Genomic DNA, 552,264 nt, shown 5'->3' with positions numbered 1-552,264 from the left:
CACATTGATTGCTTCCAGTGAAACAAGGAGTGTCTTATAAAGTAGATAGATAGGTATATACAACATCCTGCCAGAAACATGTACTGTATATGTTTATGGTGATGACAGTGAAAAGACAGATTAATCGTGAGTCACACACACACACACACACACACCCACCTGCTTTCAGTGATGTTTACCCAGTCTGAATGCTGAAGGCTACCAGACACAGGAACACTTCCCCTCACTGTGGATATATGCAGTGACTGATTTTACAGTATTTTCTTAAAAGCCACAAACTCTTGCTGGTATGTTGCTGTCCAGCACTTTACAGTATTCTGTGCTATACTCTTTAAAACCATGTTACAGAGCATGGAGGCCTTTATTTCTTTACGTCTTTAAGTATAAGTTAGTGCTTCTTAACACATTCAAATCTGCTGGGTTCAAATCTGCATAATATATATGTAACAGTTCCACCAAATAGTGATTACCTGGAATCCTTCATCAACAATTTGAAACAAATTTTTAGAAGATATGACAAAGACTTCCTGCACAGTTTCACATTAGTGGTGATCATTCATTAATCTATAGCATTATAACTCAATGAGGAGATACTGCAATATTCATTTCAATTCATTTCTGGAAAGACAAATGTGTCACTCACCTGTTTGCAACAGGCTACATGAGATCACTACGCTTGATTTCAGCAGCTTCATTGGCTGAACTAAGGTCAGTGACTTTGACTCTGGAGGGTGTTTATTTCTGGTTGACCAGCATGATGTTCCGCAATGTGACATTTGTATGAATCACGGCAACAGTCTTCATAGCTCCAAGTGCAGAGACCAGCTGCAGGTACAGAGGAATAAATAAAGACAGGTTCAGGATTTTTCCGTCCAAATACTGGTGCGCTACTTCCACTGATGCATCTCTATCACAGCTTTTTCTTAGACTGGTCAGAGCCATATACATGTTCTGTGATGGGTCTGATTTGCTGAAGAGAGAGCAGGTTGCCACATCTCTCCCTCAGCAGCTGGAGGAGATTCTTGTCCAGCATTTCAAATGCAATCCTCTCTTCCTAAGGTGGTTCTCTCTTTCTATGCCTTCTGTCTCTGTAGAAAAGCTCCATATTATGACAGAATACCAACCTTTCCAGAAAGTCAGGATGCAAGTTTACCTGAAAATATGAAGCAAACATACAGACTGAGACATAAGAGGAGTTTGGCTAAGGTTCTATGCGGCTTCCTATTAGGGAAGAACATCAATTATTTTGACTGAAAGAAAAGTCACTCCTGCTTATTGTACCATAAATATAAATAAATAAATACATAGATTTTCAGCCATCCTTCAAGCTCAGGTAATGATTATTGTCAATTAAATTTGCAGTCATTAATTTCATTTTCTCTTCACTGATTCATTCTTGAGTCTATACAGTGTCAGAAAATAGTGAAAAATACCCATCATTTCCCAGAAGTATTTTTTCTCTATTTTTTGTGTCACACCAACTAAACCAACACCCCAAAACATCCAGAAAAACATATGAACATATGAAACAGAGAATTATTGTTTTTTTGTAGTTTTGTTTTTCTGCATAAGGGTATTTACTGTTTTCTCATTGATTATTTATGAGTCTTTGAAGATTGACTTTTACAATATAAGTTTTAGTTGAATTACTTTTTTCTAAACAATGGATGGCAAGGGCAACTGTAACACAATAAATCACATACAATCATCCACTCACTGAAGAGTAACAATAAAACATAACTGATGTTGATTAAGGTTAATTTTTAGTGAAAGCAAACCCATCATAATTGTAGTTACTGTGCTGTATGTTGACAAGACTGAAGCTCTGCAACAATTAACATCCAGGCTAGGATCTACTTTGTATACATTTCTTGACTTTTTACACGATCATTGCCAATAAAACTACAATACTGTAATGGGTGGTGCTGTGCATAGAACCTACATGGAAAACACTGCCTATTGGTAGACAAGTGTCTCTATTAGCAGACCAGTCCATCCCCTTTGAAGACAGGTGAGACTAAACAGCACTCTCTTTGTTTAAGCCTGGCAAAGTTGTAGGGTGTTTGGTACAGGTACATGACAGCTAAATCCTAACCTAAATAGACTACAGTGTGATTTACAGTGTTGTCCGTTTAGATTGTAGAAACTGTTCCCTGGTGGTACCTGGATAAATGTTCCCTTCATCTAATGGTCATGAGGTAGGCTTTAGAAGTCATTGTGGTCTCCAATCTCAAACACCTTTTATGTTATTATAATTCATTTAAGTCATCTCTCGTTGGTTGCTTTGTGGAGCTAGTATATGCTGAGGGATCCGATGCACTGTATACAGTTATATTTTTGCTTTTAGGCTGAGGCGTGGTCTAGTCCTGCTGAATCACCAAACACTTAAAAACTCATGAATGAGGTGCAAATTTGCTTAAATGCACACTGGCACTTCATGGTCCCTGGAGTCAAAGGCTGGAACATGTCTTGGTAGTGCCACCCTGTCTCATAAAAATCATGCTCATATACTGTTTAAATAGGTGGCACTGTGGTGCAGTGGTTAGCATTGTCGAGGGTTCCGGGTTCGTACACAGAAAGGCTGAGGGCTCCGTGTTCTCCATATGCCTGCGTGGGTTTTCTCCAGGTACTCCAGCTTTCTCCCACAGACCAAAAACATGCAGCTTAGGTTAACTGGTGAATCTTAATAACCCGTAGCTGTGAATTTGAGTGTGAATGGTTATCTAGCTCTATGTTAGACCTGTGATTGACTGGCAGCCTGACCAGGGTGAAGAACACCTCTCACCAAATTTCAACTGAAATAGGCTCCAGCTCCCACACGACCCTGTAGAGCAGGCATGTCCAAACTATTTCATATGGGGCTGTGGGCATGCAGGTTTTTGTTCCAACCAATCAAGAGTGCACATCAACTGTCTCAATTGATTAAATGAGAGAGAGTTGGAATGAAAACTTGCAGCCACTTTACAGAATAGTTTGGATATGTGGTGGAAAAAAATAATGAACGAATACTAAAAAAATGTTACATGAATGCAATCACTGACTTGATTAAGGCTGTTTTCAAATTAAAGAGCTACACTGAGGTCAGACTGAGGTGGTCAGGATTGTCATTGTCCTCTGTGTTACTCCAAGATGCTGCACCTTTGGTTTTGAGATAGCTGGTAGCATGAGTCCCATCACACATCTTGTTTTAAGTTTATTTTTAAAGTTCAAAACTGCTGACTAAGCTGTTTTCTATACCAACTTTATAAGGAGATTCCACTGCCCCCTAGTACTGACCATAAAATTGTGCAGTGATGTAGCACACTAGCTAAGGTTAAGTCATCAAATGGTGACACCGACTTGGAGCTACTTTAAGTGCATGGAAAAATCTAGGAAATGAAGAACTCAACAAAATCAAGACAAAAATAAGAAAGTAAGAAAAGCACGCCAACTGTGACAAAAAAAAAGAAATCAGTAAGTAAACAAAAGCAGGAAATTCAGGCAGAGGAGGCTCGAGAGAGAGGCCAGCACAGTGTTTAAAGAAGCTGAGCACTGATGTGTGATTCAAATGCTAAGCAGGCAGAGAAAGATCTGTATCTGTCATCCTTCCTCTCTATGAAATGGAAATGAGCCCAGAAAGATGGAAAACGGGGGGAAAAAAATCTAATTATGTGTAAGATAAAAATGTGGAAGAATGGAGCGTTTTATGCCTCCCTTTTTCTCCGCTCTAATGAATTTCATATTCACACATCAAAACAGTAGACCAAAGTGGAAGCTTATAATGCAGGTATATGGAGCTGAAAGACTTTCGGGGCAAGGGGGATGTTTATAGAAATGAAAATAGACTCACAGAAGTGTGGACTCAAAGTGCACACACACACACACACACACACACACACACACACACACACACACACACACACACACACACACACACACCAATTATGTGAGCCCAGTGCCTCTAATCAAACCAATGGATACTTTATAACATCATAAAATAAAACCATAGTCAGTTATAAATCATCATTACAGATATTAATAATGAGCAAACAGTCAAATAAGATACTTCAAACAGACAATCAAACATGAAATTACCGTTATATAATCAAGTCTAAGTTTAGCAGGTGATGTTTAGTATGTTCACTTTATTACTGTGTTGGCATGATAATGAGGGTGTTGGGAATTCATTTTGGAGATACTATATTTGGTCATAGATCAAAATAGTATGTTTATGAGATGTTTCACTCAAAACTAAAACGTCATTAAGTGGAAAGCAAAGTATGTGGACTTTATTCCAATGGAACTAAACAAAACTGATGAGCATTGACCAAAATCGGACCAGAACTGATGAAGACTGACGAGGCTTAACAAGCACTAGATAAGACTCAACAGAGACTGGACAGAAAACGTCATTACACAAAAGGCTTAAATACACAAAGGGTGATTGCAAACAGGACACAGGTAAAGGCGGAACGACAGAAATACAAGGAGAACATGTTTAAAAATAAAACAGGAACTAAAACACAATCAGAAAGCTCAGGCAAGGTGTGACATAAAACTGTAATCTCACGGTCATGCCAGAGTAAAAGTGGAGATCCCCATGATTTATCAATCTGGGGAACACAAATGTCTGACTCTGCAAAATCTTCCCATTGCAATCCATCTAGTAGTTTTTGAGTATTTACTAGCTTGATTTGTTAATCTAACACAAATGTATTGAATGGCTTTCACTTTGCATTCCTGTTACACTCCCTAATATGACTTAGGATGACTAAATCTACAGTAACTCATTGTTTCACATCATTAAATACAAGCATCTTTTGGTTGGCATGAAACGTCTGCAAGTGAACTCCATTAGTGAGGTCCACTCACTTTATCCTACCATGAATAGAGAATGGAGAATGAATGACGTCATTCAATGTTGGGGAAAGAGAGAAGCAACTATCCAAAAATGGCAATTGGCATCATCCATGTGCACTAAAAATAATTGAACTTGCAGGTCAAATCAAGAGGTTGTGACTGACGAACAATAAGACAAATATTAAAAAGGTTGCACTGGACCAACTGATCAACACTTCCTTTAGTTTTAGAAAAGTATTGTTAGCTTTTTGCACAATGGTTTGAGAGATGTTGTAGACTGATGAGAGTATAGGTTTGAATCAAAATGTTTTAAGTACAGCCCAGTTAAATAATTCCATGTGATACTATCACTAATTTTTCAGATTACTAATTTAACAATGCAGCTCAGTTGTCAGTTATCATAAGAAAAGGGTCTCTGACTTTTAAGGATGCTGTTCAGCCCTTGATAACAAAGACCTCTTATACAGTCCAGATGGTGTTAGTGCTCATCTGTTTCTATTCAGTATCTGACTGCTGTTTTTGCAGCTATTTAAGTGATTCTTTTTATGCTAGTATGTCCCATTTCCTGTCAAAATCCAAATTCTGTATATTCATGCTAATCTCATCTCTTAGCATAGCATGCTGCATCACAGTCAGCTGATAGCACAGTGTCCAACTGTGCTTTGTATCTCTGAGTAAACTCTGATGTTTGGACTGGCCGAGCTTCCCCGAGCTCACCTAATCCCTTAACGGGAAATGATGTTCTGGCCGGCTTGGCCATCGGTATGCTGGGTAAACAGACAGGGGATGCTCTGGTTGCCACTGGTATGACATTTTTCATACAGTAACAGGAACAAGGTGTACATTGCTTGCTTTTGTAGAATTATTTTTTTTTGTAGGGAATGAATACAATGAATAAATGTACACAATATAGAAAACAAGTACAATACTTGTTAAAATACGACCAAATTATAGATATTACCACAAATGTATTTTTTAAAAACTGTATTTAAAAATGTATGTATGTATTTTTTTTTAAACTAAAGAAATAAAAAATATTTAAAGGACCAATATATTTACTAAATCATAAAATGATTATCACATGTTATCAGAGATTAAGGCGACATGCTAGGTTGATATTGGCTATATTGGTTTCTCTGACTATAGTACAATAATAATAAAATCATTATGTTCTCCTTTGAAATCTCTATTCAAAGGAGGAATGTCTGTTTTGGTCTGTGTGATTCGGCCGACTGTCTATTGAACCTGATCGTGGTGTTGGCTTGTAATTTTAACACATTACATAATGTAGTGTTACTGTGAGATCAGGTTGATGCCCATTTCAACACCCCAGGTTGCCACATATGAAACACTTGAACACAAACACAGCGGGCTGGAGCCATGGAAGCAAACAAACTAGATCAACTGAGATAGATTTACCTGACATAAAAACCCACCTGAGCTTTGAGTCTGGGGGAGGGGGTATTTTCCATTTGGACTGCAGACAGCATTTTAAACACTTGCTGTCAATGTTACATATTTCTACTTTAAAACTAAACAAGAACTTGATTCAATTAAAAATGTAATATTAAAAGGTATAAGCACTACATTAGACTGACATAAATTTTAATTCATCAAAACTGATATTGCACAACAGACAATCAGACATAAATACATGTTTTCAGCACATTTGGGGACAATGTTTCAGGTATCAACAAAAAGTCTTTTTTGCCTTTTTTGTAGGGTTGCACAGATCCAATACAGTTATATATAATCTACTGTATTTATTGACATGTATTTATGGTTTCACAATCTAACAACAACAAACATTCTTTATGATTATTAGAATCTGATCTGATAGTAGATCTGATGATCATATTCTAAAAAGAAGCATCACTTCAAATAGCAGATCACACCTTTAGTGTTTGAAGCAATTGAAAACAGATTAATAGAAAGGATTGGTCAAAGAGACTGGCCGTTTTATCCTCACTGAACTAATGCAACGTTTTGAAAAAAAGCTGAAAGAGGCGGTTGTCGGTTCTATTCCCATTCTGTCTGAAAGCGTTTCCTGCCTGAGCCTTCACTGACCTTTGAAGCAAAGCCCTTTTTTTCAGCCGCTTTAATCCCACTGCTGCAGGTGGCCACACACAAACACACACACACACACATGCACCTGGAGACAGACACACATCTATACAAACTTGAAAGCAGAGGTGGATGCATTCAAGAGAAATCACGTGTACACACACATGCTTATGTCCCTTTACACAAAGAGAAATGTGCATGTTCCCTATGAACCCACAATGTTACCACAAATACACACACGTACACACACATGCATGTGTGGTCAATATAACATATGACACTGAAAACTGAGCACCTATATAGGACTATTTCAGTAAGAAAGACACTGTTTGGATTAGTCTCACCAGTACTGCACACACACACAAGCTAGTGTTGATTTTTTCAAACTACAGCAACCCTTATACTCTTTTAACTTAATTTCAGCCTCAAGTTGAAAGTAGAAAAAGTAGAAAGTTGAAATATAATCACTGGCCACAAAAACATAAAGGAAGATAGGAATACAGGCTATAAGTATCAGGGAGAAACCACCATGGCCAAAGGGAGAGGACCAAGACAGGGTCTATGGTATATGGGTCACTGGGGCGAGGACACAAACAGAATAATTGCGTTGTTGCCAAAATTTCTGTTTCTAACAGATGATGGCTTCCCTTGAGATAGAAATGGAATTATCTTCAAGCAAGAGCAGCTTTCATCTTAAATCACAGAAAATAGCCCTGACAGCTGCTATGACCCATTTCTACAATGAACCAATCGGAATATGACACAAAATTACATGGGCTACTCTGGTGATCTAAAATATAATCTGGCATTCAATGCGGTCCTCTTTTCCTTGTAGACCGGGTGTACATTCGCTTCCTTGTGCTCTTTTGAGGTTTTTCTATCCATAAAATTGCCAGCGCTGCGGCTAAAGTTTGTTTATTGCTTTGGTGAATTTTTATAACATGAGAGCAGTGCAGATGGATGGTTCAACTACGCATTCGTCGGACCATCTGACAGATCATGCAACCAAGACTTGTCAAGACCAAGACTTCTTGATGTGTCAAGAACTTGCAAGACTGTGTTCAAGTGCCTTAGCTTAACCCTAACCCATGTGTGAAGATCATGGTTATAATTTTAAATGAGCAAACATTAACTGTTGTAATTGGATGCAAACTAAGGTCCTTTAAATGAACGCCAATCCATCACCCTGACCTCCACACCCTTACATTCCCTTTGCTACGTCAAGGACACACTTCTGGAACTGGACATAAATAATTCACCAATATGAACATAACTCCAAATATACCAGTCTGTGTGTCTAATCTGTGTGACATGAAGTCTAATTTACAGAGAAAAGTTTAGAGAACCCAGCTAACGATTGCCACGCATTCGTTGGACTATCCGACGGATAAAAACTTGGCATCATGCAGTTGGACAAAGACTGCAACCAAGACTTGATAAGACTTTTGACATACAAAGACTTTAAAGACTGCCATTATTGCACAGTGTTCAGGTGCCTTTCCTTAACCCTAATCCATGGGTGAAGATCATAGTTTTAACTATTAGTTCACGATTTTAAATAAGCAAAGATTTACTGTTGTAAGTGGATGCAAACTAAGGTCCTCCTAATGAACGCCAATCCACCACCATCAACATCATCACTTTCCCTTTGCTACATCAAGGACACACTTCTGGAAGTGGACCTAAATCAGTCACATTACCTCCTCCAATATGAACTAAACTCTACTAGGCTGTTTGACATGAAGTCTAATTTACAGAGAAAAGTTTAGAGAACTCAGCTAACAAACACTGAACTAGGGAGCTTTTCCCAACAGAACAATTTTGTTTTCCATGTCCCCAGCATTGACCCCCAGAGTCCTAGTTGTTTGTCTAGATACCTAATTTGAGATTGTTCCACACCTGGGATGCTAGGTGAGTACAGTTAAGTAGTTGGCAGGAGTTCAAATACAAACCCCCAGACTATATTATACTGTCTAATCATCCTTCTCCTACAGCCAATATAGGAAATGTATTTATTATACAAGACATGCAAGAAAAAATCTTGTCCAAATGAGTGAAAGACAGCAGGGAAGGATGGGGTCAGTGTCCCCTGTATGGACAGCCTCTACAGGCCTGCACAGTCTCCAAGCAGGAGAGGAGGAGGAGAAGGAGGGGTATGGAGGGAGGGGGAAAAAAAGAGGGATGATTGGAGGGAGAGCGGTGTATGTATCACTGGAGAGCCTGGTGAGGTCCCTGGCGTGGGACACAGGGAGCAATTATTATGATCCTGTCTCAGCTACTGTCACTCACTTTTTAACACTCTTTTCCCAGTTCCAAAAAAGGACACAGGCTTAAGCCAAGGAAAAGGGTGGGTGGAGGGGGGGAAGGGGGGGGTTGAAAAACGAGGAACCCCCTTGGTAGACTCCATCAGTGCATGAGTGTGTATGTCGAAGCAGCTGTAGAGGTCGCTCAGCAGAGCCAGAAGGACTTCTTCACCAACATGGGGTGAGTACGATACTTCAGCAAAGACGGGGGCTACCGGTTTAGACTAACCGCAACCACATTTATCCACGAGCTCCCCATCGCTGGGACTTGCAGCGTGTGTGCGTGTGTGTGTGTGTGTCTGTCTATGTTGTGTGTGGGGGAGAGTGATGGAAGGAAAGAGAGTTTTGCGTTGTTTCAAAGAGGAAGCACTGATACTCATGGATTGTAATGAATCTGACTGCTTAGACTATGCATGTGCGTGTTTGTTTGAACAGACCTGTTACTATAACTGGTTGCATAATGGAACAATCTGACTGTAATCCCTTCTGAGGGAGACTTTAACACTGCGCAGAAAAGAAAAGTGTTGCTGGCATTGAAATAAAAAACACAACTCAAGAGGACTGCCGTCTCAAGTCTCAAGGGGGAATTTAAAGTCCGAGTCAGTCTCACTTGTGTCCTAACTACAGTGGCATAGCTTCATTAAAACACTGCCAGACTGAGAGTGTCAACTCCTAACTCTTTGACAAGCCCTCATCTCCTTACACTTGGCTTAGGATAGGACGATTTTTCATATGTCGCAGTTGCCCGCCCACGCTGACTAATATAAATAAATACATGCCGTCACATCAAAAAAAAAAAAAAAAAAGTCGGCGCAGATCCCAGAGTCCTGCACAGCGCAGCATCAGTCCCAATGAGGCCGTGAGACTTGTGGGCTGAATCTGAACCACATCCAGGAATTTGGGGGACAGAGTTCTTGAGCGCCCAAGCCAGGAAATCCTCGCCTTTGACCTCCCCTTTTTTTGAGTGCGGACTATTGTGATTGGCCGGGCTAGCCGAGGCGAGCAGAGACTTTGGCTTGTGGACTGGTCAGTTTTTATTTTGAACTATACTTTGTGTGTTTGTGTACTCTATATCTTCGCTGCTCTTTTTGCACCTTTTCAAGCTTTTTCTATCAAATCCAGTCAAGATTCTTTCCCTCTTGCACCCCTAAGCACACATAAACATCTGGAATTTCCAAAACCTTCTCATATTTTTCAGCTTTGAGCCTTCTGATTCTTGACATTTCTCCTCTTATCTTCTAAAGCAGCTCATCACTTCTGTGGGCTTATCAGTGACATACGCTTTGGAGAGGTCAGAATCCCAAATTGTTTTCTACCTGAGCCCATGGATGAGTTTGTTCTGACTATATAAAGGCATCTGTCTTCTCTCTCCTGTCTCGCTCCTTCTTCTGCAATCCAGCCTGCTTAACAATGGAAATATCTCAAGGGGCCTTTTTACTTTTTTTTGTCAGCACATAGGATCAGAGATGTTTATCTGCAGAGTTCTTTGGAAATGATCTGGGAAGTAGATGGGTGGATGTAGCACATAAGGCTGGTCTAGCTTTGAGCCTTGATATGTGCATGCTTGAGGAATTATAGGTTTGGAGGGAAATAAGGCAAAATGGAAAGTGTCTTTGCTGCTAAACCTCTGGAGTGTATTATTAGTATTATTTTTATACCCTAATTAGAACATCAAAAGATCGACAGCTTAGCTGGAATTTTGCTCCATTTATGTTGACTGAAAGCTCTGCAATTATCAGCTTACAATGACAAAAACCCCACTTTAGCTCCCTGCGCGTGGTTTAGAGCTGTACTATGCACTAGGCTGCTCAGTATTGTTTATAATAACAATGGATGAATCACAAACTCCATCCAACCTCATTTCTAGCAGCGGCAGGCAGCTTTTCAGCACATGAAAAGCTGATAAACCTCTCGTACATTATCCAGAGTTGGCACCAGACCCCTCTAGATAGACAGATTTGCTCCTTCTCTTCATGGACTGTAAAAAACATAATTAACATAATACATGAAGTAAAATAGTTTGATAGAAATACCGTGGCCATAATATGACAACTGTTTTGATGATATTATGGCACTCAATTATATCTGTTCATTATTTATTGTGCTATAGTTTAAGGGAACAATTGCTGAATTCGTTTTTTATCAGTTTTATTCGGGGGGGTTTTCGTTAGCATGTCAATTGTAAGCTTGAAATGTCCTGGCTAATGCCAACTTCAGCAGAACTGGGGAAAAAGAAAGACTAGCTGTTAGTTTGACATAAGAGTGTTCACTTTCACAGCTAGTCTTGTCATTACACCAGGTAACTAGCCTAAATTAGTTAACAATTGCTGAAATAGAATAATGTATCAGTCTTTTTCTATTAGCATGTCAATTGTTGGCTTGTGATGTCCTGGCTAACGTTATATTTGCTCTTGTCTGTGGTATAAAGTAGCTGTAACAATGTTGCATTCACAAACAAAACCAGAAAGACTAACTGTTAGTCTGACATACGAGTGTTCACCAGGTAACTAGCCTAAATTAGCTACTCTTTTGCTTGCTGTTTGTAGCAGCTGATTAGAAAGTGAAAGCAATGCCTTTTTATTTAGCTGAATTGATTGTATTTTTGTTAATATTCTGCTAGCAATTTGTTCTTTGTAGTTCTTTTTACCAAATGGGAGATATAGTAGCTCTCAGAAATGTCTCCAATTCAAACCGATGCTATGTTAAAGACTAGCTGGAAAAGAAAATGAAGCATCTGAAGAACCAGCTATTTTTCTTGGGAGTTAAAAGACAAGTGAATATCAGCCTTACAACCATCAGGTGGACAGAAACAAAGCATGAAATGAATGCTAATGTTGCTCTGAGCAGGGCCATAGCCACGAATTTAAAAATATTGTGGTCATGAATCCAAGTGGTAGCAAGTTTTTTGCTAAGAGATAAACAGTTACTTTTGGCATTTCAAACATTCATTCTTTTTACTCTGATCTGTTTCTGCTGTGTCTGAAGCCATGCTATATTTCTAACCTCTGATTGGATATAAACACTCCGACCAGTCATGTGTGTTTATAGAGGGATATATTTGCTCTCTCTTCAGTGGGAGAAAACCCTTTTGGGTGTAACGGTTTGATTAATGGCCCTGCTCTTTGGCTAGATTTGGATTAGGCCTGCGAGCCCCGCTTGGAAGTTATTACTTTATAATGGGAACATGTAAGCAAAGGCCATATGCTTTTCATCACTCCAGGAATGACAATTGCATAATGAAAAACAAAAGGAAAAAAGAAAAGATCCAAAATGTACATACAGCCTGTGATGTTTGGAGATGAACAAGTGTCTGCGTAAATCTGTGTTTTTGTTGTTTGATTCACATTTCTTCTGTTCCTTCTCTCAGCCTCTCTTTCTTGTCTTCTTTTGGTGTGTCTGCAGTCATTTACGTTGAGGTTACATGAGTCATTTATTCCCTCTGGGGGTGACAGTGATGGAGCCAAGTTCCCATTGTGTTCATCCCAAATTTCCATTTCAGGATGCGTGCTATTCCAAGCCATACTTGGTTAAAAATAAACCTCAAAAAATGAGATGTGATGTCGAAGAGAAACGGTGATCCAGGCAGGGTGAGGAGGGAGGGGAATGAAGTGAACAGATGTGGAAAAGCTGTTCCATGCTTCGTTTAGCTCATCTAGATATCCACTGGATGTGGCAGTCTGTGGTACGGACAATTCAGAAAGGTCTTGAAACTGATTCTCAGGGGAGCAAAGACTGAGTTTTCATGCCTCAGTTTAACAACCAGCACTGGCGAGTTTTGACATTGGCTCCAGGAACGGGGCAAGCGGAGATGTCAGAAAACGTGACTTACACTGAACAGACCATGTTCTCCATGGTACCTATCACAAGCTATAATAGCAGGACAGAGCCTGACCAGCTGGCTAATGTGTAGAATCTAGGACACGTTTCCGCTGCAGAGGTGAAGTGTCAGCCAGCCGGCGCCTCAGCGTTTATATGAGCTGGGAAATTGATTCAATAAATCTGGGAAAGGGGGAGAATAAACAGAATCAGGTCCGCAGGAAGAAGGTGAATAATTTGATAGTTTATTATAGCCATGACCAATGCGCTCTGTCTCTGTCGGAGACAAAGATTTACACTCTTTATTTTTTTTGTTGCAAACTCAAGACAGCTTCTGTGTTGTATATCACTGATATTAAGAGTGCTCCAGACATGTGATAAGAAGTTCAAAAAGATAATACTGGCTTTATATAAGCAACTTCGTCCCATGGTATGTTCTTACACTGTCATGTTTACGCCCAGCAGCTATTTAGCATGCTTCAAATATTTTGCATATTTGTAAAAATAAAAATAGTGGGGTAAATCATGATGAATGCCTGGTATGCCACAGTGATGTGAAAGCTTCAAACTTCTTCAATTGCATGAGAATATTTTACATAAAAGAAAATAAAAACTTTTTCATGACATTTTAACTTTTTAATATTATACATCATAGATCAGTTCCAGTTTTTGGCCACTTGAGAGCAGGATCATATAGTAATTTGAAAATCGTACACATTTGGTATATTATGGCCTTGTAAATTTAACCAGATACAAAGCAACATTCGTATTCATTTGGATTTGTGCTTTTGTTCACTTGATGAATCTAAGTCCAATAGTCGTTCACCTTTAAGCTCTATTTTGGTCTCCACCAACTTCTAATCAAACTATGTGGCTATTTAGCTTAAAAGCTCCATTATGTACATTAGCAAGTTGCTAACTTTGTCTGTCTGCTGGTGACTAAGGTACGGTGGGTTTATGAGACCTTTTTTGCCTAAAACAGCTGAGGTTGGTGAAAGTGAAACAAAATAGTAAAGTGTTAACAATGAGCTAAAAGAGGCTAAAAAGGCTAAAAAGGTCTGCAGAGCTGAAAGGATTGGCAGAGTTAATAACTGTCACTAAGAGGGACTCACATTACACATCTTTGATCTATTGTTTATACATAAATATTGATTAGAGTAGCATAGTGTCCTTGGAAGCCATACTTGTATGGCATCATAGCAAGGTGCTGGAACCAGAAAAACTAAATGGGTTGCAGCCTTTATTTATGGTATTAATTATACCTGTGGTTTTCCACAAAATGTCTGTAATGAAAACATCTTTTGCTTTGTCAAGAAAAAAAACTTGATTTATTTAGTTAATTGGAACAGATTTTTGTTCATATTTATGTCATCAAAAGCCTCTTTGATTTGATTTACTCACTCTTTGTTGATTTGTGGCTATGCAGCACTCAAATTAGAGCAAAATGGGTCTTTTTAAAGAAAAACTCTATCTGAAAAGTGATTTACACTTTCAGTTCAGTGGTGGCCTAAAGGTTAGAGAAGCGATTGTATGACGTCAGTTCAATTCCTGGCAAAATAAAATTGGGTGGGAACAGTGTTTAAGCAGCACTCTCATTATCAACACTGAAGTCCCCTTGAGCAAGGCCCTTAACCCCAGATGCTCCAGTGGAACTGCTACGTGCCTGGCAGGTCAGACTGTGGTTGAACTGAGCAGCTTCCAGGTGTGAATGTGTGTAATTGTGTGAATGTGATCATTATGTTCCTGCAAATGAGTAAAACTTCCCTGAATAATACAGGTAGAAAAAAAATCTATCTCTGGCAACAACTACCTGTATACCTACCTCATTTATTTTAGGTTTTGGTTTTCAGTTTGAAGTTGGTATTAGATTAACTGTGAGGTACTGTACCTTGAGGTACTTCAAAATTACATGGGATTGTCTAGCTTGTGGTACATCATCAGCAAGCAAACAATATGGTTAGAAATTATCCATATTTTAATTAGCTTACATCATCAAAGTTTACAGCATCTGCAATACCTCAAACTGAAGGAAAAACTTTACTGTGAAGTCATTCCTGTTCTTGCCCCAATGCTTTAGTTTGCGTAGACACATGTGCCAAGTAGGTGGCTTGCCGCACTAATGAGACATTACAAACATTGTTGACCAGCCCATCACTCAGGTCCAACCACACATTAGTCCATTTATTAAGTCTGTAGCAAACCTAGAGCCAGCTGAGCCTCCCAACACCCAATGCTGGTGTCTTTGAGAACAAAATCACAGCAGTGGTTACTCCTAGCTTAACATTCCTACAACTTGGTAAATGGTTATGTTATAGTAGTGTTGGTGCAGTATGTAATGCAAGTATGTATCTGGTACTGTTGTCATCTGTGGCTGTGTGGCCACTGTTCACAAAAGTTGAGTCGACATACTCGTGAGTCAACAAGAGAACCACTCTTGAATTCAACACAACCAGGAAAATCCATGTGTGATTTATAACTTGGACATAACTCACAGTGTGTTTTCTTCTTTGTGGCAATTTTGTCTTTACAAATGTGTACTCTGTTTGCTCGCTGTGGTTTTTTTATGGAGGCAGAAGAAGAAATGATTGGTTCAGGGGTAACGCAGATCAACAAGCCAATGGATGACAATGAGCCGCGCACAGTTGGCATGGCCACAGACCATAATGTTACTAATTCTGACGGGGATGAACAGCCTATGGGTGTGGAGGGTGGGGTTGTCAATGGGCGTGTATCTCTCATCACAAAGTTGCTATTCAAGTTCATAAACAAAATATCTCCCAAACCATACCCAAAATAATAAATAATAAATTTAGTGTTCCTCATCTGTGAAATCCTGAATATTAAATGTGTGGGTATCTGTTTGTTTGATTGGTTTGTAGATTTGTCAGTCAGTATCAATGACTCCGTCCTGTTTCAGTGTTTAGCAGAACATGTGATCAGAACATGTGGTCCTCTTGCCACTCTCTTAAGGGTTGTTTCTGCCAGCTCACCCCTTCACAGCTGAGTGCCACCCAACTCGGCGTCAGCATCCAGAACAGACCTCCCTGGGCGGTGATGATTATGATGGATGCCCAGGACCGGCTCTTCCCCAACACGTTACTTAACACCTACTGCTGGCTATTCATCAGCAGCCTGCCGTACCAGAGCTAATCCAGTTACCAGGGCAGGCGTGGAGCACAGGAGTCCACTGAGGGAATAGAGTGTACTGGTGTATATTTTCATCTAATAAAATGCCACTGAAGGGTGGCTGCAGTGATTTATTCTGTTTGTGACCAGTGAGGAACATTTTTATTTTGTAAGCAACATCTTTCATCTTTTTTGACACCATAATTATGATAATGAAATGAAAATTACACAAGTTTTGCAAAGTTAAGACATTCATCAGCATTAAAATACTCTTATGAATCATTTAAATTAATATAATAATTCTTTAAAATCGTTTTTTTACAATTGCATTATTTGTGTTTGTTTTTCTGTGGCCACCTGGAGCACCTGAACATCATAAACACTAACTCATTTTTAATAATTATAACATTAAATCCACTTTAAAAAAAAAGTACATTTAACGTAAGCCTAGTGTTACTTTATTATTCCATCAAACCATTGTGGTCCTCTTCTATGATGTTCATTGCAAATGCAGTTTTTTCCTTTTTCCCATGAATACTGTGTAACTCTTGAATTGGTATTAAATTATATATAGTAATATTTTAATTACTATATATAAAGGCCATGGACAAGTGTAGGGTTTTGCAGTGAGTTCAGAGTCAGGCATGTTTTGGAGCACAGCACTTCATATACTTTTTATATACTTTGCTTTAACGTCCTGTTAACATTTATGTGCCTGAGGACAGATGGAGAAGCTAATATTGCCTTTAAAGGCAGCCCAGTGATTCCCTATATATAGATGTAGTTATTTGGCAAGTTTACATCCCCCCTGTATAGCAGTCCTCATTCAATCACCATCCGTTTGATACTCTATTTCTCACACTGATGAAGATGGGTCTCTACAGCATCTCACTTCTTCAACTGTTTCTAAGCAACTAATGACCCTCGGATGGTTTTTAATCCTTGCTTGGGGGGGTTGGGAGTCAGTAAAGTCTTTTCTGAGCATTGATCATTAAAAGTTGACGTGAGGACTGACACACTTTTCTGTGGAGTGGGCACATGTCTAAGAACAGTTGAAGGAAATTTGGGTCATCCTGGTTCTTACAATTTTGTTAATGAACAGATGTGTAATGGTATGATTTGTAGTATTTTTCCTGTTTCAACTTCGTACCATCACACTTGCTAATATGGTACACAGCAAAAATCATTGACAATTCTATTTGAAGCTAGACAGAAAGTGGCAACATGTTTTAACTCTACTTACTGACCCACTACTCTGCTAGCGGGTGATGTTTAGAGGCTATCCATAGGAATTAGCAGGAATAATGTAGGCTGCCAACTAGTTTGAGTGTTTGAGTTTTTTCGGCACATTCAATTCTTGGACAAGACACTGAACCTCAAATTTCACCCAATTATTGCGTCAGCGTCCAGCATGGTATATTGGACAGTGTGTATGAATGGTTGGCTTTTAGCGTAAAGGGCTTTGAGTGATCGGAAGACTAGCAAGGTTCTATATAAGTGCAGTGTATTTACCGTTTACCATTTACATGATTTCAGACAATGGTATTTGAAAATATAATCAGGCTTTACCTCATGTCAAAGAAACAGCTTGAGCTTGAACTTTTTCCTTGTGTTGCTGTTGCTGTTTTAGTGACCTGGTGAATTGATCATTTGCTTTGCGACTCAGGTATCTGAAGAATTTACACATTCCCCCTAGAACATATGTTGTTTAGCATTCATACAGTCCGCCAAGAAGTGTGTTTAAATGTTGTCTGTGTAGGTGTAAGCATGTGTACCTGCTAGAGGCATAAATATTAGATTTGTGTGTGGTAATATGTTTGCAGAGACATACAGCAGATGACAACTACAGGCATATGAAAGCTGTAAAGTAATACAATGCAGTTTTAACTATAGGGGTTTTAACTATTGGGATATGAAGCTATTGAATACTTTCTACAATTCAGGGAATCAAAGATACTTTTCTCTCATGTTTTAAGATTTCAGAAAGGTAGTAATAACCAAGGTTGCTACATCTATGAACACATCCAATAAAAGAATAATCAAATCCCTTGATGTCTGTCTGCCCTTCCTTATGTAAAGCAAACCGCATCATTGATTAGAGAGCATGTACTTTAACCTGAACTTCAGATGTCAATCCCCAAACAAGAGGTTTAACCAAAATACCTTGAATGTAGTAGCTGACCAGAAAAACATACTGACTAACCCGAGCCCCAGAACCATATTGTAAGGGGGGCATGTGATGATCACAGGGGGGCAGCGTTACATTTCCCAGAGATCCACACATACATACATACACACACACATCACAATATCATACCCCCTTTAGCTAAATAGCTTAGACTACTCACCACTTAGTAGAGCTGCAGTCAGCGCCTCCAGAGTTGAACCTCTTCATTACTGCCCCCTTCCATTCAGTAGCAAATCTTTTAGTTAAGTCTCTTTTAAAGGCCAGCTGCACTAAATGTGCGTTTCGTTGGTGCAGCATGCTGAGTCTATCATCTGTGAGAACACGTTTGTGACCCTTGAAAAGGCGAGAGCGAAACTTATTCAAAATGACCTGCGCAGGCTTGTCCTCACCTAGATCATCCGGAGGGCCACCATGACCTTGTGTTCTGGAAAGTCCGCTGCAGCTTGGGCCTAGTGACGGCAAAGGACGCCTGTCATTATCACTGGGTTTGGCGCTATAATCCGCTTGCTCCGGCTCCGCTTGTACCTGTGTGTCGCTAGTAGCTAGTAGCGGCTCACTAGCTGCTAGCTCCTTCTCCGCTGTCGCTTGTTCCTCAGCTTGCTCTGTCCTACTGGAGGCAGTTTTAGGTCGCAGTGGTCAGAAGAATTTCCTTATACAGTATCCATAGTGAATTCTATTTTTAATTACACGTCTCCTCTCGCTCATAGACGGTAGAAAAATGTGAATGATGTAAACACACTAACGTCAGCGTGTCATTTGCAGCAGCAAACATTTTTTGTATTTTAAATTTCATTGATAAACTAAATGAATTAATATAATTTGACACACAAAGTTATGACTAGTCTAAATTATTTTCAGGAGGAAAGCCAATGGGGGGGCAAGGAGGCAGGGGCGGGGGGCATTTTGCTATTATAAACTTTGGGTTTGCAATTTCCTGTAATCTTACAGTCAAAAAAACAAAAAAATCTCTTGAATCTTGAGGAATACTGCTGGGTTTTTGGCACAGGATATTTTGATCAATTTACATCTTTACTGTATGAGGCTTCCATGTTATTCATAAGGTATTTCAGTAGGATGCTAACTATATTAGAGGTAAGAAAATGAGCTGAATCTCTGAAGCTATACAATAACTTACCTTAAATTTGTGGCTAAATCTGGACTTTTCCAATTCTACACATTTCAATTTTAAGTTTTCATCATAAATTATTTTCACCAGTAGGTTATCTATCAAAATCAATTACTCGATAACTATGGTATCTCTATTTTGACTTGAAGCGAGGTAACTACTCCTGCACTTTGCCTCTCTAACATGACTCGTGCTGTAATTATTGACTAGGTAGAGTATGTGGGTAAGCAGTTTTTACTGATCTGGCCTGTCTAAGTGCATCACCGGACACACTGTGTGTTTGTGTGTGTGTAGTCAAACACCATCTGAGCGAAACCCTGAGGCGTCACACAACCACTCATATAAACACACACCTACACTCACACATGCACACAGGCAGCTTAATGAGTGTGTTTCCATTCAACAACATTTTTTTCCCCCTAGTGTTTCCACAGGACGATTTTTCCATGTACACACACACACACACACACACATGGAAACAAACACACCTGAATTAGACAGGTAGAAGGAAAAAAGGAACTGTTTTTCATATAATAATACAACATAATTATGTTGCCATGCAGCATTGTTCTCATTTTTTAAACAGTAGAAAGGTATTTTTCGGTTTCCATCGATCTTTTTCCCGCAGAAGATTGATTCTGATGTGGGACCGCCAGCTTCTCTTAACCACTAGCCAAGTAGCTTTCACCACTCTGTGTGATTTAAATACTTTTTGATGAGTCAGGCTTGGTCTCAGACTGTTCTGCGGACTCAGATGAATCAGCATTTCTTTTTAGGTCAGTTTGAAGAATCATTAGTTGAATTTTATACCTTTCTTACACAGCTGAGAGGAGAGAAAGTTGAGGAAAAAAGCTTAGGGTCTAAACTCTTAGACCACAATGACTTCCCAATATGTTAATTTCAAGTTCATTTTCTTCTCTTTGACATCTAATATAAATTATAATTAAGGTCACTTGTGGAGGAATTCAGTGTAATAATGCCATCTTTCTTTCAAATACAATGATGAAGATGTGGAAAAATGTAAACATCCTGGTGAAAACTGGTGCAGTTTATGTGTCTGTCAGCCCATTTGTGTCAGTGTCATTTTTTATGCTACCACTAGGGGGAAGCAGTCAGAAATGTTAAAATGTTACACATAGTGACTTTAATGTTATCTTATTTATCAGTATTCAGACCAGTTCTTATGGTACTTTGGGTGGAGCTGCAATGGAGTATCTATGCTTCTTACTTTGTTGGGGAATGTTTTCTCTTTTCTCACAAGAAATGACAGATTATATAAAGCTATGTATAGTATTTGAAAATACTACTATAGTAATACTATTGGTTGGTGTTATCATTATATTATCAGACTAATTAAAAGGATGCTGTAAAGACACAAATGAGCTACAGCATTTATTCATGGCCAACTGTGCAAACAAACAGTGTTGAGGTTTGATAACATTTTTAATGAATACCGATCCACTATTAAATTCAGTACTTTTGAATCAAATTACACTATAATATTCTAGATTTCATTATATTTACATCTAAAATAATAGAAAAAAAACTGATTCCCATTTTAGCTTACCATCTATCCAATCTTCATCTATATAAGCAGCTACTTACCACCAGATGATCTGATGTTCCTCTTGGATTGTGTGAAGAGTTTTTAAAAAGTGAACTCAGTGTAGAGAAATGTGTAAAAAAAACACTAAGCTGATAAGATAAAAATGTGGATATGAGAGATAAATCATTTCTCTAGACATGACTCACCACTCTCACGCCTGGTTCCAGATCTTTGAATGACTGCCCACATCTTAGATTTTATCACTCTCTTTTTTGCATCTTTGGTGCTGAGAACAGACAGCAGCTTGATTTTAGCCATTATGGAATTAACGTTAATTAACTAGAGATGATATAATTTAAAAGGTTCCATTAGAGATAGCATTCATGAGCATCAGAGTTTAGTGAATACAGAGATTGTATTTACTGGAGACCCAATTTAGAAACCAACCCTACAAATAAGTGCTGTCCACCAAACCAATTGCCACTCACTTACCACTAGTTTTTTAAGATGATCATACATGCCAGTTAACTCATTTAAAAGTCAGCTTTTAGGCTATGTTTTGGGCCAACATCTCTCAGATACTGTATGTTTTTAAAGGCCTCAGCCACAGCATACCACCTCTTAGCAGCATACCTTCAGTATATGGTCACTCCAATACACAGCTGTCAAGATAAATCACGGGTCTCCACTCCTTCCCTCATCTTCTCCCACAACAACACACCACTGTGCTACATTATCCTCGGAAAACAAACCGTCATACAAGTATGTTCCTGCTACAATAGGGTGGGAATCGTTTGACATCTCCTTTTGGCGATCACCTAACAAAATGCAAAGTTCAAAATGTGGTCAGATAAACACTGCAGTTCAATATAAGGTGAAATCTATACCATGCAGACTGATAGATGTCTTCCAGATGGGAACATCTACTGTAAAGCTACTTTTGCTAAGTTATGGGGGCCATTATGACTATGGAAACTACCATAAATCTAGACGGTAATTGAGATCAGGACAACTATCTTTCATGCAAGATAGATGAACGGGGAACTGAAAGCATTCCCAGGCATGAAGCAAAAAGCCAAATTCCTCTGGGAGACAGACGATAGGAAAGATAGCATTGTTGTTTCACATATTTGTGGTTCAAACACAGATACATATGTATCATCTGTGGTTCAGACTTTATACTGTAAACTTATTAGATCCAGGACTCCACGAGGAACATGTCAGGTTTATGGCAAAAAAAAAACTTTCATCAGTTCAGTTTCAATAGTTCAAGCCAACTAAGACTGAGGTCATAATAAGCAAAAGTGTCCAAACTCATTTATTTAACCAAAAGCATTAACCCTCCCATTGTCCTTGGGTCCATTATTTACCAAATATACCATTTGGTATATTGTAATTTAAATTAGGCCTATTGACCATAAATTGTCGATATATAAAAATAGATGTATAAAACCTGTGGTAATAAGCGGGAATGAAGTTGCCTTAAAAGTTCCAACACAGAATTGGGTGATAATTAATTCCTTGTTATATAAACAATCAAACCAGACCAGGTCAATTCTGACCGGGAAGGAGAAAGATTCCATTGTTGATGGGAAGAGAACAGGAAGCTTAAGGTTTAAGGCTAAAAGGCAGGTACACGAGTAAATGCTGCATCAATGATGCTGACCTCTCCAAGGTTCCACTCAAGATGACCATAATGTTTGTTCTCTCTTACACTCCTGGAACACACTCTTTTACCTGATTTCAAAGTAATGAGAAGTGCTGTATGTTTCCTGAGCTGGGATCTCACATCATTACTATTTAAAGTCTTCAAGGTGACGCAAATTTTCTTTCCAGCTGGAACACTGAATTTATTCTTTTTTCATTGCCTTGTCTAATTTTCCAGAAAGGACGTTGGCAATGTACTGTTTCACACACAATGCTTGAAACCAAGCTGTGGGTTTTCCTTACACGGCCTTGATTTTCTCTTCAGTTTTTGAAACACAGACTTGCGATATGGGGATATGCAGCTAGGATGGCAAATCCTTTCTCATCAAAAACCCTGTGACTCTGCACTCATCTGCATAACGCTCATCAAGAAGCTAAGAGGCCATGCAAATGGATGATAATGGTTCAGCCGGGTGGCTGTCATCATGCACCATTTATGCTCTGTGGGGGCGGAGAGGCAATCAATTATGGCATCACTCAAAAACTCTGATGACTGAGAAAAGGATGCAAAAGTCACAGCTAAGATACTTTGTGGCTGTTCTCAAAGTTAGTCTCTATCTGCCTCTATACACATCTTTAACATTCAAACCTTCACTGAAGCTTTATATGAGGTTTGAGATGATGAAATACTGAAAACCCAAACACTACATATTGTATGCCTGCTGCACCAGTCTATGAAATAGACATATTCTAGATGTCTTGCGCAGAACTTAATATACAATACCCCAGAATATTAGTCGACACTTCACCATGAAAATAACTGGATCTGAGGCGGAAATTTGATGCCCCAACAAATGTTGCCAGATTGGGTGACTTTCCACCCAATTGCTGCTTCCTTATTGAATAAGCACTGTGGTGATACAACAGCTTTTCATAAATCATAAATCACAAGAAGGAAATTAATAAAACAATATTCACAAATTCATCTCCAATCATACCTCTGTATCTTCTAGTTTCAATATATAAAGGTCCAAAAAAGCTCCCAAGGGACTGAACAAAAGATGCGGTTTCCAGTCCTTTAGGTCCGGTGATACAACAGTTTTCCAGTGTCTTAATATAATCCTCGAGAATGTGACCAAACCCACCACAATAACAGAAAATATTCCATAGTAACTGTTTTTAAAAAACTGCCTTGGCTTGTGGTTGGAACAGGAAATGAACAGCAGTCTCCTGTTTGTCCACCCAACCCACCACCTCCAAATGAGGAAATCTGTCAATTGTTATATACATCATGTACATCAAAAAAGATGATTACAAGAGATAAAATCATGGGCTAAATAAAGACTGAACTGCGCCACTGCTCTGGGTGATAATTACTATGGCTGCTAGATTTCATGTGTCACTCAAAGGTAACTATTTTTGGACAATGACATTACAACCTGAGGACAGTCTCCTTTAATCTAACTCCTGCTAACAAGATGATCTGCCAAAGGTTTCTATTTTCTATAATACAGAAGACATGAGCTGAGTAATAGAACTGTATTACATTTTTCAAGTAACTGGCCCAACCTCTCATGTTACTGGGGGTTTTGAGCCTATCCCAGCATGCAATGGATTAAAGGCAGGGCAGCAAATGCTAATCCAAAATGTATTTAAACCAGTAAATTATTCTAATTATAGTACCACTGAACATGCACACTTCCATAATGGTATTTTTGAATGTATATTTCAGCATGAAAAGATTGATTTTCTCATGCTTTCTTTTAGCTGCTCAGGAAATTACATATTAGTGTAAAACTCTTCATCTTCTGCATTCGGACTCTTCCATACTGTGCTTTGTGTATAAAATAAACCAAGAAGGCTTTTGTTTTTTTCTGGGAAAGCAACTTGCTGCAGTTTAAGTTAAACAACTAAACGGTACTTCACCTCAGAATGGAGGTTTAAGGCTTAAGGACAGATTATGTCAGTTTGTTCAACTGCTGTCACTTTGCTTATATGCACCTGAAGACATTCCAGCGATTTCCCAGAAACACACATTTTCCTTTGAGCCGGCAGAACGGCTCTGTCGCTCCCGCTCTCCTCCTGTGAGATTTATTCCTGTTGTCCCTGCGTTGTTCTGACACTGTGCAGACACAGGTCTGTGTTTTCTCAAACATTTACTGGATGGAGGGAAGCCATTAAACATAGCTCTGCTCACAAACAGCCCTGTTTTCAGGATCCACAGTGATGCTGAAAAGAGGGCTTTTATCTCCTCAACTGAATATTTTTGAGGCACAATGCTCCTAACAGGGCTGACCATGCTGCAATGTGCTACAGTTAAAGCTCTGTGGCTGCAACTTGAATCCAAAAAGTACCAGACAGGCATGCATAGACTGAAAGTGTTGGTTTCATCAGTACATTTTAGATAGATTTTTATCAACATGTGAAGGAGCGTGACCATAAGTTCAAACATCCTCTGACAACATCTAACTACTGACGCAGACTGAGCTGAGTCTTGCTCAGGTATGGCTGATGGCCCAGCCAGCTTTTTATTTCCTTCATGTTTCAGCCTTGTTTACTGAGCGGCTCCAGACAGAGAGAGAAACCTGAGGGCAAAGTCCACTGACACATAGCAAAGAATGAGCAGAAATATGCCCATCCTTTATTTCTGCCCGTTTTCACTGTGTGTGTGTGTGTGTGTGTGTGTGTGTGTGTGTGTAAGCAATTATAACTATCCCTGATTCATGTGTGTCTTTGCATGCCTGTCTGCATTTGATATAGTACCTTAGGCACATTATTATGTTACATAATGCATGAATGTGTGTGATATATGTCTCTCTCTATATATACGCATTCAATACAGTATCTTGTGGTTAGATTATAATATTGAGCAAATTATGTATGTGTATATATGTGAATTGTATGTGTACACTGTGTACAGTATACTATATGATTAGGATGCCTGTATGTGTGTGTGTGTGTGTGTGTGTGTGTGTGTGTGTGTGTGTGTGTGTGTGTGTGGACCCTGTGTATGGACTTTTTCAGGGCTAGTTGGTTTATCTGAGAACATTTCAGAGAGACTTGTTTACAACAGTGACCTGCTTGTGTCATCCAGCCGAAGGTTTCACTGTGTGTTATGTGATGAGGGAGTGACAGCTTCAACCATCAACCTTTTATACTTGCAGTCGGGAGAGTAACCTTGAAAGTGAGGCTGATATTGTCCTTTAAAGTATAATTCTGGTTTATTACATCAGGGGTTTCATTTAGAGTTTTGTACATCATTCTTGTCATTTTTGTTGAGAAAAATATTTTATCTAGCCTGATAATTGTGATTTTAGGTATTTAACCCTGGCACAACATCACTCCATTTTTAATTCCTAGTGTTAAGCAGTAACACATTACTTTGTAACATATTACAATAATGTATGTAATGCATTATTATGTTTATCAGTAAAGAATAGTACACAATTTTAAATTCAGTGATTACGTTACTGCAGATGGAAATGAGCTAGTCGCTAAATCTGGTACTCAGAATATTTTTTCTCTTTTTTTAGGTTAATGCATTTTGTACATGGTCCCTGAAATAAATGTATAATAATACAATAAAAAATTACAGTTTCTAATTCCACCAAGGCGCCGTTATTTTGACAGTTTGGAGGTCAACTTGTTTGCTGTCTTTCTCTAGCGCCACAGTGAGGTTGACATTTTTGGTTATAATTGAAATGTCTGGACCGCTGTCGAATGCCACTAGCAAGTCAAAATTTCCAGTTCTCCGTTGAAATATGTCAACATCGACTAGATGGGTTGGCACAACATTTTGTATGGACGTCCATATGATGAATTCCCTGTCATCTTTTGTTTAGCACCATCGTCAGGTCAATATTTCAATTTTCCAGATACTTAAATACAAAACTAATGACATTCCCATCAGTCGCTGCTGCACTTTGTTTTAATTAGCAAATGCTAATATGCCAACGTGTAAAGTAAAATGGTGACCATGGGAAACATTAAACCAGCTTAAAGTCAACATGTAACATTAAATTGTGATCACATTAGCATTTACTTCAAATCACTGCTCTTCCCAAATACATCCTCACAGAGGTACTACTGTAATTGTAGACTTTTAAATATTTTGAGGTTGTTTTTAGCAAATAAAGGAAGTCCACTAAACCTGAACTAATTTACTTTTTGGCAGTGTCGGCTATGTTTTTTGCCTCCCTTTGTACATACTTTGTATCTATTTTCCCTGATGAATACTTAGGAGTGGATAACATACGGTCCTGGAAAAGCACTGTAGAAGAGAAAATGTCATTAAAAATAATGTTTCCAGTCATTTACAGTATGCAGCAACCAGCTGAGCAGTGCAGGGAAAAGCTACATAGACATGTTGGGGTGATCGCAGCATCAGACAAGGCAAAAGCTTTAGATTTTCATCAAAAAGGCTGCTTCAGATGGGTTAAAAAGAGCATACACAGGACAGAAAATACAATATGAAGAAACCACTCGGAGACAGTACTCAAACTGAATGAAAACGAGTAAAAGTGTATCTGTTTATGTGTCCCACTCCTTTTCATCTCACCATTAGACTGTATAGAGGCTCTGCTGTCTCTGATTGGCTGTCTGTGCAGTGATGGAGGTGGGAGGTATAGAGGGGGTTGGGATGCTACTGGTGTGTGTCCCCCTCTTCCCCTTGGGACGACCAGCCACCATCTGCTGGTAAGATAACACCACTGTCGGGGGCCAAGTGTCCAGCTGGGTGGACACTGGAGACTAGCGCAGCCAAAGCAGACACCGCGGCTGAAAGCCATTAGACTTCATCAATAAAACCCTGAGCTCCTCCAGTTATATGATTCACTGGGTAATTGAAAAGTTAATTACTGCTTGGGTTTATTGTGAATTGTTTATTTGAATTAGCAGCTACAAGGGGAAGATAAGGTCAAGAGATGACTGAATGAGTGAAGAATCAGGGTTTAAATTTCACTTATGAAGTATTTTCCCACACCGAAGAATTCCTTCAATTTCCTTTATTTAGTTCCACCTCTCAAGTTTGACGACGGCTGATGGAGATAAAAATTGTACCAATATTGACATAATCTTTAAAAGATTTTGTTGTCATGCTTGATGTCAAGTGGAAAAGTCTTTGAAACAGCAGCTAATATTTGCCTTGTTTGTGTCTACTTTATTGGAGTGTGAGAAAATGAATCCGTCTGCATCTTTCCGGGAATTGATTACTTGCAGATGGGGCTGAAAGGCTAACACTGCAGCCATTATAAATCAGCATAGTATAAACTTAATATCTGAACAGAAATAAATGAAAAACCTCTGTTATGGCTTATTCCATTCGGGGATGATAAATGTGTCGGGATGTCAAGGTGTAAAAGCCAAAATAAATCAATACAAATAAACTGTCTATGCAGTGAGTTTATCATATTTTAGGACTGGTGTGTTTATGCTCCATATATTACTATGGTATTAAAATGTGTTTTGCATCATATGATATGACTCTGTGGGGATTTAATTTCTCATAGTACAACACCAGATTTCCTCAACAGAAAGTTACTTAGTCATTAATTGAGGTGATTTGAATCTATTTTTATCTACATAACTTTCTTTGGATCATTGTTAAAGGCTTTTATCCAAAGTGCTTAACAATATTTCTCATGCCCATTTACCCATTAACACTCATATTCACATACCCACTCACACACTGTGGCTGAAGGCTACCATTTAAGGGGCTGGCAGTATCAGTATCTTGCCCAACAACACTTTGACTGACAGGAAGAGTTTGGGATTGAACCACTAACCCTCTGATTAGTAGACAACCTGCTGTACCTCTCGAACTTCAACCGTATAATAGAGGCCACTTCTAAAATACATCAAGGCTACCAAAGAGAGCAGTACAATATAAAGATACCTAATACCAAATCATAATGTGTCTGAAACGTTCCTATACCTATTGTGGTTTCTTAATACCAGGGACATATTACTGTAATGAGTCCCCAGACTACTGGTAGCCAACACAAACCCTTCCTGAAACTTATATATATAATATCAGGAGACTAGGAGACTTGATGGGAGATGGGAGGGAGGTAGGGGTTCTTGATGTGTTTGAAGGTCCAAAGTTTCTGAAGTATTTTACTTGACAACATATTGTCTTCATAGAAGTACAGCATAGACCCATAACAAGTTCTAAAAGTAATATCTAAAGTAGTCTTCAGAATTTTAGGTTATGTTCTTGGTAAGCTACCAAATTAAGGTAGGTTGAAGTATCCCAAATTACCGGACATCACCCTACGTTGATCCCAAAAAACCTTAATCTCTGAACAAGCACAAGTTAAATGTCTGCTATCCAACCCTGATTTCAAGCCATTATGTTGTGTAAAGATTCAGATTTTGGATTCTTGTCTCAAATTTTGTAGCCTACCAGCCGGGTTCATTCAGGTTCAGTTGGGTCGGATTGTAAAAAGTTATTCCGGGGTTCGGTTCAGTTTTAGGTCCCACCATGAGGCAGAACTCCATTTAGTCACAATGCTTACAACCGTCAGAGGTTCCAGAAATTAACAATTTAGTTTCATTAGCTCCAAGACCATTAACAGAAAATCTCTTCATCATTCTTTGGGAATATACACTAATGTTTCTCTGAAACCTAAACAACTTCATTGAGGGTTCCGGTAATGCAATGTTCTATTAAAAGAACAGAAGAAGTACTTTGGCAGCATGGGAAACTTCCAAAATCTTTCCTTAGGGAATGTTACTTTTATGTGGGAATGCCCTCCTAACCTTCCTGGAACATTTCCCCACTCAGAGAAGATGGGTATTTCATGGTGACCACATTGTTCTTCAGGGTAGTTTAAAATGCTGATTAATTGATTTCATAAGGAGAAAGAGATAAAGGGACACTCCACCAGTTTTACACATAAAAATCTGCTTACACAAAACCTGTATCAGTTAGCCTGTGAAAACAGTTAACCCTAACCCTAATGTGTCCTGTGGCTGTGGACAAGCTTTGTCATATCTGAGAAAATAACCCCCTGATGATGTCATGGTGGTGTCATCAGGTTGTCTTGGTGTAGCTTTCAGTCAGAGATTACACATTTTGACAAAAAACAGAAAGCCTGTAATAAAAATTAGGGTAGTGAAATTTGAAAGACGTGGACACTTATCAGGCAGTCTAACAAAGAAATGTTATTGATTGCATCATGGGAAATGTAGGATCTGGTGTTTTTTAAAGTTAGAGATTTTTATTTCTTGATTTCTCTTGTGAGTCCCTCAACATTATGGGCAGACGATGCTTAAATTACATGAGTACCCCTTTAATAATAATTCCTATTTAAAATTGTACTGTTTTTCGGTGATGTACCAGGACACCTTAGAAAGCAATACTGAATAGATTCTGGTGAACTGAAGTAAATTATACATCTAATTTGTATTTAATCACAATTGCTTTCAACGCCTTCATCTACTATTGTCCCTAAATATGTATTAACAACACTAATGTAGTTACAATTTGAATTGGGAAAAATAGATCTTTAAACAACAAAAAACTATTATTTTTCCCCTTACATTATCTACTACTACTTCCATATACACCAAGCCATGTGTTTAGTGTTGAATAGTGTGCCTATAGTGTTTTTATAACATACAATATTCTCATAATATTTAGGAATATGGGTGTGTATATGGTTTTGTAGGTTTTGTTTGGACTGTCCTTTATCATAAGGGTGCAAGGGTGAGAGAGGGGGGGGGAAGCCTTTTGCGCTCTCTCTCTCTCTCCCTCTCTCTCTCCCTCCCTCTCTTTTGAATCCTCCTCTAGTCGCTTCACCAACTAGGAAGCGCACAGTCACCGCTTTATGGACCGAGCAACCGGCTCCCGTGCAGCTCTCTCTTTGAGCGGCTCCCTCCTTCTTTCTGTATCTCTCTCTCTCTCTCTTTCTCTTTCTCTTTCCGTACCCATTATTCTGCACACCGGCTCTTCCGTGAATAGATGTAGACAATAACCGGAGCTCACAGTAGGAGACTGTTGTCGCCTTTTGCGCCATGGAGGACTGCTGCTCCCCGGGAAGCGAGAGGATGGAAGCGTGGCTGGACGACCACTTGGAGTTCACCCGCTCCTACTTTATCAGGAAGGCTTCAAGGTAAAATAGGGGGAGGAGTGGAGGAGAGGGAGGGGGGGGGGAGATAGAGATAGAGAGAGAGAGAGAGAGAGAGAGAGTGAGAGTGCCACTCAGTGTGCCACACTGATTGTCTTTGCCTCCAAATAAACTGACTTTGCTTTTGTGTGCAGACGCGCAGTCAATCAGGAGCGCTTTAATTTCCTCTGCTAGTTTAGACTGTTTTCATTATAGGTATCACTTTACTTCTCTATGTAACCCTGCACTGATGTTATCTGACTGCAAACATCCTGTCCAGTGGAAGTGAATGTGGCTCTCTCAGCTCCACCTCAGATTTGGAAACATTGTGCCAACCCCCCACCTCCCTTCCCCCTCCCCTTTTTGCTCAGGTAGTCTACCTGCAGGGGTGTGGATGTCAGACAGCTGCTGTAATACACTCTGCTGATGGACTTCATTTCACCATCCACATTCGCAATCAGTAATGGCTCAGGGAGTTGCACACAGCCCTGCAATCATTAACTTTTACTGCTGTCATTTATTCTGTTTAATTCTCAGTGTGTGTACTGTCGTATAGGTCCTAGGTGATAATTATACAAGCCGTCCACATAGTTGCTTGTGCCATAAATGTGGCTGCAGCCTCCTCACACACACATACACACAGTGTTTTAGACGTTTAGAGAGTGTGACGAAGAGTAAATTAGCCGTTTAATTTCTAATGCAAACACAGATTCCAAATCAGTTTTCTCAGGCTGGAACAGCAACATAAGGCCTTTCTTTTCTTTCTTTTTTACAGCAGGGATATCTGGGCTTTTCATCAGCCTGGCAGCACTTCAACCGAACACTCTAGGTCTGTTTGCTTTAGTGTCAAACCCCTTCAGAGCCATTTATCCACTTCAACCACCATGGCAACTCCGCAAAGTTTTCTTTTCATCCAGCGATAGCAAAACAATCCATCTCCAACTCATCTCCATCTTCTGATATTTTTTCCCATACTGAGTATTGTCAGAAGACATATTTCCTCCTGCACTGTTTTCCTCTCCTGCTGTTTTTTTTGACCGCATTACAAAAACAAAAAAAAAGTGAGTGATTGGCTTGACGCAAGAGGTTTGCACACATCAGCCATTCTGTCGTTCTGGTTGAGAGGCATTTCTTAGAGAGGTATTGATTCAGCCACACCTCCCCTGGATACATTAGGGTTGGCTCTGTGGGGAGGTAGGGCACTCAATGGGAGATGGAGTAACCTAACTGGGTCCGACACACTGCAGTCTCTCATGCTTTGGCGAGATAACAGCTCATTCTCTTTGGCGAGTTTTATTTGCCTGGCTCGGAGCCCAGGATACCATGGTTAATGTCATGGCCAGCAGCTTTTACCGTCTCCTCCACGTTTTGGTCTTCAGCTCAGGTGAACAGAGCCTTTGACTGGCATGAAAACAACCAGAACGAGTCACCTTGTGGTTGGATAAGCGTGTTAGAAAGCTTCTCTGTGTGTGTGTGTGTCTGTGTGCGTGTGTGTGTTCACGTTGCATGGGTTGATTAGACAATGTGTTGGCTGATTAGAGAGCTTCTCCATAATCGCATCCAATTTAGGGCTCACACGCAAACATACACTCAGTCTGACACGCAAACACACACACATTAGATTTGTCCCAGTAAATACCCAATTTGGACAGTTTAAAGAGCTACAGCACACACACACACACACACACACACACACACACACACACACACACACACACACACACACAACAGATATCCACTGTGCCTGTAATCAACTTCATTACCTTTGCTCACTTATATTTTATCTTCATGCATTCCACACTCTCCTGTCATGTAAGTTATGCTTAGTTCAACTGTTTGCTGGATTCTTGCTGTTGTCATAGGTATGAGGTGTTTCTATTTGCAGCTGGAAGAGATGAATTTCATGAGGTTTCATTTTTTACTTGCAGAATGTTCTCTTGAGATTTAGAAAAACATGTTCTCTGACGCAAAAAATATGCAGAAAAAAGGGAATACATTTCCCCAAAAGGAAATGATTATTTGGCAGACAGGATGAGTAGATACAGTTACAATTTACCTTCAACTCAAGCAACCAGGACTAATGTTCCAAATCACCCCAGGTTTTTTTAGCAGATCATTTAGGTTTTTTTTTTATTAACAGAAGGACTTTTAAATAACAAAGACTAGTCTCAAACTAGCTTAATTTGACTTCCCTAATCTTGGGTATTGCTTTGCTGTCAAGCTAAACTTAAAGACTATGTAACTTTTGAAAGAGTAAATAGTACAATTTCCCTCTCACAAATGATAAATTGAATTTAGTTTAGTTCTGTCCAATAAAATCAAAACTTGTACTGCTACAGCTTTACTTGATCTTGTATGACCAGTAGCTAATGGTTAGCAAACTTGATATAGATGTTGTAGTCAGTTTACTGATTTAATGATAGGGCTAGGTATCAGTACTCAATATATTTGAGTACTGAAATAAATCGGAATGTCTCCCGTCAGTCGATCCTTTTTGAACCCAAAGCTATAATATATGGGCTTGCTCACCGCCAATCAACACAACGATTTAATGTGACATGTGATTGATCCACTGCCACAGCAGCTACAATGTGGAGGAGTTGGTGGCATTTTATGTAATTTAATGCTTCTTTTCATATGATGGGTATTGAATTAAGTACTCAGTTGGTATCAGTATCACTTTAAGGGTCTTGGATTGGTACTGGTATTTTAAATGATAGCCCTATTTCTTGATAGCTTTTTGTGTTACTGTTAGAATACATTTTAACATGTCAAAGATGATGAAGAATATTTCAGTGTATTTGTATTTCAACAGGAGACACTTTTGTTGCTTCCTACTTTTGGTCCCAGTCAGATTGAGGTCTTTGAAGCACCTGACTCAAGAGAATCTTGAAAAATGTAGTAATTGCCACTGTCACCACAATTATGTTAATTCTGACCTCAACAAAAATGGTTTTAAAACCAAATCTAATATAAAACTTGTGACAGTAAGACGTTTAGTAGCTATCCTTCTCCAAATACACCACACCTCGTTGGTCTTTGGTTGGGTTGGTTGGTTAATGTTATCTTGTTATTTGGTCAAAGTGTAACAACATTAGCTTCGTATCCAGGTGATCACATGACATGGCTCTAGCTCTGTATGTATGTTGCTCAGTTGGTCCATCACTTTAGTCCAGACTGAAATATCTCAATGTACCTGGTGGATTGGCACCAGGTTTTGTACAGACATTGATCTTCCCCAGAAGATAATGTATATTCTAATTACTTCTAGCACCTTCATGAAGTTGTTTTTTTATTGACAGTATATTGACAAATATTAAATGGTTGCTGTGAAGTTTGGTATTCAGATATTCATTGTGCCCATATAATGTAATATGAAAGATTTGATTCCAAGACTTTTCAGACTAAGTTGAAAAGAATCCACAATTCACTGGTTAGGTTAATGTAGAGAGAGACTGGTTTTATAAGCCAGATGGTAAGGTGTCAGGTCAAGTCCACCTCTCAGCTAGTAAAGCCCTCGTTCCTCTTGTGTTTGTTCTCCTTTTCTTTGCACAAATAGTAAAGAACAGACAAAATGTTGTGCTGTCAAAAGATTTTGTACTCTGCCTGTTGTCCAGTGAATTCAATTTATCACTTCAGTCACTCAATATGTCCTCATTTTTGACTGTCAGTGTATGTTGTTGGAAATAGTCACTATGTAAGAGGTTTAGGTTTTTAGGTTTCAAAAAGGAAGGACCATATCGGACACCTCTATCTCTGGTCATCTGTAACTCTTCCTCTAACAGCGTCACAGATACAGCATGTTGTACTTTGTTAAAGAGAGACTGATTTGATTTCTTCTCCATTTCAACAGGGAGATGGTGAATGCCTGGTTCGCTGAGCGCGTCCACACCATCCAGCCATCTGTCTCCAAAGAAAATCCTCCACAGCAGCGGTCACACCAGTCCTCCACAGACACCGGGCCCACATCTGCCTCCTCCTCTACCATCCTCCCACCTAACCTCAACCTCTTGGACAACCGCAGCCCTTCCCCTGCCACGGTTTCCAGCCCAGCCCCCGGCACCCCAACTCGCAAAATCTCAGCATCGGAGTTCGACCGCCCGCTCAGACCAATCGTGGTTAAAGACTCTGAGGGCTCTCTAACTTTCCTGAGCGACTCCGACCGTGAAACTGTCCCTCTCCGGGGCTCTGTGATGGGTGAGGGTGGCATCGGTGGGGTAGGTGGGAATGGAGGTGGGTGCGGCGGGGCAGGTAGTGGCAACGACCGCTGCGCCAGGCTGCTGGAGCTGGTGAAGGACGTGTCGAGTCATCTGGATGTGACAGCACTCTGCCACAAGATCTTCCTTCATATCAACGAGCTGATCGCTGCAGACCGCTACTCACTGTTCCTGGTAGGAATAGGTGGAAAAGAGCGGGGGGTTAAAACTATAACTCTAACTGGTTTAACTGGAGCACTGAGATTAGCCATGTGAAAAGTACCATGTGAAAAACACCAGTTAATTACAGTTCCAACAATTACAAAAAGGGGCAATGGTACAAAACCCTAACCCTAACCCTAGTTGAATTTATAAAACTAAGTCTTTCTTTTCCTGTCTGTTTTTATAGTGTAAGCCGAGGAAAATAGGGAGGCAGACTCATACAATATAACATGCCATTTCTCTCTCTCTCTTATTCATCCCTTTCCCTGTTTTAAATAAGTGGTGTGACCATATCCTGTGTGTGTGTGTGTGGTCTCAGGTGGGCGAGGACAGCTCGAACAGGAAGTTCTTGGTCAGCCGCCTGTTCGATGTGGCTGAGGGATCCACACTAGAGGAATCATCTAGTAACTGCATCCGCCTGGAGTGGAACAAGGGCATCGTGGGACACGTTGCTGCCACGGGACAGCCGCTCAATATCAAGAACGCTTATGAGGTGAAGACTCGACCCGTTTTGTTTTTTCTAACATTAGCAGGGTTGACGTTGGTGCTGCCGAGGCCAGTAATGAGGTGGTTTGCTGTGTGTGGTGAAACAGGCTTATGTTGGCTTTGGGGTTTATTTGATGGTTCTTGCTGACAGGGCACAGACCTGAGGGGGATCAAAGAAGGGCGAGTAGGTCAAAGTGCTCCTCTGGAGGGTTCATCTTCGCCCCCGCAACCCCCACACACACAAACACACACTCCTGATTGGTCTCAGTTTCGAGTGTATTGACCTTCTGAGTGATCTGGTTTCAACACAATATCATTCTCCTGCTTCAATCAATGATCAGACCAATCTAACTTTCAAATCTGTCACCAACAATATGTTTTACCTTTTCTAACATAAAACACATTCAAATAAGATTATGCTTTAAAATAATAGTTTGGCATTTGTGGAAAGACAAACACATAATATTTAATATCAATGACAACAAACTGGACAAATGTAATGGGTGGCTTTAGCCTGAAGCAAATTTTCCCCCAATTCTTGGCTTCAGATTGGTTTTCAGCACCGTGACTTGTTGACCTTTAACCCCTCCAACTGACCCCTGAACTATAATTTGTATGAATTTTCACATTATTTCCCTTTGATTACATATTTTAGTTTAAATACAGTGAAATTTGTGTGCATACAAGGACAGGGTGGAATTTTCCTGAACATTGCTTCACTATTATGTATGTCTAAGCATGTGAGTGTATGTGCCTGTGCTTTTCTTTGACTACACAATAACCCGCCTGAAGAATTTTGAGTGTCCTCAGAATGAAGCAGATCTGTGCCTAATGAGAGAGATAGAGCGAGAGAGAGAAAGAGAAAGGCAGAGGGTTGAAAGGAGGCACTAAATAGAGAGAGGGAGTAGTTATGTGGTCATAATTAAATGCATGTGTGGTCATATCAGTTTGACTGTGTGTGTGTGTGTGTGTGTGTGTGTGCACACACTTTCAAAAAATGTCATCCTCTGCTATTAATTTTTACCTAAATGTCAGCAGAGGTATCTGCCAAAAGCATAGTCTGATATTCTTTATGATTATAATACCTGACAGTTTCAAGATTTCAGACAACGGAATTATCCAGTTTCACTTTTTCCAGTGGAAATCAACTCTTTGTCTTTCCGAACATGTCCTTTTCTTGATTTCCTGTCGTGTTTCAAGTCGTGGCAGATGTCCTTGAAAGCAGTGAAGTTCTGGTGAAAACAAGTGGAATGACCTCACTGCTTCTGCAGGGTTTTTGTCGTAAACAAATAAAATGAGATGTTCAGATTGTGGAGGACGCAGGAACATTTTCTCACTCAGCCATGCAGATAGTTTGTAGTTTTATTAGTCCAGGCTTTGAGATATGTGTCTCTCAGATATCTGCCTCTGCTCCATCATAAAAGAGGTGAGTGGAATTTTTTTTGTGGTGCTCATGTTACTGAAAAATTCCACTGTAAAATTTTTCATCAGTTTTTTCATCTTTAGAGAGTCTTTTCAGAACCTGTGTCCCTGTTACTCTAAATAATCCACTGTGCACAATGTCATAGATTTTAATAGGGTGCATCCCCAAACCCCCAAACCAACCAACCACTACAAGTGAAGGTGACAACCCAACCAAGTCATTGTTAATTAGTGGTTAGCATCATTCCACTCAAGTTTACTAGGAAATTCTCTCACAAGCCCCTACTTTCTGCTTGTACAGTAATGATCATACAGATGTACATATAATTAACATTGGGTATCTATGGTCAGTTACAAATGTAATGTAAGCACGGCAAAAAATGTCAAAAGTACTGTCAAACCTACTATATTTAAGTTTATATTTTATCCTGCCATAAAACAATAACATACTTGCCCAAAACTGGGCACTAATTTGAAGTAAACCACTAATATATCGTCTCAATAAATGTGAGCTAAATCTGTCAATGTGTGTATAGAAAAATGGCCAAATTTAAAAATTGATTTCTGTCTGACTGGTTTGAAACAATAATGTGATTCTTGGAGGCTATCACCACCAAATCAAGTCTTTGTGACATCATTGCTATATATGTATCTTGTCAACCAGAAACAGAAGCCTGCAGTCGAATTTATTGAAAATGATTGTAGTTTGAAACATTTCAGCCCTGATCTGGATGTGATCCAGGTTTTGCTTCACCGCCATGATAAAAGCCCCATAATGAAACTTCATTGTCTTTCTAGGACGACAATCACAAAACAGCATGATCAGCGTCTGACATCATTTATTGTGTGTGTTTGTGTGTCTAAGATTTGCTGCTGTTTACCTTCCTCCTCTGATAGCTCTGTAATCTGGTTGCCAGCCAACCAGAAGATGATGATGATGTGCGAGAGAGAGAACGAGAGAGAACGAGAGAGAACGAGAGAGAGAGAGAACGAGATGTATGAGAGGGGACGGGGCGAGAAAATGACAAATAGAGAACGAGAGTGGATGAGGGGATGGTCCACCTGCGTCCAATTAGTTGTCTGTGTGTGTGTGTGTGTGTGGTGTATGTGTGTGTCACCTTCAAAGTGAGTGCTCTTGAAGGTTCAATGTGTTATTGAGTGTGTGTGCACTGGTGTGTTTCATGTGTGTAATTAATGCCTGTAAGCATGTATGAATATGTGTAATGAAAAAAGTGTGTGTACATGTGTTTTTGATTGTAGGTGAGTGAATACTTGTGTAGGAGTGTGTGTGTGTGTGTATTTGGCAATGCGTCACCTTGTTGTGTACATGTGTGTAAGTACATAAAAATGTGTGTCAATCAATATTAGTGTGTGTGTTTAGTTGTGTGCACTACATGACATGAGTTAATACACACTGTTACTCTAGATCAGTGATTGTCAAACATATTCATGTCATTGACGTCTAAACTGATAAGATTAGACCCCAATTTGATAAGATTTTTGCTTTTAGGTATCTCATAATAGAAAGTGACCCATGACCTAAACAGTCATATATTCTGTCACAGTATTACTTTTTGCTGGGGACCCCCTGGAACCTCCTCAAAGACCCTAGGGGGCTCCTGGACCCCACTTTGAGGACCACTGTCGTAGATTATCTGAGTGTACAGTACAGTACAAGGCTGTATTAGTGTAAATTGTGTGTGTGTGTGTGTGTGTGTGTGTGTGTGTGTGTGTGTGTGTGTGTGTGTGTGTGTGTGTGTGTGTGTGTGTGCCACTGTAGAACCTGATACTGCTGCCAGGAAGTCCATCTGCGTCATCTGAGGGACTCCCCATCTCTCCGATTGGATCTTTAACTTCCCATTAGTCGTCTCAGGATTACATTTGATTCAGCAGAGGGATGGGAAACAAACCCCCCTCTGCCTGTTTACATTAGTTCAGCCCTCCGCTGGCTGAACCGACTAAGTGTCTGGCAGCAGCTTGGGCCAAACTAATCCACAGAAAAGCTTGGGGTGGGGGGATGATGTTCTTATCAATGCCTTCACTGTGTGGTATCCAAAATGCAATCTTGAGGAAAAAAATATTCCCCGAGGGACTTGTCTATCATTCCCTAAATTGTATTTTGATTTTAGCTGATCCCACCGCATATTTTCTTGGATTTTGAGATAGACGCAAGAACGTCAACTTTGCGGGTAGACCGTTTCCTCTCTCTGGAGCGAAGGATGTTTTGGCTTGTGTCAGAGTGAGTCATAGTGAAATGTCATGGTGATGGTTTGGTAGCCAGGTGTTCGCTGATGTTTCAATGGGTTGTTTTAGCTAAAAAAGTATGTCGAAGAGAAAGTTGCCCAGAATATGTTGATTTAAAATGACTCTCATTCGTACTGTAAATCTTCTAATTAAAGGTGGTATTTTAATAATGACCTGGTCTCAATTAGCAACAACTCATTGTTTTGTGAGGTTGAAAAACTGATGGAATATTTCAAATTTGGCTTTTTTCCAGTGTTGTTCCTGATTTATTTGCTATTTTATGAGAATCTGGGCACGTCTGATTACGAGTGGTCCCCATGACTCTAAATTGTGTTTGGAAGTCAGAATTTTGAAGTTGAACAGCAGCACATAACACACCTGTTGTCCTCCTGGGTCAAAATGTATTTACTATGAATGATCACCCAATTCGATGATTATACTTGAAGCCATTCAATAAAATAAATCCATACTTCTAGTATAAAAACTTTTTTTGTTAAACGGGGCAAATTTGCATTCATTTTTACTCATTACATTTTTGTGCATAAAAACAGCAGTTTTAGGGCCGTTGATTATGCCAATGATACAATCTCACAAACATTGAACAGGTGACATTCATCAAGCTAAAATGAGCAAGTAATATTAATAAAGTTTGTGCAGAGAGTTTGCTGAGTTTGATTTGGAACACTCATGAACAAAGCTCACAAAAAAAAGAGGGAGAAAGTTTTTAGGATAAGAACACCACAATGTTCTTGCATGAGGTCCAATGTTTGTTGTTCTTGATTTATGAATATGACATTTCCCTAAGAGAGAAAAAAAGGTTTTACACAGTCATCAACCATTCTGCTGTCAGTTAAAACAAATAAAAGCTGTATTAAGTGTAATATTTCACGAGCAAAACAGGGTCAACTTTCAACTTCTAAAATCCTGCTGTGATAGAAACATAAGGAACATTTCTCCTGTTTTGTTTTGAGTTTTGTGTGAAACTGGTGCAGTGTTCCTCTTCTAGTGATGGCTATACACACACACATACACACACAAAAACCTGGCCCCCTTGAGTCTAGAGAATAATGGTAATGGACATAGAGAAGCCTGGTGTTTAAAGGTCAGCTGGCGGGGGGAAAGAGTCTTCTAAACAAAACATCCCTTCATCCCGAGGTCCTTAACATGCCTTTAGAAGCCTCTTCTGTCTCTTAAAGGAAGGTGTGACGGCTACAGTACCATACAAAAAACTAGACTTCTATTTTGTAGAGGAGTGTAATTTTTGTGTTGCATAATGCATCTACTACAGAATATCACTTTTTTATGCAAATTGGAGATGCAGTTTTCGTGAGTGTAGGTGGTTGAACTAGTGGAATACTGATGAGGTCTGAACTGAAGCTGCACAAGGTTCATAATTTATCCAAATGTGTAGTGTCTCTTAGATAGAGTAAAATAGGGTTCCTGCAGGATTCAAGGGTGAATATGATTATTAAAAGCTGATATCAGTCACAATATGTAAACAGTTTAATTGATTTAGAGATGGGATTGAATTGTGTACGTATGCTCTGTCTCCCTCCAGGACCCCAGGTTCAACGCTGAGGTGGACCTGATCACCGGTTACAAGACCCAGAGTATCCTTTGTCTGCCCATAAAGAACCACAGAGAGGAGGTAAGACCACACACACACACGCACACACACGCACACACACACACACACACACACACACACATGCGCGCGCACACACACACACACACACACACACATATCTAGTGTTTAACTTACAGCTGTTAACCATGAACCACAAGCTGTAAAAGAGTTATAAAAGGACTATTAGTGTTCAATAATACTTCAAGCTTATATAATTTGACACCCTTTTCTAAACTCAATGTCCACTTACGTGCTTTTACCTGTAACTTTCAACTGCTTTTCTTCTCCAGTGGATGGAGTTCACTTGGTGGTGATGGAGATGGGTTAGTTGTGATCATGTATGTACTATAAGTATTGAACATGAACATGAATTGAAACATGTATATGTTAACTGACCCATTTCCATGACAACTGAGTGAATTCCATACACTGAGGAAGATGCAACATAATGTTGAAAGCTCTGGAAAAAAATCCATTTTATTTTTTGGCAAACTACAATTTCCAAGGTATGGAATGAGAAGATATAGAAATCTTCTTAAAAATGTGGGCATTTTTGGAAATATTCCTGTTCTGTTTCTGCTGGTCAATATCACTTGTTCCAATATTGATCTTTATAATGTACTGTCTGGCTGACTGCAGATAAGCCACCACATTCATATCCAGTGTGGTGGAGACTTTATTGAAAAAGTCTTTACACCACTTCTATGAATAGATCAGTTCCAGTGACTTTCAGTAATCCTATTTAGTCAAAGAGGCCTTGCTGACAAACATTTACACAGGATTTATGATATTTTCCTCTAAATGTCTCACTGAGAAACATCAGAGCACTGCCATTAGGTTATCTACTCCAATTTTAGCTTTGTGATATTTTGTTGATAGTCTGACTAAATGTAATAATCTTACTTCATTTCTACCTCAGGTGTCAGCCGTTAGTGCCATCTTCACTGCCAATCACATTTGTCTCCTTTTTCCACTGTGAAGCAGAATGAAAGGCATAGAACTTTAAGCTTCGGCACATGACTAGATTATTGCTACAGGGGTAAACATTAGCTGCTGGGCCCTTAGTTAACCCCTCTCCTATTAAATCCCTTGCCTTATGGCCTGTGAGGTATACATCATTTTCTATGTTTAAGAGTTGAGTATGGTAACTCATTTGTAAGTTTCAGGCACTGTGAGATGATCTTCCACACACTTTGTTAAAAGCATACTGGGGCATACATAAACCAGAATCAATGACGCTTTTGATCAACTCTCTCATTATTTTATCCATCTTACCCATCGCAGGTAGTCGGAGTGGCTCAGGCTATCAATAAGAAATGTGGTGAGAACGATGCCTTCACTGAACAGGATGAAAAGGTCGGTAAAATTCACTATTTCACCTTTATTTTAATCAAACTTACAGTAGCTCAGTTATGTATTGTATACTTATTAGAAACGATCATGGAGTGAAAATTGCTTTTCAGTCACTCGCCAACTAGACAGATCTTTCTGGCCTTATAGTGAATCACAGATTAAGATTGAAACTTATCAGGATTCACTCACTTTTGTAGAAGCAGCTCGATTCATTGGCGCAATTTTAATTTTGACTTTAAATGCAGATAAAGAACTACTTATAATTGTTACCTCGTCAAAGATGAGTTGGTTTTACATGGTCAAGTTTTACAGTGTATAAACCCCATTTTTGGTACTGTGTCTAAACTCAGCATCACTCAGCAGTTACTCTGAACTCAAAGTGTTGGACAGACTGGACTCTGTTACCAAACTTGGGTCTGAAGCCCCAGATACACTAAACTGTCCGCCTTAACCCCAATCCATCTTCCTCCATCTCTATGTTTCCTTTCTCATATCATCTGTCATCTTTCCATCTTAAATTCATTTTCCTTTCTGCTCTGTTCCTCACTGATTTATCTTTTTTCCATGCATCATTAAAGTCTTTCCTTCCTCTCACTGTGGTGCTCAGATGTTCTGTTCCTTTCTCAACAGGATTTCTCAGCCTACTTGGCCTTTTCGGGCATTGTCCTGCACAATGCTCAGCTCTACGAGACGTCACAGCTGGAGAACAGACGCAATCAGGTGGGTGTGAGAATATATCATCGAAAATGTGTGTATGTATAGATATGATGTGGTTTTACGAGTCCTGTGTATGTGTGTGTGTGTGTGTGCAGGTGCTCTTGGATCTGGCCAGTCTGATCTTTGAGGAGCAGCAGTGTCTGGAGGTTTTACTGAGAAAGATCGCAGGAACCATCCTCTCCTTCATGCAGGCCCAGGCGTGTACTGTCTTCATCGCTGATGAAGACTCCATGGTCAGTGTACACACACACACTCAAATAAAACTTGCTTATACTAGTGTTTGTAATACACGTCACGCATTTGGTCTCCAAACCATCCAAATGATATTTGTTTGGCACCGGTGATATATGTGTAGATTATTTTGAACACATGGTGCGTTCAGGTGGCAGTCTTTATCTTGTAAATGATGCTATTTTCAGGTACACCACCAATATTTGCCTTTAAATACCCCACAAGGGGTTTCCATACCTGAGCACACATGACAGATAACTTGCAGTAAACCGTAAACCAACATCATACTAAATCCATCAACATAACATCTAGTCTTCAGTAGAACATGTTGTGGCTGCAAACAAGAGCAAACAGTGGAGTTTATGTCTGGTGCAGCTCATGTGACAGATTTACAAGTGAACGTGCAAACACTTGGTCACATGATCTGTTTTATTAAAGGCTGCAGAAGCATTTACAGGTCAAACAGTCACAATGAAGGACACTGACTGGGTAAAATATTATCTCCACTGCAGGTTCAAAATTGAAGCATGTCTCCTTCAGTCATTATGAAAACACAGTTTTCACCCAGGTTAATATTATGGAGCTCATAGTTTACAATTGTATGAATATGTAATGTCTTTTAATTCATTTGGAACCAATTATAGGATGTAGATAGTCTTCATTTGATATTTTAAAGGCAAAGCTTGTTAGCAAAACATGCTAAAATGTAGGCATCCAAAAGTCAACATTTTTCAATAATAAAAGAAAAATGAATGAATACTCACACTAAATGGAGCTAAATAGAACTTTGTCCACACACTCATGTCGTTCTTTCTAAGAAACGTCCTGGTGTGTTTTCAGAAAATGGCTGTGCAGTAGTATAAAGTAATACCTACAGCTGAAGCATTAATTCATTTTATATCAAAATCCTGATTTTAGTACAACTGTGGTTTTAATTATAACATACATGATTAACAGTGTCTTTACAAGCTGTCATGTTTTGTCAACAATACTTCATTTGTATATCTTTTGTCGTTAAGAAACTTTCACCCAACTCTCAAAAACCATCAGATTGTCATCATTAGAATTACAGGCGAACTTTGTACAATCAAATTATATTAAATATTGGCAAATTGGATATATTCCTTACATTTTTTTTCATGATGTGATATTTAGTTACCTTTTTTGTTTTAGAGTTAGCCAGCCTCTTACACCATTTTTTCACCTCTGGTAATAGCAACACATTTAGAAGAAAAGTAGAAGTGATGTCTTATCTCTTCCAATATATATGTTAGATTTGAACAAAGTCAAAGTTACAGGCACAGTTCCTTTATTTACTCTCCTACAGAAAATATGGGCTGATAATGCTGCCTGTGTGTATGAGTAAATACTGAATAATTAATGACTTAGTAGCACAAACAAAGACAAATAGCATGGGGTGAACATTTCTTGAAGCCACTGTATGCATACATTGTGCAGCAAGACAATGAGCTGTCAGCCAAAATGAAAAAGTGACAAATGCATGAACAGAGTGAGTGAGTCTGAGTGAGCCAAGAAAAAAAGGAAAGGCAAAGTGAAATGAGACAATGCGAAGGAAGTGAGTGATAATGATGTGGAGGATTTATGGAGGTAAACAAAAGAGCAGCAGGGTAGAGAAGACGCCTCTCAAGCTTTACTGTGGCACTGAAACAGTATGGTCATTTATTTGCTACCACAGAGTTGTTAGAACATAAAACTTGCTTGCTCTTTCATCTAATCCTAGCTAGTCATTTGCAGGGGAGTATTTACAAAAACAATGCATAGGAGTCTGTAGATATAAAATACAAAATATAAATGTACCTGCAATTAGTTTACCTTAATTTATTAGCTTATTAGCTTAGCTTAATTTCTTTATTTCCAGGACATGTTGTTTTTGGCATATTAACAATTTCCCCCTTTGCTGCCTCGTCTCAATGACTTAAAATGTCCTCAAGGACCTTTCTTGAAGAGGGGCCTGTGTCAAATTCAGTTTGAGCCATTATTGCAGCTAATTTGGGGTTTTGCGGTGTATATTCCTACATTAATGGCTGTTTTTAATCCTGGTACTAGGTAGTATTCCAGTATAGACGTATGGGAGGTTAATAAGTCCATGTTCTGTTTACAGCTCACATACTTGTATATTTTTAAATCATTCTGCGCACACAAGAATGTTTGTTCCACCTCTTGTGACCTTTTAGACCCTAAGCATAATCTGCTACTTACTGTAATCTTCAGAGAAACGTTTCAGCTGTGTTTTATGAAATGTTTCAAAGTTGAACAAAAGTTCTTCTGGTGACAACAAAAGCAACAAAATCTTTAAATTCACAGTTTCTTAAACACAACAGGAAACAACAGAATTCACTGGCTGTTGTTGTGTAATAATATCTTCACTGTGGATTAGCACCCACTTTGTTTGTGCTTCTTGACATTAGCCTGGCAGGCAGCTTGCTAGCTTGCGTTAGCTAACTCGCCACATGACAGAAACTGATTGCTCAAGACACTAATTAGTCCACTTCAATGTCTTTAACTCTTGTAATTAAAGATAACTTGAAGCCAGTAAACACCAACCCAGTGCACAAATGAGTGTGAAGAGTTAGCTAGCCACCTGCAGTCACAGAAGTCCTGTAAACGTTAGCAAGTGTGTGTAAACTGTAATGATTCATGTCACACTTTATGAGAGTTTATGTTGTGACTCAAGACAGTTAATATAGCTATCTACCTTACTTTTTACACATATTGTAGTAACTCATTTTTCATGTTGTAGACATTTGACACATATCAAACTAATCTAATTCATTGATTTTTATGTATTGGTCAGCCCTACATACATTACACGTAAATAAATGAATATTTTAGTTTTTGCTGTGAATACATTTAAAGAAGGAAAACCTAACAACTTTGGCAAAATATAGTATAACCTATAACATTACTAGTGCTTTGTAAATCTTTGTAAAGCCACAGAATTCCACTGAAAAATGACAAAATCAAGTACAGAACATATATATGTTATAATACTTAGAGTTATCTTCTTCCATTTTGATGTGCTTTATAGTGAAGCTTTGGACATGAAAGGAAGAATTAGTTCTAAAGGTAACTACAATGTAATAACAGCAAATTCGTCAAATACCTTTTAACATATCGGTACTACAATGCAAGACAATTTTGTTTCATTTATAGCTGAAAAATGAAATGAGTAGCTTTCAGGAGCATTTTTTAGGCATGTCAGACTGACTTTTGACACTTCAGCAAGTGGAAATGCAGCATTTCTGCTCTGCAAATCAACAAGTTTTATAAACAGAGCAGGCAGGACAGTGGCTGGCCGTGTTTTAAGGTAAATACAGTCTGTGCTTACTGACAGTCTCTTTCACTTTACTGACTCGCACACAAGCGCACTGTTAGAGACCTCTGTGGGCATTAACATTTGTTTTGGCTTGCCCTCCTAAGGGGCGTACAGTGCCTGAAAAACACACACACACACACACTTCACATTCACACACGGAAAACAAGCGCACAGGAAAAGGAAGCTAATTAACTGTCATATACCAAGGGAGATTGATAGAGGAGCTCGGTTACAGTACCCCCACATCTCGATAGATGCGAGGCAACTAAAAGCCAACTCACGCCTCGTATCACCTCCAGTCTAAAATTTAGATTAAACCACAATGGAAGCATTTAAATCCAGTGTATAAAAAACAGTACCTAGCTTTCTTAAAACATTGTTTCCTGTCCTGTAACCTGAGAATATTGAAGTTAGTAGCACCTTGAAACAAATCTGATTGCTCTGTTTTGGAGTCTGTTAAGGAGTTAATTAGAGTCTGCTTTATTGGTACATACTGTAAGTTCTAAACTAATTGGTTTAGATTTGGAGAAATTGGAAAATAAGGTATTAGAGTTGATGAAGATGTTAGTCATACAGGAAAGGAGATTTGCATTTGTACAGGATTCCCAGGTTTAGACTATGACTCAACACCTTATGCTAGCACTTACTTTTACTGTGATTAGAGACAAGAAATCTCTAATCACTGGAGCACTTATACTGTAGTTCTCAACTGGAACATGCTTCAGTGTAAAAGTTCATTCTTTACTCTGGGAACCCTAATTTGACAAAATAATTTTAACTCAATGTCTACTGTTTTGTTCAGTATTTTGTTTTTAAGGAATACATTTCCAACTTTTGAAGACATTTAGCTCTTGTACATGGATGAATGTATGAAGGTAATTAAATACACTAATTATTTGACCATAGTTATCCCTGATTATTATTTTATCATTGCAGTGTAATTTAGGTATAATCACATTACATCATGTTCTATCCTCTCAGTTTGTATCAAACGATTCATTGGCGCCATCAGAACTGCTAATGTAAGATAACTCATGGGTAGCTATTGCATGCACAGGTTCAATTTCCTGTCTTGGTACCATCAACAGCACTGATTAAATCAAAGTTACACTCTCCCCACAAACAACTTGGACTTCTTACTTTAGTAAACAAGGTACTTTACAATGCTAAGCTGCTAGAACTGGCAGCATTAGTGCCATTTAGTGATGTGACCACCGCTACTGATGAACTGAGTTACGTTATGACCAAGAGGGATGAAGATAGAGGAATACCAACCTTTGATGAACAGCCAATACAGTCATTGTACTACTCCTTGGAGACGGGTACTTAATAAATGTATTCAACAGGTCTGAAACAACGATAAAAACTGTCCTTGGTGACAGCTCTGTTCTTTTGGATGTTAATGCCGTTAACTGGTGGAAAGCCAACTGAAGCTGACCATATTTGTGCATCCCAGTTACCAGGTATCAGTGCCATCAGAGAGTGTGTTTTGTGAAGCCTACGACACTCCCCTGACAATGTAGATATGCTCATTTTCCTAAATACAAACCAGTAGACCAGTAGTGTTTTTCCGCACTGAGAACTCACTACTGATAGATATGTTCATTTTCTCAAATACAAACCAGTCGGATTTAAGTTTATTATTGAGAGGTTGAAAGTATTTTTTATTTTTCTTTAATACAGCACTTTATGTTTATTTAAAAATGGGTTTGGTTTGTTTTGGTCTGTCTTGTTAGTCTAGAAATGGCAGTAATTGCGCCCCATTTGACATTGTTGTGTTTGGCGGCCCCATTTGTTGAATAAAGACAGGCAGACATGAGCAGCTGTTTCGAATAAAGTCCCATTGTTTTATTATTTACACGCATCAGTTATCACTGCTAAAATTGTTTAAATACAACTTGTCTTATTAATTATTATTGATTAATATATTATTGATTATTACGTGTTCAACTATCGATTAAGGCAAATGCACAAATTGGCAACACTACCACCTACTAGCTTTTTTCCCTGAGTTTTCCACTGCAAGTTACAGACTCCATCAGCATATCATGGCAACTCCAAGTTGGTTTTCCAATTCGTCCAAGTTGTTCATTGAAATGGTTCAGTTTCCTTACTCGCTGATGATGCAGCTTAACACAAAAAGCTAGTTAGTGGACTTTGAGTTACATAAACACTTTAAGTTGTAGAGATGTACATCTAACTTACTGCAAGTCATTTTGGTAAACACTTACACAACTGATTTCACTAATTAGGCCACCTTAAACCAAAAGAGAAGATTTGCAGTGGTTTGCAGTGTTACATGATTAGAGCCTAGCCTACAGATATGAGAGTAGCCCTTTGAGAACAGCTCAAATTTAATCTAACTCCCAACATTTTTACACAGATATAAAAATAATAATAAGGCTCCACACTTGTTCAAATGAAAAACTGTATAATGAGCATCATAGGAAAGTTAGAGGAAATTAGCTGTGTCTTTATGAAAGGCAAGTGCTACTTTATCACAGCGGTCACAAAACAGAAAAGCGCTCCCTCAGGCTTTCTCTGTTCTTGCTGTATTTATGGAGCGAGTGTAGTGGGACTGCAGGGCGGTCGAGATGACGACAGCAGAGCTCTACCATAATTTTGGACCGCAAACAGCAGTGGTTTGAAAGGAAGGTGGTTATTCAGGGTGATTTTGAGAGGGGAAAACGACAGAGCTAATACACATGTAATGAGACTGCCCACCCAGAAAATAGAGGGTTCATAGAAGACCTCCTTGGTAAGGAGACATTTAATATAAGAACACTCTAGTTTTCCTGCAGGAAAAAACCCTCCAAAACAACAACAAAACAAAAGATCAGTTTGGAGATGTGAAAGTTAGGAATTGCACATGTTGATCTCCTGAACACACAAAACATCTGCACATCTGCTTGATTACACCAACAACTGGACAATTGAGTAAAAAAAAACTTGCAGATGATTAATCATGTTGCTGAGACCTTTAGGAGTGTGGTTGTGTAAACATTTTACAGATGAATTCAAGATTTCTTGCGAAACACATTATACGTGATAGAAAATAACTGCTGAAAACATGAACTGTGAACTTAGCATGAACTTAGCATCAGCTGGGTGTGTTTGTCTGTTGTTCTTGCACACGCAGTTCTTTCATTGTAAGCTTAGCATTAGCATATGCTCCAGTCACAACAGTAGATGTAAACTCAATTCAGGTTTGTTAAAATGTATTTTTTATTTTTGGGTATCAGTTCTATTGGTTCAGTCACTTGCGTCAAAGAATCGACTATTGGGCGCGCAGGTGGTCGAGTGGTTAGAGCGCATGCCATATACGCAGCCGACCCCGGTTCGAATCCAGATCAGAGGTCCTTTGCTGCATGTCACCCCCCCTCTCTCTCCCATGTTTCCTGTCGGTCTACTGATGAATAAAGGCGTCTATGCCAACAAAATCTTTAAAAAAAAAAAAAAGAATCGACTATTTGTAGCAAATGACTGTGGCGCAGGAAGTAGAGTGGTCCGCCAATGGCAAGATACTTAACCCAAAATTGCTCCCAAAGGATGCGCCGACGGTGTATGAATGTGTGTGAATGGGTGAATGTGACATGTAGTGTAAAAGTGCTTTGAGTGGACTAGAAAAGCCCAATATAAGTACAGTCCATTTACCATTTACCATTATTGGACACTACTAGTCAGTTGGTAGCCAAGGAGCTAACAAAGGAGCAAGTGATTGTGAAGAATGAGGCAGTCAAGTCAGCTAATGCAACTGTGAACAGGGAAGGAAAAGGAGAGAAAAAACAGTGCATACAGCTACAGTAAGTATAATAAGTCAAACTAGGACATCGGTCTGTAAACTATTAGGGATGTTTATAACAGAGAGTTTGGGTAATATGCTGGGTGTTTGATTAAAACCTGTCTGATCATCTCACTCCTCATGTTTCTTGGCCCATTTCTTGACCAGTGAAGTCACCACATACCCAGATCTCTGCAATTAACTTGAAGATAGAGATGAAAGCTATGAAAATAAGACTCACGTTAAAAAATAAGGTCCAGAACAGCTGCCAGATGGACTTGAAGGTTAGACAGTTTTGTCAAATATACTTAGATATAGAGGACTGTCATCTACTTCTTGATGTGACTGCAGTTACTTGTTTATTTTGAGATGAGATATTGATAGAGGGGTCTTTTAAGGTCCAGGAACGTTCGAGCAGATGACCTGAGTCTCTATAGTACAGATTCTAAGAAATATGGATCTGAAATAGTTACAATGGAAATCGAATTGTAATTACAGCAGACAGTTCAATTCCAGGCACTTCTTTAAAGACCACAATGGTTTCAATATTTATATACAATAATATGTTTTAAACTACTAGGATGAATAATGACATTAAGATATTATATATATGAATATATTTTGGACACACTGCACACCCACATACTTGAACATAAAAACAAGCCATTCTTAACTATAGTTTGACTAACAATTTGACACATTTATTACTGACAGCTATGAGGCTTTTAAAAGAACAAGATTCATAAAACAAATCTGCTGTTTGGACTGTCATCTTACACTAAATACATGAATAGTGTGTTATTATAAGTAAGCCACAGCTGTCAACTCCAGTGAAAATTATCGCCCATTGAGCAGCTGATATGCAGGTTTGGGGATCAACATGCTTTGAAAGTATTTTGTTTAGTTGTGTCATTATCAATCAATATCCAAACATGCGTAACCGTCTTTGGATTTTCCAACTTAAACAATAACTTTTTTTTTTCCTAGCATGACTAAGATTTTCCAATACGTAGGATTCAGTGTCACTGTATCAGCACTTACCTACATCACTGCTTTTGGCTCCTCCAGATTGCACCCAGTCGTTTCCGTCCTCACCACCAATCCTAGCAACAAGAGTTACATTTTATGATTCATTCGACTGGGCTGAAGGCTGAATGCACTGAATGTCAAGTTATTGTAAATATTGGTTTCACAAAGTATCAACTGTATAGCCAATTCGCCATTCAATATTTGTGTTTTGGTCTGGGTTAACTGCATGGGAAAGGCTATGCTGTTGAAGTGGTTTGGATTAGGTTACAAAACATTGGTCTTTAAGTTTCCTGGGTATTTATTGTAACCAGGTTAGCTCCGTTGAGATGACGGCTTTTTTCAACACTGTGCAGGCCGTGAAAGCAGCTTTCATAAAGCTGCAGAACAACTTTAAACAAGTGATAATTCAAAAAAACAGTTCCTACATCTTAAGTAGTAGCTGCAGCTGTAGCCCTGCACATAGTTTTGGTTTTATTTGTCAGTGTTTTGAGATATGTGTCTGAGATTTTGCACCTGTGCTTTCCCTGCTATGACAAAATGAATCCATTTCATTTGGACATATTAAAGAAACATGACTTAGCAAGATTTATTCGGAGAGCGTAATGGCATGTGAAGTACGAAATGGGAAGAAAAGCCTTCCAAAGGGGTGATAGGAAAAGGTTTTGGGAATACCTCACTGTAAAGACTTACCACTGGAACTACTTTCATATGAGAAAATAGTGCCAATAAAAACTGCTGACAGAGCTTATTCAGTGTAATGGAGGACACTGTTTCCGCAAAGGCACGTTGCTGCTAAATGTATCTGCTTATTATCCACGTACAACATATCCAATGAAATGCCTGAGACAGATGCACTGGCACAACATTTGGTGCAGACTATCATGATTCCCAGATGTTAAATCCTACTGGGTTTGGTGATTTCCTGTCTTTTTCCTCTGGTGGCACCATGAGATTGTTGCTGAGATGTATCACATAACTATTGAATGGATTCTGATCAAATTTGGTACAAGCATTCATATTCCCCACAGAAGTTGTAATAACCATAAATGCTCCATTCGCTTTTATACTTTCACATTCACCCATTCACACACATTCATACACTGATGGTGCAGCCATAGGGAGCAATTTGGGGTTAAGTAACTGATTTTCTGATCAGCTGATCGCCGCTCTACCTATCCTGCCCCAACATTATGATATAATGATTACTTAATTTCTCACGTAGCACCTTCATCGTGTCAAAATTTTTATACTTCTGCTGGATTTGTTTGTGTTTAGTGCTAACTAGCAATTTTAGCATGCTAAAACTAAACTTAGCTAGTGAGCATGGGATGCTCAACGTACGTACGAAAATGTACTTTTCAAACGATGTTACCGTCACTGCTCACATACTTCCATGCATCCTTTACGTTGGCATGGATGTTAACCAATACATCCACCAGGGGGCAGCACAGAGTCAAAAGTTTATAACAACAACAAACTCAAAAACAAACATGGCGACTGTGGAGGAGATATTGATAATGTTCCTCTTCCATAAAAGACAAAAATGATATGTTTAAAGTTTTCTAACCAACTTGCACAAACTTTCCTCAAAAAGTTCCACCATTGTTATTTCTTCTTCGTGTCTCACTAGAGCTACGTATTGGGTGGTGACAGTAACACTGCCCCCACAGTTTCCGGTGGTACTGCTCCGTTTGGCCTGTATCCGTAAGCTTTATGGAAATGTGCAGAAATACGGAAGAAATGAACGCGGAGCAAGGAGAGAAGGCTCCGTCCGTATCCGTATTTAACGTTGAGCACAAATGGGCCTTAAACCTGTTAAATATCAGCATGTTAACATTGTTATTGTAAGAATGCTGACATTAGCATTTGCTCAGTGTTTTAGTACTGCTTCACATAGCTGTTAGCATGGCTGTGGAATGTGGTGCAAATCTTAGATTTAGCATAAATTCTAGGAAAGATGGAAGTAGACACAAAGGTCGACAGACAAATACAGATAGAACTGGACTGTAAGTAAGATGCTGAGCTTTCATTGTTTGGAGGTGGAGGCAGAAATCTCAGTGAGAGGTATCAGAAAACCAGGAAAAATAAAGCAAAGCAAAATGTAATTTGTAACTCGGGTGTTATCAAGATGTTCTATTTCTTGTATGCACAAAGCTGCATAAGCCCTGTTACAACACAGTTCATAAGACTGCGTCTGTGTGTGTATGTGTGATTGCCCCTTCCATGACCTCAGGGTTGCCAGACCAGCTGTCTCTCTTTCTTTTATACCCCTCCCCCCTTCTCTCTCTCTCTCTCTCTCTCTCATCTCTCTTTCCTTACTAAACATTTACTCTGAGATTAGAGACTTTTACTGGTCTTATCTGCCAAACAGCCCTTTGTATACAGGTGTCAGCATTTAATGTCTGTCGTTTCTCAAGTGGGACCCATGGGCCTGTGGATTTTAACATAACCTCTCCTGTAGGAAGGGCGCCTTCCTGTAGTAATTCTAGTAAATGACAGTGCTGCTCTTAAACACAGAGCAAATCAACAATAACACAAGAGGGTTTTAAGATGTTGGCCTGCTTTGGCTCACTTCATTTTACTGGAGTGTGTGGCATCTATTTGGAAACGCTGCCTTTGGTTATACTTGTGTTCAATAGATCCAGTATAGCACCAGTCAAAAGTCCAGTCTTTCTGAACTATATCATGATGTATTTTCATATGTAAATGTAGCACAGAGCATGCCTACAGGTGTGAGTCCATGACATAATCCATGCTTTGTTTGTGAATGCATGGGTATGATGTGTGTATTTACATGCATATTTGTGTGTGCGCAGTGTGTGTAAAAATACATTTTGTCTGGTTGTCCTAGTGCGTGCATGAATGTGTGTGTGTTTTGTGTTTGTGTGTGTGTGTGAGTGATATGTGATAGGGTTTGACATCTGGCTCGCCATTGGGAGTTCTGTTTTGTTCTTCTGTGTTGTTTAACTCTCCCCCTGTTGAAATAAAGCTGGAATTGGCTACAAGTCTGCAATATATTAGACAGTGTGCGTGTGTGTGCATGTGTGTATGCGGGTAAATATTGTACCAGTCTCTGCAGTTGTTAAACCACCTGCTGTTTTCTATTCACTCTCTCTCTCTATGTTTTCTCCCTTTCTATCTCCAAAAGAAACTTCTCATTATCCTTTCCCTTAATTTTTTTTCTGGTCACTATCTCTTCCAAAATAAACCACATGACTGATTTGATGACTCATATTTGCATTTTCAGCAACCTCTTTTGGTTAAGATTTGGCAAAGTTTCGGCAACTGGTGCACTTGATTTTAACAAAGATGCAAAGAACATGGTCACGATTAAAACAGACTAACAGTCTACAGCCACGCTAGCAGCTCTGAAACATGCGTGCAATGAAAATGTTAACATGCAGATGTTTGAAAGGTTCAAAACTCCAGCAACACATGTATCAGAAAGAACGACTTCTTTTGAGACCAGCTCATTATGGCTGATGGTTTTCATAACAGCCATGCACCATGGGAGGAGGTGAAGATGTTGTCCTACTCTCCTACTCTACAGTTCTAAGAGGCACTCACCATGGTCCTCAAGCACAAACACAGCTGTTAGTAACATCTAAATCTAATAAGAGTTACACACAAGTAAAACTACAGCTAATGAAATTAGTTACCGAATGCTTGGCCATGAATCAAAGTAGGCTATTTATGGATAGAGGGTAGATTTGGTACAAGTCATCCTTTGGGGAACATGAGTTCTCATGGTAATAACTTTTATATCTCCCTTATGGCAGAGAGAGTACAGGGGGGTGCTCAGCTGTAATTGCCTGTGTACAAAGATGTCACCAGGACAAGGGGGAGGACATTTTTATCTTAGTTTGATAACCTTAAAAGTAAAGTTAGACCTTGCTGTTGGCTTCCCTACTCACTTTAAAAAAAGAATGAAGAAGGAGAGCGCTGGTAGTGAGAAAGTCAGTGAATCAGATCAATAAAACGTCATTTTATGATTGTTTCACAGTGGTTACGTTCTAGGGCACAAACACGCCCACGCCACCAACATACCTCCACTCAACCCTTGGGGTGGGGGTTGCGCCACAAAACTTTGGTTTTGGTCTGAATATGGCCAGCCTGACATAGGCATGCAGCACTCTCTCATGTGCACCCCAAATGTCAGGCTGGTAAAAACGGATATGTTTTGATGGGCATTCGGCCCAAAACCATATTTTTTTGCGAGAGGTTAGTCGCTAGGAAAGCATGTGGACGCGTAACCAGTGCTGTCATTTTACTGGGGAGGAATCAAATTTCAACTTCTTTCTCCAATGACCACTACTAAACACAAATCACAGTTTATTGTGTTGTAGATTGAGAAAACTGTATGATTTAACACAAGCTTACAGCAGACCTCATGGACATGACCTGTGAACCATTCCTTTGTCCTTCCTGGACATGTAGATCCTTCACTGACACTTCCAAAGATTACGAGAAGACAAGCTTGATTTATTTCATTATTCCTACACGCAGGAAAAAAAAATCCATTATCTCATGTCATCCTGCTATAAACCTTCCACCTTGCCAGCAACCTCTATTAATGTCATAACATTGCGGAGTCCTTTTTCTGTTTAAAACAGCTTTATTATCCTCACCTAGAAAGATCAGGTTGAACTAGTGCAACACAGTGAAGGTGTGTGTATGTGCATGCAAGTGTAGGGAGCAGATTTTTCCAATACGAAGAGGGCTCGTCCATCTTTAACATCCTGTCCCCACCTCTTAAAAATGGAAAAAGGATCCTTTGCGAGCGGTTGGGAGTTCAGGTTGAGAGAAAACAAGTCCCTATAAGGGGGGGAAAGGCAAAAGGAGCAGTGGAATGTCGAAATAAACTCTCCTTCTGGCAAGGCTTGATGGATAATAGATCAACATCCCTTTTTTTTCTCATGCTGGGAGACGTGTGCACGGTATCACTGCTTAACTTATGCTATATGGATTTTGCATTTAGCTGTAATGGCTTAATTAAGAGGGAATGAAGAAGTTGATATGTCCAGATAACACAATGGGTAGACCTGCAGCAAAGCACAAGTACATTTTTATGAGGTTCAAAACTAGACCAAACCAAGACCCATGTGTTGTCAACTGATCTTGATGGCATTATGCCAAACACAAGTCACCCCCCAACATGTCCTACATCACTCTGTCATTAATATCTCAGATAAATAAACTCACTTTTATTCTTTTGACAGAACTCCTTCTCCAGTGTGTTTCACATGGAATACGAGGAGTTGGATGAAGTCCTAGACGCCCCCAAAAGGTAAGCCGATCACCCTCAACTGAAACCCGTTATTAAATTAAAAGTCTTGCAGATTGGCCTTGAGGCGTACTCCAGCTGTTCCACCGGTTATTAGCGCTAATGTTTCCTTTAATTTGCAAACGGCCCTTTTCGTCTGCCGCAGAAGCCCTTAGATGACGTTTGTGTAACCAACACTTGCAAAAGGATTCATTACCATCTCATACCTTCAAAAGGAATGACAGAAAAGCAGAAAAAGAGAGGTGTAAGGCAATGTTTTGGCAGTAAAGGAACTCCTCTTGTTGTGCCCATTCATTCATTTCCAATTGAAAGAGAAAGACAAGAGTTTCAAGAGGTTTCAGTCCAATACTCATAAGTTTGCTGTGCTGATTTGCGGACCCTCAGGATCTTTTTTGAGATAATCTGCCTCCTTCACCTGCCAATTTCCCAGACATTCAATCGTTGGCTTTGGGCTCAAAGCTCTTGTTCTCATTAGCTGAGCTCGTTTGGCTTGATGCACTGTCTTTAGGGTCGATTTGACAGCTCTTCAATCACAACCTGTTTATCATGACAAAATGGGCCCTTTTACTGTTTCGGAGGCAGTTCCAGACCTTTCCAAGACAGTCTAAAAATTGTCCGTCACGCACAGAGTTTTTACATACGTTCTTATTGCATGTGACAGCTCTATTAGTTGCATATGTGGAGTAGCAGTTCTTCCACAGTGGATGGAGCTGTATTGTAAAATCCTTTTTAGCCAGAAAATATGTGTTCATGTTACCTGTGTGTGTTTTACTGTATAATACAGTTAGCAATGCCACTTAAAAGGGTCATGTGAGGAATTTTGGCACATTACATTTTTACATTCCAATGAAAACATGACTTTCTGCTATTAAGAGAAACTCACTAAAACCTTTCTTCCTCTGGAAAAGCAGTATCTTATTTCCTGTTTTGCGCCATTAAATAATTATCCTCCCTGAGGTTTATTATCCACTAATCTAGGAATTGTGAATATTCTTAAGTGACTGGCATATTTCAGATGAGGTGCTCATTAGATCATCAACAGCGTCTTAAACCCCATCTTCAGAGACCGTTTCCACATTAGAGGTAATGAATCTTACTTTGGTTGCAGGAGTGGATACTATTTGTAAAGAGAAATGAAATACATTGACCACAATCAGTTTGCAGTTATGTTCAATATAAACATTTACCCGTTAGTCCAAAATGCAATCCTGGATTTGCTATTTAACTTCAGTTATTTGACAAAAAAATCATGTATTCTTCTGGAACGTTCACTATACAGTATCAAGCAACCAAACATTATTTGTATGGCACACAAAAAAAAGACTCAACAAAAACAGGAACTGAGGAAAGGCTGTCATAACTCTCACAAATCTGCAGTGAGGAAACACAATAATAATAATAAACTATAATAAAGAAGTAATAAAATGAAACATCTAAGAGGAGATGTGATGAAGTAAAAGCAGACATAAAAGGTGGAAAACTATCAGTAAATAAAATAGAATAAAAGGAGGACCATAGTAATAGAAAGATGCCTCTCTGTGGATTTTTGTTCAAACTTTTGGTATAATTAAAAGGCTAAAGCTTCCAGAAGACCTGAGGGTTCTAAAGGGTTCATAGGATAAAAGCAAATCATCAAGAGCTTTATAAACCAATAAAATGATCTTAAAATCAATTCTGAAGCAAACAGGTAGCAGACTTTAAAATTGGTGTAATGTATGCTCTGTTTCTGGTCTTAATCAGCACACTTTCAGCTGAGTTTTGAATAAATTGTGGTGTAACTATATTGTATAGCTATATTCAGTAGGGTCCAAAAGTCTGAGACCAGTCTTGAACCCTACTTGATCTCACAGTCTTCATTAGCAGTTTACTCAGTAAAGAACAAACTCCTGCCATTCATAAAGACTGTGTATGCGGTTGAAAACTTCAGGAAAAGTGGACCTTGTGTTAAACTACTATGACCTTTTACTGCAAATTAGCAGTATATAAATGTTTTTTTTAGGAAACAGGATCTGCTGTGTACTTCTTTAACTATATTTGCAGTAAGGAGAAAATATCCCACTCATTACATTACAAAAAATAGCACAATTACCTCTCCTTTTATGCTGTTTCTCCCCTTGAAATAATAATTGTGCTGATTATGAGCAATTATCAGAAACAGGAAAAGGAAAGCACAAAACAGAAAGACAGAAATGAGTCAACAGAAAGAGGGCAGAAGTGCAGCCAGAGCAGCCCATCAGAGAACCAAATGATTTAAGCATTAACAGGATGAGTAGAGGGTCAGGATAAGGAGAAAAGGGATTGGAGGAGGCTCCAGCTGCAGAGCTTCCTGACATCAACTCATGCTCCAAGCCAGGAGGAGTGAATAAGCTGTAATCTGATTTAAGATCCTGTGAGATAGAAATCCCTCCCTCCACATCTCCTGCCCCACTCGTCTCCAGGGTGGCCTGGCCTCCCCAGTTGCTACGCAGCATCTAAAATTCAATCTTAATCTCGGCCCAAGCAACAGAATTGGATTGTGTGTATGTGTGTGTGTGTGTACAGTTGTGTATACTGTATGTATGTTTGTATTGTCTTTCCCAATATATGAGACCTATATAGTGGTCTTTTATTAGATTTTGACCAGTCAGTATGGTCCACCTGAAATAGCAGATACTATATTCTTCAGTTTGATGGATTACTTATTTGTAGTAGACTTGATAAATAATACTCTACCTGTGCTAGAATGTCTCAACCTGATAGTAATGGATCTGATCCGATTTCACTTAAGAATCTAAATCTGGAGGACACATTGAAAACTGGACCACTGCTTAATTACATTTGTTTATAGGTGGTATGTAGTTATATTCTATGGGTAAGCAGGGATAATTACAAGACAAACTTTTTTCAGCAGTAATCTTTTGGAAATGTTTCGTAATTTTGAAAATGACTTTGCTACCCTGAAGTTGCAGGGAGATGGGGACACACTAGTACCATGCAATGGTATGGTAATTATTTTGTGTATTTATCCATGTCTGAAAATAGTCCCCAACAAATGCACAATTTATTTTGTTTGAGTAACATTTAATAAAAACCACAGTGCCCAGATGTTTGTGACTAGTTTTTAAAGATTAACATCTACAGTAGAAACCAATGGGCTTGGGACCCAAGAGCCACAGATGGGATGGGGAAGTCAGAAAGTACTGAAAGCCACACTGCACATTGTTTGTTTTAGGCTTTTATAGGATTTGTTGACACTGAGTAAAATAAAGAAACACCTACCGTATCTTAATTAAAATAGGATTGTCCTTTAGGCCTTCAAAAACAGGAAAATACATAGTGTATATTTTTTAGAAAACAGCAGGCTCACTTCATTATCTTCACCAGGCATGCGTTCTTTCGGGTGTGTGTCCATGTGTACTGGACCCACCAGCCTAATATTTTTGTGGTTTGTGGTGGTTGCATTGATACACAATTTTTGAAAAACCTATTTTAAAATGCCATTGACTGCTCTGTTTTAGTCTACCATTGACTGCTGAGTCCTCACTACTCCTAACCGGTCGGTAGGGTCTGCAAGTGGGAAATCAGCTAGGCTGAAATGAAGGCTTACATAGTCTGTTGCAGGACATTTTAGCCTTTGTTGTGGCTCGAAAACTGACACATATAGAAAAGTTTGGTCCCATCTTGAGCCAGAGCATCTGCAGATTAATTCCATACCCGATATGTTACGATCCTCCAAAGCTAAGCACGATGAGTAAATCCCCATTTTATTAACTTCACCTTTATCTTGATTGTACACACCTGGTGGAGATCTGCACTCTTCTAGTTGCAGTATGTCTTTGTATTGTACATTCTACTGAGAGAAGAGTCACAAACCACATTTTATTGACTCTATCTTCACACTAATTCTGGCTCCTGACAGAGATATAGCTAGGAGACATAAAGTCAATAAAATCTGATAAAAAGCGCAGGTTGAAACCATCGTTTTACTGGTGAAACAGAAATTGTAAGCTTCCTGTTTTAGGAGAGGAGATTTAATACAAGGAGTGAACAGTTTGACTTCATTTAAACCGAGTATGTGGATTCTCTAAATGATGGTATTGTTTCAGTGTGCTAGAACAGATCTCACTATGTAAGTGGACAAACAAGAGGGAAAAAAGTGAGTACTGAAAATACCAACACTGTCAGGGATGACACAAACCAGATGTCTTATCTTGTCTTGTTCTCCATAGTGTCTCATTGTTTTAATAGACTGATCTCATGGCTGTTCTTCCCCTGGTTAGATCTAATAACTGTCTTTAAATACCACTGTGTGTATGTGCTGAGAGGGTTGTGATACGGCAGAACTGGGCAGCTGCAACTGGGCCAACGAGGGAGGGGAGGGCCCTACAGGATGTTGGCTTTGACCGGCTGGAACCGCAGGAGGTTTTTTATAGTGACATTAACCCCAGGCTACAGCTTCCCAACGACATGGTGTCTGTTTCATCGAAACAGGAAGTTCAGTCAAGCTGAACGGCAGAGTGTTTCCAGTTGACAAAGTGGGACAATTAACTTTTTCGGGATCTAGAGTTTGATTTTGGTCCTGAATTGAAAGCCAACGTACTGCCGTCATGGTTCTTGGTGATGCCGGTAGCTATACTGTGGCCTCATTTGCGTCAATCACAGAGAGAGGGGGAGGAAACATGGATTTTAGAGTGTTTGGGTGATTAAAGTTGAGCACAAATGCACATACTGTGCCGTATGTCCATCTGAAGTGTGTGTGTGTGCTGAATTGAGGCCAGTCTGGACAGCACATATTGTTATAATTAGCCTGAAATCATCCAGCATGAAACTTTACTCATGGATAGGAAAACACAAACACACACATTTATCTTTCTCTCCCTTTTCTTCTCCCAAACACACACACACTGAAGCACACACTTTGTATTTGTCGTTCTCTCTGTCATCCACTAACACACCCTCTTATATTCACTCCATCTCTCCCTGAGACACACACATACCGTCGCACCGCAGCATGACAGCCAAAATCCATTGGCTTTTGCCTCAACTTCATGTTATGTTTACATATCCATTTTCCATCATTTATCATGCAGTATTATAGCTGACTCTGTGGTTGGACTTGGAGCAACTAAAGATAACAAACAGGCTTATTAAGCGCTGACAGACGTGACTGACGGCTTAGCTCTCAGGCCTGAGCCAGAGTGCAGGATGGACTCAGGTGCAGCTTCCAGAATGCAGTTCTCTCATTAACCAGCAGATGTTTTATTATTTGGTGCTGTTAGCCTAGAGCTTTAGGAAGCAGGTTTATAGTTATAATGATTGCTGGTGTAAAGGAACAGCTGGGCATAATAAAGGGACAGTCAAAAACGATCACCGTAAAGTCTTCACTGAAAGTTAATTAAAGTTACAAGCCACAATGAATCATATACAAACCTTTTTTTATCCACTCTGTACTCACTTATTCAATAAAACTTAACAGACTACAGCTACACCAGCTGCTCTGTGAAGTAGTGTTGTGTGTGTAGACTGGTAACATCTGCTAATCAGAACTAAATACAAAGTACAGCTGAGGATAGTACTTGAATTGAAATAATGATTGCATAAGATGAAAAGTTAGGGGATCACCATCAGATGAGAAAGGATAAGAGAGAGAAGCACATTGAAAAAACAATCAACATTGAATTTAGTAGCGGGTCCAGGGCATGAATCTGTCATCCAGACATCTACAACCCCAGGTTACCTGAAACCAAATCACCAAAATAATTACAATCTATCTTATGAAGACATTAATGTCTGTGCCAGTTTTATGGTAATACGTTCAATAGTCAAGAGATTTCAAATTGACTGAATGGCCGTTATCATCATCCCTACAGCTATATCACTAGCATGGCTATAAAGTTATTCTAAGAAATACTCAACTCATGACCACTTTAATATTGACTCTTTTGAACACCTGATGTGGTCTCCTCTCAATATATTGTATATTTGTTTCTGTTCCAAATAAGTACAACTAAGAAGTCAGTATAAGCAGTGATAGAGTGTAGCGAAGAGTGAAGTATTTTGTAGTCTAGATAGATGTATAATCAGTTGACAAAAAGGGTTTAATTTACAGAAACTCACCACTAAGTGAAACTTAAAACTCCACTAATCATTATTTTTGATACCAATTTTATGAAATCCAGATTAACAAAAAGAAAATTACCTTATCGTACAAATCTTTATTTTTATGTTCCTTGGCATTTAACAGTCTCATAACATAAAGATCTATAAACCTACAAACATTTAATCAATAATGTCAGTTAATGAGTTAAAGTCTGGACGTTGCACCTAGCATGTGCTGTCACTGTAATGACATTCACACACACACACCATCCATCAAAACTTGCAAGCTTGCACATTGGTTAGTTTTAAAGTGAAAGTGTGTTGAGTGTCATAAGCATTTATTGTTTTATGACTTTGCTTTATGACAGCTGTTTTGTGTATATATTGTCTGGTAATGTTAGCTGAGTTAGCAGCTCAAAATGAAGCAAGTGGAGGGAGCAGCAGCGTCTACAGCAGCTTCATCAGTAACGGGAAGTTGAACCAAAACATGTAACCTGATATAAGACAAGACAAAGCTGTATTAAAATGTCAAAGATGAGATTGCTTATCATTTGACATAAAAGGGCTGGTGAACAGAGGTTAAAGTAGCAAAGCAGTCTCTGTGTGACCATAACACTGAACATAACAGGAGTCCACAGCTAACGTTAGCTAACATTAGCCGGAACTCACAAAATACTAGTATTGAAGCAGTGGCAGTCGGTGCCATAAAAGTAATGAAGTTTGGTAACTTACCATGCCCTAAATGCAGCTTTAAATTTAAGTTTCTTTTTAAAATCTCCTTATTACATTACACTCTGATAGCAACATATGTATTCTTTATGTATAATCTTTATATAAGTAAAAGATATATATCCAAGATATGTTTTTTAATTGCTGCCTCATCAAATTCACATATTATAAATGTCTTATTCATCAGTATACATACTTACTCCCCCAAATTCAGACATATTTGCGATCTTTGGAAATATTAGATATACATTCAGATTTAAATGTGTTGGGTTAGAATAATCCATAGAAACACTCCATAGAAACATGGGTCAATGTCATCAAAAATTTGAAGTGCATCTCTCCTCAACAATCAACCATAAGTGTTTTCAGTGCTATGGCTCAAACAATATGAATTTGTGTAGAAGTGGGTGTAGCAGGGTTTCAGAGGTTAATGTATGGTGTTTAAGCTTTATGTTGAATCGCATTGTTCATGGTGGATGATGAGGCTATTTGTGATGTTGTGTTTCTCCTCAGGGACTGTGATGTCAGTCAGATTAACTACATGTACGCTCAGTACGTTAAAAACACCATGCAGCCTCTCAACATCGCCGACGTCACCAAGGACCAACGCTTCCCCTGGACGGTTAGAATTCTTCTCTTCTCTTTTCCTTTCTTTTCTTTTTTTCTTTCCATTTCACAAAGTGAGTAATTATACCTCTTGTCCTCTGACAGAGTGAAAACCCAGATCATACCAGCAACCAGATAAAGAGTTTGCTCTGTACTCCCATCAGGAATGGCAAGAAGGACAGAGTCATAGGTAGGATCTGCTTTCTCTACTAAATGTGGGCTTAAACATCCTCTTTTTTTATCTGTTCATGACAGTAGTTAAAAAAAGTTTCCTTCAAGGTATTTGAAGACCAATTTCAGCCCCATATATTGGCAAATGTATGGTTAAACATTTGGGAAAGGTGACACATAAGATAAGTAATTAAATTGCCTTTGTGGTTCTCCATTCATTTTCCAATGCAGTGATGAACATCGGCATCAGGGGCTACTGGCTTTCAAAATGTTACATCTTACATTAAGCCAGCATAGCATTACCACTTGTATTATCTGTCCATGAATAGTCCTGCCACTCCATCCATCACAGTGATTATCATCAGCATAATTAGCTGATAGCGGCTCAGTTAGTTGGATATGAAGATGACTAATGACCGTGGATGTCCCTTAGTGATCAAATAAAACAGGTCCTCCAGACTCTCCTCCAACCTTGAAGAGACCCAGTGACAAGAAGGATCAAAAAAGCTCAATTTATTACAATGAAATGTTCTTTGTTTTTCACTTCCAAAAGATTAATTCTCACGACTCACTAATATCTGCTTCATGAATACATTAGCATTGGAGATATTATGCAAAATTTGTTCCATCTCCTTATAAGGCATTGGTTTAACAAAAACTTATAAACAATAATTGTATCTCATTTTATTATACTGTTGCTAAGCACTCAGGGTATAAATAAGCTTCTGGGCCCCCATTAGCCCTCCATTCTTCCATCACTACGTTTTGTTTTTCTACATGTTGCCACCATTAACTGTCGATCAGAGGAATAGCATGAAACTGGCGTCATTACTGCATTCAGTAGAATCCAAAAGACTCAGACCTTTCCAATTTTCTGGGACCCAGGTATCAAATTTGGATAATACAAATAGTCATTTTTGGGTATTTGTCATGCTCCTTCACTTTTTACAGCCTTTTCTAATGACTGTCATGTGATCCTGCAATTCTAGTTGTGGCCACTAAACGAAAATAACTTCATAGCTCGCACTATTGCTGGGGACGTGGTGTGCTGCCTTCAAATAAGGTTGTGTTTACCATATTGTTGATGTTATAATGTGAACAGTAAAATTATTAGTTAACTCTGAGATTCCAGACAGAAATGCTACATGTCCTGTCATCAGATAGACATCTTAGATTTTGGCCTTGCTTGAATTGAGGGTTTACGTGTGTGGATATCGAGACTCATGAAACAAACAAAAAATTAGACCATTAGTATCGCTGTATGTTTTTGTGTGTGCATGTAGGTGTTTGTCAGTTGGTGAACAAGATGGATGAGCCGTCAGGCAGCGTGAAAGCCTTCAACAGAAACGATGAGCAGTTCCTGGAGGCATTTGCCATCTTCTGCGGACTCGGTATCCAGAACACACAGATGTACGAAACAGTGGAGAGAGCCATGGCTAAGCAGGAGGTCACTCTGGAGGTCAGCCTCCAGACAATACACACACACACACACACACACACACACACATCAAAAAATAGACTGTTTTCATTTTTGCCTGTGTGTGTGTGGATGTTGAAGCTCCTGAAAGTGTCTAATTTGGATATTTACTCAGTGAGCACTAAATTGGATGTGATTACTGAGAAGCTCTCTAATCAGCCAACACATTGTCTAATCCAGTGGTTCTCAAAAGTCTTCACTTCAAGCACCCCTAAACTGACACACATTAGACCTCAAACCCTATTTTATAAGACTGTGTCCCAAAATCCCATTTGATAAGATGTTTAGATGTTTTGTTACAGAAAGTGTATGAAACTCATGACCAAAATAGTCACATATGCTGTCATTTTGCTACTTACAGTTGGATAATAAATGATTCCCCTTTTTGCTGGGGACCTCCTGGAACCTCCTTCAAGGACCCATGGGGGGAAAAAAATATATATTCAATTTGTGGCCAGCCCTTTAGTTACTACTCAATTACATTCTTCTCTTCTATTTTTTCTTTGTTTCTGTTTCACTAGTTATCCAAACAGTACATATAATCCCCTTCTGCTACTGCTTTGAAAGAGTACTCCAAAGAAACAAAGAAAGACTGAAACCAAAAGTGTTTGTCAGAACTCAGGGTGTGTACTATTGTACTTCTTTCTTCAGAATCAGTTTGAATTTCAGACCTTGACAGTGTTTTTTGCCAATTCTTATATCCTCAAAGGTCTGGTGTTATGGTAAAGGTTAGACTCAGGTTTAGGTTAAGGTTTGGGTAAGAGAATGCATTATGTCAGCGAGGGTCCTCACAAGTATAAAAATACATGAAAGTAGAGTGTGTGTGAGAGCATCACTGATAGAGCTATTTGTGGGTATGTGAGTGACAGTGATGAAGCGAAGCAGAGGGATTTTTCAAGCTGCTTCTTGACACTTTCCTGCTTTCAGCCTCCGTTACAGACAGTCAGCAAAGCACGCATTCATTATAACTGAGCCCACACACACAGTACACTAATACGCCCATGCAGTCTCATCATGTACTCGTTCTCTTTACTCCTCTCAGCCACACACATGCTCACACTCTCTTGCTGTTTTCACCGTGTGTTTGCTATGGCAGAGCTGTCATCTTCAGGGTGTCAGAGGTGACGTCTCCTCTCGGCTGCAGCTGACGCCCACCTCATCTACCACTTTACCCAGTCCGTCCAGGCCTCACTCCAACTGGTCTGGACTGTTCTATCTCTCTCCTGTTTACTCTGCCTCTGGGTCTCAGTTCAGCTGTACATGGCTGCTGAAGCCCTGTTCAGAACTGTGTCATCCACTGTGTGGAGACAGTTCCAGATGGCTCCATAGGAAAGCTCAGGGAAGTGGCTGTGTGCTGTGCTCTTTATGGCAGATGGACCAGATTCTGTCATGCCTAGGGCCGTATATCGTTAAAAATAAGATGATACCAGTACCGATACCAGTACCCTTACTACCAATAGGGTACTTAAATCAATACCCATTATACACAAACACAAATAACACTGTTTAAGCTTGACATTGAGTCATGATTTTAATAAATGTTTGAAAGATTGAAACGACACATTTAAAAAAAATATTAATCAGTTTGAGCACAGTCCTCAAGTTTGCTTTGTCAGCGGGTAAAGTAAAGGTGGAACTAATAACTTTAATGTGGCTTCCAGTCAAGTAATTATTGCAATACTTGAATACAGTTAATTATGCTAATTACTGGTTAGTCACATCTGGGGTTGACAAACAAGTAAAAAACCTGATACAGTATGATATTAAAAAGTATGTATACTTCATCTAATTTGAGGGTGTGTGTGTGTGTTTGTGTGTGTTGAAGGTCCTGTCATATCATGCTTCTGCCGCAGAAGAAGAATCGCGGGAACTCCAGGTAACAGCGGTAAATAACAATTTATTAATTTAACAATACACACAATCACACTGGCATGCACGTTATTATCATTGGTTATATTTAACACACAGCCAAAGACACACACACATACAAACTCAAGCAGATGTGACACGTGATATGGACTCAGCATTGCCATTAGTCAGCTGTTGTCAGTGAGTGCAAATGAGCTCTTGCATACAGTAAATGTTTAAATGTGTGTAAATGTGGCTTGAGGGGCATTTCTTACAGCAGCTGAAGGGTGCAAAACATGGCTTTATAGAACAATACATTTCATGAAACCCAGTAATATAAATCTTGATTTGTAATGTTTGTGTTTTATAAATACTTTCCAGATGCAGTTTAAGTATTTTTTGTATACACATCACATGTGTTTGTACCACCACTCAAAGTAGTTCAAACTATCAGATTTTTATCTCTTTTAAAGTGACGTAACCTTTTTGAGATTGGATACACTAAAATGCATTAGTGTAAATGGGGTTAGAAAGCTTTAGAAATGTTTTTTTTCATACATTACATTTTTTTTAATGTATATATTTTAAAGTTGAAAAAAATAAAAAATGAAACAAACAAGAAACAAATTTAAAAAAAAGTTTAGTAAACTTAACATTTCAGAGAACTATGGAAGGGTATTGTGTATTGTAAAATCAGTATCACGTGATAAGTTTCACACAAGGGTAACATCACATTATAACATGAAACTCATTTGAATGAGGAAACTGTGTGTGGAGAACGGATAGGAATAAGTTGTACTTCATGCTTGGGTTGAGAGATGGTGAGATTCTGCTGTTATTGAGCACAGTGGATGATCCTGTGATAAGTATGCTTACACTAAGAAGGATTTTAAAATATATACAGAGGGTCGGACTCTCTGGAATCCAACTCTCTAGACGTAGTGCCATTTTTCAATGATCTGATGCTGGAGGAACCACCATAGTCCACAAGCACTAACACACAGACCAAAGAGCGCACAGACTGTGGGCTTCTGACTCCTTTTAAGAAGCGCTTAAACAGTGTGTGCCTCATAGTAAGATGAAGTTGCTGCAGCATGTTTCAACCATAGATACAGCCTTAGTAGATGGATAATGTGTAAGTTTTGTTTCATTTTCTGGCATGGTAGAAGTACACCTCCATAGAGAGGATATAAGAACACAGACATTATTAAATGTTTTCTCGTCCAAATAAGTTTGACTAATTTATTTGTTTGTTTACAACCTGTATAAGCCTATGACCTGTCTGTTTATCTGGAATTACGTTAGCATGAGCTCAACATGCTCAACAGAACAACAGAATAGTGCCAGAATTACAAAAAAAACTGCAAAGTAGAATGATGTTTAAAATAAATATCAAAAGCCTAGCATGATTATATTGTGTATCAGAATACAAGCAGTATTTTTGATGGCAATCATTGCAAGCTCTCCAAATATGAACAAATCACTGCAGCCCTTCTTTCACACCAGTCACAGCCTTTAACATTACATGACCTGTGATAAAGGTCCTATTCTGTTCTCCTCTTCTTGCAATGAAGTGGCTGAACTAATAGCATAACCTGATTAAGCGGACTCCCATGGGTGTTAGAGAGAGGATGTGTCATTTGGTATCTAGGACACAGGCTGGATTTTTTCGGGTACGTTCTACCCGAGAGACCGCTACATACTGTATGTGTGACACATCGGGGGAAGAGAGACCATTCATAATTGTGTAGTTAAAGCTTCTACTGTAACTGGAGCAGCACTTTGATGTCAGTTTTGTGATGTAAAAAGTGAACAAGAAGTAAGATCTAAAACTAATTACCATCATTAGTCCAACAAAGTAATGCAGACAACACACTTTAATATTTATGTATGTCACTACATGAGCCTCTCTGCAGTTCCTAATGTTTGTTTCTGTGTGTTTCTGTGTGTGTCTAAAGGTAGCCACAATCCCATCAGCCCAGTCGTTGCGTCTGATGGACTTCAGCTTCAGTGACTTTGACTTGTCGGACACTGAAACCACATTGGCTACCGTCCGTATGTTTGTGGACCTCAACCTGGTCCAGAACTTCCAGATGAAGCACACGGTACGAACTGACCTGGGATTTTGATAAAGTGGTACTATATGCAGTTGCTATACTATGTCCATGTATTTGTTACTCTGTTGTATCCTTCTAGTGTCAGACTCTGCACATACATCATTCTGCACAGAGAAGCCAAACCATCCAACTGTAAGAAAAAGAAGCACATTTTTCAGTGGATGGGGACTAGAGACATAGCCATTGGCTGTTACTGCAGTAAAACTTTCGAACAGTTGAATTGATGATGGAAACCTTAAAGTAATAATGTAAAAGCACACAACCATAGAGAATAACCAGATTACAAGGAGAAGTGCAGTATCTACAGGGACAGACTGAACCTTTTAAAAGCCCAGAGCACATTGTTTTATAGCTACAAACAGCTGCTTAGATTGCTTGATATGCTTCAGGTCTACTATGAGTCCTTTTATTAACCCTCATCATGATGAGAAATGAAATAACTGGAGGAAAGGGTGGGCGGTAAAGGAAGGATGGGGTTTGGATAGAGGATTTCGGGAGATTAAGGAAGGAGTGTAGAGGAAAAGGGGTAATGAAGGATGGGTTTATGGTAACGATGCCTCCAGAAACAACTTCTTTTTCTTCTGCACGATAAGCTCCTGCAAATGTATGCTTTTAATGATGAGGTCCCTTATCTGTTCTGTCGACTCCTCATCTTTCTGGGTCCACATGTCTTCTTGGCTCACCAGTTCTCTCTCCAGCTCTAGATTCCTGTTCTGCCAAGCTGTAAGTGCAGCGGTGGCCCATCTGATGATGTCCTCTTTTATATTGAGCTCTTCTGTGAAGTACTCCACTGTTGCCCTCAGGTGTTGGTGGTGCCTTCACAGAGAGTATGCTCTTACCGCTGTTTGTAATAGAGCTTTTGTTTGTAACTCACTTCTTGGCTCAAGCTCTGCATTTTAAATGTGTATTGTTTCTCTCTCTTCTTTCTTCCATTGAGCTCCAGTCTCATAGTCTCCTCCTTCTGGGAGAGCTTCTTTCTGAAACTCTTTTCCTTCTCCAAAAGCTCATATTTAAAGCTCTCCTCCTTCAAAGAGAGCTCTTCCTTTAACCTCTGCTCTTTTTTCATGAACTTCACCTACCACCAAATCTTCTCCTTGGAGGTCAACTCCTGCTGGTGCCTCAAGTTTAGTTTTTCATTTTCCTCCCTCTCTTTAAGGAGGGCAGGTGTTTGTGCCAACAGCTTGTTCATGAGCTCTTTTACTTGAAGTTCAGACATTTCAAGCCTGTCCTTCAAGTCACTGATTACACTTTCTTTTTCTTCGACAATGTGAAGAATCTTCTTCTGCTCAGCGGTCATCCACTTGATGATTCACTCAGCATTTTAATTCTTTTTTTTTCCTTTTGCTGGTTTTCCTGGAGGCAGTCCATCTCCTTCTTTAACCTCTAGTCTAGATCATACGGGACTGATCCTCCATCTCCCTCCTGAAGTCCTGATGAAAAACAATGAGAATGTTAAGTCAGGTTGGCACTACTTAGTGTCTCATTTGCCTGCATTTCATGTCACAAACAGAGACCCTGTTACTTAAAATAAAGCTCTACTACATTCAGAACAGGAGTGCTACAGAGTTACAGATTAGTACAGTACATGGGTGCAGGACATTTCCAAACCTACATATCCCCAATACGTTTCAACAGAAGAGGTTTTAAGATAATGAATATCATTGCAGCACAGAAACCAAAGTCAGAACAATAAACATCACAACATACTGATAACACTTTAGTTTGTTGTGCTCATTACATCATGGAACAAGACAAGAGCAGCTTCCTGATTTATTAATTGCAGAAAACAATCAGCTTGCCATTAGAACATGATTGTATTTGTGTGAGTGAATGCACTTAACAACTTAATATTTGTGTATTTGCTTGCATCCTTAACTCAAAGACCACACACACACACACGCACACAGCATCACGATTCACCTAAAACACTTCCCCTCCAAAAATCCCTTCGCGCACTCTGCCTCCATTACCACCGCCCGACAGACCCAAGGCTCTCTCTCTCTCTCTCGCTCCCTCTCTCTCTCTCTAATCGGCGCCGGCACCGCCCGGTCGTTGGCAGGTTTGGCACGCCTCCTCCTCATCGCACTCTCCACGTGAAGGGATCCTTGTGTGTTGGTGGCTGACCTCCGGAGTGCCTGCGGAGAGAGGCCTCATAAAGAGAGGCTTTGATTGGAGGAGATTAGGGCCGTCCAGCAGCGTTGGCTGTCAGTTTTCTGACGTTCACGCCAGGAGCTGACCACCCCTGAGCATCACAGCTTGGGTTTTTAAACTGTGCAACATATTATTATCTAATTACAATTCTAACATATCACATGTCATGTAGTCATTCATTATAATCTACAAGGAAAGTATAATGATCCCTGTGGAGGAAAACGAGCCATAATTTTATTAACTGAATAATGGTTTCAGGTTCTTATGATCAACATGGAGCGCAGGGAAGACGAACAAAGCACAGAGAGAATTGATTTGTTTGCAGGGTGCGGAGTCTTTACTTTCACAAAGGGCAAACATCCTGACAGTCGAGTCCCTTTGCTCATCACATTTGCTTTTTTTCTCTCTGCTGCTGTTATTTTCCACCCACGCCTAATGTTTTTTTTTTCTGTTCAGTCATACAGTTGGTGTCACGCTGCTAAAAACAATGAGTTTGACTGATTTGGAAAAATTGAAAGAAAACTATTTTTATAAACCATGTTTATATTTTTACATGCAGAAATATATAAAAATAGTGTTGTAACTGAATGCAAGGCTGGATTACCTACCCTGGGTCCAATAGCAGGGCCACATTAACCTTGTAGAAGGCCCAGGGGCAAAACCTTAATGTTGGGCCCCCCACCTACTATGCCTGTCACAATAATTATTGACGTGTCGTATAATACATGGACATGACCTTGATAATTTTTGCTGACCTCGATATTGCCCATTGTGTTTAAATACGTTTTTGTTTACAGAAGAGGTGTGTACAGGAGTGTTTAGTCAAGAAAGAGATTGACCGTGTTGGTGCTAGCGACCGGAGCAGAGAGTAACTCTTCTGAAGCCAGCAGCTGTGAACATAGCAATAAAATCTGTGTTCAGTTTAGATTATTTATAAGTAAATAATAGCTGCTGATTAAAGTGAAGGGGTTAGCCCTGAATTTAGCAACAATGGGTTAGTCTAGCATAGCCAGGCTCACTTAAGGTGGACCAACCTTTAAGGTGGACCATCTGTTCTCATTGTAGTGACAATCTCAGCTGCTGAGTCTCTTCTGAATTTTGCTGCTGTGGTGGTCCTAAATTGGTTTTATATGTATATGAACCATTTTCAAAGACATACACCATGTTAGCATACTATTAAATAGAATAATAAAAAATAAAAATACTAGCTTTGACAGCGTTGTGCTTATATTACCGACATATTACACATTTAGATCATTACATGTATTTCTGCACTTTTCCTTTCTTGTAGAGTTTATGCCAGTGGATTCTGAGCGTGAAGAAGAACTACAGGAAGAACGTGGCCTATCACAACTGGAGACACGCCTTCAACACCTCCCAGTGCATGTTCGCCCTCCTCAAGTCTGGACGCTTACAGGTCAGCACAGCCAATCAGTGCTTAGTAGGGTTGGGTATTGTTTAAAAAATGACGATACCAGTACATTTTAGTAGTTTCTCTCTTTAAAAGGTCACACTTAAATGTCTGCTATTTTCATAAAGACACCATCTAGGGATTTTTACATTTTTCATCACAGTTACTGCTTACATTGGCATTAGTACGCAACAATAACATCATTTTAAAGACATAAACAATAGATAAAGCCGTGTGACGGAGGACATCAATCTAAAAGCCGACAGCATATTTTGGAAAATGGTTGGCGGTAATGTTGAACTCACATGATTTGTAGCTCATGCGCTGAATTACACAAGACCTATAATGAAGGGTTAAAATGTTTTGATGGATCTCCCACACCACTAAGAGTAACCTTGTTTGGAAAAAGCTGGATGCTCGTGGTTTTCCTGATATGAAGACTGTCACGGATACAAGTCTGGAGTTATCAGAAGCAACCATGCTGGAGCTTTGCTGTGGTATAAAAGCTGTTGTGTCCTATGCAGTAACGTCATTGCTGTCCACTCCAGTCTGCGAGTCGAGCACCCACACTGCCAGCAATGTGTGCTGAGTTACAACAGCAGCAGCCATTATGTGGATGTTCTTTTTTTTCTTTCCTCCTATTGTTCGTCCCTTTTCATAATCCATCCATCCATCTCCTGACAGAATAATCTGAGCGATCTGGAGGTCTTGGCTCTGATGATTGCAACTCTCAGCCATGACCTGGACCACAGAGGAGTCAACAACTCCTACATACAGAGGTACAGCAGGAGAGGATGAGTCACTGAAGCGTATGTGTGATTGTACTGTATATGCATGTGTGGGAGCACACTGCTTCCACTCTGTTGGTTTCTTATTTCCTGTGTGTGTGTGTGTGTGTGTGTGTGTGTGTGTGTGTGTGTGTGTGTGTGTTGTCCAGGAGCGACCACCCACTGGCCCAGCTCTACTGCCACTCAACGATGGAGCATCACCACTTTGACCAGTGCCTCATGATCCTCAACAGCCCTGTAGGTGTATACACACACACACACACACACACACACACACACACACACACACAGACACAGACACACATACATATTTGAAGCTTTTGAACTATCCTTCATCAGGGATTGGTCAAACTGGAGGGAACATCAGTGCTGCATGTTCTTCTGTTGATGAGAAGCACTGATATGTATACAGGTGAATTTCTTGAGCCACAATTCATATGAGCTTCATAAATAATACATCAGTGTTAAACTGGCCTTTATAAGGAAGTTCTCTGAGAAATTGGCAATGTGGGCAAAGTCAAGAAGAGCATAACAAGCTCACAAAGCTCTGTAAATGTAACAGTTGCCACACATGCTCAGTGGCATCTGCTGTCTAAGGAACTACTCTCTGGAGACTGAAAATGGGATCGCTATTATTATTTGGAGCCATTTTTAAACAAACTACAGTAACAGTTTTTTTGACGACTGAGGTCTACGGCACAGATACTTATTGTTGGTTTGGCTCTGCACATGAGATTTATTGACTACAGGAAAAATATAGAAGATCATCAGCCTTATCCTTTAGGGGAACTTCTAATGTGTACCACCAATGTATACATTAATAAAGTGAAAGTTGGCTTTTTGATCATTAATGGAATTACTATATAGCAGAAGGCTGTAAATATAGGACAAGAAAAAAAACATCCTCCAATGCTCTCCCCCAAAACAAAAATTACAATACCTTCTTTTGTGACCCCCTCTCCACTACTAATAATTTTCATACAGACCCTAACCATTCAGTGATTTATCCGTTTGAAAACAGAGCACAACACCAGACCAGAACAAATCAGAGATGTGGATGGTGTAATCTCCATCTGTTTCAATCAGCATTTCTAATATTAACACTAAATCAGAGGACTCTGTAATGTGCAAGGGGCCGCTCATAGTATTGACAACAAAACCTGTTCAGCCTATTTTACTTAATTGTATTTATAAAGAACATTTATGATATCATTCCGTGATTAAGACTCAAATTGGAGCAAACAGTTATTACACTCAGCTGATGCCACAGCTGTCTGCACTTTCAGTTACATGTGATTGTAACAAAAGAAGAGCTGTCACTATCATCATGGAAATGAGTATATTAACAAGTAGACAGAGGGAACAAAAACATCAGGCAAATCATCTCTTCACAGTGGGATTTTATCCTTGTCACAGTTATGCAAAACATGACATTAGTTGCCCTTTCGCAGCTGTGGCTGATTCAGTATGCAGCAGCGCTTGGCAGGCGACAGCGAGAGGCTCCGTCTCACTCCTCTCCTGGTGTCCCCACATGGCTTCCTGCCAGTCTCAGAAATGATTTTAAATCTTTATAGTTTATAAAGCTCTGTGTTGGCTTGCACTTTGTACAGTAGGTCTCTGCTGAGGTCTCACCACAGCAACTTCTAGATGTCCACGTTATCTCATTCATGTTCCAGACTCCAGTTTAGAGAGTTTTTTGCAACTGCCAAAAAATTCACTGTAGAAACTCATAATCTAATAATTGTGGTTTATGTCATACAAAAATGTTATAGAAACTAATAGCATGATAGCCTGCCCATATTTAATAACTATGCTAACAGCTCTGTGATGCTCAACTTTAGCTAAATATCAGCATGTTGATTTAGCCTGTTAGCAAGCTAATATTTGCTAATCAGTGCTAAATGCAAAGTACAGCTCAGGCTGATGAGAATGCCATTAGCTTTGTAGGTATGTGGTCATTAACATGATGATGCTAGAGGAAAAGTCAGGAGATTACAGTTATTACAAACCAAATGTTATGCCAATCAATCAAGCAGATGTTGACATATCACAGCATGATAAAAAACATGAATGGAAATTCAGGAAAAAAATTTTTAAATATTGCATAAAAAGATTTTATGCTTGGATTGGGAAAGTTGATATATCGCTCAAAACAAAATACAATGGAAGCAGATTTAACATAGAAATGATGATGTACATATAGTCTGTACATAAACGTCCCCAAGCTCTCTTTACTCACTCCCACTGATGCATTTAGCTGTTATTATTAGCAAAACAGTGGATGGAAACGCACATTAATTCGATTGTTTTTTTAAATTTCTGTAAAAATTTGCGAAAGATTTGGGCAAAAACTTAACTAGTGAAAAAATGAACTGCTTGTGGTGCTAGAACAAAGATTTGAGGGTGAAAAAACATACAGAAAAAGTTAGCTCGCCTGCTATGCTAACTTGGCTAACAACAACTCCTCTTAGGACATTTACTTTACGAACATTAGTGACACAAATGTACATTAATTACACACATTTTGCTTGCAAAAAATAAGAGCACATTCTTGTTAACACATTTTTTATCCAGCCTTTTGTCTCAGTACTACGCTACGATTTGTGTTACCCGTCATACACTCTAGACACAAGCACTTTGCTAACGTTATGCTCCCTCTTGTGGTGAAAGTTGCTAACAACACTTTTCTTTTATCATCATCATCATCATCATCATATTGTACTGAAACTGCAACACAATATTTATTTGTAAACTATGTAAACAAGACATTAGAACATTGTATTGTATTTACATGTACTAATGTTGTTAGAGTTATATAAAATTTTAAAATATGTTAGCGAGGAATATGTTTTTTTGCAGTTTTTATGACAAAGCATTGACAGTTAACTTCACTGGATGTATGATCATATTTGTATGTGTCTGGTACGACACTTGTTGATGGTGCAAACTTCTACACAACCTGTGTTATCAGTGATGTATACGTCACCTAAAACTGTAATTTGACTGAAAGGTCATCCTCAAACTCACTTTAACCTAACACGGTCAGTGCTCTCTCCATATGAAAACACTGGCTCGATAACATGACTGCTTGCAGCAAGATCCTGGATCTTTCTGTCTTATTTATTATGCTCGTTGTGCTCATTTTCCAGCTGCCAGCCAACCACAGAACACTGTGATGGCCCAATAAAATACAGTGACTTACAGCCTTCTCTGATCTTTATGGCCTCAAAACAAACTCTAAATACACTCCCAACTCCACAGCACCACTTGCCCCCACTGCTGCTGGCCACATTTAGACACGTTCACATACATGTGAGCACGCACACACACACACACATGTATACACACACACACACACACACACACACACACACACACACATACACACACACACATCCCCTTTAGAAAAAAACCTTTTCACATGGAGGCTGATAAGCCTTAATGCAGGCACACACTCTAAAAAGCACTTGAAATGGAAGGCACATGGAATAATATGTCAACACATATGCATATAAACACTTAAGACATGCAGTCTTGTTTAATTTATTTGTGTGTGTATGTGCTTTTGCAGGCTAGTGTTGTCATGGCAACCCCCTGGTGGTCTATCATATTGCAAACTGTGGTCAACATTAGTATCTCTATTCCTTAGAGGGTTGCTGTCTCTCCCTGCAGTCTGCACATACACACACACTGCCAAACTTTCATGTAAATTATGAAAATAACATACAGTGCTCTCCCTCTCTTTCTGTCTCTCTCTACAGGGAAACCAGATCCTGAGCGGTCTCTCCCTGGACGAGTACAAGACAACTCTGAAGATGATCGAGAGGGCTATTCTGGCCACTGACCTGGCCCTGTACATGAAGTAGGTACCAAACGTCAGGCCCAGATGGAAATATCTGACTGGAGTGGTCTAGAAGGAGAGGGGACTTACTGAAGGAGCGAAAGTCAATTTGGTGAAGGAGCGAAGGAAGAGAATGGTGGAGTGCTTTGACTCGGGTGACTGAGTTCAAAGCACTTGAATTCACCATATGGACCACAACAGTAAAGAAACACATCATCAGTGTTGCCACAGTTACCTTGAAAAACTAATCTGATTAATGACTACTGATTACTCCTTTGGAAAGTAACTTAGTTACTTTACTGATTAATTGATTTTAAAAGTAACTAAGTTAGATTACAAGTTACTTTATTAGTTACTCCATCTCCAGGTAAGAAGAAAAAGATGTTCTGTGAGGCAGCCCGGCATTGATAGTAGTGGGGATCTTGTTTATTATTATTATTATTATTATTATTATTATTATTATTATTATGGCACGAAACAAGGGCGAGTAAACTGTGTTTAAGGGCAGCATTTCCTCTACAACATACTGCCCGACCAACTTCTTTAACTCTCCTCCACTTACCGGTTTTGCACTGAAGTCCAGCTTTTGTTGTTTGGGGTGAGGGACCTCCTGCATTAGTCACAGCTCTCTCCTTCGCACCACCTGGTGGGACTTTCTCCGTGAGTTTGACTGTCCAAATGTTTCTTCAAATTTGAAGTTGTGTTTTTGAAGCTAGATAATACTTTGTCTCCAGCACAGGACACAAACTCTAAATAATGACTGTATTTCCAAGTCGAACACGCGCTTCTCTCTCCCCCCTCCATTGTTATTTACGTTTGTGTCACACACGTGAGTTGTCCTCATGCTGAAAACGCGACATCACTCTCCGAGCCGCAAGAAGAAATCAAATAATATCTTTTTACTAAGGAAAATGACAAAAAATAGTAACGCACAGTGACTTGGATTTAAGAAACTTTAATCTGACTACTGGTTTGGAAATAGTAACACGTTAGATTAGTCGTTACTGAAAATGTCATATTAGACATCTTTTACTTACTGCACATCATCTACAAATCATCGAGAAGTGCATGTTAGGCACATGATGGTTAAAAGAATGTGTGTATGAAACCAAAACCAGCACATTGCTGAACTATAGTGCTGGGTAGCTTTTAGCCAAAGTTTTTAATTGGCTTTAAAGCTACTGATTGAACTGGACCTCTGTGTTGTCAGGTAGAGTTCCCCACTAAGTTGTGGCTTTAGAATTGATTGCCCATTACAGTGTGATTTAACACTAGTAAGATAGTCAAGGCACATTACAAGTCATTCAAATTTTACATACAAGACACAAATTGGAATATAAAATGTTTCGGGTTGTCAGTCTGTACATCCCGGTCTTGTGAACAATATCTCAGGAACACCTAGAGGAATTTCGTCAAATTTGGCCCAAATGTCCACTTGGACTCAAAGATGAACTGATTAGATTTTCTTGTCACAAGTCAATGACTGTAACCTCACAAAACACGTTTTTGCCCGTAACTCAAGAATTAATACGCTAATTATGAAACAGCTTTACACAAATGTCTAATAGGATAAAATTATGACTTTGCCCATAAAGCAGAAGGGGAGATTGTGACCATAGTATATATTTGTTCAGATACTGAATTGGTGGCACTAATCTTGGGTGTCTACATTGAAACTGTGATGATTGTAGCATCTGAAGCATCGTTTACTGTAGTGGTCTCCAACCTTGCTCCTGGAGAGCTACTGTCCTGCTTGTTTTAGGTATATCTAACACACCTGATTCTAATAATGAACTCATTATCAAGTCTGTTGACAAGCTTCAGCTCCTTGATAATGAGTTCATTATTAGAATCAGGAATGTTAGAGTGGAGAGAAACCTAAAACATGTAAGGCAGTAGCTCTCCAGGAGCAGGGTTCGGGACCACTGGTCTACTGCTACAGCTTTCTAGAACAGAATCAGATTCATTGGCCAAACATGTGAACACATACAAGGAAAATACACTGAATACCTGAATTCCTCCAAAGTTTTCACTATAAATATTATATGAGTCTCAACAGACATAGAACTGCAACTTGACTGGTTGACAGAAGAATACCACATGGCAGTTTGTAGGCTGGAATACCAAAACAATGAGCTGAAAGAGGCTAAAAGGTTGACCGGTGGTGATAATTCTCACTATGGGTGGCACCATTCACATTACTTTTAGTTACTTGATCCATTAATAATGGGAAAAAAACATTGGTTAGGGCAGCTTCAACATGTGTTTGTACAACAACTCTAGAGATTTAATGGCTGTTTCTCCAGCCTGCCTCCAACATGATTTAATATGTTTCTTCATTGTATGTAACCTTACACCAATACAATTATATTCACAATACACTATGTTACTATTTATACACACTGTTAGTGGGGTCATTTTTGGTTTCAGGGGGAAAAAAACATAATTTCACTAATAGCCAAATTGTGTGAAGAGATTTTAAATTAGTCTGATGATCAGACAGAAATAATCCTTTTACTCTTTTTTTATTTTATTTTTTTTACTTTTCATTCATCGGTCTCTGTTATATTCCAGCTTTTATCATCCCTCATTCTGTCTAGACAGTGGGTGGTAGAGGAGGTAAGTAGCTTATATGTATGAGGATAATTTATATGCTGTGTCATTGTGTGTGTGTGTGTGTGTGTGTGTGTGTGTGTGTGTGTGTGTGTGTGTGTGTGTGTGTGTGTTGTCAGGAGGCGCGGGGAGTTCTTTGAGCTCACCAAGAACAGCCAGTTTGTCTGGGAGGATGAACATCACCGAGACTTACTGAGGTGAGTGAAAATCTAACACTACAAGCACATCAACTGTGAGACTCATGCTTTGATTTTAAAATGAATATTTCAACATTTTGAGTGATGCGCTTATTTAAAATTTTGTTTTTGACTTTCAGCATTATTAATTCAGAGCAGTTGGATGTAGCCAGATGCTGTTAGGAGTTACTGTTGACCAACGTGTGTTAATGTGTCTCCCCCTGCAGGTCAATGCTGATGACTGCATGCGACATCTCTGCCATCACCAAGCCCTGGCCGGTCCAAAAAAGGGTAAAAACAATCTCATTTGTCTGACATTTCCTTTCTCTGTCCTTCCCTCTGTTTTCTCAAGTAAGTTATAAGCCATATTCAATCATAAATCAGTCAATGTATATTTTAAGCTTTTCTGCTTTTGTTTTTCTATCATTGTGCCTGGGTTAATTGTTGTCACATCACTGGCACATAACAAATTGCTTACTGTCAGTCATTTGACACCCACAGACAGAAAAAAAGTTTAAAAAACAAAAGAAGCTATTAGCTATTTGTTTAGGGCCATTTTGTAGCAGCAAGCAGCAGATAGGCCTGTCAAGATAACTGCTTTTGTTGGACGATATGGTGTCTCAGAAATAATCACGATAAACAATATTATCGTCATTTTAAGAACATTTTGACAGGTCATGGTTATTTATACCATAACCAGCATATAGTAGTAGTTTTAGAGATATTTCAGTCTGGATCAAAGTAATGGACCTTACAATCCCCCAGAGTAATGCCATTAGCAAGGCAAAAAATATGCATTAGTGCAGCTTAAATGGCAGCTAAAACTAAATCTCTACTTAATGACAGAGGACTGAAAACTGCTGCTGATTTGCTCACTGTGGGCCACAATGCTTTAATATGTTTCACTTTGGACAACAACCCAATCAGTGATGTCACACCAGGTGTTTTGTCTTTAGAAACTAATGAGAAACACTTGCTGAGACATCACTGACCAGGGTGTGGTCTTAAATGCAACATGGATTTTAAAGAGAAGTTCATGACGTGTTTCATGTGTGAGTTCTAACTTGTTTACTCGTTCCCTCCCTCCCGCACACTCACACACACAAACACATATTTGTTTCATCGTTGTCCTAACCCATCTTAAAGCTGTGTCCCCGTTGTTTCATCTCCCCGGTGACCTTCGTTAGTCTGCACCTCGTTAGAGACCGCAGGCACAGTAGAGAGCGGATCAGACAGGCACACAATCTGTATGTGTGGTGTGTGTGTGTGTGTGTGTGTGTGTGTGTGTGTATGTGTGTTGACAAGTGAGTGCTCATTAATAAAAACAGCTGTGCCCCTGTCCTTAGATAACACCTCTAAAAACATGCAGAGCAGTAAACACACACACACACACAAATGCAAATATGTACTCTCTCACTTACATGCATATGCTAGCACCTCATCTAGATCTCATTATTAAATTGTGCCTCTCATCTGCCAGGACTGGAACATTATTTCCTCTTTTCCCCCTGCAAAGAAGTCATTTTTTGACTTTTGCAAGATTTTTCTTTCACATCTGAGCTCAACTTTATTTTCTGGTTTGTGACTCTTTTGGAGTTTGGCTCATTAGTTACTTTACCAAGATAAAAAGAAAAGGTTTGCCACCAATATTACACCGTCGGTAGATATTTATAATGCTAATACATTAGCGCAGAGCAGATTAAACAACCATTTGTGGTTAAGGCTGCACTAATCAATATTTTTCTGTTAACTCAACTAATTATGTGTAACATGAATTGTGGAACTTGAAGTGACAAACCTGAACAAAATGACAAACTCGGATCTGCAGTTCCTCTCAATATTAGAATATTTTAACATCTCTCAGCTTGTTGTTGTGGTTTCTCGAGTACTAACTTCATAGTTGTAATTGAGTCTCACGGCTCTCATCAACATCATTTCCAGTTGTTTATAGCAAAAAAGACAAGCTCAATCTACAAGGCATCAAACAGACAAAGTTAGCGACTAACTGGTTAAAATATTAGAGCATTTTAGAGCTGCGATGTAACTCTTACACAGTGTTCATACTCTGACTCATAATTAGTCTACATCATAAATTCCCTATCAGTCATTAATAAATGTTTGATTAATCCTTAATGAAGCTGTCAGAGAGTGAACAGAGTGTTTTTTATTTATTTATGGAAAAAAGACATTCGTAATCACTTTTTTATGAACCAGAAGAAAATGAAGAATTCAACAACGTGTTTGAATGGTGTTTTTTAAATTCTGGTTTTTCTTATCTCAATCTCAAGACTCTCAGCTTCTCCTTGGTCTTGGCCTTAAACGACCAATGCCCCAAACAGTTTCACTTGATTGACCATACTGATCATGAACATATGGAGCAAGCCTGTGCACCTTTGCATCCTCCAAAATCAACAGTTTGAAATACTTTCATAAATCCAGTAGTGGGTCTTACTTGCTGTTGTTGGACAACTAATGAACCACTGACCACAGTTGCAGTTATTTTGACATGGAGCTGCGTTAGCTAACTTGGTCTGCTATGCAGGCTTTCAAAACGTTGGTGTTCTGACTGACGTGAGGGTAAGTAAATAAAGACAAAGTTATTCAGCCTCACCAGTTAACATTTGCCTCATGCCTAGTGTTGGTTTTAGTCAGCTGTAATGAGCTCTCTGGCTGGCTGAGTCTCCCTGCCGCTCTACAGTACTGAGCCTTGATTACAGTCTCAATCAGTGCGCTACACATGGCTTCAACACACACACACACACATAGTGATACTGATTGGAGCCCGAGGCTGCAGTCAGATCTCATTTACTTCTCTGTACACAGACGGAGACCATTAACTTAGTGTGACTACCACTCTTTTGGCAGACATCTCCCTTTTTCGTCCTACTTCTCTCTTACCCAATTTTCTTTAGTTCTTTACTGGTGTCTTTATATAAAGATTTGCTTATTTCCTTCCTTCCCCTTTCTTCGGTCACTGTCGGTCAACTGTCACATGTTCTTCTACACTACCCTCATACATATTCTCAGTTGATTTGACACTGTTTGACACTGTTGATTCTGGCAGTGGCAGAAGCATGTCATCAGCCCCATAATAGGGAGCCCAGCCCTTTTCCCAAAATCTGCCTAGAAGGATGTTCATTAAAATGATTCCACTAACATTTAGTGAAGGGCCACTATGAGACAAAGCACAAATCTTTTGAGAAAACGTGTCCACTGAAGCCTGAGCTGAATAACCAAACTGAAAGTTCAGTATGGCAGATCTACCTGACTCATCACACATAAATGTACACAGCATCATGCAAATGGCTGTTCTGTAAAGGTAGCATGGATTTTTCGGCAAGATAAGAAAACATTTAGTGATGGGACAGTTGTGATGTTTGAATGCCATTGCTGAGACGTTACTTGAGGGTAAACAATAGGGCTGGGTGTCAGTACTCAATACTTTTAAGGTATCGAGCAAAATAAATTGATACCAAGTAGCATCAAAACCTCTCCCGTCAAATGATACCTGCAATCGGTCCTTTTTGCACCCAGAGCTATTTGTATGGACTTACTCACTGCCAATCAACACAAGCGTTCTTTGATTTAATGTGACATATGATTGGCTGCCACAGCAGCTACAACCCATCTGTGGTGGTGAAGTCACAGTGAATTTGAGTTAGCGCGCTTAACAGTTCAGCAGTCAAGATGCCACCTTTACACTTTAAAGTGTGTCTACACTACACGCCTGTTAGCCCGGATGAAAGCAAGTGCACAAAATGTGTAATGGGTTTCGATTGATGTAAATGGTAAAATGGACTGTACTTATATAGCGCCTTTCTAGTCTTTACAACCACTCAAAGCGCTTTACATCACATCTCATTCACCCATTTATACACTGATGGCAGGGGCTACCTGCTACCCGGCTACCCTTCATTCTCATTCATACACCATTGGTGCAGCAACAGGAGCAATTTGGGGTTAAGTGTCTTGCCCAAGGACACATCGACAAGTGGAAGAGCCGGGAATCGATCCGCCAATCTTCCAATTGGAGGACCACCGCTCTACCTCCTGAGCCACAATTGATTATTCAATTGCTATCAGTATCACTTTAAGGGTACTTGGATTGGTACTGGTATCATAATTTTTTTAATGATACCCAGCCATAGTAAACAAGAAAAAAATCAAACAAATTCCAATGTCCGCTTCAACAGCAAGATCAGAAATATTAGAAGATTCTAAAAGCAGACCTGCTGGGTGTGACACTTCTTGAGACACATATAAGAGGAGAGAACATCTGTAAAGGAGACTGGGAAACAGGTGGACAGATCTGAAAACAGGTGGTATCAGTCACCACAGATGGCACCTCAGCCATGGTAGGAAGAGATGTGTGAGGAGGGGGGTACGGATAAAAGAAGACAACCCTGACCTCATATTCCCAATATCGTTCTGTGTGCCATTCTGCCAAAAGACTTTACTGAAGTAATGAACACTGTGATGAAACTCATCAACTTCCTTAGAGCATCGTCATCCCATCTTGCATCTGTATGCCAATGACGCACTACTGCACTGGGACGTTTCTGGTTCATTTGAGAAGAAATCTTCTTTTTTCTTAGATCAGCTCAAGAGTAAGAAAGTTTTCACTTTTTTGCAAGATGAGCTCAAAATGGATATGGTTGCTTTTTTTGGTGACATCAAATCACATTTTAAGAAGCTCATTTCAAACCTTCAGGGCCAGAACAATTCTGATTTTGATTGATGACAGCTGTCCGCTCCTTCCAGAGGGAGCTTGACATTTTCAAAGAACATCTTCAAGGAGAGTGTGCACATTTGCCAAAAGTACAGGGTGAGAAATATTTTTCTCCCAATGCTGACTTCACAAACCCTTCACAAGCTGATGGAAACTTCAGTAAAGTTTGACAGCTTCAGCTTTGGACAGCATCTCCTCCTGCTAAATCAGAATCCTTTTCTCATCAGAAGTCAGGTTTTCAAAGCAAGTGACACAGGCCTTCAAGTGGACACATCCTGGATCTGTACAGCATGAGCTCTCTGATCAGCAAGCAAATGTTGACTGACTGAATTTTTGACTGTCTGAGACTGTTTTCCCTGGTCTACCCAAAGTAGCACTGCACATCTTGACCATGTTTGGATCGTCTTACGGCTATGAGTCAGCTTTCTTCACTAGGAACATTATCAAAAACAAGTACCATTCCAGGTTCACCAATCACCACCAGCATGTGTAGGAGAACAGCACTAACTCATTTCAAGCACAGATTCAAACTACTGACAGGGCCCATTACTCTCACTAAGAAAGGAAGTAGAAAAAAATGTGAAAGAAAAAATCAAGAGAAATGGGTTTGTTTGAACTTTTTCTAAAAGAGGCACTTTCTATTTATTTTATTCTGGAGTTTCTATCAGGTTGTCTTTACTTGAAATGTAGGCCTTAAGGTCATTAGGCTGGGACTACTTTATGGTAAAGATAGCTATTTGTTTACAATACAGGTTCAGTGTGTATGTTAAAAATATCCTACTTTGAGAATTGACAATAAATATTGTTGAAACTATATGGAAATGTATGTTGTTGATTTTATTCAATGGGTGTAGGGGTGGGCTATATTTAAGAGGCAATTTAGACTTAATAAGGGTTGGACCTTTGCTGAGAGGTAATTTTAATAATTGGACCTCATTCAGTTTTAATTGAATACCCCTGGCCTAAACTAATTGTGTAATAATGTTCTAAAAGTCTTTTCAAGTAACAGAACTGATGTAAAAACCTCTTTATGCCTGTGACAGGGCTATTGCTATTTTTCATTTAGTCCTTGATATATTCTTGGTCTTGAACTGAAACCTTGTTAAATCTTTCAATTAACACATCTGCTTTTGTGTTTTAGATGCTGTATTGTGTAAATACAGTTGACTGGACTCATCAGATTCTTCTCTCTGATCCAGATTGCGGAGCTGGTGGCCACTGAGTTCTTTGAACAAGGGGATAAAGAGAGGAGAGAGCTGAACATTGAGCCCAGTGTAAGTGCTTGTATATCACAGGGGATTTTGTGGCACTTTAAGCTGGAAAAGTGTCATTTAAGATATGGTGTGCCCCAGGGAACCATTTTGGGTCCTTTATAACTTATTTCTTAATGTGCTTTACTGGTGATACTCAAATGTATGCTGCTGTGTTCTCTGGCAATTGCAATTGTCCAAATTAATTGTTAGATATGTATCAACCAAGATAATTTTTATATCCGACTGGTGAGTAGCACCAGAAGACTATTTTTGCTTATTGTTTCTAAAACTATATCATCAGTTTTTAAATTATTGTTATTGCTCAAGGATATGCCTCGAATTTGGTTTCATGTCATGGTCATGAAATCCCTTGAGATGAGGTGGGCGTTTCATGCCAACTGTTCAAACTATTCAAAATGTTGTTTCCAGAAGTTATGACTCGATAGAAATAGTCTACCAAAAGAGCTTCATATACTGTCAAATGAAATAATGAAAGCAGAAAATGTTGCTATTTGGAAGCAAACTCAAACCTGATTCATTCTGCGTTTTATCTCATTTGTAGTATAGGAGAACTTTATTAATAAACCAAATGTAATGTCTTCAACTGTACCTACAGGACCTGATGAATCGTGAGAAGAGAGATAAGATCCCAAGTATGCAGGTGTCCTTCATTGATGCCATCTGCATTCAGTTATACGAGGTAATTCAGCCTAGTTAATCCACAGTCACCACTGTTACTTAGTGCAAAAGGCAATGATAGATATTCATCCTATGATTTCCCACTTGCTGAAAAAGTGCAGATAGTCCATCTCACATTAAGATATGGGTGTAAATGTGAAGCAGGTTGTTAAATGTCAAAAACATGTATTCAAAAACTGCAGTATTTAAAAAGTCTGTTTTGTCTTTTTAAGTAAAATGTCTTTGTTGCTGTCACAGACCTTGGCTGGCATGTCGGAGTACTGTTCCCCGTTGTTGGAAGGATGTCAGAAAAACCGGCAGCATTGGAAGTGTTTGGCTGAGGAGTGTGAGAAAGGCCTGGTCAACGGCTTAGTGTGATCCCATTGCCAACTACTTGGCTTTCAACCAACACACATTTCCAGGGCTCTCCCTGTCCTGCCTGGTCTGACAGAGTTTCATGAAATTAGCATGATATATAAAATGACAAATGACAGGCTTTTATGCACAGAAAGTGTGCGTAAAAATGATTAACCTACGTGGAAAAGATTATGTGGTGAAACACCACTAGATTTAGTTTGACAGTGATATACTAGCCTTTGGCTTTATCAACCTCAGAGCAGTTTCAGCTGCTCATGCAGAGTAGTTCAGTTTAATATAGCTTGGGTCTTATTTTCATTGTTTTGGCCATCCTTGATATTGGTAATAATAAGATTGTACTTTCCAACTTAACTGCTGAGATCTGGGAAATACAACATCACAAAAAACATGTCGTATGAGTTTACTAACCTGTTAGCAGACTGTTGAATGGTATGACGTTTTTAGTTAACGTGAAGTATTGCCTTACCTCGCTACAGGATGTCCAGTTTAGGTTTACTTTGAAGAATAAACAAAGGCGGAAAAAAAAATCTAAAATTATTACCTCTAACATCCATTACAGTTTGTAGTCGATGTCTTCCAACTTTCATGCACTGTAGTTGTGTGCATATATGGAGCACTCATTTCTGCGCTAACTTATGATTCCTTTTCAAATAAAAGTAATTTGGAAAAGCAGATCTCAGAAAATACTTACTGAATACAATGTTATCATAACAGATAGAAATGATGGCCAAAACAAATAATATCCAAGTTGTAGTAACAAAATTTTAATGTTAGCTTAATTTAACCGTTAGCTAACTTTCAGGTAAGAATGATGAATTTGATCGTCATTTCAGAGGTCATGCTCATTTCACCAAACTTTGTGAGACTTGTCTTCTCACCGTCACCATTCTTTCATAGCTGTCACTTACCAGACAATAACAGAGTCAGTCAGCACTAAGCTATATTTATTACCATAGCCATTTTTATTTTTGCACAGAGTGGCTTTTGTCTTGAAGTCTCACGTACACTATCTCACAGGTAGTGAATTGTAGGGGAACACTAAATTGTTAGACACAATTACAGTGAGATACAGATATTTACCATATACTATACACAATAATCTGATAAGCTTGTTAAATATGTCTTCGTTCACAGCACACACACTACAAGAGTTTGAGTCTTTTGTAACATTTTTTTCACTCATTGTCTTAACTATTGCATATTTATTTTTGTTTTATATATTTATTAGAGTTTCTATATTGTAAGGTCATTTTCTTGTCAAGAGCACACAATTCTTTATATAGGAAATATAGTTTTCATACTTACAAAAAAAATCCCATCTCTGCTTTTTTGAAGGACCTTTCGTAGGAACAACTTTCAGATGACATTTGGAAATGTACTGTATTGTTGTTTGTTTTTTTTCTTCTTCCAAAAACAGCCAAAGACTAGGCCTGCAATTTCAAATGAAAATGGGTCTAGATTTTTCCACTGCCTTGTTGTTATAAAATAGGACCAATTCACAATTAAAAGAAAAAAAATGATTTCATTTGTCCATATCTCTCTATACCCATTAATGCCTATCTCCTATAATAGGCTGTTTTTACAACCCATTTTTATAAAACTGAATGACGGAATAAGCATTACCTCGGGCATCTCTGCACATCACAGCCAAAAATAGAACATAATGAACTTTGCTTAAACCGACCAACAAGATGACACAATCTGGCATACCAATTGGCAAAGGTACATCATAACGTGACCATTATCAATCTGTAAACTTGTTCTCAGCCACTTTCAGGCAGGTTTAAAAACAGATCTGTAGAATGGAATATGGTGAGAAGTTCTCCCCGTATTAAATAATTTAGAATGTATCAGAGCAGTGCTAACATAGTTTAACTAAAGGCTAAAATCACACATAATTACACAGACCAGAAAACACTGCTCCAAAACTTTCTAAAAGGTTAAAGCCCTTCTAATGTATTGAAATTTTGCTGACTCATTCCCATACATTTCAGCCCATAGAGCATTGGTCCCTAGTTTTGGAGTCATGTTAGTCAAAGGTGAATAAAGCAATCAAAAAGAAATCAAATCTGTAATAGAAACTTCATTTTTTCCCCTACCATTTTTCTTGTGAAATGTAACATCGTTTCACCTCTTCAGATCACATTTCAGTTGGCTCCAAAAGAATATCGAGACTAGGGTCCTAGTCCACATTGAGGTTATGAGGTTTGATGATGGATGATGGGTCACAAGAAGACATGGCTTCATTTTAAGGGGGAATAAACCAAATCGGTTAGGAACCACTGCCATACAGAATAGTGAAAGTACATTATCAGTCTACTCTACAACCACTGTCGAAGTACCCCACAAAAATAAAATGGACTCTTTAACAATCCAGTCAATCGTCCCTGTTAAACACTAAAGATCTTGAACAGTGGTCCAGTCAAAGACCATGGTTGGACATTGTGAAATACACATCTAGGAATTATTTGTTCCACTGACGGTTTTAAGTCGGTGCATAAAAGGGATTAAATGCAGAAAAGGTGTCATTTATTTCCATGCTCAACAGCCATCCCTCAGATATCTTGTCTCTTTCCACTGTCCTCTCTTTAAAATGTTCAGTACTCAGAACACACAGTAACTCGTGCCACCTAGGTGCATTTTATTATCAGCAACAAACTGACCCAACAACCTTGTCTTAAAGCACTTTTGTAGATGCACATGCTCTGAAGGCTCATTTGTATTTGTGGCTGTGTTTTGTACTTGGAATATGTCTCCAGGACTGTAATACCTGTTGCCTGACCGCTGTGCTTCTTTACAGGAACAAAGTATCTATTATTTCTTCACTGCTGCCGTGTCTGGGTTGTTGAGAGATTATTTTTCTTTTGTTGCATGTTCATAAGAGGGCATTAGTGCAAAGGTTGTTTTGTTTTTTTTAGATAAGAGACTTAAGGGTGTCTACTGCAGTTGAAGTAATGTAACATGCTGTTATGGTACCAGTATGAAGGTGTTCCACATCTGCAACTGTCGACACCACTGAACACTGTGAGCCAAGTAAATGGTATGTCCCATTAAAGAATAATGCTCATTTTCTATGTGTTCTGTATTTGTCCTGTACTTTTCCATGCCAAGTGTGCTACTATAGACCAAGCAGTGACTGTGTTGCACTGCCACCTTCTGGTCAAAAGCAGGAACACCACAAAAAGAAACATTGGTGATAGAGCCCAAAAACATATTTTTTTAATTCATGAGATTTTATAAAAGTTTTAACATATAAACATCTAACTTCTAAAACAGAGGTTGACAACACAAAATGGGAAAAGGCTGTTCCTAACAGATAAATTGCTGCTAATGAGAAATATTCACATCAGTGTAGAGAGAGCAGATAGTCTCCTTTTCAAAAGACATGGTGAAGTTCAGAAAGGGAAAGTGTCCAAAATACTGGACAGAGACAGACAGTGAGGTAGGACAGGGCAGTGTAAAAGTACTATTTTCTACAAGGGGCAGTGGGCGGTGTTATATACAGCTCATAGGGTTCAGGGGAAGCCACAGGTGGAGTTTTTAAGCGGAGTCAGTCCTCTTATACGCCACCATGCTGTTCACCTTGTGGATGGAGGTGGTGAAGGAGCGCAAACGCACCTCCTCTGATTGGTCGATGATCTGTGGGCCGGACTCTTCCCACTTGTCAGGAACAGCCAGGTCTTTGTCAGTGTATACCAGGAGGTCGAACGCACCTAGAGAGAAGGTGGGGGTCAGAGGGTTAAGCACTGAAGAAAAGCTTGTAGAAAGAAAGAAAGAAAACTAAAATCTGGTTACTCACATGGCGTCTCCAGCAGTGGCAGGAAGGTGACTGTAGCTGTTATCTGTCTGATGACGGAGCGGATCTCGTCCTGAATGGTTTTAATGGACTTCTCTCTGGGAGCACTGGGAGACAGACAGACAGACAAGATCTCAGTTAACACACATGATCAAAAGACAACCCCCAGCATCGGATACTTTATAAGATTTTTTTTTTTTTAAAAACAGTTCTGCATTGGCAACATAATACGTGCTATTTTTATACTTTGGGTTACAGAGGATATTTTAGAAGCCTCTGAAGTAGCTGCGTCAACTGATGAGGTGTGTGTGTGGCACTGGAGGCGTCATGAACACCATCTGCTGGGATTTTAATTGGACTCCAACTCAACACACACTGTATAAAACATTCTGTTTCATCTTCAATTAAACTCAAAGTAAAATGGTTTCAGGTACTGTTCAAGAGGAGCACACCTGCTTTCTTTGGCTGACTTGTCACACTCGATGTCAAACTGCCATCTCTCCAGCACTTCGTTGGTTTCCAGGCACGTGATCACCAGCACCAGCTTCTGCACTGTGCACTCAAACAGCCAGTCTGCAACACACACAACAAAAGAGCTGAATGGGATGTAATTAACGGTGCAATGATTAGTCACGCAATGGGAACAGCAATTATTTAGATAATCGAATGACAGTCACTTTAAGGAAAACTGCTGAACATCCTTGAATTTTCAGACAAAACAAACATAATAGCAGCTATTTGAAGACATCACCTTGGGCTCCTCTAACAGGCATTTTCACTGTTTTCTGGCATTTTATAGACAAAAGGATGCACCCAGAAAATAATCAGTAGATTTATCAATGATGAAAATAATTGTTAGTTAATTCTATACTGCCCTTCTTCAGTTGGGGGTATAAGGCTGTCTCCTGTTCTTTTCAATACAATAAAAAAAAACATTCTACAAATCTAATCTAATCTCAGAAAGTGCCATAATAGAGTCAAGGAGTGCACTTTCATTAAAATTCTGCAGCAGCTTCATTGTATAAATAAACATATTAGGTTGTTGCAGTCTGGTTTGAAATGTCATTAAAGTTAAATGCATGCCGTTTTGATTATTAACTACACATTTTATTGTGGTTTTAAGCTTTGAGTTTCATTATGTTCAAATGTGATTTAATAAGAAAATCCCCTTTCTCCTACTGTCCCAATTATCTCTGTGCATTCATGTCATATGTAACAAATAAACACCAGCTGGAAACAGACACTGTGTGTAATGTTGCATTAGACTGGCGTGCCAGCTGTCATGTAGGTGTCACTTTCCCCATCATTCTGTTGCCTCCTACAGTGACAATCTGTTGGGAAAAAACAAACATAAAAACAAACACGTTGGCTACCTTTGAGTTGAGCCACCACATTGGTCAGGTAGGTCTTCAGTTTGGTGTCAGTAGTGAGTTGCAGGCTCATGTCATAGTTGGTGACTCTGGTGAACGTCTCTGGAGGGTAAATGCCTCGCTGGTACAGGATGCTGTTGATGCCGAATGCTGCAGATTCAAATAAGAGGAAATGTCAGAGATCTGTGTGCTACACTGAAGGACCACCTACTCATTTGTGCACCAATGATTCCCCTCCATCATCTGTCCATCTTTTTTGCGTGGATTACATTAATATATTACTTTTATTGGCTTTTATTGCACTTGCAGTAACATTACATGAGTGCACTGTGGTTGCCATTGTCTATCTCTACTAGCATCACCACAAATGACAGAAAGACACAGTAAAGACCATGTTATGTTTTCTACCTCATCTATGTGCACTTTTTTCATTTCTGTACTCCTCTTGTGATTAAATCAGCCAAAAGGCATGTTAATGCCAGGTGAACAGAGCTAGTAAGGTGATAAGGAATGAGAACAGTCAGATGATTAAATAATACAACAAAACAGATTAACCATAAAAGTGTAAATAAGGCACATATAAGCAGTGGTGTGATAAAACATATAATAAGACAAATTATACTAATGCAAAACATTCAACTGGAGAATCAAATGTAATGAGAGCACACATTTACATATCACTATAAATTTAATTCACAGTATAAATATATATTATGCAAATATATCACATTATTTGCATGATCAGAACCAGAACTATTAAGTAGGTTTGCACATGTGAGGACTTAGTGTTGTGGTGCATAACAGTCAAAATACACAAAATTAAGTCACCCTACATAATACAAAAATAAAGAAATAATTTTACTATAAAATATGTAACATTATATTCATTCTGACATCTAACTAGATTCATTTAGATATGATGTACAGATGAACCACAGTTACAGCTTATAGCTACATCTGCCTCTCCTTACCATTAACATCTGTAATACATTAAATCAACAGTAAGTTAACGAACCTCGTTCATAAAACCACACATTGTCAACATATAACTGAAATACGAGCAAACGCCTAAAGTCTAAACTGAGACAAATACATCTAATAATCCTTTATGGTCTTCTCGTAACTTCGGCTTTTATAATACACCAAAGACAACATTACTTAATACTATTTTTTAACTGTAACTAAACACTTTCCAATGTTTTTTGTGCTCGGCTCGGCTTCCACACCAGTTTAGTCCGTGGTGGGGGGAGCAACACACACTATCTGGCTTAAATGTTACTTTTAATGAAAATAATGGATGTTTGGTGGGAAGTACGCTCAAATATAGAGAGTTAATCTTTCCGACCAAACACTTTGTATGTAGATGTTATTATAGAGGTTGTCGCCCCGTGTCTCCGCCGCACAGGCCCAGCTGCAGCAGCTCAGCAGAGCATGCAGCGTGTCGAAAACGTTCATTACGAGCTTTTGAAAAGGCAAATAAGTCAGTTAAAATACTTACAGAAGAACTCGGCCACCAACTCAGCGCTTCCTTTGAGAGTGATACCTTTCAATGTGCTCGTCATGTTCGTAATACTTTTACTTTATCCTCGATAATAAAGCTTTCTTGTGTCTGTCAGTGTTTTTCTTTGAAGCTTCAACTCCCCGCGTCCAGTTTGAAATTTGTCAGCACTATTGCGCATGCGTGAGGATTCGGCACACTGTTGATGACGTATAACAAATTGCGTTTACAGTTTTTTGACACTAGGGGGCAGTGCGCAATAATAATTCATCATGCTCAAAACTTCCCTTTTCAATATTGAGATTAATATTCATCTTGATTCATGTGTAATATCCAGTCATTATTCAGCTTAACATAGCAATGCTTATTAACAGAAATATTGACTTTTTGGGCATTTTTGCCTTTATTGGACAGTTGGTAGCAGGGAGGCTGACAGGAAACAAGGGGAGAGATATATTTTATTTTTATTCTTTTATTTATTCTATTCTATTTTTACTGTTTATTCTTCTGTGACAAATAACTTATAGCTCTTTGTACTATAGCCTGCTATTCTTCCATGGCAGAGGAACAATTTTATATCATTGTGATGATAGGAGGAGCAAAATACATTTTGAGTCAGAAACAATAGAGAAAAACACATTTTGATTAACATAGAATAAAATATTTAACACTCACACTATATTCAGACTGAGATGTATATGTAAAGGTTTTGGATTTATTTGCAGGGGATATGATGGTGTTCACAACATTAAAAAATTACATTTAAAACAAATGAAACAGTACAGCCAATACGTGACATTGCTGTTGTTTTTTTCAAATTCTATTCATCTCCATTGGTTTGGGTTTGATTTGGGACAGTGGCCGAAATCTGAGACAGGTATCTGGATACTAGTAATCCAAATTCTGCATGGCTAAATACCACTGGTGAGAGAGTAATCATAAAGGCATAAGTGTTGCTGAACCCCTGAAATAAGTAGTACCAGCTCTGCCTCTGATTCTTATTATTCTCTAACAGGACAGAACAGCTCACAAAGTAACAATCTCAAAGAAGAAAGCTGGTAGAAGCTTTAAGGTCCTGCACAAAAAAAGTCTCCACTGTTGAATAGAGCCTGAAAAAGCCAGAGACTGAGCACAATAAGGCTCATCTACAGGACAAAGAAGATCAGATCTCCTCCCTACAGGATGAAAAACCAAGAACCGTTAATCCCTCTTGATGGCAAAGGAGAGGCAGAACTGCAGCAATCAGGTGAGGTGAAACAGCCAATTTTTGATCACAGGGCTCAGAAAAATACTGCTCCTTCCTGAAAGAGAAGGAGGAAGGTCTGAAATAGAGCGAGGAGAAGAAACCCTTAATTAAAATGTGACACCCCGGAGAAGGAGCTCGCCCCAGAGAAATAAAAAAAATCATAGCTTTATGCCCAGCAGGACATCTTCAAAGAGGTGCTGATGACGGGGAAGAGGTGGACAAAAAGTGGCAAAGCAAATTTGAAGGTCTGGGCAAAAGCTTCCAAAAGGAAATCGGCCTTTAGATGAGCTTCAGGGTGGAACCTTCAGACAAGGAGAAGAAGACAGTTTTTTAAAAAGAGGCGAGAAGAAGGGAGTTCTGCAAGAAGTAGAAGACTATTGATATGAACGAGATACAGGAGAATTACAAGGCTACAGAGGAGATCAGTTAAAAGCATCCAGATTCAGTCACGTTGCTTTAGCTGCTCATGTTGATTTGGAAGAACAGCCTCGGGTGCTGGCATCACAATAAGAAACAAACAACTCGGATGCCAAAATGGTTGCAGCTGGTCTGAATCAAGATCAACTCACAGACCTCACACATCTAGGCACCCCAAAGGATAGAGAGAGGGGCATGATGGGAATGACGGGCAATGTAATGCGCCAGTTCTTTAAGGTTCCCAGAAGAGAGTTGTGTCAGTTCCATTAGTGGCCTTAAGAACTTCTCTTAAGAACTTTATTTAACCAGATTTGAAGGTGTTTTCTACACATATAAATCACAATGAGGATGGCTGGAGTGGACATTTATGTATTGCCAAGGTGAGCTAAGATGGTGACGTCATCATTGCAGATAGGGTGTACTGCACTTGGTATACTCTATCTGCCAATAATCTGCAAACTTGGCATCCTTTGTATTGAGAAAAGGCTGCTGAGACATAACTAGCATAACTAACAACAGCTTCAACTTGAAAACATAACTAACATAACTAACAACTGCTGCAGTTGTTTGTTATGCTAGTTTCAACTTGAAAATGTAACTAGCACAACGAACAACAGCCTCAACTTGTCAGAGCTGACGTTAGCTAGGAACCTTCTCCGTTGCTTCTGGGTGGAATAGCCACAGTTACAGTACATACTGATACACAATCACAAGCTGCACACTCTCCACGTCCAACTTAGGATAGAGTAACTGAAAATGACCACATAATTGAATTTGTTTCAATATTTTACGGCCTATATTGTCCAAGAATGTAATATTGGTATGTTGTTAGTTTTGTCCATCGCAGACAGAGAAACAAAACATTTAAAATGTTGTATTTTTGTTTTTTTATGTCAAATATAAAAAAGGAAAAACCAACAATTGGCCGTTCTTTCCTCAGAAACTGCCAATAGTTGTTCCCATGTAGATATTTTAAAGCCCACTCAGCTCTCCCCTCAGTGGAAACCCTGCTGCTCTCCTGCCAGCTGAAGGAAGTGATGACTGTATAAACCCAACGGCAGTGAAGTCATCAAACAGAACATATTTCACAGCCTGCCTCTCACTCATTGACAGGCCTTTTCCCCCCTACCACAGGCATGTTGCTATTCGTCACTGGCCTTTCCAAAAGCCCCATATACACTGAAAAACGGAAACACTATAGCCCCCCTCGTGAGAATCCAGATGGTGTAGAACTGACTTTTTCCTGTTTAAGCCGTCTACAATCTATTAGCATTGACGTCTCGGCATCAATATTCATAACAAACCTGTCAAGTTGCAAAGACTTCCATGTTCTATCAGTTCTATTATTCCTATTCATTTTAATGACTGACTTAATTTGCTGCAGTGTGAGGGAAGTTTTGTTCATTTTCAGAGTACTAAATTTAAATCCCATTATCTTAAGAGTTTAGTTTCTTGGGAATCATATTTTGCTGCTAATGGTTTATGACAATTTACATTTTTGTATGTCTGCTTTGAATCAAACGCTTGCGTTGTCATACTTTGCCAAAAATATAGCCAATCAATTACATGTGCCAGAAGTAATCTAATAAATTTATAGGGAGTCGTGCAAACTGTCGTGTTGATTGGTTTGTGGTCATTTTTAGCTCAAGCCCAGCCTCCACTTTTGAGCCAAGTGTAGCAACACTGATTCCAGTCCAAGTGTGAGACGCAACTGGTGTCACTTTATCAAGTCTCTGGTTGCTGGTTTAAGCTAACAGCTCTATGGCTTTACATGGGAAGACCTCAGCACCACAGTCATGTTTCATAACAGAGACTGTGGGCGCTGGCATCAAGCCTTCTCAAAGAAAAGCCTCTCTTTCTGTCTGGCATCATGAAAATGATATATATCCTCTTCTTGGCTGTTTTCTGTGCTTATAAATGATGTGATGAGTTGTTTTTCTTTAGGGAACAAACCTCAAGCCTAACTATTCAGCTGTGTCGGAGAATTGGGAGAATTTAGGAGACAGACAGACAGATATTGGCCTTCCAATAAACTTTAGACAGTTATTTTAGTTAACCTGCAATAAAATACTGTTCTCCTGAGTCACCCTATTTAAAAAAAAAAAAGACTTTTGATCATCTTTAAAAGTCAGGACTGTATCTCAAAACACTGACAACGTGTGCAGTCCGATTAAATGTTAGCAGTCAAACCCAATTCAGGCATACAGGCTTCTTCTATCTGTTAAAGTAATGATATTTTGTCTTTCAAACACAGGTGTCCTTACGTAATTGTTCCATATTTGGCACACAGGGGTTGAATTGAAAAGCAATGATATAAAGGAAAAACTGTGTTCTCAGCTATGTTACAGATGTTAAAATGAATTTTGCTATTGGCCCTTTTCAACAAATAACAGTGCTGACATATTGTATGTGCAGAATATTCATAATTGTAGCCATGTAGTTGTCCATGTCTTTTTTGTGTGTGATTACTACCACTAATAGTCTTCAAGGTTGGAACTTTCAAATCCAATATGTTGGAGCTCAAAGGAGCCTTATTAACAATGACTTCATTTTCAATAGTTTCACACGAAAACATACTTTTGCCTTGAAACAGTTAAAGGAATGGTTCTGCATTTTGGGAAATACGCTTGTTTTATGATCATCTACCTCTTGGCTTTCTTGCCATCTGTGAGCTAACACTGTGTGCATTTCACACGCATTTTTCAGTCATGTGTCTCACACATGGCCGATGGAGCAGATATCTTCCTATTCATATCAATATTTAACCAATACCGTATTTGCTTGCACTGTCTTTTGTTTTACACATGTAACTACAGTGACTAGCAGTTGAGAGCTCCCAAAATATGGGTGATGTATAAATCTGCTAATGTGCTGCTTTGCTACTGTATGCAGGCTGTGTAGACACATTGTTAGCATGGTGGTTGAAACAGGAGACGGTTCTGTTATAAAGCAGTTTTTTCTGCAAAACGCAAGATGTTATCTGCACGATTTCAGAAACTCAGTTTTGGAGAGGGTAGGCCTCTAGAGAGCAGCCTCGACTTTTGTGGGGTGCTGGCTGGGGCACCCTTGGCTACAAGCAGTGTATGGACATGAAGCCCTGGAATTTGGTGACCTAGCCGAGACCCTTGGTTTAAAGTAGTGTTTTCGACTGGCAATAGACAACAAAGAGGCTGGAAGAAGCAGGTTCTCTCTTACCTTGTTCTCTCTAAAGCTTAAAACAAAGACCCACAAATACGTCTAAAGCTCAGAAATAACATGTTGCTTTTTCATTGTCCACCATTTCATTGATGTAATGACTATTTGCTTCATATTTGACACACTTACTCTAACAATTCATGTACAAAATATAAGTATGCACAATACCATGCTTATAGTAAATGTCTTATAGTAATATACAATTCACTGAAAGATTTTGTGTCATGTGTTTTATGCTTTTTAAGATGTTCTCTTATCACTAAACACATTTTTACTATTAGTTCTAACACAAGGACTTAGATTTGCCTCAGTGAATACTCCAGTTAGTTCAATGTGTGCAGACTTGTCAGCTGGTCCAGCATTCACAGGCTGACATTTGGCTCATTTCTCACAACATGCAAAGCAAAAATCATCATTATGGCCCGTGTAACCATTGCATTGCTAATTACATATCAACAGTCCAGTATATGTTTAAGTGTTGTCCCTGTACAGTGTAATGAGGTGTTTGCAGTACATTCCTGTCCCGTAGGTCCTGCATTTGTCCTACTTGGAGCTGACTGGCTGCAGCGATGGGCGTGCAGTGCTCAGCCGGCTGGACCCATGCCTCATGTTCCCTGGCGCTCCACATGCAACAGCTGGAACTCTGCAAATGATTTTTCATGTCTAAGTCACACGCAAACACACACATTCCTGCTTTCCTTGCAGCTACGCAAACCAAATGTGAGCACACTATACACACACAGAATGTATAGAGGATGTTATTGTTGAAGCTTTTGACCTTTCTTTCTTTGTGCAGGCATGTTTCTGTCCATCTATGGCCTTGTGACAAGTGGTTATACAATTCCATGACCTTGTGTTGGTGCAGTAATCCTAAATTGTCACTTAAAACTCTTGCAAAGTGGAGTCATGACTTTCAGCATGTATATTTATTGTAAACACCTCAAGTTCATCAGTTTGAACCCATAAAAAGACTCTTCTTGTAAAATCCCAGGTTGCGTTTGTCTCATAAAGACACAGATTCCGTCCTTTTAACTGGTGAGTTTATATGCCGGCCTAAAGCCCCATTACAGACTATCCAAACATGCAGGCCCCAGCCACGGACAGATAGTCCTCCAGAGTAAACAAGGTCTAATTGATGGTGGGTGGGATGAGAACATATACAGTTACTCAGTCATTGTCAAGCCACCTGCACGACATCCCCATGCAATAACTCCACCCTGCACATGCACAGATCTCTCAGAGGAATGTTAGTGTCCAGAAATGTCTGTAAGCTATAACGTTAACAAACTGCACACGCTCCAGATGCCAAGCAAGAAAACAGGTTTTATCGCTATCTGCAAGGTTAGTGACGGTGTCTTAAAGCAGCCACTATGCATTTTTAAATATGAGCAGCCCCAAATTTATGTTAGAGGTATTTCAAATTTACCTTGGCTTGAGTGCACATACTGTATGTTTGTATAGGTGTACACAGAAATGCTTTACTTGAAACAAAGTAGTCTGTATGAAGTGTTGTCTGAACATATCTAAAAGCAAAAGTTTATATAGTTGTTGAGGGGGTTTCGGATGCTTTTTAAAAATCCATACATCAAAACCATCTAAGTGAGAAAACCAAAATTATGCTCAACGGTCCAAAATCTTCCCTTTCAAAACAGATGCAAGCCTGCCAAAACCCAACCTAAATTCAATAAGAAGACATCAACTGGAAGTGGAAGTGTATAACTATATTTATTGATGTTAGGTTTTTGGCGATTAGACTCCCCCTGGAGTCCAGATGCTGGTGGTGGTGGTTGATGGAAACCTTTGGATGAGTCTCCCTGGATATCATGGATATCATGGATATCATGGCGGTCGTGTTGGTGATGGGGAGGAGTTGGGCCTGAAAGACACAATGGCAGAAGTGCAGTGATATTCAAAGAATGGCATCCATCGACTGATTGACTTAAAAAGTACAGGCAGAAATATCATTGGTCAGATGTGGTGAATGAAGCGGAAATAATAGACCTCTATAAATATTTAGAGGATCTTCCATATTGTACATTCACCAAAGCGTCATTACATTTTTTTGTTCCAGTCTGAAAGAGACCCAAGCACAATCAGTCCTGATCTGAATTGACTCAAGGATAATTAGTTCCAATCCAAAAAGTGTTCAACCCGAACTGACTGAAATAAAGGGAGAACACCAATAAAAACAGCAGTATGATCCTCCAGCAATTGACAAATAGCGGTGAGCAGATATACATGTCATTTTTCTTGTACTTCACAGCTCATAATATCCAACTTGCCCTATAAAAACACATTGTTACTCTAAAATGATAATGACGCACCACATTATTATTAGTTGATAGCTAGTCTGCCTGGATCCATTCAAGTATTTGACATATAGACACACACACCTGCAGTAATAAAACGACTCCCTACCTTGACCCAATTTGACTGGATATAAATTGGACTCTGTCTGACTCAGATCCAAGTTCATGTCTCGCTCACAAGCAACAGAGTTATTGCTCTCCATGCTAACATTTCATTATAACCTATGTTGACAGGTCACCAGAATTATCCAAAATAAGACAAGTAACTTTTTGCCAAACAAAGTTGGTTCTTATTACAGTGTCTTTATTCAAAAGTTGTTACAAAAAAACTATCATTACCTTAACATAACTGATGTAGCTTGGTTTATTTTGGGAATTTGAGCCCTCATTTCTCGTAAAACAACCAAAGTTCTCCCAAGTACAGTCGTTCCATATGGGACTGGGCTTTTGTAAATGCTGCCAATGCTGAATTGACTTAATATTAAGCCTTAAAGCTTGTGGCAGGCATTATCCACAGTCTCTGGGCAAGCACTGTTATAATATACCAGTAACTGATGTTTTTGTTAATTTGCTTTTTTTAAATAAGATAATTCCCTTTGGAGCAAGTAAGTGCATTTGAGTTTAGATTATTTTGTCAGGTGTACAGTTGTATACAAGTGTAATCATTTCAATCTGGCCCAGCTGGCCAAGTCAACAAGAAAGCTGGTGTCTCTATTGCAAATTGAGTATACTGCATTCATGGAAGTTTAGACTCCTGAGTTCAACTTTCCAAGAACTCCCAAGAACCTCAGTTTGAACTTGGTGTACTATGTATTAGGAGGGACTTAGAGTGAATGATCTACCAGCTTCCACAGGCATATGGATGATCACTTAACATAGAATTAAAATAATTTGATCAGTGGAGCAAGGAATATGGGCTTTGGCGAAATTTCATAGGAAAGGACAGGTGTATTTCTACAGCTTCAAATCTTACCTAAAGTTTTATTTTCAACCACAAAGATTGTATAGAAAGATTACTAAATCATCCTTGCTTACAGGCTTAGACAGACAAAGGTGTGTTTGATTAAGTGGAGAAAAAAGTAGGAATTATGTAAATATACTGGATTGACAGATTAATCAGTCAGTGTAGGTGAAGCTTTCATTCTCTTTGTCTATTCAACATATACAAGAAGCCTCCTCTATCCACCGTTCTGCACCTTCTCCCCCACCTTTGGCTTGGCCCCACATTACCTCCAACCAACTCCCCCTGCAATACGATCCCTCCATTGCAAGGTTCCAGGTCGACTCGTCCTCTGCCACGCTGTGTCTTGACCTCGCCTCTTCTGTCCGCCTGCACTGCTCTCTTTTGGCAATGGAAAGCTCAGCGTATGCAAATTCATCGGGCAGCTGTCTTTGATTCTATATGTGTGTATGTGAGAGCATATGTGAGCGCTTCCATCCAAGGACCAGATGTACCCAAACAGATTTAAAGTTCTCCTTCAATATCCTCTAAAATAAGGGCATTTTGCTTGTTTTAAGATCCAAATTAGTATTTACTCTATGCAATGCACCCAAACAAGGACACAATCAAACTATGACATTAGTATGACTGAAAATACTTAGGTCTTAGTGTTAAGATTAGAAACAGCATTAGTTTTATTAGGGTTAAAGGTTAACGTGATGTATTTAGCAGTCAGGGTTAGTATTAGGGTTAGGGGTTAAGGGTTCAGTGTGCTTGAAATGAACTAGTTTGTACGTCATGTCATCTGATCATGTCTTAAAATAGTAGGTCAACGTGTTCATACCTGTTCCAAATGAGCATACTCAAAGGTGGCATGAAAGCCTCTGCTTGGCTATATCCCAATGCCTCAAAGAGCCTTCTCCAAGAACTCTTTCACGTGTCTTTTTGTCTTGACACAAATTGTGCAAATTAGGATTACAGTTCACACTTGTGGAAAGTCTCTCTTCAAAGGCAATCACTGTGTTTTACTTAGAGAAATTCAAATGGAAAATGAGGGTAGTTGTATGGATTGTTCGTTAGTGTCCAAAAGTAAAAAAGAAATTGTACAATAGTAGCATTGGCCGTAACCAAGTACTTTGTTTGAAGCATACTGATTTCCTGCCTTCGTCAATGAATGTAGCCAAAAATGTGTATTCTTACATTGAGAACTCCAGAACTCACACATTTTTACCCTTAGCAGCTGCTATTTGTCTTTCAGCTTGCAGCAATGAAATGATTTTATACCTTCGCAGAGTTTCCAGGGTGTATTATCATGGGCCTTGTGGACTACTGCTGTGAAAGGGTGATATCTCACTTAATTTCTCATCTCTCTTTTACAGGGGTTCATTCTATCATTCTCCCAGTCTGTCTTGATTTGATAGATATCCTTTTATGTAGGAATATTTCTTCTTCCTTCTTTTTTTCCCTATCTGAATCTAGCTGTTTATTTGTACATCTTGGCCTTCCATACTTTTCCATCAGTCCTGCTAGTCATATTTCCCATGGACCGTCATTCTTTTATATCTGCGAGCTTCCTAGAGCTCACAAAACTGATTTATATCCCTCGGCTCTGTTGACGACCGCGATAAACGTTTCATGACAAACACATCTGTGAAGCTCTGAGGGCATGGCCATAGAGACAGAGGGAGGATGGATGGATAGATGGGCAAAAGACCGACAGACAAAGGGGGAGGAACTAAAGGAAAAGGGCAGGGCTTGAAACTTTAGACAGTTTCTCAGCTCTTCTGGCACATCTGTCCTTCTTCCATCCCTGCAGCGCTGATGCAAACGCAAGGGCACACATACACACTCACAGACACACATTCAGCTGGCTCTGTTTAGCCACGCTGCCTGCATGTGGATTACTGGATCTCCCACTGTGCTGCCATTATTTAATAGCAATTTTAAGTGCAAAGTGAAGTGATGTTTATGTGGCCAAACTTCAGACAGCCAAATGTGGCCCATAACATCAACCAATGAAATCATGCTTTTATAAAAAAGCATAATATGTGCCATTTGGTGGTTGCTGTTATCCAGAGCCTAATGCAGTGCAACAGTCATTTTGCATAGTATCAAAGAAAAGCTAAGCACCATTATTTTGCCCTTTATTAAAGGTTGTGTGTGACAATGACTAAAGAAGGTCTTCCTTTAATCTGTCCCCAGTTTGTACCACTACATCACTGGATATAACACACAATGTCTGGTTTCACTACTACACACATTTGGAGCATAAGGTACCCAAAGAGAAACTTAACCACTAACTCTTGTAGACCATTAAGGCCACCTGAGCTACAACTGTGAGTGTGCTTGTGAATTAATAAAGTCATATGTAGGGTTTTAGTCTTAATTAACCACCACATTAATTTTAAGAGTTTAATTAGTAAAAGCAACGAAGACCATGAGCAGCACTGGCTATGCTAAAGCCCTCTTTAGCTCCTTGGGGAGTCTCTTTAAGGTCTATTTTTCTGGCTTGTGAACATAGTGGAGCTTTTAGCAGTTAAAGAGCCACATACATTTCTCAGGAGTTTGTGGAGAACAAGATAGAGCTGACAGAAGAGTGAATATTGAAGTTAAATTCAACAGGTGGCATAAACATGACTCCAAATGAATGCTAATGTAACTCTGTGTCTGCTGGATGTGCAAGTAGTATTTTTCTTGCACAATGCAGCTTTTTTTTTTCCAGATGCAGGTGTTTCTTATAAAGCCTGACTGAAATAATAAATAATGCATTCTTCCTCTTACAAATAAAAAATTAAAAGTAATAAAATGCACACATGTTCAAGTAAATTCAGATGGCTTGCTGCTACAGCCTTACTTAGCTTACTGAATTGACATTAAGGAGTCTGTTTGTAGACTTTATGACTTATCTGTACCTGTGTTACTGTTACTGGGGATTTCCACTGGGTCCGTCAGCGGCGCGGAACGGCTGTGCTACGGTTTTGCTCCGTCCTCTGCCCGGCGTCAACTCACACCGGGAGCGTTACAGCAGCGGACCGGAGCATGCTCTGGGAGAGAAAGCTGCCTTTTAAAATGACGTTGCACTGTTAATACAGTAATTACGGCAGCACAATCAAACCCGAACGAGTGCCTTTAGTCTACAGTAATTACTATAGTAGCAGCACAACTAAATGGCCCGGTTTTGTTAACTTGCTCAATTTTGGTTGATTTGGTAATTTTCTTTGATTTATGTACTTATCCCATCTGTCAGTAGGCTACGTAGCTAGATGGAGTCTTTATCTGACTGTTTTATTCATGTTTGTTGCTGAAATACGATCGGGAGGCTGCACGGGTTGTTTTATTTTGAAAAACGGAAGTTTTATTTTGCTGATTCAGTGTCGGACTTCCTGTCTGGTGCAATCTGCTCTGTTGAGCTTGTTGCGAGTTGGCAACGGCTCCGTCAAAAATAGAAATGCTACCTATAGATAGCGCTGCGGCGCGGGAGCCGCTGCTGAGCCGTTGCTGACACGCTGCTGAAACGTTCCCGGTGGAGATACTCTCATTGATTATAGTGTTACCTATCAGCTCCGGTGACCGCGGCGCAGCTGTAACGCGCCGCTGCCGGACTCAGTGGAAATTTGGCCTTGCACTCTATTGTATCATGTCACAGATAATAAATTCTTTGGTTTTATCATAAAAGATGGAAGTCAACATTGGGAGATGCTTGTTATCTCTTGGTGGTCCCATTCTGCTCTCAGTCAGGTTGCCTGAAGAGAATCTTGGGAGATGAAGGAAAATGAAATGTGCCATTATCCTTTAAGTGACATTTGTGGCAAGCTACACAGACTGGCTTTAAAGTGAGAAACTCAAGATGTGGATTAGCACTCAAGGCAGTTTATTAACAGTGGAATCATTGAGTATTAGTTAAAGATAAGTCAAGGTATCATCTACAAACAATGGAGTACTTTTTCATAAAGACAAGGTATATTTCAGGAGGAGTACTGTTCAACCTGTAAAAACAATGAAATACTGTTATCTTAGCTTGGCCTTGAAAATTACACATTGTTTCACAGACAGCCAGACTAACACATTTGGAGGGGTGGACTCTATAAAATGTGGGTGTTAAACAAGGCAGTAAGGGACTAATTATAACACCATTGAGTATCATTGGGGAAAGTGTAGGATGCAGTGTGTTTGGAGCTTGACTCATATTAGGAACTAAAAGAAAGGGGTTCTTTGCTTCTTTTTCTATTTTGACTCTAACTTGTGTGAGTACAACACTAAGTCACTGGAGTAATCGCTCATGAAGATCTATTTTTGTGTGGTGTAGAGATGTATGATTGCTTTGAAGTTAAGGATCTAGACACTTTTACTGCATTAGATACATCAACAAAATGTTTCCCCATAAGCAGTTTTCCCCAGATGTTTTTACTTGGCAGGAAGAAAAACCATCTGAAACAACATTTAGGGCACACTCAATCTTATCACAGAAACACAGAACAAAATCAATTCAATTTATTATATTAAAAACCTGAAACAAAAATGATCTAATGGGCTAAATGTTGTACATGTTGAAGATATTACTGATCTGTACTGAGCAAAAAAAAAAGGGTTTGTTTACATCTAGTGTTCTGTGTGTTTCAGTGATATGTCAAAGTAATGTCTGACCAACGTCACTAGATCCATCACACTCTGAGGTACACACTCACACACACACACACACACACACACACACACACACACAGTCATGTTATCATTGCAGTGTTGTGTATCCAATGCCAGTGAGTGCGCGGCAGTGAAAAAGCTCTTTTCAACATTTTAATGTATGGTGAAAGAAAGTCAGTGTGCCGCGCAGAAACACTGCTCATTTATTTGTGTCAGAGCAACCAGACTGACACACACACACACACACACACACACACACACACACACACATGTAAACACTGACTGCAACCCTGAGCCCACCTCACACACCTCCAACCTGGACCAGCATGCACTGGAGCAGCTAAAAATAGCTCAGCGGGTCCACTGTGGGCTTCCTTTGTGTAGAGCTGGTTGGGACGTTATTAAAAAGAGGGGAGGTGTAATTACCCCTAAATCCCTGCACCCCCACTCCAAGACCCTCAGTTACCAGGGCTTGCTTGACCCACTTCTTTCACACTATCTGCTCACTATTTTTATTCATAGATAGACAAACAAATTAAAAAATTAAAAAATAGACTCATACATGTTAATGAAAATATGTTGATAAAGAGAGAGACCATTAATTCATTAATTCAAGAAAAAAAAACATTTCAAATACGCATATTCAAAACCTTTACCAAAAAAGACACATTTTGGGCACAACAATTTGGTGCCCAATTTTTTTTAGTGTAAACATTACACAACATCAGTAAAATAACAGGCAATATTTTAATGTGCTTATTTTTTATCATTGTCAATATCAGTTGGAAGTTGTCATTCCCACAGTTTCTTAGCATAGTGGCCATTAAAGACACAAATAACAGCTACAGCATAATGGTGAATGCTAAAACATAGTGTAACCTTACTCTAAAGTTAGAAAAAAGTCATTAAGTCAGTGAAGTGACTCACTAAAGCCAGTTATACAGCAATATATGTATTTAAATTGTCAAATATTAGCAACCAGCTAACAGTCAAACCATACCAAGTGAACCTTTAACAGCAAAACCCCCTGAGCGTGTTGAGTTGCGTAAGGGTGTGCTTTTCATTTATAAGACAAAAGATCAGTTATTTGTTCTTTTAAAAAGTTTGACTCAGATTTTTTTAATTATCTAACCTCTTTAAAAATTCAGCTTTCCTTGTATTCCTCTCCCTCCATCATTGGGGTTGGAGCTGCAGGCCTTGTTTTGGTGCGACACAACAGAGTCTCTGTGCAGCTCTGGCAGGAGGAGTGGAGGAGGCGGGAGGAGGTGAAAACGGATGCTTCCCGAGGGAACCGGCCAATTCATTGGACACCAAGATCTCTAATCTTCAGTGGTGAGATTGACCAGACTGATCAGTGATACAGCTTTTGGCAACAGTTGTTATAAAGTATGTGTGACTATGACAAGCTTTAACCTTCTAACTTATCTAAGCTGCTGTCAGAGCTGATACTGATATTGGTTCATATGGTTGCAGTTATTAGAAAAGTTATTGGTTTTTAAGGTATTTAAGATAACGTCAATGATGATTTGTAATATCCTTGCAAAGAAATAACTGCCAAATAGTCCAAATCTTGTGTTTCAGAAGAAGAATCCTCTCAGCACTTAGTGAGAGCTCAGTCTATTAGATACAGTGCTCAAGGGCCAGACGCAACACAAAGACACACATTTAAGGAAAGGCACATCTGCTCCGGTGCAAAATGTTCCAGTTTTTAACAAGAAATAAAGAGCGGTGATTCATGGTTTGCTATTACTCTGAGTCACTGCACTTCACTTCACTTTATTTGAATGTAAGTCACCAAGACAGAAGAAGCATAAAGGAGTATGTGCTGTCTTACACAAATAAACAGGTAAACTCTATAGAGAACTCAGGGGCAGGTCAGCTAAAATGGTCCTGCAGTTCATTGTGTACAAATGACTTCAGATGAAATTTGACTTTGCGCTGCATTTGAAGACTAGCAGAGATATTATTCATGTCTCAACCTTTGATCACATTTGTGTTAATTGAATTCTCATTTTCAGTCTTTTCTGCTAGTGCATTTAACAGCTTCAACTCATTAAAATCTTTAAACTCTCCTTGTAGTTTTATTATAGATGTTTACTGTAATTAAGAGCTACAATTTTGTGTCTATACTATGTCAGTAGTGTTTGTAAAGCCCTGATATAATATTGTCTAGCAGCATCTATTGAGCTTTATGAGATCATTGTTTTATTTTGAATTTTAATGTCATCAGTACACAACCTTATTTTGAAAATCCATCATCCTAACACTGAAACATAAAGTGCTACTTGATTTTTAAAGGGCATAGCCACCCTTTGGAAAATATGAAAATATATAAAGTGGTTTTGTATGGAGGCTGAAGTGGGACAATTTTTTTGTGTTTAATTATAATCATTAAAACTGATAAATCCTAAATGTAGGATTTGTGATTGGCCAGCTGACCCAACACATCCCGAAAAAACATTTCCTGAAAGAAGTTAAAAAACCGGAGACTTATTGGATAGGCAGTTAAAGGTGGCAGCTCATTCAGAAAACAACACTAACACCAACTAACTAACATCAGTTCCTAAATATCTTCACTGGCTCTCAGTACAGTACAGAACTTCAAATTTCTGCTGATAGTCTATAAAGACATAATGGTTTGGCTTTCTGGTGTATTACTGTCCTGCTCACTGACTACAGTCCAACCAGAACCCTCAGGTCATCTGGTAGTTGTCATCTAACTGTACCCAGGACAGGATCCAGGTCTTCAGAGAGAGAGCTTTTACTTTCTTTGGTCCCGCTCTGTGGAACAAACCGCCGCATGACCTGAGATCAGTCAGTACTGTTTCCACATTTAAAAATAAAACTCAAACCCTCACTAACTCAATTTCTTACCTTTCTTGCTTCTTGCTTTTATGCTGATGTTAACACAATTGTGTATGAAAGTTGCTATACAACTCAACTGGACCTGACTCGACTGTATAGTGAACACTATATCTTCTAACAGACTTAACAGACATTTCGCCATTACATCTTTCTTATTATATCCAATTTGATTTGCTGTCTGTCCCACACACCCGCCTTAAGGTCAAGCTTTAGAGGCTGTAGCCCCTAAATTATGCAACTCTGCCCACATACTTGCAGTCTGCTGACTCTGTGGATTCTTTTGAAAAGCACAGATATCTGTTTAGATAAGTGTTTGGGTAACCAGTATGTACCACGTCAGCGTTTCATGTTTTTTATTGTGTATTGTGTGTTTTAGTCTTGCAATTTTTAATCATGTGTCTTGATGTTCCCTTAATCTACTATGATATTGTTTTTTTAAGTTGTTTTATGCCTTGTAAAACACTTTGTTACTAATGTCTGTGATAAGAGCTGTACAAATAAAATGTACTTACATAAATCTTGTCTGTTCTTGTTCAGCAATTTCACCAATGTTTGTTCAAGATTTTGTGCTTTTGGTTACTCACATGTGATGTTTGTCTGATTTAATCTTGAAACTGCATTACTTACATTTTTTGGCCGCTTGGACTTGGACAAAATATATAAACACAACATCTAATATATTATTACCATAGAAAAGTTATGACAAATGTGTCAATGATATAACTTGTATTGACACATCCAGCAGGCATAGAGCAGCAGTAGCATAGATCTGTGTTTAAGGCTAATAGGCTTTCAACCCACTTTCTAGCTCCGGTTTTGGTCTCCACCAGCTCCTGAGAAACACTTCTGACTCTGTAGCTGCTAAATGTTCTGCTATGTTCACTAGCTAGTCTCCAACTAGCGTAGTGTACAGTGGGCTGTGTTGCTAAGTCGTTGTTGCTAGGTCTGTTCAGCACTATGTGTCTAATATTTTTCTAAATAAGACGGATATTCATTATATTACTATGTTCTCATTACATATTACATATTGATTGATGAATTGCACCTGTTGATTGATCGGTAACTAACATATTGTATATGGTAAACTATATATATGGATTCCTTGATCATATGCTAAGTATAACAGATGAAAAGTTGTCAAAATGTATCTGCACTAGCTAAATCTTTTTAAGGACATTAATTCAGTGTGTGGGCGTATTCTACTTAATATTGCTTACTCAACGGCAAACCAAACTTATGTTATGACTACACAAACATAAGATTATTCCCCAACCCTATCAGTCATTCAAAGGCTTCGCTTCACTTCATGCCCAGTGGTTCTTGCTCACCCTGTGTGGGTTTTGTTTTGTAGCTATGAGCAAAAAAAATGTAGATTTCACTCGATAGAATACACCCCTGCAATGTTTATACAGCCATTTGTGGTCCCAACTGTGGTCAACAAAATATATATTCACTGGTAAATATTTAAGTTACAACTACATTGAGCAAATAAAACAACCCAACAGAAAGGAAATCGGACCAGTTTATTCAATGTTTGAGTTCACAAACTATGTTACTGAAAGCCAGCTAAACTACTGGATTACATGATTTTATGCAATAGTATCTCAAAAGATTGTAAAGGGGCCATGTTACACCCCTTTTCCACAAGTTAACACAGTTTCCTGTGGTCTTAATAAAATTGATCTGACATGCTTTGGTCAAAATACCACAAGAATCAACCACCACAGCAGCTCTCTCATGTTGACTAAACATCGCCGTTCAGGACGGTTGGTTCAAGTATAAATAAACTTTAAAAATTTGCTGTGATTTAATTGCAATAACTGGATCGAATTGATGCTGAAAGAACTACATCATGATGTCGATTTGTAATAAGCCTGAATTCATCCTTATTCAGATCTGTCAGAACAACTATTAAAATGCTTGTTTTTTCATAGAGTTCAGCTCGATCAGGGCTACGCTCTTGTTGTAGGTGCTCCACACTCAGAATAATTATATCTAAAGGCATACATATGGCATACATGCTGTGTGACTTTAGAAGGATATAAACTTTTTCGCCCTTAGCTGAGCTTCGTCCAATGTGTAAGAAGGGGCATCAAATTTGAATGGCTTCCTGAATCACAAGAGTACAGAGCAAGCCAGTCCACACCAGACTGAGTGGGTGGTCTTATTGCACATTTTGAGTGTTAGTGGGCACATCAGAGACCCAAATACATATGCAAAAGCACTGAAAAAGTGATTTTTTTCATGATATGGCCCCTTTAATGTAGCAAACTGTAGCCTTCTGTTTTCTTCCTTTCACTCTATTTTTCCATCTGCACCATGATCTAGTCCCCTGCTGTTAGATAGAGACTAGGTTTACTGAAGGTGCAGCAAGAATGTGTGTGTGCAACAGACTAACTGCTTGACATCTGTCCAGCGGTGTGACCTTCGACACACTGAGGGCACTGTGGGTCACTGACAGGAAGTGTGTCGAGGTCAATGGTGTGAAGTGAACAGTGGAATCAGCTGCATCACATGTGCAGCTACCTGTGCTGTCGTTCAGAAACTGTGTAAAAGAGAAGGACGAGTGAGCCTGAAATAACAGATTAGGGTTATCTAGAGCATCATAAGTGCAAAATGTTGTATGCATAGAGAAATGAGAAACAGTAAGAAAAAAAAAGAAGAAAAACATCGGCGAAGAAAGTTGCCTCCACAGCCACATCTCTAAACCGTCAAAAAGAGTGACATCTGATGACAGCCTCAAAGTAGCGTTTGCGGCTTTGCGTAGCGACTTCATGCTGGGCCACAGGAATGATAAAAATTTACAATGTGGTAACAGCGTTTACACAAACCAACACCAATGTACTTTTATTTTTGCAAGTTTGGGCCCCACTGGTCAATTGGAGTTGTAGTTATACAAACATTTCACTGAGGAAGTGCTACTCTACATACAGAAATAGATTCACTAACCCTTACTGGGCAGTAGTAAAGTTCTCTTAGGGTTCTTCCTTTTCTTGCAAGATAGCTGATATGATACTTTTTTTGTGACAGTGACAATGTCAAGTGAGTCAAAATTCCTTCGCTCATTTTTGCAGCTTTACTTCTAAAATGTTAAGTATGCTTCAAACAAACTAGTTTCAATAAAGTATCATCCAACAGTGTCGTGTTTGAATCTGTTCTGAATTTAAGGAAAAAGCCTTCTATCACACAAATAATCTTAATGGAATGGGTGGTACAAATTGGGAACATGGCACTCACTTTTGGACAGTTTGTTGCTCTCGAGGATACACGGGAAAAATAACAAAATAGAGAGTAGTTGTAATCATTCACATTGTCTCAATTGCTGCATAAAGAAGGTCTGGTTTGTTTTCTGAATGTTATTAAAAAATGCAACAACTCCTTCAATTTTGTATCACAAAGGGGGTTTCCAACTTAACAATCTTTAATGTCATAAATGTTCAATCTTTCTCTCTGTGGTCATTTGATTACAGAGTTTTTGCTTTGGTCATCTTTTGAGCCTGATTATTTCAGACTCTCCCATTGTGTCTGGTGGTAACATTAAAACAATGATCTTACATATTTGACTGAGAGCCAGCTAGTATTGCATGCAACACAGAAGACTTCAACTTCCCAGGCAGTGCTGGGACTTCTATAACAGCAAACTGTTGGTGGTGATGAGTGCTCCTCCTCTTCTATGACGACTAAGGTCTGAACTTGATGGGAAACATCATGATCTCCATGATAAGCAGACCAGCCATATGTTTGGTAAATACTTTCTATAAAGGCTTTCGTAGTTTCATGATCTACATGTGATGAAGATCATATCTCATGTTTGAAAGTTACACAGCAGCCACTAAATGGACTTTGGTGTGACATTTCTTTAGTAACTGCTGTTTCCAAAGCCAAGAACTTAAAGCTCTGAACATTTACCTTTTCCATGACAACTGAGCTAAGTTGCCGAGGAGATCATACCATATGATTGAAAGTCCCAAAAGACGTATTACATGGACCTGGAGATGAGATTGTTACAGCAGCACTACTAATCTGAATATCACCTTTTATCAAAAACACTGTTCTCAACTACTTGTTAAACTAATTTAAACTAATCTTACTTTGCTACTTAACACTCCCACCACATACACACTATCACTCAATCAATCAATCAATCAATCAATCAGTCTTTGTTTATATAGCAAAGACTGATTGATATAGCAAATCACAACAAAAGTTCATCTCAAGGTAATCTCACTTTTCATAGAGAGCAGGTCTAGACTGTATTCTTTAATTGAATTCAAAGACACCCAACATTCCTTCATGAGCAGCACTTGGCAACAGCAGCAAGGAAAAACTCTTCTCTAACGAGAAGAAACTTGAAGCAGAACCGGCCTTTAGGTGAGCGGCCATCTGCCTTGACTAAAAGCATTCCAGGTAAGTGAAGAGGTTATGATCCCTGACTTTTAATATAAAAGAAGTGTTGGAGTGTTGAGTTTGCTTTAATTGGAAACAGCAACAAAGGCTTAGAGAGAACAGGCAAGTTTTTTCTTAAAATGTGTTAAAATAAATAACTATACTACTGGAAAAAATGATACAGGCTTCTAATAATAGCTTCAAATAAAGGCCAGGTACCTAAGCTACTTCCTTAAGCCAGTACCAAGACAGAATAAATTTGTTTGACCAACAGTGAAAATAACACAATGCAATGTTTACAATTACAAGGCTTGAGTTAAGTCTGAGCTTAATTGTGAGCTCAGTCTGGTTAATAATAAATATTAATAAAAGGTCAAGGATAGTAGTCTCAAGAGCATGATTGCTGTAGTTACGCCTAGCAGAAAACATATAATTCATATACTGACCAGAGTTTGTCTTGTTTTGAAGTATTTTTGTGAGATTTTCAGGCAGTAAACAGGGGTAGTGACATACAACAGTTCATCGGACTTGAACTAGGGACGCCACAAGGATGACCCAAGATGTCCTTGTTTGATATATATTGTCTGTTAGCTAAATACTTGCAGGACTAATCAACCCTCTGCCATGTGCGTGATAGCTTACATTGACATTACATCAAAGACGGCACCAAACACGCCTACTGAGCTGTGACTCACATTGTTCAAATCTGCAGTAATGGGTTGTGTTGGCTGGCAGGACATGCCAGCTCTTTGTACGTTGATCTTGGATCACCAGCTTGGCAAAGCCTGAAACACCCCCCTTCACTTCCATCTGTTGCTACACCCACTAAACAAGATCAATATGTTGGTGAAGACGCTGGGGGATTTGTGTGTGTGCAGATGTGTGTTCAGAGAAGGACAGTAGATGGATTGTTCCTCAGCGGGGGGAGGTTAAAGGGTGATGAAAGTAAATGTCAAAGAGGTTTTCGGGTTCTTCCCCATTGCCTCATCCTTCCTTTTGTCCTCATCCCTATTCCCCCCATTTTTTCACACACTTATTGAATGTCCAGAATCCATCTTTTCTTAAAAGCTCTGTGCCCTCCCTCACCCCTTGTCACTGAGCTTATGTTACTTTCTTCACTTTCATCTGTTTCTTCTGAAGTGGTATACATCTCTTTTCCCAGCCTGTTGTTCAATGGCATTGACTGAGCAGACAAACCTGAGACTGTGAACAAGTGTCCAAGGGTTTTAGAGTACAGAGCAAGGATTTACAACCCAATTGCCAGCCAAAAATATTAATATTGGACATTTCTGTAAAACCTTGTGCTACGTTCAATGTCAATGTTTTTATAACCAGTGCCAATGTTTTTGAAATTATAATTAATATAATTTTTACAATATCTGTGCATGGCAACTACAAGATGGCTAATGTCAGGGAAAGATTGTGTTTATGGCAAATAAAGTATAGTTTAATGATATGCCAACTACAACACTTTGGAGAAGTTAGGCTATGGATACATTTAGGCAACTAAACCTTTTGGTTGAAGCTGGGGTAGACCTCTTTACCATTACTTTCTGCCTTGCTGGGCTCACTACTTCCAGCATTGGTGTTGAACATGGGTAGTGGAAGAAAATCACGAGGCATTGATGTGTCCAGTCATTCATTGCAATACTGGGCTAAAGTTTGAAAGAGGGCAAATGATTACAACTGAGCAAGAGAAGTTATTATTATAAGTTATTATTATTATTATTATTGTGTGCTTAAGTCAATAACAGCAAACATTCTAATAAATGTATTAAGCACTGAACATTTTTCTCAAAATAAATTGTGACACCAATGTGATTCCATACAGGTCCACCCTGCAAGCATTGAATTGGGACCTCAGGACTCACCTGGAGGTGCAACCATCATCCAAACTCCTCAATGAACCCCATACCCTGCCTCTGTTTTGTCCTTTAGCACTTTGTCTTATGTTTTTTGTTCTTCAATGCCATCAGGGAAATTGACATAAAATGAAAGACGTAAAGTTTTCAGATCTTGTGAAGAGGCCACCAAAATCTGGCTGTCAAACCAAAGAAAAACAGTGACCTGATGCCAGAATCATCACTCAAGCCTCAAGAGTGAACATTTCACCTGACAACTCATTTCATGCTTTGCGTCTCTTGATGGATGTTAAAATTTTTATAATGCCGCAAGGACATCAGCTATCCACCAAGGTACATTTTACTCTGGGACCCTCTCAGATGGCTTTCCCGTGTGCTGGAGGGACCTGTTTTGGTGAAAGGGGGGTCACGCTAACTGAAACCGTGCCAAGTAAAAACAGGTCTTGTTGATACAGTCATCTGAGCCAACTGGATAACACATTAAGAACCAGCTTTTCTAGCTGGGACTGCACTGGGGACCAGCTGTGCACGTGGCCAACTGAAACCACAGAATAACAACAGAAGCTAAAACTAATAGATATTACATTGCCTCAGTGGAAGTGATTTACCTGACCGAGGCACTAACTTATTCATTATCCAGTCGTCTTAGTTTAAAATTATTAATGCTGTGCTGCTAGGTCAGTGGTTCAGGCTGGTTTAGAGTTGCAGCTGCTTGGTTATGACATAATGTAGCTATGAAAAGGTGTTTGGTACGAATGTTAGCTCACCTGTGTTTTTCTTTGAGACAAGAGGACTATTCTCTGTGATGGTCTGGCCAGACATATTAGGGTCAAAGGTTAGTTCCTGAATCAGACCACTGTTGACTGCTCCCTTGCAAGGGGATCTTGCTGTCTTTCTTGCAATCTCTTCTCCTGCTCATCCTTTTCTTATTCAAATTTCCATTGAAGGGTTAGGCTCACCCAAACTACACTAGAACATTTTGTCACTGCTAATAGTGTCTCTCCCCGCAGATAGTTAGATAGTTTGGTTTGATTCATCCAGGATTTGAGATATCTGTCAAACAGAAAGAAAAAAATGATATCCTGGAAAGACTACTGGAATTGTATTATTTATTAAGTTGTAATTATATTAAATAGTTTTATATTTAAAAAAAAAAAGTAATTACAATATTTGATATGAAAGGGAACACTCACTGACACACTTTAGTGGCAAGTGTCAACTTTGCTGTCTGTTTAGATTCAGTTTCACTGTCCAGCACCAAACAGCATGTAGAAAAAAATAGTGACTATTAGGTTAACACAGTGGAGCAATTTCCTGTTTAAGTGTCAGATATTGTTCTGCATGAGGTGGTGTTGATCAAAACAGAGCAAAAATTAGATATATTTCTGGACTTACATTTGTTTGGAAAGATGAAGTGGAAAGAAACCAAGCGGGTAGTTCCAGGTCTGAAATGTGAAGCCATACGCTAGTGATTTAAACCTGCATTCTCTCTAATGGCCAGTAGGGGTCGATTCCACTGGCTCCAAAAAGCAGATTGTATGGAAGTGTATGAGAAAAAGACTTTTCACTTAATTTATTACTTCAGTTAACACTTTTCTTTAGGAGTTAATGGTCTAAATCATTACTTTCAAGTCTTCAAGATGTTCATTTTGTAAATTATCTTCCCATTTAGAGTAAGATGGACAGAGATAAGTATGTTTTAGGGCCTGGATACATTGTGATTGACAAGTCACTACCATGGTGAGGATGTTAGTTATGTAATGTTATGGTATTCCTAACATTTTGTTCACTACATTGACATACATATAAGTTTCATAAAAGTATGATATATGGAAGTTGTATTGGATTACATTAGATTGCACAGTTGCTCCTAATGAAGTGGCAAGTGGGTGTACATTTTCATGTAATTTGGGTGAACTGAACCTTTAATCTTAAATGACACACTCTGCCTCCAGTCCTATGCTCTCTCACCTCAAGCACCAATCGCAGCCAGTCACACATGGCAGAACCCAGATACTCCTCCTTGTGATCTCGTCACATCCCACGTTTGGATGAACCTCTGCTATGTCTTTTTAAAGTGGTCTATCTACCTCGCAATCTGTTTTGTCTGTCTTTATCTTTGGCCCCAGCCACCTGTGCTACAGGCTGTCTCTCGCCCCAGCTGTGTTGTGCATTGACAAGTCGAGGATGAAACAAGCTTGGCCACTTTGCAAGCATACCTTTGCTTCAACACTTGCTACCTGAGGGGGCAACCAGCTTATCTGGAGGATACTGCTTTGCTCAACACTTTATCATTATCTTCCCCTCATCTACAATCACTCTAGGTGTCAAACCTATCATGGATATCATCATGTTCATCTCTGTGGCTTGGAATTTCTTTTGTGCTTTTTGTGTGTAGACGAGGAGGATAGTTGAGTTTACAAGTCTTTACTCCTTCTGCTGGTAGCACAAACTTGACTAAAGAACTGTACGAAAATTACTGGTGTGAGTAGGAATTCAGGTAAAGAATAGGCAGAACCTTGATAAAAAAAGTCCTCCTGAGCATTAATAATATTATATTTGGACCCTCCCTTGAATTAGAAAACACTGCAGCACCCTTCCTAATATGTCAAAATTATATCATAGTAACAATTCAGTTAATTTCACCATTACTAGGAATTTGAGACAGTGCACTCTGATTTATACCATAATATCTTAATGTAAAAATAACTTTGCCATTTATGGCAATCATAATGAAATAATGCATCCTCTTTACTAAGAATCCCAGCCATACTATATTTTTGAACACAGACCTATTGAATGAACAGTTATAACTTCTCCCTGAATGAGTGAATGGGCACAGGCACCAGTTCTGAGGTAGAACCTTAACCCTTGCAGATTTGGTCAACCTAGTCCACATTCCGAATAATAACAATGCTTATATACAGTAACTGTATGTATATACATCATGTTTTTAACAAATAAATCTGTAAAGAGAAGAATAAAATAAATCTTGAGTGAGAATAAGTTATAAGAACTTAGAATAAGACTCCCCCATTCCCGCCTGAAAATTAGACCACTCTTAAGCAACAATAAGAAAGACATAACCTCTCCTCCTGTTCCAACCCCCCTTCGCCCAATGATTTTCATACAGTCCCTTGTTCTTCTATGTGACTCCACTAAGGCCCTTAGCTCATGTCTGCAAATCTTGAAGCCATCCAAAAAACCTGCTTTTTGTTAAGCATCAACTTTGTGGTGGCAGGTGAGAATGCTTGTTCTCCTTTACCTCAGCAGAACAATCAAAGCCAAACAGACCGATTCTATCTGGAGAGACTCACATGCTTGAACTCAGCCAAGCAGGAACAAACAGGGCCTATTCTCTCAGTCCAGTGAGGTCTCTGTGCCGGGGCATGTCTGACATGTAGACAAAGCTGTCGGCCGTCTGTTAGGATTGCGAGCCAGCGATGGAAATGATATTGTGAATATAATTTCAAGATCGTGTTACAAACATCCACATCAAACACTGGCTTCTGACTCGCTGACATTACTGTATTGACTTAATAAAAATATCATATTCAAGACTTGCTGAAATAGGTTTCCTCTCAACAATGCCTTCTTTTGTCTAAAAGTGTGCAAGTTATTGCTGAACTTAAATGACTGGTAGACATGAAAAGTTAGCAAAACAGCTCATTTCTGCCCAGTCAGGCCTATAAAACCCAGGAGCTGGAGCTGACTGCTAATTTGTTGTGAAGCGCTCTGCTGTTGTTTTTCTTAATCGCTCTTCATTGGGACCACCTGCTGCTCATTATAACTTTTAACACCCCACATGTTGGATCAGCCAGACATTTTATTTGAGTGGATCTGCTGAAAGGTCAAAAGATCACATGGCCTTCACTTGGGGAGATCAGCTGACTCATTAGATTGGTATAAGCAGAGAATTAGTTGCTTCCAGATGGCTTGTTTGATGGTATTCTGGAGAAAAGAAGCAGAGGACTAAAGCTGCATCAGACATTGAGCAAAACAGTGTTTGGATTGAGTTTGTCTTCCTTAACATAGATATATATATATATATATATAGATTGAACTGCTTTTACAAAATGATATTCTGGTGTTGAGTGTGGCAGGAGGTCTTCTTTGCCCACAGAAAGTGACAAATGGAAAAATGCTAAACTGTCTACCTAACATCAGTGAGTTAGCACTATACAAACAGCTGAACTCCCCAGCATTAGATCTCAAGATTTTCTTTGTTCTATCATACTCTTTGGTATATAAATAGAATTCCTCCAGGATATGGTGGACTCTTTTTGTGATTATACACAAAAGTTTTTGAATAGTTTTGCATTAAAAGCAAATATTGTAATATTTAAAGTTGAGTTTAGGAATACCAAAATTTCAGGAATACCCTGTTCATAGGCATTTTTGTTGGTAGCTGCCACATGGTTATTGGGTTCTGTGACGTTTTCCTTTCTTTTTTCTGCATGGTACTCTTGATGGACTTTTGAACCTGTGTTGGTTAGTGCAGTTAAATCACACTCTGGATGGTTTTCCCCCTTGGTATGACTTGTTTGGGCAGCTCTAAACACAGCAATTGTACTCTGGTGTGGACCACAACAACCGCAATGGGACCCTTTATAGGAAGTGGTCTCCATCCAGTCACAAACAAATTTTGGAGTGGTTTTTTTGTGGTGAGAAAATGATCTGACTGTAATCTGACCCAACTACGAGGTGCACTCTGCAACTGTGAACTAAACAGCTACTGTAGCCAAGTGTGCTTTGCCTATTTGGATGTGGATGAGTGAAATCAACAGTTGCTAGCAGCTAGCCAGACAATGAATTAAGGTTTGACCTCGACTATTGCAATGAAGTATGTTGCCTTCTTGATATTTGATGGTTCCTGTGGTTACATTCTTGACCCACCTGACCAATGAGCAAAGTGAATGTTCTTACATTGTTTTTAGTAATGCATTGTAGTTTGTTTGAATTTTTTCTGCATGAAAGGAAACTGAACCAAGGGGAGAACCCAAGTTAAATCACCCACTGGATGACCAGAGCAAACAAATTGTGTCTTGCTGAGTTCAGATCTGCCCAAACTAATTGTACCACTTGGGAAAGTCCAATTCAACCAAAATAAGCCATGTTGATTCCTTTTTGAAAATGCCCTAGAAGCAACCTGTGATCTTTGCATTTTCTTTGTGTTGAGTGATAACATTTTAGATAATTAAAACCATTGCACTGACAATTTTATGCTTAAAAAACAGGTATTTGAAGTTATTGCAAGATATTATCACAGAATCATGAATTCCTGGTGTGACTGATTAAGGGCACATTGGACACATTGGAATTTGCTTTGAAACTATACCTCTCACTGCTATTTAGAGTCACTAATGCGTAATAATTTCTTGGACTCAACAATCAAATGTCAACATAGCTGACATTCCCTATCTGTCTGCAGATCAAGGGTTATCTGCTGGGAGAATGCACTGTACTGCAGCTATGTGGACTCCACCTGCCCCACTGACAACTTGGCCTGTGTCTCTCAGGAATGTCTGACACAATAACAGAGTGCGGGTGAGTGCTACAGATCATGTGGGTAATCTATAATCTCCATGTCAACACTAACCCACTGACAGCACTCTCTTTGCACACTGTGGTCATTCCACTGTACTACTTTAAACTTCAGGAGTGCATGGAAATGTTGACATACTCGGATACGGAAATGCAGCCAAAAGAGTTGCAGTTTTTATACTGGCAGGACATTTTTTTGTATGAGTGGAAATGTTGCTGCTGTTCATACCTGGCAGAGTTGTGGGTCCTAACACAGAAAAGCTGCTGCTTTTGATAAAATGCAGATAATATTAAAGTCAAACAGAATTTCAATTCTCTTCACTTTTTATATAAGAAAAAATAAACTATTATGACATTACAGCTATTGCGCTAAGTGGATTAAACAGTTCTAGGGAATATTTTTGGAAACAAATACTCTCTGGCTCGCCATTAACCTTTGCATCGGTTGATTGACAACTGAGAGCACTGCTAAAAGACATAGTGTCAGCTACCATTGACCATTGAATGTATTAGTACAAGGCATCTCACCCCCACCCACTCCCCTGTTTTGAGAAAGCTCACCTAGCTCTGGCTGTCAATCACAATGTAAACCATTTTTATAATGTCCAACAATAGCATTCCACTTGGAAAGTTGAAGCCAGGAAGCTAGGCTAACTTCCACTCTGAAAGTGAAAGCGAGTTAGCCTGGTTTGCTAACATTACTACTGATTCCAACCGGACATTACTTTTTGTTCAGGTCATTTTAACACCTGCCAAGTCACATTCTCCAGTACGTATTGTTCATCCCAGATTACACAAGGAGATTTCTAGCTAGCATTAGCTCTGTTTCATGTCCTGTAGTGTGGATAGAAAAACAACAAAACATAAAACATACTGTAAAATGCATCTGGACAGAATATAAAAGCAACATATGGCAAAATAAAAAGACATTGAAACATGATTAAAAGTGTTTAATTGGAAACTAAATGAAGCTCAAATAGAGTAAGACAGATAAAACAGGAGAATAAAATTTAAAGTGCAGTGTGAGATATTAACCCTAAAATTGGGATTTAATAAAAAAGCTGTTGCAGGGTTAGGGTTAGAGTTGGAGCAGACCTGCAGTCTTCTGGGAGTTTGTTCAGATATAGGGAGCATAAAAACAGAACACTGCTTCTCCATGTTTAGTTTTAGTCCGATAACATCAGCACACAGTACAGTACATTGTGACATCCAGAATCACAGAGGAACATACAGAATGCGTCCCACCCCCTCACTCAAAGATTATACCAAATTAACCACAGTGTCAGTTGAAACAAAGAACCCACAACCATGTAGAAAACTACACAATACACTGGGTATTACAGTCATATCAGAAATGAAATTAAAATGTTGCTTATTACAATTCTGACCTGTAAGTACACAAGTCAAGACAAACACCAAGAACTTGACGTTGACTCAGTTTCTTGGTTGAGTTCAGGGATTACAGTAATAGTTGTGTGTCAGTTTGAATGTAACGCCCTAAAACTTTGACTTATGTGGAATACTTAACAAATATGGGCATCAAGAAACCTATTGAAACTGAAGAAGTCTGTTGACACATAGTTTGTTCTTCCACTGCAGCAACCTGAGACAGTACAAAAAGTTTCTTTCTTAACAATTATGTCTGGAATTTAATTAGGCTATCCATACGTAATATAGGTATCCCTTGCCACCCACCCACCTAAATACTTTCTATCAACAAAGCATTTACAGTGAAGGACAACTTTCAGGTATGTACCGAAAGGCCAGAATATTACCTCTCTCCAGTGCCTTGCCAATATGTGCTGGGCATGGGTAGAAGGGTGGGGTGGTGGGGGTTTGGCAGCAGTGTGTGCGGGCACTTTCCCGCTGTTTTATACAACCATCCAAAAAAACAAAGGCGTTCTTGGAAGCGGGGGGCCTGGCACTCGTTTAGTCTGAGCGCCTGTGGGATTTTTACGCTCGATGGCACGCACTCGCACTAAATCCTGGTCTGGCCCTCAATATCCTGTGCCACTGCATCATAATAGTGGGCTGTGGTGATGAGTTGTGACTTAGGATGAGATCATCCAACTCCTTAAGCATGTTAGAGAGCTTGAGGTCACGTTTTGGAATGGGCTGAATTGTTTCTGAGTGATGTCCACCTCCCTGTGATAGCATGACTAAGAAATTGTACCTCTCCTACAACGCTGAGGACTCATTTTGTGAACTGGACTTGTGTCCTAGAAAAGTGGAAGGAAATATATACATCTCATTTCAACCATGCGCTGTAATGATTGATACATTTATGCTCATTCTGGTTAAACGCGTAGACATGCTGGAGACACTCTCCTGCTTTGCTGTTTGCTCTGGACGCTGCTAGCTGTCAACGTTGTTTTCCGACCAGCAAATTTATTCATCTCCCAATACCACTGTGCTGCCGGCTGTGTTTGTTCATGTGTGGTGCATGCATGCATTTCCAGGACCTTGAGAGTCATCGCATGTGAGGGCCTTTCACAACCACACTGTACAGGCCCCCAGACACCTTCTGCCCAATTCAGAGTCTCACAGCAGGCCTCTTTATATAGAATCATGCTAATATGGGCAGTTATAGCACCAGGTAGATGTTGTTGCTGCATCACCTGTGAGTCGCCAAACACCCTCAATGAGATTAAGCCTGTTTTAGACACTGCAGGATTCAGGATTAGTTTGGGTTTCTAAATTTACCTTTAAAGATTTCTCCATATCTACATGCAAACTACATGTACACCATGGGTATCGTTTAAACAATACGATACCAGTACTAATCCAAGTACCCTTAACATAATGCTGATACCAACTGAGTACTTCATTCTTCATTCTCTTCATTCTAACTCAAATTCACTGTGACTTCACCACCACAGATGGGTTGTAGCTGCTGTGGCAGTGGGCCAATCACACGTTGTATTAAATAGAAGAACACTTGCGTTTATTGGATGTGAGCAAGTCTATACAAATAGTCATATTTTCTAGCTCTGGATGCAAAAAGGATCGATTGCAGGTATCGTTTGACGGAAGAGGTTTTGATACCACTTGGTATCAATTTATTTCACTAAATACTGTAAAGGTATCGAGTACCGATGCCCAGCCCTACTTGTCACTGTTTGGTATTAAATATATAATATAATTATTAAAAATATGTATATATAGAGTAGCTATGAAGATAGCATAATGTTACCTTGGCCAAAGTAACTGAATGTTAAGGTGAGTTAGATTAGATTAGAGAAATGTCCACAAGCATCCGTGTTCACTACAACTCTATTTGAAAAACTGAGAATAAACGTCTGACAATCTGTTTATGGAATGGTAGCCTTTGCTCTACATCTTACACCCCCCCCATGTACTTATATTTCAACAAAGAGGATGTGAAATATATCTCTGCAGTTCTGTTTTTGTGATGTAAGTGCCTTTTCTCCAGTGCTGAGGCATAAATCAGATGCCCAACTTTCAGGAGTGTAAATCCAGAAAAGGAAAACAAATCAGTCGACTCACAGAGGAGGTACAATGAAAACAGATCAATTCTTTGACAGGACAGACTAAGACTCCAACAGCTCCATCTAATCAGTGCTGACACGTCGAGTCAGTGTTTAAGATTGATAGCATAAAACAGTGGTGGAACAAGAACTCAGATCATTTACTTTAGTAAAAGTAACACAATGTAAACTACTTAAAGTCCTGTATTTAAAATCCTACCAAAGTAAAAGTACAGAAGTATTACCAGCTAAATAAACTTTAAGCACTGACGTCAAAGTGTTTTGCAGAAAATCTGCTTTTGACTGATATATTAAATGAAACTAACATTTTTATTGCAGATATTTCGTAGTCGTAGCTCAAGGTGGAGCTAGTCTGAACTTCTTTATAAAGGTCACAAGATAAATCTGAGAGGTCGTGACATGATCAATGAGGTCTGATAGAAGAAAAGATTTGGACTCATTTTTCAGAACTTTTCTTTTTTATCCTTTGCATTTTTGAGCAACTTTGGCCTCTTTGGGCCTCGAACAGAAAGAGAAATGTCTCTCACACTGTTCTCTGTAAGAGAGGATTAAATGTTTAGGAACCACTGGTTTAATCCTATCATTGTAGTGTATTTTATAAGCTTATCAATATGTTTATATAAAATTTTAATCTGGAAAGTAACTAGTAACTAAAGCTGTAAAATATCAAGGATCAAGGATGTTTATTGTCATTCCAGCCATGTAGATACATGAAAGAGAACACAATATGAAATATATATATATATTACATATACTATATATGTGTGTGTGTGTGTGTGTGTGTGTGTGTGTGTGTGCGTTCTTTAATTAAGCTCCAGAATGATGGAATACTCTACCTAACCTACCTAGCTATTAGAGACATTTTAACTTACTAAATGCCTTTTTTGTTTTATTTGGGTTTTTTATGAAAGGTTTAAAGTCTTTTTTAAGTTTTTATATTATTATTATTATTATTATTATTATTATTTTTATTATTATTTTTATTGTCATTATTATTATTTTGTATATAATATATGTAATAGAGTTAAAACTCCCATCTGAAAGTTAGTGGAGTAGAAGCATCAAGTATCATTAAAGTAAAATACTCAATAACAAATACCTTGACATAGTACTTAATTACAATACTTGAGTAAATGTACATCACTGTCATAAAGCAATGTGATGTTATTGATGCTTCTGCATTAATATGTGGCTAAGTGATGTTGGAAAAACAGCTTTTATGCATTGATTGCATAAATCCCACTGACAACAATGAGGTCATCTGTATTTAGCAAACAAGCATGAGTTTACATTCTGCAATAAGCACACAGGTTGATTACTGTATTCTAAGACTCAGTTTAATTAAATTGAAGTTCACCTAAACAAGCAAAAATAAATGAAAAATGAAATATTGGGGTAGGGGTGTTCTGGGGAACCTTTTATGTGATGTTCTTTATCTTGTGATTACATATTCCACATTCTTCCAAATGAATGAATCAATGAACTTCTTCTGAGCTGAAGAAAATACAAAAAAACAAATACACTGTTTTCTTTTTGACATGTTGTTTGACTTATATGTGAACTAAAAGAAGAAAAAGGAGCAACAACAACAGCAAGCAAACATCACACAGTGGCTGAATGACAGCTTTACGCAGCGTTGCCTGTCTGTTAGTAGTGTTCGAGCTGCTCGTGAACGCATCTTGATGTAGCGTAGCAGCAGCAAAGCGGAGGACTCACACATGGACCTGCCTTCTCTGAGACACAGCAGTATGTCCAGTCAGTCCTGTGTGCGCTGTCTGTGAGGAAGGACCGCTGTCAGGCAGCATGGAGGACATCAGCTGCGGACACTCTGCACCACCTGCTGACTTCTGCGCTACTTTTTGGGAACGTTTGCGCGTCTTTTGACAAATATACTGCGCATTAATGACAGACTGTTTTTATGCAGTGGCAAACATCTGTGAACTCGTTTTAAGTTGTGTGTGCAGACTCAGGTGTGTGTTGTAGAATCAGGAGATGTGTGTGTTTCCCACGTTCATTCACTCCTAGTTTTTTTTTGTTTTTTTTCCCCCCACAAACCGCCCAGCTGTCAGTGGTCTGTGTTTGGAGAAAAGAACTGAACACGATGAGAACCCGATTTCCAAGTGTTGCTGTTCCCCCTGAACATGTGCAACACGCCGCCGGACGCACAACGCGCCACACCGACCAACACTAACCGCTCCTGGGGGGTTTAAACCTGGCTGAAACATGTTTATCTTGTGGGTCCCGGTGAGTTTATTCCTCGGGTTCATCATTTCTCAGACGTGGAGCATTCAGATGTCCTGGGAAAACTGGAACGCCGAGCTGCGCAACCGAGGAAATGGATTCGACAAGCCGAGCTCTCAGCCTCACATCGTTTTCATCCTGGTGGATGATCAAGGCTTCCGGGATGTTGGGTACCACGGCTCCGAGATCAAAACCCCGACTCTGGACCGGCTGGCAGCTCAGGGAGTCAAACTGGAGAGCTACTACGTGCAGCCGCTATGCAGCCCGTCCAGGAGCCAACTCATGACTGGCAGGTACAGTGCAGCTGTTCCCCCAACCTGAGCCCACATATGTTCAATTCTTCACGAAGGGAGTCTAAGTAGTTTTTTATGCATCTGTCTGGGAGGCTTGAAAAGAATTGATTAAATAAAGTTTTGAAACACTGTAATGAGCTCAAAGAGTGCAGGTTATCATCTAAGATTATAGCTGATTGTGTCATATAATGATCACTATCAGACTATCTAATAACATTTTATTATTAACAATATATAGTCTGAGTGAAGTCAGTAAAATCTGCAAGATGACTGAAAGCAGTTGTTATATCATGTTGAAAATGAACACAGTACAATAGATATGAAATAAGATCAAGGGGATGACATCATCAGCAGGAACCATATGACAATGTGCAGATACATTTAATTAGACAAGAGTTTAGACCTCTAAGAGATTTAAGTCATAACAAAAAGGGGAATATGATACAGATACAAACAAGGTTTGATCTTTATTCAGTCCAGTGGTATAAAATAATCTATTTCATGAAGCATATAAAGGACAACTGCGCTTCATTACAACATGTGATATCACTAAAAAGAAGTTTTACATTGCAAGAAACACAAGATGTTATAAAGCGTTTGGTGCCATAAAAGCTCATTAAGTTGCATCCCTGAGGATCTTCAGGAGGTAAAATCACTGTTTAACAAACCTCCAAGTTCTGGTTCAAGGTAATTCTTGACTTTGGAAGCAGTTGAGAAAAGTTACCCATAAGGTCCATTCAGGATTAGCATGTCCAAACTATTCCATAAACGGCCGGGGTCCTGCAGCTTTTTGTTCCAACCAATCAAGAACACACGATTTGACCAATCAACTGTCTGAAGACTGAGATCAGTTGATGAAATGAGTCAAGCCTGGTGTGCTCCTGCTTAGTTATAATGAAACCTGCAGCCACATGAACCTTGGAATAGTGTGGGCATCACTGATTTAGGAGCTGTTCTGGAGCTTTCTGTCACACCACATGGTCTTCATCAGCAGATTTAGTCAGATCTTGCTCAGCTTTAAAGCCAACATCAACAAAAAGAAGTGCTGAGAAAACATCTGCACGTTCATGATAACTGAGCAACCACCTGTTGAGGAAGATCATCCTTCACGATTGAAAGCTCCAGAACACCTACTAAATGGAGTTTGTGGTGAGATTTGTTTTCATTTAAATCCTTAGATTAAGATACAGAAAGAAGAAAGTAATGTCAAGTGTTTAAATTTTGAAGTGTTGACGTGTTTTTAGCAGTTTTTACCACTTTCTAGCTTTTTCTGGAGCTTTCAACTGCATCTCATGATCTTCTTGCATCTTGTGGATTGACTTTGGTCAGCAGAAATATACTAGGCTGTAGTTTGCTTTGGAAAAAGCCAATAAGTGGCCTGTGAGGGACTTTTTTTTTGGTAAAGTGATTTTTAAGAGTTTGTGAAATCAGCGCGCCTCAGCGTTACCCCAGCAACCTCCTCTTATTTGAGCAGGAAGCTATAAAGACATATTAAAGGGCGATGCTGGGTACCATATAGAGTATTGGGGGGGGGGGGGGGGGTCTTGTCGGGAAGGGGTGGGAGGTGAAGTGTGGTCTGGCTTTGTAGTTTGCTCACAGCATGTTTCACATCAGCAGTTTCCTTCTTTCTACATGGCGCTCTGCAGGGCCTCTCCTCCAAGCGCCTCCACCATCTGTTCCGCTCCTTAGCAAAAAAACGGAGGAGGCTCGCTGGGCACCGATGTTTCGTTGGCAGGCATCCGAGATAATAATGAGAAAAGTGCAGCCACCTCCTCGTTCCTCTCTGCCCTCCAAAAACACCCAAGAGGAAATGTAGGTGTATATCCAATGATGTTTCCAGGCTTTTATTCCTGGATGTACGGGTGCAGGGGTGTGTGGTTGAATTTGACTGAAAGGACGCCATCCATCCCTGTGTAAACATTAAAACATCAGGTGTCTGCGTCAGCTGGTCAATCATCACAACTCCCAGAACAAAGTTGTCTTCCTGGCACACTTGTAGAGACTTGTCAAGGCAAATATCGGAAGGAGTAAAGGGTTCAACGCAAGACAAAAGCATTTCATACAGTAAGAGCCTGATTAAGTTTTGAGAGTCTGTTTAGACTGTAACCACAGCAACCACCTGCCCTTGAACTCAGCTGCATGTTCACTGCATATAATCAGATTTTATTATTACTTAATTTATGTTTCTGTGCTTGCTGCAGATCTTTGCTTCAGGCCACTCGCTGTGTATTTTTCTCAACTGTCACCCAGATGGACATTTACATTGCTCCATAAATAACTGAACATACACAGGAGACTTCAAGGTCAATATAAACATCCAGACGCCAAATTATATCAATCAGTCAGACTTGAATTCAATCATTCTCATGACAAGAAAAATAGGTTTGAAATGCCTAAAAGGCTCAAAGTCCTCCAACTCAGCCGTAACACAACACTTGCGCACTGGAGTGAAAACTAACGTTTCCATTTGAGGAAATATGAAAAACCCAAAGCAAAGCCTGAGTTCACTGTCGGTGTGAATAGATCAACATGGATTGTTTGACCTGGCTCCGCAACTCATGACTCGTAACTCGTGACCTGGGTTTTACATCGTGTTTGACACTGCTCAGATTTAGGATGAAAGATACTATGGTTTCAATCTGCAAGTTTATAGCTTATTAACTTAAGAAAGCCACGACTGCGAATGCTCTCAACCATACATTGTACTCTTCATGAACGCTGTATATATATATAACTGAAGAGGATGGATACTTTGACTAAGAGACCAGATTAAGAAAAGCAACTTTAAAAGGACCACCATGCATCAAAGGCATGAAATGTCAACAAAAATGTGTATGTGCAAACACAGAAATATGCAAATGCACTTTAGTTGGAAGATTCATAAAGCTCTGTGTAAGCATGGATCAGTTTTTTTGATCTTTGTCATTTTTTAAATTGTGCCCATGTGCACAAATAGATGGATATGGATATGCTCTTATCAGATGTTTGCATATAAATACATCTGTCTGCTTTACCAGTCATTATACCTGTCAATGAAAAGAAAGACCAAAGAAATGAAACCCATTTGCAAGGACGTCCAACAACTTCAGAGATATCGGACTATAAACTATCATCTGCAGTGATAGTGTATCTTAATCATAAACATCAAGTTTATCATCATTTAAGTTGGATTGTTAATATTGAAACAGGCTTCACAGGGAACAAACAACTCATTCATCTACTTTCTATACCAATTTATCAAGTTTAGGTTCATGCTGCTGGTGCATATCCCAGAGAACATTGGGTGTATTCAGGTTAAACCCTGGGCAGGTCACCAATTTATCACAGAGAGGTAGAATTGTACTATATACCACACTCCACTATACACCATGACTGTGTATGGAAACAGAGTTGTAGAGTAAAAATGAATAATCTTACAGTTAGTATTGATTTGGTTATTTGAAGACCTTTAAAGACATCGGATGCAGATATCATAGGTTAAAACCTACTAAATCTAGTTGAAAATGTCTACATACATTACACTACATACATGTAACCGTTGTTTCAACTACATTGAGGTTGATCCAAAGCTATATGACAACAATGTGACTGTAGCTAATTTTTATCTACAGATGAATCCTGATTGTAGATGAGCCACAGTTACTGTGGTGGCAAACTGTCCAGGAGATCCACGCCATGGCTAGAAGTAGCAGGACATAATGTTCTACAGTCTGTATCTCTTAGTAAGTTGACAAGATTGTGTCAAAATTAAACCACAATATCCATGTCAAAGATGGCTAGCAATACCTTTCTTTCTGGAAAACTACAGGTATGGCCTTTACGAAAAGGCCATACCAAAACCAAGCGAGAGAAGATAAAAGGGACCTGGAGATCACAATAAGTGGTTGTGTACAGCTACTGTTGGAAGCGTAACAAAGCACTTTAACCTTCCAGTAACAGGAACTTGAGAAAAGATTTCCACGCTGTCCACCCCCTGGGAAACCCACCATCAGAAACATTTCAACCTGTCTGGTTTTCTTTAGGCTGCACTGATGAGATTTAGAGGCTTAAAGTGGGAGCTTCCCTTTAAGTTCAGAGTTGTCATGCTCTTCAACCTTGCAACCTCCCCCTACTGATCTTTTCTGATCGAGAGAAGTTTATTGCCAAAGGAGAGGGCAGAGGTTGCTCCTTGTGGCAGCCTTTAAAATTGAAAAATGTTTGAGATATGCATACTTGACCGATGAAACCATTCCACATGGTTTTGACGATGGAGCTCCTTTGTAATTTGGAAAGTAAACTTCTGGAGTGTCAATGATCATTTCAGAGCATGAGAGCTATGTCATCTTACCTGTCCAGACAAATCCAGCAGGTGAACTCTCTGACACTCTACACATCATAAACACAGTATTTAGCTATTGCATTAGCTGAATCCCTAAGCCTATGCACTCTTTTAGATTACACTTGGTCATATACACGCCTGTGGAGAAGATTGTGTAATGTTCCCATTTATATCTTAGACAACTGTATATGTATAGCAGATATGGTCTTAATGTGCCCTCATGCTCACTCCCGCCCACCTCTTCCTTTGACCACAGGTGTTTAAGCTGCAGTCACTCTTGTCAAGCGAAGAAAAAAAGATTGAAAACTAAATTAAATTTTATTATCAGGCTCCCACATCACTGAAAGAGCAACCATCCATCAACAAACAAAAGATGAAGAAAGAGCTTCGGGGTCCCAAGGCAATGAGGAGCAGACCTCCAGTAAGGATAGCGGCTGGATTGCAAAAAGCTCCTCTGTCATCCTTGAACACTGCACTCTTATATTATACCTTGCTGGATTTGAATCTGGTCTAAACCACAAGAAGCATGGAGTCGTTTGTTTGCTCAAAGCTGCTCTTTTTCACTCTGCTCCTCATCACCATAGCTCCATCTCCTACTTATTCACACACTTCTCATCTGTCCACACTTATCTCGAACTTGTCTTAGCCTCTCAGTCACCCCTCTCGTGTTGTTTCAGTGATCTGTCACTCTTACACTTCCTTGCCTTACCCCACACCGATCTGTCCTAGAACTTGGGGTGAAGTTGCACAATGATGAACAGAACAAGTGGTTGTTTGAGGTAATGAATAAGCAAGGTTCTTGGAGGATTTTAGGGTTTGGATTTGTTGAAAAGAAAACCTTGGAAAAAAAGGACCTTCATTAACTGTAAGAGTCTATAAAATTGAGAACATAAGAGCTCAAAGACCAAGGAAAAAGCAAAACTGAAGAGAGTTATGCAGAGATAGCAACAAAAGTAAATGAAGAGCCTGTCGAAAAGAAGAGTTAAGTAAGATGAATTCTCCAGGGCTGACTTTGATTAAATGCAGAGCGCCAAGTTGTGGCTGCTTATTTGAACCATATGTGAGGAGAACGTGGAGCAGTATTACAAGAAAGGGCTCCAGTCTGGGCAACAGGTCTGCTCGGGAACCTCCACAACCTCAGTGGCTGGAGCAGTGGCCAGTGCACTTGACTTGTGGGACTTGAGCGATTGCCGGCACTCAGTGATTCGAGTTTAATGCCGTGTGTGATTTGTTGGCCTTGTGGCTCAGTGGTTGTGTAAATAAACCAGAGAGATAGCGTGATAGGAACAGACCTTAAGATTGTAACTGTGTCATTAAAGGAATTCACCAGCGCACTATACACGATAAGATATGGAAGTGGGCCACTGTCTGTTAGAAGTATTTTCCGGCCTGTGCATGGATTGAATCCATGCTGGATAAAGGATGCAGAGATGCCTGACCCAGAGCTTTGGCCCCTGTGCTTGGGCTACCCATTCATGCCCTGCTTGGGTTTAAAAGACCCTATAAATCAGTCACATTGAACATGTGGAGGGACTGTAGGGAAACAGGAAGATCTCCAAGGAGCAGTAGTTACTACAGTCATTATTTTAAGGCCTCATAAATACTAAAGACCTAGAACTGTCCTTCAGGTGCCCCAAAACCAGTAAAGTCAAGACCTAGTTCCCTTGAATCCCCTCATATGAGAGAAACAAAGTAGGGATACTATTGAAAGTTTTTGTGCTCCACCTTTCTCTCATTCTCAGTCAAGACCTTGGGCTGGTTTGATTGATTTGTGGAGAGATCACAGGCTGCACTTAGCATGACATTCTCATTACACGCCTGTAACCTTTTGGTATGTGAGCACCACCAAACCTGCAGGAGCTGCAAGAGCAGGGTTAGGGGCTTTTAAGGGGTCGCCTCACACACACAGACACGAACACATGCACACACACACACACGCACACACACACACACACACGTCTTTATACATTTCCAATTGCATTCTTTTGTTATCCTTTCACGTTAAGTTTCACAAAGCTTTTCCCTCTCAATCCCATTGCCCTCTTGGCATTAATGCAAAAGTGCTTGACAAATGAAAATAAATAAAATGCTGAAGTGGAAAAATGATCCTTAGTGGAAGATAATAGGGCATTTTACATCCAAAATTCATTTTATAGACATTTATAGGCAAATAACACGACTAAATTTACCATGTACTTTGCTTGTGGAAACTCTGGAGAGATTATGGAGTACAAGGTTTTATAAGTACTCCCTTTTCATTGGGTTAATTATGTATTGTGAGGATTTTTTTCAGCAAAAGTGGAAGGAGTAAACAAACTTTTTTATGAGGTTTTTTTTCTGAAGAAGAACAAATTCTTGTAGCCTGGCTTACTTCTCCGGGTTGATGTTGTTGCGCACAAACACCTTCATTTCTTCCCTTCATTCCCATCCTTCTCTTAGTCCATTGCATTCAAATCTCATTGCCTAATGTCAGACCAACAATACCTCCTCTATCCCCCCAATGTGCATGTTTGTAGTTGGGTTTCAGAGCTCCCCCTGCCTAGACCACCAAATGACAAGAAATTCTTCTCATCGCCATATGAAACCAAGACCCTCTCTTGGCTCCCATCAGGGATGGTGTGGTCTCATTTTGAATTCACTGACCTGACCTCAAAGACTTGCAATGAATAGCGGTATCAAATTCAAAATTGTGCTGCATTATAATCCTCAGGAGTTAAACATTTTAAAAGTCCCGGGGACAAGCTTTGAAACCCGTGGGAATCGTTTATGCCAAGTTGTTGTGAACATTCCAATATCCCAACTTATTTCCAAAGGTTTTATGGACATTAAACCCAGATGGTATTTTGTATTAGCATATCGCAGTTCAGGAAAGTGTAATTGTCAGCAGACAACAAACAACTCTGCCACCAGGTTTGTCCACAGTGCCTCCGCCAGCTGCAGCTGGAATTGAAACACACTGAAGGTGAGGTGTGTCAGTGGTCAAGATTTCCCCCAGGACATTGGTTAATGGAGGTGGAAAGGGCTGAACTGTCATACAAGTGTATACTCATTGAGTTCACAAAGTGCATAATGATAAAAACTCAAATGAAAAGAACATAAACAGGGAAAAACATATCATTCAAAAGTGTCAAAAGAAGATAGAAAGAGCATATGAAAGCAATTAAACTAAAGTTCATAAATGTGTCTAGAGCCATGCTAGCTTCTCTTCTTACTGCAGATCTCTGAATTAAATGCCAACTTCAGCATGCCGACAATGCTAGCATGCTGATGTGTAACGAGTATAATGTGTACCAAGCCCTCCATCTTAGCATGTAAACAATGCTAACATTTGCTTTCTTTTGCACTAAACAGCAACTGATGTTGGTCTGAATGAATTTGAAATTAGACATTTGAATAGAGATTCTAAACATTCATTGACACCTGACTTCAATTACTAGATGGTGACACCTTTGGCAGGGTTTCTGTGGGTTTTCACGATCTAAAATTTCCAAAGGAACATGCACAGACTGAAAATATGAACACCTAAGCTTTTAATTCAGCTGATGATAAATGCTGAAGTTGACCTTGGTATTCTTCTATCATAAATCTCCTTACATCATACCGAGGTTAAGTAAACTTCTCCTAACTGAAACAGAAGTGCCTATAAACTAAGATGATTGTCAGCCAGCTGTGCTACAGACAGGAGGATGTATATGTTTGCTGTTGCAGTCTGTGATTTTATGGGAATGTGTTCTTAGTGAATTGTTTTTGTTGAACGTAGGATTTGAGTTGTAAATCACTGAATTTATTGTTGTGTTTGGATGGTTGTACGCGCCACACAGAGGTGTAAACCTTGAAGGACTTTTGCATTCTCAATGGAGAGTGCTAAACCTTACCACGTTTTGGTTCTCCTCCAGTCGAATCCTCCTCTCTGGAAACCTAAACCAAACACTTATTTTCACTCCCTTTCCCTGGTGACAGCTTGACTGCACACCACTAACCTCAGGAGAAGAGAGAGGGAGAGAGAGAGGGAAGAAGGTGAAGAGGCATCTGGCTATGTCTCTCCTGGGAGTCTCCCTTTCATTCAAAGCAGACATAGAGAGTCAGACAGAAATGAAGTCACAGCTCATTGTTCTGGTCTTCGGAGACCTGCCGCCAAAGTCCCAGCTGGGCTACCTCACTATGGGCCAAAAACACAAGTCAATCACAGTTTCAATAAATAGAGACAAAAAGAGTTGGCTTGCTGTTTTAAAGTTACCCAACTATTCCCTCATTGATTGCATTTGCAGTTGCAGTAAGTAGTCTACTCAGTACTAAGCTGGATATACTTTGGAAAGCGTTGATATCAGGGCCAAATTGGTGGGTCAAAAGCTTTAGGTCAAATATGTAACATATATATCAAAGACCTATCTGAACCCAATGAGTGTAAATTCATTAAGAGACCCAATATAAGAGTAACCCAGATGATGGACCCAATGATTATTACACCCCTTTCAAAAATGTTGTCAACCATAATAGTGAGACCACCAACACTGACAGCAGTGTGATGAACCACAAATTACTGAGCAGCTGCATTTGAAAGGAGAAGCAGAATCATTTTTCACTGCATTTGCTCCTTTCACATCTCACCTACAGAAAAACACATTTTTCTTCTGTGATGAATGTTATCAGGGCTGATGGATCACTGCATCCTGTCATTATCATACATGTTGAAACACAGACCGATTGCCACAGTGATAAAAACAGGATCCTACCTGGACTCAATTAGATTGAATGTAATTCATTTCAGACCTTGTATAATACCAGTTGTGGGATCATGTTTTGGATACAAGGAACCAGCTGGACCTGGTCCTGAGAGTAATTGCAGTGATAATTGGGTGATAATTCCCTTTCACATCACACATAGTAATTTGACCTATGTTCATAAAAATATTGATTAAAGCAGCTTTAAATGAAGTTGGAAAAGTTCCCTATTTTTTGAATATCTGATCAAATGTCTTAAAATATGACCAAGTATTTGATTCCAAAATGTTCCACTTTTTGATTCTTGATGGTACAGGTATAGAGTATTTCACTTTGCACTCAATATGTATTAGGGTTTGATACCCAATTCTATTGGGTAAGCCCCACTGGCACTGGTCTGTTATAGGGGCATCAAGTAATAAGAGACCAAAATTGGACACCTAATTTGAGCAGTGGGAGTTCATAAATAGATTATTGTAGATATACTGTACTGTAGCCTAATGTAGTCATTTTGTGCTAAGTAGCAATAAATGTCAAATAAACCAAATTTTGAACTGACCTAACTTCACTGCCAAACACATTTGCAAGTTTACAATTGCAATGAAAGGTATTACAAAAATGACATAACTTAAACTTAACTATATAAAAATTCCTCAATATATTGTAACTGTCTATAACACATCATTATTGCTGTGTTAGCTTGCTGCCAAGATGGCTTACACAGCATTATTAACACCAGGTCACAACTCTGTTTCCTGTCTGGCCTTGAGTGATGGGTCTTCTGTTTTTGCTCTGGGCCTCCCCCCTCCACCTACTATTACCCATCCAGCTCCTTTTACTGCACTGTTAGACATCAACTTAACATAAGCCTTCTCTTGGGTTGCCAGCCTATAAGCACTCTTCTGTTAGCTCTAATGTGTTTGCTTTGGACTGGGTCCATTGTAATTAGAATTGGATTGAATAATGTATCAGTGTGTAACTTCCAATACCAGGATTTTCTCAGTGACTAGACAAGATTTTTCCATCAAATGGTCTATGAGAGGAGTCCTTTGTAAGGGGGAATTCTAGTCTTTTCAGTGTTTAGATTATGATGTTGAAATGTCATACAGTGGCATATGAACATAATGTAAATAAGCCTATTATCCTATAATCCCATTAGCTGTAATGTCATGGCAGACTGAACTATCATGAATTGATGCTTCCCTCTGTAACAAATTAATTTATTGTGCAATAGCTAATGGATGCAGTCCTTTTTAGTTTTGAGGAGATTATATTTTGAGAAAAATGTCCTTACAATAATGACAATAATTGTTTTTCAGGTATTTTCTTTTTGACGGACAGTTTTCATCACTTGCATATTTGCATATCAAAGTAGCATATTTCTTTAAAATTGTTAGTATGTCTGATGGGCTGATATCTGTTTGATTTTGTAGGTATCAGATCCACACCGGCCTTCAGCACTCTATCATCCGAGCTACCCAAGCCAACTGCCTGCCCCTGGAAAATGTCACCCTACCCCAGAAGCTCAAGCAAGCAGGCTACTCCACGCATATGGTGGGCAAGTGGCACCTGGGTTTCTACAAGCGTGGCTGCATGCCCACCCAGCGTGGCTTCGACAGTTTCTTCGGCTCCCTGCTAGGAAGCGGGGACTATTACAGTCACTATAAATGTGAAGGGCCCGGCATGTGTGGCTATGATTTGTATGAGGGGGAAGAGGCCGCTTGGGAACAGGACCGCGGCTTGTACTCAACTGTGATGTTTACAAGAAAGGCTATAAGTATCTTAGCCAATCATGACCCTCGCAGGCCCTTATTTCTGTACTTAGCCTATCAGGCTGTTCATTCCCCACTGCAGGTTCCCGCCCGCTACCTCGAGCGCTACAAGGGCATTCCGAACCCGCACCGCCGTAAATATGCTGCCATGGTTTCCTGCCTGGATGAGGCAATCCGTAACCTTACATTAGCTCTAAAACGCTATGGTTATTATGACAACACAGTTATGGTGTACTCCTCAGATAATGGGGGCCAGCCATTAGCAGGCGGTAGCAACTGGCCCTTGAGGGGTAGTAAGGCCACTTATTGGGAGGGGGGCATCAGGGCAGTAGGCTTCGTTCACAGTCCCCTATTGGTGAACAAAGGGACAAAATGTCGATCTTTGGTCCACATAACTGACTGGTTCCCTACACTGGTGACCCTGGGTGAAGGGACTTTAGATGAAGATCTAAATCTTGACGGGTATGATGTCTGGGAGGCTATCAGTGAAGGCCGCCCCTCGCCTCGCCAGGAACTTCTTCACAACATTGATCCAATCTACATCAAGGCCAAGAATGGTTCATGGAAGGCTGGATATGGTATATGGAACACAGCCATCCAGGCTGCAATCCGGGTGGGCCATTGGAAGCTCCTGACGGGGGTGCCTGGCTACAGTGACTGGGTGCCTCCCCAGACGTTCTCCAACCAGCGGTTGACCAATCGCTGGCATAATGAGCGTGTCCGATGGGACCGTGGTAAGTCTATCTGGCTGTTCAACATAACCGCCGACCCTTATGAGAGAGTGGACTTGTCTCAGCGCTATCCACACATAGTGAAGAAGATGCTGATGCGGCTCGCGCAATACAACAGGACAGCAGTTCCGGTACGCTACCCAGCTAAAGACCTGCGTTCTAACCCTCAGTATAACGGGGGTGTATGGGGACCCTGGTACAAAGACGAGAGGGAAGAGCAAGAGGAGGATGAGAGATACAATAACCTGTTCACCAACCATCTCGGTAAAAGACGGTGGAAAAAGAAATCACAGAACAGAAAATTGAAAAGGAAGGTAGAAGAGTAGCCTGCCCCGTCTGTGAAAGACTTCAGTTGCTTTTTCTCAGGGATTGACACCTCCTTTTTCAGGATTGTCCTCTTTAGACGTTCTCTTTCCAATTAGTTTAAACTTGACTCCAGTATATACTGTATGAAAAGATAATGTGGATGGACCTTTTGAAATTCCTCAAGTAACTATGGAAAAGATCCACTCGTTTAAACACTACTGTCATGCCCAGACACAACTAAGACCTCATGTTAATGTAAAGGGCATTTAATGAATGTTTATTTTTCTAGGTCTTGTTGCATGCTTGAACTGTTTTCACCTCTAGATTGTTCTGTAGATTCACATTTCACTTAGAGTAGGTTATACATCTTCATAGACAGTTGCCATAATTTTTTGGTGACAGAAATAAAGTAAGACATAGTTCTATTATGTTGTTAATTACGGCAATACAGAATTGTGGAAACAGATGTAGGATTTATGTGATGTGTGAGTTGATTCTGGTTTTATAAGCACAGTCTGACTTAACTTAGAATAACAGATTTTGTTCCCTGTTTAGATAATGTCTGGTCTGGCACCAGGCCAACCTGAATGTAAGACAACAAACTAAATAAAAAGCCCCAGACACAAAACTCTTTGTCTCCTGCAATCTCTCTAGCTACAGCTGGTTTGCATTTTGTTACAGATAGATTTCCTTTGTTCTGATTACAATAAGTACTCTTGTAATTGGAAAAGCTGTAATATATCTTTCATATTTATAAGCTGAATCACTGCCACTAAGTACATTTATTCGTGGAAAATACAGTGAAGTGGGATCTGAACAGTGATAAAGACCTAATTCCTTTCTTGCAGTCCCTAACAAATGCCCGCCTCATCAGTCACGGTGTGCTGTACAAGCAGCCGTGATCAAGGGAAAGAGAAATGGAACTATTCATGGAGTGAACATAACTCAACCTGTAAAACTATATTGTTCCTTCTCCTCCTCCTGTTGCTTGGCACCCATATAAACAGTCACCAAATCCCTAGTTTAAAATGTTGATGAATGACTTGAGTTGTTCATGAGTTTTGCTCGTAGATGGTTTTTGTACTTTATAGGCCAATTAGGTATTTTAATGACTTTAAATTACTTCTAAATATCCTGTATGCCTAAAGATTTATAGCTGGACTGGAGCAAGATATTGGAACATGTATTTAACTATTCTTATTTGCTTCCATAGCTTGTCTATTTGTCTTCTTAATTAGTTAACCAAACAGTTTTCAAGAGCAATTTATATCTTTAAGAGAAATAAAGATCCCCATTAGCCATTAGCTGATGCTCACGGCACCAGTCAGTCTTCAATGCAAGTCTATTTTGAATAAGTCAGTTTTGATACAATCTGCTAGCTTGTTACAAATCCATGAAACAACAGGAGCTTCAGAGAGAGAGGGGCTTTCCTTTGGAAAAATTGCCAGGCTGCGCTGCTTATCCCTCCCATCCACACTAACTTGGATCCCTCTGGCTCTGTGCTGTGCTCAGCGCCAAGATATGACCTCAAATACAAGCACTGACTCAACTTTCACAGTGGCATTTGTGTTCACAGCTTATGCTGATATGAGGATGGTTCTTTCAGTCTTTAACCTCTGTAAATCCGAAGCAGGTGAGGCCTGTTTGGGTTAATCGTGCTGGTTTTCTTCAGCTTCTACATGTTGATGTGTGTCAGAAGGCCAGATTGTACCCATGGGAACCAGATTTTACCTGGGTAAGCTCAGGTTCACCCTTGACCATAAAATACATGGGATGCCCTTCTTGTATTATGAGCCACAGCTGAGAATTATAGAAGATCAGATTCTCATTTTGTTACGTCGTACTGAATTTCCTCACCCATGGGCCATAGGAACAGTTAAAACCCTGGATTCTCTGGGAATTCACATTTGCTTTCAGTTATGGGCATTAGCATCCCTATTATGGGAAAAAAGCTAGGGTATTTTTTTTCCCCTGTAACTGAGCTGTAAGGCAATATATCAAGCTCCCTCCATGCCGCCTCACATTAAGAATGCCCATTTCTGCTCATTTGGAATGATACGAGAAAATAAACCTGATGGATGGCAGAATAAGAAAGCTTTGATGTAAAGTGAAGCAAGGCAGTACAATTATGCCAATCTGTGTTGGTTTGCTTTCAGATGTGGCACTGTGTGAAACGTATAGTTTAGGTTCTCTCATGATCAAGGTGCAAACTAGCCGAATTATGTGTAGCCAACTGGAAAGAGCCAGCCACCTCGTTGCCAAGAACTACATACGAGAGACCATTACTCAGCTAGGCTTAGGCTCTGAAGTATCTCTTCCAAAGTTGAGTGATGAAAAACGAGACAAATATCAAGCAGCTGTTGTCCAAAAGAATCAGAATTAATACAGACTCCATGAAATATCTTGTGAACGCCACCCAAAATGCCAAAACACATTTAACGCTTGCAATGTATGCACTCACAGCATGACACTCGGCAGGGCTGTGCTTTCCAGCCTTTTGGCAAAAGGGTGACATTCCATTTGTAAGAGGTAGTTGAGAATTTTTTTCAAGTGGTTGTACGAGCATAAGAAACGCCTGCTGTCATGTTTGACAGGTTGACGTCATAGGAAGTCCTGCCTAGGAAAAGGCCTAAAAAGTCAGCAAATAATGGGCCAAAGATAAAGATGATTCATCCTTTTTCCTGTAGGAAGCACAAGGGTTCATATGTACATATGTGCAATGTTGTACTTGCTGGAAAATATATATTGTTCCATTGTGATAACAGGTCCACCTGCATGGGTTAGAACAAACTTGACACTTGTTGAAGCCCAAGAGAAGATTTTAAATGTGTGAGAGAAGACAGAACAGTGAATTAGCTTGATGGACAGACTCTTTTGGCTGGTGGTCCTGTTTCAGACATGGGGATTTCCTGTAATGAGCAATTTCACCCATGCACAACTGGAACTTCTCTCAGCCTTTTGCTGAGGTCCAGCACTCCCAATTTATGCAGTTTATGACATATGGCCCCATTTTGCACTTCCCTGGGACCACTCCCTTAATATCTTAATATTTCATCTTCTTCCTTTCATTACTCTTGTTGAGTACTTGCCGTTTCAGCCATTCAGACAGTTTCCTTTTCTTTTTATCCCAGACATTATTCCTGTAAGGCCTTTTTTATGCACCAGTCATCTTCTGTTTCTCTTCTATCCTTCGTTACTTTGCTCAGTGGAGGTCCTCTGAAGGCTTTGCTCAAGTCCAGACCTGCGGGGGTTTTTGTTGATGCACCAGCTGTGTTGCAATGAAGGCCCTGTCATGCAAACAAACATATTGCCGTCCATCTCTCAGTGGTAGTTAGCCTCCAGGCCTGTTGTCCACGTGCCACCACCTCCACCTCTGATAACTCTTCAGCACTGCACTTCTTCGTTGATGTCTCCTGCAAAGCACATCACTGAGATTTTCCTCTCTACAGAGGATAAACTGTGCCATACTCCCGTCAGAAGGCGCTGACACATTGCGTGACACTTCCAATCCAACAAGTTTGAAACAGTAGTGTTGCACATTATAAAAGTGCAGCACGCAACACTTAATAACATCAGTGTATCACTGTTGAAGTCATTTTGACAAATACTGGTGGAGACTTTTTTCCTACACCACTAATAATAAAGTCATATTAGCCATATACCACATTGCTGTTATTTAACATCTATATGAAAAGACAGCATATATCCTATTACATCTGGAACGTAACATAAGTCTGTAAGTCTTGTTGAGGCTGGTGTTTTACCTCCAAGATAAACCTAGCCATAAATAACCCTATGTAAGTACTACTATTATTTCCAATCAGGACCATTACAGTAATATAATTAGTTTTGAATTCAGTCATTATATTACAGTTACCAATCCCATTAATTTTACACTTGAGGATTGGTGTGCTTGCTGTCTTACTGAGATTAATGGAGCAGCTGGGTCTGCTCCACAGGAGAAGAAAAGTGCAACTCACTGTGATTCCAAAATTGTCTAATTCTCATTTTGTTTGTTAGAGATAGCTATGGGTATGCCTACATTCAGGACTCCTCTGACACACCCTCCAACTACTTCAGAGTCGAGGGTGTGTGTGTGAATGATGCAGCTGAGGTCAGGACTTCTGGAGTGCTGTGTGCAGTCACTGAGGCTACACTAACCCTGCCTGTTGGATGGTCAGTAAATCCTTCAAAATTGTTTCCTGCCCACTTTGTTTAACCACAAAGACTTCTTCTATTTCTACATATGTTAAATACAAAAGATGCAGCGTGTGGCTGTGGAAGATTTTAAGTGGAGGAGTTCAGTTACAGACGGCTGAGTAATGAAAGAAAGGTAACAAGTAATAGAATGCATTGCTTTTGCTGCTGAGTAATAAGTAAGGTGATGTACAGTACTTTTCCTATAAGTAACTAATTCCAATTTTCAAGTAACTTGCCCAACACAGGCCAAGAACTATTTTTTGTGCATGTGGCTTAGATTTTATCAGTTATTTGATTCTTTAGTCAAATCTTGACCACTGAAAGGTCAGGATTAAGTGTTAGTAGCAAGTTATGTAAAACAAGCACTAACAGACTGAAATTGCAATTTAACGGCCATAAACAAGCTGTGAACACAACATCAGACACCTGTCTGCTGTTTGTTGCTGAGCAGGTAATGTACAGTGGGTTTATCAAACCTTTTTTGCAGATAACAGCTGCCTCCTGCTGCTGGAGGTTGATGAGAAAGGTGAGAGTGAGTCAAACAGCAGATTTTACCAGCTGTCAAACCCAAACAACGAGCTAAAATATGCTAAAATGCTCCAAAGAGATGATAGGAACTGCAGAGTTTGGATTCCAGAATGTAAAAAATTGCTTCCTGATCACCTAATAAAGACAATTGTATCTTTTACTTGACCTCAGAGACATAGACATTTTCTGACCACGTTAATTTATTCAGGGCTCTAACAGTGTGCAGAGGCTTTCTTCTTGTAAAGCTTACCCTTGATGACAGACACATCTATAACAATAAAGCACCAGTAACTTGTTTCCCACATTTTCCTGAAAAGAGAACATTGTTTTCCTCACTAATTGAGCGCTGATGTAATGTTCAACTCATCTCTTCCTCATTACTCAAATACACCACAATCACATCTTTGTTTGATTAATGTCGATACACTGGGCATGAGCTAGGAAAGATGAGGTCACTCACCACCTGCTGAGTGAATTTCACTTGAATGTCAGAGCCTGGTGTTTCTCTCTATCTCTTTGGTTTAATTAATCGTGCAATCCAAATGCGTTGGAGCCATTTGCCTTTTATATCAAACTGACTCATTAGTCTTTCCTATCTTTTTTCTCAGCTGTATTGCTCCTGCATTTTCTTTTAAATTATTATTTTCTGTTCCCTTCTATACTGTAGTTCTTTATCTTTGCTTTTCAGATTTCCCAGTAAAGAAACTTAGTTATAGTTATGTCTTCTAGTTATGGCTGGTTTTGGATCCAAACCTTGTCGGCCTCACCAGTGACCATACCACTCACTTTCATGCCATTCAGATCTGGAGCCAGGACTCTGTTAGCTTAGCTTAGCATAAAGACTGTAATCAGGGGGAAACACCCACACCTCTAACCAACTCTAAAGCACAGTAATCAACACATTATATCTAATTTGTTTAATCAGCTCACAAACAGAAATGCATTAAAACTGTGCTGGAACAATTCCTTGAAGAATAACAGCTGGGAGCTTCCTGGAGTCTTGGCATTACAATGAGAAGGGTTGCCAACTCTCACACATTGACATTGGCACTTTTCACATGTTCTCATGCCACATGTCCATTTTCTCACGCAATGAAAAAGAATTCATGACTGATAACGTCGCTTCATGAAAATAAGGCACAGATGGTGCACAGACAGACAAGACAGAGCAGCACAGCCCAACAGCATTCTCCATGAGTAATTCAGGGAGGAATACACATAAATGTATCATATTATAACATATTCCTTTACATGCTGCACAAAGTAATCTCAGTCAGCAGTCCATCTGGCAACAGCACAGCATCTCTTCCTCTCTTCTCATGTTGTGTGCACACAGGCAGAAGTGAGAGTGAATTACTAGGATGTGTGTCTATGTTGCTCTGAAATGTTCTCATGATTCCCTGTAGTATGCCTGTGTAAAATCATATCAATGCTGAAATCTAGTAATATCACATAAAGTTACATTTTACCGGGTTGCCAACATGCTCCTATCTCTTAAATCAGTCTCTCTACTTCATCACAATTGGTTCATACCAGTGCAAGGCTGTTTCTCAGGCAGAGTGGGGTTGGATGGGATGAAAAACATTTCAAATTTGAAATACCCATTCTTTTAATAATCATTTCCTGCCCTGATCCACCCAATTTTATACCATTCTTGATGCATTCTTGGTTTTCATTGCACCCTCAATTTCTGGTCCAGACCTCCATTCCCTTGCCAATTATTTATCTTTCCAACTTTGCTTCACCATTTTAAAACATAACCAGGCTCCCATGCATAGACATATTTACTTCTATTTGGATTGGATTTAGAGACTTAAGTGGGGAGTGTCAGATGATGGGAGCAACTTGGTGAGGAGCGTAGATCTTTCTCCTCCTATATTTAGGAAAAACATATGTCGCAATGCTACCCAATAAATTAGCAACAAATTAGCAAAAAACCCTAACCCTAACCCTTCTTCCGTTCCCCCAATGGGAACAAATCTTACTCCAAACTGAAGTCAAAAGTTGGCAGCCTGACAATGAGGTTGCTAGGTAGCTAATACCGTCAGGCTTGTACAGAGACCACAACCAAAACCTGTGCTATTATATTATAGCCAGAGACAAAATTTCAAAAACCACCAATTGTCGTTTTCATATTTCTGTTTGTGTTAACAGATTAAACAGACGAGATTCAATGTGTTAATTACAGAGCTTTAGTGTTTATGGTCTTTACGCTAAGCTAGGCTAACCATATCCTGACTCCAGCTGCTTTTTTAAACACACATCTCTTCCCACTCTCAGGAAGAAAGCAAATAAGTGTACTTCCAACATGTTCGGCTATTTGTTCAAGCTGTTATGGATGTTTACAGGGTAATACTCACACAGTTGGCCTCCATTCTTTCTTCCGAGTTTGAATAAACTGGTGGTTTGTTTAAACATGCCCATTTGCCTGCTTATGTTTCCACGTTGGACATCTTTTTAATTATGTCATCTTGCTATTATGATAGAAATGATGACTAAAACTAAGTTGTAATAACCTCAATTATCCTTGAAAAAAAGAACAGTCATACTGTGGATATAGGGCGTGTTTGAATGTAGCCTTAAACAGTAGCATCAGCTGGATGAACAAAGCTTGTCTGCCAGGTCAGCAGAGCAAGGAGGAGGAAAGAAATGAAGCCCGTCCTACCTCCCCCATCACTTCAATGTGTCTGACTCACTCAGAGGCCTGTGTGTCACATCCTGTTTGAGTTGATGTAGCACAGCTGGATGTTCACCTCCTCTTCAACCTGGTTGAAGCTGAGGTCACGTCACCAGAGCATGATTGACCGATTCATAAACTATTGTGCTTTTTCAATACACACAATACAGTTAAAGAAACACACACATAAGCACACATGAAGTTCAATCCAGACATGTGATGGAAAAAGAACAATACACAGAACGCTGAGACATATATTTGAATGGCAGTTATAATCCGTTTTATTTATATAGAGTGGTTATCTAAAATCTGGCTTTATGATGTGCTTTTCAAGGAATTCCAAATAAGGTTTTAAAATGAAGCAGTAGAAAAAGTAGGTATCTTCGAAAAAGGCGTCTTATAGTTGGTTTACTGGTAAACTTTGCATCACTAGAATCCACTAGAGAAGAGTTCACTCTGGTCTCTGGTCATGTGTCTGTATCTGGGTGTAAAGCACTGTTTTTTATTCATATATTAATCTTTACTACAGTTACTGCCATCCTATATTTCATTTCTTTTAACCCTGAAGTCACACAATATTGGTGATCCCTCACAGAATAGATTGCTGCCCATTAGTCAGAAATTAAATAGGAAAAATTAGATTCTTTACCGCCACTACAGGTCTTTCAAGGTAAAATGAGTTAATAATACCAAATAGACTGTACTTATACAGTGCTTTTCTAGTCTTTTCACCACTCAAAGTGCTTTTACACTATGTCACATTCACTCATTTCCACACTGATGACAGGGGCTGCCACGCAGGGAGCCAACCTGCTCATCAGGAGGAAGCTAACATTCATTCACACATTCATACACCACTGTCACAGCCATCTGGAGCAATTTGGGGTTAAGTATCTTGCCCAAGGACATATCAACATGTGGGCTGGAGGAGCTGGGCATCAAACCACCAATCTTCTGATGTGGATGACTGCTCTACCTCTTGAGCCACAGCCGCCCTTTCTGTCCGATTATCAAGAAGACAAATCTTGATTCCATCTTCATCTACCCGCAAGCAGCTGTTGATTTCCCTCATGCATTCAAAGCACACCTGGCTACGGGAGCCATTTAGCTTAAACTTGCAGAGTACGCCTTCAAGTTTGCAGAGGTCAGATCATGCTACCACCACAAATTAACTATTCCAGAGGTTTTTGTGATTGGACCACACTTCTTTTAAAGCAGACATGTCCAAACTATACCATAAAGGTTCATGTGGCTGCAGATTTCCATTCCAACCAAGCAGGAGCACACCAGGCTTGACTCATTTAATCAAGTTATCCCAGTCTTCAGACAGTTAATTGGTCAAATCGTGTTCTCTTGACTGGTTGGAACAAAAACCTGCAAGCACACAGCCCTTACAATTATTTTGGTTTGTACCTTTGATAAAATTAAATTTGATTGATTCTATACAAACAGTGATAGACTACCAGTATTGGTTTAATGGGCAGTTGTGATTGATGGTGTCATGTAGGACTGCATTTAATGTTTATTTTCATTATTAATTACTGACATCTGTTAAAGATCATTTACAATTTCTCAGAGTACATGATTATGTCTTCTGTTTGATGCTTTTTTGTGGCCGACCACTTCCTTGACCTCTACCGAGGGTCTCACTGTCATTCTAAATTGCACCAGAGTACAATTTGGGTAAGTATACAAACACACCAACACTTCAGGTTTGAAACCAGCCTAATGCAATAATAAAAATGACATCACCTTTAGTCTGGTTTCATTTACATAATACTGCGTAAATCACCCTTTTATATCATTTCTCAGCCTCATTTTGAATAATAAAACTGTACTAGCTTCGCTTTTTTGCTCTTCACAGTCCACAAACTGACTTCCTGGTTCAGTTCATGGAAACTGTGTATACAAGGTCTTCCTGTGAAATAGGGGATTTTTACAGGCACTCACTTTGGTTTTACATGCAAATACGAGAAGTGGTAAACTGTTCGTCTGACTGCTTGTGTTTCTTTCCCCCTCAGTCTTCATTGTAGCGTTGTTGCCATTTTCCCAGAACTCTACATTTGTGAGTAAAATGCTGTCATAACTGGCCAAAACTATAAAAATAAGGTAATTATAAAGAGTCTAGCCAATAATAATAAGAAGAAGAACTGTCCTTTAAGTCTCAACAGCAAAATAATACACATTTCAGATCAGACAGAAACCGAGGAGAAGGTGAGAAAGGGAATCCAGAATGAAAGCAGAAGACAATAGAACATATGAAGCAAAAGGAAAAGAAGGAGGAGAAATGTAATGGCTGGCCTCCAAGGATTCTCGCTGTACAGTAAGTGCAGTGAGGTCAGGCAGGATATGGGAGGGAGGAATTGCCTCCTCCTGATTACTCCCATATGGCACCATGCCGGTCCACTCAGCTGTTCACCGTACTGGCAGAAACCAAGCCCACCATAGACCTCCTCCTTCTTTTTTCTCACTGCCAGTAATGGAGAAAAAGGACTGGATACATTTCAGTCGCCAGACTAATAACCTCTCTACCTGTCACATGCCAGGGTGTGTGAAGGAAATCAGAGGCAATGGAAGGTTGGACAAAATTCTTGACCGCAATAATATGTTGTCATGACGTTGGCCTCAGGATCACCTTTCCAATTGTTTCCTCTTGGAAGAATTTGGATGTTGTGTTAGAATACTTAGAAGTTAGTCTGTGTTTAGTCAACGGCTCACCTTTGATGTGATGCAATTTGATCAATTCTATACTACAATATTTGATGTAGATGTGATCAATACTAGAGAAGTTTTTGATGGATAATTTGATTGTAATGCAGCATTTTTATCAGATTATTATCTAAATATTTAGCATGTTTGCCTGGAAACAATGAAGGAGGAGGTCTATGGTATGCACATCCATCCGTACATTCATGAAGAGTTACAAAGAAACTATTTTAGAATAACATTGACTTCTTCACCTCAGTTCACAACACATCAGCATCTTTTTACATTCACTTGTGTCTTTCCATTGACTTAACTTTGTGTTAAACCCAAACCAAATGTATCAACAGACAAGAACGGCTGTGGCTCAAGAGGTGGAGTGGTCATCAACTAATCGGAGGTTTGTTTCACACCTCCTCCAGTCCACATATTGATTTATCCTTGGGGAAAATGGTTGCGCCAATGATGTGTGAATGTTCCTTCCTTAGGTGGTAGCCCCTGCCATTGGTGTATGAATGTGTGTGTGAATGGGTGTGACATGTAGTGTAAAAGTACCTTGAGTGGTCAAAAGACTAGAAAAGTGCTACATAAGTACAGTCCATTTACAAGAATATCAATATTTCGTGGATCTGCAAAACTGTGGAATGTCCAGGAAGGGTTGAATCAAGGACAACTGGACTTCTTGGTTGTAGATAAGCCCAGTTTCCCTCAATTCAACCCTCCTTCTACAGTGTCTGCACATGATATCTACATTATAGTTACAGTGTGGAAAACATTGTGGGTATGGAAAGAAAGACTCTTGGCTAACATTAGAGAAAGATAGTGGTTGCTGTTAATGAGGCAAACATTAATTGCAGGTTTGTGAATGGATGCAATTCCCAAGTACACTGCATGAAATTCTGCATGACCATCCATGACTTCGACCTCCATACTTACCAAGTCATTACATACAGGCCACACTAATCCCTGCATCCCTTATGTCCTTGGCTGGTCTGAACATTCTGTCTTTTGGTTGTTCTTTAACTAAACTGAGAAGACAGAAATCAGCAAAACTTTAGATACTTTTTCATCTTGACATAAACAAGCATGTAGGAAACATTTTGTAACAGGAAATTTGGCATCTTCAGCAACTTCTTGAAAGGGTTATTTCAGTTTATTACAACCTAGCTCATGTAGTTGTAGCTGTCATTTTTTTTATTTCTAATGATAACATTGCACTCACTGAGATCTTTGAACGCAGAAACGTTGACCGAGCAACAATTACAGCATCCAGACAATCTGACAGGCTTTAAATAAACCTCCAGGTGAGCAAAAGCAACAGAACATAGCTGAAGTGAAAATCCATCACCCAAACTGTACCAACATTTCAGGTGTGCTTACCATGGGTTTTGCCTTCAAATGAAGTTGTTGACTTTAGATAATCTAGCTAAATGGTTGGCTTGTTTAAAGTACAATGAAAGATATACTAAAACTATTAGATCCATTCCTTTCCTTTCAGGTTATTACTCATTTGCATCTTGAATCCAAAGATATTGCTAACCATATCTGTAAAGTCATGTATGTTTTTAAAAAACTTTAACCATACTGTACCTTTCAAAAAGAAAAGACATTTACTGAAATAAAATAAATTATGTATCAATTACCAGTATTTAAGACTCAAAAATGTTATCCTATAAAAATGAATGTCATGCATACCAGAGTGTGGACACAAGAGCATTATATTTCATAAAATACCATCGACATCGCTATCATTATTAACCTCCAAAAAGCCACATGTGTCAAACTTGAGTGTTAAGTTATGTAACTATAGTATGTGTGAGACGAGTTTTACTGCTGCTGTAAAAGCTCAATTCCCCTCCAGCCTCCCAGGTCTTCACACTGACCTTCTCCCCATGCCTCTCCCACCACCAGATGGGAAGGTTGGATCGTCTCTTTATAAACTCCATATGCTGTCTGCAGCTCAAGCCAACACCAAGTGAGGAAAAATGTACGGCTGTGTGTTACACCATAAATCCGAGCTGTCAAAAAATCTGATTCCGCTGTGTATTTAATGACAATGTGTAAAATGAGATCACCTGTGTTGAGGAAGGCTGACGGAGGTGAGGTTTATTTAGCCAAAGTGTCACTCATCTTCCTATGTGTACTGTTGTTCTTTCAACATTGTGCTGGGTTTTTCTTTTTTTCAAGTCACCAAAATGTAAAAATATGCGTGAAGACACTCGGTGACCTTAAGTGACACATGGGACGCATTTCTATTTTTCATCCTTCAGGTTTTGTCTCCTTTCATCATCTGCCAGAGTCAAGTGTCCTGTAAACTTTAGTCTCACTTGAACTGGAAGAACAGCGCCCTCTTCTGTCCTCTGTGTGTCTGCAAGAGTGTGAAAGCTTATCAGACATGTCAGGGACCCTCTGGATTGATGTACATTACATATTGATACAGGTGGAATTATCTTGTGGTGGAACTGTGGATAACACTTGGCTCTAAATACAGCTTCCAAGCAGTATGATTAGGCATAAAGTGTAGGTTAAGTGTAATGTATATTGGTATTTTCCCAGTGTGGAGCATTGTTTTGTAGTAAATTGACTAAATACAACCTATGACCACAATATAAACCAAAGTAAAGAGAGGTCTTAAAACCAGATGTTGACACAGCCACACAATCAGCTTATATTACAGGACTTGACTGCTGATATTATATTTAAGTTCTAACAATTTATCTATTTGTCTGGTCTCTAACCTTGCTCCTGGAGAGCTACTGCCCTGTATATTTTAGGTAACTTGTTATCAGGCAGTCGCAGCTTGTCAAGGGCTTGATGACAAGTTCATTATTAGAATCAGGTGTGTTAGAGTGGACAGATATCTAAAACATGCAGAGCAGTAGCTCTCCATAAGCAGGGTTGGTGACCACTGGTCTAAACCATTTATATATATAAAGGTTCCATGGCTTAAAACATATGAATTCTATTGGTTAATAAGTACTGTGTAGAAATACCACCAAAATGACTCTTACTTAAAACACAATGTATGATCAAAGTATTTAGCTTCAAAGTTTATTCTAGATCTTGGAAACAACAGTTAATTCAGGTTCCACCTAATTTCTGAGCTTTTGACTTTGCCTTCAACAGATGTTTGCAGTTTGCATGGTTGTCATGAAACTGCATCTGTTCAAAGTTTCTGTATTTATTCTGAGAAAGGCTTGAAGTTTTTGTCCAAATATTGTGTTAATTCATGACCTTGGAAATAATTGAAGAAGACTGTGCAATGCATTTAAAAGCTCCAGAACAAGCAGATATGTGTACCTTGTTTTCTAGGGTCATTTCTATCACAATCACAGGTTGAACATTAACCATCTCTCCACCTGAGAACTTGTATGGATGTCTATGACAATGTCTTGTCAGTAGGTGGCAGCAGAGAGCAGGTTGATCAATGCATAGAGAGACATTTCTGGCCCTTCTAAAAATAGCTCATCGTCATGGTGATGCTGCTGATGCAGATACATATAGGTATTTTTTTTGTTCTCTTCTAACAAATTACAGCCATGCAGTCACTCCTCAATAAAATGTTACAATTTGGGAGTATTTGCAAGGTGATAATCACTCCTGTCAACACCACACAATACATGTGATACAATTTCAGTGTTACAGTGAAGTGATGGTGGTAATGATGGTGATGGGCATTCACACAATCTATAACATCTGTAATATTCTCTGCACAGGAAGCAGCCAACAGTGTGCTTTACAACACCATCTCCGCACTGCTGGATTAGATCAGATTATAGGCTGAATGGGGATTAGTGGAGATAAATTCACAGCAGGTGTACAAGGGGAACCTGATGAGGCTCTTTTTGAAGAGGTCCTGTGCTAGAACAGAAGAGTTGTGATTTCTTTTTAGTTTCATGTCTTAAGAGGTTTGTTTTCCTAATTAAGTTTCTTCCATATTTTTGCCGGAAGACATACAAAATAAATCAGTTTCAGAAACACTATGACCTAATTATTTTGATCAGTCATTAGAAGGAAGTTAATGACTGACCTAATACATTACAGTAAATGTGTCGTCAGGAGCTACTCTGTTGCCTTTAAGGTCACCATCTAGCGTGTACATCTCACAAGTCAGGTTAAAGTAAAAGATCTCATCCTTACCCTTAGAAACTGTAGTTTGACACATGGAGATAGATGATTCAGTTGTGCTGGAACAGCTACAGTAAATCCATACATTATAGCAGAACAACAGTGCTCACACTACAGACTGAAAAGAGGTCAAAGGTCAGTGAGATAGTGGATGGCTGGAAAAGATCAATTGTCAATAATAATCAATAGTTATATATAGATTTAACATTTAATTCTTTGTTTTTGCACTGTTTGTCTGGAGATATTTTAACACCATCACCACCAACAATCTATTGACGTTTCCTGTGAGGAGCTACTTCATTCCCTTTAAGCATTCACATTATGCATTAGACACTCAAAAACTACTTAGAATGATTATGTGATGTGGAATTTGGACATGCTAAGAGGTTACAATCTATCTCCACTCCATATACAACAACCTGCCATTATGTGACTGAAGTTCTATATTGAGATTAATAGTCTCCATAACAACTGAGCAAAGTGAGGCTGTGCCACGACTACTGTCATTAAAATGAATACAGATACAATATTTTGTTATTATTGAAAGCAATTAATGTGCTATGTTTTATGAGTTTAATGCATCATTAGTAGGCTTCAGAACACAGTCTAATTTCTGTTCATTACATCATCACATGCATGTTAAACATTAAACACCCTGTATATTCTTTAATAAAATGGTAAAAAAAAAATCCAGCTTTCTAACTGTACACATGCTGAACATAACTGCACAGTGAAGTGAAAATATTCAAATGAAGCAACTTATGCGTAACAGTAACTCATGAGAAACGTGTGAAAACAAACATGCAGTTCCTGTTCTACATATTATTTCAATAAAATTCAACTTGACACATCATCACACATCTCATCTTCTAAAGGGAGGCACAAATGGAATAGTGTTCTTTAATCGAGTCATTGAGACAATGTGGACCCCAATGATAATCTATTCCTTGTTGTCTGTGGTGGGAAATGCTGTGACACAGCAAAATGCAGCATGTGAACTCGAAAACAGTTGTTGAAGCTGCTGCAGAAAGAGGAAGATCAGATGAGAGTACCACGTCTTGCATATGTGGGGGGTGCAGATATAGCCTACGAATGGTGTGGTTTAAATTTACCATCTGAAAATAGTTGTTTCCATTGTAATTATTTGCATGAAAAGTAGAGTTTATTTTCTAATTAGATACATTTCTCTAATTTTACTGTAATTTGTGAATTAAATAGACAAATCTTTAAACAGATGTCTTTGGAGAGAGACCTATGTTTATATAAATGTGGTTCAATAACGTTTCACAATTTTGTCAGGTGAGCAGCAGCACTTAAATTCTGCAAGGTGGAGACATGGCAACAGATTCACATTGTGGCCTGTAGAGGGAGCGCTTGTGCAGCATTTCTAACAAGGAAGAGTTCGGACTACATTCTACTTCATCAAGCGAGACACCGCAAACAGAGTAAAAACCGGACGCTGGATTATTTAGCTCCAAAATAAAACACAAATTTGAAGTAAATAAATCCCAGGTAAAAACTGAGATTAAAATAAAATAAAATTAAACTAAACATTCAAGTTTGCATAGTTGTGCACGACCTGTGACACTTTCACAAGATAAAGTAAATATGAACTCAAAAACGTGTCATGTGGATAAAATGTGTTGTCAAATCATGATGATTGTATAGTGTTAGAGCATGATATGACAGTGAGGATGATGTGTATGGATATTATTAGTTGGGAAAATGTTTCCATTATTTTACAGATTATATAAATATAAGACAGAACAACAAAACATTTGTTTCACTGATGTTTTTTTTTTTTTTTTTTTTTTTTTTTTTTTTAAAAACTGACATAAAATTAAAACTAAAAGGTAAAAGATTAAAACCTTTACACTTAAAATGATTACAAATAGGATAAAAAGTTTGAATATACTTCAACATGCAATTAACAAAAAATAACATGCATACTGTGAATGATAACAAACTGTTTTAATTGATTTACAGAAAGCTGTGTGGTGATAAAAACAAATGACACGTAAAGAGGAAATGATAAATAACAATGATGGGATAAATTAGGTTCAAAAGCATGTTTGAAAAAATTCAAACATTGTACAAACGATTACAATAAATGATTAAACTGCATGTCAATTAAAGTTTTATATTGAAATGCATTCACCGGATGTGTGATGTTCTACATTAACTCTTCTTTGACAGCGGTCAACTAATCCAAGTGTCAGTGCGGGGACAAACCCAGCAGACAGCAGAGGACCCGGGTCTGCAGCAGCACATCCAGGAGTGACTGAAAGCTCTTCCCTCACTTTGCTTTACTTTCCTTCTCTGAAAGGCAGACAGCGACACTCGGGGGGGAAAACACGGAGGAAGGACCTGAGGAGAGTATTAAAGCCACTGAAGCTTTCAGTTTCCCGAGTCTCTCTCTCCTCTGCTCACCTTATCATGGCTTCAACGACCTGCACCAGGTTCACCGATGAGTACCAGCTGTACGAGGAGCTGGGAAAGTGAGTTTTCTTCATGTTTATTAATATTTTTATTAGAAATATGTTGTGAAGTTGACGTTAAAGTAGTCCCGCCGTGTTTTCGTTGTCCGTGATTCACAGAAATCTCCGACAGAGCCCTCCGCCTACCTGTTCCTACCTGGATAGACTCCCATTCAGAAAGCTTCTCATAACAACCCGCGAAAACGAAAAAAAAGGAACAAACCATTTATTTAACCTCTGACTCATGCGGTCATGTTTATCTGAACTTTTTTTGACTCGACTCTCTCCCACTTTACCGTGTTTGTCAGAGGAAAATTGTCTGTTGAAAAAGTTACATTTTTTTTAAACCAGAAGCACCGCCTGGTTGTTTGTAATGCTGGGCGATATGGACTAAACCAAATATCACGATATTATTCACCAAATACCGCGATATTGCTATGGCAACAGTATTGTAGGGATACCTGCTGGTGTTTTTACACAATATTACACAATATCACACAATACTTTTGACACATTTATGTCTGTAATGTTGATATAATGACTAATTGGGTGAAGGCAAATAATAGAACAGCTAGAAAAAGTCATGATATCATTTTATTGTAATGCAGCCGTATCACAATTTCACTATTAGGGCTGGGTATCCTTAAAGAAATTACAATACAAGTATCAAAGTGATGCTAATACCAACTGAGTATTTAATTTGATACCCATCATGTGAATAGAAGCATTCCATTGCCACTCCTACAACTCAAGTTCACCACAACTTCACCAGTAAGATGGGTTGTAGCTGCTGTGGCAGTGGGCCAATCACATGTGACATTCAGTTGAAGAAGCTTACCTTTTATTGGCTGTGTGCAAATCCATACAAATAATCATATTGTCTATCTCTGGGTGCAGAAAGGATTGATTGTAGGTATTGTATCGATTTATTTTGGTCGATACCTTAAAGGTATCAAGTACCGATACCCAGCCTTAACCACAATATTGCAATATCCAAAATTGAAGACGATATCTATCCTAATAGCATGATATCTATACAATACGAACATCTTGTACCCATCTTCTCATCGGGTGGGTCCGGGGCCTTCTCCGTCCAGGCCCCCTACTTAATGGAACTTGCTGCCTGAGTATCTCAGTCAAGCAGAATCAGTTTCACTTCTTTAAACTTATGAAAAGGCCTTCTTATAGTTTTACTGACTGTATACCTCGTCCTTTTTCTGTTTTTAAATTCTATAGTCTCTATTTCATGGTGTTGATTATATAAATAAATAAAGTTAAAATTATTGTCAGGCAGCCCTAGCTGGAAGTCATGCCGAATATAAAAATAGCACATGATAACTTGTCAGTAGTTTGAAGTTTTGTTGCTATGGCATGTAACACTGTACACATGCAAGATCATTTCAAAATAAGCCTAAATGTGTTTGGTGTCATTGACAATAGAGATTATTGTTAATATAAAAATAGCCTCTGAATCAGCTGTAGTGTAATGATATCCACCTTGAAGTAGACTGTGACTATAACATGATTCACATCAACAACTGAGTGTTTCCCAGTCATTTTGGCCTGTCTTTACAGAAGTTTCCGCCCCTTTTATGCATCAGGTGGGAGGGGGGGGGGGTTAAATTCCTCAGTGGTTTGCCTGGAGTTCACACACAAATGGAGTGTTCCAAATGACACCATCTCTCCTTCTCCTACAATGTCAGTCTGTTTTCTGTCAATAGTTGAAAATGCCAAAATGAGTGTACACACTAACTGTGGTTTTCAGTTAGGTTCGAGAAGGCGTGGCTCTACTTTTTTTTAGCTCGACCTCAGCTTAAATCTCTCAGTTCAGTTTGTCATTGTAATTGAGTGCACAGAGCACAGCCAGCCATATTGAAAGATAAATCACAGTGGAGGACTCACAGATGATGCACACCAATCTTTTCTCACATTGACTAAGAACCAACAATCCCATCAGTCATTGCTCCAATCGCTCTTCAGTTTGTTGCCTCTGTCCACTAGTTCTCTGGAGGTTTATTGAATGTTCACCTTGAAGGAAAAGTCTTGTAATGGCACAATCCACTTCGGAATTAAACTCTCAGTAGTACAGCTGCATATTTTTATTTTAAGTAGCGTTCAGAAAGGTGAGCTGAATTAGTCCTCTACCTGTCAGGTGTGTCAGCATTTTTGTACTCTTGACTTAACGTTCCTGTTAAAATCTGTTCTTGATCTCCAGGTATGCAGAACAGTGCTACACATGACATGCTGACACTTGCTGGCATCCTTAAATGCATTCTTTATTTACATACCTTTACATAATGAATACTACCAGTTTCAATAAAGCATACAGTATAGAAAAATCGTGATATCAGAGAATTGTTGGGAGCTCCTCTAGGGCAGTATGGATATAATCTAATTTCACTTCAGGTGTCATTTTATATCGCAGTGTGAATCTAAATAGCTTAGATCGGAATTAAACTTTTGGTTAATCCAGTGAATTCAATACCTGACATTGATCGATTGGTCGATCAGTTGTTTGATCTATAAAATGGTGAAATGTGTCGACCCAAAGATATTCAGTTTACTGTAATCCAGAAAATATTCACATTTGACAGGTTTGAATCAGATAATTTGGAACACTTTTTTCCTTAAATGTCTCCAAATGACTAACCAATAATCAAAACAGCTGTTAATTTAACAGCTGGCAACTAATCGATTGATTAATGTTCAAATCCTATTAAAACCAATACACCTTTTTCACAGCAGACTCTCTGACTTGTCATAGCAGGACAAGCACAGTTTACTGATAAGATGGATGATGGCTCCATTCTGTGTAAGTGTGTCTCACAGTAAGTCATGACAGTGTGACAGGACCACGAAAACTGAATGCAACTGTTTTTCATTCAGTCTTGTGCTTTTCCTGCTGTCACATGTCAGAATGTGTGGAAAAGGGGCCGACACTGCCAGCTGTGAGCCACAGTCCACCTACACAGGTGCTTTCACTCATGTTTGATTGATTGGACTCTTCTTCTGCTGGGTGTGTACAGGCCTCACACATCCAGGAGGTCAGAAGCTTTTAAAATAATCAGTGTAATGCTCGGATTTACTATTTATTGTTGCTCTCACTATAAGAAAAAAAAGAAATATGGCTGCCCTTGATTGATTGATTTAATTTATTTTATGACCTAATGTTTTATTGAAAAAAAATGACAGAAACAGCAAAGGGGAATATGCCCAAAATAATAACTGAGAAAATAAAAAATATATTATTGTCGAGGAAAATTTAAATAGGGAAGTTTAAAAAGCAGAAAAAAAGGTAGAAAATAAATAAATACAAAAAAAAACCAAAACAATTATATATATCCAGGCATGTATCAGCCAATGGGGTATCTGGGTTTGGGTATATGGTCATGTGACTTAACACCAAAAAAAGGAAGAAAAAACAACCCCCCCCCCCCCCCCCCCCCCCAAAAAAAAGCACCAAACTAAACAAAACACAATCCTAAAAATAAAAAAAATTCTAAAAAAAATAAAAAGAATTCTCACATCATGAAACCAATGACAACCAAACAATCAATTTTGTTGCAAATATCACTTTAGATTTTTAAACCCATTCCACTTGGGGGAGTAAAAGAAGTCCTAACTTGACTTCCATACAACCTTTCATATTTAAAGACCTCATGTGTAAAAAGAACTTTATTCAATATTCAACTAGAGGCACTTTAGAGCTCAGACTGGCCCTGGTGTTATAGTTAGATTGAGTATGGACTACTCATTGACAATATTGCACATATGATGCATGAATATTTAATAAAACACAGTGACTGATTCCTGACTCTTGTGTGTTCTGTAGAGGAGCGTTCTCTGTGGTGAGGAGGTGCATGAAGATTTCCACAGGGCAGGAATACGCCGCCAAAATAATCAATACCAAGAAGCTTTCTGCCAGGGGTGAGTAACCTTTTGCTTTTGCACGTACTGTACCGGCGTTGTATGTAAATAGTATGGAAGTATGGAAATGGCAGAAAAAGTAGTTCCTTTTTTTTTTTTTTTTTTCTCGCTTATTTTCACTCGCAATTCACATTCAAGGCTTCTCATCTACCTGTGGACATCCAACATGAGATCATTGACTTGCAGTGCGATTCAGATGTGAACGACAAATTTATTGTATTCATATATATGTATTCAACATTCATATATTGAACATTGTACAAAATATTGTCAATCAGTAGCTTCTGTGCAAAATAATCTCATTTATATCATGCTGTTCATCTGTTTTATAAATAGATGGTTATTATCTATAGGTTATGTAATGGTTTTACTGGTCATGCCCACTCGAGATCAATTGTGCTGTATGTGGCCGTTAAGCTAAAATCAGTTTGACACCCCTGTTTCAGCGGGGCATTGTGGGACAGTCTCTCTGTACTTCAAACTGTTCCTTTTGCAAACCCCAACTTCCTTTTTGACTGTACATATTTTTCTCACGCCTTCACCGGGTTTTTTTTTTCTTTTCTTGGTTTTTTTTACCGGTAGTCATGTCTGTAGCAGGAGAGGAGGGGGGTGAGGGTGGGTGAGGGGGGTGGGGGGGTGATGGTCGGGTTCCACATGGTAGCATGCAATGCTAACCGCACATTACCAGTCACTTTCACTTTCACGCACTCCATCCCGTCTACACCGATAACCAACACCTTCTATTTTTTTAAAAACATTTTTGTGTGTGTGTGTGACTCATTTCATATGAACCGCAGTCCGCTGATTTGCAATGAGCTGTATGTGACTCACACCGGCCGCCTTTCACATTAACACGCAAAGGAGCCGTGTGTGTGTGTGTGTGCTGGCACAGCTGAGAGAGAGAAACTCCTCTTTCATCCAGGCAGAGGTGTGCCCCCACCTAGATTCCTTTATTTTCCTCTCCTCCCTCACCTTTATTTCCATTATTCCCTCCATCATTATCTGTGCGGGAGCGTGGGCCGAGGGTCCCGCTGTCCACTGATTGATCCCTGCCATGAGACCCTAATGGGGGTGCATGATACACAATTACACAAAAGGAGATAGGCTTGAAAAGACTGACGGTGACGGGCGGGAGGTAGATAGCAGATGCAGTGTCTCATGGGGAGGAAAGCAGAGCAACGTGTGTGTGTGTGTGGGGGGGGGGGGGGGGGGGGGTTCATCATAGATGTAACAGCTACGTGAAGAAAAGCAAAAGGTGGAGTACGTGTGATTTAAAAAAAAAAATGCTCACAATGAAAAAAAAAAAGAGAGAAGAGAAGAATGGCTCAACGATGCAACAACATCTCCATAGAGTGAAAAACTGAAAGTCATTGCCCCCCCCCCCCAAAACTCTCCCACCTCTCGTCCAATTGTTGCTGCCTTCAGAGGTGAGAGGCGGAGGAGAGGAGAAAGAGAAGGAGGTCGCGAGGTTTTTATAGAAAGGAAGTCCGTGATTGATTCCACACTCAAGATTGCTTTGGCCTTCGCTGAGCACAACTACCTCCCCTCCCCCCTCCCCCCCTCCCGAAACACACTCCGTCACCTGAAGGAGAAAGTGTGAGTGAAACAGAAAGAGGAGGTGTGTGTGTGTGTGTGTGTGTGTGTGTGTGTGTGTGTGTGTGTGTGTGTGTGTGTGTGTGTTGCTGTGGTGTTTGTTCAAGGTTAAATCTGACTTTTTCCAGGCAGTAATTTTAAAGAAATTGCCCCTCGTTATATTTGACTTTTATCCTGTGTGACTTCAAGGCTACACATGTGCATTTAAGATAATTCAGGTTTATTTATAACTAATAACATTTTGGTGTCCAGGTTCACTGCTGAGATGTAAGAACGCAGCGAGATCATTAAAAAGAAGTCCAACAGTTCAAGAAACACGACTCCACAAGACCAGACAGTTAGATTTATTAGAAAGCCCGACCAATAATATACCAGTCAGCTGATATCATCGGCCGATATTGGCGTATCACAGACATATTGGTATTGGCGAAAATGTTGTTCGATATGTGTATATTTTTAAGTTCTAGAGGCAGCATTTTAGGTATATTTGATCCTTTTTCTACTAATTATAATGATTGATTTTGTTCTCTAATATCAGTATCGGCATCAGCCCCTAAAATCCAGTATGGGTCGGGTCCTAGTAAACATCCTGTATATGTGTATAAACACTGAGCTTTACTCTGTAGCGAGGGAGTATTACAGACATTTTAGGTGAGCTCAGTCAAATAAAGCGGTTTAGATAAACTGGCTTTACTGTTCCTGTATTTCCAGATCTCTGCATGTGATGAGGCATACAGAGTTCCAGATCGAGTCCTAAGTAGACTCAAAACCAACATAAATTATCCTAATTTTGCATTCTTTTCCAAATCCAAAGCTCCAAATGACTACACAGAGGAAAAACAATATAGCTATAGTGAAAAGTAAATATTCAGGCTAACAATTGAAAGGTTTTTGTATGTAGACACACATGTAAAGTGATGATATGTGGTTGTAACATGTGAAAAACACACTGAATAGACTGTAAACAACAGTGCAGACCAGTACAACAGCATCTCCAGTCTGCTAGATCATGTGAGTAGACAAGTCTGAAATAACTGGACTGAGACCAGACTTGAATAGTACAGTCATGTGATAATTACAGTGTCCTCCTAACTGATAGAAAAGATGACCCAAACCATGAAAATCAAATCCAAGTTCTAAAAAAAACAGAATTCCTAAACTGTTCTTTCTTTTTGCCATTGTTGTTCCTGCTGTGGCTTCTTCCCTCACCATGACCCCCACAGCTTAGCTCACTGGTGGTCACACCCACACACCACAGTAGGAAAACAGCTAAAAAAAAAGAAGTCCAAACAGCCCAAAAAAACAAATACAGTAAAACAGAAGCTGATGACCTACCACATTTCTAGCTTCATCTGTTGATTTTAAAGGGGAAGTCCAGTATTGTCCACATCTGGATGTTTCTCCAGGTGTTGAAGTCGTTTTGGTGTCCTCCAGAGGGAGCTGTGTGAAATTTGACAAATTGCCTCTAGTGATGTCACTTGAGTCAGCGTCAGTTGAGGTTGAAGACTACACGTTTGAAAATGAGGAAGAACACAGTAATAAAAATATCTTTGCTTCTGCTGTATCAGTGTTGATCCTTTCAAAATAAAACTGTCAATCATGAGTCCAATAACATTAGAGGAGTGCAAGTCTAATTTTATATAGAGCCTAATCCAGCTTCCAGGAGTTTCACATGACAGCATTGAAGAGCCAGATGAGAGACAGCACTGAAGGCCCGTTGTGCCTCCAGGCTACCGGTCGGGGGGCAGATACAGTAGCGTACTGTTTGACCAGCTGATAGATATTGGAGCGGACAGGCTGATCTGAAAGGTCACGTTCAGCGAGGGGGAAACCCCAGAGTTGCTGCCAACACCACTGCCAGCACTGCTACGTGATGAGAAATCCAAAACAGGAAGCTCCATCTCATCGGGAGAGGATTTATGCGAGGCGGACCGTAACACTGGGCTTTACTGAACACAAGTCATTTCTGCTGCGCTCGGACTTTTCATTACATACATCGGAAAGACTTCATATCATATTTTCGATCCTCATCCTTTGCTTTGCATTTCGCTTTAACAGTGAGATTACATACAGTATTTGTTACACGCCGTAGTGTCTGATTCCATCTGTAGAACCTATAGAGGATATTGTGTGAATGTATTAGTGCCACCAGTTGAAGTAGCCTGTCAGAATATATTACAGCAAAGGCACCGTCCAAGGTCACCTTTCTACCCAGGAGAACCAGGAAGTGGGTCACTGATATGTAGATAGAACTCAGATTGAGAGCAGCATTGGAGGGACTCCTTAGGGTGAAGCCTCTAGCTGACCGGGTGTAGAATATGTCAGTTTCTCGGGAGCCTCTGTGCGGTGCTGTTTCGAATTGTGAGTCGAGCTCCATGGTGTGTCATTGCCTGGGAAACTCTTGGTGGTGTAGCTTCATTAAAGAATAGGACTTATTTTATGGTTATTTTCATTGTCGATTCATCTGCTGAATATGATCTGGACTAGTGGATTGATTGTTTGCACTTTTATAACATCAGAAAACACTCAAAATAGTCTAAAACCCAAAGAAATGACATTTACTGTAAGGTTAAAAAAAAGAAAAAGCAGCCAATTTACCCATTTAAGAAGCTGCAACAGTCACAGTTGGCTTTTTATGGCATTACATCAGAGAATTTGTCTAACTCATATTTAATAGTCCAGTAATCATATAAATAGCAGCTCTAATAAGGAGAATAAATGTTCAACAGGTGCACACAAATCCAAGTCGCCATAGCAACCACTTACTGTTCAATAGTTATGATCTTAATTAGTTTATAGTGTTTTTATAGGTCTGATTTTGTTAAGACAAGTTTAAACATTCATGTACAGAGAAGTTTGGCAGAAAACTCATGTGTGTTACTTATTAACACCCCCCCCCCCCCCCTACCGCTCCACCCCACCTCACCCTCACAACCTCAAAATAATAGCTCTAATACTTGGACAAGCACAGAACATGTATCTGAAACATTATCCAGATGTAGTGAAGTGAAAGCCTGTCTCCCTGTATGAAGGGAAAACTAGGGCAGTGGTTAAACACAGACCTAGTGATGCTTGGACTCGGTGGAGTGGAAATGATCACTTGACAAACCCACCAGGCTGTGTGGAAAAGCCAGCTATGGTTCGGGAGCCAGCCATTCTGTCGTTTCTTTTTTTTTTTTTTTTTTTTTTTTGTTGCTTCTGGAAAATACCCTAGGCCCCAGCCGCTCACGCTCTTCATTCCCATGGAAACAAAAGACACGGAGAGCTAAATATAGTCTGTGGGGTAATCTGGGCGTTGAAGTATATTACAGACTTTGTTATGTTAATTATGCAAGTGCACGATGCTGTTAGTGTTAGAGTCAGTCAGCTCACACATTTAGCTAAACAATCAACAATAATATGATTTTTTTTTTGTCACACACACACAGATACACACACACCAAAACTGTAGCTCAGCATGTCCGAGCCAGCTGTTCTTTATGTCAGCTGTGAACCCGGCGACAGGGGCGGTGACCTCATCCTTGACTTTGTGGTTTATATCAAGACTGGGTCAGTGGTACCTAAATCCCTCCTGCCATTACTCCTTTGTCCACACACACACACACACACACACACACACACACACATAAATAACCCCCCCCCCCCCCCCCACACACACACACATAAAGACTGCCTAAATAAAGTGCTCCATCAAAGGTGTGCTTTGTCAGGGGCTCAAGAAGCCATTTACACAATGCCCTGCAAAGACCAGGCATGAAAGAGATGGATCAAGGGAGAGAGATATACAGATGTCCATATGTATGTGTGTGTGTGTGTGTGTGTGTGTGTGTGCTTACAAAGGGGAAAACTGACATGTCAAATGAATCAGCGTGTACAGTGTAAATGGCATTTGAACATCTCGTCATTGTGTAGCACAGCACAGGTCGTCCCTCGGGTCCTCGGGGGGTCGACCCACACGGCCTCCGATTTGGAGGAGTAGCATCTGACACAAGCATAAATGATGAGTCAGCAACCCCTAAGAGGACGTCTGCGTTTCTGTCACTACTTTAAATAGTCTGTCTCTCATGCCTTAAGTGTGTCCACTGACCCTAATTGCTGTTGTCAAAGAGCGTAAGCTGTTGGCACTTAACATCTGACACCATCCTCTCATAATTCATTCATTATTTTTGCCATATAGTTTTATTTACAAATCTGTATTCCAAAATTGTTTCCCCTTTTTTTTGGGCATGTTAAGACAGAAATAATACAACACCTTCCTGCAACCCTCCCATCTCACCCATCTCAAACTGTCAGGAGACAGAAAAGTAAACACATACATACAAAAAACTATATAAAATACATAAAACACACACACACAAGAAGTACATAAAATGAAATACAATAGGGAGAGAAGTACAATAAGAAAGATGCTCAAGGTACCTACTTCAAAGAATAGCTGCATTGAGATTTAGTTGGGGTCCATAGAGGTAAGAGTATTTACATAAAAGATAATAGGCTGCCAACTTTTGTAGAAATTTGCAGTTGAACCTCTTATGAATATTTTATCTTTTCCAACGAGAGAAAAGACATTGAAACCAAGACATTTAGCCAACAACGGAAGATAGATTTGGGCTTTTCCATGGTAACAGAATACGTCTATGTACTATGAGCTAGGCAAAAGCAACATCTGCATCTTTTTGAATGAGACTGGTATAAGGGGTTCTACTGTATCATTGTACCCTAAAACAACCTATTAACCCTAGGTTTTGTAAAATGAACTCTATGCAGGACCTTAAAGTGAGTTCAGCTTAGACAGGCACATGAGAGCTCACACTGGAGGATAATATAATATAAGGTCATACAAAATTCAGATGGTGCCACGTGCCTTAGGGAGAGAAAGCATCTTAATGACAAGAGAACCTGCTGGAAGCTGAGGGAAGGATGTAAAATATGTGCAAGCATAATTATGAGCTTGAAAATACTGGAAGAAATGAGATCGGAGTAAATTATACTTAATGCACAAATCATTAAAAGTGGCAAATGAGCCCTATAAATATAAATCTGAGAAATGAGCCAAGCTTCTCTCTCTCTCCACCAAGTGAAAGCTGTATCTAAACTAGAGGGAGGAAACAAGTAGTTGTTACAAATTAGCCTGCATGGAGTGTGGCCAGAAAGTTTGAAATGTTGCCTGAATTGTTTCCGATTTTAAAAAAGAAGAGGAAAAAAAAAGAGTACAGCTGGGTTTCTAGTGTATTAAGAACAAGAAGTCACAGGGGCACATAGCCACTAGAGATGATGGGCAGGAAATTGTCCTGCATTACTCACCAATCAAGGTTGGTTTTCTAACTGCAATCGGAAGACTGTGTTTCCTTTTACAAAGTCTTCTGATTGCAGTTAGAAAACCAACCTTGATGAAAGGAATTCATTTTTGATAGACTTCATTCTGCAGAGAGAGAGAGGGAGAGAGTCACAGTGCCTCAGATTAATTTCCATAACCAACTTTGTAAACAGTACCTTTTATGGGGAGAGGGGACGGAGTGAGCAATGTTGACACCTATAACAGTCAGGATGGTAGGGTACCTGATGCAATTCTCTTAGCTCCCTCATTAATAGGCCAAAACTCGTTTTTACTGATGTTTAACTCATAGCCTCAAAACTAGCCACATGTTGTCAAGGTTTGTAAAATACTATCTACACACTTACATGGATCTCATAAACCAAAAGGTCATCAGCATAGAGAGATACGTGATGTTCCAGCCCAGCTCTATAAATACCAGTGAAGAGTAGGGGGAGGTTCTATCACTACACCAAAGAGCAGGGGGGAGATTGGGCAACCTTGTCGAGTTCCTCTTGTTACAGGAAAGCAGACAGACATTTGAGAATTAGTTGTCACATAAGCAGTAGAGGCAGAGTATAAAAGTTGTATAGATGAAACATTTGAATCCAATTACTAGAACCATTTCAGTAGTTTGAGAGGCATCAGGAGAAAGCACAATATTTTAAAAAGGCTTCTGATATTTGACAATAATTGCCTCTAACAAACCCTGTTTGATCTTCTGAAATGATGTCTGCCAGGCAAAAAACCAAACCGCGTGCCAAAAGTGAAATTCAGATTGTAGTTAAATGTTTTGGTGAACAGGTCTGGACTGGTAGAGTTGGAATATTCCTTATGCTGAGAACTGTATCAGTCACCTCTTGACTCTTGGCCAATGTGTGCTGTAAGTTTCCCATAACAAAGATGGTGAAGTTGACTCAGACCTGTTAATGTCAACAAAAACACTTTTTTTAGATAAAAGCACAGAACTCATCTTTAGCTAGTAGCCAAGTGTTGAACCTCCATTGTTCCCCAGTAGAACCTTGTGTTTAGACAGCAAGCGTGACAGATGTCTGATATCTGAGTTTACGAGGCACACTGAATGCACCATGATGTCCCACATGGTTTGCCATTCAATATGATGCAGATTTCAGACTTTAAAAGGTGTATCTGAATGCAACGTGCAGTTCCTTGTTTTTAAAGTCTGTGGTCGATCTTTTAAGTGTTTACGTTTTTAAGTGGTGATAGCGTGACAGCTCCTCTCAAGTGCAGATGGCGTGACGTGACTACAGTACAGGGTAAAAGCTCAGAGAGAGAGAGAGAGAGGGAGGAAGCTCAGAGTAGAGTGTTTGTGTGCAGTGGGGGAAAGGACAAATCGGTGCAAGTGTGTCCGCGTTCGTTTGGGAGAGAGAAAACACAGCTCCAAACTTAGAAAATCAAATTGTGGCGGGCAAAATGCCATTGGGGCAGACCACCACTAATAAATGACTGTATGGGGAAACCCTGGTGTGCTCCTGCTTCTCCTGCAGAACCTTTCCTATCCATAATGTGCCAGGAAGTTTCTGTTTCTGTGTCATGGACCAGTTTGTAGTGCATTTGTCTCAGCAGAATACGACTAATGTGTTACTGCTTGAACAAAGTGTGTGTTGACTCTTTTCTAAAACCTCAGTATTTGTTTTGATACCAATGTGTTTGCAGCATCAATTATCAAACTCTATCAAATACCAGGCAGTAATTCATGATTCTAGCAATTTGAGGCCACATTTTGTTTTAGTAAGGTTCCGATACAGCTGTTTGTGTTTAGACATCTATTGTATTGGTGTCAATGTTTTTCTTAAATGTAACCCTCCCTATTCTTTTCTGTCTTTGACAACATAAGTATCTGTGTGAATAGCTGTCCGCATTTATATGTGGGGAGTGATTCCACCCATGTTGGAAATTCTTCCTCTCATTTTCTGTCTGATCTGACGATGTTTCACAGGGGGAAACAGATGCTTTGTTTTATCTCTTTATTTTCTGTTAACTAAGGCTCTGCAAGTCTTGAATGTGTTTTTACACAAGCATCAAACCTCCAGTGTGTTTAACCCTCAATGATTGATTCAGCTGAGACTAAAGCCTCTGGAGCTCTTTTACTGTCTACTTTCAACACAGTGAGAGAGATTGGAGGTAGAAATGCGACAATGAAGATTAACAGTAGTCCGATGACAGAACGCGCGTATGTGTTTGTCTATTTGTAATAACTCAACCCCCCAGACTCCCTCCTCTTGTAACTGATGCACAGCTGCTCACGGCAGGCTAAAAATATCTCATTAGAACGACGCGAGGGAGCATGAAAAACAGAAATCAGGCTGCCATGTAATAGAGCAACTGTCAGCGGGAGCGGAGGACTCCCCAGTCTTCGGCGAAAAGGTATTTTCATCTCCGCGTGCCTAATTTCACCATCAGTCAATTGGCAGGAGAAAGACTTCTCATTCCACTCTGCTTCTTTTTAAATGGTGATTAATGTTATTTGCTTCTACGCTCTAGCTCAATGTGTTCAAGCTGAAGAGATGAGTAAGTGAGAGAATGATGAAGGTAATAATAAATAAATGGAGGGACAAAAACAGCATAAAACCTATATGATAACATACATATACATACATAAGATAAACACATGCAGTAGAATCAGATGGGAAGCTGCATTATAAACAGTCAAGGTTGTGGAATTACTCAACCATATACAAGGCCTTTTTTTGCCATGTGTGACTGACTGTATCCCATGAGATGTAGAAGTAGTTTTTAATGCTTAGTTGGTAAGCAGCAGATGGCAGGTATACCGACTGTCGATGATGAAATCCGTCAACGAGTGCTAAGCTGATTTGTGTGCTATCAGTCACTCAATCAAAGCCCAGAGGAGGCGCCTCATCAATACTGATAAGCAGCATTGTCTCTCCTCTCGTGGAATAATACCACGGGATGGATTTCTGTGGATTAGTGAGCCCATTACGCCGACGCCGAGCCTTTGTTTCATGAATCAACCCAGAGAAGAAAAGGAATACAAAAGGGCAATTTTTCTGCTTTCTATCAGCTAAAATCAGCTTGAGGGCAAGTAGATGTTTGAGCGCTGATCTCAGTGATATTTTAGAATTGGTTATAGAAAAGGTTACTATTAATGAACACAAATACTCCAAATAGTGTGGAAATAATTAGCTGATTAATCGGCAAGTTAGCTGACAAAAAATAAATGCTTTATTCTGTTTGATATCATTTTAAAGTGAATACATTTTAGGTTTTTAACTGTTAGTTTAAATTAGTGATATGAAATAGTCAGATTGGGAATATAGACTAAACATTTAATTGATGACTAAAAAATATTGATGGTTGTAGTTTTAATGTCATAATGTTTTAGTGTATTGTAAAGGTATCAGAGACCCAGCAACAGGCTTAACTTTTACTAGCCAGACGTTTTTGATATAAAACTATGTATTAAAACAATCCATTCATCATATCAGATGTAGATACATACACAAATATGACCAATATTTGCTATCAAAATCTATCAAACAGATGTGTTCCCCGGTATTTCTCACTGCCATTTGATTTTCTATTCTTTTTCGGCCTGAAATGAAATTAACTAGGACCTCCAGGTCTTCCCAAGGGGCTCCCTCACCTGATCTTTCCATCTTTTTCTGGAGAGATCTGACCTGAGCACATCTTGGCTGGACATGCTCGGAATACCTTCACACTGAGGCGGCCAGGAGGCATCCCTAAATCAATGTCTGGACTTGCCTCAACTGCCCCCTGTCAGTGTGAAAGATCATTGATAATAAGGTTCAGGCTCTGCTTCTTGTCAGCTCATGTTTGTGAGCATCTGTCCGGTATGATGGCTAAAGATTACATTTCATTACATTTCATCAGACCAGGAATTCGAGCAAGTACTGGGAAGCAGCAGAGATGAGAGTCAGCACCTCCAAATGTAACACCATGGTGCTGTACTGGAATAGTAACAGCAGAGGACTTTTTTTTGGGTTGGGAACGCCTCCTCAAGTAAAGCAGTTTGAGTATATTGGGGGTCTTACTTATTAATATTTGTGTTTCAGCTTCAGAGTCAGGGCTACAGGTGGTAAGCCTGATGCCACTCCCTGCTCGTCTTTGATTGGTGTCATCCACTCAGGTGCCGTCTCTTTGAAACTCAAGGATAAACTGGAGTATTCCCTCTGGGCTTTATTCTAAATCCTCATTTAGCCAAGTAGGCCAGACACTCCAGGGACAGGCTGCCTGCTTTAATTAGGGCTCCTTTGTCTGTTAGACAGAGACTGGGTGCTCCAATCTAGAGAGGGCATCTTCCAGCAGTGCTCGCCTCTGCCTTAATAAACCTCTATTGGTTTTGCGAGAGCACAAGATCAATCCCCCTTTGTCCCTTTTCCTATCGCTGTCCTCTTTGCACTTCCTGTGTTGGAGGAAGGATGTTATTATTCTTCATGGCATTGACCTCTGAACTTAAGATGTATATATTTTTTTGCATTCATCACGTGTTCTCTGAAGAGATAAGGGTGGAGAGGGAATGTGTTAATGACCTGCGGGAGCTCACGTCCCCTAACTCACAAAACACCCACTCTGATACACATTTTGTATTCATGTAATGCTTCTGTAGTCCACAGGTGTGCAGAGGAGAGGAGTTTCCTCTTGTAGCAGGATTTACCCTTGAAATAAAAATTGTCAGAAGAAATGAGCTCAGAGAGAAACACATGTATATCTACTAAATACAGGGCTCAAATATTAGCGCAATCAAACTACGAAAAGCAACCGAAAGCAATGTTGGACATTTAGATTCAGTCCATGTGTGTAGCATAAGGCAGTGTTCAGACTGGCTTTTTCTCTGCTTGAAAACCCCCCATCATAGAATTGATTGGTTGGGGCCGCCAATACAGGGTCACCTGGCAGAGAGCATTGGGCATGGCTCTATTTTCACCACAGCACAATGTGATGTCATTTGGCAACACACCACCTTCATTAAAATGGAACAAGACACAGCCGATTTTGCTGATAATTTTATAACTCAAATTTTGGAGACAAGCAGTTCAAATGTGTTTATGTTTTTTAAAACAATATTTGCATTCATTTGACACAAGTGATGTGAAACAGTTGGTTTTGGTTTGATTCTCCTGTTTCTATCAGATTTCATGGGTTCTTAGCCACTGTGTTAATCATAATCCAAGCTTTTCTGTTTGTTCATCAGTATGAAGAATTAATAAGGTCCTCTGTGAGGACAGAATTTATGCAAAGGTGTAATTAATAAGATATTGTTTCAGTAAATGTTCCAGTGGTAAATGTGAGAATGAATTGTGATATTGATTTTCAATGATATACTCAGCCAAAGCCAGAGAACACAGTGAGAGCTACATAGGAAAAATGATATGAGCCACTCTAATAAAAGGATTTATTTAGACCATTAAAACCAACTGTGTTACCAATATTAAACCATTTGAGACCATAAAGTTAATAATGACCACAGAGCTTTTTGGTAATGATGACCCCATATAGTTAAAATGTTACCCTAGGGTTTCCTCCTGCAGTAATGAATGGTTACAACATCACTAATGGAGTTTGCTGGAGTTGCCTCATGTCTCACAGGAGCGCTATCTGGACCGTGGAAGTAATACGGCTTCCCTAACACACGGACAGCCCACACATATTGTGTAGCAACAGTAGAGGTGAAAAGCTGCCAGCACCATGTGAAAGGCGTTGATCCCTCCAGGGAGACTCTTGGCAAAAGTCTTGTTTTGTCTCTCTCCTTCCTCCTCCCTTCAATATGTTTTCTCCCCTCTCATGCTTAGTGGATGAAATCAGGGATTGCATCACTCGCTGGAGATGATTTGAGTCACGTTTTTTTAAAATTCAGCCACAGCTTGAGTTTTTTTTTCTGACTCAGAATGAGGCTTAGGCGGCACAGCAAAGGAAGAATGGGTATCCAGAGAAAGTGGAACCTAAATCTCCTCTGCTCTATCGCACTGAAGGCATTCCACAGCTTTTTTAAATCCAGTTGTAGTCATGTTAGCATGAAGGAGAGGATCAGTAAGCGTGTTATTCACCTCTTCATTTCTTTCCAACATAAAATGCCTACCATTGCCTTACACTTCAAGCTTTCCATATGACAAGATAGACACTAGATATTCTTATTTTGAAGATCCAATGTATTTCAACTTCTTAATGTTCAACTATTTATCTAAAGAACACAACCTGGCAGGTTTGTTTCCAGCATCAAGTCACTCCTTTCTCCTTCCTCCCATTTTAACTCCAGTTAGATGCAGGCACATATCGACTGTTACCACTGTACGTGATGTTGCCATGACAGTGTTGACATACTTTTAGTTTTTTAACACATTCAACTCCAGAATAACACCAGCGCCTCCTATCTAATCTGGCCATGTGCTGCTTCTATGTCTAACATCTTTTTCATGTCTTGGAAGCAGCCCAGTAATAAAAATGAAGTCAATAATAATGTCTTTATGGCTGTCCTTTTTAAAAAATGCTTAGAAGAGGAAGATGAGGAAGGTGAACAGGTTGAAAGTGAGGCTGATAGATTGGGGGGAAAAGAGACTTAGGTCTGTAAAATCTGTGATCCAATAAGAGAGGGGTCAAAATCCGTCTCTGATGTTACACCTCGATCGAAACAAGCGCTCCCTTTTGAAAGTAGAGATGGAAGAACAATGGCGGAGGAAAGAGGAATTAAGACGTGAAAAATAAAGGGATACGGACAGAGGTTAATGATGTTTGCGCGTCTGTGAGGGTTTTCTTGAGAGCAATATAACGAAGGGGCGACGGGTTAAAAGGACGTGAAGAAGGCGAGGAAATATGGACAGAGTGAAAGAAGAAAAAGGCTGGAGTGTGAAATCGCAGAGCCTTTTAGCTTTGTGGAGAGAAGCAGTGATGTCAGCCGAGGAAAAATGATCAGTGTGTGGGCGACAGGCAGAGCAAGTAAAGTTGTGCTGATTGTGCTGTACAGGAGTGACTCGGAAGAAAGAATTATACTGTAGGTCTGGGCCAACACAGTCTTCTATAGTACATATGAAAATGTTTTATATGTTCATACACAAAATCAATCCACCAGCAGGTCCAATTTTTTCATTATCTAGTGAAATATCTCAACACTCACTAAATGGATATGGATTTGTTTCCAATATTTGACGATTAAGTTTCCTTCAAGGATGTGTTCTATGCGCTAATTAGCAAAGGTTAGCCTAATAGCACGCTAAAATAAGAAATCTAAAGAAAGCTGAGTAGGACACCATACCGATGAAGGCAAGCTAACCACATTTGTTGAGGTGAATAAAGTGTGGTGTACTAAAAAGAACTTCTTCAACACATTAAAACAATGAGTTAATGGCTCAACACCAATATTTTTGCTTTGTCATTGTGAGAATGTTAACATGCTGATATTAGCATTTAGCTCAGAGCGCCTCTGTGTGTAAATACATTCTCAAAGCTGTTAGCATAGATTCCTCCCTTGTTCTGGATAAATTTGATTGAAAAAAAAAGAAAGTAAATAAGATTACAACCATTTCATACCTGCTTATGGTTGATATTTGATGCACATTTAGTTTGGTTAACACTAGGGCCTGACCCACACTGTATTTTAGGGGCCAATGCAAATATTGGGGAACAAACAAATTCTGATATATTGGCTGATAATGTTTGTTTTTTTAACAATGATCCCTAAAATATGGTTTTCAAACACCTGTGACAAACTGATATTTTACAGTTAAACAATAAAAGTACACTGAAACAGTAAACTTATAATAATTATATAACAAAATAATAATATAATAACAGAACAAAAAAACAAACATGCATATATATTAACTCAAATAAAGAAAAAAGATGAAGGGAACATAAAATGCTGCTTATGTAATAAGTTACATATTCGCCCATACCAATATATCTGCGACAGGTCAGTATTAGCTGATAGTATCGGTTGACCAATATCTGTCTGGCTGTAGTTACCACAAAGTGCTCAGGTTTTATACCTTGAGTTTTATCCCCAGCCCTATTTCCCTTTACATAGTCTCTTTTTGTTTGTTTTTTAACCAAAGCCTCCAAAAAGTTTCTGTATCTGCATCTCAAATCCACTATGAGGCGCTAGTCTTCATGACTACTTTACTAAGTTGATATTTGGTCTGTTTTAACTGGAATATTGACAGCAGCCTTTATCTCACCAAATTCCTTTCTCTGGGAATGTTTGAAAGGAATCAACCTTGGTCAGTTATTAACTAATAGAGACTGGGGGCGTATAGTATATATTTGACATATCTGACATTTCCTTCAGATAGTAGGAGATAGGCTACACTGAATGTTGTCTTTGATTGTGAAGTAAACATGCTAGCCTACAGTGGGAAGAGGGACACTCTTAAGGGTATTGCTTTATTTCAATCTTCTATCAGAGCTGCTGTTCTGCCAATGTGAGCCAGATAACACATGAAGTCAACATTTCTTATCATGAGTTCAGAATGTCCTGTGACTGCAGTGTTGCAGCAGGACTCTTGAATCCTCTTGAAAACAGCTGTTAAGTCGGTTTTTAGTTATATTCCTGCTGCTTTAGCTGCGAACGCCGTTTCTGTAAACGCTCCTTCACACATCATTCACAAACCCATCATGCTTGAACGTGGCACAGTTTAAAACACCCTAATCCCCTCTTTCATCCCACCTTATTCCTCGCTCTCGTCTGTTTCTTTTTGGCTGCGTCGTAGACATCTGTTTCCAGCTCCATCCTCCAGGGTTGGCTCCAAAATATTCTCAGCTTCTTGTTATTTCAGTCTAATAAATATTGTGGCTGGACTGTGCTGGGACACCAGTGGAAATCTTCCCCCAAACAGACGGTTGCTTTGCTCTGTGGTTCAGAGCAGGGCACAGAGACTTTTCTACTGTGGTATCAATGACAGTGAACATGGTCGACATTACACCTGTTAAACATCCACCACCTAGCATATTATAATGATAGCGCTGCATGAAAAAATGAAGCCCTCTGATGTTTTTTGATTCAGTCCTTTGTTTGAATACGACAAAAAAACTGAACTGGGCTAAAAGCTTTCGGCGCAATGCATCGTCCTCCGGCAAGACGCTATAATATACTGTACCATAACATAGAAAAACATAGAAGAGCACATTGTGGTGGATTTAAAAAAAAAAAAAGGAAATCCTGATGGACCTTTGAATGCAGTAATATGTAGCTTTAACTTCCTGTATTGTATTTCATTGTCTCACTGTTACCTTTAAACAAGTCCAACACAGCATTGATCAAGCATTGATTTAACGCAGGGCTGCTTTTGGTCTAAATCTAGTCTTCTGTTCACTCTGGATTTGTTGCCAATAACTCATCTTATGTCAACTTACTCCAGGATAATTAAAACCGTAAGTCTTATCATTTAAAACTATTCAAACGGTGGTGTTTCCACATGCAGGAGAAGTTTCTTTTCTTTCCATTCCATTAGAGTCTCAGTACGATGATGGCGGCTGCGGCGAAAGATAATTGAGGTTGTGTCACACCAGTGTCAAGATTAAACGCCTCCACTTGAGGGTGACTCAGTTCTATAAATCGACTCGACGCGCTCCAAGCCGAGGAAAAATAATGTACGCGTGTCCATGTTCTCTTATGTGAGGTATGTGTTGGAGCACTTTGGTGTGCCAGAACATTTGTTCCAGAGGCCTGATTGTCTCATTGTTCCTAGTTTTGAGTCGGCGTTGTTGTTCGTCCAATGCAAATCGGTGACACAGGTGACACCCTGTTAAACAAATGAGACAAAAGCGCTATTACAGAGAGACTCGCAGGCACCGGTAAACTGAACTCTATTAACTCTATTATGCTTTGAGAAGCTGCAGCCACTCTCACAAATCGGCCGGTAGAAAGAAAATTCAAGCAAAAAGCTTCATTATCTAAATATAAAAGTCTCCCTCGCCAGAAATGTGTGATGCACATTCTTTGATGTTGTTCCATTCGCTCTCTTTTAAAAAAAAAAAAAACACAGCTAATGATAGTTATAATTTTGCACATATTTCCTCCCACACGATACATAAATACAGCAGCCTCAACAGGCCACCATATATCACACTTTTCCCTCCTTTTCTAATAATGTGATATATGTTTAGGAGGCCTCATTATTTTAAACTGGTAACTGATTATTGAATCTGCAGCTCAAATATGAAGAAAAGAGTGCATAAAAAAGCTTTAATGACTCTTCATAAAGCCAGATTCAGGTCTTTATTTGGTAGTTTTGACCATCCTTCCCATCAGTATTAATAACACTGTAGAAAGCAATTTAATATCTATTATCAGGGAACATGATGATATTGCTTAAAAGATGTAACAAAAAAACAAAACTAAATTTTCTTTTTTTTTATGAGATCATCAAACTGTACTTTCATCAAGTTAGAAGAAGCATGCAGTTTTATGTGAAAGCTGCATTAACTTTGTTCACATTACATCAGTCTTCTACTTAAAGCATCTGTAATTCATGTTTTTATTGTTACAGTGAATCAGTTGACAGTATGTAATGTGAGAGGTGTCACGTGTAATGATGAATCAATCAATCAAACTTGATTCCTATAGCTCTTTTCATACAGGGCAATGGAGCACAAAGTGCTTTACATACTAAAAAAACAGCACAAACAAAACAAAAACAGGAAGTGAGGAAACCCGATCATAACTCTCATGAATCTTCAGTGAGGAAACAGCAGAGGAAGGACACAAATATAAAAAATAAGAATACTCAAATAAAATAAAAGATGGATGCATAATAACAAAGAAGTAATAAAATAAAGGCACTATAAAATAAATAGTGGAAAACCAGAAATGTGAGGAGGCTATTAAAAGGAAAACAAAGATAAGAAGAAAATAAATGTCATCTGCATGAAAATAATGATGTTTTTATTTTAGGTTTTATTTGATTCTTTTTTCCTTTTTATCTTAAAGATATGTACCTGATCTCTCTCATATCTAAGCCCTTGTTGTATTTTGTAACATGAGACTGATCTGAAATGCTGAGCTGCTCCTCTCAGGATGTTTCAGGGACACATTGAGTGAAAGCAGGTCCTCTGGGCTGCACTCCAAATGCTGGATTTATGTTTTGGGCGTGCTTGCGCGTGTAATCCAGGGTTTATAATCCCGGTCTCGTGCTGCCGTCACTGCAATCGGGGCCAGAGCCTTGCACACCTCCTCCATGCTCTCAGCCGCTCTGGATTATATCCTGCTCTGCTGTCCTTTGTTTTCTCTCACGGTCGTACATCTGTCAGAAAGCCCTCTGGGGGCAAGAGGCAGGAGTGGTTTTTGGACAAATGACAGCTGGGAGTCAGGAGGAGGAAGTGGTATTCTCTCCGCGACTGTTTAGATCACATTTCAAACTCAATGCCATCAACAAGGCTCCTCTACGGGGCCCGCAAATTTTTCCATCCACTCGTAGAGGAAAACATCATCGGGTCCTGGCTACGGTTTCTACATGACAGAGCTGAATATTAAAACAAGAATCCTAACGTTCCCCCCTCGCCAAATTGTGTCCACGGAGCTCAGCGTGGCGGCGCGTAAACATGACAGCGTGCTCTCACTTCAGCCAGCTATGACCTCGCTGCACATATGCTCCTGTCAGAAAGCAAAAACACACATTTCCAGGGTTTTTTTCTTCTTGCACATATGTCCGCTACACACATGCACGCTTTCCCCCCCACCCCCCCCACCCCCAGGCTGATAGTATGACCACTTTCCTCTTTAATCTCATACACTGAATCAGATTAGAGTGCTGCTCTAATGTAAGTTTGGCATCAGAGCATATTTCCTGCTGCGTGTGTGATGTTCAGCCTGTATCAAATATGAGCATGCACACACAGAGGCCAGGGCAATAAATTAATCTTTTTGTCTCTATACTCCTCTTTTTAAAGCTTAACTATAATCCACTTGTTGAAAAACCTGCAAAATCTCTGCTGTGGTTTCTTTTGCAAGGCCACCTACACTTTCTAATTGTACAACACACTCTCCTCGCATCTTTTTAAATACTCGGTAATGACTCGGACAATTAGAGCAGGGTGAGACAGGGGTTAAACCCAATGGAAATTTGTAACAGAGTCTCCATTCTGCATGGCGGCGCGGACGCCAACAAGTTGACTCATTAAACAAACTGTTTTCCTCGACCGTGTGTGACTCACGCCTGCAGCATAACCTCTGGAGCTAATGAGACAGAGGAGTGGAGATGGTGGAAAATGTGGCAGGTCATACCCAGTTGAGGACTCCTTTTTTTGGGTTGGGGGGGTGAGAAAATTAACATGAACTTCTGAATCTGCTCCACTCGAGCCTCTTTTTTTTTTTTTTTTTTTTTGTGGGGTGTGTGGGGGTTATAGTTAGTTCTGAAAGTATAATGATAATTAAAGCTGCAAGCAGCGTTGCACGGGCCCTCGCCCCCCCATGCATGTCTGTTTACAGATACAATAGGGCTTCGTGCTGGTCAGCACTCGGACCCTAAATATAATTAGCGGCTGTACATCTTGTCTGTGCTACATTCACATGTTCATGCACAAACTGGCTAATTACATGAAGAGTCCACTTAAAATCGTGGTAGAACATGCTTAATTTGGCATCGTAACAAAGTTTAATAAGGTTCTTGCCCAAGAAGAAAAGACACAGCAGGTGACGATGACGATGGACAGGTGAAGTAGTAATGATTTTACCTGAAGGGAGGCATTTTAATGTCTGCCACAAATGACGAAAGAGCCGTAATTAGTAATGAAACATCTGCAAAAGACATCTTCACTGAGTGTGACTCACAGCCTTCAACGTCTGAAGAGGCGGTGAGCAATTTGCTCTTGAATTGTTGCATTGTTCGATTGAACAAATGCAGCGTAACACATGGAACAATTTACCAATCAGAAAACATAAAGGTGAAAAACACATTAATGGAGAGAGAGAACATTTAAATGTCATATGTTAGGCTGACTTAATTTTGTACAGAAACAGGACTGAATGCTAATGTTCATCTGTTTCCAACTGATGTACAAATGGGCAATTGTTTGTCATTGACATCATATTTGCAACATTATAACGTGACTGTATATCAGATATTCTGTTTTCAACTTGTTCTGCTGCATGCAAGTGGTCAAAAAGTCTGAATGTAGCTTTCATTTCCTGAAAGTAAATCATATTGGCAAATCCACAGAAATGAACAGAAGTGCATTTGATAGATAAATGAGTCCCGTGGGTCTAATCTCCCATCACAAAGTGACTTTAGTCCAAGCAGCTAATATCTTTCCATTCACTAACACTTTACATACATTCTACATGTAAAAGTTCTTCCATTTTTAAAGAACACTGTCATGAAAAATAACATAATTCATTGAATGACCTTATTTTTTCCTTCTGCTTCTACTCACACTGGATCCCAAATGGATTTTCTCATTGAGCCAATCCCATCTAAGCCAATTTAGAAAGAGTATAAACTCAGTGTCTCTTGTCCCTTCAGTGTACTGTAAAATCAAGTCTCGGAAATGTTAATTTTCTTTAATCGCTTGCTAATCATAGTTTAGCTAAGTATGTTCTACAACAGTCCTGAGTAACGTACTCTAGCTACTGTGTGTCTACATGCACAGAAACCTGGAGATGATTTGAACATTTTTCCAGCTTGAATCATGTAGACACCGTAGCATCAAAACACACACTTGTGGAAAATAACCAAAATGACCGATCCATCGACGGCGGCCTTGGAAATTTGGCACTGCGGTGTTGCATGAGATTGGAAGAATATATTGGAAAACAAAAGAGATGTAATGCACTTTTAAGCAGGGAGTTTCCATCAGGAGAGGATGGAATGTGTTCTGGTGAGGATCTCCAGGAGTGGGAGGATTCAAATGAGACAAAAGTTCAGGTTCAACTAGTGTACTGATTAGTGTCTCTTGTTTGTTCTGGTGGATTAGTGGCTAAACTTGATGTCTTTTCTCTGTTTGTTTTGGGGAAAAACCCAAGCAAATCAAAATGCATAATTTCAAGCTAAGTGAGAACCTTCACTCCACTCATTGGACAGATGTGAGAGCGAGAACTAACACAGGAAGTAGGTCCTGAAGAAGGTTCTATCTGCTAATGATCAGAACCGTAATATACTTAGTTGTTAGTCCAGGTTGGACCTCGATTCATTCATCATCTAGCTGCTAGAAACAATTGATTTTGCTCATCCGCATCACATTCCCACCACAAACAAACTACTCTAGAACTCTTTTGGGGCCACTTCCTCTAAAGCAGCCGTGTCCAAACTCTTCCATAAAGGGCCGTGTGCCTGCCGGTTTTTGGTCCAACCAATCAAGAGCACATAATTTGACCAATCAACTGTTTGAAGACTGAAATCAGTTGATTTAAGTGAGTCAGGCCTGGTGTGCTCCTGCTTGGTTGGAATGAAAACCTGCAGCCACATGAACCTTTATGGAATCATTGTTGCACCTCTGCTATAAAGGGTCTTGGTACAGTTGTTGGGTCATGGTTGCCGTATTCAGACCAGCCTAAATGTATCATACCGAGAGTGAGCACCAACCAGAGTCTTGACTAAACAGTGTAGGTTTGAAAACACCCATAGTCTTACAAAGTGGAGAACAGGAATTTCAAAGATGTAGTCTAATGAAAACATGCTATCTATGTTGTTTTAGCAGGAAGCGTTTTCAGAACTTAACCCATTGGAGAACCAAAAATCAGGATACGTCAGCCTCTGGACACTTTCTCCCATTCACTTGAATGAGTCCAAATTTTGACTGGTACTGTAAGACTCCCAACAATATAAAAGTATACATTTCTAGAGTACCTCTTAAAAAGGAAACCATATGCTTCAATATCAGCAGGTGAGCTGTACAAAGCCTCTAAACCCTTATATCACACTTGTGTTGAATGTGGACATTAAAGAATGGGTGCTTTCCAACATGGGGCTTGAACCCAGGTCCTCCTGTGGAAGATCGGTGTCCTGAACAGTGAAGCAGGATATGAGTCACTCAAATGCCAACATGTCATAGAATATTTCTGGGCAGAATGATGAATTGGAGATAAGTGAAGCTGATACATCTGACATTGTAAACCTGCCAGGAATTAAACGTGATCTAATTTTGCAAATGATTGCTTTGTGTGAGCCTCGAGGCTTCATCACCCTGCTTCTGTCTTTGCTACCATACACTGTAGTGCTGAAAAAAAGGAACCCAAACAACACACTATTCCCTTGTGCATGATTAAACTTCAGCAGAGTAGCCCACATGAAATGAAACGATGCATGTAAAAGCTACTTAGTACTACATCACTTATGTATTGCTAGGTCCTTAAGGAGTTCTTCCATCCTCCAAGATAATGTACAGGATAATGTACTTTTGTGACATAAATAAACCACATAATATGTTACTATCTGTCACATAGTTTTGATGAGATATACTAGGCATTATGAGAGATGATGGATGCAGGCAGAGAAGGAGATAAAACAGAAAAAAGGTGACGAAAGCTGTGAAATCAAAAAAAAGAGAAAGGATGAAAGTGATAGATGTGAGAGTGTGGGCGGCGTTAAATAAAGGTCGCCAGCGGGGGATGTTCTCAGAGCCATATGTGCCTGGGGTTTGACAGACAGGTCATGTGCTGACATGTCTGTGTTCTGCATAACCAGCATACTAGTCTCTGCAAACCTCAACTAACATTAGAGGGTGAAGTCTTTATTTTTTCTGCATAGTAACCTTAATCCCTTAAACCCTGGATGATTGCAGTACTATTTCCCTGCAAGTCTTTCAGTCTTTCTGCAATTCTCCTGTATGTTTGTTTTTATTCCCACACATATGCATGAGTGTGTGTTCTCTGAGTGTGCCTGGAGGAATGCACTGAAGTGAAGTGACACCCAGTAGTTTGCATTTTTAGAGCCATTAGTGCTTCTGCAGTGGGTCAAAGCAGGTCCCTGCTTGCACAGAGTCAAAGAAAATACAGGAATGTGTCAGTCATTGATGTGCTGGCAGCAGAACAGTTTGACAACTTTTTGAGCCAAACTGTACAAACACTAAAAGAACAGCGGAATGCACGATCAGTTATTTTATTCCAACGGGCGAGAAAAGTGAAACAAAACAAATTCTTAGTCTTTTCTTTTACGCACCGTGTCTGAAATGCCACTGTCACAGTTTTTTGATGAAATTTTGGTAATTGGCATGCTGATTGTCACTGGTGTTGAGAGAGGAGGCTCAAAAAAAAAGCCCACTAGGACTTTGTTGATGTGAGCATGCTGCTACAAGTACAAGTAAGAAGATGAAATATGATTCTCAAAATCCAGTTTGATTTTAAATGCTTATCAAATGCCAAAACACTACACAGCTGCTCATATTACAAAGTGGCTGTTATAATAATATGTGGGAAGCTCTTTTCTTTCTCTGTCACAACAATTAAGACACAGGAAGTAGAATTAACAGTGTTCACCATACACTCTTCCTTCACTGGACAGAATGATGTATCTGTATGACATTATCTGTATAACCTCAGCATTACCCGCAGGGGGCAAGCATTATGAGGATGATCAGACCCTCCACAATAACCTCTCATACATATTGAGACCGGTGATGTTAAGAGGATATGCTGAAAACTCTGATCTGAGCTGATTTTCTACTGATGCTGTTTTTTTTCTCTTACATCAAAGATAATCTCATCAGTATGAATGAAAAATAGTCAAAAATGAGAATGAATGAAAATACTCTTATAAAACTAATATAGAGGCATCATAGTAACTCCTTCACTTAGTGGTGAAATGCCACTCTCTTTATGTGAGCTGCTCTGATAATGTGTCCATGTCTCTGGCTTTAATGTCACTGCCAGGCTCAGATGTGCACTTTAGGCGTCAGGAGAGGAACCTTTCGAATTTCCCCTTATCTGTTTTTTTTTTATCTCGGAGCCTGCACCTTCACTCTTTACCAGCATCCAGATTAGAAGAGGGATGGAAGGGGGAGGGGGGGGGGGTTAAGGCACTCAGCCTGAGAGGAAGGAGAGGATTTTTCAGAGCTCCCTCCATCTTTTTTTTTTCTTCTTCTTTTTTTTATGCTCCACCACCACCATCATCATCATCATCATCATCATGATCTCAACACAATCTGATGCAGAAATGCTTCCAGCTAAATCGACTTTTGTAGTTTGGATACAGCGCTGTTCAACCCAGAAAAAAAGTTAATTTGGTGCAAATGTGTCATGTGAGACATTTAAATTATTATGATTTTTTCTTAATCATTTTGGAAATGAAACCTGAGAGAAGCTTTGGTGCCTCTGACTGTTGCCACAGTAACAGCTCTGTGATCTCCCATTAAAGCACTTTTCAAGTTTGAAAATCCTTTTATTACTGACATTAAATGTTATTCACACGTTGATCTAAGGTGACTGAAAGCTAATACATCTCATAGGGGATAGGGGCAAATTCTCGGGGAGTGGGTTGTTGGAACAATTGGCTGTTGAGATTATTATGATATCAGATAGATCTGCAACTAGGAATCAAAGCAGGGACCCTACCATTATGTGGCATGCACCGTAAACACTTGCCTACAAGGTTGATGTTGTCTGTGTTCTACACTTGTTCTGTCTTTTTTATCAGCTTGTCAATCAACTGTGAAGCAGAGCCACATTAACCTCAATGAAAGCTGCTATATAAATAATGTTTGATTGATTGATAGATCTTGCACTCAGTTTTCACAGTTCTCTAATGTTATTGAGCAAACAATTAAAGCTTTTCCTTATTTTCAGACAGAACGCCCATGGACAAGCTGACTTTTAAGACAAGTAGTCATTGCATGCTCACACAGTCAGACCCAGGCAGAAGTGCTGGGCAGCCAGGCGGAACAGCAGGTACAGATATCTAGTCTACAGACAGACAGACAGACGGACCTCTACTCCCACGAGAACAGAAAGCAAAGAAGTGTAAAGCGAAAACGGCCGATGAATTAGGAGCAACAAAGCAGGGAACATTTCCTATAAATACTTTTGTAGCTTTCACAGAAGAAAGAAGGCAAAGTAAACATGTCATGTAGAGATGGGCGATGGGTGTGTCGCGCCTGTTCAGGCACCGGCGAGCTCGCTTCCTTCCACCTGTTTCAATTCTCGTTTTGAAACACCTGGCAAACAGCAGAAAGCTAAAAGCTGCTCCGCTCATCTTATCGTTCTCCTCGTCTCTACATACATTCAGTTTTAAAAAACAACAACATTCGATTCACCTCACGCTCCCGTCTGTCCATTTTCTCATTTCTCTACCAACAATATATTCATCTCCAATTCTCTCTTGCACCTGCCCTCCTCTTTCCCTCCAGCTGACATCCATCGATTCTCATCCCTTTCACATCTCGCCTCTCATATAGAGTATATACAGTATATTAAAGAGATGTGTTTTTCAATTGGTCTTTCGTTCATCTCACCACCTGCCAGTCCTACCCAATCCTCTCATCTCTTGTCCTCGGGAGTTTCGACTCAATCTTCTGAGTTCAAACGCCAAAGAACTTTCCTTCACGAAAGTTCCAAAGCTTTGGCCAATATCTGACGAGTCTATTGAGAAATGGGAGCAAACGGCACTTAATCCTAACTCTCAAACCTTGAACCACTCGCATTCATCAGCAGCTACAGTGGACTTGTCATTGATCTCAGGGGTGATTTACTGTCCAGAGGATCAATACAGTCATTAACCTCGTCCAGCCTCGCCCACATGGGACAAACAGAGGAAATCGATGAGTCCGGCGTTGGAAGACCAAGCTGGATAAATGACCACTGCTCTTCTTCTGTCAGTGACATTCATATCTGATGTAACGCAGTCCTTTTTTCCCCGAAAATACACATCTACTGACTCTAGCTTTAAGTAGACGTTTGGTGATGTTAGTAAAAGCTTTAGATGACCCTCTGTTGTATCACTTAATCGGCTAATGTAAGATTACAGCTGTACTTCTAAGCTTTAAAGCTAAAGTGTCATTTTTTATGACTTGTGCAGCGTCCCTGACACTTCGCACAATGTGCCTGACAGAGAAAACTCGAGGGAAAATGAGAGGTCATTTAACAACAGGAACGACAATGCAGTTGGTTTTTTTTCTCACATCATGGAGCGCTGGCAGGAAACCAAAAGGGGAACCTCGCAGGATGCCGTTTTTTCCTGCCAGTTTCAGGATGAAGTGCATCCTTTTACTGTGAAGAACAGTAATTATTGGAATAAGCTGGACTTGTGGATTTGGTTCTTTTTAAATAAAGTTCAAGTACACACACAGAGAAAAATGAGCAAAATATCTCATAAATCATATAAAACAATTTTGTAGAAAGTTACATTCATATGTTTAGGATTGGATATATTATAGAGCTTATGGCACCATGACCACAGGCCACATCTTTGATAGTGAAAGAATAATTCAGATTTAAGTAATTACTGAGATATTTCCATCAGGAATAATGATTTCTTATGCAGGAAAACTGTGTGCACACAACTACAGTAAGTACGGTAGGCTAAAGTGGAAGCAGGAAACTGTGATGAATGTTTACAACACACAGTTCAGTGACTCAAATAATGACTAAAAGCAGACAAATAACACCCAACTTGTGTGTTAATGAATGCTCATAGCTGTTAATAGCTGCTGCTGCTTATTTGGGAGTCATGTAAATACAACCACAGTCCACCAAACTATGCGTGTGTGTGTCAGCTGGTTCTAAATTCTGCAATCTCGTTACTTATTTAGCAGAAACCACAAACCCGACTGCGTATCAGTCCCAGGTACCTACAGTCCCTCGCACACAAACAGCTGCCCACATCAGAGCCTGTGTGTGTGTGTGTGTGTGTGTGTGTGTGTGTGTGTGTGTGTGTGTGTGTGTGTGTGTGTGTGTGTGTGTGTGTGTGTGTGTGTGTGTGTGTGTGTGTGTGTGTGTGTGTGTGTGTGTGTGTGTGTGTGTGTGTGTGTGTGTGTGTGTGTGTGTGTGTGTGTGTGTGTGTTGAGATGACAGAGACGAGCTGGAAGCCACCCTGAGGTGAGAGGCAGCTGAAGGGCTGTTAAAACAGTTTGACACCTCATCTCAGTCACTTCTGGTTTGAGTCCCAGTGAAGAACAGTGCCAGCTGAAGGCTCGCACATCTGCAGAGAACACTGTGATGCTGGAAAGGAATAAAAATGTCGAAAGAGAATCATATAAATCATATTAAACAGTAGCTAAACATGTAGATAATTATATTAAAATAAGTGTGTAGCATCATTTCTCAGACATTTAGTTCATGCTCATATATTTAGTGAGGTGACTGTTTCATATTATAACAACAAAACATCCTATATATGAAGTGTTGAATTATTGCTGTGTGATATTACAGCAGTCACTCAACCCTAGCCATGAGCAGCCCTGCGTCACAGTGAATTTAGCGCCGGTGAGCTTTTGTCATACAGGAAATAAGAAGTGAAAATAACACAACGGGTTACCTACCAGCAGGAGCTGCGAAGTGGGAAAATAACATGTATGTGCTGCTACTGTAGCTGTGAACAAAGCTAGAAAAATAAGCACATAAAAAAAGAAGCTAGTTTTCTCTGGTTAAAGGAACTAAGACAGTCTTGGTGCTAATGCTCATTGATTCAAAAGATAGAGTCAAAAAGTTGTGTTGTCAAAATACCAACTGTAGGATTCAAAACCCTTTTGCTTTACTTGATGTAAAATTTAAAAAATGAATAATGTTGTTGCAAATGAGGCTAGACAAGCTAGCAGCTAGCTAGTAGGCTAGCAGAGAAACCATCGTGTAGCTAGCCTTTACAGTGCAGGAGGTGAGATGCAGCAGATAATGGTGTTAAATGAAGCAAAATCAAGTGTAATATCTCATTAAAATATAATGTTAATACTCAGAATAAATATTATTTAACTTAGAAAGCTAAAGAGCTAAATAATCCAAAGGTAACTGAGCCCTTCTATGGTTGAGTTTCATGAGCTTTAGTTCCACGTATAGGTTGAAACAGTTGCAAAGCCATGTTTTTAATAGTTACATTTTAGAGTAAAATCACCATGGTGACACTTTTAAGAGTTTGGCACTGTGTTTTCATCAACTATTTGTCAAACAGAAAAAACTTTAAAAATGAACTCTGCATCAACACCAACAATGTAAGCTAACTCCTTAATTTACTGTATGAGCACAACGTATAAAATATTTTACAGCAGGTAGTTAATGTTTAATTTAAATAAAAGTAATGTACATAGGGATTTATTCCAAATGGAAAAAAATGCTTCAGCCTTTGGTCAGAAAATGCTTAATTTGTATCTTTTGTTTTGTCACTGTTTCTAAGGGAGATGGAGAAGTTTATTTACTTTATTTATACATGTGTATTTGAGTTGCATACATTTAATGACCAAAATAAACTAAACTAAAAGTTGAGATTTAAGAGCATGCAGAATTAGCTTGGACATCACTGGAAAAGAGTAACCCTCACTGTGCAGTTCACTGACCCCAGGGGAGGAGGAAACGTCAAAGAAATATCAGCAGGGAAACCCAGCTGCTCCGTCCAACTTCCTCCCTCCTCCTCTTCTTCCTCCCTCTCTCTCTCTATCTAACAGCTGGGCCTGTCCTCTTCCTGTTTACACTACATCACATGAACAGCCTGAGCCATCAGCACACATGTTGTGACTGCGATCCTGGGTATTAGTATTAAAGCCCTATTTGAAGGCAAAAAGAAGGCCAGCAGAAGCGTCTACAGCGTGCTGCCGGCATCAACGCATTTCAGAAACGCTGCTACAAGTCAGACCTCTCAATATCAAATGAAAGATATTTCCCATTTGTTTGCTTGGTTGAATTTTTTGGAAGTCAATCTTAATCCCTTGCACTTAATCATTGGGTCAATCGTAACTTAACCTCCAGAGTGCCTCTTCATCCAAAGTACATCCTGCTGTGAGTGTGAGGTGTGTGTGTGTGTGTGTGTGTTTGACGTGTGTCAGGATGCTGGATTGTGACAGGGAGGGGGGGTGAGGGGGTTAGGGTTGTCAGATGTGGGATTATGATGGATGTGGCAGCGACCGCTCCACGACGGCGTCCGAGTGTCTGGTCGGCGATGATAGTGGGCAGAGAGCGCTGACAGCAGCCCCCCCTCTCCTCCACCCCTCCTCCTCCCACCCCAACCCTGCAGCTCTGCCACCCGCCTGCCCACACACTGACTCGTCATACCACCTCCTGCCTGAATGGCCGGGTGGGAAAAAGCGAGCCTATGGGGTTGCCACACAGCGAAAAGGCGCATTGACAGAAAAACATAGAGCTTAGCACACTTCAGTGTAAACGCTGGTCTGACAGAGGATTCCTGCTAGCAAGGCTTTATGTGTGCTCATAATGGCTGTGTGTGCTGACAGCGCTGTAATCTAGCAGCGGACGGTCACGTCTGTCAAAACGAGTGGAGCCACTGAGGGACGTCAACTGCTGAAAAACACGTTGAAGTCATGAGTGTGGATGTTCAGTCTTTGACATATAATCAGTCAAACTACTGCTATTTATTAAGTGGTGAAAGGGTTAAAGGTTAAAAGTGAGCATCCCATGTCTTGAAATCCAACTGTGATCAACTGAAATCACTTTGAAAAGTAGAAAAAAAACCCCATTTGTATTCTAAATGTATCACATTTTCTCAATGATTTCAAGTCTCAATGTTAATACTTTAGGAATAAAAAAAAAAGTGCTCCTTTCCTAATGGTTTTATTCCACTAATTAGGCACAAAAGCTGAATTTTCCGCCCATTTACCCACATTCACACCTCACAAATGAATCACCACTCGCACACCAATGCACCTTTTTTTCTCCCTCTAATCAGTCGCTTTCAAATACCAGGCCTCTCACTGTCTCTTTTTATTCTCGTCGCCTTTCTCCATTTCCTCTCTCTCCACTTCCCTCTCCGCTCAGGCACGCACAAGTTTGGCCACGCTCTCCGCTCTCACCCTGGCAGCATCAGTATGTCTGTGTGTTCACGATTGGGTGTGTGTGTGTGCTGTGGATTTTGGGAGCGGGTTATTTTTAGCCTTTTACACATGACCTCAGCTGCACAAGTCTGGGTTTGTTTTGCCTCCTCTGATGCTGGTCTGCATACATACTCCACACATTCTCTTCCATCCTGCAAGATTTCGGAGCATGATTGACAGCATCTTACCCTTACTCTTCTTGTTTGCAGCAGCGTTTGTCACTCAATTGTCTTCAGAAAACTGTAACCTAAACCTTGAGGTCAAACAAGCATGAGCAGAGAGATGAAAATCAAAGAAAGCTAACTGCTGCTTTTCAGTAAGTGCGTTCTGGATGTTAAATCACATTTTTTTTCCTCCAACAGTTGACATGTTTATTGAATGACTCTTCCTGTCCTTGGTACACCAGCGTTACCATAACGGTGGCTTCAGCTGTCTCGGTGGTTGTCGCTGAGGTTCAGTATGTGGGTTGGACTTCTTTGCGTGGTCTCTGAGCCTTTGCAGTGGTTAAGTCCGGGTTCTGGCTGGAATATCCTCTGTGGCTTAAAGTGGGCCAGTGAGGTGTGTGTGTGTGTGTGTGTGTGTGTGTGTGTGTGTGTGTGTGGATTTGGCCCGGGGATGCCCAGACTGAGATGGTGTGGAGCAGAATATGATCTGAATTCAAAGCAGGACAGACGGGCACGGTGAGGATAGACATGGACTCTAGCTGGATGAAGAGTTAGATAGTAAGGTGGAAGGTGTAGATCATAATTTCAACCGATGGATCAAAAAGGTTCATGAAACGTTTTATCTTTCTTTTTGTGTATCGCCAATCACCTCAGTCACAGATGGACAAGAAGAAGCTGAAAGAGCAGGTGAAGCATTATTAAAGCGTACAAATCTGAACTTCATACCAAACCCAAGGTAAGGTCTTGGTATGCTTCGACTTTCATCATGCGGAGTCTTGTCTAATCACACCTAATGGCAAACCTGTTCAAAAACGGCCATACTCGAATGTGAGACGAAAAGCCTGTAGTTGTAGCCTTCTCTTGGTTGCAACCTACTACCTGCCCAACCTTTCTCCAAGAATGAGGAAAGAAAGACCTTTAGAGAAAAGTTCAAATTCTGCCTACTCATTTTTCTGCAATCCGACAGTCACGTTTGTCGATTGTCTGTTCCATAAAGAAGAAAGAACTCTTCTACGCAACCCGTGATACCGCCGGTGGAAAGGAGCTTTTGATCTGACAAACACGCTATTTGAAGCATACTGAGGTCTTTAGCAACTCTTGCGAGGTTTGATGCCTGTGTTCTCCTTAGAGGAAAACAAAAGCTCACCCCAGTACAAAGCAATTCTGATCCTGCGTAGAGAAAACTTAAGAAATCTGTTGCTACCATGAGAATGTCTTGAATCTTCACTCCAAGGTTTCACTTCTGTAAAATGCTGCTAGATGAACATTCAATATCGTGGTTAAAAAGTTGACCCATCTGTGGTGTTAGCAGTACGTACAGTGTGTACACACCTTTTTAAAAAGCCTTCTGGTGTTCTGAGTCACATTCATATCCTTAATGAAGTTGTTTAACGAGGTCAGAGAATCATATTGGCTTTGATTTATTAAGTGCCTGCAGTCAGATATTGAAAATCTGGCATCAAAACGACACACACTCAAAGAAAAAAATGGGATAAATAAAGAGAAACAACGGTAAGTAGCATTCCACAAACATGATCGCTGACTCAAACCCTTCAGTGGCGATCAACAGTGCAGTGACTCAAACTAGCTTCCAGCGTTTAGCAGGACAAGCAGGCACACACAACAAGTCCATGTTGTGTATATACAGTTGAGGCATCTGGTAAATGTGCGTGCTCTCCTTTTTGACCTCAGCTTGACTCCATCTCTCCCGCTCTTCATCAGCTTATGCACAGACTGCAAACACATGAATAGATAACTACAGCTAACTGCATTTTAACAGGGCTTTGTTATTACAGCGCCTCCAATTACACCCACACCCGAGAGTCTCCAGTGCAATCTGCAGCTCCACCGGCGGATAAAGCCGCTACGATTATGACCGCTAATGATGATTGCCATCTCAAGCATCGGAACAGACCTGTGAGACAGACCTACTAGCCCTCTGTGGGGCTGTACAATGAGGATGGGCACACGTCAGCCAAAGAGCTTGTTTACATCCTTCGGGTTATTATCTTATCTTAGCCCTTGAGAACAGGTTGGCTAAGGATGTGTGCTTGGGCTCCAAGCCAGTGTGAAAGGAAACAATGATCAGTAGAGTAGAGCCACGCTGGCAAGAGAGCGATTGTCTCGCTAGCACATACCAAGATTTGGCATTCACGGTGAATTGTGAAATCTATGATCTTTTTTTAAAGGATGTCTTATTATCCTTAGTCTTATTATCCTATAAGTAGGTCAATATTATTCCCTGCTTGTTCTCCTAGGCTACAACATGCTTCTCTGGGCTAGTTGGTAAGAATCTGTCCATATCATACATTGCTTAGAGGCATTTGCTTGCTGTGCTTCCTCTTTTTATACTTTGCGGGGCCAACATACAAAGTAGAATCAACCAATCAATTTGTTGAGTGCACATGCAGCATTGTTGATATTTGGGGGGGTTTATAACTTTGCCTACTCTAGTAGAAATTCAAGGAAAGTAAACCCCCATGTTCATATTCAGCCTGTATTGTTATTAGGGCATAGCCACAAAATAGTATGTTTAGGCTGGTTTGGGTATTTTTGTCTATTAATGGTTGGACTGTTGCATGTATGCAAATGATGTACTGTGATGCACGTGTATGCAAATAATTTACAATAATTCATTGTTCCAAAAGTGATTTGCATCTGACACATCAAGGTCACTGAAGTGGTAATAAAAAAGTTATCTACGGTTGGCTGGTCTGAAGAAAGGTAGAACTGGGTATTGTCTTAATAAAAAAAAGGTATGAATATCTTTAGACCATATCATTTAAGTGCAAAGTCACTGACACCAATCCCCTGCTTCCACCTGTCAATTAGTATCTTCTGGTCAAAAGCACCTGGCAGAACTGTCTCATATGTTCTGTTCTCTCTCCATCCTTCTTGGCTTTTGCTGCACTCACATTGGCTCTGTGCTGTGTCTTCTAGAGAGACAATTTAAAGATGAGAGGCATGAAATGAGAGGAAGTATGTTTCCTGGGGGAATGGGGGGAAAAAAAGAGAGGGATGTGTTGTGGATGGGGCAGTGTGGTGCACCAGGGGTGTTTCCTCTCCTCCTGTTTTCCTTTCTTTCTCATTGTATCCCATTCGCTCTGTGTCTCTTGACACCAAACTCCATTACTCACCTACTACTTTAACAGCAAGTGAAAATGATGAAGAATGACAGTACTTATCAAGCCATCAAAGGTCAGTTGTTCGAAAGAATGTGTTGCTCTTTCACTAAATATAAATGAGGTAATGTTTGGATAGCCTGATCATTTGTTCGCTCCCAGATGAGTAAGTGACACTAATGTGTGTGTGTGTGTGTGTGTGTGTGTGTGTGTGTGTGTGGGCACATTGAGGGATTATATTTGTGTGTGAGTGAACCTGCAGGCACTAGACGAGGAACCAGATGTGCTGCTTTACAGTCCTGTGGAGGCCGTTCAGTGGGCTGCATTGAAAATAGCTGCTGCCCTCATTTTTCAGGGGTCTGATGACGACGTCTCTCAAGCTCATCTGGGTTTTCTAAATGGGCCAGCTCCAGAGTGAATCACAGAGAAACAGCAAGTGGTTGAGGGGAGCGTCGAACTACGTCTTCGCTTTTTTGTGCCTTGGTGAAGTAAAGTGCTTGATGACTGGGTTAGACACATAGACACCATGGTCTGGTCCAACAGCCTGCTGTTACAAAACTGTGACCAAATATAGGCACTACACTGAATGTGTTGGATTTTGGCTCAATAAAACCTTCAATTTAATGACCATTACATTTCATGCTTTATAAAAAAGGCTTGTGTTATTTGTTCGACCAGGGTGGAAAAGAAAGTGAAGGACGGATAAATACTGAGACTGAACACTATTGATACTGAGACTGAACATGTCCAAGTTTCTGTCTAAGTCTTAGACTAAATTAATCCTAGACTTTGGTACAGAAAAAGGGAAGCGTGCCTTTATGTCCAGCACATCTTTAATCATTACTGCTTGAATATTTTCACTTCTGCTTCAAAACCAGGCATCCTTCTTGTCCTCTGTGGAAGACGGTGGTTGAAAAAACACTCTAAGAGGAAACTCTGTATAGTTTGCTGCTTTGACACAGTTTGCTTAAATCAAATAATGAATATGAATCTGATCAGGCATATAGTATCAGCTTTCAGTACTTGAGAGTTTTTATTACTCAGTGGTCATTTTGTATCTACTATATCTGTACAGACTAGATCCAGTTTGTGCAACTCTTTTCTCTTTTAATCTATATGTAATGTTAGCACTTATAATGTAATGTAATTCAATGTCAAGTGACTCTAAAAGTTACATTAACATATATCAGACTGAAGACAGAGAGACTAGCCTGGATGGGACCAGCAGCATGTGGTTGCAGTGAGGCTGGAGAGGATGAGTGAGCTACTCACGCTGTAAATCCTGTTATGTCACAGATTAGCAGCGTGCCATACAGCGGGTGGCAAGGGTGCGGAGAAACGAGAGTGAAGTCAACGGTCACCTGGTGACCAGGATTACTACCCCATTAAAAGCACATCCTATTGATCTGATTAGGATTAGAGACTTGAAATGTGGGATGTGATTGGGTGTGGTGTGATCACATCTGGGTGGAACCAGGCTGGGATTACAAAGGAGCAGGAACCTTTTTGAGACGGCTCTCAATTGGCTAATTTTATTGTTATTTAGATATGGCCTATGTGTTTCTCTAGGGAAAAGATTACTGAAAACCAGAGAGATGATGTTACACTGAATATGTTTACATGCACTCCAGTATTATTCCAAGAATGGAATCACAATATTCTAAATTTAAACAGCATATTCTGAACTGGGTCTTATTCCAAATAGTAGTATTTTCTGATTAAGATATTTAGGATATGCGGATATTATTTAGGTTTTAGGAGCATTCTGTATGTATACAGCACATTAAGGACAGGCGTCTCAGTTGGGGTATTTACTGAACTTTGTAACACAGGCCTCTTGTCTGTTTAGAGTCAGCTCTGTGCGTTGTAAACAAACCCGCTAGCCAACAGTTTGTGAGGCCGGGGTAGAGATGCATGACAGGACGGTTGTATAATGCCCCCCCACCCAGGAAAAATGACATATGCTAGAGCAGGAAAGCAGACAGAGGAGAGCTGCTCAGGCCGGGCTTGAAAAACCGAGTGCACCTTCTCTGTGACTGGGACGGAGGGGATTGGTTATTATCCTGAAATGCAGCCACAGAATGGTGGAAAGCACACAGTGTGATGAACACTCAGCAGTATAGTGAACATCATGGGATAACCTGAGTGCTGGATGTCCCTGTAAATGTAAATGTATAATATCAGTCATGTCAATATCACTCGCTGGTCTACTTCACTGCCTGCTGAGATCTTATCATTCCTGTTCCCACTGGGAATTAATATTTTGTGCATCTGTCCCTCCATCCTTCTTTTTTTCAGTCTTTCCTGCACCTGGCAGTCCATCCCATACTGTCTAGAAATTTCACTTCACAAGTCAGTAGTTCACTCCACAAGTCCACCTCATGGTATAGTTACAGGAAAGCCAGTGAATCATGAGGATTAATCCTCTGTGGATCATGAATAGCTACCAAATGTCATGTCAGTCCATCTGATATTGTCTTGATAATTCAGTTCACAAGTCAATATTTCACTCCTAAAGTCTGCCTCATGGTATTGTTACAGCGACAGCTAGTAAGTAGGATTAATCATCTGGGAATCATGGATATCTGTACCAGATTTCATAGGAAACCAATAGTTATTGGGACATTCCAGTCTGGAGCAAAGTGACGGCTTGGCCGACCAACTGACCAACATAGCTATCCCTTTGGGGAACTCGTCAAATTACAATATTGGCAATGTTGTGAAGTGTTTTATATTTATCTCATGACTACACATAGAAGCAACACATATGACTGACAGTGGAAGTAAAGTAGTACAGGGAGAACCTGAAATAACACAAAGAGCAGAAGAATGATGGGTATAAACAACCAAACAGACTGACTACATCGGCACAGCCTGGTATGGTAGAGTCCTTGGCAAATGATTTTAACAATAAAGTCATTGATAAACTACATTCCCAAACAGCTATAGCCTTAAACCATATAATGATTTAGTACCATTCCTACCATAATGCATGTTGCGCCTACATTAGCTCCACTTCACACCTTACTGATACTTACATAGGAAAAACCTCTTAAATGAGGCTGTGTCAAGCCCACTTATGATTCATGATGGTGAATAATACATACTTGAACAAGAGCTTTTTATTAAATATTCATCAGTCTTTTGGTAACTTAGTCTACATTAATTCAACATTCTCAAAGCCTCTTGATTTAAATAGCAAATGAGCTGAATTGGAGATGACCCCAGTGAGCCCCCGTAATGTCTGAGCCAGTCACAGCTTTGTACTGTTGTATTCCGGTGTTATTGCTGTAGTGTTTAAATGATGTTTGATAAACTGACTTGCCTGTCTACATGTATTTGTGAATAATTACTTATCTCTATCTTTTCACTGACAGAGTTATATAAAAGTTTTTAATGTCACAGTTCAGACTGGGACTGAAGAGCCTTTGATTAGGTTTTGTCTCAAGGAATCTTGGAGAAATTTAGTCCTTTTTTGGTTTAGATGTTGAGTAACTGCCTATTCAAGGAGTAGAAATGGAGACTCTCCTTCAATGCCTTGAAGCACACACCTTTAGCACTACTTAATTCTCAACTATAATCAGAAAAACTCAACAGATCTCTTTCGACTGGTAAAAGCTATAATTCGGCGTTGGTAGAAAATGGAACCTGTGATAGAAACTCTTCAGATCATAAGTGTAGTTCTCTGTGGAGCTGCATTGATGTTAACATTTATATACTTCACATCCTCTCAGTTTTGGGAATAACAACAAATGGTCAAATGTCAAAGCTGGATTAAAAGACAGAGAGACCTAAAAGGATGAGCATGTAGTGGTTAATGAGGGATATGGTGACTCTGCACATAGACTAGAGACATAGAGAAAGGTAATCTAACTTATTTTTCTTTGTCTTTGCAAAGTAAGCTTTGGTATAAGATCGATCTTTACCTGAGAAACATCAATCACCAGGACTTTTAGTAATCCTGAAAACTTGAAAGCATTTGAATCTGGTGTGAGCTGCAAAATACCATTTTAAAAAACCAAATCCAAGCAGACACCAGCTAAAGATCATCGGTCATCTGAGAAATAATACTGATAAGGTGTTGCCCATCTTGTAGCTCGTGTTCTAGTCGTGTGGTGCTGAAAACAGGAATCTCTGTTTATTTGCTGCATTGTTCTCTGCTACTTTGAAGTGGTTTCTTTTACATCTGGATCCCTTCTCATTTTCCTAGATGTGAAATATGCATATTGCTTCACTCTGTAGCAGTGGCCAATCTGAAGTGATCAATCACTTTCAGCAGCCATTTACATATACTTAATTTCTGTACCCTCCTTATTAGGGATATCACAATATCAATGTTATAGCTATCATGATATGAGACTAGATATCTTAAATTTTGGATATTGTAGTATCATGATATTGTGATATGGTGTAAGTGTTTTCTTTTCCTGGTTTTAAAGGCTCCCATTTACATTGACAGAATGAAAAGTCAGTCGCTTTGTGTGTGCTGAAAATAAAGGCTGTCTTTATTGGAGTGAACAGAACAGAGTTGTGGCTTGTATCGCAATGTCACCACTCAGGTTGGACCAGCTAGCATACACTATGTTAGCAGTAACGCTGTAGTGGAGGAGTGCCAGACTTTTCCTCGAATTCGTCTCCTGGCTACAGCACACAGTAATGACTGATGACTGTTAGTTTTACTGTGTCTGGTCCCAGCAGGAGGGAGAGGCGGGCAGTGTTTGTAATGTGGAATCTCTGTGGAGAGCGGTTTGAAAAATATCAGGAGGGCTCACCAAACAGATGTGACAGATGTGACAGATGTGTCATCTTTCTTTTTTTTTTTTTTTCTTTTTGTCTAAACAGATCACCAGAAACTGGAGCGAGAGGCCAGGATCTGCCGCCTGCTCAAGCATCCCAACATCGGTAAGGTCTTATTTAGTATTTCCATTTACTGTTTCTTTGTGTTGCTGTCATATGGAAGTCTATGTATTATATATATCTATATGCTTCCAAACATACAAAGGTTAGCCTGAAGATATACATGTATAGAACACTCATTCAAAATTGATGCTGCACAACGGAATCACATTTTTCCCTTAAGTGCTTTGCTTAGGGTTAGGGTTAGGTAGGTGTTGACCATTGAAATGTCACTTATATGTACAATTGCATATTTTTCCTTTACACATAGCTGGATATTGACTCGCACTGACTTGCATTCATACCCTTGAGATGTCTCTTAACCAATACATCTCTAACCCTAACCCTAAATGGGCCAGTATACAGTGTGAGAACTGCTAGTCAGATGGTAGAGTAGTGGTGCGTTCCAGTTTTACACGGTAATATGAATTGGAAAAGTTCCCAGTCAGTAACTTCAACTGGACCGCCCCCCCCCCCGAAGTCAGACTTCCCTTTCAGAAGTTCGGACAAACCTCACCAGCTCGTACCTAGGAATCCAACATGGTAGCCCCGTGCATCAACACTATGAAAGTTTTAGTATTATCCTGTTTATTAGCACTTCTGTCTTATTTGTGTCTCATTAAATAATTCATACACACAGCACTGTCCAACTTGGATCTGTGTGTTATGCTGTTTGTATGCGCAAAATACAGCAAAATGAGTTTTCAATCAAGGGTTAACTGGAATGCTTCAAACTCAGGTGTGATGTCATTCCCACCTCCGACTTCCAACTCCTAGGGTAAATGAAACGCAGCATTGTTTCTGAAACCAGCCCCCCCCCCCCCTACATCTATGCCATGTACGACAATTTCCAACACACAAATCCCTACATTTCACACACTTCGACTTCAGGCAGCAATTTGCCCACTGTGCGGAGGTGAGAAAGGAGTCATTTCTCTCTAAAGCTCTTTTTTTCATTCTTGACACAGCTATTTTCATCACTTTTCATGCTAACAAGTGACTGCAACACTGTGAAGTATGAAGGTCTTCACGGAGTGTGTTCTGTAACAGCTTTTCACTTCACCTTCAAGTCAAGCTAGCACCTTTTTGATTTCTAAAGTTCTACTTCTTTGGAATCGCCCACGTCTTAACCCTTAAACTCAAAGGTTTGTCCTAACCCCCAATTATTAGGTGAGACTGTACATTATATACAGCCTTGTATAGACTGATTTCACTATGTGATTAATATAAGTACAGGCTTTTAAGAGAGCATGAAGAATTTTAACTGTAAAAGCAAACAAATACATTTCATTTGAAGCCATTCTTCTGTGGTCAGTAATTAAATCATGCTATACTCAGCTTTGAGCAATAGTCTACAAATAGATAACATCTGCATACTCTTCCTCCCTCACCAACACACACACACACACACACACACATACTCGCACACACTCCTCCCTCTCCCTCCCCTTCTCGCTTCAAGAGCCGTGGAGACCAGGCAGCTGTAATTATCACCTCACTAACGACGGCGCCACACACTGAGAACTGGCATTTATTTGTTGTTAGGTCCCTTTTCTTTTCTTTTTAAGTGAGAATAAAAGACGAGAGGGTGGGAGCAACAGAGGAATGGATGATAGGGGGGTTATTTGGCCCGCTGGTCTATTGTCAGGGTGTCAGATGTCGACTAAGTTGCACTGAAGGGTTTAGCTAAAAGTGATGTGACTGAGGTTTGGGCTTTATTTCAATGTAGCATGGTTAGGGTTAGGGTTAGGGTTAGGGTTAGCAGTAAAAGGGCCATATGAACTCTGATTCACATTAGTTCCAGATGCTTGATTCAGGATTTTCGAGGCAGGTAGTGGCATTGATTCTTCCACATCATAAAGTATATAACGTATTTTTTAGAAACATCAAACCCTCATAAATAACATCTAGTAAAATCCCCTGAGAACTTTTGACACACAGACGCTCGAGTGAACACAACTTGAGCCGGTGAGTAATGAGATTCTCCACTGATGAACTCCGTCTCGCGTCAGATAGAGATTGCGCTGGTAGCGTAGCGCCGCTCTCATTACTTATTCCATTCACACACACACACAGCATACAGCTCTGGGAAAGCCCTTATTGCTTTAAGGTCGACACAGTGATAAAGTCAATCAGGAGACGTCAGAAATTCCCACAGGAGGATCTTCCTCTTTTTTAAAATCTTTTTATATGGTCTCTGATCTATCTGTTTTTACCTTGTCCTTTCAGAAGCTCCCTACTTCATATGCACTGTCACACACATTCTCAGTCCAATCAGTCTTTCAGTGTTGGTTGTATTACCAACAGTGTCTATCTTCCTTAGGGACAGAATAGAAACGAGCATATGATGTATTCCCTGCTACACAACTCAATCATGATGTCATTGAAACATAGAGCCAAAATCGATTCCAGCAGAGCTTTCATTGTGAGCGTTAAACCTGCTTTATAGTCAGTCTAACCTGGCTAGAGCTGAATCCACATATACAACCAGGATACCTTTTGAATCCATTATTGAATCCATTCAGGTTCAGCTTTTAGTATGTCGAAGTGACTGTCATTAAAAATAACTACAACCTAATAAATGTTCACAACCTGCAGCTACAACCTGATAATGAGATGTGCAGCAGAGGGTATTAAATGTTAATTAAGTGAATCATTTATATAGCAGGTGTACCCTACTTATTTTTTTCCATCTGATTTTATTTCACATGCTAATACTACAGGTCCTAATTCTACTATTCATTTGGTCATTTTTAATTAGATCCAACAGTCAATAAGACTTTCTTGGGCACAATGTTGCAATAAGCTATCTAGCAGCTAAGAATTGACCTTGTCATGCTAATGTTAGCTAATTGGCGCTAAACACAAAGGTGAGGTTGATAGGAATTAGCCATCAGTCTTACAGGTATTTCATCATAAATTTCTATTTAACATTTGCGACCAGGTGGTGGCGCTAGATCCATCCTGTAGTTGACATATTTCAGTGGTGGACTTGACATTGCTATGCTAGCGCCACACCTCTAGCATGGCTAAAAATGTAACGAGTGGAGAGAGATAAGAGATTGTTTAGCCTTTGAGCTTAGCAAATCCAGCACTGTATGATCTTTGAACTAGATAGGGAACTAAGATGGATAACTACCAATAGAAATACAAACCTAGGCTGGACTATGATGCTTTAACAAAAGATCTATGCTGTAAACTCATTATTAAGACACTAAATGTACCCCCTGCTTGTATAACCTCTGAGCTAATTCTACAATCCAGGTCCTCCATGTAACATTAGTGTCAGTTTCATACCCTTCCTCACATCACACCGTGTCACTTCACGTCCATAAGGCGGCACATCTAATTGGCTCAGAGAAACCTCACCGCTGGCAGCGTTCCTACCTCCCCCCCTCTCCCCCCCCCCGCCTTCAACTCCTTCTCGTTCATCAAAATCAAAGAGACGGCCTCGCTCCCTGACATTCACGCTCATTCAGAAAGACCTGAGTGCTAAAAATAGAGCTACGCAGAGACACATTCAAATGAGGAAGCATGTACGTAGGCTTGTGTATTAAAGAAACCATGCAAGGCAACAATGTAGTCCTGTATTAATGCACTGCATGTCCTCAATGGTGAAACAAAAAGTCATTATATAAACAGTGGCAAACACATTGCGCAATGCATGTAAGGTGTGAATGGCATTAATGAGATTTTCACATGATTTCGTTATTGCTCAATTGAAGACATTTGATTTATATTGACGCATTAACTGTGCAAATGAGAAATCAATTCATAATAGTGGTACATTGAAATACATATGACATCAAAAAAACCTAAGCTAATGCAAATCCCATTTTAACTACAACAAACTTAGTTTGATTTCAAATGCAAACATTCATTCAAATTCACACCATAGAATTTAAAATAAAAGAGAAAGAGAATAGGCTACACTCAGATGGACAAACCAGTAACAATATGTATCTGAATATAGTCTGACGTTAATATTTGAACATGGTGTATAACTGTCCACTCATGCACATGCATACTGTATGTGACCAAAGCTGGATCTACAGCCTCTAAGAGGGGAAACATGTGAGTATTGTAAATAATTGATTTCCGTATCCATATTGGAATGAGCTCTGAGAATATGTAGATAGATGGCAGGTGTAGTTTGACTGACATCTATTTTTAGAGACCGATAGTGACCCTTATATCTGGACTTTTGCCAACATGCAGGAGGGTTTCATGCTGAACTCCTGACTATTCTGTAATCAAGATTTGGCTTTATTACTGTAGTTATTGTCACTGCGCATTTTAGAATGAAATGAAGTGTCTCCAGTGGTACATAGAGTAACATAAAACAACAGACAAGTAGATATTTATTCTGAAAATAATGTTTAATTATTCAAACACCATTATATGTATCTAATCAGAACTGACTGGAGACATGGTGCCTGCTTGGTTTTTGACCAGGCTTGCTCCAACATATCTCTCCATCTTAAAACACTAACAATAATATCATTTATCGCCATTATTTCTGAAACAATATATCATCCAACAAAAGTAGCTAATAGTACTTTGTCAACTCCTGATGTTTTTAAATGTGATTTTAAAAATAAAATTGACTTGATAGTTGTACTAATAATATTATATTTAAACACTGACTTGCTCTAGGTTTAATGAACTAATGCTGCTGGTAATAATTGATTGCAAAGAAAAGAACAACACCAACCAAACAAAAGAACCCCAACTGTGTAGTGTAGTGGTACTTCACAATGACAAACCCCCAGCAGATCACACTGTGGTTGCACTGGTCAGCTTCCAGATGTGGATGTATTGTGTGTAAGGAACTTTGTGTAAATGTCCACAGAGTTTGTCTGGAAAAGTCAGCAGACTCCCTTAAATAAGTAAAGTTGGAACTAAAAGTAGAAGAAAATCTCAATAATTAACATGTTGTATCTTGTAAAGAGTAAAAACAATAGGGTTTTTTTTGGGGGGGGGGTTGCGTGATGGGACAACTTAGACATCCACTCAGCTGTGTTGTTCAGCACATTGAGTCAGTGAGGATGTTTTAATTTGAATCTCTGTTCAGACACAGTGAGTCTAAATCTGGTGACCTCAGAGTGACACGCAGAGACTCTTACTGTTAATGAATCAGATGAGAAATATCAAAGCAAACAAAAAACATGAAAAGGTATAGACCTGGTGGGTAGCCAGGCCAAACATTTTTTAAGCCAAAAATATCAAATATCCATTTATTGGGAAATCAATAGTGTTTGGAAGCCTCTGTGTTGTTGCCTGAGGAAGTGTTGGTGATGTAGCTCCTATAAGGAACAGCTCAGTGTGTAATGTGGATGTAGTGTTAGCTCCTATAAGGAACAGCTCAGTGTGTAATGTGGATGTAGTGTTAGCTCCTATAAGGAACAGCTCAGTGTGTAATGTGGATGTAGTGTTAGCTCCTATAAGGAACAGCTCAGTGTGTAATGTGGATGTAGTGTTAGCTCCTATAAGGAACAGCTCAGTGTGTAATGTGGATGTAGTGTTAGCTCCTATAAGGAACAGCTCAGTGTGTAATGTGGATGTAGTGTGCAGCAAGAGAGGAAGCAGCTGAAAAAGTGACAGTGAATGTGATTGGAGCAGAGGGAAAGGTTAGCAGGAAGTTATTAGTTATCAGTGTGTTGGTTAATAAATGCTGCAGCTTCTCAACGCTAAGGAAAACACTGATTATTATTGCGATTATTACTTATTATTTTTTTATTATTTTTATAAATATCAGTATTTTTTAAACATCCTTTTAAAACATTTTAAACATGGTTATCTTTTTTTACATCTTTATCTATTTTTTCAAACATCTTTTAAAAATATATTATAAAAACATCTTTCTTCTTAAGACATCTTTATTTTTAAACACTTTAGTTTTTAAATATCATCTTAAAACATTTTAAATATTTATCTATCTCTTTTAATCATCTTTTAAAAATATTTGAAACATCTATCTTTATTTTTTTAAACATCTTTAAAAATATATATTAAATATATTTCTTTTTAAAACTTATTTATCTTTATTTTTTAAACATCTTTTAAAAAAATACTTCAAACATCTTTTTTAAAAAACATTTAAAATATATTTAATACATCTTTATTTTTTTTAAATAAGTGCTCCTCACATTTTGAAAATCGCTGGGTTCCCCTAACCTGACCAGGTCAACTTAAGGTGGACTGACCTTTTTAAGATAGATCAGCTGTTTTCAGTGTCAGTCTCAGCCACTCCTAAACAGAAAATATTATATCTTGCTGCTGAGTGTCTCCTAAACTCTGCTCCGTCACCTCCACCTAAAGCAGTCAACCAAGAGCAAACACTCCACCAGGGAAGTCTACATGTCTTAAAGGCCCTTTACACTGAGACAAGACAACAGCACACCAGTGTTCACTGCTCACTTTGTGTGTAATGAAGTGTTCATAACTCAAACAGCTACCTACTGCTGCCAACTGTGCTGCCAGTTTGGCACGCTGCCCAGTTTAGTGAGGTAGTGTTTCCATCATTGAATAACTTTCATTTCTCTTTCTCTCTTGTTTTTTTCTGTCCTTCACAGTGCGGCTCCATGACAGCATATCAGAGGAAGGATTTCACTATCTGGTCTTTGATTTGTAAGTACTCCCATCACTTTTTTTATAGATGCTTGCCGGATATTCCACATGGTTAAACACACATTCAGTCATGCACCTGACAGCTGCCAATCAGATGCCTCCTCCAGTGAGGTATCCTGGGAGATTGGACGCTGCGTGTTCATTCGCCTCCTCTTCTCTTTGCTCCATCTGTCTGGGCGATGCCTTGCGCTCCATCTCCCTGCACCCTCACCATGTTCACACACCGCATAAAAACATCAGAGATGCTTGAGGACATGATATACAGCGCACACACACACACACACACACACACACACACACACACACACACACACACACACACACACACACACACACACACACACAGATAAAACACAAAGGAGCTGGACTACATCATAAACGACCTTACATACACACACACGCACACACACACACACACACACACACACACACACACACACAGTGGAGCTTTCTAGATAATAAATGATAGCTGACACAGATGGCAGGTGGATTACTTTACTCATTCGTATGTGTTCACTGGCCATCTGCTGCTTCTGTTCATTACAAACTGCTAATCAAGTAACAATGCTAGGATATAATAAAACTCTTTATTATAGATCAGTCATTTAAAACCGAAACGTGTCATCATGTCTTCATAGAATGGAACTTACTCGTGAGAGTAAGCTAATGCTATTTGGAAAAGCTAAGATAAATAAGTTACTGTATAAAGCATGTTTCATACACTAAGACCATCCAGAAGTGATCTGTGCCATGATTGTGCAGAAAAATGTGAAATAAATATGATAAATGTACATCTCACAGCACAGCCTTTCAGCTCCAGCTTGTTAGTCAATATGAGCTTCATTTCCTCCCTGATTCCAATCTGTTCTCATGAAGCGTTTTAAGCTATCTGCCTCATTTCCTGCAACACAAAGCATTGCATGGATGTAGCTTAAATATGAAACTAACTATGTTTATCTGCTCCTTTATATCTGTCTGAATATTTCCCACTGTCTATAATTCTGATATGTGATCTTTATTGAATTCAGAAAACTCCTTTCCTGTTGTCAGGCTTCATCCTCTTAGTGGTTCTCACCCTTTTTGGTGTGAAGGACCCCCAAATTGAGACACACCTGGCCCTTGACCAGTATTTGATAAGATGTAGCCTCAAGGATCCCCATCTCATAAACTCTAGTGTCTATAGTGTAGATTACCAGATAAACAGTGAAGAAACCTTCTCAATGACCCCTCTATTACACTCAAATGTCTCAATCTATTATAATAGTAATTAATTTTTCCTTTTTTATGAGTAAATCTGACATCCAGGGCTTTTTCGCACTATATAAAATTGTCCTCCCTGCCTTCAAATTCTCCCATCTCTCACTCGTCCCCTTCACCTCCCATTTTCCCTTCCATGTGTGTAACCTAATCTGGCAGCTAGAAAGGAAATTGCTTTGAATTTTATTTTAAACGCTGTATTTAATTTGACAAGTGGCCATAAAACTGAACAGAGGGAGTTCCTCTTCTCTCTCACCACAGGGATAAAAAAAAAAATATTCCCTCCTTTTTATTCCTAAAAGAAAACCTGCCTGGAAGGATTACAAGACTGACTACAAGTGGGTAGAACAAATTGAGCATGAATGGAGCAGGAAGATAATATATCTCCAGAGGTTTACCGGACCTCAATTTGAACCTAATATTTATTAAGCGTGAGATGAAAAGCACTATAACAGATAGGAAGAACATGCTGCATCAGACAAAATCATTTTACTATTCATTTTTGGATGACTTCCTGGCTGCTAAATGCACGCCAAGAATAACACTGTGTGTTTTTACCGCTGAATTTATCATCACACCAAAGCATTAAAATTTCCAGGAAAGTTTAATCTAAAAACCTCTGACTCAAAGTGATAATGTTTTCCAGAGGAGATGGAAAAGTTTTAGCTTTAAAACTTCCTTTGTGTTTTTTGGAAAGTGGCCTACTGGCCTACTTTTAAACATCTTGTTGCATGTTCAAGGAAAACTCTACAGTTTACACATTAAAGAGGACCTATTATACTTGACTTATTTTCAGTCATACATATAATGTTACAATGTTGAATGTTTATATTAAATGTGGCCAAAGTATCAAATGATGAGGCAAACATATAGAGATATAATTCATATGAGTAAAAAGCACTAGCTTCACACTAATCTGAATGCTTGTTGGATTTTTTTCTAATTTTAGCCCGAGCTGACATCAGCTTGTGACAGATTTCTTTTTTTGTATTGTACTATTCCTCTCTGATCCACTGAACAAACTAAATATCTCCAGATGTTATGTTGATGGGTTTGCTGATTTTGGTGAGGAACATAATTTCCTGTAAATTCTTCACAATAAAAGTTCCTGTTATTTAGTTACTTAAAAGCTTTTAATATGATGTAGTAAAAAAAAACCAACTAAATACCAAATGTTGTCATTTCAGAATTAGAAATACTTATCATGGTGTGCAAAACCATTAAATAAATATTGGTGTGGCTCTGGGAGATGTTTGTGAAGTCATCACAATTATCTTGGTTTGAAAACCAGTGAGTTATTAAGGAGATGTCAAATTTGAGTGCGAAGTTAAAAAAAATATACAGCTATTTATAAGGTAGTGTAGGTCTAATGAAAGCAGTTATTGAAATGCATTTTGGAAAACATAGGATACAGTGTTTTCATTTTATGCAAACCCATTGGGAAGATATTTGGAAGAGATGATGTGATTTTATGAATTTCTATTTCTTCTTCATTGTAGCCTGATCAGATGAACATATGTGGTCGAGCACTTAACTCTACAGAAAAGGGACACTTAGTGGTTTTGTAATACAGCGGTCTTTGTGGCTTGTTTGGTTTCCCTCCTTTTTCCCTTTTATTATTTTTATTCAAAGAGATCCTACATTTCCCAAAATGCAACTTGATAGTGTTTGTTCATAAAACACTCCACACCTCCCGTAACTAATGTAGCCTCCAAACCAAAATAACCCTGATGACATCAACTTGACATCTTCAGGGTTATTTTTTCAGACTATTGAAAATCACAAAAAAACATCTTCTAACTGTTTTCAGTAGCTGAGGAAATTCATGATATGGAAAACTGGTGGCATATCCCTCTAAAGTTAACACTATAAACATTAGTCTTTGCACCAAAACTCTACTACAGCACAGATGGATTGAGATTTAGGTCCAACTGTTGAAATCTCGGCATATGTACTATGTAGTGCTTTACTGTATATTTGTTACACCTCGGTTGTGTCACAGATATCCATGGCGGTGTTGCTCAGCCACTTGGAAAAGCAATCTGGAATTGAGTCATGGAAACACAGAAACTCCTTCCAGCTGAATAAACAATGTCCACACACCGTATGACCCTATCTGCTGAAATGTGTTATTTTAGTGATTTCAACATATAGGCATAGCATCATGCGTTTGACCCAGCTGGTCTGACAAAATCTCTTCCGGATGATGTTCATCACCTTGCAGTAGAGTAGTATTAAGGATTTTGCCCTTTTTTTTCTTCTCCCAAAGGTGAAATGAACATCTGTGTTTTTGCTTTTTCTTCTCCTTTCTTTTTCTTTCATTGCATTTGTCTCTTTCTCCTCCAGAGTAACTGGCGGTGAGTTGTTTGAGGACATTGTTGCCAGGGAGTACTACAGCGAAGCCGATGCCAGGTCAGTGTTGATCCCCAGTCAGGCTGCATACATCACATGTCCTGATGATATTCCTGAATTTACTGTGCATAAATGTGATGTGAAACATGTTATTCTCCTTTGGGGACCATAAAGACACATTCAAGACAGACAGACAGACAGACAGACAGATATACACTATAGCATGACATCCATCATTATGAAATTACGTCATATGAATGATAATGCATACAAAATACACAAAAGTACAGCTCGTTCTCTTCACGCAGCGGATGCATTAGTCTTCTGTCTTCTGTCATGCTGCCTTTGATGTGCCTTTTATGCCTCAAATCTTCTCTTTCTATATTTTATTGTTCACCTGTGTCCACTGACTATGGATCTGTTATTCCCAGTTTCATCTTTTTTCCTTCTTTATTAAAAAATCCACTCAAAAAAGAACCCCATCTGCTAGCCACGTGGCATTATGAAGGGTCCACAGCATTGATCCAATATAAAGATAGACATCATGACAGCTCCCCAAAAGTGAAGCCAAAACATCTTGATCCCCCCCTGGTGGCTGGCTGCAGTATTGATCATAAATCCCGCCCACTCTGTGTTAGCACGTGGGACATGAGCCAAACTACAGAAGAATCAAGACACACATCAAATAAATTATTCCTAAAGATGGTTTGTGTCATTTTAGGTAGTTCTTATCACGCTGATGTTTGTCCAAATGCAAATTTTTTCTGACAGGTTTGTTTTTAATTTGTTATTTGACAATATAAAAATGGGGGTGTGACATCATGATTGACGGCTGTGACGGCTGCTCTTAAACTTCAGGGGGTATGATGGCTGAGGGGGCAGGATAAGTGTTCCGTCATTGCACCACCTGACTCTACTACACCAACTCTGGCTCCAAATGACATAAAACAGACAAGATGATAGCTGGCTTCACTTTTGCATAGCGGTCAATGGTCCAACTAAAATATCTCAAAAACTAGTCAACATTTATATTTCCCCAAGGATATCTGAATGACTTTGATGATTCTTTGATGTTTCCTATAGCGCCACCAGCAGGTCAAAGTTATCACTTGGTATCCTGTGAAATATCTCGACATCTACGTGTTGGATGTGCACAAAATATAGTACACAGACATTCATGACTCCCTGAGATTCCATTATAAAGTCAACTTTACCAACCTCTAGTGCCATCATCAGGTTGACTTTGGTGGTTTTAAGTGAAATGTCTCTGCTGGAAGTATTGTCAGGACATTACATACACTCGCTGAGCCCTTTTTTAGGAACACCTGTCCAAACTAATCCAATGTAACACAACAGTTCTACCATAAATTCAAATTTTATGCAGCTTATACATTTTCACTTCTTGTTGACATTGTCAGAAAGGTGATAATTCTATTGAGATTCTATTGAGTTGTTCATAATAAACTGTTCGGTGAGTGTACATTCATGTTCCTCTCACGATGAATAGTAACAACTTTAGTGACCCTTTAACTCTTCATCTGGCGCCATCATCAGGTCAGAATTTCAGTTTGTACAATATGTTTGCCATCAACTACCTGCAAAACAAACAACATCATTCATATTTAGTGCTAACTATGAAATGCTAGCATGCTAACATGCTTAACTGGCGGACGTTGTAAGCATTAGACTTGCTTTACATAGGCAAGGTAGTTTTTGTAAATGTTAGCATGGTGATATTAGCATTTAGCCAGCAGCTAGCACGACTATAGATGCTTAGACTTGGTTACGCATTAAAAAAGCTTCATCCTAAAGCACTCCCATTAAATGTTAATTTAAGATTTAATTTTCAGTCATTTTGAGGATTTTCAGCTTTACGTCCAGCTGGGTTATACACTGAAGTTTGTCTTTCAGCTCTCAGCTTTCAGCAGGACTTGTCATCAAGACTCATAATTGTTTTTGATGTTAGCTTTAAGAGATATTTAATTTAAGCAAATAATGATTCAGAATGAAGTTTTATTTGATCATCTGGATTCTATTTTGTGGTGGATTTTGATTAGCAAAGAAATGTTTTTAAATGTTATATGTGAAACAGCTTTTTAGATTCAAACGCAATGCATGTGACCTTTCTATCTGTTCTATTACTATATACCTCTACTTTTGAGTACCTTAAAGGAACAGTTCGACATTTTGGGAAATAGGCTTGTTCACTGTTCTTTCTGAGTGAAATAAATAGATGAAGAGAGTTAAATCTCATGTCTGTGTGTTATCAGGACATTGCTAGCCTAGCCTAATAAAGATGGCTCTGTGCATGGTTTGATTGTTCTTTTAGGGGCATTTGCACACACACATGAGATTGATATTAATCTTCTCACCTCTCTCTTGAGAAGAAAGCGTACTTCCCAAAGTGTGGTACTGTTCCTTTTTTAAAATCTCTCCTTTGTCAATCAAGTGTTTGTATTTCATGTGTCTGGTGTGTTCAGTGTGCCTGTTCTTGTTTCTTAGTTCACTGACATTTACCTGTTCTCCCTCTTCCTCTCCTTTTTTGCTTCTGGCCTGGTCTCTCTCTCCTCCACAGTCACTGCATACAGCAGATTCTAGAAAGTGTAAATCACTGCCACGTAAATGGCATAGTACACAGGGACCTAAAGGTTAGTAAGTGGAAACAGTAACAGCAAAAAAAAAACAAAAAAAAAACAGACCTCCTGCGGCACCTTGCCTCGCTCCTCCACTGCCTGATCAGTCGACCAATTAACCTATCACCGAGTGCCGCCTCCTCCAAAACCACACTCCCCCCTCCGCCCCTTCTCTGCCAGTCACACCTCACACACCTCCTAAATGACAGGTAACCCCGTCCCCCGCCCCCCCCTGCTGCAGGGTACTGTGGGCAGGCTGGCTGGAGAGGAGGCGGTAGGTTGTTGTGTAGTGCTGGGGGGGGTTGGTAGATCTCATCATGGCCTGCCTCCCCTTGTATGCCAGGAACACACAAAGTGCATGTAGCATCTGTCCAAGCCCCCATGCTCTGACACAGCCACTGTGAGGCTGAGGCCTGAGAGGAGGAAGAGGAGGAGGAAGATGGGGCTTTAGATTCCATCGGTGTGCGCGTGTGACAATTTCTATTCTAAATTATGTCGCTCAAAACACAAAGTTTAATAATACACTAATTTGTTTGTTGATGTCAAATTAGAATTGGAATTAAAACCATCAAGCAGCGTTTGAATCAGCAGCCTCTCCACTGTCAATAAGCAGCATTATGACAGCGTACGGTAGCTTACATATGAATTATTAAAACAAACCGAATACTTGCTTTTACAACCAGTTTTTCAAACATTTATGGAATCCTATAGTACTAGCATGTTGTTAGCTTGTAGAATCCTACTAATTTGTGCACCGATAGCTGCAGTCTACAGCTATATTTGATGAAAATATGCAGCTACAATGTAGTTTTATTGTACTATTTAAAAAAAAACCAAAACTATTTAACTCAAGAAACTGTAGAGACTCTACATAGGCCTGGTTTTAAGCAAGATAACTTGGTGTCAGGCATGTACAACCCGAACAAATGTATTGCTATATTAAAGATTCAAAAATATAACCCAAATTTTAATAAACCATAGCTTTCCTTTGACCCAATTCACAGAATTAATATTAATTAACTGTGACTGATGATTGACGATCTCCTACTGTACTCAGAAAACCTTTATACAACCTCTTAAGACAATATGTTAATGTGGCTAAAATTACATTTTGCAGTTTAAAAGTTGCATTGGGATATAAAAGCTCTATTCTGCACCAAACTGTCTCCTTTTTGTATCAGTAAACCATATTCAGTCCAGTTCAATAATCTTTAGAGGAAGTGTTGACAGTGCTTGATAGACTATGCTGCAGCCCACCTCCCAACAGGGAGGTGGGAGACAAAGCCTTCAAATTTTCTTCTCACTGCGTGCTCATTACTGACAACAGATTCAAACCACACTTTACTTCAGCTCTTGTATCTCCCTCCTCAGCCTCCCAGGCTCCTGCCTCCAGTTGGTCAGGAGCTAACACCACTTCTGTTTTGATACTCGGGTAGAGAATTGGCCGTGTGTGTGTGTCTGTGTGTGTGTGTACTGTAGAGCCATTTTTTTTCTTTCCTGGGCCTGTCGCAGCAAACACTAACTGCAGCCCATGGCAACGTAAAAAAACATTTCGAACACGCCATTGAGTAAATTGTCCATTTTTCCAAATTACCCCCTCGTTATGGCCCCCCACCCTCCCGTTGGGTCAGTTGCCACATCGCTGTATAGTCTCCTCACGAACACGGCCAGCAGCTCCCCGAGTGTCAAAGCGAGCTCACAGCTACAGACAGTGAGTGGTAGCTTGTCACTAACCCATGGCCCCCTGGTGTTTGCATGCAGTCATTGCATTCAGCAGATCCTAGAGGCTGTGCTCCACTGCCACCAGATGGGTGTGGTCCACCGCGACCTCAAGGTAAGTAGACACACCGTGAATATATTTCAGTTTCTGTCATGTGGCCTTTCGTTTTATAACTGTACTCTGCGTCCATTTCTTTACTTTTTATCGTCCGACTTCCTTAAACATCTATTACTGCCCTTCTTTATTCACATTTATACCGCTCCTTTACCAAACTCATACACCTTTACTGACCCACTCCCCACGGAGATGATTGCTTACATCTTCCAGGGTCACGTTTCAATAAAACATCAACCTCACGCTTCTACATCAGCAAACGAAACAGCTCGTCTGCAGGCACCAAGGACAGCTACTGAAAAGTGTAAATGGGCCTGAAATGAAAAGTGGCAGTCCTCCAGTTACTAAGCAGCTGTAAACTGCACTGCATACTGTTTATGAGCTTTGTAAAACAGGGCACGTGTCTGGAGAACATCAACTATGTTACTTCAAAATTACAAGATATGATCTAAATGAATAATGAGTGAAGGTAATGCAGTGGTTATTTGTAAAGTAAAACAATAGAGCATTTTATACCCATAATCAATCAAATATTGTATAGACATTAAATGTGCAAACAACAACAGTTTGGTTAGTTCATTGATGTCGTCAGATGTGCAACAACAGTAATCCATACAGTACAGAACAGTAGCAAAGAAGTAACAATATAACAGTATATAAACTGTTTTAAAGTGTCCGGCAGTATTAAATTGTGCAAACAGCTCAGGTGTACAATGCAGCACCAGAACAGTAACTGAACAGAAATGTAAATATAGTCCTTAAAAACACAATGTGGTTGAATGTATTAGTCCCAGTACACTGAGCTTATTCATTACAGCAGCTGTCACTGTGTTGTACATACAGATACTGGACACGATATCCAGACAGTAACACAGAATGGATGAGATTGGACTCCTGTGTAGCTCACTTATTGACATAGCGCAGTATCTGTGTGTATGTGAAGTCAGTTGTCACAGTCACTCTCCTTATCCGAGGCGTTTGTCATGTTGTGCTGGGTTGTACTCACCAAAAGTGACAGAAGCAGTTAGGTGTAATTGGAAAAAAGAGAGCTTGATTGGGAGTTCAAAGCCAGAATCCTTCCAAACCTGACCAATCACTGCTTAAAGTGGGTATGATTGTTGGCATGTCCGTTTGTGAAGTGAGAAAAATCAATTGGACAGACTGATTGGGATGTTCCAGAAAGGCGGTTTCGGAAGCACTTGAGCTATCTGACAAACAATATATCTGAAGCATATTGAGATTTTACTGTCCAAGTCCTGTATAGGTGCAGTGTGTAGAATTTAGTGGCATCTAGTGGAACAAGAAGAATTACAGTGTTAATTGGTGTATAACCAAAATAAGAATCGTTGTGTTTCTGTTACCTTTAGAATGAGCCCTTTATATCTACATGGGGAGTGGGTCCTCTTCCAAGGAGTCCACCATATTGCACCACAATGTTTTGTACAGAAGCCCAGAATGGACAAATCAAACACTGGCTCTAGGGAGGGTCTTTCATGTTTTTCACGAATTTCGCAATCTCACCACTAGAGGCTGCTAAACCCTACACACAGGTCCTATAAAGGCATACTACAGAGACTTAGTAATGCGCCTCCATAAACTTTGGGGACATGTTTTGGTTGTTGGTATAGGTCAAATTCCAAAAACAACTACACCACCCAGTGTCTCTTTATTAGATCCCCTTCAAACTTCAGTCTCTTAGTTTGTAAGGCAGACTGTCAGTTAACAAGCTCTTCTGTATTTTACACCAAGTAATTATTTTAATAGAGTAAACAATGTTATTTCCCCTCTTAATACATGTACTGTAATACATATTCCCTTGTTTACTGAAGCAGTATCGTAGGGGTGTGTTTGGAGAATTATGTACCTCCCTGAAGGATACACTCTGTCCTGTCAGGAGCTTGTGAAGACTTTTGAAGTAGCGATGTCATCATGGCCCAATTTTTTCAAGGATGGACTTTAAACTAAACATTGACTAAACATTAGTCATGTTTACACCTCTAATACTGCTTCTTCTCACTGTGGTTTGGTCAGCTCTGATTTGCCAATCAAATGAACCCAGGTGTGTCTGTGGTTAGCTTTACCTTCAGCAGTAACAAGCATGCATTTTGCATTCGTCAAATGCCTTTCCTGCACTCTGATTGGCTGTTGCCAGGCAGCTGCACAGGCTCACTGCAAAAGAACAAAGACAAAACAAATACAACCAAAACAAATAAGCAAGCAGGAGAGCAGTGGCAACATGGGGGAAGCTCTGTTTTGCCACACTGTATGTTTATTCATGTGATTTCATTTCACAAGATAATGATTTCGGTGGCACAGGGAGTCCAAAACACACACAAAGCAACACATAGCGGTCTATATAAAGTTCTTGTAAAGCTTTATAGTTTATGTTGGAAGTCTAGACACATGCTGGCGGAGTGTCATCACATTTTATGGAGCAGTAACGGCACATGCAGGCCTTTTTGAACCACTACAATTATGCTTTTTCCTAAAGTACTACCAAAAAAGGCTGCTCTAGCACTTCTTGAGCACACACATATATTTTTCTGACCTTGGATCAGTATGTGTGACAATAAAGTCTCAATTTAAAGTCTCACTAGTTTTTAACCAGAGGAAACCCACTCGCACATGCCAACAGACCACTTTCAATTTCATGGAACTCTGCTGAATATCTCAATTAAAAGATTGGTGGTAAGAAGCCTCCCACATAGAGTGTGTTTCAGTGCAGAGGAGGGTGGATAGAGATTTGGCTTCAAAGGCTGGATGATAAGAATCCTGCCCAGACTTGAGTCTACGACCAAAAGAATCCCAGTGGGTCAGTCTTGCATGGCTGGGCTGTCAGAACATGTAGCTATTGTAAAGTCACAAGGAGTCGACTCTTACCACAAACCAGTCAACATCCCAGTGGGTCAACCTTGCAGGACAGGAGACAGAAACCCCTTAGAGAGAAACTGTACATTGACGAAACAGCAAGGAGCCTGGACAAGAGACTGAATGAACAGCGGAAAAGACAACATCAGAACACCACACCAAAACCACACACAGCATAAACTGGGAAGGAGTCAAAAGTCATTGAGCAGGAGTCCATTGACCAACTAGGACATTTATATCCAATGCCAAAGACATTTACAAGTTATCAGAGGTTACCCTCCCTCTCCCCCCAATAGGTTTCCATATGTAGGTCATGTGATAACAACTGGGCACCTTCTTTTTTCTCTCTTCTCTCTTTTTTCTCTACTTTGAATAACTGATATTCTCCTCAACCCTCTTGAAGAACCACTGAAATTACTGCGTTTCCCCAACTTCTGAAACCAAACCTGCACCGTTTGCATCGTCTAGGAACAGTTCATGTCATTGTGAGAAAGAACAATTCTACAAATGCTTGAAAAGAAGGACAATACCACTAAGTATTGTTAAGTTCGTACTGACAACTTGCACTCTCTCTTCCAAAAAAAAGACTAAAACCCCAGGGAAAGTTGTTGGCAGCAAGTACAGTGTTGTGCAGTTGTCAGTAACGGTAGTAGGCCTCCAGATTAAAGCAGAACCCTGGGGCTGGTGTAGCAGGCTGGTAATTTTATCTGCTTTATGGCTGCCTATATCAGACAGAATCCAATTACAGCTATTACACACCAGCAGCAAGGAGAGAGCATGAATCCTTATCAATCTGATATGAACTATACTTTGTACTTTACACACATACAGTACAGAAACTCATTGTTAGTGTGTGTGTGGGTGTGTGTATATACCCAACAAGCATTCGTACATTAAATGTACTGTAAGCTGATACAACAGCCTCAGTAATATGGGTTGACGTCACATCCTGCACATTTCTGTCAGGGAAATGTTTAGTGGGTATTGATGCGTATTCATCACCCTGTAAGTTTGACTGCGTTTGCATGTGTGTGGCTGTTGTAGCCTTATCTGCAGGCCTGAAACCACACAAGGCAGTAATTAGACTGACGGAATGCTTTCAGTCTAGTGATGTGTAAAAGATAAAAAAATTTAAAAAAAATAAAAAAGAAAGAAATGACGCATCAAGAGGCGTTAGAGCACACTGAGTGCCTTCCATCCATATGGTACCATCTGTGTGATTATAAAGCAGATTATGAAGCACTTCATCAAATCCTCTAGCAGCCTAATAGGAACACTGAGTTTTGATTTGACTTTTAAAGGCCAACTCCAGTTTATTACTTCGGTTTTATTTTTGTAGACTTAGCCATGGTTTCTGTCAGTCATTATAACATCATATTCAACAAAAAGTTAGGGTATCTCCTGCTTTCACACATGTGATTCCACATAACACTGGACTCTTCCAGGTTATGTAACAGACCTATATATTTATGTTTTGGCCAGTAACATGGCACTGACAGAAGGCTCTACAATACCCATGAGCCTCAGCTGCTATTGCTATGGAGAGGAAGCCAGTCAAAGGTGGGAATGGGAGCTGTACCCAGTTCAAAATGCTTCGTTGTTGCAGTTGCTGAAATCATCCAACATTGAAGGATGTTTAGTTTCTACCAAATTTTTATGCGCATGGTTTTGCACCTTTTGATTTTTAGAGAGCTAGAAATTTCATAATGCAGTAGGTTTGGAAGTTTTTTGACTATAAGTCACTTAAAATTTCTGTGGAGAAAATTATGCCTGCAGCTAATGATTATTTTCATTATTAATTAATCTGTCTATTTTCTCAATTCATTAATTTGTCGTTTGGGCTATAAAATGTCAGGATATGGTGAAAAATATTGATAACTGATAACTCAAAACCAAGATGACGTCGTCAGATGACGTCTGTTCTGTCCCAACCACCAGTCCACAACCCAAAGATATTGAGTTTGCTGTCACAGAGGATTAAGAAAACTGAAAATCTTCACATTTGAGAAGCTAGAATTGTAAAAATTTGGAAATTTTGTTCTTAAAAATGCAGCAAAACAATTAATCTGTTATCAAAATAGCTGGCAACAAAAATGTGATTGATTAAACATAGCAGCAAAATGAAAGGAACTTTCATTTCTACTACACAACATCACTACAACAAAACCCAATCAGGCAATCAGTCGGATGATCAAACAGGTTGGTAACAAGCCAGCAGTTTAGTCAGATGGCCTAAATGACTCTGTTTGGTGTTGAAACTGAAAGTGATTGTACTGAATGTGATAGTAATGCTGGGTGCACTATAAAACAGTGTACACACAGTAAGGTAGGTCAAAGCTGAACCACAAGCTGTGATTTTATCATGCATGTTCTCCCCTCCTCCAGCCTCAGTTGGCTGACCGCCCTGTCGCTGTGTTTCTAGCTATTAACAAATACTTGTACAATGTTTATTATAACTGACAGAAATGATGGCCTAAACTAGAAAAAATATGACCCAAGTTGAAGGTTAAGACAAGGTTAGAGATTATTGATGACATCGCTCCTGCAGAGTGTGTGTGTGTGTGTGTGTGTGTGTGTGTGTGTGTGTGTGTGTGTGTGGCCCGCATTTTAACACATCAGTGGGAAACGCTGCCCTGCTAGGGTTAGGACAATGTCCGACATGATCAACCTCAAACTTGTTTCTCCTCTTCCCCGTCATGTGACCCTTACCTGTCCACCAGTTTTTTCATTGTTGTCTTCCAGAGCTGGGATCAAGTGGTTGCAGCGGGCTGGGGGTGGAGGATGGCAGGGGAAAGTTTGCAATGACTGCATGATGCTGTTGACCTCCAACAACCTCCTCTCCCCTCTCATACCCTATGCCTTCCTTCCATCCTACCCCCACCCCCCAACCTCTGCCCACAGCATGTCCTCCTCGAACTGCACGACTCAGAATTCACACATGCTCTACTAACTGCTCAACACAACCTTGAAATGCGCTTTACTGACTTGACACTTCAATAGATTGCAGTAAATGGCATGACTGATGCCGTCTGGAAAGAATACCACAGACTGTGTATTAAAAAAGTGTGTAGGCTGTATATGAAACTGTGCAAGCCATACTTCAATCTGTGCATCTTTACAAACACATGAAATACAAGTTGTACAGGCAGCAGTACAGCTTTTAGAAATGATTTTGAAGAATTCTAGTGGTGGTGTGGTTTCATTTGTAGTCCAGTCAGGACAGTCTGCAAAAATATCATCATTGCTTTGCCCCTCACATGTGAGTTTAACTCAAATCTTTGATGACTCATCTTCCACTCAGGGGTGTTTTCAAAAGTTCATTGACTTTGGGCGAGCCACTAGCCACACCAGTGATATAAAACCACTTTTTTATTGTTTGTAGGTAGTAGTAGCTAAAAGACCAATATGAAGAGAGGCAGGAAGTGTTTTAGATATCAGTTGCCAAAAAACTTTCTAAAACAATGTGCCATCTGGAAGAGATGATCTCACAGGTCAGGTGGTATGCGTAGAACCAACAGTCCTCTGTAGCGCATTTTCAAGCTAAACTCTGAGCCCTTCCCACTTTTTGGTGGTCCAATCAAATGTCAATGTCAAGGATTCAATTTAATACCCTGAACTGTACACAACTCAAATATTTTAATTTCACTGGGAAATACATCACAATACAGAAGCTAAAGACACTAACTTCTTTTTCATGGGGCCTTTAAGACAGGAAAGAACATTAAAGTCAGAGTCATGAAATCAGTTCTATGAATAGACTCAAAATTTAAAGGTGAACTATAAAAGTTTGACTCTCCTGGTCACAGGCGAAATTCTAAATACACTTAGCCTCATCACATTGAATAAATATTGTGATCTGTATGATCAGCTGCCCATGTAAAGTATACATGTATCATTGAAGTTATTATTGCGTCATTACAAAGGGGACATACAAAACATCTAGTAGCCAGATGTTTTTTCTTGGAGTCTAAACATTAATTTATGGATTTTTGGTACAGTTTGTGTTAAAAGTTCAGATGGAATGGGATAAAGTTGGGATATGCTTGAAACAAACTAGTTCACACTGTCATCCAATTACTTTTAAAAGCTGAAGTGGGTGTACCTGTTCCGAATGGCCACACTTGAAGACAGGGCAGAAAGCTTGCAGTTACTTCATAGAGCGGTGATGAAACGATATGATACTAATGGGCATAACTCTGACCAACTTTGGACATACTCTCCTCAGAGGCTTAAATGGTGATACACTTTGTAGTGAAAAGTGTCAGAAGTCTAATTGAAAAGATCGTCAGATGCAACCTCTCGCATTTCCCAAAGGTGTGTGTGTGGAGGGGCAAAGCACTGTTTGATGCTCCTAGAAGCACTGCATTTAAAGCATACTGACACCCTTAGAGGCTGGACATCTATGTGTCTAGTTCTCATTGGATGATTAACAAAGATTCAACCATATTACAGGGTATATTTTGGCTTTTAGCCACACTGTAAATGTAGTTAAACGTATACTGATGTGATTTCATGTTTTGTGACAATCAGAATGAACTGTGGCTTGCACGACCCTCTGTAATATATAACCATACCGGCGCATACTGGTGTTAAGGTACCTGGATGTAATTGTTGCCCAGTACCAGCAGCTTTCCTTTTGATCAACAGCATACTTTCCGTTTTGTTCTTATCGTAATACGACTCAGTCATTATGAATAATTTCCTATTTGGCTCCGTCAAGGAAACTGCTTTTTGAAAATGTCAGCAAATGCATTATTCATTCCCTCTGAACCTTTCCTAAAGCTCCACCCGCCCGTCTACTGCTGGGGGGGGGCGTTTTGTGTTGGCATGAGTCATCGTCTGCCTCTCTCAACAAGTCCATCTCCACCAGCTGGACTTGTACGGCCAATTTGACAGCACCTCGCCAGCGTCTTTGTAGAATGACACGCACCCGTGCCGCCGGGCCGAGGTCCGCCGCGGCCCCCCCACCCCCACCCTGACTGAACCTGCAATCAGGCTCCGTGTGAGTCAGTCGTATCTTGGATGGTGGACTCTGAGTCTGACATGCCTCGCTTCAGTAGACATTTATCTGTTAGACCAGACAGCTGCTACAGTTGGCCTCTAGCTCTGCCATTAGTCCAAGCTGCTGAACACTCAAACGCGCCTTATGACATCAGTCCCTAATGTGGTAATGCAGCATAATAAACCCTCCCCATACTTTCAAAAGCCTCTAAGCTGCCAGAAAGCATAACACTAGATCTTTAAATACTTACCTCAGTCATGTTATTTTCATTTGAACCTGATATCACTGTCTCTGTGCAAGACGCTAAACGTTTTTATCTATGTTCCTTCACTCCAAGCCGGAGAATTTGCTCCTAGCCAGCAAGTTGAAGGGAGCAGCGGTTAAACTGGCAGATTTCGGCCTGGCCATTGAAGTGCAGGGAGACCAGCAGGCATGGTTTGGTGAGTACACAAGACTGTTTTCAATTGTTTTTTCTGTTTCAAATGAAAATACTTTAAAGTTCTCCGAAGATGTTTATATTCCTCTGTATGCTCTTCAGATATGTTTCTTTAAAGGAGGTGAGATCTAGCAAAATCACAGTAGTGGTACAGGAATATATCGTCTTACTGAGCTGATTACAGGCATGTGAAATAGAATAATTGAGTTTTTTTTATTTTGTCCTACTTTTGTAATTCTTTAACCATCCAAATCCAAATGAACACCTATAACTATGATCATTGGGAGCCTAAAGGCCTAAAGAGACTAGGTGTGCCAATGCTCTCAGCTCTTATACCAAGTTTGAATTGGCTTGAGCTCAGGCCCATTTTTCATCTCCTATTCCCCGCAGAAAAGAGAAATAATTAGTCTATTCCCACAGCACCCGCCGCCATCTGGAACCAGTTCAGTTTGTGTTCTGACTTTACTACTAGGTGTACATGAAGCGTCTCATTTCCCAAAGGGTCCACTGGTACTTTGAGGCTTTTTTAAAAGTAGGCTGTGAGTAACTGTTCTCGAGCCAAACTACATACCCACAGAGGGATGTTTTCCTTTCTTGGAGCGTGTTAACCTCAGCTCATAAACTTCACTTTATGAGACTTCGAATACTTAGTTACCTTTTAGGAGAAGGTCCTCCACTAATGAGCTTTTGATAGACTTGTACGTGCAGGAGGTAGAAGGTTTAGTACCAAGCTAAACAAATTAGACATGTGTAGCACTGCCAAAGCTTTTATTACTGTAAAATAGTGGAGTTGTACTGAATAATGTTTTGATATATATATGTGTGTGTGTGTGTGTGTGTGTGTGTGTGTGTTAGGTTTTGCCGGAACACCAGGGTACCTGTCTCCAGAAGTGTTGAGGAAAGATCCTTACGGGAAGCCAGTGGACATGTGGGCCTGTGGTAAGACTCTCTGCTAACTTGCGTGTCATCACAGGAAAAAGTGAAATGATTGATTAGTTTAATTGAGGCTGGCATGTGGAGCAGCTGCTTAGCATTTAGTGCTAAGTTGCACACAAATGTCACATCCTAAAACAGCCAGTCAGAGGCGTTCCCCAGGGAGCATCACTGGGGCGGCCTTTACTTCAGAGAACACACTACACCAAAGTCACTGATACCCCAATTGTGATCCAAGCCCTTTAATAAAATATATAAAATATCCAATTAAAATGTTTGACACCTAAATAGCGCTGCTAGAAAATAGTGAAACCAGCTTCTCAGTGCTGTGATGATGAGGATCGATCTGAATATTCTTCAAAAGAACACCCCAAGCTGCAGAGGCTCATAGTAGAGACAAGCCTTTATTTCTAATTGTAACAGTTTTAAAAATGATACTTTTGCTGTTGCTGATAATGCAAACTCAATACTGCCTCCATACACATTGACAAGCAATTGAAATGAATCAGTGAATGTGAAACAGTGTTTCTGTTCAAAAAAGAGAAACTCATGACATGAATGTCTTGTACTGATGAAAAATTACATAACGCTGAATTTACATTTTAAAAAATAGACAATTCAACAGCAAGGTCGCATGCAAAACACAGTGTGGTGATGTGGTAGGAAAGTTGTGTTAGGTTCAATGGATATCTACATGTATGTGAATCTGACACAAATCATGCTCTGTATAATGAACGTTTAATGCTAATTGACTTTAGTTGTAGGTTAGTGTGTGTGTGTGTGTGTGTGTGTGTGTGTTCCAGTACAGAGGGCTCCAACCTCTTGAATTAATCATTACTGACACTCACCACACGCCCTTCTGATTGGCCGGGCCACCTGGGCCAAACACAGGCACTGTCTAAAACACACACACACACACACACACACACACACATGCTCTTTTACACACAGCTGTGATGACTCACTGAGTCCACAGAAACAATAGTCGGTGTTGTGTTTGTGGTCATGCTGTCTCACTGCCAGACACAATGCCTTTCATCTTTTTCCTGGATATCATCCAGCCAATCAAATCCCAAGTTTATCGGTAACGGCAGCAAAGACTCTTCTTTATTTAAACATCGTACATACTTTATACATACTTTTACTCTATATTCACCTCACAAATCTATGGGTTTGATAATAAAATCATTAACTTTTTTGCATGATTTTCTGAGGTCAGCTTGTGTTTGCTGAGATCAAAGTGCATGCTCTCTCTCTGTGTGTGTGTGTGTGTGTGTGTGTGTGTGTAGGTGTGATCCTCTACATCCTGCTGGTGGGATATCCTCCATTCTGGGATGAGGACCAGCACAGACTCTACCAACAGATTAAAGCCGGGGCTTACGATGTGAGTTTTCCACTGGCACACACACAATCCTCACGTTGTCCGCCTTTTTAATCAAATCATTTCTTAAACGTCCCTAAATGTTTACTCCCCCCTCCTTGTCGTAACGTAGCAGAGCAGACAGGCTGTAGCTATGTAAACACTGTCTTATTGCACTGACACACAGACATGATGGATAATGGAACATGAAGGCAGAAAGATGAATGTACAGATGATTTATGTAGAGTTGTATTATTGGAGTTCCTACACAAACAATGGAAATCAGAAATGATACCTGGCAACCAGAACTCACTGATGATGTAAAACACGATCATAAACCCAGCCGCAGATTAAACCACAGCTGATGAAAACACAGAGACACCATTTTATTTTGAAGGCCTACTTACTACTACTACTTCTACAAACTGCTACCTTTCTGACACCTTCATTTTGGGAATCTGCCCATTTTTTACATAAGTCTAATTTGACCCATTTTGACATTTGACAGCTGTAAAAACACCCCAAATGTCCCAAATTTGAGTGGTGGTGGTAAAAGCTAAAAAATAAATCTCTTAATAAAATAAAGTAAATGTTAAGAAGTTTTCCACATTGAGGGTTAAGCCAGAAGGTATCTGATCAAAGAATAAGCAAACAAGCCTAAGTATCTGGCCAGATGTTCAATGCAAACTTTCTGAGTACCTACATATGAATTGTTAGATATTTATATAGAAGTCAGTACAAGTACATCAGTAGAATCAGTGCACATGGCAGTTCAGTAATGGATATAATGTTCAATTATAAAATATATGCATATGTAATTCAATTCAATTCTTTTTTTATTTACATCACGCTCAACCACAACAGATGTTATCTCAAGGCACTTTTTATATAGAGCAGGTCTAGACTGTACTCTGTCATTTCATTTAAAGAGAGCCAACATTCCCACATGAGCAGCACTTAACCACAGCAGAACGGTGACTCTGGGTGGAAGATCATCTGCCTTAAACGGTGAGGTTAAGAGAAAAGGAAGGAAGAAGAGAGAGGAGAGAGGGAGACGCAGATAGACACAGTAGTAATGATAATAATGATAATCAGAGCATGCATTGATGTATGCTGCTTAGCTGTAAAGTGCACTCTCAGTGTTTGTGCACTGGAGGCTATGATGTCACAAAAACTGAGACTAGCACAGAGAAACCACCTGAAGTAACAATAAGCCTAACACATTTTTAACTGCAGAGGGGCTTTAATGACATGCAGATGTAAGCCAGGTGTGTTGAAGATTGATCTGTGAATTTGTCATTTGAAAAAAAAAAAAAAGGAAAAAAAAGTCTTAATTTGAAGGTTAGGGTTAATGATTACTGTGATCTCTCTTTTGGAACAGTTCCCATCTCCAGAGTGGGACACGGTGACCCCAGAGGCCAAAGACCTGATCAACAAGATGCTGACCATTAATCCAGCCAAGAGAGTGACCGCCACAGACGCACTCAAACACCCCTGGATCTGCGTAGGTGTCACACACACACACACATACACACACACACACACATACACACAGCTCTATACTTCTGTCATATAATTCCACATGCAACCAAGTCAAGGTTTTTCTCTTCACAAATTCAAACAGTATGTGAAAAACTGCTGACAAACATCACACACTGTGCTTGTGCATTGACAGCAACGCTCCACTGTGGCGTCCATGATGCACAGACAGGAGACTGTGGAGTGCCTGAAGAAATTCAACGCTAGAAGGAAACTCAAGGTCAGTAGCAACGTGACGTTCCCATGATTCACCTGTTCAACCGCTGCACTCTCTTCTACTTGGGAAGTTAACAGATTTGGTATTTCACTGCGTCAGTTAGATTAGAAGTGGAAACCGCTCTAAAACAACCATCAGCAGCAGATGATGTAATCATTAACTTTTCAGCCTTGCGTCCACATAATGGTCTGCTCCTCTCAGTGTGTGTTTCTCTCTTCGTAGGGTGCTATCCTGACCACAATGCTCGCCACGCGCAACTTCTCAGGTAGGACTGATCCACTTCTAATGCAGGTTGATATCTGACACTCTTTAATTCCTTCCACTCCTGCCACACATGTTGGTCTCCTATAGAAATACTGTCATTAATGAGTCTCCTTTTTTTGTTGTTTTAAAATGCTCCTTTTTTCATACGTGTTGCCCTTTAAAAGCCCAATAAGCTCCATTCGACCACATAGATCGATGCAGATCCTTCTCCAGTCCAGGCCTCTTTTTTTTTCTTTTTTTAAAGGGCAAAACCTGTCAACTAAGTTTAACTTTATCGATCATACCTCCCCATGACGGACGACAGGCTCACTGATATTTGATTGTTCAGGTTTTTTACTTTACTGGTATTTAAACTTGCTGGTGTTTAAATCAATATCAGTGCCCTGCCCACTGTTTACTTTTGTTTTTCTTCCTCCCGCCCCCCCCCCACTCCCCCCTTCTTGTGTGGTTACTGGTGTGTGTAAGGTAAGAGTCCTTGTTGTAGTTGGCACTCATTCAGTGTCACACTACACTGTCAGGTTTTTGCTCCAGAGGCACAACATGTCTACTAAAGCACTGTGATAGAGCTTTCAGCTGACAGATCGCATCCACCGGCGGCCATGATGGAGGAAAACATGTCAAATTAAACAAATAAATACATAAAAAAGATAAAGATAAAGCCACTAAAGAAAAGTCAAGAGACAGTTTTGTTTGAGCTACATAGACCCAAGAAATGTTCCTCCAATATAGCCGCTAAAAGATATTTGATGTCACTGCAAAGCCTCTATCAGTTACTAAACATGTACTTCTTTTGATTTTAATAATTCACTCCTCTTAATAAAACCCTCCCACGATGCACAAACTACCCCCAAAGTCCCCCCCCCCCCCCCCCCTCCCGCTGCTCTCCCGACACTACCAATCATCTCCTACATATCTCTAACCGTCCTTGCATGTTAACTGAAGAGCAGGTGGTCATTCATCAACCACTGAAAAAAACCAAGGACCCAATCACAGCTTTTTTTTTTAGCTACCTTTTACATTTGACCAATTTTTGGTTTAGATTTAGAAAAAAAGGTAAGTGTTTGAGAGAAAGTGGACAGAGAAATGAAAAGTTCCTGGAAGAAGCAGCTGGTTGCTTCCTAGAAGTCTTGTCAGAACGATCTAATTGCATGTTCCAGACTAATGATCCACTGAGTTTTATTTCATCCCCTGACTTGATTTGCATTTTTCCTCTTCTGCTTCCAATTCTAGCCGGCCCCACTTTGAGGTTGCTAGTAATTGGCTGGCATTGAATAGACATAATGCATGTGTGTGTGTGTGTGTGTGTGTGTGTGCGTGCGTTTCAGCTGCCCACTGATTTCCTTACATTGTCTTTTTTTTTTCCTCGACAGCAGCCAAGAGCCTGCTGAACAAAAAAACGGACGGTGTCAAAGTAAGTTCAGCTTCCCTCTCCCTCTGTTTGTTTTGCTGTTTTATATACTTCAGTATATCAAACTGCATCCCAGCAGGTTTGAGCTCACCTTCAAGTGTTTCTCAAAGACATCGTCATTGAATTCGGCGTCACCGCTCGGGTAAAAATAGGAGCTCGAGCCGCCTCAGTGAAATCTGTCTCTACCAACAATTATCCTCTTCTGCATTGTCAATCTGTGTGAGAGAAGGAGTATCTGTTGTCTGAGCTCAGGAAGCTGATGATTAAATTATGATTAAAGGGTGTCACAAGCTGAAATCCTTCCATTGACACCAACAGGAAGTGTCTCTAAATCAGTCACCCTTGTTAAGAATGTAGACGAGCCAGATTTTGACTCTCTTCTTTCATCAGAAACTCTCACAACCAAGCCTGCATTAGTACTCCCAGGGGCCCCTGGGTTCCGAAGCTCATGCCCACCCCCCCCAAACAACTTTTAATTATTCTGATTGGATAACGCTGCTGTTGTTGTGGACATACCAAGTTTCCAACAGTGACCATAATTATCAACATGAAGAGAATGGGTCAAGCCTTGTGTTGGATTTCTGTTGAGCCTGACATCATTGAGGGGCCCCTTTCTACTCAAGGGCCCCTGGGTACGGTAGATCCGGCCATGTTCACACAACTATAAATATGTTTTGGACACTTGCAACTCATCTACATGCCTCTAAATCCTGCTTCTCCTCTTTGAAAGCCTCTTATTCTCTTTAGATGTATTTCTGAGGTGTTTTCCTTTTCAACACTCTTCTCCTTTAATCACACTTTCTTTTCCTCGGTTTGTTGACAGCCAGTTTTTCTTCTTCTGGTCTTTTCAACCCGCAGTCATTACTGTTTCCACTGTTAACTACACAGCCTCATCTGTTCAATCCAAACAAACTACTTCTGTACATTAATGAGGCTTGACCGCATGTGGAGAGACGGAGAATGTTTCCCAGGAAAGTGCTATCACACATGAGCAAATACAGATTTTTAAAAGGCTTCATGAGTGGAATATGAGCTTAATCACCAGCTATAAAGACATTAAAATGATTTTCAGGGCTGATATTGATCACTTGTTTGATGCCATTAGAATGGGCTGATCGGAAACAGATTATCACTTTGTTCCTGTTTGCATGGCAAATGAGGCTTTGCAACATCCAATGTTTTTATACTGTGTGTATCATGCTTGATATTTTTAAAAATCTAACCAGAAATAGTTAAAACATACATGAAATGCTTCTAGGTTGTAGTGTGAGGCATAGCTTCACTCTCTCTCTTGTTGTGTTGTGGCTGCTCAATGCAGAAAAGGAAGACGGACGGTACAGAACATTTAAGGGTGAGCTTACAGCTGCTCGTTAGCCAGAGTGACACCCGCTGTTGGTAGTTAGCACTAGAAACAACCCTTGCGTAGAAATTGCCTCACAATGCTGGTGGAGGCTTGGGGAGACACTGCATGACTGAACACAGTGAAAAGATCAAACATGGAGTTGGTATGGAGAGAAGTCCAAAGTACACGACGTTCATTCAAAAGCAGAGACATGATACTCAGGATATTCAGGAATGAATTATAAAAAGGCAAATATTTGTGAAGCTTGAAGTACCAGATCATCTAACATTGTTTACACCATTGCATGTCAAAAACACTTTCAAACACAAATGAGTCCAAAATGTCCTCAGTATTGTCTCTCTGGTGATATAGAAGTTTTAACCTGTGAGGAGTTTTCAGAAATTCAACAACTTTTTTTATCAGTGCTTTTAGACCAAGTATATTTTAAATATTTCTGTCAAATATTTGAAGAGACAGTTCAGACAATAAGCTGCTAATCAGTTCCTGTTCTTGACTGAAAAGGATGACATGAGATCATCTATGTAAAAAGCACCATCTCTGCCCTAACTTTTAAATCAACTGCAATTACAGGATGTCATGTAGTGTGTCCCCAACATAAAAACCTAGACAGAGTAGTTTTCAGGACCGAAAGTTGTTTCTAGTTAATGTAAATAGACGATATGAAATCCTGACCCTACTCCTTGTGCAGTAGACTCAGATGCAAAATAGTGCTCTAGCTTTGATTGTGTCTTAGTAAAATAGAACCATAGTGTTTGAGTCATAGCAGATTCTGGTGAAGTCCACTTTGTTGTTTGAAGAGCAGAGTTTTGAAGACTGATTCATTTCCTGCGTTTTCCTGCTTTGTTGGAAGCTGTTACTGGAATTCTTCTGTCAGTGTGTGTTTACGCCGTACATCCTCAAGTTAAGAGTTATATGCCTTTCACCATTGAAGTGTTCTATTCAAACATCAAATACCAGGATAAAGGATGAACTTTACATGTTACAGGATAGTCCAAAACCTTGGTGATAACTGTTATGTTGTGCTAGTGTGTCTAATGAGTAGGATACACAGTGTTATAGATACTAGCTGACTGTCTCCAGTGTGAACCTGACCAAATATCCTACAGCACAAGTCATATCAACATGAGTGTATCTGTCCAGAAATAAACAAGGATCAGCTGCATATGATTTCTTCCCAGAACACCATGACTCAGCCAGAGACCCAACCATACATCAACAGTCCAGTTTATCAGTTTCATCTTTCTCTGAAAATGAAAAGAACAGAGTCCCCACAGCTTATTGCCATGTTTTGAGCAAATTACTTCATGTATGATGTCATACAGTTTAGCTTGCACACATAATAAATGGATAAGTAGGACCATGTTTGCTTGCATCAGTATCCCAGGTTACAGCAAATGTGGTGTGAGCATGTACGATTTATCAAAATGGCCTGAAGAAAAGAACTATTCACACGTTTAGTCTATCAATTTGGTAACCGTTTAATCTTTTTAGCCGTGCTAGCATGGCTAACATTGGCTAGTCGGTCCACAACTCTGGTGACTGAAATACTTCTACAGTTACTGGATGGATTGCCTTGAAATTGGCTACAAACATGCAAGTACATCATAGGTTCAGTCACTCATACTTCCATGACATTTCCTTTAAAGCCATCAGCTAGTCAGAATGGTATGTCCAGTATTTTATGACCACATACCAGCAACACTAATGACATTCCTATCAGCCTTAGCTGTATTTTGTGTCTAACGCTGTTAAACAAACTGTTGTTCACATGGTGGCCGTTATACCTGCTAAACATCAGCATGTTAACATTGTCATTGCAAGCATGTTAGCATTCAGCTCAAAGTAGCGGGTAAGCCAAACCACAGCTTCACTTAGCTGTTAGCATGGCTGTAGCCTGTAAAGCTACATCCCACATCCAGACCACACACCAATGCTAAGCAGGTTTGAGTATGCAGTTCACACTGGAACAGTGACAATATAAAATGCACTCAAAACTGTTTGTATGCAGGCTAAACGGCCCTTGACTTTTGAGTGTGCTCTTGATGTAGACTATTCTCCCACAAAACAGCTGGACAAAATTCAAAGTACAAGTGGATGGTGGTGAAATAGCTCCAGAGAACAGAAAGCAAAAAAGAACTATTGCATTTTTGTAATAAACATCTTGGTTTTATTCTGGTATTCTGAAGTCACAGATTGAGAGCACATATTGTATAATTTCCAGCTAGAATAAAACGATGAAGTAAAAAATTTAGTATACTATGACGATTAGTATAAAATTTGTATGGAATTGGAACATAGTTTTAGTCCAGTAATTGAATCATTTGAATTGGAACGCAGTCTACCAATTAATTGAATCATTAGTTTCATTCCAGACTATCTTTCTCTTTCATGTAGCTCTATGAGCAGGCAGGTGTTTGATAAAAATGCTCCAATTTGGTTTCTGAATTCTCCCCTTTATGAACTCAAGTGCTTTCACACAGTATACTGACAGGTTCATGTGCTGCTGTCTTCTGCTGGACAGCTCTCACTGACTCACTGACACCCGCCATGCTTGACAGCTACTCTTGAGCACAATGTTCCACTTTTCCCTCCACAACAGCTGCTTGAAGACCGATTGTTTGGACACTAAGCCTTGTCACTTCTGCCCTGTCTGGTCTGTCTACCTGTCTGTCCACTCTGTCCCTCCAGATCAACAACAAGGCCAATGTGGTCACCAGCCCCAAAGAGCCTGTCCCCACTCCTTCTCTGGTACACTGTCTGCCTGCCCGCCTGCCTGTTTGCATGACCCTGTCTCTGTCTAACTATCCATCTGTCCTTACTTTCAGTGGCATCTGTCCTGATTAGGCAGCTCTGTTAAACTCCACGCCTTTCTCACTTTGTTGATGGTGACTGTTTTGTTCCATAAAGCTTGAGAACCACAAATGTCTTTAGTGGTTGTGTAACATAAGCTGTCCACACGCACTTCTGGATTGCTTTATTGCATTGCCACATTGCTGTACATGGGCTACATTTTCCTTTTGTTGTTGATGATGGATGTAATGGCAATCCTGAGGCCATTGCATGTCAACTGTGGCTAATACACAGTTAGTTTCAAGCATTTGTTGTCTACCAAAATGGAGACAACACTGGTTTGTTTTAAGGGGCTGGGACTTTTAAGACGTTTTCACATATGAAGTCCGGACAATATCAATCAGGTCCAGATATTTTCATGAGTTGCACTCCTCTTGCATACCTGAGTAGTTTTTATGACTAGTGTGTTGGTGGAGTAGCTACGTACCAAGAAGAAGAAGAAGAAGGAACACTGTCTTCACTTGACCTCAGGTCTTTGACTGAAACTTTGTGTATATATTAAAGCAGGTGAAGACAGTATATTTGTTCCCCCTCTTCTTTTGAATAGGCATTAAACTAAAAGAAAATTTCCCAAAATGTTCCCTTCAAGGTTTTAGATTTGTACCTTTTTAGAACTTTTTTTCTATCACCATCTTTTATACCAATGATTCAACCAGGAGAGTTTTATGTCTATCTAATTAATACAATACAAGACAACACAATACATATTGTTGATGCAAAGAATGAACAAGACTTTTACTTCCAGAACACTGGACACCAAAAATAACTCCTCCCACTTTGCTTTTCTATAGAAGAAGCCTGATTGGCTCACCATCAAACTCATAGTAGTACTGTCCTGAAATGGACTAGGGACTTCTGAAAACATGATCATTACTATGTCAGAGTTCACCAGCAGATTGCCCAACCATGTTACCAGGTCAGCTGGGCTACCATGAACAGAGCAGCCGTGTACAGCAAACAGTTTTGCAATAGCATGTAGTGAACCTGTGACTGGGAAATCCATCCTGACAATGTTACCTTTCTGTTACATGGATTTTGTTGATTTTCTTTTTTTTTTTTGGTGTAATAAAGATATCTGTTTGATGTATTTATGAAGTTGTGTGTAATTGGTCATATGCCTGCCTGTTGTGTAGTCATGTAAACCTTTCCTGGGTGTTTTAGCTCTAGAAAAACCATTTGCACTCAGCAGTTTGCCAGGAAAGGCAGACCTGTAGTCTTTTTAATAGATCATCTAGCATGGTATCTGTGTTTGATGTTACTTATTGTCACCTTCTTGTCGGTGTTGGTTAAATCTTGATGATCATCTGCAGTAAAAGACTTGATTAGCTTTACATGATGTTCAGGGTCGTGTTCTGTTCACTACTCCCATTACCATACCACCCTCATCTCTGTGTAATAGTGCTGTAGTGTAGTGATTCTGTTTTTTTAGCAGTTTGTTCATCTTCACCTTCTTCCTTCACTCCGTTTTAAAATACTTTTCTGTCAAACTTACCTTCTAACTCACTTTCATTTTGCACCAACTTCTCTTCCTACTGTTGATCCTCTCAAATCAGGAGCCTCAAACCACTGTTATCCACAACCCTGCTGATGGAAACAAGGTATACAGCTAAACAGATGCTAGTGTGAAGCATTAGCTTGCTGGTGACGCGTGCGCCACTTAGAATAAGGCCTTCATATTGCTTCTAATGATGTGCTGTTGGATGTTCTTGACACTCAACAAGGGACTACGGGTTCTAAGGGTTAGGTATTGCATGCTGTTTACTATTGTTGCATGTCAATATTTGACTTAATGTATTTTGGTCATCTGTGGGTACAGTTTTGTGTTTCTAACAACATTAGTCTGGTGTCTTCTGCAGTTGTCCTTATGTATGATCTTCAATAACTTCAGTGTTACATGCCTTTGCTTAAACCTTTGAGAAGCATGTGCTATCATTGTCATTGTAACATCAGTCAGTTTAACAGTGGTGTGACAGAGGGATTATGCATGCTGTTGGAACAGAATCAAAACCATGCAATACTGTTCCAAGCCAAATCCTTAACAGAATGTGTCTAGGTGATTTTCCTATGCTCATGTATGGATCTACATTATCATGTATAATCCATAAAGTGACAGTTTGAGAACATGTGCATGCTTGAATCTTTTGCTTTATGTGGTCACATGGTGATGGTGTAAGCTCATGGTGTAGAAATGTGTTGTGCATAGTACAAGTAATGTGCAGAAACATGTGAACAGTGCAAAGCCTTGCTTTAGTCATCACTTGTACCAATGCAATGTTCTCTTGTATTGTTTAGTAGATATGTGTTAATCCAAAAGTAATGATTTTTACCACGGTTTAAGTAATGTTATACAAGATGAAATATTGTTTCTGTAGCAGAGAGATGAAAGGATAATTCTCTGTGGCTTTGGCCATCATTTCGATCAGTAAATATAAGATTGTTCTTACTACAGTAATTGCTGAGATCTGGGAACACACTGACATCGCAAGAAGACAGGCAGGAAACACGAGCAGTTGGACGATCAAACACACTTACTTGACAGAGAAATCAAAGACAAACAGTACAGTTGTTACACACTTCTGAACACAAGTTCCAGTTTACAGAGCAAATCCCTGGTTCAACTTTTACCAACTGCACGTACTGTGGTTGGGGCTTATTATGTGTGCTGTATGTTTGCAGTAAGCTAGAAACACATTTGTGCACTAGGGACGGTTTATTTCTACACTGCAAATGTCCAGCTCACTACATTTCTTTTCTTTCACACACAAATTCAGCTGTTCTGCTGATAAATAGCCATTATCAAATTTAGGCATGCTCACTGGCACTTACTGGTTTTACCTCCAAGTAAAGCGGTTTAGACCAGTTTCCAAACTGGGCACAGGAAAGGGTCACTAGATGAATTTGACTGGTTGTGAGAAAATCAGAAAAAACATACTTGTTCTATGCAAAATAGGTTTCTTTTTTCAGGTGGTATTCCATGTACTTTGTCTTGTGGACTAGGAGATAATTGTACCCTTTTTCAGGCCTCTAAATTATTCAAATCAAACTATCTCTTCATGCTTTTAAAGGGTCATGAGCTAAAAAGGTTGGGAACCAGTAGCTAAGATAATCATGCAGCATTGTTGCAAGGTCACAGTGTTCCCAGATCTCTGCAATTCATTTGTGTACAGTACTGTAAATGGTAGCCAAAATAACAAAAATAAGACCAAGTGGTGAATAAGGCTGAATAATGTTTGAATATGTCGTCTGTATTTATATTTCTGACCTTTTACTGACATCTTAACAAAAGGAAATCAACCAACCAACCAGAACCTAATTCTATGAGAAAGTCAGTCTCTCATCATCACAGTTTAATGTCTTCACTGTTTGCTCTCGCCATCTGTTGGCCGACAATAAGGTTTAGTTGGAAGTCTGATCCCAAATTAGTGTGTAACAGGCACTGAAGTAAATGATGATACAGATGACCGGCTGGGAATGTTTGCTGAGCACACTGATCTCAGTGGAAGTGAAATGTTTGCCTTCAGTTTCTTTGTGCTTTCATGTCGGGCTGGTTATCCTCGAGTCTTACATGATCTTTATTTGTCGTTTGACAGGAGTCCAGCGAGAGTGCCAACACTACCATTGAGGACGAGGATGTGAGAGGTAGGGATGCTCAAACTAACAAAGACAAACCACACTTCTGTTTGCAGGATGACTCCCACGCACCTCATTAAACAAGTCTGAAGTTTCCAAATCAAGACTTTAAGGTTAACTTTTGATTTTCCTACTTGGGTGATCTGACTTACATCATCAGTAGGCTTGGGTTAACCATGTAACCACCCTTCAGTGCTGCTGTTTCTGTCAATTGCATGAATGTGTTCTGTGTTGTATGTTGTATTATCGTGTTTCAGTTTCAACCTGTTTTGTTTCTTGAGTTTCATATGGCTTCATTTCGCATATTGTAGCTGTCATAACACCACATACTTAAACCATGAACAGATCAGAGGTAAAACTAGCCCTTAATCTCAATTGACTCCATGTTTTTGATAATTGGTTGAAGTTTATTTCAGCCAACTCAGTGATAGAGACATAGAATATGCACAGCATTTATATTTGACGTTGGGGCTCTGACCTGCCAAGGTCAGGCCAAACTCAGCATAGCAAGGAGTGGAGAGTGGATATAACTCCATATTTTGTCATGACAGTCTGGATTATCCAGGCTACACTTGTATTATTCAAATTTCAACTGCAAATGCAAAATACTAAATTTTCTATAAATGAAATGGATAGGATGGATAATCCATTAAAAGAGCCATTGTCAGATTTCACCTATGGATTTGACATATTTCTGTTACTGACATTATATAGCTAATGTTGTAGTAAGTGAACAGGTTAGGCTAATACATCAGTACGATCACGACACATTGCCAGTGTTTGAGAAAGAACATTAACCGTTAAACAGGAAGTAACACTGACTGGAGTGGGACTTTAATACTCAAGTTGGGAAATATTGTGTTGAGTAGAAGCAGATGGACACTTCAAAGACTGTAGTTTGATGAGGAGAGAAGAGGTAAAAAAATAATAAAAAAGAAAAGATATTTGAAACATTTCATTGTCTAAGGGGTAGAATTGATTTGTGATTGTGTGTTGGTGTGTTTGGATTGTTCTCGCGACTTTTTGTTAGAACAGAGATTCTGTCAACCCAAGTTCTGAATCTTAACACGTTTGTAACATATTATAAAAGCGTTCTTTCCTTTGTACTTTTAGTGATTTTATTCTGGAGATAGTACAGTATAGTCATTCATTCTCATTGATCTTTTACTGCAGCATGTATGTGGGAGTGTGTGTGTGTGTGTGCCAGCATATGAGCTTTCATAGTTGTATTGTAAATACACAAGGCCATTAACAGACATCCCACTGCCCTTCATAATGTCTCTATTGTAATTCATGCTTGAGGGGGTCTTCATTCCTCAATGCCCCAGTAACCTTATTCATCCAAGCTTTGAAATCGCTTTACACTGCTCCACTTATGATCATTTTTTTCCAGTAGCGTGTTTTCAAAGACAACATTTCTCCCGTCATAGTTATTTTCCTCTATTATTCTTTTACTTGATAGTGAAATACTGCTTGATGATAGAGCTGTTCCTCTGTCTTGTATTCATCGCCACAATCAGAGCATCAGGCCTACAATGATTCTTATAAATCTCTATGAAATGAGGGCAGGGTTTTAATCATGACATCTTTTGTGATTTGAGTAGTGGGCTCTTTGTTGAGAAGATATCTGTGGCAGGAAGTGGGAAGATAAAAGTGCAGGAGTTGTGATTATAGTACTTCCTATTTCTGAATAGGTCTGCTTTTCACTGATTTGGAATGATTAATGTCTGAGGACTACTGTAGTGTGTGAATGGATTTAGTACAGTGGTCACTGTTTCTTTTCATTGTGGCTTAGCTAAAAGATGGACACAGTGGTGTATTTAATGGAGAGGGAGGTATTTTAATTAAGTATTTAGTAGTTTTATTTATGAATTTCTTTATTTTTGACCACTTAACGGCTAAATGAACTCCAGAGCAAACAAAAACACACTATACTATCTGAGTTGTCATAGCTAATATTTTAGCTAGCAAAAAAGACTCACTAAAAGTTCTGCTATGTTCACTAGCTGCTAACTGGCTGTGATGTGCTTTTTTATTTTACAGCAAAGACAAATTACCACTGCACCAATCAATATATTTATTTTTCTTCTTAGCTGTACATAGAGCTGTAAAACCAAAACAATGTGCTGAAAGAAGCTAACTGTTTTGGTTGAGTCTCACCACTCTCATCAAGCTGTTCCCAAGCAGCAGCCAGATGTTTTCAGTGAAAAAGCTACAATGAACTGTCTGCACACTACTTGCCCAGCACCAAACAGCTGACAGTTAGCAACTAGCTGGTGGACATAGACACATTTAGCATCTAAAGGGCTAAAACTGAGCTAAAAGGGGAGTGAATATTTTAAACCCAGATGACTAGAAACACGACTTTAAATGAAAACTAATCTTGCCCTGTGTCAGCTAAAAGTGATATGAGACATCTGTTTGCTAGCACGTTAACAATATCAGCTTTATATAGTTGTGTGAACAGGTTATTCCACTGCTTTGATGCAGGTGTAGCCACATGTAGCACTTTTAAAGTTTAGAGTCTGAGCTAAAATGACCTAAATTCATCCATATACAGTAGACATGTGTGTTATGGTAGAAATTGATATCAATATTTTATTATAGTCTCTTAAACAGTTGGACTGTGCCGTTTAGACCCATGCTCTTGCAACATAACCTTCCACATGAGGAAAGAGTCATACATTATTATTCATATTCATATTTTCATCTCTGAACATTTTCATATGCTGTTTGTTCTCAACTGGTGGGGGATTTTAGAGCTTTGAACAAATCTTCATTTCCTGCATGCTTTACATGTAATCTTCATTTCATGTTTTCATTTTTTTTTCATTTCATTCATGCTGCCCTCACTCTTCTATTCATCCATCCTCTAATCCATCCATTCATTTTTTCTTCCTCTGCACCACTTGCTCCATTTTAGCAAGCGCTCCCTCCTCCAATCCCAACATCTACCACCTTAACCACTTAGATTCTTACCACTCCACCTCTCCTCAGCCGTCCTCCCGCTCCTCTTCCTCCGCCTCTTCCTCCTCCTCCTCCTGCTGGTACTTTCCTAGTGATTGGCCCAGTGGTGAGGAGTGTCGCCAGTACATCCAGTGGACACTGGTCGCTGCCTGCCTGCTCCTCTTCTTCTCATCTTCCTTTCTGGTCATTTTCTCTGACCGTCTCACCACATGCCACTGTGATATCCGTCACACCCCCACGCAGGGCCCTGGCCCCCAGCATGGGGTGCCCCATCCCAGCATGGGCCCCACCGACTCCCAGTGTAAGTCCCTTTCCTCAATGCTGGAAAGAAGGTGCAAGCAAGTGTAGCAGGAAGTAAAACTGTAAATTTATTACAAAAGTCCTAAAATATGAAACATGATAGGTTTTAGTTTATTTGAAATTTCCTGGCTGCTAATTATATCTAGGTGCTTTTTTACACACAATAATGGACACCTTTTCAGTCTTTTTTTAGTAATGTCATACCAACAATTTCATGATGACTTTTGAAAGCGTTCACATCAGGATTGTAGAAAGATTCGATCAATTCTGAAGTCAAGCGAAACGATCAAAAAAGAAGAAAAAAGGCTGCTATAGTAGTCTGAGAGGATCATTTTGATAATTTTGATAAGTTACAAGTTTGGGCCCATTGTCTCATCTGTGGAATATGTCAGAGTGTAACTGGGGGCAGCTCTGGTTCATGAGGTAGAGCGGCTCATCCACTAATCAGAAAATCACAGTTCAATTTCCAGCTGCTCCAGTCCACATGTTGTTGTGTCTTTGGCAAGATAGTTAACGCAAACAGTGTATGAATGTGTGTGAATGTTAGCCTCCTCCTGATGAGCAGGTTAGCAACCTGTGTGGTAGCTCCTGTCATCAGTGTATGAATGGATGTGAAGTGTATGAAGGTGCTTTGAGTGGTCAAAAGACTAGAAAAGTGCTATGAGTACAGTCCATTTACCATATCAGTGTAACATCATTCAAACTAGAGTCTGTGAGTAACTGCCAAGCCTTTTACAGTATTCCATGGAGAGGTACTGTCATTCAAACAACAATACAATAATAGTCATGTAGACAGGATCAAGTGTTCTCTGATGGAAGACAAATGGAAAGTAAAGTTGTACTTATGGAACTACTGCAAGTATTAACAGTGAAGTGTCTAATGAGGCTCAGTGAAAAGGTTGACCACTTCAGTCCTGATGATTAATGCTTGAAAAGGTTCTCATACCAGAGCGCCTGCTAATTAGTAAGACTGGTGAGACTAGATGTTGATGTGCAGTGATGGTGGCTGGACTACAGAGCAGAAAGTGACCATCAAGCCAGTGTAGGTCAGCCTGAGCTCATACAGTGTGGATGAAAGGCACATTTACTGGGTGTGACTAGGGTCAGGGATGGAGGATGATGTCACAGCCTAATACACTGCAGGCTGCTAACAGGTCAACACCAACATTGATATTGAGCTTTAATAGGAACGCTCACACAACTTTTGAGTAGAAATATACAGATGCACAGTGTGTTGCCTGCTAAAAGAAAAAGTCATTTTGATTTCTAATTTTTCTAACTACATATTTAATAGCAAAATGACATCCACTCCCCCTGGGATTGAATTAAAAAAACCTAAAAATATAGAATATTCAGATACATTTTTGCTCTGTATTATATCAATAATATATATTTGTCACTACTTATGAGTATTGCTTAATTTTTTATACCATGTATTAAAGTGAATTTATTCCTTTTTTTCTCTTTGGAGTTATTACAACCTGCATTAAACTGCAGAATCAGACAAGTGTAATATAATTGTAGCTCCAAATATTGTATGTTTTAAAAACATCCTGTGCTCTGGAAAAACAAACTCATTTAAGGATTAAAAAAGGCTTGTATAAGAGACTTCTGTGGGACCAACGTAGTGTATTAAAAGTGAACCACACCTCATCCCCTTCATGTGAGTCCAGGAATGTTGTGTTATAGCACCTCTCACAGGACAAAGACTGTCATGACACCCTTTGTGATAGAATCTAAGTGATTCCCCCTTAAAATGAGGCTCACCTGTGACCCCTTGATACAGATATGGGTGATTTTTCCCTTCTCATTGTTTAATTTAAATGATTGTAAGAGGCCTGAAGAGGGGAAGATACCCATAATCTTCACAATAAAGCAGTCACACCTTATGTAAACTAAACTAAGTCCTATAAACACATCGACTTGTGTAGTCTGAATTGTATCAGCAGGGTTTTACAAATTGCTGTGGAGTTGTGTCACAGACTCGGGTATTTTATTATTGATCCATCCTGATGGCTTTAACTGACCTGCTTGTTGAGACTTTGACCTGTTCAGTAACATTTGTTTTTACTGTAAAACTGTTGAGCACTTTAATCTAGCTTTGAATGTCTGATCAGATCTATAATCTTTATCTGCTTCTTGGGCAACAGATCCTGATTTCAATCAAAAACTTGCTGATGTTACACTTTTTTGTTATTTAGGCAAAGTTCTTGCAGTTTTTTGGTACAGATACTTAGAGATTGTTTTGGGAACAGTATAAAATATGTACGATACCACAACCTAATGTGCACACAATAAGAAAGTAGCAGCACAATACATGAGAAGTGTGTTCTGTGTGTCCTCATTTGTTTCTTCTGGCCTATCAGTGTGATTTCTTCATGTTTGTACCCATGTGCTGTGTGTGTGTGTGTGTGTGTGTGTGTGTGTGTGTGTGTGTGTGTGTGTGTGTCAACCCTCCATCTCTCTGCATGCATGCTCTCATAAGAGATCCCACAGGAACAGACGATTATTCATCTGACAGAAGCTCAGAAGGCATATTTCCTCTGTGCAGACGCTGACAGCAGCAGGAGGCGAGCTGCTCATATTGACTCACACTGATTCATTGGAATGAGAGGAACAGTGAACACCAACAGGCTGTTCAGTACGGTCAAAACCCCCAAAACCCCAAAACCTGTTTTGCCTGGTTGAATAAATGACACATAATCCAGGCTGGAATGTAGAGTAACTTTTGAAGCAGGGTTATGTTTCTTCTCTTGTCACTTGGTGTCAGAGTAACACTCCAAAAATGAGTCAACAGCAAGAAGTGAGGTGTGTTTCTATGGTTTCTGAAGTCTAGATATGTTCCCACAGAGTAGCACTTGTAAGCTACTGTAACTGTGCTGAATGCAGGTGTTTCTGTCAGTAAAGGTTTAGAAGAATTTAGTGTTACGTACTGTTGAAATAGTACACCAAAAAAAGTCTTAGTTTGACTACGTAGAAATTGAATCCAGCACATTTGTTATCTGTTATATTGTGTACAGCAGGTACACAGTAAATACAGTGGGGTGAAGAGTCCATGTCTCTGCTGTTTGTGAGGGTTAGATAGTGATTCACTTTTGAATCTTTCTGTCACACTGCACATTTGATCTTTGATTTGTTCAGGTGGATTTTAATTCCTTGTAATTAAAATAAATCACTGATCCATAATTGATCGTTAAGAATTTGAAATGTGAAATTTTAATCAATTTAACAGTGGTGTCAAATAGATTGTGTTGAGTAGTGTGAGACTCTACTATGCTATAATCCCCACAATACTGGAGGCTGCAGTTTCAGGATCGCATTTCTAGAACTGTAGTTTTACATGTTTACTCCACCCAAATACTACTTCCACTCCTGCAATTCAACTTGGTTGCTAAAATGTGCATGTTTGTGTCATTAGCATAATGAGCTCATTATCAGGTAAAATAAATATGGAATCATATGCTATGCTCTTTACAGTTACTAGATCACAACCAGATGTTTGAATGGGGGGATTGAGATAACAGCAGATCATAGTATAGTGTGGTTGAGAATGTAACAAACAGTCTGCTCTCTGAAACATTAGCAAAGGATCAACCAGCCGCTCAGATAAGATATCTATAGATGTAAAATACATTTACAATTCAAGATTAGTTCTAGAGACTAATTATATAATTGTAAAGGAATACTTGTAATAAGAAGAGTGTTTAAGTAAACAGTTGAACTTGCACTACCTTGTCTAAGAGGATTGTTGGACTGTAAGTTTTTGGAATACAGATTCCATAGAGTTTTTCCTCTATGCTGTATTTTCATGGGACTTCTAAGATTAAAAAAAGACGATTCATTGATTATTGATCGTTAATTTTCCTGATGATCGATTTAAGGAAATGTGATACATGAAAGTTTCTTTTGTTTCTATTTTTTGCCATATTGATTTTATATTTTTGATTGTTCAGCACTTTGGTCAACTCCTGATCTTAAATGTGCTTTATACATTTTTAGTTTGAGTAGAGAGGATACAGGATGTGTGAATGTTGGTTAAAAATGTAAACCAGGTCAGACAGTGTCTGGTTTGTAAAGGCACGTTTCATCCTCACCACAAGTAGAACGTCTCTACAGTCAGTGCAGTTTGCTATTTGCAAAGTAAAGTCCATCCCCAGTGCAAAAGGACATTTTTAGACTAATAGTTATTTTAGCTGCGTCAGGCTTTCTGCAAAACCAGCCAATCAGAGGAGGGCATTGTGGTCGTGATCTTGTCAGTGTGTCCTCCTGCTACTCTATACTGTGCAGTACGTGTAGCAGTGAACATGTTTCACCTCTCAGCAGCTGGATTAGTATTTGTTGTAATGTCGCTGGAGAGGATCAGCTGTCTTGTAAGTGTTCAGTTAGCGGGGAACAGCAGTGGAACCGCGGCTGATGAAGGTAAAAGTGTGTGTGTGTGTGTGTGTGTGTGTGTGTGTGTGATGAAACCTCTCCATCGTGTATCTCTGTATCTGTCAGTAGTAGCTGTACAGTATTTACAGCACAAGCGCAACAACAGCACTTATTCTTTTGCATTCATTGTTTCCTAGCTCACCTACTTAGCATGAAAGGTAATGTTGATGTTCATGTGTTGAACTGTTCCAGTGTTTCCTTCACTCATCTTTACGTCATGCTGTATTTTACTCGTCTTTTTGACACTGATGTGAGTCCCTGAACATCCTGATGTTGTGATTTTTGGATTCGTGTTGTCGTCATGTTCCACGTGTCCACTCTTATTCATTCTATCAGAGGTTAGATATGTAAACCTGACACTAGCTGTGTCTGTGTGTCTCTCAGCTCGTAAGCAGGAGATCATCAAAGTGACGGAGCAGCTGATCGAGGCCATCAACAACGGAGACTTTGAGGCCTACACGTCAGTTTAAACTCTTTTATTCTATCAAACATCTGACAGAGCTCAATCTGCAAGTGTTCAAACATTCCTGAAATAAAAAGGGCTCTTTTTGTTGAACTGTTACAGGAAGATCTGTGATCCTGGCCTCACATCCTTTGAGCCCGAGGCTTTGGGCAACTTGGTGGAGGGCACCGACTTCCACCGCTTCTACTTTGAGAATGGTAAAGATTTTCTTTAGATTGTGACTGATAGAAGAATAAAACCATTCAAAGCTGAAGCAGCCAAGTCAAAGGGTCAGCTGACCTAAATGAAGAAAAGCAAATAGAATTCAAGGCCTGCAGATAGTTTAAGGTCCAGGTCTCGTCCAACACAGCGAGGCTGAATGGAAATGTATTTATTTAGTTTACAGCATTGAAAAACTCAAACAAACTGCTTACATGGTTAGATTCTATAAGAGGTCATATGTTTTTTAAACAAGGTTTCATTTTATTTTCCATTTTCCAAATAATCAGTACAATTTCTGAAGTAGATACTGGACTAGAGATTCTAAGACTTTTGATTTGAAACATCTGTGTAGTGTTGAGTTTCTCTAAACTTAACAGCTGCCTAAAAAACTGCCAAATACAATCAAATGAAGAATAATTATTGAAGAAAAATGTAAATATTAGCCATTAAAATAAGCAATAATGCAACATTTTCCAGGAGGCTTTTAATTTGAAACATCTGTGTAGTATTGAGTTTTTCTCGTAACAATTTAACAGCTGTCCACAAAACAATCAAATGAGTAATTGAATAAAAATGTAATCAGCCATTAATAGTTAATCATTCTTCTATCAGTAATAATAATGTTTGACTAATGAATAAACCAAAACAATCCTCTAAATGAGTTATTTCAACGGTAGACAATGTTTAGAAATCAGTAATGTGTAGATGTGATGACATACATGTGCCAGCTTGTTTTCATTTGAGAACATTCAGTAATTCAAAGGAAAGAGGCAAACAGGTTTCAAAAATGAACAATGCAACATTTTGCAGGAGGCTTTTAATTTGAAACATCTGTAGTGTTGAGTTTGTCTAAACTTAACAGCTGTCCACAAATACAATCAAAAGCAAAGTAATGAATTGATTAAAATGTAAATATTAAGCATTAATAGTTCATCTTTCTTACTATTAGTAATAATAATAATTACTATTGATATTTTCTGCTGACTACTGAACAAACTCTCAGTTGTAATATAATGTCCTTGGTGCAGATAAACCATTTACATCATGCTTTTATTGTATTTGTTTTAAATGCTAACTACCAGAAGCAGTGAATAAAGGAACAACTCGTATGTCTCATGTTACACTTTTTATTCTGGATCAAATACAAAAATCAATCTTGCTCCACCTCCTCCTCACCTTCCTTCCTTTCTGCATCTCCTCTTCCTGTTCAGCTCTGTCCAAGGGGAAGCAGCCCATCCACACCATCCTGCTCAACCCCCACGTGCACCTGATTGGGGACGAGGCCGCCTGCATCGCCTACATCCGCCTCACCCAGTACATCGACAGCAACGGCCTGCCTCGCACCATGCAGTCAGAGGAGACCCGCATCTGGCACCGCCGTGACAGCAAGTGGCAGAACATCCACTTCCACCGCTCCGGCTCGCCCACCGTGCCCACCAAGTAAGACGAAGAGAAAGAACAACACTTATTCTAATTTACTACCAGCAATGCTAAAAAACATTAAAACTACACTACAAGTTTATATCATCATAATCAGTTTGATTCAGTTATAATCTGACACCATTCATCCTCCGTACAAAACGTGACTCTCCCCTAAAAGGAGTTGTTTATTCGAGCCTGTTATTTTTATTCAGAACAAACTCACAAATCATACATTTGTCTCAGTGTTTTACAATCAGTGCAACTTAAAGGTTGATTTGGTCACAACCTCTGAACATGATTACAGCAGCATGTAATCAACTAGAAATGATCACTGATTGCTGATGACCTCGCAGAGTTTAATAGCATTAATTTTTTTACTGGCAGTGGAGCAACAAGTGTTTACAAATAGTATAAAAGTGCAATCAGTGTGCTGTGGCCTCAGTTTAAACCAGCTGGTATTGATTAGGATAAAAATCCAATCTGTAAATATAGATGGCTGTATCACAGTCTTCAGCATTTCAATCTAATGGTTCAAAGATTTGACTTATTAATCAGCCATGTAGGTACACACTGAAGAGAGCAGTGCTGCTTATATGGAATTACAGTGACATCTAGTGGTTGTGGACAGAAACGATGTTAAGTGGGAAAAGGCTGTAAAACAGAAGTAATATACAGGTTATGCAGAGGGAGACAGGACACCCTATATCAGAGCTTGTCCCTCTCAAACACATTATAAAGCTCACAAAAAACAAACTGAATGCTTTTTAATCTGTTTCATGTTTAACTTCAACGTCTTGTCTCCATGTTCCATCCATCCTGACTCAACTGTGCATCTAATCCTGCTGCACGTGTTTTTGTGTTTCAGTTGAGAGGACGACCTCCGCCTCACCTGAAACACCCTCCAGCCTACAGCTGTCAGCTGACCAGACCCCACCCCCAAACCAAGTGTCCATAAGAATCCCCTTCAGCCAATCCCCCGCCCCCCCACCCCCCACAATAGCTAGAGCTCGGCCCTCCTCTCAGTGTGTTGTTTACATATTGTCGCTGCTGGACTGAATTACTGTACATGTAAACAGAAACAAAACAAAAAATGAGGGAGAAAAGTTCCAAGTCTTGATAATATCATTTTTGTAGTGAGAGTGGTGACATCATCAACATCTGCAGCATGTTAATTACTGATTTGTTGTTGTTTTTTTTTTAAAGATCCAGTTTTAAATAGGAGCTGTTCTCAGATGGAGGAACCAGTCCTTCCAGTTAATTAACTTTTAATGGGCTGGTAACATATGTGAAACCTTCCAGTCATCATGTAGTGACACTTTTTTTTTCATTTTTTAATATTGCACATATTGAGAGCTTATTGTGACATTTCTGCCTTTTGGGCACGATGACCAATATATCACATATCGGCTTTTTACTCATGTATCTTTTCAGACTGGCCATAGATTTAAAAAAGAAAAAAAAAGCTCAGACACAGGCTTGCTTTAGTTTTGGTGGCGTAGGTTTTTTTGGTAATCGGTGTAACCTGCTCTCTTTGCTTCAGTCTTCAGCAGCATCACGTTGGCTCATCTTACAATTCTCTTGGCATTAAATATGTTTACTAGGAATTTTAACTACATGTTTAAAAGGGAAGATTTAAACATAATGTGTGTGTGTGTGTGTGTGGATCATCATCACAGAGCAACACATGAGAAGATAGAATGTAAACTATAGAGACTAACAGGCCATTTATTCAAGCTAATCATATTTTCATACAGTTAGGAGCTGATTATGTCCTTTTTATTTTATTTTTATATTGTGATATTGATGCAGTAGCTCGTCCCTCCACCTCTCATGACTGCCTACCTATTAACCTCTCACTGAGTCTTTTAGTGACTCCCTCCTTCTATTCTGTTAGACAGCACCATGTTTTACACTGGAGTAGACTAATGATGTTAAAACTGATGCTCAACTATTTGTTCCTGGAAGTAACATCTGTTCATGATTCTGATTGGACGGTACCACAATTTATTTTCCAACCACAGTTAAATCACTATCACCTGCAGCTGTGTCTATTAATACTATTTTTTACAAATTTCTATAGAAAAACAGAATTCTGGAATGAAATCACGTTTAAAAGATAAAGTCACAGGAGGTCACATGTTGTTTTTTTAAAGAATGGTGAGATGTTTGATTCTTTTCTTGCTTGTTGGTATATTTAGTGATGCTGTCACTGAGCTGTTCAGAAAAGCGTTTAATCACAGTCGTTCACAATCATCACATTTTGTTTTTCTCTTCATAAGAAGCTCTGAAGTTTCCCCTGATGGGACTCTGGTATATAATGTTATCATGATGGGACAAGTCTGATGTATGTTTAAAGAAATATCAAATAAAATGTGTGATTTATGCCAAATGACTATAGTTTTCTCTGTCGTTTTTCTCATTATTATTATTATTATTATTATTATTATTATTATTACGGTAAACAGACAGGAGGAATAAATGAGCTGCTATGTTATAAATAGATATATTTAATATACTGTAAGAGCAGATTACTCTTTAAGTTGAATGTTACTTTCCTGAATATGATGATCCAGTAATCATGTTTACCTAGACACACTGTGCTATTTGTTATCATAACATCAGATCTGCAGTATATGTGTGTACATGTATGTATATATGTATATATATATATATATATATATATATGTATGTATATATATGTGTGTATGTATATATATATATATATATATATATATATATGTGTATATATATATATATATATATATGTGTATATATATATATGTGTATATATATATATATATATATGTGTGTATGTATATATATATATATATATATGTATATATATATATATATATATATATATATATATATATGTATATATATATATATATATATATATGTATATATATATATATATATATATATGTATATATATATATATATATATATATGTATATATATATATATATATATATATGTATATATATATATATATATATATATATATATGTATATATATATATATATATATATGTATATATATATATATGTGTATATATATGTGTGTGTATATATATATATATATATATATATATATATATATAATGTTGCATCTGACCCATGAAACTGTTTAGTTACTAATGTCTAACAAGTGTTGTACTATGTGGCTGGTCATAGAGCTTATTAATAACTATAGGTATACAATAACATCATCATGTCTATATATGGACTTATCATATGATATATACATCTACATCAACTCTTGGAGTAACTTTTGACTCAAGGTGTTCAGGTCTTGAGCTGTCAATGTATTATTCTGAGGGGATTTGATTTTCAACATTCACCCATCAAGAAACCAATGTAAGTAAATAATATATACATACATTCCTCTAATAAGACACAGGTCAACGTTTATTGTGTCATGGAGGCGTTAGCAGTAATGGTTTGTGGGCTGCCTATAAATCTGTTCTGCTCGGCCAATTTCTTTCCACAAAACTCACCAGAAGTCACTATTTAAAGAGTTATTTTTCAACATGTCTCTTCCAGGGGGGCGTGCCCCCGGTTAGCAACACACAGCACCGCTGCTACATTTCTAGGGGAAACACTGCATGTCACATTGGTGAAGTGAGAAGTGACCTCCATTCCACACTGTGTATGTCCTGAGTGGAGACTGTAGAAGAGAGCAGTGCTGCTTATATGGAATTACAGTGACATCTAGTGGTTATGAACAGAAACAATGTTAGGTGGGAGAAGGCTGTAAACCAGACACACAGTTAAACAGAAGTCTTACATTTATACAGAGGGAGACCTTTACAGACCTTTTCTCTCTCTCTCTCACATTATAAAGAAACAGCTGGACATGGTCTCACCTGCTGCTCATTACAACCTGAACCTGATTGGCCCAAAGCTGTCACATTATTTATATTCTTTAATGATCACTGTTTAATTTACTGTTCAATGTGATGTATTGTAATCATACACATCATTTATGACGATCTAATCCTAATTGTATTAAATGAAAGGTTTAGAGGCACAGCTTTATAACACACACTAGCCATGCTTACTCAATTCAACATGATGCTGTAAAATGATGATCATCATTATTATTCACAGCCTCTCTCTGTGGTCTCTGGGTCTGAGCAGGAGGGACAGGATCACAGTTCTAGCATGTGTTGTTAATGTCCACTGAATATGATGACTCTATTCATTAATTCATGATGATAATAATAATAATAATAATAATAATAATAACAACAATAAAATAATTTTTACCAGCTATAAGAAAATCTTTATATATTTTATGTTCATTTATATATTTGCATTGTATATGATATAAATACAATATAATATAATATAAAACATAATACATAATAAAAAAGTCCTCATTGTGACACTTTTACAGTCTCGTTCACATTTTTGGCAATATTTGGTTTTCATGTTCTTCTCACATGACTGATGGGTGACAATCAGCTGTTAGCACAGAGATGGAGACATCATGTTCAGCAGCTTGGTCAGACATCACTCTACACCTTCACAGTCTGCTGATCTACCAGCAGGCCTGACTCTGTGTTATAGATCTGTTCATCAGCTAGAGAATAGATTTTAAAGTTCTGCTACTGGTCTACAAATCACTGAATGGATTAGGTCCAGAATACATGAATGACATGTTAGTAGAATATAAACCCAGTAGAGCTCTGAGATCTACTGACTCAGGTCAGATAGTTGAGCCCAGAGTTCAAACTAAACATGATGAAGCAGCTTTTAACTGTTATGCTGCACACAACTGGAACAAACTACCAGCAGAACTGAAATCAGCCCCAACTGTGAACATTTTTAAATCCAGGTTAAAAACACTTCTCTTCTCCTGTGCTTATGATTGAGCTCTTTTAAAGCACTTTACATTTTAATATTTCATTTGCACTCTATGTCCTTTTAATGATTTTAAACCAATTAATCTTTTTATGCTGCAAATATTCTAGTATTGTATTTCTCTCTGTTTTTATTTTTTATTTTATTTCTATTTCTCAAATTGCATGATTTTATACTTTCTGTTTCCAATTCTTACTGTTAAATGCTTGTTTTATGTAAAGCACATTGAGTTGCCATTGTGTATGAAATGTGCTACAGTATATAAATAAAGCTGCCTTGCCTCATATCAAACATCATAATGAATACAATGTAGTGCAGCAGCTGTTTGCTGTTTGTAATAACATCTGGATAGCACCACCACACAAAGCAATTAAATAAGACTGAAATGAATCAGCTGCTCATGGCATAAAGACTACCATCGTACAACTGGTACATATTTGTTATAATTGGATTTGTGGGACTATGTGTTTGTGAAATGTTTAAACGTACAGAATTGATTATGATAGAATAAAAATATTCTATCATAATCAAAAGCTCATGTTTATTCTGATTATTAGTGAGTTTTCCCTCTCTATGGTTTAAATTATTTACCAAAAAATAACGTATAGTGTTTAATGTTATCTAGTATAAAACTTCCACATATTCACTGCTCAGTGCTCATTACACTCTTCATACAGTTAACAGTTCAGCACTTTGGCTTTCTTTAGTGGAAGAACATGAAAATCAACAAGTTTACCTCTCTCTTTCATATGATAACATTTATTTGAGAAGCCTCTGCATCTTTTTCTGTGACCTACATAACTACTTTTATTGAACCATATATTGTCTCAGAAATAATCGTGATAAACGATAATATTGTCATTTGAAGATCATTTTATACCACTGATATAATTATAATATAATAGCATGACTGCAGAGTGGGAGCTACACTTGTATAAAAACACAGACTGTCATTATGGTTGGGGACAGAGTTATTTCCCTTTAATTCTTCTACAGTCTCCACTCAGGACGTACACAGTGAGGAATAGAGGACACTACTTGTTTAGTCAGTGTGACATGAATAGACTCTTAGCTGCTAATGTCAAGTGTGGCAATACTGAGGTCAAAAAATGATCACGGTCATGTCCATGTATCATATGATAAGTCCATATATAGATCACGAAGCGTTTTGCTTCAAAAAACAATATAGTAATACATTTGCATCACAAAATCGTTGTCCGTAAAAAAGTCAGTCCTCACAATCACCCGGCACTATTTTCGTTTACCATCCGAGCATGTGAACACCGTGAAACAGCTGTTGGAAAGGTGCGCAGCTGTCATCAGGCGGCAGCGCGCAGTAATACGAAGGGAGGGAAAATAGTGCCAGGTGATTGTGTCTGACTTTTTTACAACAATTTTGTGATGCATAAGTATTACTATATTGTTTTTTGAAACAAAAGACTTTATCTTTATGACCCCAGAAACTAGCCGGAACTACTTTCTTCAACACCAAAAGCAGGCCAGAACCTATGGCCAGAACTCTGCTCACAGGACGCAGAGGGGGGACTCAGAGATCCTGGAGCTGAATGAAACAGTGATGAAGGGGAATGAGGCTGATGATGATGGCGAGTGACGTCACAGGCTGGTGGGAAAGCACAGTGTGGATGAAGTGAAGCTGAGCGGGACTTCTCCTCCATACAGTCCTCAGCCCAACTCATACAACAGAATAAGTGTTTCTCACTGAACTCACTTAACACTAGCTCCTTTACTTCTCACGCTGACTTCATGTAGAGCTTTAAGTAGTTCACAACACGAACACACACTAGCAACATACACTAGCATTAGCCGCTACTACAGTTAGCCATAGGTGCTAATATAATTAGCGATTAGCATCTGTATTTTACACATTGCATGATGATAAATGATGGTATTTACCTTCTGTACGTTGTAATATGTCCGTTACTCTTTGGTAAGACGCTGCTCTGATTGACATGGATTCACTCTACCGCGGTCACAGCAACGTCCCGCCCCTCTACCTTTCTGATTGGCTGACATGTGACAACCTGAAGGTTTCTCGTGTGTACAGCAAACTTGAATCCAATGAACTTCACCAACACTACATTACTTATGTGCCTGTTTTTAGTTCACTATGAACTGTGTTAAACATTCACATTAAATAGAATAACAATTCCCAGCCCCATCCTATATCATAACCCCATCCTTCCTTTCCTTCTTCACCTATCTATCTATCTGCTCAACACTTCACTGAGGTAAGGATGCCACATCTGTCCAGCTGTTGTTAGAAAGAACCACATCACTTCACATTTGACACATTTACAGTTTTATTTGTCTGCCATGTACACACTGCAGCTGCTATGCCTTGTTAGCGTTTCAGGTTTATTTTTTATTTTTTAGTAATAATTTTTGATAAACTCATACATGCCCGCATAGATATTAGCACTGTTATATGTATATATTGTTATCACCATGGAAACAAGATGCTCAGTTATCAAATCGGTGGTCTCTTTTTGACATGTCCTTTTTATTCTTTCCATTGGATCACACTCAAAGTAAATGGCAACGTGAGGGTCGTAGTGTTACATAGATAAAGGTGTGTGAACTGTAAATCAACACCAAACACACTTCATCACTCTTCACATGATGTTTCTACTGACTTTCAAACTGATTCCTGTTCGTCTACAATGGCAAAAAAAAAAAAAAAATCTGTCATTACTTTTAGGTTTAGAACACATTCAAACACACACACACACACACACACACACACACACACACACACACACACACACACACACACACCACTCTCAGCTTCAAATGCCAGAGAGTATACAGGGATCACCAACAGACAGCAATAAATAAATAAGGAAGTATGTGTGATAAACAGAGCAGTGGCTGGAAATGAAAGATGATGTGTTGATCCTTTGATAGCAGTGATAACAAGACAGAAAGTTAAAGCAAAGCATCTGTTCTATGTACAGACTCAAATCTTAAAAGACTATCTTGCTTTTTTTCCCTCCTTTCTGTCAATAAATCCCATTTTTAAAAAAAGACCAAAATCAACAATGTGTTCATCTCTCAATCTTTCAGCTCATAAATATGCAGTGTTATTTTTAAAAAGGCTCAGTATTTCCTAAAACAGCTGGTCACTGTTGGTTTTAGTAAATGTTACTTATATAAGGGGAAATAATGCATTTTCCGCTGTAGTTTCATACACATTTGGTACTCTATTTCTATAAGCATGATTTTACATGTAGGACTGAGTGGATACAGTTAAGAGAACATGCAGTTGAAATATTTAAAATAGTCTTAAAACTTACAGCAAAGGGAAAAAACATGATTATGAAGGTTTTTTTGGCTCCTTTGTTGATCAGAACTTAAATGGACACTCAAATGATTTAATGTAAATCTTTTGGAAAGTTGGAAAATTTAAAAGTAAGGGTTAAAAAACTAAATTTTAAATTGGTAGAAGTGACTTTGAGTCCTTAGTATTGGTTAAACTCTAAAAAACACTTCTAATTTATAACACCAGGCTTTCTGTTATAATTTACAGTCTCTAAAGCCCCGATGACATCACCATGACATCATTAGTTATTTTTATTATTATTGGCTTGTGGGAGAGATTATACAACTGTTTTCTTGGGCTGAGTAGGACTTACCATGATGAGTAGCCTGACATATAAAATATGTGAAATACACCTTTAAATGAACACAAGTCCACTAATTTGAACAATTCATTAGGACAAATTAAATGTAACGTAGTAGTTTGTAGTGATGCAGTTTCAAAATAAGAGCATTGATAATGTATCTCATTAACGTGTGTTTCTGGACAATAATGGTTTTGGATACACACACAGTACTTGTTATAGATCAGCTCATTGTTGGTGTCTGTCTTTTCATGGGTTTTGTTGACAGTAAGAAGAAAAAAAGTAGAAGAGTAATCCTTTAAAAGTCTCAATGGAGGACAATCATGTGAGTGCTGCAGTTTGAGATGAGGAGGAGCAGCAGCAGTATGTGAGGGTGAAACACAGCTCAGGGGTTAGAAGGACAGCGGGGGTAAGTGCTCGATCTGCATCAGAAAACATTCCTCATCACTACTTTCTTTCACACGATACTTTGTATATACACACACAGAGGTGGCGGCTCCGTGATGGAGAAAATGTGAATGCACGACACACGTTAGCAGGACAGACACGTAAACTAAAAAAAAAGAGATGCATGATGGGAAGACAAAAGGTGTGTTCACACAGCATTTGAAGGTGCACACCTCTTTGTAAACAGATCAACAGGTTGATGTTTGGCTGTAAAGAGTCCATGATGACACTCATTCACTCCTATGTAACATTAATCTCTTCTGTACCGTGGCCATTCTCCAGCTGAATCGGTGCATGTACAGCAGGTTTAGGTGGGCTAATGTATTAAATGCTTTGATTTTTTTTTTTTTTACTTTTTTTTCTCCCAAGTCCAAGCATGATTTTTTTCATCTCCTTTATGTACAAATGTTTACAAGAGTTCTTCAAGAAGAGGCCCGTGCGTGAGGCGAACGTCCAAGATGCCCCATTGACTTGGATCCACCTTTAGTGTGTCGTACCTTAATCACACCACAGCAGCCAAAAGGTAAAAAGAAGGGGAACGCCGGAGTAAAAAAAAAATTCATCCGACAAAAATGAGGGGTGCTATCTTTGGTCACAAAAGGAGCAAATGAAACACAAAATAAAGCACAGAAATACTGTTCCATTATTCCACAAAAAGAGAAGACAGGAAGAAAAAAAATCAATCCAGTGATCAGCGAGGAGAACAAGAAAGGGATCTGGTACAACGTGATCTGAGGAAGAGTACGTCACCAAAGGCTTCAGTGGAAGATGTAGGGAAGCAGCAGCTCAGTCAAAACTCTCCTCCTCCTCCTCTTCCTCCTCCTCCTCATCCTGCTCCTCCTTCTCTTCCTCCTCCTCATCGTTTTCCTCCTGATCGTCCTGGCAGTAGCGTTGGAGAAGCCGGTGCAGGTGCTGCTGCAGTGCGTCGGGCTGCAGGGCGTCTGGGGTGTCGTCCAGACGCTCCAGGTGCACGTGCTTCCCCTGGGCATCCCTCACCACAGTCCTCTTCTGGGTTCGCGATTTACGCATCTGGCTTCTGTGGAGAGGAAGGACAAAGTAGAGGAGTTACACCACATCCCAGCTGACTCTGATAGACTGGTACTCACTGATCATGTCTATAGGCAAGCTTTGCTCCATTAAACAAGCCAAGACTGACAATATTTCAATTATTGTTCTGTCTTCATATGGAAGTCCAGGTCTGCCAATATTAAAATAAAGTACTTCAATCAAATAGAAATGTAATTCTTAGTTGTGCAAGTATGTACACATTATGTAATCAAAAAATACAAATAATTCCCTCATTATTTATTCATTAAAAATATCTATTTTTTTAAAAATGAATTATTTTAATGTTTGAAATATAATATTTAAATAATTACATCACACATTACATTGCCTAATTAATACCATAATTAAATGGAAACTCCATTAACATTTTTCAGGATACTCCAAAATAAAGCACCGCCATAATAGTGAGAATTTTTCCAAAATAATTTAAAAAGATCATTAATTTATTTACCTCAAAATAAAAAAAAGCTTTTTTATTTTGGATGCTTACAAATATTAAATTAATAAATAAGATTAGATTTTAAAATGCAATTATTTTCCCACTGTTTTATTTCATAGAACCACTTTTCATCCATCAAGACAAACTCCCAAAATACTGGTCATAATAATAATGGTCATTGGTGAAAATGGTGATATAAAACAAAAACAGACCTGACTTTGAATGAAATCAAATGGAATGGCATTATGTGCACTCAAGTGGAAAAAATGAAATTAAAGTTTATTTAATTGTTTACTTTTAAAATTGGCAACTTCAGACTTCCATATTTTCCTCACTGTTTTTTAGTCCTTACCCACTGTTATGTTTGCATAGGTGCAATCCAAGCATTTTAACTGGGCTTGTCATATTTATATAGTTTGCGCTGATCCAAGCAATTTACATTTACATGTGACCCTTAACCAAATTAGTAGACTAGCCAGGGAGCCAGAGTCAACTGTCTATAATTGAACTGTTGTCCTGGAAACACATTGCAAACCATGCAATTTTACCGGCATTACACACAGTGCCAGTCAAAAGTTTGGACACACTTTTCCTTAAATGAGAGTGTGTCCAAACATTTGACTGGTACTTACATACTTTTACATACATACTGTTTAGCCTTGATGTTCATAGATTTGGCCATTGTTCCCATTGCTCAGGGGAACATTTTATTTACCAGCCTGAAACATTAAAGGTTAGGCAATACAGCTCAATCACACAATGTTTCTATGTTAATCTCCAAAATGCCCTTTTAGTAAACACTCGTGTCTTTGTGTTGATTTCTACACAATCCCATGCTGCAGTCCAACCTTTTAACCACAGAACCGTCGTCCTGCACAATCTCTTTCTCTACTAAATGAGGAAGGAGCACTTTCCCAAAGCCTCCAGCATAACTCAAAGCCTGGAGGAGAAAGAATGATGAAGGAGAGAGGGATCAGGAGGAGAGAAAAGAGGAAAGACAAATACTAGAAACCTGACAAGACCTGCTCAACATCACCAACAGATGATCTTCTAAACATCTCATGTGTAATCAGTTCTTGATAAAAAATATCATTTCCAGTTTGGACACACTGACCTTCTCAAAGTCCTCTCTGGCTGAGGGAAGATCTGCAGCCAGCGAGGAATCTCCCATCTGTTTCTCCATCCTCTCGCCTGTCACCACGGTCGTCTTGACAACCTTGCTAACTTTTCGACCCTGCACGGGCTCCACCTCGAACTCTGATGCCATGGTGGCACCCAAGGCGAGGGGCTCTGAGAAGGTCAACTGAAGAGAACACAACAAGATGTCAAAAGCCCTGACTATTATATGTTAACAGTATTGATGATGGTGCTGCCATTAGAGTTCAACAAAATAATGTCCAAGCAGCTGGTAGGGGACACAGACCTCTTTTTGATCGCCTTCACTGCGAAGAACAGTTCTCTTCACCACTTTGGAAACAGCGTCCCCCTCCTCTATCTGCACTGTCTCCTGGTGAGAGCCCTCAATGGTCACTTCTTGGGTCTCCATGCCATCCGCTGATACATATTTACGAATCACCTTCCGTGTGATCTGATGTAGAAGACAGACAGAGAATCATTTTTCATCATGTAGGCCATTCATTTTGGAATAGTACTGTTATGTGGTTTTAAGTGTACATCTGCAACACTTAGTTTGTGTTGTGTGATTGTGTTTGAATATTCTTACTTTCTTAACTACCATGTTCCCATGCTCATCTGTGTACTTCTCCTCTGTGACAGTCTGTTGTGGGATATCTGGTAAAGTGTCCGCCTGTAAGAAAAACACAAAAAACATACAGTTAGTTTGACATCATGCATAGAGGAGGAGGAGCAGCCTTTCAGGCTAAATATGATATAAACCACACAGACATTACACAAAAATGATCATCTACAGTCTATGTTGAAGCCACTTTGTGTTGATGTTTTTTTATTATAGAATTCTTTCAAATCATTTTGACAGTATAGAAAAGGCGACAATCCTGGTGAAAATTGAAAGGTGGGGAAAAATGCTAAAATTCTACACATTGTGGCTTGTCATTACATCTTTATTATTACTATTATAGAACACATAATGGCACAGACATGACAAAGTAGATGAGTGTGGAAAAACAAAAAGAGAAATAAATGTGGATTAGAGGTCCTCTTGCATTGCATAATTGCATAATTGCAATTAGGGCATGTTCTGTGGCAGAATATCCAGGGATGCCAGGAGTAACATGAAAAGTTCCCACAAAGACTAAATCACTAGCATTCTCTACTACCAACTCATCCTGCACCACACCACAGTGCACCGGGGCTGCACGGCTGCATCATGTTTGTTTACCTGAATGATAACTCTGCGTCGGACCACCCTGGTGGTCAGCACCTCCTCCTCTGAGCTATCAGAGGACAGCACCCCTAGCTCCTCTGCTATCTCCTGGGAGACAGCACACAGCCAGCATGGGTCAATATAACAAGGACTATACAGTTACTACAGCACACACCTGCAGGCAGAGGCTGCTCCTTCTTTTCTCTTAATCTCACTTTTATGTCAGCTCACCAAAATGATTAATGTAGAGACAAATGGAATGGGGAAGTAAAACGAAATTTGTACATAATAGTGATGTGAGATGAAGAGAAGGCACAGTTATGCAAAAACTTTGAACTGAAATAAACGTGCAAGGATGGTAACAACAACAACAAGTAAAAATCAAAAGATGCAAATGGGTGTGGATGTGAATAATGTTCATGTTCATGTTATAGAATCTGTTTATAGCACCTTGTGATTGTCCACATTATTTAATTCAAACTGCAAATACATCACACCACCACTTTGAAAAACCAGCTTTTCAGTCACCAGTGACGCAACATTTAATATAGCACCTCATCAACGTTGTCACATTTCTGTTATCTTGAAAGTTTAGGCAGTCATGCACAAAGCACACATTAGCCATATTTAGTATGTAAAAATCAATCTTGTGTGTTTTATCTTCTCAAGTCTCCAATTCAGCACCATAACAGCCAGTCTGACCAGGCAAAGATACCAGCCCGTGCAGCATTGTGCTCATGCTCAATTTCTTACCCGTCCCAAGAAGTCGTCATCATCATAGTACCCTGCCTGATCTCTGGAAGGAAGCTCCTCACACACAGGGTGCTCAATTTCTGTTCGACACTCCCGTGAACCCTCTGAATCATAAGCAAATTCACCTAGACTTTCACTGCCGGAAGAGAAACGCTTGTAATCCTCTACCCTCAAGAAAGGTTGAGCTGTATGCCGAGTGCTCCCCCTCAGGACAACCGTGCCAGGGCTACTGCCAGGCATTGGGGATGGTGGTTCTGATATATGATAAGGCATCTCATACTCCAGTGTCGCTTCTTCTGGCTCAGAGTTGTCTGACAAGCCTTGTCTGCAGTCGAAGAATTCCAGATCTGAGTCAGATTGCTGTGGAGATTTGGATCCTTTTTGGAGTTCCTTTGGTCGGACCATTGGTTCTTCTGATTCAAATTCAGAGACTGTTTTCTCAAATTCTGAGAGGACTCTATTAAAGTCTGGGGAAAACTCTAAGTCTTGAGCAGTTTCAGACTCTCCCTTGGTACTGGCTTCAGTCACAACCTGAGCTGAATTGGGATCACTGAACACTGGAGACACTGAACTTAAATTGCTCAAGGAAGCTTGACTACATTCAGAAACTCTCAGGGACTGATGTCCTGAAAACACTGCCTCATAATCTGGCGGCACCAAAAATTGACTTGACATGGGTGAGAAAAGCTCACTGGATTCTGCTTCTTTGGGGGACAACTCCCACTTGGAGTACACTTGTGATCTGCCCAACTTTGGACATGATGTTGTCTCAGATGCAGGTAAAACTGGAGTAACAGTTCTGTGGGTTGTGTATGAGCTCTGGTCAGGTAGCTCTAGGGGAACTGATTTCATCGGTTTGTCATGAGTGAATAGCACACCTATTCTACTGACGTCTTGTGTTTCTGGTGTGGCAGACAACAGCCTGTGTTGCACCTCATCTTCAGTTTGAAATTGCGTCTCCTCTACTCTCTGAAGAGGAGCCTGTAAGTGAATGTCAACATGATCTAAATGAGTTAACTTTAAATCAGTTAACAGGTTATATACTATTAAAATGGCCTCAATTTTCACCAGGTTAGCATCATCGTGCAGTTATAGGTCATTGTCCATCCAGCCAACATGTCATTAGTTTTAAAATAATGTGAAGTCAAGACATGCATCTTTAGCATCAGACAAATAAAGAATTGCAATTAATAATATTTCAATTGGTCACTGTAACATTCCTGACACATTTCCACCAATTCTGGTCATCCCTGTAAAATATAACTGAAAAAGACTAGACAATACCCAAAGTCAATTGAAAGCTGTTTTTGAACTATTTGGAGTACATGCATGGTTTTGGTCTCTTTTAAAAGTTAACACTGGAGATTAGTCCCCAGCAGTCACTGTAAGTGCTGCTAGCACTGAGGTTTATTGCACTCCATTTTGTTATTAGTTATCAAGACACACTGAGTGATTTTCTCCATCCAAGTGGCATGTTAATGACTTCATCCAAGGCAAGCACAGTGAGTCTCTGCAAATTTCCATGCTCTCACTCTTACCCTTGGGGAGTCTGTCTTGTTCTTTAGTTCCCCAGCACAGATGTGTAGAATCTTGTCTTCCTTTCTTTTTACATCTTCAACTCTTTCTGGCTTCATAGAAAAGTCTTTTTGGAAGTCTTCTTCATGAACAGTGATTTGGAAAGTTGAGGTGCTTTCAGCTCCTGATCCTAACTTCATCCGTTCCACATATGAAAATACTTCTGATTCTGCCATTTTTAGCCTGTCAGGGTGGCCATGTCCATCTTCAGATTTTGTCTTAATTGATTTATTAGGTATTGAGGAAGGCTGCTCAGGTAATAAAGGAGATGTCACATGACCCAAAAGTTCTAGTGTAGAGACAAATTGATCTGTAGACTCACAATATAAGCCTAATTCCTCATCTGACTCAGCAGTTTCAGGACTCAGTGGCCTTGGGCTATCATCAATCCAACAATCAATAGGTAAGGCAACAAACTCAGAGTCTGATGAGAAAGACACTGGTGAAGACGATCTATCAACAGCTGTGGCATCCAGAAAACATGAAGACAATATTCTAATAAACTCGGGTACAGGTGAGTCAGGCAACAGTCGTCTGAACTCATTGACAGATGATATGGATTCAGGTGAGGATGGTCTCTCAGTCTCAGTAGCTCTTGATGATGTGACCATAAACTCACATTCGGAGTCTGAACCCACTGATTCAGGTGATGATGACCTACATGTAGTAGTGGTATATGCCTCCAATAATACAGTAAACTGGGGAACAGGGGAGTCAGGAGACAATGACCTGTTCTCATTGAGCTCAGGCATTGATTCTGGAGATGATGCCCTGTTGTCAAGCATTTGAATGGCTGATTCCAGTGACATAGGCCTGTATTCAGGCACTGACTGAGATGACAAAGGCCTGTTTTGCTGATTCTGATCCTCTGACAGTGCAGATTCTGTAGATGATGGTCTGCATTCTGCAAACTGAGATTCCAAATCCAGTGGCATATAATCTAAATCTGATGCTAAAGTTTCAGGTGAAGATGATGTGGACCTCAAAAATGTTACGCATTCTGGCAAAGCCTTCCTAAATTCAGGTAAGGGGGAATCTGGTGAGAGTGGCCTAAACTCATTGACTGATGTTACAGATTCTGGCGATGATGCTCTTACATCTACCAACATGGCTGAATTAGGGGACATGGGTCTGTACTCTGACAAGGATTCTGGTGAATAGCATAAATCATCCTCTGTATCAGATACTGATACAACCACCCAGTCATTATCAGACTCTGTTAGTGCCTCAGTCACAGGTATTTCAAATGTATATTGGCTCAGTCTGTATAAAGCTTCTCCTGAAGACAACATGTGTTCAACTATTGGTGCAGGTGACTCTGAAACAGGTGTGTCTGATGCAACATGTGCACTTGAAGTACAATGAAAGTGATCAGCCATGGATGTGTCTGGTGTACCAAACTGTCGTGTCACCTCTGAGATGGATTCTGTGGCACTAGCATCTTGCTCATTTTGATCTTCTACTTCCTTATCTTGTTCATCACCTGTAACTCTCCTTTCATATTGTATTGTGCTGCCAATATACTGCATGAACCCTGTTTTACTGCTGAAAGTTTCTCCCACATACTGTGGATCATGAACTTGAGATATCAGTTTCCATAGCTCAGCATCATAAACAAGTTCATACTCAGCTACCATGATGGCTGATTCCTCAGGCAGGGTTGGAGCCATTGTTGTGGATACAACAGTGCTATCAATGGTTGCCTCTGTGGAAGTTGGGACTTTTAATACAGTTATTGATGATTTGGGTGACAACAGTAATTCTTCTTCATCTGATTCAATTGACGCTGGTGATGCTAACCTATCATTTGCACAAAAGTGGTCTATGGTTTGTGACAAATCGTCTGAATCCGAAAATTCAGTGGGTGACATGTCTCTCACAGTCATCACATCTTTTACAAATGCCTTCGTAAAATCAGGTATTGGTGATTCCGGGGGAAGGCATTCATCATCTGATCTTCCTGACTGAGGTGATTGTGGTCTATTGTCAATGACTTCTATGTCAACTGAATCAGAGTATGCAAAACCGTATTCAATGTCTGACAATATTGATTCCGGTGATGAACATGCATAAAATGTCTCTGCTGTTGCAGTCTCAAGAACATTTTTGGTAAACGAGGGAAGAGGTGAGTCTGGAGACAATCCCTTGTGTTCATTAAGTGATTGGGTAGACTCTGGCGATACTGATCTAATGTTTTTAAGATACATCAGTGTCATAGGTGACAACGGTTTGTACTCTGGTATGGATTCAACTGACAGTGGCCTCTCTTGTACTTCTGATCCTACTGACTCAGGAGAATCTGGTCTATCATCAATACCATACTTCACAGCTATCAAAAACTCACTCAAAACATATTCAACATCTGAATCAATTGATTCAGGGGAGGATGATCTATACCCAGCATTCACAATAACACGTTCATGTATTGCTGGTCTGTATTCAGGTATTGGTGAGTCTGGTGATAAAGCCTGGTATTCATCTCCTGAGCCAGGTGAGGAGGGTCTGTCATCATAAATTAGTGATCCCATGCTTATAACGATATATTCTACATCTGAACATGTTGATTCAGGGGATGTGGACCTATGTCCAAAAAGTGTCTCAGGTAATTCAAACACTAAAGGCATAAAGTGAGGTACAGGGGAATCAGGAGAAAGTCTGATTGATTCCTGAGATTCAGGAGAGGAAGGTCTGCTTTCCAAGAATATTGGGAAAGGTAATTCCATTTCCAAATCTGATAACTCTGACTCAGGTGAAGAGGACCTTAAGTCCATGTGAGATATGCTGGACTCATGTATTGCCTGTATAAATTCAGGGATGGGTGAGTCTGGAGACAGAAGTCTAAATTCATCTTGAGATGAACCTGGAGATGCTGCTCTGTCCTCAAAATGCCAAGGCATACTCAGCCTCAAATCTGTCTCGAAATCCTCTGATGAACATAGTGATTCTGAAGCTTCTGATTCAGGAGATGATGATCTGTAACATATAAACTTAGGATATGTCTCTAGTAAATCCTGTCTAAAGTCAGGTACAGGGGAATCAGGAGAAAGTCTTCTGTATTTACTTAAAGACGCTAAAGACTCAGGGGATGAAGGCCGGTCTTCTTCAAACACTGGGAAAAATGATTCCATTTCCATTTCCAAATCTGACAACAATGATTCAGGTGAAGAGTACCTTAAGTTTACATGTGGTATACAGGACTCCTGTGTCACCTGTCTAAATTCAGGAATGGGGGAATCTGGTGATAGAGACCTAAATTCATCTTTGGATGCAGTTGAACCAGGAGATGCAGCTCTGTCTTCAAAAAGCCAGGGAATACACAAATCAGTCTCCAAATCCTCATCTGAATATACTGATCCAGGTGACGTGGATCTATGTTTAGCTGTCAATGTGGTTGCTTCAAAATAGTTATATTGGGGTACTGGAGAGTCTGGAGACAAACATCTAACCAAAGTGTCAGACAGCCCTGATTGACGGGATTCTGCCCTGTCCTCAAAGTCAAATATTTGTGAAATCAAGGGAGCATACTCTACTTCTGAAGCTTCAGATTCAGGTGATGATGATCTGTAAGATATAAACTTAGGATATGTCTCTAATAAAGCCTGTCCAAAGTCAGGCACAGGGGAATCAGGAGAAAGTCTTCTGTATTTACTTAAAGACGCTAAAGACTCAGGGGATGAAGATCGGTCTTCTTCAAACACTGGGAAAAATAATTCCATTTCCATTTCCAAATCTGACAACAATGCTTCAGGTGAAGGGGACCTTAAGTTTACATGTGGTATACAGGACTCCTGTGTCACCTGTCTAAATTCAGGAATGGGGGAATCTGGTGATAGAGACCTAAATTCATCTTTGGATGCAGTTGAACCAGGAGATGCAGCTCTGTCTTCAAAAAGCCAGGGAATACACAAATCAGTCTCCAAATCCTCATCTGAATATACTGATCCAGGTGATGTGGATCTATGTGTAGCTGTCAATGTGGTTGCTTCAAAATGGTTATATTGGGGTACTGGAGAGTCTGGAGACAAACATCTAACTTCAATGTCAGACAGCCCTGATTGACGGGATTCTGCCCTGTCCTCAAAGTCAAATATTTGTGAAATCAAGGGAGCATACTCTACTTCTGAAGCTTCAGATTCAGGTGATGATGATCTGTAAGATATAAACTTAGGATATGTCTCGAGTAAATCCTGTCTAAAGTCAGGTACAGGGGAATCAGGAGAAAGTCTTCTGTATTTACTTAAAGATGCTAAAGACTCAGGGGATGAAGGTCGGTCTTCTTCAAACACTGGGAAAAATAATTCCATTTCCATTTCCAAATCTGACAACAATGATTCAGGTGAAGGGGACCTTAAGTTTACATGTGGTATACAGGACTCCTGTGTCACCTGTGTAAATTCAGGAATGGGGGAATCTGGTGATAGAGTCCTAAATTCATCTTTGGATGCAGTTGAACCAGGAGATGCAGCTCTGTCTTCAAAAAGCCAGGGAATACACAAATCAGTCTCCAAATCCTCATCTGAATATACTGATCCAGGTGATGTGGATCTATGTGTAGCTGTTAACGTGGACGTTTCAAAATGGTTGTATTGGGGTACTGGAGAGTCTGGAGACAAACATCTAACCTCAGTGTCAGACAGCCCTGATTGACGGGATTCTGCTCTGTCCTCAAAGACAAATATTTGAGAAATCAAGGGAGCATACTCTACTTCTGAAGCTTCAGATTCAGGTGATGATGATCTGTAAGATACAAACTTAGGATATGTCTCTACTAAAGCCTGTCTAAAGTCAGGTACTGGGGAATCAGGAGAAAGTCTTCTGTATTTACTTAGAGACGCTAAAGACTCAGGGGATGAAGTTCGGTCTTCTTCAAACACTGGGAAAAATATTTCCATTTCCATTTCCAAATCTGACAACAATGATTCAGGTGAAGGGGACCTTAAGTTTACACGTGGTATACAGGACTCCTGTGTCACCTGTGTAAATTCAGGAATGGGGGAATCTGGAGATAGAGACCTACATTCATCTTGAGATGCAGTTGAACCAGGAGATGCAGCTCTATGTTCAAAAAGCCAGGGAATACACAAATCAGTCTCCAAATCCTCATCTGAATATACTGATCCAGGTGATGTGGATCTATGTTTAGCTGTCAATGTGGTTGCTTCAAAATGGTTGTATTGGGGTACTGGAGAGTCTGGAGACAAACATCTAACTTCAATGTCAGACAGCCCTGATTGACGGGATTCTGCCCTGTCCTCAAAGTCAAATATTTGTGAAATCAAGGGAGCATACTCTTCTTCTGAAGCTTCAGATTCAGGTGATGATGATCTGTAAGATATAAACTTAGGACATGTCTCTAGTAAAGCCTGTCCAAAGTCAGGCACAGGGGAATCAGAAGAAAGTCTTCTGTATTTACTTAAAGACGCTAAAGACTCAGGGGATGAAGGTCGGTCTTCTTCAAACACTGGGAAAAATGATTCCATTTCCATTTCTAAATCTGACAACAATGATTCAGGTGAAGGGGACCTTAAGTCTACATATGGTATACAGGACTCCTTTGTCACCTGTGTAAATTCAGGAATGGGGGAATCTGGTGATAGAGACCTAAATTCATCTTGAGATGCAGTTGAACCAGGAGATGCAGCTCTGTCTTCAAAAAGCCAGGGAATACACAAATCTGTCTCCAAATCCTCATCTGAATATACTGATCCAGGTGATGGGGATCTATATGTAGCTGTCAATGTGGTCGCTTCAAAATAGTTGTATTGGGGTACTGGAGAGTCTGGAGACAAACATTGGTAGTCATAGAGAGAAGAGTCTGACTGTGAAGAATCTGCCCTGTCCTCAAATTCCAATAGCTGAGAAATCAATGGAACAAATTCCACATCTGATGCAATTGATTCAGGTGACAATGACCTGTCACCGTTGACAACAGAATATGGAGCAGGCAATGATGGTTTGAAATCAAGTATGGGAGAATCAGGTGAAAGTCTCCTGTATTTACTGATTGATTTTAAAGACTCAGGGGATGAAGGTCGGTCCTCAAATAACATCAAGAAAGGTAATTCCATTTCCAACTCCAAATCTGACACTGACTCTGGTGAGGAAGATCTACAATCTATGTATGTCTCCTGTAACATCTGTCTAAACTGTGGAATTGGGGAGTCTGGTGAGAGAGCTCTAAATTCATTTGGAGAGCCAGCTGATTCAGGAGAGGATCTGACACTTGACATCAGTGTTGCAGGTGAGAGAGGCCTGTACTCTGATTCAGAATCAGGTGACAGTGGTCTCTCTCCAACTTCAAATAGTAATGACTCTAGAGAATCTGGTCTATCTTCAGTATCAGATGGGAAATCAATTAAAGGTTCATACCCAAGATCCGATAGAACTGATTCAGGGGATGCTGATTTGAACTCAACAAATGATGGAAAACGGTCGACTACCCTTGCTATGAATTGAGGTATAGGTGAATCTGGTGACAGGGCCCCGCATTCATCTCTAGATGCCATTGAATCAGGTGATACAGCTTGATGCTCATCAGATACTGATGCAAATGACTCAACAGCAAAAGGAGTAACATCAAATAGTTCACTGTCTGACACAGGTTCAGAAGATGGGGCGCTGTGACTTCCCATGGGAGATTCAGGAAACGAGACAGAAAATTGGGGAATGGGTGAATCTGGAGACAAAGATCTATACTGATCCACTGAGTTCCCTGTCTCCTGAGAGTCGGACCTCAGAAAACTCAGTGACTTCAGGGCCTCAGATGAGAGAGCTTTATATTCAGACTCAGAGTCAGGTGACATTGGCCTACCTGTCTCTTCTGCATCTGAATCAAGAGGAACTCTGCATGCGAAGGCCTCTCCTACATAATGTGGGTCATGTAGTTGGCATATTAGCTGGTTTGCTCTAACTGTTGCACCAGCATCTGATTGTCTTCCTTCAAGCATGAGATCAAGTGATTCCGGTGAGTCTGCTCTCTCCTCTGTAAAGGACTCTGACGATGAATAGCCATGTTCAACATCTGAAAGTGCCGACTCTGGTGAAGAAGACCTGTACCCAAAAGCAGCTGTAACTGATTCAGATACGACAGGTCCAAAGTCCGGTAAGGGTGAGTCCGGTGATAATGGCCTGTGTTCATCAAGAGATATGACTGAACTAGGTGACGAAGGTCTGCTTTCATGGAAAAGAAAGGACATGCACATGTATGATTCGTCATCTGACACTGCCGATTCTGGTGAATACGGCCTGGATGGTGCAATGTTAGCAAACTCAATAGAAAATTGGGGAACTGGGGAATCTGGTGACAAGTACTCTAAAGACTCAGGAGAATCAGATCTGAGCATAGTCATTAATATCAGTTGCCCAGGTGATAAAGGCTTGTATTCTGACTCAGTGTCAGGTGACAGTGGTCTCTCTTCTCCCTCAATCTTTGCTTCCATTGCATGTATTACACCTGCATCAAATGAATCTGCACAGTCCAACTTCACAATATCCTTTGATCCTCCTTCTTTCATACCTGCATCAACTGGTAGATATTCAGTCCTTGTTCCAGCATACTCAAAAACACCCGTTTTACTGCAAAATGTCTCACCAACATATTGAGGGTCACGTATTTGAGAAATGAACTTCCAAAGCTCAGCATCATAAACAAGTCTATAGACTGGCACTGTGATTACTTTTAGGGGTAAGGGTTGACTACTATCATCCAACAGTCTCTCTGTTCTCTTGGAAACTAGTGCTTCTGGAGAGTCAGGTCTCTGCTCAGAAATACCTATGTCTTCACTTGATGGTGAATATTCAACTTCTGAAATAACTGACTCAGGAGAGGACGATCTATAAGCATTAACTGAAACTAATTCAATCAGCCCTGTTTTGAATTCGGGTATTGGTGAATCAACTCTGTAGTCATCTCCAGAAACTGAGTCAGGTGAGGATGGTCTCACTTCAGAGGAAAATTGTGATGGAGAAATTGCCCCATATTCTAGATCTGAACAAACTGAAACTGGTGAAAAGGATCTTTCTATCATGGGCAAAACAGCAAATTCTGGTAAAGCCTGCCTAAACACAGGAATTGGTGAATCAGGTGAAAATGGCATTTTTTCATCAACAGATTCTGGAGATGATGGTCTGCTCTCTGTGCAGAGTAATGACAAAGAGACAGACCCACATTCTAGATCTGATACTATTGATTCATGGGATGAAGACCGATCCAACGTAGAATGAACATCTGATTCTGGCAGAGACTGTCTATAATCAGGAATAGGTGAGTCTGGTGATAGTGCCCTGTGCATATGTATAGATGCTATTGAATCAGGAGACACTGACCTTTCCTCAAAGAGCATTGAAATGTTTAAATCAGCCTCCAGTTCTAGATCTGACAATACTGAATCAGTTGACACTGATCTGTGATAAACTTGAGGGGGTCCACAGAAAGAGGCAAAAAACTGAGGAATAGGAGAATCTGGTGTTAAAGATCTCTTACTATCTACAGACTTCCCAGAGAGGGAGGAATCTGGTCTGAGCGCATCCAGAACCATCAGTGACTGTGGTGACATTGGTCTATATTCTGCTTCAGAATCAGGTGAAACTGATCTTTGGTCATTTTCTGACTGGAAGGTATCAATTTCATCTGACTTTTCAAGATAAGACTCTTTCCTTATTTGAGCAAACTGTACCACTGTTTCACTCATGAAGGTTTCTCCTATATATTGCGGGTCACGGATTTGAGAGATGAGCTTCGAAGGTTCTGCATCATGAGCTAAAGTTTGGACTGGAACTGAATATTTCTCAGGATTTTCTTCAAAAGACTGTGGAGGAATACATGTTGAAATTTTTTCTTCAATTTTGGACTTTTCTAGTATAGCTGTTTTGGTTTCAAACTGCTTTTCTCCACTTGTCTCCTCTACAGCAATTGTAGCATGTACTGTTTCAAGTGCCATGTCTTCCCCAAGAATTGTGTCAGTTGAAGGGGTTGGCAATGTCCCATTATCACTTAAAGAACCACTAGAATCTGGAGATAAAGGCCTATTCTCAAAATATGATAGCAATGGCATGGCCTCATACTCTGTATCTGACAACACAGATTCTGGTGATGATGAGAGATAATTTATAGTAACATCATGACGTACATGTGGTGTATATTGTGGAATGGGGGAATCTGGTGAAATACATTCATATAATATGTCTGATTCAGTGGAGGATACCATAATGTCTAACATTGCAGACTGTGGAGACATTGGTCTGTACTCAGGCACTGACTCTGGTGAAAGTGGTCTTTCCTCAATATCAGACAAAGATATAACAACCCAATCATCATCATGATCAGATACTGATTCCAATAGTGTTGGTGGTGTGTTCTCTACATCAGATACTAATTGCTCAGGTGATTTCTGTCTTTGATCAGCAATTATGGAATCACATTCTATCTGGTCAGATTTGATTGATTCAGGGGAGACAGATCTTTGTGCAATGTCAGATACAACCAATTCAGATTCATTTTCAGATGCAACTGAAGCAGGTGATGAAGGTCTATTTTCGTTGTAAAGTGATACTAGAGAGGTAGAACCATATTCTACATCTGAGCATACTGATTCAGGTGAAGTGGATCTTTCTCCTATCACAAAAATAGCCGAGTCAGGCTCATTGTGGCTAAATCCAGGTATAGGGGAATCAGGTGACAATGCTTTATATTCATTAACAGATGCTACAGATTCTGGGGATGAGGGCCTGTCTTCAGAAAGTGTTGATGACAAAAGTGCTGTTTCAAATTCCATATCTGATGATACAGACTCTGGTGATAATGATCTACACTGACAAGTTGTAAAAGACTCAGAGACAGCTTGACTAAAGTCTGGGATAGGAGAATCAGCTGGAAGCCGGCAATGTGCAGTGCTTGACTCTATGGATTCAGGGGATGATGATCTCATGTCATGGAAATCAGAATACAGAGGCACTTGCTCAGAAGCTGTAAAAAGCCACTGCACCGTTTCTAAAATGACAGACTCCGGTGATGATGCTCTGTCTTCTATGTCAAAAGTTAATGACTGAGGTGAGATAGACCCCTCATCACTATATTCACTGCCTGGTGATACTGGCCTTCCAAATGGTCTTTTGTTTGAGACCATTGGTGTTAATGGCCTTTCCTCTGCTTCTGTAGGTAACAGCAGAGATGAGCCTCCTGGTGCACTTAATAATCGTTGCCCTTGAACAGAAGCCCCAACATCGCCACTTTCCCATGGAAAAACAGGGGGTGGAAGGGGAGACAAGGGTCTGAATTGAGGTATGGGAGAATCAGGTGCGGTAAAATTCAGTTCATTTACTGACGACACTGATTCAGGCGATGAGGCCCTACTTTCCATCAGTATTATTGCTGTTGCACATTCAGCTGAAAGTGATCTATCATGGTCTAAGCTTTGAAGATTAAAAATTGTATCACATGTGAATTCATGTAAATGGGAACCATATCCAAATTCTCCATGCTCAGGTGTAGACTCCACAGATACTACAACCTTATTTTCACGTGACATAAGCTCAGCTGATATTGCTTTATCTACTGCATGAACATCTACCATCTCAAATGTTGAGTCATGTGACATGTCAATGAAGCTGGCTGAACTCAATTCTGGTTTTTGAAATTCAAACCCTGGACAAGTATGTCTGACATCTGAAGAACCTGCTAATGCCTGAGTGGTTGTATCTTGAGTTTTAAGGTGAGCTGAAATAGAGGCAATCTCATGCTCCTCATAGTGTGAAACATTTTCAATAGCCTTTGTAGCTCTAGCAGCTTCCTGAACATCATCCGTTCTGACACCAGCTTGAACTGCATCTTCAGGGGATGTATTCATAGGCATTACAAGCACATTCTCATTATCTGAATCAATCATCTGAATGTCATATCCATACAGGACTTGATAGAGTCGATGTGAGACTTCATCTATGTGTCTTCTGCCCTGCATAGATTCTGTTGTTACAGTAACAGGAGGAGGCTGGGGCTTTTGTTCACTTGTCGATTCTTGCGTACTTATTATCTTTTGAGAGTCCCCCTCTGTCACTTCATCAGTTTCTTTAAGCTCCATTGACAGTTTCAAGAAGTCATGCTCAGCTTGCTCACACTCAATCAAGCTATCTCCAAAATCGGTCATAGACAATGGTCGACTGTCACATACTCCTGTTCGAGAGCTATTGGATGACTCTCGCCAAGGCAACGGTGACAAATGATGAGTATCATGCTCGGTATGGGTGGTTTGTAGACACTCCAAGCTCCAATCCTCACCCCCCTCTGCTCCTTCATAACCTGCAGCCCCCTCATCATCACATGGTTCAACAGTGGGGTAAGGAGGTGGGGTAATCACAGCACATAACTTGGGTCTCCCTTTGTATACGGGGTCAATTATATGAGATCGCAGGTTGTAAGGGGAGGTGCGGTACAATGTGAAGAAAGGACTTACTTGTCTAAAACTGCCTTTGTGTACTGAGTCTGTCAATTCCTCTGTCAATTGTGATGAGCTGAAAAAACAAACAAACATGCATTCCAATATGCTGTTACTAGATGGCTGTCATGATGAATTAAAAGAACAGAATAGCAGCTGATGAATCTTTCATATAGTATTTATATCTTGATAATACAAAAAACTGAATATATCCAACAGTAAAAATACTACTAATTAAAGGTATGTACACTGAAGCAGTACTGACAACACAAGTATTTAAAATGAATGAAAGTGATTTTCAAATTTATAAATAATTTATTTAAAAAGAAAAGAAAACTGTCACCACATTAGTTAAACTTTCTCAAAAACTTACTATGTTGTTTCCATCTCCTTTTGAAGTTTCTCTTTCTGGGCATTTCTAAGAAGACCTGATGCTATGGAGTCTGTCTCTGATCGCCCCGTCATCTCATGAAGCGATGACAAACTAGAGGACAGATCCTCTGCTGACACCATAGGTACTTCTTGTCCAGAACCTGGGCTCCTACGTGTGGCATCTGTACGCCTGCCTGGCCTGGGGCTGTCAATGTCTTCATGAAGGGCAGAGAAACCTGACAAGGCATAGAAGGAGGGATAAAGAACAAGTTAGTATAACAGGAAAGCAGATGATTAGAACTTTCTGCGTATACTGCTTCAAGGTAACATTGGCTTGTGTACCTTCACTATGATCCAGTGCTATGGTCCGCTCTATTTCTGCATAGGTATGAGATGATGTCTCCTCCTGACTGGACTTGATAATCTTGGTTTCAATGAGGTGAACAATGTCCATTCGATTGATCTTAGTGAGTGTTTTGATCAATGCTGTTTCTGTCAAAACACAAAACTGGTTAAAAAGTTCCACTTAAAATTTTAATAAAAATGTTTACTTTTTGGAGTGTATAATATCCTTTTAGAGTGTATGTAACTTTCTTATCACTAACCTGTTGCATGCTTTCCCTCTTTCTCTGCCCAGAGATTCAAAAGGGCATGGCTTTGGTCTTGCAGTGAGTTTGGATTTTCAATCCTTATCAGGTTGATTCTCTCCTCACTGAAGTCCAGTTCTCGTGCCAACTCTGAGGACAAAAAGAAGATATAATAATTATAATGAACATCTGAAAATGATCTGAAGATACATTTGAAGAGCCAGACAAAATGAATTATTAATGTGTATTTTCAGCTCAATAGCATGATCAGCTAAGGAGTGACTAACCTGTCCAGCTGAAGCCCAGGTGGTCGGCTATAATGGCCAACCGTTGCTCTTTTCTCTCTGCTTCATCCTGTGGATCTACTGCAAATACCACCAGACAGCCATGAGCGGTCAGAGCCGCAAGATATACCAAATCAAGCCACATTCACAGACGGAAAAAAATATTCACTGGCTTTCTAGGTTTTGTTGTACTGACACTTTTTCCTTTGGTTCATTCATAAAATCAAATTAATTACTTACAACAATAAATAATATAGCTATAATGGATGGTTTTGATAGATCTTGTAGTGATACTATCAATAAGAATTATATATTTCAATAGTAGAAATGTACTGAAATTACATGTAATCGTTTAATTATTTACATCTGAATCTTTAAAACGTTTTAGTCACTAAGTTGTTTTCACAAGTTCCATAAAGCCTTTAAGTGGGTCTTGAGATTATCAGCACACATAGAAGGAAAGAGAGACGCCATTATAAACACAATCACAGCTCAAGCGACACAGCCACAAGGGTTCTTCAGTTACAACGGGACTCAACTACAAGAGACAGAGAGGCAGCACCTTTACAGCTACAGCGTACTAATGAGGCACAATAGATAGAGAATAGCCCCTTAAACTGGGGGGATACCTTGACTTTGGACTTTATCATCTGGGATTCGCTGCATCTGTGTCTCAACAGGGTCGTCCCACAGTGGTCTAATGGGAAAGACGTCTCCTGAGGTAGGGAACTGCATCTCAGGGAAACTTTCTCTTTCTATGATTGAAGGATCAATGAGACTGCTCTCGTCATCTGAGTTGGCAGCTTCGGCCTCTTGATCTTTCTCTGTCACTGACTGTGCCAACCTTTCCACAAGTTTTGCTGCTTCGTCACTTATCTCTTCAAAGAACTCAATGGATTGCTTGCGTTGAACACTTTTCTCTTTAGTGGGTGTTGATGACTGGGATGACTGACCACTTTTGCCTCTGACTGGCAATCTGGACTGGAAGCCTTTAGATTTTGCTGACTCTGCACTTGTGGGACGACCCTGTTCTTTTTTAGCAGTTGGCCTGGTAGACTCGCCCTCGCAGAAGCTCTTGGCTTTGGAAGATGATGTCTTGGTTTTGACATCCACAGAGGGACCTGCATCTGTCTCAGATTTTCTCCTTGCATCCTTTTTTACAGGGACCTTAAGCTTTTTGTCTTGGGTGGATTCAGCACGCTTGACAGTAGAATCAGGTTTGAGAGAGCTAGCCTTGATTGGAATTCTAGATTTAGACTCAGCAGTGAAGGAGGCCTCTTTTTTAAGAGTGCTTGAAGAGGAAGTTGAATGAGATGGAGAAGGTATGGTGGATTTACCCCGACCTTGAGGCGCAGACTTGGCTTGTGTTTTGGCTGGAGTCTTTTTAACACTACTGGAAGCACTTTGTTTGGACTTTCCTGTTGGTTTGGGGGCTTCTATCACTGACTGTGGTTCCTCTGGAGAGGAATCAGAGGACTCTTGGCCCTGCTCAGAGTAAACTGATCTAGTGACTGTAGTTTCTGCTGTTTGTACATTCGTTATCATTTGGTCAGTGGAGCTTGTGTCTAAATCTAAGGATCCTTCATTTCTGTCTGTTTTAGTCTCTAGACTTTCAGGGGATGTTTGCTCTTTCTTTGGTGGTTTGGCTGAAGCTGAAATGCCCATTTTAGGGATTTTAGATTTGGAGGCATCAACTTTAGAGGCAGGCTGATCGCCTTCAGATGGGGACTGAAGCTGAGAATCATCTGTTTCTTTTAATTTCTCATCTTCCTCAGTCTTAACCTCTAGTGTTAGATTAAGGCCAACTTCAGGTTCTGCTGCTGATCTCCTACCTTCTTGACTGGCCTCTTCTAAGACGGGCTCCTCTAAAGGCTGTTCACCTATCTGGAAAAAGGCAAAACCACCCCCTTCTTCCTCGTAGCTCCTTTTAGTCATGTCAATAGCACCACTTCGGGTCATCTCGAAGAGCTTCCCTTCTTGGAACAGAAAAGGGTTGGGCTCACTGGTAGGAGTGCTCTCTTCTGTAGGTGTTCTACCAGGTGTTGTGTCTGGAGTTGCTTGCAAAGACTGACGATCCACCACCAGATTCAATATCTTCTGTTCCTCCTCTTTGACACGAGCTGCAAAAGCGGCGTCATCCTCCCGCATAGCAGACCATGAATCACTGTCATCCCTTGCAGTGACACCTTTTGATTCAGTTCTGGGAGCTTCCAGTCCCTCTTCATCCTCCTCTGTGTCATCATAGATACAGACCTCTGGTTTGAAAATTTCCTTCGTTTGATCAGTGGCAGTTGCACCAAGTTCAGCCTCTGACGTGCCTGTATGTCCCTTTTGATCTCCCTTCACTTCATCTGTTACATTGCTACACCTAATACCTAACTCTTCATCATCCTGATCATCTCCTTTTTTATTTGATTTCCTTAAGCTCTCCTCCTTTTGCTCATCAGTTCTGTTTTCAGTGTTTGATGTCACAACAGCCTTTTCAGCTGTACTTTCTTTATCAGCTGTTACAGATGACGGTTCCTGTGCAGTTATCAGTTTGGATTTGGAATGTTGCTGGTCTGAGACAGAGTGAGGTCCCTCTGAAGTGACACTGGTTGTTGTTGTTGTTGTGTTCTTGACCTCTTTGCTGTGGGATCCGTCATGCAAACCTGCTGAAAAAGGAGAGGGAGGTTGTACTTTAATATGGGGATCAACAAAAAGAGCTAACTCTGAATCTTCAGTGGGTCTATTGAGCCCACATTCACTTTGCGATAGCTTCTCACTTGTGGGCTCTAATGTTTCATAGCTGTCATCCCCTATTTTGGCATCAGCTGAGGGAAACACATCTTTTCTACAGTTCTTTTTGGTCCTCTCTTCTTGCTCCATTTCATCAAATGTTTTTATTTTGGCTGCCATCTTAAACATCTCCTCCTCTGGAGTGATTTTTCTCTTAGCTTCATAGCTGTCTGATGTATCCTCTTCTGTGTCTTCAGGGATGACAGCCGGTTTGAATTGAACAGAGAGGAATGTATAGTCAGGGGGTTTGGGATTTACCTCGTAACTTACCTCTTCTGAACTAGGAGTGTCAGGGGAGAGGGGACTCTTACCGGAACTTGTCATCTGAGATGTCTGCTCACAACTGTCATCATCAGCACTAGCCTCATGGTCTCGAAGCAGCCTACCACGAAAAGCATCTTGGGGGAAGTCTGTGGCTTTGGAGGGCTCTGGATGGCTAGAGGATTTACTGAGTGGATCTAGTGTTGATGGGAAGGATGGGTGGCTCTTTTGCTCTACAGGGCTGCTCTCTAGGGAGTCATGGGGAGGTGATTCCTTGGTTGGACTAGGTTCAATAGAGTCTGGGGACCTATGGGAGGAGTTTTCATCCATAAGAGGACTACCTTCTAGAGAGTCTCTGTGGCTTATTGTCAAAGAGTCATCAGCTAATGGGCTGAGAGCATCTGAGTCTTGTTTTAAAGGCAGCTCTAAACTTTCATGACGCTGATAAGATGATATAGAAGCTGGAGAACCAACTAAAGGCAATGCTAGCTGACATTCAGGGCTGTCATCATCACTAAGAAATGTTTCTACAGTCTCTGAAATTCTCTTTGTAAGCTTGTGAGGTTTGGATGGCTTAGACTCACTCCTCATAACAGATATGGACTCACTTGTAGTGTGGTCATCTGCAGCCTCGATGGAAGAGACAGGGAGGGTCATTTCTGTAGACACTTGGTCACCAGTGGTCCCTACACCAGAGTCTCCAGAATTCTCTGTGTCTTTACTTTGTTTTTTGACTGTTGTTTCAGTTGCTGGCGAAGCTTTAGAGGTTTGGTGTCCATTTTTGGGAGAAAGACAGAGACTTTCAGGGCTTGTACCTGGAGTGGCTAGACCCTCATGTTTGTAGCTGTCCTCAGAGCTCAGATGAGGGGTTCCACCTCCAGAACTGGCACTTGGTGAGTCTGCTGCACCTTCATGCTTTAAACTGTCAGAGCTATCATCAAGGCCACCATTTCCAAAGTCTACAGTCTCAGTTAGCTCTGAATGGGTGTCATCAACTGACTTGGTTTCTTTATCTTTGTCTTGCTGAGTGGTCTCTTTCTTGAGAGGTTTGGAATCCAAAGATACTTCATGTTCTTGAGAGATTCGTGAGGTTAATGCTTTGGTCATGGATTTAGACTGTATCTTTTCTGATTTTGTGGATTTCTCTGATCTTGAAGCAGTGGATGTTTTAAGCTCAAATAACCCAGACTTTCTCTTTGAAGGGTCCTGACCTGTCTGGAATGCATGCATCAGCTCTTTAACTGACATGGTCTCCTCAAGTTTTTCAGATACAGCTTTGGGAGATTTGGGGGAGCCCTGCTTTGATTTAGGGATTTCTTTGGCTTTTGGAGAAGGTTTGCTTGCAACAGGCAGTTGCGAAGGCTTACTTCCAGTGACCTTTTTGCTCTTTTGCTCTGCTTCTACTTTCTGTTGTAAGGCTTTGACTTTGTCCTTTATTGACCCAATGGGAGTTTCTTCAACTACTGGGGATACAGGCGATGCTGGGGCAGGGGCTGTAGGCACACTAAGAAGAGCACTTGCTTCTGTCGATTCGTCTGCTTGTCCCTGGTCTTTTCCCTTTCTTCTGACTGGCTTTTTAACATCACCAGCAGTGGTTTTGTCTTGCACTTTGGTTGGAGTGGTTGGTTTTGCACTTTTGCGCAGTACAACATCAGTGAATCTTTCTTGGGCAGCTGGCTCTTTCTTAGCTTTTATTTTGGAGCTTACTGGTGCATCCAAGAGGTATTCTTTGAGATCACCACTGTCCTTTATGGCTTTAGGTCTGGGAGCCCCTCTGTTAGCTCTAGTTTCACGCAAGACAGGCTCTTGAATTTCTAATGCTGCCATCTTTATGGCTTCCTCAATCTCACTGTCTGAAAGGAGAACCCACTCCTCAGCCATTCTAGCTGCTTTTGCTGCCTCCTCTGCCACCTCACCCTCATATGTTCCACTTCTCAGTATCTCACTGACTTTCTCTAGGTCCTCTTTGACTTTCTCTAAGTCCTTCTCCATTATTTCTAATGGCTCTCCAGAAACCTCCTCAGTCCCTTTCTCTAGACCACACCCTCCTAAGGGAGGGGATTTCTCTGTGGAGTCTGCAGTCAAGATGGCAGTCATTTTGATCAAATCTTGTTTCATCTCTGACACGTCGGATAGGAGGTCTGGATCTCGAATCAGCTCTGATTTCAGGGCTGATGTCTCCGTCTCTTCATCTTCCATACGGAAGAAGAACAAGTAAGGAGTAAAGAAAATCAAAAATTCAAATGAAAGGAGACAGACATTGGAGAATGTGGTCAGGACAAAATTGGAGCACACTGCAGGGATCATAGGACAACAATTTCACAATGGGTTCTACATCAGGGTATCAGAGGAAATGGGCTTATACTTTCATATGTTTGTAGGGAACTGTGGTAAAGCAAAAGCTAAATAATACCGATGGGAAATACATGAGCAGGAAATAACTTGCGTATACACTCAGCACACTCACACCCATAAGACGAAAATATAGAACAAAACTAAAATACACAAAAAAGCTATAACAACTATAGGACCACGTAAGAAACAAACATAAAAAAGAACAAGAAAGAAACAACATCAAGAAATCTCAAGACGCAAATGTCAATGTGATGACAGGCAAAATGGATTGAAAACAACTGAGAATGCTAGTTGTATCATTTAAAGAAAGCCAGTGACAACTTATACAACATATATTGATTTGCCATGCTTTAGATTGTAGACAGAGCAGATCAATTTATTTCACAGAAAATAAGAAGGAATGAAGACCTCAGCAATACTAGAAAAAGACATCTTGCAGGGAGGGACAGTATTTTAATTCCCTTTGCCCTCCATTCTGCCTTTTGCCTATGTGAGCATTTGAAAGATAATGTAAATGGAAACAAAAATAACACAGAACTGTGTACAAAACCATAAGCAAATGGTGTTGCGTGGGAACATTCCAAAATCAAAGGACAACAACTCATTAACAAGACATTATATACAGTCATACAGACATTCAAGCACACGCATACACATTTATGTAAGGCAAGTTATTTCCATGCAAAGCAAAGGGAAGTGCTAATGGAAGGGTCAAGGTGAAAAGTGAATGAAGTGAGTGGAAAGTTCAGAGTACTGATTAAAACCCACAATTGCAGGATAAGAGGTGTTCAAGATCAAGAGTTGCTTGTTAATATGCCTCATTCAGTAATGTGGTGAGTTCTTTGGCTATTTACAGAACTACTACATAAAGTATCAGTATTGTTTTTTAATAAAAGTACATATTGTACGGTAAAATACGTTATATCCATAACAGATTACCCATGTTCTGTATATTTCATGTGTAACGTATTGATTCATTACGAGGTTAATTTAAAAGCTCAAGTATACCATATTTGTCAGGTGCTATTTGATTCATTTCAACAAGGTAGGGAGGGTAGAAGGGAAAGGATTCAGATAGGATGAGAAGGTTAGCTATTCTTTGCTTTACCATTATACTGGAGGAGGAAAACTAATATTCTGGCCTCTAATTTCCTGGAACTGGGTGCTAGCACAAACACTAACACCCAATTTCAGGATCTCGGAGCGCAAGCACATTTGGGTGTGAGCAACTAACTTTTGGAATTTGGGCGACCAGAGGTAATAGGAAAAACCTGACCCAGCATGGCACTAACTGCAAACTGCGGAAGGAGTGACACATTATTGGTAAGAGGACAGCAGTATAACCTGGTGGACTCCCGGTGTGCTTTAGACATGACAAATCACATCAGCTCCTCTCATTGTTGTTTGTTCTGGCTCTGCTGGTCTGAGTAGGTAAAAATGCAGGTGCATTTATGCCAAAATAAGCAGCCAAATTGCATTGCGTCGCTACTACTGCTGGCTTTTGGCCAGCACAAAATTAGAGGCCATTGTCAGATAAAGATCACCACAGTATGAATGCATTTAATTTTCATGTACATACGTAGATGGCAGTGTTTAACTCTTTCTTCATATGTCCAATCTCAAATTTCGAATGAGAAAGAGTTAAATGGAAGTCATTGAGTCAGATGTGAAATCAGAAAAAAGGAAAGTAAAAAGTGAAGTTAAGCCTCAGGTGAAACATAACATTGACATGAGGGAGTGCAGGTAAGGCTTATTTGTTCGTGTGACAAGACAAAAAAACCCCAAAACAAACAAAAAAACAAAACAAAACAGGAAGCTTAAAGGGCTTTAATAAAATCTATATGGTCTACAAAGCTGGGTGTGTCAGTGTATCAGTCTGGTTGTTTCTCTGCACACTACATTAGGCTAATCACCCATACAATATCACTGTTATTGTCATATTAGTTTGATTAATAAAAACATGCAGAGATTTGTATTGTCATAGAATATATGTTATACTCAAAATGAAATAAGAATAAATGTCTTACATTTCTGGAGCGGACTGCTGGTCTGGAAAAATACATAGAAATACACCACAGTTAGTCTTATTCCATTCACTGCATGTGCCAACATTTTCTAAAACTACTATTACAAATTCTTCTTCAAGAAAAAGAAACAAAGGACAAGCACAATACAACAGCGAAAATGGAATACGCATCTAACACATCACAACAAACGTCTAAAATCAAGATATCTGACTACTATGTTTTTATTTAGTGATGATAAGAGAGGATAGACAGGATAGATTAGCAGAGCAAGTTAGTAGAATAAGGACGGGGAAGCGGTGGCTGCTTTTACCTCTTCCTCTTGCTCTTGGTCTGAATCGGACTCCTTTTGGGAGCAAGAAGCAGCGAGAAGCAGAAAGATGTACAGATAAAAACAACAGCAATATTAAAGGGACAAACAGACAAGTGGGAGAAGGGTGTATGGTTACCATAACAACAAAGACAATCAGTCTGTGTGATTTCAAAGAAGGCCAAAGAAGTCTTTAATGCTGCAATAGGTAAAACATTTTAATATAGAAATAGATCTAGCTAGTTAGTCTGATTAATATATATATATATAATAATATAATTTTTTCTCTCTTTTTGATGTACTACATCAGAGAGTAGCCATGCTGTGTAAGGCAGGGCAGCTGTGGTTCAGGAGGTGGAGTGAGTCATCTGCTAACTACAGGGTTGCTCTTTCGATCCCTCCTTCCGCCTGCATGTTAAAGCGTCCTTAGGCAAGACACTGAACCCCAAATTGCTCCTGATGGCTCTGTCTTTAAATGCAGCTATGGAAATATTACTGACATTACATTGCATTACTTCTACATCCATTATATCCAGATTGTTGTAATGTAATGGGTGAGTCTTGAAACTGGCTCGCTGGGTAATTTTTACAGTAAAGCAGCAACTAGCAGTGTTATTAACACAGTTTGATACTTGGGACGGGAACATTAAAGCTAACCTGTGGAGTGTTAGTATTAACAAAAAAGTTACGTTTCTGTTCCTCACTAGAAATAATTTTGTGTATTCTTGAGCACTAATACATGTGTTTAATGCAGTTTCTTCTAATGAAACATTTGTAAAGCTAAAAACTTGCATTATTTATATCCGTTTTTGCTAGCTAGCAGTTTCTCTTTCTCTCTTGTGTTTGCTGACACATAGCTATGTTTCTTGGCATGTTACCGCCAACAGCTACACAGTCAGTGGTACAGTATGGCACAGTCTGTCATGTGTGTTCTTGTACCTTGCACTACTAGAAACAAAATGAGGACCTGCTCAAAGGGGGAAAAAACACTGCTCCATGTCATTACTAATGGTCAAAAATGAGAAGAGTACCTTTAATATAAGAAATAAACTGCATACTGAAATGTTTGAGAATAAAATAATTGCGGTTATGCTTTGGTATTACATTGTAGTAATTAATAAGTAGGATATTAGCACAGATTATAGACACAAAGTGTAAATGGGCACAATTGCATTATAGCTCAGCTTACAAAAGCAGCTAAGGTAATTTATTTAATGTTAAATTTAATCATACAACAATATATTTTATTTAAAAACCTAACAAGATATGGAATAGAGTGTCCTCTGTTATTAAGTGTGGTGTCCTTACCTTACAGTATGATGGGAGGGTGATGTTAAGGTTGCATATGGCATTTTGGGTTAGTGACCTGTAGTTTCTGGGTTCTTTCATAAAGGACAGACGGCCACATGGCTCCTGAGTGTTGTCTCTGATCTACAACAGCCAAATAGTTTCGCATGAGTCAGTTTTTCATCTGGTAAAAAAATCAATATTGCATTCAACCAGACCAAGTAAATATGTTGAATTATCTTTGACAATTGCCACAATAGCATGAAAAGCTTGTGCTTGTTTCTGTGTGAAATGAACAACAAATAAATATTAAGGAACGGTGCTTACTTTAATGAAGAGTGCTAGTCTGTTCTCCTTAAAGGCAAAGAAGCTGAAGAGATGATGCTGGCCACTTTTGGTGAGGGGAACAAGGTTTCCAAAGCAGTCTGCATAGATAGGCTTGCCTTCCAAGACCTGAGAAGATGTACACAGTGGTTAAATAACAGCATATAACCAGAAGTCATCTTCTTGTTTGTTTAAACCCTAGTATTCCCCTTTACCCCCATGCAGCAGTCCACACATTTCTCAAGAAATAATAGCCTTCACCCTTGAAGATAATCTTGGCTGCGTGTCTGAGAGGCACTTCTCACCTCTACATCTCGGCTGCGGGCCACCTCAGTGAAGTTCTCCTGCTGCTCCAGTGTTTTGTCGATCTTGTCGTCTGTCATGCAGAAGCAGCGCAGGCGGGCCTCAATGGGGTCATGGGTCTTGGCAAAGATTACAAACTTTGCCATGTAAGGGACACAGATGATCTCCCTGTACACCTGAGTGGAGAAGTTGACAGATTCCTGGACTTGCCGACAGTCTATGAGCCAGAACCTAAAAATTAGAAGGGGATTAGAAAGAACGAGTGAGGTTAGGTGACTATTGACTGGTCTCAGCCATAGATTGTGTTGAGATTGATCAAATTATTGTTTTGTGTTACCTGGCAGACACATTGGTTGTGAAGGAGACGCAGTCATTGATAAACGTTAATGGAGTGGTTCCTGTTATATCCTCCCATTGGGCAGGCGTTGTTCCACCTAAAAACGGACACAAACACATAATTGACAAATGAGAGAATGCACATATGTCAGCGGTTGGCCTATGCACAGATCTTCAAGTAAATTCTCTAACCAGTGATGCTACAGAGCAGTCGTAAGGTGGGAGTGTCCCCTCCAAAACCATTGAGGACTGGGTCCGAATTGCTTTTGGGGATGGGGATAGTCATGGTGATGGGTTTATGGAACTTCCTTCTGCGGGGCTCCAGCGTGACAATGGGGCTGAAGGTGGCCTTGTTCCCCAGGATCTTCCTCACTACGTCCACATTCACCGGCTGGGCCTGGGAGAGTAGACAGAAAATGCAACATTACCCCCTAGGACTAACGTATCCAATAGAGGATTAATGTCTGCGCTATGGTCAAGCACTGAGGATGGTCACCGGACTCAAATTTCAGCAGAAGTGAACTTTGTACTAGGGTTGTTTACTGGCTGACTACAGTCTATATCTTACAACAACCATCTAATCTAACAACCCAGTCAGGGTCACTTTCATATACATGGTATGAAACTACTAAATCACATTTGGTAGGAAACAGTACCATCATTTTCCAATGGATCTAGCCCTTTATATCTTCAATGACCACTCAAGAATTTAAACTCCTGAAAAGGGTAAATACAATTTAGTTGGCTGATATGTCTGCTGTTTCCAATGTTGGAGATATCCACAAACCTTGACACGAAAACACTAACATAGCTGTCTACTGGATGTTATGTTTCTCAAACTTTCAGCTGCTGTAATAATGGCAGCTACTTCTACCACTGCAAGTTACCAAAATTACAGGATGACCATTGACTTCTGTTTGATGAATTTTATCAATTACCTGCAGGCCAACCCTGATCCTCTTGGTGAGGGCGCCCTCAGGAAAAACTGCCTGCACTGTGGGCACAACAGTACTGCTCAGGATGCCTCCTTCGGGACCAATCAGATTACTGTCTTGTTTGACGCGTGACACCACTGCAAAGTATTGTGGGAAGTCTCTGGTGATGATACGGCAAATACGCTTCCTCTCGAGCTCCTCCGGTGTGTCCAGCTCTGGGGCAAGGAAACAGAGAGGGGAAGATGCCAGTGAAGTTAACGTTAAGAACAAATCTATACTTCTTCGATCTCTCAGCTGATGCAGCAGTCTACACCAGCAGAGACTGACCTTCATCCATGCCATTGAGTATCTGGTTAAGTTCTTCTTGGGTGTGTTCACAGTGATGCTCCTTCCAGCTCTCTCCTGTCTCACTCCTCAGGATCACCAGCTCCCGCTCCTTCCCCCGCAGAGCGGCAAAGTGGGGGATTTCCACGATCACTGGACTGGAGGGGTGGATGGCATAAGAAAGTAAGTACAGAATGTCATAAACTATAACAATGTGCCTGTGAACATGTGTGTATAATTGGCATGGGACTGACCCTTCTTGGATAAGACCATTATTCAGGGTTGATTAACGTTTTCATAGATATATTTTTTTGTACAGTGTTCACCTGTGTTTCTTTTCTCTTCAGTACAACAATGTTTACAGATGTAACCACGATTCTAAGAAGTTTTTGAACGATAGTATGTAATACTTGATGTCCATCAAGTGCACATAAACATTATTTTGTGTGACCTGGGTGACATAACAATACACAGTAGTCATAGTAGTCACAGTAGTCAATCAACAAACATGTACACTGTGTATTGTCTATGTTGGTCTGATTTAAACATGGCTTAAATTGCTCCAACATTAACTGCAACATGTGCTGAATTGACAATGGTGCTGTAGCCAAAAAAACATGGCTGTTAGAAGATGCTAATTTTGCTGTAGCACAATGCATCATCATTCTGCACCAGGAGAATGCACTTTCAGAGTGTACCTGGCAAAATTGTTTTAATTCTACCGTTGAACTTGTTTTGTTAATGACAATTTTCAAGATTTGCAATGCTACACAGTGAGCTGCTTAACTTACTCACGACAATGTAAAATGCTAATTCTGAGCAACAAATTTAAATACGTAACATAGCGATGGCTACAAATGGAAGCAGTACATTTGGCCATATTCTGAGTGTTTTTTACAAAGGAACATCAGAGAGGCAGATTATGCAGTTTAAGTCTAAGTTATTGCAAGGAAAACTAAAATAACTATTGTCAAAAATAGCACTACTTACAAAGGGTGAGTTACCCAATTTAAGAAAAGTGTTCTGTAGATAAACTATATTTGACACTAAAGTATGACTGTCACTTTAATACTTACCTGATGTGCACAATTGCAACAAGCTAGCTACAATAAATATCTACCAGAAGCATGCTACATTGAGTACAATTCACTAACGTTACAAACACAGCAATTAAAGCATGACTACTGATATTTTCATGTGATATATAAATAGTTGTTTGGCCTTACAGTACATGATAATCTTTTCCCTTTTTCATAATTTTTGATATTTAACAGTGTTTCAGATTTAAAGCTTAATTAAAACTGGAGTAGCCATTCTACTTTTGTGGTTCCACACTATGCCATCAAATTTCACCTGGTTCTCTAACTACTTGCATGCCACACAACCATTTAAATTTCACATGGAAAAGGTTATTTAACACACAACTATTCAGAAAACAGGAGGTATGAAACATACAATGCCACAGACTGAAATGCAAAAAGCTTAGCAAAAAAAACCAAAGCATTAAAAAAAATAAACAGCAATGTAAAGTCACAGCAATGTGATTTCTAATGATAAGTAAGTACTAGTCAAAGTGGAGTACAAGACACTAGCAAAGGCATGGGAGCACAACAACATATGGACAATGTAACATCAAATGGAAGGGTTTGTAAAGGAAAATAGTGAGACCGGCATCCATGGATTGTTTCATATGCAAAACTGTTGATTTGTTTCCACCCTACCCGAGGAATTTTGTCCCTGGCGGGCCAAGCTGGAGGATTCTGCTAACCAAACTCTCTCCCTCATTAAGAGGTGGAGGGGCATTGGGTAGGTGGAGTTTACTGAGTGATCGACCAAACGTCCACGTAAGCAGCAGTGAGGAAGAAAGAGCACACACAATGTTTCTGTTGGGTGCAAAATCGAAGCCCTGAGGACTGATGTGCTAAGTGAAGATTATAAACACTGGCATTTTTTTAGCTGCATGTCAATGGAGACCAAAAGTGCACAGAATTAAAAAATTAAAAATAATCATATGAATAAATACACCCACATAATTGTGAAATATTCATACATAAAAACTCAGCTCAGCTCACTGTTATGACATTTTTCGTCCTGCTCCTATCCACACTAAGAGTTTATTTCAGGTCATTTTTTATTACATTCCAGCTGTTTTTATTTCAAAATGCCTGTTTGAAGCACAATATCATTTTCCCCACTAAGCAGCTAGAATGAGATTGCTTCAACAAAAAGCCCATGGTGTAGTGAAATAAAAGTAACAGGAATATTTTGTAATAAAAAACAAACAAACAAAAAAACTGCTGGAATTCAATAGAAAAAAACGTAATAAATTATTTTTTTGTGTGAACACAATTAAACAACAACAACAATAATAATAATAAGAAGAAGAATACGAATAATAATGATATAATAGAGATTTTAAAATGTATTGGATTATTTTAAAATGTTATGGTTATACAATTATTTGGTGTGTAATTACTTTTGAACACCTTGGGCCTCCATACATTTTTGTAGTCCTGTATTTTACATGGTATTTTACATTGTTTTAAGTTTCAGATAAACTGCAGGAAATATTTCAAATAACACAAACAAAATGTGATGAATTACAAGATGGGGCTGGTTTCACTGCAGATTGCACTGCATTCAATTCATATAAACATAATGATAAGAACAACACATTTCAGTAGTTTTAATCAGAGAGAATCTCTGTCATGTCAGTAATTTATAGATAGCGGATAACTGGATTATGAGTTATTAAAAGCCCAAACTCGAATTCCATATTGGCAACTCAGAGTGTAGTATGTATGCTTTTGTTCTCTGCTATTTTAAATATTACCAGTAGAGGGCAGAGTCTGAGGCTACATATCAAACCATCATGGTGCAATATACTGGCGGTGATGTTCATTAGAAAGGCTTTTCCCAGTAAGGGTGGAGAATAACGATTAAAGTGTTAGACTGCAGCTGTTAAGAAAGAAACAGGGCATGCTGAAGAGCAAAGATTAACAGATTCCTGCCGCTTGAAAAAAGCAAGAGCAAATACAGAAAATGTTTTAGTAAGGCAAAGGCAAGGGAGAAATTAATCTGAAAAAAAAGGGCAGCAAGTTGTAAGCGTTTCATTACAAGGGATACAAATCATTGACGATAGCTTAAATGTAGAGGTAGTGGTACCTCTTCTTCTGGTTTACACTAGGAATATAAATCACTTTTTAAATTTTAAGTTTTTCCATTTGATTCTATTTCATTTCAAAGGTTGTTGGCATAAGATAACTAGACAAAAACAAGTGTTAAAAAATGAAAAAGTGCAGGTTCCAACAAACAATATTTTGCCACTAATTAGTAATGAATGTCACTTTATCTTCATGTAGTATCAATATATCTATTGCTGGTATCTGCACTTTTTTATATTTCACACTTTTTTTGCTACCTCTACATTTTCCTTCTTCTTTTTAATCCTCAATGTTTACTATCTTCCATTCATTCATACATTCTATAATCCATCCTTACCCAAGGAACTGGGCCCCAGAGGGCCCCACCTCAATGAGCCTGCTGGCCAGGCCTTCGCCCTCAACCATGGGGGGCATGGTGGCCAGACGGTGCCTCTTTACCAGCCGGCACGTCACCCGTGTGGGTGCACTACACTTCCTGGGTGGGATGATAATGCGTAGGCCATTGTGTCGGCAACCACGCATGGCTCCACCTCTGGCATCCACCATGAAGCTGACAAGGAAGCTGAGGCAAATCAGAAGATATACACAACAATTAAAGATGTACTGTGCATCAGCTAACCCCATTAAGAGATGAGAAAGTAGACACCAAACCAATCTGGCAGTGCTAACACATTACTGTAGCTTGAAGTGCATTAGCTTGAGGCGCATGTTGACTGATAGGTCATTAGCGATAAAATGTAATTGCTAATCTGAAATTTGATACATTTAAAGTCACAGAGTTGGAACATTTAAATGAAATATGAAATTGTCTTGCACTAGAAAGGACAAATTAGCCATCTCCGTGACAACTAAACAGATTTTATGTTCTGATTAAGAACATGAGAGGCAGTTGAAAGTGCCTTGAAAGTTTGCTAACATTAGCCACGGTCCGCTACTGCTCCCACCAAACCAAGTGAAATTGTAGCAGCAACAGTTTATTTCTTATGACTTCAACTTTTCATTTGTAAAAGGAGGGTTTTTTTCCTCCTTCTTTTAAAAATATGATATTTTATTCAAAACATTAATAAACATACATGTCAGTGTTTCGTCACTATAAGAAGCCAGTCTTCTTCCTATCATTTATCATAGTATATTTTACTGGTATTGCCATGCCGACAGGGATCTAGAGGGGACAATTTGGTAATAATAATATTTTTGGTGTCTATTTCCTCAGTGCTGAATGGGCAAAATGATAAACAGCTCTCTGTAAATCTCCTCAAACTGCATTCAATGTTTTGAGGTTACACTATAGCTTGAGAATCTTCCACCTCACACTCCATGCAAAGTGGCAAATATGCACATGGATAACACATCTCAATGAGGAGGGGGGTACAGGTGTGATGAGGTGATATTACAACGTGATACAGAACCCAATCTTGCTTTTGCAGTGACTTCAGTAAAGCAAGCATAACAGAGTTTAAAATACACAGAGACGTGTTATTGAATTCAGCAACACGACCAGCAAAAGTTAGAAGACACAGACTGTTGTCCTCCATGGCTGTAACATATAGTTCAATATAATACGTACATTAAACTAATCTTCCTGATTGCCAGACAGATTATACATCATATCTTTCTTTCTTTAATGAGATCCAAAGACTTGTATGGTGTATAAAACTAACTGAATATTTGTTAAACCAAAGTATTCTTCACACTAAAACAGAGTATTGATAAGTATGTTAGTTGAAATGTACAATTCACAAGACATTGTATGAAATAAACAAACATGTCCTCAACTTTCATGACCTCTTTTTCCTCAGATGTCCACATTTTAGTGTCAGTCTTCCAAACTTGCTACAGTAAGTCACATGATCTATCCATGTGGAGAAATCATCTCTTGACTTGGCATATGGAACCAGAAGTATTTTGATCATTTGAATCAGATTTTAAACCTGAGAAAAGTATCTGAGGCGATGTCTGTTGAGGACAGTGACACGTACACCTCTCCACCAGGAGAGCACACTGTGAGGAAGAGGAAGAGTATGATGAACATGAGGAGTACAATGACTGAACCAAGGTGCAGAGGGTCACCTGCTGTGGTCTCCATGATCATGGCACGGAGAGGAATGGCTAAAAACAACAACCACATCAGACAGAAAGGAATCAAAAGTCAAAGCAGAAACAATTCAGAGAAAGTGAAACCCAGAGAGGAAAAACAGAGCAAGAAGGAATAAGCAGAATAAAGCAAAGAATCCATTTGTTGTGGAAGACACCAAGCAGATGAGAAGACTTTTCTGACCATGATGTCACACATTCAACAAGTGCTGATATGATATATTTAAATTGTATTCTGCATTTGTATTGTAGGAAAGAAATCAAATGTAAATTAATTTTTACAGTATGATCACCAAATCATTTTGTAAATACGGAAAAAATATTCTATGCTTCACTTTTTTACTTTAAAGGAATAACATACTTATTTAGAGATATAAGCTTTTTTTTATTCCAGATGGAGAGACGGGAAGATTAATATTATTCTCATCATTCTGTGTGTTGAGTATGGAGCTCTTGCTAGGAAATGGTTAGCCTAGCTTAGCACAAAGACTTTATCCATCCACCCAGAACTTTCTATCAGTGTCTTCTGCTCTACAGTAGCATGGCTTGCCAGATATGGATCAGTGAATATAGAGGAATATGTGTGTCCACCACCACAGAAGATCCTAGTTGGCGTTACATTGGTATTGTTTCCGTGGTACTGACACGTACATTTTACACATTTCGTGCCACCATCATGGAATCCTGTGTTAAGAGGTTGTGGTCATTTCATGTATTTCTGTGAGATCAGGTTAGTTTGGGTAAAAGTCACTGTGATGATAAGATTTCAGGAAGCTGCATTCCAACACGCAACTCCCCATACAACCACAATTCTTCTACATTTTTGTTGAAGCATGGATTAAACTAGTGAGATACAAAATATGAATTATAGATCTTTTGGACAAAGCCAAGGTAAGTTAACCATGTCCTGTGTTTAAAACATGGGCATGAGATGGATATCCATTCCATTCTAATATCAAATAGAAAGGTCTGATATTTCATATGGACCTCATGGGAAAAGGAAACCACGACTGTCACTTCAAGATACTCCAAAATACGTTTTCTAGACCATGTCATGTATCCAAACAGCTGTCACACCTTCTAAATTGCTCCAAGTATGAAACTACTTGTAAACTTTGTTACAAAAATATACTTTTCAATGATGAAAGTGAATAAATAAACACATGTATGACTTCAAATCCCAATGGGACCGCAAAAAGTAGCGATTTTAAGCCACGCAAGCAAAAGTTATTTTATGATTTTTAGATTTTTGAGATGGGAGTGCCTCACAGAAATTGTTAACAACATCCCTATTATAATTATCTTACTGATTGCTTAATTATTTTGCTGCTCAAAGCTGCTTATTAAGACAACTGGAGGATTAGAAACAAATTACAAGAGATCAGACCATTGTTACCAATCAATCATATGCTAAATGTCTTTATGTGCCCTGGTAAAGAAGTACAACATATTCACATTAACAGCTGCCAAGTGATAGAACACACTCCACTCCAAGCTCTGGTAACAGATGATTGAAACACACATTTCAAATGAATATTAATCAACACATTAAGAAATAGTGTGATTAAATGGAATTAACTACTTGGAACATAATAGCAGCTCTGCTATCAGGACCTTGGTGAGATTAGTTAATTTTCTATGCATATTCATGAATCTAGAGGATCTGATTTGTCATTGTTAATCATATTTTATTTCATCTGTCTATACGTACCCAGAGTGGATTGGGCTGGAGGATAAAGCCACGTTGTCTAGGTTCTCTGTACCCCAACTCAGCCGGTATGAATCCCTCTCGTTTTCCCTTGTGAGCGAAATCTGGAATCAAAGAAACAATCTCTAATTAGACAGAAATGAACTAAATAACCTGGAAAAGAATAAATCATACAAGTTAAAAATGTATTTCACGTGTATTAATGTACAGTACCTGGTGACTGGTGAGCATGTCTTCCATCATGCACTTATGTTTAGGGGAGTCATAGCCGTGGTGAGTGGGGGTGAAGGACCTGTCCGAACTGGAGCAGAGAGGAAGAAAATGGTGAAGCTAGAGATAATAGCATGGGAGGAAATCAATAAGAGTGTTCTACCCTGAACCTCATGATTTAAATGAACATCAATAAGGAAAAAATTATGTGATTGAATGAGTGGAATCATTACAGAGATATTAACATGAGGGCTGGGTATTTCTAATGCTGTCCCACAAAAAAATGGAATAGATTTAAGTCAAGAAGCATTCAGTAGTCGGCAGCTTTAGATATTCAGTGATCAAATGTACCGAGGTTCCATACCCAGCCCCCCCCCCCAGACAGTTACTACTGTAGTGCTGAAGATTTAAAAGCCAGATATTTGGCCAGTGTCAGCACATACCTTTGCAATCGACTATGGAGGCATGACAAGGGAGACCGACGATGAAGTATGAGCAGGAGAGGTTTCAAAACACACACACACACATATACAAACACAGGAGGTTAGTTGTTTAGTTTGTGCTCCTCAAGAAGAGGTGTGTACAGATAACATTACAGTAACACACTCATTCATTGTTAAGTTAGAGCAGCCATCCACAATGAACAGCAATAATCAGACATCACATAGCCTATTTTTTTTTTTTGGAAAGAGCACTTTGTGTTGTGAAAAAAAACCCAAAAAGCTCTGAGTTGTTGGTGCTCTAAAAATGTGCACGGACCATCTGGAACAGTTGTTTGCTCCATAGAGCAGTTGAGAATTTGCTTGTGTGTGGAGCAGATGGGCGTAAACATTTATTCTGACTGATTAACTTGGCATGATTTGCAGCCTGTGAATAGACCTGGATAACAGATTTATTTATCCAACGAGAGTTTCACTTAATCCTTTGCTTGCCCTCAGTAACAGAGCTGGATATACCTGTCAGTACGCCCCCCTTCCAAGCTGAAGCGGAGGTAGTTCATTCCGTCCAGATACTGTCCAGGCAAGGAGTCATCACCCAGCTCCCTGAGGTCCTCGGCCCTTAGATACTCGCCTCCGTCACCTGTCATGGTGTCATCACCTTGGAGGAGCAGATAAAAGAGTGAGGGTGAATTAATCAATAAAGACAAAACAGACATACTCCAGGATTTTAGAACATATGGCTTTTGGTCAGAATGATGTGAACATGGACACCAAATTATCCAAACGTAACTCCTGCGTTATCATGTTAGTATATAATATAAATATAAATAATGTATTATTTTTTGCCCTGTATGTTCACAAATGTCAAAAATAAAGCAGAATGGTGGTATCAAGTAAATTGACTGAAAGGTAACAACATTAATGTACTGTGTCAGCTAAATGTCACCTTCTGTATAACACTCTCTTGCTCTATACCTTCCACTCTTTATGGAGTCAACTGGTCTCATATTAACCAAACATCACATTCAACATGATTGAAAGTTCCTTAAAAAAAGCTAATAAGTGGACCATGAACTAAGATTGCACAAACAAACTCAAAACAGTTTTATCCTTCACTGCATACAACATTAGCATACTTACCATTTAGCGTCTTACTCCTTAAATAATACTACTAGCTTACTATCACTCATTATATTGTAATCTACTTTATTAGCATGGAGCACCAGGCTAAATAATGTACGGGTTGCAGCTATTTACAGTATGTGACATCTTGTAATGGGCAAGGCTGGATTAGTTCCACTAGTAGTATTTGCCCCACACAATTGTTGATACACATCATCACTTGCCCAGCTGTCAAATTGACAAATAAAATGGCCAATCATGAGACTTATTTTCCTGGAAACAACTTTTATTTTATTCCTGCTGTCAGGTGGAAAGCTTGTAACTCCATTTTTAGTTAACCTATGTTTCTGGCAGCAACAATAACAATCAACATCAACAGAATGGGGCATGCCGTACATCATATTTTTGTTGAAAGTACACATTTTCTTCTCCCATCATTGAGGGCCCCTTTCTGGCCGTATGGTAGATCTGGCCATGGTAATAGGTAAACTGATCAAAGTGACAAATTTCCCCAAAACAAAAAGTGTAATCCTTTAAGTTTTGATGCTTGTCTGTAAACCATTACTTAACCTTCTGTCTTCACTCTGACAGCCAACAGACTGATGTCACTGCAGCCAGTGACAAAGCTCTACTACTGTTTCACTACTGTACAGCATGGGGTAGCATCACTATTGACTGCCGGTTTGCAGGTAACCTGGGCCACAATGCTTTGAATCATATCTCTTTTTCCTTGTACATTAGGACTATACTGGCACTCTCAGGCCCCTCTGTGTAAAAATACAGACAAATGAGTAAAATTTGTGACAGAATTGGAGAATGGAATTGAAGAATCTATTTTAATTGTTGCAAAAATAATGATACAGTTAGTATAATAAATGTCCTCTCCAAATTGTTTAGTGTTCCTTCTATACAAATGTCTTATATCCAATATTAACAGGAGTTCCAAATCATGTTCAAAATGAATTTGTATATAATACATAAATGCAGTGCAAAGGGATAGTGGCATAACAACACAGGGCTGAGAGTGCAGTGTGTAAGTCTGCATATGATATTGTAGTAAATGTAGGAGTTGTAGCTGACTTTCCTGGCCCAGGTCTGGCAGAAAGCATTATGCTAGGCCAGCAGAACAACAGTGAAACATACTGTAGTTAGACAGAGATGTTCTCATGCCAATAGTGTACAGGCTACCTGGAAAGGAGAGAATATAAAGTAAATTTTAAAATAGAAATGTATCACTCAGTGAGGTAGTTCATGCTTTCCATTAGTTCTCCATTAGCTCCCTTTCTCAAACTAGGTCACAGCTGTATTTTAAATAAGACAAAAATAATACAATCCACTGAATCTGCCTACAGAATACTCATTCATATTCCAAAAAAGTTGCTTAACAACAAAAACATCTCTGGGCCATTACATCAAATGAATCCTGTAATGCTAATGCTAACACCCACTTGATACAGCTAGAGCCTGATGAGTTGAGATGGGATTAGTTGAGCAGGGAGTCAGTGTTTTCCTTGGGAGGTTAGAAATAATCTTTGAAGTGACAAAACTGGGAGCAGTCTTTTTAGGGATTAGCTTGACTGTTGGATTGGCTCAGTATTTCTTGTATTTTCTTCGAAGGCTAAACATTTTCTACTCAGGAATTTCTCCCTTGGCTACGTTCAAGTGTTAAACAGAAAATATTAGTTACATTAGGAGGTAAAACTATTTAACTCCTATCATAATTTGCTTTCTTTCTGAATGTTAGCATAAACACTAGTTACACGAGGAAAGAGCTAGCATCCAAAGTTCACCTCTGAAGTTCACTAATTAACATGTATCTTGTTTGTTAAAGACAAAGCAGTTTTTAAGTCAATTATTAGAACATTAAATTCACAAAGATGGTCAGGATATGCATTGATATTTTTAAAATTTGTTGTATGTGTTAAAACTAGCATATTTATACCTAGCTAGGCTAATATTCCCTGAGCTAACTCCACAATTGTCAGAGCACTGCAAGTGTAGCTTTCTACTCAAGAATTTTTCCCTTGGCTACGTTCAAGTGTTAACCACAAAATATTAAAGTTACATTGGGGAGGGGGGGGGGGGGGGGGGGGGGGGCACTTATTATAAGCAAACAATTTTCACTTCAAACATAGGGTAGATTAGGGTAATGTGGGACATTTTTTGCAATTGTCATTGTTGTTTACCTTATTTACATATGACTAACTATCTTCTTCTTTGTTCTTTTCATCTTACTCTCAGAAAAGAAAGCAAAAAAGTATTATTCCCATAATGCTGAACTGTTTATTTATATATCGATGAGGAAAGTAAGTCGATGCCCAGATAAAACATCTCATAACAAGACCCTTGTGAAGGAAATCTCTGTTGGAAATTCAAGTTTGGCTTCCAACCACTTTCTCTGTTAGTATTCTGGCACCTAAGCAAACATCACAGGCTCATTCAACATGCATAACACAGTACACTCCCCTGCTGCTAAAATCAGCACAGCAAGCCCTCACGCAAAGCACCGTGCTGAATACCTTCCAAATCCATGGGGTCGTCTGACATAGCATCATCATCAATGGATTTAAATTCTGTAGGTGGACAGCACAGTCATTCACTACCTCATTAAATCTAATCATAGGGAGATGAGATATGATTTAGGTCAAAATTTAGGCCAATTATTGGAATAGAAAAAGGCTCAAACTATGACATCTGCTATGGTCGCACAGGTAATATTTCTGCTCAAAAAGTATGAAAAAATTGGCCTGTAGAATTTCTCTTTTTAGCTTGTGTTTGGTCTCCTCCAATGGAAAACATCTAGCTCTTTATCTGTCAGAGGATCACTTAAAATCAGTGTTTGTGGGGTTGAGCATAGCTCAGCGGGTGGAGCACCCGCCCCATGTGTTGAGGTTACAGTCCTCGTTGCAGGTGACCCCGGTTCGAATCCCGAGCCGAGCGGTCTTATTCTGCGTGTCATTCCCCCTCTCTCTGCCTGTTTCCTGTCTATCTCCACTGTCCTGTACAATAAAGGCAAAAAAGCCCAAAAAATATACTTTAAAAAAATAAATAAATCAGTGTTTGCTGCTGCTAAAAACACAAAGTGGAGTTTGCATGCCATAAAACCAAAGCAATGAACTACAAGAGGCTCCACAGAAGAGGACTCTAGAGTCAAGTGATGATTGTAGCAGTAACCAAACATGTTTAGTTGCTGTTCTTGGAGATTTATGAAGGCTTGTGTAAACACTGTCACAACTCGTCAATCAGATGTGTCTTTTTATTATCTAATTGCCCCATAGTTTTGTTAGCCCCCCCCCCCCCCCAGCACTGAAAGCTCTCTTTTCATTTGTGGGCTAGCATGTGGGTGAATGTTGACAGGCTCCAGTGTGAAACATGACTCACCCTCTTCATCCGATACATCCAGCACTTCAGTCATGGTCTCTGGCACGTTCAGCTTGTGTTTCTCCGTCACAGTCTGGCAGCATAAGAGGAAATGAATCCCACTGACTATTGTTCATACCATATATATGTCAACTTCTTCTAACAATACAAAACACAATACTTTGAAAAGAGGACTATTGGTTTATTATTGTACAGTTAATTCTTAAGTTATTCTAAATGAATACTATTATATGAGAGTTTCTGTTGTGATTGTAATTGGGATAATCTGAATTGCCTGAATACTACAATATATCCAAGCTGATGCTAAATAATACATAAGTATCTGGAAAAAGCAAACAAACATGGTTACCCTATGTCAGCCAAAGACCAGCCTTCAAAGTTATTAATAATTAATGAATACTGTCATATGTGTGTGTGTGTGTGTGTGTGTGTGTGTGTGTGTGTGTGTGTGTGTGTGTGTGTGTGTGTGTGTTGACATACCGTTGTGGTGGTGATGATCTCCTCTGTGACGACTCTCAGTGTGTCCACCACAGAGATGTAGCCCAGCCTCCGAGCAATACCCAGAGCAGTGTTACCATTCTGTACAAGGACACACAGTCAATTAAATGTCTGTGTGTCTACATCTGTGTGTGTGTGTGTGTGTGTGTGTGTGTGTGTGTGTGTGTGTGTGTGTGTGTGTGTGTGTGTGTGTGTGTGTGTGTAATTGGTAAAACATACCACAGTGACAGCATTGGGCTTGGCACCAGATTGCAGCAGAACATTAATGATGTGTGTGTTTCCTTGCTGGGCTGCCTGGTGAAGGGGAGTGTATCCATTCTGGGAAGGAAAGAAAATAACTATATGAAAATGCAAAAATGTATCAATAAATTAATGTATGGTCAAACTTACAAAAACATATCAATTTAATATATCGTATTGAATCATATTGTATTATAAGTCATTACATGTGCACACACATCTACATACTGATACAATGTAAAATAATAGTGTAACTCAGACTAATTTATGTCCTAGCTGTAGTGGTTTCTGCCCTTCTGCCCTTCAAGTTTCTGGCAATGTTTTAGTATTATTTGTTCATTAGTATCTGGAAATTAGTCAGGAAAGGTACAAAAAATGTATGAAGGGTAAACATTTGATTATCTAAGAGCTGAGTTATTTCATTGTGGAATTTATAGACACTGAAAACTGTCGATAAAGGCCTTGTTTGAAACCTCAGAGAGCTTTAATCATCATCATGTTTTTACTGTCACTAACTACAGAGAAGAAATCAGTGTTGAAAACAATACGGCAAGCCTTCTGTAGGTTTAGGAACCATTTATTGCATATTTAAAACTTTCTGCATTTTGTATCATTCTCTCTGATCTCCTTTTGCTTCTTTTTATACACATTATGAAAATCATTATTTTGGGTATCCACCCTACAAATCTAATGCACACACATTGCCATTGACACAAACTTTTATGTACATACTTCGTATTATAGCCTTATTACCTTGGTCTTGGCGTTCACACTGGCTCCATTCTGAAGCAGGAAGTTGACCATCTTGGCGTTACCATAGTGACACGCTACAATTAGTGGAGTGTAGCCCAACTGTAAAAAAAACAGACAATCTGTTTGAATTGTCCAATCTTGAATAACAGAAATAATACACTTACAAAAGTAGAAACAAACGCAGTTATGAAGATTACATTATCTTATAAACAGAGGATGTCATGTTCAGATAAAGCCTCCTTGAGTGGAACAATCAGCCTCTTCCTCTTCGCTAAGTTAAATGTGGCTAAATTCAATAAAATGAAGAAAGTACTTCTCTTTTTTTTTTTGCTTCATACTTTGGTCTGCTGGTTGAGGTTGGCTTCGTTTTTGGCAAGGATCTCGGCAACAGCGACTTTGTCCTCCTGGGCTGCCAGATGGAGGGCTGTGAGGCCACTCTGCATGGGGAACAGACACACACACACACACACACACACACACACACACACACACACACACACACACACACACACACACACACACACACACACACACACACACACACACACACACACACACACACAGGGCTTGTTACAGTTACTCCATTTACAGCAGCCAAATTCAGATTAATATCCTGTCCATTCTTCATTGTCAAAATGAGCTTATTTAGCTCAAAATTCATACTCTACTTGCTATTAATAGTCATCCTAAATGCTGTGTTTGAGATATTTTTGATGCATTTCTCAATCATCCATCCCAGGGTTCCTGTAGTACCTTGGTGGGGACATTGATCTCGGCTCCCTTGCTAATGAGCAGGGCAGCCATTTCGGCGTGGCCCTCCTGGGAGGCCAGATGGAGCGGAGTGACACCCTGCTTGGTCAGGATGTTGGTCTCGGCTCCGTACTGCAGCAGCACCGTGGCGATGTCCATCTGGTTCTTCTTAGCCGCAATGTGGAGAGGAGTGTAGCCATTCTAGTTCATGAGAACAGAGAAGACACTGATGTCACTACTGGTAGTTCACTGAAATGACTTGTTGTTGCCTTGTCAGCTGAACACTATTACCAACAGACACAGTTTCGGTTCAGTTCATCAAATAGTGTTGGAGAAGAAGTTTATTAATAATGAATGCTTTATACCATTTTACCAAGTTTTTTTTGTATGTTTTTAAAGTGTAGTAATATTTCTGTTTTTGTCAACAAATCCAGCATCAAAAGAACACAATCAAGAATCAGATGATCCAACTCATTGATCTGTCTATATAAAGTCTGATATACTGTATTCCCCTGTGCTGAACAGGTTGTATAAAGTAGGTTTAGCAGAACTTTTAACAAAATAAAAGACTTTATAGATTGTTGGGCCATATCATTTCTCTTCACACCTTTATATTACACCCATTTTATGGTCTTTACATTGGCTGGTTTAGAATTTATTTTAAGCTTCTTGTAATCACATACAGAGCCCTGCACAATCCAGCACCTGAGCACATATAGTGACCTTCTCCATCCTTCTATACCCAGTAGATCATTGAGGTCTATTGACCAGGGCCTACTGGCAGAACTCTCTCGTTCCCCCCGAAAACAAAAGGTAATGAAGAAGTAGTTTGAAATAGTGGCTCCAACACTATGGAGATCTCTACCTTTAGGTTTACGATCTGCAGCCTCTGTAGGGCTAGTTATGGTTTAAAAAATGATGATACCAGTACCAATCCAAGTACCCAAGTGATACTGATACCAACTGAGTACTTCATTCTATACCCATTCCACATATAGTGCACTTGCTTTTATCAGGCGTATAGTGTACTCACACTCACAAGCGTTTAGGTGGCATCTTGACTGTTGAACTGTTAAGCGCGCTAACTCAAATTCACTGTGACTTCACCACCACAGATGGATTGTAGCTGCTGTGGCAGTGGGCCAATCACATGTCGCATTAATTGAAGAACGCTTGCATTGATTGGTTGTGAGCAAGTCTATACAAATAGTCATATCTTCTAGCTCTGGGTGCAGAAAGGATAGACTGCAGTTATCGTTTGACGGGAGACGTTTTGATACTACTTTGTATCGATTTATTTCCTTAAAAGTATTGAGTACCGATACCTAGCCCTAAGCCAACAGAAATCCCACCTGTTTAGATTGGCCTTTCTCTCACCTTAAAATGTTTTAGTGCTTGTCTCTCTAGTATTTCCTTTTTGAAATCCTCTGTTTGCCTCTTTTTGCTCATTGAAAATGACATTGCTGTTGTCAAAATTAGGCCATAAACTCCTTAATAAAAACAAACAAATGCAGGTAGTGCATGCAATGGTAGGAGGTCCAATCGCAAGTTAGTTTGAAGTTTTTCAAACAAAAAAATTAGCTTGTAATTTTTTTACCATCTATTGTCAAATCCCACAAGAAGCATCAGCTTAGATACAGCTATGCAACATCAGTCAGGCTTTATCCTGCACTGCACAACTAATCCAGTGTACTGATAGTCCTATTCAGACATTATTGAGGATGACACTTATAATAAATAGAATATTACACTTAAAACTGTAGATACCAGTGTTTTTTACTTTGTATTTGTTCACCTTTTAGTAAATCTGCATGAAAGATCATGTGTGAACTGTCAAGATCGATAACTTTTGATATTGAAGAAAAAGTCTGAATGTGATTGATAGAAGGCAACATCTAAAGTAATAAGGAGTCTGGTTTCAATGTCTATGTGGGAACTGGACCGGAAATAAGAGTCAGTCTTCTCATGCCTCCCAGCATAGTGTCTGCAGCAGTTTATGTGGAGACTCTCACCTTGGCCATGGTGTGGGGGGACGCTCCTTTGTCCAAAAGCAGGAGCGCCACTTTCTGGTTATCGTAATGTGCTGCGACATGGAGCGGGGTGAGGCCATTCTGTAAGGGATGGATGGTGAGTGCACAGGGATTAAATAGCAGTTAGTGCAGCGAGAAGCCAGTAACACCACACACAGACACACACACACACACACACGCACAACAATGAATTAAAGGTGACTTAGACTGCAGGTTGAGATGAATTAGAGTTATATTAGACAGCAAAAGCTGGAGGGATCACTGGGCGGGTCCTTGTTATGACGCAAAGAACATATTCAAAGAAAAGAAGGAATGTTGATGTAAAAAGGCGTCTGTTATCAGATTTTTTTGTTTGGAATAAATAATTAATTTAAATTAAGGAATGGCTGACTTTATTCAGACTAGGCTTACCGGTGCTCTTGTAGACAATATAACCTCAATACAGAAAAATAGCAACAAAATTCAAATACTTGTTTACATTTTTATGCATTAAATAACCAAAACTAACAAATGTTATATGATACTAGTTGGAAAAGTTTGGTTTGGGTGCATACCTTCCCAGCAGAATCAGGCGGAGCACTACGCTGCAGCAGAAGCTTGGCTACATCCAGGCTGCCGTACTTTGAGGCCACATGCAGGGGAGTGAAGCCTTTCTGTGGAGGGAAAAAACACAGGAAAAAAGGTTGAGAAATATGTTTCAATATAGTGAATGTAGGTTAACTTCTCAATACAACAACTGTTATATTTCTCCAGCATAATGATGAAGATGAAGCTTCTGATAAAATATCTTCACCATTATGCCTTCCAATATCACAGCATGTGATTGGCTGAAAGAATCAAAACAGCTGCCAGCAATCTTACAAGAGTAAACACTGATTTGTAAAGGTCTAAAATAAATAATAATAATGTAAAATGAATGAATTAAAGGTTATATTAATTTTAGAAAGTGTCAAAAATACAACAGTGGTTTCATGTGGGATTAAAAGCTTCTGAATGGATAATAAGTAATAGCTCACTATAAACACTGTTATCTAAGTCTTTTATAACCTGTGGAGACTGTTCCCTTGAGTTTAATGCCTGGTGTCTGTTTTGTTGGTGACATAAAAATCATTAAGAACACCTAATCTGTTCACATGCTGATACAGTTGAACTTGACATCAAAACCACAAATCAGAGTATTCTAACTTTCACAGTGCAGCCTCCAGAGGGCGCACTTGTAACTATTTTGAAACAGTGAACCAGACCGGAGCTGACAGAAACCACATGACCAGTGTGTTTACGACCCAGCCCTGCCCATGGAGGGAGCAGTCCTTTGTTTGTCAAACCCTGGATTATATCTGATCTGAGAGGTATCTACACAAACAGAAGGGAGACGATAAAGAAGGGACGGATGGAGAAAGAGGGGGGAGGGTCTTTTAAGACTGAGAAAAAAACAAATTAAACACATAATCTGGGATGGATAGATGATGTTACACTTGTGTTACTGCATGACAACAACTTTCCCTGCTTTGGTTTCCGTAGCAACAGCCACACCCTTCACAACCCTCCCCAGAGAAAAGACAGGGAAAGAGACCTCAAGAGTGAGAAGGGAGAGAGCGGAATCACTGATCCGTGACGGACACATCAGAAGGCGCTTTGTCCGACCCTCCATACCGTATGAATTAATTAAAGGACTAATCTGTCCTAAAGTGGATGCAAAGTGAATGTCCTGACTGTGCAGACTCCTCCAGTAAAGACCTCTACGGTGATGATGATGATGATGAATCACTTGATTGCGTACAGTCTTCATGCACATTTCAGAGGAGAGCAGCAGCTTTACAGTCCCATCAATCTTTCATCAGAAGTGGGTCACGTAGACAGAAACATGCAGCTACTGTAACACTGTAACCTCTTTATCTGATGCTCCAGTAGAAGCCACAATGTCATCTTGACTTTGAGTGTATTTACACTTAAAGACACATTTCCCCCAGTCTCTCCATTCATCTGTACACCTTGTAATATAAATACAGTAGTGAGTATTGCAAACTTTTGTTCACTGTACATTTTTGGTGTATTAGTAGACCTGTCACGGTAACTACTTTATTGGACGATATATTGTCTCCGAAATAATCGCAATAAATGATATTATTGTTATTTGAAGATAATTTTATACCACATAATATAATAATATATTAATGGAATGGGGGGTGGGGGATGGGATTGGAGAGGCTGCACTTCTGTAAAAATACAGACTGCCATTATGGTTGGGAACAGGACGTACACAGTGAGGAATGGAGGACACTACTTGTTTAGTCAATGTGACATGAATAGACTCTTAGCAGCTAATGTCAAGTGTGGCAATACTGAGGTCAAAAAAAGATCAAGGTCATGTCCATGTACCATATGATAAATGCATATATAGATATGATGACGTCAATAATTACATTAATGTATGATAAGTCAATAATTATTGCGACAGGCCTACTGTATGTATAACTTTCAATTGATTTGGCTGTTTTTTTGTAGGAACTGTCATTACATCATACCTACATAAATACCCTTACATACCCTAACTGTCGCTGACATAGAAAACAAATGATTTCATCCTACTGTTATCTGCTATATAATGAACCATATAAAACATTTGTCACTATAGTAACCAAATTCCTCCACCACTATCTAAACAACTGCCATTTTGACATGGGCATCAACTGAAATCTAACATTAAAATGCTAAATGAAACCAGACTATGTACATTTATTTATAGAAATAATACAATTGTCCTCCCACAAATTGAAAACACTGAAGAGTTTTGCTGCTACACCCTCACTTGGTCTGGTATGACCAGTAGCTCGTAGTGGCTAACGTTAGCTCACTTTCTGGCACTACTTCACATACTGAGTGCACAGAGAAGGAAAGCAAGTCTAAAAAGGTCAAAGTTTCAGCAACAACTAAGCTGTTAGACCTAACAATACAGTTTTTGCTGTATATTACAAGTGTTGCTGGAGCTTTGACCTTTTTAGCTAACGATTTAGATAACTTTAGATTGATTTGTTGTGTTACCGACGTTACTGATTGTATATACTCATGCTACTGTTACACTATGCTTTAGAATTTACTGTACCATGCTCTTTGGTAAAAGGCAGGCATTAAGCTAGCTTTCAACCCTACAGAAAGAAGCATTGTTGTTCAGTTAGGGCACCCCAATGACAGATAGCTTAAATTAGATGGACATTAACCAGATGTTTATAACTGAGGTGGAAGACTGATGTTCTAAAATGTGACTGTTGAACCTACTTAGAAATTGTACATTCAAATTCAAGAGACAGTTTTTCAAGCTGTAGTTGTTTTTCCAGTTTTTATACATATTCCTATGATGTTTAATAATCATGTTTAAAGATGACAAGGCTCCTCCACCCACCTTGGTGGCCAGTGAGTGTGAAGCCCCAGCCTCTAGCAGGACAGAGGCTGTCTCCACCTGTCCCTCTCTGGCTGAGATGTGTAAGGGGGTGTAGCCATTGGTTGTGGCAGCATCAGGATGGGCCATGTGTTGCAGCAGCAGCTGGACAATCTCTGTTTTCCCCAGACGTGAGGCGATGTGGAGGGGAGTCTGGTCCTCCTGAAAAGGACACAGTAGAAGAATGAGCACTTTTCACAGGAAATAGAAGCTTATCCAACAAAATGAGTTGATGCTCTTTCTGATGACATCATTCAGTGATCTCACCCGAGCCCTGGCGTCCACCATGGCTCCGTTCCTCAGCAGACATCTGACTACCTCCACCTGCCCCGCCCTGGCTGCCATGTGTAATGCTGTTTCTCCACGCTGCACACAACATACAGCATCATATCAATCAGCAGGGTCAACCCACGTATTATTAAAATATTTAACACATCACACACAATTACTTGAGAATGCATTATCACATTATTTCCCTTCTCTCTTTCTGATTGGCTCATGTGCCATCACTCACAATGTTGCTGACATCTGGCGAGGCTCCGTTCTGGAGCAGCAGCAGCACGATGTTCAGGTGACCCATGAAGGCTGCCACATGGATGGGAGTCAAACCAGACTGGAGACAGGAGGAGAGGTAAAGGAGGAACAATAGGATCAAATATCATGTCCAACATTGAAAGATTTCATGTATTAGTAAGAAAAAAAGTACATGATGTCATCTGGCAATTCATAGTGATTTCTGGACAGCAAGAGTTGGCAACAGAATGGATAGGAAGCACTATTCAGAAGCTGAGAAAAGAACTGTGAGCAGACTTAAAAGAAAAGAAAAGGCACTAAGTATGCTGAGGTATTAACAAAAAGAACAGAGTTGATCTTAAATCTTACCATCATGTAACCTATCCAGGCTTTAAACAGGCTGTATAAGAGTCTAATTATTTAATTTCTACGTCAACATCAACCTTTTCTCAACTGAATTGCACCATTTAAACATGGTGACTAATGCAGAAACCTTGTCAAACTTCTTTTAAGTTAGCCACCCACAGTTGTGTAATACATTTGTAAAGTTACAGTATGTAACTTTTGAAAAAATAAATAGCACAACACTTCTCTTAACAAATAAATGTTGAATTCATAAGCAATCAAATGCACCCTTGTTTAATTCAGTACACTCGAGCGCTATTCTGCCACAGCCTTATTTGGTGGCTAGTAGCTTATGGCTGCTAATGTTCGCTAATGTTAGCAAACTTTAGCTAGTTATTGCTATCCGGTCATTTTGCTAACAATCATTGCTGGTTTTAATATTTAAACATGACTAATTGTCACTTGTAGCTACAGTTGTCATTCACCGAGGCCTGCATGGTCTTTGCTTGGCTTTAGCTCTGTATATGAAAAAACTTTAGCAATGACATTTTAAATCTTCTTGCCAGAAAGGTACTATTGGAAATCATTATCTAAGTGTGTACAGTATGTGTGTACAGATTCAGAGTCTAGAGGTGTTTACTGTTTCAACAATATGAATATTGTATAGCATTGCTAACACAGCAAACATAAACTATCAGGACAATAGAGTAGGTTAGTAGTGTCAGAGGGATATTAGACTTTAAGTACTATCTACTGTACGTGTCATCTCTGATATCACTCTGTGTGGTAAAGCCAGACATAGACGACCACCACACATCTGGGTGTCGCAGTAGATTCAATGAAACCCTTAACATTTTTGTGGATCCTCTTTCAGTCAGGGGTGTTAAATACCTCAGTGATGGCCTGGATAGAGGCTCCATATTTCACCAGCAGCTCCATCACTTTCACGCGGTTCTTCTTACAGGCTATGTGCAGCGGAGTGAAGCCATTCTGTGGAGAAATGTAGTACAAAAATACTGATTGTTGTATGTCCTTATTTTATTATATTTCAATTCTCCAACAGATTTAAAGTGAAAGGATATCTTTGTGTCATACCAGTGCTCTGGCGTTGGGGTTGGCCCTCTTGTCCAACAACAGTTTGGTGACTCTGTAGTGGCCGCAGTGTGCCGCCACATGTAACGCTGTCAGGTAGTCCAATGTGACATCATCCACAGGCGCTTTGTGATGCAGAAGGTGTTTGACACATTCCACGTGGTCGCCTTGTGCCGCCATGTGGAGAGGAGACAGACCGTTCTGAGAAAAGAAAGAAGAAAAACGAAAGAACGTACTGTAAATATAACTCTACAGCTTCTTACATCATTGTGTGTACATAATGATTGAAAGAACCCTCTCATTAAAGAAAAATCTGTTTAGGGTGTGAGTGAGTTTTTTATATATGAACAAAAAACAGCTAGTTAGCAACTAGGTTAATAAAGCATTTAGCAGCTAAAGATATATATTTTTCCCAGGAGTTGAAAGAAACCAAAAGGAGAGTAGATTTTAGTCTTATATTTGTCAGGTGGACACAATCATGACCTCAAATGAATGCTAATGTTGCTCTGTGTCTGCTAGATATGTCAATAGGTAACTGCTAGCCTATTTATGTCCAACGTATGTTATGTCCAACAAAAAAAGAACTGACACAGCTTTATAGTGTTTTCTGATATTAAATACCTCTGACAGAGAGCATGCTGTTTTGATGAGGTTCAAACAAGATCTTTGGTACAACACAGAGATATATTTGGTTTGGGACATTTTTAGCCTAGCTTAGCAAAGAGACTGAAAGTAGGAGAAGCTACAGGGAACAGAGATATGCTAGCTTTATCAGAAGTGCCAAAATATGCCTTGAGAAAAGGCAAACTGAACGATACATCCAGCAGTCACCTGAGATTTCTTGATAAAAAAGTAACAACTCAACACTTTTAAAGGCACTATGTCTTGTTTATACATCGCTGTTTCTAGAATTGATGCATCTGATAGAATAGCATAGCATAGATATCTTCTCAACTAGCTTATTTCCCAAAATGTCCTGCTGTTTGGGTTAAAAGTAGTTTGTGACCACACCATGAAGAGATTCAAGCATAAGCAGCTTTTTTTTGATAATAGTCATGTTATGTATAGTGGTTCTATTTCATTGACTGTGTATAGGGAACACCTCTTCTGTCCACAGCTACTGTCAATCTACCCAGATCTGAATCAATATAAATGGTGAAATGCTAGAAATAAAAAGGCATGGGGAGAGTCCACTTTCTTCAGAGAAAACAAGATGAAAAACTACAATGTGAATGGACAGTGTTCCACAGATGGAGCAGTAACACACCTTGGTCCTGGCCAGCAAGGGTGCTCCTCTCTCCAGCAACAACTCCACAGCTGTATCGTGTCCACTCCGAGCCGCACAGTGGAGGGGAGTTAGCCCGTCCTATGGAAACACACACACACACACACACACACACACACACACACACACACACACACACAAATACATATTCATAGTCATATAACATGTATGTATATTAATAGACACAGTAATGAAGTGACAATGACCTTGCATATCAAAGTCATAACTTGATTAGAATAATTGAGGTTAGCTCATTGTTATGGGCAAAGTGGAAGAATAGGATTTAACTGCTACAGCATATTATTTCTACACTACAAGACCCTAATTAAAATCAACCAGGAACAAACTAATATTGTCATTTTTATTCACACGCATTTTACTTTACTAGTATCAACATAGCTTTTCATTTTTAAGTAGTAATTCCCTTTGTACAGATGTATTCAGTGACTAAGCCAGGCTGGATGTTGTTTGTTGTTTGTCAGAATCCAATACAGCTAATAAATTGACTGCGTTGACTGATAGCTGGCACTGATACTGAATTTAATCCACTGACCCACTGGGATCAAACTGAACTGAAAAAAAAACCTTAAAAAAAAAAAAAAAGTGACTGGCTCACATCCACATCTGCTGTGTCTAATGGTGATTATAGTAAGTGGCTAGCCATTTGTTGTTACTGCCAATGTAATTACAAGTAATTACACATTATTGGTTCTGTTCACTCACCCTTGTTTTAGCGTCAATCTGAGAGCCGCGGTCCAATAACAGGCGAACCATGTTAGTGTTGCCACGCTTGGAGGCCACGTGTAGGGGAGTAATCCCATTCTGTATGGAGGGAAAACGCAGGTTTTAGTTAAATATATTTACATATACACTGTGAGTATTGCTTAAATGGTACAACTTGGTTTATGGTAAACAGACACCTGGTATTCAAATTAGTTCCAAACATAATACAAAATAAAAATAGCCATCTTATATTAAAAACAATTAAAAGTGAGTTCTTATAAGTAAATAAACATCAAAATATATATTAAAAAAAATACTTCAAAATGCTTGGTTTTGTGAGGGTGAGGAGAAAAAGAGCTATTTTTATCTACATCTGACTGTGTTTTAAGGATCAAATTGATGAAAGAGACAAAATTCACATTTGAAGTGGTCTAACCAGAGATGAAAGGTAATATTTTGGATTGTTGAATAAGCGGGGAGCGAGACAGGAGATGGAAAGGGGGTCGCTGGTATGTGGAAAGACACCTTGTCTGCAGTTTAAGCCTGGTCTTTTCACAGCATCAGTTCAAACAACTCTCCATAGGTTTTTTTTTGATCCATTAAAAGACAAAGCCTCACTGGAAGAGGGGTGTGTGTGTGTGTGTGTGTGTGTGTGTGTGTATGTGTGTGTGTGTGTGTGTGTGTATGTGTGTGTGTATGTGTGTGTGTGTGTGTGTGTGTGTGTGTGTGTGTGCTTGTAGATATTGGAACCAAAATACAGACTCAGGAGTAAAAGATGAGGGGAGAGCAAAGGGAAGAAGTGAACTGAGAACTTTAGATTTGCTGACTGTGTAATTCAAATGTGCTTCAGTTTCAGCTTACTATACTGCACCTTTAGCAAACACAAGCAGCCAGAGAAAATATAGCCTTTGGTTTTGCTTGTGTTTGCAGGCTTTGTCAAAACATAAGTCACATTTAGAGAGGACACTCATAAAAGGACACACTGCATTCCTGCACCGGCACTGAACTTTGGCATTTGTAAATTGTACGTTATAGATTTGTCAAAAATAAACATAATTCTTACGGCTACTCCAATGATGTCATTGACATACAGCAGACTTCCAGTGATTCACAGAGCTACAGTAAAATACTGATGTTATAGAGAGCCTCAGTATAACACTAGTGGAGCCACTGAGAATTAGAACTCAGTGGCGCCAGTGATGTAATAGGGACATACAGGTCCAAAAATGTTCATATGCATGTGTGCTGTATATTATTTCCATTGATTTCATTACTGTATCGTACCCTTGCTGTGAAGTCAACTGCTGCCCCTCGGTTCAGCAGCAGCGTGGCCACATTGACGTTACCATAGTGGGCAGCGATATGCAGGGGGGTGAATCCACTCTGGAAGAAAGACAGGAGAGAGAGACAGAGAGGAGGAGAGAGGTCAGATGTTAGCCTTTCATTTATGTCCTTAAACTTTGACCTGTGATTCTTGACCTCTAGTCTTCCCAGCATGCAGCAAGTCACATCAAGCATGACAAGTGAAAGAAAAGTCAACTGAAATGAAAGAAAGTGAAAATATCACTGAAAAAAAAACAGTTAAAAAATAATGTCAGAATATATAGCACCCATACACACAACCCCCCCAAAAACACAATTAAACCCATATCACTTCCATGCAGGTTTTAAATCACAGAAATAAAAATAAAGAAGGCCTTTCCTAGGCTTTCCAAAACCATTTGGAAATGAAAAAAGCAAAACATAGAGACGTACAGTACACACAGATCAAATTGACATGAAAATAGACAAACGATATTACAGTAACTATCAAAAATCAACATTGTCAAATTATAGTAAAATGAGGCACATAATGAGAAAGGTACGTTTCTGATCAACACCAAAGTGCACTATGTTAACTGTACGTCATAGAAGTATTAGAGTTAGAAATGAGAAGTATATGAGAAAAGTTAGAGATTGCAGAGCAGGTTTTAGGAGTTGTGAAATTCTTGCCTTACCTTGCCATTCTGTAAGTGTTGGTCCGATTTAATGTGAAAAAGTTGTTTACAAAATTGTGAAGAATACAGTGACTAACGTGATGGTTTAAAAACTTTACACAGTCAAAAAGCTTTGAATGGTGCAAATTAAGGTAGCGTGGATGCAACATGCTATTCAATGCTAAGTCTTTGACCAAGCAGGTATTATATTTTAATGCTTTCTCATGCCATTATTTACTAACACTGTATGTATTAATAAAAGAGTTAAAGTAATAGACAAGTAATTTGTAATTAATCTTCTATAGAAGAGCATGCATTTGATATACTTAATTAGGAAGCTGTAGTATGGGAGACCAAAACTGAAGATATTAAAATTAAATCATTTCATCAATTTGAAATTTAATTTTCCAGACATGTGCACATGATGAATAACAAAACTAAATTAAAAAAAATTACTTTTGCTTTGTTTGAGTATAATTTCAGCCCAAATTTAAATTAAAATTCCATAGAATTTACATTGAACCAAATCATAACGGGACACTCTTTGAGTTTTGATAGCATGAGAATGTGAGCATGACAATTAGTGGCCCACATTTCCTTTTGCACTTCTTTTCTGAGGTGGTCCGGCCCTACTATGCCATTATCTGAAATGTCTAACAGGAAATTGTTATTATTTTCCATTTAAGCTCCCTCCAAGTATTTCAATTTACTATTAGTGTCTTGAGATGTATTAATATACAGTATATTATTAAATTAAGCCTCCCACTTCTCTTAAAATTCAAATTAGTTTTTAACCTTCATGTAAAAAATAGATTAATTTAAATTTTAAAAAATATTTCTACACAAGCATGGAAAATTAAATTTTGATTTCATTTTATTATTTGATTTTAATTTTGGCATTCCTTTTCTTCTATATAGGAGCAGTGAAACCTAATATTGGCAATTATTTACCCATTACTGGTTCATAAGTAAAGTAATTTCATAATGCATCTTTAAATCATGCAACACAACATAAATAGACAGAATAACAAGACATTAAGACAATATACATTCATAGCTGTTCCAAAAATGCATCAGCACAGTATCCATCAAATCAAAACCTTGAAGGGGGGAAATGTTATCATTTAAAATGAACATCTCAATCATGATGTTGTTTAGAGATATTTCTAAATGTACTGAGGGTCACTTATGACAAAAATAAAAGGCTTTTTCAGATCATATAAACGTTTAAAAAAGGATGAAAATGCACCCAGACAGAGTATGAATGAAAAAAACAAAACAAAGCCAAATATTAAAGCAAAGCAGACTGTGTGTAGGACTGTGTGTGCTGGAGTGCAGAACACAGACGGCAGTAGCATGGCCATTCCTGTCAGCCGTGCATGTTGACCTCTTACTATACCAAGCCAACAGAAACTGTAGAAACTGTAAAATGAATAAAATTATTCTGTTTACACCATGCAGTGCTGTGGAAGTGAAAGAAATAAAGGTGGTATAGAAAGTAAAGAGAAATAAAGAGATGGGCCCCTATAGTGAAGTTGTGGAGAATTAAAGGAGCGTGTGTATACCTCAGTAGTCCTATTGACCATCATCTGAAGCAGGAGGGATGAGGGAGGGAAAGATCGGTTCAGTTAGACTTGTTTGACACATTACTGAGCTGTAGGCGGATGCACAGCAGCTCAGAGGCAGCTGTAAAGTCCCATGTATACTGGCAAGTGACGTGGCTGGGGTGGGTCACTTGTCTTTAATGCGATTTCCCAATGTAGCCGATATCAAGTTCATACAGAGGTTAAACTGAAACTAATGATTGGTTTCAATTTAGATCAATTTGTCCAGAATTCCTTAGATTAATCGATCAGTTGTTAGTCTGTAAAATGTCAGAAAGTACTACTAATAATAAAATCAGCCCAAAGCCTGAGTGATGTCCAACCAACAGTCCAAATCCCAAAAAGACTCAAAGCTAGAACTAATGGATGTTCAACATTTTTGCTTGATTAATGACTTTATCTTATGAATAGCTTTAATTCACTGATTATCATAACTGTAACCAATTCAATCTATTATATAAACTTCTTTTTAACAAATCAGTTCAGCACTACAAGCTTCACTATTCTTAACGATGTATCCGAGTTACAATAGCAAAGTTTAAAGTTTGAGACTCTTCACTAGAAAATCATGTCATGTTACATCAGTAAAATGAGCCAGCTTAGTAATTAACATTTTGGGGAAAACTTTCCACTTCTTTCCAATTGCCAAACTATTCCCCAGAGTGTCATTAAAGTCAGACTGTGTAAGTTTTGAAAGAAAAGAAAAAATGCAATGCTTCCTCTTTAAAATGAAGAAGTTGAACTCGTAAAGAATAAAATGAATCCCTGTTCAATTCAGTACACTAAGGGGTTTTGCTTCTACAGCCTTACTTTCTCTAGTGTGACCAGCAGCTTATGGAGGCTAATGTTAGCCATCGTTGTGTGACTGATAGTGTGCTAGCTTGACAACTATTCTCTACTCTCTACTACATTCTGACATGTCACAAATGGGTCTTCTGGGTCTTATTCCTTTCAGCTTTGGGATTTCAGGAAATGGTGACATTTGCTGTGGTTATTTTGGGGGTAAGAAACCCAAGCAGTGAGACGACCAGACAGGTTGTAAACAAGCTAACAGCTAGGTTATCTAAACACAAAAAAACAATATGTGCGTAAATCTAGGTTAAGTACGTCAACAACCGAAAGATAATAATTTAATCGTTTGCCTTATTTTCTCTTGGAAAACCTAGGAGTTTGTTATAACTGCTTGTGTTTCCAACACTTGGACTTCTTTTTTCTTTTCCATTCATAGCAGTTCTCCTCTGAGTTTTTCTTATGAGTCATATTGAGATGGACTGCATCGCATCAGCTAAACCACAAATGGCATTACACTGAATACAAGCATATACCCATAGTAGTGTTTTGCTACATTACAACATAATTAGTCTTTTGTCAATATATAGTAGCTGTAGAAGAAATAGTTAACATTCAGGAGTTCATTTTCATCGTTGTCACTCTAGCCACGTCACTTAAAGCCACTATTCGGTATCAAAGAAACAGTCACAACCGTAAATTATTCCTCTAACATCAACAGGTAATTGTATCTTAAATATAACCACCACCACCCCATCCATCCACCCCCCTACCCCCACAATAGGTTGCATGCAGCCTTTAATAACACCACCATACAACCTGCAGACAGTGGCACACTCCATGCAGTGGACAGTGCTACACTTAGACACCGGTGCAGCGAGGGGATGATGGGGGGAAGTGTGTGAGAAGAAGCATTTAAAAGAGAGAAAGGAAAAAAAGAAGGAGAGAGACCCAGTTAGTGGCAGGACCAGGAGTGACACGGCAGGCACAGAGACACTCAACGAAAGAGAGATAGAGAGAAAGAGAGGAAGAGAGAAATAGAAAGGTGCACAGACAGACAGATGGAAACACCAACACAATACCAGCTTCAGGGGGAAAATAAATCATGACAAGTTAGTGATCTTCTGTCATAATCTATATCATACATATATATTTTGATTGATACATGGACTCTGTTCACACCTGATTGGTGATTGGTATCTGGATATTTGATCTGAATAGAAGGAACATTTGCAATAAATGAAACACAGTGTAATAAAGTGAGGCGTCCCATCTTCCAAAACACCTCCAGAGTCAGTCAGATGTTGTTAGGAATCTTTACTGTGTGTTCCTGATAGTTTTTGTAAGATACTAATTACTGACCTTTAAAGTGGACCAGCTATTCTTATTTAAATGTCCCCCACATAAAAGTAGTCAGCTTTTGGGAAATACTGCATTCTGTTTTGTCTGATCCCGTTCTTCTTCCAACAAGTCTTTGAACCTTGCCAAAGTATGAATTGTTTTACCTTTCATAACAGTCTGATCTGGCGGCGCTATCTTGAGTGGAGTGACTGCCTTCCTAAGCCATTACAACTGACAGTAAGAAAACACAGTAATAAGACCTTTTACTGATCTGCTTCTGCTCTAGGTTGCCTTTGAATGGTTCAGGTGTGGGATACATGGTGGTCCTGGTCAGGGTTAGGGTTCCTGATATACAACTGAGTCACGACTGAGTTGACAATGTTTTCAGTTCCCATTGAGAGTTGATCCATAGGGGCGTTTCCATCTGGGGAACTTCGGGTTAATTTTACTGGGCTGTGACTGTTGGTGTGTGTCTCCATATCAACAGAAAGCACCAAAATAAAACGATTACGCTACGATCGAAACTGTTGCAGAATGATTACGTCACCTCCAGAATCCAGTTGGTCCTATCAAGGTCCTACTCAGCAACGAAGTCACAACGGCTGAGAGGACCAAGTGAGAGGACGTTCCTGTGAAGTTCCCGCCTCCTAAATTTCATCTGGAACTTCCTTAATGGAAAGGGGACTCGTGACTAAAAGCTACTGGTTCCATCAGTGACTATGATGGAACAAGGTAGCTGCTGAGATTTAACTTTGCTAAATCTATCACTGCTTTTAAACCTTTTCTTAAAACACTTTTAAATTCTTATCCTTTCGTGAAGCACTTTGTTAAGCAAGGTACTACATAAATAAAGTTTATTACTGTGGGCTGAAACTCCATCACTACTGGCAGTAAAGCCGATACTACAACTACAGCTCAGCCCACACATAAATAGTCCACACTCTTCTACTGTGATATCATACTCTAGGTAATTGTTTGTTGCCAGCTTTCCACCTACATGCCTGCCCTGCATACTGAGCAAGAAAATTGAGACCGTGTCATTATGTAGATAGGATATAATGAAAAGACTGATCAGGTTGGTTGAAGACTGTCAGGATCATTTATCCAGATACATATCACATTTTATTGGCAGATGTCAACAAGGTCTTTCCACTGAAAGAGTCTATATACAACCTCGGTGTTAGTATGCTTAAAAGTTTACATGAAATCTTGACTGGTTTTCAATGTGTTACCTACTGCATTCTGTACGTCAAATATCAGTAAATCCTACCTAAGATTCCTTTTTTTAGCTTCACAAAAGTTATTATAACCACAGTACAGACACTAGCACAAACACGTAGCGACACATTAGCTTCCATACATGCACACCCCAACGCTAACGGTGCCGTTGACATACCTTCGACTGGACATCAGCGTTGTGGTCGTTCTGAAGAAGCAGGGCGGCTGACTTTGTGTCATCCTTGCGGGCCGCAATATGCAAGGCAGGCAGGCGGACCTTTCCTTTAGTATCATTCTCCAGTAAAATGGACACCACCTGGTTGTGGCCCTGCTGAAGGGCGATGGCCAGAGGGGTGAAGCCATCCTGGTTGAGTAAAAAGAAGAGAGGAGAGGGTGGATGAGAGGAAAGGTTGAAAGGATTAAGTACATCTCAAGGATATAGCCAACATGAAACGCATTGATTGGGGTTGGAATTGCCTATTTTATAGTGGCTCAGGCTGTGAATTCAACATTAATGTACATTTCTATAGCACTAAATCCATCAGTACAACTTGTTATTTATCATAAATACTGTTTTCTTTCAGTAGTTATTTCTAGTTGCTTCTTCTTTGCTTTTGTTTGGGTTGCCCTTAAGCTACTGTCAGTGAAAAACTGCATATTTAAATGTTATTATATTACATTTAAATCAAAAGTGGTCCAGGAGAGGCTGTTTAGCTAGATGGTTTTAATGCAAAACGTCTGTGCAGGAAGCTTCATTGACAATAGGTTAACAGCAGCAAATGGAAATAACTGTTGTTTCATTGATAGAATTAGTGCTGTGAAAATGTACATTTTTACATCATACTGTATGTATCAAGACAGCAGGTAAACATGGAGGAATCATTGAGTTTGCATCAACAGGAATTAATCAATTCAATGGAACATCAATTAAAAACCGAAGCAATTAAAACAGGAGCGGAAATTAAAATATCTATAAAAAATATTAAAGCACACTTAATAGCCTAGCCTCTGCAGTAAATACAGGAAGGAAGGAAGGAAGGAAGGAAGGAAGAGGAGATTGGAAAGGAAAGGGAAAGGAAGATGTCTTTAAAAACTACTTGCAAGAACAAGTGATTAAGTGCTGTAGGAAGTGTATGGGGAGTGTTGGGATTTATGACCTGTAGGAGGGGAGATCCTGACAGACCATAACTTCTAATCACAAACCCTTTTGTCATGACAAAGGTTCTGAGGCGGACTTGAACCAAAGTGATTGCAGTTACATGTCATCGATCTTTAGCCATCAAGCCGCAGAAAACATTCTTTTGACATTTCTGAACATTTCCACATTTTAATCATTACTTTACTATTTTCTCTTATTGCCCCTTGACTAAAAATATCCAAGTTGTGGTAAGCATACACAAGCTTTCTGGGACAGATTCTAATTAGCTGCATGATGACATAGTAGAGTCCTATGTGGTCATCTTCTAAATTTCAAAAACTGTCCCATGCACACACACACACACACTGCTCTCACCTCTGTAGCAGTGCTCTGGTTGCCTCCATTCTCTAATAGGTATCGCACCACATCCAGATGATTCTCCTGGGCAGCCATGTACAGTGGAGTGAATCCATTCTGCAGCAAACAAAAAGTTACATATAAACCCTGGCTCTCGAACGTGATTAGTGATGTGTAACACAAGAGTTGTCAAGAGTGCTGTTGTCAATGACTTTTAAAGAGGGCATTATGACAGCATAACAACAACCAGCAGAGTACAGATGCTCACCTGCGACTGCGCATTGATGTCAGCTCCTCGTTTGACCAGGATCTTCACTACTTCAGCCTGACCAGCTAGAGAGGCTATGTGAAGTGCTGTGTTTCCTTTCTGGATTCATGAAAAAACATAAAAGCACAATAAGAGGAAGTTCTGACTTACACAATAAAGACCACCAAAACAAGTCACAACACTTTACATCAGCTTTTTTTCCTATTTTCATGACTTAACCACATTAAAATATGCTAACTTTATTATATAATAATAAGATAAGATGTTTGCAGAACTGAGTTTCAAGATTATAACATAAACCCCATCTTTCTTAACAAAACTAGATACATTAACTCTTAAAAGCCTCTTGTTCAAGCAGTCCAGCTCTGCTGTTAAGCAATGGTGTGTAGTATGTAGTTGCATTCTGGAAGGTAGGGCCCTATGATTTCCACGATCATGGAATCGCGGACAGAATCGCGGAATTGGCCGATTAAAATTAATTACTTATTACTTATTTTTAACGTGGAATATTGCAGAATTTGAAATAATTTGACTGAAATGCAGTTTTCATGTGGAAGAGGAACGTATGTCTGGGGAAAACTGCACGGAGGGAAGCAAATCTGGGTGGCACAACAAGCCCCCTCCACAGACTGAGCCCATCCCCCTTCAAAACAATGTAAGCATGGCGAAGCGGCTGAACACGTCTTTGCTGGCGGAAAAACTTTGAAAACTCGAGACTAACCCCTCAGTACAGAGCCGAGCAGTTCCCGAAGGACTTCTATGTGTCAGGTGAACTGTTGTTTGCAAAAACACACTGTTTTTGTTAGTAAAATAAGAGTAAAAGGTAAAAAAACAGGATTCACAAAAATGAAAATGAAAAGAACGGAATTCACAAAAATTAAAACAGAAAAAACGGAATTTGGGAAAAAATTAAATGGATTTTATAGGGCCCTAGGAATGACACAACCTGCTCAGTAACATGCCAGGACTTTCTGATTACAGTTGTTGGAATGATCAGCATTACTTAAAGGGAACCTATTGTGCTCGTTTACAGATCTATAATTTGATTCTGGGAGTAGATCTGCATAATTCACTGTTAAAAAACGTCCTATTCATCTTATTCTGTACCTTTATGCAGCCCCTCAGTTCAGCTTCTGTCTTGTACATGAAGCCTAAGCTCCTGTCTCTTTAAAGACCCTCTCCCAATGAGCCCACTCTATTCCATTGGCATTGTGTTAATTTACTGCTGAAGAAAATCTACAATTTCCTCTTTTTGCTGTTTCAAATTAAAAGCCTATGACAGACTAAATAACAGGAAGCTTTTATAGAGGAAATGAATTAACAAAGCTTGGTTAATCCTGCTAAAAACCTGTTGAAACAGGATGTGGAGATATTTGGAGCTCTTTATTAAGCAGATCAGAAATAATGCAGGGAGGAAAAGTACAAGTAGAAACAGCCACAGTGATGATGATGATGATGTTTGATGAGGACATGCAGACAACTAGTACACCTCTAACAGGTAAACAACTTGCTGTGTATTGGAAAAACAGCCCCAGCGTGCCAGCTTGACTCGAGTCATGGCTCAGCGTGACTTCCCCCAAAACAATGGAAGTCCACCATAAATTTAGCAGAGTGGGGAAGTGAACTCATGCTGTGTATGGAGCAGATGACCATATAAAGAAATCTATCTTGAGCAATGCAAACAGGGATTACATTAACATATGTTTACCTGATTATTTGACATATTTAATAACCATAATAAGTCCTCTTTTGCTTTTTCCTCATCTTTATTTCTACACCCTAGACCAGGCATGTCTAAACTCTTCCGTAAAGGGCTGTGTGCCTGCAGGTTTTTGTTCCAACCAATCAAGAACACATCATTTGACCAATCAACTGTCTGAAGCCTGAAATCAGTTGATTTAAGTGAGTCAAGCCCGGTGTGCTCCTGCTTGGTTGGAATGAAAACCTGCAGCCACATGAACCTTTATGGAATAGTCTGGACACCTCTGCTCTAAATCATCTTCAAAAGGTTGTTTTCAGTCAATGAGGTCAGTTATAAACTTGGAACTGGTCTTCTCAAAAAGTGGGTCAAGATGCTAAACCCTCTCCCAAAAACTCCCTTCTGTGTTCCTCCTCAGCTTTTTTATCCCACACTCTTACACGACCTAAAGAAACTTTAGAATGGCGCTAACAGCACCACCCTTAGAAATCCTTAACGCAACCAAATAGGTAACTATCTAGGATTTGGACTCTGGTGAAGTCGTTACATCAGTTCGTGCCCCTATAAGTGTCTGCCAGGTGTATGGTTTCAGTCAATGTGTTAAACTGTCAGAGAAAAGTTGTAGGTCATGCAGTTGTAAGTCAAGAACGAACCTTGAAACCACAAAGTGTAAAGGCCAAAAACCTTTTGGAGCTGTCCCACACTGACCCAGCCAGAAGTTATATCAGTCATATTAGGGGCTTTAGCCTCGATGTGTATGTAAAGTAAGGCTGTTTAATTAATCAAAATTTGATCGTGATTACGATTTTGGGGCCAAACGATCTAAAAAATAATAAAATTGGAGTCAAACCATCTTTTGTCATTTTCCGTTGTGCAACGTTGTATAGAAACACAAAGTCGTGCATGCATATTTCCGTCCCTCCTCCACATCATGCACTATACAGCTGCCAACATTCCCGTTTTTCCCAGGTTTCTCTCGTATTTTTAGATCCATCTCCCTCCACCCTCCCGTTTTGTCTTTTCTCCCGGGAATCTCCCGTAATATTACAAGCCCCAACTTTGTTTGTTAATAATAATGAGAAGCGCACAATAACAAAGGTTTTATTTTGAAAGCTTAGATCGGAAGCTACCGGAAGCCGCCGCAGCCCTGTTAGTTTGACAGAAGCTGAAACACACGGCAAAATGTTTTAACTGTAAATAAAAGTGCAACGTTTCCAGCCTGCGTCAGACAATGCTGAGTTTACTGACCAGGATGTGGTGTGTGAACCATCGTCATCTTAACTCGCTCAGCTCTAATATCTCTGCACATTTTCTGCTGTGTGTTGCGTTAAGCGGCAGATAAAAGGCTGCTGGGAGAGAAAATGAATTAAGCTGAATGGACAAGAAGTGTCCAATAAATGCAGTATGTTTCTAAAGTTAAAAAAACAAAACGTTTTAATAATCGTGATTTCAATTTTGACCCAATAATCCTAACCTTTTCCATAATCGAGCAGCCCTAATGTATAGTACAGTTGTAGATAGTTCTAGTTTGTAATATCACAGTAAGAAAAAAACTGTTAGAAGTGTTAGAAGAACTCAACTCAAGTTAATTAACACACTAGAAATAGCTGCTATGCACAGCTCCCTGTTAGAAAGTTCCAGTTCCTTCTTTTCAGGAACTGAAGTCTGCCCAGTGAGAAGCTGAGATCCCATACCTTCGTTGAAGAATCCACCGGGGCGCCTCTGTCGAGCAGCTCCTGGACCAGGTCCACATGGCCCTCCTTGGCTGCCAGGTGCAGTGCATTAAGACCATTCTGGAAAAAGACAAGGAAGGAAATGTCAGGCTCTAAGCGAAGTGACCCAACAGCAACAGGGTATTAAAGAAATCCAAATGGAAATAGCAGAGTTTACCTCCTCCTCCTGGTCCATAACTATCTAAGCCTTCCTTTTATTCTCTGGTTCTATTTCTACATATGAACATTCACTCCTTCATGTAGAGGAGGGACAGGCAGAATGATATCACAGCCAGATATCAAAGTTGAGTTAGATGTTGAGCCATGTGCTCTGTTGTGCAATAGAGTCACTGCTGAGTATGGAGTTAAATAGTTGTTTGTGTGTGTGTGTGTGTGTGTGTGTGTGTGTGTGTGTGTGTGTGTGTGTGTGTGTGTGTGTGTGTAGGTCAACCACATTTCCTCTCATTTTCTATTCCAAGTTGTTGTGTTATACTCAAATATTTTGTATATTATATTTGGTATATATTTGTGAAAGCTGAGACCATAAACAGATATTGAGGATTCATTCTAAAATAGCACAAGATCTAGAAAACTACTTCAAAAGGCCAACAGAATCTTGTCATTTAATTTAAAGCTGGTATATTTCATTCCAAATACTATTGACAAATGACCTCTCCTAAACCTAATACATGGTAATCTAGACTGGTGTTTGAAGTTTCACATTGTAAATCACTCATGACCTCTATTAATATCTGTATTGGGCTCCTGGGTGTCAGGTGCTACATGGTTGGCAGGGAGAAGGTAGGAGGGGCTTGCTCTGCTGTAAGATGACTCATAATCATCAAGTGAGGGAACAAACTTAGATAGAGATAGAGATGGTTGATGGGGTATGAGATCTCAAGTTACCATTTTCCTGTCAAACTATGTTTCCTAGAATTAACGTACTGTAGAGTGATATTTCAACATATTTCTGGTTTGAATTAATTAAGGAAAGTTGGATTTATGCAACATCAGCATTCCTTTGGGATCATGCTTTTGTTTATCTGCCCCAAGTCACTCTTTTCAGCTGTGTTTTTGGTCTCCACCAGCTCCTGAGAAAAATATCTGGCTCTTTAGTTCCTAGATGTTCCACTTTCTGATGAAAACAGGCTGCCAGTTACTGCTGGAAATGATGATGAAAACAGAGCTTGTGGGTCAGAAAACCAAAACAGGATAAAAGCTTGCTAGCTGAGGTGAACTATGAGCAATGGCTTTCATATTACACATAGTCATTTTTTCCATGATTGAAAAACATTGATCAGTGGATTTTTAAATGTATAAGGTTTTTGAAGCAGCTAAACAGCCTAAGTGTTGCTCCACTAGCAGCCTTCTGTTTCCCATCATGCCTTCAAGCAGTATGGCGGTGGATCTAGGCCTAGTGGTTCTCCTTGTCCCCTCTCCTCTTCCATGTGACCCACCACTGATTTAATAACCCTTTCAGCGGTCCGAGCATCAGGCTGCAGTTTGAAAAGAGCCGCTGAGTCGATAAATAATGTCCTCCGTGACTGCCAAAGCAACCCTCATCACACAGCTCCCTGAGGCTGAAAGTCCCACTGGACTCCAAGGCTCCCTACAGAATGCTTGTCCTAGAATCATCTGACTTGCGTTTGCATTGTCCTGCGATATTCCACAGCTGGCAAAGGGGCATATTTAGTAGCAAAGTAGAATATGTGTTTCAGTTTACATACCTTCTCTTGCCGGCCTTGTATCACTGTAAAATTATAACCAATGTCTTGGTTCCACTGTATCTAAGAGAAGAGTGAACCCTTTATTCTGTTTATTGTAGATGCTCTTTGGTTTGGGGTCCATGGCTTTACTGGATGGCTAGTCTATATAGACAACTGATCTATGCTTCTGTGTTCTGTTGTCTCACAATTGGATTGGTTTTTTTTTAGAGTAAAGGCCATCTTTCAATAGGCTTAATATGGTCGATCAAGGCTGAATTAACATTTGCTCGAGACATGGCATCTGTTCTGGAAATGTTGCCAAAGTTCCAGAAAAAGAATGTATAAATGAAAGGAAAGAAATATACAATATCTGACACCTCAGTTAAAGAGTTGTTGGTCATGTCGTCATTTAAACACTGCTTACAGGTCACTGACTGATCCACCATACATCTGGTTGACCATAGTTTTGAAGAGATAAGTAAGAAAGTAGCCTGGCTTTGTGAGATGCAATAAAAGATATGTTATTTTCTTGCTTGGCCTTAGAAATTCCTGGTCTGGTTCCAGACTGTTTGTCCCCAGTTAGAGAAACAGTTGAGCAATCAGAGTTTTATAGACAACTACATCTCTAGCTACCTAGTTTCACCAATAAAAAAGAAAAAAAAGATCTGCAAATCCAAAAGATAAAGATAATACCCAAAGTATCACAGATAGAGTAATGACAATAAAATGCAGGACACTATGGAACAGCAGGACAGACCAGAATGTTACCCTCTCTGGCTTCTGTTAGACACATTTCTTTATCTGAGAACAAGCATCAGCAGTCTGTTTGAAGTAGCACCTGTCACCGTTCTCCCATGAGAGAACTGTGACGAGACAGCAGAGATGAACAAGTTCCTGCGTCTCTTTGGCCCAAAGGACGTCAGACAGAGTTTGATGTCGGATGAAAACGTTGAAATTTCAAGTCCATATTGTTCCCTTGTGGTCAGGGAGGAACCTTTTTGAGTATATGCCACATCTCATATAACTGCACTCACAAATTAGAGGATTCTCTGATGGAACATAATATTGTCCAACTCCCCAACAACACTCAGGAGCCCTATTCATCTTTGTACACACCTCACTATGCCCTGTACTCACCTGCAGCAAAGCACTATATCATTTATCATTCACCATGGCCAGTCCACCCACTTACCCATCCATAATATCTCTTACCTCATTCTGTCAGCCCACACGAACACAATCACTTAGGAGATCATTCCCAATTATCTGTTAGATCTATTACACCATGCAGCCGTTTTAATGCAATGCAAAATGCGATGTGGGGAAAATTTAATACAGTAGTGGTGAATTTGTCTCAGGGGGACGGGCCTGTTATTCAGAATAAATACCGACTCATCAGTGCAGTATGTTATTGAGCTATAATCAGCATCAGAGCAACAGTAAAACACCCATTAGTCCCTGTGGGAAAGTTCAAAGACTCAACGGCATTTTTCAGGGAATTGCTAAAGACTGTTTACAATTAGCAGGCTGCTAAATTAATATATTATGCTATAATATTATGAACCCACAGCTGAGACAAAATATGAAACAGGGAAATGCTGCTAAAATGTTAGCTATAGCAAACATCTACATTTGCACAATTAAACCAAAAGCAACATTGGCATTCATTTGTAGTCAAGGTAATGTCAGCCTGATGGATGTAAGTCTAGTATCCCTTTTATTTTACCTCCGTTTTGGTCTCCACCAACCCCTGAGAAAACTATCCATCTCTTCAGCTGCTATATGCTCCACTATGTTCACCAGATATTCGCTAACTTTATCAGTCTGTTTTGTGCTGAGCAGGTAGTGGTTCCATCACAGTAATGGTCCCATGGGTGTCATCTTGTGCAGCTGTAGGTTTTGACTGATTTTTAATGTCTTTTTTTTGTAAAAGTGAGTGATGTTTGCGCGATGTGTGCACCTCAAACAGCTCTCACTATCAAACATATCAATAACCTTTATGTACAGAGTGAACATATTTCTATCTTAATGGTTTTTCCCCCCAAAGTTTTAATGTACCCACAACACCACTGGTAATCATTATTAATCATGAAAGTCTGTAGAGTTTTAAATAATGTGATCATGCCATTTTTTGGACATACATATCCATCATTTGTTGATAATGTGTCTTTGTACTTCGGAGAATGCATTTACTGTATAACATCAGCTCCAAGGTAATAATACTAGATGGGTACAGGGTATCAAAATAAGACTAAATACAGTTAAATATATAAATTAAATTTCATATAATTCCAGTTGAATAAGTTTACCTTGTTACAGTGGAACTTATTTAGGCTTAATAAACTCTAGAATGGATTGGGGCAATTGCTTGCTATTCAAAATTTGAACTGCCATTCCAATATGAGGGAAAATTACACACTATATCTGATCTTATTGAAATCCACTGTGTACCCACTTGTACCCCAGCAGGGAGGCGTTTGTATCTCTTGCATGCTCTGATGACCTCTGATCTAGTGACCCATGCTAAATGGATAATCACAACCCCAAACCTCTGTGAAGTAATTAGATTTTTCTTTAAAAGATAGAAAAGATCACAACTTCTTTTAAATTTGAGGCAATTTGCTCGGTATTATAAAAGAAACGCTACTGTCTGACAGCAACCTTATGACCACAACAATAGAAACATAGCTCGAGAGGAAGACACGCAAATACGGGAGCTCAAAATATCCTCAAGGACACAAGTGATCAACATCATTCCAAACGTAAGTAGGTGATAACAAAAAAGTCTCTACTCGCCACAGACACACCAGCAAATCTTACATTTCCACTCCATGTGACTTTTGTTTACCAGGCTGGTCATTATGACTGTTGCTAGGACAGGACTGTTTACATCATATCAAGTACCCCCCCCCCCTTGTCCATGACTGGAATGCTAATGGGCTTAGAGGAGACTAGATAATGAGTGGTCCTAAAAAAAGAAACTCTCTCTGATTAAACACAGTATCGTCCCCTACAGGGATGTAAGTATTTAGTACGTGCCTATACAGATTAACGGCATGAAACGTGACAAGCCACACACAGATACATTCTGTGGATCATTTCAATATCAAATACATATGTTTACTATCTAAAAGTAGTGTTCATGTTGGTTACATGGGTGTGAAAAAGGTTCCACCTTAAAATTTCAACCCCACACTTGGACACATATGGAGATGATCCGATAATGAGAGACTAGCATGAAGCTACATTACTCAACATAGTGTATGCTAAATTATTAGCAAGAACCACTGGACTCACTTAACAAGGAAGTTAAAGCTGCATTATATAGTATTTTATATTAGCAATGAATAAAATGATGATATCTAATGTAAAAGGTTTTAAGCTTTGATAAACCCACTACACACTATGTCCAGTACCAAACAACAGACAGAAAATGTTAGCAGAAATTGGCAAACCTAGTTGAGTGTTTATCAGCTAAAGAGTCAGTCATGAACTTCTGAGAAGTCGGTGGAGACCAAACCAAAGCTAAGAGAAGAGTGAATATTGAAATTCTAGACTCGAGAGATCAGGAATGCAACTTTGAATGAATGCTAATGTTGCTTAATGTCTGCTTGTTGTGTAACATGTTCACCACAACAAGGTATAAGGTGACAAACCTGTGTATCCATCTTGTTGTCACCCTGTTTCACAAGTAGCCTTAAAAATCAAACCTCATTATGCAAGAATGTTTAAAATCCATTATTTCATCTAACTTTGTTTGCACAGGTTTATATTGCAGTGTCCTGAGATTGGCTTGTGGGGAAACCTCCAGGCATGTTTACATAAGTGTTTCCATTTTTGCTGAACTCCAATCAACATACGTCAAAAATGATTGTTGCCTACATCGTACAGCCCTAGGGTGTGTGTGTGAGGGTGTATGGGGGCTGTTATGTATTATTATGCACACTATGTTCTCTGTCTCCTACCTGATTGCAGGTGCTGATGTCTACTCCTCCTTTCAGATATTCCAAAACTTTGTCGATGTTCCCTGCCCTCGCTGCTCGCAGGAAACTGGTGTTACTGTCAGACTGGAAGAGACACAAAAGGAATACAATCAACTCTAGATATATGTAAAATATATATAAACATTTCCATTCAAGCAAAAGAGGGGATACATTTAAAGGAAAAGAAAAGGGAAAAATGCACCTATATACACAGATACATGCTAATATACTAGATTAATTATGGACATAATAATGATACAGCAACTTAAATACAACAAAATTAAAATAGTGATAACAGATATAGTGTATACACACACCCGTGCATACATATACATATACACATAGAAAATCTAATAATAGAATCTATATATTATAAAAGGTTAAGTTGAAGTTGGTGCAGGAAGAGTCGTACAATCGTGGGAAATGTGGTTTCTTAAAGATCTAACTAGGCATTGACCATAATATCACAATAAATCATTCTCAATCTAAACTGTGCAGCCAGTCAGTGAAATATGCTTTTCCTTTGTACACAACAATGCGTGTGTCCGTTTTTAGGGAAGGACATGTCCCCTGCTTTTGGATGCTGAGAGAGCTGCAGTTGGAAACAGACCAGGACAATAAGGAGGCAGAATGATTCAGCATTTTCCTCTTGGTGCATTCGCTAAAGCTAAATCCTGGCTCACACTCAGCTTGTTCAAAGCTCTCACAGCTCTCTCTGCCCCTGCTGTGGAAAATCACTGTGCGATGCTTCCCTTGTACTGCATTCAAACTGCATTACTACCTTCAGCAGGGAGGTCAAGGGTCAGCGACGGTGTGCAGAGATCTCTTATTTTGCCACCGAGGTTGCAGTTTGCCTAAAATCCTCATAAGCCAGCTTTTTCAGCGTTGACAGATATTAAAGTTGAAGCGTGGTCTGTCCTTTCCTTCATCACAATCTGTCACTCAGTAATCTCACCCTGCTCACATGTTGTCAAAGATCAGGGGGGAAGGACGCAGCACTGATGATGTGTAAAATGAGCAGTGACATTGCAGCAGTGATGTCTACTTCATACACATACATATAGCTGTAGTGTGGTGTTTGTGTTTGACCTGCAGTCAGCTGCTGCAGAGAACTGCACTGCATCACTCAGGCTCACAGATACTGGAGCTTTCTGCAAAGCAAGTACAACCACCTCAAACGACCACACTGATGGTTATCCATGTATTACACACACTGTACAGTTTCAGGTTTACATTAAAGGCAGCCAATCATTTCAAGAATGTTTATGATACAATACAAAAGTGAACTTGCAGAGACTTGAAGGCTGTTTGAGAAAGGAGTTCTTTAGAAACTGTCCTTGTTGTTGTGTTCAAGGATGCTCAAGTTGTGTGTGTTACACCAAAAACTACTGCATTCTTTGCTTTTTGTTGGAAATTCAACCTCTACTTGGTATTGATTTATTTTGGTTGATACCATAAAAGTAGCCAGTACTGATACCCAGCCCTAGATAGCATTGTCTAACAAAAACATAAAGTTACCATGTAGTGTTACTCTGAGTTTCCCCCTGTTTCTGGTCTTTGTGTTGGCTTAACACATCCTGTCCTTTCTCTGTACTGGATATTAATATGACATCAACCCTCTCATCTGACTTCTGGGGTGATTTCACAAAAGGTCAGAGTACTCCACTAATGAAGTGATCACATTGTAGGCTCTAGTTCCAAGTCACAACTCCATTGCCATTGCCAGTTGATATGTGTTAACTTGTCAGGATGAACCATTGTTGTACTTCTCAGCACTCAACTGCATCAACCAGAAAAGCAGCAGTTTTGTCAGTCACCACTGGGACACATTCTGGTCCGCACAATTTTCCACCCACATAAGTCAAAAGTTTAGACTCAGCAGAAGGTGTATATGTTCTTATATATTATTGTAATATTGTTTGCGGTTACATTGTACTGCCACAGTGCAAAATCTGCATTTAAGATGATAGGAAACTTTTCAGTTAAAGTACTAGTTTTCATTCTTGAACTGTGAATTAAAACTGGGACGCTTTATTCTGTAGCACCATCATTTTCCAATCTTTTTCACATGATTTCCTGGAAAGAAATAAAATGTAATTTGATAGTATTCATAGTGAAAATAGAAATAGAAATCAATTGTATTGTTTTTCAGAGAAATGTCTGTGAAAGAACTGTTTTATTTAACTAAAACATGCAGATGCAATTGATATAATAAGGACATAACCATTAAATTGCTTAATCAACAAATAAAATGTGGAAAATCTTAACATTTATTTTTGGTATCTTTAAGGGTTGGGGGGGGACTCAACTATGTCAATCTTTTTAGACTAAAATTATAGAAAAGTCAAGCATTCTCAGTTACAATAAAATACAACAGAACAGAAAATAGACCATGGAAAGATTTCATGCAGCCTCACAGGGTTAGCATTGTTTTCCAGCAGCACTGTACAAAGCAGCCATTACCACAATCAAGCCTGTCTGATAATATCCTCACATTCCCTCCAGAGCTGACGAGACACATTATGCAAGACCTTGCCCTAATCATCTTTCTGCAACCGGCGGGTTTGCTACAGTGGCACTTAGACTGGAGAAAGACAGGACTCTCAGACAAGTGAGGCTTTTGAATGGAAAGCACTTTACATTGGAGAGAAAGAGAGAATTGTGGCAAGCAGCATCCTACAGAAATTGTTTCATAACTCCTGGTTATAAGGAGCTTAGTCAGTTTGTCACTCTCTTTGATGGGGTTTTGAATGTGCTGTGCAGATCAGAAAAGCTGTTCTGACTTTGACTTTCTTAGGGTGAGTCATGTTATTACTGGTAATGAATACAGACTGAAATTTAAAATAAAAGTTAATAAAAGGAACATGTCAAGCATGAAGGTTGTTTCATCTACTGTTGAAGAAACATGAGTGGGGTTAAGTGAAATAAAAGGTAGCACCAGTATGTGTCTGTCATACATATATGATGTGGGTTCCTATTTATCTTGTGTCTAGACTTGAAGACTTAATCTAACCTGCCAAGCGTGACAAAGCACAGTCCTCCATCAACACATTACATCAAACATTCATTTACAACGTCTTCATCTGTGCAATGCGACCAGCTATATCAATAATGCAAACCTCCTCCAACACACTGTGAGAGACCAGTGCCAAGCCTGTGAGCATCCAAGCCCCTCCCAGTTACCACGGAGACAAAAAAGCACTGCCCTCTCTGGAGGTAACCATGACAACAGGGCTTTCTGTCTGTCAGCAGAGCTAGCACAGAACACATGAAGGGCATTGCTTCCTTTAGAAGTGCCCATCAAACCAGCTGGCATCGTGCCACAGCATCACTCTCATTCACATGTGAGATATAACAGCTCTTTATTTGCCATTGTCAGTTATATAATCATATATTGGACAGTTCTTATGGAAACCACTCATATTTTTTGTGAGATTTTCTGTCAATTTACCAATTAGCTAATTAGCTAGCTACATCAAAAATAATCTATTTGTCCACAGTAGCTTGTTGCTCTCATGCTAACACACACATTATGAGTGATACTAGCTCCCACGTTAATGAGTTGCATTTCTTACTTCTCAGTAAATATAATTTTTAACCACATCTTAATGGTCTTCATCAAGGAACAGGGTTAGAGTTACTGTATAAGTTATTGGAATGCTTACACTGTTATGACATGTCAAAATCTTTAATGTTAATGTGTTAGCTTACATTTCAGTGTATATTAGGTGATTAGAATGTGCATTTGGCAAGTATATGGCTAACATTTGGGTGGCCATACAAACCATACTAACTTATTGCTAATGCTAGCTTAGTATGACTAACATGTTAGCTATTAATAAGCTGGCAGTTTATCAATTCCATAACTAAAAAAGATGAGCACTGGAGCCATGCTAACATTTGAACATTCACTTGTTAAAGCTGCATTAACCAATTATTGTAGCTGTATTTAACACATAAATTCATTAGCCAACTCTGCAGTTTTATGGTTCTTACTAGCATCGTTTAGCTCATTATTTTTGATTTTACAGCACAGTTCAGTCTCACTGCTCCTCTCAGCCTCATTTCAAGCTGTTGATTTCAGGAAACTAGATATGAAAAAGCTAACTCACTGTACACTTGCCAAACACCAGACAGACAAAGTTAGCAACTAGCTGCTAAAGAGAATGGAACCTTTAGCAATAGTCAAGGAAGTCAATATTGAACCTTATATTTGTTAGCTGGACAGAAACACAACTCCAATATGTTGGAAATGTTACTCTACAGTATGCTTCCTGAAAACAGGCAGTTACTTAGACATGTATGCTAGTCATAGCAATTTTGTTGGCACAGCTGTGTGTCTGTTAACTTTTTTTAGCATTTATTTGCCCTCTAGTGCCTAAAAATGAACCTAGCTTTAACCTAGCTTTGTGGACTACTGTAGCCAAAAATGAACATGTTACTGCATGAGTGTGCCTTAACAATTAACTCTATCATCAACTAGTAACATACATGTAACTTTAAACTCTTGTAACCTCAACCGTTTAAGGTGACATTTAGCCCAGATAAGAACAAGACACACAGCGTACTGTATGGCAACTGTGTTGATTTGATTGAAGGAACACATTCTATTCCTAGCTGTCAGGACGTAATAACATTATCTGTGTTTACTAGCAACTGCAACTCTCCTGATGGCGCTGGCTGTGTTTATGTGTGTGTTCTCATATTAAAAGCTCCTTTGGGTTGCCTTGCACACATAAGTCCATGGAGCAGCCACACAGCCACAGAGCGAGTTAGAGATTACAACAGCACTTCAATCAACACAACCTATAATCATTATAACCATAAAAAGCCACATTTAGCCGACTGAAAAGCTGCTTTTCTTCTTTACTCCCAAAAGCTGACATTTTAGCGGTGTGAGAAGTTCACCCCCGGTAACAATAAAGACATAAAGTATTGCAGATCATTCATACACTGTAAAAATAGCCCGCTGTAATTCATCATCCTTAAGCTTACATAACTGGAACTCCTGATATATTCAACACATCCACCTTCCCTGTGCTTCCATCTCCTTCATTAACATTATGATCAATGTCAGCTGACCTGCGTACAGTGATACCGAGCCTCGGAAGACTAATGTCAATGGCCCTCGGCTGCTTCAAGCCTATCAGAGCTGTCCCTGTGGACATACAGTCCATCAGTGCAGGACCAGCAGGATTATGTGTTTCAGCTAAATTTAGATGTTAATGCAAATAACTTCCATGCATCCATGTAGTGGTTTAATACAATGCAGCAATATAGAATCATAGATATATGATGTAATGTGTATTATGTAAGTAAGGAACACAGTCCAATCATCCTCCATATACTGTACTGTATGTTATATTCTGACAGGACAGTTTCATAACCTGACATATGACAAATGTATTTTTCATGACTGTTAAATTGAAGACAGAGAAGCTAAATAGGGATCAGTAAGTATTCAGTGATCCAAGAGAAAATCTCTAGCGTTCCAGTGAGTTCCATGGCCGGAAGATTTGAGGAGAACTTCAAAGCTGTGTGTGACTGTATCGGTGTAAGAGCGGGGTCAAAGGTCGTATTGCTGGGGCCCACCGGAATAGACTGTGGCTAAAAACAGGAGGTGGGTGGGACGTGGGATGAGTCGCTGCAAAACATTAGTGTCACAAACATGATGTAGGAAATAGTGTGCATACAAATGCTGTGCAAGTAGAAACCTGGTGTTAGTGTAAAAGACTGAAGTGACTGAACTGATATGAGCCTTATTTTAGTAATCAGGTATTCTAACTGATTATTCCATGGATAAATTGAGTAATCTAGTGGACTGGATGCCTTCTGCTGAGAGGCTGAAGCATTGATGTTGTGCTATTGTGATAGTTCGGTCTTACATACACTGTACACTGAGTTAGTCTTTATTTTGCTTCAGCTTGAAATGAACCCAAACTTTGGACTTCCTGTCGTTTTCTTTGTCCTGTCACTTCTCTTCATCCCTCACTATTTACTCTCCATTTTGAAATCTTTGCCATCAAATCACATCTTCTTCACCTCACACTGTAGTGGTTTTAGCTTTTAAATAAAGAGGGGGAGAGAGGAGTCATTATAAAACAGAGGAGAGAAAATAGCTCCCTCAAACCAAAGAAAACTGTAATGTACATCACTAAATATTCCACAACTCAGTTCAGTTTACAATAGGTGTAACACGTAGTCAACCACAGATACCACAAAACTAAAATGTATAATATCAATATCAGACTCAGGTATATTATCATTCTGACAACACCAATGTTACTATTTTTTTACTATATTTTTTTACTAGTATTGTTTTTATTGCTTGTGTACTTACTTATTATTTATTGTTCTTTATTCTTTCTATTGATGCTCTTTCTTTCTATTTGTGCTATCCACTTGCTGCTGCAATATTATACATTTCCCCACCGTGGGACTAATAAAGGAATATCTGATCTTATCTAAAAAAAAACATGTCCTAAAACACAATGCAATGTCTTCAAATTCTATGTTTTCACCAGCCAGTTTATAACCCCAGATTATTACAATACTATCATATATATATACAGGACCATCTAGTTTGGTATTTTGCTTGAAAAAAAATCTTAATTAATGATTATCAAAACTGTTACTGCCAATCAACTAATGGTTACTGCTGTACCTCAGTCACTGGGCTGATGTTGAAGTTAACTTATAGGCTATGTAAAAAACTGGAATCCAAGCATCCAAATTGTGACTTTGAGACAATCATTTTACCCACTTGGAGGAAAACTGTGATATCGCTGTTAAAATGACAAATACAGCATGAACACCTACACATGTAGAGTGATTAATGCATCCAGCTCTGTGTCTACCACCCTCACACCACAGACTGACAGTCATAAAAAGCACTGTAAGTATCCACTTGGGTGTTTGGCAGCTAGTGTAACAGACAGTACAGCTGTGTCGAGTCAGAAAACTGATGGTGAAGGGTCGATGTGCCTGACTTCACACACACACACACACACACACACACACACACACACACACACACACACACACACACAGTGACTGTTTCCCCACCGCAGTAATGAGGCTCATCTCTATCTGTCACACTGCTTTGCTGTTAAATAAAAGTATTGATTAGTGAAGCTTTCATTTGCTTGTATTAAGGTTAGATTATTGTACAGGAACTGTTATAAAAACTTAAGTTAATGGTGATATCTGGTGGATCTGTTACCCATGATGCCAAAAAGCTTTGTATTAACACCTGTAGCTATTAAATCATATAAATTAGTTTAGTGTAATGAAAGCTGAATTTAGGTCAGAATCTCCCTTCAGCACTTGAACACACCACCAATGATGACTTTGCACAACATTCTCTATTAACCGCATTATTGGTGAATAGTTAATTGCATGTTGATTTTTGTACGAAGGTATTAAATCAATATTAAAAACATACAGTGTACTTTAGATAAAAAATGGCAGCATTAAGTGATGCTCTGTGTGTGTGTGTGTATTTGTGTATGTTGCCCTGGCTATAGCACTCCTATTTGAATCAAGGTTTACAACATACTCTATCATCTCATCTATTAGAGTTCTTGACAGGTAGCTTGAGATAATCTACACTCACTTTAAATTCTAATCTGGTAAAACAAAGCTATCAAGCTAACAAGCCAATATCTATTACAAAGCTGCCACTTAATACAAAAGACCATTCATGTGGAAACAAGCTGAATAAGGTCACCACTGACACATATTTCTAAAATGTGCTTTAGGAAAAGTCACAAACTAAGACTCAGCACTAGACTAAGCAAGTCATATTCATGCCCTTGTATTCCTGGTAACACTGCAGCAGCAGCATGCTGCTAAAGTCATTATATTGCTTTTCAAATTAGCCACAAGAGTCCACATGCTGCTGTGCATGGATACTTTCAGAGCAAAAATGTCACACTGTCCTTTAAGGGGGTGAGGAGAGGGAACAACACCTCACTCCATCCCACACACACACCCTTACACACAAACACGCACTCTTCTTAGAAAGGCCAAACTCACACGCCTGGGTAATATATCAAGCTACACATCAGTACAGATTCTTATATCAGAAGTATAACTCCATAGCAGTGTACTGTAGAATACTTAAAAACAGCTTGTTCATGACAGCTACAACAAACAGCTGACTTCAAGACTGTGACCAAAATAAAAATAACTGAAGATTTAAAAGCGAGAGCTGACACTGACTTCCTACTGCTTCAAAGATTTTTGCTTTAAAAAGTTACTCAAAACATTTCTATCTGTGTATATCTCCTAAAATACCCCCAAAATCAATAGTTCAGGAGTGTCCCAGTTGCCTGAAGTTGCACTACAGGCTCCACCTGCCAGTGTGGGCTCTTACCAGCATCAGTGGAGGCAGTGGAGGAAAATGCTCCACACAGTAGTAGTCTGGCAAAGCATTCTGGTCCAGGTTAGACTGGCTCCCTGTCGTCCTCAGGCCCTTGTCCGAGCCACACACCTTACACATGGCTGCATTGCCCATGCTGCAAGGTATTCAAGTCTATCCCATCAGAACGTAGAAGAATCTAAGCGAGTGCATTTAATCACTTTGCTAATCCACTCCCTGTCCCTGCTTCCCCTACCATCCCCCTAAAAACTTTACAGGCTACCATCCAGGGGGGAAAGACCCCCTAAAGTCCTGGCCCAAACCTCACTTCTCTTTGGCCTTAGTGGCGCCCCTGTCCCTGTTGGACCTCTTGACTGGACTCGCCTCCAGTTACTACTGCCAGCACAGCAGTGGCTAGCTCATTGCTAATTCCAACTCCCTGACCATTGACCACCACCACCCCCCTCCCTCACCCGGCTATTTTTACACCCACCAGCCTAGCTATGCATGTGGAGAGAGAGGGTGGTCGGCAAAGGGCAGTCTGTCAAAACAGGAAGAAGGAGGGGGGCACCACATACAGTACTCACTGGACTGATATAAACCAATAATTGTTGTAATAATGCAGGGAATGGTGATACAAAAGTTAAACACATTTATTCCAAAGGACACACTAAATGTCTGCTACCTCTTATTGGAAAACAGTGGACAACCAAACATTTCAGGCTTCCTGTGTGTAGCTCAACATCTCTAAACCTGGCATGTTCCACGGGTCCATGTCCAGGTCAATCACTGTTTTCATCCCTCAGTGGTGACCCTGCCCAACGGCTACTAATGAGGCACTGATCTATTGGTCTACATGTCCCAGTAGATGACACCAACAGTCCGATACAATCCTGATGTAATCAAAATGGTTAAAATCTATACTGTATGTCTTGGACAGTTTGGATAGCGATCTAAATATCATGGTAGCATCTCTGTGAGAATGTACTCACACAAAGTACAGCTGAAGCTCATGGGAATGTCCTTATCTATACATTAAGGCACTAATGATGCTCTTATTCCATTGGACTAATTAAACATTTAACCCAATAACACTGGGTGAAAGGACAGGGGAAGTGGAATGGAGACTGGAATTAGCCATCAAGCTCTGTAACTTGCTTCTTCTGGAGTCCTCAATTGCACCTCATGGCCATAGTTCCATATTTAGGTCATGTGATGATAACTGATACAACGCCATGACAAGTGAGTGAATCCCATTTGCTAATGAAGGCCATGAGATGTGGTTGAAGGCTCTGCGTAAAGCTTATAAGCGCACCTTAAATTTAGACAACTTGTCAAACTACAGCAAAAATAGTCTCTAGTCTGGAGTTTGTGCATTGATTATCATCAACCAACCAGGTAACAAAAACATCAAGATGAAGATATGTTACATTAGCATTGTCAACCAGAAAAATCTGACTGTTTTTCAATATCAAGGTATAAACTGTGTCTCCTACTACCATGAAAAGTAATTTCAGTCCCATAGTGCTAAAGAACACTGCTAAATAACACTGTTAGCATGTCCTTCCCCTGATTTACCTTGAAGTGACACCTATAGGGTTACATATACAACCAGTGTAACCTGCCTCCATGTGACCTTTTTATAAATGTCTTCACCCAGACTGAAAACTAAGCCCTGCTTTTACTGCATGCCTGCTAAAGCTATGCACCAACTTAAAGAGTTGTCTTTAAGCAAGAAAAATAGCAGTATCGATGTTAGTGCTGGTTGTCACTATATCAGTTAACCCCTCATGGTGACTTGTGCTACTTGCAGTATACTGGGCACCAGTCCAGCCCCCAAAGTGACTTTTCTTGCTTATTGGAGTTGTGATCACTAAACCTCACATTGTGGACTGTTTAATGGAAGCAGGCATGCTCTTTAGTTAATGCAGATCTGTGTCAGACTGCAGCCCAGAGCAGGGCTATATTGATTCTGTTGGACTGAATGCAAATTAAGCCACACAGACCTTTTCATAGTAATTGATTGGCTGCACAGAATTAATGGTTTGGCTGTTTAATAAAAGCTTCACAAAAACAGGTTCCTGCTGTTTCTACGTGTCTACATGTGTCTACCATCCACGGTCAGATGTTTGTTTTGTACTGACCCTGTGTCCCTGTGAATGTCCTTGTCTGATGACATCAGAGCGGTAAATGTCTCCATTCTCTTTGCAGTCTTCTAAGACGTGACTAACAATGCCCTCATTGTTGAAAATATCACCCAACAATTCTCATTCACTGAATATGTTAGCATAGGGAAAAAGACTGCTCATTGTTGAGGGCTTCACTGAGAACACATGAGAAATCCACTTTGGAATTTTCAATGAATGAATGAATAGAAACTGAGTAAGCAAGCCAGTCATCGTCACGTTTCGGCATTTCTGACAAAATTGCACAGGGGAAAAAAATATGAACAGATCCACCACAGGCCTCAAATCACATCTGGAGCTTCATCTATGCCATTTACTCCATTATAAACAGACAAACCTTTTTTATTTATTGGGTTGTCTAGTTAAAAAGTGTTGGGGGTCATCAGATTCTAATTTCGTCACTTTTTTGCTCTTAAATGTTATTTATGTGTTTCTGTTTGTATTGAACCCCAACTGAAGTATGTAAAATGAACTATGTATAATGTTATGCTTTTATTTTCTAGCCCAGAAACAGTATAAAGAAAAAAATGATTGAGCCAAGTACGGAAAACTGAGTAACACCATATGGAATGAAATGAATATAAAACATCACCACAAAACTCCCCTTAAAACAGTTATAAATGACTCTTCTTTTGGAATTAAGCCACATTTCTTTGCTAAAAAACTTCTGAATCAGTCTATCATGGGAAACGTGATTATACTGAAAAACTATATCATGGCAAAATGAGGCAGAATTTACAGGCTGAGAACTCTGATGTAGACTAATTGTCTAACACTAGAATTTGCTAAAACTTATCTGTAATTTCTGAATTTCAAAAGTATTGTTATACACTTCCATTGATGGCCCCCATCATTTTGACTAATAACATTAAATTGCTGGTGAGGTAACAGTTTGTAACTTTGTATAACTCCGTTATAACGTAACAAAATGTGATAATTATAAATGACTGCTCTGTGGAACATACAGTACATCCTCAGAAAAGTTCAACTGGTCAGGTTTATGTTGATCTCATCATAGGCAAATAAGCAACGAATCACAGGGAATTATGAATAATTACAGCACATTCCTAATCAGGTGAGGCAGAATATAACCTTCAACAGTTTAAGATGCTGGAGTCAGGTTCTGTGCTGCAGATGTAAAGTGAGAAGAATGCCCTGCTTCTCTTATGCAAATATCAAGCCATGTGAACTGTGGAGGGGTGTGTGTGTGTGTGTGTGGGGGGGGGGGGGGGGTGCTCATGTTTCGTAGCAGCATCCCATACATGCAAATATGCACACACACACACACACACACACACACACACCCACACAGCCAAAACATTTAGGTAAAGGTCAGACAACATCATTTATCAAACATAGTGTTCAATTACTTCCTAGGTTAGTCAGGTGAGGTTGACATTATCATTACATAAGACTCAGATTACTTCTCTGGTATCAAGAAAACATTTTAATAAGCTGCTCAGGGCTCAAAATAACTCGGTGGTGGTGTACTCACTACAGTGGCTTTTGTTTAAGAGCAAGATGTTTGCTAAACCTTCTGCTGATGTGCAGTCGCAAGTAGCAATTACAGGTTAATGACACATTGAATTTCCCTTCATTTGTCAAGATTATTTTGAAGCTTTAAAAACATAATTCATCATTAGAGGAGGTGATTGAGAACGAGTGGAACGAGACGACAAGTCCCCTCCCTTACTGAACTGTTTATCCAACCTTTAACCAAAAAATATGTCCTGTTATGTGGATGGTGGTTGGACAAAGTTTCAGCACTCTTACATAGAATACCAAGATCAATATTTTGCATCACATGTAGTTTAGTCTTATGTTAGGGCCTGGGAATACTGTGACTTTGGTTAAATATTGAGTCAACACATTCTGTCTCTTGTCACTGTTGATTTTTCATATATTTTAAAAGACCATATCAGATCAATCCCCTAACCTTAACAAAGGGCTTTGAGTTAGCTAAACATACACATGAAAACCATAGCATAGCAGGTATGTTGACAGTAGATACAGACAGTACACATGTTTGGCAACTTTGAAGAAAAAATTAAAATTGTTTCATTATTATGTTACATTTCTTTCTGAATGTATTAGCTGTCGCAAATTAGCATTAGCATGACTTTTTAGCATCACTAGCACTACTTTTAGGAGACAGGGTCTGTTTATGTGAGACATGCTAAATGTGTTTAACAGTAGCACAAAAAAAGTCATAAATTCAATGACCTTATTCAGTAATATCAGACACACAGTAGTATCTATCTAAAGTTTGCTAACATTAGCCACCATAAGCTACTTGTCATACCAGACCAAGTAAAGCAGTAGCAGTAAAACCTCTAAGTGTGTTGAAGGGTGGAATTTTCTTATTTCTTACTTTAAAAAGTTGCAGTGTTGCTTTCAATGAGGGACATTCAAAAAAACCAAAAGACATGATGCTAATTTGCAGTGACAACATCACGCACATTCATCCAAAATGTTAACACAATCAAAAGTTCACCTTTACTCACATATACACATCACTTCAACTCTGTTTACATCCATCACTACTTAAACACACAATGAGGTAAGGCTTTTTAGTTTCATTAACCTTCTCCTAGACGTAATTTACTTAACGTCTCCTTCAATCTCATCTTTAACCAGCCGTCATCTGCCGATTCACTCATCCAGTTAGGGGACCTGATTGCTATGTGTGTGGAGACAAAGGTTAAAATTGGCTCTGCACAGGTGGGCTGTACAATTCTTGTAACTCATCGCTAGTTTAAATAGGAAACTCTTCTCTGTTTCTGGACTACCCAAACAGATAATGCCCCCCACCCCTCTACACCCTTACCCTGCACTTCTCCTGCGGGTTGTTAATCCACTGGGTGGGGCAGGCATACAAAACAAATGCTTTTAATCTGTAATCGACCATATGGCTCGCTAGCTGCAGGAGGGAGGAGTGGCGATGGGTAAAGCCCAGCATGTCCTCATAAGGAACATGGCAGTATAGATCTAAAAATTCAGCCAGCGAATACGATCTACACTTATGTTCATGCCATCTAGTGGCCAAAGTAATTATGACCTGGGGAAATAGTCAGATGATGGTGACAATTTGCCTTATTAGGAGGAGGGGGGTTAGTTGGATGGCTAGGTAGTTAGTTGGCAAAAAGTGGATTTAGCTACAGGAGACTGTTGTTCACTCCCATTTCCAACAGGGAATGTTTTCAACTGTTTTTTTTTAAATGTGTGAAACTTCTAGGACGTAGAAACAATTTTCAACCACGTTCATGATCTTTACTTAACTCTAATCAAGTGGGGTATTTTTGCCTATACTTAACCACAGCATGGTCACATCATAAAAGTACATCACACTCTTATGGTTCACTCTGGAGTACAGACACAATCAACCTATGTGATTATCATATTTAGTTAATTATGAGGATGTGTTACCGGCCTTATGTTCCTGCTGTGTGAGAAATGGGATAGAAGTGATGTGATGATGATGATGTGTGTAGCAGGTGTATAAAAAGGTTTTGCTGATTTTATCTCAAAGTGATTCAGTCTCAAATTATATCGGCATAAATTGTCATGGTAAAATGTAGCAGCTAAGTGCTAACAAGGGGTATAACACATTTCAATTTAAGTCATAATTCTGGTTCATAATGAAAAAGGAATCAATATAAAAGGTATACTATACAGGATTTTCCTAAAGAGCAATGTATAGATTCATCACAGAATCATCACAGTGTGTTTATCTGAAGAGTTTCTGCTCTCTGTCTAGATTTTCTTATGCTGTACTGTGTTTGGGACTATTTTTGGGCATCAACTTTAGGTAGGTGTGTAGCCCCTCGTACTACTCGTAGCGTAGCAGACAGGATGAAGCTCTGCAATCATGCAAAATTTGGCAATGTGGCACCTTCTTGCAGGGTTGTGTTGAAGGTTTGTGCTTTAGAACTTTAGAACCACTGTGAAACAATCAGAAAATAACATTGTATTCATCTTATTCACTGCTTTTTTTCTCGCTCTCTTCATTCAGTCTCTAGCTTGCTCTACCACCACTCTCTCAGAAGAGAAGCAACAGGGAAACAGGCCTTTTATCAATACTAACATAATACTTAGAAATAAAGGTAACAATAGCTTATAGATGAACTGGTGCATAAATCAGCTATGGGGAGTTCAGCCCATTTAAACAGCTCTGGTAGAGCAGGTCGTCTACTACTCGGAAGATTGGCGGTTCAATCACCGGCTCCTCCAGGCAAAATGTCGAAGCGTCCTTGGGCAAGATACTGAACCCAAAATTGCAGAGCTATCAGTGTATGAATGTGTGTGAATGATTAGAAACTCCTCCTGATGAACAGCTTGGCACCTTGCATGGCAGCCTCTGCTGTCAGTGAATATGGTTGAATGCTGCTATCATAAAAGCACTTACAGGCGCTATATAAAAGCAGTCCATTTAGCATTTAATAGACACATGTAATGCAGTGGGGGGGGGGGGGGGGCAGACAGTCATCCAGGCAAACACAAATCTGGGATTTAAAATCTAACATCAGGCATACATGTAGATATTAATCAGTATTAAACACACTAAATCTCAGAGATTTGCACACAGTAGTGTCTATCTATGAGGAACGTGCCACAGCATAACACTGCTATGAAAAAACATTAAAGATGAATTACAGAAGTTGAAGGCCAGGTTGCTATGGAAACACAGATTCAGACAAGGTTTAAGCATGGATTTTTTTCCCCTTCAAAATTACCTGCAGAAAATGGCTTCTTTAGTGTGAAACTTTACATGAAAGGACACATCTGAATAAGTGGCGAGTGACAGGAGATGTTTGACATGCTGAGCAGCTCTATATTTCCCCCAGGACAGAATGAGGTTTGACTGAAACAGTTCCTGGATAAATATGTTCTCTGGGTATTGATGTGTGATTTACACCTGGGAAGCCTCATTATCATCTCCACTCTAACTGGATCTCAGTATTCAAACTAGGTAGGCGACAAACATGGTTCATCCCAGGTCAACAGATGTGTTGCAGTAGACTCTCAAAGGGCTTCTAAAATGTACAATCAAAGGTTAGATGACATAAGAAGGCTAGTTTTTTTTAGCTTTGTAACTAAGGTAGTCACTACTAGAGGAGAAGCTTATCCATCACATGACCATCATTTTGGCACATCACTGCAGCCCCTCCAAGAGTCTTCTGTATTGGCTCTACTTATAGTTCCTTGGCTTGAAAAGGGCTCATCTGGAGCTTTTTTGACAGGCAGCTTGAATACATCACCATATTGATACATGAAACATTCATTTTCTCACATGGAGAAATTCCATTTTTCTAAAGTCAAACCAGATGTTGAAGAATGAAGCAATTGCTGTCGTCCTGCAGCTTCTGTGAAACCTGTTTGTCCAATCAGAAGAGAGTGATGGAGACTCCCTTCTGATGAACAACCAGCTGTTTGACTGAGACTGACAGATGCTGACTTACACCAACCCTACACACACACACACACACACTATGTACACACATACAAGTACTGTTGATATATTACACAGATTAGCATTGTAACCCAGTGTTAACCTGCTGATGGCTGACCTCCCAGCACTAACAATAAGAATATCATTGAAAGTTGTGTATCACTATTGTCATGTATTTTATAATGTTATCATAACAGTCACAGTCTAGAAGTTCAGTTAATGCTGCTGTTATTTATCTTTAGTTTTTGTTGTATCCTATTAATAATACTTTCTCTAATTGTGTCCCAGTTTCTCTGAGCGCCTCATTAAACTTTCATCATATCTGTTCTTAAAAATAACAATGGAACAAAGATTTGCACCTGGAAATATTGAGGAGGAGACAAAAGGAAGAGATGGGATATCTGAGGTTTAAAATTAAGGGTATGGTTTTTTTTTTTTAATGATCCTCACAGGTAAACCAGAGTCTTAACCCCTTTTCTACCAGGTCACTCTAGAATCAGCAAATGTTCTTAGACAATATTAAAATATCAGCTTAAAAACTGAACCCATTGCCAGATAAAAACTTCCCTAGTCGTCTTAAGGTACTCCACCCATTACATACAAATTCTATGAGGCAGGGAGATGAAAGAATAATTTAAAATTAATGTAGAACTCCTTTAATAAAATGTCTTTTTGAATATATAGAAAACCTCACGGAGGAAATAGCTGTACAAAAAATGACAAATTTCAAGAAAAGTCTGATTTACAATGAGTAAAATAGAAGTAGAAACATCTGGATGTTACAATGAAAGAAATGACATAAATATTATTTGTCGTTTTTGAAATTGTTCATGTGTACATCTGCTTGTCATTTCAGTCCGTCTTTAGGGGATTCTATCATGCTGTGAAGGACAAACATTAACACACACACACACACACACACACACACACATGCACACACACACACACACACACACACACACACACACACACACACACACAGGTACTAAAACTTGGCGTTGTTGTTGTCTGGACTGAATCCAGTGGGGCAAATTAATCTCAGTGAGCCTCTACTCCAGCTCTGTTTAACTGAATGCTATAACATTGTTGCCTCGCAACCCCCTAGCATAGCATGCCATCTGAAAAACACACACAGAGAGAAGAAAGTGGTGTGTGGAGGGATGTGAACCTGCCCAAAATAGATGGCCAAACACCCACAGAGCTGTATGAGACGAGAAGAAGAAGTGCTCTGATTGGCAACAGAAGAAGAATGAGAGCCGATAAAGCCAAAAAAGGAGAATGATGCAGGAGGAGAGAGCGGATAGACAGACGACTGACGAGGATGGAGATGAAAATGTGAACGCTAAAAGAGACACACACACAGTCTCCAGGTAGTAACATGAATATCACACCTCTTGGCACCACCTGGAGTTCAGAGTCTGTGATTTTGACATTCAATTTCAAATTATCGCGTCTCGCTCCACAGCTTGTTTCCTTTTGTTCTTTGCTCCATCCTTTCCTCTATACACACACACACATACACACATACACATTTTCTGCTATGGCATTTCTGATATCACGGTTCACTCTTTGTCTTTTATCATATATAATACAATGACAGTTCTGTGACTTTCTGTAATTAAGGCTGCACTAATCAATATTCCTGCATTTACAATGGATCAAAGGGATTATTGGTAGTGATGAAACCAAGCTCTTTACTATCTTTCAGCTCATTGTTTTCATTTTACAACACACAAACTTTATATCTTTGGCTCTCTCCTATTGCTCTCATAGATTCATTAAGCGGACAGAATCATGGCTCCTAATAAATACTAATGCTTCACTATATCAACTATATAAAGTGATCACTTTGTCAATGTTGTGTTAACAGCTTGTTAAACTGCCACAAGTGGCCAAAAGAAAATCATTTACTCCTCAATGTCCAATGGTAAAAAGTGAGAGTCCTTCATTACGATCTAAATTAGCTAAAGAAATCTTTACTTCTGCGAAAAGGTGTTGATGCAGACAGTTCTCTCTGAGACTAAGCTCCTTTAGGTGATCTTTACCCTTGCATAACTAAGCCACACATCATCTTCTGTACCGCCCCACCCCTCTAGCTTTGGACCACATCTCTGTGATGACTGCGTACAGCGATGTGGTCCAAAGTTAGCGTCTGTGGCCGTCACGTGTTTCCATTTCACATCAACAAAAACATGAAATCACACCTTTCACCGTCGGATGGTCAAGATCTAATGGAGACCCAGATGTCGGGTAACATTAATAATAAATACAAACGACTTTTAATTTAGAGTAGAAAGCAAAGGACACAGCACTCCAATAATAACACAATAATCAACTCGTGCTTCTGCTGCTTCTGTACTATTAACCAGTGTGTGTCTCTGCACTTTCAGGGTAGACCCTGCTGCTACTCTTCCTAGTGGATTTTCCCTCCTCTCTTGGTTGCCATAGCAATAGGATTGGTATCTCTCCTGAGCTGCAGCGTCCCATAGTGCCACAGCAACCAGATTATAAATGCTATAATCCAGGATTTTGCCAATCCCAGTTCAGCATCAAACAGTGGTGTCTGCTCAACATCCATGTACCATCAGCAGGGTGTTTGTGTGTGTGTGTGTGTGTGTGGGGGGGGGGGGGGGGGGGGGGGGGCATGGAATTACAATGACTAAAGAGGACATTTTTCCTAATTTATACAGAATGTATAAATAAGAATTTATAAATTGGATTGGAATTCCATCAAAAAAACTGAATCCAGAACAAAAAGCAATCTGTTCTGTTTTCCTGCAGTGCCAAAATAAAAGTAGACCGTTCTTGTTCAGCCAATAAAATTATTTGTTTTTTTAAATCAACATGACATTTTAAGATTTTTTGTTCTGGTTCATTTTGGGAATAAAACATTTAAAGAAAGGAAAAGACTGCAGTAATAAACAAAATCATTATCTGTTCTTAAAAACACTTAAACATAGTAGCCTCAATTGAAAATGAATATTGCCAGATGTAAGAAATATTTAATGTTACTGTATCAGAATGACTTGAATACAGAAAAGCATTGTGCAGACATTCTGCCTAATAATCCAGTGGAATCAGAAGTCAGATCCATAGATAGAAAGGTGGTGAGGGGGGGAGGAGTGGAGGAAGAGATTAACATCTTCGCCATATATATTTACCCTTTGCACTGTATCAGCTGAGCATGCAGCTGTGGCCTGAGATTAGATGTAAAAACAGACAGAGGAGTGGCTTTGCCAGCAGAACAGATAAATAATGTAATGCTCTGGGGGTGGGGTGGGGGGTGGGGGTGTCGGAGAGTCGGAGTAGCATCCAAAACAGCACAGATGGAATGGGCTGTGGGCTTGATGGAAAAAGAACAGCATAGTTTCCCCCCATTTTTTTTAACTGACTGTATGATCTTTATCAATGGGTAACATGAACTCACTCAAAATTATTCATAGCTGTTCCAAATAGCCACACTCAATGAGGGAAGGTCTACAACGCCACCCCCTTTCACACAATCTCTCCTGATAAACCATTAATGGTGTTGCACTCTGTTGTACACACAAAAAGTGAAAGGAGTAATTATGTCAAGAACATTCATGGGTAATGCTTTACATAGACAAGGGTTAATGCGCTTAATCCTAGCTTGTGCTTGTGTGTCGTCTTGTACATTTGGTGTAAAGCCAGCTTTAGAAATAAAAGCACCACATTACATTACTTTATTGCTACCAGAGGTTTCAATTAGATTGTTGGAAGATAAAAAGTAAAAATACCTGCTGAAAATATCTGAACAGGGTTAGTGTCTTCTTCAGTATCAGTTATCTCACTGGTCTTATGGATGAGAAACAAGTAAAGTGATGTATCCATCTCATCAGTGACATCACCACTTGGATGATTTGGAGGCAGCAGTGGTGGTGGGAGCAGTTAGCTTAATTTCCTTCATGGAAATCAATGAAAAACACACATTTAAAGTCCCCCTCCACCCAAAACGATGGTTCTTTGTTTCTACAGTTGGATGTATGTTTGTTTTCACCTGCTGAAAGTGATATCACAACCAGTTTGGAAACCAATTCTGGTCCAATATTCAGTTTACAATATTAGGCCTCCAGGGCACAAACACAGAGAATGGATATTACAGTAACGGTCTTAAGAAGTGTCTTAATACATGTCCGGTGGGGTTTTTTAAGGGTAACTTCTACAAGTCTACTTACAACAACTTGTACAACCACCATCAGATGTATTTACATTTGGAAATGAGGCAACTGATTTAGAGGTTAGGGTTAGGGTTAGAGACTCCAATTGTTGGTTTCAAGTCCCAAATAGTGGTGACTGACCTGTAGATCCTACAGTGAATAGGACTTTCATTGGCTACATTGTTTTTTATATTTAGAGGCTTTGTTGCATGAGACATACATTGATGAATCCAGGCTATAGAAAGTTATTTAATACAGTATTACAAAGGGGACGATATTTGCGTCAAACACTCCTGGTTTCATGCGTATGTTCCTCTCAGTCAGTGTTGCCCACGTACAATAGTAGAAAGTGCGACAAAGAGAGTAGAGAACTCAGTTGGACCATCGCAGGTGTTCTCATGAGTCACACCAGAGAGAGGCACAGTCACACATACATTATTATGCTGCACCTGGCAAGCAATTTCAATAGAAGTGCATTTATTTTCCCGTCCATCCTGCCCCAACAGCTTTTAAATCTCTCTGAAAATCTGAGGTCCATCTACTCATAACCAAACACATAATACTCTGAAAAGGTTAATGCTGAAATGCACGGTGTCAAACACAAATGGCCATAAAAACAACTGTGATAAAAATGGCAAATGGATTACTACTACATTGGGGCCCTAAAGCAGATTAGTGTTACTCCATCAATATCCTGTTATATTTTACAGACAGAAACAGAAACAAAATGAAAGAGGCAGAAAAAGAAAGACTAGAGAGGGGAAGATTAAGGGGAGAATTATGTAATCGTTGAATTTATTTCAATTAGACTTGGGCAGAAGCCTCATAACAACTCCACTGGGTGAGTTGATCGAGTAATTAAGAATAAAATGTCAGAGCAAAACAGGTTTGTAAGAGAAGTTTTCAGCTGAACAGCTGGCACTGTAGTCAAGGCAACTGCCTCTTGGTGAGAAGTTACATTTTATCTGCAGTCATATTGATGTAGAGATTTTTTCTTTTCTCTTTTAGCAGAATTGTGGACTGCAGAAGGTGGAACAAATGTGTCATTGCAGTTCAGTCACGAAGAAAACAGTTTGTCAAGGTTTTTCCTTTTAGCTACAATGATACTAACACTGATATGTTGAGTAGGGTTTAATACTGCAATGTGATCAAAGTGTGGTTGATGGTTGAAGGTTAATGGTATATAAACTATTAGTATGTGTACTATACCATGTAATGTAAAGGAAAGACAGTAGTCATGGTTACATAATGAAAATGTCAATACTAACTTGTGTTCAGTTTTTCAGGCAAATGCTTACATGCAACCTAGCATCCCAACCCCCACACTATTGCTATTGCTATACATTACACTAGATAAACACCATCGGTTCCAATATTGTACCAGGTGGGCTGGCAGGGAGGCAAAAACTCTATCCAAATACAATGTTCCTGCTGGGGTAAACTCAGTTGAACTGCCCCATGTCTGGTTGCCATGGTGTATAGAATGTATCACTGGTTGTTAATTCACACTGTCACAGCATTACTTTTACGGTTACAGCATGAGGGCGTATTTCATTTCCCAAAGATTCTCTTGAGTCAGCTGCTTTATGGATGTCACTATTCGGCGGCATGACTGAGTGTAACAGCAGCGCAAGAGGAAGAGAGTTGTAAAGTCATTGAACTGACTCAGCACTGCCGATTAAACGGCAATATCTAGCTAATGTTTGTTTGTTGTGACATTAGCCTTCAAGTAAGGCTGTAGCAATAAAAGCTGCATCCATGAAATTGAGCAGTGGTGCATTTTATTGCTTATTAAGATGACTTTTTAATCGCAAGAGCAATGTTGTGTTACGTCTTCTGTCAAAAGTTAGATCTTGCTGCTTTAAATGAAGAAAAAATTACCAAAACAAATGAATTTGTTGTTATAGAAAAGGCTGTTTTGTGTAGTTTTCTTCAATATGTAGTCAGAGCAAAAACTGAGGTGGGTGGAATTGACTGGCCGAAGGAGAGAGACAGAGTGGGATGAATTTGCTTTGGTCGTCTTTAGAACAGATAAAAGGTGAATGCGCATTTCACAGCTGAGCGGCGTCCTCCGCTATACTGCAGATGTAGACAGAAGAGAGAGAGAGAGAGAGAGAGAGAAAATGAGCGGAGAGAGGGCGAGGAAAGGCATATGGAAGGAGGAGGTGTGACAGGGAACATGTTCGAGAGATAGAAATAACAATCCAGGAGAATCAAAGCAGGTGAAGGGTTGTCTCCTTCTACCCTCGCTTGGTGTATTATACCTGCAGAGTGCTTGTCAGGATTGCACTGCAGTGCTTGTGAGGGAAGACAGAGCAGAATGAAAGAGAGATAGCGAATAAAGCAGCTCATATAAGTTGTGTATATTAGAGCAGAGTCTTAAGACATAATTGGAATGCATGAAACAGAGTCCTGCTTTGGTTTCTGTTCAGATAACAAGAAGAAATGTGAGGAGAATAATAATAAAAGGAGAGACAGACAGGACTTGAACAAACATATAACTGCTACAGGAATCTTTACAAATGCCAAAGCAAATGATCATTCCCTGAGAAAACTACTTCAGTGGTAAGAGACAGCAGGATTACATGTAACATATACCTACCACTGAGAAGCACATACTGTATGTGTGGTGCACTCATGTTAGCTGCATGAAACATCCAGTCCCCTAAAAAAGATATCAGGAAAAAGGTGGCTGTGGTCTCCCTACACTTTAAGCTAATTAAATAACACTGTAATTTGTAGGTAAGATTGACATGTCTGTCAAGGTAAAGTTGTTTCCAAATTGAAATAATTATGACACAACTAAACTAGCTTGTGTTAAGTCTAAGCCTCACTCCAAAACACACTTAGCTGGAACTTAAGAACCTAACCCGAACAACCATTAGCTAACTAACATACCAGCAGGCTAAAGACTAGCTAAACTAGCTTGACTTTGGTCCTAAATTCTACTCCATAACACACCTAGGTGGAGTTTAAGAAGTTAGCTCTGTTAACCCTAACAACCATTAGCTAGTTAACAAACCAGCAGGCTAAAGACAACTAAATGAGCTTGTCTTTAATACTAAACTCTACTCCAAAACACACTTAGCTAGAGGCTGAGAAATTACTGTAGCTCTGTTAACTTGAACTACTATTAGCTAGACTTACTAGTTTTCTTAACCAACACACTGGTTTAAATAGCTGATATCCATAAAGTGGAGGTTTATAGAAAGAAATATGGCTGTGAAATGAATTGTAGGACATCAATTGAAAACCTCAGATCTAGTGTCTAAAATTGATTCCTATAGAAGTAGACTCCAATTTCTACCGAATTCCACTGGACTCAATGAATTGAATCAGGCCCTATTCAGGTCCTGGGTAGGGTCTTGGTTACATGAGAACTTGAGTAGACCATTTAATTGTGATACAAGCTGAGTCAGTATATGAGTATTGTACTGGTTTGCAAGTAAGTACAGACAGACATATTCAACGTTGTATTCTCCTTGCTTGTGAATGGCTATTTCGATTTTTTATGGACAACAACAGAACAGAATACATCTGCTGTTCAGTCAAAGATTAGATTTAGATTGCTTCAAATTTCCAATCAACACTGAGCGATCTTCTGCACTGTGTGGCGCAGTGCTGAATTACTCCTTAATGTGTCTGGAGTCTAATAAAAACTCAACAGCAGCATCTGCTACATCTTCTTGACTGCCAGTACAGCATATAAAACAACTGGGGAGATCATCTAGATGGATTGTGACGTGAGGTCGGCAGTGTGCGCCAAATTAATCCTCTCCCCCGGGACAGTTTTACATTGAGAGAAAGACAAATTCATGAACACGACACAACTGTAATTTCCAGTATCTGACTATTAAATCTCCACCACTACACCTACAGTGATTTCTGTACCTTATTGAGTGATGGGTAAAGTGGGAAAATGCACAAACATACAGTACATTGAGGTGAACTGCATAAGAGGCCACGTACCTATTTTCGTATTATGTTCTGTACATCTCTGTTATGATTCCCTTTGGGATGACTAAGTGGGCCACTTGTACATTACATTTAACCTGACAAGTTTTATTTATTTATGTGGGTATATTTCTGTAATGTGTCTGTAAAGTGCATCTCAAAGTGTGCTTCCTGTCGTGTTCTCTTGTTCTGTGAGAGATCCCAGGCTGGTAAAAGGTTGGTAAGTTATGAAATGGAATCTACAAAGATAATTAGGTGTGGATTCAGAGCACCACCTGTTTTAAAGCAGAGGGCATTCCCCAGCACCTTGAAAAATATTGCCCTGCACATACTCTACCTTAGCCTAATGATACCTTCTGCAATCTATGAGAAAAATTGGTTCAGTATCATTTAGAGTCAAATTATCATGGATGGAAAAAGTGTCTTATTTTCTGTAAAGACGCCAAATGTTAACGTTGGGATCAGGCCCAGAGCAGTAAAAATGTAGGATGGATATGGCATCTAATTGCAACTTAACACTTCCATTATTTTCTGTGATAAGCTTATGGCAGCCAGCTTTGGTTTCTCGATTTTAATCATTTTTATTCTATGAGTAAGTAAGTGAGTCATATCATATCTGTGTCTCTACTCAAATATAATTTTTAGCCACTGGTTATTTACAGCTGCATGGTAAATTCAGTATAATGTACATTTCCAAGGCTAAAGAATAAACATGAGGATGAATGAGGAAGTGTTTGCATTATCAGCAAATATGAACGCATTATATTAATATACGATGAAATACATTTATGAAACAGGGGTATGTGTATATCATAAGCCTGTATCAAATAAAGGCCTGGGTCTTTTTGCAGTTGAGGTAAACAAAGAGTGAGGCCAGTCAAAGTTATAGTAGGGATGCAGTCATTTCAGCCTCTATACCAGCAGCTTCTAGAATACAAATCCACTGTATCACTGTACAACAGGAAAAGTGAAAATCCTCTTCATCCCTCATGTTTACCGCCTTTACACTGATGCAAATTCTTTAAAATGCATTTTCTCTGCTTATGTAATTGGTGATGATCCATGATGATGACGTATTGCAGAGGAAATCCAATATTATATGCACAGTGTGTTTCAGCATTTCATAAGAACATGCTTTAGCCATACACTACCCAGGCCAAGACCCCTGATACCCATTAAGCACCATTTACATGGGGTTAATGGTTTTTCCAGCAGGAGTTGACTCCTGGTGATAAAACTGTGATTTGACAGCAGTGTGTTCTGTGATGTAAATGTCTGCCCTCGGGCCCTTGGTGGACAATCCACCAAATTGAATCTATTAATCATTTTTAGGTGTGTGTGTTTGTGTGTATGTGTATGTGTGTGGGTGGGTTGAGAGTGAAAGAGAGGGCACACCAATAATCCCATGTGATAATCTCCCTGGCAGTTCAGTCAATAATAACAGCAGTGACAGGGGTAAGAGAGGAAAAAGACACTAAAACAGGACGATATGAAAACAGTTAGAAAGGTCAGGACCAGTCAGATTATAGTCTGTACAGTGAGGAAGTTGGAGTGGATGGATGGGTCAACAAAACATCTGACATTTGCTGTTTGTTTCCAACTGCCAGTCAACACTATTACTTTTGAAAACCACCACAACAATCATCCTTTAACCTTAACCACGTGGTTATAACTGTAACCAGGACAACAAAGGTAGTCATTTTAACTAAACCACTATGTCTCGCTAACCTTCACACATTACTTATTTTAACCCAAACCATTATCTTTCCATGAATCTAACAAAGTCGTGTGTGTAACTCAACATAACCAGACCTAGACTACATGGTTGTCACATCATAAAACATATATTTTCCTACAGTTAACATGGTTTTGGAAGGCACCAATAAATAATGTTGTCTTCCTGAAGAGACCTTAATGGCTTGCACAGGAGGGTAGTTACAAATACATATATTATCGTTGGAATCGTCAAGGTTGCCCATTCACCCGATACACATTTTGTCCCAATCAGACCTCCTTATCATCCCCATCAAACAACAGAAGTGAATGCTGATTGGTCAATTTACAAGTATGTCTGTTATTTTGACACTAACCCTAATCCTAACCCCAACGCTTCCATACAAATCATACTGGCATCAAGTAAGTAAGTACTTATATAGAACCTTACATCACAAACTGCTTCACAGAGGAGATATGTCTTTCCTATCAAATGTATCCAGGTGTCTGTATGGTATCACATGAACTACAATGATCCTGCACACAATCCTCCACACAAACCTAAACCCTAAAATGACTTGTCGCTGTAAATACCATCACTATAACATTGACCATGAAGATACAGCATATCTCAGCGGTGCACCTTTACCAACAAAACCCCAGCAGTAGCCTTTTGTGTCTATCCATGAGCAAATAGATTGAACATACACTGCGCACCCTAGCAATGCACCAGAGGACAGATCTGCGTAGGTACACCTACAGGGAGACTCCTACGAGCTATTTGTGGGGAATTTGACTGTGAAATAGAGCGTGTGCCCATCCAGGAAGGGTTGTAGTTGAAAACAGCAGCACTGATTCAGAGTGATTGATGACTTGGTATGGCGGGTCATGTGTAAATATTGTGGCAGGTACATGATGATGAGATGGACGAGGAGAGGAATTAATGATGGATTTGAGGGAGATCCTTCAGCAGTGTGCAAGATGAGAAGAGGACAAGCAATGACAGCAGCAGGGATTGTGTTTGTCTGTGTTCTATTAGAATAACAGCTGACTGTGATCTGTGTTTTTGGAGGTTTCGGAGGTGACAACAGTCTGATTGTATTGGTCTCCGAATGCAGTTTGGTGATTTAGATCAGTGGCTTTTCAATCTTTGTTTGTTGAGGTTTTTCTTTGAATTAAATACAACTGATCCTATAAATGAATCCCACTCTTTTGCCCACTGAAGACCACTAGACCTTAATGAAGGTGGAGGTGAAAACAGAGATGAGGACATGATGGACAATTCCGCATTTCTTGTTTATTGACTCTTATTTCTGATCTGATCTGACTCTGAATCATCTTTGCTCTGTAAAGGTGAGGTGAGGAGACACTTTGGTGATGATGATGGTGATGATGTAGACGGAGGGGGGTGACTGGTAGCGGGATGGAGTAAGCAGTAACACACTGTTTGGTCACATAAAGCGGGAAGGGATGAAGAGGTGGGTGATATCACTTAGTCTCCCTTGTACCTTGCGCTTTCGTTCAGCTCGTTCCCGGGAACGCTTCCTCCTCTCTCTAGCTTTCTCCAGAGCCTTCAGGTCCGGAGGTTGATCCATCTCGGACCTGGCCTTCTTAATGTGAGCCGCAGCGTGAGCCATGGCTGCCCTCTCACCGTTCCCGCTCGAAGAAGAAGAAAGAAACTAATGCTTTTAGATCTCTTTCAGAAGTCCTCTAAGGGAGCTCGCCTCAATGGCAAAGAAGCCAGACATCCAATCGTTTAAGAAAGAAAGCCCCCCTACCACCTCACCAGGTGACTCTCTGTTTCGCCCAAGGGCAAACTGTCACAAGTATTCAGGTGGAGAAAGGAGAGGTAGTGCTGATATCCTCTAGTCCTCTAACCCACCAGCTCTCCTCACCCATGCAGAGAGCGTGAGTGTGTGTTGCAATCCTCCCTCCCAGCTGCCTGGATAACTGCATCTGAGACAGGGATAGAAAGAGATGAGGGGTGGGCCAGTACACGCCACCAGAGGTAAACTAGAAGACCAATAGAATGGCAGGGGAGCCAGAAAGAGACAGAAAGAGTCAGGGAGGGAGCTCCTCCCCTCCCTTTACCGCTCGAGCTGCAGAGGTAGCAGCAGATGCTCCGGGAACCTGGGAAGCCTCAGATTTGGACTCTCCAAATACATGACTTCCTCTCATCACGCACCAGAAGGGGTGGTATTAGTTGGGGGATTATAGGGAAGCGGGGTGAGGGAGGAGCAGTGGGAGGGGATACAGGACACGGAAGCATCAGTGAGTGTCCTTTGGAGAAAAAAAAAGAGCAAGGAAGGTACCATTTCTACTGAAGTCAGAGGGGGTAAAACTTAGACTATGGTCTGTATCTTTATCCAGATCAACTTCCCCCTTGAGTAAGTGTCAAATGGTACAGTCTGACTCGGTGACTGGGAGACTTCACTGCTCCAGAGCAAACAGACACACATAAATACAAACACAAAAAAATCCCACATCACCTTTTGTCTTGAGCACACACTTACAGTTTTCAAGCTTGTGGTCATAAAAATAGTAAAGCTGCATATGAAACTGGATGCATATGTCAGCTTTTCTGTACAGTATACAGAGTTTAGTGGTGATGTCAACTTCCAGTGAACAAGCATCAGTCCTCACAGTCCCTCTCCATGGTGCTGAAATCACAAGCCAGCCATGTGAAAGCCACTGGAAGGCAGCAAAGGATATCTAACCAGCAGTACAAACACTCATAATGAAGCAGCCCTGAGGGAATGCAGTGCTATTGTGTTCACTGGCATTATTAACACTCATGTCACATTTCAGTCTGCCTATAACAAACCAACCATCATCTATTCATATTATATCCCACATTCACAATACATAAACTATTCATTATTTGTATTTAGCACCAACATGATGTGCTTTCAATATTCAATAATATCCAAGTCCTTGCTTGACACTCTATAAACTAAAGACATCGACTGCAATGTTTATCTTGTCCAAAGGCCTCACCCCTTTTGCTTTTTGATACATTGGCGCCACCAGATGGCTGGTCCCAACATTACAATCACAAAGTGGATAGTGTTCACATCTGACCCGAAAAGACAAAAGACTACACACACAGATGACAATGATCCACATATAATAAAGACAAATAAAATCCAGCAATTATCTCAAATTGATTTCAAGGTATTTCAAATTGGCTGGTCATACAATAACTTAACATAGGCAGTGGTTTCTAACATTTAAAACTAAGCACTACTGTACTGATGTGCTGATGTGAGTGTGGACATGAGTATACAGTATTTCACAAGAAAAAAAGTTGTGAACTATTTGGGAAATATTTGGAAACCATTGGTCAAAGGTACAATGTCATTAAGATGGTTAAAAGATCCTCCAAAGTGAAACTATATATGAAAACACCTGAACACTGTGTGAAGTGGACTAGTTTTTCTCATGTTTTTCTCTCATTCTGTTTTTAAGAAAAGTGTATTTTGAAAATGTGTATTACAAATATCTTGTATATATAAAATACAGATATATGTTTTTATCTACATAGTAAATCATTTGTGGAGTCTATTTTTGTTCACATTTCAGTTTTAACCATCCCAGCTCAACATGACTTCCTCCTACCACAAATAAATGCACCTTTATTACATAAGAATATGTAAATACAAACACTTCACATGTTCTGAATGATGTAAAAACAGACTAATTATATGAGTCTTAATATATCTATATCAGCTGACACAGTGAGTGGTTGCTACAAAGTTATTTTGAATAGGTGTTTGCAGTGTGAGGAGCATTCATCCAAGTGTTGTCAGTATATTGCACGTATAGGATATTATGTATTTTTGTTTCTGACTTTGCATCTGACAGTGTATTTATATCTGCACAAGCACACAGCCTGTAGAAGCACAGCTAAGCACTGAACCCATTGAGAGTCAGTGTGAACAAACAGCAACAATAAAAGTGATTTATAAGAGGCAGCGCTGAAGCACAACAACAACAGCTAAAGAATATGAGCCTAAAAGCAGATTAAACTCTCAGTGCTGGAGGAACAGTAAGACCAAATGTATACATGCTTTGTAGTTGTGTGGTTTGAAGTGGTTCGGGTTATATAGGAGCTTTCAGAACATTAAAAGCGGATAATATGATACTGGATTTAGTAAAGATAAGAATTATTAATATGGAATGTTGAGAATCACAGCATTGAAGAATTACTACAGAGGGTGGAAAAAGACCACAACCACAGACTGAAGACGCTGTATAAGCACCATTCAAAATTTCAAAATGGTCCACTCATGCATAAACTGACACACAAAATGAGAAATATATGAAAAAGATAACATTTGAAGTAGTCAAATGATTAATTTATTCTACTATCTATAGTAGTTTTTATTAATTTGCTTTATATATTATCATCACTGTTATCTTCATTTTCATTTATTCTATTCTCTTTTTTGTTTTTTCTGTTATAAGCCATCTATATAATGGGATGTAAATAATAAAGCAGTGGTAATAAAGTAGTATAAAGTCGAAAAAACAACAAGACTAGTTCCAGAAGAGCTCACAGGGTAAAAATCTTGGTGTGTATGTTTTGTGCTTTGTCAGTGTGAGTCCTAGTTTAACCCTGAACACAGCACTGAGGCAGGTGCCCGTGTTAAATCTGCCTCTGATACTAATCTTGTCCAGATCCCGACCAACACAGAGGGTATGTATTATATCAGTAATCTGCTGAGGGTCTCAGAGATTAAAAGGATCTCCAGCTGCTTCTAACTCCTCAGGAATCCTCAATACTGGAAGATACACACACCAAACACACACACACACACACACACACACACACACACACACAATGTCGTCACGGCCTGAGTGTGACCCTGATAGTGATGTGACCTCCGAGCCTCGTGGGCTCAGTGGAACTTAGCTCAGGTAATTGGTTCAGAGGAGAGAGAAGAAAGACGATTAGGAGAAAACATGTTATGGTGTTAGCAGGTCATTTGTAGCGCTGCTTTTAAGGGGAAAAATGTGCAGCAGCTGAGCAAATGACATACTCCTAATTTTTAATTTTTGAGCTCAGATTGTTTGTGGATAAAATCACTGGTTTAATCTGAGGGTTTAGGTCAGAATCCTGCAAAATATATACTAACTGTGGTTTAATGTGAGAAGAAAGAGTGTGCATATATGATGACAGTAGCAATGGATTAGACCCAAGGCCATCTGGTTACCTTAAAAACAACTGTGTAGCACACACACACACACACACACACACACACACGCACACACACCAACACACATGCAGCTTTTTCTACTCAGCTGATGATGTGCTTGACCAAGAGTTAAAATCAACACATAAATCAGGAGCAGGTGCAGCAGTTCAACAGTACCTACAACACCACCCTGGTCTGAACATCTCTCCCCAAGCACTGGAACTTACCTACAAGAGAAAAAAAGACAAACAGAGGATTTAGTTATGATATCCTTTCAATATTTGGTGATAAAATCTTGACAGTTGGCATTCAGGATGGTGTTGCTGCAGTTTTAAAGGGCAAACTTCCCTTAAAACATCTTTAAATGCTTCAAAGTTTAATACACAAACAAGTGGTGTATGACATCATCGTGACATCGCATGTAGCAGCTGTGGACAACACTACATGAGTCAAAGAGCAGGGACCCTGGGACTGAATGAACACCACAAACAGACATCATCAGCTGTCTGAAGTTCACCAGAGCTGAACCCCTCTCAGCACTGACAGGGAAGAGGTCAAAGGTCACTGAGTAGGAGTCAGTGGATGCACAGTCACATCCCAAAGACCAGATTTGAACAGAGACCAGAAACTTTAACCAAAATCATGACAACCCAGTAAACACTGGTTGATTAAGGCTGTGATGTGTGAAAACTCTGGAAAATGCCTCAGTTTCCTCTTCCTCTTCTCTAAATTAAGTGGCTGAACTCAGCAAAAATGTCAGCTGTGAAAAAACCCTTTTAAACATTGTTAAAGTCAAATTCAGTTGTTTTAACCCTTTCAAGGTAATGCAGTTTATTACAATGTAGGTCATGTTGTCAGATTTACATCAATATCCTCATTTCTATCAATAATAGTAACTTTGTATTCAAGGAGGTAATTGCTCAGATTTGGGAATGGGGTGACATCATGTGGTGAAAATCAAAGGCCACAATTTATACCTAATGTCCATGCTATGCTATACAATACTATACTATACTATACTATACTATACTATACTATATCTTACTATAGGCCTACTTACGGTGGCCCTGAAGGGCAAACGACACCAACAAAAAGGAAAACACAACGACATTAACAAAAACACAACGACATTAACAAAAACACAACGACAAGAAGGAAAACACAACGACAAAAAGGAAAACACAACGACATTAACAAAAACACAACGACATTAACAAAAACACAACGACAAGAAGGAAAACACAACGACAAGAAGGAAAACACAACGACAAAAAGGAAAACACAACGACATTAACAAAAACACAACGACAAGAAGGAAAACACAACGACAAGAAGGAAAACACAACGACAAAAAGGAAAACACAACGACAAAAAGGAAAACACAACGACATTAACAAAAACACAACGACATTAACAAAAACACAACGACAAGAAGGAAAACACAACGACAAAAAGGAAAACACAACGACATTAACAAAAACACAACGACAAGAAGGAAAACACAACGACAAAAAGGAAAACACAACGACAAAAAGGAAAACACAACGACATTAACAAAAACACAACGACATTAACAAAAACACAACGACAAAAAGGAAAACACAACGACAAAAAGGAAAACACAACGACATTAACAAAAACACAACGACATTAACAAAAACACAACGACAAGAAGGAAAACACAACGACAAAAAGGAAAACACAACGACATTAACAAAAACACAACGACAAGAAGGAAAACACAACGACAAGAAGGAAAACACAACGACAAGAAGGAAAACACAACGACAAAAAGGAAAACACAACGACAAAAAGGAAAACACAACGACAAGAAGGAAAACACAACGACATTAACAAAAACACAACGACAAAAAGAAAAACACAACGACATTAACAAAAACACAACGACATTAACAAAAACACAACGACAAAAAGAAAAACACAACGACATTAACAAAAACACAACGACATTAACTCCTAACGGAAAGGGTAGGTACCTGCTATGACAAGGATAATTGCTGATTGGACAAAAGCACGTCCGTCTTTTTAACAGGTGGGAAAGGCTGCTTTACGCCATACCAGGTAGTTTAGTGAATGCACGTCCATATATATATATCTGATGATCTCCACCTGCTTAATCCAAGCATGATGCCTCATGTTGTGAAGTACAATTGTGGGATCCGAAATACTGGACACCATATTCTGTATACATGTTCAAATAAAAATAAATTGTAAAGGACCATACTAAGATTTGTATTTGTGCTGGTTCGATATTTTTTGATAATAACATAGGATGGGTTATGAGCTTAATGTTTCATTTATTTATTTGTTTGTTTTTGTAACGACTTAAATATTCTGAATTTGTATGTGTTTAATATGATCTGTATGTGTGAATTGACCGGATACCCTATCCAGTACCATTGAAATCAGTCCCGTAGGCGGCACAGCGGGAGTTTTGCTTTGTCTTCATGGCAGCCGGCGGTGAGTGAATACTCCGCTCGGGCCTGTTAGATTATTGTTGGCACTTTATGCTAAATTTGCACAATCTAGAGCTTTGTTTGGTCAGTTCACATGTTCACGATTGAAGGGACGATCGCATTTGCCAGTTGAAGGTTTAATGACGGAAGAAAAGACACGTATATCATCATGTTTGCTTTCCTTGGAGAGCGCAGCGAGGTATGATGCTTTGATTGTTTATATTTATAATATGTAGAAATATTTGTGTATGCTTTTTAGCTTTTTGTAGTATAATTAAGGTGACTTTCTTTCATAATATTGATGTGCATTGTGGAAACATATGTGTGAAATGTTTTTTTTGTATGTCGTCAATACAGTTTTCACGGTGCGTAAAGGACTCAAAGAATAAAGTTGCAGCTTGGCATCAACCTGCTGTTTGGTGAAAGAAATAAAAGAAAACCTTACGCATCAGTCGGGGCTCTGTTGTCTTCAATCCAAGGACTGCTACATAAATAAATAAAAAGTCACCCGACACGGGATTTGAACCAACTGCAAAAATTTCCCAGCCTAATGATTTACCATTAGGCCACGTAGCTATACAACAAGTATTTGTCATAAAGTGATACAATTACTGTTGAATTAAAAATCACGTTTGCATAGCCACGATTGTCAACACACCATGGCCAAATTAACTTGTGACCACTGTTATTGCAATGATAACACTCTAACACCTTACAGGTCCAGCTTGTTGCACCTCTGAAAAACATTTCACGATGATCAAAGATCACGTCTGGTAAAGATGGTCTAGGAAAATCACGCATTTGATGTTTTAGACACGTTTATGTCCATCAGTCCGTGTGTTGTAAATCATGTTGGAGCAACAGTGTGTAAAATAAAACAATTTGAAGTCGAGCGGAGTAACGTGTGGCATATAGGATATCCACACATATTGGCATACTCAGTTATAAAATCATTCATCACATCACTTGTTGATATGAAGAAGTTTAGACTGAATGGATAGTGGGTAGTGGAGCGAGGAAAGCAATATGACCAAATATGAAATTGATTACCTGGTATGGCGTAAAGCAGCCTTTCCCACCTGTTAAAAAGACGGACGTGCTTTTGTCCAATCAGCAATTATCCTTGTCATAGCAGGTACCTACCCTTTCCGTTAGGAGTTAATGTCGTTGTGTTTTTCTTCTTGTCGTTGTGTTTTTGTTAATGTCGTTGTGTTTTTCTTCTTGTCGTTGTGTTTTTGTTAATGTCGTTGTGTTTTTCTTCTTGTTGTTGTGTTTTTGTTAATGTCGTTGTGTTTTCCTTTTTGTCGTTGTGTTTTTGTTAATGTCGTTGTGTTTTCCTTTTTGTCGTTGTGTTTTTGTTAATGTCGTTGTGTTTTCCTTTTTGTCGTTGTGTTTTTGTTAATGTCGTTGTGTTTTTCTTCTTGTCGTTGTGTTTTTGTTAATGTCGTTGTGTTTTCCTTTTTGTCGTTGTGTTTTCCTTCTTGTCGTTGTGTTTTCCTTTTTGTCGTTGTGTTTTTGTTAATGTCGTTGTGTTTTTCTTCTTGTCGTTGTGTTTTTGTTAATGTCGTTGTGTTTTCCTTTTTGTCGTTGTGTTTTCCTTTTTGTCGTTGTGTTTTTGTTAATGTCGTTGTGTTTTTCTTTTTGTCGTTGTGTTTTTGTTAATGTCGTTGTGTTTTTGTTAATGTCGTTGTGTTTTTCTTTTTGTCGTTGTGTTTTTGTTAATGTCGTTGTGTTTTTGTTAATGTCGTTGTGTTTTTGTTAATGTCGTTGTGTTTTCCTTTTTGTCGTTGTGTTTTCCTTTTTGTCGTTGTGTTTTTGTTAATGTCGTTGTGTTTTCCTTTTTGTCGTTGTGTTTTTGTTAATGTCGTTGTGTTTTTGTTAATGTCGTTGTGTTTTTGTTAATGTCGTTGTGTTTTCCTTTTTGTTGGTGTCGTTTGCCCTTCAGGGCCACCGTACCTACTATATTTTACTATACTATATTTGGCTATCCTTTACTTTACTATACTATATTATACAATACTATACACATATTTTACATAAATGTAAATGTGGGTTTTGCAGAATCATCCAATATGAACATGAAGAGAGGGTTGTATTGGGAGATTAAGCTGAAAGTGAACACACTCAAAATGCCAGTGATATGTCTACTTTTTACACACTACTCTGGTTCAAAGTTGCAACTAGTCTGTAAATTGTGATCATATTTACAATCTTTGGACTTCTTTTTTTTTTTAAGAATCGTTCACAATTTTCTGTGTTTCTTGTCTTCAAATCCATTGCACTATTGTTCCAAAGCCTCCACATCAGTCAGATAGTCATAATAAAACATATTTACACCTTCATGTGTTTACTCATTTTCACATCTCTGGTGGACTTGCACAGCAGACACAGAGACGCCACAAGCCACACAAACATCTCCGCAACCTCCCGTAAGAGCCTGCTTTCCTAGACACGGGTGCCCCTTTGGGGAGGCGGGGAAGGGTGGATCCCTCGGGTGCAGAGCAGACAAAGGGGCTACACTAACCTGGCCACGCCTCAGCCTTTCCAATACAACACAATTAACAACACATTTATTACGGAAGTGAGCTTCTGTCTCTGTCTAAATCTGCATTTTCAAGTGATAGCAAACATATGTCACATGTGGAGTGTTACCTCTCTCTATTATGGCTGTCTGTTTAATGTATTGCTCACCTCTGACATGCTAGCATGAGGGAATCCAAACCATGGGGGGTTGGGTAATGTGTGTGTGCGTGTCCATATATTTTGTATGCATGTGTGTGTCTGTGTTGAGGCCCTTGGGGGGGGTGGGACTGGGGGCTGGGGGTGGGGGTCTTTTAATTTATCACCACTGCCAAAACAGCCAAATGACTGCTGGGATTGAGCTGTAATGTATGTGTCAGTATGCTGCTACGCTAGCCAGATAGAGCCAACACACAACAATGGAGCAATTTAGCAGCTCAAGTTTCTCCCAATGGTCTGATGGCACCCAAGGGACTAATAGAGCCCTGATGTGTCCACCATCATGTTACAGCTCTAATGACAGTAGCTCTAATGTCACTTTATGTGTCAGTGGTTAAATGACTAGATGATGCCCTCTTGTATATTTAATGTTGTTGACAGAGATGTTTCTGTTGTTAACATTTCAGTACATACAATCATTAGCAGTCATTTCCATTGACTTAATCTAGTGGCAGTGGAACAATGTCTTTAAACACTGTCCTCTGATTGTCCAGCTGCCAAAATCCAGATGCTTGTGGCTCATCTAGGACGGTTGCTCTCCGTTCATTTCTTACCATCCACTGTATTGTGGCATGAGAAATAAGGAGTATTCTCACCATGAGTTACGCCTCTCAGGCAAGTGATCCTAACCATCTGACTGGAGGACGATGGACATACAACTGATTGACTTATGGCTGCCGGCCATAAAACCAAAACCATGAGCTAAAAGATGCTACAATGCTACATAGATAAAAGGGAAACTGTAGATTTGGGTGATCATTCACTGTGGATGTGTTACAGCTGGTGACACCTGGAGCGCCCTCATACTGTAGCTGAGTATCCCTGCTTCAAGTCCGGTAAGGGACCTTTGTTGCATGTCATACCCTTTTCTCTCTCCCATTGTTTCCTGTCTGCCCGTCTGCCACCAACTGTCCAATGAAGGCAAAAAAGCCCAAGAAATAATGTTTAAAAAACTATTGGTGACACCTACATTAGACTTTAGTAATTTGACCCATTGCTATAAACAGAAACATGGATTAATGCAGCTTCAAGGCTCTAGAGAAGGATTTTAAAAAATGATTCTAAATATAATTTAAGTAAATATGTAAAAACACATGCACAATATCACAATTTAAACCAAGCAGTGCCTTTACTTTCTCATAGTAACACTCCCAAACACAGCGGCTGCTCTCCATCGCTCATTGCCTAGCAACAAGGTTGTAGGGTGTGTTCAATAGCAGCGGTGAAGCAAGGGATGGTATACAAAAGGCTCTCCATGGTGTAAGTGTGTGTGTGTGTGTGTGTCGTATAACCCAGTCCCCTGGGTTTCATTAGCACAACCTTTCCTCACCTAATGAGCTCACACAGTGACACACACACACACACACACACACACACACACACACACACACACACACACACACACACACACACACACACACACACACACACACACACACAAAAGCTGAAAACTGAGAAGTCTTAATTTTGAGTCTGTGTGTGTGTGTGTGTTTGTGTGTGTGTGTGTGTGTGTGTGTGTGTGTGTGTGTGTGTGTGTGTGTGTGTGTGTGACAATGACACCTCAAAAGTGCCATTATCTGATTGTCAGATGACATGAATGGAACAATCAAGTGTCCTCATCTCCTGCGATAGTGGACACAAAAGCGAGCATTACAGACAGAGAGAGAGAGAGAGAAAGAGAGAGAGAGTGGGCGTGGTGGGGGGGGGGGGGGTCGATTCATCAGCGCCCAACCCAATCGAGCCAAATGAGCCATCCCAGAATTCCCCTGAGGCCTTGATGACATCATCCATCGCTGCTCCCCTTGCTGCTTCACGCATTATTCATCTTTACACACACACAGACACAGACACACATCTTTAACACATCCCAGTTTCTCCTCTAATGTCATGTTAAAGGGCTTTGTGCAGATAATAAAACTTAGATGGAGAACACATTAACAGCTACCAGAAACTGCCCCTAGGTGGAGTGTTCACTCAATAAAGTAATAAAGGCCCTATCAGTCCCCTTTCTTGCCACTAAAAACACTGGATATCTAATGATTGATATAGAGCAATTACCAGACCAGACCTGTACTTTACAGGAGAACATCAAAAGATTCATGAAGATATGACATCAAAACAGATCAAAAACACAGTTGGCCCCTCTGGACTGCAACTGACTACGACCAATATTATACTTTATACTGTATACTGTAGTTCTTTTTAAAAAGCACTCCAACACATCAGTAGTGTACTTTCATGAACTTGGGGGACTTCCAAGAGACAGTGTGAAGTGTGAGTTAAGCTCAGAAAACACTGGATTCTACATTTCCTATAACACAACAATAGCATTTTATTGGATTTTTTTGGTTGACCCTTCTGTCTTGGTGAATGCAGTGTTGAGCCAGGATTGTCTAGGAGTGGATCCTTAACTACTTTCCTAAGAACTGATATAAGACATATTAGACATACAATACAAATGGTATTGTTTTCATATTGTCAAAACAATGAGAATTTCTGTGACTATAAAATCATATGAATGGAAAATTGTGTCCTCAAGAAAGTGCTACACAAATAGCTCACATTGAGTGACAATAGGTACATTACTGGAATACTTCAAATTAGCTAGCTTACTTAATTACTCAGAAATAGTTATTACATTCAAAAGTTGCATAATATTTAGTCAGGTCTGCTATATAGTTGTAAACTACTGCTGGTAAGTCTTACAGTATATCAGATATCTTAAAAATGATACTGTTGACAGCATGTTAGCTAACTGGACGTTTGCTAAAGTAGCCTTATAACGATATGTTAGCCAAAATGATTGTAGCTAACATACTAGTTTTAAATGGCACACAGCAGGACAAGTTGACAGCACGCAGTCTTCAACTGTAATGTACTAGACATGAGCTAACTGTACATTAGCTAACTCTATGTTTATAACTATACGCTGGCTATGTTTATGCTAGCTAACATACAAGTTGCTTTTCAGTACTGAATGTTAAGTAATGATCTTAAAAAGAATTGTGACACATTCATGCTTTAAAAGTACCTCTGGATTCTGACTGGTGTTTACTATCTGCTAGCAGTAGTTTTTGTGACTGCTATACTGTAGCTAGAGAAGGATGCTTGTAGTCAGCTAGATAATCTAAGCATGTCTAGACCATCTCCCCACTTTATTTAAACAGTAAAAACATAATCATAGACATCAGTCATCATCAGATTGTGATGCATATTCGTCAGATGACAGCTATCACTTCATGTTGGTGATGTGTACTTGTACGTACAGAAATACACTTGCTGTTTAGTATCATATTCTTAAATACACAATTATCCCTGGAATTACTCCCACCCCTCCATATTTTGTAAATGTCCGATCGGATTATAATAATTACTGTGCAGTCACATTGGGCTTATAATGCTTTATGAGCACCATATTAAGTCAAGTGTTGCACACTGATGCAAAGAAGTGCTTAACAAGCCTTATAGCTTTTGTCTGGCTAATGAGTCTCTCTGATTTTAATCCAGTGTGAAAAGATGGAGCAGGGAATCCTGGTTATGGGGGATTAGGGAGTAAAAACCCGGGAAGAACAGAGCAGTTTCCCTCTGAGAGAGTGGAGAAACCATGTCATGCACTTTAGTCATCTCCCTTTAGTCATCTCCCCTCTGACAGGTCTAATAAGAAGGCTAGGACATGACATATGAAGAGAGACTTTCAGTTTCAGTTCTGCTAACAAAAAGACAGCAAAACTAAGAAAAGTCCTGGCCACATCCCAGTCATAACTGCAGTGACAATATTTGAGCAGCAGTGTCTCTTGCTCATGAATGAAAAATACAGATAAATATGGATAGTAGCAGTTGTGTCTTATGAGATGCAAAAAACACCCCCTCCCCCTTCAACACCACCATTTAGTTTTACACCAAATTATGCACAATTATGTAAACGCAAAATTTGTTGTTCACCTTTTCTGGTGTAAATGATGAACCAAAGTTACACTAATTTCAAATTTAACTCCACGTTCAAATTTTTTTGGTGTGCCAATTTCACATTTGTTAAAAAAAAAATTAAAATGTTGTACACTTAATTTAACTGCAAATTCAAATTTCGTTTACACCAAATTTTAAGACAATATAGCACATCAATTTCACACCTATCTCAAATTTGCGCTACAAGAAAATGTGCACAAATTCCCATTTATTTCACATTTATTTTATGACTTGTAAAACAAATTCAAATTTGCTGTACATCAAACTTTACACCAAACCCACATAAATGGTACATTTGTTGTACAGCAAAATTACACCAAATTCAAAATATTGATGGCATAAGTGAAGCATTACAGATGCACAAACCTGCTGAACATTTGACTTGCAGTACAGTTTACATGACACAACAATAACATAACAAGAATAGATCCAACAAGCCAGTTATTGTCAGTGAGAACGAGAGGTGGACCCATTAATCACACCTTACCTGGCCTGTTGCTCCAACCACCATGCCTGCGCTCATGGGTCTCCCCAAAGAAGCTCTAACACCCTAGGGTGAAATATATCCAAAGTGTCTATGACTCCAAGTATCCAAGCCAAGTGGGATGTGTGTGTATTGTGCGTAATGTGTGTGTATGTGTGTGTGCGATGGGTAAACGGGGGAAGCGGCGCAAGTGCAGGACAGTCTTGCAGACTGTGAGTGGATTAAAGTGTAACGTGCTGGAGGTATTAACACACTGCAGCCGTCACACATACACACACACACACACGGACGTGTACACACTGAGGGGTGTGTGCATTCTTAGAGGAGATTATGTGGACAAAAATAGGAGTCTTTTCTACTGACCTAGAATCAGACTGTTGCGATAAAGAGACAATGGAGGGCGGGCGTGGCAGAGACCACACACACACACACACACACACACACTCACTCACAGGTAATGTAACAACACAACAGGTACATTGTCTTCTTGGGTATTTACATGGACTTACATTTATTTCCTGGAGAGTTACTCAAACCCAAACCATAACCACTACTTGTCGAACCCAAACCTTAACAACTAGCTGCCCCTAACAACTGGTCTGAAGTCTGGTTTGTGTTCCTGAAACTGACTCATACCCACCCACACACACACACACACACACACACACACACACACACACACACACACACACACACACACACACACACACACACACACACACACACACACACACACACACACACACACACACACACACTCACTAATCATCATAATCCAACATTGAAAACCAGGTAATTCCTGAATGAAGGCTTACCTGTGGCTAAGTTAGCAAGTCAACTAACAAGACAACATGTAAATAAATTATATAGAGTTACTGTGAGCTGCATTTCTCCAGCTGTGAACTCTGATGTGTTCTTCAATGAACAACCAGAGAACAAACTGAATTTAACTGTATGAAAACTCCCATTACAAGCTAACCCTGATATTGTCAAAATGACTGAATTCTGAATTGTAAACCCTGACACTACTTTGTTCAGATATGTACTGTAATCATTAACACTTTGTTACAGACTTAATTATGACCCAGTGAAATGGTCACTGGAGGTCTACTGCAAATTTTAGCCCCAGAGCTGAGTATGGTTGGAGTAAATTCTCGCCCATATCACAGGAGCAGATTAATGTCCAGTCAACCTGTTTAATCAAAAAGCACCCGTCCTTCCCCAGAGGATTTGTAGGCTTTATAAGAGATGTTGCATCATCTGCTTATTGCTGCATCTAAGGTTACACTAGTACACTGGGGCCAATCAAGACTTTTGTTAGAGATGTCTGAGTGGCTCATATCATTGATTCTTTCATGTCATGGAAATTATGAATTCGGCTGATTATATATATATATTTATTTATTCATTTATTTTTGAGCTTATCAATTTTGTGTGTGGTCTCTGCTGAATATATTGAATGTTGGCAGAATATATAGGAAGTTGTCCATTCAAGAAGAAACAGCAGTCCCAGGAGGACACTATGCTCATTACAACACACAATGGATGGAACAAACCATTTACTGTTGATTATGCTATTCTGAGCCTTGGTTTAAAAATGTAAAGCTTGTCTAACATGTAACAAAGTTCTTTACGTAGCATGACATGCACAGCAATTTCAATATTCCTTCTATACAGCTGGAAATACTGGATGCACAAATAAGGGTCAGAAAAGCAGGCAGTATTGTAAGAAGCTCGGTTTAAGTTAGCCTAATAAACTAAGTCAGGATTAAACTGTTAAGCTTGTGTAGCCTCACCTGTGAAAGCAAGCTTTTATTAAGGAATAGATTCACTGCATACCCTTGGGATAAATTATCATGGTAACTTTGGTAAGACTTTTTAAAATCTTCTTCATGACAAAAATTTGACAAATGAACTGACTGTCATTTATTTAGATTTATTTAGTCAAACTATATTTGCGTCGTGGCTCTGAGAAGTTTGATACATGAGAGATGTTACAATACATGTGAGTGTGCAGTTTAGATTAGCAATGAGCTGTTATGTCTCCTAGCTTGTATGAGAAGGAACATCTGGCCAGCCGCATCCATCCATCATCTCCTATACCATAGGCTACCATATGTGGGTATGGGTGCATGCTGTATGCATAGATCAGTATGTGTGTGTTAGTGTGTTTCTATGTGTGCACACCGCATGCTAAACTCACAGCTGCTGTTTATTTTCAAGATTCATGGTTGGGGTGGTTATGTAAAGACTACACTACTTGTAAAAAACAGGAGTAGAAATAAATTGGATCCTGATGGATTACGTAATTGAACTATTTGCACATATAGTCTGCAGCATCACATAATTAAATATGTAACCGAAAATTTCAGCAATTCAGGAAGAAGTTTTCATGTCTGCAATTACTCAATTAAAGATTAACAAATAAATTGATCCCAATCCTCAGTTTTTCTAAAGTGGTATTAAACTATTTATGTAACTGGTGGGAGAGTAAATGGTTTGTGGAACTATTTCTAATAGCCCTTTGTATCAACTTGTCAACTTCCTAAAAAGGATGTAAATTTAAAAAAATAATAAAAAAAAACAATTAGAGGATGTTCCATTAATATTAATTTCCTATAAATCAATGTACAAACATGACATTAACATGATTGTGTTGACTGTTCCATTAACCAGCCAACATCTTCTGTATCTCTCTGCACTAGACACAGATGAAATTGATATTGATTTTTTTTACTGTGTTCAGAAGGATTGGTGTAATTTACTTACAACGCTGACTAATGATGACAGCTGAGGATCACAACAATGTGACTTTATTCCAAGAAGCATGATGACACACCATTTTGTCACCTGGCTTTCACTTAATCAACTTTTGTATATGATTAAATCAGTTAATAATTATTGTTCTTGTTCATATAATCTGTAAATGAAGTGACTTTATTACAAAACATCACCGATGTACTGCTGGTGTTTGTATTATACAGTGTAGTATAATACAGTGTAGTAAACAGTGTCAGTCAGCAGGGGCCGCCACAGCTGAAGCAGCATTTGTATTAATATTTACCAGAATAATAATGTTACTGTGATGAAGAATTGACCAAATCAGTAAAAACACTGTAATCACCAAAATGTAAAACCCCTCTATCAAACAAATTGGTCTTTATTGTAATTACAGAAACTATATAAATCTGCACCAGCCACTGAGCAGCTACTGTATAATGGCCTCAGCGGGAGGTTGACATTTGGCCCCACCAACCCCCTGCAGCATGTATCAATGCTGTGAAACAAACACACACACACACTAAAACACACACACCCATGCAACAGCACACACATCCAGCATGCACATGTGACAACAGAAAACACACATAAACATACAAGGTGATGCTCAGGTACATTTATGCGCTCCATAGGGCTACTGAATAATGGATACAGGCTAAGAAGGGGGGGGGGGGGTTGTTGATTATTCACCACAGCCTCCGGACACTAGAGGTGGGGGTGGTGGCGGCTGCTGGAGGGGATGCAGAACAGAAAACATGGGCTCATTACACATGGTGAAGACACATTTCCATATGCTGTATTGAGGGCTTGGATTAACATCTCTTGTGAAACTCACACACAACCGTTCCTTTCAGTTCTTTCTAGGGTTAGTGTTAGTGTTAGGCAGCACTGTAAGGGTTAAAACTGAGTGACAACCCGCTTGTGTCAATCACTCACACAGTGATGGAGAGAGTCAGGACATGTGTGTATGTGTGTGTGTGTGTCTATGTGTGTGTACCAAAGCAAGGTAAACATCCTGCATTTGATGGGACCAGGGGTGGAAGGTGACTCGATGGAGAATCACACCATGGGTAACAACCAATGAGATTACTTCAAAATCCAATTCCCATTGGCTATTACCCAACAAGCCGTTGTGAATTATTGCCCCAGTGCAGAATGAAGCCTTGATTTAAAAGTTAACACTGCAACCGCTCCTATACCACCTTATTAAGATGGTAAGAGTGTGATTTATGTATGAATGTGATATTCACCTCTCTGTATGTTCAACCTCTGTTATTGACACTCTGACCAATATTAAAATGTAAATGAGGAGCACACTGTATCCACTTTACCAGTCCCCTTATAGATTAAATGCAAATATGTGACTTCTATTTGTATCAGTATATTTTATAGAGGATTTATTATTACAAAAAAACCCTCAAATCTGTTCTATGCTTTATACATTTATTTGCATATTATTTGTGCTATAATTCAGTATAGTTCTCTTTTAAATTCAGCATCTATTCATTCACTCAACCTGACAAGTGTTACTCTACAAATATGGAGTTCAACTCAGTAAATAAAATCGGATTTTAAAATAAGTCAATTGGACTGGAACTTCTAACTCCCACTAGTGTAATACACACACTAATCACACAGCCTTGGAGAGGCAAGTTTAGAATATAAATCAGGTAGTTAATGTGGAAAATAAGCCGCGCCTCCAATTGACTGTCTCATTCAAACCAATTAGACTGTCTGTGACCCCCGGCTGTGGAGAAGACTCCTCACCAGAGCGATTCCCCTTCTGACCCCGCTATTGTATCTGATTAAGTTCAAATCCCACTCCCTTATTTGTCACTGACCAAAACACCAACAAAGATCTCCAAGATAGCAATGACAGCATTGCCTTGTCCTTCTTTCCTCTATGTCACTTCTGAGAAGCAAAGGGTGGAAGGACGTGAGGTGCAGTGGAAGGTCTTGCGTAACAAGGCGATCTTTCTGTACTGATGAATAGGCTGAACTTCTTGCCTTTTGCTCCCGCTGTTCAGTGCGCTGTCATGTTTCCAGTACTGCTTTCACATGTATGACTGGCCTTGTCATTTGGAAAGAGCCTTTAATTCATCCTAGGTCAGTCGTTTCCCATGAATTTAACCCTGTGACACGCACAAAGTCTGGAACGTGAACCAAACAGTCAAAAATGTGCATCTTGTACACAGTACTGTTGCTAAGGTTTCACAGTACTGAACCAGGGTTAAGCTGCAAGGACCAGAGAACCATTTTATGTTTGATTTTTGCTTCAATAAAATGTTGATATGAGCCTTAAAGGTGTCAGAGCAACTATATATCACAGAACTATAAATCACATTTGATTATATTGCTTAAGTCTCAGCTGAAGTCGGCCTTCTATGTATTGTAGTTTCACTTTATCTTATCTTATTTGTATTACTGTTACCAAGTGGGTTTTACTTTCTGTCTTATGTCACATTAATGTACAATTTTCATGATTTCATATTATTTTTATGTCTTTTTCATGTGAAGCACTTGGTGCATGTAATTTACTCTGTTGGAAAGCACTTTGAGCTGCATCTCTTTATTATTATAACTCCATGAGAGCTGGCCTTCCACTGACTTTTTATTATTATCGCATCATTGCAATATTATTGCATCATTGCTCATCTGAGCAATATTATTTTATTATTGCAATGATGCAATAATATTGCATATTGTATAATATTGCATCATTTATTTCACAACAGGTTTATCCCATTGTCAATAAGTCATGGTCCCTCTCAATGGGACTATACAAGAAACAAATCATGCATTACAGGACAGAAACTGGACATTTGTTCTTGTAGAATTTTCTACCAATACAATACATGCACAAAGGAGACTTGGGTTTTATTTTCATAGCTGTGGCCATTGGTTGTATGGATCCAGTAACAGAGTACAAGCCACAGTAAGTGCAGAGAGGTCCAAACAGCAATATAACCAAAAAATAGGTCCAATGGGTCAAGAATCCCAAGTCAGTGTCAGCAGTTGTGTTAGTTAGTACAATGCTATCATAACCAACAGAACCAATATTAACCCCAATATAATCCTAGTTTTCCTTTAAGAATGTGCATGTTAATATTTATCAGCCATTCCTCAGCTCATGCCTTTCGACCCCGTGTGTCTATCTTTAGGTTGGTTCCTGTATACTGAGGTATAGCCACACTGAGACATTACATTCAACTACATGCTGACCACAAGACAGGCAGTGTGGTGTTACTCAGGGTTCTAATCCAGGTCCCTGTCCCTTTCACTGAGTGGAAAAGCATATTCTGCCATAAAACCCTCAGGGACAGCTTACCTATTAGTTTCACACTATCTGTATGGTTTAGAACCAAGGTAGTCTCAGAGGTCCAGGGAGGATAGTTTTCTACTAGAGTAACAAAAACACATTTTCTAGCACATTTGAAAAAAAAATCAATAAATGATTAAATTGAAACTTGATACACTACTACACTAGTTGATAAAACCAACAATTGTTATTCCTACTGCTGCTTTTTAATTTCAAACACGTATCTATGTTGGGTTGAGGTCCATATCAGCTGATATTGTATGGTCTATTCTTGTTTTTTTTGGACCTGGCATTAAGGTCTGATAAACTTAATTCATGGCAAGAAATGAGTCAGGAAGTTCCATTTGGAAATTGGTAATTATATTAAGTGTGGAAACAGATTTGACAAAGTGCTTATGTTGTGATTGTTTTAATTAGTGTGTCTGAGTGTGTATGACGATTGGTTTGTGATTGTGATGCAAATTAATCATCTTTTTTTTTTATCCTTGTGTATATCTCAAGTCTCTTTTGCAAAACAAGTCTTCATCTTAATGAGATCATGAATAAATAAAGTTTAACTAACCAAATACCAACCCTAGCATGAAAGCAGTCACACATGGTGCATGAAGCAAAATGTGCCATGGCGCAAAACCTCTAAATAACCCAAACACATAGATTTACACTTTTTTTTTTTTGAGCAAACATGTCACATTTTAAGTCCTGATAATGGGGAAGCCTTATAAATAGTCAATGGTAAATGGACTGTACCTATATAGCGCTTTTTCTAGTCTTTTTGACCATTCAAAGCGCCTCAACATCACCGTGACGACTGACAGGAAAAGAGTAAATCTTCCATAGAAAAATGCAGGGGACACCACCAGTTGTCAATGATGACTGACTGACAGGGTGTGTGTGGAAAAATGATAAGCAAATCAAATAGGAGCTTTGGTTTTTAGATGTAACTCGCCCCCTGTCCTGCCATTCCTTTTATCATGTTACACAGCACTACGTGTCACTCAAGCATTCATAATCCACTGGAGGGAAGAATTCAGATTTGACTAAAAAGCAGCAGATTTAGCATGTCTGTCTCTCTGTGTGTGACTGTTCGTCTATATGTGAATGGTGAGGATAATATTGAGCTGCATCTATAAAGACGCCCGTGTGTGTTTGTGTGTGTGTGTGTGTGTGTAGCGTGTGGCGAGGCCGTGCCAATGGGATTAGCAGAAACAAAAGGTGATGTTGGCGGTGAGGCACAGGGAATGGGCCCCCACTACAGAGCTGAGCTAACTGGATTAGCCCAACCACTGTGGGCTAGACTGTCATTAGGGCTTCATGGCTTCATGCCTCCAAACACACAGATGGACTGCGAGCGGGGGAGGGAGGGAAGGGGAAAAAGGGAAAGTGTAGAGAAGGATGTTGAAAAAGCAGTAAGATGGAGACGTTGAGCTGGAGCTGCTGAGTGTGAGGCTGATGGATTAATCAAAAGATTAAGACTAGGCCAACAGAGATAGTAGGCATGTTGCCCCTACAAATGCTGCAAACACTTCTAAGCTAATCATTCACAAGCACCACACCTGGTGTTCTTCTATTTTAAAGCCATATTCATCAGGTTCTTAAAAACCCTTCAAACCCTTGCGTTTTTCAATTTCCATAATGTATAGATTTATGGCATAGTCACTATATATTTCCCATATATCACTTTTCTGATCATTTTGCATATGTGCCATGATACATGCTCTATAGGAGGCTTTTTATGGAACACTACAAATTGGACAAGTTCCAAAGGCAACTGGAAATATTTTCTCAAGAAAGCAAAACAAGTCAAGAAGAGGTCAATTGAGACTTTGGAATTAAAAAGACGGCTATGTTCCATTTTTATCCAAACGCTAAGGGGAAACACACATATACACACCTCTGTTGTTTATCTGAGCACCTGAGCTCTCAGCCCCAGGCCAACAAGACGAGGAGGGTAGCGGTTCAGGCTTTGGTGGGTACAAAGACACACTTGGGCACACAAGTATGCTCCTGCAAACACACACCCAACAACCAACTAAAACTGAAGAGCTTTTGACAGAAGCTTAAGGTTTCGGATTCAGTTCACAACACTCCAAATAAAAGAAGGAAGTACAAAGGTACACCCCTGGGACCAGTGTACTATCAGACCCTGCTGGAGCCAAAGCCAAATACAACAGAATGACCCTTTAAAGGCCTCCAACTGAGTGGACACAGTCCTACAGTCCAATAAAAAAAACAAATCTCACACCACAGCAAATCTCAACAAATCCCCAGCGAAACCCCTCAGCCTTCACCGAAAGGTCAATCTTCAATCAGGAAGTTTGGGGGGAGGCAAGCTGCTGCAGAGGCACAAAATGAAACTCTTTTGATGTGGGGTGGGGTGAGGGGGAGGTGGGTGGTCTCCATGCCTGCAGTCTGTAGCAAGGCTGAGGTCAAACACCAACATCCACAAGCACGGTCAGAGGCTGATTTGGCTTGAGTGGTTACATCATGTAGCTCTACAGCACAAAGAGCTGCTGGCTAACAACCTCTTCACTCTCTTCTATTCTCTGCTCAAACATAGAGCCTTTATTCAAAGAGTCCAGATCCACTACACTTAAAGGACCATACCAGTGTTTTTGTAGGTTTTAGCTCTGTAACCACAAATGATACAGATGTAACAATTGCTGGGCATTGTGAAATACATGTTCAGCTTGATGCCTGTATAGTTTAATGTTCGATGTATTGTTTCTACTGTTTGAGGCAGCTGTTGTTTTCAGTTCATTTCTGTATAACATGGTAATCAGAAGAAAGAAAACTGCTCAAGTTGCAGTACAGGTTAGGGAAGGATCTTGGTTATCGTAAATAAACTATTGTCAAAAAAGTACTCTGCCGATTTAGCATTACACTCCTACAGTACAACATTGTTGGACTCATGACGGACAGTCGAAAAAAATCATTGTAGGAGAACCAAAGATATGGTCTCTACATTTAAATGTGTCACATCTACCACCTCAACCTCCTCACTTATTCTGGTTTTGCTACATAAAGCATTGGCACTTTTGTGAATCGTCCAATAAGACCACAGTTTCTATGGGTCCAAAGCTGTTTCTCAAACACTCTGCTAATAGATTTTTGTATCCAATATAAATATATGCAAAACTGAATTGTACGTTTTTATAAAATACTTCATGAAAATACTTGGAATAATACTTTTTCAGGGTAAGGGAGCAGGGGATATGTGCCTTAGACCATGGAGCTGAGATGACGATACATCAAGTAATTATCAAAAGCCTTATCTTTGATTTGTGTAATGTATAGAAGCCTCTAGAGTCCAACCTTCCAGTGAGGCAAAGTGGGCGTGTCCTGGATGCAACATCCAATCAAAAACTTCCTGTAACAATCCAAACTTTACATGAGTCATTTGAGAAATAGAAGCTTTTAGCCTCTTTACCTTCTACAGGGAGGACAGATGGTCGGTTAGCAGAGTGCCATATGTATAGACTAAGGCATTCTGGGAAATTATTCTGATTAGCTACATTGAATCTGACAGCTCTGGTTAACGTCAAAGCATTAACCTCAGTTGGTTAAAAAAAAAGCAGTAGAAGCACTTTGCACTTTGCTTCCTCTTCTCTTGTAGGTGGTGTGGTGTATTTACAGAAATGACTGCAGGGTTTTCTCCACAGCATTAAGAGTTATAGCAGATGTATTTCTTGAAACTGCACTCCATTGCTACAGGCACAGTCACTATCATTAAGATCATCTATATGTCAAGGTAAACTGAGACAGTTTATTTTGTTTCTATGGAGAGAGATCCAAAAAATAAAAGGACTGTAGAAAGATAGACATGTCAGGACAGCCGGCACTGCTATTATTGAAAAAGAGCATCTGTTCTGAGACATCTCTGGGGCAAATATATAGTTCTGGAGTTGAGTAGTTCTGTCCAGTTGAAGCCGCACAGAACTTCAATTAAAAATACAAAAAAACACAGATTTACAAACACTGACAACCCATACAACTGATCTGTGAATGCAGTCATCACTCCAACATGGTTGCACACACATTTACAAAACGTTTTAGATTTGACCAGATCCCCAAGACCAGCAGGAGCCCTGCCCTAAGGTCAGCCAATGCTGAGGCCCCAGAGGTCAGAGGCCTCTGAACACTGGCTTTGTGGCCTTGTTAGTAATCCCTCTTTACTTAGAGAAGGATTGGCAGGAAGTACGAAAATATCATCACTTCAAAGACTTGTATTCGTATCTGTGACTTAAGTGACAGCAGTCTTGCAAGAGACAATGAGATAAAATCAGATAACTATGAGATTATTCTATTCAATCAATTGACCGGCCTCCAGCAGACCTGTTTTTATGTTATTTAGGGGAAATGTCAAGTGAAGTCTCAATGTAGATAAGTCCCAGTTAAGTCTCAAGACATCCAGGTCAAGTCTCAAGTCAAGACCCAAGTGGCTGAAGTAAAGTCAAGTTTCAAGTAGCTCGAGACAAGCCAAGGCATAGTCTCACATCTGTCAACTTAAGTCTCAAGTCAATAAAACAAGTCTAACTCAAGTCTCAAGCAGAGCAAGTCTCGACCCAAGTCAACAGAGATAAATCTAACTCAAGTCTCAAGTCCTGCTGGGAAAGTCTCAAGTAGCTGAGGGCAAGTCCAAGTCAAGTATCAGTTCTAGACAAGCCACTTCAAGTCTCAAGTCAATAGAGACAAGTCTTTCAAAGCAAGTCTCAAGTCATATAGAGTAAGTGTCAAGTGCTCATGGGCAAGTCAAAAATCAAGTCCCCAATTATTCAAGACAAGTTCAAATCAAATCAAAGGACTTCATTAGTAAATTGGAAGTCAGCAGTAACATTTTTGATTTGTGTTGGACTCTGGTGTGAAAATGTACACTGCCAGATGTCCAGAGCCACTTTTCATCAGTTGAGAAGTGACACCAAGCTATTTCTATGATGAATGTGTTAAAAAGCTCCAAAGCACTACGTCTTTTAGGTGTAAAATTGTTTCATGTGAAAGTCTAACGTATGATCAATTCTTTCCACCTTTCAGATTGTTGCTTTTTACCTCATTTGCCCCCCAGGCAGCATGTGTGAACATAAACACTCCTTAGGGGTGTGATGTGTCAAATACCAATATTGTCTGTGTCTTCCTCCTTTTCTTTCCAGTGGCTGCTCCTTCACACTAGGCTGAACTGGAAGCCTCCCCCAATTTGCAACCCCCCTTGATCCGAACCCCTACCCCCATTTTTCTATTGTTCCAGCTGCTGTATCACACCAAAATCACCTACAGTACTGTCAGTCAAGTCAACCAACCACACCCGTGTTCAGCTGCCATGGTTATTTCTTTTAACTATCAATTGCCATGCAAACCTAATGGAAAAAAGCTTCTATAAAACACAAAGTGACATCTTTTGAGCTTGGACACTTCCATCTAACATAATGCACAGTCAACAAAAAGCTAATGAAACATAATGCCAAAGTAGCATAATGCAAAATCAAGTGAATGCTAACACAACAGAATGCTAAAGGAATGTCTATGTAATTTAAGACTAATTACATACAGCAGATTAAATGACTTTCAGAGACAAACATTCACCTTTTCATACCTCGTCTAATGTCTTGACCAGAGAGGTTTGGGTGGAAACTTAATTACTGTCTGGATTACGTTGACTGGCAGTGATGTTCCTATTCTAGGAAATGTGATGTTCTTATAATGCACACAGGTCAGACTATACAATAGACTTCTATATCAGCGTAGAAACATATCCTGCAGTCAGTGCAGTGTATGTAACCAACCCTAACCTGTGTTCATTTGTGACTTTATTTTCTTCTTCTTCTTGATGCTTTCAAGTCATCTTGTGTTAATTGGTTTGATCCCTATAATCTCTGTGTTGCTTTTCTCACTATCAAGCACATTAGAATGAATTTGTTTGGTAAGAGCATTTAGAAACAATGATAAAGGGAACTATGGCCTTGAGATCTCATTGGATGGAGATGAGTTAATACAGTAATTCTAATAAGATCTGCTGTATTTGTACAGTATGAAGTGAATATTAAGATGACATGTGGGGAGGCCTGACAGATTAATAAACACCAAACCAATACACATGCACACACCTATCTTTGAAAGGCAAAGGTTACACAGTATGTTTTTTAATCAAGCTAGATCAAGGCCATTTCTAGCACGGTGTTCTGTCAAATCAGTCTTCTGGCTGAACACCCAGACCATCACGCACACACTCTGTTGTAACCTGGTAACCTTTACTTTCCAATTACTTTTGGTGTCTCTCTATACACCTCCCCACAGTGTTACCCACTGGGCCCAGTTTGGTTCTTCAGGAGATACGGTCTGGAGATTAAACATAGAAACTACCAATACCAAAAACAAAACGCAGCTTTTATATTCGTCAACGTGTTAATGTTCTTTCTTTTTCTATTTAACCCTGAAGAGAATTCCTGCTGAGGGTGATGGATAGTTGAAAAACCAGGAAAACACACAGCAATAACAGAGATTGGCCTTGGGTCAATAGCTCCCCAGCTCCATCTCATACCAGAGGCTGGATGAGAGGCTAAATCATCTTCCTCTGTGTATTATAAATCTCATATCCAGCATTAACTCTATACATAAACAATGTGTACAGTCAGAAGATCGAAAGTAGGGCAATTAGACGGGCTCAAAATTCATATGAGCCAGAGGAAACTGATTGAGAGCCACAATCCACTTCCACTTCCTGTATTCTCTCAAGAGGCAGGTGCTTTATCTTTATGAGACTATGCAATTCTTCTTCACAGAGATGCAAAGTTGAATTCAGAAGCAAAACAAATGCACCCTTCCTACACTACTACACACTAAGATGCTTAAAGCTACGACCTCTATCGGTCCCTTATGGCTGTTAATGTTACCTAATGTTAACAAGCTTTAGATGGAATTGCTATAGTTTTCTGGGTTCATGACTATATTTTACCATGTAGAAAGCCAAAGTCCTGATGTCACTTTCTGCCAAGCCACTGAGTATGTATTCAATGAGTCTTCTGAAAAAGTTAAAGTTCCTGGTGTTTACTATCCATATTCTAATGGGTATCTACTACTAACATGTAATATTATAAGTTGAACCCTTTGTAATCTTAACAAAATTAAAAACTTGCTTTTGAGCATACAAGAAAACCTATAGCTAACATGAAAATCTAGCAAATATTTACCATATATTTACTAAATTAACTGGATGGTGTTTGTTGATAGCAGCTAAAAACAGAAATATGAAATAAACAATATTTCATCATTAAAAATAAACTACCATCCATGGCTACACCACCAAGAAAGGTTATACTTTTTATAATTAGCATGATTTTGCTAATTTTGAATGAGGTTTCATTACTTCTGGAACCTAAAAATTCATTTTGGCTTTCCATTTGACATTTGTGGGTGATGTTTAATAAAACATGTATATATAATCTTTTAAACTGAATACTGTAGACATACTCTATTCTCATTCTGCTTCCACTCACGCTTTCTTCTCCTTAACTGCCACTGTTTGGGCGTTTCAGAATAAAAGCGCAGTAATGACTTATGCACATCAAGCTGGAAGCTGGAATTACACCCACACACTCTTAGATCAACCCCCAACTTAACAGGCACCGGTAGTTGGCCTAATCTCCATTCTGTGGCACAAGAAAGGCAAAGAACACAAACCTGTTTGTAGAGTTTGAGCGTCCGTTTATGTGCTTGAATGCACAGTGATCACAGTTAATGGTTGTCTCCAACCTCACCAGGTTGTATTACACTCCCATTTAAGAGTAATGGAGGAGAGCAAAGCACAGGGGAGCAATATCACATTCCAGCAGGCATTTGTTTTGTGTAGTTGATTGCTGGGCGTACTGAATGTGTTGCTCCCACCACCGCAACTACAGCTACACGTTTGATCAAATATCAGATCACATCAATGATTATACCCTTCATGGGCTGCAGTGGAGCTTTTATCCTGAGATGATAGATGAACAGGTATTATGCTTAGCAGTAGGTTGCAATGACTTGCAACAAGACCAAGGAACAGACCTCCCAAACCTCAACATGTCCTGCAGCCCCATGTCTATAGAAATATAGAGGATGGCAGCAAGGACAGCAGAGAGAGGAGAGTGAGGTCAAGCTCAACTGAGCTGTGGCTTTGACCTGAAACCTGATCAACTGGATGATTCAATAATTATCACTCCTGGCAAAATGCAGAATGCTATTGTTTACTTGATGAGAATCACTGTTTAGAAGGCTTCTAAACAATCTTCCACATCACACATTATCCAAGTAATTGTAGTAAGTGAATATAGCCCACTGGCAAGTAAAGAAGTAGTGCTTTTTGCAATCTGCTTTCTTTTTGATAGATTCAGGAAAGTGTGTATGTGTGTATCTGTGTGTGGACACAGAATATAGGCCACAGGTGCCATGGAAACAAGCCAGAGGGAATAAAAACTGAAATAAGCTGGAAAAGAAAAGGAAACCTTAACAGAGAGAAGAAGGAAGAGGTAAAATGCTGGCAGCAGGAGTGATATAAAATTCTATAGTTAAGGTAAAGAAACACGCCTACAGGCTTTACATCTAGCACTATTCCACTTTTCGGGTTTCTGATTAGGGCTGGGCCATATGGGCAAAATCAAGTATCACGATATTTTAGATTAAATACCTCGATATCCATATTGCTATGATAATGTAGAGATGATTCTTGATGCTTTGACAAAATATTTACACTATGAAATGTTTGATAAATAATCATCAGTAATGTGGCTATAATGACAAAGTGGTTAAAAGGTAAATAACAGAACAGCTAGAACAGTCTGGTAAGTTCAGAAAATTACACATTTTTAAAGTAACACAACAGGAATAGACAACACTGATGACATATCACGATATTATTAAATATAAGACGATATCTGGTCTCATATCACGATATCGCTATAATATCGTATATTGCCCAACCCTATTTCTGATTATCATTTCTAAATATCTTAAGAGTTTTCTCAAAAGCCTTTTAGGTTATATTTTAAAAAGGCATTAAGGGTACGACAATTTTGCATGCTGGAATGTTCTGTGTCCCAGAATTGCACCCTACTAGACAATCACGTTCATGATTGATTAAGGGATGGAAGCAGAACTTCTTCTCCTGGGAACTGTCTGGAAAATGAAAACCACACAAAACACCATTGTGCTCCTCAGCTGTGTGACCTTTTCATCCAACCCAAACAACTTGCATCATCTTATCCATAGAAGTTCCATTGATCCACGCACCACCCCCCAAAAGTCCCCAGGCATTACTAATGGATAGATCCTCTCATCAATAAATAATCCCTGGCTGTCAATAAGTGAGATGAGAGACGCCTGCTTAGCGTTGGACTGAGCACTCCCACTTCAGAGCCCAGAGCTGGCTTTCAAACCTGTCATTACACATCAATGTAGCGCTAAAGCAGGCCTGACGCTCTGTGGATCACTGTGTTTGGCGGTTCATCAGGGAAATGGTCATTTTGGTTGAATCTGTCAGTGAGGAGTTCCTATGGACCCATTATTCTGCTGAGCTCAATTACAATCATTTTTATAGTCAGTCCAACTTTGAAAACACTAGAAAAGATCCAGCTTTGAGAACATGTATGAGAAGACTTGAAAAAATCAGAAACTTCAATATGTCATTATAGTAAATTACTTGACAACACATAAATAACCAGTCACCACTATAACCATTGGTATCCCTCCACTAGAAAGAGACAGTAGGTTTGGTTGAGTTAAAGACAGACTTGTTGAGCTTTGGATCTTCCAGCAAGGCAAAAACGTTTCAATGAGTCTCTCTAAAGATGTTAGAGTGCAGGAAAACTCTGGGCTGCTCTTTTTTGAATTTGAGGAACACTCCAACAACCACAGCCAAACTCATTACCCTAGATAGTGTTACACTTGCCAAACTCATGTTGGCTTTCAGTGTGTTATCATGAAGTCAAAAAATATTTGAGAATGTTTTAAAACTAAATACTAGTTTTTAACCAACTCACAAAGCTCAAGCTAATTAGCGAGCTAGCTAGAGCCTACAAAATCTGCCAGTGACAGTTGTCATTTCAGTGAGCTAAATCAATGGTTGGCAGTTAAGAATGAAAAATCTACTTCGGTTTGAAACCAAGGACCCATTATTTAAAAAATGACTGATTCTTGAGAGGTTGATCTGGCACTAAACTGCATACATACCATGCTAGACTTAAAAGCTTAGGTATAACTTCACTACTTAACAATAAAACCTAAGACAACTTGCTTACTGCAAAGATGCCTCTCTGTTGGATTTATAAAGATAAATACATTTTTTTATTTTTCTTAATTAGATTTACTGCAGCCCAAACAAGTCTTAGTTATATTTCACATTCTGAATCTACAACTAGCAAATTCTAGGCTAAAATAAATACTGACTAAATTCATATTAACATAAATTCAAATTTTTAAAAGGTATTGGGATTATTTTTTATTTTTTTTATATCACACAGTTCAAATGCATAATGACTCCAGTAACTAACAGCCATCTATTTTCAGACGGAACATGGTTGAGTGATCACAGCTCAAGCAGCTCTCATGAGTGACTAACAGAGGGGCAGTGAGGCACTAAATGAGGTAGCCCTATAAAAACACTGTGCCTCCACTTTACTCAGTTATCATCTGGTACGGCAGTGGGAAGGAGCTTCATTCAACTTATTTCCTGATACATGTGCTCATCTACATCAGACATCACACAATATTGAATTGAAATGCTCATTAGATGCTCTCCTTAGAGTAAAAAAGAAGACGCTTTGCCTCCTTTAAACAGAATTATGGATGTTGAGGGAGTAGCCACACCCTGACCTTATATGTACCAAGGGACTAAAGCTCCTCCTGAGTCAGGGATTGGTTCAATAGAAACTATGACAGTGACTGATGTGATGTTCAATTCAATTTAACACTACAAAGATAGTGTTGGTCTTTTAGAAATTAGAACTATCTCTCAATTTCTATGCAAAACCACTATAGTCTCATTTTAAGACAGAGTCATACAAGTATAGATAAATATTTTTAAAAGGATGTTGCCTCAGATGTTTTCAGCAAAAGGTTTTCTTTTTTGGCGGCAAGGCTCTTGGTCACCATGGTGACGTCTGGGTGTCATCCGCACAGACCATCTGTGTTTCTGTTTGCTGTCCAAAAAAAGAGGCAGCATGGTAGGGTCAAACGGACACGCACACGCACACACACACACACACACACACACACACACACACACACACACACACACACATATATCAAAGCACACTTGTGGACACCAATAAAAAACACTCTTTAGTAAAACAGCAAATCATGAAAAAGAAAATTCATACTGTGCATACACCAGCTCATATTCTTAATAATATGAATGCACAGATGTTTGCTGGCACACACACACACACACACACACACACACACACACACACACACATTCCCTTCCTTTACCCACAGAAAAAACAGCTGGAGATCTAATACATTAGCCTCCAGTTGAAATGATGGCCTGCAGCTTTCCAGCACTACACACACACACACACACACACACACACACACACACACACACACACACAGAATGCTTAATGTCAGTCTTGACTATAACATAAACCTAATCCTAATACTCTCAATAAGCCTTGTCTCAGCATTAAAACGGCTCAAGATTTGAAGCTTGATTCTTTTGTCTCGTGTTGAGCTGAGTCACAGTATGAACAGTGGAGCTGCTAGACACACTGTGTACTTCCTATTAATCTTTAGAGTTATTTCCAGAGAAATCAAACCAGATAGCAGGAAAGTAACCCAGTAACACTGTGACCGCGCTCGATAACAGAATCGACTTCCTTTGTGTCTGCCTCTACTAACAAAGATCTCCTCATTTATAACCGTTTATCTTTGTAAATAACAAGCATTACTCCAGCCAATGAATGGAAAGACAAAAAAACAAAAAAAACATTGACTGACTCAAATTAAATTATGCTACATATGCTGCTGGTTTGTTAAGAACAAAAGAAGGATACAGAGTGAATAAGGTGAATGGGATTTTTGCATGAATATCACAGGCTATTTCGGGGATATTTGTGACAACAGCCTGTTCAAATGTGCGCCATCCATCAAGAGGTGTGCTTGTGAAAGGGTTGGGGGGGGGTCTGAAAATTTGCCAGTCCTGGTGGGTGGATGGTCTACTGTGTAGACAGCAGAGGAAATCGGCTTTCATCAACTAACTGATCAGATATGAGTCACGGATGCCGTTTATAGCCCTGCATCTGAGAGCAGATCCAATCTAAAAGGATTCCAAGGAAAAATGTGAGTATATTAGATTAGATTATTATTAGATTAATATCTGATTTTATTAGATTGAGGTGTTCTACCATCATATTTAACAAATCAGGATTGATTAGCAAGACTGTAACTGTGGATTAAAGTTGTCTAAAATCTAATAGTTGTGACTGTATGAAAGCCAAAAATATTCTGAATGTTCAAGATAAACTGTCACCAGAAAATGATCCAAACAATGTTATTCCTGGCAGCGAGTTAGAGCCTTCATATTACAGCTTGGTATCAAACTTTACTACTTTTTTGGTAATGAAAACCTAGGGCTAAACTGTTCCTGCTTTAAATTTGTCATTAAACTAGATCACGCAAAGCAAATCCAATGTAGATCTTTCACTCTCAGATACTATAGCTGTGGCTCAGCTTAAAAGCCAATAGAAAAGACAGGCCTGAGTCAACAAATCCAGATGATTTGCTGTTTTTTGGCTGAATACAACGTTTTTTTCGCAGTTCAGAAACCGCTGAGTCACAAAATCCCGATCTGTCCACTGAAACAAAACACCAATGTGACTTTTCCGAACTGTCCTCACTCTGCAGGACAGAAAGCCATGAACCTGAAACCTTACTGCGCTCATCAGAAAAATGAAACCTGCGTCCTCATCATCACCATACTCTTCCTCACCTTGAAAGAAGCTATATTATGATCATAGGACATAGGCTGTATTGGGTACAGTGAGGCTGTGTTTCAAACCTCCTTTTGATCAGTGCAGGGTGGCGGGGGGTTAATTGAGGCAGTGGAAGATTAAAGTGCTTAAGACTTTCATGAAAGAGCCAAGAACACACTGTACCAAACTAAGGCTTTTTACCAGCTGAAAACATCGACTCAACTGTGGGTTGAAATGAAAGATTACAACAGCAGTTATAAGCAGAACACCTTACCCTGAATCAATTGCCCTGCACACAGCAAAGATCAAATCCCATAGGTCACCATAGGGGTGTGTACGTGTGTGTTCTAGTGTGCCTATCTAAGCATGGGGGGAGGGAGCGTATCAATAATTCATCCTTAGATTCTGATGGCCCCCCCTGCTGCCAAATGCTTTGCCTCAGCTTCCAACAACAATTGACTTTAGTAGATGCGACATTGCTGACTTCCTTCTTCTTAGCCTTTTGCTTCTAGCCCTTTGGCTCTCTTTAAGTGTTGAAGCATAGGTACATTGACATCTCTTTTGTCCTGCAGTGCTCTTGTTTTCACTACAGTCACAATGGGTACAAGCACTAAAACTACTTTGGAAAGGTTAGAGACCATTGTTGTTCATGGTTTAAAAAAAGGAATGGGAAACAAATAGCTTGGATGGGTTTAGGGTTAGGGGATTGGGGGTCATGCTACTTCTGTCTCTGTTCCTGACGTACAAGAGTCCAGTCATACAGGCAGTAGAAGTCTGTGTCAGTTAAACGTGAACATCCTGTTTAAGCTTTTACATACTTACTCCAGGGCTGAACATTTGATCCAGGACGACGAATTGAATTCAAAGTCAAATTATTAGATGTACTGAACACGTTCCACACTTCTGAGCCTCTGATTTCACACCTTTATTGGTTTGCTTAGGGAACTGACTGAAACCCACAGTCTTGTACCATCTTGGATGTTGACTTTCTTCAACACTTAGTTTTTTTGTATGAATTTGTCATGGTTCCATACCCATTCAAGAGCTGGAAGTGCTTGAACCACCAGTCACATACAACTGTCTAGAAGAAGTAACTTTGAGTATGGTATTGGGTAAGATAGTATGTACTACTACCTGACCTAACCTTGCCACACCAAAAAAGAAATGTTCTAATATATATGTTCTGTTTTATATCAGTAGAAGCTGATTAAAAAGAACTCAAATATAGCTTAAAGGTAACACATTGACTGGATACAGAATATTTCCCCGGATTTGCGCAGTACTGGCTAATAAAAAAAAAGAAGCAAGCTTTCTTGAATGGAGGCATAGCTGAGCTTTCAGAAGAGATTAAGTGGTCATTATTTCTGCATTTGTCTATGAAAAAGCCCAAAAGACACACTGCACTTGTCAGAGTGAACTAATTACAGTTCGTGGTGGAGAAATGGTACAAACACTCATGCTGTCATTCTACGAAGAACTCTCTATAGTCCCTGGTCAGCGTGGGTAAAGTTCAAGTAGGATGAAGCTTCAGGATAGACATAGCATTGAATTTGAAATATCAACCACATGAACCAGTATCCTTTCGTAAGCCTCAATTCCCTTGAACCACCACACACAAAGTACACTGAAATGTAATAAGACTTGTGTCCTTGTCGCCTCAGGAAAAAAGAATGGACTGAGATATATAAGAAAGAAAAGATGGGAGAGAAATGGAGGGAGAAATTCAGTCAGACAGCAAAAAATAACTGACGTCATGTCTACACTAATGTAGAAACATTCAAACAACTCATTTTCAAATATGTTGACGTATACAGACAAGCAAGCAGCAGCATCAACCACCTTTTCGTCACCACCAGATACTGAAATTTAGGTACAAGTGCAAAGCAAAATGTTTTTCTGTGGCTCAAATATAACCCTTAGTGCAAAACGATTATTCAAATCCCACCACGTAATCAACCTCTGCACTGCGTGTTTGTGGTAACCTACACTTTGTTGGTTGCCAATGAAGAGCAGAGGAAGACAAGATTCAAAACTTTTTTCGGTGTAAAGGAAAGCTACGTGATATTGCCTTATTGATATCTTGAAAAGACAAGAACATCGTCACTGTGATGTTGTTGTTTTTGTGCTGTAAATAAATCAAATTACTATAAAAGTTGACTTTGTATCAAGCTTTATGCATAGCTACGATAATCTGCCTGTTTTTTCCGGCTTATCCGAAAAACCGGTACGATAACGATACACTGGCTGCTATCATTTAGTGGGCTTTTGTACATTTAACAGCTATTTTAGATTTGTAAAAAAATCCCATCAATTATTTTTTTAGAGACGTAAACCAAAATACATAGTGAGCAAGATATTTTACTATCAAAAAATAAACTTGTCAGCGCACTCTGGTGGACAAACTATGTAACAGACGCTCTTTCTAATTTACCCCAAATACGTTTTTGGCATTTCTGTCATTTCTTATTATTATAGGCTGACATAATTAATAATAATAATTAGATAATTGTAGATATATCTGCAACAAGTATATAGGTAATCTAGGTCGAGCCAATTTATTGTTTGGGCAGTATAATATATTATATTATAATGTATAACATTAAATATAATAAAATATACAATAATATCAACAACAATGCATTCATTCTTGTATTAAATCTGTATAGAAAACAGAAGCTCACAATATTTCTCTGCCTTGGTTAAAAGCTGACACACTGGTTGATTGAGGGGTGTGGGTGGGTGTGTGTGTTTGTGTGTGTGTGCATGCTCATAGATGTGGCTGAACATATGAAAAATCTCCTGATATCTGATATGTGTGTGTAGCAGCGTTCACAACAACAGGCACACAAAGAGCGAGCAGAGTAGAGCAGAGCAGAGCAGAGCAGGGACCCACCCTGTGAGAGGAGACGCCTCCTACTACTCACTACCAGAGGTGTTCACAACAACAACAACACACTGACACATAGAGAATGACAGGATGGAGAATAATGGAGCAGAATGGATATGAGGAACCAGTGGAGGAGCAATCCATTAAAAAAAAAAGGTGGAACCAGCAGAGAGGGAGAGCTTCCACTGGGAAATGGCTTTCCTCTGAAGATGGAGATGATGGAGGTTGGAGGTGGAGGTGGGGAGCCAAACCAAAAGCAAGCTGAACACCACTCCCTGACACAACTAAATCACTTCTGACCAAAAGAAGTGAAGAATACACACTCCTCCACTGTTCTCCACCTGCTCCAGCTGTCTTGCTGGGGGGTTAATCAGCTGGCGTTTCCCTCCTGCAGCTCCAGCTCCCTTTACACTACTCACACACACTCTATACCATGTGGCTCTCCATCTATTCATTTACCTTCTTGGGTCTCTTTCTCCTCTGTCCCAGCCCATTGAGGCGATCGCTGGGGTCCAGCCTGTAGTGGGAGTGGTTGTCCTCACTCATTCTCTCCCCCCAAAAACAACCACTTTTTTCCTTCCTGTTTATTCCTCTTTCCTTTTTCTTTTCCTCTCTCTATCCACTCGTCTCGTCTCGTTCCCCCCTCCTGAAGTGAACTGAAGCGAGCCGACCTCTCTCCTCTCTGGTCCTCGCTCTCTGTGAGGCTGTGTGGAGCGCTGAGCCAGGCGGAGGGGGGAGTGTTCAGGCAGGGGGGAGGAGAGAGGAGGAGGGGAGGATGGGAGGGAGGAGGGAAGGGAGCACAATGGTGTTGCTATGGCAGCAGCTGCCACCACCAGTGTTTATCTGGACCTCGTTGGAGAACCAAAATAGTGGCTGCATGCGCATGTACACACACACACACACACACACACACACACACTACATATATGCGCAGCTTCTAATTTTCTCGCTTTTTTTAAATGATTTTTTCTGTCATAACAATCATTTGAACCCAAATAAGCGAGGTCAAACACTATTTCTCAATTGCAAAATACTGTGAAATTACACACCTGCCTGCTCCAACAAGACAATAACTTACAGAAAGAGGAGATATTAATGAAAGAAAGACACTTTTTTTTTATTATTGTAAAAACACAACAAAAAAAAAGTAAAAGAAAAAGGGAAATATGAAGGAAAACATAACTCTAATTAGTAAGTAGATAATAAAAAGGCTGAAAACAACTTTGAAATCCATCATTTGGAGCCAGAACTGTTGGACAAATTTCAATGTTGACCTGTCAAAGTCATGGATATGTGCACCAAATTTCATAACAATACACCCAATTACTGTTGAGATACTTCAGTGTGGTCCAAAGTGGCGAAGCAGCCATCAGAACTCCACCACATGGCTCCACATGCCTGCTTCTTAAATGTGAGGATTTGTTGCCCTAAACAAAAAATAATGTACAATCAGGGCTGTAGTCAAGAGTTCAGATATACTGAGGTTAAGCCTCAAATCCATTCCCCATTTCCTGATGATTATGATTAGTATCAGAGTTCAGAGTTCTTTCTAGGAAATTATGATGACATTTTAATATCCGTAAAATAAAGGGTTACTGTTTTATTTCTAAACTTGAAGGTGTAATTGATGTTTCAAAGCACTCTCCACACTGCCAGGAACACAGTTATGATGGGGCAACACTAGTTTATTCATTTATTAGATATAAAATAGTACATTCTAAGAAATGTAAAAAGTACTCAATCTATGTGTCATTTTTAAAGTTGTTAGATCCCTCCTCTTCCACAAAAATAGTTCAAAAAAGTTTTAAAAAAGCACTGAAATCATTTTATCAGGTGATGTCTTCTAATTGCTTGGTTTGTCTATTGATCAACTGGTTGATTGATTAATTGACTAATTGTTTCAGCATTATAAATAAAATAAATCTAAGGCTACTATCACATAAAATGCGACCAATAGTCAATGATGAATGTGAATGTATAGACAGAAGTTTCATAGAATATAAGTAGATGTTGAGAGTTCACCGTGTATCTGTTAACATGCTGACTGGATTTAAATGACTGTAGAGATGTGAGGTGACATCATGCTTCATATTTTTTTTGCTCAAATGTGAAACAGAAGCCAGTGTGTGTGTGTGTGTTCATCATCCTCTACAGATTCAGTCAATAAACTTCCACCCAGCAAGGATTACACACCCAGACACACACACACACAGCAAATCCACAACGCCTTGTCAGTCTTTGTTGTCTGAAGGCAGCCAGGTCTTAAATCCATGTGTAACCACACACCCCCTCCTTCACACACACACACACACACACACATATATCCCCCCTACACACACACACACACACACACACACACACACACACACACACACACACACACACACACACACACAGCTTCATGAGTTCTTTTGAAAAAGCATTGATTGCTTGGATCTTAATGATGGCCTCTGGCTATGGGCTCACTGTCACAGCAGGCTGAAGCAGCATCACATTAATGCTGATTAAAAAATTATGTTTTCATATTTTCCATCAGCATCTCATTCTCTGCTCATATCTACATTTACCAAAATGAGAAGTATTAAAAACAACATGTGCATTTTAATGTTAGAATTACATTCTCCCCTATTATAGCATTAAAAACCTCCACATTCCCTCTCTCAGTCTCTTAGATACACACACACACACACACACACACACACACACACACACACACACACACACACACACACACACACACACACACACACACGCACGTTAACACCTGCTCTGTCAGCTGCTCTGACAGCTCCTGGTGTGTGTGCGTGTGTGTGAGGTGAGTTAAGGTGACTTTAAGGGACATACAGACACACTCTCCTCTTGGATAACAGCCAGTCAATCAGCTGTGGTTAGAGAGCAGGGCTGTAGGCAAGATTATAGATATACTGAGCTAATGAGCCCAAATCCCAACATGCAGCCCCCACCCATCAATTCTTGATCATAATACGCACATAAAATAACCATTATATGATACATTTAAAAAACTGTTACAATCCCTAAATTACAGAAAATAAATATGAGAAGAAGGGGTAAAAACAGCTGATAGCTGATGTAACGGCATCAAATGAAATTTACTGAGCATCCATGATATTTGTTGTGTATATTCCTGATCATCAGAGGATCAACCTGAACGTCTTGGAGACATTTAATGTTGGGATCCAAATGGCCACATGGGTTTGATGTTTTTAGGTATAGATAAATTGGGGGGGGGGGGGGGGGTATGTTTTGGTCTTTTGCAGTTTGGATGAACCACTGTGATTGATATTACTGATTCATGCCCCCCAGAAGAAGACCCCTTCTATTTAGACTTTATGTTTTGCTCTAACATCACCATCATGCCAACATGTCATCTCTGTACACTAGCTATTGAACACTAACCAATATGTTTCTCAATGGTGTAGATTTGACACTTTCCTCTGTTTTACATGACTGGAAATATCTTTGAGTTTTGGATTGATTATGGACAAACAAGCTTTTAAAGAGAGAGAGAGTTAATCAATTCATTAATAAAAACTGATAGAAAAGAATCATTAGTTGTAGTCCTGTCCCCTACTTTTCACCTAGCAGTTTAAACAAATGATGTCTGCTGCTACACCCTTTAATATTGGACTCTTTGTGTATCTATCAACCTGTTACTGAAATCAGTCTTGCCAAATGCCAGAGGGCACACCTGTGTGTTGGCACCAGCCAGCGGCGAGGAGGGAAGGGTGGTGACAGGAGCAGATGGAGGAGAAGAGGAGGAGAAGAAAAAGAAAACCAGGGGGATGGATGATGGAGGTGTGTGTTGGAGGTTTCCCCCCCTGTGTTTCTGCATTAACTTGCATCCAATCAACTCACCTGACTGGACCAAACCAGACCTAACACTGATACTGTCATCTTCATCATCATCAAACACAGGCAAATATGTTAATTGTCCACCTTATTAGCTCAACGCCATCTGTTGCATATCTGTGCACCAGACTATTCATTTACATTTTTCTAGGGTCTTACAGAGGGAGACCCTTCACTGAACTGTAGCTGCACACTGTCACACTACATCTCACTGTAGGAAAGATCAGATTCTAACAAGTCTGCTCTTTTTTTGGCAGTCAATTAATGAAAAAACCTATTTTAAAGACCCCATGACATGCACACACGTCGTAGAAACCTGCTTCTTTCCGAAAGACAGCACATCATGCAGTGACCTCATGATGTGTTTGAGTAAAAGCAAAAAACCCAAAGCAGTGAAGTCATCAACAGCACCACTTTTCTGCTCCCCATTCATTCTGCCTTACCATTACATTGTCTATCAGTTTACAGTAAGGGTTGAACCCTTAATGTCACCATCATGTTGTTTCTACAAGGACTACAAAACAAGGGAATAAAGATACCATCTCATGGGACGTCTAATTAAATATTCACACTAAAGCTGCATTGTTTCATGCAGAGCTTATAATTAATTTCTTGTTTGAAAAAGGGCTCAGAGAGAATAATTTACATCTATTAGTTTCGACTGACACACTGGAATTGATCATTTACGTTACATAGCAAAGTCTAGTCTTGCACATTATCATAAAGTGTATGAACAGAGTTTTTATCTATCTGTTACTGCTGTTAATGCAGCCCCCATGTGTCTTTATGCCAAATGTATGCCTCTGCTGCAACTCAATCATGCAAATAATTAACTTTAATTTGATTACTGTATTTTCCACAGAGAGATGAATGGAGCTGACCAACTGAGGAGCCAGAGAGCTTACATGAATCTTAATTAAACAAGAGGAAAAATGGTCTCTTAAACAAATTACAGCTGCTTAGTTTGACCTCAGTGTGGTGCTAGAGGAAAGGTTCAGTTTGGAAAAATTCAAAGGCTTCATCTTCAGTGGGGCATGAATGTGTGAAGTTAATATCATGGCAAGCAGACTATTAGATTTAAGATTTTGAGAAGTATTAGTGGAAATTGTGGCCATACTGGTGACAATGACAGAAAAGTCAGCAGGGTCAACAAAAAAAAAAAGAAGTATCCTCTGGGGATGAAATCAACATCTCTAGGGTGCTGCATCTGTGGATCAGCAGCAGTTTTGTTTTTTGGTTGTATTTATAATGACTGACAAATTGCCCCTCAGGGACATTTAAGTTTTACTATTTGCTATTTCAAGTCAGTGGCCATGGTAGTGTCACCAAAAGTATGGACTAGCCCCTCAGATTAGAAACAGGTTGCTGCCTGAAGTGAAGGAGTTTGGATTTATGTTCACAAGTGAGAGTGAGAAGGGCCAGGAGATCAACAGATGGATCGGAACAGCCTTTGCAGTGATGTAAGTGTTGTGCCAGATCGTCATGGTGAAGAGGGAGCCAAGCCTGAAGGCAAAGCTCTAGAAATGTCCTCAATGTACGTTCCAACTCTCATGTATGGTAATGAACTTTGGGTAATGACTAAAAATTGAAATCCTGATAGAAGTCAGTTGATGTGGTTCGGGCATCTAATTAGGATGCATCTCTATGGAGGGTTTTTTGGCATGTCCAACTGGATGAAGACCTTCGGGTAGACCCAGAAGACAGGATATCTCATCTAAGGGTGGAACTGAATCGGAATACGGTATTCGGAAAAGCACAAATAGTGGGTTTGCACAAATATTATTATTATTATATGATATAATTTGTTATTTTTAGGGAGACAAAACATGAAAAATAACAATGCACAAGTCTGTAAGTCTGGTGGAATTGAGCTATAGCAGGTGTCTGTGGTTTAGGACACTGGGGTTCTTGACCCAGTGTGGGAACCTTTTTTTGCAAGGTAATTGGAGAATACTTACTTAGTATTTCAAGAGGATTGTTACTCCTATTTCTACTTTTAATTGAATACAAATACTTTTGCTGCTTCAAGAAATACAGATATAAATACTTGGCTCTCTGTATATACCTAATCCTGTCCTGCCTGAGAATCCCTCAGGATCCACCAGAAAGAAGTGAAGAGCAGAGAGGATGTGGCTGCAGAAGGGGACAGCTGGACAACCTTGGACAGAAGGTCCCCAGGTTTTAAACTACTACTACTACTGGAACAGTGGATCAGAGGTAAATCTTGACCAGATGGTTGACATGAGACCTGAGATCAAGTGGTCACAAAACCTAGGAAACCATTTGTTAAAGCAATCTGAAACTATTGTGTAGGGACCTTGAATAGCCAGACCAAATATCTGGTCAGAGAATGTTGTTGAATGCTGACTTAGGCCTGTGAGAAGACCCTGGGGTAGACCCAGAACATGCTGGAGGGATAATATATCTCTTCTGGCCTGGGAATGCCTTGGGATCCCCCAGAAAGGATTGGTGAGTGTTGTTGGGGACAAGGATGTCTGGGTTTCATTGCTCAGCCTAATGCCACCAGGCCCTGAATAAGCAGCAGAAAATGGGTGGGTGGATGGATGGATGGATGGATGGATGGATGGACTAAACATAGCTAATCTTTATGTTGAAAGACTTCACTCCTATACAACCTGATGCAGTTCACTTATTCAGGCATAAATAAATAAAATGCTCTATATCTATGAGTGCACTTGATCAGATGATGATGTAACTAGGAAAATACTGTGACAAAGCACTCCATTAGGCACGTGGTTGGTGTAGATGAAGAGCTTCTTCAGAGCACAATACCCATAAAAACAGTTTTAGAGCTTTCATCAGGCCAGTGGAGAAGATACATGTCTTTCATAGTATTGCGTCAAAGGAGGAATCAAGCACTGAATTACAAAACAATACAACAAAATCTTCATCGTTCCTTTGACTACAAGAACTCTTGACACCATGACATACGACGAAATACAAACAGTATGTATTCACTTCTTGAACTTTTATGTGCAGTTCCTCAAACACTGCAGACAGTCTTAAGCTTTCACAGCTTGTGAATGGTCATTAAAATTTAACAAAAGCAATATTTTCTAATGAGACACTGTCAGCAATTATACTCCCTTCTGGCTCATGTTTGCCTACAGAAAAAGACCTTCCAAGTATCATACCAACAACAGACACGCATACACACAGTCAAATGACATTTTCAACTAATTAAAAGAACACTGCCAACCTCAAAACTCATGAGTAATCAAGTCTTTACATTTCATAGCCATAAAGACGTTGTATTACTTTCCCTTGTGAATCTATAAATGGCTTCCCCACCTTTCACTTTGACAGGGACGAGATCTGATACAGTAAAATGACAATGAGAAGCTGAATGACACTGTGTACCAGTGTTAGCAGAATTGACTTTTTGTCCTTCACTGCGTCAGTCAAAAAAGTAGCTTAAAAAAACACAATTAAAGAGGCTAGTTCAATTCAAGACTTACGGTCATCTTCAGAAACACCAAGTAAGTAGATCCTGTGTTCATAAGTGAGTTTGATAATGTCAATGTTAAGATTTTCCTGACAACCTTGTGATCATGTGAATAATGACTGTCCTCTCAGAATCAGAAAAGGTCAACGTAGCATGACGTTAAGGCTTCCGTGTGCTTCAAATGAACTAGTTCATATGACCATGCCCAAAGGCACAAGTGGTTCTAACTGTTCTCAATGTCCAGACTCAAAGGTAGGACAAAAAGCTCATTGTTACAGCGTCCTCCTAGATGTATCGCACTGCCTCTCAGATTTCCCTGCATGAATTCTGTCTTTTGTATATCTCTGAAGCAATGGCAAGTCATACACATGGGGATAACAGCGCACACTTTCCGACATTCCCTCCACAAAGGCATTCACGTTTTTGACGAAAGTATTTGAAGAATGAAAAACTTTTGCTCATCCCCTCAGATCTAAACCAGCAACCCTGTTTGTTGTAGATGTTATACTTTTGATGTAGAAATGTGAGCTATACATTTTGTATGCAAAAAGATCGGTCATATTTGTTGGAGCATCTTTTCAACTAGTGTTTCTCTCTTAAAAATAATAATCACTATGGAGTTACAAATGTCACACTAAAGACTGAATACTTAACCAAGTAACTGAATGGAATTTTTGAGATTTGTGTGTTTGTGTGTGTGTGTGTGTGTGTGTGTGTGTGTGTGTGTGTGCTCCCATGAGAATTGTGTACTAAAAGAAAAGCCAGAACAAGTGAATTCTTTGTTCTACTCCTATTTAATTAAAACACAAAGAAGAACCCAAGATTCTTCACTTTATGACCCAAAGAAGAAAAAGTCTTTTGAGACAATTTCCCAGACTAACTCTGGAAACACACGCGCACACACACACACACACACACACACACACACACACACACACACACACACACACACACACAGGCCTCAGTGACATTGACCCAGCCTGACACCACTTCCATTAGGATGCCCGGCTGTGATGGGTTGGGGAGGAAAAATTCGTGTTACACACACATACACACCAAGACAAAAGGAACTCCCACATTCCACTGAACGCGCCCTCCCGCCTCGCAGCCACACACACACACACACCACACACACACACACACACAGAACGCACACATAAAGGCTTCCCAGCGCAATCAAAGTGATTTAGCAGCAAACGACTCAGAGTCCTAAGGAGTGACTTTGAGGGATGCTATTGTGGACGCGTCTGTCACTTTTTAACAAGAGCTGGAGACTTATCTGTACTGACATGCTGGGAAGAGAGGAGCAGAGAAATAGAGACACAGATGAGTAGGGAAAAAAGTAGTGTAAACACAGCATGGAAAAAAAAACAGAAAAAAGAAAGTGAATAACTTTTCCCCATGAAATTTCACATGAAACCATAATCTAAAATATTTTGTATAAGACATACAAGCTTTTGAAATCAACATAGCAGATCCTAGAAAAATTCAACATGCTTGTATTTGGTTGTAAAATATGTGAATTAGGATTTCGAGATATTTTAAGCTCTATGACAACAAATCTATTCTCACAGTACCTAAGCTTCTATTCTTCTCTTTCAGTAGAATTTGGAGTATTCTTAGAGAACGGGGGGGGATTAGCTTTCAGGAAAGACCATGATTATTCACGAGTGTGGATTACTCAAAGGGCAAGTGGGGCAAATACCCCGGGGTCTCAAACCATAAAGGCCCTGGTAATCCAGTGTTTCACATGGCCCAGTCTCACTAGGAATTACAAGGTAAGATTCTGCAGGATATAAAGTAGCTTCAGTCCACTGCCAAAGTTCATTCTATTATTTAGTGTGATGAAAAGTTATTAGGTAGGGGTAGTGTGTTTAAATTTGATCCTTGTATCCTATTTAAAACCATAAATGTTACCATGACAATGTTACCTTAATTTGATCATAATATGAATGACAGTAAGACGTCATTAGCAGTGTCACTTAGAATTATCCCGCAATTCTGCAGCTTTACACAGCTTTTTTGTCTCTTTTAGCTCACTTTAGTTTTGCAGAAAATATACTGTATTATTGAGTCTCACAGCTCACATTGTTTCCAGCAGCAGAAGGTAACTGATGTTAGCAGCAAGCTATGATAAACTCACTGAACACTACCTGCTCAGTGCTAAACAGCAGACAGACAAAGTTAGCAGCTAGCTGGTGAGCATAGTGGAGTATCTAGCAGCTAAAGAGGTAGATATTTGACTTGACACTGACTAAAACAGGATTAAAACTAGTAAACTTTAGATAAATATTCATCAGGTGGTGAGAAACATGATGCCAAATTTAAGCTAATGTGGTTCAGTGACTGTCTGAATGGGTAAATAGGCAATATGTTAACCATACAAACTTTGCAAGGCACAAAAATTAGTCTAAATGCTAACATTAGCTGGCAATGTGTTCACAATGACAAATTTGTTAAACAGCTATAATATTTACTTGGTCAACAACCTACTTAATGGTACTATGTCAGAGGTTATATAGCAATGCTAGTAGTTCAGTGCTTTGAGCTAAATGCTACAGTGGAGGCATATTACCACACTATAATGCAATAAGATCAGGGCTGTCTGCTGGTCACATTTTAGTGGACTTCTTCAGCCCCTAAATGTCCAGAAATTATTTAATGGAGCTTAAATTTATGTCACCTTTGCTATACTGTAGTTGCCGTGAGGACACACTAAAACCATAACAAATTTAAAATAACACTAGCACTAAATGTTGAACATTTTACAGATATGCTGGTTTGGCACGGCCTTTGTAGATTGAATTTCAATACTTATGCAATTGATAGGACACTGATCATTATGCTGGTGGTGGGTCAACTCAACATGTAATTAAAATGATTCAGGGTGAAAAAACAATAATAATTAAAGCTGCAAGCAGCGGTGAACGGGCCCTCGCCCCCCCCATGCATGTCGGTTTACAGATACAATAGGGCTTTGCGCTGGTCAGCGCTCGGGCCCTAATAAAAAAAGAACCAAACTTTTTTTCTGGTGTGAAAGTGGCACAAAAAAAAACAGTCCGTGTCTCAATTTTATAATCCACGACACTCAAATGCACAGTTACTGAAGGCTAGAAGGAAACCTCCTTGTTAGATTCTGGGAACCTCGTAGGCCTATTGGTAACCACACTATAAATAGGTTCATTTTAAACATCATGAAAATCTCCCTGTTCTGCATTTAAAAGCCCAACCTGCTCTTTGTATCCCCACCCTTTGTACCCCTCAGTGGGCCACGTGCCCTGTCAGCTGGCTGCCTGCCTGGTAGAAGGGGTGTGGGGGGGTGGGCAACTGGCCAAGCGCCAGGCTCTTTGAATTTTTTATGAAAGAGTACAGAAGTGGGGAGGTGGGTGGGGGTATCAAAGGAGGGTCAAATGAGAGGGGAGGAGATGGAGGGAGAACAGAGAGGCAGAGAGAAAGATAAGGGAGGTTATTGGACACTAATGGGACAGTGAAAGAGTACTGTATAATCTGGAGTTGGATCATGGTAAAAGAATACTATCAGATTCAGATATTCTGCATATTAAGTTGGTGCTACTCTGATGTGATACATATTAGAAATTCACTTCATTAAGATTTTTTTGTGTATTAAAGTGAGCGAACTGTCTCTGGTGCATTTCCCTCCTACTACATCCTGGATGATGAGACTGTCTAATCCTCCACAAATTGTACAGTCCATTGAGAAACACTCTACTCAAGACTGAATAGAGCCATTTAAGAACAATTGATCCCCACAGGTCCTGAGGTGAGTGCCTGCTTCAGGGCTACAAAAAGCATGGTCCTGAATAAAAATCCTCTTCACATCTCTTGTAACTCCTCCCAACGTGCATACTATTGTGTCCACTTTAGTCTTGGTTTTTCTCCTTTTATCCATTGCAGATGATATTCAGATATGTTGGAATCTTTGAATGTATCACAATGAGCAGTTCCACGATCTCCCAGTTATATTTCAATGACCAAGCAAGCCTGTATGAAGTAAGTAACAATAACTTTCAACAAAAACCGATGGTTTCTTAGATTTGTTATGTACCATAACGCAACCCGTTTTGGTAATAACGAACCCAAAGTATGATTAGCAGCATAGCACCAGGGATGGCAATGTTAAATGTTGTTGGAGCAAGGATTCAATCTCTTTAAGGATACTTTAACATGTTGACTTGAAGAGCTGGGGATTGAACCACCAACCTTGCTTAGTAGATGAACCGCTCTACCTGCTGAGCAACAGCAGACACCTCTAAAACAGGCTTTAAATCTTCATAGAACTGCTGAGCTGGTGGCAATTCACAGTGGATTCATCACTGCCAGCAACACCTTTCACATCATACTCATTTGATCCATTGTTAATATAACAATATCGCTGGTGCAGCTTTAAGTTTATTCTATACACCTATAGAGAACAATGACAACACATATCATTTACATTGGTTCAAATAATTCTACTGAATTCTCCTCGAAGTAGTCAATTTTTACACTTATTTCAATACATTCTACAATTATTTGGACAGTCGACATAAAACCACAACTCAACAAGATATACAGTCCACTGTACATCTCCAACATGCAATCACAATCTAAGTGAGTGAGACAGAGAATAACAGCTGCAGGGCCTAATGATGCTATTGATGACCTGAACAGGACGCTGGCTAAAAAAAGAAATGATGAGGGATTGATTGCGCTAACAGGCTGATCCATAGCATGACGATATTACATCTGATCCAACCTCCGATTCTGCCGACGAGGCAGCTCGAACTGATGAGGCAGGGTCAGATCAGTCATATACTAATCCATGCCAGTGAATATGAAGGAGATCGTGGGAATGATACCTTTCTGTAATTCAGAAAGGTTTTGATTGAGAGGCTTGCAAATAAAGACACTGCACAGACAGCAACTTCAACACTGAGACATTCAGAGCTGATACAGTATGTGCTTCAAACTTGCACTTATTACTGTTCTTTTAAGACATAGCTGACATAATTAGTTACAAATGTATTCAATTCTTAATATGTTTTGGCTTGTTTTTGTAAAATTGTACCATAATAGTTAGTACCAAAACTAAAGCTATGCCATTGGCTAGCCTTACTTTAGAAAACTCAAGTAAATTGGTTGTGCTGACTCAGTGTAACCGAATTTAGGAGTATCATTTTACAGATTCAACCATATTCCGGCCTATCTTTTCAGAAACAGGACACTACTTTTATGATACAAACAACAAATTCAGCAATACACATTTGGAATATACAGTGTACTATATTCCAGCTTGAAGAAATATCCCATTTAAGTCCTCACTGTTACACAAACATCAATTTTCTACAGTATGTGTGGCTCCACCTGGACTCCCGCTGAGCCACTTCCTCCGATGCCTTCGGAAACAGCGTTGCTATAGTAATTGTATCTAAGTGAATAACCATAGCAACCATGAGGATGCTTTTGATGACACAATGGTAGCTGCTGGTTTTTCAGTGCTGGTGATCAAACAGGGCCTGATGTTGTCAGAGGAGGATGGGGAGAGGACGAAAGAAGGCAATGGAGAGGTAGAAGAGCAAGACAAAGGAACAAGTGAGGAAGAGAAGAACAAAGGAAAGCCCGAAATGGGAAATAATAAGTGAGGAAGGAGGAAGAGAGGTGGGAGGGGTGCAAAAGGAAATGAATGAAAAAAAAAAGTATTCCCTGAAGGCACCGCCACCCTTTCCAAATCCCTCTCCTTTAATAATTACCTGTCAGGGGTATACTGTGGAAGTAGAGCAGCATCTGTTTTCTGGCTCGGAAAAAAAGAGGAGATGGTGATAAGTAGCTGTTTCACCCATGCTGTGTTACATTTCATATTGAGCCTAATTAATGTCAGTGACTTCCAAAGGAGGTACTTCTTTCTTAAGTAACTGTCAGTATGGGTCAGATAATCACTGGTTTTACTTAAAGCACCGAATAATCTTCATGAATGTCTCTATCTGCTGCTTTGATACCTTAAACCTGACACCTCATTACTCAGTTTAAAGTGGTACATTTTTGAATCTTGAATGTTTCCACCCAAGATTCAAAGATTTGAAAGACAGCCTTGAATAATATACTTTAAAGGGGACATACTATGCACATGTCCAGGTCTATATTTATATTCTGGGGCCGTATTTCAATATCTTTGTATGAGTTATAGTTCAAAAAACATCCTATGTATCTTGGTCCTTTATACAGCCCATCAGTTCAGCCTCTCTCTCTCTGAAATAGGGGTTTTAGCTCCTGTCTCTTTAAATCCACTCTTTTCTGATTGATTAGCTTCATGAAGATGCATCATGACCGATATCTAGCTACTCTGGTGGCTATGTCAACAAACAATCAAACATGCTGAGCTACCTTAGCAACAACCTTAGCAACCAAGGCTACACAGTGGACAGACATACACAACGAGCTGATGTAAGCTCTTCAGCAAAGTAGAAAAAACTGTCATAAATGAAGCACTCAGCACAGGTTGAAGCCCTGCTTTTGACTTGCAAGGAGGACTTCTATGTATGTTAACCTCTAGTTTTGTCATTTTGACCATGTTTAACATACAATAGATATCTGACATCATGACCGTAAATGTGGCCCCTTTAAGATTTTAAGACAGAGGACAGAGGAGGACATGATTTTCTTAATCCTCACTGCCCCTCCACCCGCCATGCTCTCAAATCCAAATTGACAATCTGCCATTCTACCATGTGTTACTGCTCTCATGAATATGAGTCATACTCAGAAAACCAAAACATACTACACGAGCATGGGAATTTTCCAGCGTGCTCAGTTTGGACAAAGCAAAAATAGTCTCAGTTTGTCTCAGTGTTGAGAAAATAAAAAAGAAATGGCCTCAGGTTTGTATTTATAATCCTTAAATCAGATTTTAAATTGTCAGATAGCGCTGAAGATGTACTGTCAGACCAGCGAGGCGGGGAACCCTCATCTGTCCCGTCTCCAAGGAAACCCTTGCTAGGTGTCTGTCTGTTGTCAGGGCAACAGGGCAAAGAGGAACGCTGGAGAGGAAAATACCAATGGAGACGAGGGGGATGGAGGAAAGGTTTGATGGGGAGACGGGTGGGGCCACAGACGCTCATGATTCATAATTTCATGTACACACATGGTCAGATTACATATGATTATGCATAATGAGTCATATGAATATAATACTGGTTCCAGAATGTATTACAGCCTTGATTCAGTGTTACAGAAGTGAACAGAAATTGCATGATCCACTGGAGATCCAGGTCTTATAAAGAATGTAATCACTATTTTAATAGAATTCTTGTACTGCGCTCGTTTATCTTGTCCCTCGTTACCCGCCCTGCTACCCCACACACCTCCATCCCCAGACAAGTTTAGGAGCAGTGGTTGTAAAAGAATGAGCCTTCATTGGCCTAGTTTAACAGAGCTGTAGGGGAAAAGAGCGAAGAAACAAAACGGGGATTATCTGTCTGTGTGCATTTAGTCTGCTTTTAAAGTGAACTATAAAAGGTGAGAGTCTGGCAAATACATCACTATATGATATAACAAGTACCTCATATACTCTATAAACCAATACAGAAGCCATCATCCTGCCAGTGTGACATTATTATTCGTATGTCTACACATATCAGTTCTAAAGCTGATTTTCATCATACAAAACCATGTTTGACAGTAAAATGTTTGATATGAAAAAAGGACTGGAGGGTGTGCTCCAACTAATGTGAGATCACACTGCTCAGCCTCCTGGGTAGAGCTGAGGTCAGAGCCTCTGGCTGATTGTCAAACCTCAGGTTCAGGAGGAACAATGCAGGTACCGTTCTGATCATGGAACAGTGGACCAGCTCTTCACCCTAACACCCTTAAGGGGTCTTGGGATTTTGCATATCCGGTCTACATGTGCTTTGTGGACCTGGTCCCTTAGTAGCTGAGTTGTTGCTGTGAGCCGTTTGGTCCTTATACAACTGCAGTTCTCTCAGCAGTAAGTCACACTCGTTCTCAGTGGGTGTTTGGGTCTACCAAGGTTGTCCTTTGTCACTGATTCTGTTTGTGATTGTCATGGACAAAATCTGAAGGCACAGCTGGGGGAGGAGAGTGTAGAGTTTGGGGACCTCAGGATTGCTTCTCTGCTTTTTGCAGATAATGCGGTTCTGCAGATTGTGACCTCCAGCAGGCACTGGGACGGTTTGCAGCTGAATGTGAAGCAGTCAGGACAAAGTTTTTAACTCCATTACCATTCTGGCTGGATGAATGCATAATGCACATAACTTCCTGCTAACTTGTTGCAAACAATGTTTGTATGTACTGAATGTGATGTGGAACTACAGATGTCAGTTCATGTTCAATGCTAACCAATCACACCTGCTGTTTTCACTGTCACATCCAGTAAATGACATGACAATGACCTGCAAATAAAGCTTGCACTAACAGTAAGATAGTACATACTACTCATTGAAGCTTTCTTGTTCTTCTTTGATAGAAAAAAATAGAGTAAGTACCCGCACACTTAACCTTAACAGCAACAATTCAATAAGCACAGAACCCTCCTCAGGGAAATGTGAGACACTGCGTATAACAAGTGGACTAATAGAGGACCCAAATGTAGCAGGTTCAACAGGGGGTTTAATGTTAAAAATAAAATAAAAAAGAATTACAGGTCAAAACGAGAATAAATCCAGACAGGAAGGCAGGTCAAAATCAGTCCAAATGTCAAAACCAAAGGAACAGATACAGGTAACACATAGAACAGGAACAGGCAGGATCAGGTTGGTTAGAACATGAGTCACTGAAAGCAACTATGACGAACTGGCAGAGAACAAAGGAAATGGACTGGTATAAGCAGTCCGTCGGGTAGCTTCAGGACAGATGAGAAGCGACGACAGGTGTGTAGACAGGGAAATGAGAGACAGTCTGAGGGCATTTGGTGGAAAGATTGAGGATGGCAGGTCTGGGAGAGTAGGAGGAAGGTACAGGGCCTGGGAGAAGTGAGCAGGGAGTAGAAACAGAGAAACATGCAGAGACTTGGGGGGATGAGAGAGTGTGCTTGCAGAGAGGGACTGATGAGCAGATTGTGACAAGTGGGAGACCAATTTTGGCAAGTTTGGCCAGAGTAGGTTAAGAGAAAGTAGTTCCACATCCCATACTCTAATACTGGACCAAGCATGATGTCATTTTTGAATGTTATTATGTTAATGCATACATAAACAGTATATGAATGGACTAATGTTAAAGTGTGTCATGGAACATTGTGGAATTTTAATCATTTTTGTTGGAGAAGAAGTTAAAAATTCACAATGGTGGTTTAATACTTTGTGAGGTCTGAAAGTACATATTGGTATATTTGTTACATTTATACGTTCACATGTAGACTCATTTAAAATATTGGCGTTGCATGGTGGTTTTACTCCTTTTGGAGATGCATAACTGTGTGGACCAAGAGAAAACACTAGAAACAAACTAACCTAACTCATACAAAAAATGATATGTATTTCTTTACATCTTAGTTTTGGCTTTTAATAAAGTGCATTTCTAGGTCTTTCCTTTTGAATTACAACAGCAGGAGGAAACCTGTGAGAGATGCATGAAAAACTTTCATCTGCACCAGAGAGGAAATTATACAATTAGTTGCCTCATATTCTAATCAGACTTCAGTTGGTGAATGGCGCCCTCTTGAGGTTTATTATTAACACTACATGAAGACAATTACTTAGCATGTGAGCCACTGGAAGATGAAATGGACATTAGTAAGTATCATATGATAAATTAAGCTGCTGTTAAATAAAATATGGATAATCAATGACCCAATAACCATGAATGTCAGTGTGAGGTTGCTCCACTAGGGGGAAGTGTTCATACTGTGTTCAAAGAAGTGTTCCAGTGTTCCTGTCCTCTTCCTCTCCTGACCTTCTCCACAACACTGACACCTATTGTGAGTGTATTATTCTTGGCAGCTGCTCTCATGACGTACTAATGTGTCAAAGCTTTCTATCAAAGACCCTCTTACACACACACACACACACACGCACACACAACAGATGGAGCAGGGGAGACATTTACTGTCCAGGTCAAAAATAAAACAGTTGACAGTTTGCCATAAATAAAAAGTGTGCAGCAGGAGTCAGATCTGTGTGGCTGGCATGAGCTGGCACTGTGCTGCTGAGCTGGTGTCAGGTTACTGCTGCACCATCTGAGTCAATGTAAAATCCCTGTACACTTAGCTGTACAAGGAGCAAAGTAGAGCTGCTATAGGTTGTAGGTTGTTTCAATTAAAGGGACACTCCACCGATTCCTAATGTTAAAGTCAGTTTAGTACCAGTTAGAAAGGATTATAAAGCTACAAAATTGTTGTTTTGTGAGTCTGGAGCTTTGCCAAGCCTGATTAAAAATAACCCTGTTGATGTCATCAAGGTTACCTAGAATAATCAGTCCACCACTTTGGTCCAGACCAGTGGTCACCAACCCTGCTCCTGGAGAACTACTGCCCTGCATGTTTCCTCACCTCATTCTAATTATTAGCTCGTTATCAAGCAGATGAACCTTGTCAAGTTAATAATTACAATCAGATGTGTTAGAGAGGGGAGATACCTAAAACATGCAGGGCAGTAGCTCTCCAGGAGCAGGGTGAGAGACCTCTGCTTTATTGGATGGACTTTCATGAATTTTTGAGACTCAGTCTGGATTCTAACAACTTTTCCTCCACCAGAATGTTGAAGTTTTCACTTTTGCTGTGACATATCTCAACATCCATTTACTGGATTGGCACAAAATGTGTTATGGATTTGTGGTTCCAAGATACATAGATACATTGTAATAACTAAAGTTTTAAAATAATAAAAGTTTTAGGCAATTTAGATGATAGATTCTTATCTATAATTTCCAAACATCTCAAACATACAACCACAGTCAAATATAACTATTTTGATGGATAAGAAGAACGAGGAGTCCTTCAACAGATGGTTTGGCCTCCACAGAGCCCTGATCTCAACATCATGGAGCCGGTCTGGGATTACATGACGAGACAGAAGCAGCTGAGATGCTTAAATCCACCCAAGAACTATGGCAACTTCTCCAAGACACAGGAACAACCAACCTGACTAGTAACCAAGTACCTGAAACACTGTGTGCTATTGTAAATGCAAAGCTGCTCACAAATATTGGTTTCATTAAGGTTTTTCTCCCCACTGCACATTATATGAAGTGAATTGAGGGATATAAACATGCATTTAGCCCAACCACAGTCTTACAGAGCTGCTAGCATGGTTGCAGACTCTTAAAGTGCTTTCAAACCTCTAGTTCCTTTGCTCTGGTAACAACAGACATAATGCACAGTCACTCAAAACTGCATGTTTGTGTTGCTTGTTCGGACCTCATTGATTAAATTCAGTCTGGACTGATTGATTTTCAGCAAGCAGGAGGTTGTAGACGATACTCATCTCACTTCATTATGCAGAGACAGTCAATATAAACACTGTGTCATGATGTGAATACAAACAGCACCATGTTTCCTCCTAAATGAATGGTGGAAAACCACTCAAAGTAAATGTATTAATACTACAAAGTAAAAGTACTCCATTACAAGTCCTGTTTTTAAAAAAAGGTGAGTATTAAAAGTAATTGTTTTACAGAAAATCACCATCTGTGGCTGACATATTACCATTTATCTCTCTGTCAGATTAATATAGCAGTGTAAAAAAGTACTTGTAATAGTAGTAGTAGTAGTGTACTATTTTCTTTTGGAAAAACTGACATATAGTCTTGTAGTTGTTGCCATGGTGACTCCACAACATAGACTTATAATGGTTTTTGTGCATGAACTAACAGGCCTGAAGTTGAACTGACTGAACTGACACCAGCACTGAAGCTCACTCACTGATGACTGAATGTGCTGCTGTCAGCTCAGCTGTAATATACAATATATTATATATACTTCCTGTTTAAAAGCTCACTGGAAGACAGCAAAAACTTCAAAACAATGTGATTAATCAGTTGCATATAGGTATTCACTGAGCTTTTTCTAACATTGATTGGTCAATAGTAACTTATTACAGATACATCAGTAATGGCCTATAGATAAATGTGGTAGCACGTCACTGTTTGGGCGTTTTATACCAAGAAATATGTCCAGTAGATCCTGTATAATCTGTTCTGTATGGTAGCCCAGAGGGTCAAAACAACATTTCACCAAACGGAAAAGGTAGGGACGGCAAATTCTTGTTTGTCATTGGGCAAAACCCAAATCTAGATTGGTCAGTGTAGTCTATTATAGGCAAACTCCTACAGATGCACTGATTGGCTGTAAATAGTGGGGTACTACTGGACACTTGTCTTCAATGAAAAAGCTGTCAAGAGAACCTGGCTGCAGATAAATGGATGTAAATCAGGGGTCCACAGACCAGAACATTTAGTCCTGGACCACGAGTGACCATGTGATTTGGTAAAAAAGCTGGATAATAATTCTATTAGTTTGCAGGCTATTATAGGCTGTTTTGGGAGTGATGAGTTGGCACAGTGTGTGCTGAATTTTTCCTCATCACTCCATGTGATGTCATTGCCAACCTTTCTCTCTGTCTGCATCAAGACAGAATGGTCTGGGCCAATACATCTTGAGGTAAAGATAGACAGAGAGAGAGGTTGGCAATGACATAACGGGGGAATGACGATGCCTTCTCTGTGCTGGTTTCAGCTGCCTCTGCTCCATTAAATATACACTATGTTACTTTTATAAACCTCCATTAAATCATCACATTGTGAGCAGCATGCTGACCAGGGACCACTAAGGACTGAGTAATCGGCCTACAGATGGTGAGCTGTCACCCTGATCAGTTAGTTTGGTACTAACGTTACGTTTCTCTGCCAAAATGCCACTTTTACAGAACCATAAGTTTCAAGTTTCTACTAAATTATGCATTTCCACTGCTTCAGATCATGGAGTTTGATGATTACTAGCTAGCAAGTAATTCCACTCAGCTTGGTTCTGACACTGCAGTAGTAGTGTTGGTGCTAGTGATACTGTGATTTAAAAGAATATCCTGTATGAATAGATACAATGATTTGTAGCAGAGCTGTTCAAATGGATTGCAATAGATCATACAGGTGTTTCTATATTTATGTGTGCTACCCATGTACATCATTATCCATTTTATCACTCTAGTAGCTCTGTGATCCTTTATCTGGTAGAAAGTCTCTGTCCAGACTCTTGAGCATCAGTTGTAGGCGAGTCAGGTTGCTAGTGGCAACATTAAGATGAACGTGAGGGACTCGGTGTCTGTTTCCCAGAAGTCTGCTGCCACTGGAGCCTGTGCAGACACACTAACTCAATACAGCAGACAGACAAATAATGTTTCTGACCATGAAAAAAAAGAAGCTGCATCAAGAGCGTAATCACAACTGAGGAGAAACAGTCCCTGAATCCAGCCTGCAGCCTGCAGGACTGATGAGCAAAAGATTCTGACTTGGTTCTAAGTATTTAGTTGTTTTTTTTCAATGGGAAAAAATATACCAACATGTTTCAAAAAGTGCCATTAATTAAGGATTGTAATTAAAAAAGACTACTATACCAACCTAAAACAGCAAACATCTGATGCTGAACAAATGTCACTTTTAGATGAGTCAACTTTATAATCATCCACTATATCTATATCGATGGTTTATTTCACAGCACGATGCCACATAATGAGTTAAGACAGGATGCTGGTCTGCTACAGTCTGCTGTCTCCAACATCCACGACAACGCCCATCACTGCTGCAAGATTCAATCACGACTAAATTGAGGCAGAAAAGACGGAAAGCAACAATAAACCAATCCGACCAACAATCAACTCTATATCCGACAGACAGACATAAAAACACTGAGACTAAAGCCACAGAGGAAGCTAAGAGAGAAAGGTGGAGTTACCTACAGTGAAGTGTCTGGTTTGTACAGCTCCATGTCAACTTACCTGCAAGACACAAGAGAGAAAAGATGGTTAGTTTAAAAAAAATGGATTGAAGGACTGAGCAGCAAGTGTATTAGTAACTGATCAAATGACTCATGTGAAATTTGCCACAAGTAATGAACCCACAGAAAGTTATCACCAGCTCTACTTTTTAGCCACTCCTGGTTCAATATTCAATTCACAGAGTGAACAAACACTGAGGATGGACTTTTAGAAAGGAATACAATTGTAAATATGTGCATCATATTTAAATGAACCCTCAGATACTGTTGTAACATAGTCCAACCCTGAGGCTAATTACACAGCCTTTATAATATGATTTTATGTCAAATGGTGTTTTTGTTTCAAAAGCTTGTTTTGCTCTCTCCCGGTGGCTAAAAACCTTGTTAATACAGTTATAACAAGCTAGTCCGGAAGTACATGACTCTGTAATATGGGCAGGTCACTGCAGCCACAGACAATGTCACCAAGTCTGCAGTGCAGCACGCCTTTACTGTGACGACCTGTCTATCCAACTACACACACACACACACACACACACACACACACACAAGCATGCCCTTCATACTGGCAAGATAGAAGAAAAACCCACAAAGGACAAAGTGTCACAGGGTCAGGACGTGTGATCATAAAGTCACACACCATAGTACAACTCAAGGAACATGATCTTTACCGTGTGTGTGTGTGTGTGTGTGTGTGTGTGTGTGTGTGTGTGTGTGTGCGTGTGTGTGTGTGTGTGTGTGTGTGTGTGAGCAACCCGACTCATAAGAGGGTAAACAACAGAGGCTCATTTCACGACGCTGTCACTTTCCTCAAAGTGCTGAGTCATGCTACAGTCTGCCAAGTCAGAGCACATGATTCATGTCAAACTAAAGCTACGTCTTATATTTCAAATTATTGGATAGTGATAATATATTCTAATAATTATTTTGAAAAGAAATATTGTAGATTATTATAGTTTTTGAATCTATCTATCTACAGGAGGTATTTTCACATCCAGCTCTGACAGATGAGCTGAAATTGAATGTAAAAGTTTAGAGTCTGATAAAGAAAAGGCTTTTGGATACTAAATAAATACAGTGAAAATGGAAATCAGTATATAACTTCACAAAATGAACACTAGATACTTTAATTCATTTCTATTCTTATTTATCTTTAAGAAGTTTGACACCAAATAAAACCTTAAAACATAAAAAATGAGAATACTTATCAACTTTACTTATTTTGCACATAAACAAATACATTTTGTAGTGTTGGCAATACAAAATTGTGGACATTTTCTGTCATTTTTTGGTCTCAAATTTGGAAGATGCAACATGATGAGATGTTTTATAATAAAAATGAGTGTTTAATCTTTTGGTAAAGATCTAATTTTGGCCCATGGTATAGGTAATTGAAGTGTTTTTTTGGGGCAGAGGGTTTGTTTGTGGTGTTATTTGTGGCCTTGGGTGGGTTACATTATGTAATGTGTGGACTGCAGTGCTTACAGGGTCTAATTATAATTATATTATAGTATCTACAATTAGATGGAATGTAAGATAATAATACAAAAATAAAATATATTGAAAAAAATCTAAATGTATTAATAATTACAGTGGAGTAAAAAATAGATTAGAATAGAAAATATAAAAATTGTATAGTATTGTATAGAAAATACAGTAAGTTGCACTATTATCATTATATTATTATCATTATTATCATCATCATACTATTTGAGCTATCAACCATTGAACTATGGATTTAGCATGATACATATCTAGGAAACCTGTCTAATACAGTATAAGCAGCTAAAGCTTGTGTCAACGCTGGCACAGAGATGAATGTATTAAATGACTTGTCCCTGTTGTTCCCTGAGGCAGAGCACCTCTAGGTGGCAGCCTAGTGCAGAACCAGCCCTGCAATAACACCACAGGTCCTCTACTGTATCTCACTGGAGAGAGTATGTGTGTGTTTTTCAATAGCGTTTGTGAATGCAATAATCTACTCTCAGATAATTCAACTAGTGCAGAGAGCTTGGAGAGGCACTGGCACTCAGCTGGTGTAGTTTATGGACTGAGTGCCTGGAGCTCCACTGCTTTAAAGGAAGTAATGATATCTGAAGATAGAATTAGACATCTAGACATGGAGGAAACGTGATAACTACACAGTGACAAAAACACACCTTTAAAGTCATTTACTTGACTATAGAGTCTTTAAATTGTGTGCAGGAGGTTATCTATCACATCCAAGTGAACTCTGGAAGTGCCCTTAGGCTAAAGGAGGAATACTTGTTTTAATTTGTCATATTTTATAAATTGGGGAGGAAAAGAACCTGCTTTTAAAGAATATTACCACACTTACTTACAGCTTTACAGCTTTAAATAAAATATCAGTGCAGAGCGTCACTGATGTTACTACAGAGGCCAGATGGAAATGTCACAAAATACCAGCTGTCTTCTCTGTCTGTCAACACATCTTATCAGTCTAAATCACATGTGTGAAAACGCTTCCACTGCCTTTCATGTGACGATATTTTCCCCTCAAACTAAATGTTTTTCTCTCACTGAGCGGTTTCCACGTCAGGCCTTTAGTTCTTGCCAACAATACAAAGATTACAGTAAGACAGAGCCATACATAGACCAATAAGACATCAAAGAGAATATAAAAGCATGCTCAAAGGGAAAAGTCCTGTATCAAAGGGTTGTATGAACCTTTGAGAATTCATCCTACAGGAAATTAGCAGCTAATAGTTAATTAGACTGTTTTCTTTAGTGGTATGATCCATCTTTCTCTGCATCTTCCTCTCCTACACAAGCAGCTTCAGTGAAAGCCAAAAACACTGCAACTCCAAAACACAATCATACATTTTTAATGGAGACATTTAAAGATTTAAAGGTGCACTAGTCAATATTTTTTTTAGATATACAATGGATCAAATGAGTACATGTAAAATGAGGTGTTGTTCAACGGGAGCAGAGGGGGGAGGTGTTCAGTGACTTTATGATACTAAATCTTTACTCTCTGGGGCCCCTGAGCACTGGTACTTTACTAACCACTAGGGATGGGTATTGTTTAAAAAACTACAATATCAATCCAAGTACCCTTAAAGTCATACTGATGACAACTTCATTTGATACCCAACGTGAATAGAAACACTCATCACTTGCCCAGCTATCAAACTGACTAATAAATCAGTCAATCATGAGACAACATTTATCTTAATCAGATTGGATAACGCTGCTGTGAGGTGGAAACAGGTGGTTTTGGACATACTAGGTTTTCCGAACAATCAACATCAAAAGAATGAATAACGCCTTGTGTTGTATTTCTGTGGAGCCTGACAAAAACAAGTGTGCTTTTTTTCTTCCATCATTGAGGGCCCCTTTCTATTCAAGGGCCCCTGGGCATTGACCGTGAGGTAGATGTGGCCATGGTCGGGACGTATGGATAGGAATTTGAAACGGAGGACAGCTGTTCACTACAGTCCATGTTAGTTCCTTTTAACCATGACTTTCCCTAAGTTCTAAAACCGGAGCTATGTAGAAAAAGTCAAAATTCAGGGCTTTCTTGTGTTCAGTTATGTCTAATTCCTCTTCATGATGAGTCTGAACCTAAATAAGATGTTTTTCTAACCTCAATTAAATATCTTAACCAAACTTTAACCACAGACAACTCTGTTTCCAGTTCCAGTGCCCCTCCAAGACTACTACACTGAGAGAAGACAGCAAAACATCAATACATAGGTCAAAGGTCACGAGGGCTCTTTGCTGACTGTGTGCTGCCTTTGTCTCTCAAAGCTTTTGCTTCCCTGACGTGATAGATGGACTCCTGCTACAGAGAGCCTGAGCTCTATTGAGACAGACTGTTTGGGAAAAGAGATGCCAAACAAAAAGTTATTTAGTCAGGCTGGAGGGGAATCTAGTCCCTTTGAAAGATTTGAATGAAAAGAAACAGAAAACATCAATGGATGGCGTTCCGTCTCATGGCTGCACTGGACTTGGCAGATCGTACATTTCCACTACTGGAGGAAGAAAAGGAGGATCAGACTAACTTTATAACCCAGTGTTGGTACTCCGTCTGACCTTCTCAAACAATGTTGCTACGTCCCACATTTTGGAGGGTGTAATGTAAAGACAAGCAGCAGAAATGATGTCAACAACTACAAAAATAAGGCCAAAGTTGTCATAAACCAGAATTATCCCTAAAATTCGAGCAGCACTGTCCACAAATCACCTTTATGGACCATAAGTTTCCCCTCTGACTAAAAACCACATAAACTTTACTGCTGACCATCTCATTGATGTTTAGATTGATTTCCTGTCCTCCAGTAAGCCGTTAGTTCCATTCTCTCTATGATTTGCAGAGACATTTTACAGACGTTAAACCGCCTGAAAAGGTTATAAAAATGTGATACAAACATGTGAAAGAGAAGTAAGAAGCCAAAAAATTGGAGAGAATAGAAAATACCCTGAAAAGGACAAAAAGAGGAGAGCTAGAACATAAAAAGACAGAGGACAGTTTCTGTTTCCCCTCCTGGAGGTTCCTGTTCTGAATAGTTGCTGCCACAGCTGCCACCTGCTGAGAGCACACAAACACACCAAGGACAGTTTGACATCAGGACAGAAACTTCTCCAGACTTCTTTGGCTAAACTAAAAGGTGATGAGGGACATGTTTGAGATGTCAGCTGGAAAAAAGAGAACACTGCAGTAAGAAAAAAATAAAGTAAAAGTGAGATGCTTAGACTCTTGGTGACTCAGGCTTTTGTTTCTCAATACCAGACAGAACCAGGTCTTTATATTATAGACAGGCCTTTAATACTAATCACTCCTGTTCCTGGTTAATGGACAGTAAAACTTCCCAAATGTTGATGTTTGTCTAGATAAATTCAGCACAAGGTCTACCTCTAATAACATTTTACCTTTTTCCCTGAAAGACAAATGAAACTCAAATTGTTGTTCTCATTTTCCTTTATAGGTAGGCTATTAATGTAAGAAATAGAGATGTCAACACTCACAAATCACACAAATCACTGTGCATTATAACTTTAATGGTGCACAAGCAAACAAGGCTTTTAATGTGAAGTAGTAGAGATGTCAATGTTGAACTCTGAAGGAAGCCTTGGGCTGAAACTGGTCTGTTTGCTTGTGCTGCTGTGCACCATTAAAGTTATAATATACAGTGATTTGTAAGAGCTGACATCTCTATTTGATTTTTTTTGGGTCAGCCCCCAATACCCTCTGAGTTGAGCATGCCATTTCTTTTGTTTAGTTTTTTTTTATGTGAAGAAACAGCAGGAAGTGTTGAGTTTTGTTGACAGCCGCTTAACATCGATCAAAAGTACGACAAAGGAGAAACAACTGGAATTAATTAAAGTATGAAAACATTACTTCTAGAGCAGCAGCGTGGGGAGTATAACATGACTGTTGTAGTGATGATGATGATTGAGTCAGTGCTGTGGAAATGTACATTATATGAAATGTATTGTATCATTTGAGCTTTTGTAGGCCACAGAAAATTCCAAACTCTTCTATTAGCAGCCAACCTTTATTTCTTTGTGCTGGCCATACTCTCTGCTTGTATTTAAGATTTGGTTATTATTTGAATATAACCTTTTATATGAGAATTAACCATTATGACTGAGTGTATGACTTCATTGAGAAAAAGGTATACAAATACAAAATCAGTGCAATGTTACTTCAAAGCCAAAGGTTGCATAATTACATGACAGAGTAGCTGTGGTCAGGGATCAGTCTCCATCTTATCAGAGAAGGATACTGTGATAATAATTGGCAGGTATTTCAACCACAATCACTAAAATGTACTATCTGACCACTAATGGCACTTGAAAGACTCTCATATTAAAGCTGTTGCTGAAAGTTGGAAAAGAGCTTTGTTCTTAAGCCAGTGAAAGACTGCGGTTGATACTTACAGTACACGACAAGACAGTATGGAGTCTTGCTGTGGGAGGAGAGGGATGACACTAAATTAAATTTCCCTTTAGTGCTTCTGTTGTGTCTGGCATGTCCTTATAGCACATGTTATTTTCCGTTGACTGTCTGTTAATGTGAGCAGTCAAATAAGCTGCATCACCACTCTGGACAACATTAAGACTTGTGATTAAAATTACAGCATGTCATGGATGTTTTTCGATGAAACTGATTGAAATTCATGCTTATGCCCACAGAGATTGGTTGATTGGCTACCCATCATTGATGATGAAAATCTAATTTGTTTTTTGTGTCGTTTTTCTCTTAAAAGTCTTGAGAAATGCCAATGAACTGAGATAATCTTGCGTCTTAAGACCACATTTATGGTTTCTTGCTTATAATTGAAGTTATGAAAGCCTTTCCTCTAAAGTAATTAGCACGAAACAGCCAGCTATATTTCCCAGTGGATAATAACAGTGTTACAGGTTTGCTGTTAGTAAGCAGATGCAGGCTCAGGCACTTAAAATATTACACATGATAAAGGTTAATCTACCTAAATCTTATAAAATTGTGATGAAATTACAAGGCAGACTACATACATCAGATTTCTAAGCAGTGTTTGTGGGAGTCTTTCTCATTTCTTTACCAACTTAGCAGCACGTTTTATGCTTTGGGAATTACAAAAGATCTGAAAAGTATTAACTGACACAAATGTTGGAGTTGATCCTAAATCAGGCAGTTATGAGTTGCTCTCTCAGAACCTTGTGGTCCCCAAACCTACAGTAGAGCCAACAAGATCTACCGAAATAGTTATCAGATCAGCAGTTTCCAGTTACTGAACTATCTGAAAGTTCAGCCAAATCTCACCTGCTGTAAACCACAAAGTGAGCAGAAAAAAGAACCTGCTGTCAAACTCTCTGTATTTTTAGATGTGAAGGTTTTTTTTCTTCATTTGTAAAGAGAAAAACAAGGACACCTTCCTCTAGGGAATAGATGTCTCCTGCAGATATAAAAAGCAAAACTTCTGGGAATCTTACTTTACACAGGAACTGTAGACATAGATGCAGCAAGAGTCAACGTAATATAACCAAACCACAGCCAGGCCAAGTCATATCACTACAACCATTTCATAATTTAGGAATCATAGTGTCACTATGACTCATCTCTGCTGAATCTGCAATGACACTGTACCAACCAATCAGCTTCCCTTATACTGACATATAATGACTGGGAATGCCAATGAGGAGGTCTGACCAGGCTGATGGATGCGGTTGTGTTTATGAGGCATTATGTTAACATCAAACTGATCATTCATATTGATCTAGGTGGCCAACAGATATTAACCCTAAGTGGTGGCAACGGTAAACCACAATGTAGAGTGACAGAATTCATGAAGGCTTTTAAAAGTGCTAATCTTGAACTGTCCATTTGGTTCTCGTTGGCAGCACCATATGGCAATAAGTGGTCTTCACCTGACCTCACTGCTCAGAGTGCATGCTAAGCAAACTGAGGACTGAGTTGGTTTCATTAGGTCTGCAAACCTTTCCTGGTGGATCAACCACTGGCTGATGGAAAGTACATCATTAACCACATACGGTTTGAAATCATCTGCAAATACAAGAGCTTTCATCAGTGGACGATAGGTCTTCGAGATTATAATGAAGAAAAAACAATAGTCTTACGGCATAGTAAAATAAAAGACCCTAAAACCAAATGAAAGGAGCAGAGGTAAATATGTCCTGAATTTAAGTCCCTAAAACTTATTCAGACAGAATACCATAGATCCAGCAGGATACTACAAGTATCTTGATCCAAAGGAAATATTCTAAATATCAACAATAAGCAGTTTCCATTGGATGCTAGAAAACCCTTCCACCTGAGATGTAGGCTAACTGGATAATATTGATTTCAGTTGAACATACTGATGGTATCTGGATACAATAGAGAATACTAAAATGTACCTAGACTTTGTAGATAAACACATGTTGCTCTTATTCAAGCCAGGCCTCTCATCCTCCCTTAAAGCTAACCAAACCATCAATCAAAGTAAAGTATTTTCTAGTGAGTCAGCTAAATAGCATACATGAACTATCAGGAAAAACAGTACATCTTCACACCAAATGTATCATGTATCATTTGGACATCATGACATCAACATTCCAGAAAACACCACAAGAAATTAGCTAAACGTGCACATGAACCTTTTATGTATTAGTACCAATGCAAATGATTACAATATACATACAATACAATAGTCAATGACTTCGCAGCTTAAGAGCAAACTGAGAAGCCAGTAAACAGGAAAACTATTTCTTCTTCTGCTTTTGAACTGAACAACTGCACATTTTTTGACCACCACAAATGAAATCCCCTTCACTGCTGTTGTATTGAATCAGAGGAAGATATCTCCAAGATTCCAGTTTATACAAACAGTACACAGGTCTGACATTTTAGATTTCTTTATGTGTGTCTTACTATCTTAGACAGCATGTATATCACAGAGTATCAAAACAAAAGTAAGTGGGGAAAAAAGGAAGATAGTATCCTTTCTGTCCTCCCATATCTGATCAGATGCAGCTTTGGTCTACAGAGATAGACAGACTGGGGCATTATCATTCCTTTAGTCATCACTGAGGCGATGTGAGTATTGCAAAACTAAAAATAAAGCTGCGGAGAAGCAAACAGAATGCACAATTTCCTTGACAGTAAAGAACCGGATAGAAAAGGCAGGGAAGAGGTTTAAATATGGATTCATGCAGTACAAGCCTTCCTACAAATGAGCCTGTTATTTGGCTCAACATTGTAAAGATGTTGCAAAGATGTTGGACACAGGTCATACTGAGTACTATATACGACTGAGCATGATGTGGTGTGATGGGATGTGCATCACTAAGCATTCCTTGTTTTACAAGCTTGCTGCTAGATGATTTATTCCAATCATTTCAAATGCAGACACTAGAGGGACCTAACAGCTACACACTTGGAATTCCAGAATACACAAAAGGTGTTGATACAAACAGGAAAAATGTTTGGAAAATAAAGAAGCAGAATGTTTTTCCTATTGACTGACCTTTTCTCCATCAAGGTTATATGTGGTAACATTCTGCTAACTGCCCTCAGCATTCTTTGACTAGTTGTGTTGTCTACGATGGCTGGCGCTTAATGACTTCCTTCAAACTGTACCACAGTGGCAGCACTTCACCAGCAACTGCTCCATCATTATTTCCATCTTCACAGCCCTGGAAAACTTGGATAGCATCGTCCTCCACATGGAAAATACCTTAACAGAACAGCTCTAGACATTAGCTCCACATGCTAAACATGACTAGTCATTCATTTAGTACAGTATATTCCTGGAGCCTGGGAGGGTCTGGTCAATAATAGAAACAACTAGACTTGAATTTAATGGCCCTGCAAGCTTCACTAATCAAAATGTAGATGTTAAAAACTAGCTGAAGCATCTAAAGAGACAGAGCTTTTTCTCAGTAGTTGGTGAGATCTAAAAGTTAAGTGAATATTAGATTTACATTCATCAGATGTACACAAACAGGACTCTAACTGACAGTCTGATGGTCATGGTGTAGGCCAAACATACAATACATTATACATACAGTTATTGAGTTTATTCCATCAAGGTATTATAGAGTTTGCTCTAAGTGTGAAGGTAGGCCAACTTACCATTGCATCATTCTTTACTACTTTCACTTATGTTTCAGTACACAAATGTTTGTTGTGCTCCACTTCATATTTAAACTGCCAAACAGGAAGTGGGAGGCTCCAAAGGGTGTTGAAGAAGAGGGAACCCGAACTGTACCATGTGGGTTGGAGTACAGAGGGGGACTATTCATTATTTTTGGGGATTATTCTTTTAAATTACTCTAAACAATAAGTTAGTCAATGTTTCCTATGTTAGTCTGAATAACAGGTAGACATTGTCCATGTTGTTTTTAATTAGAGAGGTTATGTAGAATACTTAAGTGATTGTAATCTATCTTTGGTTTGTCTGGGGAGGAGGAGCTCCTGGCATAGAAACAGTAGGGTAGGCACAAATTGTACTTTGGGTGGTCCAATACAAAAGTGAGCAGGCCATCTTTTCTCAGAAAAATTGAGTTATGAAAAGTTTTATGACGCAACATCCTGCTTCACAAATGCAATAACAATGCAATAACTCCTGTCTGTCCTAACTGCCTGTCCAACATGCTCAGATCATCAATCTATACAGAACACTGTAGACAAAAAGCTGTCTACTATAGCCTATCCAATCTAAACACAGTATACTTTCATCACTAGACTGGCTTTGGCTCTACAGCACACATAAACCTAGACTGCAGAGAAGGTGCTAACTTAGACAGAAAGCAAACATGTAACATTTTCCTTGTGCATTGATTATAGCCTACAGCCATTGTTGCTTTATTGCCAGTCAGCTCACAAATGATCAAGTCTGCACATTTTACAGATAACCGTGTGCTTACATTCTATTCCAACTAAGAATAGAGCGTAAGCACTATCCATACCACTTTGGTGAGAAGCACCTTGATCTCCAGTTTTGACTGTTCTAGAAAATACATACATATTTGGCTACGGTTCATAGTAAATAGACTGTACTTATATGGTGCTCTTCTAGTCTTTTTACCACTCAAAGTGCTTTTACACTACATGTCACATTCATCCATTCACACACACATTCATACACTTATGACAGGAGCTACCACACAGGGTGTTAACCTGCTCATCAGAGGGAAACTAACATTCTCACACATTCATACACCAGTCTTGCCCAAGGATACATCAACATGTGGACTGGAGGAGCTGGGAATTGAACCTCTAATCTTCCGATTAGTGGATGGCCCCCTCCATCTCCTGAGCCACAGCCGCCCCAAGCCCAGCCGCTATGAAGGCGGTTCATACGTCAAACCAACTGAGAGAAAGCAATATACCGCCTTTTAAGACTCTAGGAATACATTGTTACAAAGAATGGATGACTGATGGTCATGTGTTGCTTGCAAAGCCAATTTTCTCCCTTTTGAGCAAATCCAAGGAGCACAAAAGAAAGAGCTGATTATTAATCAATCATCTTATTGTGTGATCTCCACTTGATTCTTTTCTAATTTAAAGAAAAGGCCAGCTACTCTCTCGCTTCATAAATTGACACACACTGTGACAACGGCAGAATAACGGTGCTAAAAGCCTGTTTATCCTCAACTCACTAAGGTCACAATAGGTCAGACAGGCACTCACACACATTCTGCACACTGCCATGGGTAAGGACATCTACGTGCACAGCATATAAATTAATACTCTTACATAAACAAACACTATCCACCTGCATTAAAGAGTAACTACACCCAGGCTAATAATCTTTATAGAGCATTTTCTCCTCTTTTAGCTCACTGTTTTTGTTTTAGCTGCTATTTTTCTCAAGAGTTGGGAGACACTCAACCAAATCTAAAATGAGAGTGGTGATACGGTAAAAGATCTGTATTAAAAAAGGGTTGACAGTAGAGTGCACCCCCACACTACACCCCTGTTAGACATATTTCAGCTCTATCTTGACACAGATAATTTCTCACACACACACATCTTGACACAGTTTTCAGTGCTGCCTCTGCTGAGTGTAATATGTGATATGAAATACATTTGCACACACATACACACACACACATATGCTGGCAGAAATAATGGCTGTTATAGCACAGACTGTGTGATGTAAAAGAAGGGAAAAGAGAGAAGAATTAAGAGCTGATGTAAGAAGCCAGGAATCTGTATGCATGTACGTGTGTGTGTGTGTGTGTGTTTGTAATTGTGATTGTGTGGGACATCTCGCGCATCATTGGCATCCAGGATTGTGAGCTTACCGAGACACAAATAAGGACGCACATTTTTGTCATTATCGCAATTTTTTGATCCAAGCCCCGATGCCTCTTCATCCAAATACCACATTTAACAGAAAGAATCCGTTCTGGATTCACATGCTTCCCAGTTACATAAATCTCCCTTGCTGTTCCATGCGACAGACTGCTACCACCTATGTCAGGCCACAACTGAGACACATTCCTGGCAGACGAAGCTTCAGGATTACTGCAGCTGTATTCATTTAAAGCAGGATGGAGGTGTAAGGTGTTACTACAGCAGGCTAATGCAGGGCAAAGCTCTGAGGGAGGATCACATCTCTTTCTGACTCTCTGCTCCTCTTTTAGTCCTTTATTCACTTTGCTACTTGGGAGTGGCCGAGGAAAAAATAGTCACAACCACGCTTGTGCTAGTGAATCTACTTGTAAAAGAAAAGTTAAAACTTTAAATGTAAAGGTTGTTTTTTATCCTCTCTTGAGTGGTGAGTAAAAACATTGTCTGTAGTAAATTAAATGAGTTTATCACTGTTCAGTATGCTACAACTAGGGTGGATTAGGATAATGTGGGACATTCTTTGCAATTCTGACTTGTTCACCATATTTACATATGAATCCAAAACATTATATCAACACCTCATATCATTATGAAATCCCTGAGATGTTCTCTAGATATTGTACTCAAAAGGAAAAAGGCATATATATATATATATATATATATATATACACATATATACATATATATTAATATTACTCGTGTCAAATCATTTCAGAATTAGTAGATTTTATAATCTGGGACATTATTTTTTTAGGTTTAGAAATACTTTGATTTATACAAAGCAGCCTTATCTGCAAATAGATGGTCATTTAATTTTGTTGGACCTCATGTTCTGCTTTCTGCATGAGATTGTTAAAAAAAAATAGTAGCCTGTACAGTATGTTCGCATGTGTAATGTTAAACAATATACTGTAACTTACACAGTTTGCATAATACTAGTTAGCTATAACTGAATAGAAAAAGTTGTCCAACATTAGTCAGTGTCCCACATTATCCCAATCCACCTTAACTAACAAGCTGTTTAGCCTACAAATAAGTATTAGCAGCATATTTTTACCTTGATGAATATTCAGTAAGACCAGGGGGCTACACCATACGTGTCCATAGTTGTGGACTGGATCTAATGCTAATGAAACTAATGTAATGACTTCACTGCTTTCTGGTAAATGATTGTATTTGATTAGCTAGTGTAAAGGGAACAGCAGTGTGTAAGCTAAGCTAGCAGTATATTTCATTTATCTACCTCTCCCTCTCCAGCAGAGGTAATGTCAGACTTTGATTTATCTTTGTTCAGACCTCAGATGTGTGGGTCACACTAAAATGTGAAGTTAATGTTGCTGTCAGGGCTAAGTGGAGGTCTTGAGATATTACAGAGCTGCAGGTCAACACTCAGCTGACTGAGGCTGGGGGTTTCTTATCCAACATCCCCCTTGACTTTGTTGACAGACTATGATTGATATTATCTTTTCAAGGCTAATTCTGAGATTTGTGGATTAATATTTCATTGTAGGTTAAGTGGGACTATCACAGAGCAGGCTTATAGACCATATTATAACACCATAACAAACATCTCTTACACTTCAGTGTCCCAAATGAGTACACTACTTACATCCTAAACAGGCATGCTTGATTTCATTACTTTTAGTGCTTCTTAGTAACTGACACCACCTTTGGCTGATGATATAAATATAAAAGCTTTAGCTTTAATAGAATGTTGAAGGTTCTTATAGCTGATCTCTATCCAGAGGAGGATTTTATTCAAGTCTGTAAAGCCTGCAATAAATTCTGCCCTGCTCTGCTTTAACCCTTTCAACACTGTGCTCTGCTTTCTATCCCTTTATTTGCAGGCTTTTACCAAACACACCACATGTTCGCCAGGCTGACAAACTGTGTTATTTTCAGAATAAGTTGGGCTACTCAGAAATATCATCAACTGGAAGCACAGAGCCACTGCAGGGAGGGAAAGTCAAGCTTAAATTAAACGGAACATTTTCATAGCAAACATATCTACTTGTCCAATGCTGGTCTAACTATTGACAGGATTCATCTGTGTACTGCAGTGTAAACAGAGCCACCAGTTCTGTGTCAAAAAGAACATGAATTAAGTCATTATTTGTTTTGTCTTCTACATCCCCTATCAGGAAAATGACTAGTTGCATCCTTTTGTGTAACATAATCTTTAAATTTTTGGACTTGAGGAGTATACAGTATGTTTAGAAACCTAGTGTACTACATTATGTCACTGTTTGGACTGGAGCAATCTGTCAGATTGGAGGCAGCATATTTGAAACACAGTGAAAATGTTTTCTCCCAGCATACTGAGGTTCTGACAGTGAATGGCAACAAAGAGTAAGACCAAAGAAATGTCAGGCATGAGAGAGAGAAAGTAAGAAAAAAAAAAGACACATGGTTCTAATTTCCGACTTTATGAGAAGTGAAAACCTGAGACAAAATAGAAACATTTTTGTGCAACAGAAGTATTTATTTGGACTAACATTTTCAAACAAATCAAGAGAATATTTCGTCAAAATACCAAAAAGGCAGGGTAAAGAGGTAAGATGAGAAAAAGAAGACAAAAGAGAGATATACAGAGAGGAGCAGCAAGGACCAACATTTGGCCATTTTATCTAACAATCTGTCTCTATGGGCAAGTATCCAAACTGAAGACCAAGTCCAAAGATCAGCTCTGGAGTTAGCACTTATTTAGAAAGCTGTTAACACTTTCATGAAGTCAGTCATAATGACACATTTCCACACTAGCAGTCCAAAACACACTAACACCATCATATATACTATAATAAACTAATACACAGCAGGGCAGAGTCAGCACTGCTCACACACACACTGCAGAGCATATGACTGATAAGCTAGCCAGCGGTCAAAGGTAAGGTGCCCAAACACACACACACACACACACACACACACACACACACACACACACACACACACACACACACGCCTACAACCTGTACTAACTGAGCGAGATGAATGGATTAGAGCCCCCTGCTATGGAAATACAGAGAAAGCCAGCACACCTACGCTTTACTACTGTCAGGCTATGGAAGTCCAAATGTGTCAAAATTAACTAAATAAATACAATTTTACTGATGTGTTTTAGAGGACTGAGAAAATCCCTCTAATTTCTAATTGATGGCAGACATCAGCACAAACAGTGTTTAAACTTAAGCACCTATGGAATGTAATAGTTTTTTCTGTTTAATCAGAACAACAATAATCATATCAATAAAAATAGAAAAATACAAACCCATGAAATCAAATTGAACAGATTTTTTTTCACTTTTCCACAAGTCTACTTCATTACATAGCTGACTTTTTTTCGAGTGACAATTTTATTTAAAAATAACACTTTTAATGGCGGTGTTTATGTCATAAGCACTCACCCCCTCACACTTCAACCAATCACACCTCTCCACCTCTCTATGCTGAGGACATGAGATTTCTTTCAAGATGTTTCATCATTTCTCTTTCTTTATTTAATTTTGATCCACATGGAATTCCATGCACGATAAGACATTCCCAAAATAAGCATAAACTCAAAGGTTTACACATGTAAACACATGCATATGATTTACCAGGCACAGACATCTTTTTTTGTTGAACAGGAATAAAAAGAATTGGCAACACTCACACACACACACACACACACAACCACTCGTAGTCAAGTGTATTGAGAGCTAATTAGCTTTCACACAGATATCCAAACCATTACATCAGTTTGACCAAACTCTCACAACAGCTGCAACCACAGAGAGAGCGAAGCAGAGCTGCACAAAGATGAGGAGGATGCCTGAGCTGATTTAACAGGATATGAACACTGGCAACAAATTCAAACATAACAAGCCCTGCAGGAACACCAACAGCTTTGCATCAACACGTGAGCCTGTGAAGAGGGAATGACAAGAGAGCGAGGGATAGAAGAAGGAGGTCAGAGACTAATGGGGTATAGTAAGAGAGGAACACACATGTTTTAAAGTAGTGATGTAATAAAGAAAATCATTATTATCATTATATTATTACTGCATGGTGCATTGAAAACTGTAATATTTATACCATATTTCATTCAACTGACTGCAAACCATCCCTCAATTCAGCAACATTTAACAATAAATAACCTGAAACTGGAACTAAAATCCTTTTGTGACCGCTATGGATTGGAAAGTATGTATGTTTGTCAGAGCACCAACAACTCTGCTACCCTTCAACAGATTAGCAGACCTACAGGGTGGACACATTACAGCACAGGCCTGATATATTCCCCCTCAAAACAATCTGATTCATCTTCTTAGTATTCCAAGCATTTGACCTCCACCCAAGTGTTAGTGTGATTGAGTGTTTCAGTATGAGAGTCAGAGGATCAGAGGTCTACTATACATCTAGCACCACAGCAGCAATAAGGCTTGAGCTAAAGCCCAGCTTGGCTTAGCACTACTAAAATACTAATCTAATTTCTACACAGAATATTCCATCGTAGGATTAGAGCACCCAGCATTTTTTTTTCTTTTTGGTTAATGCGAAACAACCAGCATGACCAGCACCGAGGATAATTGATTTCACTCTTGAGTACAAGCTCAATTTGACACATAACGTGCAGTGCAGTGTCACTGAAAGTGAAAGTGGATTACATTAAAGATTGTTGAGGAGAGATCTGGGCAGGCTCGCCCAGCAACGCCCAGATACAAACACTCTCTCTGGGATACCATGTGTCACATTTCACCTCTTAGCTGACATCATGGACACACATTACAGCATATTGTTGCAAAAAAAAAAAAAAATGCTGCAAATGTTCCAAGTGACATCTTACTTTAAAAAATGTCCATTCCAGAGAAGAATGAGAAATTTGGACTTGGGGGACTGTACAACTGAAAGTCATTACATTTAGTTAAGGCTCCAGTTCCACCACAGGGAAACATTTCTCACAAAGCCAACCCAACTGTGTTGATGAAGAATAGCATTAGAAGTCATTTTACAAGCTCATGGGTTACTTAGGGACTGTACAACAATGATCAGGACCAAAGGGATGTTGAATCTAAGCCCTACCCAGTTTTATTAACATTTATTTTCTTTCTTTATTGTTCTGTTTATTTCATATTTTCATTCTTTCCCTTTTTTCTGTTCTTTCTTTCTTCTCTCCTTTCTTGTATCCCTGGTTTCTGTTGATACAGAATGATTGTATTTTGGTCCTACTGGCTCAGTTAACTGTGACAGAAAGAACAAAGCTCTAAATTAGTGTTTTTAATACTTCTCGCAAGAAAGGTTGATATAAAATGTAGAACGGGGGTGAAAAAATTAAAATTACTAGAAATATTACCTTCCTCTTTTCTGACCCACTCCTTTACATTTCCAGAATCATGCACTACATTTATCTGTAGAATCATAACCTTTACATTCTTCAAATACCTTTTAAAGGTGAAACAATATTGAAAAGAAATGCATGAAATCCTCAAAGAAACTCTTTTATGCATTCACTGTGTGGAAATTTCCTGCCAAGTAATCTTGCTTGCATGCACACACACACATAAACACTCATACACTCTCTTCCCCCTGGCTGATGTCCATGTGCAACTACAAAGCAAAGCGAGCGTATGTGTGATGATGAACAGCGTGAAGCAGTTCATGAGACTACAGTGAAGAACGTGATGAAAATGACAGCGTGTCTACAATGTGCTTATGCAGCATCCAGCAGACGGGCCTCTCATCAGCGATATTGATCCGCTGTGTGTTGGAGGGTGAACGGAGTCTCCTTATGCTGTAATGGGGGGGTTCAAGCCCACTGGCTGCTGGGCAAAAATAACCTTCACCTCAAGGTCTGCCCGAACGTCAATTCTCATTCACTGACAGCATAGAGTAGGAGGGGAGGGAACCGCTGTGATGGATGTGACAGGGGACTGTGGATAGGGGATTGTTGTGGTTGTGTGTAGGCGAGTGTGAGCACACAGCAGTACTAATCACAACCGCAATAAATTGAGAGATAATTTTAATTACAGTAAAGAAACAACACAATGACAGAGAAGACTAACCAACCATACGTTTTGCATTGGTGACTTACAGGGTTGCAGTTGGCTCCATTTGTCCAGCACAGAGTTAAACTTTTTTTTTACACGAGCAGAGAATGAAAGAAGTAATAGGAAAGATATTTACAACATTTCTTCCACACAGTAAAGTTAAAGACAGAAGGTAGTGGAGGGAAAGCGGAGCAACTACGTTTATTGGAAATGATTTGAAAAACATTACCAGATCAGGTCCTGTCAGACTATAAGATATTCTCATAGAAGAATTGCATTACAAATCGAGCAAAACATGCATCTGCCCTGAGGCATAGAGACCCCAGGGTCTTTGTGTGGCAATTTATGGTAATTTACTTTAAATTACTTTGTGTATATTCACAACTAAAGCACGATATCAGCTAAAAAGATGAAGAAAGGAAAGCAGTCACAGTCTAGTGGAGAGGCCCTAACAGTCCTAACAGCCCTAGTATGCCCTAGTGAGGAGTTTGTCTTATCATTTTATGCAATGTCATTGTCAAATATTGTGGTTCCACTATCAGTTCAATCCATCTCTTAGTTTCTATTGCCACACAAGTCCCTGGCCTTATTTAACATATTGCATGGTTCCAATAAACACCATGCAGTGATCAGATACTGCATATCAACAGATACCCTACCTACCTACATACCAATCTTTATATGTTCTTCAAATGTCTTCACACCAGGTCCTGTTGAGTTCACAGAAGTAGAGAGGTACACTCTCGCACACAAAGCCCATATCTCACAAGCAAACAGCTAACATCCATGTAGTTAGTCCATTGGCTATTTGGGGACTGCATACGGTCTAATTCCTGCAAGGGTCCAATAGTGAAAATTCACTTGCTGTGCTGTCTGTATAAACACACCTCAAACAATTCGATACATACATCATACACAATACAGTTTTCTCAGATGAAACTGTAGTATTGGAGTTTGGGTGCCACAGTGACAGTAAAATCTCCAGCACCTCCTTGAAGGTATTTAAAATGAATCAAATTCCTACAGCTGCACTATCAGCCAAAACTCAACAGGCTGTTCAAAGTGAGAGATTACACTATACAATCTATGATTTCAGTTAAAATGCTTAAAATGGTCACACAGAGACACACATAATTATAAAATCACTCAAGAGGCTTTGTTATTACAAGTACATTCACAAGATCAGGTTATAATTATGGAACATGTGCCATGTTCTGAGTGACACAAATTAGTTTTCTTCTCTGAACTGCATTATAATCAGCATCAGACAATGTCAATACTCCCGTCTCTCCAAAAAAGCATCTCATTGGCATTCTGGACATACACACCAACACAAGCTAACAAGCCCACTAGCTGTTACACCTGTCAAGCTTTGCACTCAAGCATTGGTACATACGGTTTAAGCTGTGATAAGGATGGTTACTGTATCACTCAAAATTCATACTCATTTTTAGAACAATGGTTCCTTGATTTAGAGAATTGTAGAGTAAAGAAGACTACTCATTTCTACTCAGCAACATTTGATTTTATTGGTTGAATTGACCATTTTTGCGAGCATACTGTATAAGCACTAGCTAGCTAGCTACCTATTCTAACAGTGAGTAGGTTGGAAACTCTGCCTCTATCTCTAGCTAACTAGCTTTTAAACCTCAAGTCTTTTTTTCCATTACCCATAACAAATGTCACCCTGTTCAGATGCTAAATGAAAAATATACTTTCAAGCAAAGATTTATGCCTATATATACTAGTGCTTAGATATTTTAACAATATGTTATGCTTCTGTTTTGTTGGGTTTTTCTCCACAAATTCACTAAAGAGCAGGACAGAGTTGCAAAAATGAGTCTGGCACAGCAGCATTGAGAACCAACCCTTACAGTAGATGTGTAAATTCTGAACAGTACTTTTTCTAATGCATTCTGTATCCCCACAAAATAAGGCAAGCTAATAAGGTAATGATACACTCACTGGCAATGCAAGTAACACTTGTTTAATCTATATACTTATTACTTTGCTCTTGATATAAAACATTTAAAATAGATTATCGTTTTAAAAAAATCAGTGTTCACCTCGAATCCCTAATGTTAACAATGCCAAATCCTTTGTGTAGTTCTGGACTCAAGCCTATTTTAACATTCATATTAAGACATTTACATCAGCCTACAATCACCTCTGAAAATAGCAAGCATTAAAGAAGTGAGGCAAAGACTTCTATTATCTAATAGGCTTAACTACTGTAATGGCGTCTTTATAGATAATATAAAAGTCAGTCCTGGAAACAGATTATATAGAGTTTATACAATAGAGACAAGATGCATTGAGTTTCTATGGAACACATATAAATCCTATCAGAGACAGAGAAAAATGACTGACCCATATTTATGAAATACATACAGAGCATACTGGTCTAACTCCTTTTTAAATATTATTGTGTTATTCAAGCCCATCTAAACTACACTCTTTCCTGCACTCGTAGACTATATCTGGTAAAGGAAGCAGAGATGGATGGCTACTTCCTCTGACCTCTCAGATTGCTGCAGGTCATATGATAAACCAGCCTTAATTTAGATACTGTTTTAAATAGCCGTGTTTATCAAGGGAGAGGGTATGGTGAATATTCTTGATGAATCAATCATTCGTCTCTAATCCAACATAATTAAAATCCTTTATCAGAAGCAAAACCTCAACTGTTAATCTACACAAGAGAAAAGACTGTTACAAATTGGTCTGTCTTTGGGTGTTGCTGTTTAAAACTGTTCATTCAGTGTTACCATGAAGAGCCTGTAGCATGAATCTAAGGAATCATGTGCTGCAACCATAATGTGCAGGCTTAATATTTGTTCATGGTAAGAGATAAGACAAATCCTTCAGACAAATGAAAACTCAAGAGGCTTACATATTCAGATTAAGCTTCAAGTACATGCAAGAGCACCATGGGATGATCTTTTGAACAAAGGGACTGGAAGTCACTGTAAAAACGAGTTTTGATTGCCTTTGAACAAGGGACTTTAAGTGGCTATTTCTTGAAATGCCATTTTAGCAACACATGCAGAGAAACACATGCAGAGAAACATTATCATCCAGTTGGAGTCATGTTTGTTTCCACCTGATAAATTGAAGTCCTATAATAATTTTTCTCAAGAGTTTGTTCCCCACTAACTACTGTAAATGTCTGACTGTTTAGCTGGTAAATGCTCTGCCATGTTCATAAGCTAGTTGTTAACTTTGTCTGTCTGCTGTTTGGTGCTAGGTAGATGACGTCGATATAGGGTGACTCATTTGGTGGAGGTGGGTTCTGGTGTATAGCTGGATAGCTGGGTGGCAACGGGACATTTTTAAAAAAAAGAAGAAAACTTAACATTGCGGTATTTACTGTTGCCATGATGATGAAAGCTGCATAACTTTAATGTAGAAGAAACCCTGTTTCAGTGATAATAGTGATTTGTAACAGTTTTGGAACGTGACATACTACGGTCCTATTGGTTTGGTCTGCAGTGCACTACTACAGCCACTAGATGGCATAAACCTAACTATAAGTTGTTTTTAACTGGCTACATTTTAGGCTTATACCATTGTTCAATTATGAAGATGTGTTGACCAAAACATTAAATTTGAAGACCAAAGAAAAAAAAAGACCTGAAAGAGACTAAAGTGCTCTGCAGGGCTGATGGCAACTGCAGAAAATGTTGATTGGTGCAGCTTTAACGGTGCATGTTGGTAAATGTAGGGTCAGGGACACTCATTCTTACTCAGATTTGCTTTAGACCTACAGCAAACAAGTATTCTCTGAAGGACTAAGAAGACTGGTGGCCTAAGAAGACAAGCTGTCAGCCTTCCAGAGGGTCTGATGGGTTTCTTGCCAAGGCCAGAGACACAAAAGACCATGAAAGAAATAGAAAAGAGCCAATTGTGTTTTTTGGGGAATCAGACATCTCCCTGAAATCCGCCTCCTTCTGTGACGACCACAAGTGCTGGCTTTGTCCCCTGGAGGCTGCTGACCGCACACAGGCTGCTATTCAGACTGCCTTCCATGCACGCACACACACAAACACACACACACACACACAAGACGAGCCTCCAGATCACACTTGATCCTATCGATCACTGTGCTCCAGCTGTTTCACTGCTGTGCACTTCATATGTCCTGTTTGTCCTCTTGCACACAAACAGACACTTAAAGACAGACATAGAGTGACTTTATATGCCACCCCTGGAGGCCCAGTGAAGGCATGCCACCAATGTGACACATGCCCACAGCCCTGTGCCTGGAGATCTGTCTAAATAGTCTCTATGAACCCACTACAGTGCAAATATGCTGTCAGCGCCTTCAGATTCACATTGGAGAGTGTCAGTGAGAGACTGAGGAGAAGAGGAGGTAGTGAATGTGACTCAGGGGAGAAAAAACAATCCACAACCTTAAACTAAACACCTAAACTTATCACTGTTGCCCAGAAATCTGCTTGAGGTTAGGATCTAATATAACCTGTGGGGATCCAAGGACAAAGGTGCACATCATGGGTTCAAGTCCAATTTAAACCTATGAGTGACATTCCCTCTGTCTCTCCACTGTTTCCCATCTGTTTGAATGTCTACAATAGGAAGCTAAGGATGAAAGTGGTATGAAGAGGAAGGTCATGTTACAACTGATAGCTGAAAAATTGTAATGCGTATTAATCACATCTGGCCAATACCCAGTCTGCTTTATAAGGTCGGTATTGGCACCGATACCATTGCAGTGGATCAGTGCATTTCTAAACTGTGCTACTAATGCCAAGACTTAACATTGTTTAAATGTCTGGCAAACTGCTTCATAGATCATGATAATGTGAACAACAAAGTTGAGGTTTTAGCTTTAGTTTAGTGCCAAAGAAAGGGTTCATGAACTGCTTAAAATCAAATGGGAGGTGGGGAGCATGAACTTGTCCATTAAATTTTGATATTTCTCATGTTCAACTGGAAATTCTGGTGGCAATACTTGAATCAGGCAGTCCACCAAACATATTAGGATACAAACACTGAAAACCATTTTCAAGTCCTTAGTTTAGATTTTTTATGAGAACTTGTATATTTAAAAAATGAAATTTGATGGCATTCCAGACCAAAGTCTTGGACAGACGGGGCGCCCCGTCGACCTCACCATCCTGAGGCCTTAACTAATGGGGCAAAAAATAGCAGTCACTGAAATGTTCCATAAAATCAAATGATCTATGTTTCCTCTAGTCGGGGCTCTGAGGTAATTTGCATCTCTGAATAGAACTGCTGTTGTAATACATAACTCATAGTTAAGTTGCACTTCTATCACTGGTAGTCATTGTTTAGAACGGTGTACTATAGAAGTCATACATTAAAACTTGCTCTCATTTCCATGTTAAAAAGATAGATGCAACACTAAGTAAATAAAAGATTGAGATGATATTTGTGTTTCTGCTTTATTGAGCTGTCCCCAGGCCTTCATCACAGCTCATGGTTGGCTTGTCGTCAGCTGATGTGCCACAGGGCAAGCATGTAAAGGGATTGTGGGGATAAAATGATGAGCAGAAGAGAAAGAGGCAGGGATATAATGTGGGCTAATGAAAGGATTCAGTAAAACAACATACGGGGTGAGATCAAAAGAGAACAAAGGGAATGTATGAGTTGAGGAAGAGAGGAGGAGAGACAGTATGAATGAACAACATAAAAAGATAACCCAGAGGAGAATGAGCTCTGTGTCCTCATTGGACAGATCTATAGCTTCGGATTTACTCAACACCAGCATGACACAGCAAACTCAGCTTGGTACATCTGTCTAATACCAGCTGAAGCACACATCTGGGTGGTATGATACCTGCCAGCAACTGTCCACCAGCCCCCTCTGTCCTCTGATTCCTGAGTAATTATAGATAGGGGCAGCAGCCAAATGGACAGAGGGAAATTTAACCTCAGATGCAAGTGATGGAATGATTTTCCACAGTGTAAAGTCAAGGAGAATGTAAAGTGTCTTATAGGCTCAACAAGCTGCAAGGTCAAACAGGCAATACTACAAGGTAATATACAATGTATCACTGAAGATAAGGAAATGGTTATGGTAAATAAACTATGGTTAAAGCCCAACTGAAGTTAAATTGCTTGTGTTTTTCTACTGTAGAATACATCTGTAAATGCTCTTGGTCTGTTTTCTCCATGAATAAAAGAAACCCCTCAGTTGTGCATTAACTCATCAGAATACCACGAGTTCCCCCTGGTTGTTTCCACACAGCCAATGGAAATGCTTCATTTTAAACCATATTTGCATTTAACAGTAACATGGCAGTCTATCAAAGGCAGAGCAGATGGTCACACTGAGCCTGATAGCAGCATGCTACTGAACAACAACCCTCATTAGCTTTCCTGGCAAAGTCTCCTTCTTATCTAACTTACAAACATGAACACACGTCTTCGTTTCTTTACAAAAGGCAGCATAGGAAAGCATGTTTTAATTCTAAGCAAGTTTTAAACCTCCAGCAGTAAAAAATGAGACCAGCTGACCAACACACACTACATCACTAAACACAGCTAAAACTAACTCTGAGGTGAAGAAAACAACTTGCTGCTCAGTCTGTTTCACCTCAAAAACTGCTCAGTGTGTTGGACAGTGACGGCTTTCCCCGGGGCTAAGAGTGTAGCAGAGACGCTACTCACCACTGCTGGAGACATCATGTTAATAACAACACAACAACAACCTACCTCCCTCTCATTTTGTTATTCTCACACATGCAGAAGACTGTAAGATAGGCTAAGTTAACTTATAGGTCCATATTATTTATATTTTATTCTATCGAGAATTGATTCTGAATCGAATCGGACACATCTAAATCAGAGGTTCCCAAATATTCCCACCCTTAATGTAAACATTCCTGAAAATGTCACTTCCATTTAAATGATTTTGTGATTATTACTCTTCAACACCGGAGTTATAAAAAACACTGTCTGCCCATGACATGATGTAGCTAGCTATTAGTTTATTTTGTCTCTGTTTGACAGCAGCACTGCTGAGACAAAAAGGAACATTTCTGATATTTCCTCTTTTTTTTCTATGAATAATTCAAAAGAAAACAATTGACAGCTTAAGTCAAAGCTAGTGTAAATTCATGAGTGTAAACTCAAACATGGACATGGAAGAAAAGTTAACTGTTACCATCTTGGCATCTTCATAAAAAGCTAATGGACCTTAAAATTGCAGCAGCTCTTTACTTTCCTTGCCTAGATGTCACATATCTGCATGTCTCTATATGTAGTTGTGAGCTGCTGCTGCTGCTGCTGCTGCTGCTGCTGCTTTTACCTCTCTTGTCTCTGTGGGTCTGAATCCACTCTGTTCCTGTGGCTCTGCTGTTAGATGATACTGACTGTGTCCTTGTTACATAATCAATAGTTTTTAATGTGAACACTAAACATTAACAGCTTTCAAACTGCCTTGTATAGACCAAGCATTAAAAGCAGTCCTCACAGGTCCTATCAGGTTAACATCAAAACTGCATAGGCTCAGATGTTTTTTTTACATTTTATATTCTCTAAAAGGCTCCTAAAAATCTCTCTAAATATTCCCATCTATGTAGCCAAACCTGAGTTTTGTTTCCCCCTTCTTCTCCACCCTGTGGCAGCATATAAGTGGGATATTGACTGAGGTGGGTGGAGGGAGGATGGCTGAATGGCAGGGTTTGTTGGTGCCGGTGGGCAGGTTTAGGGATGGGATTTTACAGACATCTGCTGATTTTTATATCAAACGCTCATAGGTGGATGTGCTAGGTGAAAAAAAACGAATGGGAAATGAGTCATGAATCATGATTTAATGGCCCAACTCTTTAAGTTTCTGTCCAAATAAATGTGATCTTTATTTAAATAAATAACTAAACAGTGTGACTGAACTGTGTTTAGTGTGAGTAGAGGGTAGAGGGTTAGGCTGCATTAGTAAAACATGCAAAAACATAACATTGAAACTGCCTAATAGCAACACAGCAGCTTGAGATGCAACGCAGATGCACTGACACTGTACAACAGTTTAGATTAGATTTGTAGCTTATGTCTCCTTTTTCTCTATAAACATGGCTACATAGCTTATGCTGCTCCTTGGCTTGGTGTAGTGGTTTCCAGGCTTAGCTAGATAACAGCAGCTCACTTAACAGCTTAAAAACATAATTGCAAATGTCAAATTGTCAGTTTAGGTGCTAAATGCTGTGGTGCTTATTCTTAAACATCACTACTAACAATTCTGCCTGGTAAGATAGTGTAAGTTTATTTACATACAGACTGAATGCCCCTGCTTGCTATAAACCCTCCACTCAGAGGTGTGGAGATTAAAGGAGAATTCAATTACTTTAAAAATAACTGACTGTTTTTTTACTGTAAAATGACATGGTAGTGATTTCCATGGGACTTAAATAAACTAGGTTTCATATTTCCAAGAGATGAACAGAAAACTGTGACTATATGAGAGAGAGAAAAAAGGGGAAATCTGTAAAATAATTATTATGCATTGTATTATTACATCTAATCTGAGAAACTTTAAAGATTTGCTACTTGCTATAGTGACATGTGTATTTAGTTCAGGCCATTAGTGTATTGCTCCTCATATATTCTTAAGTAGCCTTGTTCTGCTGAGAAAATGCTTAGTCATGTCCTGCAAGGTGGAGGCAGACAGACAGAGGCGGATGCTTGGATTTGTGACTGCAGAGGAAGAAACGATGTGCCCTTAGTTTGCTCTTATACATCATACTGTTCAAATACACACTAGATGGATACACATGCACAGACTGACCCTGTCTGTGTTTGTAGCACAGGTGTTATGCATGTGAAGTTAGCACATATGCAGCTTATTACTTTTCTAAAGGTGATAATTGGCTCCACTGGTTCAGGTTGGTCTGTGCTTCATTGTAGCTGTGTGAGGGTTCAGTAACATCTCTTCAGGTGATGAATCTAAGTGTCAGACAGCAGCAGGAGACACACACACCTACCTCCATTACCTCTCCACAATAACTCAATGTCTTTCATCTAGCTCTTGCTTTCTGTTTCTTCACTTCCTCTGCAAAATTCATTTTTGGGAAGAACATTAATAAACTGTATTCTTGGTGTTTGTGTTGATTTGTGTACATATTTTCTGAGAAAAGGTTTTTAAAAATCTGTTTGTTTTTCTGTGATAACACCCCCTGTTTTTGCTATTTTCTAGAGGGCATGAATTGTTACTATCACTTGTCATACAAAATAAATTCTGACAGCCTGATGTTACAGGACAACCTGTGGCTGTGAGTTTGACAGTCTGGTAATTTGCCATCTTCCCATTTGAACCCATCAAATAAACAGCTCACAGCTAACAGAGACAGCTAACCCTAGCTACACCCCCTCCCTTCTATAATGCAGGATGAAGTCAGCACTGACTGTGCCAGAGCTGCTAGTGACTCAGCAGGAGTTGAAATACCATGAAAGTAATGTTAATGGAAATTAGTCCTGGAGCTAACAAGATAGGCTAACTAGCTTCTACTCTCAGAGCAGTACGAATGTTATAAAGGGACAGACTCAAAATCATAAATGGTTGACTCAACCATTCGATATGGAAAAATGATTAATAATTGAACTTATTTGCAGCTTGAGATGTCTCTTTTACAATGGCGGCCAATGGAAAAAATACTCCTCGACATGAATGGAATTTTTCAGTTGCAGTGCCGCTGTTGGCCACTGAGACCAACTGGCAGCAAAGCGCCAAATATATCCAGCACATCACAGAGTGACAACACCATCTGCTAATAATGCCATCATTATAGTATCATAACAGCATAGATATAGTTTATATAACCTTACACAGAAAGTGAAATTCTGGTTTTTATAACCAATTTTTGTTTCACACTATCTTTAAATGAGCACAAATTCATGAAACGATCTTTCATAACTTTCACAAGAAATTATTTTTTCCTTTTTGAAAAACAAGAGCTTCAAAATCCCTTTAGCCCTTTAGCTTCATTTTTTTCTGTTCTTGCCAGACCACAAACAACCAGAACATCGGCATCTGACACTTGCAAATTGTACGTTATTTACTGATAGGCTGATGTTAACAAGGGGAATATCTGCCAATACTAACATTTGGGCAATAGATCGGTGTATCCCTAGTACAGTTTGTATCACCTTATGCAGAAAGTTTAATTCATTTCAATTTTAAGCTTTAAAAAAAAAAAAAAGATCATACTCTGGGTTAAAAGACACACATGACATTTGGGCACCCATACATCGGTTAAAAAAACAAAAAAGACAGATGCAGTAGGTCAAAACTGAACTGGAGTCCATTTGTAACTGTGAAGGATGTTAAGGAAACTATTTTACTGGTCACCTTCTTTCTCTTCTCCACATATATCTGGTTTACCTGAAAGGTTTTATTCACAACCTGTCTGACTGCTCGTTTTTCTTGCACCGTCTGATTTCCTTTTATTGATTTCTGTGTTCCCAGATCGTAGCAATTAACTTGGTGAGAACAATTTTATTACTGACAACACATAATGGCCAAAACTACAAAAGAAAGGATTCAGGCAATACATTCCCCTTCAGATTCAAATCCCCGTTTAAAATTCAAACCTTAACTCAGTCTCCCTTCTCATCAGTCCACATCTCTGACTGAGCTACAAAGACTGAACCGAAGCCTAATGTGTTACCTTGGTGACTATCATATTAAGATCCTTTAATGAGTCACTAGTACCAAACCATTACATCGCTCTTTTCCCTTCTGTCTCTCTTTCTGTTTTCATCCATCTACATGGTCACTGTCTGATTTTGTCTGTCAAAATCTGACCTTGCTTGAGACGGGGGAAAAAAAGAGTAACAGATGTCCTCCTCTACAGGGGCAGACCTGGTGGCAAACTACACAGTCACCCCCCTCCAACTCCTCTCTCCGTCATCACTGGCCACGCAATCCTGTTTGCAAGGTTAATCACTCCATTTTACACACCCGGAGATGAATGTCCTTAAGGCTTCGACGGCTAAAAACAGGAACTTTCTTTTGTTTGAGGACGGAGCTACTGAGGTGAAATGAAAGGAAGAAGCTCATTTGTTCTTCGTGGCGGTGTAGCCTGGAGGAAGTCATAGGCTTCCTCAGTGGCTGTGAATGAGTGACTCAGTTCATGCTCCCTGATGCATAGAATTTCATCTGATTACAGCATGTCTCAAATTATTCTGTGTTCGTACAAAAGTGAGACCGTGCCAGAGAAAATATTGCAGGCTCTAGCACATTCCTCTCAGAATCTGGACTGATCTGTGTCTTTGACCTACCACAAGAAGGCACCAAAGTTGAAAATTCTTTAATGCTAATACAAACTTAGGTCCATAATACAAAATTAGAATTGTCCACTGAAGCCCATAATGATTATATAATTGTATTGAATATAAGAAAAAGAGGAACAAAACAACCTACTTAGCTGACCAGTGAAACCTCCACTCATGTCACAAACATCATTACTCCCTCAAAGAAAGTGAGTCTAATTGAATCTATGAATATATAAGTATTTATGATGATTACACATTTACAAGTTGTGAACAAAAACAAACAAAAACAATAAAACTAAATCCATGAGCTGTAAAATGTGGACTTTCAGATTCAGATTTGTGTTATTTTAAGATACCGTGTTGAACAGTTCTCACTAAAATACATTGCTTGTATCCTGGATGCCTAAAAAGGGTGTTGAATGCATTTCCTTCCTCAAAACATTTGCAAATCTGTCTTTGAATAGAATAAAGTCTGTGTTTGTTTACATCCATGTTTGCTAGCTAAGTTATCTTCTTCCTTGCCTCTTGAGGGCACATTGCTAGCTTTTTGACACATTACTGCCACTAACTGTCTAAAAGTGGAACTGCATGAATTGGCCAGCACATCTAAAGATTGCTCCATTGCACCACTAGTGGTCAAAAACTCCACAGATGTCAGTAAAATGAGGAGCTACGGTACTTGTATAACAAAGATGCTTAGGCCCATCGAGGGGTCCAGTCAGACCCTGTAGGCGGCCTGGCTTGAGGAGTTTTGTACACTTAAAAAGATAGAAATGAAAATGCTGTGTCATTTTGATGGGTCACATTCACAGACTCTCAAGGACCTAAGACTTTACTTGGACTTGCTGTAAAATATTTAACAACCTCCTTTATGAACTGATACATAAAATGTCTTTCAAGTGCAAAAAATAGCACATTTTTAGGGAAAGCAATAACGTTGATATTGCATTTTCTGATGAGATGGACTCTAACTTCTCAAGCATCCAAAACAGTGAATAAAGTCTTCCTGAAAGTTAAAAGGTTGAAACATCCATACTCACAAGATTACAGTGAAATTCTTTGCAGTGGTAATTTGGAGTGCTTACAGGAAATACTGCAACTGTGGTTGGATGGAAAACACTGGCTAATAGACAACAGACACAACATGACTGACTGTTGTAGCTGTGGAGTTTGACAGTCCTCAGCTATGCCTCTTAGACTTAACTACCTAATGTTTTTCAATGACAGACAACTTCAAATCCCTGCAAGAAACTTCTGTTCTAGTAATACTTAATAAGAAATACTTAAAAAAAATGTATGTGCACTCTTAAAATATCAAATCAAATACGTGATGATGTGAGGGAGTATACAGCTTGTGCACAGCAAGGTCACACAGTTTTTTGTTTTTTTTTTATTCACAGAGGCCTGGTTACATCAGAGGGTAGCACAGCACAGTTTATCCATGCGACCTCACAAAATATGTGATGCTGGAAGCTTTCTGAAGAAACCACTACACACAGGGCTGGTCATGAGCACCGACAACTGAGTCTGCTACACATGAATCTGTGCCACAGTTTCACAAGATCAATCATTCATTCACAAGATCAATGAGCTCATCAAGTTGACTTGAATGGTCCCTACTGACAAGCCAGTGGCTAATGGATAGTGTATAAGGTTACAAGTTTAGCATTTTTAACTATAAGCCAAACAATGAGAATAAGCAAACCAAATGAAACTATTTAACACTTAGAATGAAGAAAAATTGTGAAGTCACAGAAGACTTTATGAAAGGTTGTAAGTGGTGATAGTGGATGTCTCAGATATTGGGTCAACTTTCTGGAATACTGTCCTCTCAAGAAAAATTAGAGCACCAGTCATTTCAGCAATGCCCAAAAGCAACATACAGTATGTAAGAGATAAAGTCCTCTAGTGTCCATACTAATTATGTCTGTTATCATTGTCATATTTACTCCTTGAAAATATGGGAAAACCAGAAACCGCAGTCAGTTTCTTTTAACCCATGAATGTGGCAAATCCTGTACCTTAACCAGTAATAATAATTGTGACCATGGTGACAAAGGTCCTCTCATGACAAATAAGTTATTTCAACCCAAAAGACAATGTTTCCCCAATTTCATCTAATTTACCTAATCAAATCTTAACCATAGTGGTCTAAGATCATAAAAACATTAGAATTTGGAGGACTTGTTATGTAAGACATGACTGTCAGAGCAGTTAACATGATGAATATTCAGGTTGGGTTACAATCAGCATAGATTCTTGATCACACATCACGCAAAGGGTTAAACCCACAAACAAATTCAATATATAATGGTCAAACTACAGCACTGTAACGCACTATAGCGTGATATGCTACTGCTTCTAAGCCACATAGCTCTCATGCTATCTGTCTTGTTGACTGCCAGGTAACAAGTGGTCACTAACCAGCCCATAAATATATATATTTTACACTACTGTATAACAACTGACTGGAAACATCCCATTTTTCTGAAGCCATTTACCTCAATCAAACAGGGTTATATAAAAGTGGATGCCACAGCTATGATAAATCTGTTTTGGACTGTCTGGCTCTCCGTTCTTCAAAAGGTCGGCACCATCATGATAGCTCACTATTGGTCAAAGGTCAGCTCAAATTCCTATATCAAAGTTGACCAGCATTGAACTTGGCAATTCCATTGAAATAAATTGATTTTAGTCCAAATGTTTGCCATTTATTTACCGGTATGATCGTAATTTGATAAGACACTAACCAAATGACCAAAAGTAGGTATAGGCCTACAGTGTAATGGATCCACAGTAACCTGATGGATCACTACTATAAATAAGCATGTGACCTGTATATAAGTTATTGCCTGAACCGATAACCTTCACCAGACACTCTCCTTAAACATGACCAGCCCTAATTCCATATTTTCAAAACACACACCCAGCATTCGCATGATTTACATGCTTACACACTGTTTGCACTTCACTGGCATTACTGTGCAGGTTTTTTGGGGTACAGAAATCCTAATAACCTAAACTGCACCTTTAGGTCATTTCTCACAGACCCTATGTGCCCCCTGTACTCAGGTTGAAGAACAAGCTGCCTGAGCTGTACATTTGACATTCACTTTGCATTCCTGCCACCAGTCATGTGAACACATTAGGACATCAGAGCCACCAGATACTGATACCACCATACACCTGTTGTGAAGGCATCAGTTTGGAGTAGGCCGCAAACAAATTCACCTCTTCAAAGACAACATGTTGTATAACGGCACATGTCCATCTGTGTTTATCCCTATCTGACAGAAACACATGTTGGCTCTCTTATTCACAAGCACACCACCATGAACTGCAGTTTGGTGGGTTAGAGAAAAGAAAAGAAATTCATTCATAATTCAAAACACTCAGGACTATGATTTTTAATGCAAAAATAAACCAAAAAGTGCAGCACTAAGTGGGCCCCATTCGGTACCTAAATAAGCTATTAAGTGGGTGCTGACAGTGCATGGGGTGAAAATGTATTCCCAACATCTCAAGCAAACACCACAATCATTAGTGGCTCTGGATAAACAGCAGTAATAGGATTAGCAGTCCAGAGAACTTCATGACTTTCCAGCAATGATTTGGACAGAAATGCGAGTGTCACATTCAGGGAGACGCCTGCTGTCTCTTTACGGGACAAACTATCCTCCACCACTCCAGTAACAAAATCAGCGACGTGCATATAGCGTGTCAGCAGCGACGACACGCCCCACCAAACTCCATTAAAAATCCCTCAAATTAACGTTTTCCTTGGGCGTCAGCAAATCTGCGTCCGTGACCGAGGATGACTCAGGCGTTTGCAAAATTCTGATAGCGTCTTGTCAAATTCGGCGTGTACTTGACTCAACAAATGACACTTATTTCAATAAAATCTGAACTTTTACAAGAGATCATGCAGCTTCACTATAACTCATCATGGTTTGTTTTGTGGACATGGTTACTTTTAAAAAATAATATTATATTTGGATATCATCTCAAATTAAGCATGATTAAATATTGAATACACGCCGAATAAAAGAGTAGTTTCTGATGAGTCAGATCATATAAAATCGCGCTCATGCACGGTTTAGTCTTTGCAGATGCCTTAGTAAGTCTAAAAGTGATGTTTTTTTATAAAGAGTTTGGTGTGTTGATTTCTCCACATCAGCGTGGAAGGAGCGTTACCGGACACGGGTTAGGGCTCAGGCGCTTACCTGTCGGGTGTTCGCAGACTGCTCATTCTCGGTGGGTGAAGGCGTCCCTCCTTCCAGCGATGCTGGGGTGACCGGAGAAGTAGCCATGTTCCCCCGGTCAGTCACTCACTAACAGCTGCTCCTGGTGACACTTTCCGCGGTGTCCTCCAGCATTCAGCCCCGCTGCCCGCTCCTGCTGAGAGAGGACCGGTGACGGTAATGGTTTCCTATCCCTGCACAGTGACTCTCTGTCCGGCTGCACAGTGGAGCCACTGTCCCTTCTCCGGCCGGTGCTCGTATGCTTGTAATCCGGTAGTCCAGTCTAGTGGGATGACGGTCTACTCGGGTCTCTCACTCACTCACTCACTCTGTCTCTCTCTCTCTCACACACACACACACACGCACGCACACACCCCTCTGTCACACTTTCTGTCTTTGACTTTATCTCATTTCACTGTGCTTTCCAACATTTTCAAAGTAGCAAGATCATTTTTATTTTATATTTTTATTCTTGTACTGTGACACATCAGTGTGTCTCTGCGTTCGTGCGTGTGTGCGTGCGTGCATGTGTGTGTTTATGAATCTGGGTTGCTGCACTTCCTCCAGCACTGACTGGCAAGTCCCTTTTATTTGAGCTCCTGCAACAATTCGTGGGCATGACAGGACTGAATCCCATGTTATGACATGTGTATAATACAATAAAACAGGTTCAACAATTTCATTTCTGGAGGCAGAATGTAGATAATTCTGTGCTTGTAGGATGAACACAGGGGGTAAATACATTTGTACACTGTGTCAGATTCCTGCCACCCACACACACACTTTGTGTACTCACAGTGTCACATCTCATACTTTTCTGGTCTTGACATTGCACGCCTGCTTTGAAATTCATCCCAGCAGTTGTAAGTCCACTTGTCATATTACGACATGATCTTCTACACTCGGCCTGCACACTGATGCATGTTAGGTTGTGACTTTTTTGATTAGAAGGCTACAGGGAATCTGAAAATGGAGCTAACAAATGACAAACCTTGTAAAGGAAATGTACTTGAAAGGCTGGTTCTCAGCACTCTTTTAAAAGGAGACAAGTGCAACAACAAAAAAGCAAGGTGCTCCTCATCATATGACATACACCTGCCCCTCACCCTGCAGCAGGCTGTGGGGGATGGTGCTGGTCTCTGTAATGGGGGGTTGGGGTATCAAGAGGGACCCCTCAGTCGTCCGAGCGGTCACAGGGGATCCTTGGGAGGGGTGTGGTTCTGAGATGGGGATGAGGAGGAGAGTTGGGGAGGGGGTGGTTCTAGCTTATTGGTTAAAGTGGTTAAGGGCGGTGACTGCCCCTCTGAATGACCCCATATAAAAGAGGCAGAATGGGAGAGGGGCCTCCTCACCAAAATCAAATCTTCCAGGATGAAGAGATATGCAATAGATGTATGAAAGACCAAAACAATTACAATATGGGGGGAAAATAAAGTAGATAGATTGAAAACATATTCGCACATTGTATATTTATTTGTAATCATGTGTCAATGTCAGTAATCTTCTGTACTGCTTTGGCAATAAAGATTTCTGATCTGTGATGCCAATAAAGCACATAAACAAGAGGCAACACATTGATTTTTGGCTACCATGTCACTGAATGGTAGGGCTGGTGCTGGACATGTTTGACACTATTGACAGTTTAATATGAGGGTGTTGGTACCATTAATAATAGAAAATGTACACGTCTCTTTATTACTTCTCTTCAAGCAGTTGTACTGGAATTAGAATTAAAATTTGGTCAAATTTAGATTGAATCAGGAGCTAACTGATTAACTAATAAGTCAACAATACTAAGAATCAGACATTCACATCTGGTACCACACACACATTTAGCTCATTACCTAAAAAGTACTGAGGTTCAATACCTGTACTCACTGGTACAGAAACATGAGTCCTCAGATTTTATTTCACAGCTGGTTTCAGTCTTCATCTAATCTTTCTCCGGTCGTCCACTGACTCCTGGTTGACCACTTTGACCCCTTCCTACTAGATTCTGTGAGCAGTTTTGTTCTGGTGATGATGTTGTTTTTTACCAATTTAATGTTCCCCACACAGCTGCTGCATGGAACTGTTTGGAGCATTGTGCTTTATTACAGACAAAAACTCCAGTGTGTTGCTTCATTGTTTTGTTTTTGTTATTTGAAATATAGTTTGGCTTTGACTTTCATAATATGAAATGGACCGTCTGCTACCCAGTCCCTCAGTGTTTAACACTTTCCAACAACACTAACCAATTCTTCTCTTCTTCTAGTTTACAACCTTAAAGCAAGACTATCTTGTGTAACCTTTGAAAGAGGAAGCAACGCAATATTCCTATTAGAAATAAAAAAGTTCAGATCAAAGCAATAAAACATAGCTTTCCCTATTCAGTAGTTGTGCTGCTACAACTTTATTTAGTCTGATGCAGAAGCTTATGATGGCTAACGTTCGATCATGTTAATCATAAAACTGTTGTACGGTATAACTGACAGTTTTAGCATTTACCACTGTCCCATAATATGAGCCACAGTGTCAGGGGCGCCGCCAGGGATTTTGAGCCCCATGAAAGGACATCACATTGGGCTCCACCACTACACACATAGATCATGTCAAACATGCGCAATTGCTCTAACCACAACTCAACCTCTGCAGGCCTGCAACTCTATTGTAGTCCAATACTAACTGTACAATATTTACCAACAATGAGCTGTGATAATATCATACTGTGTAAACAATGTTCTGCATACAGTGGAATTGACTAAATGATGAAAGGCTGACACCCTCTATAAGTGATGTGCTGAAGGCCAGCTGTTACAGTCTAAATGTAATCTTAATGTTAAAATTCTTAAATGGAAATTTTTATCTGAAATAAAATAATGAATAAATCAGTAGTAGAACTAAGTATATGAATTCTTTTCATTGAAAATAATTTAATCCTTTAAAAAGAAATTCACACAGACTTCCTTCAGTAATATTATGTGTCATGTCATTCAACACAAAGTTGCTCACCTCCTTCTTCAGTTTGCAATAGGGCTGCTTCATTATGATGATGATGGAGAGGGGGGGACTGCTGAGTCTGAAGATCCATCTATTGGTCCTGGCACCAGAAGCAGAGACAACTGAGTTAGTATGGATTAGCTTGTTAAACGTTTACCTGCATTGATTAAATGTCAGATAAAACAGGAGTAAAATGCAAACACTCTGAACTTTCTGTTCAAGTCAGCGTAAGTAAGAATAAATATGTTCTGAGTTTGACATACCACAGAAAAGTGTGTTGTTATCCACCCTGCCAAATCCGCCCCCTACCAAGTGTCACCTGTCAATCAAAGTCACCACCTCCATAGACATAATAAAAAATCTCTTTATTATGTCTATGACCACCTCTACCAGAAACATGGATGCTACGTCTGAGAGCTTTCTGCCGCTAGCTCGGCGGCTAACTCAGCTAACTGTAGTAGACATAGTAGTAGTAGTGTGAGCTGAATGTATTTATACTGCTACAGAAGCAGGGGCAGGTTTATGCTAATGTGTTTATGCTAATGTATTTAGAAGACAATGGCTGAATTCACTTTACAGATATTAACAGTAACTAATGTTAGGGGAGCAAAAGTGAACCTGTTTCACTCTGGACTAGGTTAACTTCCTCCACTCATGGACTAGACCCACCTGAGTATGATAAACTGGGTGACATAATGTCTCCCTCTCAGTTCTCTCTCGTCGTTTTTTTCTTTGTTTTCGTTTTTGGACGCCTATTGTATTTTATGAAGCAGTTGAGACTCACAAAGCTTCTCCTCACTCTTAATTTACCGCCAGTAAGTGTCTCACCTGGTTTGGACGCAGGACTGAACCATTTCATGTATACAGAGGGGGGTGTTTGGACAACACAGAAGCTTTGGAGGGTTCATTTTTACCGCAAAGAAAAATAAAGCGTTAGTTTTATGAGTACATTGTAAATAAAATATTATATTAATAAGTAATAATATATTCTATTGATTAAGTTAATTTAAAAAATAACTAATATTATTATATAATTATAATATTATTTTGGGCCCCTGTTAGTCACAGGCCAATAAAATCATCCTAACTTTTTTGCTTAGGGTGCAATGCGATATTTACAGTGAACATGTCATTTTAATTATAGCCTAAGTATACCAACAAACTGTAAATGCTTCTTAATAAAAAGTCTGGGTTTAACACAGAATGAGAATGGGTGATGATTTATACCTTATGCTTTATAAACAGTCAAACCAGACCAGGTTAATTTTGAACAGGACAAAAGTTGCACAGTTGGCAGGAAGACGGAAGAAGGTTAAGCTAAAGCTGATCAATACCTGTGTTGTAATTGTTAAAATCTATATAAAATCACATTCACCCTTTAACCCTTTAAAGACAGGATGACTTTAACTGAGATGGGGACCAGAGCTCAGAAACACATCTATCCTCCTAGTAGGTTACAGCACCTTTTGCTCCTGCACTCACACCCATGGGTGGTGGGTGGGGTTTCTGATTCAATTAGTGACCTGGTTGGACTACAGCAGACAGAAGAGAGCTGCCAGTGGTAGCTGGAAGAAAGATGGATGATGTAATATTTCTTAGTGGAGGAAGAACTGGGAGCAGAAGGTTGCAAACCTTGTTAACCAGAAAAAGACAGATGAGATGGAGACTTGTGCTGGACAGATCAGAGATCATAGGGTAAGTTCCTCTCAGGATTTCTATGTCTCTGAGCTGTGTGCAGGGGTTTTATATGCACCAGGGAGTTTGAGAGCAGGCAGAGAGGTTATTTTAGCATTGTGCTGAAATGACTCAGTTCACCTGTCAAAGAATATCACAAGTGGGTGAAAACACTCTATGAACAAGGACTGCAGTGGCCTCAAGGGAGAAACAAGAGTTTCAGTCTGTGGTTATGTGTATTAGTGTTTTATGAGTAGACTGACTTATTGGTTTGGGTTGATAATGGCACAGTATGTGATATACTATATATACTGACCACGTCTATGATCAACAGTAAGACTTTTCTGGCTTGTAAGGCTACAAGTGATGCATTTTCATGTTCTTGCATTGTTGCATTGTGTTTAATAACTTAAAGGAATACTGCGGTTTATTAAAACTTGGGTTTTTCATAGCTCAGACCATTGGTTGTATTGGCTATGATAACACTGTACTCACCAAAGTAAGTGCAGAGATCTCAGAATGTGCTAAAAGTAAGATTGATGGAGCAAGAAAAACAATTAGTCAGACAATGAAACACGTTGGATATAAGCCAGCAGTTCCATGAATTTAGAAAGCTACTTTGTTTGAAGATAAAACTGAAAGTCAGTGCAGCCGTAATGTTGAGCATGGATGTATTATAAGAGTTGTATACCAGACCAAAAAAAGGCGCCCATTCAATCCTATAAAAATTACGGGAATTACTTTCTAGCTTGCTTCTACATTATGTGACCCACCGAATATGTGCAGCAGTGTTTCCCCTCCTGGCCCTGTCCAGGAGTTCCAGCTTGGCCCAAAGACTTTACATTGTGATGACATCACAGATTTTCAAAATACTTTTCTCAACTCGAGGAAAGTTTTACAAATATAAAACCTCCATGGTTAAAAAATTCATAATAGAAAGTCTGGCTTGTCTGCTGTTGAAGGTGTCCTGTCAACAGTTTTACAGACTCTTTTACAATGGTGGTCTATGGGGAAAATGCTTTTTTTTACTTTTACAGTACAGTACATCCATGGAGAGTACCAATCAGACCTTTGTAGGCAGGATTAAGAATAAGGATGTCTACTTCCTATATAGCTAACTACCTATCTTACATTCATGACAAAACAGTGTTAGAAAAAGCCACAAAAAAGGCCACAAGTGCAGCGGAGATCACCATAACTGCACAGGACTGTAATAGGAGTTAGAAGACAACATACAGAAATATCAACTCTTAAGTCAACATATTTCTGTGATAGTTATGGAAAATGTTACCTACTGCTACAGCTGGGAGAATCTTGAAGACCAAAGGTGTCACAAGGCTTGTTTTGCATAGCCTTGCTTACTAGCTTTTTTAAGTAGTTAACCAGCATAGAAGCCCATAATACAACTGTACATAAGAAAAGTATTAAGATGCTAATGGCAAAAATGTGACAAAGCTTATAAATCAAACTGCTGCCTCTATTAAGTTTTTCACAAATGCAAACATTGAGTTGTCGCAGCAGTTCATCAACAGCTTACGTTTTTATTGAGAATGTCGTTGCTGGCACAGATATGTCACCCACTATTGGTTATTTCACAGGACCAAACTGAAAATCTGGGACAGGGTAGTTATCTAGGAATGAAGGAGCTGTAGACATTACACAGGGAGTGGGAAGAACGGGGGGTTATTGGGGGACCGGCAGTTCAATTTTGCCCCGGGCCTCCAAACAGGTTTATGCACCCATGAAGACACAATTTATAACCCAAATGTGAGCAGAATCCCACCACAGCACTGGAATCTGAAGTCATGATGAAATTGATCAAAATGAATGAAGATTAATAACACAGGCACTAAAAACAAATGTATGTGAACGTAGCTAAAATTAAACATGTACACGTGTCCAGATGCAGATAATGAGGTCAGAAGTGTTTGGAGACTACAGCAGTGCCTGCGGTGGATCAAACATGAATCAGTGACACGTTTATCTCCACATGATCAAACATGATGTTCCCTGCTGCTCAATATTCACCTGTAACCTCTGAGAATGTCAGGACACGTCTAATGCAAATGAATTAAACCATGATCAAGCTAATTTCATGGAGTCTAAATCGGGTTTCTCACAGCAAAGTAAGAAGAAAAAAAAGATAATTAGTAGGATTTTGCTGGGGAATCATCATGCTTCACATGGATCTGCTGTGCAAGTCTGGAGGGAAATGGGATGATTGCAGCGCTGGTGTGACGTCATGCTCTATCTGAGTCAGTGTCTGATGAACTGGAGGCTGATTTTTGTTTGAGTCAGACAGAATATTCAGAATCTGAGGTTTTAGTGCATCAAACCCAGAAAAAGACTATATCATACATAGATACATTGACATCAAAATCAAAGACAGCAGACAGAGAAATCATTTAGAGTGTTAGCCTTCACATCCAATTTTAGCCGTAATCACTATGAGAGGTTTGTGTGTATAGTGTGAGGCTGCTAGGCTGAATGGAAAAATGTTTCTGTGTCACAGGAACAGACTGAGCTGTCAATCACCCTGTCACCTTCCTGTCTGGTGTGGCTCTGACATTGACAAAGGACACCTGGTTCAGCTGAAGACACACACACACTGCTCCAACACACACACACACACACACACACACACACACACACACACACTGCTCCAACACTCTCTCTCTCTCTCTCTCTCTCTCTCTCTCTCTCTCTTTCTCTCTCTCTCTCTCTCTCACACACACACACACACACACACACACACACACACACACACACACACACACAGCTGCATAAAATTGACTTGTGTTTTTTTAAAATCTTTTACTATCACACTGCACTTGGAAAACCAACATTAAACACAAATCAAGTCAACCAATCATGTATTTTGGAACATAGTCAGATATGTATATGTTTATATTGTGGCTGGTCAGTGAGAGGAATGTTTAATGAAGATGAGGATGGCAAAACAGCTTGTTACTGCTGGACTTAAACTGACAGGATTTGAATAGAGAGCATGCATTACATGTGTACCTCCTCATGATATTCTCAGCATTGTCTGGTCAGGGTAGCTGCAATAACTGCTACAGCAGCACCACCTACTGGACCTTTTAGTGAACAGTTGTTTTCAGTATCCAGTCTACAGTATGTGTATTCTTTTCTATGAGCATATTACAAGTTAACACCAGATGATTTATAAAGTGAAACTCACTCAGAGGCTTAAAGAGTCAATGCTTCCTTGAACTAAAATTAAAAAGGAGGGAATGTTTGGTCTATGCCAGAGGTGTCCAAACTATTCCATAAAGGTTCATGTGGCTGCAGGTTTTCATTATAACCAAGCAGGAACACACCAGGCGTGACTCATTTAAACCAATAATCTCAGTCTTCAGACAGCTGATTGGTGCTCTTGATTGGTTGGAACAAAAAACCTGCAGGCACACGGACCTTTATGGAATAGTTTGGACATGCCTGGTCTATGTAGATTGAGACCTGGTCTATGTATAATCTACATCTGTGGTTTCTAACTCTGCTCCCGAAGAGCTGCTGTCCTGCATGTTGCTGCTCTGAACAGTCTGATGAGGTCATTTTTTACCCTGAGGCTCTCCAGACCCAACTTTGAGAACCATTACCCTAAATCACAGAAGCCTCTTTATAATATAGTGGAAATACTCATCACATTTTGAATTGTAATTTTGTCAGGTAATGTCTCTGTGTATAAATGGTTAAATGTCATGAGTTTTCATCTTTAAAAAAAATGCTGCAAGAGAAATAAATCAAATTCTTCTTCTTTTCTGTTTATATCCTTCTTGGCATAGTACACTTCATCAAGCCCTTTTTCTTTTGTTTCTACTTCCTGAACAGCCCTTTCATTTTAAAAGGTGCTACACAAGCAAACCATATCTTTCTTGCTTTTGTGAAGTAAACAGATTTTGGGTGATTTATACAGGCCACCACATAAATGTATTGTTAAATCAAGATGTGAATCACTGTATCTGGTGACTTACCTATACTGCAAACACTCATCACCAATCTTGGTTCAGGATCATGAAAACCACATCTTTTGGGTCTGTAGGAAGATTTATGAAGAAGCCTGGTTCTGATCAGTGTTTGACATGCATTATGTCTTGCTACACAAACATTATCTTTCAAATACTGTCTGCTGTCCGGTAGAATTTGTACTTGAAGTGAAATAAACACTTCAATATAAATTCCAGAACAACAAACTTAACTGTAAATTCTGGAGGAGATGCCTGAGTTTCTAAAAACACCAAACATGTCAGGATACATATTGGGGTATTTGGTATAAAATGCTATACAGCATTAAGACATGGCATTGAGGAAAATTCTTTTATGTATTTCACTACATCAGCAGGTTTATGTTGAAGAACAAAAACTGAGAAAACAGTTTTGTTTTTTTAATGTACAGTATTTAAACCAGGAGAAAATTAAGAGGATTAATGAGAACAACTAAAATGTATGTATATATGTGTGTGTGTATGTATATAAATAAATTCTCTATAAATCAATTTAAAATGACCAGTGACAGCAAGTTAATTAATAAAGTTAATTTATTTTAAAAATATATAAATAAATACAAAAAGTAGAAACATTCAATAACACAAAATTCAAGTTAGTTATTTGCAGCTTTAAACGTTTTTCATAGCTGTCAGTGTAACACTTTCACAGTTGATATAACCAAAGTTGATATATTGCATTGTTCATGTCAGTACTACAAAAATACTATTCATTCTTAACCAGATATTAGGGTATGGTCACTTGGAGCTCAGGCCCAGCCAATCACAGGCCTTAAAATACAGGTTTAAAGCTAGTTATGACCGTAATTTGTAGGAAATGTTGGCGCTTCTGCCAGATTTGTCTGCTACCTGTGTGTGTGTGTGTGTGTGTGTGTGTGTGTGTGTGTGTGTGTGTGTGTGTGTGTGTGTGTGTGTGTGTGTGGCGGGGGGATGTGTTTAAGAAAAGAATAGTGTCAGATTATCTGTGGCCCCCTGATAATCATGAGAGCTCCCACAGTATGATTTCTCACCTCTGGATCAGACTCACCACTCTCATCAGCAGGTTTGATGCAGCAGCTTTTGAAAGAAAATCTGTGATGATTCATGTACTCTTTTTTAAAGGTCTTCAATGACATCCATGTTTTATAGGTCTAATCAGCTGCTTTTGTATTTATTTATATATTATGTAAAATTATCTATATTTTATTACTCTTTATCTCTTGTTATCTTAGATTCCTTGTGTGACCGATTCATGCCCGTATGTCAATCCAACTCGATTACTGTACACTTTTTACTGGCCTCTCGAAAAAAAAGAAGAAAACCACTGAGAGGCTTCAACTCAACCGAGCTAGCCACCGAATTAGCGGCTGGAGCAGCTGAGCTAGCGGCAGAAAGCTCTCAGACGTAGCGTCCATGTTTCTGGTAGAGGTGGTGACTTTGATTGACAGGTGACACTTGGTAGGGGGCGGGGTTTCAGTAATCTCAGCGGGCACTCCCACAGCGTTTGGGAGCAGAGAAAGAGGCTGAATTTTACACAACTTTGAAGCCTAATTTCATATATTTGGCAGGGTGGTTAACAACACACTTTTCTGTGGTATGTCAAACTCAGAACACATATTTATTCTTACTTTACACTGACTTTAAGGTCCTCCTCCTTAGCAGCTGAGGTGCGGGGGGAGATGCTTTGCTGAAGCAATTGGTCAAAACAACGTAACATTTAGTGTGTACTATGTATATATATGATGTGCCGTCACATTATATATAAATATACTTTTTTTTCTAATATATATTAATATTAATTTTAATGTATCATGTTTCTACTTTTTGCAATGTTTCTACTTTTTTGTCTGAAATAAATTATTATAAAAATTATTATTACCAATTTATTTCGATGTAAAGATTTGCGCATTACGGAGCAATATGGATGTGAAAGCAATAAATATATTTTTTGTCATTAAAATCAATGAATAATGGTGATATTAATCGGGATCTCAATATTGATCAAAATAATCGTGATTATCATTTTGGCCATGATCGTGCAGCCCTAATATATATGCGTGTGGCTTTTTACAGTAGCATGTCTGCTTTAGTGTCTGTTGGCCATCCCTCCACTAGATATTCAACTTCCTCACCAGCTAGTCCCTGACTATATCTGTCTGGTATTTGGTGGTAAGCAGGGACTGTAATACTGTACAGTAGGATGGTTCTCTGAAAACGGCTGCTGCTGCTGGACATGTGGTAGATGAGACCGGTGAGACTGAACCAAACAGTAAATGTGCCATAAAATCAATGCTATGATCTCAAAGAAGCTAAAAAGCTACTGTACATAGAGCTGAGCAGAGTTGTGTGAGGTCATGGTTAGAAAAACTGACCAATTTTTACCAATAGTCAATATAAATAAAAAGAACGAAAAAAGAAAAAATACACTAACCACGACCACTGGCTCAAAGCATCACTCAGAGAAGAAGGTTTCCATCATACGATATGTGGTCCATTTTTCATGTGGGATGATTCATTTTCTGCATTTTCCAAACGGTTTCCATTCTTGTCCTCTGTGTGATTGAGAGATAAAATTAAGAGCAGAACAAGCACTGCCAAATGTCTAAACACACATACAACAACAAACAGTTCAAACAAAAAAGGAAAACATACACACCTCCTCTTTGCTGACATCTTCTTACTAGAACTAGAACCAGAACTAGAACTAGAACTAGAACTAGAAATCCAACTACAACACAAACATAATGATGTCTGGTCGAAGATTTCTGGTCCTCTGATGATCGTGTTGTACCTTGATAAAGATAGAACAGCAGTGTTTGTATCCAATATCAAATGCAATAACTTCCTTTTACATATCTTCTTTACAAGATGTTACCAAATCAGTCACAAAACAAACATTACACAGCTTGGCCAGCTTGGTGCTATAAGGTTAGGGCTTATTTACATACAGTAGAAGTCAAAGGCTGCAGAGCTGACTGGCTTGAAAACTAACTTTTCCACTTATTACATTTTTATTTTATTTTATTTTAACCCTGACCCAAGTTGTAATAAACCAGACATAGAATTTAATGTGATAAGCTGTTCAAAACTGAGTGGCTGTGAAAATACATGATGTGTCTTGAAGTCAGATTTCTGAAACAACAGTTTGCTTTTGATGCATTATTTGTACAATATGAGGGTAATAAAGTCATTGCTAAATGAGCAGCCATGGTACTAGTTCAGTGTGTTGACCTACCATTAAGAGCTACCTTTCTATAGTTTGATGGGGTTGTGTTGTTGTTCTCTCCATCATTAGTCTGATTCACAGTCAAGACAAAGGACTCTGTGGAGGAAGACTTTATTAGTATTACACACTACAGCAGTACACAGAACCTGGTGAAGGACAGCCTTTAATAAGCTATATTGAGTCCACTTCCTTTTCTTCTGGGTGTTGTCAATAGTATGCAGATCACAAATGTACGTTCCCGAGTCATTAGATGTGACGTTGGACAGATGAAATGTGAGTCTTCCCTCTAGGAGTTTGTTTTTATCAAACTGCACCCGTCCTTCAAACTGCTTATCCTGAGACTGTGGGACATCATCATTGTTTTTGATGCAATAGAATATCTTGTATGATGTTCCTTGAGTGTTTGGCAGGAATATACAGTGGACATGGACTGGAGACACATCAGTCTTGGTCAAACTGTTCATTGTCAAATTGATGGTGCACTTCTCCCCTGCCGGACAGTAAGTCCTTCCCACCTCAGACATCCCTGTAGAGGAGAGAGCAGTACAATAAGGAAGAATAAAAGGAGTTTATAGTCAATACTTTCTACAGTTCAGTGTGGTGGAGTAGGCTTGGTGAGCAGTAATTGTGCTACAAGATACAAGTTTCACATCAGTATTCAATCCAAATGAATGCAGTACTCCATTAAAAGAAGTTCACTACATGTTTATTTTGTTCACCATGAAACTAACCACAGACAGAGGCCATGACAAGCAACAGGATCTTTTTCCTGCAGAGAGAAAACAGTTTTATTTTATTAATACAGAATAGACTGGTCAATCACTAATACTTATTAACCTCATAATAAATCTACTTTTATATTTAATACTTATAAATGTGTACTCAACATGAATTACATATTATGTGAAAGTCTGAAATACTTTGAGTATGATAAGCATCTGTGCAGGTATCACATAAATGTCCTGTATGCTGTGCAAGATACACGCCAACAGCCTCATTCTTGTTCATCTTCTGGATGGATCATCACAGGGGAGCAGGTGCAGAGGAGGACAAGACCAAGTGCTGTGCTCTTGTAGAGCCGGCGGTGACCTGGAGTATTCCACTCACAGAGACTCCATGAGGGCTGAAGCATATGCTAGGAGAAGGAAACAAAAGTTAAGATTGCATTCATTGTCATTATTATTGACTTATGGACTGACATAATTATATTTAGGAACTGACTGGAACTGCTAACCGTATGATGGCTTTTCCTTAACAGGACGGACTACCCAGCCACCTCACCATCACTGGTTCCAGCAGCCTCTCTGCTGCCATTGTTGTTGAAATGCAGTGCTGCCAAGAGAAGTCTGTAGTAAAAGTAGAATGTCACAAGTTGTGCATGTTAATAAATCCAGAAGTAAAAACAACATGTAGAAAATGTTTTCTTGTGTAGTGAGGAAAGGCAATGTGCTGCTGCTGACAGCGGGCCTGATGGAGTTGTATGCACCGAAGGCACTAGCTGTGAGTCGCACCTGGTTCTTGCTTTGGTATCCCATGTTGAATTCCATCAGATCGCTGGGATGATAATCCTCTGGTCTAAAATGAGTGCCACACACGACCAGCAGTGAAGTCCCATCTCCTCAGCTGCACAAAACACATCCAGGCAGGAAGATAGTGCTGTTTATTTCCTGTTAGGAAACCTGTGGACTCCATGTCCTGGCAGGCTGGAATTTGTGCAAGCACCACAAATGCAATAATTTACTGTGATGATCATAAATGAATGCAATACAAAACTACTGAAGACACACTGACTCTGTAACAGGAGCTCTGACTGATTACTACTATAGTGGCCATTTGTCCTCAAATAAAACCTTTAACTATAAACTAAACATAATCAAAGGGCCACTGACGCACCATGGGTGTGGGATAACGCAGGCAAAAGAGGGGAGATGAAAAGATGAATGTCCATTCAAAAATATTGCGTTTGCGGTGATTTATTTCAAAATAATAAAAACAAACAAAAAACAAAGAAATCCAAAGCTGTTGCCGCCTCTAGTGCGCTGGTAAAAAACCATAGGCCCACCCAGGTGCATGCTGGTACAAGTGTGCCTACCTACTTAAATAAACTTTAAGTGCTCTCAGTGATAATCAACTAGTAAAACTAAACCCAAAATAAATCCTATCAATCTAAATATACTAAACAAATAATTAACAAAAATATTATCCAATTTTAATCCAAATAAAGTAAACAAAACAAAATTACTTAATTAGTAAATTAGATTTGAAACAAACTATAAACAATAGCTAAACTTCACAAAATTAACAAATAGCTCCTACAACTACTACTATTACTCTCCACACTGAGCTAATATGGCGAGAATGGCAGAGCCTAGCATCATGTAACTCCCTCTCGTGACGTAATATGACACGATGTTGGGGGGAAAAGCCTTATTAAATGTTTTGATCAAAACTGTCACCTTTTCAGTTAAATTTGTGCTCTCATGTCTTGAAAAGCATTTCAAATCCTTCATTAACTTTTCAGATGTTTTAATGTTGATAAATTCACTAAGTGGGAGCAGAATGTCTTTCCTCCAGAAGCATTCTCCATAAAAACACCAACAACAGGCTTTGTGCTGCATATTTTCACATCTCTCCCATCAGGTCACTGTGCATGCAGCTGCACCACACAGACACTGTGGTGCTTTGTTTTTATTCATTCATCTTTCTATTACAGCATTTCTCCTCATTTACTGGCTTGCCTGGCCTTCTTGTGTTAAAATGCTTATAAAAACTGAAACCTGTGAATCCTAACAGAATACGCACGCAGCTTTCATCAATTTAAATAACATTAAACACCAATAGAATTGCAAAAAATGTATAGAATACAGAAACTATTTATACGAAGAAAAAGATGTACAAAAAGTAGAAACATCCATTCATCCAATGTGTAAGGAAGCAATGAACATTTAGCATTTACAGAACAAAACTGTTGTGTTTCTGCCCACCTGGTAAATGTAAGTCCAATATTCATTCTCTTTTAGCTCTAAGTGTCTATTGAGCAGCTAGATGCTTCACTATTTTCAACATAGGAACCATAGGACAGATACAGTTTGAACAAAGTCTGATGCGGCTCAACTAAAACAGTAAATAACACCAGTAATTATCTGAGGGTGTGACAGTAAACAGGAAGCAGTAGACATAACATTGCTAATATAATGGACATACTTAACAAAATTATTAGTGAAGGATGCAGTCTTATTTATCTGGTTGAGGACACATATTAATATCAATAATATCATGTAAGCAGTGTTATCCTGATTCTGCCATGCCACTGGATGGTTTAAGACACTAATGTCAATTTAAAAGGCTTCAGCTCCACTGAGGAGGGTTTCTGTTTGTTCATTTTTTGGCTGCTGATTTTGTGGTCTTTTGTCTAGCGTTATTTAAAGTCAGTTAATGTCATATGATCTTTTGAACAGTTTGTCCAATGAAAGCAGCTCCAGTCTGCCTGCCGGCTCCTGGTGAATTATCATAGTGTCCTTTAGTGCCACCTCCTGGAGAAAAATATTAACTACAAAAAATGAACCCTTCATACAACAGGTCAGTTCTCAGCATTGAGAGTCAACTGTGAGCCAGTTTTAAAGGACTTTTCATTGTGTGTTTTGTTTATTTCACATCAGTAATAGCCAGCTCATTCTAATACTATTGTTCTTCATTCTCAATAAACAGCTGTAGCTTTATTTATTGTCAATTGAGAGACAAAAAAATAGCATCAAAGCAACATTTCTGTTTGATTGCCACCTCTGTGTGTTAGTGAGGACTAAATCTATTCTGGTCCAACAGCTAACAGTTGTGGACTTAAAAACAGTGTTTTAACAGTGTTTGTTATTTTGTAATTAAATTATGAAACACCATTACATGTAACTAGGGATTCCCCAACACCGGTTGTATTACAGGCTATATTAACCAACATAAAAACTATATGGGCTAAAACTTTTTAACTGTAGGCTTTTAACTATAGGCTACATTAACCAATGTAACTATATATGTCTATATGGGCCTATATAGTTTTTTACATGGGTTAATATAACCTACAATATAATGAACCATTGTATTGAGCTATATTTTAGCTGATACAGATGTATTACATATCTAGAAATATGGCTGAGTTTATCAAACCAAAACCGTGACAACACAGAGTTGAGACCAGGAGCCTGTGTGCTTCTATTTGAACAGTTACCCACCAATTACATACAGAAACTGTGTCTGTCCCCAAGGAGTTATTCACACAGGTCTAAAAAAATGTATACCACTTCTGCAATAGTACAACAGCATAGGAGAGTTAAATGGACTCCTAAACATTAGATCCCTGTCATCTAAAGCTGTTTTATTAAATGATCTAATCAGATTATCATTTTGATTCATATTGTCCTACCTAAACCTGGCTGTGTCATGAAGAAGATGTCAGCCTAAATGAATCCAGTCCTGTCCATCCCTGTAGTCATACTAATACTAACATTCACCAAGATACTGGCCAAGGAGGTGGAGCAGCAGCCATACTCAACTCAGGCCTAATAATCAACCCTAGACCTAATCTTAATTATGACTCATTTGAAAGTCTTGCTCTTAGTCAACTAGGCTGCTTTCCCTCAGTTAGTACTCCTTTATTATATATGATCAATCTTCCTTCAGTAATAAACTAAGTACCACACGAGTGAGTAACAAGTCTCTAAAGACTCTCCAGCTGGTCCAGAATGCAGCTGCTTGTGTTCTGACAAAAACTAGAAAGAGAGATCATATTACTCCCATCTTGGCTTCACTGCATTGGCTTCCCGTAAAATTCAGAATAGAATTCAAAATCCTTCTCCTCACCTTCAAAGCTCTCAATGGTCAGGCTCCATCATATCTTAAAGAGCTGATAGTACCTTATGTACCTACTAGAACACTGTGCTCCCAGCATGCAGGTCTACTTGTGGTTCCTAGTATCTCTAAAAGTAGAACAGGAGGCAGAGCCTTCAGCTATCAGGCTCCTCTCCTGTGGAACCATCTTCCAGATTTGGTCCGGGGGGCAGACACCCTCCCTACATTTAAGAGTAGGCTTAAAACTTTCCTTTTTGATAAAGCTTATAGTTAGGGCTCTTAGAGCTCTTAGCTTATGCTGCTATAGGCTTAGACTGCTGGGGGAGTTCCATGATGCACTGAGCTCCTCTCTCCTCCTCCCTCTCTCTCTCTATCCATCCATCTATATCCATTAACATTCATGTACTACTAATGCATTCAATAACCTAAAGTTCTTCCCCAGATGTGCTTTCTCATCTCACAGGTAATCTGGGCCTGTAGACGTCCGGATGACAGATTCCAATCCCGGACCTTCTAGCTTCATTGTTGATTTTCATTGTGCTTCTCTCCTCTATCCTTCCTTTCTCTCTTCTCAACCCCAATCGGTCGAGGCAGATGGCCGCCCACTCTGAGTCTGGTTCTGCCTGAGGTTTCTTCCTGTTAAAAGGGAGTTTTTCCTTGCCACTGTTGCTCATGTGGGAATGTTGGGTCTCTTTAAAGTTAAAACCTGAAGAGTTCGGTTTAGAACATGTTCTATGTGTAAAGTGCCTTGAGATAACTCTGTTGTGATTTGGCGCTATACAAATAAAGATTGATTGATTGATTGATTTATTGAGTGAGTGGTTACAAACTACAGTTGTAACTGCAGTGTGAGAAATGAATGATCTCAGTTCCAGCCATAAAACAATGTGATGAGAGAGTTTATAAATTAATCTAGATATGCATGCATTAAATCAGAGCTCATTTTACTTCATTTGGCCTGTTTGGACTATCTACATTCATGCATGCAAAGTGTATATTTTACTATGAAGTATGGCAACCTACTGTATATAGACTGTAGCCTACAGACTGAGAAATACACTCATCTGTCCACCAGGAGGTAATAAAGGAGAAAAACCATAGACTGTATATAAGAAATAAGAAAAACTCATTCTGACCACTTAGTGAGAAATGTAGGGCTTGCTCCCTCATGACATCCATTAAATATCCATTAATTAAATTAAAGTATTAAATACTGAACAATACACAAATATAATACAGCCAACAATAACTCTATCTGTCCGTCTGTCTTATCCCCAGTTATAATCTTGCCTATGATGTCACTGTGAAGTGAAACAGCAAGATCCAGGATTACAACATGACGTTACAGTTAGTGTAGCTGTAGACTCTGTGAGCTTTTTGGAGCACAATAAGGTATTTGATTATAACAACTAGAACAATGTGGCCGTTGGGCGCTGCAGCATATTTACTTACCAAAAGACACACACTCATAGAATAAAGCAATGAGAAGAATGTATATTTGTATATGAAGTGTCCCAAACACACTTGTGTCCTGGGTGTGTTTGTAAATTATCATCGTTAATGTTGTTATTGTGTGATAATTCTGTTGGAGTAATCAGAAAGTATGAGTACCTGTAACCTGAGGTGGCTCCAATGTCTTCTTCAGTCTCTTTCACTGGCGATCCTTCTCACAGCACTCAGCTGAAAAGTAAATATTTCAAATGTGTTTATTATGCTGTTGAGTAAATGATAATCCATGAGTGTAGTTGAGTCAGATTGTTGTTTGAAATTAGATCCACATAACCAAGGCTATGTTAGGCCATGTGTGAATGAGATGGTGTATGTAAATGAGAATTAATGTTGTTGCTGTGTGATGAAATAGTTAGATAGGTAGGTATTTTATTAGCATGGTAATGCTAGCACGTAGGTAAGAAAGTGAAGCAGCAATAAAATGTTTATTTGTACATTAATTGAAATATATGCATATATAGGCATGAAAGGGTTAATCAGAAGGTATGAGTACCTGTAGACTCAGGCGGCTCCAATCACCTCTGCTGTCTCATTACTGTGGCAAAAATCTAAGTAATAATTTCTATATCTTGGTAAGGATGAGTAATGATAAAGGAAAATGTGAATATTCATTACCTCAGATAAATGTAATGTTTTATGCAAGTATTGTCTAAAAACCGGTGTTACACCAAAATCTGTGACCGTCAGAAATGGTGACCTGTGTGTTGCTGGCTCTCTGCTGAAGAAGTTGTTAACCTAAACTTCACATTGTATGTGTGCGAGTGTGTATGTGTGTGTCCGCAGGACCCTCATTCATAAATCAAAGTTTTTGTTAGGCGAGTTGTTACTGAACTCTGGGACAAATATGTTCTGAACCCTGAGACAAAGAGGAACATAATGCGTGAATTCATGTCGCTGAAGGATAATTACATGGAAGGCTGTATGGGTGAGTAACAAACTGTAGCATTAGCATTAGCATTAGCTACTGTGTGGATTGTGTTTTGTGGTTTCTTACCTGACTTCTCTGGAGTTTAGCTTGCGTTAATGTCATGCAGTGGTTAGCTCTTGTTAGGCACGTTGAAAATGTCCGTAACCATAACAAAATATCTCCTCTCTCCTTTGTTATCATCTTGACTAAAAAAGTAGTCCCAAGTTGCTGTAGCTCCGGAGTAAGTACAAAGAATAACTGCAGACTATGTATTTAACATTGAAATAGAAATTGAAGTTGACATGAAATTAAATGCGAAAAAAGAGCCCCCTGAACCATGGAGGGGATGGAAGGGGTTGCAGAAAGGTGAACGCACAGACGGACGGACGGACGGACGGAGCAACATCCCACTCTCCAAAGATAGTCGGAGGATAGTTAATGAAAAGAGGGAACAGTAAAAGACAACAATGGATATTGCTGATGAGGCAAAATATAGGTAAACTAAAGTTTAAAAAGGTTTAGCATATTTCATAGCCTATAAAGGAAGGTAGTTTAAAATTGATAAAGTATAGGTTAATCACTAAGTTGATGACACAATGAGAAAAATATATTCTATAGTTTACATTTAGTAAATATGTTGAGAGCTGCAGAAAGAAAAGGCAAGGAAGGAGGTGAGGTAAATTAAATATCTACACACGTAAGTCACATCTTTTTAGCACTAGACTATAACTTCCATCAATCAGAAGTATTTATCCATTCATCCATTTAAAGATAGAAAGTGACTGAAATAGAGTCAACTCCTATGACTGAACAACAAACTGAAGTGAACAACACTGAGGCCCTCTACAGAAAAGGACAGAGCAGGTTGTTCTTTCTGAGGAGGCTCAGGTTCTAGTGAGCACCAGGTTGCTATGGATGTTCTACCAGTCTGTGGTGGTCAGGTCATCTTCTTTGCGGCAGTGTGCTGGGGAGGTGGCATCCAGAACTGTGATGCAAATATACTGAATAAACTGGTGAGAAAGCTCTGTAGTGAGGATGGAAGTGGACAGTGTGGAGGCAGTGACAGAGAGGAGGATGAGAGGAAAGCTGGAAGCTGTCATACAGTCCCTCTCATCCTCTCTATGCCGAGCTGAAGCAGCTAAGGAGCATGTTAAGCCACAGACTCATCCAGCCACGTGCCTTTCATACCATCATACCAGCTCCCATTACTTCCCACTCCCATTAAAAAAGACTGATGCTGTCTTTATTGTTTAATCCCAGGAACATTGCATACACATATTATCTCAGTTTATCAGACTTGTCTGAAAGCCTGACATCCTGAGGAGGTAGGTCAACTTTTCGGAACACTGGTTCTGGCTCACGGGCTGTATGTTTGACACCCCTGATCTAAGGTGTTGATGTAAAAATTGGATTCATATATAAATATGGGGAACAAGTCAGAATTGCAAAAAGTATTACACATTACCCTGTTCCACTGTATGTTTACATGTATTAATTAATCTGAATTTAAAAAATATATTCAGAAAAGATAACCGAAGTGAGCAGTACAACCTTACTTCCTAACTAAGAGATCTGGAGAAGAAGAAAAAGAAAGAAAAAAGTTAGAATTTCTGCCATCCACTGCTCTGTACCAGAGGATTTCAGGTCTAAGTAACGACGACGACTTCTGCCCTGAGGGGGCAGTATGCTGTTGCTGCGTCAAGCCTACCAAACCAGAAGAAGCAGAAGAAGAAGTGAGTAGTACAGCTGCTGGCGGCGGAGCAGTAGGTTTGTATGAGAGCAAGCTGCTGTCAGTGGGAAGAAAACACACGACCGTGTTCTACGGTGTCTCCTCTGCTGCTGATACAGGTGAGTCTTTTACAATCCGACGACATTAAACTAACCATCTCCTCAACTTGTCCTCCAGCAGCTTCGCGTATATAATGTACGAGAATCCCCCTTCGCGTTGTCATGCAGCACAGTTCAGCCGCAAGCTAACTAACTTTGCCTGTCAAATTGAAAAGCTGTACGCTGCCTTTATGTCAACACTGTGTGGTAAAAATCTGTCAGTAATATTCACAAAACTGCTCATTTAATCTAACGTTTCCATAGAACATGCATACGCTTTTGTCGTTAGTAGTAGTAGCTTGACAAAGAAGCTAATGCTAGCTGACCTCAGAGGGCCAAGTGAAGTTAAAGGGTTGTAAACGGTGTAAACGTAGTGTGGATGCAGCATTAATGATAAAACACACTGTAGGAAATATTCACAGATATTTTAGTTTTTAAAACGTCATTTGTAAGCTGTGTCTCACTGCTGATAGCAAATGATACTTTAATAACTTGTTTACTAATGTCAACTTTTCTTTTTTTTTTTTGAAAAACAAATTAATTTCACCAAATAATGAAAGTTTTAATAATGCTGAAAATGAACTGTAGTCACCAGTACAAGAATATGTCGTAAATTGGTAATGAAAAAAAGCTTTAATTCAGGAATATTTTACGTAATATGAGTAATAATGCGACGCTAGCTGACGTCACCTGGCCATGTTTGGCTGTTACCAAAACGCTACAAAGGCTGCAAATGTTTAATATGTTAAATTATAGTCATTTAACATTATCACTTTAAAGAGTAGCGTGGTGTTGCAGGTTGCTCTGACCATATTACATCACAGTGACGTCAGGCCCATAGTTTGACTTTGCACCCTGCAGTAACATTATTGTTGTAACTTGTATTTCAGCCAGCCAGTTAAAGTATGTGGCGGTTCAGGATATGCAGGCCCAGTCCAGTGCTGCACTTATCAGCTCACCTTTCACACAGATAACGCCTCTCCTGAGGAAATCACATGCAGATGAAGCTCAACTTTTCCTTTTTAAGATTGTGTTCATTGACCATATCCAAACCCGCAGCCACATTTCACAGTTTAAAGTGTTCCACTAGATTGCTAAAGAGATTTAGTTATGTAAGGAGGTTTGTAAAATGTGGGCTGAGAGTTCACTGACCCTCAGCCTCGTCATTGTGAATGGACTGCAACCTGAGCTAATACATTTCCAAACTGAATCTGGATTGACCGCAGCTTGTAGTCAAGGCCGCATAAGTAACTCTATTTCACTCTGTAATAAGACTATTCATTCATAATTGTACTCATTTGATCTACATATGCACTTGTGAACATATAAAGTGTGACTAAATGGAATATTTGTTTCCTTTCATCCCTGCTTCAGTGTTATTCATCATACTGTGTTAAAAACAGGCTTACATTTCTTCTATTTCTTCTTTTTTAGATTCATAGAGACACATAGAGGAGGATGTCTGGGACTGTGAATAACCCTTTCCAACATCTTGTTGAACCTCTGGACTCCAAGGTCCCAAACCAGCAGTTCTACAATCTTACCAAACTTGGAGATCCCAGATATGGTAACAACAGTTCTTAATCAGATGTTTATATGAAGTCTTTATGTCATTGGAGTTGTGTTTTAGTAGCATATATATTCCTGAGGAGTTTACCGTCTGACACGTTCTGTTCCTCAGACCGTCTGCCGTTCTCCATCCGGGTCCTCCTGGAGTCTGCTGTCAGGAACTGCGACGAGTTCCTGGTGAAGCAATCGGATGTGGAAAGCATCCTCAACTGGAAGCAGACCCAGACTCAGACTGTGGAGGTGCCGTTCAGGCCGGCTCGTGTCATCCTCCAGGACTTCACGTATGTCTGAACCCTTCTTTTGACTTCTCAGACTGTCAGTGAGTCAGTACTATAGGTTAATAACCATAGACTAACCTCTACAGGACTCAGTCATGGTACATCAGAGTCATTTCTACTTGGGCTTGGAGAGAACTTATTTGCTCCAGAACATTTTTAAGAAATGTAGGATCCATTGTTTTTGGAGCTTGACCAATGGCATCTCTGCATCTAACTGCACAGACTTCCACTGTTCTATTTGTAATCTGTCTCTTGTGAGTATCCTAGCTTTACACACATGTGATACTAAATTGTTGGAGTACCTTTCAACCTTTTAGTGGCTTTGAGGTTAAGACGTTGACCATGAGCTGCAAAATCCTCTGCTCCAGTCTCTCTGCTTGGTTGGAGTCAGCTGTGTGATGAAATGATAAACAAAGGATCAGATTAAGTCTGGCAATACTCTTTATTTTTATTACTGTCAACAAATCTCATACAAACCAAAACCAACAATGAATATATTCTACTAACAAGTACTGCATGTGTTTATCTAAAGCCTGACATAATGTATTCCTCTGTGCCATAGAGCTCCATTGTTGTCCACAAATACTAAAAACACAGCATTGAGCCAGTGGGTCACATGTTCCTTCAATACCATGAAACCAACCAAAACCAACCAACCAAACCCAATGTGGATTAAAGTGCAGTTAAAAATAGTTCCCAACAAATACACTATTTCTGATTGTTTGTGTTTGTTAAAAAGTAGCGCCCAGCTGTTTTATAGGAAAGTATTGAGCCTTTTTAAAGATTGGTATCCCCAGTTGGAATCAATGGGTTTAAGTCTGAGTGCCATAGACAGGCTCTGGAAGTCAAAGTATGGAGGGAAGTTGTTGGTGTTGGTCTTTTCTTGGCATTTGTTGACTGGTTTCTATATATGTTAATGAGAATTGTAATTCATGCCGTCTGTTCAGTCATTACAAAACATTAACAAGAGCTCCATCGTGAGGACACAGAATCTTGTGCTAATGTGTATTTATATTGTTATTAAGATAAAGGTGACCTCAGGTATCACTCAGTCTTGATTTCTAGATACATGAACCTGATGATAAGGGAGGGTTAATTTAGCCTGATGATGATGACTGATTGACTGGACTAACTCAGAGCTGCTCTGCAGTGGTGTCCCTGCTGTGGTGGACTTTGCAGCCATGCGTGATGCTGTGATGAAACTAGGCGGCGACCCCGAGAAGATTAACCCTGTTTGCCCAGCGGACCTCGTCATCGATCATTCCATCCAGGTGGACTTTAACAGGAAGTAAGACTGGTTTCATCAGACTCTTACCACCATGGCACCATCAGCTGATGCATACTGTACTAATCTGCAATAAACAAACATGCACATATTTTACTGCTTCTTTTTCCTCAAGGTCTGACAGCCTTCAGAAAAACCAGGACCTGGAGTTTGACCGCAACAAAGAAAGATTTCAGTTCTTAAAGGTATGAAATGTTAATCATTAATTATTCTTTATATGTAATAGATATGAATTCTGAAGGGATTTCTTTAACCTGTGAATATGTTCTTTTGCCCTCTCAGTGGGGCTCTAAAGCTTTCAGGAACATGCGCATCATTCCTCCCGGTTCAGGAATCATTCACCAGGTCAACCTGGAGTATCTGGCCCGGGTGGTGTTTAACTTCGACGGTTACTTCTACCCCGACAGCCTGGTGGGAACAGACTCCCACACCACCATGATTGATGGCCTGGGTGTTCTAGGCTGGGGTAAGATGATGGTCGCCACACCGGTTTACATTATGACATGTATAATAATAATAAATAAGAATATTGCTCTTCTTTTTTTTATGATTCCTTGAATTGTCCATGAATTGTAATGTGATCATTAAGTTGTAAATAAGTGTGTGGTGTTACCTTCAGGTGTGGGCGGAATAGAAGCGGAGGCCGTGATGCTGGGTCAGCCAATCAGCATGGTTCTACCTGAGGTGGTTGGATACAAGCTGTACGGAGCTCCAGACAAATTCATAACCTCCACAGACATCGTTCTCACTGTTACAAAGGTATGTGGACTCAGTTTTTACAGCTTTTACATACTTTTATCATATCCAGCATTGCTGACGTCACCATCTTCCTTTCAGCACCTCCGTCAGGTGGGTGTAGTGGGGAAGTTCGTGGAGTTTTTCGGCCCGGGCGTGGCTCAGCTGTCCATCGCTGACAGAGCCACCATCGCCAACATGTGTCCAGAGTACGGAGCCACGGCAGCTTTCTTCCCTGTGGACAACGTCAGCATTCAGTACCTCGAGCAGACCGGTGAGTGTCAGCTTAAATTCATTTCATGTGCACTTTTGTCAACTTCAGAACTATCTAATACATCACATTTGGTTTTCCACTATTTTTTGATTATTTGAAACCAGCCTGCACTTATTAACTTATCAGTGTAGCAACGTGTGGGGCCATAAATGCAGAAAATATTGAAGATAATAGACGTTTTCTTTATACATGGTACACTTAAGTTAAAAATATTCTTCATTTCTTAACACACCTCTTTATGCGTTTCCTTCATTTTGTCTCTTTTGTCTTGATTCAGGGCGAGAAGCAGAGAAGCTGGCCTACATTACAAAGTACCTGAAGGCAGTGTCCATGTTCAGAGACTACAATGATGTCTCTCAGGATCCAGATTTCACTCAGGTCAGGCTCAGTATCATGATGAAGCTTTAGCAGTGTCAGCACTGAATGTAATGTCACTGAACTACCAATCACTGTGTCTCTCTCTCTCTCAGGTTGTAGAGCTGGATCTCAGTAAAGTGGTTCCATGCTGCAGTGGCCCCAAAAGACCTCAGGATAGAATTCCTGTTTCCAGCATGAAAGAAGACTTTGAAACATGCCTAGGAGCAAAGGTAAGTGCTACTCCCATCATGAAGAGGAGACATTGTGTGGTCCGTCGTTTACAATCAACATAAATGTATTTTCTCTGCAGCAGACTTACTATTAACAGTAAGGCCCGACTGATACTGGATTCTTGTTGCTGATATGAGGGAGAAGGGAAGATATCGATGTATTAAATATACATAAAATGCAGCTTGTATATCTTTTCTTTTTTTTAATCAGCACATATCAAATGACATAAACACCAATACTGATTAATCTGTGATAGGCCAGTATCGGCTGACTGATATATCAGTCGGGCTCTAATTAACAGGGTTGAAGACACTCCCTAAGTAAGCAACATTAAGGTGCTCCCCTCCCACAATGCAACACTATGTATGAGCTAATGTTACAGTAGCACCGTTGTGAACATGTAATAGTTAAATCCCAGAATATGAGGCGACCCCCAGTTTTTTATTAATTATTTCCAGAATAAAATACCGTCACACATTTGGGACAAATCAATTATAAATGATTTTGCCCTTTTTAAAACAGTTACTTTTGGCAGTTATGTTTCTACATCTTGTGATGCTAATGGGATTTCTAGTTTATATAGTTGTTTGTTTCTGATTGAATGACACTAATGATGTTTCCAAGCAACTCATTTACACATTACTTTAATAAGACATCTCTTAAACTTGAGGAAATGATTTCCCAGACAGGAATTCATGTCTCATATGGGTTCAACCTAATTTAGTAAATGACTAGTTTAAAACTAGCTAGTAGTTACTAAAAACCTACTTAATGATTTTATAACTACTTCTCTGTAGGATTGAGGATTGAACCCCAAGACTTCCTGGTACAAAATGTCACATGATCTTTCTGACTTGTGCTTTACTCAGATACTACTTGAGTTAAATCATAATCTTGCCAGTTTTAGATTATTTGAAATGAGAGTTTGTATGTAAGGGATCAGATAAAGAAACTCAAACTTCATGTGATACTTAGCCTTATTGCTCAATAATAGTGTTTATTTGCTGTTCAGTGTCTATAACTTCACTGATGTTGTTGTCAGTGCACTGCTTAACTCACTCCACTGTTGTTTTGTCCTGTTTTTAGCAAGGCTTCAAGGGTTTCCAAGTGGCCCCTGAGCGTCACAGCATCAATGCCCCCTTCCAGTACAACGGTAAAGAGTACACATTGAACCACGGCTCGGTGGTCATCGCCGCCATCACCAGCTGCACCAACACCAGCAACCCATCTGTCATGCTAGGAGCCGGTGGGTTGGTTTTTTTTCTTCACTTAATGATATTTCTGGAATATCACAGAATTTACGGGGAGGCTGATGATTTTAATGAAGAGAAATGGGTTATTTTCTTCTCTCAGGTCTCCTCGCTAAAAAGGCAATAGAGCACGGCTTGAGCGTGAAGCCTTACATAAAGACAAGCCTGTCGCCCGGCAGTGGAGTGGTCACATATTACCTGAAGGAGAGTGGCGTGATGGAATACCTCTCTCAGCTGGGGTAAGATGATCCCACACTTGTTCACTGATATGGAAGAACAGAAGACAAAGATACATGATGTGTTTACACAAGTTCACAGTTGAAATACAGATTTATGTCAGGATATAGTACAAGGCGGCCCCTTTACTCAGCTGAAGATCATTTCTCACAGCAACAGAGTCAAATATTGTTGCAGCATCAGTTCAGTATTCTCCAATATGAGCATCAAATGTCTCATGAAGAGTAAGGTGAATTAAGCTGCCTCTAAAGACTGAGTGTCTCTGCCTTTTCAGATAACAAAACATTGATTACAGATCTGAATTGTATAGTTGAGATTGTTTTATTATAATTTTAACTTATCTGCAAATGTTTATAAGCTTCTATTAGAGATTCAGAAAGATTCAGATTTAGTAAACTGGATTTGTACTTTAACTGGACAGAAATCCCTACACTGCATGTTCACTGATTTACAGCATTGCCTGAATACAGCCAGAGATATTAAACATACAGCCAAATCTCTATGTTCTTATGGTATATACTCATCATATTGCCTACACTTATACACAAATAAGTGTTATTTTAAGTCTTCCCAGACAAAAATAGAAACTATTTGGACTGGTTATTAAAAGGAAATGTTAGTACAGAAATGCTACACATGTGTTTGTCCACCAGAGGGCGCTGACTGGTTACTTTTCTCAAAAACTGCAAAATGTGCACTACATATGATAGTCCTTAAAAATATAAATATAAGGATCTTTATTACAAAATGTGATAATGCTAAATGAATATTGAACAATGATGTGTTATCTTATTGTTACCCTAATATAAAGTGTGTGTTAGTGTGTAAGGTCTATACATGGACCAGCCAGCTTAAGTCAATATGAAGCTAAAGCTCTAAAGATAACATTCCACCATTAAAACCATTATTTTGTCTCCTCTTGTTAGCTTTGAGGTTGTTGGCTATGGTTGCATGACGTGTATAGGCAACAGTGGGCCGCTCCCAGAGCCAGTGGTGGAGGCCATAACTCAGGTACCAGTGGTTTATATTAAGAGGCTCCACTCTTCAATCTATACTGAGCTGCTTTTCCCTCCTCATCTTATCTTTTTCTTTTCCCAGCATCGCCTGTGCTTACATGAATACTGTAGACTCTAATGTTGAGCTTTGCTTTCTTTTAGTTTGTCTGCTCTCATTCCACAAGCTAAACATTAATACATTTTAAAGCATACTCGTCTTTTTCTATCATATGAGGTCTTCACAGTGATGCGTGTGTGTTTCAGGGAGATCTAGTTGCTGCAGGAGTTCTGTCAGGAAACAGAAACTTCGAGGGGCGAGTTCACCCAAACACCAGAGCCAACTACCTAGCTTCTCCTCCGCTTGTCATCGCCTACGCAATAGCCGGCACTGTGAGGATCGACTTTGAGAAAGAACCCATTGGTGAGTAACTACACAGGAAAAAAAGCAGTTGAGTACACAATGTGCTGGTGGGCATGCTGTTGGATTGGATACAGTTTGCTTTAGTCATTGGATTTCAAAATTAAAGTAGCACAAACAGTAGTTATAATGTGATTTGACAAGCTTGACATTCAAGATAGCTTCCAGGCTGAGTCTATGAACGTAAGACTGACGTATATGGAGGCAGTACATAAAGATTGATTCTGTTTTAGACTAGTTATTTTTATGCTGGAAAAGAGGCTTTTGTGTGTCATCGGATTTTTTATTTAGTTTCACAGCCAAACCGTTATTGAGCTTGAAGAAGAACAACATGTTTTCTCTTTTTTTGTCTTCTTTTATAGCTATTAATTCTGAAGGCAAAGAGATTTTCCTGAGGGATATCTGGCCCACGCGGGAGGAGATCCAAGCTGTGGAGAGACAGTTTGTCATTCCCTCAATGTTCAAAGAAGTCTATGAAAAGATTGAGGTAGAGTTCATTTTTAATGCCATAGCTGCTTAAGGACTCACAGCAGTCTGATATAAATGTGTGATTGAATTTCTTGGTGTTGTTGCAGAAAGTGAACGAACGCTGGAACGCTCTGGTCGCCCCCTCTGATAAGCTGTACACCTGGGACCCCAACTCAACTTACATCAAGTCACCACCATTCTTTGATGGTTTGGTAAATAAACAAATCAATACCTTTTCCCAAAGATATAGGAATGCAGTTATTGTATGGAAGTTGAGGGCTGCCAATTTTAAGAAAAGCATTTTAATTAAATAGAAATTCCAACTTCAGTGTTTTGTTGTAAGATGTATGAAAACACAAATTTAAGATTTAAAATTCTATTGTATTTTATAGTTTTTATTTTTTATTAAACCCTGAAACGATTTGCACTATCATAATAACAAGGAAACTGAATGTGAAATAGACTGTAGAGTGGATTTTTCAGTTGAATTTCTATAACGGCCAGATGTTGGCTCATTTCCAATGAACATAAAAGGGAATTGGCTTTTTTTTAATGTTCATGTTTACAAAAGCAAAATTGTTCCCAGGCTTTTATTTTCTGTTTTGGTAATGAAATCTGTCACGGCCAAACATCAAAACCACTGGGAGGAATCTAACATTTATATTGTACTCTGCACAGCAGTCAGAGGCCACAGGTCACCTGCTCTGGTTGCCAATGTTGCGAAAAAATAAGCAACTTTTTCTGTCTAGCAAGTAAAGATACAGTAGTCTGGTTGCAATGTTTTGCTTCAGATTAAACTGGAAATCTTTCAAGGTTTCATTTTGGCAGTAATTAAGTAGTTTCAAACACCAAATAAAAATTGGTCTTAAAACACGCATACACATAAGTAGAAAATCAAATTTAAGTTATTGAATAAATGAGTGCATCTGGACTTCCATACTGGAGTAGTGCTGTTACTAATACCTCAATTATTAGTACAACCATTACTATTTTAACAAGTACAATTATTACTATTATTTCTACTATAACCACTGCTGATACCAATACCGGATACTCCCCTTGCCTCCCTGTTTGTCTGGGATTATGATTGGCCTAAAGTCACATAACCATATACCCAACCTATCTTGGTAGATAACCTATTGGCTGATGCATATCTGGATGTACATAACTGGTTATTTCTTTGTATATTTTATTTAAAAAATGTCCTGCTTTTTAAATACCCTATTTAAATACTGCTTTTATGATGAGCTTGATGAAGGCCATAAGCTAAAACACACGTTGGTCTAATAATTAAGTTGTTCTATACCTTATATACCTCTATACCTTTTCCCTTCTCCATGCACCATGGAAGTAGGTAAAGTTGTGTCACAAACCTCTACGCTGATACCCATACTTCAATCAGAAAGTTGTCTATCATCTTGCTTTAATTCAGACTATGCAGCTGCAGCCTCCCAAGTCCATAAATGATGCTTACGTCCTGCTGAACTTTGGCGACTCAGTTACCACAGACCACATTTCTCCTGCTGGGAACATCGCTCGAAACAGCTCTGCAGCACGCTACCTGACAAGTAGAGGGTGAGTCCTGACTGCACTGAAGTGTTGGGACGTAGATTTCCACATTTGAAGATGGTGTTTCCAAGCCTGTTCAGAAATGTATCCGAAATTATCCTTGAAATCCACAACCAAGACAATATAAAAGCTTACTGTTCCACCCCGTTATGTGTTTTGACAGTTTGACCCCACGTGACTTCAACTCTTACGGCTCCCGTCGAGGTAACGATGCCGTGATGGCCAGAGGGACGTTCGCCAACATCCGCCTCTTTAACAAATTCCTCAACAAGCAGGCGCCGCAAACCATCCACCTGCCAACTGAAGCAGTGGTGAGCACTTGCTACACCTTTCTACCTCTTTGTAACACACTGTGGCACTCTTTGGTCGCAACTGTGTCAGTTGTCTTTGTCTCATTTTCGTAGTAAGTGTAGGGAAAAGCAACCACATGGTAAACGGTGTGAATTTGGCTGGTCCCAGCTGAACCTTGACAATAATGAGTCTATAAAATGTCTAAAAATAGTGAAAAATCACTAAGTGCTTTAAAATCAATGGCAGCAAAAGCAGTTTCTGACTGAGGGAGACAACAACCCATTCATCATGTTCATTGTGTTTACTGATCATTGCTAAGTGATCAGTCAGTTCCACCCTCACAGAAGCCTTTTTTTGGCTCCAGCAGCCATGAAGGAAGAACTATATTTAGACCTGTTTCCTTTTTAATTGAAACGCAGGTAAGTGAGGTTCCTGAAATAGTTTTTATGATCCTGGACAAGATACTGCTGTGGAAACAGGATAAATGTGACTACGCCTACTAACCAGCCAACTGGAACCCAGCATTATATGACACATAATACATAAACAGTGCTAGCGCTGTGGTCAAAGTTATTTGCTACTTTTCAAAGTAAAAGCATGGTGGAGCCTGATGAGCTGACGTGATAACAGGTCTCTGCTTACATCATTTTTATTTTCTATTAACGTGACATTTCTTTGAGACATATTTTTAGACTCATCTCACATCTCAACATTGTAATTCTGTGTTGTGGCCTTTTTCATCCAGCTGGATGTGTTCGACGCTGCAGAAAGATACCAGCAGTCCGGAGTGCCTCTGCTGATTCTGGCAGGGAAGGAGTACGGCTCAGGCAGCTCCAGAGACTGGGCGGCGAAGGGTCCTTTGTTACTGGTGAGGGTCACATGTCCTCAGTCTTCCTTTATTTACCCATCAGCACCATGAAAGAAAAAAACAATTCATGCATTGTGTTACTGTGTTTTTGCTATACTGAGCTAGCTTTTTCTGGCTGCACATCATTAGTCAATAGTTTGCTTATTCGTTATCTCATGGCCAAAATATGAAACTTGACCTAAGTATGGACAATTGGGCAAACTCAGTCCACTGACGAACACCGTGAGATTTGACTGAAAACTCTTGAAAATGTTTGTCTTTTTTTAATTCAGGGTATAAAAGCAGTTATAGCTGAGAGCTACGAGCGGATCCACCGCAGTAATCTGGTGGGGATGGGAGTGATCCCTCTGGAGTATCTGTCAGGAGACACCGCTGACAGTTTGGGACTGACCGGCAGGGAGCGCTACACCATCGTCACCCCCGAGAAGCTAACGCCCCGCATGATAGTTGACGTTAAGGTATGTCGAGTGATCCGGCTCATTAATCTACCGTTCACGTGAGTTTAAATGCGGCGCTTCACATTTTCTCTTTGCATCCTCACAGCTGGACACAGGAAAAATATTCCAAGTGCGGATGAGATTCGACACTGATGTGGAACTGGCGTATTTCCACCACGGAGGCATCCTCAACTACATGATCCGCAAGATGTCCGAAAACTAACATGACACAGAAAAGAGAGCCGTTCTTCTCAGCTACAGTCCAACACGGAATCACTACAACGAGCAAGAGTAATGGTGTAACGACAGAAGAATTACCGTCCAGGAATAATCCAATCATTGTCTACGTTTTGTGCCAATGCTGCTACTGCTGTGAATATTTAGTTATGGTATGCAGGGTAGGACGATGCTTGATAGGTAAATACAGTCAACTTTTTGGTAATTTCCACCAGATGTCCTCCAATATTTCATTTTCCTAAAATGAACTCATTTCTAACTTGCTCTCTGTGGGTGTGTGAGGGTTTCAAAGACAGCAGTGCACTACAGCTAAACCAAGGCATGAGTTACATGGGTCATCCAGTACCACTCATTGATATTCAAGCAGGGAGCTTAGTTCTGAACAGAGAACAGCTCAGATTTAGAAAAATCTGGATGGTTGTTTTATCAGTCCTGAATTGGGTGGGATTAGCGGATTGGAAGGACATGGTTTTGGGGGAAATTTGAGGTTGTACATGAAGTTTTTAGTCTCTCACATTAAACAAAGCTCCCAGGCCAGAATCCAACCTGGGACATTGGTGGTTACACTGTTTTAACCATTCAGTTACCAGGACAACTCTCATTTATGTAACTTCTCTTCTAATGTTTTTTTCTTTATTCTTTCACAGTAATCAAAAGAAGCTGATAATCATTGTTGATAAAAACAATTCTAACAATCCCCGCTATGATAGGGGAATAACTGATCAATGAACTGATTTATAAGCAGTCCTAGTTTACATCATTTAGCTAAATCCACTGGTTAGAACTGATGACTAAAACTACAAAAACAAGACAACAAGCAAGTCTAGTAAACACAAATTAGAAACCGAGGATGTGTGGAGACTAACATTCATTAACTCCACTTGCTTTTTTTTCCTGGAGCTTTCAACCACATCTCATGATTTTTATGCCTCACCATCTCTCCTGAATATGATATCTTTTACAAGTGCAAGTGGTATTTCTAGTTTATCTATAGGGAGAGTCTGCTCTGTGACAAGTGAGCAAACGCCACTGGTTAAAAAAGACCATGAGATCTGGTTGAAAGCTCCTGGAAAAATCTAGTCAGTGGACCTGGAGTGAGGTGTGTTTTTGTAAGCATTGGTGGTGATGGACCAAGAAAATCATGTAGGAGGAAATAAAGTTGTGCACTGACTGAGAGAGAAGAACATTATACTGAAATACTGTATTTACAGTAGTAGTTACCTGACTTTGCACATGTGCTGAGGGGGAACCATTGTTCCCATTTCAGGATGTAATTTTTATTCATAACCAAACATGCTGTTTAAATTCATGTTTCCTCTAAATCTTTTTGTCTCTGTCTCTGATTTAATATATAAAAATCTGCCTGTTTGTGTTTGTTCAGACATTCCACTGTAAAGCTGCTTTTGCCAGTGTGTCACGTTAATGTTATTGACTGCCTTAATAACATATCTGATCATAATATATCTTCAAAGATGTCGGTGTCCTCTTACTCTTGTATTTTAAAACTGATTATTTTCATTTCAATTGAAGACTGATAAACCTATGTTCTTGTTTAACAGTTATTAAAACATGTCTGAATGCATTAAGCCATAGAACACTGATAAATAGAATAAAAAAGTGATTTTCCTTTTTTTGGAATGTGTTTATATAATTCTCTTTCTTTCTTTTTTTTTTTACAAACTTTTATTTATTTTAATTTCATGTATTTGTATAGAGATCCATGTAGAACGTTGCCATCTGATGCACTGATGCAATTTTTGGCAGAGCTTTAAACGTCAAACACCAACACGATTACAAGACTGTACTGGAATCCTTTTTGTTTTTCTTAATACTCTGGAGAATAGGAACCTTGAAATAGTCCCCCAAAAAAGCCCCTTTCATTCCATAAATAGGCTGCAGGCTTTTTAAAATCTTTAAAGAGTTTGGGCAAGAAAATGACTGTCTAAGCCACTCCTCACCTACTGAACAATTTTCCAAAAACTCAGGAGATGAGAAGAGAAATGAGTTTTGTGGTTGGCTTTTTCTATATGGTGCATTTCCTGATATTGGCCAGTAGATGGTGCACAGATAGGTTTAATGGGTGATATGATAATGATAGGTGATGGAGATCAGATATGTGAAATGCTGACATTTCATTGGTTTGACTTTGTATTGTACTCACAACAAATAGTTTTTACTTTATTTGATACAGTAGGACATAGAGTTAAATGTCCTCAAGTGGTAAATATCCAGCATGGACATGCATGGTTAGAGCTAGAGACACTGAAAGATGCCTTGAAGCCTGGTTTCCCCCTTAAACTATAAATATAATTTAGAAAAAGTACAAATCACATACTGTGTATCTAACATCACTGAAGCTGCAGTATATGATACAGGTGGTTTATGCAGGGCACTAGCAACAGTTTTGGGGATACTGAGGCGAATCCCTCCGTTCCATTTCAAAATAAATGCAAAGTCTAATGTACACATAGCGGAAGGATGTGAACAAAAGTCAAATGATGCAAGAACGTGTTGAAGTTATAACATTTATCCCAATTTATATATTCATCTGTTCAAACATCTACTCAATTATATTCTCTAAATTGTAATTCCCAACATGTCTCAAGACTAGACAGAGTATAAAAACAGTGTAATGAAAAAAATATCATCATGTTACTTTGATTTATTGTAGAAGAATGTCCTTGCTAAAATGCCCACATTCCTGCCTCCATGGATGGAAATATTTGAGTTGTCTTCTGCATCATTTATACACTTTACCCCCCAAAACATTCAGCCTTACATTTTCCAGTATACTACTCAGAATCTAATAACAGCTGTAGAAAACAACATACTTCAAACTGAGTCCGCTTTTGCCCTCAAACCCCCTTCTCAACTATTGTTATTCTAACTTGCACGGCTGCATAATAAAGAAGAGTAAGTGATACCACTGAAGTGAGGGAGAGTGAACTCTGACTGGCAGTGTACCACAGTGAAAACAGACACCTTCATCACCCTTCTGTTCTACTTATTACATGTACTCTTCTTACCGGAGCCGACCAGTAGTTTTAAGGCTTTTTATTATTGCCCGGACTGAGGTGTTTAAGTTAACATCCTTGAAACAATTGGTTTTTGTTACAATTGTAAAACCAAAAGACAGATTTTTTTTTTTTTTTGGGCTCATATGCTTTTAGTTACATATCTGCTTTTACACTTTGGTCAGTATATTGATTTAACACTAACTCCACACGAGGATGATCTTCTCGCTGTGGTTCATGTTCCACCAGCCGTTTGTTGGTGGGTCAGAACGTCAGAGTAAAAAGAGGCAGAGGGGTGGAAAAATCTGGTGGGGGGAAGAGTAGTAGTTGGTGTGTGTGTGTGTGTGTGCAACATGTGCAGCTGGCTTTTTATGTCAAACATGACCCTGCCAAGGTCCAGCACACCTACAGCATGTGCATGGGTTCACACAGGAATACATTATGCTGCAATTCAGCGCGTGGACAGAACTCATTTGAATTATTCAAACCTTTGAAAACCTCAGACTTTAGATCACTTAACTAAATGAGCTTAAATCTAAAGCCAGTAACTTGCTAAAAGACAAATCTGTCTTTACTTTAGAACTTTGCACACTTAAAACTGTACTTAAAAGAAAAGTTCAACATTTCGGGAATTAGTTTTTGCTTTCTTTGCAAGTAAGATGAGAAGTACCAATCTCATGTCTATGCATTAAATATGAAGCTGGAGTCAGGATGTTAGTCTGTTACCATGAAGACAGGAAGCAGTGGGGAACCACCTACCTGCACCTTTTCAGTCTTCATGCCAAGCTAGGATAACCACATTCTGACTCCAAACTATTGTATGTAACAGTCTCAGGTGTGCTGACCTGAATGCTAAATCATTAGCATTCAGCTATTTGGTGTTAAGCTGACAGTATGAAATGTTATCAAATGTTACCATGCTTAAGAACATGCTAGTGTTTAACTTGTACTGTTTAGCTAGCATATGAATGTTAGACAACCATACAATCTATCTATTCAATAGTTCATTCAACTTCCATCAATGTTGCTTGTGTTGCTAAAACATGATCGATGATCAAATGTGGACTAATTATAACTCAAATCAACAATAATATATATAATATATAATAACAACAATCCATTACAGAATTAAAGGACCAGTGTGTGGGATTTAGTGACATCTATGAGGTTGTAAATTGCACCTCCTCTAACTCTCCCCTTTCAAGTGTAGGAGAATCTACTGTAGCCGCGAAACTTATGAAAAGTGTGAAAGGTCCTCTCTAGAGCAAGTGTTTGGTTTGTCTGTTCTGGGCTACTGTAGAAACATGTTGGTGCAACATGGTGGCCTCTGTGGAAGAGGACCCGGTCACTACGTAGACATAAAGAGCTCATTATAAGGTAAGGTAACGCAAATATTCTTATGTTCAGGTAATTATACACCAATTAAAACAGACTTTTCAATATTATATTTCCATGTCCGCCAAGTTTTTTCCACTAGATGGCACTAAATCTTACACACTGCGCTTTTAAATAAATACATTGACATAATCATGACAGTTCTCTATGTAATTTATTCAGTAAAACTCAAATCATCCATATCAGTGCTCTTTGATACATCAGCTTACATAATGGTGGAGGGTTTTCACTTTTTCAGCAATAACAGATACCATAATTATACCTCCACCTCTAGAAACTCATAAATCAAATGCATGTGAAAATACTGTAATTTATTAGTGTCGTTCTTCAGTCACCCCTGAGTACTTCACTAGATAAGATACAGTAGTCTTTCAGTCTTACATTCACATACTTAACACTGATTAAACATTGATAGTTTCAATGATGCTTCTTCTCACTAACAGAGCAAATGTTCTATTGAGGTAGAAACATCTCTTCTACAATGGATGTATTGTTATTTGATAAATCTCTCTGAGTTGGTGTTTGAGAGGAATACCTAAACCTGAAATGTGATGAAATAATACAGTACTGTAGGGTTAACCCTTAAAGGAACATTTTGAGGAGCTCTGAAGAAGCTTTTAAAGTGCACCATAACAGCATGATTATCACAACCAGTCAAATATGGTCCCTGTATACTCATTCCAGTGACGTCCTTCTCTAATCGTTTTCTCATTGTGCAACACAATTCAAACATTCAGATTAAAATGTTCAGTTATGAGTAGAACTAATACAGTGTCGATCATACAATTTCCAAAATTAGACAGTGACCAACATAAGCTGACTGAGTGCACGACAGGACGAAGTCAACAAGAACACGACATTTTGACATGAAAACACAATGTAAAAGCACACATTATTCAAATTAACTCTCTTTAAAGCGCCATGGTCCATTTTCATTGTTTCTTTTTTATAATTTCTATTAAAAACTGATTTCGTCTCCCCTGAACATCGGGTATGTTAGATATAGAGCAGCACCGGAGAGTTGGAAGGGATTCATTTACTTGCTCATGGACACTTGAGCAAGTCTGGTTTTGAACCCAGACCCTCTGGTCTCTGGTTCAAAGGTTGGTCCATCAATTTATTTTTTTTGTTGTAGTTGACAGAAAACACATAACTTTAACTGATAAAACTGGACCTGAGGCTAAATGTTACACAGCAGAAAGACAAAATGTCAAAAAAATGGCCGTCAGCAAACTGCTTTATCAAACTAAAGGTGTCTGGATTTTGTGCTAATTAATGTAACTTTTTGAATTTTCATTTTGAGCTCTGAAAAAGCCTAAATCTGAGACCAGACCTGGCTAAACCTAACTGATATTGACCCAAAGTTATATTCTTGTTTCATTTGATCCGTTACTGACTTGCCAGACTAGGGCTGTGTATTGGTACTTTATTAAGTACCTTTAAGGTATTGATAGAAATTAAAACAATACCTGCAATCAATCCTTTTTGCACCCAGAGCTAGAAAATATGACTATTTGTATGGACTTGCTGACAGCCAATCAACGCAAGTGTTCTTAGATTTAATGTGACATGTGATTGGCCCACTGCCATGTTAAGGAGTAGTGGCATTTTATACAATTTAATGCTTCTATTCACATGATGGATATAGAATGAAGCACTTAGTTGGTCTCAGTATCACTTTAAGGGTACTTGATACTGGTATCGTCATTTTTAAAAACATTACCCAGCCCTATGCCAGACTAACAAATCTTTTCTGGACATTGCATATCTACTTAAAACACACATGGACGCAGACCTTTGGCACAGTCAGAGAGGCAAAAAAGAATTTCTTAATAAATTGCATTTTAAGGAGCCAAACCCAAACCCATCCCAAGTTTCTGGTTTGGGGTGGTTAGCAGAACTCTAGAAAAAAAGAAAACAAAAACAAAAACAAAGGAATAACAGAGCAACGGACGTCTGGACGGTATTTTGACAAAAGGCGTTAGCAAACACTCATTTGTGCAGGCAGGATATTATCATACAGCGAGTAAAATATTGCTAACAATAAGGCTAAACCTTGCTTCATGCAATTGAAAGTTAAACATATGGTCATTTCTCCAGTGAGGTTAGCATTTAATCTATTCTAATGAACCATAGCCACAGTTTGTGCTAATTGAATATTACCATTACAGTTAAGTCCCAGAGCTGAGAATCTGTACACTTTGAAACACAAGAATCCCCAATCAATACAAGGATTCTACTACACAACAAAAACTACTACACCAGATAAATATGAGTGGCTTACTGAATATGAAAACATTAAATTAAAAAATAATGGAAAGTAGCATCACTTCAGACAAATTGAGCAAAGGCATTTTGTCATTATTATCAGGAAATAAGGATGCAACTTGGGTGTAAAGACTGATAAACATTTCAGGGGTCAGAGGACCTTTTTTATCTAGATAGAAAAGTACAAATCCTCCTCACTATTAATCAGTATATCAGTCAGAAAAACAAATGATAAGACTTGAATATAATGGTAGTACATAAAAAGCACAAACTAAGGTTAGGTGAACATTACAGCATCTATCTCACAAGTGCAAATCTATCCAGGAAGTTCCTGATCATGTAGTACAACTACATTATTGCCATGATTTCAACTATCACTCTCCCAAACTATGGCTTTTTTTTCTGAGGATTTACTACAAATCACATGACATGAAAAGCCTCAGTGTACAGAAGACTCTGATCCTCATTTTATCTATGTTCAAAGTGCATGCCTTCATGCTGGAACTGCTGCTCAGATCTGGTTTTGAATGATTTCACATACATGAGCTGTCAGGAAAAAAGATGTGTGTACCACATAAGTTCTGCTATGCTTTCATTTAGATTAGAAAACATCCCTCTTGCATCACATATAATCTCAACTAGAGCACTTAAAGGAGTGTGGACATAACCTGTGAGGAACTAGTCATCAGTGTAATGAAAATTGTACATACAGCATTCTACGCACCATTTCACATCTACATTACCCAAGTGGACCTACAAAACATGTCAGCAGGACATCATTATATTCTTCAGAAATTATAGTGTCTTTCAAGGTTGGAAAGCAAGCATGGCTTCTTAATGACAGGGCGCGTCCGACTGACCTCCTGAAAGTGCTTTACTGTAAGACTGATATGACTATATCACAGCTATTTCTGTTACGTCTGCAAGGCCACCACACTTCCTGCTCACTTAGAAAGAGAGGGGAAATGAGACTGCATCTATGTTAGTTACAGGAAGAGAAGGTAAAAAGACATGAAACAATGAACTGAAAGCACAGCAGAGAATTTTGTAAAGATACAGTTTAAGAACAGAGGGGGGAGTGCAAAAGGAGGACTTGACAGCACGCAATACATTAGTAACTTCTGTAAATGGTTATGCTGACATTTAAGCCACATTACCCAAATGTTATATGGAACATGAGTTGTCCTAGGGACAACAACTTTCTCCTGTCCTCAAGTGTAGAGTCCCTAGAGGTAGTTATTGTCCTCGCTGCTCAGACATCCTTGTGGAACATGCTGGAGCAGGTCAGGGGAAAAAACTGGCAAGGTCCTCCAATATCCACTCAACCAGACAGACACCCTGTGGTGAGCTCAGAATATAATCCTCTCATCTCCCGTTGACCCCAATTTCCCCTCATGAGAGCTTGAAAACCGCTCTCAAACGGGGTAGAGACATGTGCGGGACATGAAATCAGAAGGGAATTATTGTTTCTTGTGCGCTTCTCTTTGTGGCATGGCTCTGTATGCATGTGCAAATCTTCCTTCACAGTAGTGAATGTTAAACAAAAGAAGAAAAAAAGATGGATCTTGTTTGCGATCAGTGACATTTCAGGTGTTTGTTGCGGTGTTCCTTTTCTAGCTGGTCTCTCTGTGGTCCATAAATACAGTTGGCATGCCAGGAGAACCACGTAATAATGGAGATGATGGTGGTCTGGAGGAGGAACATTACCCCGTAGGTGGAAGCTATGGTGGGTCCAGGTAGGCGGGCGAGGGTGGCAGGGGGTAGCAGCAGATTCGGGCTGAGCAACATGGCCCTGACCTCTGTCTTGATCATGTGGAGTTCATCGAGGATGGACAAAAACGTGCAGCAGTGGAACCACTGGTGGCTGTGCCCCCAGATGTCAAAGCACCCTGGGGCTAAGCGCTCAGGGATCTTGCTGATGTTGAAGACTGCTGACACCAGCAACCAGAGGCAGTGACGATAGAAGAAGCTGGGCATGGAGGTGGAAGCAGCGAAGGAGGAGGAGGTGGGGGAATAAGGCGATCTAGTGAGGAGGCGGTAGAAAACCGGCGTGGATGAGACAAGGAATGGGAGGAGGAAGACAAAGGTCCGGATGACATACCGATACTGCCTCCACCTCTGGCGAGTATTACAGCAAGATAAGACGCAAATGATTGCTACAACACATGCACTCGGGATGTAGAAGGTCTCAAAAAACACGCTGAACTCTGGCATTGCAAAGGGTGATGATATGGGAGAATGGGCAGGTTCATGGTTCAGGTCCATATGGGAGTCATTTCGGCCTCCTATCTCCACTATTCCTGCACGAGGGTGGATGTAGTAGTAATACGCCAGTGACGAGCCAACCGTGTAGGAGCTGATAGTGCCATAATCCACAAAGAAGCATACTTCCCTTACCACAAGAGACATTGAGTTGAGCAGGTGGGCCATGCTGCTAGCCATTAGCAGACAGAACACCCCAATATAATAATTCCAAAGTGGATAAAAGAATGGATCGTCACCATGTGGCGCACCTTCCCAACCAAACACCTCCACAAAATAGTATGAAAAAATGAAAACTGGCAGGAAGTGAGTCCAGAAGTTTCCAGTTTCATTGGTAGGTCTGAATGCTGACAGTAAGCAATCCTTCAGGCTGTAGTTTGGGAAGCGGTAACCAGTGAGGATAAAGTTTTCTATGACTCGAGGCGGCACGTCTGTATGCCTCAATAGAGGCAACGGCTGTCCACAGTTCAGAAGCATAATGGCAACAGTTAATGAAGCTGACTGCCAAAAAACATCAATTTGGAATTGTTTTGGAATGCGGTTCAGTTTTTATTGCTTAGCTTTTGACTTTTTTTGCTGATCACAGCATGATTAGAGATCACTTCCTTACAATCTCTTACTCGTGAGTGTAAAAGGCATCTACAGGCTGGTCTGGTTTGAAAAGACCTTTCAGCGCTGCTCTTCTTTAGACCTTTGAACCCAGCTTCTACTACATGTGAGCTGCGGGATAATCCAAAGAGCAGAGTTGTTCCGTCAGTATTGTACTGAGAGAAAATGGCAGGGAGAGAGTAGTATCCACAAGCCTCAGGCCACCTGCTTGGTTAATTTTTCCCTTTTATTTCCTCTTTGACCCCAGAGCGTTACAGAAGGTCAGCAAAACATCCAGCATGCCATGCTTGATGCTGTTCCCTTATTTTGCATAGGACATGGATGATTCCCTTTGTTCAGTCATATGCACATTCACGTGTCTTGTTATGCATAGTTCTGCAAATAAAAAATGAAGGTCACTTATTATTACTGTGTTACAAGGCTGAACACCGTGTCAGTTACAGTCTAATGTATCCATACAGCAGAGAGGTCCATTAAGCTGTTCAGTATGTAGGTCATGCTGGCTCTGAGCTCTATGTCAGGCTACTGCAGCCTTCTATACCTCCTGTTGTTCCCGAGCCTCCATCCTGGATCCACTTCAGACTCATTCAATTCCAATTCCGTTCCAATGCAGGACGCTGCGGAGAAGAAGAATTCCTCCCCGGTGAGCAGAAAACGTTAGTGTCCGGTGTTTAGTCCGTTAACACAAGGTCACGTTTAAATAAATAAATACGCCATTTTCTAACCGGAGTTCTAACATACATACGCTGCCGTGAATGCTGAACCTCCTCAGGCTTGAAGCCAGCCGGCATTTCGGCGAAACAGAAGAACCGGAGACTAGTTGACAGGTACTAGAGTAAAGTTACACACCAGATAACGCACCACTCCCGGTTGCGCATTTCAAAATAAAACCATCAACAGAATAAAATGGACGATATTTATATTTGTTGCAATTTTTCATGTGAATCATTACCATCAAAATAAAAAAATGAAAATAGGAAGACAGAAAAGGAGTCCGATTTTGAAAAAGCTCAACTGTGGTTTCATTTGGTAAAGATAACGTCCAAACAAGGCACCAGCCATCAGCCAAATGTGGTAAAAATATCAATATTTCTCCACTCACCAGCAGAAAAACCAATGGTGATCTACTGAGTGGCTGGCAAAAATGTGAACATTTACTCGCTGTTTGGCTTACATGAAGTCACTTATGCAGACCTTTTTTGGAGATTTTTAAATATGCATTTATCTGATTAATTTTGAATAAATAAATCATCCAGACTTTCTGTATCATTATCAACATTTTCTTTCATTATACTGTACTGTACTCTAATAAGTTGCATATTGCTTTGTCTCAACACACGTGTTGTCTTTTTTTCTTACATTCTGGATTATGATGTAGGGGAGACAGGGGATGTTTGTAACATTTTAGTTCTTTTAAAATAGTGCATTCAAAATTTGATGCAAACATGACACGTGTCTGCTATTAAATAGCATGGCTGTTATCTCTGCAGCACATCAGAAAATACATGGTTTAGTCTCATACACAAGGAGTGAAATGTTACAATTTAGCCAATAGCCTTGATAAATTGTAGCAGTAGTAGTATAATAATGTAGCATATTGCATATGTATTTTTCTTACATTCTGAATGATCACACTTGTGATTTAATCATGCTATGGCAGTGCTGTGCTCAGGTCATGCTGACAGCAAAAAGGGTTTTTTTGGCAACTTTTACTTTGAAATCGGATTCAATAGCTTTCCGGTCTCTGTGCGTGCTTTTCTGGCTGTATAACGGAGTTGAGTAGTGTAACATTAATCCAAAGCTTCAATCATGCAGCGTTTCTTTCTTGTTCGTGTATGTTTCTGTCAGTATCTGGCACAGACACAGCTAGAACAGATCAAAACTGAAGAACCAGAGTAAAACCGTGCCGTGCCGTGCCGTGCTAACCAGTCTATCCCTGCTGAGTAATCCTACCACTGAGCCCACCCCCGGCTCTTTTTATTCATTCCACTTTTATTGTAACCTATAAACATTTATGGCTTAGTTATATCCTATTTTATTTCTTACCTACCACACCACATCTGTTTTGTGATGTAACTGCTAGGCTACTTTAACACTTCTATAACAGTGGTTCTCAAAGTGGGGTCTGGGGACCACCAGGGGTCCTTGAGAGTATTCTATGGTTCCCCAACAGAAAAGGGGAATAGTTTCACTTTCACTATACTTCCGTGTATAAGTAACATAATAACAGAGCGTGTGACTATTTAAGTCATGGGTTTCATACACTTCCTGGAATAAAACATCTAAAAGCAATAATCAGTTTAGGGGTCTTTGACATGAAAAACATTAAAGAGCACTAATCTATAGGAACACTTTCTCCCCCTCAATGTCACACTTATTAACAGTTAACTCACTGTGTCACTGTGCAATAACCCTGATCACTGTAATACCACCTCCACCTCCAAGTGATACGATATACTCTATTTATTTTAGTCTAAAAAACAAATAGCCTATATTGAATTAATTCCTTTACATTTGAACAGGCTTTGCTCTATGTACTCTAGGCACTCTCCACACCTTTGCACTGTTTATATCCTGTTTACAGTTCACAGAACAGGTCCATGTGTAAACAGTCACTTCTTATGTGTATGCCTGAAGACTGTTGTGTTCTATTTCCTGTGTGAGTACATTAAACCACAGTTAAATTCCTTGTACATAAACATACTTGGCTAGTAAAGTTGATTATAATATAAAAATATATCAAACTCAGACTGTGCAACATCAATGTGTAGATCTTGGAGTCCTGATGCTCACAAGCACTGTGTCTTCTACAGACACCATCATTCTGTCAGGGCTTAAGGTGTATTCACATTACAGCAAAGTTGGTTGGTTGGTTGGTGCAGTAGCTGACCTTTCTTGAACTGTTGTTGGTGCTGCACTAAACCATGTGACCTTTGTCTCTTCTGATTGCCTGGTGGACAGAGTGAACGTTGCTAGCAGTAGATCTCAAACAAAAGCTATATTTCTCACTCACTTTTTGCTAAGCCAACATCTTTTTTGTTTGGTTCTGGATCATTCATCTCTTAGATCAAGCAGTGGTCAACAGTGATTGGCTCGGCCCAATTATTTCTCCTGCTTATACTGGCCATTAAAAGCAACTTCAGTGTATTTTATCTGAAGCCAGAATGAAGTGTCAGCAGTCTGGTAGTACTTACTCAAGTCAAGTAGTTATCTCCCACATTGAGTCGTTTTTAGCACAGAATTCCCCCTCCTTGAGTTTCCCTGTATAGCTGCAGTGAAGTGATAGTAAAGACCTTGTGGTTGCTTGCAATGCGGATAATTACAAAGTAGAGAAAAAGACTTCAATCTGTGGCACTGACAGCATAGAATAAATACATTTGAAAGGAATGAGTATTGATTCACAGCAATTTCCCGGACAAGGTTTAGACTAAAACTAGACTCTAGAATCCAAGACTAGAATCTCATATTTCAATGGATATTCTCACAGAATCTTGTCTATAGTCTAGAATTAGTCTTAATCTCTGTCTGAGAAACTGGACCAACTGGCATCTGCTTTAAGAACTGCACACAGAGTGAAACCTTATATGCCGTTATAAGTATTTACACTATCTAGACAGTATAATCTTGGTATAAACAGCATGTGTGCTCTAAAAACACATGCTTGTTTTGAAGGCTCAGCACAATTGCTTTTTCACAGGCAGAGGAAACTACATTTTGCTTTCCATCATGTCAACCATCACTCAACCAGGCCCACAGGCAACTAACCCTGCTCATCCATCTCCCCACTCACTCTACAGCAATGACTGTTGTGGCCAGATGTCAGGAAGTCTTTGAACTGGCAATTTTAGCAGGGTGGGGTGAGCATGGAGGGGGAGGATGGTCAGGGTTTGTTCCAAATCCCCCTGAGGAATAAGAAGCAGGCCACACTTCAGTCACACAGCACACTGGGAGAGCTGAAACATGACTTTTTAATAAGATTGACAAGCTCTGAGGATTTAATGGATGTGGGACCACACCTAGGTTACGTCCTGTGACATAATGGATTTAAATGGCAGGGTAGACTTACACGATAAACCTCCAGAAAGATGCACTATAGGATGTCTAGAGTTACACTATAGTCCAACGTGGTCCATTTCTATAATGAATTTAGCTTCTTTCCTGGAGAACTCTCTCATAGCCTCTCTTCAGCACCTAAGGACTCCCTCTGAAGACCCTTAGGCATCTTTATCCAGCATTCTGTCCTACTAGCACAAACCTGAAATGTCTGTTGCTTCTTTGAAATACAGGAGCTATGAGTTTGTCTGCATGTGTTCATGTGTAAACAAGACAAACACTTATCTCTGCTGCACCAAATATGCAGTGAGTCAGTCACTTGACTGGTCATGTTTGTCAGACTGAGGGGAAAAAGCTGCCTTTAAATGCTGATATGCCCCTCAGGTATAAAAACACTAAACGAACTCTGACTTGTCTGTGACATTTTCTTTCGCTTCATCTTTGCCAGTTTGTGTTGCTGTTGCTTTCCTCTCCCTGCAGGCCATGTTTAGTGTCTCAAAAGTAGACTGTGTTCGCTCCAGGTCAGTGGAGTTAATGTCACCAGGAGCTCAACGTTCCCTAAGGCTTGTACATGAGGTGGAAGATGAAGCCGTCGAGCTACATGAGAGAAACAATAAACGATGGAAAAAGAATTTGAGAGTTGCAGAATTTGATTAAAATATAACAGAAGATGAAAACAATGTTGACATCACCATAACAGAAACGCTGCAGTAAACATGCCCAAACTAACCAGAAACATTTCCAGCTGATTATATCATGGTCCACAGCTTTTCAATACTGCAATCCTCCAATATATTTTGTCTACTCAGATTAGCTTAAAGCAAGGTTGTGCAAATGTTGCTGAATAGTAGCCACTGTGGCCAGTTACAGGAACATTGTACATACACTATATTGCCAAATGTATTGGCTCACCTGCCTTGACTCGCATATGAACTTAAGTGACATCCCATTCTTAATCCATAGGGTTTAATATGACGTCGGTCCACCCTTTGCAGTTATAAACAGCTTCAACTCTTCTGGGAAGGCTTTTCCACAAGGTTTAGGAGTGTGTTTATTGGAATTTTTGACCATTCTTCCAGAAGCACATTTGTGAGGTCACACACTGATGTTGGATGAGAAGGCCTGGCTCTCAGTCTCCACTCTAATTCATCCCAAAGGTGTTCTATCAGGTTGAGGTAAGGACTCTGTGCAGGCCAGTCAAGTTCATCCACACCAAACTCTCTCATCCATGTCTCTATGGACCTTGCTTGGTGCACTGGTGCACAGTCATGTTGGAACAGGAAGGGGCCATCCCCAAACTGTTCCCACAAAGTTGGGAGCATGGAGTAGTCCAAAATCTCTTGGCATGCTGAAGTCCTCAGAGTTCCTTTCACTGGCTTCTGAAAAAAAACCCCACACCATAATCCCCCCTCCACCAAACTTTACACTTGGCACAATGCAGTCATACTGGACTTGTTGCACAGGTGGCATCCTATCACAGTACCACGCTGGAATTCACTGAGCTCCTGAGAGCGACCCATTCTTTCACTAATGTTTGTAGAAACAGTCTGCATGCCTTGGTGCTTGATTTTATACACCTGTGGCCATGGAAGTGATTGGAACACCTGATTTCAATTATTTGGATGGGTGAGTAAATACTTTTGGCAATATAGTGTAGTACAACAGTAGCACTTAGAAAAGTGTCTTAAAGTCAGTGGACTGACTATATTTGCAGCAATATTTGTCTAAAGTTAGCTTTGTACCAGACACCTGATGTTGTGTTTGTGATGCTCATTACCAAAACATGAACTGGAATAAAAAGGTGTGGATACACTAAACCTGTAGCTGATTTCATGGGTAGATGTATAGCTTCTTTCCACTGCAAAAGCTAAATGAGAAGTAATGTGTAACTATTGTCACAGGTTCTGCTTTTCACTTCCTCACTCAGCATATAAACTTCTCATGTTCTTGTATACATGAGAGAATATCATGATCAATATTATTGATGTCTTGGTCCTCAGACCTTTTAACCTGACACACCTGACAATTAGGCTTGTCACAATAATTCCATTATTGACTTATGGTACAATAATGTAATTATTATTATGGGTTGTTGAGTTAGGAACTATGAGGGTGTATGCCTGCAATTCACAAACTTTTGCCTTTTAATTTAATAAAACAAAATGATTTATAACTGTGGGCTGCCAGCTGAAAGTCAGACACCAATGCTTTAATGACATTTTTTTTCTAACTTTATTTCACATTTCGATTTACAAAAATCCTTGGAGGAAACATTTAACTTGCATATTGAAACATTTCAAGCCTACAATCCATAAAAGTATATGTATACATATATATCTTCATTTAAGTTCGTAGACTCATCGTATATATCACAGCAAAAAAAACATTTGCAATTTTTAACAGGACAAGATAACATGACAAAAATAAAAATAACAATAAAGAAAATAAAAGTATAAAACATAGGGGTTGACATTCAACAAAAATGCTTTAAGTGTATTAAGACAAAGAGGATTGTAACTTAAAGAGCAAGAGACTTTGACATAGTTTCATATAAATCATTTATGGATTTTCTTCCGTAAGTACCTTTAAAGGATGTCATATAGTTTTTGATTTCATTTTTAAAACAGATTATAGAGGGTTTACTGTTCTTCCATTTATTTTTATGTATATGGTATTTTCCCAAAATGAAAATTATGTTCACCATTTTGGACATCTTCTTTGACAGACCATCCATATAAAAGGAAGTTAAAGTCTGTGTAAAGTCAATTCATTGATTTACTTCCAAACATATTATACATATTGGTAAATGGTTACAGAAAATGTGAAAAGGCTATGGCTATCATAACTATGCAGTACTGAATTGTAGAGATAAAGCCTTAAACTGTTTCTCACCCTCTTTTTCCTAATTTTCTGAGTCTTGATTTTAAAGCAAATATGCTCTATTCTAGCATCTTATTTCTGTCTTTCTATTTTTCTGTACTTTGTTTTTATTATGGGGGGGGGGGTTAATTGTATGTTTTAATGTTTCTCAAATTACATGTTTTTCTGTTTTATGTAAAGCACATTGATTTGCCATTGTGTATGAAATGCGCAATATAAATAAAACTGCCTTGCCTTGTGGCGAGTTATTGTTACTACATCTAACACTACTACAACTCTACAACTCTACAGTCTACATTTAGCCAGTTAGCCGCCAAGTTAGCTGCCGAACTAGCAGCTGAGCAAGCCGCCGAAAGCTCTCAGATGTAGCCTCCATGTTTTGGGTAGATTTTTTTTTGTTTCTGGTAGAGGTGGTGACTTTGATTGACAGGTGACACTTGGGGGCAGGGTTTCAGCGAACTCGGCGGGCACGCCAACAGTGTTTGGGAGCAGAGACAGCTGGGGTTTTTTTACACAACTTTGAAGCCTAATTTCTAGGGCTGTCAAACGATTAATTTTTTTAATCGAGATTAATCGCAGAATTTCTATAGTTAATAGCGATTAATCGTGTTGCAGGAGGCCACTTCAAAGCATAGTGCTACAGCTAGAGGAGCCGTCTGGGGGGGGGGGGGGAGAAGGGACAAAAAGGCTTGCAACATTAAAATGCGATTTAAAAAAAATAACGCGTTATGGATTGCATTAATCTAATCGCGATCAACGCTTAACATAACGCTGACATATATTTGGCGATTTTTTAAATCATTCAAATTTGGCAGGGTGGTTAACAACACACTTTTCTGTGGTATGTCAAACTCAGAACACATATTTATTCTTACTTTACACGGACTTTAAAGAGCTTTTTCAGAGAGCAGGTTCCACTGAAATGATTTACCTCTTGTTTAATACATCCATGACGTTGTACTTTGTCAACATAGGATTTGGGAGACAGTCTAGTTTCTGTGATTAAAACTGCAGATAAAGCTCCTCATCTGTTGTCTCCTCCTTACTGATGCACAGGGGGCAGTGGACGGGGTTGATGGTTGGTTGGGGAGACAACGCCGCCTGTGGATTCATCCATCACCTCCCAGCTGTTCTTGCATCTCAACGCACTGACCTCACAGAAGGAGGCTGGAGGACATCAGTCAGTGTCACTGTGTGTTCAGACAGAATGCAAAGTGAATTTTAGCCACATGCAAATACAATGCAAAGAAGTGAGTGAATGCAAATTCACCTGGGTGGCACAAATAGAATCAGAGTGCACATCTTTAGGCTTTATGAATGTGCTTCATGAACATACAGAGAGGAGAGGAAAAGGGAGAGAGAGTGGAGGAAAATAAGAGATAATCTGAACTTCTGGTGAGGTCAGTCAGAGGCTGAACTGAACACAAACACATTCCAACAGACAGATCAGTGCGTCAGCTGCCAGCTAAGCTTACAGCTAACGTACAGATGGTATTTTGTCTGTTTGCGTCTAATTAATACAAACGGTACACCGGTCAAATATGTGAGAATGACGGGAGGCATAAATGAGCTTCTCATTCAGTCTGAACACACCTGGTGACCCATATATGGAACTAGCACTAACATTTAAAGGAATGGTTTCACAATTTCTCCTATGAGAAGAAAATTAATATCAATCCCATGTTTGTGTTTTAAGTACAGGGCTGGATTCAAGAAGTGGTTAGCCTAGCTTAGCATGAAGACTGAAGGCAAGGTAACAGCTGGCCTGGAAATACACCTATCACCAACATATAAAGCTCAGTAATGATCACATTGTATCTCATTTATCTGAATAACACAAAACTCACTGTGGTATTAGAGGAAGTTAGAACTACTTTGCCCCAAACATGACCATACAGTGTGATTACTGGAGAGGAAGTGTGTGTGTGTGGATGTGTGCTTATTATTACCTGGAATTTGGGAAGAGAGAATCATTACGCACCAAAGCAAGGTTGGAACCTGTGAACACACACACAGACACACACACACACACACACACACACACACACACACACACACACACACACACACACACACACACACACAAACACAAACACAAACACACACACACACACACACACACACTATGGAGATCATAAAACAAGAGTTCACAAACAAAGGCTGTTTGTTAAAGGAAAGGGAACTCCGGTTTCCTTCCCACCATTCAACAGCAGACAATACACTTCACACGCACACATATTCACACATAGTTATCAGGTTTTAAGTCCTTTGAAAGCCTCCAAGCAGACAATACTCACCAATGACTAGATCAGCCTCAGGATCCTGTGACATGTTTTAGGTGCTGCGGTGAACTCTGACCCTGATGCTCCTTCTGTCAGCTCTGTGATGTGGCAGCAGGCAAGCAAGAAGTCTGTGATGGTCACACTGGAAAGATGCAAATTAAATACATATCTGACCAATTTTACAATAAAGCATACAGCATTGAGGACTGCCATATAGTAGCTGGAAGAAAATGAAAGTTCTTCTTTAGTAGTGACACTGATTAGATCAATTGGGATCAGCTGGTGACTGATTAAAGTACATTGGAATTTGTGGGGTTTTCCTGTGCATACATATCATATATCATATCAGCCCAGACATGTGTTTGGTTTTTAATGTGGTTAGAATATTACAATACACATGATTTGATTAAAGCATCATAACATTTCTGTGGTCCAACCTTTTCCACATTTGTTTTGTGGAAGGCTTGTTTCATCAGATGTCCATATGAGCTTCATTAAAAAAAGATAAGGTCAGTGCAGTTTCCCATGACAGATTTACTGTTGTGTAACAAGTTGATTATACTAAATGACACTACACTATAAAATATATGATATACTTGTAGGAAAACGTGATTTGTTTGTGAAGACAACTGATTTAACCTTCATGTTTTTCCTCCTGGATCAAAATTGAGCCAGTTTAGTTTGACTGTTTATAAAGCATAGTATAAATTAATAAATAAATCTTTTCTGTGTTAGACATTTTTAGCCAACTTATTACTACAGGTTTTTACATGTTTTTAGAAATGATGGTCAATAGGCCTCATTTTTGAGTTAATACTCTCCCAGGTCAAAACTGACGCAGACAACAAGAGAGTTAAAAATCAGCAATTAGAAGACTGTTCATTAGGAAGTTAAAAGAGCTGATAATTAACCTTCCTCCAGTTGTCTTTGGTCCACCTTATTTAAGTGTTCATGGTCTGTTTTAACTGCTCTTATATTTATACAAAAAACAATGGTTTGGTGATTCATGGAGCATGAATCACCACATTTTGGTGAAGACTGTTTAAAGCTGTGAAACAATGTCTCAGACTCATGGTTAACATGAGTAACATGGTCCAGTCACTTCCTCATTTGTAAAAAAATTAAAAAAATAAAAAAGGGGGGAAGGTGTAACCACAGCTTTATACATGAGGTCTGTTAGAAGATATGATGCATTGTTTAGTCTGGAAAGTGTGGATCACATGGAGGGCTTGTGTGTGGATGAGTAGGTGTGTATCTGTAACAATGTTCACTAAACCACTCAATATTCAGTCAAAGTGGTGATCAGTCATTTTATATGTTCAAATTCCCAGTGTGTAAGAAATCATGAGGCCTTGAAGCAACTGGATGAAAAACTATATTCATGATTTATCAAATTTGTAAAATGTGTCAGATTTGTCCTAAACACTGGAGGAAGGTTAATAATCCATAGTTCACTCCAGCCCCAAGCTCCAGAGAGGGTGATGGTCAGCTGAACCTATGTTAGTGTGAAGTAGAAGGTTCAGAAAAAGGTTAATTATCATCATGGGCATTGGTTAGGATGTGTGGAAAGGATATTCATGAATATTCACTCTTGACAAAAGGTGTATTTCAATTAATCAGGAATTGTGTTGGTGCAGCAATAAATGGAGGGGGGAAGACACACATGGGTCTACAAGTCTGAAAGAAACAAATACAAGCTTTAATTTACACAATAAACCAAATTACTCCCATATCATCACTCAAAAATGAGGTATAATTTAATTTAAATAAGGTCTGTTAACCATTTCCAAAAACATGTGTAAAGTTGGTTAGAAAGGTCTAGCACAGCATTGGGTGATGATGTATACCTTATGGATTGGAGAATTGGAATAAATAAAAGAAAAAAGTGAATCATTACTACAGTCAGCTTTGGCTCTCAGGTATGAGATAACCTTGATTCCTCAGCTACAGCAGGAGATTTGGGTGAAGTAGAACTCCCCTGATATCACCTTTCAAATGATTCCTCTCCTGTGGGAGTCCTGCTTTACAATAGAGCTGACAGGCTAACAGAGAGCAGCGGTTTGAGGTTTCAGGATATCACAGCAGCACGTTGACACTGTGCTGACAGAGAGCAGAGAAGTCTATTTACACTGTGATTACACCAACAGGATTAGGACTATATACAAATATCACGCACTGAATGTTCAACCAATGCTTTTGTTTCTCATACAGAGTATATCATGACAATCGAGGACGATACAGCAAATTCATCCCTTACATAAGTCTCTCCTGGGCTTAAGCATTCTTTCTGGTGTCGTAACACAATCAGGGAATGGACTTGTGAAATAAAACATTAAGTGTGCCCGAGGTAGGCTAATTTTCATCTGTGGTTCATGGGCAGGTCAGGACATGAGGGAGCTCTGGCTGTATTCACATCTAATATTCTGAGCATGCTCTTTGGAGAGCTTTGGACTTTGACTGAAAAGAGTTCCAGTTCAGGGATGATTTAGTCCTAAAAATGGACACCTTTGTTGTGCAGAGACTTTGAGATGACTCTGAGGAAGCAGGAGAGTGGACATGAGGTTGTCTCGTCATTGATAGAGATTATGTCCTCAAGCTTACTGTCTCTATTTCAAAGCAACAGTAAGAAACAGCAATGATATTTGTACAATTTAAACTTGTGGATGGTGATTCAGAGGTCTGAAAGCAGCCTAGATCTAGATTCCATTAAAAGATGAACTTGTAGCTATGAGGATTTTGGTGCTTGGGCATTCTCCTGCTCAAACATGATGGAAAAACACCCACCGTTCTCTGTAGAGCTCCAGGAGAGTAGATGTCCACCCACAAACAACAGTTCACGGGTCACATGTAGAGGAAGCACTGACTGATAAGAGGTTCACACTGATTATTATTGGATATTAGGATGTCAGGGTTTTATGTATTTCCTGCCAATTTCCACTGGCATCAGAGCAAGGAAGAAAGAATGCTGTCAACTGATAACCAAACATATAAACATGCTATAGAAATTTCTAAATTACAACAACAATTTTTTTTAAAGAATAAAGTCAAATGCAATAGAGATTGTTGTATGTATTTCATTTTCATATAAGCATTTACTGAGTCATAATTAAATGAAAAACATGTGTTTAAAGGATATCTATGATGAAAATGTACCTGAACAAACAGGCAGTATTTTGGGTGTACAGTTAAACAGTAGACATACATCAAGAGTGAGCTCTTTCATATGAAGACATATGAGTGGCATTAAAAAAATCAACCTGTAAAAGAATAAGAAAAAAAATGTGGAAATATAAACAGAAATTAATAAAATAAAAATAAATGTAGAAATATAAAGGTAAATAACATAATATAAAAGAATATTGTAAGCATTTTTATATACATTTTACATTTATTTGTTCAATACACTATGTGCAATTGATGGGTGCCACATCAGAATAAAGGAACCAGCAGGTCCAACCTCTAGTGACTTCTTAAACAGAAAGCTGTATCATTCCATCCAGTTCCAAGCAGTTTGTTACAGTGGGGACAAGTTCTTAGATACGGATGGTGGGTATACTGCATTAACCAATGTTGATACTCTACAGAGTCTATGAGCGTCATCCAGGAGCACCTCAATGTTCATCATGTCAAAGTCTGCCCCATTATCAAGAGTGACTTTAGACAGGTGAAAAGATGGTGGTGCTACATCTTCTTCAAAGCCCTGGAGGTCGACCCTACATTTTTTTCAACTATTACCACCTGCTGTGTTACACTCAGCAACATCTGCTCTTGAGTCAGCACATAAAAGTAGTATGAGTATACCACACTGATATGTTGCTCACACATCTGTTTCTTTTGCCAAACTTAACAACTGACATCAGATTATGTTTAAAATGAAAATGAAAGAGGAAATATAACAACAGCCTTTGCATATGATACATGATAGGTAACAAAAATACAGACTGCATCAGAGACAAAATCATTAGAAAATCAGCAGATACAATGAAAGTAGTCATACCTCTATATCTTGTCAACTATTCTCAGTCATGATGGATCTTCATCAGCCACTTTACTATGTGTGCTGTGCTTTATTGGGCCCTGCGGGTACTTTTAATGAGGCGATGGCATTTCCTTTGGATGACTGCATTATGCTGGCATTTAATAAGAAGGCTAACAATTTTAGAAATGTGCCGAAAAGCAGCATACATTCTTTAGCATTACATATGATACTGGGAATAACTAGTTAGATTTAGAAAGACTACACATCTCAGAGTCTAACTGGGTTACAGTAATGCAAGTATAGTTATTGCAATGTGAGATTATGATTAATCCAGGTGTAAGCAATGAGATCATACATACATACATAAATACACACACATATATATACATTACATTGTGGATCACTTTGAAAAGCGTCTGCTAAATGAATGTGAATGTAATACAGTGAGCGATATAGTATATAGATAACTATATAGATAACTTATTATTCAAAGCATGTCAGATGGTGACATTTGTGTTTCCCACTGAGTCATGTCTTTAATCTAGAGTCACATGGCTTCCCTTTCTCTAATGATTCAGTGGTGCAGCAAAGCGAAACACACTGGCAGACTGCATCTATGCACCAGCCCACAATTATTTATAACTGGATGCACATGTAAATGAAGCTTAGTGAAAGTTCAGTCAGGAGGACGATCTTTTGCATGCTCAGGTCTGTCGTTTTAGTTCTCAAACCATCTGTTAATCCTCTCCCTCATGCATGCTAACACATCATTTCCTCGCTGTGATTGCTTGGGGTGCCAATTGAGATGTCAGCTGATCTAACCAATAGCTCAGTAGCAAACATACCCTGTGAACCTATCATACTGTAGCTGTCTTTTTAAATGTTTTTCCCCTCTCTGCCGTTATTTACACCCCCCACCCCCTCCACCTCCCCATCTCCACCCAGTCCCCACAGATTCATCAGTTCATTAACTTTTTAACCTCATCAGTCTTATCAGTGTCAGCAGAAGTTATCAGCCACCACCACCAGTGTGTGGACTCCATGGAGAGGATTTATCTCGCTGCTGCTCAAGACCAACGTCCCCTACATTTAAAATGTCCCTGTAGAGTCTAAGCGCCAAAGACTTTTGACAAGATTTAATCATCAGTATCTGTATAATAAACTATGTCTTATTTTTCTTTTGTATTCATCTCAAAATATTTGTAAAGGCAAAAAAAGGTCTGTCTGTCCTCTGTAGACATAATTGTATTACTCATTATTACTCATACTCACAAATGAAATGGGGCAGGGGGCTTGTGTTTTCTTTGGTTTTCTGTTTGAGGTTTTCTTATTTTTTTGCTGCCAGTGTGACTAGCTATTTCCCCTCCAAACCCATCACCACACTAGTTTCCTGTTGGGACTGAAACAAAGAAGAAGACAATGACATACAACATGAGAAATGCTTGCAAACTCGTATGCTACAAAATACAATTAGCATCAAAAACAAACAAGACATGCAACAATGTCTTTATCTGGAATCATTTAGGAGAACAACAGTATTATGTAATATTAAATGATTTAACAATGCTTCTATGTAAAATAGAACAAAAGTCACTCTCAGGCCAGTTTAGAGGCATTGTGCTTCCCTGTGAAGAAGACTTCATTAGAGCATCTCAACCTAATGAGAAGCCATGTCAATGCATTGTGGTTAATCTGCAGTGCTGAGTGACCATGGTGAGTGATGCTGAACACTCAAACAGCTTTATAGGTTAAGGGTAAAAGGAAGGAAGATCTACTCTATTTTTAGTTGCAGTTTTTCAGTCAACTGAACTTATGAGACATTTCACCCAGTAGACTTTAATAATAATCTACAGCCACACTCACTATGACTTTGCTTACATGATATTTAGCAGGTATAATGTATAATGTACTTTCACCATTTTAGTGGGATGAGAATAGACTCACTCCAAGCCCATAAAAACAAGAGATGCTAGCCCACACAAAGCTAAAACTAGCTGACTTTTGGTAAGGTGGTGTTGTTGCAGCTTACTTTAACAGAAACAGTTGACAAGTTATAACAGATTCATTAATCATTAGCTACATGCATGTTATGTCTTGTCTTATCTTATGGATTGAAATGTTCATTTAAAGGGCAGATTACTCCCCCTGTATCCATCCCTTCATGTTCATTGTTGGCTTGTATTTACACACTTGCAGAGTAAAGGATTCTGTAAGGCAACTGTTTGTCTGTACAGGTCTGTGCTTCTACCTGCTGCATATCTGAACGGCAGGTCTGCCAGCTGGGCCTTGTGGTCGATATAAAGCAGCTCAGCATGTACTGGGAAACACTTGTCAGCACAATAAAAGACTGCCTTGCACCGGGAGCTATGGAGAGACACAGGCACAGGCATTTAAAGACAGAGAGAGGGGGCGGGCGGGGGGGCATAGAAAGAACACGCAGTACTGAAGCAGGGAGTCGAGCACAGGCAGAGGAAGGCTCTGAGATAAGATAGCAAACAGGAGAGAGGCAGAGGTGATGTGAAGACATTTACAAAGGAAAACCACAGAGAAGAGATAAAGTGTTACTAACAGAACAAAGCATGTGGTGAGGAGTTGGCATGTTTTGAACAGAAGGGAAACAATGTGTGGAAATAGCTGACATTTCATAAGAAACAGAGAACTTTCTACCTGTCACTTGCCCTATATTACCTAACTGCTGCAGTATGGGTAGTTCCCCACATTTTTAAACTTTTTCTCAGGCTGGAGTTCCTGAAACTGTCAACAACACAACGGTAGGGTAGAACCATTTCTCTACAAAGTCAGGGTTATATTTAGCATCACATATTAAGTTTGTCTTAACACAGGAAGTGACAAACCCAAACTACACACTGAAATTTCAAAGTATCTTAAACCACACAACGTAAGCGTTGGGACTCTTCTACACTTCTACCAAAACCAAGAAGACATGTGTTTGCAGGATTTGTGGGTAATGAAGCCCTTCAAAATGTCCAACTTCCATCAGAATCACTAAATGCCAGGTTGCTAAGTGACACTTGAACGCCATTTAGCAACTCCACAGCAAAGTAACCAACTTAGTGACAGCTGACGACAGTTTGGAAAGGCCTGCAAGAGCTTGAAGAAATGGTGCATCACAGTAAACAGTAACTAAAAGCAGTGTTGACTGTTTGCTCAGGCAGCTTAACCACATTACAGCAGCTGAGATCTCCTGGAAAAATAAATGATACACTTGACTTGTAGTCACCACATATAGTGCACTATACTTACTGTGGTGATGATACATTAAAGTAAACAACTGAGTGTCTGTTATATAAGGAGCAGTGAATGAGTCAGACACAATGAATGTGATATTGAATGAGGTTTTCTTACTTTTGGAACAGAATTTTTTTACCTCTGCTTCACAATTGAGGTGCATTATGGGAAGTGTAGGATATAGTGTAGGAAATAAACAAGAAACGAGTTAGTCAAAAGTGGTGTGGTATTATATACTTACTTAATTATGAAGCATATTTAGACTAATTTTATTCGTAAGATGAATCAAGTTATACGTTTTCTCATCCTTTTTGTTTTGATATTGTCACACGTTTTATAGTTTTAGTTTATATGTTCTCTTCTTTAGGTCAGATTCTAATCATAGCTATGATTAAAAGACCTCATGTCCTACATTTTACTGGTAATTTGGGTGTTTTTGCAACTTTTACATGGTGTGTTTTACTTAGGCTGCTCCCATTATTTTTAGACTCAATATATTAATACCTCTAGTGGTGTGGAGAGGGCTTCATGGAGAATAACATCTACAGAAAATGTAATTAAACAGTTAACTTATCAGTGTAGTTACTTTCTTTTTGGTGTCTCAGAGGGTAGGATAAGGTGGTGGTGGGGGGTGTTCAGGGAACATTTTGTTCTCCTTTAGCCCAGTTAAGCACAGCACCAACAAAGCCTCTAACAGGAGACAAAAGAAGGTCAAAGAATGCCAAACTGAAAGAGAGACACACTGAAAAACTACTGAATGAGTGGGACTGGATGAGGAAAACCACCAACCACCATTCATTAATTCCAACTTACCTTGTGCACTCGCTTAATTTATTACAGCATCTAATGTCACTCGCAAAGCCCAATTATTCTCCTGGCTCACTACTGAAACTCAACAAAACTCAACACAATTCACAGTCAGGTTTTAGAACACCAGAAGTGATATTAGCTGTGGGAACATTCTTAGGCCTTAAAGCAAAATGAAATGGCCTCACTGGAGCTTTCTCCTCTTGCAGGGTTTGTGCTAACAGTCAAAAGTCTAAAGATGTATAATAAAGAACATATGATCATTTAAAATATGAAAACATTACATTCATTACAATATATGTCTTTTTATACACATTATTATATACAAGTCATAAGTCTCTTCTTTAGTGGGTCAATTGTCAAATTTGTCAATAGAACTAGCTAACTAGCTTAGCTGCACTTTGCTAATCACTTTGAACCCATTTTCTGACATTCTGCTAACTCATTGAGTTTAAATCAATAGTTCCAACATTTTCGGAAATACAATCAGCTTCTTTTTTTTTCCAACAGTGAGATTAAAAGGTGGATGTGAGCTTTACTGTGGAGCTGGAGTCAGGACATAGTTAGCTGCTTAGCAAATGTTACAGACATAGAAATAGGCTAAAGCTAGTAAGTGAACCTTGAGTTTACTTTTCTTCTTTTTTTGTACAATAAAATGCTTTGATATTTCTACAAACACATCAGGTTACTTTGACCACATCACACAATGTCAGCTGAACTTCTTGTATAGTTACATGCTTTTATTAGTTAATGTTTTTATCATTATGGTGAAATTAAGTTTTTTTAAAATATAAAACTCTGTATTGATTACTTTCCATGATTCTTCCCAGACTTGCAGTTGTTGTTCATTCACCGGCGCTTGTGGAACACACTATACCAGAGTCATATGAGACAAGGTCAATAGAATATGTTTACAATATATTCAGCAATCAATTATCTGGAAATTAATTGAACACAAATGTGAAAGCTTTATTCTTTTGACCATAAAATACCATTTTAAAACACTGGAAATGGTTTCAAGTAACAGTGTGTATGGCAGCCAACAGACACAATGAAATATATTCATCTAAATCATCTTGAGATATGCAATGAGCAACAGCAATAATACACCTCAAAGGTGACACATCTTAATATTTAGAAACAAGATTTAAAGTGACTACATCTTGTGGGCTATATTGGTATGGGCTTAAAAATAGTTGATTTTGAGCTGTTCAGTCTATTTTTAATCTTCAAAACATTAGGAAACACACAAAAAGCCAATTTTAATATCCTAGAGGCCAAACTTTCTTCATCAAATGACCTGTTCCAGTTATTACAGTTTAAAAACCAAAAGAAGCTACAAATTCTTATATTTGAGAAACTGGAACTATGAAATTATTTGGAATATTTGCCTGAAAAATGACTTAAACAATAAACACTTATCAAAATGTTTGCAGATTTAATTTCTTACAGTGAGCATATATATTATTGAACTATAACTGCTACTCTAACATTATTTCTGGATATCATTTCACTTATCGATCCTAATTTGAGCCCATACGTTATCTGGAAAACAAGTTATTGCACTTAGAGCAGATGGTGAGAAAGCTTCCGTTTGACTTTAATGCCCCTTAGTGGTAGTAATCCAAAAAGACACTTAAATACAGGCAGCTACATCCCCATTCATCCTGTGGAGCTGGAATACATTTTAAAAAATGATATAAATGGATGCTCTTTCACTCAGAAATCTTATCACTTTCCAAATATGTCAAGCTGAGTTTTGAAAAGTGAAGAAAATGACGCACAAGACATCTAAATTATTACCATTTAATATGATATGCAGCCATACAAACATAGTGTTTAGATTTCAATTTTTCATGTCAGTTAAGTGCTGGAACAAGCAGAACCAGAACATACAATGATATATTTTATATATTATATAATTAAATATATTACTAAAAAGGTCATCATAAGGGACGGGTTTAAAAACTTTGTGTATACTATTGTCTTATGATAGTACTTGACTTTTTCTGCATGTGTGTGTGTTTCTTGGATGAATCCTCCTTCCTCTTTCTACTGCCATGAGTGCTCTGTTGCAACCTGTAGGTTTTTCTAGCCTGGACTCTCTCCTTCTCCGGAACCTCAGTGTCATCCAGAATCTCCAGTCCTGGTAACTGACTGATGACATACTGTCTGTGAGGGCAATGGGAAACAGTGATAGTGGGACATTTAGTATAAAGATTAAACAGGAAACAGAAGGATTTAACCGAATGAAAGATAGACATTTTGGCAACAACAACAGTTACCAAAGTAGCATTACTTGGGAAAACTACATGGTCAACCTAAATATCCCCAAAAAGTACATTAAATAAAAGTATTAATGATTAATACATTTATATAAAATATTAAGCAAGACATTATGTTAAATGTCAATACAGTACATTCACAGAATAATACTGTGTTTGACCCCAATTAGATGACCCCAGTGTACACTCAATGGCCAGTACAACACTATCACTAACTAAGGCCTCAATAATACACATGTACAGTAGTTGTATTAATTAGCTTTAACAAAACCTGAAAAGGGAAGAATTTATATCAGAGCTGTTTGTATTGGATTGTGCATTTGTTCCTAATAAAGTGACTAAATATATATATAGAGTACACAGATTTATACAAGCCATTTGGATAAACTTTGAGGCATTTTACATTATTTCAGGCAGTTAAGAAAATGACACATGACAGATGCATGTAGCTAAAAGCCAAATTCCCAAAACCAGACCCTGAAAGAGGTCGCTGTGCCTTGCTTCTATTCACTGCAGCTCCAGTCCATGTACTGAGTCAACATGACATGGGTGCACACATTTGCAAAACACAATGGGATACAGCAGTTAATACCACAGAGCTATCAAATTGCATGATATATTAGGTTAGAAATAATGACAATACTCAGGGATTATATTACACAGTACACACTGACTGATTATACAGCATCATGATGTGGAGGGTACACTGATGCACCTGCTGTGGCATTGTCCACTGGTGAAGACACTGAAACCCTTTCATTTATTCCTAATATACACATCAAAACCCACTGCTATACTGCACAATACATTCTAAAACTGGACAGGTTACCACACTGGCTTGCCACTTAGCTAAGTTGATCAACATATTAAATCTTTTTAAATGAATGGATTCTTATTTAAATTGATGGCTTATTTTTCATTTTGCATTCTTCATACAGTACTCTAACCTCATAATATTCTGTCCCTAATCCCCTTCATTGGTGTTATATGCTGATTTTTATAGTTGCTGTATAATGTTATATGTAAGTGTATGTTTTATCTGTGTAATGTTCTGCCTTGATAATATTTCTGTTTGTTTTGCCTCCTTAAACTATACATAAAACCAAACACAGATTTGTTCTTGCACCAATGAACCAGATGGGGGCGTCCTGAACCAGTGGTCAGATTTTGATAGAATTTGGATAGATGATCTTTGGCAGAAGCAGTAGACATCCTTTATTTAAAGGACCAGTGTGCAAGACTTTAACAGGATATTGGCAGGATTTAAATATAATATTCATAAGTATATTTTCACTAGTGTATAATCACCTGAACTAAGAAAGAAACTGTGTTTTTGTTACCTTAGAATGAGCCCTTCATATCTATATAGGGAGCGGTCCTCTTCCACAGAGGCTGCCATGTTTCACTGCCATGTTTCTACAGTAGCCCAGAATGGACAAACCAAACACCTGCTCTATATAGGGTCTTTTGTGTTTTTCCTGAGTTTCACGGCCACTGTAGGTTCTCCTACACGCTTGAAAAGTAGGGGCTGGAGGGAAGGAACAAGACACTAAATCCTACACACTGGTCCTTTAAGTAAAAGTAACAGTTGAACTGAAATAGAAGTATCATCAGCTAAGTATCAAAAGTACATATAAGTACTTATTTTACAGTAGAATGGCTCTTGTGAGTGATGCATATTATTATATTACAGATGCTGTAAGCAGCATACTGAATGCAGTGGCTTGGTCAGTGGTGAGCTGATTTTAACTAATCTATGTATAGTTGATAAGGATTACTAACCAGGACAAGCTTTTAATCCTGTCATAATCCTGCAGCATATTTTAGAATCTCATCACAGAAGTAAATTCTTAATTTGCAAAGTAAGTAATAACTATACCTTTGAAAAATATAAGGTATATACTGTCCATACCTTAAAAATCTAATGATCAGGTTGTATGTATGTCTAGTTGTATTGTGCTAAAAGGCATGTGGAACCTAGAGCATTTTAAGAGACAAAGAATATGTAGTGTTTGTACAATGTAATGGCAAAAGCACACAGTCGGTCTTCATTTTAGTTTATGAGGTTGTGATGCTCACCTGTAGTCTTTGTACTGAGTCAGACTTCCTCCATTGAAATAGCTTGGTGCTGCCTCATTGTTCATCATACTAAGGATCCTAGATTTGAAATGAATGGAGAACCATGAGCAGCAATGAAAAAAACTAGTTATATGCCTTCTACAAACACAAACACTCCCACTCAATGAAAAACACTCCCAGGCTCACTTTATGTTGGGGAACTTTCGTCGGATTTCTTCTACAAAGACGGGCAGGTTATTTATCTTGTTCTTGTTGATGCACACTGTGGTGACGCTGGGCATGTAGGGGAACTTGACGTGAGAGGTGTAGTTGTTGCAGTCCAGGATCAGAGTGCTGAGTCTCTCCAGTTGATCCAACAGAGCCGGGTTCCAATAAAGACTGAATGAAGGAGAACACATAGAACTACAACTGCTGAGGTTTGTCAGTTATAGGTGACTCCTGAAGTTCCCTTCAGTTCTACTGAGCTTTCAGTGGTATCAATAAATAAAGCTTTGATGAACACACTGTACACTAGCTGCCCAGCACCAAGCTGTTGAACATAACAGAGAATTTAGCATCTAAAGAAACTTCCCTGGTGGAACCCCAAAACAGAGCTAAAAGAAAAGTGAATATTGGAATTAAATCAGATGGGCAGCTCTCATAGCAATAATAAAGGCATATTCTATCTCTTTGGCTCCCATACCCCTTTAATTAAGTACAGACCTATATGTACACCTGTCCATCCTTTCCACTCAGTCTTTACACCTGCCCATTTTCACCAGTACTCTGTCACACTGTCAATGTTGCCGTTGCCATTGCCTTCCAGCTAGTCAAGCCTCCCTGTTACATACTATATTGGCCTGCCTGTGACCTCATTCCTGCCTTTACCCTATTGGACTTGTTTGTCTCCTTGCTTAGACTGCCTAATGTCCCTGACTGTAATCCTGTTTACTTGACCAACGATTTAGTAAAGTCCCTTTTATTTTAGCTGCTCACAACAAGCTGAAAACACACTAACATTATCGTCTTATTAAGCTTAAAGAGTAGGATTTTGTCTTTTTTTGTTGAATCTTACACAATACAGAAGCTTTTTTTTGTCCACTTAAATGCAGCTGGAAAATACACCAATGACATATTATCACCTTATAATGTTGCATTTTAGCTCTGTTTTGGTCTCCACCAACTCCTGAGAAAAAAATGTCTCTTTATATGCTAAATGCTCCACTGTGTTCTCCAAATAGTCTCTAATATTGTCTGCTGTTGGGCAGGTAGTGTACAGCGGGCCTAATACAAGCATTTTAAAGAACCAAAACAAGCTAAAAGAGGATAAAAAGCTCTGTATAGCTGAGTTGGAGATAATCCTCTACTGGTTTGTCACATTAGACTCAATCATTTCTTCTACTGGAATACAAAATATTGAACAGTGCAGCTTGAATTTTTACTTGTCATTTATGTAACCAAGTTTAGGAAAAGACAGGCACAGTGGCTTGGTCTTGTAGCTTGTGGTTATCTAGAAAAGGATACTCATTCAGCAAATTATAACTCAGATCCAGCACCTCCAGGGTATCTGTTAGTGTTAGAATGGTTCCATAAGGGATTTCTGTCAGGCCCTGGTAGGCAAAAGAAAGCCACTGAAAGCTTGAGGCGTGGCCGGGTTGACTGTGCTGGCCAGAGGTATGATGATCCATGAAGAAAGCTGCTGCACTGAAACTTCTTGAGTTTCTCTCCATTTGGAACAGTGAAGATTTGGAGGAATGTCAGATGCTTATGTCATGACCGAACCTTTAATTAACAAGAAAGCATTGAATGAGTATGAAGCATGTATGAGGTAGAAAAAATGATCTTTTCAAACTTATTAGCTGATTTGAAAATGAATAAACGAGACTTATTATTGTAGTTAGAGTACTACCTTGCCCATCTGTTTAGAAGGGACGCAGCATTTTGTCAAGGAGAAAACACTAAATATAAATGTTCCAATCCAGTATTCATTTTCTAGACTGTTTCCCTCATCTTATTCTATACCATCTGACAGCATTGTACATATTTCAACTTATTCTAATTAATTGAAGCCATATCATATGTACACTGAGTAAAATATTAGAAACCAAGACTCCGTCATTAAGGCTGTACAGTGCCATCAAGTGGAAATATTCTAGATGTCCACAATTCAGACATGCATGATATATTTGGTACCTAGGAATAATTATGGGATGTCCATCAGACTTAAAAATGAACTACAGTGGGTTTGAATGATGGTTAGTTGATACAGTGTGGGTCAATGAAGTTTAAGGAGAACTACAAGAAAACAGAAGGTGAATGAAATGATTGAACGTCACAGTTAATGATCAGCTGGATGGACAAATCATAATGCAGCAACAGTAAGATGATGGTTATTGACTGACAGTTTTGAGGTACTTCTTCATTTTATGCTACTTTCAATATAGTACTTCTTCTGCATTTATTTCACAGCTACAGTTACTAATTTATTTTAGATTTTACGCGTAGAATGTGGTATTTTTACTGTTTTCACTTTGACATACTGTATAAGGATCTTTTTATGTTGATCATTGTCCAAAACAAAGCATATTAAATGTTTTTTGAGTCCATGTTGTAAAACAGTAAAATTCCAATAGGGGTTAATACTTTTTACAGGTACTGTATGTATATCTGTATACAGTACATTTAATAATTATAACACTGACTTGGGCAATTTGGCATTACTACTTTTACTTTTTATACTTTTTATTGCAACTAATACTTCTTAATTTACTTAATTGACTAATTTTGAATACATGATTATTGCTTGCAAAGGAATATTTTTTATACTGTGGTTTTACTGCTTAGACTGAAGTAAAAGGTCCCAATACTTCCTCCACCAATCATAATAGTCAAATTAGTGCTGACCTTTGTATTAAAAATACAGTAAGTAAGTAAAATGGAAATTTTGGGTGATTCCTTGCACTGTCCATGCCTGCAGATGATGCACTGTACAACAGAGCAGCTGTTAGCTCAGTTATATTCCCTACTGCAAAAAAGTGCATTCCATTCAACACTGGTGGTGAGTTATTAGTGAAAATATAACCTCTTAAAGGAATTTGAGCTTTTCTGACTGATGGCAATACATTCATTTTGCTGCTCTGTTGAACAGTTAAAGCAACAGCACCAATAAACATTTCCATTCATCCAGCTTTACTGCACATATCAACTATAACAGCATGTTAACACTGATTTTAAACGCGACAAATATCACAAGATGTTCTTCTACTCCAATATATATCTAGATACACCGTGTACATGTGTAAGTATTGAGTTTTAGCTGGACTCACCGAGCTGACGAGGATCTGATGTGTGTTCTCATTGCATGCAAAACCTCTGACGATTGCGCCCAGCTCAAATAAAAGGCCCTCTTTCATACCCCGGCTGTAGATCACATGATGGAGATAATCACATTGCCGCTGAACCTTGTGGTTTTGCAGGACCCACTGGCCCAGATCCGAAAAACAACGATAGTGTTGCAGTCACCAAAAAAAGGAAAAACAGCAGCTTGACAGGAGCTTATAATCAATAAAGAAATGTCATTATCAGATTAACTTTTCCTATACTCATGGGTAATTTGACTACTGAACCCAGATAATGGGCATATTAATTCATTGAGAGCATTACCTCTATAATATGAGCTCATTTTACTATGGATGTTTACACAGGCACACAATCAGTTACGGGGCAGCTGCCTCTTGATGACACCACAGATTAGAGTCTTGTCTGACTGATATCAAGCTCTAAAGGAATCATTTGACATTCAGGGAATTCTACACCACTCTCATGTGGTTTAAAAGGGAGTTACGTGCTGGACTACTTCTCGGCAGTGAATTCCTTGAGCCTTGTTGTCATGGTGGGGTTACCAGGAGACTCCTTCAAATCACCCCCCCTGGCAAGGAAACAGTGACTGTAAATGGACAAACAAGAAAGTGGTACCATCTCTATCATCTAACTCTCAGTAAGAGAGCGAATGAGCATATTTTCCAATGTCAAACTATGTTCAAAAATACATTTATACACAATCAGTGTCTCTATAACTGCAAAAAAATTAACTGATCATACAATGTATTCCACAACAGTTTAATTTACAATGAATATAAGAGCTCATCAAATGTTCTTAAATGGCATTAATACAGTTTGAAGATGTGTTTGTAGCAATGAAGAACTCGAGCTTTGGTGGATAGTTCAATAAATTGGAAAAATATTTGTTTTTGGGGCCCACATTTGCCCCCCCCCCCCCCCCTCCACACTGACAGCATCTGTGTCTGTGCATTGTATACAGTAGTACAGTAAGTACAGTACACCCAGGCACAGCATTTTCATTACATTTAAGCCTGTAGTCACGGAAACCAAACAGTATATTGGCACCAAGTTAGCTTTGTGACACTAGTTTGTGAGAATTGAATTAAACAACAAATTTATTTAAGAGTATGTACAATTTTAAGAACAATATAAATTAAAACGGCTTAAAACAAGAGTAGACCTCAAGAAATTTGCTACACTGAAATACAATATCAGATAACATGTTAAATTACAATTATAACCAAATGACACAGGGCTTTTGGGGGCCTTCATAGTCTGGGGCCCTAGGGTAGTTTTACCCAGTTGGTAATACAGCCTTGGTTCTGTTTGAAATAAGGAAGACCCTAAATATTTGACATACTTTCAGTGGTTAAGCAGAATAAATGAAGTGTAAACAATGTAACATTTCACGTTACTTTTTTGACACAAAAATGGCCACAAAGTTCATTATAAATGAAACGACCAATTAAACACAGTTCCCGCTTATCCTTATTGGAAGGTTGTTTGTTATTGCAGTTTAAACATCCTGAGGATCAATCCTTCCTCCCATAACTCATCTGAACACAATGGCACAAATGTCAAGTCTTGACAGAACACATGTAGCGATGACCTCTGCCAGCCTTGCAGTCCCTGATCTGCCACTTTGCCCTCTTCCACACCAGGACACACTTTTTGGCCCCTTTCATCTTGGATCGAGGGGGGGTCTTCCTCCAGTTGGTGTAGCTGATTGGCTCGCCACCCGCCCACTCCCAACTTCCTCTGCCCTCTCTGTCATTCAGGCCTTACACAACAAGAAAGAAACGTATGAATGAAGGGATTGGGGAGTGATGATAGTAACTTCCCCTTTTGGGCGAAGGTACACTCAGAGCCTACAGGTGGATGGTGAGCTTATGAAATGCAATGAAATATGAAGTGTGACAGCAGCATCAGTAACAGCAAGGAACTGCATAGCTTTCAAGTGAGTGGTGTGGTAGCAGGCGTGGATCCAATCTATCAGATTAAAACTGGCCCAAATACTGACCTTATTAAGCAAATCCAGTATTAACCAGACATGACTAATTACCATTGAATACTTCTACGTCTCTACTCCATTGATTTGCTGAAGTGACCTACTGTAATTTGGATGTGTTAAGCTTCTATCTCCTACTCACCTCTTCCTGCATGTGCTTCACAATAAATGCCTTTCAGCGTAGTCTTTTACTGTGAAAACTGCAAGGGTTGACAATATCTCGGCAGTCAGCTGATGTTACCAAAGATTTAATCACTGCATTGGGTAAGTTTCGTAATGCAGTTAATTTGCCTGGATGTCGTAACATTCAATTTAATGACATGTTTAACAAAGCATGATAAAGGAAAGCATGTCAGAATCAAAGACTGCTATTACGTCTTTGTAGGCACAAACTAGGAACCAATGTAAAATTGGCAGAGTGAACCTCTGACACTGTCAGATTACACATAACAGTTACTTAAAGATGTTGTAAATCATCTTTAAATCAGAATGCAACAAGTGATTTAAAGATACACACCTATCCAAAACGGTTTCCTTCCGCTGAAGTCCCACAGCCAATCCATGTCAACTTTAGAGAGGACGCTTGCTAAACTGCCTTTATATCTGAAATCAAATCAGAGAGAAGCAAACTAGTGTATTCATGTTGAAGGGAGCATAAAATTCTGATTACATAGTTTCTGTGTGTGACAGACAACTACCCAGAAGCATGTTGTTTGTTCATGCTTGCCCCTTCTCTCTAAGTCTGTTTTTTTCTGTACCTCTCCTTGCATGCCCTGTTAGCTGTGCTCCAAGTGGCTTTGCGCTCAGTGCTGAGGATGTAACAGTGGCCACTGTGAAAGGCCCAGCCTTTAGGACATAGCTGAGCACTCACCATCTGTGTTTTAAGAGGAAAGCAGCAGAAATGTTGACATTTGTAGGTGAACATGAATGATTTCAGATGAATACTAAGGTGTCAAGGATAGAGAAATAGTTATTTTAAAGCTTTCCATATGGTGTGACACAAGGCTCTATCCTGGGCCAACTATTTTTAAGTCTTAATATGTTACCAGTAGGGATCATTAGGGACTTTCATTATTACAAAGATGACACCCAACTCTATATAGCAGTTTATTCCTGATGACCTGATTCCATTAATTCAAGATAAATTACAAGTATATGATATCTATGTTGTGATGCTTGAATAGAACCTGGTCAGTTGGTGCCCAGGGTTTCCAGGATACACCGTTGCAGTGAAAGAGCTGATTGGTGGTCTGGTTGAAATGTAAGAGACCCATCAGCTCTGGAACACATGGCTTGGGGATGGCGTTATCAGCTGCAACCTATGGGCGATACATATTCACAATGACATTAATTCAGAGTTGCTTCAACTGGAATGCAATATGTTCTCTAGCATTATATGAAGCGCGCCACAATATATTTAGAGGTAAAAATTATTTGTTGATATCACTTGAGTGGCATGGCAAGACTTTGTTATCCTATAAGTCTTAGATAGCCAGAAATTTGTGAGTATGATAAATCATACTTCACCATACAAGGCAGCACCACAATTTTAATGCAATTCATATTAAAACCACCCACATCCCCAATTTATTGAGAAATTCGATTAGCCTGGATTTGTGCTAGTTGACTAGTCTTTTCCCCTGGTTGGAGAAGCAATAGATCAATCAGAGCTTTGCTAGTGGGAAGAAGAATGAGGATATCATCTACAACTTAATCAGTTTACATCACTATCGGTACAAAATACAAAAATACAAAAATACAAAAATAAATTAAATAAAAACAGTAACAAAAATGGCAACAATGGTAATTTGCTATCATTGTAGTGTACAGTGTGAAATAGACTTCTCATTGCTGGAACAACATGGAGTCAACGACAAGTGACATTGCACTCACATGTCCTTTGACAGATCCACTTTTTGCAGGGTTTGGGACCTTTCTTTGAGGGCCAGGCTTTGACTTAGTTAGCGCTGCTGATGCTTGTTGCTGTGCACCCCTGCTAACCACACGGACGCTTGCCTTTCTTCCCTTCCTCGATGGGGAAGTGTCGTCTTCTACTTTCATTTGCGTGATGCCATGATACTGGAATTAAACAGACAACAAAAATTGAGACTTTTCTGACTTTTAGGACCATCATATAATTAGTATTAGCTTCTTCTGCTTACCGTGTAAACTATGTCTGTCCCATTGTGAAAAACAGATGAAGGTGCAATCTGAAAGCCCAAACACAGTTTCTAAACTAACTGTTGACAGAATTGTTAAGCTCATGAAATGAAGCCACAACAAAAAAGACAATGGCACTTATTTAGGATGAAGTCAAATCCTTTGTTGATCTTAAAGAGCAGGTACTTACAGACTTTGGATTGTCTATAGCTCTGAGTTTCTTTTTTTGGACTCCTACTCCAGGCCTGGAAACACTGTCTCCACGATTCCAAATGACTGCGTCTGTGCCTAGGGGCAGTTTCTCTAGTTTAATGGATCCATGCTGGGGGTACGCCTTGGACCGAATCTCCTTTCCTCCGAGAACTGGAGCCCCCTGATCCTGGTTTAGCCTGCACTGTCCTGTGGTTTTTAAGTTTTAACAGTTATATTAGTGGTTTGAATCAATCACGTGGAAGTGGACATCCACCACTATCCACAGATGATGGTTAATAAAACTGTAACGATTGATATGAAGTATCAGTGGGGTATTAAATGTGTATATATGTACAATAAAGTTTGTAAAATATTGCATTCTGTGCGTGGAATAAACCAGGAATAAACTGGGGCTCAACTTGACCTCTTCCTGTGTCTCTGATGGTGATTTGAGCTTTGTTGATGCTGCCAATCATTGTGCCTTCTGGAGAGACTAGCAGCACTTCAAACAGTTCCTCAGCCTCCTCGAGGTGATCCAGAATTATCTCAGTTTGCCAGCTCCTCTTTGATACTCCTACATGGAAAGATATCACAACTTTTTACACAAGTTGGGGTTGGTCTGATATGATTATTGGTAACTAAAATTACTTTTGGTTGTTTAGCTATAGAGGGTTTCAGATAAAGAAATTTGGCAAGACATTTCATTCTAAGCACACTGGCTACTTTAAAGGCAATGTTAACCATCTCAACAAAGCATCACTGGAGTAATAGAACATTTCTCTTATACTTTACTTAGAGGAGTACTCCAGCATTTTAGTATTGCACATCTAAAAAGTTGAACTTCTGAAAAGACTAATTACATAAAGAATGATCTAAATCAGCACAGCAGAAGCTGAGATATACAGATTTTTAGTCAATAGTATGGGTTAAACTCCAAAAGCAATGGATCCTACACTTCCTGTAATGCAACCAGAAAACACCCATGTCACCATGCCAAGTTAGTAACACAAACTTTCTGTTACAAATGTGTCTGTCTCTTGAGCCCTAGACATTACAGTTTTTTCAGGCTGAGAATAAAGTGATCTTCATGTGTAAAATTAGGTATTCCTTTAATTTAAAAAGCATAATGCAAGGTGTCTATATTAATGAGAACATACCTGGATCAAACTGGATAAGAGAAGAAGGGCTTATGAGAAAATCTTTTCCTGCAGTTGCAGTCAGCTCCTTTACCTATGATAAAGTAACATGATGGAGAAAAAGGTCTTTAAATAAACTGTAATAAATATAGGATAATTGAACTATGATAACTGTCAAAAATGCAGTCCAGGGCCTGTATAAATCTTAATGGAAGTATTTTATTGTTACATCAACTCTCCAAACAGATGTACATAAAAACTGAATTTGTAAAGACTCTTCAGTGTCAACAACAACACTGCTTCCAGACCTTGACAGTGATATATGAAGACTCTGCCAAGTTTCCCCTCCGAATGATATCCATTGAGAAAGCTCTCCGCTCCTCACACACAGAGTACTGAGGCTGAGACAGCTCTACACTGGACCAGCTCAGTTCAAGTCTGCAACAACAAGGTCAACAACAGTGAAGCCCTAACTGTTAAATCAAGATGTCTTAAAAAAAAAAATCAAAGCATTGTTTCTTCTTACATATGAGAGGGCCCAGCATTCCCTAGAGGATCAGACACTCTGAACTCCAGGCTATCTGACAGAGAGTCCCTGTCTGGATTGATGATATAGACAATAGTTCTCTTGTTCAGCTCCATCTGAGAGAAACACTGTGGTACAAAACCACCTGTAAGAGCAAAACAAAATTAGTTTTTCAATCTAAATTAAGCTGTTACCAACTAAAAACAAAATTCATTTCCTGACCTGTAGTGATATTTTCTAGGTAACTGAAGTAGGGCTGGCGAATGATGCAGAATATCAGCTCTTCTTCTTTGCTATGTCTGTCTTGGGCCCTAAGTTCCCGAGATGACAAAAAGATCCCGTATCGTCCATCATCTAAAAGCTCTGCCTTCCAAAGAGGGAGCAGCTTCACAACATCAGGAGACGACTTATCCAAAGGTTTGATCTGAAATTACACACAGCTTGTAAATACAGGTTAACAAGAATATCATAGAAAAAGTAAATTTGTGAATATTTTCAAATGTTATCAAAACAAGTTCTTATGCACAAAAGGCAGCTATTACTTACCTGAATAGTGAAGAACACAGGTTCTGTATGTAACCGCCCTTCAAGCAGGAAGCCCCGGTTGGTGCTGTCACAGGCAGTAAAGCCAAACCGGTCAATCTGTGATGGCCCCCCATCATGTTTATATGTTACCTCTAGCTCCTGTATATCTCTCTGGGTGAAGTTTGAGCCAACAGTCAGTGTGGTTCCACCTAAAACTAGCCTGCCATACTGCGGCGGCTGCAGAAGGACAAAGGTCAGGGCGTTGGGGGGAGTGTCAGGGTCAGACATGGCCAGGCAGTCAGGACCCAGCATCATAGAGGATCCTTGTGGAACTGTAAGGCCTTTGTTGGAGGTCAAAGATGGCAAAATGCGATCCACCATTTCCACTGCAATCTCAAAGGTTCCATTTCGGCTAGTCTTACCGTTACTAACAACAAACCTGTGAAAACATACAAATATTGGATTGGATAATGGAAAACTGTGGCACCAAACCATCTGAAAACGTATGGAAGCATTTTGGATTCAAGGCCATAAATGGAAAAACCATTGATAAAGTAGAGGTTTTTTGTCCCCTACCTTGGCAACCTTATACCATTTAACTCTGAAGATGTTGATGGAAAACTAAAATAGTTAACAATAGAGTGTCATCATGTTTACATCATGCAAAATCAGATGTTCTCAAATATTAAGCCCTGTTCTGGTGGCAGTATTTTAAGTTGTGGGCTTCTAGACTCACTGAAAGGTTTCTGTGGGTGTGCTGGCTCGGTTGTCATGCACATAAGCCACAATGTTGGCTGCTATGTCCATCTGGCTGAAGGTGGAGATGGTCAGTCCAGGATGTTTGATGTACTCAATGTGTCCATGAGCAGGCGGGTTGGTGATAACATACAGAAGCTCCTCAGATTTGTCCGTGCTGTCTGTGGCTAACAGCACATCTGTGGTGAGAACCACACGGTCGCCACGGTTGACGTTCACTGGTTTCACAAAGATGGCGATATTTCCTGTAAAAAGCGGTGGACACATTAAAAATAGAGCCATGAAAGTATGAAAGTGTTAAGTCACACTGGGCAAAAGGAACCGGAACATGTTGGTTCACATGGAGCCAGTCAGTCACAAGCATATCACAAGAAGCCTATTTTATTCATACCTATGTCTAATGAAGAATTTAAGACTGAATTCCAGTACCTTTTTCTAGATCTTTGACGGAGATGTGGAAGTGCTGTGAGGGTGATTGATTCTTTCCATCCAGCAAGCGGAAGACAAAGAATTCCTGTGTTTTAGCACTGTGCAGGTCTGTGTGCATGTAGCGCAGAAGGTTCATATCCACCATTTCCTGGGTGCAGTTAGTCCCTGCTGTCAGCGTCACCCAGTCCTGACCTATCTGAGACAGGATCAGTCAAAGTTAGGAGCATTTATAACTCGATGCCTAAATAGCAGGCATCATGTTCTTTCTCACTGGTCAGCTTCAGCTCAATCCAATGTATTTGTTAGTACATGCCAAGATGGTGCATAGATGGGCAGTCAGTCCTGGTGGCTAGTAAGTAAAAAATATCATTGTGCCTTGCTCCATTGTTATTATGGTTTATGGGATTTTACAAAAGTTCTGTGTTTTAAAAGTGATTGCAACTACATGTAGCTAACAGAGACTGGCTATCTGACCACATTTAACCACTATCTGTCTGTGAATATCTGTATAGAATTTGGTGCTTATCCATCAAGCAGATTTTACTGAAAGAGGGCTAGACACACCGACCATCATTGCCATCCCTACAGCCATGCTGCCAACATGGCTAAAATGTACAGCATTGCACCAACCTTCAGTTGCAGTAGCCCTTGGGTAGGAACACTCTCAAATATGTACATGACCTTTGCAGAGGGAGAATCATTGTCCTGTGCAAAGAGTGTAACACTGGATATAACCCTGGTCTCTCCTGGCTCCACCTCCAGTCCATTGTTCCTGAAGGACAGAGCAATGAGACAATTTCACTTGCTTTCCCACGATCATGTGCTGACTTATTTTAAACGGAAAGTGTAATGAAGATTTCAGTCTCACCTTATGACATGAGGCTTCTCATCATTAACTGATTGGACTTTAACCATCACTTGTTTGTTGAGCTGGTGCCTGCCATCAGTTAACTGGATGGTAAAACTGTCGTCCATATTCTCGGAGTCATCATGCATATACATGACAGTGTTACCTGCAAGCCAATTAAGAGACAGGCAGTAATTTGTAAGCTTTCTTATCGGGTAATAATTTAGCATTAGCTCTAAGAAGATCTACTCTGACATTAAACCAGTCATCTTCAGTGCTGTGTGAAGTTTTAACATGCATTAAGTACCATTTATAAGATCTGTCATTGTAAAATCGACCACCGTGGATTGAAGACTGGCCTCCTGGTGCTTGTAGACTTGAGCTAGTGGATGTCCACTGCTGTGATGGATGATACTGCCATGCTGAGGGGGTTTAACCACACTGAAGACCAGGATATTCTTGGGGACATCCAGATCCATTGCATGCAAGACTGAAGAGTCTAGCTGCTTCATTTCTCCTTCTTTTACCTCATCACACAGGAAAATAAGTCAATAAATCTTGTGGACAAAATCTCTTAAGAATGTTTGGTCTTTAGTTGTGAGACTGAACATAAAACATACTGTGATATTTCGAGCCATGAACTCTGGGATCTCATCATTTGTTGGGCTGATTATAACGTAGAAGGGCACATTGGCCGAGCTGTGTTTGCCATCTGATATGCAGAGCATGAACTGGTCAGTCGTTGGCTCCATCCTCTGGTGTCTGGACTGTACGTAATTGACATGACCATCAATTATGTCTTTGTATGAAAAGGAGGCTGAGAAAAAAGGAGGTAAAAAAGACAAACATTTGACTTTTTCTGATTTCACCTGTCTGATGATAAAATGTATCATAATGCTTACCTATGCTTATGCCCATGTTGCTTTTCTCAAAGCCTGGACTGGGCAGGACGTTTTCAATATAGCCAAACTGGGGAGGAGAAATCAGACTGACCACCAGCTTCTCCAGGACGGTGTCCACGTCAGAGGCCTTTAAGTGAGACACTGTTATTGGTGCAGTCCCACCTTCATCCACCACAAAGATGTCTCCTACCAACAGGAAAGAACCAATCATTCTCAAATATCATGATAAAATTCCTGCAATCAATCAAATGATTAAACATATAGCAGATCAAATTTAAAGTATGTTCTGTTCAAATAAAAATAATTTGTACTTTTCATGTCATGTATTTCAGTTCAACTTAATCAGCTGTGTATGTGTCCACACAGGATCACTGATGTTTCATATGAACTATTCCAAATAAAATATATCGCAGGCTCTATATCGCAGGTGTATATGAAAAAAGACTTTTGGTGGAGTACTTTTTTTGGCCAGTCTTGGAAAGCGGAACTATTTAGTTTTTGTGGATAAGAAAAGCTAGTTATTTCTTGTTATTTTCTGGTCCTAGTAGAGCTAACTGTATGATGATTTCACTTTGGAATAAAACTAACTTCAACCAAACTATGTACTTATTTCGATTTGAACTATTTTATATTCAATATTCATCTTCAAATCAAAGCAGCAACATGGCCTAGGCGAAATATGTCAAAACTACTGACTACTCTTTAAATCATTGGAGGTAAGTTCATATGCTTTACATAAATGTACATAAATGTACATAAATGCTTTGTTCATTGAAAAGAATCATGATGTCTCTGGTGAATGAAACAGGGGTGTTGGACACGGGGGTGTACTGTCCATGCTAGTCACTGTGAAGGGATGTTGTGGTTTTTAAAAGAAATTGGCAACTACTGTGCTAACACACCATTTGTATGGCAGAAAGATTAACTTATCATAGCAATAAAAGCACAGGTGTAACTAATAGCATTAACAAGGGCTCCCTTGTGCCTCCCCCATTAGTGTCTTGCCAATCAATGCCAGTGAGTAATATACCAGGGGCCTGAAAACAGAAGCACTTGAAGGATTTAGTGGCATCTAGTGGTGAGGTTGCAGATAGCAACCAACTGAATACATCTCTCCTCAGCCTCCTTTGAAGCATGTAGGAGAACCTACAAACTTGTAAAAAACATGAAAGGCCATCTCTATGACCAGTGTACAGTTTGCTTCCCAGGCAATGTCAGAAACATGGAGGGCTCCATGGAAGAGGACCCGTTTTCTATGTAGGTATAAAGGCTCATTCTAAAGTAACGAAAACACAATTCTTATTCTCATTCATCATTATTTTCATTTCAATTAAAATATACATTAATATTATATTCCATTGTTGCTGAGTCTGTTCAGCAAGATGGCACTAAATTCTACACACTGCACCTTTAAATGGTATGCAGCTACAATTAGGGTGTAAATTAACAGCAATGCTAACAAAAGAGAGTGTGAAATGTCAATCAATGACAGTTTGTACAACTTGAGAAGAGGTCTAACCAAGCACAATAACAGAAAATGTCTGTGTCGGTGGAGCCTACAACATTGAAGTTTTTTTTTTTTGATGCAACATGGTGTTATTTACATTTTTACATTTGTCAGTCGATTAGACGTCAGAGCTGGCTCTCTGGACACCATACGAGTAACAAAGAAATGGCCCACCTGTTGTAAGTGAGGGTGGCTGGCTGTCTACTGGAAACACTGTGATCTGGAGGTCATACACAGGAAGACTGTCACGTAGCCGAGTCGTGCCTCTGGTCCTGACAGGATTTCCTCCACCACAGCACAGAGCAGAGTTTTCCGTTTCTCCATCGGAAATGACGAAAGTAATAGTGTCATGTCGAGGAGTGAGTCCAATCTCCAGTCCTGAAACCACAAACAAAGCATAGCAAACACTTTCACAATTATTCATCTCCACAAGGTACATTTGTGAAATGTCCTGGTTGCTTAAATAATGTACAGCTCCAAGTAATGACAAGCAATGATATCATGACATAATGTTAATAAGTAGGCTCTGCTTCATTTTCATGGCAATAACTACCAGTACTACCAAAATTACTCTTTCAGACATTCAATATTGTTTCTATTTTTACTATGTGGTTATATGTACCTGAACAAATGATACAATGAGATGCTAGTTAGTGAATAAAATGTACTTAATCGGTCCTACTGTATGTATGGGTCTAACCCCACCCTCCACTGCTTACCTGTGTGTTTGTAGCTGATAGTCCCTGCAGTGATGTCTGCCTGGATGAAGCGATCGATGATAACACCATTTCGGAGCACCACACCATGATACGGTTGCCTGGCGATCAGGAAGGCAAGGCTGCTGTTGTCACTGTCTGCATCAGTAGCATAGATATACTCAGCTGTGATGACTATTTCCTCTCCCTCCAAACAGCTGAGGACCGGTTTCAAACCAATGACTAGAACTGGGACCTCATCATTGATGGGATTCACCTGGAGACAACAATCAAGACACTGTGTTTTGCACAAGTGTACAGCTTTGGTACAACGAATGTATAAAGCCAAGGTTGTCAATTTCCAAAAAAAAATGTTTTGTTTTCTCAAACGAGAGAAATTACCTTCACATTTAGAACAAAACTGACTGAATTAGTGCCATCTGTTGCTGTGAATTCAATCTTGTCCTCCAAAGTTTCGGAATTGTCATGATTGTATCTGTAAAAACAGACAAAATAAAGAGTTTCTAAGTCATGAATTCTCAAGGTATCTAACCTGAATTAAAATCAGACAATTAACATAAATGATTCTTCATCTGATTACACAGGTATCTCCCACCATTTATCCTTAAAATCACTTCAAACAGCTACTGGTGACACCTCACAAATATCTGGATTAGGCAATTATGCTTATCTAGAGTGAGTGATGTGGTGTTTTTCCGCCTGGGTCATGTTTATAAAAGCTAGTAACTTTTTAAATTCTAAGAAGTGTAGGCTACATCAAGTAATATTCCTTCTTTAAGTAAGTTTAACATTAGTTAGGTGGAGAGAAACATTTCTCCAAAGAGATACTCATGCTGACCTGTGTGTGTTGAATGTCTAAGTATGCCGTTGATTGCTAGCACATTAGCTGTAACAACCTAATTAACTTGATATGTTAGGGTTGTGTCTTTGCCCTCTAGTGGTCAAGAATCACTCAATGCAACTTTAAGCCACCACAACTGTCCTACAAACAAAGTGGGCAGTTGTGACAGACCAAACTGAAGTTGACCACCACACTTTGTTGATATTACAGCTTGGCCCTTGCATCATATTAAGAGTTTCAGTTTTAGATGACAGAAAGAAATGAATGAACCAAGATGTCTGACCTAACTTTAAGGCTTTTCAAGTCATGCACAGTGAAAGCCAGGCCTGGTTTTAATGGGAAGCTGCCAAGCTGCAGAGCGCCATGATGAGGTTCTCTCTGAAGCTCCACCTTTAGGGATTCTTCCATGGAGTCCACATCTGACAGCAGCAAGTGTTCAGGTCTCAGCCAGCATTCTCCTCCTTCATCTACTGTGAGTGGGTTTGTGATGACCTGAAACACATATACACATGCACTAAAAGTGATTAAGAGTGTTATTATTGTCTTTTACATATATTTATAATGTTAACATTGGAGGCATGGTGGCCTGTCACTGTTCCGTACCTGTGGCGGCTGGTTGTCCACTGGCACCACAGTGATGTTAAAGCAGATCCCTGTGATTGTTTTGCCAAGGTTGTTGGTTACAGACAGAACAAACTGGATATACTGGGGGTAAGGACCGATATCCATGATTGGGGGCATGTAAGCTACTTTCATGAAGTTCACTGCATGCTGGAATCAAGAAAAGACAAAAAAATGTAATGAGCTTTAAGCAAATAGATTCAGATCTTCTTTGCAGCAGCCAGACTAATGTTCAGAAGCATCGAGGACAGAGTCTAATAGAGCTACTGCTCAACTGCCCATTTAATGCCTCGTTGGACCCCTTTAGTTCAACTTGATGGAAATTCACTCCACTTGACAGATTTCAGCATATTCAATTTCCAAGGACAATGTGAAACCCCAGGATGATATAAATGGACTTACAATTAAAAAAAAAATATATTATAGTTTTATTTCTCTTTCTGTTGTATTTGTGTGTATACTATAAAAAGTAAAAGAATTTCTACAACATTGAACTATTCTATGATAATAAAGTATTGAGTGATTATCACTAAAGATTTGTAAATCTTTTTTTTCATGTTCTTTCAGGTTTTTTGAAGTTTCATAGTTGGTTAAATTGATCAAATTAAAAGTCAGACTTTTAGCTTAGTTGGTGCTAAAAAACGATACCATGCAAGTGGAGTAAGAACAGTTGATTAAGTGATAAACAAAGACAAAATTAATGGACAGAAAGTTAAAATTAAAAGAATTACCTGTGTGAAGAGCCTCAACACTGGTGCATTGGAGTCTTTGGTGAATTTGGGTATACTGTCCACCAGGAACAACCTCCCTGCATCTGGACTGCTGCTCATCGACACAACAACACATGGTTCAGACAGAATGCTTTTCCATTGTTTGGCGTCCAGTGTGTTTGTGACTGAAGGCGAGGACGCACTAACCTGTGAGGTCCACTGTAGAAAGGTGGAGTGGTAACTGTGAATGTAAGCTCGCTGTCTGGTGACTCCTGGTCCACAAAGTGAAGCTGCTGCCGTGTTATATGGACCACTTCTGTTTCTTTGATCACAAGACACCGGCTGGCTCCAGGAACCTCTTTAGGAGGTTGGTCTGGTACAGGTTCTATGTGTACCATCACCACCTGCACAACAAAGAAATCATCACTGATCACTGAATCAAATATCAAGTACAAATTTGTGTTTCATTGCAAAAATAACTTTCTGGTACCCTGGTCCTAGATTACAATAAGTTATAGACCAAGACCATTTCTGATTTCCATGTTATTTGGTGCAGAAATTCCTGGTCCCTTAAGGATGAATCCTAATGACATTGGTGATCCCATAATATTGACAGTTTGTTTTAGTGAACAACAACAATTGGATAGCTTGCCACAGAGTTTGGTACAGACACTGAGACTTCCTTCGAGGAGGAAACCTAAAGATGTTGTTGATCCTGATTTTTCATCACCACAGGAAGTGTAATAAGTTTGTTGATCCCTTAACTTTTCATCTTGTGTCATCATTAGGTACTTTGGTTTATGACCAAATACTTGCACAACTAATGACATTCTATTAGCCTCAGCTATACTCTGTATTTAGTGCTAATTAGCTAATATTGGCATGTTAAGATGCTAATCTAGACTGGTGTGCATGCAAAAAATGATCTCCCTCATATTTTCCTTTATTAATTTACTAAATAACAGATATGTTGATGTTACCCACTTGAGGCTCTGACAAGTTGGGGGGGTCATGGAAATCAGACATCACCACCTCGAAGGAATCATCAAACACTTCGTTTCCGAGGTGTCGATAATAAACCATGGACTGGGACAGGTCCTTCTGCAGAAAGTGGCTAACAGGGTAACCTGGATTTCAAAAAAACAACAGACACATTAAATATATTCATAGTTAAAACATTTTAATGAGACAATGAAGCACATGAAGTACGGTCTTATGGATGTATATGGTCCTATAGAGGCCTTTCTGTTCAAATCAGGTCTTTTGGTGTTCTTTGTGGATTTAGCTTGGATGTTCTGATCTTCCAAAATATGTCTGTTTAAAAATCAACAAAGTATTTTAGTGTATTTTGATTACAGCAATTCCCAGCTCTACTAATTCATATTTTTTATATTAGCAATGGATCATTTAAATGTAATGTGAAAGCTGAGTGACGCTCTTTATCCTCTTTCAGCTCATTATGTTGGTTTTACAGACCACAGCTTACTGTTTTGCTAAGCTGGTTTGAATTAAATGAGTTTCTTTTCAATTAAGGATATGCAGTACTTGTGCAGTATTTCCTATGCTTTAAACCTGGTTTTAAACATGCTGGAGTCTTGTAGAAGGCATTTATGAGCTTGCTGTATACACCATAGTAAACTAAATGAATAATATTATGTGTTTCTCCTGACCTGTAAGTCCTGCTCCTGGCATCTTCATCACCTCTCCTGCCTGCGGGGGGCGGGTGATGTTAAATAGGATGTAGTCATCGCTGGAGTCCATGTCTGAAGCCTGGAGGGTGGAACCTCTAAGCAGAGCCATCTGGCCTTCTGACACCTCCAGCAACATGTTGGTGATGAGGAAAGGAGGGCTGTCATCCTTTGGGAGGATCTTGATAGGGAACTTGTGACGAGTCTGATGGGGGCCATCAGTGATGCGAAAGATGATGAAATCTTTGGTAGAGTCACTGTCGTCGTGGTGATAGCGAACCACGCCGGCTTTGATGTCATTGACAGTGCACATGAAGCCCTTCCCACCTGGAGATTGCACCAAACAACACCACATAAACATCAGCTGGTACATACAGTTCATCACATTTTATATCAATATTGTATTAACAAAAAATTGCAATAACTGTGATACTTTTATAGGTTTATTGAAACTAATTAGACCATGATGGAGATGATTGATAACCCCTACATAATACCAGTGGTACCACAAATGAATCTAAAATTGTTCAGCCCTAGTCACTGTTGTCTTGTTGAAATTAAAACAGCCCAGGTGCCCTGTGATACACCAGCTCATAATGGAATAACATATCTGCAATATTGGCAGACAGGTTTTATCATTAAAGTGATATAGTAAATCTTAAACTAATTCTAAAGCTGTAATAGAAGTGGACAGATGTAATTATTGAATGTGCCCACTGGCAGCTGTTGTGTCCTGTACCTCTGACAGTCAGCCGTCCATGCTGCAGCCCGTCCACAGTTATGATACGGACCGCATTCAGGTTGTCGTTGTCCACAATCTGGAGCTGCTCCCATGTTATTGGACGGGACTGACCTTCTAACAGGCTGAGACCTATAAGACAAATTGTTAATAGAAAAACTGCACTTAGTTATGTAAACTGTACATAGCAAGCATCTTTCTGAAGGATAAGAAAAAGATCAGAGTCAGAAGCTCTATTGCTGGAGAGTCCAGCTTTCTTACTAACTGCTGTCAATATGAGCCTATTTGGTGTAACCCAGCCTTTGGATTTAAGCTACTAAAATGGCTAGAATTGTCTTTTGGGGGGCAGAAGAACTCATGCTAGATGTAAAAAAAAAAACCTTTACCAGCATTTTGGAACAAAGCATGTAGTGTACAGAGGGCCTGTCAAAGCTTTTTTACTGAAAATAGCTGACTAGAGAGAGAGTGCTGAGATTGAGTCCTACTGTTCATGTGTTATAAAACCAAACACTGAGGTAAAGGAGGCTTAAAAACTGCTGAGTTAGGTGATAGTTATCTGTGGCTTTGTTGCTTCAGGCAACCCTTTTCACATTACATGTAATCAGTTGATCAATTGTTAAATAAAAAAAATAAAAACATTGTATTACATTTAAACCAAATAGCTTTAAAACAATGTGCATGTGTGATAATGCTAACATACCCATGTTCCAAGACACTCTGGGAGCATTGGTGTCTGCATTCCTTACAGACATGTGAACAGTTATTGGTGGGCTCTTCTCAAAGACAAAATCATGAACCTCAAATTCCACCTGTATGAAAAGATAAGAATTTTCAAGGTACGCTGGTTAAGCCAAAGTGATTGTCTGATACTAGATAATGTTCAAGAAAGTGAACAATACCTCGTAATTCCTGCGTTGGGTATGTGAGGAGTTTGGAGGTTGATACCCAATGAGCATGTCATTGAGATCCAGCCATGTGAAGGAGGAGATTGGGCGAGTGTGATCGGTCAGATGTGTGATAAAGCCGTCCGCGGGAGGTTTGGTGATGTTAAAAACCAAATGCTGTTTGGGAGTTTCCTCATCTTCAGCATCTAGTGTAGCAGTGGAGAGTGGAGTGAGGATGAATTGGTCAACCTCCAGGATAAACATGGACATGAAGGATGGTTTGGGAGGCTGGTTGGGCAGTGCACCAATGACCCGCACTGGAATCCAGGCTTGTTCGGTCTACACAGCAGTGCAATAAGAAAATGTTGTTAGCAAGTTGACCAATGGCCATTTCTGAGGGATAGTTTTGATTTTGATAGTACTGTAACATCACAGTGCTGGCACAGGCCACAAGGAATGAAGAAATACAACATGTATAACATTAGCAGTAGTGTAAAATGACCTGATATATGCTGCCACTCCTGGTATCCTTGAGGTCCAGTCTGATTGCAATGTAGTCTATGTCTGGAGATGGAGGGTCAATGTGCTGATATTTCAGCCCCATCATCAGGAAGTCATCACAAGAAATTTTGGTGAACTTCACAAGCTTCAAACCCTTCAGGCAGTCCTCAGATTTACACATGGCCCTGGCTTTATTGTCTGAATAATGACACAACCAGACAGATGTTACATTTATATCTTCTTTGGGATTTTTGTTTTACCAGTTGATTTCATGATTTCCTTACAGGGAGAACACAAACTATTATGGCTGAAACAATCTCTCTTGCCATCAGTAATGGCATGCCACAAGAACCCAGATTATTTTTCCTATCTAGTCCTTCAACATTTTTTTTTTTTGCACATGACAGTTATAACTGCCTCTGATTCTACGTCAACCCAGGCACTTTCTCATCTATAGTCTGCTTTTGCTGCTTTCCAGATATCACTTCTTAATGACAGACTTTTAGACATGGTAATCTGCAATCTCTGATTATCTTGTATTTAAAACTTGAAATGGCATCCATTTCACTCTTACTGAGTCACACAAATACTCAAATAAGTGAGAGTAGCATATGCAGTTGAAAGCAAATTTGGCTATCTCTATAGAATGAAAGGCTGTTTGTCTTTCTTAAACTGTAAAATTATTTTCAATCATCAATTTTTATGTTTGTGCTTGAATAGAGATGTTTTATACTGTTATGCTGCTACATACTGTGTATCACAATGCATTATGCTTATCACTAACAACTAATTTTGTTTTAAATGTTTTTGTTCTCAGGTCTCTTGAAAAACAAATTTTTATCTCAATGAGACTGACTGATGATCTGATTAATGATGTTACTTTGTCAAATCACTAAAAAGGACCCTGTAATAAAGAGACTGATTGTAGAAATGACCTCCAAGTGAATCTGGTGATGCTAAATGCTATAACTAGACACAATTTGAAAAGTTATGATCTGGCGCTCTTAATGGTAGTACAGTAAAAAGACTCTATGAATCTGCCCTAGAAATGAAGGATTTGCAATCCTCAGTAAACATGCAGATTCACAGGTTACCGAGTTGCTGACGTAAGGGGATGAAGCTCTCTGGCTCGTCCCCTCTCTTGGTGGCTTTCTCTGGCTCTCCGGTGACCAGTTGGCCATGACCCGGCAGATGGGTATCATGGCTACTCAAATGGATGCTACATTCCAGGCTTGACTTCTTCTCATAGCGGAAGGACACCACATTGCCATCCACAGCATCGGAGAAGCCGTAGAATTCAGGAACCTCCAGGGATTTGGGCCCCAGCTTTATGATACTACAATCAGGTTCCAGAATGTCCACATGGAGAGAAAACACCTCCATGTATGTCTCTGTCTCAGTAAACCTGGTCAAAAACATAAGATCATCATGTGGCCACATGAGCAAGAATAGAAAAGAAAGAAAGTAAATGTATTCCCCATTTTCCCATCCATATCTGGGTGATGTACCTGTAAAGTCGAAGCAGGACATTGTCCTCCTTTAACAATGGACAGCCGTTATGGACATATTTGATCTCATCAGCCAGATAGTGGCAGTCAAATACCTGAGAAAATTAAGAAAGCAAATGATTATAAAATATAATAAGTGATTTAGGACTGCAGTACTTAGAAACACCTGTACAAAAAGTGAAACTGTCCTTTTACAGAATAGCAGCCACTGTAGAATCTACTGACAATTTCAGAATAATGGTGACTGCTAATGTAACAGTAGCAGAAGTAAGAATCATCATTTCTTAGTGAACTAGTAAAGAATAAATTTATTTGGCCCACATTAAAAATAATGTGGGCCAATTTATAGCAAAGTGAATGTTTCAGTTTCAATCCTTAACATCTGAATGCAACTCTAAACATAAAAGTGACTCATTTGGGACAGTCAACAGTTGACTGTATCTGTCAACACCGAGTCATTAGAGAGGAGACGAGCAGTCTACCTGGAAAACAAAGGAAGAAGTATAAAGAGGTCGCACTGCAGTCTCTTCAGCAAAATACCTCTTTTTGGAACATGAAATCAAGGCTGCTCAACACATGGAAACATACAGGTGTGTGTAGGATCAAAGGCAAAGACAAGTAAAGGCTTTTCACGCTTAGCCAATGCTCTGAGGTCCAGAGGCCTGAACTCAGTCTGATAAAGTGCTATGTTGTTTTAGAATGTGTGAACCTCAGATTACAGTAAAACTAAGGTTAATCATTTATACTTGAAAGATCTCAGGGTTAACTTTTTCAACGTTTTAAAATTTTCTGTTCACTGTATGTTTTCCCAACGATATAATTCTATTTTTTCCCACTCCTGGCAACTGAAGCATGATTAAAATTGAACAAAGCTTGGTTATAAACATTTTTTTTCTCCAGAAGGTTCTTCTATCTGATGACCTTTGAAATCACAGACTCACTGTCAAATTAATTTATTCTGACATTGTATATGTCAATATACAAATGAAATGCAAAAAGAAAGTAGTAGAAGCATAGAATCAAATTCAGGCAGCAATTACATTTCCACCAACATATAGTTTGCAAAGCACATCATTACCTGAATGCTAAATATATAATATATAGTTTCCTACATGTTCACTGTCAACCAGTGTTGTGGAAGTGTAATGCATGCCTTCAAACTATACTACTTGGTTTTATTATAGATGGTAAACTGCCTGGAACACACAGGGTTTCTTTCCATTACCTGAGGCATGAGTTTTCCCACTCGTTGAGTAATGGGCTCATTTAACACCACCTCCACCTTGCATCCATCCTTTTGACGGGGAATATGAAACTGAAGGTCACCATCCTGGAGGTAGGCCGATTGACCCCGTTTCACCTTTAAACCCTTATTGACTTTCACAAGGGAACCGTGTGATGAAGAGGTCATTCCCAACAGGAGCGACGGAAGCAACATCCAAACCAGTGTTTGACCCGGTGAACCCATCTCTGTCAGTCACAAGCTGATGTTGTGTTGGGTGTTTAAAGACTTCTAAGGATTTTTGGATCACTTTCCGACACAAGCTTCAATAGGATAGTTTAAAGTGAAGATAGCCTTTTCTCTGAAGGAGCTGCATTTTCCTGTTGTGATTTGATGACTCGGTTGCATGTGGCTGTGATTTTTTACCAGTTCACCACCACAGTTTCACCACAGGATCGGTCAGGAGCTGTGAAAGAAATGAGAAGGGTTTAAGACTGGCATTTTGTATAATTACATGTCTATTGTTAATGATGCCTTTAACATACTATATGGTAGCCCTGAAGTGCAAAACACATCTTACAAAACAAATGACAAAATCCATAACACAATAATAATCATTGACAAAAAGTTACCAATTCACGAGCCGACTTCATCACTTTAAAGATTGTGAAACTGGAAAATCACAGCCAAATATCAACAGCCTACCAACAGGTATTCATATTGCTATACATAAAATTAGTGATCATTAACCATCCAAACCTAAGACAGTGCCATTTAACATACATCTTGGTTTTTTAGTTTGTACACAGCCAGCACTCCAAAAACAGCAATTTGTAGTTTCTGGGTATTCATATCATAACTTGGAAGTTTCATATCCGTGAAGACGCAGGCAGAACCACAAGTAGAAGCATGAAAGAGAACCAATATAACCACACTCTCATAAACAGGAATATCTTGATAATGCTGGTTTATAACAACACATTTGGAAGTCAGGGTAAGAGTAATTATCAGAGTTTTCAACCAGCTGCAGGCAGATCTCTGTTTTTAGACTTTTTGATATCTTCTGTGCTCAACTTGCCTTGAAATATGTTCATTACATTACAACCAAATGTCGGCCTTTCCCTGAGGCTAAACACTGTCTCTGGTAATGACATGATGTTTTTCAGTGACCTTTGACATGCATAAAGAGTCAGCCCCAACATAGACCTCTCTGCCATAGCAGACTTTTATAGTCTGCTGGATTTACCCTAGGAAAGCATAAATATCCTGTGAAATCATCTCTAACAGATTCTTTAATAGAACCCAAGGGTGTCTTAAGTTGCTTTTTGTAATCTATTGTCTGTTTCATTGTTGCCTCCTTGCACCTAACCCCTCCTTTCTTTGCAGGAGTCAATACAGCTTCATCTTATCTCAGTGGTAGAGATGTTTTGTGTTTGAAAAGAGGCTTCAGATGTCATCCTGCCACATTCCTTTAGCACTTGTCGAGGACCCTGGACCTCACACAGAAAGCACCTTGAACAGAGAAACACCTTATAATCAGCTTCTGCATTGGTGGAACATGTTATAGCTTGTCCCTATGAACAATGTGTGTTTTAAGCAAGCTGCTAAGATGATGTTCAAGGAGCTGCGTGTGCAAAAAAAAAAAAACAGGATTTCAGATGTTCATAATGTCGCTGCCAACACCTTCTCAGAAACCATCGTAAAAGCTGGCGACATATTCTGTTATGGCTGTAGGAAATCACAGACTTTAATGTTTTAAATGTAACAGTAGAATTACATATTAAACTGAAACAAGCAGTAACATCTGTGGCAGTCAAGCTGAAAACAAGATTGCTAACATAGTTCCTAGAAAGTTGACATTTTGGATGTACAGCAGATGTAACTGAACTTCAAATGACCTCATGACCCCTCAATGTTTGCCCAATTGTGATTTATGCTGTATAGATAAGATTGGCAAAAATAGAACTCTAGTGCACCAACTTACCATGTGATCAGCTGTTAAGGTACTCTTAATTTCTGACTATGGAGAATTTTTAGTATCACATGCACATGAAGGAAATTGTACAATTCTACTCACTCACCAGCCCCAATCACAAAATCGGAGATGGCTTCCCCCATGCATCAACAGTGTGAAAGTTGTAGTAATATCCTGTTTATTAGCAGTTTTGTGTTATTTGTGTATCATTAAATCAGTCGTACAAACAGTACTGTCCAACTTCTATCTGTGGACATGTTGCTACTGTACAATGTTTGTATGCGCAAAATACAGCGAAATGCATTTTTATCAACTGGTATTGCTATCACTGGCTAAACTGGGTAGAACTGGTTTTCTGACTTGTCAACTGGAACAGCACAAACTTGGGTGTGACGTCATTCCCAGCTCCGACTTCCGCGATAAATGGAATGCAGCAATAGCAATGGGTAAAAGTATGGAAGAAAAGACTCCTTGCTAGCAAGCTTGCACATTAACAAAGCAGAATCTCTACAAATAGTAGACACTGAACCTACTTCCGAATGCATTCCAAACATGTTGCATATGTGACTTTGTTAATAAGAAACTTTCATAGGGTAGCTTTTCGTTACAGGTATTTGTTATTTGCAGTTTGACATTGTCAGAAGACACTTTGTACAAACTTCTTAGTTTTAAGGATTAGCTATTAAACTGACTGAAATGAGCATTTAAAACAAATCACTGACCTTTCTGGTGAAGATCATTACTGTGAGCATTAAAATAGTTTTAAAAGTAGACGATATGTAGCAGGTAGATGAAACACAGGAAAGAGTAGGATTACTAGCAGATTCCACTGCTGTCTGTCACTGCATTAACTTACAGGTTACTAACAATCGTATAGCATTAAAAGCACATACACAATACTTCCTTTGCAGCTTTGTCAGTAATGAGATGCAGACTGAGAGCAAACCAAAGTCCAACTGCATGCCAGAGCTGAGAGTAGATCACATTTTAGCAGATAACAACCAGTCCAGCATTGTCAAGATTCTACGTTGCTGATGTTCACACTGTGAAAGACCTCCATAATACGTCCTGTTAAAGATTTAGCCGGCCTTCTGACTGATGTGAGTCCCAGTGGGGAAGCAGCAGATGCGAGGTGGGAGTGGTGGGAAAGGTCCTAATGTTAAGCTGCCTGGAGCACTCTGAGGGTCCTGTCCCTGTTTGCAGTTGATCCTTTTCCTGTTTTGGCAAAGCTTCATGTTACAGTTTTCTACACAATGTCATCTCAACAAGATGTAAGCAGGGAAGGCATCCCATTGCCTGATTTGTCTGGTTCTGTGGATCCTGAGCAGAGGAGCAAAGACCACCACCCTCACCTTGAATTAACCTCATGTGTCAAGAGTGAACCTTGACTGTTTTCTCTACTGACATGTCATTGAGGACGAGGCGCAGCACCTGCTGAGTGTCAAAGCCAGCAGGTCTAATGACAGGCTATGATGTGCATTCCTATAGTAAGCTCATGGGCTGGCAGTACAACATGCACTGCCTAATCCAAACTTAAACAAAACCACAGTGTTGGGTGGTATATAGTACCACTCTCTCCAGTTGATTCATACTCTCTTAAAGGGGCACTCCACCTATTTTACACAGGATGTTTGCTGGTTATGAGGAGTACTTCTCAGCCTATGAAAACAGATCTCTGGTGCTGGGGGGAGCCCAGCACCAGAGATCCAGTTAAACCAGCATTTAAAACTGGGACATTTTGTAGTGAAACAACGTACAATGTACTGTAACTTTGGCATGCCTGCTCTTGCTGTAAACCATCCAACGTTGCTGAGCTTTGAGGTAACAGAGCGCCAAAAATGTCTAAACAGAGAAAGCTATCAAAGCCTACTAGCTGTGTTGCACCATCATGTTTTATATAACACTGCTCTGCTGGAGTAGAAATCGCATCACTAAAGATACATGGTTTACATACAGTTATGAGACAAGTTGCACAAATACATCTATTAAAAATAAATTAAACCGTGGTTATCGAACAAGCTACCTTGCTTGAAAAATGACAGTTAGCAAACCTGCTAGTGGGGCACCCATGTAGCTTTGGGGTTAAGACAACAACCATGAACTGTGATATCCCTTCTTGTGTTCCAGTATGTTTGTAGTATGTTAGCAAGTGGTGCCCCAATTAACTGAGACATACTGTAACAGAAGCAGAAGTAAAGCATGGACATAAACCACGTCGGTAAACTGACTCAGTAATGTCAGTTATCCAGTAATATCCATCTAAAGCTAGCTGACATATGTTAGCTGACATAAGCTACGTGACATACAAGACAAAACAAGGCTAAAGCTTCAAATCTCCTGGAGAGTGTTGAGCTGAGAAATGGTTCTTTTTATGGATTATGAATTCAACTTTTTATTTGTAAGAGAATTAAGTGCAACACACTTTCTTCTAGAAAAGTGTGTGTTACAAACTGAGGACGTGGAGTCTGAAAATGTGGGGCATTCAACAGATGATGGCAGAAGATGCTATGGAGTTGACCCATACTAAGCCATTTAGGTTGGAATTCATTCCATGGTTCATTTACAAAATTCATGGGTAATAATTTTGGGGAAAAATGAATATCTTCCGCTTCTTTAAATTAAAAGGTGTACTGTTCAGAACGTTAAAATGACATATGCCTTCTGTCTGTTTACAGCTGTACCCCTCCTCTCCTTGGAAAGGTAACAGCACACAACCATAAAATACTATTCAGAGGTCATACATGTCACATAGCACCTCATAACTCTCACAATAAGAAACCCTTCCATAACCCGGGAGAATTTTGTCAACTTTATACTGCCTTTATTAAACAACAGGCCCGGTGATGGAGGGGGGGTGAATGCGATGCGTCATGTAACAAGTGGCTTCGCTTCACAGCTGGGAATGTCTGTTACATCCATTCACAGCGACGCTTCTTCTTCTAATCTTAATAATGACAGGGCCTTAGCAGCCGGCAATTTTCGGGAGAAAGAGGAGACAACGGGGAAGAAGAAGGCATTCTGCTGAAAACATGAGTGGCTAACTGTTGGCTGCCATCCAAAAACCTAGTCCAGAATGTGCAACAGAAAACCTTTAAAAAGTTGCAAGAAAGAGGAGGGGAGTGTGTGTGATGAATAATGTGCTTGTTACAGCTGCTGGATAAGAGACATGAGTTGAGTTTGTGCAGTTTTAGAAATGATTTTCCCTTTACATACAGCATCACTGATGATGATTGATACCTGAAGCAACAGCCATGTTAGTGAAATTATTATTTATGAATCCATATTTTGCACTGACAACAGACTTGAGACATTAAAACTACAGGCGTTCACTCCAGTTAATAGGATCCTGATGACTAGACAAATATTTTGACCCAATTAGAGGCAGATTTGAGGTAAATTATAGTTTGTATTGAGACAGAGGGAAGAGAAACAGATGCTGCAGAGACAGAGAGACTTCTGGTGCAAATCTAAACAATTAAAAAAGAAAAAGTTACCAAAAACTGAATGAGAAAAAGAAGAAAACAATCATCATACTTTGTTCCCAGAGCAAAAAAAAAAGGTCCCCACACATACACACATTTAAACATGTCCTTACCTGATCTGCACACATCTGGCGCCTCCTCTCCTTCTCCTTCTCCTTCCCTACCTGGCTGCCTTCCTCTGCTTTCAACAGCGACTACCCTCACTGACAGAATCGTATTCCTCAGAGGCAAACTCCACCCATGAGAGAGTGAGATGGGTAGAGAGGGGGAGAGAGGAGGAGGGACAGAGGCTGAGGGCAGGAAGAACTGACTGTGGACGCCTTCCTCCTCTTGTAGGATCAGTAATCGGGACGGGGGGGGGGGGGGGGGGGGGGGGAAGCTAAAGACAAACACCGGCTTGTGAGATCAAAGTCTTACTCAAAGTGCCTGGTGGTTGTAGCAACGGCTTTGTCATTAATGGACAGAAGTGGGCAAAAATAAAGGGTTTAACAATGTAATGTGAGGAAAAGACTTAAGGAGAGACAATGGACATCATGTAAGGATACATTCCCTGTAAAGTAAGAGAGCAGTGTGTGAACAGTGACAGCTTGGACTGCCTCTTAAAGTCCCCCTCCACTCAAAAATGTGTTTTTCTTCATGTTCTTTCAGTTTGAGCTTTACTGTGCAGAATGATGTATTGTTTTCATATTCATTTGCTAAAATCAGCAGGATTTGTGACATTACAACTAGTTAAGAAGCCAATCATTAATACTCAACTTACACAGTGTGATGTTGACACCAACACTGAGAATGAAACTTTACTGTGAAGGAGGACTGGAGACATCTTGTGTCCAAATTAAAAATGTGCATTTTCAAGATTTTAACAATATAATTGAGTTTATTCGTGTGGTAAAACCATATCAGACACAACTCATTATTCAAAGTTTATCATTTTATATACATCTTAAAACTTATCTGAAGTTTTGGTTTTCAACTTTTACAAAAAGTTATAGTTAGTGCATTTGTCTTTGCTTTCTTTAAGCTGCATTCAGGGGTGCTGTCAGGTATTTTGGGCCCCATAAAAAGATATTACATTGGGCCCCAGCACCATACACAGGTCATGCACACCATGTGTAATTGTTGTAACTACACACTCTACCTGTGAAGGCTTGCAACTGTCTTGTAGTCCAATACTAACTGTACAATATCTACTGAGTCTGACACTGAGCTGTGAAAATAGGAGACAGGACTGAACCATTTAAATAAAGGGGAGTTTATGAACAACACAGAGGCTTTGGATGGTTGCCAGAAAAAAAAGGTTAGTTTAATGAGTAGATTTTAAATAAAATATTTTATTAATGTAATCTAATATATCTTTAGGGTGCCTGTCAATCACAGGAATCCCTTAAACTCATCCTCACTTTTCACCTCCTTACAGCACCCCTGACTTACACATAAAAATTGAACCAATAACTATTAAATGGCAGTTTTCCTCATATAATAGCATATTATTATTATTATAATTATTATTTTGCATTTGCACCTCTTCAGTAATTTCCTATTTAAACAAACATAATGCACTGTATGTAGGAGAAGAGTAGTTTATGCTAATTGGGAGGCTCAAGTTCAAGAGTTCAAAATTGACCAACCAGAGTATGAGGAAATGGAGAAAAGACAATAGACTTTAATTCTTTAAATAAAAAGAGGCTCTGATAAACCAAGGAATAAAAGTGTAAAACAAGGCCAAAGCCAAGAGAGTTAAGAGTCAGTTGGATAGAGGAGAATAAGCTGTACGTAGCTGGGTGTGCTCAGCTTCTAAACATATTCATTACTACTAAACTAGGACATAAAGACTAGCCCACATAAACCCTCTAATACCTATAGTTACACCAGGAAACACTTACAAACTACAAATACAAGCATTAGTCTGTTCCTGCACATCAAAAGGAGACGAGGAGAATGATTGACGCAAGTGAGTGTGCTGCTGGGTAAGTAACTGCAGATTGGAGGTCAAGCACACATGTATAGCATCAGGCCATCAGCATCACCCCTCACCATGTGAACCCTAACCCACAGTGATCACCCACCCTGCTCCTAGAGAGCTATTGTCCTGTTTTAGGTTTCTCTCCACTCTAACTTTCCTGATTCTAATAATGAACTCATTATCAAGGAGCTGAAGCTTGTCAAGGGCTTGATAATGAGTTCATTATTAGAATCAGGTGTGTTAGAGTGGAGAGATAGCTAAAACATGCAGGACAGGAACTCTCCAGAAGCAGGGTTAGAGTTCCGGTGACCCTTAATTCTCATAGAAATGCCAATACTGATTGATTACTGTTTGATTAGTGATGAGATCACCACAAAAGCTTTTAGAATGTGACTGTGTCCGTGCAGTTGATACTAGCAGCAGCAGTAATGATACATGTGTTTCACCTACAGTCATCAGAGACAGAGATGCTGCATTAAAGCGGGTGAGAAAAGTTCATGTTATTGTTACTGAAGTTGGGTCTGACTCCACCTGCTGATTCTGTATTCCTCTTACTAATAAAGCAGTCTGCTTCTCTTCCACGCTACTCTCAGCTGCTCCTGCTTTGCACCAACATCTGTGCTCACTAAAATTGAAAAAATATGCGGGTGACGCCCACATGCTTTTGCACCTGGAGAGTTTGCTTGCGTTTGCGTCTTTGTTTCAGAAAAACAGCCCAGTGTAAGCAAAGCATTGTACTGCTACAGGGCACAAAGGAATACTAAGGTTACTGTGAGGGGGGAAAGGGAGACTTTAAGAATAAAGTCAAAATATTTAAGAGAAAGTCTCAATGTTAGAAGAAAAAACTGTAATAAATACAAGAATAAAGTTACAATCATACAATATGGTTTCTCACATGAAAGCAGTCACTGTATTCTGGGAAAACTTTGAGTTTAGTTTGTTTTAGGCTAATCTAGGTTAGTTTAGTTTTCAATTTAGTTTAAGTTAGTTAAGTTTTAGTTTAGTCTGTTTTAGGTTAGTTTAGTTTAGTTTAAGGTTAATTTAGTTTTGGTTTGGTATAGTTCAGTTTTATTAGGATCCACATTAGCTGCAGCCTCCCAACCATATGCATTGAAATGGCACAATACATAATGCATGACAATACATAATGTTACAACATAATAAAGAAAGTAAAAATAAGGACTTTTTATTATTTAATATTATGATGGAGATAATGTGACCTATTTTTTGCTTTCATTCTTTAAAATGATCAATTTTTTCATCAAATTATAACATGTCTTTTTATTGCAAAATTATTGATTTATCTGAACATATTTTGACATTTTTCCCCCAAATGATGACTTGACTCTTGTAACATTGAACCTTTTTCTCTCTGTCTCAGTTTTGCTTTTCCACAACATGAAAATCAAAATAGACAAATAGACACATCAGTGCATGTTAATCACTGCAATAACTGAAATGTACTTGAGTGGATTGAGTGTCAGGAATTGAATCCATGTAACTATGGCAGAGAGGTGAAGGAAGGCCAGGAAAGGTCAGCACACTACAATGTAATGCAAAACAACACAATACAGTATATCCAGTTTATACATAACATACCTAACATGATCAATAGAGAAACTGCTGGGAACTAGACAATGTGTACCTAATTTCTTCAAAGTATAGACCATAACCATGTCATTCAGCCCTTTTCTCAATATATTGTGACTTTATTCTGAAAATCTCCAATTTCTGTCTTTACAGAATGAAAATAATCATGTTGAGATGAAGAAAATATTCCTGTATCTGTAAGTTTAACATGCTTCTCATATTATATTGAGACTACAGTCAATACAGTCATTATAGTCCCAAGTTAAAGTGGAGTTTTTTCAGTCAGTGCATCAACCCAGTGGTAGCAGGACTGTGGCTCATTACAGTCCATGGTAGAGTGTTTGTCAAAAGGAAGTAACATTCCTTTGCTTCAGTGGGACTGCTTCACTAAGTCCTGACAGCCCCTGCGGTTCCTACATACCTACTGTATTAGTGCACAGACTGTTACACTACTCTGGGTTAGGTGGAAGCTTCAGTAGCACTTGCACAGAACAAGAAGTGCAGATACAGCGCAGGATCACATCGAAACTCACAATGGTCCGAGGATTGTGTTTGGGATTTCTTGATGTGACCCTGGTCTTCCTCATGCTGTGTTCAGTCACAGGCTTGCTGCTGATGGACCAGCGCAGAGATGCAGAGGATGACCCGGAGCTGGACAAAGCCATTTTGGAAATGCTACATATCAATAAAGTGTCTGCGAGCCATCAGGCCAAACCACATCCTTACATGAGGAGGATCTACCAGCGTCTGGACTTGCTGGAGGCTCAAGACTTTGGGAGATCAGACGGAACGCTGGTGCAGAGTTTTCGGAGTGTTGATGGTACAAATTTGATATCAATGTTGTTTTAAAGGAATAATCAAACATGGTAACTTTACCCACATCTAGATCAACAGTTACACTTGTTCTTCTGTAATAGATGCTCAGTGTCTCTATCTTGTAATATGTTTTACAGTACATTTCATGTGTAGCAAGATGTGCAACGTGCTTCAAACCTACCAAATATGAAGACAGAAGTCAGAACTAGGTGGTGTGCTTAAAGTATAATCATGCAGTATACAAGGGATTAATGTTCGGATATTGTTTTTGGCCTTGTAGGTGATATGTATCCATAGAACTAAAACAATCAGTTGAATGATGCTTTAAATGCTCTTTAAAACTACTGAATAGTGCAGCTTAACATTTTCTTCTACCAAGTAAGATACAAGACATATGCCAAATTTGGAGGATTATTTTTAATTTAAAATGAAAAATTCACAAATAACAGAAAATGTAAAGCCTGCACCAGTCTCTACAGTGTTTAATTTTCTTAATAAGTGCTCTTCCATGTTTTCTTGTTTTACACAGTAGGACAAACACTGTCATGTAAAACTACAATCATTCATTATTGCACTTCCATAAATTTGGTGGAATAAATAGGGAATTTACTCCCTATTATGGGTCAAGCTTCAAAACACTACATCCTACACTTCCCATAATGCAACTCAGTAACGTTTTTTTTTGGACCCTCCCTGCCTGATAAATGCCCATGTCTCTAAATATCCACACCTTTGGTTTTTAACGCAGATTTTCTGAAGTCTTCAAGCCCTAACTGAAATAATCCTGATGACATCACTATGACTGAGTTGATGAGTTGTTTTATCAGACTACTGAGAAACAAGTGTATTAATTATATTACACAGATAAAACTACAGTTAAAGGACCATAACATGAAAATCACTTTCATTTATATCACCACATTTTGATAAGTTATACTGCTTTCTTTAAAATTACTCACAATATGAAAATCAGTTAGCAAACACTTGAAACTTGCTTAACTTGTCTAAGTCAATGTATGTAGATGAGATGTTTATTGTGGTGGATTACCGAGCTCAAGCAAGTTTTAAGAGTCTGCTATTTGATTATCATTGTATACAGACAATCATAGAAATAAACTGATATATCAAATGGTAATAAAGCATACATGTAAAAATGCTCCACGAGTCAAAAGTTTGGTGTTGCCAACACACTGATCCTTAAATGTCTTCCCTTAAAAAATGTGTAAAAAGCATTTTAACCATTTAGATTTGAATTGTGGAGCTAGGCTTCACAAACTGTGTTTCAAGATTTCTGTGTTGACGATTTAGTGGGCGGGTCTGAAAATCACTGCAGACATTTTGGGGGGCAGGTGCTCAGTAAAAAATAAGGGCACTTTGTGCGGCATGTGGAACTGCCGGCTTCCTTATTATAGCAGTATGAGATTTATCTCCCTCATCTTCCATGCTAGTAGATGGCCTATTGCAGGACAGCACAGAGCTGCTTCCTTTCTGTAGCTGCCTAGAATAGAATAATAATAGTTTTAATAATAGCCTATTTTTTAAGTTTTAATAATAGCCTATTAAGGTAAATACAAGATTACTGCAAGTCTTGTAACATAGAAATAACTTATGGTTGGTACAAAATAATATAATTAGCTAATATAGCTTCATGCCTGATTTAGTACCGCCAAACCACTTTGTGTAGTTAAAGTAAAATGTGGACAGCTTTTAAGATATTTCAATAGAATTAGAGGAACAGTTCAACTTTAAAATGCCCTAACCAGTTAACATGACTCTAGTCTTGACTCTGACCTTTCATCTTCATCTTCGTCTTCCTCCTTGCTGCTGGTGGATGCTTTTATCCAGGAGAGCAGAGAGCTGCTTCCCTGGGCTGCCTGCTGTAGATCCCTTTCTTTTTCCTTTCTTTCCCTCTCCTTTCTAGGCATTATGCTACAATTATTAAATAAAAAGAGACCAAAAGTATGAATAAGACTGCTTGGTGACATTACAACAAGGCAGGAGGCTACTTTTTCTGTTTGTCATTTAGCAAATAAAACACTGCAAGTGTTAATTATGTAGCCTAATGTAAACCTACACAATACTAAATATTCAGCTTAAGTATACTGAGAGATTCACATGCTGTACCAATGTCAAACCCCACCGACATTAGTTGTGTGATGGTCATCATCACGTCATTATTGATTTGGGCTAGCGTCGCTATAGCTTGGCAACCGAGGCTTGGGGGCACACAATACACTCGACTCCATTCATTTATGTGTTACCTGGCTGGTGGGGCAGAGGAGGAGGTGTGTGTGGGCTGCTGCTGTGCACTGCTGCTGCAACGCGAATCCGTTTGTGTCCGCTCTGCGCGTTCACGATGACAACGGAAGAGAGGTGTGTGGAGGAGAAGTGAGGCGCATATTGCGGCATTATTATTTATCACACGCTTTTAATCGTCGAGCATTTATAGGTGATCATGTCAACATGGGCCACATACAGTACACTGTTTAAAAAAAAAACAACGAACTTTCAAAAGGACACTTGCTTGGTCCAGAGAGCAAAGGGCAAGTGCTATAGCACCACCTAGTGTCTATCTGTGCACGCCACTGACTACAGTCTTCAGAGTTAGCCAGTTAGCCGCTGAGATCACCTGAGTTAGCAGCAGAAAGCTCTCAGACGTAGCGTCTATAGGTTATATGGCATTAACCATATGCCACTCGACAGTGTATATGTCTAGCATTAACGTAATGTATTGGTATGCTAATTAACCATAACTTTTAACTAGCTAATAATGATAATAATGATAACATTACTGTGGGTTCAAATAACAGGTTTACAGATACACCAGCCGCCGACGGAGCCGCTTCTCCTCTTCCTCCAGGACCAGGAATTTTATAAAGAAAAACAAAAATTGCTCTGGCTCAATATTTTTACACCAAACTCTTATTTCTTCCTACTCTTTCTCTCTTACTTTCGCGGGCCTGGACGGCAGAAATCGTGACGTAAAGTTAGGGCGGGAACATCTGGTGTCAAACTCAGAACTACATACAGTCTATGCTCAGAACACATATTTATTCTTACTTTACACAGACTTTAACTTATTCTTTCCTTTTTATTTTTTGGCTCACCCAGGTCCACATCATGCTTCTCCAGGATGGATCTGGTTTAATGTCAGCAGCCTGAACCCTTCAATGCTTGGTGCAGAGCTGGTTCTGTTCAGGAAAACCCTCCACCCCCGCCCCCTCAGCGTGACCGTCACCCTGCACAGTGTCGCAGCTTCACAAGGAGCTCTGAAGGAGAGTCCGGCCCTCGAGGAGAGACTCCTGAGCCTGGACCAGAGACCCTCCACTGGATATGATGTGTTTGACGTGTCAGCTGTTCTGGCTGTGAAGCCTGTAGAGATGGTGGGATTTCAACTGCGCTATACTGATGAGAGTGGAAGTCTGGTTCTCCATGAAGCCCTGACACAGAGTCTGTACTGTCTGAACAGAGGCTCTCTGAGTGAACCCTTACTGGTGCTGTACCAAGCACATCCTCTGCAGGTCTGACTCTACCACTGGGACCACTGTACAGTGTTCATATTCATTTATTAAAGTCAATTTACTAATCTGTTACCATTACCCACCACTCTTGTGGATATTATGTTATAGCGCAAAACAGTTAAGAAGGTGAGGATGTAATATTATAATGGTGAGGTTAAAGTTCTGTAACTTTCAAACAAACAAAACCTTAACTACATGAAATCCATATGAATAACATTATTACTACTATTTAAAATATTGTATATGCTTTTTTTTTTAAGGCTCAGTGAACTTACAGGTGAGAATGTGTGCAGCTATATTTTGAAAGTATCAGTATCATTATTATGGTCATGCATTATTCATGGTGTTATTGTCATTATAATAATTATTAATATTACTTCAAAACATTCAGAAATAAAGCAAACCAGATATTAATTTTAAACATTAAAATTAAACTATAAAATTTTATTTTGATAGTTCCCACAGGAAGTGATCTAATCTGACGCTGTGTGTCATAGTTAGCGGTTGCAATAACAGCTGCCTCCCAGTGTACATAGTGTGTAACTACAACATATTAAACTGACGTGAACCATAGACGTGAACACTGTTAATAATAGCTTATTCAGACAGTTATTGTTAATATCAACATGTAGCATTAATGTCATTATAACATCAGTCATGAATAATGTAACAGTATTGGTAATAATGTATAAGTATGGAGTTGCTTTAATTAGAGTCTCCATCGGGATATGAAGCCTGTTAATGATCATCAATCTGACGCTTCCTGTGAAAACATTCAAAATAAAAGTTGGTGACCACAATGAAATGATCAAGTGAACAAAATAATGAGCATTACAGGACGCACAATAAAAATGTAGGAATTACATTCACTAATAGAAAGTACTTCCAAAGGCCAACATCTGCATGTCTACAGTAGATAGCACCAGAGGTAAGGAACTTTTTTTTTTTTTAATGTAAGCGAGCTATGCCCATAACTGATATTATTTCATTATCATGTAATGTATTTTAATTCAGCTGCCATATAATAAATATGCTACCTTTGTAACTTGTTTTGTTCACCTTTGTGTTCATGTGCGTTGTAATTGTAATTGATTAATTCATTTGAAAATTTTAAAGTTCACAAACTGCAGGGCTGATGATGAAAATAGTCTTAAACCTCAGTCTGTATATATTATATGAGCTATTGTTATAAAAGTACAAATACTTTTTTATTAAATGATTGGCAGCTATTTAAAATTATGGCCCATTACTATTGATTGTATTATTCATTATATTATAGTAGTTTTTTTTAATTAAAAAAAAAAGAGAATATAAAGTTGAGATTTACGTCATCAAAGACACAGGAAATGCCGCCCTCCTTCCTCAAATCTGATTGGCTACGGTCGCTATCTTTCAATCTGTTTTCTAGCCAGTCATCGACGATCACCCGCAGTAGCAGCACCGCCTCCTAAAGGCGCAATATCTCAGCAAACAGCTGACCGTTCCATTACTGCTGTGTGCTATCTGTGCGGTGCTGTGTGTTTATTAGAGGTGTGTGATCGTCCTGATTCTCCGTCATGTTGTGGATGGGACTTTAAGCGGCTGTCTGAACGTCTGAAGCGGACAAAGTGAGATGCATCCCCGGAGCGTTCAACCTGCTCCATCGCGCACACAAAGCCTGTGAAGCAGGCCCGTTTTTTTTCCTCCCGCTGAGCCGCACAGCTGATGATGCTCAAACATGTCGGGGAATCATTTCAAAGGCCACGAAGTCAGCTGCTGCATCAAGTACTTCATTTTTGGATTCAACATCCTGTTCTGGGTAAGAAGGTTTTTATTTGAAGTAGGACGCGGCTGCGCCTCTCTACAGCGCAGCTCCCTTGTTATCCTGTCCACTGGCCAATAGGGAGGAAGGCCCGAATCATCATCACATCCGATCATAGATGTGTTATCGTGCAAGTTTATATTAGAGCTCATAACAATGCATTCATGTCCTGTGATCCTATGTGTGCAGTCATATGTGGATAAAAGCAGCTGCAGCTCAGTTCACTACTGACAGCTAATCGGCTTTTTGTAGTGAAGTAATGACAGCTGAGCCTGAGCGAGCTGCAGCCTGATCACTCACATCACTATCACACACAGTCTGCTCACTATCATACACACACAGCCAGGACATAACCACACACACACACACACACACACACACACACACACACACACACACACACACACACACACACACACACACACACACACACACACACACACACACACACATATACTGCTCACTATCATACACACACAGCCAGGATATACTGTAACCACACACACACACACACACACACACACACACACACACACACACACACACACACACACACAGTCTGCTCACTACCATACACACACAGCCAGGACATGACCACACATAAATAAACAGATTTTAAATAATACTAAAGAATTGAAGGCATGAGGTAAAAGCTTTAAAAAGTGATGTCATCCATGTCTAATAAATAGTAGATAGCCTGTGTGTGATTAAGATAAAGTCAGCTATATTGTCAAGGAGGCTTACAGCTAACAATTATTTAATCATTGATTATTCTGCTGAATTGTTTGTCTTTTTCTTTTTCTTATCATAAATTATAAAATAGTAAAAAGAAAATTCACCAAAAGTTTCCACAGCTCAAGTTCATATCTTAAAACTACGACATTTGTCTGACAAACAGTCCACAACTGAAAGAGATATTTAATTAAAGATATGTTATTAATATTCACCCCAAAAGTACTATTTGGCTAACATCCCAAAAACATTGCACTACCTTTCCCATAATGCAACTTGATAGCATCTTTCATCTGACTGTTTTAAATCGAGCAGAAACTGAGATAACCCTGATGACCTCACTATGACATCAAGAGTAAGAATATGAAATGACACCATATGAGATGATTTTTTTTATAAAGTCAGAAAAAAAACTAGACAAACTTTACTGATCCAGCATCACAGGGTCACAGTGGCCTCAGAGGAAATATATTGTTATTTTCATTTAATATCAATGTGACAGATGGCCATCATGTCACTAAGAAATCAGCACATCGTCCCAGTAACATGACATGACTGGTGTTTTGCAGCTGCTGGGCATGGCCTTAGTTGGAATTGGACTGTGGGCATGGAGTGAAAAGGTGAGTACACACATTCTGACTTATTGTTATTATTCTAATTTTTTATTATTAGTTACATTGGAGAAATGCTTTAATGTGTTTATTCTTACAATCACAATTAACATGTGTAAATTGCTCTGGTGTTGGTCAATTAAGGTCAGAATGCTTTTTTCAGATTCAAGCAGCTAAATGCTAATTTAATATAATGATTATATTTTATTTAATTGATCATTTTAATGCCACACTGCCAATTTACGTTGCACTCATCAATATATTTTTTACTATCAATGGATAACCATGTGTAATTTGAACGTTTTTGCTCAGCACCAAACAGCAGAAAGACACAATTAGTGACTAGTTGGTGAACATAGTGAAGCAGTTAGCAGTTAAAGAGACCAAAACAGAGCTAAAAGAGAGTGAATATTTAACTTACAATCATCAGGTGGACAAAAACAGGATTCCAAAGAAGGTTGCTCTGTCTCAATTTTATAAGCCAATGACAATAGGTTAGATGCCTTTTTTGCTCTACTGCCATCTAGTGGCCAAAAATAATCAATGCAGCTTTAAATTCCAAGTATCCAGTGTCTAATCTTGTGAAAGTGGTTCACCTACAGAAACATGAGAAACCAAATAAACTAGCTCAGCGAATCAGTTTACATAATAATATCCAGTGTAGTATTCTAAATATAAATAGTTCTTGAAACATATCAAATCAAACTGCATCACATCAGAAAAGGACCAGACATTTTATTTTTGTCTGTTTTTTTACTATCTTCTTGCTGCAGCAGCGTCCCCACTGAGTTCATTTGAGTTTAATCTTATTTATGTCACTGTGGCCCTTTGGGCAAATGTGTATGTTGCCCTCAAAGAGACGCAGCTGCCTGTCTCAGACTGAGCGAGTTGTTGTGCTTTGTCTCTTTTCCCTCCAGGGGGTTCTGTCCAACATCTCGTCCATCACAGATCTGGGAGGTCTGGACCCTGTCTGGCTCTTCATGGTGGTTGGAGGGGTCATGTTCATACTGGGCTTTGCCGGATGCATCGGAGCATTGCGGGAAAACACTTTTCTGCTTAAGTTTGTATGTTCCATGCTAGAAATAAGCTCTTATCTTCTTAGTGATGAGTGATATCAAAATACTACAAGTTATAAGTGTGTGTTTATTATCTTCTGTCAACTTCTTTCTTCTTTTTGCTGTAGTTCTCTGTGTTCCTGGGCATCATCTTCTTCTTGGAGTTGACAACGGGGGTCCTGGCGTTTGTCTTTAAGGATTGGATTAAAGATCAGTTGAACCTGTTCATCAACAATAACATCCGGGCGTATCGGGACGACATCGATCTGCAGAACCTCATCGATTTCACTCAGGAATACGTAAGTTGAGAGAGGCTACACATATCTCAGATACTAGATATTGGATTTGAACCAGGGATACTGCGGTTCATGGTCAATTTTTGATGGGATTACCCTAATAATCTTAAATAAGGGTCTACTCATTAGCCTTTTCTGGGCCTTTCAACTACATTCAACATCTTCAACAACCAAGGATATGGAATTTTGACTGTTTAGTATCTGACATCATATATCCCTGTTTCTCTTATGCTTCCTTATAATTATCTCTATGCTCTTGGGATTTTCTGCAGCTGGGGTTTTGTTTTTGTTGCCTCTGGTATTGGTTATTATCAGTTATGATAACATTGTACTCACCAAAGTAATTGCTGACATGATGCAGCGACATCGCCAAAAATAGGTCCAACAGGATGGCAGCAGTCAGACAGACAGACAGCTTGTTTGTTTAAAACCTCCCTGTAATAATTAGTTTTTTCAAGACTGTATCTTTAGTCATTTGTGTTATTATGAAAGTCTGTGTGGTTTTAAATGAGATTTTCTTGCTTCTGGAAAATGTGAATGATTCTTATGTAGAATCTTCATGAAGAAAACTTTTGCAAGACACTTTTTTACGCTAGGTTCTTCCAGGCAAAGATTAAAAAACAACAACAGATAATTCATTTGAGCACTCAAGCTGCTCTGATTGGATTTATGTAATTCCTAAATGAAAGGAGCCAATCAGGTCAACAAACCAATCAAGTCCACTTGTGATGCTTTTAATTCCATTAATGTCTTAAACTGCCCGTTGAAAAAAGCTCTTCTATCATCTCTGTCTACAAACAGACAAACAGAGGCTATTTTTAATACCAGAAAGAGTTCTTAACTATTTAACACATGTTTTCTTCTCTGACTTCAGTGGGACTGCTGTGGTGCGTTTGGAGCAGATGATTGGAACCTCAACATCTACTTTAACTGTACTGATGCGAACCCCAGTCGAGAAAAGTGTGGTGTCCCCTTCTCCTGCTGCACCAAGGACCCAGCGGTAAGAACCCCTCACTCTAAATACATTCATTCATACACATTGGAACTCACTGGGCTAAAATATTTCCCAGTCTGGGGCAATACAGAACAATACTGGCTTAATGTTACCCAGAAAGCCACTCAAGACAAGAGGTTGTCTGTCTATGACTGTCTTGAATGTCATATGGACATTGTTTAGTAGAAGAAACTACACCTTTTGTGGTTGCAATTTTTAACTAAAGCTGTGTCAAACATCAGCCACTGTACAAAGTCAACCCAATGTTGTGTGGTTCTTAAATTGACCCACACTAGGTACAATTTTCACACAGTCATTTTTAGTGTCCACAGGTCTACAGGAAAAACGATGTTTTGGGGGAAATATATAAAACAGTTTCCTTTGTGTATTATGTGGGGGTAAACATTTCTATGCTTGGTCATGAGTGGCACGCTATGATTGAGGATAAGGACACAGTGCATTTGTAGTGAATACAGTTCATGTTAGTGTTTCCTACCTTAAAGCTGACATGGAGCTGTAGTGCTTGTCCAGGTGATGAGTGTGGGTTCTGTGGCATGTAGTCTGTGGTGGTGGTGTAGTTTGGGTTCGTGAGTGATGATCTTTGTAGTATTGAGGTCATTGTGGGTGAAGCTTTGCTTGGGTGGATCTGTGGCTTTGGGTGGATCACTTGTTCCCTAGTTTCCTCCAGCAGGTTTCTGTAACAGCCCTACCCATGTATTCAATGTGCAAAATAAAAAATTAAATGAATCATACTAAACCAGAGAGAAATGAAGTTAAACATAAATATATTACTAAATATAGAATCTGATGCAATAAATATGGTATATGGACACTGTAAACTTTGAAATAAATGAAAAAAGTATTATAGCTATCTTTTATTGGGGCTGATGATGTAATACCACTCAATGAGTTATCTCACATATGTCAGCTGGAAATCTGTAAAATGCTTTAAAAAATGTAAAATGAGTGTTAAAATGGGATGTCTATGGTAACATCTATGGTACATTATCATACAGCTTGTGATTGATAAACACAGCATGTAGGAACATTTTGTAGTACCAGTGAGAAGTTGCACACATTAATTATAGTTGCTTATATCTAACATTGCTTTTCAATAAGTGAGATACTATAAATGTTCATTGTCTGTGTCTGTAGGAGGACGTGATAAACACTCAGTGTGGATATGACATTAGAGCTAAACCAGTAAGTAACATGTTTCTACTCTTCTCACTCTGACTCTTTCATTTCCTCGCAATTGTTTTTGTGCTTTTTAATGAATTTGTGATATTCATATAAAATGTAACATTTCATTCCATAGCTTCTCATTGGACAAACCACCTGTACAGGGTTTTAGCACAGTCCAATTAGCACATTTATTTTTCTCCCAGGCATTTTTCAAAATGTACTTTTTTAATTTCTTATTCATAATTAGAATATCAAAATAATTTATTTACATATTTTTTAAATCTCTTTTTGTCCACAGTGGATTTTACTTGTTTACTTGTTAGTTGACTTTATGTTTCTAGTCTTCATGCTAAGCTAGGCTAAACACATTTTGGACTTGGCCTGTACTTTGAGTCATAGATGAAAATTAGTTTTGATCAAATACTACAGTTTTTTAAATGTTACATAAACATATAAAGTTAACTACAGGTGGTTGTTTTCTTGCCAGGACTCTGAACAGAAGGACTACATCAATGTAAAAGGCTGTGTGCCACAGTTTGAGAAGTGGCTGCAGGACAACCTCACCTTGGTGGCTGGAATATTCATCGGAGTTGCACTACTGCAGGCCAGTTCACATCTTTCACCTTCAAAATGTTCTAAAAAAAAAAGAAGCAAATATCGTTTTCCCTCTTATCCTTCAAAATGTCTCATGTTGCCACTTCTTCCATCCACAGATCTTTGGGATTTGTTTGGCCCAAAACTTAGTGAGTGACATCGAAGCCGTGCGGGCGAGCTGGTAAGAAAACAATCACATCAGTGTCTCATGTATCCTCATACAGACGGCACAGTTCCCCTCCTCTCCATGCACTCCTTCTTTGGTTTCCATTCCGTTTTCTCATTTCACGACATGAGACGTTTCAGCTCTCTCGAACCCCCTTTTATAGATACATTGTGAAGATCAGATTTCAGTATTTAATGTAGCAATGATATGGATTAAACACAGGCAGGTTAAATTATAAATACATTCATTCATTTTGTCTGAAACTCAGCTGTGGTCATAATTAACAATGCCATTAATAATGTCATTTAGATGTATTTTTCTTGTTTTCTTCTCCACTAAAAAAAAACATCAAGGTAATTAAGAAATAACAAATGAACAAATTTTGCTTAATTGGAATTTTTTTTTTTTTCAGAATTATAATAAGACAGTATAGAGGCACCAAAGTGATGAACATTTTTGGTCTTGTGTGCATCTTTTTCACACAAAATTCAGATACAGCATAATGAGTCATCTTATTAACACCAGATGCATACAGTATGTTGTCTCACAACATCACTTCTTATGAGAACATTTTTATCTTAACACAGGATTACTCTATTTATTTCACACTAGTTATCATGTTTGTACAAGATATGGATCTTGTGTGCATTGGAGTTACTATCTTGTACACACAAGATTAACTCTGTAATTTAGTTCCTATGAAGGCTGTAGAGAGGCTTGAAACACATCTTCCTTTAGAACTACGGAAGATATGGAATGTTAAAAAAGACAAAGATCATCATCAAACATCTTTTTCTTCATAAAAAAAAAAGATGATGTTTGAACTCTGTCAGAAGTCATTCCCTTTAGCAGGCTGAGGGGGTTAAAGGAGAGGAGGGTTACTGAGCCTTTACCATCACAATGCCAAAAACTCACCTCACACCTCATTCTTCCTCCTTCATGCTTCGTCAGGGTGCCCCCCCCTCTCTTCATTCGTCGACTCCCACCTCACTCCAGCAAGAAAGCATCGGCTTACTACTCATGAGACACACACACACACATGCTGTATGTGTGTTTGTAGCCGGTGGGTGTGATGGATCCATTTGGTCGATGTTTTTGTCTTTAACGTTTCTCTGATTGGATGGATGATCTGTGTTGTGTTGTGTTCCATTTAGAGTTAAAAGCTGGAAATGTGCAGCTGTTGGGAATGAATCCTATCCTTAATGTATCGTATGGAGGCTGAAGTGTGCCAAAAGACTACTTTTTGTTTTGTTTGGTTACATTAATAAATGAATAATTTTTAAAATGTAATTGTAAATTAATTAATAGCATTCAATTATTTCCCCATAAACAATTATATTTCCTTATTCTGACTTAAATCATTAAATAATCATTTATTTTTTTTAAATGTAGCATAATTGAATATACAGAAGTTTCCTGTTTTAACATGAATATTTGTGATTGTGATTGGCCAGCTGTTGAGCTCTATATCAGCTGGCCAATCATAGTTTTATTAACTGATTATAATTAAACACTGAAAATATCCAGAAACACTGCTGAGACGCTCCAGACTCCATACTAGACGTTCAGTAAAACTACTATAACTTTGTTCGTGGC

General features: G+C 39.3%; 11 protein-coding genes across 11 annotated transcripts; 6 read left to right on the top strand and 5 right to left on the bottom strand.

Moving 5' to 3' along the window:
- The first annotated feature begins 30,704 nt into the window (after nucleotides 1-30,704).
- pde5ab (phosphodiesterase 5A, cGMP-specific, b) lies at nucleotides 30,705-87,846 on the top strand. The gene is made up of 23 exons (XM_053343924.1): nucleotides 30,705-30,769; nucleotides 34,617-34,966; nucleotides 35,015-35,154; nucleotides 35,501-35,674; nucleotides 40,892-40,981; nucleotides 42,245-42,316; nucleotides 42,944-43,033; nucleotides 43,126-43,263; nucleotides 56,628-56,695; nucleotides 64,013-64,121; nucleotides 64,211-64,295; nucleotides 65,560-65,735; nucleotides 67,579-67,638; nucleotides 69,560-69,706; nucleotides 73,161-73,286; nucleotides 73,965-74,059; nucleotides 74,218-74,305; nucleotides 77,830-77,930; nucleotides 80,642-80,719; nucleotides 80,926-80,989; nucleotides 86,627-86,701; nucleotides 87,297-87,380; nucleotides 87,617-87,846. Exons 1-23 carry the CDS (start codon nucleotides 30,705-30,707, stop codon nucleotides 87,734-87,736), a joined length of 2,595 nt encoding a protein of 864 aa, XP_053199899.1. The 3' UTR covers nucleotides 87,737-87,846.
- A 3,190-nt stretch (nucleotides 87,847-91,036) lies between these two features.
- Nucleotides 91,037-94,558, bottom strand: mad2l1 (MAD2 mitotic arrest deficient-like 1 (yeast)). The gene is made up of 5 exons (XM_053343440.1): nucleotides 94,401-94,558; nucleotides 92,906-93,052; nucleotides 91,985-92,105; nucleotides 91,536-91,639; nucleotides 91,037-91,449 (listed from the first exon to the last, which is right to left on the bottom strand). Exons 1-5 carry the CDS (start codon nucleotides 94,462-94,464, stop codon nucleotides 91,277-91,279), a joined length of 609 nt encoding a protein of 202 aa, XP_053199415.1. The 5' UTR covers nucleotides 94,465-94,558; the 3' UTR covers nucleotides 91,037-91,276.
- A 32,979-nt stretch (nucleotides 94,559-127,537) lies between these two features.
- arsj (arylsulfatase family, member J) lies at nucleotides 127,538-139,749 on the top strand. The gene is made up of 2 exons (XM_053343431.1): nucleotides 127,538-127,848; nucleotides 138,322-139,749. The coding sequence occupies exons 1-2, from the start codon at nucleotides 127,538-127,540 to the stop codon at nucleotides 139,715-139,717; spliced, it is 1,707 nt and encodes a 568-aa protein (XP_053199406.1). The 3' UTR covers nucleotides 139,718-139,749.
- A 16,535-nt stretch (nucleotides 139,750-156,284) lies between these two features.
- Nucleotides 156,285-247,071, top strand: camk2d1 (calcium/calmodulin-dependent protein kinase (CaM kinase) II delta 1). The gene is made up of 18 exons (XM_053343840.1): nucleotides 156,285-156,431; nucleotides 160,243-160,337; nucleotides 198,266-198,325; nucleotides 204,895-204,949; nucleotides 208,553-208,618; nucleotides 212,953-213,025; nucleotides 221,233-221,335; nucleotides 222,187-222,270; nucleotides 223,554-223,648; nucleotides 225,006-225,128; nucleotides 225,300-225,383; nucleotides 225,603-225,645; nucleotides 227,018-227,055; nucleotides 234,856-234,904; nucleotides 242,978-243,053; nucleotides 243,159-243,253; nucleotides 244,469-244,697; nucleotides 245,545-247,071. Exons 1-18 carry the CDS (start codon nucleotides 156,370-156,372, stop codon nucleotides 245,546-245,548), a joined length of 1,434 nt encoding a protein of 477 aa, XP_053199815.1. The 5' UTR covers nucleotides 156,285-156,369; the 3' UTR covers nucleotides 245,549-247,071.
- Nucleotides 247,072-253,387: 6,316 nt separating this feature from the next.
- ank2b (ankyrin 2b, neuronal) lies at nucleotides 253,388-442,796 on the bottom strand. Its single transcript, XM_053343933.1, has 51 exons — nucleotides 442,505-442,796; nucleotides 325,282-325,383; nucleotides 319,593-319,691; nucleotides 316,200-316,298; nucleotides 315,950-316,048; nucleotides 314,615-314,800; nucleotides 311,050-311,073; nucleotides 308,793-308,891; nucleotides 307,509-307,607; nucleotides 306,768-306,866; nucleotides 305,504-305,701; nucleotides 305,300-305,398; nucleotides 304,065-304,163; nucleotides 303,818-303,916; nucleotides 303,515-303,712; nucleotides 300,669-300,767; nucleotides 300,097-300,195; nucleotides 298,088-298,285; nucleotides 297,673-297,771; nucleotides 297,335-297,433; nucleotides 296,561-296,659; nucleotides 296,324-296,422; nucleotides 295,844-295,916; nucleotides 291,857-291,998; nucleotides 291,344-291,355; nucleotides 290,904-290,991; nucleotides 290,694-290,794; nucleotides 288,959-288,997; nucleotides 287,226-287,450; nucleotides 285,446-285,544; nucleotides 283,728-283,882; nucleotides 283,404-283,615; nucleotides 282,658-282,862; nucleotides 282,467-282,563; nucleotides 282,132-282,360; nucleotides 281,830-281,955; nucleotides 281,524-281,646; nucleotides 280,219-280,251; nucleotides 279,909-279,930; nucleotides 273,117-277,718; nucleotides 272,491-272,568; nucleotides 272,222-272,353; nucleotides 271,959-272,108; nucleotides 271,618-271,852; nucleotides 271,263-271,320; nucleotides 257,503-257,595; nucleotides 256,867-256,950; nucleotides 256,567-256,731; nucleotides 256,258-256,446; nucleotides 255,992-256,083; nucleotides 253,388-254,672 (listed from the first exon to the last, which is right to left on the bottom strand). Exons 1-51 carry the CDS (start codon nucleotides 442,589-442,591, stop codon nucleotides 254,423-254,425), a joined length of 10,587 nt encoding a protein of 3,528 aa, XP_053199908.1. The 5' UTR covers nucleotides 442,592-442,796; the 3' UTR covers nucleotides 253,388-254,422.
- Nucleotides 442,797-463,387: 20,591 nt separating this feature from the next.
- aco1 (aconitase 1, soluble) lies at nucleotides 463,388-476,624 on the top strand. The gene is made up of 21 exons (XM_053342958.1): nucleotides 463,388-463,508; nucleotides 464,922-465,054; nucleotides 465,169-465,337; nucleotides 466,485-466,622; nucleotides 466,735-466,804; nucleotides 466,902-467,085; nucleotides 467,239-467,378; nucleotides 467,457-467,628; nucleotides 467,906-468,006; nucleotides 468,099-468,215; nucleotides 469,303-469,462; nucleotides 469,570-469,705; nucleotides 470,630-470,714; nucleotides 470,963-471,119; nucleotides 471,479-471,603; nucleotides 471,692-471,796; nucleotides 473,017-473,159; nucleotides 473,317-473,464; nucleotides 474,190-474,312; nucleotides 474,585-474,770; nucleotides 474,856-476,624. Exons 2-21 carry the CDS (start codon nucleotides 464,946-464,948, stop codon nucleotides 474,970-474,972), a joined length of 2,685 nt encoding a protein of 894 aa, XP_053198933.1. The 5' UTR covers nucleotides 463,388-463,508; nucleotides 464,922-464,945; the 3' UTR covers nucleotides 474,973-476,624.
- A 6,249-nt stretch (nucleotides 476,625-482,873) lies between these two features.
- On the bottom strand, nucleotides 482,874-484,402 carry paqr9 (progestin and adipoQ receptor family member 9). The gene has a single exon (XM_053343593.1). The coding sequence runs from the start codon at nucleotides 484,400-484,402 to the stop codon at nucleotides 483,239-483,241; it is 1,164 nt and encodes a 387-aa protein (XP_053199568.1). The 3' UTR covers nucleotides 482,874-483,238.
- Nucleotides 484,403-503,576: 19,174 nt separating this feature from the next.
- Nucleotides 503,577-507,960, bottom strand: LOC128384298 (uncharacterized). The gene is made up of 4 exons (XM_053343848.1): nucleotides 507,652-507,960; nucleotides 506,335-506,526; nucleotides 506,149-506,226; nucleotides 503,577-503,956 (listed from the first exon to the last, which is right to left on the bottom strand). The coding sequence occupies exons 1-4, from the start codon at nucleotides 507,855-507,857 to the stop codon at nucleotides 503,764-503,766; spliced, it is 669 nt and encodes a 222-aa protein (XP_053199823.1). The 5' UTR covers nucleotides 507,858-507,960; the 3' UTR covers nucleotides 503,577-503,763.
- A 3,086-nt stretch (nucleotides 507,961-511,046) lies between these two features.
- frem1a (Fras1 related extracellular matrix 1a) lies at nucleotides 511,047-530,133 on the bottom strand. Its single transcript, XM_053343841.1, has 36 exons — nucleotides 529,891-530,133; nucleotides 528,666-528,760; nucleotides 528,252-528,562; nucleotides 527,159-527,355; nucleotides 526,672-526,995; nucleotides 526,473-526,581; nucleotides 525,773-525,904; nucleotides 525,016-525,360; nucleotides 524,330-524,472; nucleotides 523,553-523,749; nucleotides 523,367-523,457; nucleotides 522,618-522,785; nucleotides 522,298-522,506; nucleotides 521,555-521,648; nucleotides 521,177-521,429; nucleotides 520,632-520,835; nucleotides 518,951-519,136; nucleotides 518,669-518,865; nucleotides 518,356-518,575; nucleotides 518,070-518,214; nucleotides 517,828-517,973; nucleotides 517,202-517,393; nucleotides 516,753-517,017; nucleotides 516,038-516,455; nucleotides 515,714-515,915; nucleotides 515,492-515,636; nucleotides 515,274-515,403; nucleotides 514,987-515,059; nucleotides 514,254-514,403; nucleotides 513,828-514,036; nucleotides 513,640-513,687; nucleotides 513,371-513,556; nucleotides 512,665-512,796; nucleotides 512,236-512,351; nucleotides 511,995-512,080; nucleotides 511,047-511,249 (listed from the first exon to the last, which is right to left on the bottom strand). The coding sequence occupies exons 1-36, from the start codon at nucleotides 530,131-530,133 to the stop codon at nucleotides 511,047-511,049; spliced, it is 6,564 nt and encodes a 2,187-aa protein (XP_053199816.1).
- Nucleotides 530,134-539,431: 9,298 nt separating this feature from the next.
- Nucleotides 539,432-543,240, top strand: LOC128384372 (uncharacterized). Its single transcript, XM_053343923.1, has 2 exons — nucleotides 539,432-539,717; nucleotides 542,825-543,240. The coding sequence occupies exons 1-2, from the start codon at nucleotides 539,432-539,434 to the stop codon at nucleotides 543,238-543,240; spliced, it is 702 nt and encodes a 233-aa protein (XP_053199898.1).
- Nucleotides 543,241-544,662: 1,422 nt separating this feature from the next.
- Nucleotides 544,663-551,751, top strand: tspan5a (tetraspanin 5a). The gene is made up of 9 exons (XM_053343847.1): nucleotides 544,663-545,032; nucleotides 546,337-546,387; nucleotides 547,296-547,442; nucleotides 547,562-547,732; nucleotides 548,604-548,729; nucleotides 549,879-549,926; nucleotides 550,396-550,512; nucleotides 550,622-550,683; nucleotides 551,620-551,751. The coding sequence occupies exons 1-9, from the start codon at nucleotides 544,952-544,954 to the stop codon at nucleotides 551,690-551,692; spliced, it is 876 nt and encodes a 291-aa protein (XP_053199822.1). The 5' UTR covers nucleotides 544,663-544,951; the 3' UTR covers nucleotides 551,693-551,751.
- The last annotated feature ends 513 nt before the right edge of the window (nucleotides 551,752-552,264 follow it).

The sequence above is a fragment of the Scomber japonicus genome, chromosome 22 (genome assembly GCF_027409825.1).
Source record: "Scomber japonicus isolate fScoJap1 chromosome 22, fScoJap1.pri, whole genome shotgun sequence".
NCBI lineage: Eukaryota > Metazoa > Chordata > Actinopteri > Scombriformes > Scombridae > Scomber > Scomber japonicus.
This window is presented reverse-complemented; position numbering and strand designations above follow the sequence as displayed.

Bases quoted from the DNA above. Each gene is read 5' to 3' on its own strand.
- tspan5a (XM_053343847.1), top strand. From the start codon at position 544,952: ATGTCGGGGAATCATTTCAAAGGCCACGAAGTCAGCTGCTGCATCAAG. The intron at 547,733-548,603 runs GTAAGTTGAGAG...CTCTGACTTCAG, and splicing joins TCGATTTCACTCAGGAATAC to TGGGACTGCTGTGGTGCGTT. The intron at 548,730-549,878 runs GTAAGAACCCCT...CTGTGTCTGTAG, and splicing joins GCTGCACCAAGGACCCAGCG to GAGGACGTGATAAACACTCA.
- camk2d1 (XM_053343840.1), top strand. From the start codon at position 156,370: ATGGCTTCAACGACCTGCACCAGGTTCACCGATGAGTACCAGCTGTAC. The intron at 225,129-225,299 runs GTAGGTGTCACA...GTGCATTGACAG, and splicing joins TCAAACACCCCTGGATCTGC to CAACGCTCCACTGTGGCGTC. The intron at 227,056-234,855 runs GTAAGTTCAGCT...GTCGTTTGACAG, and splicing joins AAAAAACGGACGGTGTCAAA to GAGTCCAGCGAGAGTGCCAA.
- mad2l1 (XM_053343440.1), bottom strand. From the start codon at position 94,464: ATGACGAGCACATTGAAAGGTATCACTCTCAAAGGAAGCGCTGAGTTG. The intron at 92,106-92,905 runs GTAGCCAACGTG...TGTGTGTTGCAG, and splicing joins TGTGGTGGCTCAACTCAAAG to ACTGGCTGTTTGAGTGCACA. The intron at 91,640-91,984 runs GTGTGCTCCTCT...TCTGTCTCCCAG, and splicing joins AAGTCAGCCAAAGAAAGCAG to TGCTCCCAGAGAGAAGTCCA.
- LOC128384372 (XM_053343923.1), top strand. From the start codon at position 539,432: ATGGTCCGAGGATTGTGTTTGGGATTTCTTGATGTGACCCTGGTCTTC. The intron at 539,718-542,824 runs GTACAAATTTGA...TGGCTCACCCAG, and splicing joins GAGTTTTCGGAGTGTTGATG to GTCCACATCATGCTTCTCCA.
- arsj (XM_053343431.1), top strand. From the start codon at position 127,538: ATGTTTATCTTGTGGGTCCCGGTGAGTTTATTCCTCGGGTTCATCATT. The intron at 127,849-138,321 runs GTACAGTGCAGC...TTGATTTTGTAG, and splicing joins AGCCAACTCATGACTGGCAG to GTATCAGATCCACACCGGCC.
- LOC128384298 (XM_053343848.1), bottom strand. From the start codon at position 507,857: ATGGAGAGAAACTCAAGAAGTTTCAGTGCAGCAGCTTTCTTCATGGAT. The intron at 506,527-507,651 runs GTATCCTTTTCT...TCCTTCATTCAG, and splicing joins AGTTATAATTTGCTGAATGA to TCTTTATTGGAACCCGGCTC. The intron at 503,957-506,148 runs GTGAGCATCACA...TTGCCCTCACAG, and splicing joins ACTCAGTACAAAGACTACAG to ACAGTATGTCATCAGTCAGT.
- frem1a (XM_053343841.1), bottom strand. From the start codon at position 530,133: ATGGGTTCACCGGGTCAAACACTGGTTTGGATGTTGCTTCCGTCGCTC. The intron at 519,137-520,631 runs GTGGGCCATTTC...TCCTGTTGGTAG, and splicing joins GCCACCCTCACTTACAACAG to GAGACATCTTTGTGGTGGAT. The intron at 511,250-511,994 runs GTGTGTATCTTT...TTGTTGTGTAAG, and splicing joins AAGGAAACCGTTTTGGATAG to GCCTGAATGACAGAGAGGGC.
- paqr9 (XM_053343593.1), bottom strand. From the start codon at position 484,402: ATGCTTCTGAACTGTGGACAGCCGTTGCCTCTATTGAGGCATACAGAC.
- pde5ab (XM_053343924.1), top strand. From the start codon at position 30,705: ATGGAAGCGTGGCTGGACGACCACTTGGAGTTCACCCGCTCCTACTTT. The intron at 64,296-65,559 runs GTAGGATCTGCT...GTGTGCATGTAG, and splicing joins CAAGAAGGACAGAGTCATAG to GTGTTTGTCAGTTGGTGAAC. The intron at 73,287-73,964 runs GTCAGCACAGCC...ATCTCCTGACAG, and splicing joins TCAAGTCTGGACGCTTACAG to AATAATCTGAGCGATCTGGA.
- aco1 (XM_053342958.1), top strand. From the start codon at position 464,946: ATGTCTGGGACTGTGAATAACCCTTTCCAACATCTTGTTGAACCTCTG. The intron at 468,007-468,098 runs GTCAGGCTCAGT...TCTCTCTCTCAG, and splicing joins AGGATCCAGATTTCACTCAG to GTTGTAGAGCTGGATCTCAG. The intron at 469,706-470,629 runs GTAAGATGATCC...TCCTCTTGTTAG, and splicing joins GAATACCTCTCTCAGCTGGG to CTTTGAGGTTGTTGGCTATG.
- ank2b (XM_053343933.1), bottom strand. From the start codon at position 442,591: ATGGCTACTTCTCCGGTCACCCCAGCATCGCTGGAAGGAGGGACGCCT. The intron at 295,917-296,323 runs GTATGTCAACAC...TTATGCTGCCAG, and splicing joins AGATCATCACCACCACAACG to ACTGTGACGGAGAAACACAA. The intron at 272,109-272,221 runs GTTAGTGATAAG...GTGTTTTGACAG, and splicing joins AGAGGGAAAGCATGCAACAG to AAACAGCATTGATCAAAACA.